The 563,747-nt window shown below is 51.0% G+C and overlaps 12 protein-coding genes and 1 long non-coding RNA gene across 25 annotated transcripts; 8 read left to right on the plus strand and 5 right to left on the minus strand.

Annotated features, from left to right (window-relative positions):
- Nucleotides 1–1,967: 1,967 nt before the first annotated feature.
- NEUROG3 (neurogenin 3) lies at nt 1,968–2,486 on the plus strand. The gene has a single exon (XM_086752376.1). The coding sequence runs from the start codon at nt 1,968–1,970 to the stop codon at nt 2,484–2,486; it is 519 nt and encodes a 172-aa protein (XP_086608502.1).
- A 77,609-nt stretch (nt 2,487–80,095) lies between these two features.
- Nucleotides 80,096–137,337, plus strand: COL13A1 (collagen type XIII alpha 1 chain). Of its 8 annotated transcripts, XM_086751742.1 has the most exons (38): nt 80,096–80,116; nt 82,636–82,671; nt 83,276–83,302; nt 84,981–85,031; nt 88,833–88,868; nt 90,338–90,364; nt 91,227–91,253; nt 92,354–92,380; nt 92,490–92,516; nt 92,807–92,833; nt 94,925–94,981; nt 100,463–100,579; nt 101,077–101,118; nt 101,971–101,997; nt 102,710–102,745; nt 109,687–109,719; nt 110,427–110,453; nt 111,103–111,165; nt 113,163–113,216; nt 113,951–114,037; nt 115,009–115,053; nt 115,243–115,311; nt 115,904–115,927; nt 116,970–117,023; nt 117,559–117,603; nt 117,949–118,101; nt 118,941–119,039; nt 119,438–119,491; nt 120,283–120,324; nt 120,842–120,868; nt 122,671–122,751; nt 124,756–124,791; nt 126,945–126,998; nt 127,285–127,338; nt 128,134–128,169; nt 132,069–132,155; nt 136,425–136,463; nt 137,033–137,337. In XM_086751742.1, the coding sequence occupies exons 2-38, from the start codon at nt 82,651–82,653 to the stop codon at nt 137,033–137,035; spliced, it is 1,815 nt and encodes a 604-aa protein (XP_086607868.1). In that variant the 5' UTR covers nt 80,096–80,116; nt 82,636–82,650; the 3' UTR covers nt 137,036–137,337. The 8 variants fall into 8 exon arrangements, with proteins under 8 accessions (XP_086607868.1, XP_086607870.1, XP_086607873.1 ...); XM_086751744.1 differs by lacking the exon at nt 124,756–124,791; XM_086751747.1 differs by lacking the exon at nt 111,103–111,165.
- A 15,322-nt stretch (nt 137,338–152,659) lies between these two features.
- On the plus strand, nt 152,660–178,742 carry MACROH2A2 (macroH2A.2 histone). Its single transcript, XM_086752163.1, has 9 exons — nt 152,660–152,755; nt 158,548–158,780; nt 166,984–167,090; nt 168,422–168,619; nt 170,256–170,366; nt 171,919–172,018; nt 172,953–173,042; nt 174,857–175,031; nt 178,025–178,742. The coding sequence occupies exons 2-9, from the start codon at nt 158,609–158,611 to the stop codon at nt 178,188–178,190; spliced, it is 1,119 nt and encodes a 372-aa protein (XP_086608289.1). The 5' UTR covers nt 152,660–152,755; nt 158,548–158,608; the 3' UTR covers nt 178,191–178,742.
- On the minus strand, nt 178,188–185,465 carry AIFM2 (AIF family member 2, ferroptosis suppressor). The gene is made up of 8 exons (XM_086752161.1): nt 185,291–185,465; nt 184,264–184,379; nt 182,723–182,842; nt 182,238–182,330; nt 181,811–181,919; nt 181,452–181,604; nt 180,524–180,724; nt 178,188–179,635 (listed from the first exon to the last, which is right to left on the minus strand). The coding sequence occupies exons 1-8, from the start codon at nt 185,463–185,465 to the stop codon at nt 179,481–179,483; spliced, it is 1,122 nt and encodes a 373-aa protein (XP_086608287.1). The 3' UTR covers nt 178,188–179,480.
- Nucleotides 185,466–191,559: 6,094 nt separating this feature from the next.
- CHST3 (carbohydrate sulfotransferase 3) lies at nt 191,560–199,909 on the minus strand. The gene is made up of 3 exons (XM_086752293.1): nt 199,859–199,909; nt 194,016–194,254; nt 191,560–193,865 (listed from the first exon to the last, which is right to left on the minus strand). The coding sequence occupies exons 2-3, from the start codon at nt 194,150–194,152 to the stop codon at nt 192,635–192,637; spliced, it is 1,368 nt and encodes a 455-aa protein (XP_086608419.1). The 5' UTR covers nt 194,153–194,254; nt 199,859–199,909; the 3' UTR covers nt 191,560–192,634.
- A 1,194-nt stretch (nt 199,910–201,103) lies between these two features.
- Nucleotides 201,104–213,567, plus strand: LOC147600059 (uncharacterized). Its single transcript, XR_015259115.1, has 6 exons — nt 201,104–201,199; nt 205,246–205,477; nt 206,475–206,606; nt 206,833–206,985; nt 209,049–209,199; nt 213,254–213,567. It is a non-coding gene; the product is annotated as an uncharacterized LOC147600059 (long non-coding RNA).
- A 52-nt stretch (nt 213,568–213,619) lies between these two features.
- On the plus strand, nt 213,620–236,464 carry PSAP (prosaposin). 2 transcript variants are annotated; one of them, XM_086751653.1, is made up of 14 exons: nt 213,620–213,731; nt 223,149–223,282; nt 224,335–224,409; nt 225,032–225,157; nt 225,417–225,611; nt 226,550–226,693; nt 227,233–227,298; nt 230,061–230,174; nt 231,200–231,295; nt 231,498–231,684; nt 231,864–232,015; nt 233,648–233,728; nt 234,300–234,407; nt 234,975–236,464. In XM_086751653.1, exons 1-14 carry the CDS (start codon nt 213,689–213,691, stop codon nt 235,008–235,010), a joined length of 1,557 nt encoding a protein of 518 aa, XP_086607779.1. In that variant the 5' UTR covers nt 213,620–213,688; the 3' UTR covers nt 235,011–236,464. The 2 variants fall into 2 exon arrangements, with proteins under 2 accessions (XP_086607779.1, XP_086607780.1); XM_086751654.1 differs by having other exon boundaries at nt 227,233–227,289.
- Nucleotides 236,465–237,797: 1,333 nt separating this feature from the next.
- LOC104482005 (prosaposin) lies at nt 237,798–244,778 on the plus strand. Its single transcript, XM_086752348.1, has 15 exons — nt 237,798–237,919; nt 241,048–241,172; nt 241,432–241,506; nt 241,598–241,723; nt 241,915–242,109; nt 242,399–242,542; nt 242,683–242,739; nt 242,973–242,981; nt 243,092–243,199; nt 243,339–243,425; nt 243,526–243,709; nt 243,793–243,962; nt 244,046–244,126; nt 244,265–244,357; nt 244,439–244,778. Exons 1-15 carry the CDS (start codon nt 237,859–237,861, stop codon nt 244,472–244,474), a joined length of 1,551 nt encoding a protein of 516 aa, XP_086608474.1. The 5' UTR covers nt 237,798–237,858; the 3' UTR covers nt 244,475–244,778.
- A 1,174-nt stretch (nt 244,779–245,952) lies between these two features.
- On the minus strand, nt 245,953–417,610 carry CDH23 (cadherin related 23). The gene is made up of 68 exons (XM_086752377.1): nt 417,565–417,610; nt 417,213–417,290; nt 386,352–386,494; nt 383,759–383,806; nt 383,439–383,531; nt 347,756–347,950; nt 344,601–344,729; nt 338,411–338,489; nt 327,022–327,134; nt 325,179–325,367; nt 317,147–317,296; nt 316,576–316,734; nt 303,787–303,851; nt 303,058–303,295; nt 302,598–302,703; nt 302,087–302,214; nt 299,445–299,517; nt 299,048–299,164; nt 298,353–298,465; nt 296,163–296,270; nt 294,786–294,975; nt 293,729–293,874; nt 293,219–293,438; nt 292,253–292,405; nt 291,183–291,296; nt 289,887–290,035; nt 283,260–283,320; nt 282,736–282,884; nt 281,800–281,935; nt 281,237–281,625; nt 281,046–281,147; nt 280,141–280,143; nt 278,948–279,097; nt 278,346–278,474; nt 278,092–278,220; nt 276,537–276,764; nt 262,926–263,147; nt 262,724–262,843; nt 260,349–260,529; nt 259,327–259,460; nt 258,881–259,090; nt 258,601–258,708; nt 258,002–258,104; nt 257,028–257,153; nt 256,738–256,941; nt 256,045–256,503; nt 255,044–255,160; nt 254,616–254,840; nt 254,363–254,532; nt 253,985–254,122; nt 253,737–253,856; nt 253,159–253,336; nt 252,192–252,403; nt 251,464–251,658; nt 251,032–251,142; nt 250,794–250,923; nt 250,360–250,623; nt 250,080–250,241; nt 249,707–249,963; nt 249,356–249,453; nt 249,135–249,255; nt 248,875–248,954; nt 248,556–248,596; nt 248,214–248,274; nt 247,828–247,957; nt 247,624–247,746; nt 247,330–247,443; nt 245,953–246,576 (listed from the first exon to the last, which is right to left on the minus strand). The coding sequence occupies exons 1-68, from the start codon at nt 417,608–417,610 to the stop codon at nt 246,250–246,252; spliced, it is 10,059 nt and encodes a 3,352-aa protein (XP_086608503.1). The 3' UTR covers nt 245,953–246,249.
- On the plus strand, nt 264,246–273,538 carry VSIR (V-set immunoregulatory receptor). The gene is made up of 7 exons (XM_086752604.1): nt 264,246–264,404; nt 268,955–269,410; nt 270,116–270,160; nt 271,300–271,407; nt 271,916–271,943; nt 272,414–272,601; nt 272,829–273,538. The coding sequence occupies exons 1-7, from the start codon at nt 264,251–264,253 to the stop codon at nt 272,864–272,866; spliced, it is 1,017 nt and encodes a 338-aa protein (XP_086608730.1). The 5' UTR covers nt 264,246–264,250; the 3' UTR covers nt 272,867–273,538.
- On the plus strand, nt 284,818–288,733 carry C7H10orf105 (chromosome 7 C10orf105 homolog). Of its 4 annotated transcripts, none has more exons than XM_086751984.1 (3): nt 284,818–284,998; nt 285,707–285,974; nt 287,549–288,733. In XM_086751984.1, the coding sequence occupies exon 3, from the start codon at nt 287,554–287,556 to the stop codon at nt 287,968–287,970; it is 417 nt and encodes a 138-aa protein (XP_086608110.1). In that variant the 5' UTR covers nt 284,818–284,998; nt 285,707–285,974; nt 287,549–287,553; the 3' UTR covers nt 287,971–288,733. The 4 variants fall into 4 exon arrangements, with proteins under 4 accessions (XP_086608110.1, XP_086608108.1, XP_086608111.1 ...); XM_086751982.1 differs by having other exon boundaries at nt 285,839–285,974; XM_086751985.1 differs by lacking the exon at nt 285,707–285,974.
- A 19,418-nt stretch (nt 417,611–437,028) lies between the features above and the next one.
- Nucleotides 437,029–444,699, minus strand: SLC29A3 (solute carrier family 29 member 3). Its single transcript, XM_086752373.1, has 6 exons — nt 444,629–444,699; nt 443,981–444,241; nt 440,267–440,349; nt 439,443–439,669; nt 438,164–438,326; nt 437,029–437,789 (listed from the first exon to the last, which is right to left on the minus strand). Exons 2-6 carry the CDS (start codon nt 444,227–444,229, stop codon nt 437,123–437,125), a joined length of 1,389 nt encoding a protein of 462 aa, XP_086608499.1. The 5' UTR covers nt 444,230–444,241; nt 444,629–444,699; the 3' UTR covers nt 437,029–437,122.
- A 2,563-nt stretch (nt 444,700–447,262) lies between these two features.
- Nucleotides 447,263–493,057, minus strand: UNC5B (unc-5 netrin receptor B). Of its 2 annotated transcripts, XM_086752362.1 has the most exons (17): nt 492,908–493,057; nt 461,817–462,038; nt 458,880–459,023; nt 457,639–457,742; nt 456,656–456,836; nt 455,986–456,153; nt 455,604–455,768; nt 454,872–454,904; nt 453,835–454,029; nt 453,072–453,464; nt 452,566–452,653; nt 452,308–452,476; nt 451,961–452,194; nt 451,202–451,351; nt 450,761–450,925; nt 450,486–450,670; nt 447,263–450,021 (listed from the first exon to the last, which is right to left on the minus strand). In XM_086752362.1, exons 1-17 carry the CDS (start codon nt 492,999–493,001, stop codon nt 449,856–449,858), a joined length of 2,856 nt encoding a protein of 951 aa, XP_086608488.1. In that variant the 5' UTR covers nt 493,002–493,057; the 3' UTR covers nt 447,263–449,855. The 2 variants fall into 2 exon arrangements, with proteins under 2 accessions (XP_086608488.1, XP_086608490.1); XM_086752364.1 differs by lacking the exon at nt 454,872–454,904.
- Between the last annotated feature and the right edge of the window lie 70,690 nt (nt 493,058–563,747).

Consider the following 563,747-nt stretch of genomic DNA (forward strand, 5'->3'; position numbering starts at 1 on the left):
TGGGAGCGGGGAGCACGCCGAGGGTGCCCCCCGTCGATTTTTATCACGTTTTTTTTCGGTAATCTGGTGCTTGTTATGCTAACTATGAGTAAACAGACCCGGCCGGGCTTTGTGGTGAAGTTATCGGAAAGCGGCGGTGGGAAGGTGATGTAACAATAAAGTTGTCCTGTTTGCCAGCAGGTGATGTCTGCCCCCAGCCCCGTGATTAATGCTTCCCAAAGCACTCCACTTTACAGTCTCTTGTAATTATTTATTAAACGAAATCTATTTATTATTATTTTAGCAAACAGCGGTACCAGGTGGGGCTTTCTTTTTCCTCTCCAGCTTTTGTTTGAAGGACGTTTGAAGTGGGCAGTCTGAGGCTCGGAAACTCGCTCGCCAGATTTTTCTTGTCATCCAATTGCACAGGGACAAAAAACAAAAAAAAAACCCTCACAAAAAAATAAAAAACCCAACCAAAAAAACACAACAAACCCTGCCGGGCCCTTCCTATTCATCCTCCCCTGCCCTCCGAGCCGCCCCTCGAGCAGGGGCTGCCGGCCCCCCTCGGCCCCGCTCCCCCGCCCTCCCCGCCCGCCGCTGCGCGCCCCCGGAGAGGCAGAGCGCATCGCCCCGCACCGCCCCCTGCATCCCCCCCACGGCAGGGCCGGGGACTGAGCCGGGCCGGCGGAGCTGCCCTCGCACAGCCCCGGCCCGGGAGGGTCGGTCCGAACCGCTGCAGGCACCGGTATCCCCGGCCGGCATCCCCGCCGCGCCCGGTTTGGTGAAGGAGAGGGGGGCTCCTGCCCCTTCGGGGCTGAGCCCACCCACAGGCCCTGCCCGCACCCCCGGGACCCTCAGACTGTGCAAGGGAGGTCCGGTCCCGCAGCCCCCGGCCCCCCACCCTCCATTCCGGGAAAGATGCCCAGGGCCCGGGCCGGTCCCCACCGCCCGTCGCAACCGGTGCGCAAAAATCCCCGGCACGTTTTGCGCACTGAGCCCCGGCGGGGGAGCGGCTCGCCCCGCGGCCAGCGCCGGGCTGGTGGGGCGAGAGGGGTCGGGGGGATGCAGGGGACACCCTTCTGCGCGGGACCCAGCTCCCGTTTCCCCGGGGGGAGCAAAGACACGGAACGGCGTGGGGGAGGAGAACGGCACCCCCGGCCCCTCGCCCCATCCCCGGTTCCGGCGCTCGCAAGGCACGGGCGTTCGGTGTGCAGGGCCGTGCGGGGCTATCCCCGGCGCCGCCGGGGGCTTGAGGGGCGGAGTGGGGGGTCCCGGAGAGGTGGATGTGTCTGTGGCGGGGGGAGCGCGGCCGGGGGGGACCCCCTGCGGCTGGGGAGGGGGGGACCCCGGGGTCCCGGCCGTGCGTCCCCAGGACGCGGGGCCCGGCGCTGCCCCACTTTGCGCATCTCCTGCGGGAGCCTCCTGCGACCCCCGGCGCCCTGGACTCCCTCGTCGAGGAGGAGCCTCATCCGAAGTGCAGCCCTCCGGCCCTCGCCTCGGGGTCAGCCCAGGGGTCCCGTCGCGGGGGAGGGTGGGGAGAAAGTGGGCGGGAGGTCGCGGCGTGGAAGCCGGCGGGGGTCTCGCGTGGCGGGGCCGGGGCGGCGGGCGGTGCCGTGCCCGGCACGCTCCCGCCGGGCTGATAAGATAAAAGCGTGCCAAGGGGTGGGTGCGGGCGGGGGGGGGAGGCTGGGGGGGGGGGGGCACACGCCGCCCGCCCGGGAAATCCCCATTGTCTGCCGGCCCTATATATATAGGGGCTTAACGGCAGTCGTGTGCCGGCCGCGCAACCCGCACACTCGAGGGGGCGGGAGGCGAGGAGGGGGGGTGGGAGGGCGCGGAGCCAGAGCCGCTCTCCTGCCCCGCAGCCTCGCCGGGGGCTCCGCAGGTACAGCCGAAGGAAACCCCCCCACGCCCCCCCCACCCCCGGTGGCCGACCGCAGGCCCTCTCCCCGCCGGGCCTTAACGGCGGGACTCGGTTTTGCAGGATGGCCCCGCAAAGCCACCGCTCGCCGGGAGAAGGGCAGCCGTATTTCGGAGGAGCCGAGGACCCCTCTTCGGCGGGGGGGAGCGGGGGCTCGGCGGGCAGCCGGGTTTCCTCGCCCTCTCCGGCCCCGCGGGAGGGGGCGTCCCGCAGGAAAGCGAAAACGCGGAGGACCCGCGGGAAGGCGCGGAGCGAGGGGATGCTGAGCAAGCAGAAGAGGAGCCGGCGCATGAAAGCCAACGACCGGGAGCGCAACCGCATGCACCACCTCAACTCCGCCCTGGACGCGCTGCGCAGCGTCCTCCCCACCTTCCCCGACGACGCCAAGCTCACCAAAATCGAGACCCTCCGCTTCGCTCACAACTACATCTGGGCTCTCACCCAGAGCCTCCGCCTGGCCGAGCAGGGCCTGCCCGAGCCCCCACCCCCGCAACCACCGCCGCCGCCTCCCCTGCCGCCCCCCGCCGCCTCCCCCGCGCCCTGGGACTCGCCCTGCCCCGCCGCCTTCCCCGCCTTCCTCTGAGCCCGGTTGCCCCCCGGTTTTGCCCTTCACATAGACGGGGCGGGGCGGGGGGGGGGGCTGTCCCCATGCGCCCCCCCCACCCGCCCCGTCCCATCCCGCTTGGCTGAAGCGCAGCGGGAGCGGGCGGCCAAAAACAAATCACGGTTTTGTACTCGGAAACGGTAAATTATATTAATTTGTCGCTATCGGTATTTATTGATTATATTTCATAACAAATATATATTTTGTACATAAGAGTATTTTTGGCAGCGGTGGTCCGGCTATTTGTACCAGGGAGGGGAGCCACGGCTCTGCTTTGGGTTTTATGCTGATTTTTTATTTTTCAGAAAAAGAAGAGGAGAATAAAGTGTGTCGCGGTCAGACCTGTGCAACGCCGTGGTTTTTTTTTTTTTTCCCCGCGGGGTTTCAAAATAGAGCGCAGCCCGCGCCGCGGAGGCCAGCGCCGGCCCCGCGGGGACTCGTCCAGTGCCAGGGTGGTGTGACAGGTGCGGGGACTGTGTGATCGGTGCGGAGATGGCGTGACCGGTGCGGGGATGCTGTGATGGCTGCGGGGAGGAGCGGCGCAGCGGGGTCTTGTGCCTGTGCGCAGGCCAGCATGTCTCCGTCGGAGCCCACGCGTGCATTTAAAACTGGTCTCTCTTTGCAGAAACCCTTTCCCCGCGGGGCAGCGGCCGGTCCGTGGGACACCCTGCCCCGTCCCGGCTGCAGCCCACCCCACGCAGCCGGATTTTCAGAGCCCGGCTCTGCCCTGGGGCTATTTTGGGGATGTCCCCGGGGCGCAGCGCTCCAGCTCCCGAGGTGGGTGGGAGAGCGGGGAAGAGGAGAGACCCTGCACGAATCCCGCGAACCCTTCCCGGCCCTCTCCTCAATTTGTAGCTGGTAGATTTACGGCCGGGCCGCCTCCCTTCTCCGCACTGCCCCGGCGGGGCGGCAGTCGCTAGACAAAGCGGCCCGCGACGCCAAAAGCCCATTGTGATGCTAATTGTTCTCCGCTGAGCCCGTTTGCCCGCGGCAAAGAGACGCTATTGAGGCAATTTGTAGAACAAAAGAAATTTGGTTATTGGAAACAAAGACGCACGCACAAACACACCCCCCCCCGGCCCCCCCGCTACACCTCCCTTTCCCTCACCGCAACAAAAGAAGCGAGAGTGAAATCTGACCGGCTACGGAATCCTGGGGGGGCCTTGTCCCGCAGCCCTCCCACCGCCCCCCCCGCCCTAGCCCCGCACACAGTGTGGGGCAACATCCCCCTCCATCCCCCCCTGTTCCGCACCCGCACAGCTCCCCGCTCCCCATGCGGCAGGTTGCGGTGGGGGGAGAGCCACCGGCGTGGGGAGGGTTTCGGGGGGTGGTGGGTCACGGGACGGTGAGCGGGGCGGTGCGCGGGCCGATGCGCGGGGCGATGCGCGCAGCCTCCCCCTGCGCCCCGTCCCGCACCGGCGCCGCGCGGGCTCTGGCCATGGTGCTGAAGGCGGCGGCCGGGCCGGGGCCGGGAGCTCGGTGCGGTTCTCCCCCGCCTCGCCTCAAGCCTCCTTGCTCTGCTTCTTCCCAACCCATCTCTGGGTCTCAGCCTTTGGGATCTGCCCTGGCCGGGCACGGGGTTACAGGGAACCGGTGCCAGTGCGGACCCCTGCCCCGTGCGTCTCTGTCGGGGCCATGCGTTGATGTGGGCTGCGGGCATCGTCACCCAGTCCCGTGGCAAAGGGAAAGGCCAGCTTGGCCCCAGTGCTAAGCAGACACTTTGCAGCTCAGAAAACACGATGGGGCTTAGTGGAATTTGGGGAACCTGAGCAATCAACCCAGCCTTGGCCAACGAACTGTCCCGCAGAGAGGAGCCGTGGGTGCCCCATGCACTTGGGAGAAGGGAGCGAAGGCACCGTGGTGCCCATGTCAACAGGCAAGGCGAGCAGGACTCACTTCCTACTGGAGTTTTTTCAGAGACCCGCTCTTTCTGCTCTTTCCGCTGCCTCTCGTGGCCTGTTCACCCATGCAGAGCCCCGCCGTGTCGCCTATTTGTTGCTTTGCGACACAATGCCCGTGCTGCTGGCGCAATGCAGGCTGTGGGGCACGGCTGAGGACTAGGAAAAGGCAGTGCGTGCCTACCTCTGTGTGTGCCGTTATCGTCCCGACGTGATCTATCTGCACTCTAGATCAGATAGGCAGAATGAAAGACCTAATAGTATTCCTCCCCCTTCCCCCCTTTCTGGCTGAATTGCGTATTGTTTTCATACTCTAACAGCCTGCAAAGGGCTCCAAGGCCTCCCTGTGTGGCCACTGGCGAAACACCATGATTATTTGGGTGATAAAATCATTTAATGTTTTCCCTGCTAGTCTAGCTCCTCTCGGATACCTCCCTACGGGAGGTACCACCTCGCCCCGGCTGCCTCTGTGCACACTGTGGGATGGAGGAGGAGAACAACACAGTCACTTAGTCTGCAAAAGTAGCATTTAAAAAAAAAACAATTGCAAAAGGGAGCTCAGGGTCTATTCGGGCAAGAAAAGGGGCGACGAAAAGCCTGAGAGCCCTGTGAAGAGCAGGTATTACCGACATCCCCGAAGGTGTCTGTACAGTCATATTTTCAGAAAGCGGTCACTTCAGGGGGTTTTACTGCCTCGTAGATTCTTTTCTCTAGAAGCTTAGGATGCTTCTGCTCTTCCAGCCGTGGGGCTATACGTTGGGGGAGGCGGGCGGATTTACTACCTCTGGAGAACTAGTGACTTCTTTAGGGGCTTGAATGCATTTTTTTTTTTTTTCTTCTTTGCCTCCACATTATTAGGTTAATCATTGCTTGAACTGGTTGCTATGGTTTTGGCAAACCCATGGAAACTTGATAATGAAGACTGAAAGACTCCTTTTCCATTTATCTTTTCTCTATGTTTAGTGCATGATGGTCTCATTTCTCTTGACGGGGCTGTCCCAGCGCCAGCGCCCGGCCTTTACAACAGTGGCGGCAGTAACGGCCTCTGGACTTTTTGATGTGGAAGAAACAGGTGGCTGCTGGGACCGTGGCCATTCCAGAGGCGCGGGCTTGTGCCCTTGCCTACTTGCAGACGATGGCTTGAAAACAAGCTCAGCCTGGGCACCATCAGGTTTGCTGAAATCCCGGGTAAGGCGGACTCAACTTCTATTTTTGCAGCCAGGGGAGACCTCCTTGGCTACAAGCTGATGTTTTCATGCCCTCAAAACTTGGTTTTAAGTCTCTTTCTGCTTAGACAAGAAGATTTTTGAATATGTGACATTATGCCCTGTCACAGGCTTTAAACCAATCTCCTCCTGAACCTTCCCTCTCCTCTGTAGCCACATTTTACTGCTGAACTCCTCCAAAGCGGAGTCTCCTGCGACTGCCTTGCCAATGCTCTGTCCTGCTCAAGGTTAACGTGGAGGATTGAGGGCAACAAAGAGTGGAAAACAGAGCCCGTAGATTATTTCCGCGCCTCAGAGAGGTCAGGCTCATTGCCAGGGCCAGGGAAGGGGAAACACCGGGGCCCGTTCCTCAGCGACAGACTCGTTCCCCTCCTCTTCGCTCCTGGCCGGCTGCCTTGTGCCTGAAGGCTGCCGAGAAAATGAAGGTGATTCCCATAATCCCAGGGCAATTCCTTTGACCTCAGGCCTTTGCTCTGCCCTCTAAACGCGGCTTTAAGCGCGTCCCCTCCTGCCCCCTCACATCGTCTGTCCCCGGCCATTGCTGGCAGGTTTCCTGCAAGCAGAGCCAAGCTTCTCGCCTCTTCCAACGCGCATCGAGGTGCCTGGGCATCCTCCAGAGATGCTCCCGCACCGGGACGCAGAGGGATGCTGGGTTGCAGCCGCGCGTCCTTCCTCCTGCACGTTTCGGTGTAGCCGTGCTGGCCGGGCAGAGAAAAGGCGAAGAATCGGGATTCTTTCACATGGTCAGCCCTCAAAAGTCTGCCTTTCCCCCCCGCCTCCTCCCGGCTATAATGACAATCCAAAGAGTTCCTGATAGGGTTTTAAAAGATGCTCATTCATTCACCGTCCACCAAGCATGAAAATCCAGCTCATTTGTTCATTTGTTGCCATTCTTCGCCCAAACGACCCCACAGGGGCCGAAGCCTGTCGCCGAAAACTTGTCACTCACACTTTTAACTTCTTTTTGTTGTACTTCGCTTTATTTCATTCTTCTGGGTCCCCACCTCCGCCACCACCCCACCCTTCTCCTCCGGTCACAAAGGCAAGTCTGGGAAGCTCTTTAAAGCTGCAGTGCTCCCTTTTAAAAATCAATACAAAAAAAAAAAAAAAAAAAAAAAAAAGCAATAGCTGAAAGGAGAGCCCAAGTTTGTGTCAGGAAGGGGGAAACTCCATCCCGTCTGCCCAGCCCAGACAGGGAGGGCGGGAGGTGGGGGGTTCACGCGGCGCCCTCGCCGAAAGGATGGGGGCCTTTCTGCATCGAAGGAAACGCAACCTGAGGGTTCAAGGGGCTTTTTGGGGAGAGGGGTAACCAAGCGGGAGCTCCCCGAGGAGCCGTCATCGGCAGCGGCTTTCTCCCCGCAGCGTCCTCTCCTCTGCTCAGAGGCTTTGCAGCCCTGCTCTCTAAGGGTGCTGGGGGTGAGGCATTTGGGACCACCTCAGCCCCCCCACCCCACCATCGCTGGGGCTCCTGCCCTGCTCAAAGCAGCGGGCTTCCCTCGCTGAGGGGCACGCATGCAGGTTTTGCGTTGAATGATCCCCATGGACATTTCTAATCGCACGTAACCCCATCCATCATCCCTGGACCCCGGACACCAGCAGCCCAAGCCCGCTCCCTCCTCGTTTCAGCCACCGAGACCTCGCACCCGCGGGACAGGGGGAAGATTAATGGGGCAGGTGCTGGTGCCCGGAGCTGGTCCTTGCCCTGATAAGGTGGGAGCGGAGATAGCGTTGGGTCAATACTTGGTGGTGGCCACCTGGAGCTGCGGCTGGAGCCACCTGAGAGGCTCCGGGCAGGAAAGGACACGGGGGGGGGTTCTTCTCCCTGTGTGGCCCAGCTGTGTCGCATGGGAGACGTAGCCCCTGCACCCTGCCACAGCCCCTTGCTTTGCACCAGCGGGGACCCTCCGCTCCCAGCCGGACCCCTGGCCTCCCCTGGCCATCTGCTTCCCCTGCCCGCTCTCGCCCATCGGCTTTCACCCGGCTGCCGGGGCAAAGTCAAGGCTGCAGCCTCCCCCCGCCGTTAATAATTCCCGAGGGAGAGCAGCGTCCCCATTTATCACCCTTCCTTTAAAACCCAGCTGCTATTCATCTGCGTGCCCCCGCCTCGCCTTTCCCAGCGCCATGCCCGCGCTGCATCCCGCGATGTCCCAGCGTCCCCGCATTTGGGCAGGAGGGGGTTTTGGTGTGTGAGGTGGGGGTCCCACCATCCACCCCCACCCTTGCTTTAGGTGCCAGAGCCTGGAGATGAACGGTACCACTGGCTGCACACACGAAAACTGTGAGAGGGCACCTGTTGCTGGAAAAAATTGAAACCCGGGGTTAGCTGAAATCTTTTGCGGTTTGAAACTCTAATAAACCTTGATGTGGTTCATCCTCACCTGCTCCTGGAACTGGGTTTCATGGAACACTTGGTGGTGGGCGGATGCCCTGGAAGAGTCTGCCAGATTTTTTTTATACTATTTTCTTTCAGGAGCACTGCCCTTCCGGCTCCATTCCTGGGAGATGCTCCTGCCCCGCTCATTTTGGGCCACTTTACATTTATCTCATTCACCTGGGAGACTTTCGGATGGGACCCTACTGTTTGGCTGTTAAAATATCACGAGAAGACTCTTTTGGAGTGCTTTCTCGTTTTCCCATGGTCTGTCCCTGCTCTCCCGCAGGATGCCGTGCCGTCCCGGCTGCCCTGCGCCGGGCTGCACGGCCGATTAGGGACCCCCTTTGTCACCTAATTGGATTTTTCTCCCCCTTGTTAGCCCGCAATGAAAATGTCACGGGGCGGCAGGGAGGTGCCCATTCATCTCGAATTAAATTCGGTCGCCTCTCGGGCGAGCTGCGCCGCTATTCACCCCGCAGCAGGCAGCTGCTCCTCGCCGGGGGAGGCAACCGGGGGTCCTGCGCCCACAGCCACCCTGGGAAAAGGGGGAAACACCCGGGCTTGGGCAGACAGGAGAGGGGCTGGGGTCCGTGTGGCCCCCAGTTTCTCTCTCTGGGTGGTCTCCATGGCTTGCTGGGGATTTTTGGCCACAGCCGGCACGCGGGCCTGTGCACAGCGGTGCGTTGCCAGGAGGTGGTGCTGGGATCCCGTGCCCTTGGCCTTGGCCGGAGAGGGACCAGGATGTTGGGCTTCCCTCACGCGCTGCGTTTTCCAGGGAGCCCATGGGTCGCGGGGGGCTGTGAGGGGAGTGGGGAGGCGATGCTGGGTCACGGCTGGCAGGGCAGGAGCCCTCGGCAAGGTCCCGATGGAAAACCAGGGAGCCAGGGATCGGATCGGGAAGGACCCTTCCCTGGGAGCAGCACGCCGGGGAAGTTGCGGAGATGGACTAGACGACAACTTTTGCCTAAAAAGGAGAATATTGTGGAGGTTTTTGGTCCCTGGCTGCTCTGACATTGCCTAAGCCTGCCCGTGAACCCCTAAACCCCACTGGGCAAGCAGTGCTGTGGCCAGCACAGGTCAGAGGTGGCTTCTTAGCCGAGCTTTTGTGCTTCGAGCTGTGGCAGGGTGTTTCATAAAAAGGCAATTAAAGAGCCGTCGGCCCCGTAAACGCAGCCGCAGAGGGGCAGCTCAGCTCTCAAAGCAGGGCTGGGGTCAGGTCTTCTTGGCCCAAAGGTGTTTGGAGCGAGAAAGGTGCTGGGAAATGGGCTCTGCCGTGGAGTGGGACGGAGCCGAACCCCTGGGGCTGGCCGGAGGCGAGCCCAGCTACGTAGGTGCTACGTCATCCTTGGTATGTGGCATTAAATAAGAGCCAGTGGTGGTTTTTTTGAAGACATCATATGACTAGAGAAGGTGAAATTATTTGCGGCAAACAATGGTGTTGATAACTTCTTCCGTTCTTCGCCTTCCTGCGAGTAAACATCCATTCTTCTGACTTTTATAAAAGCAGCCAGCATGGGAGCGTGAAGTGTCCGGGATTGTTTCTGTCCTGACTGGATGCCTCCCAGCCGGGGAAAGAGCTTTCCTGTTGCCTGCCCAAACTCCTCCTCAGGGATCTGCTAAAGCCCAGGGCGGCTTCGCCTTTCCCTGACCCCACTTGCACCCGAAAACCTTCCCATACCTAAACTTAGCGAGAAGCAGATGAAAGAGCTCCGGGGCTCCCCAGGGAGAATTAATGATCTGCAAACAGATGGATGCTCACAAAATGTTATTTTTTTTTTTTTTTTCTTGCTCTCCTCCCCTCTCGGTGCTGACATAGATATTTGGAGAGACACTTGGAAAAACGTGGCCCTGGGTGCAGGGTCCTCTGTGATGGGCAGGGAGGAGGAGGAGGAAGAGGAGGAGGAGGAGGAGGAAGGGGTCCATGGGAGCATTGTTAAGGGAAGGCCATTAATTTCCTTACTCAGACGGCTTCTGCCAGCGCAGCCTGGGAACCGGGGTCCTCAAAACCCACCCCACAGGGAAGCAAAGCTGAGCAATGCAGGTGAGCTCCCCGCTGCCTTGGCCCACAACCCGACCGCATCAGTGGCCCAGCCACCAAGCCAGGGCTCCTGCTACGAGATATTTTTATTGCCTGGGAACCAGGCTGAGGAAAGGTGTGGCCTGGGCTTGGTTGGTTTTTGTTTTTTTTTTTTCCTTTCCTCTCCTCTTTATTTGGCTGAATCCAGGAAAACACAGGGGATGGCTTATGTTTTGGATGGGCTCTGCTCCGCAGATGGCTCCATGCAATTCACAGGGCCGCAGAGATGCTGCTCATCATCCTTTCCCCCCCCCAGATTCTTATTTTTCACATCCCCTGATAGCGTCATCCGGTTCCCTTGTAGCAGAAGGTAGGGGAACACTGGGGAGCCCCTGGGGGGGCCCACGCTTCCCGGCTCCCTGCAGGAAGGAGCTGCTGCCTAAAAACGGGCTGGTGCGTCACGGCCAGTGGTTTCTTGGCACACGCTGGGGAACCCCGAATACGCTACGGGACAATACATCAAGAGGGCGAGGGAAACCAACAATAGTATCTCCGGAAGCAGCCTGGGATGCTGGAGGGGAGAAGCCCGATTTAGACCATTTCCTGGCCTGAAGGTCCGTGCCATGGCATGGCCGTGGCTGTCCCCGCTGTACCCGTTGCTGGAGGGGCCGAGTGAGACCGTTTGTGGCTGCCTGCACGCTTCTTAAGCTGCTTCATTGCCAGTTATTTATTATTTCGGCAAATTGCGCTTTTTTTTTTTTTTTTGCATTCGCACTATTCCCAAGCAGCCTGGCTCGGGTAGAAATGAGCTACTGGAGAGGGGGGAAAACCTGGAGGAGGTGCCTGGGAGGGGGGAAAAAAATGCATTTCTTCCAGCACTTCACCAACTCTCATTTCTTGTTATTTCACCCAAACCACCGGCGCCAGTAAGGCCACGACAATGACCCGGCTTTGGTGCAGAAGCAGAGATTTGCAGGCAGCAAATGAAAACTCCGAGCGGGCGGGAGGGGAGGGGGCTACGCCGCCTCCCCCGCTGCTCCCCCTGTACTTTTCACCCCGGTGAGGTCGGCCCCCGTAAAACGCAGACGGGGGATCCCCGCGGCTTCTTGATTGCTGTTGGTGTAACCCCTCGCAGGAAAATCTCACTGGTGGAAATGGGGTTTGGCAAGGCCTGAAGTGGGGTCAGGGAGCAGCATCCATAGGAAGTTTTGCTATAAGGCATTTGGGAGTAAAGCACAGTCTCCATCCTTGGACCTCTGTGCTCCTTCGGGATAAGCAGCTGGCACAGCCCTGCTCCATAGGACACCTTGGAGGGGCATCGGTTGGGTAGGGGCTGGCCCAAGATTTTCATATTTCTAGAAGCCAGATTGTTTTCCCGAATCTTTATATATATTTAGATAAATATTTTTTAAAAAATTAAGATTAAAAAAAAAAGATCTTGGCCATAGGACCCAGCTCTCCGGGGCCGAACCTCGTGGCCTTTGCCAGAGCGACGTGGGATGGGTTCCCACCATGGCAGAGCCCCTCGAACCCGCTGGCAGCGCAGACCGCCGGCCAAGGTTTAAAAGCCTGCACAGTTTGGAACGAAGACACCAGTTAAGATGGGTGTACTTCAGCCAATAACACACAGCAACATACTTTTGATCCAGTATTTGTACTAAAATAGGAGTTAAAGAGCCTTTTCTCAGCACTTGTTACCTTTTATATGACTTTCTTGACTTTATTAACTCCACTCAGCATTCCTGTGCAGCTTTTTTTTTTCTTAATTTTTTTTTCAACAGAAAAATGTTTTCACCTGGACTAAACGGCTCTGCTCCTGCTCTGTGGGAGCCTGGGGGCTTGTAAAGGCTCCAGCTGGGTTTCAGGGCTGAGTAGCCCATGGCAACCTGCACCCAACCTCTTCCAAGAGCTCCAATGCCTGTTGAACAGTCAGCGACTTTTCCTGCCCTCCTGAGACAGGATGGAAGCTCCTTTCCCGCAGAGGGGATGCTCCCAGCGAGGCCCCGTGCGTTCCGGCAATTCCCCCCAATTACTTTAATTTCCCTCCCCGCCCTTTTTTCTCTAACTCCTCTGTGCCGTTTGCAACGATGAAAGGTATTTTAATTCCCAAAGAAAAAACAGACCCTGGAAATCAAAGTCTCTTTTTAGAGCTTCTCGGAATCGGAGCGGCCGGGGGCTAATAAAAACCCGAGTTACGAAGTGCGGCGCAGGCTGAAACCCTCCCGCTCGTCCCACAGTGAGGGAGAAACAGGGACCCATTCATCGCGGGGCCATCTCCGACGGAAAAATTGAGAGGGCAGCCCGGTGATATACATGGCACCGGTGGAAAGGTGAGGAACAGACCAGGCTTTGTTGGAGGACCCGCAGCCTGGGCTGGGCAGAGAGGTGGCTCTGGCGATGCTGGGATGTGCTGGACCCGGCTGGGATGTGCTGGACCTGGCTGGGATGTGCTGGACCTGGCTGGGATTGGGCTTCGGATCAGCTGAATGGGTGGGAAGAGCCGGCGGCCCCGCGGCGGTGCCGGGGCTTCCTGCGGCAGGAAGGGCGGCCAAAGCAGCCGCTTTCCCTGCGTTTCGGGACTCGGCTTGTGCCCGAGCTGAGCTTTATGTGCCTGGCAGGGCAAATAAACAGGCTTTTTACCCCAAATCCCTGCCCTATGGTTACTGCAACAGGCCCAGCCTGCCGGCCAATGCTCCGTGGTGCGAGGATGAGTTTTGGGCTATGCTTTGGGGACAGCCAAAGAAAGGCTGCATGCGCTAACCTGCATACAGCGTGGGGGTGGATGGGGCTGCGAGCCCCTCAAGGATAGCCCCAGCAGGGCTAGGACCCCCGGATTAGTTTTTAATTGTGTCTCTTGGTGTCAAGCCTTGAGGCCACTAATCAGCCTTAACGGGCTTGAGCAGCCTCACCTGGGGCCTCCCCACACCTGTGGGCTGGCTCTATTTAAGCCCAGCCTGGGATGGTTGCCCCTTCCATGCCTCCAGTGTGGTGTGGGAGGGTGTAAGTTTGGGGAGAGAGCTGGGTGATCCCTCACTCCTGCTCTGTGGAGGTGGGCTGGCTGGAATGCTGAAGGGCTGCTCCAAAAGGTCCCTCTGCCTCCTACACCTGGACAGGTTTGAAGACTAAAGCCCCTTCCTGGGTCCTCGGCAGCCACCTGATGGAGGAGTAGCTTTTTGGTAGGGAGAGGTGGGGTGGGGAAAAGCCATTGTGGTGTGTGGGAGGAGAGGGTTTCATCCACCAAACGCATTTTTGGGAATGGTGAACTGTGCCCTGTGCGAGGCCAAGTGGTGTGGGGGAGCGGGCAGGTGGGACCCTCCGGCTGGATCTTCCTCTTCCTGCTCCGGACTGTGGCTGTGCAGGCAAACCTCCGGGTTGGGGACACGAGGTCCAAGCTTGAAGCAGGATGACTTTTGCCTCTGCTGGCTCTGTTCAGTGAGGGTGTAGTGCTGGGAGAGGAAAAAGATCCTTTTTTTTTTTTTTTTTTCCATTCCTTCCCCAACCCTGGTTTGAGTCCCCCCTCTTCTCTCGGCAAAGGGCCTGCCTGCCCTTCGCACCCCAAGGGATGCGCGTAGGTTGTCCTGCCGTCTGCGTAAATACCCAGCAGAGGTTTCCACTAGCTTCTCCCTCCGTTCCAGCTGTGCTCCCGTGGGCCTTGCCCCACGGGTGAGGAGCTGTGCTTCGGAGGCAGGGCATAGAGGTAACCTAAGGTAACATCACGTCAGCCGTGTTGATGTGATGATCCTTAAGTTGCTAAATTACGGTGGGTTATGATATCCCGCTTAACGCAGGAGATTTACAGCGCATCAGTTCACATAACCACCTTTCCAGAGCATTTCCCATCCAGCCCTCTTCAGTGCTTATATGGGAATGGATTTGCTTGGGAAAAAAATGTTTTGTTCTATTGTGAGCCCCAGGGGGTATTTATTTTATTTTTATTTTAGGACATGATATTTTCCTATATTCTGTTTTTGTTTTGGTTTTCTTTTGGAAATCTGGCATCGGCCAAGGAACATTGCCTGGCCATGCTTTGCAAGGGTGAGCATGCTTCCCCTGGTACGGGGACGCTTTCTACGGCGCAGAAGATGCTGGACAAATCTGTTGAGCAGAAGGTGCTGGAGGAGGAATTAACCTTTAAAACACACACACACGATGTGCACACAAAACATTCCTGCTTAATGCAGTGCTTGGGATCTGGGCAAATGACAATAGCAGAGCAGCGGGGCTGCGTAGGATGCAGGGCTGGCCTGGCCTGCTTGCGGCGATGGTCTGGCCAATGCTGGTGGGGCTGGGGAGCCACTGGCAGCCTGTGAGGAAATGCTGAGAGTTTTTAAAAAAATCATGATATTGGGCAATGTGTCTCTGGTTTCCCAATGGTTCTCCCTGCCCGGGTACCCTGGGTCTGATGCGTTCCTCTATGGCTGAGCTGGATATAAGGGCTTCATCAACAAAAAAGTTGGATTTATGGATTTTTTTCTCACGACTTCCCTGCTTATTGTATTTAAAAATACATTTTTGGTAGCAAGTGGGGAACCCTGCCTGGCCGAGCAGGATTTGCTTCTGGGAGCCGCTCTTGTGAGGGGCTGTGGGGCAGGTGCAGAGGAGAAGCACCATATGTTAAACAGCCCGGAGGAAGCTTTCAAGCCTGTGTTGTAAAAATCCCCCCGTCTTTCTCCCTGTATTTAATGCATCTTTGTACGGACACTAATTCCTCAAGTATCCGCACCAGGGTTGACTTTTAGTATGTTTGTCCAGGCAAGCTGCCAGCGAGCGGTCCCTACAAGGCTCCCAAGCTCCGACATTTGTTAACGCCGCAGTAAATCACGGCAGCTCTTTGGGTCAGGTTTTTCCTTGACAAAACGACGGAGGGCGAGAAAAAGGAGAGGAGAGACCACAACAAAATGCAAAGGGCTTATTTAAGCTGGAGAAGACTAACCGGCCTGAATGAAGCAGATGGGGGACAATGAGGGAAACGTCCAGCTCTGTGCCTGCCGCTCCCCCCGTCTCCCCTATTCATCGGTGGGCAATAACTGGAAGGGGGAAAAGGCCAAGGTTGGTACTTTAAGCTGAGGAACGTGATGAGGGAAGCCCAGCCAGGTCAGCCCTGGAGAAACCTGCTGAGTTGTAAAGGTCTTGGGGAAGAAGTGTCAGATGGAACTGGAGCTTTGGTAAAGGTGGGATTAAACCCAAAAATCCCCTGTACCAAGCCCCTCGGTTTAGCCTTGTCCCTGCAGCATGTTTTGGGGGAGAATGTGTGACGTGGCTGTGGTTTTGGGTGGGAAAATGATTTTTGAGGGCAAAACACCTCACTTGATGTTAATGAGCAGGGAGTTTTTGCCCAAAAGGAGTCACCTCTCTGGCACAATCTTCCTCCCAATGTGGGCTGCATCCTGTCCCGGTGCTGCAGCCCGTCTCCCCATGCCTCCCCCAGCCCTGCTCTGTGAGTATTTATTTATCCCTGCCAGCCTTCTGTCTTCCCTCTTTTCCCTAGTTTATTTATGGCCGTTGCCTTTCAGCTCCTGGCCACCGCAGCCTGAACTTGGCCATTATGTGCGCCTTGTTGCGGAGGCCATCAATCTGTGGGGCCAGCGTGCACCCTGATGGACTTCCCTCATCATCATCAATTTTCCCTGCCGTGCCGGCGCATCCCTTTGGATCTGGGGCAGCTGCATCATGTGCTGCTTGTGGCCTCTGCGCTCCCACCCCGGACACCAGCCTCATCCTCACAGAAGCCTTTTGTCCTGGGATGCTCACAGGCATCAGGTGGGTCTGCTTGGTCCAGACATCCAAGCTGGTCTTGGGGTGGCTTCAAAGAGACAATCGGAGAGCATTGCACATGAAAACAAAAAATCACATTATTTCATTTTAAATAAGCACCGTGTAGTCCTGCTTAGCCAACCTGGCATTTAAGCAAATTCTCTATATAAATTTGGTGGGAAAGTTGTTCCTATTCTCTGTTTTGGGTGCTATCTTTGCAGACTGCCTTCAAAGGGGCTGCAGAGCTGAAGCTGCTGCAGTTCCTGCCCTTGGCAGGGCTCGCGATGGGCAAAACGCCCTGGATCGTGTGTGGGTGCTGTTGAAGTATCGCACCCTGATATGCATGCAGGGCTGGGGTGGGAGATGGCAGCTCCCTCCCCCCTCCAGTTTGAGTGACGTCAGGGAGGATTCTGTGGGTACCACCGGCTGCAGGGATGTGTTTCGGGTGGGAGGTGAGAGACGCTGCTGAGCTCTCCCTGCCCGGTGCCGGCAATGTGACAGCCCTCAGACCGCGCCAGTTTTCAGGAGGTGCAAATCCCCCAGAGGAATGGCTTGGGCTGCAGGGAGATGATGCTCAACTCGGCCATCCCATGTGCCCCCCAGGGCCGTGGGGCATTGGGGTGTCTAATGCCTCCCTGAACTGTCCCAGTTGCCCTCTCCTGCTTATTAGGTGTAGGAAAGCAGCTGGAAACTGGAAGGTAACTCTCAGTGGCTGGATGGTTTCATCCTGATTTACGCAGAATAAGTCAGACTTTGAAATAAGGCTGTGTTCAATTAAAAAATAAAAAAATCAGGAGAGCTGCTCCAGCCAGGCTGTGACCGGAGCCCCATAGTTTGCTGGGTGCACTTGTCTGGGGCTGAGGGATGCTTTTCGTGGCTAGACATCGATGGAAACTGGCACGGGGTCGCGGGCAGCTTGGCTCTGTGTGGGAGCGATGCTCCCATGAGAGGTGTCGCTGTCCCCTCTCTCAACCAGGGAGTGGAGGCTGTGGCTTTCGGGGGAGCCAGTGAGGGGTCATTTGCCTGAGGGATCAAAGTGGCTCGGGCTCAAGTGGCGCAGGGCTGGCTGCTGATCAGACAGCAGCATTGCAGGAACTTAATTCTGGAAGCACTGGTCACAACCCCTGGCATCCTGTGGATGCTGAGGAGAGCAGCTCCTGGGATGTCGACTCCTGCCTGCAGCCAGTTTGAGTGTGTTATCACAGCTCCGCTGCCGCTTTGCGGTGGGTGACACCGGGCTGTCACCCCCTGACCCTCGTGGGGAGGCGAAAGCCCCGCTTCAAGTCGCTGCCCCATTCAAAAATAACTGGGTGGCCGTGGTGGCCTGACGAAGGTGGAGTGGGGGGGGTGAGTGGCCGGTGGCATGCCTCTCCGTCCCGCGGGTATTTTTAGGGGTGGCATTTAGACTTGGCGCAGGTACAAGCAGCTGGAAAATGCCTGGCATTTCCTCTTCCCGACAGGCGATCCGGGGAAGCTGGATGATGCCTGCGGTCCTGCTGCACCGGCTGCCCGTAGGTGACGGGGAGGAAAAAGCAGGAGTGCTGAAGTAACGTCACCCCCCAGCCCTGCTGCCCAAGGAGGCAATGGGGTTTGAGGTTGGTGGTTGTGGGTCTGGCCAAAATGGGGTGGCAGGGTGTTGTATGGTACCTGCCATACCTCTTTCCCTTAAAACGCTGCTTATTCCCAGCGTGGGCTATTGCATCCAATCGCCAAAACATCATTGTTTTACATAAGGAGCTTTTCCAGGGGCCAACTCTAGCTGCTGGCTGCTACAATGGGGATTTTTGCGGTTGATTTGGTACAAGCCAGGAAGTCAGACCTTGAGCTAGCTTCATGCCCCCCGTTGAGCCCGACATCTCCCGACGCCGTCGCAGCTTGAGTGGGAGTAGCAGCCTCCCCACCCACTGGCGGCTCTGCCTGATGCATTTGCTGTGAGCAGGAAAAAAGTGACCTGCAGTCTTGCCCTTACTGATCTCCCCTCCTCTCCTTCCCTCCTCCTCTCTCCCTTCACCTGGAAAAAAAATCCAGTGTTGGAGCTCCATCTGGAGAAGTCTTTTAGGAGAGGGGAAGCCCATAAATTTCCCTCTGGCTCCCTGACTTTTGGTTTCCTGGGGGAGGCGTGCGGAGGGAGAGGAAGCGTTTTCCCTACGGTGGTGACACAGAGGACGGGGGTCTCCCTTTGCTGAGCCAGATGTTTTATAGATCTGCAAACCTGGGCTGTCAGCGGGAAAGGTGCCCACAGCTTTGCCTTGAAGTCGAGGAGAAGGATGCTGGCAAGCAGGCTGTGAAAGCTTTGCTCTGTCCTGCTGGGGATGGTACTGGGGGAACTGGAAACCCCCCAGCAATGCGTACCCCCCAGTATGTCCGCAGGAAGAATGCTAGAGGTGAACCTGATCCCAGTATTTCCATTTCATACATTATAAAGTGCATCGTTATTCTTCGAAGCGGCGTAAAAATCGGAAGCGCTATCCTCTGGAGCCTGGTGGGGAGGAAACCCTCAGTCTTTTATCAGCCTGGGCTGTCCTGGCTGTCGCACCAGTCATCCCACAGCACACGCGTCTGGGTTTCGGTGCAGGTGCTCCCCGCGGCGTACCTGAGCCCGACACCGAACAATACCCGCTTTCTTTGCTGGGAGCGGAGCCCTGCTTTTCCATAGGGGAGATTTATGAGGTGCTCGACTGCAGGGGACACTGCCTGACACTGATCGCCTCCGCTCCTCCCCTGCTTGGGAAGGAAAGGAAGGAAAACGGATCCTTTTCGGTAAAGGCTGAATAGCAGTTATCACAGCGGCACCTGTCTCTGTCCCGGTCTGGGGTAATACGGCACGGTGCAGCACTGGGCAATGCCTGTGCCCACAAAAGATGGATTTCAAAGCCAAACTCAGCTTTGATTTCCAGCAGCGGAGCGTCAATGCTGAATCGATTAACCCAGGGCTTCCTGTCTCCTTCCCATGAAAACCAGGCACGTTTCAAGGCAAGTTGTGTTGGTGAGGTTCAACTTGTCTGGTGCTCAGCTCACTGGTGCCCCAGGCTAAGCAGGCTCGAGGCACTGGGGTGTTGTATTGTTGATCCTAATGTCACCCTCCACCTCTCTTCAGGAAAAGTGAGGGGTGGCCAGCCAGCTGTCAACCTGAAGCCATTGCAAGGGGCTCTCCCTGTGGTGTGACAGGGCTGGGACGTGTCCCTGGATGGTGGCACCTCCGGTCTGCTTAGCAAGGATGCCTTATTCTCTTGCCAGCTGACCTGAGGCCCTAAAGCTACTGGTGTCTTCCTGTGCTCCATTAATTTTGCCTTGGGAAAGTGGGTCAGGTTCCTCTCTTGTTAGATGGTGACACTCTGCCTGGGGTGAGGGCGCTAAACCACCTGCCACAGGCCACATTTTTCCAGGACATCTTGACCTTCCAGTTTGTTGGAGGATGCTCTGGCTCTGGGTTGTAAAAGGAGATATCCTTGGGGATCCCCCAAGGGAAGGTGCAGACCAAGCTACTCCTAAGGAAGAGGATGAGGAGTTTTCAGACAATCTCAGCTGGGCAGAGCCTGGTCTGTGCCCAGAAGAGCTGGGGAAAAGCTGAGAGACAAGGGAAGAGGCACAGTCCAAGCTCAATGTACACCACAAATGGTCTTTCTGCAGCCCTGTAGCTGTGCGTCCTGCTCCAGGCACCTTTGGGAGAGCGGCTCCTGCTAAGGCTGTGCTCCGGGGATGGCAGCTGAAGGGTGGTGGTGATTTATTTGCTAAAGTAGAAAGGGCTCCCTGGGGCGCATGGGGTGTCTCCAGCTGGCTGTACCCCCTCTGAATGGCTCCATGGGCTGACGCGGGGTGTCTTAGAGGGATTGCCTATGAGGGTCTAATCTACTCATCAGCTCTTCACTGTGCATTGGTGCGCGTCCTCCTCCAGGACTGATTTTATCCATGACTTCAGCACTCAGTGGAGATTTAAAAGGTCCGGCTTTGCCCCACGCATGTGCGTATCTGTGTTGGTGTCTGTATCAGCTTGGGCCTCGGGGGGAATGCTGCTGGCCGCTGTTCTGCAGGCAGCTCTGCACCTGTTTCTCCCCGATGGTTTCGGGTGTAATAAAAGGATATAAATACCATGGTGACGCTCGCACGGGCCGGCTCACGGGCAGCGTGCAGGTGGCTGCGGGGCTGTCAGCTGTGCCTCGGCGGCGCCGCTGTTCGGGGAAGGCAACTTGAACCCCTTGGTCTTGCGACACTGGGGAGAGATAGTTAAAATTTTTTCTTTTTTAGGGGATGAAAAATCCATCCCAACTCTGTTAGATAGATGAGCTTTGGAAAATGTGTATTGTGGCAGAGAGGGGCTCCTGGACCGCAAGTTATCTCTGCGTGGGTCTATGGTAGTGGCAGGTCACACTTTGGGTAGTGGCAGAAGGAGCCAGGGGGTTGCAATGACTTCCTCTGCCTCCCAGCCTCCTGACAGTGATGGGGTCCTGGTGCCTGGTGTAGGGGAATCACCTTGCATGGTTTCCTTTCCAGAGAAGGCTCTGGGTTTGCAATTGAGAGGGGAAGAAAGCAGCCCCAGTGCCTGAGCGTTGCCTGTGCTGGTTCAAAGTTATCGGTAAGGAGCGTGCTCCCGTCCGTGGGAAGCCTGCGTTGAAATTAAGAGAGGCCCTAGCCCCTCGTCCCCGCGGACCCCACCTGCCCTCTGCAGCGCGAGCCTGTAATCCTGTTTTCTGATGTCACCCTCGGTCATCAGGGCGGCAGGTATGACATCACGGGGGAGGATTAGGAGCAGCAGGTGCCGGTGGCCGCAGGTCCCCTTTGGCACACGTCCCGGTGGCCCCTTGCGTGCTCTCTTCTCTCCAGGGAAGGAGCCTCTTTCCAGGAGATGGCAGCAGCTTTTCAGAGCTGGGACTGCGTTTCCAGCCTGTTTCTGAGGAACCGGCAGCCGGGATGCGGGAGGAATAACAGGAATAGAAGATTTGGCTGGGTGAAAGAGAGGAAGTGCCTGGGGAGATGCCATTGCGACAGCGGGCACCTGGGCTGACGGCAAGCCTGTCCCCAGCGATGCTCCTGGGGCTGCAATGCGTCCTTTCAAGGCTTCCCTGTCTCATGGGAGACATTGCTAAAGCTTGCGGTTATTTTTTTGTGCAGCCCAGAGTTTTTTCTGCCTGAGATAACTTTGCTTCTGTATTTTTGCGCACATAAAGCGTTCAGAAACTTTACAGGGCAGCAATTTTTTTGTGCAATGGAAAGCGCTGCTTGAGGGCTCCTTATGGGCACTCGAGGCATAGGAGCACCTTCATAAACGTGTAGGTAGGAGCAGAGGAATGAACGCACTGATCTTCTTACCGAGCTGTCATGTGGCCATTAAGGGAGGAGAAGAATTATAGTTTCTCCTCTAGCTGGGAAAAAGCACGTTGGCAGGAGAGCTGTCAGACCCTCAGGTCGGCTGGGAGGATGGTACTGGAGCTTTGCCCAAAAAGTAGCCCAGAGGTGGGAGAGGAAGCCTGGTTATGGGGCATCCTCCTTTGGAGAGCTGGGCAAACCAGGATTAGGGGCAAATTGGGCTGGTGAGAAGAGCTGAAACATAAAGTTTCCCCAATTCCAGGGAAAAGGTTAAAAAAAATAGCATAGATAGCACAAAGATTGATTTTTACAGTGACTTCTTTGTAGCTTTTTGTGCTGCCAAGCAACCTGTTTGCTCCCCTCATTCCCACGAACCCTTCTGGGCCAAAGGAGCAATATTTTTTGGGAAATGTGGCACCCAAAGCTTCACCGGTGCTTTGAATTAATTTGAGGCAATTGAGTGAGGCTGCCCCAGAGCTTTCCAGAACAAGGCAAAGGGATTTCAGGGAAGCAAGTGGCAAATGCTTTGGAAATTGGTCATAGGAGCTGGAGTTTGCTGTTACCGGGCCCCTCCTGGCAGGAGGAATTTGCTCGTCCCTGGGACGGATGTGGCCTTGGCTAAATAAGGAGCTCTTGCACACGGCCAGCAACTCAGCTGTGTTTCAGGGTGGAGGGTGGTCTGAGATGGCTTATGTGGCACTGTGGTCTTCTCAGGACATTGTGGAGGTGAGGTTTGCTCCATCTTGGAGCTGGCACACAGCCTATAAATCCCATTTGTGGGACTTCCCTTTGAATGCTATGGTGTCCACAAGTCCTTGCTCCCTCAAACCTCCTGAGGTGACACCCTCTTGCCATGCTCATCCTTGCCACAGTGGTGTGGTCATACATTTCTGGCACCCCATTGCCCTCCCTTTAGCTGGTCTGGAGAGCCCAGCTTTGCTTTGCTTTGCTCCTGCCTGCTCCTTAATTTGGCTGGTTTGCTTTTTTTTTTTTTCTTTTCTGTGACAAGCAGGTGCCAACACCCTTTGGCTTCCTATGGCTGCCCTCTTCTTCCTCCTTGGTTCCCACCAGTTGACTGCACAACAGAACCCAGGGAGGGAGGGCTCCCCCAGCCCCAGCTGACGCTTTCTGGCCTGATGGCTTTGTGAGTGGCTCCAGAGACAGCTGGAGGGTTCCTGGGCTGCAGAGACACGCATTGCTCATAAATAAACCCCGTCCGTCAGTCCTGCTGCCTGGGTGTCTGTCTACCACCCTGTCCCCCGAGAGTGGGGGAAAATGGGGATTAACAGAGGGCTGGTTCCCAGCGGGGTGCCCAGAGCATCCCTGCTGAGTGCACCATGGTCCTGGTATGGGACATGTCCTCACATGAGGCTGGGCTCCTCCACCATCGTGGGCCTCCTGTGTGGGGAGATGTTCTCACCAGCTGCTGCTCAGAGACCAGTATCCCCTCTGAGCTGCTGGACCACTATTTCTGGCTATCATTCACAGCTTCTGCCAAACCTCAGGGGTGGTCCAGGCAAGGGGGTGGCCCTGAGGCCCCCTGCCCTTGGATATGTGCCCAGGTGGAGGGTCAAGCTCCTTAGATTTGTTTGCACCAGAGAAAGGAGAGCTTGTGATATTTCCATGGTGGCTTTTGGAAAGACCCAGGGGGAGAAAAGTTCTTCCATTTTCTCTGCCCGACATCTGCAGGGGGAGATGATTTACTGGCAAAATTTTCTCTGGAGGTGTCCAAATACCAGTCTCATAGTTGGTGAGTATTTATTTTTTTAATGTCCCTGCAGATGTGAGCAGAATAAGCCTCCAACGCTGACTGAGGTGGATGTGGAGGGAGGTAGGTGCTACGTGCATCCACAGGTCAGTCACTGCTCTCCCAGTGCTCTCGATGTCTCACAAGCTCAAAGGCTTTGGGATCACGGCTTTTGGGTGTACACATGCAGCCATTTAGTTCTTCTGTGTCTCTGTTTTCCCTTTCATAAAATGAGGATAGTGATATGGAAATTCTTCTAAAGGACTTTGAGATCTAAGGCTAAATAAGCAGGGACTGCTACAGTTCATTGTGATGAGCCTTATGTACCCACCTGTGCAGGGTGAAGCATCAACTTCTGCATGCCAGGAACAAAATGAAGGTAACAATCTGGATCTTGGGATCATCAGTAAATCCTTGTGCCTTTGCTAGGAGGAGTGAAGCCCTGCCTTTTAACCAAAGAGTGCAATCCAGGTACCTTACGATGGTGAAAAAAAAAAAAAGCGAGTGGGATGGGAGCAGCCTCCCAGGAGGCGGCAGGGGTGCAGTGGGGCTGCCAGGAGACACTTTGCAAAGCAAGGAGAGATAAGATGCCAAATGACAGCCGCTAGCAAGCTGCTTCCAGAGGGCAGGGTATAAATAGACAACAAAGAGATTTGGTGTCAGAGCAGCGCTTGCACCTTCCTGCTCCCCAGCCCGGCAGGCGCGAGCGGGGAAATCTGCTCTGGGATTTAAGTGTGTATGGATAATGTAATGACAAGATAAGGCATCAGCCTGTTATGGTCCTCTGTTCAGTCACAGTGGGCTTGCTCTGTGGTGCTGATTGGCCATAGCAGGTGGCTCCTGGGTGGGCTAGCCCCCCAGCTAACCCCCTAGCCAGAGCCTGGCGCTGCTGGCTCCTGCCTCGACTGCTCTCAGACTTCTATGAGAGGCTGTCACCAGCCTAAAAAGGTGCCTGGCTTATCCCAGCTCTGTCCCCAGTAATTTATGGTGACACCTGCCATGTGCTGCCCCAGGCCCGGGTTCAGCCGTCCCCAGCCACTGCTCCTGTGGTGTGCTAGGCCGCCTCTAGCTTCACCTGGGCTTTTCCTGCCCAGTGTCCTCCCCTGACTGGGCTGTGCTTCCCTGTGAGGTGCTGTTATACCTGGATGCTGCGTGTCTACCCATTTTCCCACCCGCTCTCAGGGTGGGAACAAAACCACCAGGCTAGCGATGGTATAGTTAGGATGGGTTGGCGCAATGTCATCATTTTGCCATAGCAGCACCCACAATACAGGGCACGGTTTCTTAAAACACCAAGGATGTTGCATCAGAAGGCAGTAAGTCCTCTCCAGGCTTGCTGGCTGTTTTCCGAACCACCATGATTTTCATAGCATTGCTCATGGCAGCACTTTCCTGATGCCTTTCAGACACATTTCTGCCTTTCAGGGACTGGGTGTGTTTCATAGTTTGCTGCTGGTGTTGACAGGTTTTGGCTCCCGTGCCGTGTGCATCCTGGCCTGAGCAGCTTGCATGGATGCCATAAAGCACCACCATAAAAACTACAAGGACTTGGTGAAAATGGAGTGAAAAGAACAGATTTAGGCTGAGGAAGAAAAATGAGTGGAAAGATCCATCACACAATTAGTGTGATGGAAAAATCAGCCCAGCCTGCAAGAATAAGAACATCTCAGGTTTTCATATGCCAGTGTAAATCTGTGCTGGCTTTCCTCGTAGCAGGGTACGGGGAGAGGCGTGCACAGGGCTGCTGGGGCTTGCAGCGAGCTCAGCTGTGTGGATGCTGCGGTGCTGGGGACAGACGGACTGCCGGCGGTATTCGGGGCTGGGAGCACAAAGCAGGGCTGCTCCCCGGTCTGTGGGCCATGTGAAATTCCTGGGATAAGAAGGGTCTTTTGTGTGGGGATCAGCTGTCGGGCGGCTGCCTATTTTTAGGGCGGCAGATCCTGTGCTATGCGAGGGGAAAGCTGATGGCGCAAGAGGTGTGCGTGCCTCCAGGCAGACCTCACCTGCGTTTTTTCACCACAGGTAGGGTTTTCTACTGTCATCAATACTGTTCCATGACTTGGATGTAGGTGCACAACTGAGCTGTTGTCTGCTGATGGGTTTGGCCAGCTTCCTGTAGAAATGAAGTGGGATATGACAGCAGCGCTTCTGTGCACGGGCCTCTGATGTGTCCTACCCACTGGCCAGCTCCAGCCTGAGCTAAGGGCAGGGAGGGAGAAATCCCCAGGGATTTACATTTTCTCAGGGTTTGGGAAAACAGGTGGCCTTGCAAAAAAAAAAAAAAAATCATCTTGTCTTCTGCTTGAGGGGAAGGCTGTGTGTGAGCACAGCTCGTATCAGACACCAGAGAGTCCAAGCCAGATGTCTGAGGACGTAGTAAATGGGGTTGCATAAACTTCACTGCTCCACAGCTGTGTATGACAGCACATATCTTGTGCCAGTGCCTCTGTTCTGCATAGATGGACTTGTTCTTTTACGACCAGGTGTATGGACGTGCATCCATGTGTACAAATGCAGCTTCTCGGGATTTGTTTGCCTGTCTCCAGGCGTGACCTGAATGCTTTGCTTAAATGTAGCCAAAGAGAAGTCACTCCTTGAGCAAAACTAGTCTTTACATAATTTTTTTTTTAGTTAACGTGTAACATAACGATGTTTTTTTTTTCCACTGGCTCAGCTCATGGATTCATCCATGCTGGTGATGCTGAGGGAGAGGGGAAAAGAGCCCATAGCTGTACTTTTTAATAGGAAAGCCTTGCAAATGCTCTGATGGAGAAATATCTCTGCCAGCAGCGCGCACACACTTTCTTTACATGTGCTAAACTGCTTGAGATGCAGCTGAACTTCTTTAAACAAAAGGCATTTGTTTAAAACATTTTGACGAAAGTGTTGCAAATGGACTTTTTTTTTTTCCATAGGAAGCGAACACTTATGGAAGTGTCTTTACCTGAAGTGGGGTTTTTGGTTACATGAAATTTAATTGTATATATTTGTTTCTTTTCAATTCTTCTTACAAAAATACTCATGTTTTGGCATTAAAAAAAAAAATCCATCTTTTCTTTTCTGTTCTGTTTCCAGTAGATAAAAAGAGAATGAGTACAAAGGAAAACCCTGCAACAACTTACCTGCCCCCCAAACTTGTTGCTGAACATTTTGAAGGCCCTTTCCTGTGGAAGGATGCTTTCTTCTGTGCCTAGCCCTGATTAGAAATTAGTATTCTTGAAAAGGATTTCCTAAAAAAGACAATTACCATGTCTCCTAATGCTTTTCTAAAAATACACAATCGGAGGTCCTGGCTCATCAAAGTGCAAATGTACAGCAACGTGCCATCGCGCTGCAGTTTGGAGAGCTGCTTGGTGCAACTCGGCAAAAGCAAGGAAGACTGCAATTGCTTTCATTTGCTAATTACATCTGTTGCCTATCAGGGCTGGAAAAAAAATAAAAATAAGAAATCCTTTGCTCTCAGGCCGCAGTAAGCGAGCCCTTGCTTTTTACCTGGTGTAATGGGTCGTTTATCAAAGAAACGACAAATGCCTGCGATGCTGGGCCGCAGCGGTGTTATCCTGATGGCCAAAGCCGCGTGGGATACTGCTCCCTGCTCGCCTGCTCCGGGTGGCAGCGCTTGCTGTCAGCACTCTGCAGTGTTACGGCTTTCCATGGAAATCTTCTGGATTTGTGGAATGATGGAGGGGATGCGCTCTCCAAAAGTTCTGCTGTGAAGCTTACGTGTGCCTGCTCGTGGCTGGTGGGAGAGCAGCACTGATGGTGCAGTGTGTCCCACAGGCTCCTGAGCACTGGTGGGGTGACCTCAGCCTCCTGTTAGTTTTATCTTCTTGCTGGTTTCTGCCCCCACGCTGGAATAAACATAGAGAAAGCAGAGTTTGCACCTGAAACCTTCGCTGCATCCAGCCAGGAGCTCCTGGCATGCACATTTTCAGGGCAACTTCTGCAAGAAATGGGACTGGCGTGGCTGCCTCTTCCAAGCGCACGCGGGTTAGCGGTACAGCGCAGCATGCTTTGGCAGCCTGCCTCTGAAGTCCTGACATATGGGGATGCGATGGTCCTGGATCACAGACCCCCTCTGTGTAGTGCCAGCAATTGAAAACAGTAACAGGGAGGAATGAGAACTTCAGGAGGGCAGCCATTCCTTTAAAAAAAAACCCAAACAAACAAAAAAAAAAAGACAAAAAAAAAGCCAACAATAAAAATAAAAACCCCAAACCAAACAGAGAAAAACAACCCCAAAACCCCAGCCTTAGTCTGGGCAAAGAAACAGTGAGGGCTTGCCAGCACTAGTTGCTTGCAGCAAAGTCTTGGCGTTAGCAGAGTGGTGGCCAGGGTGTTACGTTTTGGACTCTAAATGAGGTTAATGGAAGTTACATGTACTCAAATCCCCGTGCGCTACTTTGAAAATGCAGGAGCTAACAGCAGTTATTTATTGATTTCATTTTGTCCCTCTGGCTCATGTGGGAGGTTGAAAGTAAGAGAGCAGCCGCCTGCGTGCGTATGTGTGTAAGAAGGAGGGGGAGAAAGCGTGTGTATGGATACGGAGAACGTGGGGCTGGCGCTTTAGGAAGTTTACAATCCCTAGGTTTGGGGATTTTTCCAGGCACTGGTTCAGATGGTCCACAGGGAGCCCTGCCTCTACGTGCCCATCCATCCCCAACCATGTGGCTGTCCTGGGCAGCCCACTCTGCTTCGCCTGCAAGCTGCCCAGGGTTGCAAAAATTGGCAGGACAAAGCGGAGCAGAGAGCCACTGGGTAAGCTTTGTTCCATAGGGACATTGGGTCAAAAACCCAGGGAAAAAGTAAACTTGAGTCAACTTAAAAGGCTGATTTTTTTTTTTTTCCTCCCCCCCTTTTTCTTGTTTTTCAGAGTCTCAGCCCATGAAACTTGGCGGTTCCTCGGGATGGAGGAGAGGGCGGCTTCTGGTTTACATGCAGCAGTTGGTACCCAAGCATACCCAAAACATCTGTCATCTGTGGAACCGAGCATCGCTCTGGCAAGGCTCTTCTTTCTTTGCAGTAAAGAACAAGCAAACTTGCTTATTTGTGGTTAATGCTTGTTCCAGATGGCTAGAAATAATACTTGACACAGCCCCGCTGTTGCCCAAACTATTGAAGTGCTGTGGAACATGTTTGCAGCACAAAGAGAAGCTGGGGAGATTGTTTAACTTACTGGTCTCCAGTTTGGAACAATTCCTTCAGCCACAATATAAATGTAGCCTCCCAGCAAGACTAAACTTTCTCATAGAGGAGAGCAAAATTCGCAGAGGAGGAGAGCTGCGCCATCATCTCGGTGGCCGCTTTGAGGCTGGCGTTTGCCGTTGAAGCAGATACAGACCCTCCGCTTCCCACCGCAGACCTTGGTTTGCCTCTTGTGTTGATGCTGGGAAGAGGTGGCTTGTACACACTTTGTACATCATACCTACGTGCCACACGTATATGGGAATTTTTGCATGGGGTAGGTGCTCTTGGAGAAGCTCGGCCAACTTTTCCACCCGTGCTGCTGTTAAAATTCATGGGAATAGGGAGGACTTCCCATCTCAGCATCCTGAAGTTTGTTTGATTTACCATTCCCCTTGCTAATTCAAGGTATTTTTTGTTTTTGCAGTGCAGACAGAGCCCTCACCTGCCAAAACCTTTCTCTGTAAATTTTATAGGACTGGAGTAGAGGTCTCCAGAGGAGAAAGTCTGCCTTCCTTCTCTTCAGTTTGCCTGGCAGATCTGTTTTGAGGTGAGACACCTTTTCCTGTGTTGTGAACCGCCTTTCTGGCAGCGGCGATGTGGTGCGAGTAGCCGCAGCCAGTGCGTGGGGAGCAGGGGGGCTCTGAATGTGCACCCCTGGCCTGTGATGCCCACCTTGCTACGGAAATCAGTTAATGGCTTTTCTGGCCCTCGTGCCCAGTGCTGGTCTCCTCTCTCCTGCCCTGGAAAAAGTGGCCCAGAGAAAGGTGGGATGTTTCAAAATGGGCTGGGAGGAGAGAGAACAGGGCAAAGCTAATTATCATCAGTGTCTCATGCCTGTAGAGTGACAGATGTGTATGATAACCCTCACTCTGTACCCCTGCATCCATAAAATACAATTGTGTCACCTCACGCACAGCCCCCGTGCAGGTAAAGGGTTACTCACTAAGATGCAGCTCTGCCCAATTAAGAGCAACAGCATTTTCTGCTGCAATGAGATTTGGGTTTCGAGAATTTATCACTCAGGAGCACGACCCTGAAATAACTACCCAGGCCAGACTTGGGACCCTGTGGATTAACCCTTTTCTCCAGCCCAGCCTCTGAGACCTGCCTCCTTTTGCTCCCAGCTGAGTCCTGCCGTGACCCGGGAGACTGTCGGCAGCGAGGCGCAGCCAGGATGGCTCGGATGTCCTCTCAGGTGGGAGCAAAAATGAGGCAAAGCCTCTGTGTGTCTTCTGATTTTGACCCCAAACAATATGCTGACACTGTAAATTAGGAATTGGCTCAGGCTCACTTGAAGCTCAGCCCAGGTTTGCTTGAAACTCAGCCTAATTTCTTCTGAGAGCAAAGCTGAGTGGGAGAGGAGCGCTGGGTCAGGGAGGGGGTGCTCGGCAGGTCACAGCAGCCTGAAGAGCTGCAGTTTATCAGCTCACAGCAATTATCAGCCCACAAAAGCAAGGCTGCCTGTATTTCCCATTTCTTGCCTATACAGAGCCATGCTGATGATGGGCAAAGACGCCCTTGGCAGGCTGGAGCAAACTGGGGGTCGGCAACAGTGAGGATCCCGGCTGCCTGTCGATCTGAACACAGGCACCTAAAATCTTCCCTGATCAGCCCACCTGGGAAAAAAAAAAAAAAAAAATCTTTATTTCCCCTGTCGCTATCTTTCCACACAGGTGCTATGTGTCTGATGCCTGCACCAGCTCATTTTGGTTTTGTGCTCCTCGAGGCAATTCTCATCCTAGCAGTGCTGCAGCGGGAGAGAGGCAGGGAGCTGTGAGGACCTTCAGTTCCCTGAAATGGAGAAGAAAAATGATGGAGGATAAAAAAGAGGGGTTTACTGCTCTTACAGTTAGAAGCTGGGCCCTAAAATGGGCTGTAACTTGGAGGATCGGTCTGTATTTCCACGACAAGTGCAAGCAGCCAAGCTGGGGGAAAGCTTGCATGCTGAAAAATCGAGCAGAGCTGATAAGTTTTCCGCTGTTGGTGGGCTCAGCCCCCAGGCTCCTATCAGGCTGGGGACTTCAAGTGGAGGTAGAAGGAAGTGCATGGGTGGGAGGGCACCCACAGAAGTGGGGAAGCTCAGCTCGTACCCCTTCACAGCGCGGGGAATGGGTGCCTGGTGCTGCATGAAGGGTGCTTGCGGGATCGGGGGCTGCTGGGTGCCTGGGACAATGATGTCTTTTGGCAGCTCTTGCCCCAGCAAAGCCCCTTCGAATTCCAGGCGAGTTGTTTCCATGGCCTGCTTTCTGCAGCAATTTTGGTTTTATTGCCTTTGGGGAGAGAGTTCCTGCAAATGAGTGAAATGCAGGCAGGGGTGATAAAAGGTGCAAATTGAGCTGGCCTCATGCAGTCCCTGGGAAGCTGCAGTGGATGAAGAGACTTCCCGCTCTTTTACAGCTTGCTCCTCTTTGTAGTAAATTGGGCTTGAGGTGTTACTGCAAGGAAAACAATATTTTTCTGATGGCTCCATTACGGTTGTGACTGTCCCCTGCGGAGAGCCCTACGGACTGGTGTTTTCTGTTCATTACACCTCGCTTTGCTAAGACCTGGTTTCCTGCTGGCAGTCTCATATCCTCCATCTTTGTTTTCATTTATTTCCCTAAAAAAATAGGAAGGTAATTATTTTTTTGCTTGCACCTCTGCTTATCTCCCAAATGACACGTTCCTTACCAACGGAGAGATGCAAAGGTGGAGTGGGCAGCAAGGAGCCCTTGAGCTCTCACCCCTGATGCCTATGGGCCCCCCTCAGATCTAGACCTTCCCCTTCTTTCCCAAGGAAGATTTTTGGAAAGGAGGAGGGTAGAAAGGAGAGGACCCCCTACCCATCCCTGCCCTGGAGACCCAGGGTCTGATGCTGCACCACATCTCTGGCAGGAACCATAGCTCTGATGGAGCATCTCTTCCCCACTTGCCTTTGGCTTCCCTTCAGTTTGGGGTCCCAGCAGATGCTTTGCAGCCTTTCCACAAATGTTTGGGAAGGGGAGCCAAAGTTAGGTCCTTCTGGCAGCGTTTCCACAACAAATCCCTGGCTCCCAGGGAAGATGGACATTATTAACCCAAGCTGAGTCCATGGGGGTGGTCCTCAGGCTGGTGCCAGCGGCTGCTGCTGGGGGCTCGCCTCCAGCTGATAGTGTAAACTGGGGAGGAGATACAGGCAGTGGTTCTCCCCCATCCTTGTCAGCTTTGGTTGTCCATGCAGAGCTGAAATCCTGGCCGTTCAGTTGATGAGACAGAGCAGCAGGAGTTTCTCTTCCTTCAGGGCTATTTGCTTTCCATTTGGCTGGATTAAGGTCTGACTGCCTGTCCCTGCTCGCCGTTTGTTTGGCCTTCCCCGATTTGGCAGTGCTCCTTGCTACTTGTTTCTCCTCTTTGAAGGTCCGTGCTCCACCCTGAGAGGGGGCTTCTGGTTTTGGAGACAAGAACGTCTTTACTGAGCCACATCCAGGCTGCAAGGCTAACATTAGACAATGGGGAGGTGACTCAGCCCTCTCAGTACACGTTTCCATGTTCCCAGCTGCTGTAGGAAAAAACAGTAAGTGGTTAACATCAATAGTAAGACACGTATAGAAGAAAATATTGTCCTAACAACATTAGATCTATGGTTTAAATTGGTCAATGTCAGGAAATTTGGAATTAAGGACGGACGCTTGTCTCACACTTCTCCATTTGCCTTGGGAAATAAAAATAATTCAGGCACAAAGTTAATGAAATGGCACTGGAAATGCCATATTACTGCATTTCCTGGCTTTTATGGCAGGGAATGAAGAAGGAAGAATAAGTGAGGTCTTTCGTGTCCTTCAGTTCAAAGTGATGGCAACAAAATCCATCCAGGTCTCTGGAGTCAACAAAGACTGAGACTAGTTTTACTCAGTTTTATCATAGTGTTATGTAGCCAAGGCACTGGAGAGGTTCTTCCTTTGCGGGCAATTATTTTTGTTCTTTCAGTCGAACAGCTTATCAGGCTTTTCTTGGTTCAGCTCCGCTGGGACTACTTGGATGCCAGAGCACAGGTTCAGTCCAAAAAACCCCTTGTATTTACCGAGGTACGGAGACTTTTGAAGGTTTGAAATATTTCCAGGTCAAAAATCAAAGCAAAGCTGCTGGAAGCCCATCACTTGCGGGCACTGTCTCGGGAGAAGGTCTGAAACTCTTGCACTATGCCAATTGGTCTGTAAATTACGTGTGTGCCTGCAAAGTCAACTCCCGATGCTCTTGTTGATGGCAAGGAGTGTTTGTTCAATGATCAGCCTCACAGATGTCAGTGGGACTGCTGCAGAACATGAACTGAAGGATAAGGGCCAAGAAAGTCAACTGAATGACTGAAAGATTTTGCAGCCTTTAGCCGTCAGGAGACGGTTGTGTATTTCTGGAAGAAGGGGCTGCTCCAGAGCTGTAAACCTTTTTGTCAACAGGATTGCTTAATTTCTGTAGACTGGAAATGCCTTATTTGTCTTCAGTTCAACAGCTAACCTGGGAGATTTCTATGAACAGCCTGGTTTGGTGGGTGTTCAGGTTGGCTCCCAAAACCCAAGAGAGGGAATAACCAGGTTTGAAAAGGATGTTGGCTGGGTCCTGAGTCAGGGGTGCTGTTTTCTCCCTCTGTGTCTCAGCGTAGAGGAGGGGTTAAGACTGGAACAGAGATAGACACAAATAGCAGGAAGGCCTTTGGGCTGGAAATGTGGTGGGCATGTTGCATCGTTTGCTCTGTATCCTCTTTTTTTAAAGAACAGTCTGTGGACATTTGGAGATTATGTTGTTAGGTGAACGAACAAAAGAGATTAATACTGGGCTGGTTCGTTCTTCCACCCTCCACCCATCTCGGAATTCATTACCACCCTGCCACTAACTGAAATAACATGAGGACCAGCCACGCACAGTGCTGCTTCCTCTGTCCCAGTTTCCCCATAGCGACAGATTTATCCATGGGGACCACCACACATGCACACGCATGCACACATATGGGCAGAGGAAAGAGCCAGACTTCCCAAAACCAGGTTTTCTTCCCAGACAGTTTGGTCATGCTAGGATCCCAAAACACAAGGCTAGCATCCATCATAATTCCTCTCTACTAGAACCAAGAACGGCTGAGGGATGTTAATTCTGGTTTTGCCTGTATTTTTGTGTATGCGCACTTAAATGCTTGTATGTCAGGGAAAGGTCTGAGCTTGGTCTTGTCTGACTTTCGGGCACGGTGTTGGTTGAGTTATCTGAGTCTGCTACAGCCCTTCTGTGACCTGCTGTCCTTTCTGCCAGGGTCAGTCGGAGGAGCTGGAGGAGCCACCCTTGAGGTTCCTCTGTTCTGCCACCAGCCTGTACCAGTTCTGTACCAGCCTGAACAGGAGCAGACGATGGAAGAGTAGCTGTATGTCTCCAGATGCCAGAAAGGATGAAAACAAACCTTCCTTCACTAGCTGATTTCCCTGCAAGGGCTACAGAGGATCCAGCCTGTCTTGGATGTCCCTCTGGATGTCCCGTAGGTGTTAAACTCACCACTGAGTTTGAGCAGTTTCTGCTGGCAGGGACATTTGAGCCTGTGGGTGTCTGGTGACATAATTCCAGGCAGTGCATGGAGACACTCCTCTCCCTCTGTAATCAGTTGAGAGCAAATGGGGTCCTACATGAGCAGAATCACTCCAAGGAGATCCTCAATGTGTGGAAAATACGTTGTGGGGTTTTTTTTGTTTAACACCAATTTTCCTCTGTGTTGACCTGCAGCTGAGCAGGGTTGTGGCCAAAAAGGTGGTGAGGTCCCGGAGAGCAAAGTCAGCACCCAGCTCCCGTGCTGGAATACCGTGCCACGAGGGCTGAGGTGTGCTTCCTCACCAGTCTGAAGATTTTGATACGTGGCTTGTGGGGGTCTGGGAATTTGGCTGCCCCTGGGCTGTGGCGTCTGCAGTGCTGGTCCAAACAATTGGTGTGCATGCACTCTGTGGCTGCTTGGAAAATGCTGCCGGTGGAGCCAAATTCCTTCTTCCAACTTGCACGCAAACAAGCCACTAATTTCACCAGCAGTTGAATGCATGTATCTGAGGGCAAAATTCGGCCAGAAGCCTTTGGGCAGAAGTTTTAACATAACCACCCAGAGGGAAAAAAAAAAAAAAAGATGTGTGGGGAATTGCAAGTGGTGTTTTGCAGAGAAAGAAGAGGGGGGAAGGGGGGGGGGGAACGACGGGACCAGAAATCAAAGCATTGAAAAGCTTTCCACTAACAAAACTCTTCTGAGTTCTTTAAACAGCACAAGGGCTATTAATGGATAAAAAATAAAACAGCACGGCGTATCCTCTTGAATTTATTCTGGTCCCAATGGACAACCCCTGGCATTTTTTACGGAAGAAACTCTTGAGTAAACACGTCCAACGTGGAAAGACACACAGCATGTCATAAAAATAATTTGTAATATGTTCTGGGAGACACACCAATGCTGTCAGGGCCGGGAAGCTGCTCAGCTTCACTTTGATTTACAGATAAATACAGCGTGTCTGGGGCTCCCAGATGCCGACTGCATGGGCGAACTCCTGATTACGTGCTGTGGTCTAACTCCGTGGGATTAATTGGGACCACCTGGAAGCGTGGCAGCAAGAGCGACCTTCCTGATTGCGCGTGGTGGTAAGAGCGAAGGAGAAGCACTTGCGTAAAGAGGTGAGGCTCGGCTTCTCCCATCGTGGGACTGGAGACCTACAGTAACCTGAAAGGTAAAGAGAATATTGTAAAATTCGGATTTTCTGGATATTCCCACATAGGGCAGAGCTGTGAGTGCTGAACGCAGATATCTCTGCCTGATTTTTAACTGTGATGCTTGTTTCAGTGGTTTTTGAGTTTTCTGTAGGCTATCAAGGTGAAGAATAAAAGCAGGTGCTCAGTTGAGATATTCTGATGTTTTCTGTGACATGACGAAACCTGCGTGAGGACTTTTGCCCCTCAGGCCCACGGTGCAGCAAAATAAATGTGGGGGTGGAATGGCCTGGGAGGAGAGGGGATGGAGTTTTATGGAAATGCCGTAGCAGCAGGTGATTGTTTTGGGTAATACAGCAGTTCACACTGGCACTGGTGACTTTATTCCTTTCCTGCCTTCTGTGCAAAGGTAATGCGTGCAGAATGATTAGCTGGTGCTCTGATAGTCATTAATTACTTGGCTTTCCCTCTGGAAATGGCAGGCGCTTCTCACAACGCAGTTGTACTTTAACACGGGGCCTGGGACACAGCAGAAGTGTGTTTCAAGTGTAACTAAACATTGGGTTTTGGTACAAGGTGGATTTGGGAGAAAAGCTGGGATTGTAGAAAGGAGGAGGGCAGCCTGGAGGATACACCATGGAGAAAATAGCTTTGCATCAGGTTTTTTTTTTAATATGTCCCAGCAAGGATATGAAAGCAAAAGTACAAGTGGATCTGCTGGAAGGGTTATAATATTGAAGAGAAAACCTCATGTCCTGCAGATGGAAAGAGAGGAAAATAAGCTCAGTGTGTGCGTGCGGAGAATAGGGGCGCGGTGAAATTAGCTCGTAAGAGCAAGAGCTGCTTACAGGTGATATTTTCACCACTGTCTTAAATTGTTCACATGGTGCAGGCCAGCTCTGCCCAGGAACATGATAGCATGAGCCCTTGCCAGCAAAGAGGAGCTGTCAAGTTTTTGGCCAGGGCTTGGCCTCTGAACCCAGCTCTACGCGCTCCCCGACGTGCAGCACATGGGAATGCTGATCTCCATCTTGCTGCAGTCTCTGATTTTCCAGCTCTGATCTTCAGCCTGCACAGCACTGGGGATGTACTTGGTGCCTCTGTGCTTTCCCAGGCAGGAGTGTTGTGCTGAGGCCAGCATGGTGTTTGTGAAGTTTACTGTTCCTGGTTTGGCTTCTGCACTGCTATCTGCTGTGCTGATCCTGGGAGGGATTCTTCTTGTTGGATTTCAGACAAGGAAACATGCAAGTGAAGATAATGATCTTTTTCTCAGCATCCAGAAGTGAACAGAGATGTGAGCTCATTAAAAGAAAGTGTTAATAAGGCCAAGATAGCATCACCTTCCACTCCTTGTTGTCAGTGATGACACAGGCTCTACAGTCCAAATGCAGGAGGCTGTCAAGCAGGAGGAGGATTTCAGGGGACACTTTGGGTTTCCAGGGCTTCGAAAGTGGTGTGTGAAAGTGCTGCCCCCTGCAAGAGAGCAAACTATCTTAACCATCCCATCCTTTTGTCCATTAGTGGTGAGGGCAATTTTCACCCAGCTTGGTTGTGCCTTAGGCAAGGCCTGGCTTCTTTCACACCAAGCCAACTGCCTGCCAGCTTGGTTTGTTCTTCCGTAATGGCTGCACTGGATGAAAGAGTGGCAAGCTGGTGCCTGGCCATCCTCGCTGCACTGCCCTGGCTTTAACGACCCCTGATGCAAGGGGCTATAAGGGACAGGGGAGCAGGAGGGGGCTGGTTTACAGAATGCGAGGGATAACTGAAGCGCTTCTGCATGAAACTGCCACAGCAGCTGAAGGTCTGGGTCCAGGCTCTTTTTTTTTTTTCTGACATTTCCACTTGCAATCGGGCATCTTGGAGGGATTTGTCAGTAGGTTTCTATGCCAGACAGGTTTTTGCAAAAAAAAAAAAACAAACCTAAAAAACTGAGCAGTATCACCTTTGCTTCCCGCCTTTTTTTTTTCCCTCCAAAGGGGCTCAAAGAACCTGTCCTTTCCGTGGGTCTCTCCCCGCCCTCAACTGGAGACAGCTGCCAGGAAATATTTCTGCCGAAGTGAAAACATATGGAGGTGGTGGGGAGAGGGAAAGAAAGCACAACGTTTACAACTTAATTCCTGTCATCTCTGGAAATGCGGGTTGAGGTGGGGAGAGCGGTGCGTCGCGTGTTCAGGTTATGAGGCCCTTGGAAATGGCGGCTTTTGGCTGGAGGTGAGGTGCTGCTGGCCCCTGTGAGGAAAATGGGGGCTCCCCCTCAAGCGCAGGCAGTGGTTTATCCCAGGTTCCCAAACCACCGAGGCTGGGCAGGTCCCCTCTGCCCCCAGGATGGGTGCCCATGGTCAGGGGCAGCAGTGGGGCTGAGGGGGGTCTGTGAGGAGAGGCGGGAGCTGCCCTGGGCACAGCCGGTTCTGACTGGTTTTGGCAGGTTCTACTGGCAGCCCTAATAAGCCCTGCTGGTGTGATGCCTTAGGGAAACTGAGGTAAGAAAGGGGAAAAATACTGGGAGAAGGAGAGGAATGAGAGGGAAAAGTGAGGAAACAGCCCTGTGGGATGAGGAGGAGTTGGGGGTTTGTGCTCCAGGCATGGGGACAGAGACTCCCTGCCGCATGTGAAGGGGCTATGGTGGGGCAGCTGCGCTTGGGGAAGGGTTTTAATTTTGCCTTTGTTTCTCACCATCCAAATATATTTTAATTGCGAGTTTAATTAATTTTCCCCAAGGGGAATTTATTTTGCCTGTGATGGGGACCAGTTGAGAGATCTCTCGTCCTTGCCTCTACCCATGAGCTTCGTCCTCCTCTTTTCTCCGCCATCTTGCTGGTGAGGGGCTCTGTGCTTGCGAGAGTGGCTGGGTGGGTGACAGGCAGCAGGACACGGTCTGCTCTTGGGTCACATCATTTATACAAGGGAAGAGGAGGAAAGAAAGCACAGAAATATGGGTTTCATCTACCTGCCTGTGGGTTTGTGACAGACCTTGAGGTGTGGGCTCAAGCCCTGTGTACAGGTTGCAGGGTCCACATAAGGCTTTTAGTTTAGTTCTTCGCTGAAAGCGAGTTCAGGGAAATGTTTGGGCAGGTTTTCACTTTCAGAGCATTAGATGCTTTGATGATGAATACGGGGCTGCACAGGTTTGGCACTGAAGCTCCTGGGTTTCTGCAGCCATGTAAGAAACCCCACAATGTGTTAATTCACTGGGGCAAGAACGTGTTTTGTCTAAGTAAGGAGGAAGAAAAGTTGCTTTGGCACTTGCAACTGATAATATATTTCATGAGACAACCTGTTTTGACTATGGGTCATTTGATAGATATGTGCAAAGTTAGCTGAAGATAATGTAATTTTATTGCTATTGAGATGTGAATTCAGACACAGCTATGTCAAGAAAGGTATCTGTCCCTTTGGTTTATTGTAGGATCATATATACTTTATGTATAGATTAGCTGGTTTAGAGCTAAAAAGAAGGCATTGAAGAGTAGTACTTTGGATTGCTCCTCATGGTTTTGTCCGAGTGAGGACGGGAGCATGAGGCAGCTTGTTGGGCTGCTTTGCTGCTAGCACAACCTTTCCTTTTTACCAGGAACAATACTTAACTGCTTACCATCTGCTTTTCGGAAAACAACTCCCTACAAGAACACTTGCATCGCTCTTTGGAGGGGCAGCCCCGATAAATCAGCCATATGAAGATAATTATGAAAAATTCCCTGCGGGAAGGAGGTCTTGATCCACAATGGATGCTTCTTGGCATGGTAAGGCAGGAGTGGAAAAAGGTATCAGGCTGCTGCTACAAAGCTGGCCCTGCCTTTATGGAGACAGAGCATGAAGAGAGACCCAGTGACTGTGGCGTGCAGCAGGTGACAGCACAGCATTAACAGGTAGATAAATATTTGCACTGCCGAGATCATACTATTCATACAAATTGCAGACAATTAATATAAATAGCAGGGGGGTGTGAATGCCAAGCCAGCGCAGGATTTTTCAGCGTCTGTTGCCAGTAATGGTCTGTGAGGACCCTCACTGCTGCTGAGCGAGGCGGAGCCCCATCTGATTTAGACACAGCAGTGTGGCTGGCCAACATTCTTTGTCAAAAGACATAACTGTCTTATTTCATTTTTCATTATTTCTTTCTGCATTGGGGCATTTTTTTAAAAAAAAAAATCACTGTTTTCTTTTCTTTTTCCAAAGGCACCAAACAAACAAGCCTTCAAAGTGAAACAAGCCTGATTTTTCTTTTCCCTCGGGAAATTTGTTTTCCATCTTCTCAGAAACCAGTTCTTGCTAGTCCCTGCTGCTGGGCCTCCTGATCCTTCATGAGGGGAGCAAAGAAGAGGGGCTGGGGCGGGGGGGAGCTATTTACAACCTGAGAGTGTTTGAGAGCAGTTTTGGGTTCGCTGTACTGCAGTTTCCCCACTTTCCAAAATACCAGTTTATAGGGAGAAGGGAGAATTGCATGAGTTTGACTTGGATCCTGCTGTGTAGCTCTCTGGTCTTCAAGAGTTTTTTTTTTTTTTTTTTTTTTAATCCGGTGGAGCAATATGCATCAGCCCTGGAGCTCTCTTGCACACCTGCAGTTATTGCTCATAGTTTAACATGTCAGTCCTTCTGCATATGTTATTTTTTCATGTCTGCTTTTGCACATGTCATTTCATTTACTCTGCAGAGAAGTCCAAGGACTTGCCCACAGCCGCACGGGAGTCAAAGTCAGAGCCCGGTTAGGACAGCAACGTCCCTCGGGAAGCTGGCTGGGAAAATGTTGCACGCCTGCAAATATCCCAAACAAACAGAGGGCAATTTCAGAGAGATGTGGGCAGGAGAGCGAAACCAAAACAAACTACTCCTTTAAAATAATATACGGGCTTGGTCTTTGCTACTGTGGGCTCTGTGCAATTGTTTGGGCCTGAGCTGAAGTGGCTGTAAAGTGCGAGCACTCAGCTTTGATGATGGTTTACACTTTGCTAAACGTGTGTCCCTGCAAGAGGTACTGGGAAGTGGAGACTCAGGAGATGTGTGGTTACTGCTAGGCTATGGCGTGGAGACCTGGCAGCACATCTGCCTGTCTCTGCTGTGTGTTGCTCAACACCTCGGCTCTCCCACGTGAGAAATGCTGCTGGCTGAGCCTCTCTGTCCAGGCCAGCCACTGTGGTCCTGTTCTTGTGTAATGCAGTACCCATTTCAAGGCCCACCAGGGCCAGGTCTACCCAGATGCTCTCAGCTGCAGCATTGGTTTTTAGTGGTGGGCTTCTCATTAAGACTTTCAGGAGTGATCTTGCCCATCTGCAGCACGATTGACAATCTTCTGACCTTCCTTGCAAGCTCTGGCTGTCCACAGATGATGGCCTCAAGGATGCTTGTTCTTAACCTCTCCCCAAAAAGTGTGTTTTGGTCCCATGCAGACAGAAAACATGGAGCAACTCAGGAAGGAGGCAGAGGGATTGCAATGGGATGGTTGTTCTATCAGCATCAGACAAAGCATTAAGAGTGAGGTGGGGCTCACTCAGTGCCGCCCCTAAGGGCTTCTCAGCACTGCTCATTGCCTTTCCCTGAATGATACACTGCACATGGCTCTTGGAGCTGTGAGGTGAACATGAGCAGGCTTTTAAATGATGCCCTGGTGACAGGAATCTTTCCAGACCACGAGGAGGATGGGATTCAGGACTTGCAAGGTAGGGGTTTGATAACTCTAGCTTGAAATGCATTGTGGCTGACTGTTTATTAATCCTTTTGCCTCAAATGATAACCCTGGTCAGCAGTTTATCTTAAAGTAACTTACAGAGTAGCCTTGTTTCACTGAGGAGGAAAGGGACGAAGACCCAAAGAATGAAAGGCTGTGGCCAAGGCTACCAAGCAGACAAGTGGCCTTTTGCTGCTTTTCTATCCATCAGGCCATACAGTCCTAGAACTATATGTGGATTGCAGCAGAAAGGCTAAAAGGACAAAAAGTGTCACAGGGACTGTGAGGAAGCCGCAGAGGCTTATGCCTGCCTCTGGTACAGATGATGAGTGTTTTTCCGTGCTGTTTCCCTGTGGATGAACACAAGCAAGTGGCCAGCCCCAGGCATTGCACTTGCCTGTGAGATATAGTTTGTGCGTCTCAGCCTGGGCTGCTGTGCCCACTAGGTCCCCAAATTGGACACATGGAACGGGGCAGCTCAGAGACCTGCTCCCAGCCACGTCTGGGGGCTGCCTCAAGGCAGTTGCCACCTTGCCTTGCTGGCCCCTGACAACACAAATGACAGCTTAGGCTTGTCGCTGTCAGTGGCAGGATTTTAACACCCTGTGGCTGTGAAAAATTTGTGTCCCCTGCATAATATGCCGCCAGCCAGGCCCTGGTTGTAACCTAAACCAGGGTTGAATGTATCTTTGATTCCGTCCTGGCAGGAGACACGAGCATCTTGTGCCATCGCAATTTTTGCATGCATGAAAAGAAGCATGGCATTTGCTTTTGTAAAATTATTTTTGATTTGAGGAGTGTTAAACAGGTTGAGCAAGTGTAGCAGAGAATGACCCTTGGAAAAGATAACCTGAAAGGATTTTCCTAGGGAGAAAAATCCCAAATCTGGCAGTTAAAAAGCTGCTACAGCTGTCGGATAGGCTTCTAGGAAAACTAGCAGGACAGTGAGGCAGGGCTGACAGCTGAACTGGTACAGGTGATGGAAAGCGATGCTGCCTCATCAAGGGCTGCGGTGACCATCAGCCTCTCTCAGCCTGTGAAAAAACAAACTACATGCCAGAGCATGCTTTGGACAAAGCTGATTTGGGAGCCAAATGCACCGTGATATCTGCTGGTGAGTGCAACTGGATTTTACATCTGGAAGGCATGACTGTCTGGCCCAGAAGCCAATTTAAAGTACAAATTAGATCTGGCTGTTTGTCAGAGCCTCCTCCCTGAAATGCAATAAGGACAGGGTGGTTATATAATATAAACCATTCTTAGTGATTTAGTGGTCCTGAAACAACAAACAAGCCAAGGGGGGGAAAAAATGGTTTGCAGAAGAATTCCAAGCCGAAGGATTCGGGCTGAGGAATTCAGTCCATATGATCCGGCAGAGATGTGTGCTGCTATTCCTGTATGTCTTGAAAGGAAACTGCCACCAGATCCTCTGCTATTTTCTGTTCACAGGGCCCTACTGATAGGCGTGATATTTCAGCCTTCGCGCTACCCCCTGCGCTCCAAATATGCAGGGGCAGTTGTGCAAGCAGCCAAGAACCCTTCCCTGCTGCCGAGGAGGGGCATCGGTGGGAGAAGAATTCTCCCCTTGCTGACACACAGCAGAGCCCTCAAGAAAGGTAAAACAAACCTCTGCAGGTGACACGGGTTATGGTGGCATTGCCCTGATCATCACAAACTCCGCGGTGCCGTACGTTACCTGTGCGGGATGCTGCCTGATGCGGGCAGGATGGGTGTTTGCAAGGTGGGTGGTGGGCAGCAGTGCCTGTGAAGGAGGGCTCTCACTCTTTGCCTGCTGACCCCTCTTAAAACAGAAAAGTGTGTTTTTACTCTCTGCATTGGCAGCAGCCTTTTGGGGGAAAAACAAACAAACAAACAAACAAAAATTCTGAGCCTGAAGGATGTGAACCATCATCACAGGCTAATGTCCTTACAGGGAAATTGCAAGGGTGTGTTTACTACTTCTTAATATTGACCTAGTAAGTATTTTATTGATCTCGTAAGTACTTTACTCCTGCTGTTTGTAATCAGCAACAGGCCTCTCAAATTTGAAGCAGGTACTGGTGCTCAAGTGTAACTTCCAGTCATTTTTATTCTCATGCATACAAGGTGGACAGCACTGTTTTATTGAGGAGAAAGAGGAAGAATGTAATAATGCATCAAGAGATGGTTTCAGATGCCTGTGGTAAAAATGAGGAGCTTGGCTTCTCCACATGGATACCGAGTTTTGTGGCCAGAGGACCTGGCTCTCCCCTCTTCTCGTCGGGACCCGCTACAATGGATTCCCTTTTTCTAAACCAGCATAAATCTGGAGTGACTCCACTGATGTCAAGCTGGCGTGAGACAAGTGGCAAAGCCTAGGGAAGTTAAAATTTTTTTTTTTTTTTCCCCACTGACTTTAACGAGTCCCAAGTGAGAGGAACTGGCCACTTTCTCTTAGAGCACCAAGAAAACAGCTTTTTTTGTTTCAGGCATGCCCCTTGGGTGCCCCAGTGATGGGAGTGCGGTGCCCCAAAGGGACACTGCAGCCCTGGGTGTGCCCTGCGCATCCAGCATGTGAACCAGCTTCATCACAGTGCCTCTGGGGTGGAAAAGCATCTTCCCGTAATTCCCTTGTGATGCTGCTAAAAGGAGACAAGCCCCCGGTGGCTGCTAAAATCCCAGTGAGCTGGAAGAGGCTCCACAGATGGCTGAGGATAGACCTGCTTTCAGTAAGACAGGTTAACTACCCTGCCAGGAGGATTTCCATCATGTGCTGTGAAAGCAACAGTGGTGGGAGAGAAAACCCTGATGCAGGGAGCCACGCTGCTCTCCGACCATCAATCTGCTCCCAGGGATGGGGCTCCAGTCCTTCCTTCTTCACTTTTGCTTTGTTCTCCTTTCTGCTGGAGCGCAGGGACGAGCTGTGGTGTGGGAGGCAGAGGGCATGAGCGAGGGCTTTGCCCCCATGCAGGGGGAATGGCGGCATCGCAGAAGGACATTAGCAGTGCTCCTCATCTCCCGACTTTCCTATGTGAGCAATTTCCAGGGAAATCGAACCCGGCTCTGCTCCATTAGCCACTAATCTCCTGGCCGCTGGGCCTGTCTTTTGCATTATGACAGAGCAGAGCTGCTTTGTGCGCTGCTGTCAGGGTCTGAGCGAGCTTTGATAAAAGACCGAGTGTTGGAGTGAGAGGAAGTATTTACCAAAAGTTGTTTTCAATTTCCTGAGCTTGCTGGATCCATTCCCCTTCACTCCTAGACTCTGAAACAATCAGTCTTCTGGGGGAGCCTTGCTTCATTATTTTTGCTTCCCCCAGTGCAGTTGACACTTGGGCTGGGTTTCCCAATCCTCCCAGCTCTCATTCATTAGCTTCAAAGCCCGTACAGAGCTGCTGCGGGTTCCCCGGCTGCTTGTGCTGGGACACACGCCTGCCGCGGCACTGTAGGGTTTGGTTTCCTAGACAGAGCTCTGCCTGCCTCTGGGTTTGCATGTGGTATCTGGGCAAGCGTTCCTGGCCCTAGGTTTTTGGGGTTTTCGGCTCACCCTATAGCACGTTCAGCCTGTGTACGTGGACTGGCTGTTTGTCCTGGGTTGCTGGCATCTGCCAAAGGTGAAGAGAAAGGCCTTTTTTATTTTTAGTGATGTGCATGGAAATAGGTTGTGGAGGATGAATGGGAACCCTGTGTCTGGCAGAGGTGAGGAGGAGGCAGGAGGAGGGTGAGCTTTGGGGTGAATGCAGTAGCCCAGCTGGGCAGTGAGGCTGAAGGCATTGGGCAGTAGCTTCTCACTAAACTATTTAATGGTAAATCCGAATGCAAATCAGTGCTCTGACTTACCAGTCCCATGCGTGCCAACACACCGTGGCGAGCACCTTGGTGCATGAGTAACTAACTGAGCATGCAACGCCTGAGCTCGGCTTTAATAAAGGGAGGTTTTCTGCTTAGCAAGGGGCTGAGGGGAGTGGCAGTGGGGAACTGAGGAGATGCTTCTCAGAGCCCCAGCCTCGTGCTGGAGAACGTTGTGTTGTAGGGACAGCTGCCTCGCACCCGTGGAGCTGGCTCTGCTGGTTTAGTGCCTGAATATCTCTCCCTTGTTTTCCCACCTCCATGAGCAGATTTTGAGCATTCAGTCTGAGTGCCTCTTTGCTACGGCTCATGCTTTGCGCTGCTGTAGCTGCGCTGAGAGCTTGTGGTGGTCTGCACCAGGGATTTCCCAGGTTCACCAAAACTACAAGTGTTTCCAAAGCAGTTTTCCTGGAGTAGATATGTCTCAGACCATTTCACAAAGGCTGGTGTGTGAAATTTTAGGCTAGCAAGGTCTGGGGGAATAGTGCTGCAGGAGCGGAGGCTTTTTCTTGTCTTATTTATAGCAACGTTGTTCTTAATTAGCTTTTCTCTGTTCTAGCTCTGCAAGAACAAAGATAACTGAAAATCAGGGCAGCAGAGATGACCATCTCTACAGATTCCAATGGCACTGAGCACGACGCATTAAAAAGCTCCAGGAGGAAAAAAAGCCAAACAAACTACTGCTGCAAAGAAGTAAAACTTCTCCTCTCTGCCCCTGAACTTGGCTGTGAAATGCTTCTGTTGGGAGGAAAAAAAGTTCCTTCCTCCACAAAGAACGGTGCAGAACCATTCCCTTCATCTTATGAACAAAAAGTCAGAGGTTAGTTGAAAACACAATGAGTGCGGGCAGCTTAACTGTGCGTGCACCACTTGCTGCCTGGCGCTCTCCTCCCGCAAGGCTTTCCCTCTGCGGGGGGTGAGGGAGAAGGGGTGGTCAGCCTTTAGGAAGGGTTGGCCCTAAATCATGCAAAGCCCTTGTTTGCTTCATCCTCCCTTGGAGGCTGTGACCCAGTCTCCGCAGGAGCTGCTGGTGGCCGGGCTCCAGCTCCTTCCCCTGAGCTCTGCTCAGTTCTCACACAGCTCCGGGGACAGGTTCCCACCACTGCGGCTGCATGAAGCTGGTTTGGCTTTGGTGGGAGGAAGGCAACAATGAGCTCAGGCATTTTAGGGTTATGAAAATGTAAAGCCCCAACCAGATAATAGTAGCTTTGCTTCTTTCTTTCTGCCCGTGCTGTTGTCAAGGCTAGGGTTTTATATTGTGTAGTGAGCCCTTCTGTTTTGTAGCAGACCGAGTGATTGAAAACAGCCATGATATTACTGTGCGTGGACAGGACATTTTTTCCATGTATTTTCACAACCCTTTTCCCAAAGGATCGAATGTGCTTTTATTCTATAACTCCACAATGGGTTAGAGCAGCTCCTCGGGCAGGAATTGTTCTGCTCCCTAGGCTACTTAATATTTCCTATAAACAACTGCCAGATTAGGTAGGTACTACTCAATATTCCTGACCTGACCAGTGAAGTATTTGTGGCTGCATATCAGAGGAGAAACAGGGCTGGAGATGTCAGAGGTGAGCCTGGGGTTAAAGAGGACAAAATACTGGTTGTGTTGTTTTGGTTTTTTTTAATGTAAAAAGCAAATGCTTGTGTATGGGTGCAACTGCGTTTGCCTCAAAAGAAATGTAGGGAAGCTTTGATCTCAGACCTCTATTGTACCTGAGGCTTCTCTAGTACCTAAGCCAAAAAGTAGTTGGTTGAGAACGGAGTCTCACCAATGTCATGGGATATATTTTTAAGTATGCGTATGCATTTGCCTGCTTGCTTTTTGTCCCTGGTAACACTATGTAATTTTCTAAATGTTGTCTAAACTTGAGCCATGGTAACATTGAGACTCCAAGTCAGAGCGGGACCCCTTTCTCCTTCACAGCCCTTGGGATGGGAGGTTCCCACTCTACTTGCCCTTTGAGGAAGGGCTGCTTGGGGCAGATGGGCCACTGGTGATGTTCCATGGGGACCCTAGACCTTGCCCCACTCTGTGTGTCCCTGTGGCAGATACTGCCAAGCTTCTGGGGAGGTGACATTACCCCACCATGAGCCTGGCAATCTGTGAGACACAGCAACTAAGGATTGAGAAGGTCCATGACCAAGAAAGAAACAAAAAACCCAAATCTCTCCCATTCAAGTAACCCATTTTTGTGAGAGTGCTATGACTGTTCCCCAGAAGGGCCCTGAAAGCAGACTTGAGTTTTTCTATTCCCCCATCACTGTCTCTCTCAAACAGGCCCCTCTGAGATGTTTTGTTCTCACTGCCTTGCCTAGAAGGGACATGGCTGTACTGGTCTCGGCCCTTCACAATGCTCCTTCTAAGCAGCACTTTGCAAAGGGATGGTCTCCAGACCCATGCGCTTCCATTTGCAAGAGTCCTTTTTTCCATCCCCTTGGTTTTTTTCCCCTCCTCCCCTTTGCGCTCAAAAAACATCTGTTTCCAGATGTTGTTCTCGAGTCTAATAAACGCAGCAAAAGGCCTTGACTTAATATATTTACAATAGCTGGAGATGTTGGCTGCTAGTTAATGGCTTGTTCCAGCACACCAAGACCCCCACATTTCCTGAGAGGGGGAAAAAAAAAAAAAAAAAGTGGGGTGGGTTTTTTCTCCCTAGTAAATGGCCTGAAAAGAGGAAGTTCTACTCAGGCAGTTTCGGAGATTACTGGTGGGACTGAGTGCATGGCCATCTCCATGCAGTTGGCTTCAACATCCAGTTAGTGACAGGAAGGGGATGAGTTTTTGTTATGAAAGGCTCCACTTAAAGTGAAGGAAAGTAGGGAAGGCCTGCTGCTGTTGCCCACCCCTTTCCAGGCCAAATGAAGACCTCCTCTCTAGATACCTTGCTGGCTTGAACCACGCGCACAGAAGCGAGAAACCTCATCCGTGCCCGGCTCTTCCATTTCTGGCCTATGGAGTGGTTCGGGTCCACGGTACCTACCTGGAGTCAAAGAGGGTTTAACATTGTCCCCTGTGAGGAAACCTCACACAGCATGCCTCTTTGTGAGCACTGTGTCTGTTGCAGAGCAGCACAGGGCAACCTCTCTGCGAGGCTGCCACATACAAATGCCCCTGAGAAGGGCGAAGAGCCATTTACCAGCTACAGACTCACAAACTTGAAGGCTTGCATACCTGCACGTAACAATGTCCAGCACATCAGCGGACCCAGTGCCATGTCCTAGATGTGAAATGCTTTCTTGCACTGTATAAAGTGCTTTCTTGCACTGCTTTAGGAGGTATATATTGCTTTATATTTGCTCCAGCTTTCACTGCATGTTTGCGCTGAGGTCCGTAACTGCCCCAGAGGACCTGTTAGAAGTGGTGGAAGTGTGTGGTTACTGTCCTTGTAAGGAATTGCATCAGCCTCCCCTAGGAGAGAGGGATATAGCCTTAAGCTCGGTGTATTGAGGGCAGTCTGGCCTGCTCTAAGAGTCAGTGAAATCACTCCTTTTGATTGCAACTGAGCATCTATTTCTACTCGACCGGCCTCTAGAGTCACAAACTTGCAGGAGGACTGGTTTCAGGCCGGCACCCACCTCCTCTGATGCCGCTGAGAGAGCGGAAGGTTTGGTTGTGCTCAACTCAAGGAGTGGTGTGATGACTCCACGTGCCGGGGCTCGTCTCTGGAGGTGGTGCGTTTGGTGAGTGGTGCTGCAGACTCGACATGCGCAGTTGGCTCAGGTTCGTAGCTAAATTAGTCCATTTGTATTAGCATGGGATGACAGGGCTCCTTAATGCCTCACGGATAGAAAAAATTACACTCCTGCACATCTGCAGCTAAGGCTTCCGCGTGAAAAGGGGCTGAGTGCAGCTCCGCAGCCTGCAGCAGCTATGACATACCCCCAAAATGAACTGATCAGCTGGAGAGGGGCTCGCGGGGAGGCAGGAAAAGGCACTTATAGAGTCATTCAGGCGATGCTTGTGTCTGGACAGCAGGATCTGTATCACAAATCAGAGTGAAAAAGCAGAGAGCTCTCCCCGGCCAGCATGGGGAAATGAGATGTAGACACCCAGATTTCCGTTTTCATCTTAGAGAGTGCATTTTTGTGATTTTAGTGCTTGGGCTGGTATAAAGGAGAGAGAGAGAGAGAGAGAGAGAGAGAGAGAGAGCCTTTGGTGAAGCTGTGTATTATGCGGGCGAGTAGCTGCAGTCATCAGTAGTTCAGCCCTGGTCTTTTAAATAGTGTTATTCTCTAGCTCTCTAGGATGCCCAGCATCCCAATTGCCAACTGTTATTTCCCCGTGTAGATCTCCTCTTCCCAAACACTGTACCATAAGCCTTTAAGCATCTCTCCTTCATTTCTCACTCTTCACTTATTTGCTGTGATGGCAGATGGCATCTTAGGCAACCTCCATGGACCACGGTTTCCCTCTGGCAGAGCCACAGCCTCAAAGACTCCTTTTTCTTTCACAAAGAAAGGCATAGCTGGGAAGAGACGGAGCAGGGGGTAAGAGACAGGGCGTCTGTGCCTCCCAAACGAACAGACACCCTGTGTGCGCTGAGTCCCTGGGTTACACAGCTCTGCCCTGCTCATATGAGAAACTGTTGAAAGGCTGCAGCCATCACAGGGGTGTTTTCCACGTGTGCCGGAGCGGCGACGCGAATTTGAGCAGCGAGATGACAAGAAAGCTGCTAAAAGAAATAGAGAAAGGATTTCCTCCCTCGCAGATGCTAAAACTCCGTTTCGGGAAGCGAGTGGCTGTGAAAGGCATGAGGCCATTCAAAGAATTGGGACTGTGTGCTACTGGGCCCTCCAAGGGTTTGTCTGGTGGAGAAGAAACAGCTCGTGCTCGCTTTAACCTGCTCCCAAAAGGTCTGTTTCTTCCAGCATTCTGAAACGGAGACTGGTCGAGAGATGAATATGAGTTTTCTCTGCCAGCAATTTCCAGCACAGACTGCACGCAAAATCTTCATTTAGAAAGTGTAAATGACAGTGAAAGAGCCACAGGGGAGCCAGATTTTAAGAGACCAATTTGCTGCCTGAGTTTTAATGACTGTACACCACAGTGGGCCCCGTGCTGCTTCACTGCTGTGTGTGCTCAAGGAGGGGATCAAAGGATGGACAGACGGACGGGCAGAGGCTCAGCAGAGCCTGCATGTCACCCTGGAGGAGAAAATATTGTATGTCATGCTCAGAAAAATTGGGAGAGCTGGGCCTCCCTTGCTCCCGAAGAACAGAAAGAGGCTTTGTTTCCCAGACGCGTGGCTCGGAGCTGCCCTACGGCACGTACTGGGGAGACTGCTCCCCACCAAGACTGATTTCCATCCGGCGCCCCGTGTCTGGCAGGACGCAGAGGAGGTGACGGGAAGCTCTGCTTCACTAGAGGGCCTCAGCAGATTGATTCCTCTGAACTCCTCAGTGCCACCCAGGCTCAGCAGGTTGTACACCCAAATCAAGCCCAAAAAGGTTCCCCTGCCTTGCGCTGCTGCTTGCCTGCCTGGGGTGTTACTCCCTGCTGCCCTTTGCTTGTTTTTAGCAGAACCCTCAGCGGCCACCTCTTGTTTCCAGATGTTTCCCTTGGGTTCTCACCCTGCTTGGCTGCTCCCCTCAAAACATCGGGGCCAAAGTATCCCACCGCTTGTTGGTGCTTCACGGCTGCCCTGGGCTGTGCGCAGGGGATGTGACATCCCGTAAAGTGCCCTTCAGCTGCGGGGAGGCAAGAGAGACGCACGCTGGTGTGAGCCCAGCCTCTGCTTTACAGTCTCTTTCCTGCCCGCTATAAATAACCACGGCGAGAGCCACTTCAAAGGGAAGGGCTGGCGGCGGAGAGGTGGTTTGGGGACCGAGCAGGACAGGGGCGTCCCGCCGCCCGATCCCACCCCGGCGCTTTGCATAAATGACTAAATCATGCAGCAAGGGAGAGGTGGAGAGAGAGGGCAAGCAGAGGAGGTTACTTTGGGAAGCCGCGCAGCTCACTCATCCCAGCCCCGTAGTTCGGAGGGAGTGTGTCATGTTACAGGGGAGCCAGGATCAGCCAGAGCACAGCGTCGCCGGAGCAGCTGAGAATTACCTCTCTCTAATGGGGACTTCCATGTGCGAGCTCCTGGCTGGTCTGCGAAGGAACTGAAACTGGCAGCTTAGAAGGAAACAAAAACCTTCCAGCGAACCAAAAGACTGAAACACAGGAGAGAAAAGAAAAAAAAAAAAAATCCTGATCAGATTTTTTCCCCCTTCCATTCTTTGCTGCAGTTGGATCCTTTTTTTTCTGCACCCCTTTTATGTGTGTGTGGTTTGTTTTTATTTTTTAAAGACTCTCCCCATCCACTTTTGTCACTATTGCTGTTATTTGTCATTTGCTGGCACTGGGATCCCCTTGGACGCTCTTTTTCTATGCCTTCTGGATTGTGCTTCTCGGGGTAGCAGTGAGGCTTTATTTATTCTATTTATTTATTTATTGTTTCTCAGGACAGGGAGGGAATGTTGGAGGAGAAGAGCTGGAAAGGCGTCGGCGAAGCAGCTTTTGACAGGGGGTGCGTGGCTCCCCCCAGGACCAGCGACGGGGAGAGATGCTGCCGCCTCCCTCTCCTGCTGGGCTCGGGGCTGCCCGGCATCTCCCTGCTCTCTCTGGTGCTGAGCCTCCTGCTGTACTTTCGGACCTCCGATCTGCAGTCCCGGGTGTCCCACTTGGAAGCGGACAGACCCACACAGCTCCCTGCCTGGCTCTCAGCAGACCAAATGGAGACAGCTATTTTGGGAAGAGTTGACCAACTGCTTGATGAGGTCGGTGTCCTTTCATTTTGCATGTATGGTTTAGAGTACTACAGATTTTAGGCACGTGCATGCTCACATAGTCGCGTTATCTGGGGTTTTTTTTCCTCCCTTAAAAATATAGTTCTGCACAAGTGATGCTACTAGGTTGAATTTCCCGTGCCTTCAGGTCCCTCCCACCTCTCAAACCTGCCTGGTGGTTGCTTCCCTCTGCCCCAGCCCATGCTGTGGCTGAGCCCCGGCACTTTGCAAAGCAGGAAACCTCATCCCTGGTCCTGGCAGGGAGGGAAGAGCCTCCAGCCCTCTCAGTTTGTTGACTGATGGCGTTGCCTGCAGAAGAGTTAGAGCTGGAAGTTAAACCTGGGACTTCAGTCTGGGTTTGGGCCCCGGGAGAGGGATGGGCACGGCATGCCACAGCCGGCGTGGCTACAGGAGGACGTAACTCCAAACACCAATGTTGTGACGGGCTGGCTTTGCCACCGTGCCAGTCCTGACCCCTTCTGGCTCCTGGCTCAGAAAAGTGAGATGCACTGGTGCTTGCCAGGATAGTTTCTGGTACTGATGCCAGAGCATCAGTGCAGAGCATATGGCTGTGCTATGCCCGCTTGAGCCCTGTCCAAACTCCACTGAAGCCAGCGGGCTCTTCCTCTGAGCTGCTGCTGAAGAAGCCTGAGCTTCAGCAGGTCGACAAAGACAGCCCCAAAGTGCAGATTTTTGTTGCTGACACCTTTTCCTTTGCTATGCTGATGTTGCTGGGGGCTGTCTGGTCTCCTCTGCCCTGGGTAGGATGGGTACCCTGCAGGACTCCTCGCCTCGTCAGGGCTTTGAAGTAGTTTTGACACGTGTCAGGGAGCAGATGGTGGCTCACATCTCTGAACTCTCCAGGCAGGTCCACAGTGACCGGTTCCCACAGCTCTAGGGGAAGCTTGGGGCTAAGAATTCAGGGCTGCTCACATCTCCTTTTCTCTGTTTGCTCCAGTCTTGGTATAAGGCAGGCTAGCCCAAAAACTGTGTCTGAAAAAAATCTAATGTGCTGCTATTGCCAAGCGAAGCGAGGAATGGGATGATCAGAGTGGTGGCAGTTAGGACCTGTCTGCCACCCGGGGGGATCTGTGGACCCCTCCACGCTTTTTAGGAGCAGCGAAGCTCTGCTGTGAGGAGTTTTAAACCTACAGCTGATGTGCTTGGCTACTGTTTATGGGTCTTGTGGGAGCAGTCCCTGGGATCGACTGGGATTTGCAGCCAAAAGCTGTGAACCTCAAGTTAGCAAACACCACAGGAGCTGAGGGATGTGGTTTTGAGTAGCCTTTTTGAGGAGTAAGGGGGAGACGGGGAGCAGAGAAAAGCTTTTTGGGGAGGCAGAAGTGTTTCAAGTGGCTGGACGTGTGCCCCACGGTTGCATTTTGCACAGGGACTCCTTCCCCGCCATCGTGCAGGGGATAACGTGCAGCATTCCCTTCCTTGCTGTTGGCACGAGTCTCCTGGGAAGTCACAGTTTATCTCTTCCAAGTGATTTGAGACGTGCCACAGGACGCCGCCCGGGGCCGGATGGCCCCCTGTGTCCTGCTAGCTCTGCTGGCTGCAGCACCTTTCCGCCTTTTTATAGCCCGGCTTAGCAAGGAAATGGGGCTTTCATGATGCCCGTGTGCCCAGCAACACCCCTGATTTCTGGGCAGCTAGGGGTGAGGGACAAGAAGGATGGAGAAAACCAGGAAAGATAAAGAGAAGCAGGGAGAGGATGGGAGAAGAAAAATGAGGAAAGCAGGAGATGGTGCTGAGGAGGACTGGGGGGAGAGGGGCGGTGGCAGGGCTTGCTGTGATGGAGGTGAAAGTGGGATATTTGTTCCACCCTTCTCAGACCCTTGCTGCCTCTCGCTGCCACATCCTCACAGTTTCCTGGTGTTTCGACCTTAATGGGTTTCACAGCTGCCAGCTCAGTGTTATCCATCACAAAATAAAATAGCAAATCTTTAAAGAAAGCCTGGCTTTGGAAACAGCTTGTCTGAGCCGGGCAGGGAGGTGGGAGGTGAGGGGAGCCATGTGCACAGGAGCACATTTCTGGCTCTGGCTTTCAAGATCAGCCGGAGGGACGTGAAGAAGCAAAGTCTGCAAGGGCTGATAGAGGAACTAGCTGAGGTTATGCTCTGTGCTGTGAGCTGGAATGTGTGGTGCCCTCCAGACTGTGCCGTGTTTGTGCCCTGGAGGTCCCCAGGGGTCTGCGAGCAGCCGTGGGGACACCATACGGATTGCACTGAAAAGTGCAAAGAGCCAAAGCTGTGTTAGGTGCCCTTCTTCTGGGCAAGGAAAAATAAAGCCAACTGGCAGGGAGAGGAGCTCGGTTGGTTTGCTTAAAATATTAATTTTAAACCAGCTGGTGGGGATGTTTTCCTGGTCTTGGAGCCCAGTTTTGGAGCAGCCGTGGCTGGCTGTGGCAGGGTTTCCATCTCAGTTCAGGATAAGCAAGGAGAAAGGCGGCGGATGCATTCCCAGAAACAGCTCGACCACTGCTGCTTCACTCACTACTGTGTGAACCTCTGCCTGGTGTCAGCAAATACCAGAGGGGAGTTTGTCACCAGACACAAATTGACTAAGGTTTCCCACAACAACATCTGTGTGGAATGGGACAGAAACAGGTAGTTCAGGGAGAACTTTAGCTCCGTGTAGGAATTCCTCTGCATTTATGGGACATCAGAAATCCATACAAAGAGCACAAATAAACTCATTACTGGCATTTGCAGGAAAGGCAAAGCTTTCCAAAGAAGACAACAAGGTCCTTTCCATGCTGGGTAACTTCTGGTGCCATTTTGATTGCCAAAAGCTCGGCAGGGTGGAGAACAGGATGGATTCAGTGCTGCTGCTAGGAAAAAAACCCAATTTGTGTGCTTGTAGAAATAGAAGTGTGTGTGTATAACACAACAGCAGCTATCCTGTAAGGCCTGGGGGAAGATCAGCTGCCCCTCTGCACAGTGATGAGCACACTCCGCCTCTCAGGGCATTGTGTTGAAGGTATTTGTTGTGTCTTTAGTGATGCTGAAGGGATTCAGGGGCTGTGCCAGGGATGGGGAGGGCATATTGATCCTCGCTGCTTTCCCAATAGGCTCATTTCCCTGAGACTCTCTCCTTACTTATGCAAGCAAAGGAGGGACACGTGAAAACTCCCTTTCTCCCTCCCAACTTAAAGCTTTTTTTCATCCTTTTGTTTCAATGTCTCGAAGCACACTGCTCAATTCTGCTTCCTGGGGTCAGCAAGATTGCTCTAAGCATCCCTGCCTCGATCTTTAGCTTAGTGTTTTCCACCCCAACATCATAAGATCTATTTTTTCCTTCCAATTTCCCTTACAGCTAAGTCCCATTTCCTTTCATCTGCCTGCAGTCCTTGAACCTAGATAGTGTTACTTCCAAGCTTTTTGCTCCACTTAGGAAGGCTCGTTGCTTGCTTTTGCTCTATGCCTTGTGGTCCTGAGATTCCAGGAGCTGGGCCTTTAAGAAAAAACAGTGAAATTGGAGATAAAACAATGAGAGTTAACAAAACCACTGGCCCTTGAAATCCTCCTGATAGTTGTAATAGATTATCTATTTGAGACATGTTTCTTTTAGCTGTTGGAGATAGTGGTGGGAAATGATTTCACCTCCCCGGGTGACTGCAAACAACTACGTCTGCTAAAGAGCTATTAATCTGCCCCCTTTGAAGAAGTGTCCTCTCTTTCACCTAATCTCAAGTGCCCATCCAAAATAGACAGGCACTTGCAAGGTTTAGGAGGCCACAGCCATGGTCCTTTAATGTCAGAAGAGGTCTCGCTTTCACTGCTCTGTCCACCCAGGCCAGCCTTGTCCTGTCACGCTAGCGCCGAGTTAACAAAACCCATGGGAAAAGCCTGTGGTGGCTTTATTTTTTGTTTCCCTTCTGCTCTTGTCATCTTGCAGACAGAGGTTTTTTTTCCCCTTCCTCTGCACTCAGCGCCGTGTGATGGCTCCCTAAATACAGAGGTGCAGAGTCCTCACATTGGAGCTGGTCAGTGGTGGCCCCAGTGCTGGCCAAGGCTTTTTCAGCCACTTTTGTATGTGTAGGGGGAAGGTGTAGCCTTTATGTCACCGGAAAATGTGACAGGCAAGAGCAAACAGGCTATGCTGACAAGCTGATCCTCTCTATAAGAAGTGCTTTCAGCATTTCTGCTAGGGCAAGAGGGTAGCCAGTTGCTGCTCTGATGTTTCGTTCTCTAGGTGTTACTCAGGTGAAAAACCAAATCCCAGATCCCAGAAAGGAGTTTGCAAACTCTAGATTCCCAGAGACCACATTATTTTATTTTTCCTTATAGAAGTCAACCTTGCCCTAAAACAGAATGGTCTTCTGTTGCCTGGAAGTGGAAGTTTTAGAGAAAAGGCCAGTTTTAGAGGAAAGCCCTCTCTTTTTGCTTTCCTGACCAAAGCTGGCTTTTTGTGTTGGACCAGGCAGTATTTTTGCACAGTGGTAATGAGGGAAGCAGAAAAGGCCGGGAATTCATTTTGTTTTGCCATCTCAACCCAAAGTTGAACTGAGGTCTCCAGAAGCCAAGGATTTTTTCTGTTGCAGTCAATGTTTGTTTAATAGACTGTGCAGGAAACTGAACTACAGGCGCTTCTAAATTCCTGGTAGATTTTGCCTCCCGCTGAAGGGGAGCAATCCCACGGCACCACTGCCCTTTGCAGTCCCCAGGGATGTGCAAAGCTCCTGGGCTCCAGAGAGGCACTGCGATGGCAGGAATAGGGAAAATGCCCAATGCCAGTGAGCACCCGATGGCTGCATGGCACCACTTCTTGGGGCTGTGCTCCCAGCCCTGCCCAGCAACACCCGCACCTCCCTCCTGAGCGGCTCCCATCCTCAAAGGCTGTTTCAGTTGTCCCAGGTGTTTCCACTACCCCAACCCCACAGATAAAATTGTGGGGAAATGCTGTCGCTCCTGTTCCTCTCCCCGTCGTGCTCGAGTCCTGTTGGGTCATCGCTTCCCCTGATAAGTCCAGTTATGCTGCTCCTCGTCTTGTGTGCCGGCAGAGAGATTCGGCCAAGGCTTCTTGCAGCAAGCCCAAACTCTGCCGTTCCCCCTTGGCCCCTGGGGTGCCTCTGCTCTTGGTAGGGCAGGGATCTGTTGCACTCTTCCTTATGGATTTCTGCCCTATAAAGGGCCTCGCTGATTAGGAAATGATGCTCTGCTCCTGCCTGTGTGAACCATCACCCCTCCCCTGTGCTAAGCTTGATTCCCAAACATGGGAACCCCACCCAAATGGGGCAGTCTCGTGTTCAGACATTTTGGTTGGCACGTGTGTAGATGGAAGGGGGGAACGCGTATGCCTACATACCAGCGCGAGTATCCAAATAAAGGCTCCGCTGTCCTGTTTGTGCCCATGTTTGACCATTAGCACAAAGCGTTCGAAGCCAGGCAGCGCTGCGGAGTGGAGCCATGCCATCTGAGGGTGGCAGCTAGATGGGAACGTGCCCAAATGCAAAGATTCACATATCTGTGCTTTTAAATGAAGAAGGTAAATGCAGATGAAATGCTGTACAGAAACTGGCAATTCTCCTTGCGTGAAACCTTCTCCTTGCCCTAATATCAAATCAAGTCGCAATCAAAACATTTCAGTCTACCATGCAAAAAAAAAGCTCTGAAAATATTCAATTTCTAGTCAGTCACAACAACCCTTACTGATTTTTGACTTGCAATAAGGAAGTCAGTCCTTTCAAAGTGAAAAATGGAAGTGTTCCAGCTAGTTCTGCCTTTCCTCATCCCACGCAGAAATATGTTGTTTTATTTTCCTCTCTAAAAGAAATGTCCCCCAAACTGATTCCTTGTTGCAGGAGGGTCCTCCTTACTTGTGAAAACCAAGTCATTTTTATGGGCATCCTCGGCATGGGCTTCTGTTGAGCTCAAAATAAGACTATTTATTTCGAAATAATCGGCCCCAGTTGTGAAGTAGGTTGGACAGTAAGAAGATGCAACTGAGATGAACAGTTGGGCTTGAGAGTTAGAAGGGAAAAGGGACTGACTCTTTAGCACAGGCACCCCGGCAGCTTGGTCTTCTCAAATCATCTCAAATCATTAACCAAGTGTGGTTCCCAGGCATTAATGAATAACTTATTTGGATTCATTTGCATTTTCTTCACTAAATCACAGTTATTTTAATAATGTCTGTGAGGAGTGGTGTGGATGCTGTCCCCAAAGCGTATTTTGCTCAGGGTCAATTTTAATGATGTTTCCAGTGAGGGAAGATGCAGTAGCCTCAGGTGGACTCTATCGTCCCTTTAAGGGATACACAGATGGGGCCAGAGAGCAGGAGACTGACATGCTGGCACCATTAGCTCATTGGAAATGAACATTTTGACATGATTCCACCTTGTGGAAGCTCTTTTGTCTTGTTCTGCACTTGGAGAAAAATTAAGCTTCACAGCCTCTGAAGGTTTCAGGAAATGCAGTTGCTGTTTTCAGGCCACCTTCAGCCACAATTTTTCGGTGGGACCCTTTTCTCTGTCCAGGTGTCTCCGTGAGCATGAGGAGTCTGCTGCAGTGGGGAAGAGTACCCGCTTCAGATCTCCGTTTTTCATCTGCTGAGTGGGTCTTCTGAGAAACGCGGCTTTCTCACGAGGACGCAGTCACCTCTTTATTCGCCGCTGCTGGCTCTTGATTTTGTAATGCCTGTCAGAGGGCCACATTTGGAGGCCATTACAAAACTCCCTCAGCCTGCTTCCAATCAAACCCCACATTTCTAGTTAAAGACTATGAACTTTAATGCCTTTCTTTGTTCCCAAACTGTTCTGTTCTCTCTCTCTCTCTCTCTCCCATCTCTGCTTGGGCAGCATCCCCCAGTCTCACTTTTCCAAGAATTTGAGGCTTTGATTTCAGTGGTATTAATGAATCCTTTTGCTCTTTTTCCTCCCTTGACAGAAATTAAAGTTCCACTTGCCGAGACATCGAGAAGTTCGAGAGACACACCAGGGATGCAACTGCCCAGCAGGTAGGGATCTGGGGCGGCTAGCGCTTTGGAAGGGCTTGAAAGCTTTATTTATTTTTTTTTTAATGCCATGTGGTGTATGAATGCAAAGTTATGCATACTTGTGTAGCAGTGTGCTTGAGGTATAGGAAATCAATATGGAGATGTGTTTAACGAGTTGGGCACATATGTAAATACTAACTCCGCATATGACAAACAGCAGGAAAAGTAATAGACATCCAGATAGTCAATAAAGGGAGAAAGATACATCTAGAAGGCAAATGTCCCCATTAATTGTAGACATCAATTTTGAAGTGGATAGAATGGCTCTTAGGAAGTGCATCTTTCTTGGCTAATTTGAGATACATAGGCTAGACCCAACACCAAAGCTGGACAGCTAAATTTTGGTGAGCCAAAGTGCCTCTAGGGCGAGAAGATTGGAATTCCTTGGTGTTATACAACTATCTGAGGCATCTTGCAGAATACCAGCCTTCTGTAAGAAGCAACCATTTATCAAGGGTTTGAATGAAGTGGTCACTCAAGGTCCCACTCACATACAGAAATATTATGGGATTGCTTAATTGCATTATGTTTTTAATCATGCTAATATCAAAAGGCTTTTTGAGACACATCTTCTGAAGTGGTTTCAATACAATAAGTGACAAATTGCTATGGAAAAACCATTTGTGAATGGCATTTTATTCCATTACTATGAATCATGCAGCCTTCCTCATTGTCTTTTGATGCATTTGACTGTGTAGAAAAAAAAACAGAGAAGTGCCAGTTACCCCTCACATCCAAAGTCGATGAAGTTTTGTGAGTTTGAATGTGTATGCCCAGACTGAGTAGCTGAAGCTCATCTTGAAAAGAAAGAGGCAGGGAACGTTGTGTCTAGATGAGCACTTGAAAGTGTTATTTCCATTTCCGGTGTTTTCTCCCTTGGTTCTCTTTGGTGCCCAATGTAAGGTCTTTGGCAGTCTCATGGTGTGCATATCAAAGTGTATTTAAGTATGGACAACAGTGGGATGGTGGTAGATGAAATGATGAAGAGGTCTGTGTTTGCTGTAGGTAATGTTGTCTTGTGATCAGTGTATTTAGACCCGTGTGCAAACATAGGAGGTACAGTCTCTTGTCAGACTAAAATGGATTTGTAAGGTAGCAGCTTGTAAAAGCATAAGAGGTAAAGCTTTACAGGTTTGACAGAAAAGCATTAAAATCCAGGATCCAGACTTGTAGAACATTGGAAAATGCCAGATTTGACTAGTCTGGGTCAGGACTGTGGGGCTTTGCTTTTAGTCCCAGAAAGAAACAACAGGAACTACTATGGTTTAAATTTAAAAGACAGTCCAGATGAAATGTCTTCCAAGTATCTCTTCTCCAATGATCAGATAAAAACTGAGTTCAACTGTTTTTAAATTTCAACCTTTTCCCTTCAATGGGAACACAAATCATAGCACTACTCCATTTTCAAGTTCCTGCCTAGACTTGACATATAAATGCCATAAAACCACAGGAATGAATATCCTCCTGGTGTTTCTGAGCCAGCTTGGAGAAGGCAACTTAGAACTTGAAGGCAGAGCAAAGAAAAAGGAGATTCACTAATTTTTTGAGGCCATCTGAATGTGACACCCCCTCCCCCCCCCCATGTGTGTGATAGATGAATGGCCCAAGTATTTCAGCATCAAGAGCATAATACTTGGTTACAGGTACCCACATCCCTTGTGAAGCCAGGATGGGTCAGTGCTGTCAGTGCTGGGTTTCTCACAATGCTTAGGTGCCTGCTCATTTGGTTAAGCTAATAGTATTTCTGAAGGACAGCTTTGATTCAGGAGAACAATAATAATAAATGTCTCATAGGGGTTCAGGCTTCCTTTTTACTTGTCAAACTTGCTTGTCTTCATCAAATATTCTATGGACATGGACACTATTTGTAAAATTTCCCCCCACCCTGCCAACTAATCCATTGAGAGAAATGAAGCTATGGTCCAAAGCTGATAATGTGGCAGGTGAAGTCTTGATTGGCTTTGGGCAGTGCAGAAACGAAGGCACCTTCAGCCAGCCGTTGTCTCATCTCAGACCCCTTGTTCTCTGGTGTTTCCCTTTGGTCTCCAGGCTGACGCAATGCAGACCACCTGAACAGACTGTCGTGCTGTTTCAACATGGTCTCTCTTCCAGTCCCAGACCTTGGGAATCCTTTTCCCCAATGCACTTTTTTCCCTTGTGTTTAAAATGCCCTAAGGACCAGAAAATGTGACCCTTGCAGAAGACCAAGGTATTCAGAAGCACTGAGAAGCATCGAGATGTTGCAAGACTTGGCGCATGCCCGTTGCTTCTCACTAGGGCACTCCACTGCCTATAAACACATCATGTTCCTCATCAAAAATAAATGTTTATCAGAAATGACATCTGAGTTCATCCCTAACTGCAAGCCAGATCCCTGCATGGCAAAGAAGGGGAAGACAAGTTCATTTGCTGACCTGTTCAGTACGGATGTGGAGGTCCCAGGCAGGTCACCCATAGCCACAGAAGAGCTTCAGGACAGAGGGCTGTGAATGTAAATGGTTTGGAAAAGCTGGGAAAGGGGAGTAAGAAGACTGTGAAGTGCGTGACTGTTCTATGTCTATCTGAGCTTGTGTGATAAGGACCATAGGAATAACACAGTCAGGAAAGCAGCACAGTGTATTTATAGCAAATGATAAGGAAAAAAAGTTTCCTTCAGCTAGGAAGCTGCTACTTCAGATCACTTGGGCTGGGTGTGACTACCTGCGAGCGAGTTGTCATTCGTCAGCATTGCGTTTTTTGAGCTCAGAGGTTGCAATGGGCTTCTTGAGTGGTGTTTCAGTGGGGAGGACACAACCTAAGGTTAGCACAACCTTCCTGGGTAAGTAATGACTCCGTTCCCTTTGTCTGATGGATAACCTGCGTGATTCCTTCTGTACTTACTGTCTGGGACAACTTTGTACAGGTTGGGAAAGGGCCCCGAAACCTCCATGGCAACAGTGACTATATCCAGCTATTCACTACCCACAAACCCTGCGCCGTGGCCGGGGTGAACGTGGACATGGAGCTCAGCACAGGTTTTGATCCAAGGTCATTGTGTGCACTGGGGAGTTTTTCTGGGGCTGAGCAGATGCTGGTGAGACCACGGGTCTGATTTGTAGGAGCGAGCCTCCCCTCGTGACTTTTGATCAGACACAAGAAATGCCTCTTTTCCATGTGGGACCTGGATGTGGCTGAGAGCTCAGGAGAGCTACCTGAGGCTGGAGGAGCCTCTCACGGCCAACTGACCTCCCTTAATTTCTGCCACGTAATAACAAAATGCTGTGAGGGAAAAGCATTGTGTTTCAGGTTGACGGGGTGAAACTCTAAGCTTTTCTGGTCTAATCCTGACTCAGTTGCAAATCCAGACCCTGTCTGCCTGGACAGTCTCAAACAGCCAGGGATTACAACCAAAACCCCCTCCCACAGCCTTCCTGGTGGAGGTGGGCGCTTGTGTATTTTATATACTGTGACTCTCTTTATTAGACCTTTCCCATCTTCTCTCTTCAGCTCCTATTTTCACAGTCCCCGCGTGGCTGTTTTTCACTCTGCTGGCGCTCTGCTTCAGTCTTCAATATCCCTTAAAGAGAAAAAAAAAAACCACCAAGAAAACCTGGCTCCTTTCCCTCTACCCCCGCAATGCTTGTTTTGGTCTGGTTTCTCCTTGGGCAGGTTGGGAGCCCGCAGTGCTGGAGGCGGTCAGCCGCGCAAGCAGGGAAGCAGCTCGGAGGGATGCCGAATGGCTTTTCCATTCCTCCCTGCGGCAGCACCTGGGGGGCAGAGGAGGGAGCTGGGCTGCCGGAGGAGACGGCTCTGGCCCCGCGGGCTCCCGGGGGACCGGGATGGGTGGTCAGAGGGAGCTTGCGGAACCCTGTCGCAAACCGATGTGCCTTCTGCTGTTACAGGGGCTTGGAGGCTGGTGTGGGGCAGCTGCAAGGATTTTGGCATTGGCCAGGAACTGAGGTCCTCTCGGGAATGTCTTTGAGGCTTTGCAAGGGAATGTCCCCTGGGCATTTCTTCTACAAAACCTCACCCACGTCCCCTATCTGTACACAGGGAAAGCCACTTGGCAGTTCCCTTCACTCCGACTGACCTTACAGAAATACCAGCAGGAGTTGCTGCAACTCAAAAATGTTTCCGCTGTTTCCCTTCTTGCGGGGTGGCCCGCGAGAGCAAAGGTGCAGTGGTGGCCACAGTTGTACCCCAGGACCTTGTGCCGCATGGTGTACACACTTGATCCAGGCATCCTGTGCACCCCCTTGGGTACACCCCTCCCGTGTGGGCTGGACCCCTCGGCACAGTGGCAGCCACTGGAGGTGGCCAGCAAGAAACTGCACGGGGCTGCGATGGGGCTTTGGCTGCCACCCAGGATGTGTCACCCAGAGCCACGGGACCAGCTGGCAGGATTTCCCACTTCCCGACCCCTGCCTGGCCCTGCAGGCAGCTGGGGGAGGGAGGAAATATCGGGAAGGGCAAGACTGGAGCTGGTGGGGAATGGCTGCAGCAGGGGGAGACCCCTGGGCAGTGCATGCTGAGCCCCAGCCACGCAGCACCCCGGGCAGGATATTGCATCCGAGTGGGATGCATCCGTTTCTCCCTTGGGATTCCTGTCTCCTTCCCAAACGCCTCTGGGGAGGTGAACCAAAAAGGGGGACAGTGCCAGAGTCCTACCTGTTCCCCCAGCCTGTACCGTGGCTGGGATGCTCTGCCTTTTGCCAGATTGTTTCCATGGCTTTTGTGTTTTCTTTCTTTTATTTTTAACATGGTCCTTTTTTCAGCTTGCTGGGGCTGCTTGGACAGATCTGAGGGCTGCTGTGAGATTAAAAGCCTGAGCACACTGGTGAGCCCCGAGAGGTGGAGGTGTTTGGGATCCCGGTCATGGGGCAAGGGTGTGGAAAGGTCACCCTGGCTATTTAAATGCCGGCAGCCATGAGCTGTGTCAGTGGCCCTCGCAAGGAATGTGAGGTGGGAGCGTGCAACGAAACACCCATCCATGTGGCTCCCCTGTCGGGAGATGCATTGAACTAATTGAGATGCTATGGTTTTGTGTTTGACCCCTTTTTAGGATGATAAATCAGCATAATTTTCTATGCTGACTATGCAAAAGGTGGTTTCTCTTTAAAAGTGTTTAAATGCAGCGTTTTGATGACATCTAACCAAAAAATTGGAAAAAGGGACATTTGTCTCAAGCAGCCCCTCCTTGCCAAAAGCTTTGAGCTTTGAATTGCTTTTTTCCCTTCAATGCTCTGGCAAAGCCCTCGCGGCCGGGCTGACCGGAGAGCTGAGCTCTGGAGGGAGCAGCACTTGGGCTGCCGCGGTCGGGCATCCGGCACCACCGCAGCCAGAGCGGCACGTTGCCGATTCACTGGCATGGCATCCCCACGGCACGGCACATCTGGAAGCAAAATTGCAGCATAATCATGGCTTAAATACTTCTCCTTTTTTTTCCCCCCCTTTATAAGAAGTCTCCCTGGGAATTCTATTATTCCCTGAAATTTAAATATATTCCCCCATCCACATTTTTTTGGGCCCTCCAGAGTATACACACACTTCAGCCTCGAAGGTTGCTCATGCGCCATGGCCTGCTGGCTGTATTTTGGGTTGGGGTTTGTTTGGTTTAGACATACTGTTGTTTCGTTTGTTTTGAAGATGCAAACCACACAATGAATTCCACGGATTCTATGAGCAGTTATGAATAGATGAGGATGAACAATTCAGGAAACAAAACAAACAAACAGTTTGTTTGGTCGCTTAACTCTCTTCCCCCGAACACGTAGGCAGCTGTGCTCTTACACGACTGCCCGGAGCGGCTCAAGGAGTCACCCCGCCTTGGCTTTTGTCACCTGGAGATCGCCACATCCGTATCTGAGGGATGGTAAGAGGGAGCAAGGATGCTCCTTATGTCTAGGCGTCAACTCATCCGGCTTAGTCTGCGTTTGGGATTTAAACTGACTTTATTAAGGATTATTTAATTGATTTTAATGAACCTGCTGTTGTTGGCACGGTGCAGACTGGGAAGGTTCGCATAAGCCATTAATACAACTGCGAGCGCTGCCCGGGTTGCAAAATGGCTGGAGGGCTAGCACATCCTCATGGTGCTACCGTGCTGATAGAGTGAGGAAGGCAAAAACCTCCACCTTTCCCTCCTTATCCAAAATATGGTTAGAAACAGTCAAGACACTAAAAAGGGAAGGCGCTGAGGCATGATGATGGGTGCAAGTGCTCTGCAAGAGGGTGGCTTGTTTGTTTACACCCATCTGCTTGTTTGTATTGTTCTCTCTTGCCAAGTTCAGGCCTGTTTCCTGGACACCCCAGAGCTCCTATCTTTGTCCTTTCATGTCCTTTCTTGTTTTAAACTTTGTATTTTAAACTGGCTGGAAGGTGGAAGGAAGTTCCCCCAAACACACAGAATTGCTGTGGGTCTTTTTCTGTGGAGGCTGAGCTCTCCCCAAACGGGAAAACAGATGATTATTTGTGTCCAGGTACTCATGAGTCCTGGTGGTACAAGTGTGATGCTTGTATGTCATATCCCAAATGTTATATCCCAGCTCTGGATAAGCCTTGGCTGTTTGGTACAGCCATCCTCCATCCAAAACCAAGGATAAACTGACCTCTTCCCCAGACAAGGGCACAGTGCAGAGAAAGATGTCAAGGCTTGAAAGACAGATTTTGGAGGAAGGAATTGGATGCATGACACTGCACATTGAGGAGATATCTGCTGTGGCGGGCTCCAGCTCGAAGCACAGATTGACCCAGGAGAAAAGCACTGTGGCTGTGCTGATTTATACCAGGTAATGGTCCTGTCGTGACCTTTACCATCCCAGCTGGGCCACATCCGACTAACAGGTCCGGTGGCAAATGGCACCCCACACGCAGACTGGGGCCCGACAGGTTGCCTGCAGGGCGCCTGGGACGCATGTCGAGGGCTGCAGCAGGGAGCTTCTGCATATTTGACGGGTTTGTGTACAGATGTTCGGTAGAAGTGTTTACACAATTGCGTGCCTGTGCTTACAATGTATATGGTACATATGGGCATAAATCAGCGCCTTGACAAAGCAAGGCAAAAACATCCCAGCTGGCTGGGGAAACCCGAAGAGCACATTGCACATTGCGCTGCTACTGTACGGCGACGGCTTTGATTCAGCGTGAGCACGCTACCGGAGTGGAGGATTTTTCCCAGGCCTGGGCTATGTGCACATGGTTGGGCTGGTTTGCGTCAACTGCTGACGCATGTCCGGGCCCTACGACGTGGGTCTCGCATGTGCTGCCCATCCTGGTAGCTTTGCGGCGGCCGGAGGAATGAGGGCGAGTCGCACCGGCCGCCAGGCTTGACGGCGAGGCACAGCGCCCGGCAGTGTCCAAGCCCCTTGCGCAAAGCATGGGCGCCCGCCAGCCGGCGAAGAGCACCGAAAATACCCAGGACGCGCCAAGGGAGATGTCGCAGGCTTCAAGCGGCTCACTCCAAAGCTGTTTGTGAGGGGACTTTGCTCCAGCGCTAATGTTAGCTGTCACCGCGCACTTGAGGGTAATGGAGAGGTGAAAAACAGGCTACTGGCCCAGCCAGCAGCAGGGATGGCTCTGGTTGGCATCCCTGCGGCGGGGTAGAGAGCGGGGTTTTGTATCAGGGCTGCAGAGGCCCAGGAGGAGCCTTCCTTTCTGGAGCGTTGGGTTTCGGTGTGGTGATACCCGATTCCCTCTTGGCTCTTCTGGGCATCCGCCCGCGCCTTCGCCCCGGTCGGTGGGGACCAAGGACCAGGCTGATCCACTGGTGCCCAAAGGGTGTCGTGGAGCGAGGATCAACAGGAAGAGCGGAGGGGCGGTTTTCCTTCCCCCGGATCGCCTTTCAGCCCCTGTGCCAGGCTGGGGCCACAGGTATGGCTGATGGTACAGGGGGAGAGGCAGCCTTTAAAGGGAGAGGTTGCATCACGCGGGGCTGGGCGGGCTTCGGGAGGCAGAAACCTCATCTGTTAAATGCATACCGCCTGCCCCCCGCACCCCCCCGGCCAGGGAACATTCAATCCTCTCTTTGATGGACGTCCAAGAAAATACTTCTTCCACATCCTAAACTTGTTAGCACCAGTTAATCATCTTAACCTTCTTCCCCTCCGAACACACACTCCAATGAGTTTCCCATCGCTGGCAGCCGTTAAAGACGCAGCAACGCTTTTCGTGCCGGCCTTCGCAGGCAAGCGTACCACTGTTAATTATTAAACATCCCAGCTGTCCCCAAAGTGGGAAAGCAGGAACCCATGTCTTGTGCTGAAGCCCCTTCGAGGTGACTGTCCAGTGAGTTGCTTTGAGGGTGGGTGCACTTGACACAGCTCTCCCCTTCCAGGAGCTGGACCAGGTCTGTGCCCCTCCATGCACTGCCTCTGACATTCATAAGCATTGTGAAACATAAGCCCTGGAAAATATTTGCCTGCATTGGAGCAATGCTCCGACGCATCCCAGCTTAATGTTGCAAAATGCCAGCAGCGTGACAGTCAGAGGGTTGGAGAGATGCGCTCACGTGCAGGGTCTGTGCCACACAGCCGATGAGGGGGCTGTGGCACGATGCGGGCTAACTGGGCATCTCCCCTTCATTTCATCTGGCTATTTCTCGCCTTTCCCATCTGGAAACCCCAAAGTAAGGTTGTGTTTCAGACAGGGAAAAGGCGACTCCTTGATGCATCCATCCCCTCTGCAGTGCCTGTGGCTCTGGTGGGGCAGTGCTGTGCCCTTTGATGCTATCTACCTCTTGCATTAATGGGTTTGGGAGGCAGCCTGCTCACACCGCCTCCCCAGACCAATTCACTCCCTTGATCCCCAAAACAGGGCCGGGGTGATTCCTGCTCTGCTCGCCCATCCTGTTCCAACCTGGCTGCTGAGGCTCGGTGTGTGTTTATTCCTCATGCGATGCGTTGGGCGCGCAGCATCGCAGCCGGACTGTGCAAGCAGGAGGTAATTAAATCAGCGTATTCCCCAGGGAGGTGGCTGATTAACAGCACATTTTCCCCACGCCGGGGGGCTGAGACACACACGGGCAGTATCAATCCATCGCTTGCCTCACTCCTCTCCCTTAGGATGTCTGTTTTTTTCTTTTTTCTTTTCTTTTTTTTTTTTTTTCCCTTTCTTTCAAAGAGAAGATGAAGATTATATCAGCCGAACTGGAATCTGAACTGACAGAGCTTTGTGCGAGGGACTTGTTTATTATGATTTGCTATTGCTCCGGGCAGCGTGTGCGCTACGCTGGGGACCACCCAGCAATCCCATCCGCACCAGGCTTCCCTTGCCGTGCGGCTCAAGCAGCAGCAGGTAGAGGACTGTGGAGCCGTGGGCTGTGCTTTGCCTTTGGGAAGGGTCTTCCTGAGGGCAAACTTGGTACTGGGATGTGGTGCTGGGATCCCAGTGGCTGCTCTTTGCTTGTTCTCTTCCTCTATCATCAGCTGCTGCTGTCCAGGGGAGGAGATGTTGCTGGAGGCGACGGCAGCTGCTAGGAGTTGTGTGTTGGCCTTGTCCCTAACGGAGCTGAAGCACACAATGGGCTGGGATTTTTTTTTTTTCTCCTTTTTTATTTAGTTTTTAAATACTAGCTCCTTATTAGAGGGATTTTGGCAGCAAAGAGGGAGTAGTTATGGCTCCCGAAATGGCAGCCATTGCGTACAGATTAACTCCCCCTTAAACCCTATTATATACAAGTGCCACACAGATGAAAGAAGGATTGAAACCCCAAAAATACCCCACAGACCTTACGGGGCTGTGGCACAGCCCTGGCCACAACAAGGGAGGCACGTCTCAGCCCTCTGCTCACCGGGGAGCAATGTATCCGGCCTCGACCTGCTCAAAACCCAGGGAGAAGCTACGGTATTGCAAGGCTGTTTGGCATCCCCTGAGCAATGTGATTTAATGGGGGCTTAAAAACAGAAGGAAAGGAGATGGGGAAAGAAATGTGTTCTTTTGAAAGATGTAGCCTTTTGTTTCTTAGTGTACTTCAAATTAATGTGTATGGTGATCTCTTGCTTATGGTTGACCTGTGTGCTTATAGAAAACGGTTTGTTTTTGTTCGTTTTTTTTTGTTTTGTTTTTTTTTTTTTTCCTCTGGGGAAGCAGGAGGAGATGGGAGTTATTTGAAGTCGTTGTGAGTACTTCTCTCCAGGAGTTTCAAAACCATCCTGGATAGATCCCTATGCTCCACTGTTGCGGACTTTTAACGGGCAGAGGTCCTGGAGTTTCCTAGGAGAGTGATGGGAAGTGGCTCTCAGGCCCTTTAGGAAAGGAAGCGACAAACGTGACTCTTGGATCAAGGGTTAGTGTGGGGCATGCACTGTCCCTGGTCCTGCGTGGTTTGGCATGCGTTCAGCAATTGCCCCTCCTCCTCCACATGGATTTTTCCATGCACCTTTCCCATAGCAGCAAGCTGCTGCAGACCTTGGTCCTCATTCCTCCTCTCTGCTATTTTTTTTTGTCCTAGAACAGTGAGGGCTTGCTGTTTGGTAGGACTTGGGGCTCTTTAGGAGTGGCTGAGGAGACCCAACAATTTTTTTTTGCCAGGCATGCATCCCTGCAGCGCATCTTTGCCACCCGCCTCATGTACTTTGGAGAAGTTTCTCTCTAAATATAATGCCCTTTTCCTCTCATGCCCTCAGGGCTTTTCCTTTTGGCTGGGAGGAAGAGCTTCAGAGTTACTAGTTTCTAAATTTGGTTGGTTTTCCTCCAAGTTATATTTTCTCTGCTCTGGGGACAGGGGAAAAATATCTCTTTTCCATCTTTATTGTGTTTTCTTTTCTTCTTGAGATTATCATGGGATCTCTCACGACCTTAAAAAATAATGACCTGTATGCCTAAATAAGAAAAATCTTTTGTTCTCAAACAAGATGGAGGTCCTGAGAGAGTTTAGTAAACATATTCTTTGAGGCAAATTTGCCACGGTGAGAAGAATACAGGCGCTTTCCAGAGCGTGTTCAATAGGAAGGCAGCAGTTGGTTTGGGTTGTATTTTGCCTTTCCAGTCTGATGGCTCTCTCTATATTGTGTGCCGTGCAAAGCATCCAGTTTGGGCACTGGAGGCGACAAGGAAGGGATTTGCAGGCTCAGTTCATTCTAGGTAAGGAAAGCCACCAATCCTTTTATCCCTATTAGCCAACGCAGGTTGTCTTCATGTGTGCAGCCTGACTCCTACCAGGCAGAGCCCTGTGCGAGGTAGCCAAGCTAAGCAAACCTCTTAGAGTTTGAGCCATGCTGAGAAAGCATCAGCTAGATCTGGATGAATGAATGAATGCTCTCCTCTTCCTGTGCAATAAAACATGCTGAGCAAATCCACTTGAGCTCAGAAACCCCATCTCGTTTTTCCTTTTGAAAGGACTAGCATCAGCCCCGCTCTCCTCCACATGCTCTGTTTGGAAATAAGGCAGCACATCAGGAAAGAGCCTGAAGGAAGAAATTATGGTGTCTAATTAGTCAGTTTGTTCCATTCTTGAAGAAGAGGATAACGAGTGACAGGGATGCATTGCTGGCCTCTGGAGGAAGAACGCTGTGGCTAGGCGTATGTCCAACTGCTGATAGGGTAATTAGTGGTAACTGGGAGCTATCAATCTTCTTGGGAGGAAAAATATCTTGGTTAAAGGAAAGACCCTCCCAAACATTTTCATAACTCAGAAGGATGTGAGACAGGGTCTGGAAGACAGTACTGGCAGTCCGTGAGGTATTTGAGGAAGGAGTCTATTAAAAGATAAATTGAACACAATGGTCTTTTGTTCCTCCGCGGGTAGGTGACAGAATTTGCTGTTATAAAAGTTGCAAAGTATTTTGGAAGGAGGAAGGAAGAAGAAAAGAGTTAGCAGATGGAAAAGAGGAAAGAATAACAAGAATTAGGGGGAAAAAAGTAACAGAGCATTAGATACTAAAATCAGCTGCTAATTGCAAAAATGGTCTAGGAAGAAAATGAATCTATGCAATTTGACAAGTGAGTAAAATGTATCATTTGCATTTTAAGTGCATGATCAGAGAATTTATTTAAATAATTATCAGCTATGGTAAGTTCCAACTTTCTACTTTTCCCAGACAGCCACATTATGAGAGAGATTGTAATTTTCAGCAGGAAGTAAAAGTGCCACGGATTTTGTTTTTGCGTTAACCAGCCATGATTTACTTTGGCCAGTTTCTCCCTGTAGTTCCTTTCTAATTCTGCCGCTCTCTGAGGAAAAGGACTCGTGCAGGGCCTAATCGAATGCTGAAGAAGTGGTCAGCTCCTCGATGGAGGCATGTCGGACTTCTGAATAACCAGCTGCAGTTTTCAAACTGGTTTGAATCTCCAGAGCTTTCAGACACCATCCTTCCGTATTCCTGGCATGGAATAGGATGTGTTAGAGGATGTAGTGTGGGAACTGCAGGGAGACTGTCAAACATCTACTCTGCCAAGAGTAGGGTTTTATTGGAGTGGTAGCTTGTTGCACTGGCATATGTGTCCTCAGACTGAGTTGCAAGGTGCTTGTGGAAATGTTTGAGGTGAACTTCAAAAACACAGAAGGAGCTGGAGAATTAGTGGTTTAGTGTCCCTGGAGAGCAAGAGCTGGGGAAGAAGTTGAGGAGAGTTGGCAGTCTGGCAGGGAAACTCTGTTAAAAGCATGAGCTGAAACCATCCCAGTGCAAAGGAGTTAAAGGAAGGGATCGACTAAAGAAAATCATAAACTCCTCAGTGAGCTGGAATTCAAGACAGAAGAAAAGTAAAACTGGAAGGATTTAAAATGAACGGGTATGCAAGATGAAAACCTGAAAGCCTAGGGTGAGATTGGGCTATCAAGAACACTAAGAAAATGGTGAAGAAATTTATTGTGAGTAAGAAGGAGACCTTCCTCCTCATTGGAGCATGACAACTGGTCACACCAGACAGCGAAGATACCAGCTTCTTAGAGAAACGCTGCAAGAAATCTCTGAGTCTTTGAGGGCTCATGGAAGACATTTCAGAAGACAAGGGCGAGGCAGAGGTGGTGATAGGGAGGAACTCAGTTTCCCTCTGTGATTAAGACCCTGTGGATAAGGTAAATAGACACCATGTCTTCTGCCTTCACCAAGCTGTCTGCCGTTGATTCACGCAGCGAGCTGGAGAGCAAGTTGCTGTTTGACAACTACACTTCAAGAGGCAAATGGGCCGCTGAGGGGGAGCAACGAGAACCACCAGAGGTCCAGAAAACATGGCCTCTCTGGAGAGACTGGAAGAATTAGGTTTTGTTTAGTCTAAAGACAAGAGAAAACTGTGGGGAACAGGACAGCAGACTTCAAACACATAAAAGGTAACCGCAAAAAGACAAGAAATAATAAAAAAAAAGCCGTTCTTTGAGTTTGCTGTGCATCAGAGGTCATTGACTGACTTAAACAACAACACTGGAAATTTTGAGCAGTTTCTAAGAAAGATAATAAATATGGCCTTGTGAGTCAGGGCGTGGGTATCGCCTGGACCGGATCGCTATGGAAGAGTGCGGCGTCTCCGTCCCCGTAGGACAGCAACAGGTTAGAGAAATATTTGCCCAAATGGGCTAGGTAGAGACATTTTTCCTTTGGTTGCTTTGAAGATGTTCCCTCCTCAATCTCGTGTCCCTCTCATTCCCCAGGAATCCTTTAATCTCTGTTTGGTTTGCTGAGGGGAGGCAGAAGGGGAAGAGAAAGGGGGATAGTCAAGAGCAGCGGTTTTCAGCCAGCGGTTTGCAGAAGCCCGGGGGCATGCTGGCTCTTTGGCAGAAGGTGGTGGAGCAGAGACAGCCTGCCACCATTTGGTTTCAATTTACCATTCAGGGGTCCGCAGCGCTACTGGAAAACCCCGAGGGGGCCTCCAGATACGAAGTGCAAAATCCCACTGGGTGAGCTGCCCCTGGGGGCCCTTCCCAGCCCTGTTTTCTCTGCTTTCTGTGGTGCTAAGTGCTTCAGCATGGCAGGGACAAATGCGATTGTTTGCTGCTTGGAAAGAGCTTGCTGACCCATGGATGCCTGCCCGAAACAAGCATTGTTCTCCCCTGTGTTGGCCATCCCACCGTCTCTCCCGTGGCAGTGCTGGAGGCGCTGTGTTTGTCCTGGGTGCAGCCACCACCGTGTGGGCCATCTGCTCTTGACCCTTTCCTGATGTTTGTTACAAATATTTCTCAAGTGTTTGTCAGAATATTTCTGTTTGTCTATTGTTGAACCCTTCTCTTTGAGCACTTTAATCTTTCTAACGGGCTTGCTGCGGTTATGCCAGTGGCCCAGATTTTCCTCATCAGATTCTTCTGGCTCTGGAGGCTGAGTGGCTCCTGTTGTCCTTACAGATGTTTCTTGAAACAAGTGGATGCTTGGAGGTGCGGTTAGAGTCTGTGGCTTAACTCTGCTATCAGACAGTCTCTGTTATTTTTGAGACTGCTGCTTAACCAGGTTTTACTGTGCGAAACTACCTCGTCGTTCACTTTGGGCATGGCTTTCCATGGACTTCTCTTGGTGCTGTGTTTGAGGCCTTCTCCTTGGCAGGGTCTGGTGGTGGTGGTGGTGTGCCAGGATGTTCAGAGTGCCTGAGCCATGACTTTCATCCTCAACAGCTGCTGGTATTAACTGCCGAACCTCGGTGATGTCATGGGTTTGATTTCGGAGGCGAGCCTGAGTGACTAGCATAACCTGGTGCCTCAGCTTAGCATTGGTGACATTTTTTGGCAGTGAAATCCTCTTAGCCTCTTTGCTGTCCAACATTTCTGCGATCCTTTGAAGAACCTCTTGCCGCTCTGCAAGGGTGGAGCTGAGAGGGGGATGTTTTGGGGACAGAAGGGACTGGCCTTTGCAAGGGGCTTGTGCTCTCTGGAAGGAGTTGTACACCCAGATTGTATGCTATTGCTGACAGCACCTGAGGCAAAATTGCTGGAGGGTGTGCTTTGGGTAATTGATGTTGTTTAAATTTTTTCTTATTACTTTGAAGATTTCTGTTGTCTTTAATTTCCCTGTAACTAATAATAGTGAGTTATGGCAAGGCACATGGCATTTTTGCCTTTTTGTCTGCAGCTCCCTGAGTTAGTGCTCCTCATATCATTTCTCCCCTGATGGAGGTAGTGAAGATGTCCCTAAAAGACTATGAGCGCTCTGGATCTGTTGTGTGAAAATTGCAGCACAGCCAGTCTTTAAAAAAGGCCGAACCCACCATCTGGGCTCCATGGTCCCAACTGGGGTCTGGCTGCTCCGAAACGGGGTCACGCTGCTCTGAACGCCCATGGGGCTACTAGCAAGAGGATCCCTACCACCCTGTGGTAAGGTCATGCTCAGGCTCCTGACATTTTAATCAGCATTTCATAACTAATTGCCTGGCCGCAGCTATCTTGTTATCAATTAACATAGTCCTGAATGTCAGGAAGTAACTGTATCTCTCTAACTTGCTAAGGCTGCCTTCTGGGTCTGTGAAATGGCTGGATTTCCTCACAGGGATGGATTACATGTTTACATCTCCCCTTCTGCCGCAGCATGTAGTGAGGATGACCCAAGGAAGCAACAATGATGTCTTTATGTTCCTTCTCCATCCTCCTTGTCTTGTGTATGCTATAGAGCAGAAGAAAGACTCCCTCGTATGTGAGCTTTGGGAGCAGGGAGACACCCACATTGCAAACACTGGACTGCCTGATTGCAAGAAGTTAGAGGAAGAAAAAGATCATCAACAGCATTTGAGAGCCTTTTAAGCATGTACACTTTTCCAGACGTCAGGAAATGCCCTTAAATGGATGGGATCATTTCAGTGATCCTATCAGTCCAGAGAGCACTGCTGTCCCTGAAGCTGGAGGATATTTTTGCCATCAGCAGAAGGTCTCACACCACGCTGACCCACTCTAGTACTGGCCAGCTTTTAAGATCTGATATTCTGGGACATGGGACTTTCCAGATTAGGATAAATATGACCCACTTACAAAACCAAGCATCCCCTCTTCTGAGCCCGAAGAGGCTCCAGCGTGCAGGGTGGCTTTTTATCTTTGTGTGGGTGAGGGAAAAGGGGTCACTGCAGTTCTGTTTTAGATAGTCACTGATTGAAGAAGCCGTGGGGAAGGACAACTGAGCAGAAGGGCTCTGTGACTTGGCCCTGCTGTTCGTCAGAGGTGCGTCTCTTCCATATGTGCAATAAGGTGGACTCACCCTCTCTGCAGACCACGGCTGCTCATTTGGTCTCTTGGGCTACAGGAAAGGCAGAGCTTCTTGAAGAGAAGTTTCTATCTGCGTAAAAGCCAGAGCAGCTGAGAAGGGACAGTGCAGATGGTGCTAATTTCCAGAGGCCATATGTTTGGAGGGACACCGGGTACCCCCACAAGAATTCTTTGTTTTCTCAATGTTCATTTTCAAAGGTGCTCTGGAGGTCTCCTCTTTGCAGGAGGCTGCTGCTTCCTCCCACTCATCCACTCCTGACACGTTTTCTCCGTCCCCTCCTCCGTTCCCTGCTGCTCGACAAGCCCCGCAGCTGGATAAACAGCGATCGCAGTTGCCTTTCAACAAGACACCGGCATGGAGAGATGCTTCCTGAGCTGCCCGTTGTGGGCGTGCTGCAGCCCGCACGCCAGCACCAGCATCGCTGTGGTCCTGGCAAGATCAGGTTCAAAACACACGGGATCCGGAGGTGCTAGTTACAAATGTGGGCTCCCTGTTCTGCACAAGGCTGAGGAATTTGGTGATCTGGGAGCTCTGGGTCTGTCTGCTGGCTGGGCTTAGCTATGGAATGGACTTAGAAATGTTCACGGTAGTTTTGATTCCTGCTCCGTTGACTCGTCATCCCGTCTCTGTTGGCTGTTTATGGAAAGGGGATCTAGCTCATGTCCTAAGCAGCACTGCCTCCATCTTGCCCCAAAAGAGCATGCTGTAAGCATGGGAGAGGAGGAACCCCCATAGGTGTGATTTGCACTTGTAGCTGTCGTGGTTGTTGGCTTGTGGTTGTTTGTGGAGCTCTTTGGAGCTCACCTCCATCGAGACCTGGCCTGTCTGATGGCAATCAGGTCTCCTTCTACACAGCTGCCCCAGTCTGTGCAATCTGTGCATGTGGCACTGCCGGTGCCGCCCGGGAGAAGCTGGCTCAGCCCGGCCACCGGTAGTTAGGGTGGTTGAGAGCGGAGACTAGAGGATCCCCCCTCTCTCCTTTGCCTGCTCTTTCCTCTAACGTGTGCTAAATTACTTCTTGTTATATTAAAGACCAAGCTCTGCTCAGCCTTCTCATTAATCACTGTGACAGAACATGACAAATCCACTTTGCTGAAACATTATTTCACTTTGTAGAATCCCCGGTGCTTTGCCACAACTTATCCAGCAGCACCTCCTCGCTCCCTGCTGTCCTTGGGGCATCTTCCCTCCTCCTCCGCTAGCCCATTCTAGAAGATGTTGTTTTTAGAAGTGACTGTATCTGAGGGCTTTGCTTTCTCCTGGGTCGGATGGATGATCCCAGCATTTGAAGCACTGTCTTACTGCAGGCAAGACTGCGTCCCTGCAGCTCACTGATGTGTGTTTACACAAGACTGCGCAGCCTGGCCCTCACATAACCATTAATTTTATGGAGGGCATATAACAAAGATGGGCCTCCAGTATGCCTCCTGCCTTTGATCTGTGTGGGGTGCGTGGCCTGGTGGGCCCAGAGCTGCTGGCATCGCTGATTTACTCCGCTTTGCGGACATAACTTCTGCAGCAGACAAAAGCTTATGTTTTCTCTCAGCGGTATTGCAATACCATTACGGGCTGTGCTGCTGTCTGGCTGCGTTTGGACTGGGAGGGCAGGGATGGCTCAGGGTTTGCTTGCCTTTAAATTTTTCTTTCAGCGTTAGCTAAAGGGTTTGATTCATGCAATCCACTAGTGCCCCAAACCCGCGCAGACGGGTAGGCGGGTTGTTAAGGGTCTATAGTGTTGCTAATGGAAATAAAGTCCGTGTACTGGCAAGCTATAAGCATTGACCTTGTGACAGGGTGCTCATTCTGAAACAAAATCTCTCCAAAACACTTCTCTCACAGAACTTTATTGTCATCCAAGCCAGACTCGGAAAACTTCCCCCCGCCCCCCACCCCCCGTCTCCCAGTCTGGCATAAATTCCTGGATCTGGGTCTGACCTTGCCCTGTAAAATTAACTCTCTGATCAGAAACCCTTTTGTTGTTTAGACTTGGCATGCCAGGTAGGGTAGCAACCTCAGCACCAACACCGGTGACGGGCGATTGCCAGACCGACCAAATCCAGGTCCCCCCTGACCTCCTGTCCTAAATTTGGGTGGAGTTGTTTTGCGTTGTTTAGCCTTTTGGCTGTGAATGTTGACCTTAGCTCTGTCTGATCACCATGAAGGCATGAAACTTAATTTTTTTTTTTACTTTAACTAAAAGGTACCCTTTAGAGGTAACCTCTTTTGGTCAACCACGATGAAAGCTGAGCAAAAATCTAAGAGTGGCATTTGACAGTGCAATTTTAGGTCACCAAAGCTTGATAGCCAAACCATGTGCCGCAGTTCCCAGTATGAACGAGTCACGCTAAGTGAGAGATTTCCAATGCGGAAAATGTTTGTTCATCCAAAGTCTTAGGTTTCTATTATGGACTTTCAGCCAGGGGCATTTTCAGGCTGCAGGTGCTCACCAGGACATTTGCCTCCCATGCAAAGAAGAGGTTGCTGCCTGTTATCTGTCAGCTCGCCTGCTATACTGCTTAGTCTTACTTCTTGGCACTTTACTTATAGGGAAAAAAAAAAAAAGAAAGAAAACAGAGTGTCTATAAAGTATGGAAAATGTAGAAACCCTTGACAGTTGTATGGTGTGTCTTGCTTCTCCCACAGAGAGGAAACCACAAAATAGTGAGTCTGGGGGTTTCTTTCCACACACACAATATCTGTCAGGATTTTGAGGAATTTTCTGGGAACTGATGAAAGAAATGTGCTATTTAAGCTCTGATATATAGTGTACAATGGTTCTGCACAAGGAAGATGCAGTGCTGCACACCAGCGGCTTCCAAGAGGCTTTCCAAAATAAAAGAAACCCAAAGGATTTGAGGGGATTTCTTCCAAGAGAGCAGATTGGTTCCTATGGGAACAGAGGCAGAAACAAAGGGAAAAATTAGCTTGTACTAAAAAGAAAAGGTACCCGATGTACTTAATAGCTGCAGTTTTCCTGTTAACCTTGCCATGCCTTTGCAAGATCACCAATGCTGATGGTAAATGGTAGGCATTTTAGCAGCGAAAGGACTCTTGCCTCCCCAGATTCAACTTTCTCAGCCGCAAGGGGTGGGCAGGATGTGAGGAGGAGTTAAAGTAAAGAGTCCCCCGTGCTGAGTGGTGTTACACTCAGGGAGGGGACTCCTGTGTGCCAAAGGACCAAAAATGAGCGTAACAGTGTTGAGAACCTGCCTTACACAGCCTTCCCAACACAGGGCTTTCTGAGGCTGTCCGGCACTCACGGTGACTGTAAGCAGTGCTGCTAATTGTGGGGCTACCTTAATTAACGAGCAGGGAGTTGGTGAAAGTGCATTAACAGCATCGGGATCAAGCCCAAAAGATGGCACAATGTGTTTATTTAGCCCTTCTTGTTAGTATTTATTGCATTAAAAAATTAATTCTTGTTTATTTTTCTTCTCTGTTTCAGGTCCACCTGTAAGTACCAAACCTCTATGGTTTTAGAAGCCGTTGATGCAGAGTTTGCGGGGCGTGAACTAGCAAAGTCTCCTGTCTGTGGTGTCTGGTGCAGTAGCTGCCTTTGCCGTTCTGGCACCCTAGGATCTCCCAAACAGCAAGTACTGCGGGTGCTCAGGACCTGTATTGGGGTGGGACTGCTCTCGGCTGCATCACAGCTTCTGAGGGTGAGACAGAGAGAACACAGGGATGGGGACGTGGCCGATGTGAGAGGTGCAGATATCTGTGTGTTACCAATTGGCTCCACGTGCCCTGGGGGAATCGGCTGTGTGCACTTCGCATGCATTGGATGCCACACGCTGAACGAGACGTGTTTGCGAAAAAAAGGAAAGATAGATCGCAAACACATGGCGAGAGCTGAGCTGTAGGGACTTGCTTTCCTGCTACTCACCCGGGCTTGCTGAACTGTTGGGCCTTCAAGTGTAGCTGCACAGCTATCAATTTCAGAGGAAAAATTGTGTTGACAGCTTCCTTTTCAAATGTTAGCTAATGCAAAACCTCAGTGCAGACGATTTAGGCTTCAGGAAAATAGCTAGGTTATTGCAGAAGTTTTCTTACGGCTGTTAAGAGACCCACAGTGAACCAGAAGAAGCGATGCAAGGAATGAGGCCGTGTATCGACATCTCTCAGGATTATAAAGAAACGCTATGTTGTCTCTAGCACGGTCCTTCCAGAGGAAATGGTTTATATTCACGTACAATAGAGTAACTATACTGAGTTTTTGTGGAGGAACGTGAGAAGTTAAACATACGGTAGTCATCTTTTGTCTGTTCATGCAAAAATGTCTTAAACGGTTTGCAGATGACATTCTGAGAAGAAGTAGTTGCTGCACAACCTATTTTCCCCTTTCATCAAGTCAAAATGCTGTAGACTGAACTCCCACAGATATACGAGTACAGCCCGACTTAATGACAACAATCTTCCAAAAAGTTGCACCTTCCAGGCCAAAAGGTCTGAAAGCATTTTACAGCTGGAAGCCCTGATCCACGCAAACCTTCATCAATAGCTTATCCCGGGGGCTTTCAGGACTGGCTGCTGAAGTGGATGGATTTCAGTGTTAGCTGTGGGTTACTGGGAGGAAAGCACCGCAAGCGGAGCCCGTCCGGGGCTGTCCCTGCTACTCCGCCCTGGGCAGGCTAAAGGGATTGGGCACAAAACTGTGTTGGCTTTTATATTATTGCGATAAGAAATCAGAGAGAAATCAGTAGGTCAATGCAGATGTCTCCCTGAGAGCAGTCTGCGCCTTTGCAGGGTGAGGAAGACGCACACTCCGGGCTTTCTCTGCAGCAATAAGGGTTAGAAACTTAATATCGTAATGAAAGATTGAAGTCTGGCAGGAACACATGAGACCACCAGAGAAGTGCTGACAATACATGCTACCGTATCCTAGCTTATTGCGACCCTCTGAACCTGTCTCCGCACGCAGACTTTCAGGACAGGCTGCGACGAATGCTACAGCCAATGGAAATAACAAAAGGAAGTCAGGCAGACCGAGCATCGTTAGCCAAAGTGGAATTCGTCTTGGGCTAACAGCACCCTCCTCTCACTGAGGACCTCTGAGGTTTCTGATCGGCTGGCGAGTGAGACCATCTCAGTCACCGTCAGCAAAAGTTCACCGCTGAAGAGTCAAGCAGAGTCCTCCATGTCGCCATCGGAAATATTTTCTCCCCTCATATTTCTCATGATTAAAACCGTGTGGAAACTCAAGTTTATGAGCAACAGACCTGGGCTCCTCCCTGGTTGGTTGTTATACCCGTCGCTCTGGCTAGCGACTCTGAAGTGCTGATGACCCCAGATCTCTCTCCTGGTTTTCTTTCTGGGCAGCAGTGCTGGTGTTGGCTTGAGTGTGGGGATGGGCAGAAATACGCGTTAGAAATGCACTGAGCCCTGTTCGTAATCTAGATCGACTGGGAGAAAAGCCAGGGAACTGGATGAGCAGCACCCCAGCAACAAAAGGGGCCTTCATGCTCTCCTCTTGCCCCACGGGTGCTCCCCTTGATTCTTGAAGTCAGTCAAGGCTTTGGTGAAGGCAATGGCAACCCACAGTCATGTAAGACATTTGGTGAGATTGGGACTAAAAGGGGCAAAGGAGGGAAGGAAATTATGAAATCATGCAATAGTCCTGAGGTTCCCGGACTCTATCACCGTCTGGACCACATCCGAAGGAAAAGATCCTCTCACGGACGTTTTCTCTCCCATTCCTGAACATGCAACATTTCTGTGGCAACTGCAGCAATTCCATACATGAAAAAAATAATATTTAGCAGATGGAAACTAAGGAAGAAAGTCAGAGCCCTGTAATTAGCTCGTTCTCCATGGACTTGCAGATACCTTCAGAGCCCGTGCGGAGAGCTGTGGGTAGAGCCATGCCGAAAGGAGAGAGAACTTCACAAACAGGAGATTAGGAAACCGAAGCAATCAGAGCTGATGGTCAAGGAGCTGAGGAGAGATTTTTAACCATTCCATTTCCTAAACCCTTACATGTGATTTTGTCTCTGTGTCAAGCCCTCCCTTCAGAATTTGAAGCTAACTTTCGTCTTTTCTGTGTATTCTCTTTCAGGGCCCTACAGGAAAACCAGGGCTCCAGGTAAATACTTAATTATTTCTTTCTTTTTTTTCTTCCCTTGTACTCTCTGGCGCTACTTTCAGCAGGCCTTCGGGGTTTGCAAACTGAGAGAAGGTAGTGATCTTGCCTAGCAAACCTGATGTGGAAGAAGAGCATATTGCAAACAGGACATGGCTCATAGCAGAACAGGGACCACAGGAGCTTTGTAGGACCAAACTTAAGGATAATATAATCCCCATGAACCCTCTTGCATGTGGGAAACACTGCTGAAGATGCCTTTGTCACTTGACGGTCTGGCTGAAGAAGTGCAGTATACTTGCTGATGAGGCTTGCTAATTGCAGCAGGATTTAAAAGGCCTAAGTCACTCTGGGACAAATGGAAAAGTCCATAATGACAATATCTGCGTCTGAGGTGGATAGTCATGAGTGAGAAAGGAGCGTGGGTTTCGGGGTTACAGCTGTGTGCTTTCCTGGCGCTGGCTCCCTGCTCCTGGGGCTGCTGCTCACCTAGAGACTACAACAGCCATAACAGGCAGTTTCCAAATGAACGAAATGCAAATCGTGCTGCTTGGCTCTCCCCCTGACTGGGGACAGAGGCTGCTTGTTGCCTTTTGTGCACCTCTAGCTCCAGTGTGGCAGCTCGCAGGCAGCTTCGCATGACTCTGTAACCAGCGAAGTGCTCTTTCCTGGCTCCCTGTCGCAGACAACCTTTCCTTACAAACATCTGGCATTTATTTGCTGTCCTACCGGGAGCTCCCTCTTCGCTGTTATTGCTTGGAGGGCTGTAATGCTGCGCAGTCGCATGCCAGGCGCGGTGCTGCCACGTACCACTCTGACACCAGGTAATTGCTGGAGACCAGACGCAGCTCAGCCCTGACCTTGGGCTCTTCCTGCTCGGGCACCAGCCACAGCAGGGTCAGGAGAAATAGAACGAGCTTTTACCTCAAACCGTGACGGAGCTCAGCTCTGGAGGCAAGCAGCATTTAAGGGGCTAAAAGCACAGGAAAACTCAGCATTATGTTCTCCAGCAGCCACAAAGTAATCCCAGGGCAAGATGCTGACACTGGGAGTTTTGCTCGCTGCCAGCACACGGAGATAGGCAAATGTTAGTGGGACTGAGAACCCACCTAAAACCCTAGAAGAAAGCAGTTCACCATAATATATCATCTACAAAATGGATCAACTGCATCAAGCAGCTGTTTAGCATTTCATCCATCTGCGAGGGATGCTTTTGCAAAGCGTATGTTGCTTTTCAATTTGTCAAGACATGTGCTGCATGGAAAAAAAAAATGCCCTCAACACGAAACAGCCCCCCAGCTCTGCCAAGGGAAGCGGCTAAGCTTTCACCAGGTAACCGTTTGATGCCAGACAATAACATTTGAGTTTGGGATGCATGGCCAAAGGAACCTCTGTGTGCACCCCGCAAAAAAAAAAAATAGAGTGAATCCCCTTCCAAAGATTTCGGGCTGTGTTCATATACATTGGAAGAAGGTGCAAAGAGGTGGCACCAATGGGCTGGTGTCTCCAGCTGCAGAAACCAGAAAACCAGGTTTGTGTCTACAGCCACAGGCAGGGGGGACACTGTTTTACATATGGAAACCCCAAACATTGCTGGAAACGGAACAGAGAGATTATTATCATGTTATTTTTGCAACATATAGAGCAAAAACTACATGACCGTGATCATCAAGATCCTTTCAGCAATCAGCTGCTATCTTCCAAATCCACACAGCCTTCAGTTTGTGTGACCAGGAATGCAGAGGATGTTGTTTTTGTTTTGTTTTTAATTTAACTATAAGAGGCAGAAAAACTGCCTTGTAGGTAAGTGGCTGAAGAAAATTGCCACTGGTCTTGTGTTTATGTGTTTACGAAGCTCTGTTCAGTGTCGCCTGACCCAAAGCCGTTCCCCAAACCACTGTTAGGATCGTTCACGCCCTGACAGTGCACTGGGAAGTATCTCAAAGGGGTAGAGGACACTGAACACAGCTGCTCATATGTCTTCTTCCAGACGTGCTTTTTCCTGTGTCAGCTTGTTTTCTCACATTTTTCTCTTGCTTCTGGACAGGACCGTATTTTCAAGCCTAAGAGAATCCTGTTTTAAAGTGATAACTCTATAAATAAATAGCTAACACCCAGATGACTCTGGTAAAGAAAGAGACAAATGTGACAGTTGGCTACTGCAGGAAACCAGTTCCCAGGACCCGGATTTTATGAAGTGTTGGAAATTGAGATTATACTTTGTTAGGCTGAAAACTCTTGCCCGTCGTTTGCTGCCTGAATCGCCATATGTCATTTCTGTTGTGAGATGTGCTGGTTTGTCGTACGCACAAGCAAACCGGTGGCTTACACATGTTCTTAAAGACAGGTCTGGGCACATGCAAACACACTTTCCTCTCTAACTTGCTTTCTCCCTCTCTCAAAATCCCTGGACACTTGCAGTGCAGCACAAAGCTGCGTCTGTGGCACAGCTCATTTGTGGTGTTTCATAACCTTGCTTTTGGCCGGTTTCCAATCACCTCTGATTTTGCCTTAATTACCAGGGAGACAAAGGTGCGATGGGGATCCCTGGGCGGCCGGTAAGTCGAAACCTCTTGCATGTGCCTTGTCCTCTCCATCCTGTTCCAACCCTCAAGATGTTGGGGAGGCTTTCAGGGTGACCCTAGGTGGGTGTCAGCCTGAGAAAAGCCACCCTCCCTGAGCCCCATACCTGAGAGGATCTCCTAGTGGCAGCATAGCGGCCAGCCCTGCAAACCGCATACGTGACAGGGGTGTTTCCATCTCCTGTGCCGTGTTGCTCAGACCCTCCTCTGGTTCAGCATCCCTCGCCTTGGTTTGGTGCCTCCTGCTGCCACCTCACGCGCCAGCTGGGCTTGCTAACCGTGGGCTTGCTAACATGCACCCCTGCCTGCCACCGGCAGCTGCCCCTTCCAAATAACCCTGCCCTGAACAAGGTGGGGCATCCCGTGCCTGGCTGAGCGCTGTATTTTGGAGCTGCTCCCAGAGTGAGGATGGGGAAGAGGGCTGGGGCAGGAGCTCAGGCCACCCTATTCATCCCAGCCCCACAGCCGAGGTTTTGGGGCGGGGGAGCGTGCCTTTGCCGCTGACGCCTGTGTTTGTGTCTCTCTCTCTTTCTCCCCTGCACCCTCTTGCATGTGGCTGTGATGGCTGCCACTGACCCAGGGACTAAAAGGGCAACCTGGAGAGAAGGTGAGTAGGCTTCTTGCAGGCCATTGCATCCCAACTGTCCTCCTCCACCCCCTCACTTCCCCGGCAGTGGGAGTTTATCTCCCAAATTCCTTCCAGGCCACTCAGCCTCTGAAGACGCTGCGTTTTTTTTTTTTTTTTATGACAATTTACTAACTGTGTTAAGAGCAAGCAGGCACAGGTAGGGCTCCCCTCAAGCTTCCTGGGTTTTACCCATCGAGTTTCTTCCCCGCTGGCAGCTCCACTTGCCGTAATCAACCCGCAGCTCCCCTCTGCCTCCCAGGTGAGCCTGATCCCCAGCACAAGCCATAGCAAGGAAGAAAATGGCACGGCACGCTCCTGTTTTTGACATGGTGGGACCTCTTCCTCCTAAGGAAAACTGATGGTGTAGTTTAAGTCTGTGGGACGCTATCGCCCAAACTGTTTGCCATGCAGCAAACTGGTGTTTTGTGCCTCCAAAGAAGCTGTGGTTTGCAAAGCATCCTACCACTGACCCCCTTGTTTCAAAGCGTTTGACACAAAGCGTTAGTGTATTTTCCCTAGAGCTGTGGGTACCTCCCGCTCGCAAGAACAGTGGGATGGAGGTGTTTGGGGGGTGTGAATAACTGAATAACAATGTGTAGAAACTAGGAAAGGGGTGAATATTCACCTGGTAGGGGGATCACCTATGTAGGACACTGCCACACCAGGCCCATTTGCTCCTTGCTGTAGGAGACAGAGGGAGAAACTGCAAGGAGGGGACAAGGTAGGACAGAGATTCTCCTTCCTTGAGCTTCTGCTTGCTCATTGGAGCCAACCAACATTATCTAACAGACCAAGGTTTTACTGCCTGAAACCACTCTGCTTTTTCTCTGCGTGTCCTTGCATTTCTTTCTGGCCGGAGCTTTCAACATGAACGAACAGCAGATAGATACAAACAAACAAGGGGAAAATTACTCTTAATTGCCCATACTTCTCCAAAGCCCTCCGTGAGAGTCCCAGGTCCCTGGAAGGCCCCAGCTTTGTTTTGCAGAGAGCTCTGCTTGCTCACAGGCTGCTTGGTTTATGGGATGCTCCATCCCAAGGCTCCCCAGCCTTGGGCACTTCTGGAATACACCATGTTTTCCAAAGACAGGAACACGTCCTGCCCATCGCACGTCGTGGGTGGCTAGGAGCTGGAGAGGCAGCTGTTTTCTTTTCCAGTGAGGACTTTGCTGTTTTTATCCACATCCCAACTGAGCTTGAGAAGCACAGAAGCGAGGCATTTCTGGAGGCAGCCAGTGAGCTGCCTGCAGCTCCCATTTCCCCGGACCCCAGCACATCCTTTCTTGTTTTCTCTCTTTTGAGGGACATGGTTCTCCTGGACCTGCAGGAAGGAAACAGCAAGGGTTTCAGGCCATCTTTCACATTTGTAATGGGGCAGAACCTCTGTTTTGCCAGAAAGTGTTTTATGTCTTTATAATTCTCCTTGCTGTGCAGCTTCCATTCTCTGGCCTGTCTGAGTAGCTCCAAACAACATCTTTTCTCCCAAAGTGCAGGGAAAGAGCTGCAGAAGGCCAAAATAGCAGCTGCCCCATAAGCTCTGGAGGTCTCATACCTTGAGCACCCTCATTTAACCCCAGTCTTGACAGAAATGTAATTGTCTCTGTGTTTTCCTCTCCTCCTTTTCTCACTCTTTTTCCTCTCCCTTGTCTCTCTGCAGGGTGCTCCAGGAGAAGCAGGCATGTCTATCATCGGGCCCCGCGGTCCACCAGTAAGTGGCCTTTCTCTCTATTTTTGACTGATGCAGGATGTGGGCCAGTTGCAGGGGAAGATTTAGGAGGGGTGGTAAGACACAGCATCAGCTGGAGAGGCAAAAACCCTGTATAATGTGGTTCCCATGCTGAGCCAGGCTGGGTTTTATACTGCTATTATATACTATATATAATGAAATTACAGCTCATGCTGCAGAACAAATGAGGAAGCCTTCCCTTGCAAGGAAACCATATTCCTGGGTTTAAAAGGAAGAAGCATATTTCCTTCTTGCAACAGGACTAGCGCTACTGCTTTTGGAGAAAATATGCCCTTTGTCTGACTGATCTCCCCCTTTGGTTTCATTAGCGGAGGACAAACCTCCTGATTTTGCAGAAGAGCAAGATCAGAGCGAAGGCGGTGACTGGGAAACTCACAAAGACGGGTAGTTCAGAGTTGTTCAGAGGTCCTTGTCAAGCACCCAAAATCTTGGAAATCTGGAAAGTCCCTTAGCTGGCTGGGGAGCCAAGAAAAGCGCAGGCAAGATTTTTCACCCTCTTCCAGCAAAAGTGTCCCTGCAAGGTGCAATGAGTCAGCCAAAGCTTTTTGCAAGGACAGGGTCAAAAAAAGGCCAACCTGAAGGGCTTGGAGCATTTACGTGCCCTAAACGCTGGATGTTTCTTGTGCTGTGGTTCAGCCATCAAGCCTCTGCTTTTGTGCAGATGCAGCCGGTCCTCCCCACTCCATCCCTGCACAGCCTTCACCGGAGATTTCCATGAAAAAAGACCCGGAGACTCAATTCTCTCCCCCTCTGTGGGCACTTCCGATTTTGATTAATCTGTGAAGAGCACCGTCCTTGACCTGCAGAGAGGATGGGCCGCTGGCAACTTTTGTTTCACAGTGGAGGTCAAGTGAGAGAGACCTAGGCAGTGCTAATACTTGGCTACATCTGGCTTTCCAATTAACTTTCCAAAAGCCCTAAGATAAGTGTTTCTAATAAGAAACAGCTTTGTCAGTTCCCAGGCCCACCTGCCTGGCACGCTGGTGTTTGAGAAGTGACAGAACCGAAGCCCACCACACAAACAGGTCTCCCCAAGTATTTTATACCCAGCAGACATTCCCTGGCCGCGTGACCAGGTGAGAAGGAAAGGCTGGCAGGTCTCTCAATGCCAGGCTCTGAGCAAGACCAACCTGCTCCACAAGCAGCAGATTTTGGAGGGTAAATGCCCCATCACTTTTGCTGTTTCTCACAGGCTGTAGCTCTCAGCCTTTTGGATAGTGTGGTTATAGTAATTGGAAAGAAAAGCCATCAGTTGCTGTCACAGAGACAGGCACCACTGGTTTTTTGAAGGACACGCGCCTGGTCTGTAGGACAATTTAAAATGTCTGCTTTGGTGCTGCTGCTTTGCCTCATTGCCTTTGCTGCTGTTTGGGAGAGTGCAGAACACATCACGTCTCCAAAGCAGCAGAAAACTTTGATGGCAAATGATATCTAAAATGGGCTTTTGTCTACCCTGGTCAAAGCCCTGAGGTGCCAGTACTGGCACAACTCCACACTTCCACCCCCAAAGCCTACTGTGAAGATGATCCAGTTTCCTGGGGAGCTGGTGATAGGTCAAAAGGATGGCTGAGCACTGAAGACAAACACGGAAACCCCGGCCAAGGGGCCACTCGGAAAGATGTGGGATGACAAATAGTTTCCAGATTTTTGTTTGGAGGTTAAAGTTTTCGCTAGAGCTCAGAGCTGCTTCACTTCTGGCCGGAGAGGGACAGTGCACCGATAGTGGCAGAAACAGACGGTCTCCATGATTTGGCAGCTTCTGGGATTGCATACTTCATACGATCAACATCTTAAAAAAGACAAGGAAAAACAGTCACCCAACAAAAACAGTCTCTTGGAATTGCTCACTGCTGAACTGTTGTTTTGGCCTGATACCATGCAAATCACTCTGCCGTCCTCCAAGGAGAAAGAGGCAGCAGTCTGTAGTCTACAGAGGAAGCCAAATTGCACAATTTCCAGGTTTTCTCCCTAATTCTTTTTTTAGCACTTCTTGTCCAGGGAGGTGTCCAACAGGGAACCAAAATTAATGAATTGTGGCTAGGCTCTCCTTGATTCTTGCCTTTTCAGAAACCAGCGGTGGACAGATCCTTTAATTTATAGCCTATCTTCCCTCCTGGTCGCTGGCCAACAAGACCAGCTGGTTTTATATGTATCTTGCAAAGCAAAGCTGACCAAGTTCAGCTTTGCAGAACTGAGAAAACAGTGCAAATGGGATTAGGTCCTGCTAGCATTGTGTATAAAAACACAACTGTTCAGCACAACGCAAGGCATTTTGTGGTAGGGGCATCTCTCAGACTCTGCAAAGATGTTATCTAGCCCTGTCTCTGAAAGGCCAGATCTTCACCGAGTCTCTCTGCAGGTAGAGGGAGGCTGGAGGAGATGCAACCTGAAGGTGCAGATTTTCCCTGCCAGCGTGGTTCTGAGTTCTCTCCCAAGGGATCGGCATTGCTGCACTGTGGCAAACCTCAGCCTTGCAGCCCAGCATGGCCATCCTCTCCTTTCCTTCTCTGGGCACCACATGCGATTGCTCTAAGGCAGAGATGCACCCATGTGCATTTCTTTTCAGAATTGAACCCTTGTTTATACCCAGCTCTTCCCTAGGAAATGATGGTGGGACTGAAACAGTCCAGTCACGGCATCTCAAATTGCCTAGGAAAGCATTTTCTTCCCCAAAACGAAGCATGAGAAGAAACCTGGGATTTTTGGCATCGTAACACGGCTTTCAGGGCAGGCAAGATGCCGCAGTGGTCGCTCAATGAGCATGGTACAGGATTTACCTCATCCTGCTCTTTCCATCTACATGGGTGTGCTTCCAGATCTGCTGAAGTCTGATCCACATTGCTTCCTGACTTGGCTCACACATTTTTCAGAAATTGACATTAAAAAAAATCATTAAGTAAATGGTATCTTTACTGGACACCCACAAATCTAGAGTCACTGTGAGTTGGGATGCCATGGGTACCAGAAACTGAAGAACTATGGAAAATTAACAGCCAGGACATTTTCTTTTTTTTTTTTTTTTTTTTTTTTTTTTTCTCAGAGTTTTTAGGTAGGCGATGAAGAAGCTGCCAAACACATCCCAAGCCAATGTTTGCTGTACCTGATCCCAAACTGGCAGCCAGTGCTGGCTAGCCAGAAAGAGATGGAGGAAAGGACTTGGTGCTCATGTTCCTTTCATCGCACTACCTAACTCTTCTTTTTCATTTAGCTCTTGGAGGAAAAAAAAAAAAAAAAAAAGAAAAAAAAAATCATCTCTTCTCCAGAATTATTTGTGAGGAAAATGAATGCCCTGGGACATGAGATTAGGGGAGGAGGAAAAGAGGGATGGCTGTATTTAGACACCAGTGACCTGCACGGTTTGTATTGCACAGAGCAGCACCCTGCATTAAACGCCTCCGGTTTATGGCAGCAAGAATTGCCATAAAATGAGCTCAGCCTCTGGAATATACTCCAAAAGCCTGGTGTATGGGCTAGGGACACCCATTTAATTAATGTAGAAACTTCAAGGAAACTGCTTGCAGTCCAAACTGGACCTGCTCCAGCATGTTCTTGGCCCTGTACAAATTGGAGTGGGGATGAGAGATTTCCCATCCTTCCCAAGATGCTTTCCCCTTGGAGGGGAATTGGGTCTTGGGTAACTCTTCAGAGAGTCGCAGGATAAATGGGCAGAGGCTGGAAGAAAGGCTCCATAGAGAGGACTAAGGGTCAGTTAAAGTCCACTTCAGTTCCTCTAAACTGCTGTCTCCGTTCCATCCTTCCTAGGGACAGCCTGGAACAAGAGGTTTTCCTGGATTCCCGGTAAGTGTAACTGCTAATTTATGAGGTATGGGTGTGCAATATTACTAGGAAGTGTCGCTAGTGCTCGCTGTATCTCATAATTTTTGGCTGAAACCAAAGACCTGATCTGATATCACTGGAAAAAGTAATTTTTTCTTTGTTTTTTTTTCTTCCTTTTTTTTTTTTTTTCTTTTAAATGATACTTAGGGAAAAAAAAACCAACAAAAAAAACAACACAAACCACACAACTCCAAAAGGAAATTAGTTTAAAAAAAAAAAAACCAAGTGTTAAAATAACATAGTTGAAGCCAAATCTGTTCAGTAAAAGAAAACCATCCTTAGAAATACCCCGAAACAAAGAAAATAACCCCTAGGTAGGTGAAATTCCAACCTTAATTGAGCCTGTAGGTGATATTGCAATAGCGAGCGCCTGTGATCCAAATGGGGCCCGGTGTGGTGTGAGTCTGCTGGGGACCATGCCAGGCTGAACGCCCTGGTCATGCTAAAGGGAAAGGACAGAAAGCATGAGGGGGGATTCTCCAGCACTGCTAGAGGTGGACAAGGGAACAGAAAACAAGCCCAGGAGAGGACAAAGCAAATTTCATTTCAGTCCTAGAGTTGCTGGCAACTCTCTCTGAAGCATCGAGGCTGCTGGAGAACTTGAATAGTTGCTATTTATTTTTATGCATTTATCCTGGACGACTAGGAAGACAAAGGCAAACACAAACACCCCCCGCATCCCTGCTCCCGCCAGGCAGCTCAGCTGCTGCTGCAGGACACGCGATGCGCCAGAGCAGGTCTGCGGGGGAGGCTCTCACACCTGGAAAACAGGAGGAACTCACAGCCTCCAAGCCGTCTGCTCGGGCTCTTCGGCTCTGCCCTTTGCGAAAAGGGGGGCTGTGAGCTGCCCCTGGGCTGAGCAGAAGCAGATCTCTCCAGGCCTTTGCGGTCTTTGGCTTTCGGAGGAGCAGAAAACAAATCAGCCCAGCTCATGAGAAAGTGCCGGGTGGGACAGCGCTCTACCGAGCCTGTTTCTCATCAAATAGTACCTTCAAAATGCTGCCGAGCTGTATGTCACCTCTTCCCTGGGATGCTTTTATTATTGTATCGTTTGCAAAACTTCCTTTTCCCCCAAAGGTGGGTGCCTTTTTAAATCAAAGGCTTGAGAAAACTGTTGATTTTCAATTAATTTACAGGACTCTGCAAGATTTTAAATGCTGAGGGTTTTTTGCAAATTGCCTGTTGAGTCCCTCCTCCCTTCCCTTCCCTCCTGGTGTCCAGTGTTGCTGCTGAAATGGGCTGACAGGGAGCAGGTCCCTGCAGAAGAAATCGGGAAGCTGGGCTGGTACCCCGTGGGCCAGGGACTTGCTGGGTCTCACCTCTGCATCTTTTCCCCAGTCCATGCAATTTTGTGACACGTAGTGCTCACGGGGGCAGATAGACATTGTAGTGAAAGCATTTCTCATCATGTCTCCTTTTTTTTATTTCAGGGGCCCATTGGCTTGGACGGCAAACCGGTAAGCAAACAGCTTCTCTCAAGACTTTCTGCCTTGCCTCCTGCTAGGTCCCACTGTCCTGCCAGCCTGCCTGCTATAGGGTATGTTTTTTAGAGGATTATTTTGCAATGTCACGCACATGCGTGGATTAAAAGAAAATTAGAAGGCTGGCAGGCAGGAGGACACCACAGATGCCTTGGGGGAGATGCAGGAGTCAGGAGATGAGAGAAGGCAGAGTGTGGCTGCTTCTTTTCTAGGCAAATCTAGAAAATAGCACTTCCCAAGTGCGACAGCCTGGCTGCTGCAGGGAAAGCCTTAGCAGGCACTCCTGCCCCAAATCTGACAGATGGAGCAGGTCCCCTAGGCACCAGCCCTCTGCCTTAGACAGCCGACAGCTGTAGTTGAAGACAACCCAACAGCTTCTTTCTCTTTGCTGCTGTGCTGCAAAGAGTTGCAGTGACGAGGAAAGGACCCTAAAGACCTCCACGCTGTCCTTAGAGGGTCATTTCCTACAGCAGGACCCTGTTTTTGCCACGAGAAACATCACACCCTCAAGAGAGACCCAGCAGTGTCTCTCTGGTACTGCACTCAGCTGAAGCTGCTCTGCCAGCCCAAGGAGGGGCTTAACCATGTCCCAGCCATGCCCCGCAGAGCCTTTGCACCCCATATTTATCCTCCAGAGCTTTGTTCTCAGCGTTTTGGGTAGCAGGAAGCAGTGTCCTGTTAGGGGTGTGAGCAAAGCTCCACGTGCACGGTGTTGCGTCTCCCTTGCCAAGGTGCAGTAACTGCGGGCACCTCCAAAGGCAAGGGGCAAATGGGTTAAGCCAACATCTTCTAGAGACTGCGGTGGCCAAAGCTGATGCACGTGTTCTTTCTTTTGCAGGGTCATCCTGGACAGAAGGGGGAGATGGTAAAAAAAAAATAAATATATGTTTGTCTGTGGGTGATGGGTTGGTTTGAAATGACGTTGCCCCTCAGCTGGAAAAGAGCTCGTAGGCAGGGTAGCAATCTTAGTTCAGCTAATGCGCTAGCTGTGTCCCTAATTCTGTAACTTCGTAATAGCAGCGCTGGGATGCACGCCTGTAATTTTTACATTATGGCTATCAGATCCATCATGTCACAACAGCAACTCTCTAGTTATGCACGGAATATGTTTTCCTTGCAGTTAGCAATTATGTTCTTTAAATATACTCTGGGAGCTGACATTTTTCGTGGCTGGCCTCATAGCAGAAGTAAAAGTTGATGGAAAGATTTCTGAAAATCCATCTGGCAGCTTTCAACTTACCTAACAACAACAACAAAAAGCATATTTTTTTTTTTATTAAATGTCTGTCTTTCCCCTCTTGAAGCTCTGTTTCATATCTGCGTCGTACTAAAATGCTTTTGGTTGAAAATTGTAAACTTAGGCTGCACTTGATGGAAACCCAAAGGCTGTCTTGTTCCTCTTGACATGTCTGGTGATGAAGTCCCCAAGTATGCCAGGCTAGCAGCTCTGTAGTCACCTTTGCTCACTGAAATGCTGAATGTTTTCTTCTGCTAATTCTGTTTTTTTGAGCCTAAGTGTCAGTATAATCCTCTGGCAACCACATGTTGAAGGTTTCCCCCTCCCTGCTTCTCAGCAGAGGGGTGAGCTGGCATCCCCCTGTTGCACAATCCCAGCTCAGGCAGTTGCAGCTCAGGCTTCAGCCCTGGCTGCTTCTGGTTCCATCCCAGTGCGTCGGCTGAGGAGATGTGCTGTCAACTGAGGTCCTGGGAACAATAAGGGTGTGTTTTCCTCATGATTTTTCTCCTCGCCTTTTCATAATTCCCCCCCGCAGTGCAGCCAGAACATGTGTGCATTTTCACTCCTCCAGAGTAACAAAGGGAACCCAGATCTCTCTTGGGGACTTGTCTCCACAATTGCTTTTAAAAGCTGAGTTTCTACCTACTCCATATGCTGAGAGTTTTTTGTCTTCTTATTGCTGTAAACGGGAATCCATCTCGAATTCACGACAATGTGTTTCTTTAAAGGGTGCTGCAGGTCCCAGGGGACAACCCGTAAGTATCCCATCTCTTGCCATCGCACCTCCTCCTCATCCCTTTCCCCTTGCGTGCACTGAACTCCTTAATTTACCGAGGGCTTTTTTTGATCACTTTTCTTTTATAGGGACACCCAGGACAAAAAGGAGAAAAGGTAATTTTAATGGGAGACGTGTTGAAAATTAAATGTAAAAAATGAGCAGGGAAGGGACTCAATGGGCTTGGTGCTACTCAGTCTGACTTTGGCTGAGAAATACAGCAAAACCAGAGGGTTCTGGGGATAGGGGACAGGAGGCAGGGTGCTTGTTGGGTGCAAATTGGCATAGTTGCACTGAATTCAATATAGTCAGTGACTTACACCTTCTGCGTCTGACCCCCTGTGTCTATTTTGGTCCTCTCTGTTCGTAGTTTAAACTCTTTCCTTTTAATCCCCTTCTTTCACAGGGTCAGTGTGCAGAGTACCCGCACAGGGTAAGTCATTAGCGTTATTATCGTCTGTCCCGTGCCTTCCTGCATGTTAATCCTCCTTCGTTTGAATGGCTTTTTGTTGGAAATATAGATCATTCCATTAACAAGATACGTCATCGGGGCCCCGAGGGCAGCGCTCGGCTGATTGATGTGTTTCACAGAAAAGCAGCAGATAAGGTTTTCCAGGAGGGATGTTGGTTCTCCGGTCTGTTCCTGCCCACCGAGGCTGACCTCTAGCTAAATGCTGTCATTGCCGCTTCCTGGAGGCCCTCCCATGCTCCGTGCTGGAGCGAGGAAGGTCGGTGTCCTCTCCCCAAAACCCAGCAAAACCTGGAGTTTCTGGAGGAGTAGAGGTCGCCCACTCACACCTTGTGCTGCTGGATCAGCTCCATCCCGCTTCCACAGCCTCCGCTGCGGTTGCGTGGCTAGGAGCAATGTGGGGTTTGCAGATCTTGGGGAAACTCTGTCATCGTTCCTCCCTTCTTCTCCTCCCTTGTGCTGGCCTCAGCCCTGCATAGAGACAAGGGGAAGGGTTGTGCTCCCTGCTCAAAAGTCACCCTGACTACCCCTGGCCACAGTCATCTGGCTGGTCCCTGCTGAGCTGGTCTCCATGCCGATCTCCCGGCCTCATGGGCTTTGTGCCTGCAAAGAAGAGGTGGAGAAGCGAGGGGTGATGCCAGCATCCGTTTAATGAAAGCCAGGATGTTGCTCCACTTGCCTTTTCATCCTGGCCTGGCTGGCATGTACTGCAGCCAAGAGAGGAGAGAGAACATCATGGGGTTTGAGAGGATTACAGGGGTAAAATTGAACCAGCTCTAAAAACAACTGGAGTGCTGAAAATCCACTGGAAATGCGTTGGAACGACATCATATGAAGTGGCTGGAATTTGTAATCTGGGTGTACAGGGAGACAGGCTTAAGGGCTTTCTGTTTATTTTTGACGGGCCTCTGGACAATTAGCTGGGCTCTGGTCCCTGGCCCGGAGGGAGCAGGCCCCCGGATGCTCTGTGCAGCAGAGGCAGGGGACAGAGCTGGGCTGGCAGCGAGGGAGAAGGGGGCCATCGGTATGTGCCAGTCCCGGTACAATAATAGCCGGTCAGCTGTGTTTATTTAGGCGAGGCGGCTCACTAGATTGTTATGTCAAAAAGGAGCGATCAGCAGCGTTCACCCGAGAGGTGTCCTGGGTTCCCGTTACAGCCCTCGGCTTTGACTGTCCTCAGTGCTCAAGGTGAAAAGCAGCGGCAGGACCCCTGGCAGCAGTGGGAAACGAGGAAGCAGATTGTGCATCGGTGGGAGTAGCCTGGGCTCAGTCCTGGGGACAAAGGCACGCTGGTTTGGTGGGTCGGGGTTGTAGGTGACCCTACCACAGGGCTGTGACAGTGGGGAAAGGGCTGGTGCGAAGCCTCGCATCCCAGCAAAGCCTGGCAGCGTTTCCTTGGCTCTCATGGAAGTACTCCTGGTCTCATGAGGCAGCAAGCTCAATGTTTTAAAAAAAACCCGTGAGTCGTTCCAAGGCAGAGCCATGCTCACGGGAAGGGTGACTCTCCTCAGACTAGCTCAAGGGTGGGCTGTCCCGAAGGGTCTGGTCACAGGTGTAAATCAGCCAACAGAGGTGCAGTTCCCTCTCTTCCTCCCAAAATTAAATTTAGGATGAGCCTTAATGTAAAAATGCTACACATCTGACTGAATTGCAATTTTTTTCTTGCTTTACTGGTTGCCAAGGTCCTTTGTCAGATGGTCTGGGTGAGGAAATGAAAAACAACATCCTGAAAAACCAGGGATGTTGTTTCAGTTTTGTTTCATCTTTGTTTTCTTAGGAAGGAAAGGTAAGGTTAGAATGTATGTCTTGGCTTGTGTAGTAATTTCCTATTTTTTTTCTGTATGAATCTCTATGGCCTGCACTGCTGTGGGGGACGAGCCTGGGCATGGGGCTCCCCATTCGGTGTGAGCCGGCTGTTCGAGCTGCTCCAAAGTGCCACCCTGGGAAGGGCACCCAGCTCAGGGAAGAGGGGGACCAGCCATGCTCTGTCTGCTCTCAGAAATGCCGTGTGTCTCACTGACCCTGTTTGTGTCGTGTGTCTTCACTGTCCCCTAGGAATACCTAAGTACCACCCTTGCAGCCCTGCGCTCTAACCAGATCCTTACGCTAAAGGTTTGTGGGTAACAGTCCGACGGGGCCCAGTTCTGATGCAAAGGCACGAGGATGTGGACCCAATATTGCATGCTGCCTTCTGAAAAAGACACGTGCCACTGGGACACAAAGGGGGCAGGGTGGAAGAAGCTTTAGGTTTCTCCTCTAGACTCTCCTAGCTGCACCTGAATCCATCGCTGGATCTTGTCCCTCCTCTGTGTTCAGGACTGCTTCCCTCATTTTCCTTTCTTATCCTTCCTAGCATCCTTCCTCTGCTTTCCTGTAGGCTGCATAGTATTTCAGATACGCTTTGGCACTTGAGGAGCCAGGCGAAGCCAGCTCAGCTGGGCCTGGGTCACTCGTACAGACGTGCCAGGCACAGCTAGCATGGGAGCGTGGGGATTTACAGCAACACCCGCCTTGAGAAGATCGGCGCGCTCCTGAGTGCTCTCCTGAGCTATGGGGTCTCCTGCACTGTCTTTTAGAAATAAAATTATTTCCCTCGGGTGAAATCAGCCCTGCTGATTTTCCAGCAGTACCGCTTTTGTTGTGATAGCTTGTGGCTGGCTGGATCAGTGCGTTCAAACAGAACCGGGTGATCACAAGGTGTTGACGATGCAGTATTGGGTTGCCGCTTCACTTTGCAACAGAACTGGATGCTCTCTTTTGCTGCAGACATGAAGAACAATGGTTAAAGGAATTAAAGTGCGCTGTTTGGATCTGTACCGGTGACTGTGGTGGGAGACCTGTGGGCAGACCTCTCAGATCTCAGCGCACAGCTCGCGTGGGGAAACACTGCACACAGGGGCACATTTTTATGCCTGGGCACAGAAAAGCCTCTTTCTCTTCTGCCCGTGTAAATCAAGAGCAGCTTCAGTGGAAGACTGATAGGAACAGGAAAGTGGATCAGGCCAGAGGAGCATTCCTGGGCCTGGAGCCGGCACGGTGGGTGCCAGGCTGACAGCAGCATGCGTGCAAGTGGAAACTGGATACAGCAGAAGGATGAACAAATGCTCCTGAGCTTTAGTGCATTTGATTTCTGTGTGTCCGGGTCAGCTTTGTGCCCTAGGGCAGCATTCCTGGCTATAAGCAGTCAGAGGCTGATGTTACCGTTAAACAAGGAAAAGCAAAGCTCAGGCTCCCACGGCAATACCCTGCTCAGGGCTCAGAGGCACCAAGGTCTCGTTTCTCCCTTGGCCACGATGGCTGTGTCTGCGCAGCTAAGCGAACGACACCAGGGTCTGGTCACTGGCTGTGAAGTCCGCAGCTGACCCCAGCTAGCCTCTCTCCACTCCCTTCTACAAGCTGAGGAAGGGTGAGGCTTGGAGATACGGTGTTTCTTGTAAAGGAAGATGGAAAAAAATAGGAAACCGTATTTGGAAAACTTGGAGAAAATTGGCATTTTGATAGCTACCTCAAATCTGATGATGAGAAATTAAGAGAAACAGTCCTGTCACTGGAGAGCTTAGCAGAGCCGGTGGGGGGATGTCTTGCAATAAATACTGCCTGAGGAGAGCAGCGGAGCTGAGTCAAAAATCCCCTGGGTAAGTTTTATTTCCAAGTAGAGAAAGCGGTAAAAGCTCTGTGTGGTGGGAGCATCGGGTTGGCGAGCGGCCACCCTGCATCTGCCAGGGCTGGCACGTTACAAGTGAGCGACGCACGGCGCGCAGGAGCTCAGAGGTCTGCCGGCAGGTACCCGTGCCACGCGCCCTCCGTGCGTGGCTCTCACATGGGGGTTTCTTTTCACGGCAATTTCTCTGTTCCCTTCTCTGTTCTCTCCCCTGGCTGCTCTCTGACTCTGGGTGCCCTAATGGCCTCCTTTGCCCCGCGACCTTCCGGTTTGATCTTCTTCAGCTGTTGCCTCTCCTCAATTCAGTGCGGCTGGCTCCACCTCCGGTCATAAAGAGACGCACTTTCCAGGTAGACTTCTCCTCGTTGCCTGCTTCTAAGCCTACCCCGACGCTTGCGATTAATCAGCTTGCTACCTGTCTTTCTTCCCCTACAGAGGGGTTTCCAAGAGGTTTGGGCAGAGCTGAGGGATTTTTCTTGGAAGCAGAGGAAATCTTTGATGTGATAATGTGGCTAAAAAAGAAGCCAGTTTTTTAAACTAGAAGAAATGGGCCATGAAACTGTTCTCTGGACTGTTGACAAGCAGTCTCCTACCTTAAGGAGTCAGTTCCTGCATATTCAGTCTCCAGAAGAGGTTAGAAACCTTTTGCTGAAATGCAGCTCATGTCTGTGAAATTTAACTGCGATGAATGAATAGGCAACCGCTTCTTCTAAGGGTTGGTCTAGTCTGAGACACTTGGGGAAATGTGTTTAAATAAGCTCTTATAATGGTTTCATTAAATTGCATTAAATCTTTGTGTAAACACATTTATTTTGGTTTCCAGGGCCGTAATTCCTGTTTAGTTTGGTTTATTTTGGGAATGAATTCATAAAATGAATTATGGACGTAGGAATACTGAATAAGAGTGTCCGTAGCCGGAGTTCATGTGGTTTTAACGAGCCCACTTTAAGCTCCTTCGTTCCATCAGTTGGGATTAACTTTCCCATGTGGACAAACAGCTGTAATTACCCCGCTGGAGTGTGCCCGGCACCCTCTAATAAGTGGCTGGATTTTGTCACCCCGCTGCCTGTCTAGACAGTCGGATATTAGCGGGGACCTGCGGTCTGCCATACAGGCCGTTACCACGAGGTGCCTGGTCTTTGCCCCGTGCTGGCAAAATTCTGACCTTTTCGCTTGAGCCCCTGCTCTCAATTCAGTTTCTATTGATTCAGCCTTCGCACCGCACAAAGCCCCACGGCTTGCACTGGTTGCCCTTCAAAGTGATGATCTGGAGAGCCAGGCCAAGGACTGACCTCTTGGGAAGGCTTTGAAAGCTGAAGTATCCAGGATGAAGTGGGAAACTTGAATAGCTGCCCCACGTCCTGTCGTCAGCCAGGGCTGCAAATTCCCTCTGTCCCCAGAGGCGAACTTCACCGGAGAATTTTGCCGTGATCGGTTTTGCTGTGGCTGTATTCATTCTCTAAGTGCAACAAAGTGTAATTCACTCCTACGGATCTGCCAGCGCCAGGCAATTCCAGGAGTCCAACGTATGAATACTAAGAAAAAATGTGAGGCTGCAAAAGAAATGTTAGCGCCAGCGCCTCAGAGAGGAAAATCCTGCTGCTGCCTCCAAGCACATCAGCAAGAGCGCCTTGCCCAAGGGCCTCTTGTTAGGAGGCTCAGCCCCTGACTGGGGCACAGTCAGGGTGGCTAACTGGTGTTTGAAAGAACTGAAAAATAGCGCCAGTCAACGGCTAAAAATACAGAATGACAGCTGATGAAAATGACACCTGATCTCCAACTTACTGTATCCGCTTACTGTCCAGTTAGATCTGTGGGGGTCTTTTTTGCACCGGGCGCATTAACAAGACTGCAATGGTGTGGTAGTAATGTTTTGGATGTTTAGGGATCTGCATGGACGGGCCCTCCTTTAGACATAGCACGCTCTGCCCACGGCAGCAAAGCGAAGGCAACGCAAACAGGGGTTTGGGTGAGCTCCTTCCAGCCGCTCCCCACACTGGGGCAGGGCTCCTTCTCTCCCCATCCCCTGCTGGGGTGCAAGCGCCCATTCCCAGCACCGTGCTGCATTTTAGTGCCCTGAATGTGGAGCAAGGACTGGGGTGACAGAGTGCAGCTGAGGTGGGAATAAAGCGAGGCAAAGGGAGACAGGCAAAGCCCCCTTTGCCTTCCCATGGTGCACCCGTGGTGGGGGTGCTGTAAGATGCCTGCGCCCTTTCGTGCACCCATGGTTGGGGTAGGCTTACCCATGGTAAGATGCAATGGGAGGGAAGTCTCTGAAGATGGGCTGAGCGGTCAGGGCAAGAAGAAATCTAGAAATAGACTTCAGCATCCTCCAAACCTCTCGTCTTTGTTGGATCCAAATCCTCTTCCAAATTTAAAAGCTATGAGACATTTTACAGGACGGTTGAATAGCACTGAGTATGGAGGACAGGGAAGCTCGGGAAGGATCCTGTGTCCCCTTGTGTGGACTACAGGGTGAGCCAGGATCCACTTTCAAAATGGGGACAAGAGAAGGCACCTTCCCCGCCTGGCGCAGCAGGCTTCCCAGCATGGGCTGTGGGTCGGGCGGCGAGGCGGCGGCCCTTGCTCGACACATGACTGAACTTCCCGTGAGCCTGGCCTGCATGTTGGAAATTAGCTTTTAAATAGAGCTCATGGCAGAAGGGATGAAATTTGCAGCTTATTACTTTCATTTATCATTCTAAATAAAGCAAACATCCTTGTATCTGCATGTTTTACTGAAGGCAGCCAGGATAAACAGCACGCTTGGTAGGAACACATGTAAGGGAGAGATTTTTTGCGTTCTCCTGCACATTCAAGTCTGTGAGAGCAGACTTGGTTTTACCCGGTAGCAGCGTATAAGGCTGTAGAGAAGATAAATGCAGCAGAAACCCAACTGCACGCCCATTGATTTATAATTGAAAAACAACCATGTTTGATTTCTAGCTTCCTGTGGATCCACCAAGGAGAGTTTCCAAATTTAAACTGGGTCGCTAGCAGTAGGCTGTCGTGATATTTTATCTAGGGAGGGGGAATGGGAGGGGAGCACATGAGACTCTTAGCGTGGGTGCCACGGTGCCTTAGGAGTTTGCTGGATTCATCAATTATATATCAGCAGTCTGGTATTCAAACGCGGCGCTTCCAACCCACTGTCTCCTCGGCGCTGCTTGGTCCCAAGTCCAGGTCCTTCGGGCCAGATGACATTGCTGAGGCATGAGCCACAGCCGCCGAATGGCTACTGAGGGGCCTGGGGAGGAACCGGCTGAAACGGCTTCGTTCAGAGAGCTTAAAATGGCAGGTGGTTCTGCACGCACTAGCTTGTTAAATCTTACAAAAACAGGCTCTGCCTGGCGTACATAGGCCTGCTTTGGGCGGGCTCCAGAAATGCCATGATGATCGTGTTATTTTCTTTTGGTTTTGTGGAGTTTCTACTTTTGGTCCTTGGCAAAAGAGAGGGAGTGTTGTCCAATAAATATAGTACAGGGGGAAAAAACAGGCTGAGGTAAGACAGCGTGGCTCTGCCTGGAAGTGCCAGTGTGGTCATGGGATACTTTGCTTTGCATATGACTGTCAAGTGCTTTGGAAAGCCTCCTGAGAAGCTCAGGAGATGTTGGTCCTTGACATATAGATTGTGCTTGACTGACTCAATGAAGAAAAAGAACTCTTTGGGCTGCCCGGTCATCTGTAGATGCCTTTTAAAGAGAGCTCTGACGAGGTGATCTCAGGTGTCTTTGCAAACAGTAGGGTGCTGGCTCCTCAGCCATCCTCAGTGGGGCTCCACCTCACTCTTGGAAACCACTCCCGCCACTAACCTGAGACTTGCTTCTACGTCTTCTGCTTCAGCCAGGCTGACCTGCCTTGGGCCCTGGAGGGGTGGTGGTGTGAAGGGTTTGCTCTGCCTGTTGATAACCTCTTGATTTAATGAACCTCAGGGTGAACAAGGACAAGCTGGAATCCAGGGTCCTCCGGGGCCCCCTGGCCCACCAGGGCCTGCTGGACCAGCAGGACCTGAAGGAACCCCAGGACAGCCCGGGCCAATTGGGCCGCCTGTAAGTGCAGTAACAAAAAAGCTTTCTGCTTCCTCTTTTCATTGGGTGCGGACAGTTCCCTCCAGGCTTTGTTGCCTCTTCTGAAGCCAAGATAATCACAGACAGGAGATTTGCATGGGACGTGGATGTGTGGGGAGGAAGGAGTTCCCAGGAAGGAGGGGGAGCAGTAGGGAAGGCAGAGGTGTGCACCCTGCGCTGTTGCTATCTGGACACGCACGTGTGAGCGGGTGACACCAGGCCAATTTCCTTCTCCTCAGCCTCTGCAGACGGACGTGGGGTGGAAGTAACATGTGGGGTGTAATTGTCCTGTTTACAGCAGAAACCTGACTGATAAGAATCCCTGCGACCCCTTTGAAGTCCTGTTCCTGTCCTGTTCTTAGGCTGGTAGCAAGAAGCCAAGAAGGGCAAAATCAGAAGCACGATTTAAAATAATGCCATTGCTAAACGGCAGGGAACGGGGCAGAAAATCCTGTTAATGTGCCTCTCTTTTGCACCAGGGCAGAGCGGGAGAACCTGGGAAACCTGGCAAAGATGGAAAGGTGAGTACCGGAAACCAGCTCTGTTCTGAGAGCTATGGGAGAAACGTGGCACGCTGGCCCTGCAGCAAGAAAGGAATTTCCATTTCCAAGAGTTTTCAAGGCCTGCTAGCAGGACAAGCAGATCCCCTGAGGCAAGAGCACCTCTCCACGCAGGGTAAGAGGGGTCTGGTGTCCTGCCAGCATCCTCGTGTCTCTTTGAGGTTTGAGGAGCCAAAGATGTGCTGACTAAACATTTGAATTGCCACAAGCAGGAGACATCAAGGGTAGTACAGGCATCAGAGCAGATCTAGACTCGTTTTCTCCTGCCTGCTCACATCAGGAAGGCAGCTCCCGTATGGATATTTTGTTTATTTATATTTACATACACACATAATTCAAGATGTTTCATGGTTAATATCAGGTAAATTGTTTGGTTATTTCTCATTAAAAACCACAAGTGGTTTGTTTGTTAATATATTCTCCCCATTTAGCTTGTCAGAGGAAGCTGCAAATGCCTGATTTACTCTAGAGCTGCGCAGTGGGCTGGGAACAAGTTTCCCAAGCAAAGCCAGAAAAACAGAAAAGATTCTGGAGCACAGTGCGTAAGGCAAAGCAGCTTTTTGGTCTCCAGGTTCAGCGAGACCAGGCCTGAGGGGATGGAGTGCTGGGGGCATGAACTTATTTGGGTGTGTGGGTTAAGACAGCATTAATCTACATGAAGAATAGACCGGGGATGTTTGAGCTTCCCAGCACCAACCATCTCTGTAAGGTGGCATTTCAAACCAAAGAAGTCAGTATCTCCCATCACCCTGCGGTCTATGTAATGTTGTCTACATGTGCCAACTCCAGTGTCTGTTTTGATTTTATCTACAGGGCTTACCTGGGCCTCCTGGACCAAAGGTGAGACGTCTCGCCTCGCTCAGAGGGAGCAAAGTGGTAAACAGAGGTGGATGCTCTGGGCAAGGAGAGGCGTGTCCATTTTAGCGGGTGGAGGAGGGGAAAAGGAGGTTACATCAAACAGCTGAGAAAGATTTCTAACCCAGCTCAGGGTCTGGCCCGTGTGCTGACTCATGGGTTTTGTTCGGGCGACATGTCTGAGTTGCATCTTGACAACAAGGCACGGCCCATCAGCCCCTCTTGCAAAATTCTTTGCCACACACAGCTTTATTGGCTTCTTCCACTCTCAAAGCATTTACCAGCGCTTCAGGAACTGATTTTGCAATGCTATTGTTAACTCCACCACAGTTCCCCATTTATTCACTTGCCAAAATGTGAGCAAGGGGGTGGTTGTTGTTGTTTTTCAGCTGCAGCCACCCACCCCCATTTGTTTTTGAGATGTTTAGCCAGGGTGAGGAGATGGGAAAGGCAGAGCTGGAACACGGAGCCGGTGTGAGTTATGCAGCTGCTGGTGCATATTGCACCTTTCCTGCTGGGACTCAGTCTGCTGGTGACCCATGGGTTTTGAGGGCTTAGGGATTTGGAGTCACTCTGAGCAAAAGGTGAATTTTCTCCATGGAATGCCCTTCCATCCCAGCATCTCCCCAGGGAAAGGGCAGGGATTTGTCCTTCTCAGGCCAACCCTCACTTTCTTTTGTCTTTTTGCCTTTTGCAGGGAGACACTGGGATTCAGGGATACCCTGGCAGAAAGGTAAGAAGGGGATCTCCAATATTGTTGAATGATTTAAGGTGCACTGCCTTGTGTGATCATGGCTGCAAATCTGTGGACTCCTCTGGAGCCCTCTGCCAAGCTCTGCTCCCGCTGGACGCGGGGCTGCGACAGACCTGCAGATCCCCTGCTGTCACCTGTGGAAGGAGAGGTTGGATCCGGAGACATAGCTCTCCAGTAACTATGGTGAAGATGTCTACCTGCCGGTGTGCCTCTCTACACCCGCTTCCAGGCTGAAATACACCTCTTGTGCATCCAGACCTGAACAGGAGGCTGGAAGGAGCCAAATCCCTGGCTGCATATTGCTCTCTGGAATAAAGCAGGAAGGAGTGGATGCTGCTCCAGGTTAAAAGGCAATGCCCGAATGTCTTCAGAAGCAGCTAATTAGTGGCAGGGTTGTCACGCCCAGAGGGTGTAGAGACAGAAAGAGGGACAGGGGAAAGACACAAAGGAAGATCAAAGGGGAGAGAGGGAATCGAGAGATACTGCTAAGGAGATGTCAGCTGGAGAAGGGGAAGGCGAATGTTCCCAGGAGGCGGGAGTCCTGTGTCCCCTCTTATCTCCATGTTGCTTTATGGGTGCTCTGCGAGCAAAATGGCAAGACCTGAGAGCTTTTTAATTAGTTCTGTATAAACTGAGAAGTTTTTTTTATGTCAGGAAGGGGAAATTATAGCCCCTACGGACCACAGCCCACTCCTGCAGACAGACACAATTTATTGCCTCCTCTTCCAGTGAACCGTCGGTTTTTCCATTAAGAGCCCATCCTGTTGTGTGTGCGCTGGGCGGGCGGCTCTCAGCAGTGGTGAGAGGGTCTCTGCAACGACCTCACAGCGAGGGCCTCTCCTATGAGTTCCTCTTACATGAAATAACTTGTCTGGCTAATTTACTTACCAAGCAAAGAGCCTGCGCTGATCTCGGAGGAATGAGCCCAAGGTTATGACCTTTCTCTGGGAAAGGTGGAAGGAACGGATGAAAGTAGGGGAGAAAATCCTCCCTGGTGGGTGGGTCAGGGGAAAGGGAAAAGAGTGCGAAGAGTTGAGCAAAGGTGTTAGCTCTGATATAGGATTGTGGGACCGTTCCCTTCAATCCATACGTTTCGCACCCTGAATGTCTTTCCTGATGCTCAGTGCTCCTCTCCCAGAGAGACCCAGTTGGTAGGTTGGTGTGAGGTGGGCATCTCTGTGTGGGACATGCCTCTCACATCTTTGCTGGCCTTTCAGGCAACCCACAGGCTCCTTTTCTTGCTGCTCGCTGTGTTTGCTTCTTCCTCTGTTTTCTTTCCTCTCTTCCTCAGGGTGAGGTGGGCGAGTCAGGCCTGCCCGGTGCACATGGCCTCCCTGGAGCTACTGGCCCCAAGGTAACCCTTACACCGAGAGTCAATGGGGCCCTCTCCCAAGGGCAGATAAGTGGCACCCACGCCTAGAAATGTGCCAAAGGAATAGGGAGGGTCAGGGGCTGGAGGCAGTTCTCTAGAGCCTGGTGTAAGCCATGTAAACAGAAAACCTTGCTCCTGTGTAAAGGGCCTGGGCAATTTTTGGCCAGAGTGATTGCCTGCTGTCCTGAATCAGGGCCAGGTGCAGTCCTGCACAGGCCCGCGTTAAAGAATAAAATGGACCCGTCCTTTAGAGGCTTTTGCATTAAGGCTGGGAGAATGAGGATGCTCTGGTCCATGAAACGGTTTGCTAGTTTGTCCACACCCAAAACAGGTAGGAAAGCATCAGTATGGGCGACCTCCGGCATCCACTCCAGCGACGTAAACTGCCTTGCGTTCCCAGGGAGGGGTGGGCTGCAGCCACTGCTCAGGCTGGAACCATGTTACTATCAGGAGCCAGTTCTCTCTGGAGGCCTGGGCTTGCATTTATTGCACGCTCCCTCTTTCAGACACGTTCTCTTTGGCCCTCGCTGTTATGACTGTACTGCTTGCGCGATTTCTCTTTATGTTCACTGTCCCTCTCTCTGTTTCCTCTCTCTCTCCTCTGCTGGGCAGGGTGAAAAAGGGGATGCTGGCATAAAGGTAGGCATGAGAAATACGGCTTTCTACCACGGTAGATCACCTGGGGGATACTGCTCCTTGGGCTGGTGGGCTGTAAGAGGAAGTTGGGTCTGAGAGAGCTCTGTGGGGTGTTTAATGGAGTGCACATCTGTGCTCTGATGAACCGCAGGCAGACTCTCCAAGCTCAGGCAATCAAAGCAGCCTTTATCCATTTGGTGGAATTCGTTTCTTACCAAAGGCATTTCTCTGACTATGAAGCTTGTTAAGGATTTGTTACATCTCTCCATTTGATGGGCTAGGTTGGGGTTTCCTCATAAAATCTGGTTAGCTGACGCATCAAATCCACTCAAACTCTGCAACTCAGGCTGAGGTTTGGCAGCAGGCTTTTCTGTCTGTTTCTGGACACTTTTTACAGGCTCATATGGGTCTGTGCCCAGATGTTATCTATTTGACTGAAATTTACTGTACCCATATATTTAAAGTGTATTACTCAATGTTAGACTGTGCTTAAAACATTACAACATTGGCAAGTGTTCATGACAGTCGGAGCATACGGTGTCATGCCACACATTTTAAACATCATGAGAAAAGCCTGGTCCTGTAATCTTTTGAAAGGCGTTAGCAGTGACACATGCATCTCAAGTATTTAGCGTGCGGTATGCATCTCATTCATCGTGCAGCGTTTACACTTCCTATATTTTTTCCATCTGGGTGGATTACTATTTGAAGGGAGAAAAGGCCCCTTCAGAACTTAACATGGAGGTATTACACTGAGTTGAAATAAATGTTCTTTGGGAATGCAGGCTCTGGGTTAATAGTTGAATAGCACAGCAGCAATTCTCTTCCTACAAGAAAGCACCACCTCCTCAGGAGCACTGTGGTGCAGGTAAAGTCCAAAGGTTCCCCCGTGTCCATCTTCAGATCACTGCAATTCCATCAAGCACAAAGGAATCGCTTCCAGTTTGCGCCAGTGTAAATGAAGGTATAATTGCACCCAGAATGAATGTGTTTTGAGGGCTAGGAGTTTGTTTGCTGCTATCTCAACAGCCAGGTGCTTTCCTGTTAAGCTGAACTGGAGGACTGAAGTTGGAGCGTGGCCTGGGTGGGAAAAAAGGCTGGAAGAAGCTGTGCTCCAGCCCTGCTTATACACCATGTTTCATTTCTAGCAGACACCTCCTCTGCATCTACGTACAAGGACTAAGCAGCCCTTGATATGGGCTCTGCCAAAAGGGAAGTCTCCGAGTCTTCCAGTGATGGCTCAGGGTCATCCACAGGCGAGAGCCTGCCCTGCTCTGTGTTAGAGATCAATGGCTCAGGGTGACCCTGGAGACGTGCTTTCACTACTTGGGCCCTTGTTCATCCCACTTCGTACAGAGTGGAGAAGAAAGCAGCCTCTCCCCACCAAGTGACAGAGCACAACAAATGCTTCCCTAGCCGTTTTCTCCAGTGCCCACCATTTATACTTTAATCATATGCAACCTACATCTGTGTCCCATGAAGGTCACTGGACAACTAGTGAGTGTGATCACCTGGGTCTTCTGACTTGCTGCCCCCCAGCTTAGCCATCACATTCTGCTTTACTGATATTTTCTTTCTTTTTTTTTTTTTCCTGAAAGATCCTTAGGATGAGGCTTTATCTCATGCTCTGAGGAAAGAGCAGTAAAGAAAGTGGCCACAGTCTTGCTCAATAACTCCCTCATAATCTGCCTTTCATAGCAAGGAGGAAAAAAGCAAAGGGTCTCTATTTTAACTGGCAGCCAGGAGCCAGGATTGTTAACGAGCTGATGAGCCTGGGGCATGCTCTGTCATGATTGGCACTGAGTGGGTATAAAGCTGCTCATACCAGGTGTAGGGGAAGAAAGTGTGGGGGTTTTGCTTGTGCTGGAGATGTAGCCTCCTTCATCCAGCAAGAACAGGGAGCATGGAGGTGTTTCTGAAACCAGCATGAAGCTCAAGAGAACCGGGAGATGCTACTGACTGCCCTCCTGGAGCCCACTGGGGAGCTGAGCTAGGTGTTTTGCCTTTCCTGTCTGCCTTTGGTGATGTTTCCCAGCTTCTGGTGCGGCTGCACCATTCCAGTGTGGCTTCCGGTGGCTTTGCTGGGTTGGTGGCTATGGCAGCCTGTGCAGCCCTTCTCAGGTCCACAGGGCACTGGGGGATCACAAAGGGATCACCTGGGTGGGTATTTACTGTATTATAGTGGCTTTCAAATATATAAGGGTTTAAAGATGTTCTGTTTTCCTGCTTATTCTCTGCCCTTGGCTCTAGGGTTTCTTTCTGCTCTTAAATAGTGCAGAGTCATGTTTGTTGCTCCTGCTCTCCAATTAGCTCTAGCGCCCGTGTGATCCTGCCGATGCCGGGGGGCTGTGCGCAGAGCTGGGGCCGTCATCAGAAAATGCAGGGTAGGGTGGCTGCTCTGTAACTTGCCCCCTGTGAGGGGCTACCTTGCTCCCCCTCACTGAGGTGGCTTTGCTTTTGCAGGGCTAAATAATTAAACAGCTGGCAGTTTCTCCCAGGAAATTCTCTGGGATGGGGAATTACTTTCACATGCAGGGCTGCTCTGTGGGGGCAGCCTCTGCAAGTGGTGTGGAAATCGGAAAGCAGTGGCCTTCTCTTCTTGGTCTTATTTAAGAATAAAAACAGGGAGCACAGTTGGGAAAGAGGGAGTGAGAGTGGTCCTCACTTCTTCAGTACAAAGTATTCATAATTATTGCTTTTCTGGCTGAAAATACCCTAGTTAAGTATCCTGCATAGGGCAGAAGGTGCCTGCAGTGCCTGGTCTTGTATATTATGGTACTAGACAGTGTTTTACAAGACACAGTTCTGGTTGTCTTGTCTGGGTTGGGCTCATGATGTTTGGCTTTGGAGGAGCTTTCTGGAAAGCATTTACCACCAGAAAAAAAACCAAACTAACAATAAAAGGCAATGCTAGGACTGGCTAGGGCAGTCAGCTTGGTGAGAGTCAGGTAGGAAATGGGTTGTGCTCCATCTCACCCAGGAGGCTTTCTCCTCGCCTGTGCCCGGGGCGCTCCTCGCAGAGCCCTGGGAGGACTCATCTCCTGTCTCTTGCTCTTTCTCTCTGTTTCTTGCTCTGCTTCCAGGGGGAGAGAGGCATGCCAGGGCTGCCAGGAAGACATGGCACTAAGGTACCTTGTGAACGGTAGAGTGACGCTTGTCTGCCTGATCTCACCCGTACTGCTCGACTGTCCCTGATGCGCAAGCATCGCCTGGATTTGTGTGTGTGTCTGTTAGTCAATGACTCTCCTCAGCTGAATTCTTTCTGCTTCTAAATTGCAAAATGTGGGGCCTAATTTATGAAGGAGATAGTGGGGGAAGAAGTGTTTTACAAAGCAAATGGCATGCCCAGTCCGATGCTGTCTTGCACCATCAGGATCTTAATGCTTTACCCTAGTGAGAGCGGCCAGTTGCTGGTGTTTCTAGGGAATTGGCATTTTGTAAATTGGGAGTCCCAAGTGATGGCCGCAGCCTTCAGTGATGCGTGTTAGCCCGCTGCAGGGTTGTGCAAGTGGGAACCTGCAACCCGTTAGCAGGGGTTGTGCAAGTGGGAACCTGGACTAACGCAGCGATGAATCAGGGTCAGTGTGTGAGCAAGCCTGCATGTGTGTGCATTGCAGTTTTAGAATAAGTACTAGAAAATAACATCATCCGCATTTGCTGCCATTTAAGGGCCAAAGAGTGAGGAACAGGCATCCCAAATGCACAGTGAAAGCCTAACCCAAGCCACTTGCTGCACGTAATCCCTTTCATGACTCTAGTCCGTATTCACTAAAACCCACTGACCCCTGAGACGATCTGGAATGCTTTTTTTCCCCATTTATTGCATAGAATCCCTGATCTCCATCTTCTGTCCTTGTGTTTTTTAGCTTTGTCCCTGATTTCTGTTTCAGAAAGCTGAGAGGTATGATCCTGCTGCTCTCTGGCTCCCCACTCCTCCTTGTTTGAACTTTTCCAAGCTCTTTTCACTTTGAACTTGGCTCCCAGTCCTCCTCTCTGCCTCATGTGCTACACCCTGACCCCTCTCATTTCCCAACTTCTAACACGACTTCACCTCCTCCCCTCTCCGTAGACCTTTATCCCTCATATTTGCTTTTGTAACTGGACCTTTTCACCAGGACCTAACTCGTACTAACACAGGGCGTACAGAGATTTCAGAGCAGAGGGCTGATAGGTAAGAGCTGCTTTTTGCATCAGCGCTGTCGAGGGAAATGTGACTTGTCCCTGTGGGAGCAGCTGCCTCCCGGGGTTTCAAAGCACCTGTCTCGGATTGCGGGGGCAGGCTGGACTCCGTGGTCTCATGGTGGTGGCTTGCTCAGCGCTGCAGAATGACGCCTGAATTGCAGTGCTTGGAAGTTGTTTTTTTTTTTTTTTTTTTCCCCTTAAGGTGGCTGGCTTCAGAGCTCTCCTGAAAATGTTTTACTGCAGGGTTTGTCTTCTGTGATAAAAACAGAATGAGGGGAAATAGCAAGACGAAGGCTCTGGAGTATGAGCTGGCCTTTCTTGGGATGCTTGAGCAGATGTTCCTGGGATCAAGCGCTGAACTGAGTGCTTGGTCCTCAGTCTGTCTTTGTATTCCTCAGTTATTTGACACTGTTCTGCTTGTTGGCCTTTGCTTCACTTGCAGGACTCAAAACGAGGGGGTGGAAATCTGATTGTCTTGTCTGGGTTGTGCTCATGATGTCTGGCTTTGGAGGAGCTTTCTGGAAAGCAGAGCCACTGCCATAGGTGAACAACCTGCAGAGGGAAGGAAGATGTGTGCTGTGTGGTGTTACAGTATTACTTCTGAGTTTTGGAAAGGAAAAGATGTGGATTTTGCCTTTTTCATTCCGACTGGCTGATACTGTTTTGTTTTTAAAAGTTTGCATCTGATTCATTTCAAACAAGGTGTTCTTGTCTTTCCTCTCTCTGCCAGGGCGCTCCGGGGATGGCCACCGCAGGGATGAAGGTCAGTTTTACTCCCTCACTACAACGGCTTAAGTAGGTAGGGCAGGCTTAAGAGCAAGGGCTGGAGCTGGGAGCAAGGCACAGGAAAATGGTCGGACAGCTCCCACTAAAGGGGAATATCAGAACTGCGGAGTCGGGATGGCGCCGGAGCAGAGGGCCAGTGCAGATTTAGGAGGCTAGAAGTTACCGCGGGCATCCGAGATGTGCGAAGAGACAACGACCTGTGGTCCCAATCCCTCCAGCTGCTGAGCAAAAAGACAGAAATAAATAAGTTATCTTCAGGGCTGGTGGGGAGGGTTTTCCTCCTTCATGCCACACTGATCCTCCACCCTCAGCTGCAACAGCATCCTTGCTCTGCTCCTGTGAGCGCCGAGCTTGGAGTAGGCAAATTCCCTAATGCCAGCAGATGAGTCTTGTTGTCTTATGCTCTCTTGTATCTGGCAAACCTTCCCTTGAATGCTGCAGTTTTATAAAAGCCACTTGTCTGAGGCTTGCTGGCTTCTTACAGCAGCCTGGGAGCTGGCTAATGAAGATAAAACAAGCTCTAGGCACAAATACTAATATACATTTAAAGCATCCTCATGCCCTTATTTACAAGCCCAGGTCCTCCACAGGTGAATGTTCTTTCTTCCACTCTGATAGCTGTAGGAGGCTTTGTACTCTCTTCTCCTGGTTTTTCACTTTATTTTCCTGTCTCTTCCTCACCAGGGCGAGCCCGGGACTCCAGGAGAAAAGGTACTCTCAGAAGGCTTTGTTCTAAGCCTGCACTGCTGGTTTGTTTGTGTTTTTTTTTTTTTTTTTTTTTTTCTTCACCCCTCCCAAGGGAGCTGGGGAATGACTCTGTACTTCCTAGTGCCCAAATCCAGGCCCTAATGGCACCTGTCAGTGGAAGCAAAATGGTAATAAGCATTCAGTGATGCCAAGTGAGAGAGGGACCGTACTGCAAACAGATTCCCTCTCTCCTGCTCATGTTGATGGGAATACCCTCTAGCTGCCTTCCTCCTTTCCTCCCTACTCCTCAAAATATGCACAGCACACTTTGCTTAGCAAGTATATTCCCTCTCCCACTTCCCTTGTCCCCTTCTGCCTCCCAGTACTTCTGTGTCCACCAGAAGTCCTCCCATGTTACTGCAGGGGGTTGTTCTTCTGCAGTGCACCATCTGAGCTGCCCTGCACAGTCTCCCCTGTCTCAGTGTAGCGTGACCTGGTTTGAGTTCCCGCAGCGGGCGCGGTACAAAAATACCCCATCGCTCTCCATCGCTAAGCAGCCGGCTTGGTTTCTGAGCAGCTGGCTCCTCTTGTTTTGAGGCTCGTTGGGTTGTGTTACAGCATGCGACAGCCATGTAACAGACATGTTCTCTGTCTCTTTTTCTTCCCCACGAAGGGAGATCCTGGAGTCCCAGGGAGGATGGGCCCCCCAGGTTTGCCAGGGAAGAGGGGGCAGCGGGTAGGACATTGTGTGTTTGGGCTTGGTGTCCTGGCAGTGCTGTGCTGTGTTCCCTGCAAGCGGGAGCTGGCGGGAGCCCGCTTTGTGTTGCGTTGTCGTGCTTGCGGGGGATTATGTGTCCTTTTCTGGCTCTTGGCCCCCTCGGTGAAGTGCATTTGCGTGTTCCTGCTTGCAGGAGGTGAGGGGCTGGTGGCAGGCATGGCAGCATGAGATGCCTAGGATGTAGTCTTGTCCCGGGAACAATTAAGGACAGTGCTGCATCTTTTTGACTCCTGAAATAACACCCTGAACAGGGGTTCAGTTACCTGACCTCCCTTCTCAAGAAATCTGCTTCTTTACACCACTGTTCAGGCAGCACAGGATGTTTTCAGTAGCCTTTATGGGCATGTGTATTGAAAACTAGTCTTTGAATGAAAAGTAGGATACCAAAAGCAGAACAAAGGGATTCGGAGAGGCCTGGGCCAGGATTAGAGATTATATCCTTACAGTAACCCCAAAGGCCAAAACTTTTCTTTGGGCATGAGGTCCTGCAAATGTTTTCCTTCTGTCTGGGGAGAGGAACATTAATTTACAGCAGCAATGTGCATGCTCTGGTGGGGGTGGGGGGAAGCTGGGTGAGGGCCTTACAGGTGGCTGGAGGCCAAATTACTTTAGAGAAAGGGGTCACTGCACTCTAGAATTGCCTAAAAAAAAAAAAAAGATTGCTGCTAGCTAATTATTTTCCATGGGGTCACCAGTGCATGTCTGTTCCTAGAGCAATGATGCCTCTTGCATGTCAGATGTGTGCCCTTGAGCTCTGAGGAGACTGGTGTGCAGCACCAGCCTCTGCAGGCAACAGATTGGCACCGAGAGGAGCTCTTTGCTAGCCTTGCTGATCCGGTGTGCTGTTAGGCAGCTGCTGGGGGAAAGAGGTTTTGAATGTTCTTCATGATCTGTACAAGTTGTTAAGTCTTGGAGGTGTGAGGATTGCAGGTAACAACACACCTTTTTCTGATGATGCATTTGAAACATCTCTTTGTGGTAACAGAAACCTCTGTCTGTCCTGGCAAAATGCAGACTCCCAACAGGACCCTAACTGGAAACCATGGGTTTAGCAGCTGGGTGGCATGGGCTGAATAGAACATGACTTCAACATAAAGACCACCAATTGAGCTCCAGTATTCAAAAGATGACCCAGGTGTCATGGTGAACTAAGCAAAGTCACTTCACCAAGTGAATGCTGGACGCCCTCCATTGCTCACTGCCCTGTGGCATCCTCCGTACTCCAGGTGCCTCGTGCAGCTCAGCCTGCAGGCCTTGCTCTCCAAGCGTCTTTTTACACCACCATCTTTTGTCTTTGCCGTTTTTGCCGCTCTTGTTTTCACTGCTTTTTATGACCAGTGTGTGTCACAGAGCTTGGCTTCTAACTCTGAGACACTGCACTGCTTTGTTTTAAGAGCACGATGAGCCTGGGATTTGGAGTTAAGGAACAGCAGCAGGAAATGCCTCTTGGGAGAGGTGTGGGAATGCTGGTGGTGAGATCTTTGCCAAAATGAAGCGGTGTAATTCACAGTGTAACTGAGGTGTGAAAACTGGGATGGACTGGAGCAACAGATGGTTTCTGTGAAAAGAGCTGAACTCTATCAGGGCAGGGAGAAAGTCCTGCAATCCAAATAAAATTTGCCCTGGGCAATGATTTCTCTGGGTGTATGGAATGGGGAGAGCCTGTGCTGAAGGACTGACAGGGAAAGCAGAGCAGGATAAGGAAGATGCACAGGGAGATCCTGGATTTCCCACTCGCCTTCCTTTGGAGAGAAATGGCAGTGATGTGCCAAAAGGACAGGAGAAAATGTTCACCGTCCTGAGCAAGTGCTGCTGGGGAAGCCTTGTTTATGCCTAAAATAAAGTCCTCTGGGAAGGGAAAGAGGGTTTGAAACCAGGGACAGCTCATCCTTTGGCTGCTCCTCCAGGACGGAGAGCCTGCGGAGTCAGCCCCACCATGTCTGTTTTGCCAACAGGGTGAGAAGGGACGAACTGGTGAACCTGGGCTTCCTGGACTCCCTGGCATGAAGGTTTGTACCTTCTCTGCTTGCTTTTTTTTTTTTTTTTTTTTTCTTCCCAGGTGTAACTGTGGCATTTCAGCCTCCTTCCTGCTCCAACATCCACATGTGAGGAGGAGATGGGCTCTTTGGGAAATCACACCCTTCAAATCAGCCTTTCACAGGGTGCTTCCCCTTTGGGAAAGGGGACAGTGCACTGAATGACAGTAGCCATTTCGGGAAAGGATGAGGGTGTAATGGCCACTCGGTGCAAGAAAAGCTTTCCTGTTACTGCCCTTGTACCTGCTCTGTGCAAAGGATGTGGTCTGCAGGGCTGACTGGCTGATGACTACAGCTCCAGAGGGAGACATACCAAAAAAAGGTGTTGTCAGGTAGCATTATCGGCTCAATTTCAACAGTAGAAGAAAACAGTTGTGTTCCAGCTGGAGACTAGGAGATGAGGTGTGTCCACAGGCAGCTTTATATGGCCCCAAGGAATACGGGCCGAGCAGCAGCGCTGCTGCCAAAGGGAGGTGAACGAGCTGTGACTGCTGGCAGGGCTCTGGGTGCAGCCCCAGGCAGGACGATACTGGCTGGGTTCCCAGGCAGCTGATGGCTCTGGAGCAGTGATGTTTCTGGGATATCAAGAGGCCGGCTGATGGACCTTGTCTTGGGCCCTGTCTCTCTAAGCCTACAGTTTGGCAAGTGAATTTATGGAGATGGAGAGGCTGAACTGTGACACGTGGCTTGTTCTTCTTTGCAAATAGGGAGAGAAGGGAAATACTGAGAACGCCCTGGCAGGAGGTAGAGGGGAACCCGGCCCTCCAGGTCTGCCTGGGCCCCCTGGACCAAAGGTGAGTGTGGTTTTGGTTTTTTTTTTTTTTCCCCCCTCTGGTGAGTTGTGTGTTGTGAGGGATTGTGCCCAGCACGAGATGTGTGTAGGAAGGGGCAAAGGTTGCGTTCTCCTGTGCCCACCTCTGCTTACCTGCTGAAGGGATATCGGGCTCTGCAGAGTATTTCAGTTTTGTTGTTTTAAATGCTGAAGGTGAATGAACTGTGTTTCTGGGAGGAAAATACCCTCCTTGTGCTCTAATAGCTCCCATCTAGGCTCTGCGAGAATCCAGTCGCTCCATCAATGGCAGCCTCTAGCCTCTGTACCCGAGGCAGGGTGGACATGGGGACGCAGGACAGAGGCCTTCCAAGTCTCCTCTCCCCTTCTTCTACATCCTCAAGGGGAAACAGCAGTAAAATCCTGCCCCTTGGCAAAGGACACCAAGAACACTTAAATCTGATGTCCTGTCTCAGCTGTACTTGGAACAGCCCTCCTGTGTACTTACTTTGGGTCTGAACTGGGTGTTTTCCTTCACGCTCAATCTTCCCTCTGCGCTGGGTGGAAGAGAAGAGCACCTGGTGTGAAGTCATGGCAGGAGATTTGGGGTTACCTGAGGAGATGCGGGCACAGCAGGGGCACTTGGCTGGTGCAGTTCTTCCTCCTGGAAACGCAAATCCAGCAGTGGAGTCACACCCCTCCATGCGATACAAACCCATCCCTTTCCCTTTCTCTCGGGGAGAAGCTGGTGACACTGGCTGGCCTGGTGCTGCAGGGTCATGGGGGGAAGAGGTACAGGGTGCTTCACCACCCAGATCTGGATTCAGTGGCTGCAAATTTGTTCCTACATGTACAAAATTTAGCGGAAAAGGAGCATTTTAGAACTAAGCTGTCTAGTCCAAGACTGTTTCAGAGGCCTAGCAGTGAACAACGATTCCTGGAGTTCAAGCAAGTGAAGGGACGGACTTTGCTAACGGCGTGTTCTTCTTGTTACAGGGGGAACCTGGTTCACCGGGAGACCAGGGACCCATGGGCCCAAGGGTAGGTGTCCTTTCACTAACGCCCGAAGAGTTTTTTCCCTTCAAAATGTGCTTTTAAGAGCTTTGTTTAATAAAATAAGAACTGGAGGCTGATGAAACAGGCCCCCCTGAGCCCCCTTTTTTCAGGGTTCTGAGTACCCCACGGGAAGGGCGATCCCCAAGCCCTGGCTAAAGAGCTGGTATTTTGCAGGGCCCCAAAGGAGAGCCTGGAAAGGACGAAATGATGGACTATGACGGTAACATCAGTGAAGCTCTCCAGGTAAGCAGCTGCCTTCCTGTCCCGTGAGGTGACTGCTGGGTGTTTAACTGTTTCCCAGGGGATGCAGAAAACCGGGAACAATGTAGATCTGCTGCATCTTTGGCAGTAGCAGCAAAAGGAAGTACTTGGTTGTTCCTTAGTCCCTTTCAGCCCACAGCTCACAGCTGGTACATAATTGTGCACCTTGTTTAATTGATATATTAACTGTTGGATGCAGAGGTCATGTGAATCCCCTTGGGAATGACCCGTGACTTGGGGTAAATGGTGAATAAAAGGACTGCAAAGGTTCCTCGGGAATGTGCGTGGATGGCCTGCGGTGAGCAAGCGGCTGTGCCCAGCTCTGGGTTAGCCTGGGTTCTACTTGGAAAACAGGGAAGCTGTAGAATAAGAGCTCCATGGGACTCAGAGATAGTGTTGTTTTGTTTTTCGGTTGTTTTTTTTTTTTTTTTTGCTTTTGTTCATTCTGTAGGCTCCTTGCTTATTTGGGCCAGTGTTGCATTAGTGGAGAACAAACAACCCCCAGGAAAAAGCTTAGTTTTCAAATGTCTGTTTTCCTTTTTGATTTATTTTTTTTTACTTTTTTTTTTTCTAGGAAATACGAACTTTGGCCTTGATGGTGAGTTCCTAGATTTGCTGTGTCATTTTAAGCAAGTAGCTGTATGTTCATCCTGAGCAGATGGCCTGACAATTTAGGTGCAGCTAAAACATTTGGCCTTTGCTGTTGGGAGCTAAAGTTGGGGCAGCTGACAGCTGAAGGAAGAGCTCATCTTGCCTTCTGATCGTGGCACTTGAATTCTAATCAGGCCCTTTATTTCTCTGCTTTAAGAGGTAATACATGCTGCTCAGAAGGGGCAGGGAAGAGCAAGGTGGGCTGACCAAAGCAGAGAAAAAAAGAGGCCTTGGGTGCCTTCCAGGAAAGCTTATACTGGCAGTCTATGGTGGACGCTTTCTGTGATGGGAGGGGAGGACATATTTTCAAGTGTAACTTGACGTAACAGTCTTGTACGAAACTGGTTACTTGAAACGGCAATGATGACAAGTCCTTGGAAGATAAAGAGAGACAAAGTAGTTATTTTGAGCCAAAATAAGGGAAAAAGTATCCCTGTATTTTGCTTCTCAGGACAAGAAACCTGGTTAGGAAAAAATATGGATTTTAAAAATGCGGTATGACAGGGAAGCGCAAAATGGGTGTGAGTAGCATCACTTCTAGCCCAAGCTTCTCCCTATGTCTCCTTAAAGTGGTGACTGCCAAGAGTGATCAGGAAATCTGCTCAAAATACCAGAGCCACCTAGCTCTGCGTAATCTGTGCTTGGGATCCAAGTAGTACAATGTTTCCTATGATCTCTATTCTCAAAATATACTTTTGTAGGTAGGAAGGGAAAACCTTGTGAGGTTCATCTCAGTTTCAGGAGCAGATAGTTGTGGTCGTTTTCATGTTCTTCTACAAAAATGTAAATACATACATATCTACAACTCACTTTGGGCTGGCCTGCTGCTCACTCAGCCATTGCTTGGCTTCCCAAGCAAATACAATTTTAGGAGTCCCTGGGAAAATTCCCCCACGATTTCCCCTTGAACTCAGGAGAGCTGTTTGGTTTCAAAACATGAAAATAAAAGCCCTGTTGATAATCTGAACATGAGGTTTTTCTTCATCCAGGGACCCCCAGGACTTCCGGGTGTGGCTGGACCTCCAGGGCCACCGGGACAGAAGGTATTGTCTCAGCTCAGCACTTGCAGAACTAAGGGAAACACAGGAGCGGTCCAGGCAGCATTCCCACACAGAGCCCTCCCCAGTGCTCCTGTTCTCCCTGTCCTGCACTATCGGACTGTCCTGCTGGCCCCCACCACTCCTCCTCGTGCACGTGTCCGGAAAGTCTCTTTTCCCACAATTATAATCTCTTATCTGGAAGATGAAGAATCCTTTCTACTTGCTCTCCCCTATAGGAAGCAGCTTATGGGAACTGATCTCTGCAAGGATTGTGTTGGTTGGGGACTGTGTTACAGCACTGGGGCCGTGAGCTATCAGGCAAGATAAACAAGGCTGGTGAAATTCTTAGGCAGTCACACAATTTATTGTTTCAACAGAGGTTTCCATGCTTTTTTTTTTTTTTTTTCTCTGTGACTACTAGTTATCGGAGTCCCTGCAGAATATTTCTGTAACGCCCACCCTTCATCATCACAATGCCACGCAGAAGGAGTCAGAATAGCTGCTTTCCAACTGCCAGAGTAACAATTTTGTGTTTCAGGGTGAAATTGGCTTGCCAGGTCCTCCAGGCCATGACGGAGAAAAGGTGAGAGGCAGTGCCTTTGTGGATTCCTCTTTCCTCCAGTGCTCTTACCTGGAGTTAGTATGTTCCATCCCTGTCACTGACATTGCACAGTTGCCTTCCTCATGGGGGAAGGAAGTATTTTGCTTCACAAAAATGAGCATTAATGGTTTATGAAAGTCCTAACTTACAAGGAGCCGTTGGAATGGCATGGAAAATCTACTTTGTTCTTCCCATGACTTCTCAGATGGCATTACTGTGAGGGAGAGGAGGAGCAGCGAAAGGCGCTCTGGGCCAGGGAGTCGCTCTGCAGGAGTAACCTTAGTCTTGCCTGTAAATATTTCACTGTGTTGTGTGGATTTCTTTTAGGGACCACGTGGCAAGCCTGGAGAAATGGGCCCCCCTGGCCCTCATGGACTGCCAGGAAAGGATGGGCCACCTGGAATAAAGGGAGAGCCAGGCCATATTGGGGTCAGAGGAGAAAAGGGCGAGAAAGGAGAGCCAGGACAAGCTGGCCCACCAGTGAGTAAATCGAAGCGTCTCAGAGTACTGCTGGCTATCCAGGTTACTGGGAAAGGCCCTGGGCCTTTTTGGGTACCTCAGAGCCCCTCTGAGGTGGGCGCTGGAGGCACCTCATTGCTGCTGTACGAAACGTACCCATTCAGAAGTGAGGTCTGGCTCCCTGGCAGATGTGTTGTCCGTTTTGCTGGAGTGGCTGTCCTCAGCTGCCTGCCCTGCTCTCTGGGCACAGTGTCACTTCCTCAGCTTGCTGCTTGGCCTATTGCTTAAACTGAAACACCGCTGTAAGCGAGCAAGCCCGTCTGTGAGCGAGGCAGCTGAGGTACCAGCACGTAAAACCTCCTAGGGAGCAACTGCATGGGGTAACCCCTTACATCCCTGCCACTAACTGGGGCAGAGTGCCCAGTCTCCCAGCTTCAGTCTGTCACAACTTCTGTGTCCCCAGTACTAGCCAAGAGGGTTTTATGCAGTGAATTTCTGCTTCTCTAGAAAATTACTAGGATAAAACTGTTGTTGCCACAACAGCTGGCTATTGGGGAGTGATTTCTAGCATGAATTCCAGCAAACTGCATAACTGTGAGCTGAACTTGGAGGCAGGAAAGCAGTGTCCCACCCCTGCTCTGGGGACTGGCACATCCACTGTGATAGGAGGATGTCCAGGCATTTTCAGATCCAGTTTCAATACTGTGAAGCCCTGCATTTCCCTGGGCACCTGGTGGCTGACTGTAATTTTCAGTGTGTTCTTGGGATGACCAGAGCCAGTCTCAGCTCTTGCAGTGATGTCTTGTATGGCTGTATAACTTAGTCTTGCAAAAAATCCACAAATCTTTCTTGATCCGTAGGGTCTCGATGGCCCCACTGGAGAGAAAGGCGAACGAGGTGACCAAGGGATGCCAGGACCGTCAGGATTGCCAGGTCCCATTGGACTTCCAGGATTGACAGTAAGAGTGGAAAAGGCTGCTCCTTCCTGCTTGGCAAAGGAAAACAGTGTAGAGCAACACACAAGGGTTCACTTCCCAAAGTGCTGAGTATTTCAGGAGCCTCAGCCCCTTAGAGGCTGTAGCGCAGCAGGGAGGTGTCAGGCTGCTGCTGGGGAAAGGCAAGCAAAGTCCTGGGGCACTCCCCTTGCATGGCCATGAGATACCATTCCTGAAGGTCTCCCTCTTTGTAGGGTGTCTCCTCTGCAAGCAGAGGTGCACAAGAGCCGCAGGTGAGCTCTTTGTCAAACACACTGTATGTTCCTGCTTCGCCTCTGGGAGCACACAGGTGGTTCAGATGGCTTCTGATGGAGTGAGACTCCAGTGCAGCTGGTGGTGACAGGGTCTGTTGTTGTGTGCAGGGAGAGAAGGGCAAGCCTGGGGAGCGCGGAGACAAAGGAAATCCAGGAGACTCGGTAGGTCACCTTTCTCGTTTTCTTTCTGTGATCTCAGCAGTAGGGGAGGGCTGATTTGGCAGCAGTGCTGCTGAAAACCAGCACATCCCAGCCTTCACTAGGAGACAGCAAGCCTCATCTTGTGGGATTGAATTGCCAGCCACCTCTAGCTCCTGATGGCCCTACTCTTCCTTTACATGAGAACAATCTCGCTCACAACAAGCAATCAATAAAGAATGCCTAGGGAAGAACAGAAGATCATGGAAAGCCTAACAAATATTTTCCTTGGTGCTTGCAGTGAAGGGATTTCCTGGACACTGCCTGCAGTTTGGGTTCATGAATTTGTCCATTCTCCCCTCAAAGCTCACTCCTAGCTGTTGTAGTGCCCTGCAGCAAGGAGTCCCACAGGCTATCAGTATGCTCCTCTGTGTGTGTGGAGCCAGCCACCTTCTTTTCCTGTCTTTTGAAACTGCTGCTAGCTGATGACTTTGTGCCTCCTCGCAAGAACAGTGGCAGAGCAGAGTAGTGAGGTAGACCTCTTTCTGGGGGAGAAAAAAAAAAATAAATAAAATTCACTGCTGTCCTTCCTCCTAAATTTCTGCAACTGCTGCATAACCCTTCCCAGAGTCTTCCTGCTGCTTCCCAGCCGCTGTGCTGGATTGCTGCTACTTCCTAACTTGATCCTTGGGAGGAGTCCCGGTTTCCAAGCCTGGCAGAGCTCAGCCGCGCCCTGTGCCCTGCCTTCCCTCTGAGCAGTTCTCCTTCACCTCTGAGGGAGCAGACTGACAGTGACTTATCTTATTATTTTCTAGATATCTGGCCCTCCCGGACCCCAAGGCCCACCAGGACCTCCAGTAAGTTTTGAGTGATTCTCCTGAGGAGCAAGGCACTGGGAATAAGGATAGAACAGGAAGTGGCTGGGGAGGATTCTGGATGGAGGAAGCAGCCAGAAACACTGCAGCGTTGAAACAGGAACATTCTTAGTATCACTTCCAAAACCACCACCCCCCAGGGCAGGTCAGAGCTACAATGGGCTGCGTTGGTAAAGAGAGAAGGTTACGTTAAGTCTGAGATGAAAGGGAAGACAGTAGCAAGAGGGGATGGACGGGATTAAAGGGATCAACTGCAAAAATGGTCTTAATAGCAAGCGTGGCCCACTGCCAGTTATTCTTGGCGAGAGCCTCCTCATTACCAGAGCAGAACAGTACATGAAGTGCCCTTCACACAAATAAGGGGGCCTCTGGGCTGAGTATTTGTGCCCTCTGTGTGCCAGAAAGCGAAAGCTCTACGCTGCACCCTGAACCGGGATACCTGAACTTTAAAGCGCATCCTTAAACATGACTCATATTTCGTCTCTCACCCCAAATACAGGGTCTTCAGGGCCTCCCAGGACCGAAGGTAAGGCTGCACAACATTACATCTTGAAATTCTACTAGACTGTCTCAGATGCAAGAATTTTTCAGTAATGGCTTTCTAGCTTGCAAACGTTATTTACCATCTTGGTAAGATGACAAATACTTCTGAATATTTTCTTGAAGGAAGTGGATTACCAGCTGTCATTTTAGGGCCCAGAAAACTGATTGTTTTCTCCAGTTTTCACCTAGAGAAGTGGGAAGCCACTTTGAAATCCTCCCATGAGAACATAGTTGAAATCTTTGTCTCAAGGGTGAAGGTCTGTACAGTGAGATGGAGAGCCTGTCGTACACTCCTAAGTAACTGAGCTCTAGCTTAAAACTAGCCAGGGTCTATACCCTGTGAATTCTGCTGCAAAGCCACTCAAGAACGTCACCGCTCTTGGTGATTAGAAGCTTTCTAATCTCCATCTAAAGGTGTTTATGCTCAGCCTGCACCGTTGGTTTGCCTGCTGTAAACCAGTACCTAGACGAAACAATACTACAGTGGAAATATTCAAGGGGAGCAGTGTTTTTCCTCTGATGTTCTTGGCAAAGATTGGCAAGTGTGGAAAAGTGTCTTAATTCTTTTGGTTATGCTCAGTATTTGGCTATGAGCACTATTTGGGTGCTGAAGGGGATAGTATATTTACCCTGATTCATCTTTTCTCCGTTGAGTACAGATATGGGTATCTGTCTTGCTTGTCTGTAACTCACCAGCCACCGCTAGAAGCGTCTGGGAAACTTTCATACGGTGCAGTTGTCTCTTCCGTGTGTGCCGAACAAACGCAGGTGAAAGCCTTGCACAGCACAGACTGGGTTATAGACAGAGAAAACACTGCACCACTTTCTCCTTGAACAGAGCATCCACCTAGCCTTGATTAGCAGGCGCAATGAGATATACCGAATGGGGAAGGTTTTGTTCCATCCCTGCAATTTGCAATACATCCTTTTGTAATGAGGCTTTCAGTGGTGGCAAGGAAGAGCATTTTATACCGTTTGCAGACAGGTCAGAAACAAGTAACTCTTCCAGGTATACGCTCCAGCCAAATAGCCGTGACGCAGGGCTGAACGGAAACTGGAGTGCTGGCAGATTGAGCCAGCAATGTGCTGTCCTAGAATTGTAGCGGGCTTACTGTTTCTGTGCAAACGTGGTTCTTCTGACGCTCCTGTTTCAAAATGCAACCAAGATAGGGTTTTAAAACGCCTTATGGACGGGAGTTGGGGGGGAAGCTTTGGGTTGCATTTTGAATTTATGAAAAAGCAGTATTTTGTTTAAATACTGCTTTATAGTTTATAATACAGAATTTAAAAAATACTATTGGAAAAGGAATTATGAATTTCTCTCTCAAATTTTGAAATTGATGCCTTTGCATTTATAAAAATCTTTCAAAAAAATCTTTCAGTATGATTTTTTTTTTTTTTCCAAATCTTATAGATACCTGTCATTTACTTCCAATGAATCCCCATCTTAGAATGTAAAACCACCCCATCAGATAACTTCTGGGTACTTGTATTTGCCTGACACTCCCTGCAGTAGTAGGGAGAGCAACACAGAAGTGAGCCTTTGACCATCTTCACCCGCTGGGCTGGAACCTCCTCTTACTGCCTGCCATTGACTTAAAACAGGTGCTCACAGAGGTCGTTCTGACTGATACTGGTTTTCTTCAGGTTGGGCTGAGAATCAGGCTACAGCACTGCTCTGCAGCCTCTTGTATTCTTTCTGCCGCTTTGACATGCTCTGAAGGGAGGAATGTTTGTTATATAAGTGTTACAGTGGTTTTATTTTCTGCTCCATCCTTCCTTTAGGGGGAAGCGGGGATTGATGGAATGAAAGGAGAGAAGGGTGCCCAGGGTGAAAAAGGAGACAGAGGGCCACTGGGATTACCCGTAAGTATCCAGGAAGCAAGCAGCACTTCACGAGCCAAACTTGTACCAGCTGTAAAAAGATCCCTCAATAGGAGACGCATGCAGGGATTTGATACGTAAAGTCAAAGAAAGAGATGGTCTATAAATAACTGAGCCTTTGGTTTTTAAACGTAAAGCCTCATTTTCTGTGCAGAACCTTTGTCTTTTAGAACTGTTAAATAGATCAGTGATCACTGATTCAGGGTTGTGAAGAAGCTACAGGATCTTTAGAAGCTTTAGAACCTGAAGATTTTGTGAAGCTCTTGGCTTACATCTGTTAAAAGCCTTTTCACCCGCTGTCTTGAGACGCAGCTGATAATGGGTTAGTGGGAACTCAGTCCCACCCAGTTGCTCTGCCAGCCCCCAAGTTCTCTCATCATAGAAAGCACTTATACTTTAAAAAACAGTTAAAAAAAAAAAAAAGTACTTAACATACTGCAAAGCGCATCTTGTGTACTGTGTGACTTTGTCAGCCTGTGTTCGATCACCCAGGTCCCTTGTCTATGACTTTGGCTGATGTCTGTGTCTTTGTTTGTAAAATGTTTTCCTCTCTTAGTTGTGCTGTACAGCAGTTACCTTCCAGGGCCTGGATGCTTCTCGTCTAACTCTAGGCACGCAAGCGAGCTCACCACGAGTGTATTCACTGTGGCTCCATGCAGAGCTGGTGGGGAGAAAGCCATGCTTTTGGAAGGCTCAGATGCAAAGGATTGTGCCTCGGTGAAGCAGTGAGGAGTAAAAACCTAGTCCCCACTGTGCCCTGAGGAATGCAAATGGAAGCTTTCTGTGTAAATGGTTATTCCCTCAAGTCTGTGTGGTATCAGGATAGGGAAGGAGGTCCCTGTGACAGTCTGAGCAGAAGATGCCCCAGCAATTAACCCTGACAAGCTCATCAGTGTGGCAGAGAATGTGCTAGCTGTTTCTCCTACAGCCATGAGCCCCGTGAGAAACCAGGGTCCCTTGACTTTTCACATCACTCTTCCTGAGCTGTGGTGGGGGAAGACTGCCTCAGAAGTGTGCTCTTGGAAGTGTTTGGTGTTTGGATCAACAATACCAGCTGGCCAACTAGCAAGCACAGTTCCTGAGCTGTTAGCAAGATCAGAGAGTTACTGTGGCCCTTGTATCCCTCCTCAGAGCTACCTCACTCTCTTCATAAGCTTCTCCATGCCTGAGCCAATGTGTTTTCAGCCTGTCAAACTAAACACGTTTGTATTAATAAGTGACAAATAGGTACTGAAATATTTCAGACATATGCTGTAAAATCCCACAGCTAGATCTACTGCCTTTCCCTGTGTGACTTAGGGCTTGACATCGTGCCAGAATTTCCAGCATGGTTCAGCACTGATTGTCCGCAGCAGCCTTGGGCTTCTCTGTATGGCCAAGAAACTGAGGAGTTTGTTCTACTCAAGTGGAGGAAAACCGCAGTATTTTGCACTAACATTCTACCTAAGCTTTCTCTCCTGGCCACTGTCAGAGACAAGACACTAGGTTAGATGTGGGGTGGAGCAAGCCTGCAGCTGACTGAGTGTGCGCCTACAGGACCTGGCTGTTTCTTGGTAGGAACTTGAGCTGCTGATGGCTCTACACTGTTTGCAAATGCCTCCATAACCACAGGCCTCTGAGCCCCCCGAGCCTTGTGTCTCATCTGTGTTGCCCAGCCTGCCACAAAGGCAATGCAGGTTTCAACTCCAGTGTCACACTGTGCTTTTCATCACCTGTCACAGAACAGCTTCTTCCTCAGGGGTTTTCAGGGGTGGCACTGAGAGAGGAAAACTGGCATTCTTAAGGGGATCTGAAAGGTGCAGGTCAACAGTGTATGTACTCAGTGTTTCTATGTTGGTTTGCTTGTAAGTACCATCACTTGTCCTTGAGATCTTAATTTTTGTTTAATGCAAGCATATGTTTGTCTCAAGTCACTGCTTCACTCACCTCTCCCCTCCTCCCCTCTCCTCTTGCCTTGTTTTTGTTAACCCTCCCCCGTCTGTTCAGGGTGCTTCAGGTTTAGACGGCAGGCCCGGACCACCGGTGAGTTCCATTTCTCCATTACCCTATGTTCCTCCTCCCCAGTATTGTGATTTGTCTCGTCTCTTCCTCCAGAGTCTTGTTTACACCAGGAATAACCTCCTTTTCTCCAAAGCAGGCTTGGGAGGGGGGTTAATCTTGAGAAGTGATGTCACATGCTTGTCTTTTATGATGCTGTGAGTCTGTCTGGACCCTGGGATCACGGCTTATTCTTCCACTTTATCTCAATAACAAGATGAATGAACCTCTGCACGGTTCCATGGTGCTCTGTTCTCCTGTCCTCCTATCGTGAGGGGTCTCTTCCGTGGTAGCCTTGCTTGCTGTCTCTTCACAACAGTAGCTCTTCAGTTTTTTCTTGGGCATAATAATCGCAGTTTGTTTTGTCCTGTGGGCAAAAAGCTTTGTGTGTTGTTTTCACATGTGGCACTAAGGCTGCATTGCCATGGGTTGCAGGTATGCTTACAAGTATCATTCCATAGCCTGGTACGCAACTCACCGTGAGGAGAGGTTGCATCTAAAAGACCTTCTGCAAGCAGGACTAGCCCTTCGCCTCTCAGCAGCAGAATGCCGTGCAGCTTCAGCAGCTCCAGCCATGCTTTCCTTCAGTCCCAGATACCTGGGGTGGGGCGGTGGGGTGTGTTCCAGTCTGTGTCTATATTTGAGAGGTAGCAGCATCAAATAGTGGAGCAGGAGGAGGCAAGATTCCCACCTCTTGTTGCTAGCTCACTGTGAGATGTGAGGGAAATAAACTCCTTGTGCCTAAGCTGCTCCATCTGTCAAATTCAGAACGAGACAAGTAAAGCTAACCCGGTTCTGCAAGCCATTCTGATGTTCTTGGGTAAAGCTGTTAAATAAGGGCCAAATATTTTCAATCCCTCTTGGGAAATCACACATCACCCGTGCACCTTCCATTTGGCTATTTAAAAAGTAAAAGGAATTTCTCCTCAGTGTAACTGGAAATAATTGAGCTGCTCTATAACTTCTGAGAAGAACCTGAATGGCAGCTTATGCACTCACTTGTTTTGGGAAATTGTAGATTTAATTTTATAGGCGTGCAGGTGCCATCTCAATGTATTTCATGGCACCAAATGATCTTAAAATGATGTGTATGTGCAGGCAATTAAGATTTCCATGGTGTGAACTCCTGTGCATGAATCTAAGGAGAGTCTGATTTTTCTTACTTACTTCACTGTAGTGCAGTTGTGTGCTGCATGAACTACTTCTCCACTTATGTTCTGGAGACCTTAACTTGTCTGAAAAGCTCTCCTGATCCGTGAGTCATCCTGCTCACAAGGAATACTCTACAAGTTCAAGGAGTCTACGCAGAGTTAGAAGTGCCTGGAGCTTTTTCTTAGGCAGAAGGACTATTGCCAAACTGCTGTGTTGCCCACGTGGAAAATAAGCATTGACTCAGTTAATTTCCCAAAGCCCAAGCAAGGCTGAGCAGCGCTGGAAAGTAAGTTTGCTGTGCTAGTGGGAGATGGCCCCTGTGCCAGAGGGTTAGCAAAAAGACTGGGTTTTCCCGTTAGCATGACTGAGAGCCTGATGGAGTGACATAAACGGCAAAAAGGGAAGAGAGGGACTGGGACTGAATGATGCTCCTCTTAGTTTGCATCTGTGTATGTACGCATCTGCATTCATCGCTGCAGCATGGTGTCTTTCAGCTTGCATGACTGGCTGCCCGCCACCAAGTAACCAAATTCTTTCATTTTTGCTCAACTCCACTGACTCCAGGTGGGGAAAAGAAAATAAAGAAATAAAGAAAAATAAAATAAAATTGCTTATCGTATATCTAAATGGCCTTTATTCTGCTACAGCTCTCAGCCTTGTCTGATAATAAACTAGAGAGAAAAAAAATCCCCTCCTGTGGAACTGCTGTAACAATTGTCAAAAGATGGCTTCACAAGTGAAAATAAGGCTCTGTAAAATGCTGCTGGTGTGACCTAACATAATAGTCCCCATGTTCTTCAAATTGCCTATAACTGCTTCAAATCCATCGCTGCCAACACCGAAAGCTGTAGTGGTGCTAGATGCCTTCCTCCACCAGACTGTCCTTCCCAGCTCCGCTTCTTCCTAAAGGAGCAGCACTGTCTCCTGCCTTTAATGAGGCCCTAGAATAAAAATGTCCTGATGTGTTTTCCTCCTTACAACTACAGGGTACTCCAGGACCAATTGGGGTTTCGGGACCAGCAGGACCAAAAGGAGAAAGGGTGAGTTTGCTGCAGAACTGAACAGCGCTCTGTAACTTCTTTGAAGGTACCACAGCTTTCTGGGACAGAGCAGCTCTAGATTTTTCTAGAACTGGAACTGCCCTCTCCTTGTGCATGTGAGACCCTCAGCTAGGCCTCTTTGATTTTTTAGTATCTCATCTTTGGGTTTTTTACATGCTTTGAAATGCGTCCTTTTTCTCCTGTCATGCTGCTGTCGCCCCTGCTGTGCTGCCTGTTTGTACGGAACAGGAATGTAACAATTTCTACTCTTCTGCCTCTGTTTCAGGGCAGTAAAGGAGATCCTGGAGTTGTAGGACCAATGGGGCCAGCAGGGCTTCCTGTAAGTATGGGAGAACTAGGGATTTGTTATCTACAGCGCCTGTTCCCTTGCTGTGGTTGGTACGTTACGATGCTGCTGTAATATAACATTTGCAATTTCAGCTAGGTTAGGTGTTAAAGAACCAACATTACAAGCTTACGTATGCTATGGGGGCAACAGAAAGAGCTCGGTAGCTTCAGAGCCATGATTCAGAATGAGGTGGCTGAAGCTGAAGGGAAACTGTTAATTCACCTTGCTCCTCAGGCTACCGCAACAACCTTCATGGGAGTCCCAGGATGTGTATCTTAGTCCAAAATGCTGCTTTTGAGCACATTTGCTCCGTTTACCTTCCCACAGCTTAGGTGCCTGCCGTCCACCTGCCCTGAGTGGGCCCTGTCTTGTCACAGCAGTGACCAAAGCCGCCTTCAGTGAGGAGACTTGCACTGTTTGGGATTACTGTTGGCAAAATGGGGGCCAGCGTTGGAACTCTAGTTTTATGTAATCATGGAGCTGCTTCGTTGTTTCACACACACAAAAAAAGGGAAGTTTGCTGCTTTTTTCAGGGAGTGCATTCCCTAACCTAGTTTGGTTTTTATCTGAAGAACCCTTGGTAGTAGTGGTGTTACAACCTGGGTGGTCTAATGGAGGTGAAGAGGAGGTTTGTCTGCTGGAAAAGTTTTGGTTGTTTTTTTTAACCATAGAGCGGTTGGTACAAATGGAAAAAACAAACTCCTAGGCACACGTTCTTCTTTTGAGCGGGAATACAATGAGGCCTACTTGTTTTAAAATATTTCTTTTTGTCTTGGTGTATTTCAGGGTTTACAAGGTCTGCCCGGTGACAAAGGAATCCGGGTAAGTTACCAGGCAAACTTCTTGTATTTATTACTAACATCTTCACGCGGTGATAGACCAGTTAACTCCTGAGCAACCTCAAGTAGCTGGCATGTAATTTTTGTCTGCTAGACCTTCATATAAGTAACTTTACAAGCCTGTGTTTTAGAAGGTGATACCTGTAGCTTGTATAATCACCTGGGACATTGTGGTACATCTATCTGAAAGCTACAGGAGGAGTTTTCTGATGTGTTCGTTGTTGTCATGGCTCTGGTCTCACTGAAGCATGAGACTTCATGTGTAGTAGAGTTAGGCCAACATGGCATGCTTTAGAAAATCCTGATTATCTATTTACAATCTATGTATGTAGCGATTCCTATGAGAATTAACTGAGGTGGAGCCAGCAAATCTTATTATGTTACTTTTAAATTCCCCCTGAAGCATGAAAAACAAGGTTGCCCTCTAGCAAATGATCCTCTGGAGAATTTGGATGATGGAAATTTGGAAGAGATACATTAAATTTGCATACCTTAAAGAGTCAGACACGAAATCTTCTCAGGCATTGTCCTGAATGGATGTGATGATGAAGAGTTGGGTCAAAACCAGTACCGTGAATGGCTGCTTTTCTATCATACCACCTGCATTACAGAAAGGAAAACATGACTAAAAAGGGCATGTTGAGAAGCTCCTTGCTTTTTCATCGGGTTTTCCACAATGTAAGGAATTTCTTGCCTGTTAAGGCTCTGAATATTTTGGATAAAAAACAGTTGAGAGCTACAGTTGAATATAATTTATACTTAGAAATGACTTCTGGATTAAAGTATTTGTAAGATTACAATTGTATAACTACGTCAGGCAGTTCAATACAGTACCCATGTGTATGTCTTTCTGCATGTACTCGCACATACACCTTCTCTTCGTAAGACTGGTATCACCTAAGTTTTTTTTTGAAAATGTAAAGTTTTACAGTGCATGTGCCTGTTGTGCGGTGATTTCATTATATGAATTTGCTTTTGGTACATAGTGAGTGTTCTCTATTCATTATCTGCAATGATATTCTGACCTTACTCTGCACAGAATGGGCAGTTTTGGAAAGCAGTAGCCAACTGGCATCTTAAACTAGGGGAGAAAGGTCCAAGTTTCCTGGGAGCTCCAAAGTTCTCCCCTTTTTTAATCATTGCATTTCTGGCTTTGCTTCTTAACTTCCTCTTCACTAAAATGCATTTTGTTTTGTTTGTGTGGCTTCTAAACAAAAAAAAAAAACAACCAGAATTCCTAGACTTTTTCAGTTGGTTTTTAAACTACATATTGATTTAAAAGAAGGATCTTTATTTAGCTGTAGATAGGATTTCTCTGAGCTCTCACATAAAATAAATGACAACTGGGAGAAACTGCACCTCTTTGTAGAGGATGAGTTGGACAGCATGATTGGGAAGCTTCGCTGGCCCCTTGAAGTGTGCACACACTTTGCCTCACTGCAGTCAGTATTTTGAAATGAAGAAGTGTGAGAAACTTGAGCCTGTAAATGGGCAAGTGCAATATCCTTGCAGGTGGGACTCTAGAAAATACCGCTTTTTGCCACTGAGTCTTTGTGCAGGGGCTTCCCCTCACTCCTGCCCCTCTTCAAAAATTGTCAACAGGTCACCACTGTTTATAGGAGTTAAACAGCACAGTTTAGGTGAGTCCCCTTTACACAGCTGCTTTCTCTGAATGCCTGCATCCCTTTCAAGTCACTATAGACATCTGACATTTAGGAGAACTGGACACAGTGCTGGTTCCCCAGAATTTGCTCTGCAGCCCGGTATTCCCAGCTGAGTGCTAGGTCTCCCCTACAGCGGAACGCACTGTAGGGAGTGTGACACGCTGTCAGGAGTGCGGGACAGTCTCTCCCAACTGCTGGCAAAACTATGGCAGCAGTTCAGCCAGGAGACTTCAGAATGAACAAGAAGAAAGCTGTGAGGTGAAAGAGAGAAGGCAACGCTCTACTTCTGACCTGTTCCACAGGGGGCTGGGACACAACACCTGCCTCTTTGGAAGTGGGAGATGTCTTCATTTGCAATGCCTCTCTCTGTTTTAGACAGCAGCAGCATACATAACGCTTTAATATGAAGATTTTCAATGTTGAGCACATTAAAAATGAGGATCCACTTTGTTAAGCTCCCAAATAGTTTGCCAAAATCCTCTCTGTTACTTAGGCAGAGCAGTGCGTTTTAAATCCCAGAAGCGCTCCTGCTGCCCTTTGTTGGGTGTGGGGATACAGCACAGCTGGGCCTGGGGACAGGCAGTGACAGTATGATGGCACTAGGTAGCAAGGGGAACAGATGGCCTTTCAGGTAACCCAGCTGAAAAAGTGTAAACCCTCACCTTGTGCTACCAAGCTGATACTCCCACTGTTATTTTAATGCCTGTGGCTTTTTTTTCTTTGTGTGTACGTGCGTCTTCCTCGCTCCTACAGGTCCACCTTTGTCCCCTTTATCCCTTCCTCCTCTTCCGCCTTTCTTCCTGGTTCCTTCCTCCAGAGCCAACCCATGCCGCATTTTCCTGGATTATCCTCTGTGTTCCAGTGCTTGGTTCTGGGTGACTTCTCCCCATTGCCTCTCCTCTCCCATCCATTTCTCTTGCCAGCTTTGAGTTTAACACTTTTTTTTTGGTTTTTTGTTCTTTTTTTTTTTTTTTTTAAGAAGAAACAGCAGCCTGTGCTGTCTGATTTTATCCCTTAATTCCTTTAACCCTCCCCGCAAGGACCCTGAATTCAATTCCCTGTGCAGCAGCCCCTTCCCCTGTTTTATGCTCAGCAGCTTTGAGAGTTTCCTCTGTTACACAAAGATTTGGTGTAGGTGTAACTGGCAAATACCCACGCTATACCCTGCCTTGGCTGACTTGCTACGGGTAGGATGTATCCTCCCTTGGTGGGGGGGCGGGCAGCAGGGCATGTGTGCATTCCCTCAGCCCCTCTTGCAGCTGGCTTTCATCAACCTAATGCCGCCCCTCCACAAGACAGCAAGCCTCCTCTTTGGTTATGATTTTTAAAATTTGTTTTTCTCCTGCCCTGGCTCTGGTGTAACTCAACCTGGAGCCTGTGGAGAAATCGTAATATCAAACCATAGTAAGAATTGCACCTTCCTGGGGTGTGTCTGCGCTGCCAAATAAGAGGGGCGGGGACCAGTTGCTGCCGTGTGGCTTAGGACAAGTCCCTTGCCTAACAGGCTTGTCTTGGGGAGCGCTACTTGGAGCACCCCAGGGATAACCAGGCTGTGCAGACTGCTGGGGCTGAGTACTCCCTTCGTTCCCTGGCTCTTTTCTATTTAGCAGTGTCGACGCACCCCAGTGCACAACCCGCGGTACGACTCAGGCAAGCACACTCATTCGAGTTAAAGCCTTGTTGCTTAGGGATTACGGAAGTAATTTTACACCTTAAAAAAAATAAAACAAAAACCCTACAAAACCCAAACCCTCAAAAATACTCCCAGCTTTTAAGATGAGGTGGCACGCTGTCGCCAAAGGAGTGTCACCCGATCCTGGGTGTCTGGGGCCGGCCAGTTCTCATAAGGTGCTGCTTGCTCTGGATGCACAGGAAGCCCAGAGGAGCATCTCCTGCTGATGGTGCTGCTGAAGGAGGAGTAGTGCTCTCTGGCTGCCTGTAGGCCTGTCCATAAATTTCGGAGGCACTTGGAACCCCTGTGATGCCCTCACAGTCTATCCGAGTGGGATTTTAGCAATGGCCAATGCGTTCATGCAGCTAAGTAACAGTTAGTAGCTCCATACGTTGTTTTTCACTTAACATCTCAAAGGGAGATTTCTCTTCTTTTAAAATGTTTATCCTTTTTTTTTTTTAAACTGTCGCTGACATTTGTTTGAAATGGATGATCCTAAAGCTTTTGTGTATTCTTTTTTTTCTTGGACTGAACTATTATTTACAGGGGGAGAGGGGCAAGAAAGGCTCTAGAGGGTCTAAAGGGGATAAGGGAGACCAAGGAGCGCCTGGATTAGATGCACCCTGTCCGTTGGTATGTTCTGTTTCATCAAATGTATTGTTTTAAGATTTGTTGATGGGGAAGAAGGAAGGAAATCGTAACATAAATAATGGCCATGCAAAAGTACAACACTTGGATAAGGCCCAGCCTGGTTCCCACTGCAGGCTGTGGCAAAGCTGCCCTCTTCAGTGGGGAACCACCCACCCTCGAGCAATCAGGCTGTTGAGTGACCGTGGTTATATTCCTTCCTCTTCCCCAGCTCACAAAGGTTTGGGGTACATGGGAGCTCTCCCATGTGCTGGGAGCCCCAGGGCTTTCTCCTTTGCGGACAGAGCCCTGTGTCTCCTTTGCTAGTTATGGCTCTTCTCTGGAAATGTTTAATGTCATCGTGTCTACGTCACGGCAAAACCTGACTGCTGGTTTTCTTGCCTTGGAATAATGGCCAGCTGATGTGACCGCCTGAGAGCAACACAGGGCACTCAAGCTGCGTTACCCAGAGGAAAACAAATCTGTTATTTTAAATGGGCCATGTTTCTGTCAAAATATATAGTCTATAAATCTAGACAATTGAATAAATATAGGAATATTATACATTTTCATCTAAACTCATGTGCTGCAGCAACTACTGCCAAAAATCTGTAGTACTGCCGTAAATCCCAGGAGTACTTGTGGATCATGCCTCTAGAAATCCAGCTGCTGGGTTCCCTGGTGAGGATAGGGAGAATGGATGATTCAGAACAGAGGAAACACCATTCCCATCCTCTCACATTTAACTCGGAGAAGTATCTCCTGGCTTGTAGATTACAGAGAAAAGAAAAAAAAAACCAGAAGGGGAACTGCTACTCCTGATTATGCAGACAAAACTAAAACTGAAAACATGGGCCATCTGTGTTCTGGGTATGCAGCAGAGTGCCCTGCCACAGTCCCAGCGGAGGGCTCGGCCTCTCCTCCCGTGCCGTGGAGGTGACTGGCATTAACTGAAATAACGATAGTGGTTGATTTCATAAACAGGGTCTCCGAGGTTTTAAAGGCGAGAAGGGTGAGCCGGGGTTACCTGGGCTGGACGGCCTGGATGCCCCATGCCCATTGGTATGGCGTACCTTCCCTTTCCTGCATGCTTGTTTGCTTTTTGTATCTTGGCTGTTATTTTTCAATACCTCCGAATAGCTGCGTGCCTAGAGACACCCGGCAATTCCTTCCTTCCCTATCTCCATCCTACCTTCCCTCACGCTGCTGCTGTCAGAAGCAGGCCCTTGCTTCCATGCTATGATTCACAGCTGCTATCAGCATTAGTTTGTGGAATGAGGAAAAAAATGTAGCGGGAGTGCGAATTTATTTACAACTGCTTAAATTCTTCCTTTGCCTTCACTTGGAAACCTTTCAGTAGACTAACGTGTGAAGATCTGCCTCTGCCCTGGCTTGGCTTTCTAGCAAGGAGCCGTAATGCTTGTGTCCTTCATCGGCTCTGTTTTTAAGTGCTTGTATGTGGCCTGACGCTGCTCACTCGCCCTATACGTTAAGACGACTGAAAAAAAGTTATCCTGTTAGCACGCTCGTGTGAAACACATTCACTGGACACTTATCTCCCTCCATTCCTGCTGGATAATTCCTATTTGTGACTCTCCCCAGAAGGCCAAATGGCACCTGTAGCATCCAAGAAACCTGAATTTGGAATTGCCTGTTTCGTGACATCCTCCTTATTAAAGGATGTTTATTGCATTAGTGCCTCATCTAACCCAACTATTGCAGGGCAAAGGTGTTCAGGAACACTTAACCTCAACTGATTCCTAAGTTTCCCATTAAACATCACCAATCTGTTAATTTATTCTGAGATTTTCTGGAGTTGCAGCATTCAGGTGAGGTTTTTGCTCCCTGCAGCAGTCTCAACTCTGTAACGTTGAAATTTGTGCTCCCCTGTCCCTCCAGCCCCTATGTGGCATGACTAGGTTTGCTGGAGAATGCTCATTCCAAGCTTTATGCTCACCTAAACATGTTTGATTCCATTTACAAGGGATGGGATATCAGTTCAACTAGCTGGAAAAATGTATCCCAAAGAAAAAAGCCACATTTAGTTTGGAAGGTTTTCCTGAGGAAAATAGCCATGAAAAGCCTTTGCTATTTGATCTTTGTGAAAAGCTAACATTAGCCTTCCTTCTAGCATTCCCTCCTTTGGGTGCTGCCATTGTTTCTTTGGGGCAGTGACCACTTGTGAAGTCTCAGTTGCTGCTCTGTGAATTCTGGGTAACATGAAGAAACTCTTTTGCCGGTCCCACAGGTGAAATCATGCCTGCCCAGAACAGTCCACAAAGGAGAAAAAAACACTGAGACGTGTATTTTGCCTCCCACTGATAACAGCCGGGTTTCTGGGGAGTCAGTTGTGGCTGAATAAAACACCTAATTACACAGGTGCAAGGACTCTGCTAGTGCCCTGGGAGACTACATCTCTTTTTTCATCTCTGCTCTCGGTTAGGATTCTCCCTGCATGGCCATGTACACTCCTTTCATACCTATTTTTGTTAAGGGAAACTTGCCAGAAAATCTGGTGAAATATAGATGCCTTTTTTTTTTTAAACAGTGTTCAGGCATGCAAGCTAGCTTGGGAACGTGAATAAGCATGTTTTTTGATCCAACTAGGTTAAAAGCTTAGCATCCAGCTGACACATCCACGTGTGTAAAGGCCGTGAACTAATGCTTTACAAATCTGAGCTATGTGGAAGGAGATCCTTGGTACTAATAAGCATGCCGTGTTTCCGTTCTCCGCAAATTCACCTGCAACAAACACTTCCTTCTGACCCTGGTCTTCCTTTGATCCCTAAGCTGTAACTCCCTGGCCTCCCATTCCTTCACACACCTAACTTCCCACCTCCTCCTGCGATGCACTACACCAGTCATTCCTGTCACCACCGATGTACCAATGGGAACGCCACAATTTACCGATTTACCCAGTCATTAACCCACCAGTCAGAATTTCCACATAGTGGGAGGGAGGGGGAAGAAATACCACAAGGAGACCACATGTATTTGTAAAGCAATATGTTTGTAGCATCATGGCAACATTCACTTCATCAGTTCCTTGGAAGCGCATCTCCTTTACATAGTTTATTTCTCAATATACTGCTGTGCATTTGCTCTTCTGTTTGGGTTTTTTTCCTTTCCCCTTCTCAAATGGGGTGATACGCACTGCAGATTTCTCACACAATATTTGAAGAAGTGAGAACTGAGCCATTTGAACAAAGAAATGTGCCTGCATTGTGTGTTGTACAATTTCAGTCTTGAGTTTTCTTGGGGAATAGCACACGCACACAGAGCAGAGGTATTTGACTCCTCATGTCAGAGGTGTAGCTCCTTACACCTGACTTTACCTCCTGCTCAAGAGCACCTTATCATTGACGTAATTGCCTGTTTTCTCACATCAAGTAAGGCTGTGCCGAGATGAAATTAATGGCAGTAATTCACAAAAGCATTTCCCAGCCGCATAGTCTCAGTCTTTTAGTAGCACAGCCCATAAAGTATCCAACCTTCTTCAACATTTAAAAAAAAAATTAAAATCACATGCCCACCTTGGGATGTGCAGCCCAAGACCTCAGGGTTGCAGGAGTGCCAGGGGACTTTTGCAGAGATCTCACTGACTTTACTGAGGCAAAAGCCCCTCTCTGAGAGTCAGCTGAGACATCCTCAACCAGCACAGGGTTGCCCAGCTGCTTGCCTTCCTGATTTCCCCAGAACAGGATCGTCTCAGAGGCAAAAGAGGCCAGCTGGGCAATCTCTTACCTGATAAAGCTAAACCTTTTAACAAACAGGGCAGAAAGGAAACGGAGGTTTTTTGCAGACCCTCCTCAGGACCCAAGGTTAGTGTTGCCGCTGGGGTTTGCTTGTACCCTCAGTGTTACTGAGTCGAGCTTGAGGACATAGACCACCATGTGCTTTCCATTGCCAACTTCCTGGGGTATTTTTCTGGCTGAATGGGACCTCCTGTGTTCCCCCCTTCCTTCAGGGAAGCCTGGCTAAACACCTTCCTCAGCGAGCAATGAGAACGAGCCTACGGACCTCACCTACATAAGTTCCTCGTGTAGCCTGCAGGCAGCCCCCCCTTCAGCCCCAGCCCTTGCTTCAGGCTGCAGTGGTTGTGTCAGCCAGAAGCCTGGGTCCCCCCAAAGGCAGGAGGAATATCTTTCAGACTATTCCTCCAGCCCTGGCTCAGACTGTTTGTTGCAGCTGTAATGGTTAACCCACTCCTTCTTTCCTCGATCTCTGCGCTGTTTTCTGTGTCCTAAACCGCTATTTCATCCCTCTTTTTGGCAGGGGGAAGACGGCCTTCCAGTTCAAGGCTGCTGGAATAAGGTAAAATAATCCTGGAGATGCTGTGGCTGTGCTGAGCTGGCAGTGCTACGGGTCCTGCTGATGTTTTTCAGTGAGCCTGGCTAAGAGCAGAAGAGGTGTGGAGGCATGCGTGGGATTTCCAGGACAAGCAAAACTCTCCCTTGTTTGTACAGTTTTATAGGCTAAAAGGGAGAGATTTTGGCCTAGCCAGCTCTGTCACCAGAGGCTGGGAGCTGGCACACCCTGGGCAGCCTGAGTGCCGCGGGAGGCTGGTGGGTCCGGGGCAGAGGTTCGCGGCTTGCTTTCAGCAGAGTGAGGAGCTGCGCCTCGGTGCCCCTGCACCCTACGCTGGGCGCTCAGCACCAGACTCCCCAGTCGAACCTCCTGTCCTCACTGCCGGGGGAAGTGAAAAGGATCTCTGCTGAGATCCAGCACAAGTTCTTTTTCTCCTGGAGGCCCCGGAGCCGGCTTCCCTAACGCTGTCCCGCTGCCCTTCCGTCCCATGAAGTGGTCCTACCCCCGCCTGCTGAGCTGTAACTAACAATTGTTAGTGAATTGTCGCTAACGCCTGTTTATGTTTTCTTTTGCAGTGATGATTCTAACCCTGGACTGGCCTGTGTGTGTTATTGTACATAGAATATTTATTTTTATACAGTGTTCTTCTCTGAAATGCCAAAAGTTATGCATTTTCACAAATTATCAAAATGCTGCATATTTTTTGTACAGAAAATCCTAGAGCTCCCTTCTTCTCTATTTGTCAGTTCTCTGTATAATTCTATGTCTGCATTACGCTTGTTTTGTCATGGAGTACAGCTGTAATATTTACATGATGTTTGTTCACACATGATGAATACAGGAACTTAATAAATTATTGCATTAAAAGTGCCCAAAGGAACTGCCCTGTATAGATTTAAAGGTCACTTTCATTTTTCAAGCTGGAATAGTTCAAGACTATTTCAAAATGTTATGTATTTTTATTAAAGTGAAATATTAATAGTTTTGTGGTGACTAAATTAAGCTGTTGCTGGAACACCCCGCAGTAGCCACTGTACGCTGGGAACGCAGAGATTCTGTGATCAGTAATTATCAAACGAGGTCTGTTTCTTGGTCAGATTCAGACAGCCAAGCGCAGCCCCCCCTCTAGAGGCTGCTCCTTGGCATGCAGGAACGGTAACGCCACCCCCAAGAGCTGTGGAGTCATGGAAATAATGATAAATGACATAGAAATAATAACAAATAAAAATAACATAGAGCACCCCTTATGAGCTGGAATAACCCTCATGACAATGAGCCCTGGTCGGCAAGAAACTCTAATGTCTTTCTAAAGCGTAGGCCTGCAAGCAGCTTAATTAAAACTTCATTTAAAATTAAGCATATGGCAGAATACCTCGATGATATCCTAATGAATGTTTATTAGATAAAACGATCCACATGGCTTTTTAAAATGTTAACCAAAGGTCACATGCAAATTTGCAGACCATGTCATTATAATTTGCATATGTACATCTTAATTATCCTTCTTGACTTACCTTTGTTAATGTCACAAGTCTAAACTAGCCATCCAGAAAAATTATACTATCGGGCTGAAGTGAACATCACCGTGTACTTTTCTTAGAAAATGAGCAAAGGAGTGGAAGCCCAAGTCTGTTCCCTAAAACAGGTCCACTTGCTTGGTCCTTCGTGTAAAGGGGAAAGGCAGTTTGCAACGCAGGAGTTTCAGGGGGACAGAGAGCAGCTATCAGTATTTAAAGATCCCCACGGAGGAACACGAGTGGTAATTCATTGGTTAGACTGACCCACTGCAGTCCTGCCCTTTGCATAACGCTGCTGCTACAGAAGTTCAGCACCCTTTCCCACAGCTTCTCCTGGCTACAGCTCTGCCAGCTCAACTGGTCACCACCACCACCTCCTACACTCAGCTATTCAACCCCTGTACTCAATTATTCCTCTGTTTTCAAACTATTAAGTAGTTATTTATTCAGCCTTCTAGCACCATCAGAGTAAAGCAAGAGGGTAAGAGATGCGCTTCTCTTGTATGTGGAAGACAAGGCCTGCCAGGGATGCCCAAGGAACCAAGCCTAGCCCCTGACTGTTGTGACTCGTTAGTCACCTCACCCTTTCAGAAATGTATTGAACTTCACCTAAAAACCAGTGAGCTTTCTACCAGCTGGTGTCCCTTGCCTCCCCGTCCTGCAGGCTGTTCCTGACTCTGATTGCTCTTGCAGTTAGGAAACTCCTTGCAACTTTCAACCTAAACTAATTCATAATATTTACAACCATTTCTTCTCATTGCCACACAACTCTGGTGTTTTAATTACGCACCTGTTAAACACAAACCAGTTACTAAAGACCCAACCAGGTAGACTGATGGCAGCCTTGGCTTTGGAAGGTCGGCAGCAGCAGTGAGTTTCGTAGCTCGAATGCTTCAGCCCCTTCTAAAAGTACTGGCTGTGTTTAGTCCTCAAAAACTTAGAGATCCCCAGAAGAACCTGCCAATGCCTGCTGTTCCCTTTGGTGTCTGTAGTGTGTTGTTTTGTAAGTGTTATTTGTGATTGCACTGCATGGGACTGTCTTTGCTTGGTTTGTGTTATCTAAAAGCAAACAAAGCATGCATCTATTACGCTGTCTTGACACAGCTACTGAAGGGTAAGAGAGTCTTGAGATGATGCCGTATCCATTTTATTTCTTGGGCTGTTTTTTGACTGATGTATTTGTGAAAAAGAAAGCTTTTGCCTGAGGCACGGGGGATCTTGAAATGCAATGGCCAGAACTCTTGAAAGTACCTGACTTGTGTCAGCAAAGAGGCAGGGGAGGAGGGATAGTCTGAGCAAAAGAGGTTTGATTTTCTTACTTCAGCTTTGCCCCAGCGTAATTATTCTCTTATCAGTGGAGATGCTCCTGAGTCACACCAGTGCAAAACACAGGAGACTCTGGTGCCACACCTTCCCGGGACTCACGTATGTTCTGTCAGCAAAACACAGACACATGCACTGTCAGCATATGCTCTTATCCTTATCACCTTTCTCTTCTTTGTCTCAGATCATTCTGTTCGTAGCACTGGTTTGGCTTCAAATTAGCTGCTTTTTGAGGGCAGCAGAGTTTATGACCTTCAGAGACTTGTTTAATGCTTCCTTTTGGGTTCCCTTAAAAAGGGAACATAAAGCATTTTCAAACCTTTTTGAGACAGATATTTTGGAGGAGAGTCTACTGACACGAATAGTTGTTTAATTTCTCCTTTCCTTTGCAAACCAGCAGCTCCTTTTGCATCCTGGCAAAAGGGATTGATAGACTTCAGCTGTGAAGAAAACTCAGCCCTGAGACATAATTCTCAAGGGCACAGAGGTAGCTAATTCCCAGATTTCTCTAGCAAGCAGGCACCTAAGTAGCAGTGGCACACCTAAATGCTTTCGCGAGCTCAGCCTGTGACACTGAACGCTGCGTGTGGGGGGATTTTGGTAACCCCACAGTGCCTCTCGGTAAGTTTTGCCTCTGTTGGGCATTGCGTCTTGAGTGCCTCAGGCAGCTGACTGCCAAGAAATTTTACTGATTAGCTGCTCTTCCCAAACACAAGTGCCTTGCATTTCAAGAAAAACCCAAATGGTAGAAGCTGGGTTTGCACCAAGCAGTTTAGTTTCAGGGTCCATCCCTGCTCAAATCTGTAACTGGGTTGCTGTCACTGTTGGCTGTTTTCACATGAAACCGTTTGTCTGCCACTTCAAGGGTCAAACTCCTTGGCTGATAGCCAAAAAGTGAGAAGCCGGAGGGTGGAGAAGCTTGGGAAATGACAGCAGACTGAAAGGAGGAGAAGGACCTTCCTGAAGATTTGCTGGAGATGTTTTGCAAGTTCCCTCCCTGGAGCTTGGGAAGAGTTCTTCAACTGCACCCCAGGAATCTGTGCCCAGATGCTGCCTGCTGGGGCTGCGGGTGCTCGGAGTGCCAACGCTTTCTGCTTTGCTTTCTGTCTTCTCCCAGAGGCCAGTGGCAGGGTTTGAAAATGACACCACTTGTGTTCTTTTTCTTTGGTCATTTTCACTTCATTCTATTATTGTGGTCAGACTCTTCAGATGAAGAATTAGGCTCATATTCCAGCAGCTGCTGTATAAATGAGTGCAAGACACAGACAATATTTCTGTGTGGGGATCCTTTGATCCCAGAAAGAAATCCTTCTCGAGCAATTATCCTTAGAAAAATCATTCACACCCCAAGTGTTCAGTTCAGAGTGCTGCTCAGAGAAGACGTGATAAAACTTTTTGCTACCGTTTCTGGTTACCAGATGATAAACTTCCACCTAGATCATTGATGATTCCATCTTTAACCTTTTCATCACAAACTTTCTTCTCCTGTTAAGGTATAAAGAAATTACTTTTTTTTTTTCTTTTTGACAAAATCCATACTGGATTTTGAAGGCATGAAATTTCTTGTTGGAAAAGGAAAATGTGGAGTGTGGAAAAAATATGGTTTCACTGAATAATTCCTTTGCTTCCTGTACTTCTGCTTTGGTCCCCACCATGCACACTGGATGTATTTTGTCTGGAGACCTCCAGAAACATTATTCTGCTGGCCTATTAAGGGTCTTTTTGTGGGTCCCTCTCAACAGATGGACTTCCAGATGGAAAACAAGGATCATGAGGGTTAAATTCCGCTGTTACATGTTTTAATACATTCACTGAAGGGAAATAAAGATTTGGCAGAGCACTGAGGGGTGCAGAGGACGTTTCCCAGCTGCCTGAAGGGCAGAATGTACAACTCTGGATACTTCCTACCAGCTGCCATGCTAATCTGGCATCCCTCACTCAGGTCGCATTGCTGAAGGTTAAATTCCATTTGCATGGACTCTAGTGTCTTTCTACCACAACTCTTGCAACTTATTAAAAAAACTAAAATTAATTATTAAGTACATATCTTATGAAGATGACTCATAACATTTCTACTTCACTGAGTGCATTGGGAATCCCAGTCGCTAAAACACATATTTAACTTTGAGCATGTGGTTCCTGTTGGCCTAAATGATGCTATTTGCATATTTAAGTACTCAGGGCCATTATTATTAGAGTTAATGAATGGCATTATCAAAATCATCAGGCAGAACTAAATGATAAGCTACTCACATTACAGTTCAGAGAGAAAGCGCTGATTTTAAGTTCAAGTGCTGTCTTAGAGATCAGAGCAAGGCCCAGAGAGGCAATGACCTTCACTCAAACACCCGTTGGCAACTCAGCTGGAAGAATCCTGACCTGCTGATCGGGACACCTGTACGCAGCTTCTCTCGCCAGAGCAGGAGAAGTCTGCTGGCACAAAGAGCAGGGGAAAAAAGGTTCAGGTTCATCTGAAGAATTACAGTTTTTAGTTAAGAGTTTTAACAGTAAATAGAGTAGCAGGAGAAGAAATTGTTTCAGTTAGGAGCTATGCTGATGAAAAGGTTAATTTACTTTATTTGTATTTTTTTATTATTACTTTTTTGTGAGGAGAGAACCCGACCAGAACTGCAGGCGGTAGGTGTGCTTTTTTTCCTTGTTTTTTAATGAAAACAATGATATATATAGTTTGATCATGCTACTTTTCTTTTTATTGATGATTTTTAGAGGCAATTTGTTTGCCGTTTTCTGGTGTTTTCTTTTAGGTATACTTTTAATGGGCTTTTGGAATAAGTTTGTAGAAGTTCTCACCCCAAGTGTCCTAAGGACATTCCTATTGTGTTTTTTCTCCCTAATTTCAGTAGTAAAAGGGTGCTTTCCATAGGCAAACCAGTTTTTAGTGGGGATAAGCATATCCACACAGGGCACGCCTAGGGACCAGGTACCAGTGACCTCTCCCAGACAAAGTGGTCTCTCCAAAACTCTTCCTGTACATTTACAAAATTCACAAGGGCTATGGTAGGGGCCAGTTGATTGAAAACGGTCTCTTCCAATCTTAGGTGGTCTGTAAAGAAACCAGTCTGGCAAGAGTCACTGTGTCCTCTTCAGTAGCATTCTACAGCCCGAAATCTCAGCTTAGCTAGAAAGCTCTGAAATAGGAATTAAAATAAATGTGTTTTCTTGAAAATGGCAAGCGTTGGTAGGTCCCCACTAAAGTATTGTTGTCTCTTGCTATTGTTTTCCCTCCTCTAAATCCAGCAATGCGCTCACATCGGAGCTTATCTCTAGGCTTTGCTTCACACTGAGCCTACATGCAAATGCTTTGCTGGATAAGGGTCTCCCCTTCTTTTACACTTTGTTGTTGTTGGTTTTTTTTTCCCTTGCCCTGTTTTTGTCCCTGTTGCTTCCAGATGTCTTTGTTCCAGAGAAAAATGGCTACTTCTGCATTTTCAGAAAATCTCTGTTGGTCACATTTTGATCATTTTTCCAATTGATTATCTTGCACCCTTCTTTGTGAAACATTTTGATCTGATGAAAATATCATGGCTAAAATGAATTAAGATTGTAGATATTTGTTTATAATTTTTGGAGTTGACTGTAAAGCTTTTACTGTTTAAAATGCTAGGCAATAAGACCAGTTTAGCTTTATAGCTTTCTTATGATTTTGCTTGCTTGTGGAAGTTATTAAATACCTTTGTTGTTTTTTTAAACAGATTCAGAATTAGTCAGAATATTGCAAAATTTTTTTAAAGAAAAATCTACTAAACTTTTTTTTTTTTTAATCTGCAAAAAAATGACTTTGTTGAACTGCTGTCGCACACAGAGTTTAGTAGGTTAGATATTTAGGTAGGTATGAGAGGACTTGTGAAACTTGTGGAGCGGAACTTGTATTCTTGCTTTCCATTGCACGCTGTTTGTCAGTCCATTGTCTCTGGCGGGGGTTTGCCGAGAGTGTGAAATTCCATTTTGTGATAATTCCATTGTTTTCTCACAGTAATGTTTCAAAACATTGCTTCAGTAAATCTTCCCTTCTGCTCTCCTGCAAAGATTTGCTTTTACCCTGACGTTGCACGCCACCAGCAGTGCCACAGACGGAGCAGTTTCACCCTTTGGGGGAGTCTCCTGAAGGAAGCACGCTGTATCAGAAGTGCACGTGGACCTACAGTCTGTGGCTGCACTAAAGGCAGAGGTACCCCAGCGAGCGTGAAGGAGGGAGGTAGAGCAGAAGCAGCAAAAAAGACGTGACAGGAGTCGCCTAATTTAGGCTGGTTCTTGGCTGCAGCACCATTCTTTCCACTTCTCTAACCAAACAGGGTTGCTCTGTTATTCCTTCTTCTCCCTCACCATTTAAAATTTAAAGATAGGGGAAACTGGGGTAGAACATTGTCATTGTTGTGTTCCCCACTCCCCTAATGAAAGGAGGACTGAGACCATCCCTTTGATGCAGAGTGGAATGGCCTGACTCCGCAACATTCCCATCGTTTTTAACGATGCAAAATTGACTCCAGATGTTGAACAGCACACTAGTGGGAGGGGAGTTTCTGATTTATGGGGAAAGCCTGCAGATGCTATGGGCTCTGCAGCGGTACAATTCGCAGTGCCTGAGTTACAGGCCGTATCTACATTGCCAATTGGTGCAACAGGAGAAGAGCAGGTCTGAAGAACATGAGGCGTGCTGCTGGAGCTCGCCTTCTGGTTCATTTTCATCTAGCGGGAATCCAGTTTGTATATTCTGAGACTGTTTTGCGCTGTGAGCCAAAGCACAGCGTGTGGGCACAATCAAGAGATCGGCTTTAAAACTACACCTTTCTGGAACGCGGTGCCGGTGCAGTGTGCCAGGCCACAGCCCGCAGCCCGCTCTAGAGCGCATCTACCCGGCACCATGCCGTGCCAGGAGGAGGTGTTGCTCCCAGTGCCCTAGCTCGTGACGTGGGTGGGAGAGCATACTCCATCCAAGTGAAGCTGCTCTACCAAGAAAGCTGTGTCATGTCAAGTAGATATTCCCTGAGCATTCAGAGTCCTCCCAGCAACAGAAAACCGCCTCCCTGATGTGCTTTCCCCACACCTGGAATGCTTGCGTCACTGGCACTGCCCCTGTTTCTCATCTTTATGTAATTTGGACACCAAATTCTTTGATACTGCAACACTTTCTGTCACAGATCTGCTCCTCAACCAACACCAGTCAAATATTAATGACCTAATCCCTGCAGGAGAATGATATCTGAAGCAATTTGTTGTTGTTACATTATCTGGTTTCCTTGAATTTTACAAAAGAAATTTTACTTTTTTTTTTTTCCTTTGGTGGCATAGAATGTACAATATTTAATATACGTGTAGTCAAGTGAGTTATGAGTAGATCTTGACAGGGCATTGTTTCTGTGTATCTCTTATAAATGCTGATTGATTGAGACATTTAAATCTGAATATACTTTTTACAGGTTTTTTTTATATTGAACTTTTCAGCCTGTTTGTTAAATATCCAATGTTATTTGGCATTCATTAATGCAACTGCTGTAATATACTTTTGCATTACCAGTAATTATTGCTGTCGTTGTGTTGATTCTAAGACGTCATTTCAACTCCTTTTGACGTAGTTTAGCTTCTTGGAATTTTTTGGCCTTCAAGAAAATTCCATGCTAAATAATTGCTAGAATGAAGAGAACAAAGGGCTGTTCTTTCCCACAATCCTGTCAACCTCAGTAGGAGCTTCTTCAGACAAAATGAGCATTTGCTTTTTTTTTTTCCACTTTCTCCTTGGTAATATGATAATATTGATTGTTTTTTTTTTAATCCTGGAAATTCTGAATTCCATGTCGACCATTTCTAGCAATATTTCAGAAAGCAGAGATAGCTGTGCCATAAGGAGTTACTGGTCATAACAGAATTGAGATATTGTAATTATTTTGTTTTTCTTTATAAAAATTTTTACAGTATTAAGTTTTGTAAGCAAATCTTTTCTCAGCGTGACAAAAACTGAAAAGACACTAAAGGATGAAACACTTAACATGTATGAGGAAAGGGGTTCAGTTAAATGATTTCCATCTGCATGAATCAAAAACAGGTTATCAATTTTTATGTCAGAACGAAGACTGTGCCTCAGTTACCTATTTCCGGTGTCCATTAACTGATCCAGTGATTTCAATGAAACCACACCCGTCCTTGAAACGAGGGGTACACGTAAAGAACTTGCTGAATCACTGCTCGGTAGTAAATAAAGTTCAGTTTTGTAAGAGTAAGCTGCTGCTTAATTATTGTGTCTTTAAAGCATTTCTACCTTCTTGCAAAAGATGGAAATCTTGTATGTTTAATCAGCAAGCATCCGTTTATAGATTAAGAAAACAGTCCCTCTCTTATTCTGAGGTGCTGCTTTGTATTATGATGAAAACTGCTATGCAAGAGCTGTACGTTGGTGTTTTAAATGCCTTAGCCTATTCACGACATCATTATGAGAGCAACGACGAGAGATTCCAGCAGGAAGTTAGTTTGAGGAACGGACTTTTGGAAAACCAAAGGAGGGCTGAAAAAACAGGCAGGAGGTAATGAAAAATGTCTTGGGCTGGATGGTTGTCACAACGGTAAACACGACACCGTATTTAAAGTGTCATCCCACCGTTTTCCAGGAGGAGTCTGATGAATTCCCTGTGCTTTGTGTTGAAGCTTTACTCCTTTGTGTCAATGTTTTAGTGGGGTTTCTGTTTTAATTTGTGTGCGGTATATATTCCAGTACTATCTGTCTTTGTTCCATATGATGTACATACTTTCTTCTCCCTTTTATAAAAATACCTGTTTACTTACACACAGTTTCTGTCTTTTTAAACCATAAATTCACTTACACGTCCTCTGTTCCTCTGGGGATGGTTTTTAAGTTAATATCCTAAGGAAATCATGCCATCTGCTGTTTGCCAGTCGGCCCCAGCAACGGTGGCAGTAGGTGGCAAATTTCAATCGATTTGGCAGGGGGACAGAAGTCTCAAAAATCCTGTTATCACCAGCTCTATGAAAACAGACGGCTGGATAGCGGACAGAGTCCTACTTTGTGCTAAGGGAAAGGCAGCAACATCGGCTGGACACCAGGAAATCTGCATGGGAGAAAGGCAGCCTGATGCCTCCCGCTGCATGGATAGCCTTATTAGAGCTCTTTCTTAAGGCATGCAATTAATCAACCATAAAACACAAGGCCACACAACTTGTGTAACGGAGAGCGAGCACAAACAGAAGGGACGGAGCCAAGGCCAGAGAGAGTCAGTCTCTGGTTATGCCCACGCTGAAATGATCATTATCAGCTTTGTGTATTGTCTTACTTTTCTCAAAAACTGAGAGAATTAGTAACAAGGTGTACACCTATCTTAAAATCCAAGAGTCAGCAGCTATTTGTTAGGGAACCCCAGCTAAACAGGAGAAACAGGCAGCTCCAGGAACATTCATCCCTCTCTCCCTGCTCTGCTTAGAGACTGCTGTTTACTCCTCCTTTCCTGTGCACCCGGGTTTGTTTCTGTGTCAGCCCAAAGGGAACACATGCACTGACACTGTGGCGATTCCTTGAAATGAAACTGATTTGCTGAAAAAAACCTTTTGCTCTTGAGTTGCCAGACAGCAAAAGTTAAGTGCCTTGCTCCTGACCTCCTGTGGGTATAGATACAATGAATGAGGCAAAATCCTCAAGGATCTGGATGTTTAACGGTGACTGACGCATTCAGTTACACAGAAAAACGAACGTGTTTGAATGCTCCAACTTGGAAAGGAGAATGTGTTTGAAACATATGATTTCTATCACTCCTTAAGGCTTTAACACCACTCTTGCTTTATAAAATTGATGGCTTCTGGATGTTTAGTGTTGTACGTCGGGAGTGCGGTAAGATTTTGTGCTTGTGCAATAAATAAATGTTTTGGAGGTTTGCTGTGTGAGGCAGACATGAGACCCAAAGGTAGGCTTATTTCAACGCATCTTCATTTATTTATAGGCCACAGTTTAAAAGATTCAATTTTTTTTTCCCCACAGGGCCCTGTAGTTAGCAGGAAAAAAAACAGTCAGTTATTTTAATGATGTAAATTGTTCCCCAGTTTGATTTAAAACAGCCAATTATGAAAGCAGACAAGCCAAGTGGTGCTGTCCTGTCCCATGAATTTTCTCTGAAAGGAACTTGGAACTGAATGGTCCCATCCAGGAAGACAGTGTGCTTGCAAATGTCATCAGAGAAGAAAGGAAATGTGTATCACAGCTCCAGACTATACCAAAGAGCATAACTGCAAAGGGACAAACATCTTTGTAGCACAGGAAAAACTCATCAGACATAACTAGTTTTATACGTGAGATGCCAGTTTGCTAAGAAAGCCTCCTGCAGTACAGATCTGGAGCGAGCTGCAGATGAGTGACTTGGTGATTGAATGGTGCCATCCTCCAACAAAGAAAAGTAGTTCTACAAATGCCAGAACCAAAACATAACGGCATCAGAAGTTCCCACATGCCTGCTGGGATGTGTCACTTTCTGCACTAAAAAACTGTGCTATAGTAAAAGCACAAACTTTTTGTCACAAATAGTTTGCTTCAAGAAACTCACGTGCATTAGAGATGGAGGCTGTTCTGCCTCCTAGATTAGCAGTGCTTGGTTATCATCTTAATCTGTGGCCAGATGCATAACTTGCAAACGTTTTATCCATCCAGCTTTCCTTAAACTCAGAAACTGAAATAGTTTGGTTTGTTTTGTTTTTTTTTCCTAGTTACTATCAAAATTGCAGTCCTTTGGAGGCATAGAGCAACAGGCCAAGAGAATCAGCTGTGTCCTTTATCGTATCGCCCCTCAGTTTTCTCAGCTAGCAGCCCTAACCTGTTTAATTCTTCAGAGAAGGCATTTCACATGTGTGCCCACTTTTCCCTATACCTTACCCATTTCTGGCTATTGTTTCTGAGCTGTGAAGAGGAATCCTGCAGAGTATTCCTGAACTGAATACGCTGTTATTTTCTGGGTTTTGTTCCCTTGTTCTTTTTTACGTAATTCTGAAATACATATTTGTAAATCTCCATTTGACAAAAAAAAAAAGTAATGATTATTGTGAACAACCGTGAAGTATTCAAATAATTGCGTTAAATCAGTATTTTTACTTATATGACTAAGACATAATTGAGTGAAGACAATGATCTCTGCAGGCTACATTAACATGTTTAAGGATCAGTAACAAGGATTAAAACACTCCTTTTTAAATAACAGGGATTAAAACACTTTTTTTTTTTTTTAAGCTAATAAGTAGCATTTAACTTCTAGAATCAGTTGGTGTTTAGGAAGGAAAGAACTTTCTCCTCCTTGCTCACATGTTAGCTAATCTGTGGCTTTTGAAGACACCCTAACCATCAGTCTACCTTAAACACCATGTCAGAATCTGACACACAAAAATGTTTAATTCTGAAGTACACAGGATTATATCATTTAAAACATACTGCTATAAGAGAGTTCTCGGAAAAGTTAGGATTTGGCTTTTCTGGTTTCTTTAAGATGAAAAACTCGCTGTACACAACCTACTAGCATAATGACCCCATAAGCAGTGTGGAGGAGAGGTTAAAAATGGCTCAAAGAGGGGGAAAAAAGTCATTACAGCAGCACAGATTATTACATCTGTTACCTACTGCTGTAATATAGGCACACATCAACTTTGATTGTATTAGGTTATCCTAATGACCTGACAACACTTACACTCCTTTGATAAAATTCCTGGATTATACATGCCCACAAGATAGAGCTTTTGGAGCACTTGACATTCCTGCGCTGCCAGGACGACCCTGGATGCCTGCCAGCCTGAGCGAGAGTAAAGCCGTCTCTCTTGGTTCTGAAGCTATGAAATATTCATTACAATGTTTGAGATATAACAGCTTCTGTCCAAAAGTGAGAGTGCCATAAACAGGCTGTTTTTTTCCAGTAGCTGGGGAGTCAGGCAGTCAGCAGTCTATAAATGCTCCATCAATAGAAACGTTGTTTATTTTGACAAAGTAACAGATTGTATTTGCGCTCGGAAGTCAACTGGCAGATGGTCTTTGCACAACCTAGTGAGGGCAGACTCCGCTCCTGCTGATTGGGGAAAGCTCTCTTTTGATTCAGCATTGCAAATTTTTGTCTTGAAGAATGCTAGCTAGTAACAATTCTTCCCTGAACGACTACATCTAAATAGCCAGAACATACTGCTGGCCAAAAATCCCGGACTTTCAGTCATCTTCTGCACTACAGAATTTGTAAAGGTGTCCACCCTGCCAATTCCTCACCACGTGGTTTATGTGAGCTACTGCTTATCATTTTTCCATTGCAGTCTTAGTGTTCAACACCGAACTCTGAGCTGGAGAGAAAAACCTATGTATCTTAGCTGCTCTAAAAAGCAATGAGTTCCAAAAGTGCAGCTAGAGCAGGACGATTCATACGTGGTAACTCTCAGTTCAAATGTTGCCTTGCTGTGACCTGTTCTACTCAAAATTTGTTTATTCTTGTGTCACAAAGAAACTCAGAATCTTCTGGAAATATGTAAAGCAACATAAAACATACATATAACGCTGCTAACATTCAGCTTAAGGATAAGCTGTATCCACTGGAGAAAGAAATGGAGAGGTGAAAATTATCCTGAAGTGGGACAACTAAAAATAACAGAGGCAGGAAAATTGGTATTAAAATTCAGACTATGGCTAAGTTAATAAATTTAAAACCAGTGGTACACTGCGAAGGTCCTTGGCCTCCTCCTCACGCTTCTCCAGTGCTCTTGCCCCCTTCAGTCTCCTGCTGCAGGGAAGCTGCGTTACGGTTTGTGAGCTGATGGCGATTCCTTAGCCATTGCAAGGGCAGCTAAGCAATCAGCTTTTCTCTGTGCATGTGCTGCCTCCCTGAACACAGGAACTCTTCCCAGACTGCAAGCCCCACAGAAATAACGGAAGCAATAGTAGAATCCCACTGCAAAGTAGGAGATCCCTTCTCTCATACCTGCTCTACTGCCAGTGGCACAGTGACTTGCTCAGGGACACAACTGCTCCTGGGATGTACTGTTCCTACTGACGACGTGAAAACTGGTAGCAAGCTGGGGTGGACAACAAAGAAGAAATTGAGGGAATTAGTTTCTTATATCAGTGAATACAAAAGCTGTAGTAGGGGCTGCAGCGCAGCACTCACTGAATGTAGTAAGCCTCTTCCAAAAGAGTGTGACACTTGGCAACCACGTTACACCGTGAAAGGCAAACGTGAAGAGGAGCCCCACCCTTACATCAGTTTATGACATCTGACCCATCTGAAGGGCACACATCTACGTGGTGCAGATGACAAGCACTAAATTAAAGCTGGAAATAGGCCTGAACCTAAGGAGAATGTTGTTTATAAACAGAAAAATGTTTTTGTAAGCAGAATGAGTTGTCCTAATGTTGAAAGTTTGTCTCACACAGAAGACATAATTTTCTTTGAAGACCTCCTACACGTTTGCGTTATCACACAACAACTATCTGATGTTAATCTGTAACAAACTGGGAATGTTTTCAAAAATGTGTGATGCTTATTTTGTCCCATCTCAAATTATTCTTAATGACAAAGCTATGTACCACATGCATCATGGCTAGGATTATTGGATGCAATTATTTGTATCTTGAAATAGAAAAACGTAAATGCTCTTCCTCCTTTCTCACATGGGTTTTAAATTGCCTTTCATTTTTATGCTGAGTACTTGAAAATCTTCTTTGTATTCCTCCTGCCCTCCTGATATGGTTCAATACACGTGTAATTCTACAAGTAACTTTTCCTTTGCTGCGTTCAAAGTCTCAACAGGGAAGATCCAAGTAAGATTTCTCCTTACTTGTAAGAAAAGAGACTCCGAAGCATTAATCCACAGAAAGGCGTTAGATCTCTCGCTCATTGAATGGCTTGCTTAAAAAGAGGAAAGGTATCTTTATTTCTGTTTTAACGACAGTCAGAATACAGCCGTTGTTTGTGAAATGCTTTACCCGAGGTCACAGAGCAGCTGAGAAAACCCTAGGCTCTCAACTCTCTTCTTTCTTCTGGAGATGGTGTGGTCCACAATTCATATAACCTCAAGGAATACTTCATCACTTTTTTTTCTCCTGCGGAATGCAATCCTGTACAGACACAGAAGTTTACTCTGGCAGAGGCAGAAACAAACTCTGGGAAGCCAGGGTGTATATATATATATATTTTTTTTTTTTTTTTTTTTACAGCAACAAAGGGAAAGCTGAAAGCATGGATGCCTCTTTACCACTCTGTTCTGTCATTCCCAGTCACCCCTCCTAAAGTAACGTTGCACGCAAGTTGGAGCGGTCTGGGTTAATAACATATCTCCTAGCACATTACAGTAGCTCCCAAATATCTTTCAAGTGGAATCAGCGCAACGATGCAAAACGCTTGTACAGGAATTATGATATAACCCAAATTTAATGTAAAAATGTCCCTGGGATTAGTCTAAAAGGTACAGCCCTGCACTCTTCTGTTTGCATCAGTCTGTGATCACGTATTTGGTGCTGCAAACAGACGTACTGTGAGACTGGCAATACACAATCACTTAGCGTGTGTCTTACAGCTCAAGCTGTAATATGTGAAAAAAGAAAACAAACAAACCCTCAGCTTTCATTTAGAAACCAAGTTAAGTTTGCAGCCCTCGTGGCTGAATTGGAAAGCTTGAACGCCTCAAACGCTCCAACGCCAGAAGACACAAAGAGCTGCCAAGCACTCTTTGTTACCGCCTTTTTAAGCCAGTTTGGGGACGCTGGAAGATTTGGATTAGACGCACCGTACCGAGAGGCGCAGGTCACCTTGCCTAAGGGGTACGGGGATGGGCGGCTGCCTTCCGAACAAAAACCGGGCGGGGGGGGCAGAGGACACCTCAAAACCTATCCTCGAGCATCAGCCCAAGCTGGGATTCCTTACGGCTCCAAACTCCCATCGTCCTGTGACCAGGGAAAGGCTGGGAAAGCCGGGTTTTTCTTCCCTTTATGCTGCCGACTAACGCCAGCCCCGCGGGGTCGGGGATCAGGGGAGCCCTTTTCTCTGCTGGGAGTGCACGAAGGGGTTGAGTGGAGGGGGGGGGGGTGGAGGTCCTGTGGGAAGGCGGCGGCAGCCCTGGGACCCGGGCGAGGAGGAGCTGCGCGATGGCAGGGAAGGCGGCAGCCATGGGGGGGTTGTTGCAGGCCCGGGCTGCGGTGACTCCTCCTAGAGGCGGTATGCGGAGCTGGAGGAAACCCCTTCCAACCCCCCCCCACCCCCCCCTCCCCTCCAGAGGAGCCGCCGCCATCGCCATCGAAACATACAATACGGGAAAGAGAGCCGGCGGCTGAGGCGGAGCGAGGGCGGGGGGCGGGGGGGAGGAGAGGGGGGCCAGGAGGGGAGAGAAAGAGGGAAAAAAAAAACACACACAAAAAAAAAAAAAAAAGAAAGAAAGAAAAAAAAAAAGAGGCAGGGAAGAGAAGAAGGAGGCGGCGGCGGGCGCCGGCAGGTGAGGGGAGCGGCGGCGCGGGGGCTCCGAGGCCGCGGCGAGGCCGGCTCCTCTCCTTCCCTCTCTTCGTGCCCGGCCCGGCCCTGACCCTGACCCTGACCCACCTCCTCCTCCTCCTCCTTCTCCCGCTGCTGTTGCCTTTCTGCGCGGCCGCCCGGGAGGGACCGGCCATGGCCATGGCCGGGGCGGGGGCAGCGGCCGGCGGCGATCGTGAGGGGAAGGGGGCGGTTGAGGCGGGAGGCGGCGGTTGGGGCTGCGCGAGGCGGCGGTTGGGGCGCGGGAGGCGGCGGTTGGGGCGCGCGAGGCCGGCCCCAGGAGGGCGGACGCGCGGGGTTGGAGGGGGGGGCGCGCGGGCCCTGCGCGCCTGCGGCTGTCGTCGGTTGCTGCCTCCCGCCCCCCCCCCCCCCCCCCCTTCGCGCCGCGGCACTTCCCCTTCCGGGGGCGCAACTGGCGGTGGCCGCCACCCCCTCTCGCAGGCAGCAGACGAAGCCTCCGTGACGGCGGGAGCGAGCCCGTTAACGGGGAGGGGCGGGGGTGGCGGGGGGGAAGCGTTTGCGCGGGAAAGCCAACGGCCCCTCCCCGCCTTCTGCCGCGCCTCAAAGCGCCTGCGCGACCGGCGACGAAGCGCGCAGGCGGTGCTGCGCGCCCCTTCCTCCGTCGTCGCTCAACGGTTTCCAGCCAATCAGCGCGCTCCCTCCTAGCCCCGGCTCCCTTGGGGGCCGCGCTGCCGGCGCTGCGGGTGTCCAATGGGTGAGCTGAAGGGGGAAGTGGGCGGGGCGGGGATGTCCAGGCAACGGCGTGGCGGTGCGCGAGGCGGGGCCGTTAACGGCCGCGCTCTTCAACGGGCAGCGCTGAGCCTCTGCAGTTTGTGAGGGTAAGCCGCCTCTGCCAGGGCCCCCAGTTTTGGTTTGGTTTTTTTTTTTTTTTTTGGCTTTAGTGTGCCCGCGAAGCTTCTTTCCTGCAGAGGAATACCCTCTGCATCTGTTGGTTTGGAGCAGGTCGAGTCCAGCAGATGTACTGCTTGCCCACTGAACAGCACTGCTTGTGCCTTAGTTGTGCTGTACCCATTTCTTCAGGTAACAAGCTTCTGCTTTAGATTGTCAGAGTTATTTTCACAAGTTATGTTTATATGTGAATGCGCAGTCTAAGTTAACCCCTAGATAGAATGTCTTTAGATAGCTTGTCAATTCCTAGCCGTTCAAGCAGACCTTAAGCTGGAGGTGAGGAAAGTGCAGGCGTGTTGGTAGTCCTCTGTGTCCTTGATTTCACTCATAGAATGGTTTGGGTTGGAGGGGACCTTTAAAGGCCATCTGGTCCAACCCCCCTGCAAAGAGCAGGGACATCTCCGACCAGACCAGGTTGCTCAGAGCCCTGTCCAACCTGGCCTTGACCGGTTTTTGCCTACTGAGTTCAAGCTTTCTCAATATTTGGAAGTCAAGACTCCTAGACACCGCGTATACATAACCCATCTGGAAGATGTCCTTGGCGAATAAATTCAGTAGAAATGGTTCCAGTACAAAGCCTTGCAGAGACTCGGGGGTGAGTTCTGTGAGCCAGGCCACTGAGACTGGCATCCAGCCGTGCCCGAGCATTTTAGCTCCTGTGAGCTTCTGGTGTAGCTCCCAGTGTAATGTCTGCTTTTGAACCTCTAGTTGGCTGAGGGAGGGCACTTGGCATGCTGTGCTACATTTTAGTCTGCCAGATGATGTTGTAGCCACCTGTGAAGTCCAGAAGTATAAACTGCAATGCCAATTAGGAATTTACTTAATCATTGCTCAAATATTTAGTGGTAACTAGTTGCTAGTGTGTGTTTGGTGTAGCTATTAGCTTAGCTTGCTTCTGCCTTGTCTGTGATCTGGGATGTGAAGAGGAGCAGCCAGAATTTACTTTCTCTATTGGTGTTGCAAAAGTTTTGGTGCTACATTGTATAAACCAAGCTTTCTTTTCTTTTAGTGTTTTCTGTGATTTTTCTTAGAGGAAAAATTTAGATTTGATGTGCCTTCAGCATTTTGTACTGCACTGAACTTTCTGATGTGCATCCATGCTGTCTTGCCAGATCTTGACATATTAATTTCTGAAAACTCTTTCCTGGCCAGCTTTTCAAGTTCAGGCTCACTTGGAGGTCGCAGTCTGTTTCTGTGTCTGCAGGTTATTCTTACTTTTCTAAAAATTATATGCGTCCTTACCGCCTAAAGATTATTAATTGGTTCTATTCTTCAGAGCATCTGTGTAGGAAGGACTGGAAAGTAGTTTTAAGGTTGCTTTGGTAAACCTTGATCTGTCAGGATGTGGTGTGGGATGCAGATTGCACAATTGTAGAGAGCTCAGAGAGATCTGGTAGCTACTAAATCCCCCATAGCAACACAGAGGATGTTGGAGTCATGGCAGAGTAGGAGTGTGCCGTGACCAATTAAGGGATTGGAAACATTAATTGCTTTAAATTGCCCAAGCCTCATGATGTTGTGGTAGCCAGATATAGGTGCAATTCTTTTACCTCTGCGAGGATGGACTTCACATAAACGATGACATGGCTGTATTTTTTAATAGAGACTGTAGTTTAAAAGGGCAAATGTAGAGATGATGAATCAGCTGGCAGTGAGGGAGGTAATGTGGGTAGACTCAAGTGCTTTTGACGCTTAGCCATATCACCTGAAGAAAGCAATTAGGACAGCAGTGCTCAACCTGTAGTTCTTCAGCTCTTTGCAGCTTTTGAGCAATTTGGGTGAGTGCGTCACGTAACTGTCAGGGCTGAGTGTCCTCCAAGGCAAACCAAACCCCTGCCCGTGGGAGGAATGAGCCAGCAGGGCCAGAACCCCTCGGGCCTCGCTGCAGATTCGGCGTTGCTCTCCCATGCGAGAGAGCTTTGAGATTCCACGGACGGACAGTTGTCTGAGCCTGTGAACCATTCCCTTAGTGTCCGCTTTCTAAGATGCCTGGCATATATAGTTGGCAGCCCCAGCATATTACATTTCTTTGTCCAGGTCCGCAGGAATTGTTTTCTAGGAGGTGTAACACTGCCGTAGCTTGTTTTTCCTACCAAAAATCACCTCCCATAGGAGACAAGACAAAACACACACTGTTACGTTATGTCACTCCCCTGTATACTCTCATCCACTTAAGTTGCAAAGAACAGAGAGAGAGGCAGTGTTAGCAGAGTTCTGAAACCTCTTTCGTATTTAGGCTCTCAGAAAATTCTGCAAACATACCTGTTCTGTTACCTGAAGTGTATTTGGAAAAATGTTTTGGGATTCCAAAGGTTGTGTTGGCAGCAGGGGAAAAAATGACTGAGGCTTGCTGTGAGAGAGAAGAGATGAACAAAGGGGTAGAGACAGAGATGGAAAGTTCAGTGAGGCAACAGGAGAATGAGCCAGAAGTGATTAATTAAACAGAAAAGTATATGATGCAACAGTATGCCCCAGAGAGGTGTGCTTAGTTATACAAGTATGTTTTGATTTTCTATGAGAGAGATCAAGTGCAACCACAGTATTTTCTGAGGAGCCAACCTCATGATGTTGGCTTTTTTGTTGTTGTTGTTTTGTTTTGGTTTGGTTTTTTTTTCGTTGTTTTACATACAGTTGGGATTTGGTACTACAGGAGCAAATATATGAGAGCTTAGCTTAATATGATTTTGATACATAGTTGTTTGTAGTGTACTCTTTCAGCGTGGCTCTCTGTAGGGATTTCAGTGCAGGACTGAACTCTTGGGTGACAAAATTGTCCTGCCATATTGCTGGAATCAGATCGTAGCCTAGTGCATCGTTTATTAAGTTCCACCTTAAAATGAGTTATTGTTGCTCATATTACTCATAAGAGAAGGCTGTCGCAGAAGTTCGCTCCTCTGATGGCTAGAAACCTAATTCCCAGCCTACGTTTCTTCATTAATCTGGATGTCAGCTATCACGAACTGAAAAGGACACTTTGTAAAGGTTAATGGGTAGTAGAACATGAAATCGAAAGTTTATAAAGGGTTTGTCACAGGTTGAGCAAGAGGGCTGGAGGAAGGCACCGTGAGAGATCACCTCATCCAGCCTCCTGTCCCAAGGCAGATCCAGCGCTGCCTGGGCCATTTCTGATGTATATTCTCTAACTGTTTCATGAGTTCTTTCACCACCACTCGTGATTCCAGGCTGGCAGTTCACAAAGGACTTGGACTGGGGTGATGAGCAGCATTAATTTTGAGGTGTCTGTGTCTGATAGGTTTATTGGTGTAATCTTTCCTGACTTTTGTTATTGCGGCCACGTAATATATTGCACACAGAAAGAAAAAATTATCTGGCTGATAGACAAGGACACATCAGCGTTTTATAGCTGCATGCAGCCCTTGTGGTGATTTTATTTCCTTGAAGTGAAACCAGCATTCAAGTTAGGTTATCGTAGAAACCCACTCTTGAATTTGACTGTGATGGATGAGCTGGTTTCTGTGAATATCTGGCTTCGCATGGCACAGGTGACACTTTTGTATGTGCACTTCATTTGTAATATGCAGGGTAAGAATGAAATGTGGATTTCTGTGCCCTCCTTGGATAAATGTTGATTGTTCCCAAGGGCTTGCAGTGGTGTCAAATGATATTTAAAGTGCAGATTGTGATAAAATTTAACAGTATCACCTAAAGTCATCATGTTTTTCAAATTATCTTCCTCCTTTTGTTTCCTTGTTTCATTGAGGTGAATGAATACGGGGGATTAAATAGCTGTGCCTTCATTGGCACAGAAATACTATCTGTGGCAGGCATGCTCTTCGTTTACTTCAGAGCAGTGAATCTTGATCTGTTGTGTTGTACCTAGGATCATAACTAGGCCACCAGGGCAGCTGTTGAAATGGAGTTAACAGAGTTACAATTTCCCTGTTGTTTGATTGAGAGTGAGAAGTAGGGGTGCAACCATGACCACGTGCACAGTTTGTCGTCTGCTTACCTGCAATCTCACTGTTGCCAGAAAAAGAAGGAGAATATAAGATCTGTTTTCTTTGCTCCTATGTATAGGCTATATTGGCTCTTAATGCAGAGAAAAAACACATCTTCAGGGCGCTTGATGATCAGAAAAAAATGGTAACCAGTCCTTTTAAGACAAGAGATTAAAGACCTCCCCTTAGCTCTGTGGAGGAAGGCTTCTGGGGCTCCCAGGAGCTGCTGTGAAGGTGATCCAGGCAGAATTATGAAAGCGATGAAGCCTGGGAGCTGCCTCCCTGCAGGTCAGTTCCTGAGGCCAGAGCAGCGCAAGGGGAAGTGCTTGAAGCACAGCTGCCTGCCTGCTTCTCTTCTTCAGCCATGCATGTGAAATTCCCCATATAAAAGACCTGTGAAAAAGCAGTGTGTTTGTAGGTAGGTTTTATCTTCTCCTGCGTGAGTAGTACGACTTCCTTTACTCATAGGTGGCACCAGTATCTGCTTTTCAGCTTGTTTAGTGCTGTCCCTTATGCCAGTTCTTCTCAGCTGTTTATAACTTGCTAAACTTAACAATCAGCATGGAAATCTTCTGCACATGATGTCTGCCTTGGTGTGATTTGTGGGAGGTTTTTTTTTTGTTAAACAGATTAATTTAGTATACATTTGTGTGTATTTTTTTTTTTATATTCTCCAAACCACTTTTTCCGTGATATTGCTACACTGATAGTGCAGTAATCAAAAGAAAAGCTATAGCAGATGTTCCAGTTATCCAGCTTTTAATGAATAACACCTCAGCTTTAACGAGTATTGAGAATAGGGTTGGATTTTTTCTTCTGGAAGAACAAGATAATGTATAAAGATGTTTCTCACATGCTTAATACCAATCCCATTTCTTTTCTCTTGCAGCTTTTGGATTGGAGCAAAGGGATAAGAATCACCAGCAAATTGAAAAGCACAAAGCTGCAAGATGTCGGGCCGAAGCGGGAAGAAGAAAATGTCCAAGCTCTCACGCTCAAGCAGGGCAGGGGTTATTTTCCCTGTTGGGAGGATGATGCGTTACTTAAAGAAAGGAACATACAAGTACCGGATAGGAGTTGGAGCACCAGTTTACATGGCAGCCGTCATAGAGTACCTCGCAGGTAAACCAAGAACCTGATCCTGCAAGTGCTGGTCACACACAGAAGCCAGGGATAACCGTGGGATGTGATACAAACATGTTCAGCATCTCTGCAATGCAGGGTTTGTTGAAATTTGCTTAAAACACTAAGATTAATTTGCTTCTTGAAGAGGCTAAGGATGGAAATTTTCTCCTTTAGAGGCACCATGCGTGGTCACTAGATGGAAGGATTATTTTTTATTGCTTTGCAGAGTGAGGAGTCACATCTAGGTAGATTCTCTCCAAGAGAAAACTGGTATGAATTAGCTTTTGATACATCTGGATGTGAATAACAGGAGAGGTAAAAAAAAAAGCAAACCCACCTTGTACATCTATTGTGCTTTTTAAGTGGCAGACTCTATTTCGCGGTCTAAATTTCTCCTTGCAGAACAGTGTCAAAGTGTTAGGCAATAGAGGTGGTTCATTTGTATTTTAAAAATACTTTTGGCTTGCCTAAGCTTGTGAAGAAACTGTAACAGCATTTAAATCTTCCCACATACCCTGAGTTTTCTTTTCCCTTCCTTTCTGAAATTGACCTCAGAAGAAGGGGCAGGTGTCACATGGTGATACAATATACTGCAATGTAGTGTGATGTATTGCAATATTTCAGACTGTCCTACAATCGTATCTGCTCAATTTCTTATTTAATTCTGGAAAATAGCACCTTAGCAAATTGTTACAATGCCTGGTAGAGAGAGGATTCTGGTTCAGGTTACTTACAGATCAAGACTGAGGTGCATTAGAGAATCTGTGAGGAGTCACAAGCCTGGATGGAATTAATTCCAGTGGGTTGTATTTCAGGAGCATAGTTTATTGCCGAAGTGCCATGGGAGAAGCTTGCATGGAGCGTGGTTGTCCGTATAACAGTGTGCCAGTCTTTATGCAAACGTTGCTGTCTTTTTAATGTGTGAATGCATGTTCTCGCTACCAGACAATAAAAGCACTATTTCCTTTCAAAGATGTGGAGAAAATCTGAAATAGTAATGATTTCACTATTAATTACATTTCCGATGATGTCTAATAGCACATTACAGAAACTCTCACATTTATGCTGATTAACTACAGGATAAGAATCGATTTGTTTGTTTGTTTGTTTCTTGGACTATTTCTGGAGTTGGGGTGAAAAAGTATTGCCAGTGTGGAACAAATATAAACAAAATGCTTAAGCTTGTGTTTATGTTCACTCCCAGCTCCTTCAAGAAATAAGACCAGAAAAGGAGCTGGTTTTAAAATGAAACAAAACATCACTGAAAATCAGAATAAAATCCAAAATGGTGAGCATCTCTTGCACTCATTTGGTTTTATTTTTTTACTGTGCAAGAACAAGCATGTTTATATTAAGATCACTTAATCATAGAGAAAGATCAGTTCTCTAAGTGATTTTGTGGAAGATCTTTCACTTCATTAAGAGCATATATATACTCCTGTTTGCAGAATCCAGTTTCATACCTCAAAAGTGAAGTCTTGTAACTGCAGAAATCGCTCTCTTGGTGGAGCTGGTGCTGTTGTGCTGTACTGGGGAAGTCCATGACTTGCATTGCCTGTTTAGCTGTCTCTAACATGGAGTGCTGCTCAGCAGGGATGATTCAGAGGCTGCAGGGAGTTAGAGGGAATGGTGGAGACAACGGGTGCGTAGCTTTTGTGGCTCCCCTGCTCTACTACAGTTTTTTTCAACCCTGTTTTTGTTGGTAGGCCTCTGTATGTTTTCTAATGGAGGTTCAGGCCTCTTCAGGAGCATCATAAATAGGAATTTCTCTATAGCAAGGTGTGTTTGCTTTACTTTATCATCAATTGTGGGTGGGTCGCTTGGAAGTCATCTACAGACTTCTCGATGTCTGGGTATTGCAAGATGAAAACCATATTACATGGGTTTTGGAAATAGCATGAACTTTTATAACTGGATAATGCGCTGCATAGTGACTCTGCTGACCTTCAGTCTCGGGAGGAATACTTTTTTTCTTTTCCCCCTCCACAGGGATCCGTAGAGTTCAAAGGAGTTTGTAGGATAAACATTTGGAGATGCTTGTTCTGAGCTATGGCAATTATTACAAGGTACAGTAATAAATTGTCAACAGCAGATCTGGTGTATGCAGCACTTTGGTAGTGCAGACTGAGTTACGGTCATCTTTTTATAACATACAGCGCAGCACTGTTTACCTCTTCTCTGAACTAGAACAGTGTGTATCTTGGCTCTGCTTCTGACTAGTAAGTGCAGTTTAACTTAAATCATTAATATGGTAAGGGCAGATTATGTGTGGGCCTATACTTTGTTTTAGAAAAAAAAAAAAAAGAATGTATAGTCAACCAGGCAAGAAAATTGCTAAATGTAGGCTGGGGGCCCACACAAATTGTAAGGGAATGTTATTTTAAGCTGCTTGGTTCAGCAGAGAGAACCCCCTCTCGCCCCACCCTTGTATATATTGTAATAGAATGGAGAAATGTTTCTGAGAAAACACGCAATGCTTGTGGATAGTGGTCTTTCCAAACCAAAGTTTCTTTGCTGTATCCAGAATTTTGTTTGGAAAGATTACAAAGGTGGGTAGTTCAGTTAAAAAACAATGTTGCAATGTCTAATCCTACTGATCTAGTTATTCCTGATATGGATGTGTGAATACAGCCTTTGGTTTTGGGAAGCCTTTAGAAGCAAAAGGCGGTTTTCCAAGTCAAACAGGCTATTCTTTATCAAACTGGTAACATTTCTTAACATTATCTGATACTTCCTATTACAAATTCCACTTTTCTCTCACAGACTTGCAACTTTAAAATGGTGGCTGCTCAGGCTAAAAACCTGCATACAGGGGAACTGCTTCAGGCTAAATCTGGGAGGGTGGGAGTAAGGGAGTCTGGTTGCTAAACTGTTTCATAGAAGCAAGCTGAACCATGGTGTTTTGTTAAGTTAAAAATTTCATAAGAACTTCTCTAAACTCCTGGGTACTTCTCTGCGTTTGGGCAGAAGCTTGATGCTTTACGAAAGGGGAAGGATGGTCTCTGCCATCTCAGAGAAATCTGCTCTGTTGGACCAAGCTGTAACCTTGAGAAATCACAGCCTGCTTATGCTCAGCAGAGACTTCTTTGATTTTTAACAGCTGAAGTCTCCGAAGACTTGGTCCTCACTGCGCATGCTCCAGCCTCCCTCAGCTCCCACTGCTGCCCAGACTGCCTACGTATCCTCTCCCCAGAGCAACTCTGGAGCATGCCTCAACCTCTCAGCTCCGAGGTGCGACAGGACTGTGCTTCACGCAGTGGCTGAGCATCCTTCAGCGCTTGGCTACAGGTGCTCAGGACTTTCCCTCTCCCTGCTGTCCCCAGCTGTTCCTGGTCGCAGCACTCAGAGCAGGGAGTGGGCTTTCAGTGGTCTCAGTGCTACTGGCCAGCACAGGGGAGGAAGCTCTCTGATGTGAAGGCAGAACCAAGAAAAGCTGCACAAAGGGGGCTGGCAAGAGGTCTAGAACTGGAGCCAGGGCGTACATGAATAGGAGTTGAAGGAGAGGCTAATCCTACTTACTGGCCATGAGGTGGGAAGGACCAGCTGGAATTAACTGGATAAGCAGACTAGGAGACTGGGAACAGGTTCCACATTGGTCAGAGAAGGAGACTGGGAACAGATCATAACATCTTGGGGATGCGATGGTTATGGGAGAAGAATATTGATGTTAGCAACAGAACTGGGGATGAATCTGGCTAGTGGAGAGATCTGAACTGATGACTAGTGGGCAACTAAATGACAAGGGTGGTCCAAAAGTCCTGCCAGGAAGCTGGAGAGTACGTTAGAAAAATAGGGTGTAGGCCAAGGATTGGATGGAGAGGGTGCTGATAATGAAGAACCTAGAAAGGAAGATTGAGCCTGAGTATTACTACAACTGAGAAGAGTAGTCAGGAGAAATGGAGACTGTGCAGGAAAAGTAACTGAGACAGAAGTCTGGGGTGTGGATTGCCAAGGAAAGGAGAATGGGCTATGGAGCTGGGAAGGCAAGTCATGGCTGGAATAGGGGCAAGGTGGATGAGGCTGGAAGGGTCAAACAGGACCAGAGCTGCCTGGCTGCATCCATCCAGGGCCTAGTGTGGACCAGTGATTCTCCTGTGAGCAATCAGCCATGCACAATGGCCTATGTTTGTGTTGCCCTGGAGCACTGAGCCTCTTGACTAGCATCATCTGGATGGTGCATGTACATCTTGAGCACCCTTATTCCCAGCTGCCACGTGGTTCAGACTGCCTTTTGGCTTTGGTATGCGTTCTGTGTCACAAGCTACTAGATCCCCAGTTTTTCCCTTTGTATGCAAGGTTGATTGTGGCTGCACCCCACAGCCATTATCAACACCACATCTGCACTTTGGCTGATCAGCCGCATTGTTAAAATGCCAGCAGTCGCCACAGCGTATCTCAAGAAGAGGTACTTTCACCTCGACTGATTAGCTAATGTGAAGAAGATCTCATCAGTATTCTAAGGCTTTTTTTTTTTTTTTTTTTTTTTTTTTTTTTTTTTTTTTGTGTAATCTCTCTGTGCTGTTTTATATCTTAGGCTTCAAAATCATATTGCAAAACTGCAGCTTAATTCCTATCCAGAAGGTTGTGTTTGCTAGAGCAGTGTTGGGCTCCACTGGCTTCAGAGTTAAAACTTCATGAAAAATTGGCCTCGGTCCCATTGGATTTATGGACTTTGCAACCAATGCATGCCAGAGTATGCTCTGAGTGTGCACAGGGCTGACTACAGGCATCATCATCTACATCAAGCACCAACTGCGTGTGTCCCACAATGCATCTTCCCAAAATGTAGGCAAAGAATACAAATACCTCTTGAATAGGAAGCAGAAGACACGTGAATGGTGTGCTGGTCAGATGACTTAATGGAAGATGTCAATGAAAAGCCATCTTCTCTAAATCAGGGCAGAACACACCACCAGCAAATACTTTCTCCTTCAAAGCACATCAACTGGCATACTCTTCTCTGTTGCACACATCTGCCATCAAGAGACAATTGAGCAATAGATACTTTTCCACTTGCAAAATGGAGGACCAAGGACTCCATCGCCTGATAATGTCTTTTCAGAGCAAAGATATTATTGGCAGATTTATAGTGGTAGCATAACAGGAACTGTCGCAACTCACCCTAAAGGGAAAGTGGGGAAAAAAGATAACCTATCTGAAATCTTTTCAGTTCTGCTATCAATCAGTAGTTCTTGTATATCTTTCTTATCAGTCCAGACGAGCACTTCACAAAAGCAGGCTGAGCTCAGCTGAACAAACAGCTTTGGCCTGGCTAGCATGCTTTTAGTTCCCAGACACTCCAAACCTGCTGATCCATCAGCTAAAGAAACCTCTTTTTCCTGTATGTCACAGGATGAGAAGATGTAATCCCATTCAGGTCATAGCTTGGCTGCTGCTTGTGTCAGCTGGAAAACAATTATGTTCTTCCCTGGTCTCAAGTGCTTATCAAACAGGGGAAAAAGCTCCTTTAAAAATACTAGGTGTTGTGTAGAGTTCTGGGCATTACTCTGTAGACCAGCTTTTGATGTCTATCTGAGGCCAAGGTAAGCTGTGGAGTACATAAATGAGCTCGTTTTCTTGTTTCATCTGCGCTGAAGATGTCTGCATTTGAAGTTACACTTCCAGTGTGGAGGCATCTTTGTGAATTTTGAATCTTGAGGGAAGCAAGATTATTTCAAGATTTCACTTTAATTCTTAATGCCTTCTGCTGAGGTCACGTAAAGTAAAACCAGCTTATGTCTGAGGATATCAAGATGCCCAACAAGAGAGCTTGTTTTAGTGTAGGACTTTATTACAGGGCTTGTATTCTCACATTAGTCTTATTAGAGTTTAGGTAACCTTGACTGTCGAGATGTTTCTACTTGAAATGTAAAGCACTTTCTTTCGGGATCTGCTATTATCAGCAGAGAATGTGATAACTGAAGCCTCTAAATTTGATGTTGCATTTTGCAAGTGCCATTTTATATTCTTAAGACTATGAGTGTCTGCCTCCGGCATTAGAAAAATACGCATATAAGAAATCATTAGAGGGAGGTAAGGCAATTATTTACCTTTGCAAGTAACTGACATCCTTTGATAAGTTATATGCGTATTCCACAGTCTGCCATACATCATCTCTGCCTTGGATTCCCTTCTTCCTGGTGTTCTGCGGTAGATGGCTGGCATTTGAGTGTTCTGCATTTTTTGCTCTCAACATTAGGCAGAGGACATTTGAGTGCACCATCAGGATGCCGCTGGCCAAAGGACCCAGAAGCTGGGGGAGTGGGGTGAGCACACAGGTAGCAGGATGTGCCGGTTGTTGGCACATCTGAAAGAACTTCAGTTACCATGCAGGTAAGTATGTCTTGCTTTTTTTTTTTCCCTGATGCAATTTTCCTCTGCTATCAGCACACATCTGCAAAACCCACTGGAGAAGTCTGGGTCTCTTTTCTTGCTTCATGCTGGTCTGCACAATGGCTGGCAATCTGTTCCTGCTGTCTGCTGCTGCATTAGCTCCGCTGGCAGAGGTCTGGGAGTCGGGTCTGAAACTTCCAGCCCTGCAGCACCCTCTGGGGTGAATATGGCTGGATTATGCAGGATCTCTTTTCAGTTTCCTTCTTTAAAGTTCAAGTCAAACGCTCCAGAGTTAGGAAACACCAGGGCCGAGGTGGCTGGCCTTGCTTTTAATGTAGGCCCAGCGTGTGTTTGTGGTGCGATACTATTTCTGATTGTTTGCTCACTTACTGCTCTTTCCTCAGAGCAGCGGCCTAGTTATCACAACCACGTTTCTAATATTTCCGAAAATTTAAGTGCTTGTCTTTGTAACTTTGCTAATGTTTACTGAAAGTGGTGCATGAATAATTGTGAACATTTTCAACAGACACTGGCTGTTTCTTAAAACAATTCACTGTGAATATGCACCTAATTCTAAACAATGGCTTTTACATCCCCGGCATTCGGTTAAGTGTGTATGCTGTATAGCAGTGAAAACTGGATGCAAAGTATGCACTTTTGTTGTTCTGACTGAGTGAAAGTGAAAGCTTGTATTTTTCCCATGAACTAAACATTCCCTTGTTGAAATCCTTTGGATTTTAGCTGGAGAGCATTATGCAGATTTCCACTGGATTTTTGATGAAAGAAGTTCTTTTTATAATAGTTACAGTTCCTTATTTAATTGATTAAAAAAGAGTACGATATCATTGGGACATGGATGGGCTGTAACTTTCTTACCCCTGTTACTGACAGATGTAAATACAAAACCAAAAACCAGAAGGCAGAGGCACTGGATACTTTTAAAATGAAACAAGGTATGAATATTATCGTTACGGTTATTTGGAGCAAAACATTGCCTTCTCCTTCCTTCTCAGTGCTTCATTAGAGTTCTTTCTTGAGAAGTAACTTCTAAGTAGACTCCAAACTGTGTAAGTTAGTGAATTGTTCTGATTGCTACAGTTTAAATAAACTCAGAAAGATGTGTCTGTGTTTCCTCTCTAACAATTAGAAAAAGCTTAGTGACTTTAGTCACAGTATAAATGTTATTGCAAATTTGGAGAAACTACCTTTGAAGTGATCTCCTGTTCCCAGAGATGTAGAAGGAACTTTATACCAGTAGTTCCTGCATTGAAGCTCTTGCGTTGTCTCTGCTTGCCTCTGAGTCAAACCTTTCACATCTTGTTCTGAAATGAAGCTTCTCACAGATTTTCAATGCCTTTTAATGCAGAACTGCAGTGTTGCCTGGCTAGTTTGTTGGCTTTCAAAGTATTTCTTTAAATGCACCTCAGTCTTCGTCTTACCTGGTCCTGGGGATCCTTGCTGTTTTGTCAGAACTGTCTGTACTAGGTGTGGGGTTTCACTGCATGCTTAACTGTTTTATTGTTACAGGGTTACTGCTAAATTTTGGGCTACTAATGTACATTTTATAGGATGTTTCTTGGTTTTTTTTGAAAGAATTCTGACCTGGGAGTTGCGAAAGAAGTTATGTGAACCAAGCTTGGCATATTTTCTGCTAGCTATCCTTTAGGGAATTAGGAAGGACAAATTATTTTATGTAAATTTACAAATACATTGAGTGTGGTTTGGTTTCTTTCTGTAGCAAAAACCATTTAAATCAGGAAGTGCCCCTGGAAAGGTAAATGGATTTTGAAAAGGAATGTAAAATGTGTATACGTGGTGCACATAAGCTGCATTTTTGTTTCTCATTTTTATCTCAATGTGTTTACAGCTGAAATTCTAGAATTAGCAGGAAATGCAGCGCGAGACAACAAGAAAGGCAGAATTGCCCCTAGACACATCCTCCTGGCAGTTGCAAATGATGAGGAACTGAATCAGGTACCTGTTTACGTTTCAGTGTGAGAATTAACGTGCTGTGGCATGAATGAAGCTGCTACCATAGAAGGTTAGAAACAGTTTAGTCTGACACATGAATGAGAACACAATTACGAGAGCAGAAGACAAGATTGTGCTCACTTGAATAAAAGCAAACAAAAAAGAAGGTTCTGAGATACCTCATGTTAAATCCTCTGGATATAAATTTTGCTTCTTATGTAGCTTGTGAGTCCTGTTGAAGTGGGTAAACTTGATGCTTAATTTTTTCCTCAGGGACATTCAATACTTAAAGAACATGTGCTATATGGAGGACCTTTTCCCAAAAGCTGTAGAAATGTGTGTTTTCTATCATACTGGCTGTGAGGCCTATCTCGGGTAGGGATCTGGCTCACTCTCCACTATTGGTGCCTCCAGGACTGCCTCCCCCTCTGTATGCCCAGGTCCTTTTAGCACCCAGATGTGTTTTGCGGTGCTCTGGCTCTGAGGATCACTTGTTGGATCACTTCTGCCAAACTTTTTGAGTGAGAAGAGAAATTGTGGTGTGGGCTGTGAATTGCAGCATTCAGGGGTGTCAGAAAGGTTCAGTCAGCATCAGAGAATCTCTTCTTGCTTGGCCCCATGTGAAGATGGATGACATCATTCACACTTTGAAAGATTCCTGCACTTAATTTGACTGTAAGTAATGAAAGTGTGATGTCTATGAAGTCATCTAGCTCTGTTTCCAGTCAAGGAGACTGAAAAGTCAAAACAGAGGCCAAGAGAGAGGGAAAAGCTTGCTAACACTACCAGCCCATTCCCTGCTCTCTGATGCTGGTCACTGGCCTGTGAACTGGGACTAGATCAAATATTGTCCATTAGGAATTAGCCAGATTTTGTCCTCCACGTAGTATCACAGCCCATTCCTGTTGTTCACCTCTGCAAAGCAGATTCTTGGGGTGCAAGCTTACTTTCACTGAATCTGTTTTTCTGCCAAAGGGATCTAGAACCTTAGAGCAGGGCTGTAGTGCAGACACTTACAATCTCCTCTTGCCCTCATTCACAGCTTGTGAATCAGCAAGCACAGGTATGCAGAAAGACCGGCACTGGGAGAGAAAAGAGTGACTGATCTGTACAGTAACAGAGTTCTCCAGGATGTGCCAGGTGACCTCGCCAACACCTGCCAAGTTTCCTTGTTCATTGTGGATTTTATTTTTTTTTCGTGATAAAGGAACAAGATGCAATGCTTTAGGAAGCATAGACTCTGCTGGTGTATGTGTAATGTAGTCAGCAAAAACAGCTTGAGCACAGACTAAGAGAATCTGCAATGTGCTCTTTTACACTGCTTCTCCTTGCAGTTGCTAAAAGGTGTGACTATTGCAAGTGGAGGTGTCTTGCCAAGAATTCAGCCAGAGCTTCTAGCCAAGAAACGGGGTGCCAAAGGCAAATCTGAGACCATCCTGTCCCCTGCTCCGGAGAAGAAGGGAAGGAAATCCACGGTGAATAAAAAGAGTGGGAAGAAGGCAAAGTCTACCAAGGCCCGGACACCCAAAAAGGTAAGCAGGAGGCAGATAAGGGATTCCAGAGGTGTGGGAGAGGGAGTGGATCAGCACCAAGTAAGATTACTAGGGGGAATAAGTTAGCACTTCTGCATTGTTTGTTTGTAGCAACTGGAAATGGGAGGTAGGAGCTGATAATAGACACACCAGGATTTTTTTTTTCTCTAAGCTTTGTAAATAAAAGCAAACACAGTATTTTTGTAATGAATTTTCATAACAAAAATCTTTAAAGCTTTGAGGGAAACTTTTCAGATTTCCATATCACCATTTGCAATACTTTTTTGATAACGGTGAAGAATCTCTATCTCCACACTAACTGTGTGACAGTGAACTCTAGTTTCTAAAATAAAAGAAGCTGTATTTTTGAAACATTTTTTACTCGAGAGATGTCACACCTTCAGCCTTGTACAGTTACCAGGTTGCTGTTAAACATTTTTTTTGCTTTCCAAAGAACTTGTTCTGACATGGTTCATAAATGTCATTTTGACAAGGTTTTTGTTTCACTTGTTCTTAGGTGCTGTTGTTAATGGTTTTTAAGAGTAGTAAGAAGAGTAAATAAAGCAACTTGACCACTGTACCTTCCCTTATAGTTCCCCATCTTCTATCACTATCCAAAATGGTTTAATTTGGTAAAGCAGTAACCCAGATCAGTGCTCTTGATCTGTCATTCGAGAGCATGCATCTTAAAACGCTGCTAAATTTTTGATTGGATAGGTTTAAACAATATCAAGCTTTGGCCAAGCTTTTTAAACCTGTGTTAAGCACATATTTCTGGAGGCCTTAAAACTTTTTAATGCATTCCATAGCTGAGAATATGCAGAAACAACTTTTAAAAAGACAACAGAGTTGCTTAACAGGATGCTTAATAGGATGCCTCTGTGTATTGATCTCAGCTACCTCTTTACTCTGAATTGTGTACATGCAGAGTTTGGGACTTGTTAGGGAGAGTTCGTTTCTTGACATATGTTAAAGCAAATCTTGAGAGATGTGAGGAGATGCTCCTGCAGCCCTAGTAGGAACAGGTTTGCTGCTCCTGGAGCTAGGCTACGTGAAGGAGTGTGTCCCACAGAGGGGATTTTGCATTCAAACTTCAGCTGTTGGTTATTTCAGTTTGTCATTCTGACTGCTTGTATGCAGGTGTGACAGCTCGCTCCTATCAATATGGATTCAGCTGTATGATTTATTAGCTGAGACTTACGGTTTTTTTTGAGATCATGAAGTTGTTTTTTACTTCAGATTGGAGCATTTGGCTGGGTTACTAAGTTACTATGTTAGATTTAGTATGAGCTCTGCTCTGCTAGCAGCAAAAATAAACTAGAACACACCCACCCGTAAATGCAACCTTAATTGTTAGTAAAACTACAGATGGATGTGGGTTCCCTGACTCTTAATGTGCCTACAAACATATGTAATGCCTCAGCTGAACCACTGATGTTTTAGCGTTATATAAACAGTGAAGACCTCTGTTGTTACATAATGTTTGGGGATTAAAAGGCTCCGAGTAGTATATTGACCTGAGAAAATAAGATTTGTAGTAGCTAATTATATCTATCCATTACTGAATAATGGTAAATGTTGATTTTTTTTTTCTTTTTTCCTTTGAGAGTTCTTGCTTTTTTCTTCCCCCAAATAGAACAAACAAAAGGACAGTGAAAAAGAAGGAACTTCAAATTCAACGTCTGAAGATGGACCTGGGGATGGTTTCACTATCTTGTCCTCCAAGAGCCTTGTGCCAGGACAAAAGGTAATACAAACTTATAACAGATTAACTTATTAAGATCACAGTGATGGAGCCTAGCATAAATGGAAGGATACTTTTGGTTTAACATCAGTACAAAATCTTCTCCCTTAGTGGTCCCAAATTTAAGGCCAAAATTCACTTAAGTCATGGGTAGCATATTTCTGGGCTAAGTCCCAGGATCACCCGGAACTTGCACATGTTGGTTTGTGCCAGAAGCCTGGGTGCTCCGTCTGAAAGTGGTCTGTGGGACACTGCTTTCTCAGTGTTCAAATTGAGGACCTCACCAGAGCTGCAGGGCGTACCTAGTTCTCCATCTCAGCACAGACTGTGATACCTTGCCTGGCCAGAGTTACAAAACTGTCCCACCAAAATACCTGCATGTCCTTGGTGTCCTGCCAACTGTTGGTCCCATACTTTTTTTTTTTTTCCTCCCTGTACTCACCTAGGGAGAGAGTTTTTTGCCTGCCTTAATTTTTGGACCCTTTGAATGAAGCTGGAGTTTTTCTTACAGATTAACTCTGGAGACATAGTCAAGATTTTTTAAAATTATTATTATTTCAAATAGTAAGGTCATCTGTAAAAAGTGTTCTTCCTGAAATTGCTTCTGGAAGCCCCCTGTACTGGTGGTGTAATCTGTTGTGTGAAGCAGCACTTGAGAGTTCAGTCTGTCTGACCCTATTTCTTGCTAAGGTAGTGATCTAGAATGTGCCAGACACGTAATAGATCCAAAAGATTGCTAAAAGCTGTAATCTGGCTGGGTAGATGAAACTTCAATCTCCGTTATTAGAGTTCAGACCTGTCCTAAGTTCCTCAAGAATCTGTGCAGCTTCTCACTTTCTTCTTTAAAATGGGCAGTGCTTATTGTTCTGCGTAGGACTTAAAAACCACAGTGTAACTTGGAAGAAATGAGGCATGCTGGGCACGTGTTCAGCAACTGTAAAGTCTTTTTAATGATTTTTAGGGTTTCTATCCTCTGTTCAAAGTGATAAGGCTGTGAAATTTGGGGAGCAGCCTTTTTTGAGCCCCTTAAGACATCCAGTCTTGGCCAGTTCCTATATCCAGATGCATGGGTGGGTAAAGCATTCCTTATTTTATGTATACCAGGAACTGAAAAGGTCATTAATTCCTTGGGTGGTGAAGCCTTTATAGATCAGCATAGCGTTCAGCCCTTCTTCTGAGCCCCTACAGTAGTTTGCTGTGGCAAGTGTTTCTACAAGAGAAAAGCTTTTTAATTTTAGTATTTTTCTCTTTGAAAACGCTTTTGTTTAAAGTCAGCCTTTTCTCTTCAAAGTGTGATGGTAAAACATGAATTTTCTAGCAGTAACTCTGGAGCAAGTTCCCAGACTGTAGGTATATCACAAAATAATCTGAGTGATGTACAAATTAATTAAAGGCTAAAAATCAGAATCACACACATTGAACACAATAAAACTACTGATCTCTGGAAGACTGAATCCAGCCTTCTTGTGGTTTAGTTTTCTGGTATGAAAATGATTTCATATTCAGATTACTACTTTGGGTTTTTTCCCCTATTCCCTATATTATTATTTTACAGCTTTCTCTGACACAGAGTGACATCAGCCATATTGGCTCCATGAAAGTAGAAGGCATCGTTCACCCTACAACTGCTGAAATAGACCTCAAGGAGGAAATAGGTGAGGCTCTGCTACACGCAGAAAAAACAGATCTAGAGTTGGAACAGTAGCTGCTCTACTAGCTGCCTGCTGAGATCCCATCTCGTTTCATCTGAATCTTCCCCAGGCCATAAAATATCACTTACAACACTTCTGAAAATCAGGCTGGATCTGACTAGGTATAACAGGCTAATCACCAATTTATATTTTTTTAATGATGCCTTACGACAATCAAAACACAGATAATATGTTGAAGCACACGAGCAGCAAAGGTGTAAATAATCATTACTGTGGTCTTTATTGGATTATTTTTACATTTGCCTCTGAAAATTCTGTGACAAAAACTATATGTTAATAAAACTTCTAACAATGCTTTTAATTGTAGGATTTTACATACTTTAGAAATACTCATGTACAAAGCCTTATGCTGCTCATGTGAAATACAGAAATATTATTACTGCTGGTGTACAAATGTGGAAATTGAAGCAAGAGAGAGGTAAAAAAGATATGCAGTCGGTCACTTAGAGAGGCAGAGAATCTAGTAGCAGGCTTTTGGATCATTGTTTTATAGAGTCAGTCATCAAGACCTTCACTGGCCTCCCAGCTGTGGTTATTTCAGAAAGTAGTAGGGTTTGTGTGTTGAGTTGATTTTGAAGGCTGAAAGTCTGAGTCCCGAAAAATCCCACTCTTCGCTATTTCAGCTGTAAGTCAGAGTAAGATAGTGTTCTTACAGATAATTAATATAATTTCCAGTAGTAACATACAGGGCTTTTCAAAACCAATAAAAAGTAAACTTTATCTGTGGCTAGATAAGAGTGGCAAACATAAACATCAACTGCTGCTGATAGAAGGAAACAGGATAATATACGCACAGTGTTCCTCTTTTAAATAATGTGGAATTGTTTTTTCATGCTGATACTTTGAAGCCAAGGCCTTTTGCTCTGTGTCCTTGCAGGCAAGGCATTGGAAAAGGCTGGAGGGAAAGAATTTTTAGAAACAGTGAAAGAGCTTCGCAAATCTCAAGGACCTTTGGAAGTTGCTGAAGGTAAAAAGGATACTACGCTCTCTTTTGGAAACAGCTCGTTTCCTATGTTCTTTTCTCCAAACATTCTGGAGAAAATGAAGGAGAACTTGTGCTGTCACCTATGTGCCGTCACCTATGTGCCGTCTTTCCTGTCCTGTTTGTGCTGCCTTCCTCAGTGAGAATCAGAAACAGCTCTCAGTCTAACGTATGGGGTATAAGAAGAGTAGTAGTTTATAAATTATTCTGCTTTATGCATATTCGATTAACAGTATAATCCAAATGACTGCCTTACTTTGAACACAAAGACATGATATGATCTTTAGAACTGGCATGCTTTTTGGAAGAGCAATTGCTTCCAGGCACTACAGCTACATTATAGAAATACAAATTACAGAAGAGCTCCCTTCAAGTGTTTAACACATCTGTAGCAGTGAATAGTTTGGGAATTGAGATCATGCCTTCCTTTGTGGACAAATTAAACCTGTTCATAGGGGTTGAAGGTGGCTGGAAAGCGGATGGAGAGAAGTTACAATTTATTTTCTAGTGCCTTATGTGGCTTAGTACCTCAATACTCAAGAAACTAAATGCTTTAAATAGTCTAGTTTTGTAAAATAGCCTAGTTGTATAATCTCAAATCACAGGGAATTTTTTGTACAAGATGTTTTGCTTCACTTTTGCATTGAATCAAAAATATATGCTGTAACATGAAAGTAAACTACTTCTCTCTGTCAACATCACTACCTAGCTAGAAAATAGACTCCATTTATGCTATTAAGGCAGTCTCAGGAAAAAAAGATAATCTTAGTTTAATAGATGGGAAAAATGTATGCTCTCAAGCTTTGTGTTGTGTTACTGTTTGAAATTCCCCCTTCTGGTTTTGAGGCAAGCGATAAGAAATGGTTGTTAATTACTGGATGTCTGCTGCAAACACTTGAGCTCCAGCCTAAATGGGCTTGAATTCAAGTGCTGCTCACAGGATACCTCTGGTTTCAGTCCATTTACTCCCCATGGATAAAGACCTGACATTTCTCTTCTGGTTGAAATTTAAGTGGCACGGTGAGGCATTAGACAGAATTCCTCTGTGCCTGCAACAGAAGTCCTCTGTGATGGTGGACAAGTGAATAAACCCAGTTTTTCATCCTTCAGGCATTAACTGCACAGCGAATTTCAGGGTGTTTAACCTGAGATTCCCGAGACACAGATTTTCAGAAGTGCTGATGGCCGCAATTGCAACAAAAGTGAACTGATGCCATGCTGTGGCCTCTGCAGGTCCTGGAGAAATATTACACTTCCTGAAAAATTAATCTGAGATACCTAATTGAGCATAACTGGTGGAGGCTTTCAGCAAAGGTCTTTGGTTTTTATGTCGTTGTCTGAAATCACCCAGCTGTGAAGTGAGTCTGTTTCTCCCTAACACTCTGGAGCTGTAATGATGATGCAGAATATTTGTGCGAAGCATTCAGATAAGGCTGTGACAGCACTGCAGAAATGTCTGTTGGGGGGTTAACAATACTGTATTCAGTGCACAGTTCTGATACTGTGCATAAAGCAAATCCAGAGGCCGTGCTGAATGAAAAAGCTATAAAATATTATTGAATAACTGCGTGTTAACCAAATGAGCCCTGGGTTTTTTGGTCTCCAAAGAAATAATAATTGATCACAAAAGTAATGACAAGGCAGTCAGATTATGATTGCAAGTGAGCCATTGTGGCTTATTTCAATCCCTAATGTATTTCTTTGGAGAGGTAATGTAATTAAGGAAGTACTTTGGATTGAGAAGTCATTGCAGAGTGGTTTCTGTTCAAAACTAAATGTTATATTTTTGTTTGTGTTAGCTGCACTTACTCAGTCTAGTGGCCTAGCAGCAAAGTTTGTCATCCACTGTCACATCCCGCAGTGGGGCTCAGACAAGTGTGAAGAGCAGCTTGAAGAGACTGTAAAGAACTGCTTAACAGCCGCAGAAGACAAGAAGTTGAAGTCCGTGGCTTTCCCCCCGTTTCCCAGTGGCAGGTATGACTCTTTCTGCATAGGAGGATTCTGTACCGGGTAGCAATGGTGTAACTGGCTGTCAGAGAACTGCTGCTGTGATAGAGAGGTGCCCTCTGCTCTGTGGCATGAAAGGGGCTGGCCCTGCCTCCAGAGAGGGCTGTGGTAGGTGGCATCTGACACTGTGCTTCCTCAGATTAAAGGAGCTTGAGTTGCAGTGTTTGTGTGGAATGACCAGAAAGCCTTTATGTAGAGAAATAGCTAACCAGGCTGAGCGAACTTGCTGTGTTTTCTATTGCTAGGCAGTAATTTTCATCCTACTATGGGCCTGCACCACCTCAGTTTTTATGTCCTTTCACTTTGCTGTGGTGAATCTTATTAAAACTACATTCATACTGATAAGATTATACCTGCATAGTCCTGAAGGCAAGTAACAGTGACGCAGCCTGAGCTGGGTAAATGTGGGGCATTTACTTGAGTCACCCTGAGAATATGTATGAAACAAGTCAGCCCTCAAAATTTTTTCTTTCAAAATAAAATAAATGTTTCTCAAGTATAGGGAACTCTGAGCCCAGCTGTGAAACTACACATTTCTTTCTCAATAACTAGCAAGTAAAATGTGCTTGAGGAAGAAATAAAAAGTATTTATCTTCTTTTATTTTCTGTTTGTTTTTTTTTTTCAAACCGACAGTTACTTAATCTTGCTTGATGTCTGTCACAAGTAATCTTACACAGTCCCCACTAACTGCAGAAGTTGTTCTTTTGTGTTGGAGCTTGCACGCTTTTGTTTAATTTGAAATGTAACTACTGATTTTGTTAGCAATGCCCAAGGAGTAGAGCGGGTAGTACAGTCCAGTTGTGTTGGCCCAGTAGTGAATAAAACAAAAGTAAAACTGTGTTTTGATCCGTGAAATGGCCACATATCACTGAATACACAAGAGGAGAAAATGTTGGCTTTACACAGACACTTTTCAAGACAAAATCATATTTTTATGGATCAGGATAAAAGAATAAATAGAGAGGTGGTGTAGTTTTTAATGATTTTCCTTTTCTTTGTAGGCAGATCTTTTTGTTTAGAGTGTTCAGTCAAAGCAAAGTGTGGTAACTTGTTTTACCACTCTTTAATAATAAAGTTCAACATTCAAAAAGGAACTGTAGTTTTTAATACCAATAGAAATAGTCTCAATACACCTCACGTCTCCTATGAGCGTTATCTAAGAATCATCCAGTCTCGGAGCATTAGTTTCAGTGCAGAACCTTCTGCTGCTTAGTTCCAGTTCACTCTGTTGCTCTTACAATTAGTCCTGCTGACAGAGAGAAAATAGAGTAAGTCTTGCCAGGTGCTGCTGGTTTACACTTTATTTATCCAAGGACCTCAAAGTTGTCTGAAAAAATGCAGTTTTCCAAAGATGATGTCTAACGGTTTTGCTGTAATTTTATTCCACTTACATGTCTGCACAAGAAATGCTGCTTTTGTTGGGTAGATCAGGAATGACGCTGTATTGGTTCTGTGCATTTTCATCTTTCCTCTGTCCCAGCTTCTGGACTGTTCACAGTAACTGATATAACGTAGCAATAGGTGAGATCTCAGTTGTGCCAGGGTTTTTCACCTCTGCAATCTTGTCATTAAAAATAGAGAGATGCAGTTTAGATTAAATTACTTGTGCTGTGAAACAGATATAAATTAACCAGAAAACATTTTCACAAAGTCTGTATTGATAGCTTGCTCCCAGAAAGGCATATTAGCTGGTTTGCTGCAGATGCTGTCCGGGGACTAAAAGTAGGAAAATCTGTTTGCTAGTGATCGTTTGGATTGCAGCAAGTATGGATGACTAGCCTCCAAGCTCTTTTTTGGATGATATTTAATACAAATATCATAAGTAGTCTGAAATCACTAACATGAAATTGAGTAAGGAGAAGTGACTAGTACTAAACTTGGAAATAAAACCAAATGCACATCACAGTGCTATCAGAGAGGCGGGAAAAAACAAACAAACAAACACCGCAAAGGCAGCTAGGGATGCAACCGCTTCAGGAAGGGATGCTTTCTAGGTCAAGGAATCTGTTTAATTAGACAAGTAGAACAACGTGGAGACCTTTCTAAGTGTGAGCATACTGCAAGGCAGACCACTTCATGAGACGGGCATCAAGTTAAAACTGTACAACAGTCCTTGAAATTATGTTCAGTATTATAGCAGTCATATTACCTACAACCAGAGATGCAACGCAGCTGACCTTCATAGTAGCTGTGCTCTTTGCGATGTGCTCTCAGCCAGTTCCCTTGTAGCACTGAGATGAGGGTAAAGGAAGTGCATTGCAGCCAAATAGTTTTGTGCCTTGAAAAATGAGTATGAGAGTGATTAAGATGGAACAAATTATGCTGCCAGGAAACTTTAATCTGAAGGATGTGGGCTGGGTGCCCTAAGAGTTATCAACAGAGTTCAAAAGTCCACTTGCTGTAAAGATTGGTATCTTTTAGCCTTCAGTTTGTAGGTCAGAGAACGTTACCATCTGAACGAATGAATGAATGGGTCTTGGCCTTAATTTGGGTTGGGGTTGTAATTTCAAGTATTTTCGCTGAAGTCTCAAGCAAAGTGTATTTAATGACAGAGTGAGGAAGTCAGATAAGTTGGTGGTTTTGTTGTTGTTCCCTAGTTTTCAGCTAAAAAAATCATCATGCCTTGAACTACTTAGCCTCCTCAGGATAGCATGGAAAATTTTAATTCTAAGGGAGAGCGTTAAAAAACAACTTTGTGTGGTTATGAAAAGTAGAAGCAAATGAAAACAGTAGCTATGCCAGCAAGGAAACTAATGCAGCAGCAGATGAATATTGCTAACAAAACCTTGGGGTTTGCTTCTGGGATATAAACATTGCAAAACTGTAACTGGCACTGTCTTAACAGCAGCCTGGGGTTGATACAGCCATGTGGCTTGTTCCTTTCAGCATCATGTGCGTGCGTAATGCTTGCACAAGTGGCTGACACTCACTTCTTCTGTTTTCTTCCCCTATCACTTAGAAACTGCTTCCCAAAACAGACGGCAGCCCAGGTGACTCTAAGAGCTATTTCCACCCACTTTGATGGCACCAGCTCTTCCTCCTTGAAGAACATTTACTTTCTGCTCTTCGACAGTGAAAGTATTGGCATCTATGTGCAAGAAATGGCCAAGCTAGACACGAAGTAGCAACGGCAGCCAAATGAAACTTTATTTTTCAACAAACTTGAGTAGCATTAAAAGCATTAGAGGTGGGTTTTATTTTTTCAATGTGATGAGGAGGGGGAGTGGTAGTAGCGTGATGTGTTGTGACTTGATGAAGAGCTGTGACTAGAGATGAGAGGGGTTTAGTCTGATTTCTTCATGCTATCAGCATCCTTTTAGCCATTTATATCACCTTAGGCAATTGAATTACCATCTCTTTTCAGAAGTTTTAGTGTCCCTTGTTGCTTTAGTTTAGAAGTTTTTTAAAGAGTAACCTCATTTTAGATTTGTAGTGATGAATTTTTTGCGCACACACACACACACACACTTTAAAGAAAGCTCTTAAAAACATTCTGCTCTGTTTTCCCCTCCCTGGAGGGCAGATGATGAACTGCCTCCAGCCCACAGAGGGGGGGAAAAGGATTTTAGAAGTGATGCATGAGGAGCTTCTGTTTTGCTTTTAACTCACACTAATCTCTGTAATTACTGAGAATATTTCATGTTGATTTTCTTTGTTTTATAAGAAAAAAAGAAAAAGATGTGTCAAGTGTGGTTATTGTTACAAACCCTGCTTTTGCTCTGGGAATTTCTCACCTTACCAAAAAAAAAACCAAACCCACAGGGAAAAAAAAAGCAGCAGCAGCATCTGTAGTTAAGTGCTTGCTGTATCACATTTAGCACACAAGTAACCAGCTCTTCTGGCTGAAGCATACTGAAGTATAGTAAGTGACGTAATTAAAGCTGGCTTTTGAGATGTTGGCACAAAGCTGCATTCTATTCTGTGGAGTTCCAGGATTACCATAGCCTCTTCAAGGCTTTAGGCAGGCATTCCCCAGGCAGTGCTGTGAGCCCTTCTTCCTGCATGCCGCAGAGCAGATTCCAGAGCTGTAAGGGCCAGGTACTTTTTAGAAGAACAAAAGTAGAGAAAGCCAGGGAAAAAACACATAACAAACAAACCACAGAGATTTTTGAAAACCACAGTGTTCATTGTTACAAATTAAGGTAAACCAAGCTTCTTGCTCAGAGCTATCTCAACAAGGAAGTAGTAGAAACATTCCTTCCCTGTGTTTTTATCTTGAGAACTTCTGTGCGCTTAATTTGGAGAGTGCCTCCTTCCCCTTTTACGCAAAGCAGGCACCCCTTTAAATGCAGCATGCTGACAGGTGGCTCTGGGAGGTGCTGCAGGAGACAGTATCGGTCTGTCCAAGCAATAAAAGTGTGCCCTCATCCTCTTCCAGCTGCTGTATTCCTTGCTGGTTTGTTACTGATCCCTTCTTAAGAGGGCATTGTCTGTCCCATCGTCTTCCAGCTCTTGGAGACAAACAGGTCCCGGCTCTTTGCAATGGTCACCAAGAGACGGCCCACGTAGTAACCTTTCACCTGGCCTACGCCATCATTCCTGCCCATTGAAAGCAGGAATGTTAGTGACCCTGGAAAGAAGACATGGAGGTTTAAGTTAAGCAGTTTTAAAGCTAAGTATCAAACCCTACTACACATAGATGTTGCACTTCCTCCAAACCCTCCTGTCTCAACCCTCCCCTCATACCCACACGTACTGCTAAGCGTAGCACCCATGCGTCCTCCCGTGATGAGGAAAGAAGCAGGCCCAAAGAGAACTACTCACAACTCTCCTTTCTACCATCTACTCCACCTCTTTCATTAATGGGACTGATGAAGGATTAGGCTGCCTATTTGCGTATGCTGTATAATGATTCTCTCCTCCCAAGAGGGAGTCTGAGAGGTAGACAACAAAATGTAAGTAGCAAGAAATGTACATAGACTGGGCAGCCTTTAAAAACCAAACTGCTGTCCAGATATCCTCCATCCACACGGAACAGCTTCCAACATCCTCATGGTAAGTATTTACATCAGTTGCTTATTAATGAGACCCATCACCTAGCTAGATTTTTGAGACTAGATTGTTCAGTTTGGGTTTCCTGTATAGTTTAAGGGGAGAAGGAAGGAGAGAGTCAAGTTGTGTGCTTGTTCCTAGGATTCAATTGGAAAGTAAGCAATTAAAAGAAAAGGAAACAAGTTTGATGAATGGCAGACACCCACCAGTGGATTTATCAGGAAGACATTAGTGAAGAAAGGACACTTTGCGTCCATAGACTGAGACAAGTAATTAACTTCTACAGTGTCTTTGGCAAGAACTAAGATGAACCCTGAGCTATAAGCTTATATGGTCAACCCCAGTTGTGGGTTCCCTCACCTCTAATCAGCGTCCCATGCAAGTTCTGAGGTGTATGTGTTAAAAAGATGTTCCCTACAGAAAAGCAGCCCAATGGCAAAGGCCAGGTGCTAGGAGATTACCTTACCGGGCTCGTAGGTTTTAAGAGGCTTATGTGTCAGGCTGTTGATGATATTTGTCACTGCGATGTCGGCGTGGAGCCCAGCGTGGTAGGCCATCTTCGGTTCTTTCAGATCTGCACAGTCCCCAATGGCATAGATGTTCTCGTAGCCTTCCAGCTGGAGGTGCTTGTTAACTTTCAAAGCACTGTTACTTGCCATTTTGTCACCTGTTTTGCCAAACAGTAAGTTTTCAGAAGGAGCTTTGTGTTGCTTATTGCGGCTCAAGACCCCAAAATGCAGGTGATGTTATCAAACACATTATTGACGCAAAGTGAGGAGCTGGGTTTTCACCCTCTTTTCTACGTGTCGGGGAAGAGATGCCTTTTGCCTGGCTGCAGTTAATGACTGCAGTCTCATGCAATGGATCATCCTGTGATATTTCAGTAGAAACATCAAGAAACATTTAAGAGCTAGCGTGCACAGCCCGAGAAAGAGCCTGTATAATGGTAATACTGCTCCACAGTTGTAGTCCTAACTGAAGCTGGGCTCTAAGAGGACTCACATTGAAAGTGTATTACTGAATAACTGATCAGCTGAATGTCTTGTGACATTGATAGTTCAGCAAGAACGCTGAATATGCCAAGCCTATTTTTGTGCAAGAACTCAGCAAGCTTATATCTAGGATGAAATCCTGGCCTTGACAGCAGGAGTTACCATCAGCTTCTAGGTGTCATCTGCTTTATGCTGCACTAGGGCACTAAGGTTCCTTGGAGGTATTAACAGAAGGAGCTGGAGAGGACTCTTGGCCACTTGATCTATGGTCTGTATTTACTGTGATGTTAGAGCATTTGCCGTATCATGGAATAACCACTGCAGGTTGTAGAAGGTTGATCCTTATTTCACAATGTACAAGACACTGTGTTGGCTCTCCCCACCCAGGGGTTTTTCACTTACCAAATGAAGCGGCGTATGCTGAAGAGTTAATCTTTATCCCCGTGCACGGGACCACCATGTCAACAACCACCTCAGTGCCCTTTTCTGTCCTCACTACCATGTCCTTCTGGAACCGGTTTGTCGTGAGGTCTTCCACGTTGCTGACCCTTTCACCTGTTGTGACAGAGAGCCCTGGGTGACAAACCTTTACTAGGCTGCCATTTCCACGTAGCTCAAATGTATCTAGAGAAACAGGAATTCAAGGGAGCCATGCTAAGTCAAAAACGTCAGAGGACACTCAAAAGAAATGCTTTGGCTAAACAAGAGCAGCTTATAGAGCTTCAGAGTCTAGATCTTCAGAGGCACTGTTAAGTACGTACTTAATAGGAGGCGCACTCCTTTTCTGAGGAGAATCTCTTTCACCTCTTGACGGACACTATCTAGCAGCTCCACATCCGCTAGCGCAATTTTTGAGTGAATGAGGGTGACCTGTTGGGAACAAAACGGCAAACAGGGTGACACAGGAATGGGACAGGACTTGCCACGTGCCGGGTGGGAGCAGCTATAGCTAGCTTCCTTCCACCCTGCTTAATGCTCAAGGAGAGTGAGCCAGTGAAAGGCATCTAGTGCCAATAAATTGCTAGTGACAGGATATAGGGGCTTTCAGAAGAGACAGCAATGGGGTAAAGGCTGCCGTTGCATGGGAACTCCTGATTTGCAGTGATCTCAGATAGCCCCAGCAGGACCATCACAGAAGAACAGTCTCAGAAACAAGGATGAAGTTAGTTTTAACTTAGATGCTACTACCTCTTTGGCTGGGTACTCTGTTTTGATCTCTGCAGCCATCTCAACTCCAGCAGCGCCACCTCCCACTACCAGGATGCGCTCTGATTTCTCAATCTTGAAGTAAAGAAGAAACTGGTGTTACAAGAGAACTGTTAAGTGCAGGAAGTCCAATACCTTCAGCCACTCTGTGAACAGACCTTTCTGAGAGCCAGTACTGGCCCAACAGCAGTAAACCACCTAGCTCGGTAAGAGGAAACAGAAAAAGAGAACCCCATGCACTAATCCTGTGTACACTGTAACACTGTTGAGCATTTCAGGTTTCTCCTTGCGCAAACAGCTGGGGCACATGGAACGCTAGACAAGCTAGCACATGCTCCTTGTCCCTGCAGGCATCACGGTCTCTTGTTCTTAGACACAAATGGCTCCAGATATCCATAGTGGTGTCTGGGACAGGGAAGCTGAAGAAAGGCAGGCAACGCTTCCTAGGAAGTAAGTTGACTCCTCACCTCCTTAACCATGTCTTCATAGGTCTGGATGGCACTTTCCATGTCAATGACCTTGTTGAACTTTCCAGGGAATGGCCCATCACTGCCTGTTGCAAGAATGAGGTGGGAGTAGTGAAGCTCCTGGGAGGGCAGAAGGTGAAATAGGATGTTGGACCTCTTAAAAACAGAGCCTAGAACACAGTTGTTGTTTCCTAGGTACTATTCACTCATTCCACCTCTGCTCTGCTGATAACTAGAAAAGTACTTGCCACTGTCAAAAAGTGACTTTAGGAAGAGACCTGGTCCAGGTGACACCAAGTAACTGCTTTCCTCCAAGTCTCAGAGAAGCACTGTTCTTCAGGTGAGCTGAGAGCTTTGAAGAAATTACCATACGCCTACAGGAAATAACCTGGTATTTATGCCAGACACTGAAGCTACCGTCACAGCTGGGTCCAGAGACTAACTTCTCTCCTTCGCCCTCTTCTGAACGAAGATGAGATGCTCTGGCTGAAAAGTGTTATCAGAGCTGCTGCCCTTGTTTCTTCCTGCAGTTAGATAAGGATCTGAGCTCCAGGGTTAATTGCTGAGCTCTAAATCCAGCTCTAAGAATAAAAGCTCATGTGAGTGCTGGATGGGGTGCGGTATTTAGTACACACCCACATCCCAAAACAGCTCTAGGCCACTCAGCTTGGCTAGAAGGGATGGTGCCTTTCAGCGCGTGTGGGGAAAGACAGTCTCTGTTGCCAGGCTCGTCAGAATGATTACGTGCCACAGTCTTTCCCCACATTGCCTCTTGGTTTTAGAGGAGATGACTGGGGCCCTGCTTCTCTCTGGGGCAGCCCTCCATAGAAGTAGGTCACTGGTTTCATTCCCCTTTACCTCCTGGAGTTACAGGGCCGGTATGAAGCATGAGCATGTTTGTATATCTGCCCACAGGTGGCAGAAACCTAGAGGAAAGCAATCCGTGCCTTCCCAGAGGGCTTGGGTTGTGGCTGGTTTGGGGTCAGGCATTTGAGCCAAGCTGAGGGTTACATCCGAAGAGGAACCCTGTTGTGCTGGTGAGCTCTGAGCCCCGGGGTACTGGATCGGTCAGGGTTCGTGTGCTCAGCTGACCTCACCTGCGCTGCAGGGTGTTTGCCACGGCTACTGAACAGCATTGCCAGCTCTTGTCCTACTCGAAGGCAAAGGTCCAGTTTGTTTTTCCCAGAGCACAATTCTGTCCTGCACATGCACCCCCCTCCTCTGGCAGATGAGAGTTACACTCCTCGTCCTGCTCAGAGGCACATTTTTCTGTAGGTGCCCTGTGCTCCTGCTCATCTCCCTCTTCCCCTCCAGAGGGCTCCAGGCACGGACAGCAGTCCGAAACCTAAATTCCAAGTCATTTCTCCAACCAGACAAAGCCAAGATACCCTAGATTTGGAGCACTGCATTCTCCCAGGCACGACAAAGCTGAAGAAAACCCCTGTGAAGGAGAGATTCACCACACGCCGAGCTGAAGGCTGACTCTGCATTAGTAGGTGATGCCATAAGGCAGCCAAATTGCAAGTTACCGCGTCACCCACCTCACCATCGCTCAGCAGGACTTGTTGCCTCTCAGGGTCTATGCCAACAACCTTGCCTTGGCAGAAGCTGTCCCCAAAGGTGACGGAGTAGGAGATGAAAGTCTTCTTGGCAAATCCTGTGGTAAGAGGAGACAACAGGGAAGAGATCTCCCTCTGGGGAGGCTGACAAACCCCTCTTCCCTTCTCCGCTCAGGCCATCCTTGCTCAGACAAAAGCACTGTATGCACCCAGGAAGGAAGGCCGGGCGTCTGCCGTGCCTTATCTCTGCCCAGCAATGAGCTTCGGGAGCTTTGCCTCAGATTTGGTGATGAGACCAGCTCCTCAGAGGCCAGGTGACACCCTCAGCTGGATGGCTTTGTCTCTGCTCCCCATACAGAATCTCCTGGACTGGTTTGCCAGTAAGTGCTCCACTGCGGTCCTGGGGAATTCAAGCAGGATGTCAGAGGCTTTTTTGTTGTGACACCTGCCCCTCAGACCAAGCTGGGGACATCCTTTTGATGCTTGTTACCAGCCTTGAGCATGAGATTTTTTTTCCCCCTAAATCCCCAGGGACTGGAGTAGTGGGGTTAGCCCAGTCTTCCAAGTGAGATCCCGGACCAGCCTGGGCCGCTCTCCCACAGAATTTTGTCATCCAGGGCCTCGCTGCTCAACGTTTGAGTACCAGACACATAAGCCACGCATTCACCCCTTCCAGCTGCTGCCGGGTTTAGTTTAGTCACCTTCTAAACTCTTGACATTTAAAAAAAAGCCCATCTGAGTAGTTTTTGCTCATTTTTCCCAGTGGACACGCAATTTGCCTAACACAGACACCCGTGGGTCCTCCCACAGCCAAGTGTTCGTTTTCCAGGCGGAAAACACCAGGTCCTTCACCATTGCTGGGGTGGAGGTTACTCCCGTTACTCCCCAGTACCTCCGAGCTGCTGCGGTCACTGGTGGGGCGGGGTGGGGGGGGGGGGGAGGGAGGTGAGAGAGCCGACCCGCCGGCACCCACGCAGGATACGGCCGAAGAAATCAGCCGAGCCCTTACCGCTCTCCACGGCGGCGCGGAGGGCAGCCACGTTGTGATGGAAAGCGTCTCTCACATCCACCAACACGAAGGGAACGGCCCAGGATTGCAGCAAGCTGGCGGCCGCCGTCCCTCCGAAACCTCCCCCGACCACCACCACCCGCACGGAATCGTCCACGGACACGCGGGATCCCATGGCGCTGCCCGCTCCCGTCCCGCCCCGCTCCCTGACTCAGCGCTGCGCCCGGGAGGAGCCGGGAACAGGGGGCTGGCCCGAGGGGGAGGAGGGCGGACACGTCCCCCGTGTTCCTGCCTCCGGCTCCCGCCCCCGCACGCCGGTGAGCAGATTGAAGCCGCAGAGCTGCGGGCAGGAGCTGGCTTTCTCCAGGTCTGAGCCCGGCCGATGCGGGCTCACCGTTGGCACCAGCGTCCCAAATTACAGGTTCTGCACGGGGGGCAGGGCAAGGCCAGATCTGGAGCCCCCCAACATGAGAAGGACCTGTTGGAGAGGGTCCAGAGGAGGCCACAGAGATGATCAGAGGGCTGGAGCACCTCTCCTGTGAGAGCTGGGGCTGTTCAGCCTGGAGAAGAGGGGGCTCTGGGGAGACCTTAGTGCCTAAAGGGGGCTGCAGGAAAGCTGGGGAGAAACTCTTCAGCAGGGCCTGTTGCGACAGGATAAGGGATAATGGGTTTAAAACAGAAGGAGGTAGATTCAGACTGGATATTAGGAAGAAATGTTTTACACTGAGGGTGGTGGAGCACTGGCCCAGGTTGCCCTGAGAGGTGGTGGATGCCCCATCCCTGGAAACATTCCAGGCCAGGTTGGCCGGGGCTCTGAGCAACCTGATCTGGTTGGAGATGTCCCTGCTCCTTGCAGGGGGGTTGGACTGGATGGGCTTTGAAGGTCCCTTCCCACCCAAACCATTCTATGATTCTAATATTGCACCTTTCACCTTTCTTACACCCCCTGACGTACATCCTCCGTGTAAGAAGGGGAGTGTAAGGATCTTACAAACCAAGGGCTGTGTTTCAGGGGCAAAGGCAAACACCCTTTACCAGGACCAGGAGAACGGCCCCGGCTGAGCCAGCTGGCTCAGGGACTGCACCCGCGGCCTGGCAGCGGGTAAGGATGCTGTGCGAGATGAGGCTTTGCTCATGCTGAGGATGTGCGGTCAGTCCTGCCAAACCCCAGCATTAAAAAGTTATGAGCTCATCTTCGAAAAAAAAACAAACAAAAAAGGAGACTGTTTCGTTTCGCTTTGGAAAGTTCATGAACATCGGGCTTTGTCTCTCCACCTTGTCCTTTGCCGGCTATGCGCGTTGGCCAAACGCATGTTGGGTCAATACCCCCTTTTGGGGGGCAGCTGGGGGCTGGCAGCAGAGGGGTTTCCCTGCTCCTGCCCTTCATGTTTCGCAGCCCTCAGCGGCTGCGGCTTGGAGGGACTCGTTGGGAAACCCACAAAATGGCCGAGGCCGCGGGCTGGGTGAGTAACGCAGCCAGAGGATGGCCCGCTCCCCTCACCGAGAGGAACAGCTCTCTTCCAGAGAGAAACGAAGACATTTCTGCTCCGAGTGGGAAAGAGGCTGTGCGAGAGGGATGGAGGGAAGGTGAGCCCAGCATCACCATGGTGGAGACAGTGGGGTGCAAGGAGGAGCAGGGAAAGGCTGAGGAGGTAGCGAAGGCACCTGGAGAAGGGGAGCAGAGAAGGTTTACAGCGGAAAGGACATCCAGATCACCTTCTTCCGCAGCACGGATATTACCCCGAAGACTTTTGGCTCCTGTGGCATTCCAGATAAATATAGCTGCTGGCCGGGCGGATAAATATAGCTGCTGCGCAGGCTGCGGTGGTGTGAGCTGGCAGAGCGGCCCCCGCGCTCCCCTTCCCATGCTGGTTTGGAGGCTCCCTCTCCGGTGCCAAAGCCCCTTCCTAGTAGGGTCCCGAGCAAAACTCCCCTCAGCCTCGCAGGTGGGAGACGGATGAAGGAATTCGCATCTTTTTTTTTTTTTTTTTTCCAGGAAAAGCCAGGCCTGGACTCAGGGTTGCCACCAGAGGGTGCAGCCGGCTCGGCCGTGGGGACATGGGACACGAGTGTCCAAGTCCAGCGTGGGGTGCCGGACACCCTCCCCTCCGTCGCAGGGAGCCACAAACAAAAAGACCTTGTTCCTGCCCTAACTCTGCTGCTTCCAAGGCAAATGCCTTCATCCTGCCTCCAAGACAAAGGCGAAGCTTCCCGGGCATCGCCAGCAGCGGGTTTGATTCTCCTTCTTTCAAAAAAAAAAAAAAAAAAGGGTAAAAAAAAAACATCTGGGTCAGCGAGTTGGAGATGCACCAATGAGCAAGATAAAGTCTTGCTTTGGGCAAAATTAGCGCCCAAAGCAAACAGGAGAAGGTAAAAGGAGCCTTTGTGAAAAACCTCGCGCCCAACCCCAGGCAAACAGGAGGAAACTCCGAATGCTCAGACCTGTGGTCAGAGGGAGCCTTCTGCGTGCAGGTGCGCGCTCAGCACTGGCAAACACGTTGTTTTGATGATATTTCTCTGGCCGGCTGCAAACAGACGGCTGCAGGAAGAGCTGGTCAGCTTCAGAGAAGGTTTTGTCTTCTGCTGGGTACAGCAGAAGCAGCTGGGCAGGCTGGGGGCAGCGGTCGGCCTGCCCTGGCTTCCTCTGGGCTTCCCACTTTTCATCCCACCTGCCCCGCGGGCCGTACGCTCCGTATTTTTGTGTCTTCCAGGGGCGAGGCGAGGGGTTGCTCTCCGCTATACAAACCGTGTCGCCCGTCCTTGGCGCCTGCCTCTGTGCTCTCCGTTGTGCCCGGGTGATCCGGTCGCCCCCGCGCTGCTCGGGGATCTCTGCTCCAGCCAAAGTGGAGCCGGGTCAGTCCAGGGCAAGGAACTGCCTGGAAAAACCAATTCAGACCAGTTCCTGGCTGCTTTTAAACATCAACGCTGGCTATTTTATACCTTCTAAATAAAATTTACTTTTAGCAAAAATCAACACGGTCCCATTTTATTTATTCTCTCCCCAACAAATCCCATGTTTCATTTCCAGTTTCTCAGTGACATCAGCTTGAGAAGTCTGGGTCCCAACCCAGAAAAGGGCTTCAGAAGAACCCTGAAGGTGAAATGCAATGGTCTCCGCGATTCAGCTGTAAGGAAGACGCTGGTTTGCGGGAATTCATCCCTCGCCGTGCTGTGGTCCCGACAGGTGCAAAGGGGGCCTTCAGCAGCTTTATCCAGCTTCGCCGGCTGGTTATAAGGGTTGCGAAGGGTGGTGGAGAAGGCGAAAGGATCTCAGCGGTTGGGTTTTCCTCAAGAAAAGGAAGGGAGGCGACTTGGGCGAGCTCCTTCGCTCTTGGGGCAGGTTTTGAGAAAGAACAGCTTTCACCCCCAAATTGTGAGGAGTTCTCTCCCCTCCTGGCCCTCAAGAGTTCATTACAGTGAAAGCACAGCGTATAATACAACTGTGTCCTTAAAAAAAAATCCGTCTCACAGACAGGCAGCCTTTGTCCAAAGGTGTAATTACAGGATAAATATGGGATGCGGACCAAGAAATGCGGTCTGGTCAGGCGCGCAGTCTCTTAAAAAAACACAACAAAAAACAAGGCTGTCATTTAACGCTGGAATGTCTGCGTGTGCTGCAGCCCCTCGTCCCTCGCCGGCCCCGCGGGTCCCCCATTCGGATGGTGGAGCCGTCGCCAGCCGCGCAGCAGCTCCCTGCGGGAACCACGCCGAGCTCCGCAACGGAGCGAAGGGCAAGGGCGCATCCAGCCTCCAGCAGAAGCTGGGTGAGGGCACGCGATCGCTTGGGCGATGGGTTTCCCTCCAGCCCCGGCGCAGAAATCCCATCCGACTGTGCTGCGAGGGGGCACGGGGGATTAGCTCGTTCGATCCCATTAAATGGAGCTGGAGCAAGTGAGGAGAAGGGGATGGGGGGGTCAGGACAGCCGGCAGAGCAGCCGTGACTCCTGAGCTGGAAAAAAGGGCCTTTTTTATTAATTTCTGTGGACCAGCCCGGCCACTTGGCTTCATGGCCCGGCGGACATCCACCGTGCCAGCTGCTGGGAGCAGTTTGCCACCTGGGCCAGGCATTAAACTGCACGGCATCTAAGGTGGCGTTTCAGAGACCCCCCCCCCGCCTCGGCTGCTCTCGTGCTTGGTGGGCATCTTCTGACCCAAGCAAGAGCTGCCTTCTCCACAGCGAGCTCAGCCGCGCCAGCACAGCAGCCAAAGTCAAGTCTGGATCAGCCCGTCGGAGGGAAGCATCAACCAAAAAGATCCCATTTAGAGGGGAAGAGCGCATACGTAATTTATTAAAACTCTGGTGCTACATCATCTCACGTCACCTGCAATAACCCCGGGGAGGAGAAGCAGCCGGCGGCCGGCAGCCCTGTCCCGCAGGACACGCGTCCCCTCGCTGCTCTGGGCTACTTGCAGAAAACATCTCTGGTGACAGCAAGCACCACCACCACGTGCCCTAATTTCCCCCAAAACACAGCTGCAGGGGGCTGTGCCTGGAGGCAGCACAGCTGCGGGCACTGACCTGGGCAGGGCAGGTTATAGAAGGGGTGGGAGCAGCCTGGGTTTGGGAGTTTGTGGGGGGTTTTTTATTTGCTTGCTTGCTTTAAGGCAAACTTGATCCTTTCTGGAGCTGTTTTGTTTCTGAAAGCTTGAATCCCTGGAGGGTTTTTTTTGTCATTGCTATGGATGGAGGAGTGGTGAAGATGCATCTGTCGTGGTCCCCACCATGGGCTTCCTGCGTGGTCTGGCTGAATACAGGTACTTTTTTGCTCCTGCTGTGGCTTTCCCAATCCACGCCTTTTCTCCCAAATCCATGCCCTTCCTCCTCTAGGGAATGACCAGGGCAAGGCCTGGCAGTGGCCAGGGCAGGGCCAGGACTAACCCCCCCCCCCATTGGCACGGAGAGAATTCGGCTGCTGTCCCGAAAGGAGCCGCGTGTTCCTGGTGGCTTCCCGATGCGTCTGGCACCGCGTGGCTGTCACGGCTACGCGGGTTTAATGGGAGCAATTAGTCCCTGCGGAAGTCGGTGTGGGTTGGGGCTGTGTTTTCTTTCTTCCCGGTGACATTTTTGACAGGAAGCTGGAGGGTGTCCAGGAAGAAATGTTCTTGCGCAGCTAGAAACGACGGGCTGGAGCCAGCCGGGGCTGAGGCCGCGCAGGTGAGAATGGATGGTTGTTGCTGGTCCCCTCTGGCCTCTTGGCTCAGCCCAATTCCCTCTTCCCTCGCTTTGTATTTCCCTTTATTTGCCTGTCTTTCCCCCTAGACCTTGCTTTGCCCAAGCCCTGAGCTCCTCGGTGCGTGGTGGGATGGGAAAGGGGATGGTGGGCACCCTTTGGATGTCCTCTTCCCGGCTCCGGCAGCTGAGCAGCTACTTAGCCCTCGTGCTGTTTCACAGAGCAACAATTAATTAAAGCTTTGTTGGCTTTGCCAAAGCCAACCGAATGGGTGCTTTTCCCTGTAAACGTTGCCCTGCGTCCGCCTGTGTTCCCTCTTTGTGCTGCCTGAGCTCCGCGAGTTTTTCCCAGCGCGCAGCTGCGGGGTATCCAGCCGACCTCGGCGACCCCGCCGCTTTCCCGGCGGGAAGCCTCCAGACAAAACCCGATTCACTCGGCAAACCCAGAGCCGCTTGCGACGCCGGGAGCTGCGTGCGAGACGGGGAGGGGGGCGATGGCTCTGGTCGCCTGCAAGCGATGAGGGTATCGCCCACGCTGCAAAGAAAACCCCATTTTTTCGCAGCCTCTCCCTAGCCGGCCGGCGTCAAGCACCCTGAATTCACACCTTGAGGCCAGATGCTCCCCGGTGAGCGAGGCGGCCGCGCTTGGAAAACCTCCCCATCCGGCGCGGGCGAGCGGCCGCCCAGGGCTCCGACGTGGCTGCTCCCCGCCGGCCAGCCCCGCGCTCCTCAATGCTGCCTCTGTTCTCCCTCTTGGGTCAAAAACGCGGCTTTTGTGAGCTCGCCCCGGCTGCCGCTCGCCGACAGAGCCCTGGCGCGTTCCTCCCGGCCTCCGTCCGCCGGCAGAAACGCGGCCCAGCTGCGGCCAGCCGCTGCCTGATTTTACTTTTATTTATTTTTGCTTTCAGCTGACAGCTTTGGCTGGGGAGAAGCGACGTGGGGCTTAGGTGGGGGGCAACCGAAATGCCTGGCTTCTCTCTCGGGTGGCTGCTGTAACCCAAAATACGTGGGGAGTAAAAGGATGCGCTGCGAAGCGGGCTAAAAATAGGCATTTTAATTCATGAAATGGGAACTGGAGGGGGGGGGCTGCTCAGCACCCTGAAACTCCCGCTGCCTCGACCGGGTACCGGTCACCCACCGGTGCTGCCGGCCAAGGGGACGCACATGGATACCACGGAGACGGGAGATGCTTTGGACTCCGTGCTGTTGTATTTTTTTTTTTTGTTTTGTTTTTAATTAAATAAGTCTGACCGTCTTCCAGCAGGCGCCGAGGTTGGTGGTCACTCCCGCCGGGGGTTTTGGGGGGCGGGGGGGGTGGGTGGGTGTGTAGCTCGTCGGTCCCCGGGGTCTTTCCCGGGATTGTGCGGCAGGGCACCTGGTGGTCTCTGGCCAAAATTTGACCTCCGCCGCCTCGGCTCTGGGTGTCTCTCTGTTTCTTTGCCATATGTCGTCGTGCTGCTCTGAATTTTTGGGCTTAGCTTCTCGACCCGCCTCCCCCTCTTTTTCACATAATAAATAAATAAATTCACCTGGCGATGCTGGTATGCAAATATACAGGAAAAAAAGGGAAAAAAAAAAAAAAACCAAACAAACCCCGAACCCCTAAAACAAACTCTGAAGAGCACCAGACCACAAAGTCACCTCATTTCATTGCAGCCCAAGTGCCAGCCGGGGCTCCGCGGGTGACTCCTGCCCCAGCGCGCCTCTGGGGCAGCTCCCAGTCTGTGCTGGTGTATGAAGGCACTAAACCAGTAAGGCCTCTGGGGTCCAGGTCCTTGTTAGCACCACGAGGGTCTCGTTCTTGCCTCGTCCTAGCCGGGGGATGCGGCAACGTGGAGGTGCTTGGTCCCAGCGCCCTCCGCTCGTCCTCACCCTCCTCTTCCTCAGCGCAGCCCCCGAGCTGGGGAGGCGGCCCTGATGCCGAACCCCCTGCTTTTCCCCGCTGCCCCTCACCCTTGCCATTTCCCCGTTCTTGGAGAAATGGTGTAATTCGCGCTCTGCGGGACCCCGGGGTTGGCTCTGCCAGGATGCTCCGGTTCCTGGGGCTGCCGCTTTCCACCCGGCAGCAGCGAGGAGCATCTCCAGGAGCAGGGGACCCCGAGTCTCCTCCAGGCCGACTGGGAGCACTGCCGCAACCCCTTTTTTTTTTTTTTTTTTTTTCCCCACCGCCGCCTTTACGTGACCCAGGAGGGCTGTGCCTCCTCCAGCAGGCTGAAGGAGCGGTTAGCCAGCGCGGCGGGGCTGCTGGCCAGCTTGTAGCCGAAGAGGCGCATGGCCGGGGCGCAGGCGTCCTGCACCACCTGCGCCAGCTTGAAGGGGATGCTGAACCGCCACTTCTCGAACTGCTCGGAGGAGTTTTTGCGGGTGGAATAGACGCCGCTGCCGTCGCGGGGCGCCTGTGTGTTTTTGCCGATCCACTCCTCCACCTGAGGGGTGAGGGGGAGCCCGGCGAAGCGGTACATCTCCTCCGCCTTCTGCAAGGGTGCCCGCGCCACGTCCTCGTAGCGGACCAGCATGTAACGGCCCCGCAGCCAGCCCGGCCGCCGCAGCCCCAGCTCGGCTGACAGACGGATGCTCTCGCAGTTCCCCCGCAGCCGCTGCACCTCCTCCTCGCGGAGGGGAGCCTCCCCTTCAGACGCCCACTTCTTCCAGGTCTCGTACTTGCCGGAGAAGGCCACGATGCGGGAGGCCAGGACGGCCCGGGGGTCCCGCACCAGCTGGATGATGCGCACGTCCAGCCGAGGGTCCTCCACCAGCGGCTGCAGGAATTCCAGCTGCCGGATGCGCACCGTCTTCAGGGCCACGTGCTGCTTGCGCCGGCACGCCTCGGCGGCCAGGGTGATGTTGAGGGGGCCGCAGCGGCGGTTCTTGCAGTGGTACTTCTCGAAGACCTTCTTGGCGCTGGGCGTGCAGACGGGCTCCTCGCAGAGCGAGCGGCTCGAGCCCCGCCGAAACATGAAGGGAGTCAGGTGGCCCTCGGGCGCCGGCGAGATGAAGCTCTCCAAGATGTAGAGGTCACAGAGGAGGAGCTGCTTGAGGACGTCTCGGTAGACCAAGGCTGAGCCCACCGCGTTGGCTCCCCCTGGTTCGAAGGTCACCGTCCTCTCGATGTGCCAGAGGGGCTCGAAGAGGTAGAAGATGCTGCCTTGCTGGTTGAAGAACTCCCCCACGAAGGAGGAGCCGGTGCGGGTGGTGGCCATCAGCAGGACGTGCCGTCGCGGCCCGGGGTCCTCTTCGCCCCCCAGCTGCAGGGTGACGTTGCGCAGGTGGGACCTCAGCTGTGAGAAGGCGGCGTCCAGCTCTCGCAGCGAGGCCAGCGAGCCGTTCTCGGCCGGCGCCGGGCTGGCCTCCGTGCCGTTGGCCTCCGCCAGCGCTTGTGGGGACTGCTTCAGCTTGTCCGACACCCTGCGGGGAGATGCAGCCCAGCCTGGAGGGGAGCAGGACCACCCCGTGTCCCGGCGGGAGGTTTTGGGGGACTTCCACCGCACAGGAGCGTGGGATGTAGGGGAGAGAAAGGATTAAAAACACGAGGTGGCTTAGGAGCCCGCTCCCTACCTGGAGATGAAGTTGTTCTCCTTCTCGATGATGACGAGGCCGACGACGAAGACCAGCAGGACGGCGTACTTGCTCCTCATCTTCAGGCAGTGCAGCAGCTCCCGGAAATCCTGGGGCAAAGCGCGTCGGATCTCCATGGAGAGGATGCACGCGGGTCCCCCCCCCGCCCGCCGGGGAGGTTTTCTGGGCTAGCCGCCCGGCATCCTCTGCCCCGCCGGCCCTACCCGGGGCGGACCTGCCTGTGGGGAGAAGGAGGGTCAGCGCGGTGGCAGCTCGCTGTGGGCCAGGGAGAGCGGTCAGGGGTCAGAAGCTGACCCTTCCCACAAGGGAGGGCCAACAGGATCTCGACAAGAGCAGTAAAATGCGAGGAACTCCTCCCTCCATCCCACCCGTCAGCAGCAGCTGCCCGAAGCCCCCGTCGGCTGCTCCCCCTCCTTCCCAAAATACATCTGCCCAACGGGACCCCTTCCCGTGCCTCTGCCGGCCGCCCCTGCCAGCCCAGAAACCCAATCCCCGCCGTCCCAACAGCTGCCTGCTCCTCGTTGGCCAAAAACCTGCTGCTGGCAGCGAGGGCCCCCCGGGTGTGAGAGCAGCTCCTCATCCCGAACCATGGAGCATCCTGGCTCTCGGCCTCTGGAAAGAGCTGCTTTTGGGGAGGGCTGCAGGCTCCATCGCAGGGCCCCGGCGTGAGGCCGCGGGGCTTCCGCCTTCCTGCGGCACGGCGGCAGCCACGGCCGTTCAGCCACGAAAATGAAACCCAGAGGGTTTCCAGGAACGACGGCGGGCCGGAAAACGCTGCTGCTGCCACCAGTCCCGCTCGGGGCGTAAAACTCTCCTGGGGGCTTTTTCCAAAAAGAAAAAGATCCCAAATGACGGTGCAGGACGCAAAACCCACTGCGAGACTCAGCTTCCTCCCCCAGCAGAAAAGACTCGGCTCGCCACCCTCCTCCTCCTCCCAGCGCCGACGAAATCGGGGTGATGGTGGTAGCCGCTCTGAGTTGCACCAAACCCACACCCCAAATGGGACGTGGTGGAGATTTTAGGGGCCAAAGCTGCTGTTCGGGACCCCGGGGTAGGTCCCCGTTTGCGCGTGCCAATTTACACGAGCAGGGCTTGCTGGCGCCTGCGACCTGGCCGCCGGTTCGCGCGTCCGGCCGGCCGCGTGGGTGATGCTGTTTGCTCGTCCCGCTTTCTTGGCCAGACTTTCGGTGACTCAGGGAAAATCTATTTAGGTTTGGTTTGGCTCCTGCCAGCGTGACCCCGGCAGCCTGTCCCGCCTCCGCTTTCAGGGGTGAAGGGGGGGAGCCCCCGGGGTTTGGCGGAGGGGAGCTGCCCCAGCCAAGCCGCGGGCCCTGGGCAGGGTGTGGAGCGGGGAAGCCCTGCCAGGCGTTGCGTCACGCCCAAACCTCCTCTACGCCATCTGGGGCCAAAATGTGCATTTTTTTTCGTGTTGCTCGCTGTGTGCCCCTCCTCGCTGGGAAGGGGGACAGCCTCGGGAGCACGGGCAGGAGGAGAGGGACGTGTCCCGTGGCCAGGGCAGCATCCCAGCTCGCCCGGTCCCCAGCCCTCTCTGCGGGAAGACCGGGAGTTTCCCGGCTTGAGCAAACCAGTCAGCTCCCAGGGCTTGGCTTTCGGCCGTCTCCTTCCCAGCGAAAGCTGCTACGAAGAGACACCAGGAAGCCGGTGCTTGGGTGGGATGCAGGGATCTCGGAGAGCCCCAGCGGCTCCCGAGCCCCCCGACATTCCCCCTCCCCACACGTATGCATTCAAGAGCCCTGTTATTTCAGTTTGTCAGCACGCCGCTCCTCGGGGACCAGCTGGGGCAGGTGCCTTTCGCCACACCAGCCCCTGAGTCCCCCCTCCTCGGCGCCCCTGCAATGACAGGACTTGTCGGAGTCTTTGAGCAACTGGGAGAAGAAATAAAATACACAAAGCCCTCGGCGCACGGCCGTGTTGAGAGACACCCGGCAGAGCCGCCGGCTTTGGGGTGCAAAGGACTTCGGGGTTTGCGGCATCTTTGGGGAGCGGCGGCAGCGCTCTGCATCGCCGCCCTCGCCTCCCTGGTGTGGGGGACCGTCCCCTCGCTGGCCGGAGGGTGGACGCAGAGGTGGATGGCATGCAACCGCCTGCTCAGACAAAGTCCCACGGCAAATCCAACCTGGAGTTTTCCACCTCTAATGTCCCCAGACCACAAATGATGCGCAGACCGGGAATTATTCACAGGGATGACATAGAGAGCCAACTCCCAGAGGCGCTGGCAAAAACCCCGATTCACAGGCCTGGGGCGGACGTAATTCTTTAAATAAACAACGGCTGCAAATGTCCTGCCCGGGACGCGCAGGGCGGCGGTGATGGGCGCGGGGACCCTCGCGGGGCTGAGCCGTGGGGCCAGGGGACACCCACGGGGTGACCCGGCGCAGCTGGCTGGGGCTGCTCAGCATCCTAAAGCTCTTCCTCGCCGGAGCCCGCGAGGCGCAGCCCGGCCGGGGCGGCGAGCAAGCCACAAGCATCCCTTTGTGAGCGGGAACAGAGGGGCTCTGTGCGCCCCGCGCGCTCCCCTCCGGCCGCTCAGTGGAGCTCCGCCGGGCTGGGAGGTGCGAGGATTGCCGACGAGATGCCGCTATCCCAGGGGATGCGTGCCCGACAGACGGACAGGCATCATCTCCGGCAGCGGCCAGCCAACGCTCTCCTCTTACTCGGCACATCTGAAAGCAAGGCGGAATAATTTCCACGCACATCGCGCTGAGATGCCCCGGAAAGCGGCGCATGCAGCGCAGGGGAACTCCGCCAGTGCTGCTCCCTGCCTTTTCCCATCCCTCAGGCTGGAAATGCGTTTGGTTTCAGCGGGGATGGGTACAATTCCCATTGTGGAGATGAAAAAAGGCTGAGTCAAAACAAGCAAAGGGGCAGCGTAGCTGCAGGGCGAGCACGGCGAGGCCCCGGGGTGAGAGGGAGGAGGGACGGGATGCCCTCACCACTCTTCTGCTGGGCGCTTCGCAGAGAGGAGCGGGGTTTTTTGGCCTCTGCAGACAGAGAGCCGGGAAAGGGAGGGTCTTTCACAAAGCCTTGGGGCTCTCATTCCCCCCTCCTCCGGCTGCTCCGAACACCTACGGGGTGGGATCCAGGAAAGGAAAAACGCCTGCGGGCTGGCGGTGGAAGCCAGCTGGAGGTGCGACTGGATGAAGTCATATTTTCCTTCGGTGACTCAACAGGCAACAACCGAGCTCCCGAACGCGGAGCGGTGGTGAAGCACCTACTTTTGAGCTCCCTCCCTGCCCAACGTCTCTCTGTCCGTCCAGCCCTCTATCTCTGTCCATCCCTGCCCGGCTCCTGGGAAAAGGAAGCCTGAGCTTGCTGCCCTCTCCGCGTAATTCCCTCCGAGATGCTTCCCTTCATCAGATTAACAGCGGCAGCGCAAGCCAGCGAAAACCAAGGGCGGAACAACAAAGAGATAAGGCACACTGGCTTATCTGCTCTCCCCGCTGCTCTTTGTCTGCAACCTGTGTAAAAAAAAAAAAAAAAAAAAAAAAAACAAAAAACCACCTCCCACCCTGAGCTCCCTCTGTATTTACTCTATCAACCGTTTCCGCTCCCGACTTCCTCCCGGGGCTGGCCTTGGGAAACGTGCCACCGCTGCTTCCCTCTTTGCTTTCATCTCCCAGGGATTTTCGTCCTGCCCCTGGCTCCTCTCCAAGGCATGGCACAAGCGCGGTACTGCTTTGGTTTGCCCTCTGGCGCGGCTAAGGATGCTGCCTGGGCAGGTATTTTTTTTCTTAAAAATATGTGTATTCAAGCTAAAAAGGCGAAGTTGGGGAAAAAAAAAGTCACCTCTAAGGATGTTTATGGAGTTGCCTTGTCAAGTTGAAGCCTGGAAACTCCCCATGGGAGGGGAAAGTTGGGAATGTAAAGTCCTTCTGGCTCGGGCAGGGACAGGGTGCTGGTGGCAGCGGGGACGCGGGCAGGGGTTTGCTCCTCCACGTGTTGGATCCCTCAGGTCAAGGCGAGAGCTGAGCTTGTTTCTCCTCCCCTCATTCCCTTCCTGGCTCTGCCCCTCGGTCCTTCAACCCGCCTTGGCTTGGTCCTCTGCTCTCCTCTTAACCGGCCACCCCGGGCGAAGCCACCCCGGCAATCACGACGGCACTTTCAGAGATACCGGTGCCGGGCACGTGGGGGTAAAACCGCGCATCTGTGGGAGCACCTGGCCGCGTTGTCCCATTTTAATCCGACCCGGAGCCAGCGGGGACCAGTGGAGTTGGCTAACAAGCCCACAACCTTGAAACCAACTCGCTAGAAACCACGGCGGGGTGGGTTTGGTGGCATCGCCTGCAGCAAAGGCGGGCGACCGAACGTGCCAACCTGCCAGCAAAGGGGGTCCGGAGAGGAGACCACCTGGACAGGCGAGAGGACCGCTCGGCGCCGACAGCACAATGCCGGCCGCTGTGCGTGCCGCGGCCCCTCGGCCGCGCTGGGAACCGCAAATGCCCGTCCCTGCTTCAATGAGCCCTTTCTCTGGGGCGCCGAGCCCGCGGTCCCTCCCACCGCCCCGAGCTCCTTCTCCCCGACGTTTCCCACTAGCCTGGAAGCTCTTCCACCAAACCCACCCCAAAAAGCAGGGACACCGCTCCCTCTGTGCCCCGCTCTGCTCCCCTTTCACCCCGAGACAAGGGTGAGAGATGTTTGCTGGGGGAATTGTGAATTTTGGCTGCCCTTGGGGAAAATGCAGCCTGTGCCCAGGTCCTGGCAGCGCAGGGGGGTGAAAAACGAGTCTTACCCCGAAGCGAGCAGGCAGACGTGGGAAAATCGCAGAGTTAAATCCCTGTCCTGGCACGGTGTCGTCAACGACCGACTGTGCTACAGGAGATGCTTTCCTCCCGGGGACGGGAGCCAGGTTTGGGTCCCATGGTCCCAAAGGTGCCGGGGTGCAGGCAGCTCCCCAAAACGCAGCCGGGATCGGCTGTCAGAATCCCCGCAGGCAGCGAGCGGGGATTTTGCCCATTCCCCGCCATGGTGACCCCATGCCAGCCAGTATGGGTGCCTGGGGTGCTGGTGGTGGCCCAGCTCCAGCAGGAGGGCTGGTGGCCCGAGCCTTCTGGTGGCCGGGAGCCGGCCAAGGGGCAGAGCGTCCCAGCTGCCCCGGGGCGAGAGGGACAAGGGTGAGGACAACTTTCCAGCGTAGGGGCTGACATTCCGGATGATGCAACGCCGGGATGGCTGTGAGAAAGTCTCCTTTTCTCGACCCAGACGCGCTTCGCTCCGCACGGAAGCTCAGCGTCGCCGCTGGTGAGCTCGCCCTTATTTCATTTATTATTTTTTGGGGTGTGTTTTTTCGCTCTTTTTTTTTTTTTTTTTTCCCCAAAGAAAGCAACCCAGAGAGCGGCAAAGCAACCGGGAGGGCTGCTCTGTGCCGAGAGGACTTTTTCTCTCTCCCAGGGCAGGGGGCTGCCATCCGGTTGCCCGGCCGGCGGAGAGGCATCGGCTGCGGGAGGGGGGCGGCGGGGGGCCCCGCACGGAGACAAAGGAGCGGCCGAGGCCGGAGGGAGCACAAAGGAAACCGGCTGGGCCCGGGGCCGCCCCGGCGGGGAGGATGCGGCCGCGGAGCCCCCGGTCTCCTCCCCGCACCCGCTGCTCCGACGTGGGGCTGGGTGCGGGGCGCGGGGGGGGGATCCCCTAACTTCCCGCAACTCCCCTGAACGCCTTTCTCAGGCCCGACCCCCGCCGGGGGGTTCCCCGCTGCCCATCGCTCCCGGACCCCCCTGTTTGAGCTCCGGACCCCCCCCCCCTCCACCCCACCCCGTTTGCGCTCCGGTCCCCACGCCACCGGTCCCGGTCCCCGCTGCACCTACCCGGCCGGCTCGCCCTGGTCCTGCCGTGCGGGAGGAGGGAGGGCAGCGGGTCCCCTGCTTTTCTTCACGGCGCTGTCATCCTCCCTCCCTCCTTTTCCCTCCCTCCCCTCTTCCCTCCCTCCCTCCTCCCTCCTTCCTTCCTTCCTCCCTCCCGCAGCCTGGACTCGGGATCCCCGGAGCAAGAGGGGTTTGGAAACGCGAGAGGCACCGGTTCCCCAGCCCTGCGATCGCCCCGGGCTCGAAGGGGGCTGATGGGGGGGAAAAGGGGGGATTAGAGTCGGGAGGGCACGGACACCCCGGGAAAAGTGACCCACTCTGGCCAAGGAGAGTCCCCTTCCCGGCACCGCGGGGCTCACGTCCAGCCTCCTGCCCAAAGCGGGGTCACAGCGGGGTGGTCAGGGGCAAACCTCCGAGGACGGAGCCGGCACAACCCCTCCAGGCAGCCTGTTCTCCTGGGAAAGCGTTTCTCCTTATACCTGCTCCGAACCTCTCCCATCCCACCACCTGAGGAACCTGGCTCCCTTCTTCTCCGCGTCCACCTCGCTGGCGTGGGAAGGCTCCTTCTCGTTCTCCTCAGCCAAAACCGGCCCCAGGGTCAGCGCCTTTCTCCCCAAAGCACCCAACTCCCTTTTCTCCCCAAAGCACCCAATTCCCTTTTCTCCCCGTACAGGAGCTGTTGGGTTGGCTTTGCCCCACGCGATGGTCGGACGCCGGTGGGCATGTGCCCCCGGGAGGGCAGGGAGTCAGAGCATCTTACTGGGACCAGACCAGGAGCTTTGGGGGACACCGGGTGTCACTGTCCCCGCAGGGTCTGGAGCATTAAATCGTACAGAAAGGGCTATTCTGGCTTACGTGCAGAAATCCATCCCGCTCCTCAGAGCTCTGTAATGTTAGACACCGAGGAGCTGAAAGACATTTGGCTATGTAGGCAGAGAGAGACCTGAAAAAATAGTCTCCATAAAAAGTTTCAGCCCTCTTTTGCATTCCTGGCATAGTTCTTCTGCTACGCATGTGGCATAGGCAAAAAAAAAAAAAAAAAATTAAAAAAAATTGCTGGTTTTCTTGGCATTCGTGTGCGATGACCTGCGTAGCTCGTTAGCGGCTTCCTATTAGCGAGGGTAATGTGTTTACGCGTGGAGTGCCAGCGCCGTGCTTGCAGCAACTGGGTGTGGGCAAACCTATACATATGTGTACTGATACAGACGTAAAGACATATATTTCATAGATTTCATATTTTTTTTGTTTCCGCAGGGGCTGCTGTGGACCTGCCCGGTGTTGTTTGGAGGCTCGTGGAGCTGGTGGCACAAGTCCATATACCAATATCAGCACAGGAAAGCCTGGGTGAGATGTTTATCGTGTAGACTCCATCCATCCATACATCCTTCTGCTTTTTCGGGTTGTCATGGGCATCCTGCAGCCAATAACTCCGTGATCTGGCTGCGGATGTGCACGGTGACTCCGGTACGCCCCTGCTTGCGGCTCCGGCTCCCGCAGCGTCACTGATGGAGCCGGGGTGAAGGGCAGCGTCTCGTAAACTCGGCCTAAATGAGGCAAAATCAGGGCTGGTGGGATCAGGCCTGCGTAGGCTGTCAGGTTAATCACGTCAAAAAGAGCGGGTAAGTCTGGCTGGCCACACACACCGCAGGAGTTTTGTGGGGTTTCAAAACATAGCAAAGCGTTTTTTAACTCCTCACTTGTTATTTCAGTCGAAACAGGGAATTCTGCCTCAGATTTTTTTTGCGGGCAGAGGAGATCTTGGTGAAAATACATCCCTAATATGCCAATAACTTTTGAGATGAGGGCAGAGACAGGCCGGTGGGGAGTGGGACATCCACGCTTTGTAGGATGCTTTGGCGGTTGTCCCGAGGGGATGACAGGAGCTGAGACCCTTCCCCACGCAGCCGCAGCGTGGGGTACAGCCTGGGCTGAAGCCCGCCCGCCTGAGCTCCAGGAGCAAGGAACGGGGAGATGTGTCACTATAGCAACGAGGATGCTCTGAGTTTTTGGGGAGTAAAGGCATCTGACACTCATTTTCCGCCCTTGGTCCGAGCTGATGATGAGGCGGTGACCAAATCGCATTTAAAAAAGCCTTCTCTGGCCTTTGTTCTGTTAAAGCGGGGCAGCGTCTGCCTGGAAATTTGCCTGAGGATTAGATGTTGCTGAATTCCGTACCCGCGTCCCTTCAAGTGCCGTCCGGTGGCATCTGGCAGCAGGACATGGAGACGCAGCACCTGGAAACAGTCTGGAAGCTGCGGTGCGAGGGAAACCCAGTTCTCCTCTTTCCTGCTTCCCCCTGGGCAGTTCAGGATTTAATTTCCCAGAAGGTCGTGATGCGGCTTGGAAAGGAGAGAAAGCAGGAACTCATTTCGGATTTATTTCTTGTTCCCTGGAAAGCTGGAAACCCCTTGGCAACCTTCCTTCTGCCTTTTGTGGCTGCGGCGAGCAGTGTGGCAGGGGGACGACAGGCCAGCTGCGACACGGGTGTCGCAAACACCCCGATTTTCTTTCTCCCACAGCTCCAGAGTTCTACGGCTAGGGAAAAGCGAGCAACGCCCCGCTCGTAGCCGAAGAAGAGCCCGGTTTTCCAGCTGGGTGCCTACCCGTAACCTATACCGGAACTTGTCGAGAGAAGCGCTGCCAAGTGCTCTCATGGCAGCTGTAAGGACTCGCTGGCCGTGGGCTGACACGAGGAAGGCATCAACGTGAAAATCCCGTTTTTCTCCCAAAGGCCAGGTGCTGTTTTTCCACCTGTCCTCAGACTTTTCCTCTTGGATGGCCTTCCCACATACGCTTCCTGAGGCTGCGTTCACCCTCTCTGCCAAGCCCAGCCTCCTCACCAGAACGCAGAAAACCACCAGTTGAAGCTTTTCCAGCTCTTTTTCATTTTTTTTTTAATTTATTTTTTTTTTTAACGATCTTTCAAGCATTACACCCAAACCCACCCAAGGGAAAACTCCTCCCCATGTAACCACAAAGGGGCTGTTTTCCCCCTCTCCGCCGCTGACAGGACCCAAAAGACGATTAAAAAAAAAAAAAAAAAAAACCCCAAAAATCCAACTCGTGACACCGAGGGGCCCCGCCGCCATTTTCCCCACGACCGGTCGCCACCGCCCGCCGCCGGGAGCGGGCTCCTGGCGCCACCTGGCGGCCGCACGCCGCACCCTCCCCTGTTCCCTCCCAAAACCGCTTCCCAGTTTACCCAGCTTCAGCCCTTACTGGGAGCGGGTCCCGCCTCAGCTCCCCCGGCTTTGGAGTTGTTTTATGGGGGGGGTGTCCCCTCCCCGGGCAGCACGCAGTGAGGGTGGCCTGGGCCCACATCTGCTTTTTGGCTTCCTCCTTCCCCCTCTCTTTTTGGGATGAAGCAGAAGGAGAAGACGGAGGCAAACAGCACGGAAAGGGCGATCCATAAACCGGGAGCGTTTGCTGGAGGCTAGGCCTGCCTCACTAACAACATCTGTGCCCAGGGCTGTTAAAAAAAACCCCCTAATTATTTGCTGCAGGGGTGGCAGGTTGAGGTTTTGGCAAGGACGACAGCAGCACTGTGCTCGCCAGCCGGCGCAACGGTGCTTTCCCAGATATTCAGGCCATCTTCTGCTCAGCAGATGACCCGAGGAAGGAGTTGCTGCTGCCCTTGGTGAACTGACGCTTGGCCAGCTTCTATCCCGTACCTGTGGCGATGGCTGCTTTCTCGTGTTGGCTTTCCCAGCTGTCCTCTGCGGGCAAATCCCATCATTTGAGCTCCTCGGAGAGATTTTTCAGTCGATCTTTCCTTTTTTTTTTCCCTCCTCCAGCAGGTATCTTAAAACAAGGGTACATAATTAGGGTGGGAAACTCAGCTTTTGACTGACCTCCACACATCCTTCCCTCGCTGCCTCCTGCAGCCCTCACATGCAACGTGTGCGAGGCCTTCAAACCACCCTGCTCCTCGTTTTCTGTTCCCTTTTCAGTTCTGCTTCTCTAAAACTGCTGAGGGCGAAATAAAGAAGTTAGTTTATTTTTAATCATCGCGAATGCTTTCCCAACCTGCAAGGCAAAGATTCACTTTGACATGATGAGAGCAGCTGAGCCAGGGGGGTGCCGTCCGGCAAGCAAAGAGGCTGGCAAACCTTAAAATAATGATGCTGGTACAAAATGCCACTCATGTCCCCATCCCAGGGACAGCCAGCAAGGCCAGGCTGCAGCTCTGCCAAGTGAGAAGCCTTGTGCTTTCTGGTTTGGCTTTTAAAGTCTCTGACATGGAGAAAAAAGGTGAATGAGAAGAGACGGGGGGGGATCACACGCAGACTGCAAGCGTGTTTCTACCGGTGCCACTGGCTTCGGAACTGCGCCGCGGTGAAAAACGTGCCATCAGCATCTTAGTGAGGTCAGCAGCATCCCCAGTGGGGTGAAATCTGGGTCTCCCTGCTCTCTACAAAAGCAGGTAACTCCCCGTCTCGGCACTCCACTCTCCCACTGAAGGCAGGGAATTCTATCTAGGACCAAATAAAGCTCCTTTTGCCTGACGTTTGTGGCTGGGAGACTGACCCAGAATGATCCTTGGCTTTTCTTTGTGCCCATACGAACAGAAATGCCCCCTGAAAAGGAGCTGACTGTGCTAAATGGCTCCAGTGACCCACTGAGCCTCAGTGGGAGAGGAAACGTCTGCAAAACTATGACTTGTACCATTTTCTCCCCTCCGAAAGAAGGAAGCGAGAACCACCTTTTATTGAGAAGAAGAAACCCCCAGGGGTGACTCAGGTTTTTGGGTACCCAGCACCCACTGTAGGCTGAGCTATTCAGCTGTGGTGCCTGCTGGGTTTTGCTCGGGACGTTTCTCTGAAGCCTGTGCTATAAAACTAGAAGATTTAGCTTTGCTGTGTGGCGGGTTAGCTGCTAACTCCTCCTAAAACTCCCATCGGTGGTGTAATACGGGGACACAGGCACACCAAATGCGTGTCAGGGATGCTCTCCGCTGCAGGGTGTCCTCTTCTGCTCCTCACCGAGAACATCACGGGATGGTTTTAAGGGTATGAAAAGAAATTCTGGCTACGGTGACTTATTAATGTCTTGGCTAAACCGTTGGTGTGAGACAGTGTGGTTTTATCAAAATGTTCCCAAACGCTGATGAAACCTTAGGCTGGAAAAGGGTCTTCAGGCTGAGTGCTCTCATCAGCGAGGTTTATTGATGCAGCTTATTTCCTTACCCTGATGTGTTATTTGTGTCTCATCTTTTCTGCTGCCCTGCAATTTCATGATGTGCTTAAATCCACCTAAGGCAGGGAAGGGAAGAGAAGAGAGCGTCCTGTGCTCTCTTTCTGTCCCTGGCACACGTTCCCTCTCCCTTCCTTTCTGTCACTTGCAGCAACCTTGAGCCTGAAAATTTATCTTTCCCTGCTTTTCCTTTGCAGGGCGAGTTTCTAGTTGGATCACAAGCTGATCAGATCTACTTGGGGTCAGTCTATCCCCGGTCAGGGAAGCGGCGGAAGCGCATGGCCAGCGTGCAAGAGACAGCGGGGCAGCCCCTTCCAGCATCAGCTCAGACATATGCTTTCACTCTGAGCATCGCCATGGACCCCAGAGACCCGATTCAGCCCTGCCCGGACAGACATTACGTTCATCCTGTTCCGAAACACCTTTCAGGTTTGAGATTCCCTGGCCACTGGCTGAAGGGTCGGAGCTCACTGTTGCGCGTGACTGCCACCAGTTTGCTTGACTGACAGTTTTTTTTTGGGGGGGGGTGATGTTTTAATTCTTCCCGGAGCTCAGCCACTGTTTGCAGAAGGGCGGACAGCGGCTCCTGACAATCCCCCAGTAGTCATGCCGTAGCCTTGTTGGTCTGTTTACAAAAGGGAGATAACACCTCTGCCTGGAAACCTTGTCTGGCTCGGTGATAACCAAATCCTTGCTGTTAACACACAATAAGGGTACCAGGACCTTTGAAGCCTTGCTCAAAACAGAGAAGGGCCTTTCCAATGAAGAAGCACCAGAGCAGATAAAGAACAGAGAACCAGTATCTGCCCAGGAGCCAGGGGACTTCACTGGGATGTCTATAGGGTCAGCCATGCCCTGCGGCTGGACCTCTGGAAGGTCCAGCTCTCGGAAATGGCACTGCTGCACCCTGCAAGGATGAGAAATGCTTCTCCACCTTAGCAGCTCTGGACGTGGTGGGTCTCATTTGAAGGGCATGTTGTGGAATAAGAGATGGTGTGGGAGACAGGGCAGGACGCTCCTGGTGTTAAACCCATAGGTCTCGGAGAGAAAGAAGGACCAAGTCCACCTTGGAGATCACCTGCTTTGTGTGGACACCTGTGGGAGAAACCACCACTACAAGTAATGTCTTTGAGTCCAGCGAGAAAACAGTTTGACCTGGTTTTAGGGAGGCTGTCATTGGACTGGCTCTTCAGAGCAAGCTAGGAAAAGATGAGGGGGAAACCCAGACACTTTTGCTAGAAATCACTATAAATTCCACATATCTTCTGATTGCCCCAGGCAGCATCAGGAAAACCAAATAAGAGCAAAAGCCGTTTGCTTTCTAAGCCCCCCTGTGAAATAGGAGCAGCTCAAACCTGACAAACCTCATTTTTATGGAAAAAAACACTTTCCAAATCTCTCAGGGTTAATTAACTCTCATTTGCAGATCTGTTAGCAAGGACAGAACATGGCTCTGAACCTTGTCCAACTAAAGGAGCAGAGAGAGAGATCAGCTGCAGCTGAACAAAAAAAAAAAAAAAAAAAAAAAAATCACAACCTGAGGGGAAGCAGCTGTTGGGTAAGTTTTAAAGGGCAGCTGTGGGGTGGCCTGATGAAGGGAGCTGGAGGGATTTTTTTTTTTCTTCTCCATTTTTATCAGGCTGGTGCTGGGCTCCTGAGGTGTTCTGGGTCAGTTTTTCCTCTCTATACTTCCACAAGCAGTGGGCTTGACCTGGTGTGTTAAGCTAGGAGTGATGTTTGCTACTCTTTACAGAGTTTTTCTGGTGTTTTTCTTTTTTCTATAGGCTCAGCCATGCTCTTGTTCTGCAGCCGGCTGGATCAGAGTGCCCAGGGTTGAGAGCTAACTCCCACGCCTCTCTGCCCTTTCCTGGGGAAGGATAAGAGGGGTTTTGTTTCTTCTCTGGTGTTCACCATGGCAAACAAAGCTCAGCAGAAGGGTGAGTTTTGATCTAGCTGTTTCCTGGCTGTAGCTGAGCTTGCGTGGGTACGTGGTGCTGACTTCTCTCATGTCTGTTATTTACAATTTGAGGGTTAAAATAAGCCTTTATTGAACCAGTTCATTTCTGGGAAGAGGTGAAGAGCCAGTCTCAAAGACACATTTAGGTGATAATAATGGAAATTGTGATCGCCACGGAAAACCAGGCTGCAGGCTGGCAGTACTTCATTAGTCACAGCACTGCCCATGGAACCCATAAAACATCTCCCTCGCCCTGTGTTTGCTGTTTTAAGGAGATGATCAAATGTTTCCCCAGCTGCTGTTGGGTGAATGGGGAGAAGGATGCAGAAGGGGAGGTTGCTAGCAGGGAAAGGTGCTGCTGAATTCTGTGAAATCCAGAAGTGTTGAACTGTAGCTGCATGCCCTACTCGTGCTGCAATCCAGCTGGATTTTTTTTTTTTTTTCCTGATGTGAAACATGCTTTTGCTCTGTGAAACTGGAAGGCAAAGAAATGGCACAAGGCTGAGGAAGTTTGACATGGGCTCTCTCTGTCAGACTTGGAGCAAGCAAGGGATGAACGCTGCAGGAGGCAACTTGCTCCCAACCATTTAAATCCCAGATTTAGCTGGGACAATGGAAGAGGGAAGTTGAGTCTCTGACTACGTTTTTAGCCTTTTGTGCAAGAGGGCAACTATTCAGATGCTCGCGACTCTGGCTGGGGGTTGTGTGCCACTGGTGACTAAGATGATGAAAGACTTCGTGGCGGAAACCAGAGTAGCTGGACTCGTCACTTTCCCCGCTGTGTCCTTGTGACTTTGATTAATCCCAACTCGTGCCAGTTTTGGCCAGCAGTTAGCTGCCCTTGCAAACTTCATTGAAATCCACTGCCTGGCTTAAACGTCCTCGACCACGAGCGCCCAGCTGAGGCGAGGTCACATGTGAAGAGGTGCTGCCTGCTGCCTCCCGAGTTTGTGACCTGGAAAAGAGATTGCAGACTTTGCAACGGCATGGCGAGCAAGCAAGCAGCAGTCCCGGTGTGATCCCTGTGTGAATTCTGGGTCTGCTTGTTAAGATCTCAGACCATATGATCTTCCCGATCTATTCCCACTCCTTACCCTACGCACCAGCTAACACCCTGTTTCCTCATCCAGATTTTTGAGGGCAGCTTATTTGGGCTTTTACTTCCAGTGCAAACTCTTCTGTTTTGAACCCTCTTCCCCAAATATTATTTTCCCTCCGGTGCCTTCCCTTTTGCTTTGGATAATGAGGGAAGAGAAAGCAACTATTTCAACAACGGAGGAAATTGTGTGAAGAAAATCTGGGGGATGGGTGTCTTCTCGGTCTAGTTCCTTACAGGAGCCCTTGTAGCTGTTTGTCCTCTGCCAACTCTTTTTTTTTTTTTTTTTTTTTTTTTTTTTTTTTTCTGCAAAGCCCATAATACTTTGTGCTTTTTCTTAAAACCATGGCTCCCAGAGTCCTGTGATTACCTAATCACTTCTGTGTGAGCCGAACCAAGTCAAAGTAGATTTTCCATCTGCTGAAAAAGCCCCTTAGAGCTTCCAAGTGTAATTGTTGAAAACCTGCAAAGCAGAGAGCAAATAAAAGGAACCCGGCCCTGTATTTTGGAGAAGCTTTTTGGTTTTGGCAGGTACGTTTTGCCCACTTCTGGCTTGCAGTGCTCAAAGCAAGGTGGTGGCCTTTGGAGCTGCCGGTCCTGTGTTGAGAGTGGGGATGAGCCCAAAGGTAATGGAGAGGTAAAGGAGGAGGAGGAGGTGGAGGATGAGGACGGGCAACGTGTTGCCTTTTAGCTTGGAGTGAACCCATGGAAAAGAGGAATATCACACTTTGCTCTGTGAGAGCCGAGCAATGCTCAGCTCTGTCCCCTGAGGACAGAGCCATGTGGCGCTACCATTGCTCTGCCCAAGGGCCGGGTGAAGGGAAGATTTTTCTCCACTCCACACCAAAAATTACAGTGAAAGAGAGACGCTGCACACACGGGGTCCCCACCCACGCACTCACTATCCCCATCTGTTTTTTTTTTTGTTTTGTTTTTGTTTTTGATAGAGATGATACATTAAAAGCATCTTCTGGAAACTGGCTCTTCTGTGGGACAGATGAGCCTGCAAAGACCTGGCTGCTCCAGAAAACGGTGGTGAGCTTCAACGCAAGAGCACAACGTGACCGAGGGAGGGAGAGCAGTGATGGGCAGGACGAGGTAAGGACACTCTTCTGTTCATCCCGATCTTTTACTGCGGAAACCCTAGAAAGCGTTAAGCCTGCTCCTCTTACTGGAGAGGATCTCAGCTCCCAGTAGGCAGCCTGAATCATCTGCTTTGAATCTTTATAGACAAGCTAGGGAAGAAAAGGGGCTGCACTTCCTGGGGAGCTTTTCCTCTGTCGTAGCACGAGTGGGAACCAATGGTATCCTAAAATCCTCCTCATCTTTTGCTTCGTCAGACTTTATTTTCCTGGGATTTCTGATAAATATTTTTAACTCCGTTATTAATTTTCCTTTATTTTCTTCCTGAGTAATTTAGATTATTATTTCTAACAGGGTTTTTCTTGGAGGGAAGTAGGACTTACAGAAAGACATATGACTTAATTTTCTTTTCCATTTACAAAAAGAAAGCTGTTTCTCCTTCAAAGGTTATTGCAGAGGTTTGTGTACCTGCTTTCTTACTGCTTACAACCCTGAAAAGATGACACAATGAGAGCAGGAACGGGATTCTGCATCTTTGTGCGTATTCCTTAAAGCACGGGCTTTAGGAGGTGATGCTGCACTGTTGATTGCCCTGCATTTAGGAGGAACCATCTGCTTTTCTGTCCCCTCTGTTGTTTCAGGTCTTGCTAGTGCTGGTCAGAAATCCCAGTTCATGAGGGCAGAGCATTTATGGCTGCTGCCTCTTTGTGTTGATCTACTTGGTTTGAAGCAACACTTGCCCTGGGATACGGCCAGCCTTAGAACAGGGGTCTAATCCCAGTAAGTAGTACCTAAAATGCTGAAGAAACCTTGAAACAAAATGCAGCTTGTAACTGAAATGTAAAGCTTGTGGCAGCTGACAAAGGAAATACTGAAATGAGAATTAGCTGCAGTGATTGGAGGCTTTATGCTGTGCTTTGCTTGGAAAATCCAGTGCACTTGATGTGACCCCTTTTTATAATGAAGTTGTGACTGAGCTGAACGTGGGAAGGAGCGTGGCCCGCGACTGTGCCAGTGTTAATGGAGAGCTCTGCTGCGCTGCGGCTGCCAAAAGGGGATGGTCCCCAACCGCTTTCACCCCGTGCCACCACGAGCGTTCAGATAGCCAACTGGATCCGCGTGACAAACAGCCTGGGGAGAGGAAGGGATCGCTCCTCAAGCCGTATTGCTCGCTGGGCTGGGGAGAGCGTGTGGTTGTTTGTGCTGATGCGAGGAGCAGAGAGGCTGGGGAAGCGCAGGGTGGCTGCCGTCTCGCTCCCGCGGCCCAGCTGGCTCACGGCATGGTGCTCTCTGCACCCTGGGCTGACTCAGGCCACTAATCCAGTGAAGAATCAGCTGCTTCTGTGTGCCAGGAGGTTTTTGCTGTGTTAGGGAGCTGGAGCAGCCCGGCACAAGGGCTGACCAGCACCAGTACCAAAGAGAGGGGACACCCTGCTGTCCCACCTGCCTTGTCCCCTCCCAGTGCTGATGAGCTGCAATTCTGCCCTCGGGTGCAGTCCCTGCAGCATTGCCTTCCTGTTTGGAAAACGCCCTGATGCTTCCTGCTCTGAGAAGTACGTCGGAGTGGGAGTCATTTCTCTGCAGCCTGTTAGCGGCGAGGAAGGGGGCGTGCGGTGGGGAGCCTGTCTCTCGTCCAGCCGGGACCCGCAAGCCAAACCATTTCTGAGTCATGAGGAGGCTGCTCATGTTTGGGCTTGAACAAACTTCAAACGTGTCCAAGGCTCTTCTCGAGCCTGCCAGGCTGTAATTTGTGGCTGGCTTTGCTTTCCTCTCTGATGGCTTGATGCAGTCTGAGTGGAAATGCCAAACGGTCCAAAAGCCAGGCTGCTGCAGAAAATGCTTCTATTTATTTTATTTATTTTTTTTTAATTTTTTTTTTTTTAAATTTTGCAATGAGAGCGCTTCTTCCGCAGAGCTGGCTGCAGCAGGCTGCAAAACCAGAGCCTGCAGGTGCCTCTGGCTGGCCTCCCGAGATTACCAAACAGAGACGCCTCACGTGCGCCGCTTATGCAAAGCGGAGAATTGGGCTCAAGGAGGGCGAGGCGACGGTGGAAGGAATTTATGTGCCCTAGGCATGACAAAACCGAGCATCAGGCTTTCTGGAGCCAGCTGGGCTCGGGTGCCAGCCCGGTCCAACTGGTTGGTAGGGGAGGCAGAGCTTCTGGACGCCAGCCCCTGCGAAGTGAGTCAGGTGTTTTGCTGCAGGAGAGTCCCTCGCTTGGCCGCAGCTTTCCAGCTTGTGGGAGGACGGGCTCTTCCTACCCACTTTCTCTACGCGGGGGATGTTCATCCCAGAAAATTAGGCTAAAAAGTTTAGGCAGAGAAGGCCCCCTTCTCTCCCAGCCACAGCAAAGTGACTCAGCTATTTGCAACTACGGACAAGCCACAGGCCTTCCTGAGAAGCCTCATCCGACACCTTATCTGGGAGGTTTATCTTCCAGAAAAAAAACCCAAATCTGAGCAGAAGCTCAGCGAAAGCGGAAGGTGGAAGGCAGATGGCAGACTGCTGCAGTTCACACCCTCAGCGCGAGGTCTCCGCGCCGTTGGTCCTCACATCTGTGAGCTGGACCTGGCCTCAACGGGCTGGGCTGCCCTTTGGGGTTTCCCACTCTTGCAAACAGCTCTGTCACCGATGGCAGATGGCCAGCGCTTGGACTCTTGATGCAATTTTATTTTTTTTAAATCCCGTTCTTAAGTGAGAAAATTACCAGGCAATATGGCTAAACCAGGAAAAGCTATGTCATGGTGACAATTTGTCAGGAAGCTGCTGGAAAGATATTATATGTTCTCTACTTCAGAAGAAAAAATAAAAAGACCCCAAATCAACTGGAATTGGCAAAGGTCCAGGGAAACCCAGGCTAGCACTGGCTGTCTCGGTGCCTGAAATGAGAACAGATTGGGGGTGGTACCCGCTAGCTCTGTGCTAGTCCTTTCTTACCCCCATCCTTCAGTTCCCAGAAGAAAACCACCCTGCCTGCTGAAATAGCTCTCCTGTTCCAGACAGTCTTATTTAACCCTCCTTTTAAATATTTTTTACAAAGCTTTTTTTTTTTTTTTTCTTTTGTGTCCCTAAGCTGGTAGCTGACTGCGGGTTAGAAAGTCAAGGTGCGTCGTCAACATTTTGTGTGCAGTTCTGAGATAAGAGAGGCATGCTGAACCCTGCCTAGGCAAGGTGGCTTTAGCACTGGAGTAAAGGTTGCTTGTTTAGTCTGGCCAAAATTGCTGTTGTGGGTGGCTTTCTGCCTCCTTGGTTCGGTGCGGGTGTGTCTGGCTCCAGTCTGGGAATTACCTAAGAGCCCTGGCTTCTGATGAGGGGGGATAGCAGAGGCTGAGGCTCCTAATGAAGCTGTGCTGACTGGCACGGGGCGGGGGGGAAATGCTGTGTGTAAGCATCAAGCTCTCCTGTGGTGTCTTGCAAAGAAGAGCAAGACAAGTCTCCCACCATGGCTTTGTAGCTTGGCTTTTAATTTTAAAGAAGATCTTCATAAGGAGAAATGTGCATTACCCTGTTTGTATATAGGCTGGCAAAGCGAAACAGAACAAATCCACTTCCTCATAACCTTTAAACTGCAAGTAAACCTTACAGGTTACTAATGCCAGTCCTTGAAAAATGGACATGTAATACCACATGCCCTTAAATGAAGGGCAATACCTTCAAGGTCCTCACGAACCAGGCAGGATAAGCCTCAGGGACGGTGAGCACTTCAGCTGTGATGAGTTCTTGTGAGTTAGGCTGAGGCTGCAGAGAATATCCAAGCGAGTGAGAAGCACCTGGCTTATTGGGACTCTTCCTCCAGCCACAGAAAGCCCCGAGTGCGGGTTTAACAGAGGAGGGGAGCTGGTCTAGCGGCTCCGCACAGTCCTGGTGAGGGACCAGCTCTGGCCCTCAGCTGTGCTGGTTCCATTTGTTAATCCTGTAGGAAAATACAGCTTTTTTTTTTTTTCCTTTTTTTTTTTTTTTCCCCCAGGTTGGTTTGTTGTTTCAGTTGGCTGGATGTGTCAGGAGTAAGAGGCTGGGAGACACCAAGTCAATTCAGGCTGTCTGTCTTAATTGTGCTTTTAATTACAGTTCCTTGGGACCACACAGATGCCCAGTGACAGCAGGGAGGAGGGGCCTGCGAAGGCAAAACAAGCACCCCTCCGCCTTCTAACCCCAGGGAACGAGCCGTGAGCGGGAGCTGGCTCGGAGCCCCTCTCCTTCTTGCCGCTGCGCACCCCGGGGAAACGCCACCAGCCCGAACCCAGCCTGGGGAGGGGAGCGCTGTGCTTCCCCCACCGCCGCCATTTCGAGCCCGACTGAGGAGACGCCACCGACTGAGCATGCGCGGGGGAGGGGGGGGTGTCCGCGCCTCTCCCTCATCCCCCCCCGCACATGCGCAGCAGCGGCGCAGAGGGAGGCGGTGCGGCGAGCGCGCATGCGCGCTGGCTCCCGGCGCAGCCTTTATATAGAGGCGGTGGGGGGCGGTGGCGCCGGCGCCGCATTGCAGACGGGAGCGGGGTGACGATGGCGCCGGGTCTCCTCTGTCTCCTCGGGCTCCTGGGCGCCGGTAAGCGGCCCCCGCCGGCCCGCCCTCCGCATACTGCTCCCCTTCCCCATCATCCTTAGCCTGTGCAGGGCGGCCGGCGCTGTGAGGAGGCGCCGGGGACGGGGGATGAGGAGGGTGGTGGTGGGCGGGGGTTGGGGGGAGGCCGGGCTTAAAGCTGTTTTTCTTCTCTTCTCCTAGCAGGAGCCGCCGGGCCCGGCTGCCGAAAGCGCAGGGGAGAGGAGGCCGAGATGAGGGGAGGGTGGCGAGCGAGGGACAGCGCCCTGGCAGCCCGGTGTGAGGCCTAACGGTCCCGCCGGGGGAGCAGCGGCCGGGCCGGGGTGGGTGGGGGGGGGGGGGACACGCAAGCGGGGATTTCAAGGGCACCTTCGGGGTGGCTGTGATCAGGTAAAGGCAGGGAGAAGGGGGAAAGACCCCGTGAGAAACCAGCTTTGCCCGCCAGCTGGTAGGAAACGACTCCCTGTAGCGTCGGATGGGTTTGTATCCGTGTCTGACACCAATCGGGCAACCGTATCGCCTCACAGAGTGAAATTGGAGCAATTGGTGGAACCCGTTTGTTTTTCTGACAGCAGCTCTGTTTTATCTTTGGCACTTCAGGGGTAGATGGGAGTTAATCCTCTTCCAGATGGCAAGAGGTAGCCTTTTCTGTTGCGTGCTTTTAGCAGCCTGGTTTCATTAGGGTCTTCTGCTCTGCATGGAAAATTCCACTAATTTTGCTGCCCGCTGTCTTGTTACCTGTTCTACTGAGGTGAAGGTGGTGGTGGTGGGGGAATAGCTGATATTCTGCATTTAGCATTAGGACTAGAGGTTAGAAAAGACGATGCTTGTAGTTTGTGCTTTGCAGAAGCTGGGCAGAGCTGCAGAAATGATTGATAGACTGACTAGATGGGTAATACACCTTCAGGTGGTGGTGTGGAATGGCTAGAAACCCCCCAGTTGAAGGTCTGATGTGGTGATGCACACGGTTTTTCAGGTAATTTTCCTTTAAATAAGACCATTTAAAACCTAGAGCTTGTTTGTGTACAGTTTAGCCTGTGACATTTCACAAGTCGTCAACAACAACAAGAAAAAAGCGTGACTAGTTGTTTAAAATCCACGGGAATAACCAACTGAGAGCCTACAGTAAAATACGGCATGGTTGTATGCCAGTCTTATACTTAAGTGGAGTTTTCATATGCTGATAAGTGGATAATTCAATGGAGAACCTCATACTTTTCAGGCTGGAAACAAGAAAGCAGATGTCAGCTTTCGCTGTGCGTGTTTATCTGCTTTAATAACAGGATTTTTGTGTCTGCTCTGCACTGAATTATCTGCTATCAGTTAATTCTGTTGGGACTGTTTCCGAATCACTAAAATCATTGTAGTTTCCTATGCTTTAAAAATGAAGAGGATTCACCTTGAAGTATCCACCAGCTTTCCCCATTAGTGTATTTAGGGAAATTGTAATGAGAAACCAGTTCAGCAATGAGAGGTAGCTTGGTCTACCTGGTAAAGGCACGCGCATGCAACTGAGACTTGTTAGGCCTGTTTTTCTTTTGGAAGTCAGTGTTTTAGCACAAATAAACACCTCTCTTTTTTTTTTTTCCCCACCAAGGTTGTGTTATGAACACTGATTGACTCACCTGTGATGGTATCGTGCAGATTTTTTCTGAAGATTTTGCTGTGACAGCCTGAAATGCTGTTTTGGTGTACTGAGCTAATTAATGAGCTGTATCAAAACCCAGGCACCCTTGGTGTATCCTAATGGAGTTACTTGGCTGGCTTACGGCACGGCTGGTAGGCCGTGAGGGTTTTTGGTTGACCTACTTACAGTGCTCCCATGCGTCTTCCCACATCGGGACGCACGAAGGAATTAAAGCAGGGCGTGCAGAACTCGGGATCTCCTGACTGCTGATAAGCGCTTTGATTATCGCTTGTCTTTGAGACCAGGAAAGAAGGAAGGCTGGGGGCGTAGTTAAAACAGAAGTCAGTTTCTCTGGAGCTGAAAGTAGTAGTGTTATTTTTTTCCTTTCCTGGTAAAATAAAAGTTAAGCCGGAGGTGGAAATTAACAAAAAAAGCTAGGCTGGTGCAGGTCAAATTAGGCAAACAGCAGAAGGTGTCTTAGAGCTAAACAATATGTCCCTGTTTTCCTAGAGGAATGTCGGGGAATGCTGTGGGTATGAGGCACCTTACGGCTGTCGCGTAACAAAGCGATGCTTCGATAGCGCACCGGGCGTGTGGCTCGTGTGAACCTGCCCTTGCGCAATCTCCTCCTTGCTTGCAGAAGAGGTATAAATAGAAGGAGTTGCTCTTGGTTGTGTCTGGAGGAGCTGCGCAAGCTGTTCTGCCCGGTCACGGTCGCGCTCGGTGAAATGCGTGATTGCATGTTGCAGAGCTTCTGAAGTCTGATGCGGTCATTTTGCAATCCCAGTTTGTGCTATTCAGCATAACACAATGAAGCAGTTCTGGGAGTCTCTGGGAAAAAAAAAAAAAGATGATGTAGAGGGTGGAACAAGAGACGAAGTCAGCAAAACTGCAAGTGTCTCTGTCAGGTGACTGTGATGTCAGTTGGGACTCTCCCAGAGGTTGGACTCTGCTTTTTCAGGGAGGGTTTTCTGATATAACGTGCAGGAAGATTTTTACTTTGTATCTGTGGGGCAAGCAGAACCCCTTCCTGCTGGCTGCCAGTGGATTTTTGTTTCAATGTCTCATGTGGATATGTTATTCAAAGCAAGTTTGGGGCCCCACCTTAGACCTACGTGACAAAAAAAAAAAGGATTTGTGTTTGTTTTTTTTCTTTAAGTATTGACTCCCAGTCCATTTATCTGTTTAATTTTTTTCCTATATGTAGCAGCTTTTGTATGCAATTAATTTGCTGCCATTAAGATATCAGAGTTCCTATTGCAGGTTAAAAGGGATCTTTGATCTTTGAAGTGTGTGTGTATATTTTGAGGCTGTGCTTGTTTGTGTATTTGGTTAGGGAGCAATGTTTAATTTCAGATATCAGTATTTTTCTTTCTCTTGGAGTGAAGAGTCTCACGTTTACACTGTTTACCCTGACTAGTTCTTAAACTTTGTCCTCAGTAAAAGTTGATGTATAGAGGGATTTTCTTGGAGATGCTGACTAAAGGAATCTTGCAATAAGATTTCAAGGCTTTGTTTTTTTCAAACAGAACAACTTTAAATCCTTTCACACTCAGATGCAAGCTATTAGTATGCAGAGATTAGGGGGTTAACTCTTTTTTTTCCTACTATCAATTGCTTCATCACTGTACTTTAGGGTGGGTCGTTCTTTCACCTTGTGCACCACGGTTTGCCTTTCCCAGGCTTTCCCAAAGCTAACTGCTGTCCTTCCTGAAGCTGCTCTTTAAAATATCCCTTTTTCATCCTGCTGGCGTACTTCCTCTGCTCGGCTGAGGGGCTCTGATGTCTTCCCTTTCCCTAAGGGAGCTTCCTCTTGAGTAGTCTTCCATGTCTGGCATTCGTTCTGCATTAAAGCACTTCTCTGGCAGCAGTGTGCAAAACAGTGTTGCTCCCAAGACTCTTCTGTTTCTTCCTGGTGGTATGTTGAACTGCCCTTCTGTCTTCTGAAGTTTTTAGATGCCTCTGGACTTGACCTGTACTTCGCTGGGGCTGCAGCGCAATCTGTGGCCAGGCATTTTTGTTTTCTCTTGCAGGCATGGCTCTCTGCGTAACTAGGATCTGCTGCAGGGAAAAATGCTTCTCGTAACTTCTTGGAAATATCTTAACGTACTGTATGGGACCACTTACTCCTGATGACTGCCAGATGCCCTTGAACATCCAAATATCTCTCCTAGATTCTGTCGTAGAAAAATCTTGGGCAGAAGTTGCCACTTGCTTGGCAACCTGCTAGCAACCTCTGCTTAACATGGAAATTATTCTCTTACCTTTATAGTAACTGGGACAATTTACTGGGACGGTAGAACTGATTTTACTGTCTCTGCTTATCCGGTTCTCTATCTTTAACTCTGTGACTGCTCCTACTCTGCTTGTCTTCTGGTGAGGGAAGCAAGGGAGCATCTGAGGTAAGAGCAGTGTTTTACAGGGGAGGTAGAGTACCAAAATGGGAATGAGGAAGAACCAAACTGTGGCCTTAACCCAAAACTCATTTCTTGTGAATTATGCTAGTTACAGATGTTTCAGGCTTGATATTTGATCAGTGGATATTGGACAGGAAGAGTGATTTTTTTTTTTTTTTTTAAATCGACATCTGGAATACTGATTTCATCCGTTTCTCCTGCAAATTGTCTGTAATCTCTCAAACACTGTGGTCATTTTACTGCCTCGTTAATCCGGAGGCATGGTAGAGCTTTGGCATGAGTTACTAGTGTGTGATGTGGTTACGACTTTTGAAATGCAGAGAGGCTGTGGAGTACTGAGCCCTTCAGATAGCTTCAGGTTGGGGTCACTCCTTGACTTGTTGACACTTTGTAAGATTTGGTGAAGAGAAGTTGATCCCTCTTGACTTCTTTAACTTAAACATACTTTGCTTTTGCTGTTCTCAAAAGAAATGGAGAAAAGTTGGTAACTAACTGGGCACAGAATAGCAGAGACTGATGCAGTCACTTGATCTGTGAGCGTTTCTGGGAGATAATGATTTTTTTTAAGATTGCCAGGTGGGACAACCTGAGGAAGAGCATCCCTCCTGATGAATATGTTAATGTACTTGGAATGAATTAAACTGTCATAAGGCGTGAGAGTTGACAGCACCCTGAGTTATCTTCCACATTTGACTTCAACCCATTAAAGTGAACAGCAGCTCAGCCCTTTCCTTTTATTATCAACTGCAGGTTAATCTGTCCATAAAAATGCTGCTCACACCAAGGCTTTCCTAGCAATTTGGTTTGGAGGAGGTTTGAGTCTTCAAGCTGATTTTCCTTCTGTTCTGGGCGACAATTTTCTGGTTTATCCTCTGGCTCTTTTGGGAATCTGGCCCGTATAGAGTCCCTCTTCACAGAAGCTTATATAAGGTGTTGACTTTTAAGCACCATCATGAAAGTCTCATTAGTAGATTCAGTACAGCCTTGGAGGGGATTGCTTAGGATGTTTTTCTGAGAATCTTGGGAAGAAAATTCAGACGGGCTCTCCCTAGGAGAAGATTAATATAAATGCTTGAGGTTACGGAAGGTTATTCTCAGGAAAGGTAATTTCCTAACGATTTTCCAGTAGCTCTCCTTGCAGAATGATAATCCAGCCATTATAAGCTTCCTCTTAGGTTCCTGTTTCCGGAAGAGGAGTGAAGAACTGAACTGTGCTTTCACATGCACGGCTCTGTAAGCTTTCCCGTAGAAAAGGGGGTATTGTCTGAGCGGGCTGTCACCTCTACTTCACCAACTTCTGATCATACGTTAGCGTTTCCGTTCCAGATGCCCAGTGTCAAGGAAGGAGAGCATAGCTGGAGTTTGCTGCTTTGAAAAAAAGTGTCTGAGAGTAATGCAGAATTGCTGTACCACTGTGGGAGCGAGTTGCAGGTTTCCTTTTATCTTCACAGCCTTTAGACGGGGTTTTGTGTGAATTCCTGGCAGAGCCCCGTGCAGTGTGCAGTAGCTGTCACTTGTCGGGACTGCATTGCTGGTGCTCTGGCAGTGTTTGGTTGCTGACCTGGACCTCAAAGAAAAGGTTTCTCCTTCCTTTTCTGCTGTTCTGCTTCAGCTCTTGGAGTATTTTGATTATGTTGTTGGGCTTCAGGCTGTGTTTCTGAGGCAACACGTGTTCTGGGAGATGACTTCTCTTGTCTGTCAGACACAAGTGTCACACTGGGCGTGAATCTCTTTCCTCTTTTCTTTTTTTTCCAAGAAGCTGCAAGTGTATACAAGGATCCTAGGGTGCCTGTGGACTGTGAGCTTGGCTAGAAGCCCAAAAGCTAGTCTTTCACATCCAAAAGATGAACTTCTTATACATGGAGTGCATTTCTACCCGCTCTTCTCCTTCCTCTTACATTTTCATTCACTGCTTAATTTAGGAAAAGCTTGGTCGAGCAAAGACCGTTCCTTCTAAAATGGAAGAAGTGCCATCTCTGAAGCAGTTCAAGAAGGGAGGAACCAGTGAAGAGGACAAGTAAAGAAACACCCTGGCCGTCACAGATAAACTTCCTTGGCCCTCCAAAAATAGCGGCTTGCGAGAACTTCAGGGAAGGGGGGCGGGTTTGGACGGGCACGGTGCGTGACTGTTGAGAGCTAATCTACAGAGAAAGGAGAAATCTATTTAAAAGCGGATGACCTTAGATAAAGAACAATATATAAAATAAAGGGTAACTAAGAAGGTAATCCCATTGGGTTTATCCAGCCAATTAAGAGTTGTGTGAGGTAACTGACAGCGCTTTGTTTTCTCTCGGCGTGCTGCTGTGCTGGAGATGTGAAATACCACGGTAAGGTGTCGCTCCTCTTGCAGCACAGGCTATTTTGACGAAATGGGCAAAATAACTGTTACGACTCAAAACTGTTTGTTCTGTTGTGAAACAGCACAGTGTCTTAACACACTTCAAGGGCATATTTGCTTTTGTTGTAATGTAGGTTAATATATGAGGAATAATGCTGTTTCATAATTAAATAGGAGAACAAGCTGAAGGAGAAGTAGTGGAAACAGTAAAGGATTTCAAGCTATTCTTTTCTGAATCTGCAAGATCTGAATTAATGCAGATTTTTTTTTTAGTTTTCTTTCTGTTTTTCCCAGGACATTCAGAAAGGGAAGGTGGATACTGTTGCAATGAAGACACATTCTTTCATATTAGACATTGAGTTAAGCAATAAAAAAAAAAATTCAACGTAATATTGAGTGAAGCAGGGTAGCAGTGCAATCAGGTGTCAAGTAGTTAACCTACTGTCAAGAATCAGTCTAATTTTAAGACTTTTTTTCCTTCTAAACAGAATTATCTGCAAAAGCACTCTGCTCACCTCAAAAGGTGTCAAATTACTGCTTTGCTCCTCGATTTTTGCTTCTGCCTCAGTGTCATAACCTGACAAAACCCTGCTGATACTTCTTGCTGTGTCCTGGCAAGTCAGAGCATGACTCTGTGTGAGCATCTGTTTGATACAGAAGCCGTGCAAGAGGGAATTTGTTGAAGACATATAGCAAAAAAAAGCTGATAAGTAAGCATAAATCTGAAGCACAGTATTTCTTTTGTCCTGTAGTTAAAACGGCCAGGTCAGAGGCTACGAGGAAGAAGGAACAAGAGTAGCTGTTAGATTTTTCTGCCAAAGGTAGCATGGATATGAAAAGTCATACAGTGACAGGATCTTAAAGCAAAAAGCTAAACAAAACCTGGAAGTTCGTTAAGAGCTAGATCAACCAGTGCAAGTTACGGCATGAATTCCTCACTTTGGGTTTTTTAAACGGCCTTTTAGATCAGGAGTTTGAGAAACAGCTTGAAATAACTATTGTAGTTTTATAGTTTAGTCTTGCAGTTTTACAGTAGGTTTCAAACAGGGGATGGGGAATAATTTTCTTTTGATTTACAGAACTAAAGGCATAGATGAAAAGCTATACTTGTAAATAGTTGGAAGCCCTTAATTCCACTGTTTAGAGTCAAGGCCTTCCCTGACTTTAGCTAAAGCTGGGCTCTGCCTTGCAGAGCCTTTGTACCACTGTTCAATGCCAGTATCTGAAAGGGAAGAATAACTCTTTCCCTCAACCAAGCGTGTACTTGGTTATTGTCATCCTGCCAGAGCTGACAGCTATTTGGCTGACCAGTCTGACTTTGAAACTTAACTATTCTTAGTCCTTCCAGATCAATAATGCTGTAATTTAGAATAGACTGTAAATATTTTGCTATACATATGTTATTAGAAGCTTTGAAGTTTTATTCCTACAGTCTTATAAGCAGACCTAGCGTGCTGTCTTTCTGAAGAATAATATGCAGTCTAGGCTTTTTGCTGGGAGAGAGGGTGGCAACCTTCATGCTCTTGTGTAGAAAATTAAGCATGCAAGGCACATTTTTCTTAAAATAAATGGGTCGTTCCTCTGTGAGATCCAGTGTAAACAGGCTTTATAAATCAACAGCTGAGAAGGCTGCAGAGTGCCACCTATAAAGCCGTGTTTATCTGCCTGTCTGATGTGTAGTGGCTATGTACCTAGGAGATGCACCGATAATTCAGCCGTTAAGTTGATCTTCTAATTGCTTAGAACTGAGATGTGAGAAATGGAAAAGTGATTGTTCATCTGTTATAACCTTAGTAGAAGCTTTGTAGAAATCAAACATCTTAATTCCTGCGTCTTGGTTAGTTGACAAATGTAATTTTACAGCATTTTGTGGTGTGTAAACAGCATTGATGTGGAGATAATGGCTCCTAAACAACACCTATACAGCTAATAGGTTTGAATGGGCTTTTTTTTTTTTAATAAAACTTTGACAGCAGTGCCTTGTAGGCTTAGACCACAGCAGATTTCCTTGGACCCTGTCTACTGTAGGACTTCAGGAGTTGTTCCTTCATGGGCTAGTGCAATGTAGGATGTTGCTGAAAAAACTGAGCCTACCGACAGGCAGGATGGTTTTAGAAAACTGGGAGAAGTTTAGGTATCCTGTTCAGACAGCACACAAAAAAAGCTTCAAAAGTCAGCTAAAAGGTGCAGTTGATTGACTTGTCCTGTTACTCACTAATAGTGCAGATCTTTTACACTTCTTCAAGATGACTGTTCAGAAATGGTATTCTGTATTTTACTTCAAAACTTTATAGGTTGCGAGACAATTCCATGTGGAGTGGGAGGTAATGACCAGACAAGGACTTGTACTCTCTTTTTTTCCCCACAAATCTTTGCACGGTTGAAGAACTAACCAAGAGGAAACAAAGTCTAAGCAGGTCGAATGGATTTAAAACTATTTGATGGAACATGTCTCGTGTTGTTTTCCATCTCTCTTTTGCTTTGACTTTCTTCAAACTTTCTGTTCAGCATTTTGGTCTGCACCTGGCTCCTAAGTCCTCTACGTAATATGTGCGTTGTGGCTTCTAATCCAATTAGTTTGCTGGCTCTCACAGTTGCTGTGTGAGAACAGGGTGGCTCACCTGGGAGAAGGAATGCAGACAGCAATTACAAGCTAGATGTGGCTGCTGGTTCAAAGTAGAAGTGACTGCAAGGACAGCAGGACAAGGAGGATTGTGCCTTTCAGAACTGGTTGTCTGAAGTGTGAATTTCTGCAATGAGCAGTTTTTGTGTCATCTGGTAGTTCTGGTGTGCTAAGCAAAGTGGATTTTTTTTTTTTAAGGATGGATGGTGGTGCAGTGGACTTTGGCTGTGTAATCTGTGTTTAGTACTCATTCTTATATTTCAGGTAGAAATTGCTGGATTGAAACGTGCTTAAAAATGTTAGGAAACCTACGTGGCCTAATGGAAAGTTGTGGTTGTACCGTACAGCCTTAACCTGCTTACTTTGGAGTGGAAATTCCAGGTCTGCAACTGTGAAAGACCGATTCTTTCTTTGGCAGCTGTGGCAAGCCCTGTTTTGTGGCAGAAGGACTGCGTGAAGGGTCCGGAGGTATGGTGTCAGAGCGTTCGGACAGCGTCGCAGTGCGCAGCGGTGAAACACTGCCAGCAGAATGTCTGGAACAAGCCCACTGTAGTAAGTATATCAGCTACTGGGACTTTTTCCCACCTGTGGTTGAGGTAGCTGGTTTCCATAGGCTGAAGAAAATTTCTCAAGTCTCTATTCGAAGTTAAGTGCTACATCTGATTGCGTCTTAGTTACTGTGCCTTAATTTGGGTGCTAGATAAAGGTTGCTTTCCACTCCTCTGCCTTGCACAACTCGTCTGCTGACTTCTCCTGTGACCTGCTGCACAATCATGCAGCAATGGATGAAATGGAGCTAGTGGATTTCAGACTCATTCCTCTTTATTAAACTGACTCGTAACTCATAGAGCCTTCTCTTATTCTTAGCTTGAGCAATGCCAAGCTGATAGACTTGTTAGGGAAAAAAAAAGCTGTATGATTCTTTAGGTCTTTCTTGTAAGTTACTGTTCCACAAAAGATACAGCAGATGCTAAATTACGAAAGCCATAACAGCAAATAATGGTACAAGTGTTAACATTTAGTGTGGCTTTTCACGTTGCGTTTGTACTAAATGTGAGCACTGCTTTACTAGATGTGAACTAACATCTAGTGGTTTGTGCTATTGTTTCACCGGTTTCTAAAGGAAAAAGTCATTTTACTTAGAGATGCATACAGTCCACCTTGGTTGTATCTGTGCCAAGATATGTTTCATTTTGTGGAAAAGTAGGGGAAGGGAGGAATTTCACAACTAAAATGAGCAAGTCTGCCTGGAAAGTGCTTAAATTGCTATTAAGTGTGAACTCTTTGAAGAGTAAGGTAAAAGGTTCAGGAGAAGACTACTCTGGGCAATGTCCTTGAAGGGAGGTGAGACTAGGTGGAACGAGCAAGTGGTAGCATGCCTGCTTTTTCGTACTGTGTTGGTTTAGTGAAGAAACTGGAGCTGGACATGCTTAGAATAGCCCCACTCTTTACATAAAAACACCTCTTCTTGCTCCAGTTTCAGCCAGTATTTCTTCCTTAAGTTCGATTCCCAGTGTGATGCTTGTTCTTTGCGTTGTTATTCGCACACTGTGTTCACAGGCTTTTAATTCTGTCTCAAAGTAACACTCCGCATCTCTCTCCAGAACAGCATCCCCTGTGACTTGTGTAAGGAACTTGTGACGGTGGCTGGCAAGGTTTTGAAGGATAATGGCACCGAGGTAAGCAGAGCTCCCCTTCTCCTTGCCCCAGGGCACTACTCGATTTCATTGTCTTAACCAGATCAGAGGTGAGGGTGTAGAAGAGTAGTCTGGGTGATGTTTTCTCAACCTAAGCAGCAAATGTTGAAAGGGGCCAGAGTACCTGGGAAAAGACTTTTAAACAGCCTCTTCTGGTTTAGGGATTAGCAAATTCTAGAGCCTTTCTTACTCTAACACATCCCTCATTGATGTCAATACTTAATAAAACTCTTCTTGTGACAGTGGGCCATCGATCTTAAAAGATTACATAATACTGCAGTCTCTAGAAGCGGATAATTACACCAAGTGGTCTTCATTTTGGTTGTGGGCACTTCTTCCCTTTGTCTTCTGTGAACCTGGGAGCACTTTGTATAAAAAAAAGTCATTGTCCCACTAGTCCATTTCACTTCTCTTCCTAAGTGTAAATGTTCTGTGCTCACAAGACTGTGTTGTTTAGGCCTTGCAAGCAGCAAAACGTCATTCTGGTTTTGCTTGTAAACTGCCTGGACCTTCCTGAGTCTAAAGGGCCTTTTTTTTTAGGCTTTGTCTCGTGCATTTTGGGAATAGAAAGAGCGTTGGAGAGATGTGTATGTATCTTTTGTAGGATGAGATCCGCGCTTACTTGGAAAAGACATGCGAGTTTCTTCCTGACCAAGGCCTGGTCTCTGAGTGCAAAGAAATTGTGGATTCCTACCTACCAGTTATCATGGATATGATCAAAGAAGAGCTAGTAAGTAGATAGCAGTTTGCAACTGTTGGAATTAAAAGTTGTGCTCCTGTTGAATTTCTGTTCTACGTAAGTTTGTGCCTGTGATCCTTCGATGCTGTATGGATCACTGGTGTTGCAGTTGATGGTGTAAATCTGAAGACCGCTTCCTTACTGTGAAACATTTTCCCTTCCTCTTGTGTTTCAGCTGAATGACTACTCTGAACTTCGTATAAAAGTGCCATCAGTCTAGAACTGTGTGTATGTATCTTATCTTCCCTAGGACAAGCCTGAAGTTGTATGTAGCGCCCTCTCACTGTGCCAGTCCCTTCAGAAGCACCTCGCAGCAGTGAAACTTCAGAAACAACTCCAGTCCAATAAGATACCGGAGCTGGACTTCTCTGAACTGGCATCCCCGTTCATGGCTAACGTACCTCTTCTCCTTTACCCTCAGGATAAACCCAAGCAGAAACCTAAGGTAAGGGTGCAGTGCTATTCCTTCAGCGTGCCAGAGATGTGTGCATATTTTTTCCTCCAGAACTTCAGTACTCCTTTGTGTAAGGACTTACTGATGATTCTTGGTGAGGGATTGTACTGGGCACAGCTTCATCTGGGTGATTGTCTCCTACTGAATTTTGTGCTCTTTTATACAGACAGATACCTTTTTTTCCTTAAGCTGTGGGTTTAAAACTAAGCAAGATGAGGTAGCTGCAGCCTCTGTGGACCACATGTCTAACCTTGGATTAACAGCTGCAGTCTATAAAGACAAGTCTTGTGCTGGGCTCTTCCCATCCAGGACTGTAGTAGTCAAGCAGGTCTTACTGGCAACAATTTCCTCTGAGAGCAAGTTTGGCTCTAAAGTTCAAAGGAAGAAGAAGAATTCTCTCACATGCTGAGTAATCTGGTAGCTATGCCCTTCAGGGCTGTGAATCCAGAGGTGACAAAGGTGACAGACTGACCGTCAGAAAAGAACAAATAGTTGAGAAAGGGGAGTAGATGAGACAATGAACTTGTGCATAGAGGCTGTCTTGATAGCAGGCCTAGATATGGGAGTTAAACAGCTGAGTGGGTGGAGAACAAGCTGCTGTGGGCGTAGCAGGCAAGATTTATGCCAAATTTAGAAACTTTCCCACTGTGGTCTAACAAAACCAACAGATTTTCGAGATTGAGTATTTTAACAGTTATCTCGGGTTTCAGGGCCAAGTACGTATTTAATCTCCATCTAGTGGCTGGTGCACATACTGACAGCAGCTTGCCTGTTCTCGTATTAGCTCCGGCTTTTGCATATTCTCTAGAGTATTTACGAGGGTTTGTATTTAGTTTAAAATCACTTTTAAAACTTGGTAGTAATGGAAGCTTCTCAAACGTGCTATGTGAAGGTACATCAACTCAAGTTTCCTTTTGCTCTTTGCCCAGGGAAGTGGAGATGTATGCCAAGATTGCATTCAGCTGGTTACTGATGTTCAGGAAGCTGTGAGGACAAACTCATCTTTTGTAAAGTCTTTGGTTGCCCATGCCAAGGAGGAGTGTGACCGTTTGGGACCTGGAATGTCTGATATAGTAAGCTGCCTTTTTGTTTAAAAATCTATTGCTGTCTGCAAACATAAAATAGTTTGTTCAGTGCCTTAATCCTCTCAGTGTAATCTCTGTTTAATAAAACAAAGGAGAGTGTGTCATGTGTAGGATGCATTACGCAGTATAACAATAACAGCACTGAAATCATAAACTTTCTGGTTCAGAAAGTTGGGTTGGCTGGTGTGTATGGGGCTGGGGAGAAGAGGAATGACTCAAGATTGCTGCTAGACCTTAAAGGCCTCTTTCATGAAAATCATCTGGCAGGGTAAGGTGGTCCTGTCAATGAGGGGGAGCGCTTTTGCTCTGACTGGAAGAGAAAAGGACTTATCTGATAATCATTGCACACACAGCTGCTTGTGTAACCCGAAATACCATTTTGTATTTGGGACAAGCTCTGAAAGACAATAAATAGTTATTTAGTAAAGTGGGTAAATTAATGCCTTGATGTATTAGAAAATTCTAGGTTAACTCCACAGCTAATGTGGTTTGATATTTACAAGACCTTCTTTTCCCACTTCCTGCAGTGCAAGAGCTACATCTCTGAATATTCTGACTTGGCTATCCAGATGATGATGCACATGGTAAGTTCAGTAAAATATAATATTTGCTCTCTGTTCATTTTTCTGCTTTTTGTAGCTAGCTGATTTGGAAACAGGAAACATTTGCTGCAATAAAAGTCTGGGGAGAGCTCTCCCGGTCTTGGTGTTAGTGCTTTGAACTTGGCATTTAATTGGATAGTAACTTCAGTCTCAGAATGCTTTCTTTAGCACTTTCCTTTTCTTTCACAACCACTTAAGCGTGCAAAAGGTGCTCTAATCCTTTGAAATGTAGAAGATGCATTACGTACATTCCTTTGTACTCTCTTATTTCAGTCCTGTACTTGCACTACTTCCTCTCCTCCCCACCAAATACTATGTTAAGTATATTAGAGTTGGTCTTTGTCACAGTATTGCAAAAGTTGTTGAAGTGTTAGAGATAATGTGTCTATTTGAAGCAAGAGTAATTGTCCATCTTCTGGAATTGCTATCTCAAGACTTCTGCTCTCTGGGCCCTTGATAAGAGCCGTGGAAAGTGAGTGGTACTGCACCAGCTCTGGTCTTCTGCAGCAACATACAATATATTTTATTTCTGACCACCACTGTAGCACCTCTTTATCCAGATATCTCAAAGCTTTTTTTTAAAAAAAAAAAAAGAAATGGGTAAGCTTACATGCCACAGGTGACATAAATTCACCTATAATTAATTATGTGGCTGACTTGAACCTGAGTTTGGCAGTGTGGTGGCCTTTTTTTTTGTTTCCAGTTGCTGAAGGCTACTTAAAAGCTCATACTGCTTCTTAAACATTTGTAGGGGGGAAACAAATCTTTGTTCCAACAGCAGTTAGTTTCTCATTTTAAGCATTGCAATGTGTTGTTAATACACCTGAAATTGGAATATGGCCACACCTCGCATCCGGCTGAGTGGTGTTCAAACTCTGGAGGTACTCTTGCCCAGGATGCTTTAATAACTTCAAATGAATAATGCTCGTTAGCTCTGATTAAATGTGAGTTGCTGTGACAATGCTAAGGATCTTTGGGGTGGGGACCATGTCATATTTCGTCATCTTCATGGAAAGAGTATATGCAGTTCCAAGTGCTTGACATTTTTTTTCTCTTAACTGTTATCTTTAATTTCTCCTTTCTTCCTCTGTCTCCAATCTCCCCTGTCAACAGAAGGATCAGGTAGGTGAGCAACTTGCCTGCGGTGATAGCCTGCTTGTAGTTCACTTCTTGCTCTTAAAGGGCTTGTACTTCACTTCTTGCTCTATTAGCTGTGTACGTGGTGTGATTGTACTTAGTGTTGACAGATACAAGGGATATTCATGTGATTAAGGCAGAGAAAGACTACAGACTTCCTCCAGTGGATCAGTCCTACTTCCAGCTCTAGACACCAGTTTGTGCCACTAAGATTTCAGCTTGATTATGCCATTGGAGCAGAAAATATGCTCGCTTTCATACAAGAAGTATTAGATGGAGAAAAAGCACGCCGGTGGCTCCTGTCAGCTTCTGGCTTAAAGTCTGGGCTCAAAAGGGCTTGAGTTGAAGCTCTCCCTGGGTCTTTTCTTGGTTAACCTTTAAATCTAGGCCAATGGTGTAGGTGTTTGGGGTCTGTGAACTGAAAAGATGATGTGGGAGGCCTTTAGGCTCCTGCTTGCTAGAGCTGTTTGGGCTTTTAATTTAACCAGTCCTGGGAGACCTTGTGTCTGTCATCTCTCTGTGAGAGAACATGTTGTGTGTATGTGTTGCTGTAACATTAGTATCTGGAAATGCTTCTTACAATGCATGAAACAAAGGGCTTGACTTAAAGGTACTGCCTGCGGTAGCCTGAAGCAGCACGAGATACTGCTTTTGCCTGTGCATGAGGTTGTGGCGTGACATATTAACTGTTGCATAGCCCTCCCCTGTAAGAAGCTTGATGCCCTGGTGACAGGGTGGGGTATGGTCTGCTAGTTACCTGTAGAACCAAAGGTAACTTTTTTTTAGCATAAGTAGACTTTAGGTGGGAAGATTGACATTTTCTTTATTACTCTATATGGTCTTCCTCACTTGGTGTGGGTATAATGTGGCCTCCTTAGAGCAGTTTGCCTCATGTCCAGCATCTATTTTTGCGTTCAGTAATGTATGTTTCTAAATCCTTTGAGAAAGACTTAGAAAGCCTTTTTAAAGGCTTTGTTTCTGTTTGCTCTTTTCCTTCTTATTGTGAAGAGAATAGTTGAAATACAGTTACTGCAGATGTTTTAAGAAGAGTTAGGCTTAGGTTTTAACATGGTGAACTTCTGTTTCTTGTAGGCTGTGTTCAATAATGCAGGACTCTGTTTGCAAAGTATGCTGTTACTGGATGCTTTAAAGAAGGTAGTTTGTGGATGAGAAAAGGAATCCTTTCTTCCTAGGCATTTCTTTCAGCTTTTGGGTGAACTCTGAAGTCAGGAGACTGTGATTGCTTAAAGCTTTCAGGGGAGCAGCTTTGTGGATGCAGGTCTGCTGTGATGCCTGTGGCCTGTTTTGGTGTTGGTAGCTCTTAAGTCAACTCCTTTGAAGGGCTTGCATAGTGTACTAGCTCATGGTAAATGGGGTTTTTAAATGGGTGTGGCCTAACCTCTTCCTCTTTTAAAGGAACTGCTAAATTTCACCTGGTAGTTGTCCTGCCTATAACCGTATCAAATGCTTTGGCAATACTGGAAGTAGAAGTAGTTGTGAAACTTCTAGTTGTGTTGGAGCCTTTTAAAACTTGGTTCTCTGCGCCTGCTCACAGGCTTCAAAGAAAGGGCAGAGTCTTCTAGACTTTTAAAAATTGCTTCTGCGTCTCTTTCCAGCAACCAAAGGACATTTGTGCCATGGTTGGGTTTTGTCCCTCTGTGAAATCTGTTCCCCTTCAGCCTCTGTTGCCAGCTCAAGTGGTTCATGAAGTGAAAACAGAAACTGTAGAGGTAAGATGGACTTTTTCTCCTCAGCAGCTTTGCCTTCCTTTTTGCTTTAGTGTAATGAACTAGGTGAAACAGAAAAATACGAACTTTTGCGCACAGAATAATCCAGGTCTCCCTGCATATAAATTCCTGATCTCTTGTTTCTAATGCTTGTCTGTGAAGTAGGAGAGCTGACTGATTTGCTAGAATAGCAGAGCCTGCGCTAAACCGAAGCTATAAGGTAATACTTCAGGATTGAAATGGGAACTCTTCTTCCAGCAGAAGAGCATAGCAGCCATTCTAAATGACAGCTCAAATGTTAGAGGGCAAACTGCTGAATTTGAGCTTTGCTCTACATTTGGAGTTGCGCTTTGATCCCTTTTGAAAATAAACACACATCTGCATGTGCAGATGAGTGATCAGAGTCAGGATGCTGAAGCTCTGAGTTTGGAGAAGCACCTTACCTTCCCATGGCCTCTGGATAAGGTGTGGACTGAGGGTTTTGGGTTTTTTGGGGGTTTTTGTTTTGTTTTGGTTTTTTTTGTGGTTTTTTTTTTTTTTGGAAAGGAAAGTATCTTTTGAGGATGGTTAACTTCTAGTTAACAGGCTCCAAATGATTTCCCTCAAGTCTCTCAATTTCTACATTTCTTTTGCAAACAGGAAGGTGCTCTCAATTCCAGTAGATTTTGTCCTCAATTAGTGTGCTTTTAAAAAACACTTGATATTTCCCTGGACTCCAGTCACTGTAGGGCTGCTTATTTCTCAGTGTCTACTAGATTCAGCTCCCCTCCTTACACAACCTGGGGATTGTCATCTTAATTAGTCATCAGAATTACTTTGTTCAAAAAGGCTTTTTACTGAGATGCTCGAGGGTGGTTTTGGATTCTGTGTGACCTTTGGAATTCAGCTCAAGCTGGCCAGCTGGGTAAATGAATCGGTGTGCTGCACCTGAATTGGAATGCTGTTAGTCTGATCTTTTGTGAATTGTCCTTGTCAAATGAGGTCAAGCACTGATTGTTTGTTTTTGTACGTTTATTCTGTGTACTCAGAAAACTGCAGTTCAAGAGAAGACTTTTTCCTTGTGTGAAATATGTGAGACTATGGTGAAAGAAGTGACTGGCCTCTTGGAGAGCAACAAGACAGAGGTGTGTAAGTGGTGGAAATGGTGCCTTTTCCTAGGCTTTGGCTAAAATAGGGCTTTACTGGAGGGGAAAGGAAAGTTAATTTTACTGCCTGTTTTCATGAGAGCAAGATTTCCATCCTGAGTGGGGCTGAGTCCCACATGTCCCTGTGAATTGAGTCAGATTTCTGTTCCTTATTTCCCACGCGTCCTTCGTTGTGCTTCAGGAGGAGATTGTACACGAAATGGAGGTCATCTGCTACCTCTTCCCAGCAAGCGTCAAAGACCAGTGTAAGGACTTCATAGATGTCTATGGCCAGGCTTTGATCGATATGCTCTTGGAGGCAACAAATCCCGAAGCCGTTTGTGTTATGCTGAAGTGCTGTGCAGCCAACAAGCTTCCACAGCAGCCAGGTTGGTAATGAGGAGCTGGTGGTGTTGCAAAATGAGCTAGTTCAGCTATGATTCTATCTCTTTTGAGGATGCATGCTTTAATACTTTGCTGATGCTGCCTCCTTTCTTCTATTTGGAGGAACTACCTAAGCACTGATGTTTTGTTTTTCTTTTTTTTTTTTTTTTTTTTTTCTTCGCAGTGGTAGTGAAACCTGCAGGTGGTTTCTGTGATATCTGCAAGATGGTGGTAGCTTATGCAGACAAAGAGTTAGAGAAGAATGCCACGACAGCTGAAATTGAGGCTTTGCTGGAAAAAGTCTGTCACTTCCTGCCCGAGTCTGTCAGCGATCAGGTAAAGCGTTTGTGCAGGAGGGCAGGCTAAAAAGCAATGGTCTTATTGATGGTTGGGAACTGTCCTTGTGGATTTGTTGGGTTTACTTAGGTCCTACACTAACAGTTACGCTTACCTCATTTTCTGAGTGTCTCGCCTGATATTCTGTCTGCGTGCTAATTTTAGGTCCGTCTCTCAAGTGTGTCTACTTCTGCTATAAATGTCCAGGTACTCATAGTAGAGATCTCTGTGTTTGACCAACTGCCTTGGTCTCTGGCTGGAGACAAACTGTCCTCAGGTGCAGCTGGGACCAGCTTGTGTTCAGCAACCTGATCCTTCCTAAAGTTTTTTCCCTTTACTACTTTGCACCAAAGCGTACTAGCTTCTCATGTGCCACAGAGCAAAAAAAAGAGGGAGCTGGTTTGATCTGAGGCAGTCAAATGCCAGCGCAGGCCTTGCTGTGTGGCTGCCTGCCTTCCAGTCAGAACAAAGCAGATAGAGATGAACAGGAGGACAAAACATCTTGCAGAGTGTTTGGAAAAAAAAAAAACAAACTAGAGCGGCATCTCTTGGTGGTTTTTCTAAGAGCAGTCAGTATAATGCAGGTCAGAGTTGAAGAGATCTCTTCCTCTGCTAGGGGCAGGAAGGAGTTTGGGGTGCAGGGGGGTTGGGTTTTCACACTCCCCCTCCTTGAGGATTGGCAGTGTTTTGAATAGATGGAGACTTCTAAGGGCCTGAATTGACTGGCTGGATTGTTGTAGTCATTTGCAGTCAGCAAAGGTTTGCCTGGAAATCCTCTGAGAACAGTGGATGGGAACAGCTGAAGGCTTTTTTTCCTCAACACTGATCCTGTTCAGGAGATTAACAAAGTAATTGGAAGTAGGCTGGCATAATTCCAGTGAGACAGCAAAAAGCAACACCTGTTAGGCCACTGCTGTCAAGATTTACCTGGAAATCTTATTAGGTGGTTGCTGGGTGTCAGCAGGTGGCAACTGCTTATAACTTTACTAGCTTAAAGCAGCTGTGAAGCAGCTATTCCTGCTAACTGCTGGGAGGCTGTTTAATAGCTGTGGTTGGCTTATTAATTGGTGCTGAGAACGCCAACGTTTTTCTGCGCTTCAGAGATGGCCTCCCCACTAGAGGGCTGACTGTTATCGGTGGGAAGCGTTGGTGCTGCTGCCTGCTCTGAAGGGAATAGCAGCTACTTGGGCTAAAAAGTGCTTCACAGCCATTGCTGTATGGCTGCTGTCCTGTTCAGGACGTTTGTCTCCAGTTTGTTTGGTGTGCTTCCCTCTTGAGACAGCGGTGATCTCCGTGATTAGAGACTAAGCTTTGCAAAGCAAAGTCTGTCCCGCTTGTTTCTTCTCCCAAAGTCCGTCCTGTTTGTTTCTTTTCCTTCTGACCCCTTTCTCATCATAACCTGGCTGCAGACAGCTGCAGGCAGGTATGAGCTAGCAAAAATTGACATAGTTAGGTGATTAGTGTGGTGTTGAGTCCTTTTTGATCTGCAGGGCTCAAGCCTCTGGTTTGTCAGTTTGGAGTGGATTATTGGAGTGTTTGGAGTAGTGTACAGACCTGCTGGCTGAAGACTGTATCTTCCTCTTCTTTCTAAGGCTTTAACAGGAGCATTTCTCGACCTGTGTTCTGTTACAGTGCATTCAGTTTGTGGAACAGTACGAACCCGTGGTTGTGCAACTCTTGGCGGAGATGATGGATCCCACTTTTGTTTGCACGGTGGGTATCACGTTTAGTTCTGTTGAGTACGGGCTCTGCTACAGTCCTGCCTCCTCTTCTGTACGCCTTTCAGTGCCTAGCATGCAGAAACTCTGCTGGAATAAAAATCAGTCTGCTGAATGCTTTTGGGCAAGTACGGTTGCGCAAGGCCTGGGGCTTACTGAATGGCCAGCTGTCTGACTGCCAGCCTTGTGCGAGGAAGGACAGAAGAAAAGAGCTGCCAGTGGTTATCCACTGTTGAGGTTCAGTAACAAGGTGTTGTGTGCCCTGAATGTGATGAGAGGAAGTTAAATGACATGTCTTGAGAAAGGCCCTTTTCTGGAAGCTCTGTTTCTTGAAACTTAATATGAAGAGAAGCACTTGTGATGTCTTAGTTCTTCCTCATATCGAGTTACTGCTTCACGTCTGCTTGTTCAGCCGCAAGTGTGACTGCGGTTGTCAGTGGAGCGTGGTGCTGTGGGAGCTCCTGAAGCTCCCTCAGTGTTTGCTCCCACGCTCAGACGTAAGGCTGGCATTGAGATCTCTTGGTGCAGATAGAAAGAGACTGACTCTGCTGCCCTTCTCTTCACAGAAACTTGGAGTCTGTGAATCAGCTAAACAGCCTCTCCTGGGGGATGATGCTTGTGTCTGGGGTCCGGGTTACTGGTGTAAGAACATGGACACCGCTGCTCAGTGCAACGTACGTAAAGCAGGGTTCTGCCTCGCGTTTCCTGTTGGTCTTTGATAGCTTCTGGCTTCTATACCACACTTTCAAGTGGATGAATTCCAGTTTCAGGAATGAAAAGGGTGCTGGCTAGAGGTGGTTGAGCTTGATTAGAGGGTCTTCCATAGCCCTTAACTTAAAACAAACTGTTTCCTCTCCCCTTCATTCCTATCCCCCACCCTTCTGCCAGCATTTCAGAATCTATAGTAAGGTACGACGTCTGTGTTCCCGCAGCCAACAGACCATGTCACGACCTCTCATCAGGCTCTAAAAACTGACTTCCAGTATTGCTGTGGGCTGATGCTTTCCTTGCCAGGCCTTAATGGCTGAGAGTCATCAGCATTCTTTCCTTGAAGCTTCTGGGTGGGGACGAGGCTGTTATTTACTCTAGCCTTCTCTGGAATCACTTATTTTAAGAAAAATAGATTTACTCCAAGATCTTGGCTCAGAATAAGGTGTTGAGTTGTATGTGTAGATACGCACTTGTTTGCAAAGAGATTTTTTTTTTTTTTTTTTACTAACATACTATTTCTTTCCCTTTAGGCTGTTGATCACTGCAAACGTCATGTATGGAACTAGAAGAAGAATTTCCAGTTCTGAAAGTTTGCCATGGTTCTTAAAAACAGTGGGCTGAGGTTGGCGGAGAGCTGTATCTCAAATGTCCCTCCTCTCTGCCTCGTTAACAATTTGACCTTCAAGTTCCTTTATTGTAACTCTTCTGTAGCAGTGCTGCTGTTGAAGGATCAGATCTTCATTGTTGACTTAACAAAGATACTTCTGATTGTACAGTTTAACTCATTATACTCCTAAAAATAGTCAGTGTGGTGTAGATTTTTTAATTGGTAGGCTGAAGTGGTTTTTTTTTTTTAGATGCTGGGAAGAATGGCAGAGAAGGTGAAATGAGACAAGACTATTATATTTTAATTTAAAAAAAAGAAAGAGATAGCGACTAAACTTTCAAATGTCTTTCTGTAGTCAGCGTTGGGAAGGTTACATGCTTTGCGTTTTTAACACCTGGCTAGAATAATGATTGTCCGTGTAACTGTAGGGGGACTCTAAGGGGTAACGTTGGACCCGGGAATCCATTCAGCTGGAATTTTGAAAGCTCTGCTGATGCAGAGGAGAGGACTTTGTGTGCTCAGCTGACTTCCAGAGTAACCGGTACCTACAAAAAGATGTGTTTTGCGTTTGAGTGACCACGCTTTTGCATTTGATTGACCACGCTTACGGCTCGTGGTGTTATCATAGCTAAGAAACCCCTCCCTCAGCCTTTGATCATGTCCTTTTTATTTCCTCGGACTACTTGATCTAAGCATGGCTGTTCTTCTGTCAAGCCCTGTGCGGTGGGATGTCAGTCTTTTGAAGCATGCTGACGTACTTTTGGAATGGCTCCCTTTTTTTTTTTTTTTTCTTGTCCTAGTTGCTCAATTCTGCTTAGTCTTGCAGCTTCCTACATGCAGCCAGCCAGGTGCTGTGGAGGCGGAGTGAGCTGGGTCGGTAGAAAATGGAGGGGAAGAAGTCAACAGGGGCTCTGCGTATGTCAACGTGAGTTCAGCTGCTACCCTGGAAAAACAAGTCAGGCCCTTGAGGTGTAGTGGCCTCGAGAGTGAAAATCATGCTTGTGTGGCTTGAGACGGACCTTGCATCCCCTAACAGCGTTTAGTGTGCAGTTCTGATGAGGTTGACCCCCAAAACAGAGGCACCAAAGTAGCTCTGAGGAGATCTTTAGGAAGGAGGAACTGGGCAGAGGTGGAGCTTTGAAAATTCCAGTCCTTTTCAGAAAGGTGCTGGCAACTGCTCCTGTTCCTGTGGTGTCTTGGGTGAGGCAGGAGCTCCTGTAACAACGCTTTAGCAGCCAGCGAAGTAATTTTCATGCAATTGGAAAACCTCTTGACTACGGCTTTTTTGTTACTACCTGTAAGTACTAAATGTCTGGGCAGTGTTGACAGCTAGCAATACCGGTTTGTCTTTCCTGTTTGCGTTTGTACGGAATGCTTGAAGCACTCATGGCTTTAGAAAAAAAAAAAAAGAAATTATTTCCCCTAAAGATGTAAAATGCCTGCAGCTTCCTGTCTTGGCAGGCTTGTGCAGCGGTTCCAGCGGTGTATCCCAGTTGGGGCAGATATGCCCGATAAGGAATGGGCTCTTTTCGACGTCGCTGCCCTGGGGGTACGGGTTGTGTTACGCCGCAGCACGTAGTGTGGTATCTGAGCTTTTAAACTGAATGATGTTCTCTTATTGTGAATTTTTTGGGGGGAGGTGGGGATGGATTGAACTTGCTCTTACAGGTTGGTCAAGGTTTTTAATTTTTCCTGGGTTTTTAGTAGTGAAGGATTCATGCTAGCGACCCGTTGGGCGAGGTGAACTGGGGGAAATCCTGTGCTAGCGCTGGGAGTCTCTTTAGTTTTCTCCCTTCCTGTGGACCGTGGCTCCTGACCCGCTTGAGTGACGCTGGGGGCACGCGTGCAGTTGCTTTCTAAAAAACATTGTCTTGATTTTTGCACAAAAGCTTCCTTAACGAACAATAAAAATTTCTGTAAACCCATAAATGTGTTTCGTTCCCTCGCGTGCTGATTGCTGAAGGATCTCGTTAGCTTCCCCTCTTGCAGAGCCAGGAGAAGGTGTGTCCCAAAATGTCCCTGGGAATCTGGGGCTGAACGGCAGGATTCAGGTCGCCATCGCCTCGCAGCGTGCGTGTCCCGTCAAGCCTTTGTTACGCGGAGCTGCGCTCCGGCTGAGAGAGGCTTTGCTGGAGATTGCTGCCGCTGCGCTCTGCCCTGGACTAACGCAACGCTTGGTGTGAGGCAACGGCCCCGTGTCGCAATTTCTCTGCCTTGCACAGGCTGCAGGGAGTTCTTGCTGAAGCGGCTTGATAGCAGGCTGCAGTGCTGACTTGCATTTTAGTGTGGCTTTCCTTCGCTCTTCGTTCCTTGCTTTCTTTTGAATAAAATAAATGTCTTATTTTGAAATGTTCTAAGCAAACTACTTGGCTGCCTCTAAACACACCATTTATTCACTTGTCCTAAATTTGTAATCTTTAATATCTGCACGGCTGATGTTGTTTCATTAATTAAATTTAATTTTTTTTTTTTTAAGAGATGGTGCTCTAATTAAAAAAAAAATCGCTCTATCACATGGCACTAGGACAGTTTCCCCTGGCCGTGCCCACCCTTTGCAGCCGGGATAGTGTCAAGCAGCAGGTTGTGGGCTGGTTTTTGACTTCCCGGGAATTCCGGCTCTGATCCCTCCCTCCCTGCGCTTGCAGGCTGCTGCTGATTTTATAATCAAGGCGTAAGGAGATGGGGTGTGGTAATTGCCCTGCGTAGGTGTGGGTTCTTGCTACTTCTCCCAACCCTAATCCAAGATTCCTCAGTCTGGGAGCAGCACAGGAGAGGAACCAGCCACTGAGGACTATCTTGGGAACGGCATGGAGAGCAGATGGAGTGGCTGGGTGCTGATCCTTTCCGTGTGCTTGGGCTCCTACCAAGGTAAGGCCAGGCCTGGGGGTAGGGCTGGAGGAGAGCCCCCAAAAACCCCTCTGGACCCCAAAACTCTTCCCGACTGTAGTGTTTAAGCTCTATGGTGTGCTTCCTTGTCTCTCCCTGGGTTTGGAGTTAGGCCAGAGGAAAGCTGGGGCAGGTGGCACCACCACCTGCTTTGCCTCTTGCCCACTTCCCGGTGAATATTGCAACTTTTGCCCTAAAAGATTATTTTAGGGCAAAAAGTGGTTTGCTCCCTCCCTCCTGGGGATTTGGACAGAACCGGTGTTTTGCTGGGGTGCGGAAGGAGGGAGGCCAGTTGACAGGGCATTTTGACAGTGAGGGAGGAGGGAGCTGCCTCGTCTTCTGCCCTCGGTGTTGGGACTTGGCTGCGATTTGGGGAAACCACTGTCCTTGTGCAGTGCCCCCTGAAGCTGCCCTTTTCCTCAGGAACCTCATCTGGGGTGCAGGAGGCAGGAAGCCTTCTGCTGTGTCTTCCTGAGCTCTGGGTGGGGTGAAGGGGTGCAATGCCAGATCTCTGAGCACCCTTGGAGACCCCTCGTCACCAGGGCTTTGACTGACTGCGAGCAGATCTTCCTGGGGATGAGCCTGTGGGTATCCCTCCCCATCGGAGTGAGAAGGTGATATTTGGGGGATACCTGACTCATCCCCTGGAAACAGGTTGGGAAGAGCTTCTTTCCCACCACTGGTTCTTCCTGGTGGGGAAATAACTTATTCCAGGGGAAACTTCTCCAGGGAAGCTGTGAAGCCCTGCTGATGTCAAGGAAAAAAAAAAACAAAAAACAACCCTTTTAGAGGGAAAACCCCTTTTTGCACCTGAATTACCCTGGACTCAGCCCATTGGGGCTCCTCCGCTGTGACCTGCCCAGACCCTGGCTTTGCGGCAGCGCAGTCGTGCCTGCGCGCGCGTGTGTCCTGACGGTTTTGAGGGACACGCTGAGGCGCTCCAGCCAGCGACAGGCGGAGCCGGAAAGTTCACTCGCCCTCGGCGCGTCGGTCCTTCGGGGGACGCCTGCCCTGGAAGCTGATGGTGGCTTTTGTGGCGGCAGCTCGGTTGCACGGCACGGCGCGGCTGCCGCGCTGGGCCCACTGCAGGCCTTGGAGGAGGATTTTGATGCCAGGAAGAGCGTATTTATGTTATTTTTGCTGTAAGAAGGGTGTGAGCCCAGCTGGGAACTGGGACGCCGGGGCCCACGCTGCCACCCCCGGGGTTTACGTCACAACCTGCTCACCAGGCTCTGCCGGCTGGGCCAGCGCGCTCCGAGGCTCCGCGTAATGCCGGCACAGCCCTGCCAGATCTGCGGCTCGGTGCTGGATCCCACCCCAGGGGCTGGAACCTGGGGATGGGACCACCATGGTGGCTTGGGAGCATCCCTGCCTCACCCCGTGCCAGGGCTTTGTCAAAACCAGCATCGTTCGATGTCCTGGGTGCTGGTCAGCATGACGTGGCTTTGAAATGTGGAGACGAGACCTCAGAAGGCACTGGTCGCTCTGGTTGCTTGCCCTGTGGTGATGCTTTCCACCTGGGGAAGCTCCCTCTGCTCGCAGCAGATGAGCGTTATTATCGTTATTAATTATTTTTCTGGCTGGGCACTTGTTGCCTGAGCTTCAGCTTGAGCAGAGCAGGCGGTAAGCACTGAGCTCAGCACCGTGGTGAGCCAGAAAGGTCCAGGTCCAAACCACCGGTGTAGACCAGCAAAATCCCCCCCGTGTCTTTGCCAGCAGCATCCTTACACCGCTGGTCCAGTCTCCAGCACGGGGCTGCGGGAAGTGCTTGTATCCATGGGTCAGGACCAGCTCAGAAACAAGCTGTGGGTTGTTGCATCCTCTCTCCTCCATTTTTTTCTTTTTTTTTTCCCCTGCCGCTGAACTCATCCGCTGACTTGTCATTCCTGTTTGCCATGATGCTGGTGCCAGGATTAAAAAAAAAAAAAAAAACAAACCAAAAAAAATCTCTCGGGTGATGCTGTGGCATCCCACTGCTGGATAGCTGTGTGGGAAGCTGTGCATGGAAAATCGGAGGGACTTGCCTTGCCCTGGGGCTTGCTCCTGCCCTGGTGCTGCCATCAGCCCGACAGGGCAACTGGGGCTGAAATGGTACCCGCTGGGTTGCACCAGTGCTTTTGGGAGTAAATGGGGCTGGTGGGGGACTCAGGAACCCCCCCACTGCAGCCAAGGGCATCTCAAAGCCCTACCGCAACATGGATGAGCTGAAGGCATTGCCGGAATCCGACAGTTTTTGGGGAGAAACCTGATGAGGGCAGAGTGGGTGGAAGGAGCAGTTTTATTTGGCTTTATTCCTCCTGTGCAAAATGATACGTCCAGGGTGAGGTGGTAAAAGCTGGATGCAAATAATCTGGGATGATTGTGCAGCAGGATCCGTCTGTCTGTTCCTGTGCACCCCGACCTTCCGGAGCGGCTCCCGGCCCGAAGGCCTTGGCTTGCCGGCTCCTCGCCTCCTCCCCAGCCACATCCTGGGTGGATGCAGCCCTTGGTGGGAATGAGCGCTTGGCCCACTCGCCGACGGATCCTGACACGCCGGAGGTGGCAATTAAACCGCTGGCCTTGCGCCACGTCGCCGATGCTGCCGGGGATTTGCAACCGGGAGAAAATGCTGTCGTTGGGAGGAAATGCAAAAAAAAAAAAAATTAAAAAAACCCAACCACCCAAAAGTGGGGTTGCTCAATCGTTGCTGGGAGCCATGGCATCGCTCACCGGCTGCTGTGCAGGGCTGGCACCCCCAGTTTGCTCGTTTTGCAAGATTTATTGCCGGTTTTATAAGCAGCCACCTCCCCGGCGCGTTGAAGGGTGCGGCGAGGCTAAGGCTGATCTCCCAAATTCGCTTTGTGATTGACGCTGGCCCAAAGCTGCTGCAACATCCCCTTGGAAAAGCCGGCAGCACGTGGTGGCCCGGGCTTAAAGAATTATTTATAAAACCCAACAGCCCCACTGCCGTTGCGAAAGCTGAGGGTGAATCACAGCGGGAGAGTGAGGAACATGGCCCTTGGCTCACAGGGCAGGGCTGAGGTCGGGGTGCTGGTGGGGAGGTTGGCATGGGACACGAGAGGGTCTCGGGGCACCCCGGGGGCTGACGGTCTCCTCTTCGCTCCCCACAGCTGCTGCCAGCCCCCTCCCTGAATGTGGCGAGCGGCCGGAGGACTGGTGCCGTGACGTGGTGACGGCGGCCAAGTGCGGGGCGCTGGAGCTCTGCCGGATCACCGTCTGGGACCGGACCCTGGGGGTAACCACGCCAGTAAGGGGGGGATGGAGGGCTGTGCCCCTCTTGCCCCAAAACGTGGGGCTGGGAGGACAGAATCCCAGATGGGCTGGGCACCCAGCGGAGCATCCGCTGATGCTCACACAGGTAGCAATGTGTCAAATTGAATGGGTACCCTGGGACATCACCAAGTGCCCCTCAGTGGGGCGTTTTTGGGGTGAAGGAGTAGGATTTGGGATCCCGGTGCTGTGGCAGCGTCCCGATGTGTCCCCTCTCTCAGCAGAAGGGGATCCCGTGTCACCTGTGCCAGATGGCGGTCTCTGTGGTGGGCAAGATCCTGCAAGACAACCGCACCGAGGTGGGTCACCGCCTGGGGTGGGGGCGTGGAGCTGGCATGCCCCCTCCACCACGGGGCCAGCCCGGCCCTGAGCTCGCCCCTTCTCGCCTAGGAAAAGATACGGCTCTTCCTGGATAAGAAATGCCAGTACCTGCCCTTCCAGGACTGGTCTGTCAAGTGCAAGAGGATGGTGGACACCGGCATCCTCGTCCTTGTCCAGCTGGGCAAGCAAGTGCTGGTAACTGGTGGGGGAGAATCCCCTTGGATTTACGTTTCTGCATGGTTTGGGATGTCTTAGGGACTCGCAGGACAAGGAGGCTTTCAGAGCATGGGATAAAACCTTTGGAGATGGGATGGGGATGGAAATGACCTAGAGATGGGCGATGGGGCAGATGCAGCTCCCAAGCCCCAACCCCTCTGCTCCCCCAGTCAGACCCGAAGGTGGTGTGTGGGACCATCAAGCTGTGCCAACCCCGACAGACCCCCACGGGGGCCCTGAAGTTTCAGGAGCTGCCGTCGGCCCCTGAGGGCCCTGCTCAGGACTTTGTCGACGTGGTCGCCCCCTTCATGGCCAACGTGCCCCTCCTGCTCCATCCCCAGGACCTGCCTCATGGCGAGGCTCAGGTATGAACGATGCTGCTCAAGGGCAAGAGTCGCCTAAGCGTTACTTATTTAACAATAATTAAAAAAAAAAAATTATAATTACTGCACGGCTGAAATAGCATTTGATTGGGGGGGGGGTGTCTCACCAAATCAGGGCTGGTGGCAGAATCCAAGGTGGGGACCAGAGGGATGCTGGCCAAAAACCTGCCCCGCATTGTGCCTGGCATTTAAAACCCAGCCCTGCAAATCCTGAGGGGCTGGGTTTTATTCTGGGGGTTCCTGACGTGTCCCTGCCCATGTTGTCCCGCAGGAGAGAGAGGAGGTGTGCGGGACCTGCCTGCAGCTGGTGGCGGCCGTGCAGCTGGAGCTGGGGACCGACGCCGCCTTCTCCCAAATGCCGGTGGCCCACGCCGAGCGGGCGTGCGAGGACCTGGCACCCGGCCTGGCGCAATTGGTAAGGATGCTGGAGTCCTGCTGGGCTCCCTCCTCCTCCTCCTCCTCCTCCTGATGGCATGGGAGCATCTTGGGCCACCACCTGCCTTTGAGGCGGGTGGGGTGGGCCGGTGGGACTGACGCCGTCTCTTTCCCACGCAGTGCAAACGCTACCTGGCTGAGCACGCGGACACGGCCGCCCGGCTGCTGCGGCACTTGGTAAGAGGGCGAGCGGCTCCCTGGGGCTGCCGGGGGCCGCTGGGCACCCATGGGGGGACCTTGTCGGGAAACATGGGGCCTTACTCTCACATGAGAGGGTTTTTTTTTTTTTTAATTAATCCCACTCCTTTTTATCCTACAAACCTTTATATAATTTTCCGCCCTCTCTAACTAATTCTTTTTTTTTTTAATTTATAACTTTTTCTTGCCATTTCTGACCCCTCCACCGGCAGCAGGCTGAGGTAAGCGAGACCCACACCCCGATGGACTGAAATTGCTCTCCGGGGGAAACTGGGGACTGGCCCTCCTGAGGGGCGATGCCCACCCAATTCGGGATGTCTCTCCCCCTCAGGACCCGATGGAGCTGTGTGGCCACCTGGGACTCTGCTCCTCCGCCTCAGCGCTGCCCCTCCACACGCTGCTCACGGAGAAGGTGACACAGGTCCTGAGCATGCTGGTGGTAAGTGGGGACTCCCTCCTGTGCTCCTTAAAATCCAAACAATATGAAAAATGTCCTTCACAAGGGTTGCCACCTGTGTGGGATGAGGATGGCTCTGGGTGGGGGGCTCAGCGTACGTCCCATTGTCTTGTCCCATCAGGATGAAGAGGGGACCACGCCGCTCTGCGAGGTGTGCCAGTTCGCCGTGAAGGTGGCCGAGAGCCTCCTGGAGAACAATGTGACGGAGGTGAGCCCCGCTACCCCTGTCCAGGGATGTGGGGAGGGGGCCAAGGGGATCAGAAAGGAGTGGGGTTCTCCCCATCGCTCCACCCACCTTCCCCCATCAGGAGCAACTGGTGAACGACATCGAGAAGGTGTGCTACATGCTGCCCCACGGCGTCATCGGGCAGTGCAAGGACTTCGTCGACTCCTACGGCAAAGCCGTGGTCATCATGCTGCTGGAGGCCACTGACCCCACGGCCATCTGCACCATGCTGCACTGCTGTCCTCGCAGCGGGGACGCCCACCGAGGTGAGCCGGGGCATACCCAGGTGGCACCCACCCACTGGGCGATGGGGAGGGGTGCTAATGGCCCCCTTTGACATCTCTCGCAGGGGCTGCTGCGCTGGAGAAGCTGGTGGTGGACGCAGGGACCTTCTGCAACGTCTGCCAGATCTTCATCACCTACTTTGATAACGAGCTGCTGAAGAACGAGACGCTGGCGGAGCTGAGCGACATGCTGGAGAAGGGCTGCGAGATGCTGCCCAGCCCCTTCACCAGCAAGGTGACCCTGGGAGGGCAGTGCTCAGCCTGGCGCGGACACCCCCGACCCCCTTTTGCTGGGATAACCCTCTTTCTCCTTCCCAGTGCGAGGCGCTCGTGGTGCAGTACGAGCCGGCGGCCGTGCGGCTCCTGGTGCAGATGATGGACCCCACTTTCGTCTGCACCGTAAGCGCTCCCCCGCCACGGGTGCTGCACCTGGGGTGACCCGGACCAAGACGGCAGTGGGGTCTCAGCAGGCTCACAGAGTCTTATTTTTTTTTATTTTTCTCCTCTCTTCTCCCACCTTTTCCCTTCACAATGCAGAAAATCAGAGTCTGCGACTCAAGCCGGGAGGACCCCTGCGCCTGGGGCCCGCAGTACTGGTGCAAGAACATGGCCACGGCGGTCGAGTGCAAAGTAAGCGGTGGCCGTGTCCCCTCCCCTGGGTGCTGGAGGGACCCTGCATCCCCCCACCATCCCTCCCCATCTCTCCCACAGGCCGTCGAGCACTGCCAGCGTCATGTATGGAACTAGGAGCCACCTCCCTGGCCGGCCGGGCTTGCCCCGCCATTTTGGTTCAGGAACCCGGACCCTTCTCCCTTGGGACACATGGATGGCAACCGCAGGAGCCTACTGTCCTCCCTCACCTTGGCAGGGGCTGTGGGGCACCCCAGCCGCCTCTGCCACTTCCTTTTCTACTCCTGGGGCTTGGATTTCCAAATCAGATTAAGGGACCTCGTATTTTTCGGGACTGGGGATTCAGCCTCACCATCTCTTGGGCTGATGGCAAAAATCCCGCCGTCCCTCCCGATCCGCATCCCCATTCCCATCCCATCCCCATCCCCGTGAGCTGGGATGGGTTCTGCTGCCCGAACGTCGGCCCCTTGGGAGCCAGCAGTCTCACACCCTCAGGTCTCGTCGACTTTTGGCAAGCCCTTTGCTGGTCCCTCTTCAAATTGGGGTGGCTTTTTATTTTTTATTATTATTTTTTTTTTTATTTTTTGCCCTGGTCACCAGTTCAAGAAACAAAGTGGATTAAATTTACCTGCAATGCCTGGGTTTGCATGACATTTGCAGTACACTGCTTTTTTTTTTTTTTTTTTTTTTTTTGGTGTCCAGTTGATAACTGGATAAATATATATATATTTAAAAAAAAAAAATATATATATATAAATATCCTGTGAACAAAACCGGAGTGAGTCTCGTCCCTCCCTGCCTCAAGATGAGGGGATGGCCACAGTGCCCGGTCCTGAGCGTGTACGGGAGCATCTCACCTCAAATAAATTCCTCCCGTAAGCCCGGCTACTTGTCCTCCTCCTTGTCCTGGGATGCTGTTGGGGGGGCTGACGGCACAGCAAGGAGGGGCAAAACTGGGGGCGGGAGGTTTAACTCTTCCCCCAAAATCCGGAGTGCAGCATCAGGACAGCATCTCGCGAAGGTGACGGAGTGAGGGGTGGATGAAGGGAAAAGGGGAACGTGGCGCGGCCGGGGAGGAAGGACGGATGACAGCCAGGTTACCCAAAGCCAGAGACAGTGTATTTCTGAGTCCCGTAACAGACCGTGCCCGAAACTCTCCACAAGGTTACGATGGGAAACGAACCCCCACCCCGCCCCCGGCCCCGAACGAACAAACCCGAAAGCAAGGGAGAAGGGGAAGGAAAGGGCACAAACGACACGCACGAGCACGCCACATCCAGAAGCCCCAGTTATTCTCAGTCTCTCGCTTTTTTTTCGACGTCGCAACTTGTTTTGGTAAAGCCAGCAAAATGGAGAAATGTCTCTTTTTTTGTGTGTTTTTTTTTTTTTTAATTTTTTTTTGGATCTTTCCTTGCCAGAAAGGTGACTTTCATGCCTGTCCCCACACTGTCGCAGCCCTCCCCGTGCCTGCAGTCGAGGCGTGACGGCCGTTTGGCCCCAGTCTGTGCCCGGGGATGCTTTGCCGCACCTTCGCCCCATCCAGCCTGGACTCATCGGATTCATTTAGCTTTTCTTTTTTTTCTTTTTTTTTAGAAAAAAAAAAAGCAATTTTTTTTTTTTTTAATAAGAAAAATAAAAAAAATTTAATGCTTTCGTGGATAAATGACAGGCGAGTAAAAGCATACTGGTCCTGAGAGCCCTTTCCTGGGGCCAAGCTCTCCAAAGCTGTCAGAGAAAACCGCACCAGTTGGCCTGGACTCCTTCTGCAGGGGAAACGGGGGGGCCGAGAGCTGGTCTCGGGATGTCCCCGGCCCCTGCCACGGCCCTCCCTGGTCCATGCTTCATCCCTGCTGGCCCCGGCTTGCCTAGAGGAGCACCACCACCGCCGCTCGTCATAACTCGGTGATCTCCAGCGGGCTCTCCATGATCACCTCCCGCATCTTGTGCAGGGGGGTGGACTTGGCCGACTCGGTGCGGGCGTTGTGGTCGCTGTAGCCCCCGCAGTTGGCGGTCAGAGTCTCCAGCGAGCGACCCAGCACCTTCTGGTCGTCCTCGGGCAGGCTGTTGAGGTCGGAGGCAAGGAGCGTGCCCGTGCTGCCGTGCACCACGTGGATGCCGTCGGGACCTTTCAGCTCCACCGGCTGCTTGTGGCGGAAGCGGAGGCTGCCTTGGCTGGGGCTGCGCTCCTCCTCCTCTTCCTCCAGCTCCTTTTGGATCAGCTGCAAAAAGTCCACGGAGCAGGGGAATCACCACCAGAGCAGATCCTGGCTTCCCCACCTCCGAACCTCCTGCGATGCCAGAGCCCAGCGGGAGGGACGGGACCCTCCTCGTCTGAAGCGACGTGGTGATGATGATGATGATCTCCAGCTGGATCGCTTCTTTGTCAGGAGGGTGCCCCGGCTCAGGCACCGGCTGCCAGCTGGATGGTGGGCCTGCCACAGCCCCCACAGTGTCCAGCGAGGACTTTGGACCCGGGTTGGGATTTGGGTTGCGTGAGGTGGGTGGTGGGGGAGGAGGCAGACAAGGAAAGGAGCCAAGGGGAGGCTGGAGGGGGATGAGGGCAAGGAGGGACAGGGAGCAGAAGGGCTGAAAGGTGTCTCCCATCCCACTGCTCTCCTTGCCCCGCATTTTGTACCCCACGAAGAGGGGTAAGGCTGCAGGAGGAGCTGCTTCTCCCCACGCCAGCCCTCCTGCACCAAAGCCCTCTGTCCCAGAAACTGCCTCAAAAACTTGCCGAAAGAGGAAACATGGAGAATCACAAGAGCTAGAGCACATCAGCCTCAGTGGAAAACCAGCATCTACCTCCTTTTGGCCAAGCAGGGAACGGAGGGACCACTGGGTGATGGGGGCTGCGGCCATGAGGAGCGACTGCAGCCTGGGTGGTGGTGGTGGTGGGGGGGGTGCTGGGAAGACACACTGCATCCAAGAGGGCACAGCAAGCATCTCCCCACACCCGTGCACACTCCGTCTACCTCCGAGACCGAGGAGCGGTCCCCCTGACTGCCGGTGGCCTTATGCACCATCCGCTGGGCAAAGAGTTTTTTCAAGCGCATGTAATCATCCAGGACCACCTTCAAGAGAGAGCCCTGGGCGGAGGGGGAAAGAGGATGGGTTACCCAAGGGGGATGGTTTCGTCAGAGGGAGGTTGGCCTCATCCCATTGTTTTTTTGGAGCAACATCACCTTCTGGCGCTCCAACTGTGAACCTGGAAGATGGAGCAGTGGGAAAAGACCCTTTGGTGGAGGATGGTCACACTCTTCACTCACCTTGATGGGTCCCTCCCGCATGATCTGCCCCAGCTTGGCAATGTTGTCGTACTCCTGGATGGCTGCCCGCAGGTAGCGGTCATCTTCAGGCTTGGCTGCTGAGGGCTCTCTCCCAAAAGTCCCCTGTGGAAGGAGAGAGTGGCTGAGGAGGTGGTGTGGGCCTTGGGCACGGGGAGGTGTCCCGGTGGGGGGGACATGGCTCACGTGGGTGCGGGCAGGGCTGTTCCAAAGGTCGGTGATCTCGCTCAGGTTCTCCGGCAGGTCGTCCTCGTGCTCGGCCTGCGCTGCCAGCTCCATGTTCCTGCAGAAGGGGTCCAGCCACACCGGGTTGGCCCTGCCCGGGCGAGAGGAGCAGCCCTCAGCATCGGCAAAGAGCGGCTGAAAACCCCATCCGGAGGCCGAATGCTGAGGTTGCACTGCCTCCTGCTGCCCTGTGCAGACATGGATTTGGCGCCTCAGGATCCAGACATGTGTTGACACCGGCACGTCATCTTTGTTCACCCCAAGCCCGACCAGTATTGGCAGAGACAGAGTCACAGGAGAAAGCACAAGGCGGCAAACCGGTGAGCGGAGGGCAGGAGAGAACTCACCCGTCGAAGGAGTACTTGTTGGTGTTTGGCATGTCCATGATGTCCATGAAACCTCTGTTCCCTGCAAAAGGCAGAGCTGGGGGTTACTGGGTGGGCTGAGCAGCAAACCAGTCTGGCTGCAGGCATGGGAGGGAAACTCGACAACCAACCAAGGCACTGGCAGCACGAGAAACATGCTGGGATGCATCTGATGATGTGCAGCCTGGCCGCAGAGAAAAAGCCTCCCACCATCATGCCTTGCGATGTAAATTGCTTCTGATTTACACCCCGCTGACTCGCCCTGTGTGCACCCCCCACCGCGCTGTTCATGCACCTCGCTGGGAAACCCCAAACCCTGCTCACCGGTGGAGCCAGCCACTATGGCTTTCAATTTCCTTTTGTGCCTGTGAAAGAAATAATAGAGTGAATCAGGGAAGAAAATGAAGACGCTCAAAAGAAGAGGGGACACAATTTTGCAATAACCCTCCAAAGAGCTCTCCTATCTAAAAGGACGGCGAGCTCAGAGGGGAGAGGCGATACCAGTATTAAAACCATCATAATCTGGGGGAAGAGGGACAATATCTGAACCCAGACTCAGCCCCACTGCAGTAGGTAGACGCATGGGTACCCCTGGCCCGTGGGGACATTGCGGCTGGTGTGGCAGAGCCCTGGTGTTACTCACACTGTCCGGTAGTACCAGTTCATGAGGATGAAGAGCATGGCAGCCAGGAAGAGCAGGACGGCCAGCACGATGATCGCCATCTGGGACAGACAGAGGGGTAGCGGCAAACTCCGGTACGGAGCCAGCACCCGGAGATGGGCACATGTGCAAAACTATTTGGGTGAAACATCTCTCCAGGCCATCAAGAGCCATGGAGGACGGGAAGGAACATCACCCCACCTGTGAGCAGTGACCATCTCAAGCCCCAGATGGGCCGTTACCTGCAGAGCCGAGAGGTCATCTGGGGCCCGGGCAGTGATGGCAGGCTGCACGTCCAGCACATTGTAGTTTCTGAAGAGGTTCCTCAGTTGCTCCTTGTTCTCATCTATCATCTGAATCACCCTGAGAAGAGAAGGGGTCCTTGGGCATCTTGACATCAATGAGGTTCCCCAAGGACTCAGCGGGCCAGGTGATGGGCTGGGTGATGGGGTGGGTGACGTACCGCTCCACGTCCAGGATGCGGTTGGTCTCCCTGTTTACCACGTGGATCAGCAACTCTGTCTGTGCAAAGTTCACTCGACCTTTCTTGTCCACATGGAACTGGAGAGAGACAGCAAGGTCTGCAGTGTGGGAGAGGTGTCTCCTCCCAGGGCATCTCCTGAGCATGCCCTGAGGTGTGCTTGCGAGGCAAGAGACCCTCAATACTGGCATGGGGTTAGTCTGGACCCCTTTGATACACCCCAGCCTGGGGTGTCTCTGGTTTATACAGACAGGGTACTCTCAAATGAGGCCGCCTAAGCAGCATGTGGAAGGTTACCTACCCCTTGAAGCAACCTCAAAGGCGGATGGTTACCTGCACGTCATCCGTGTTGACGATGGCGCCTGTGATGTTTGAGAGTAGGCTGATGAACTCCTCCTCGAACTGCCTGACCTTGTCAGGGATCTCGTTGATGATGATTTTGACCCGTTGGTCATCCCGCAGGATGTAAATCCCCACAATGGCCGTGTCATTGTGACCCACCAGATCAGAGGCAATGATGTCCACCACGAAGTAGCCGGGGTTGTAGGCCGTGAAGAGGTCGAAGGTTCGCAGGATCCCATCAAGGGTTCCTGGGGGAAGGATGGTCAGAAGCCCAGGATTAGTGACTCTGGTCATGGGGATGTGTTTGGTCACAGGGATGTCTCTGGCGATGGCTCCACGTTCCCATGGCATGTAGGGTACACACCAATGCTGAAGATGTTGGCCACCTCCTCGGAGTCATTGGAGTGCTGCTTGATGTAGCGGATGCCCAAGATGTTGTACAGGACCAGGCTGTTATTGCCCACGTCAGCGTCCACTGCAACCACTCTGATCAGCTCCGATCCCACCTTGGCATCGGTGGCAACCCCTTTGAGAGAGAGATGGGACGGGGACCTGGGGCCGGGCTGGCTCTCACTGCCCCTTCATCCGGCTGGATTTTCCCTGGAGCATCTCTGGCTCTGGCTGCCCCACCCAGCATCCCTTACCCGCTGTGTACTCCGACTTGGTGAACTGAGGGGACTGGTCATTGATGTCATCCAGGAAGATCCGCACCTCCTGAAGGGTCAGGTCCCCGCTGAGATCCCAGAGCTGGGCTCTGCCTGCCCGCTGGCCCCGGGGAGGGGACCAGTTCCTCTGGCTGGACGCTTTGACAATGATGGAGTAGTAGGGCTCCTTCTCCCGGTCCAGATCTCGCAAGACCTGCAGCTTGCCCTCCCGACTCAGCTGGAAGTTGCTCTCTCGGTTCCCAGCTGGGTGCCGAAAAGGATCCCAGTTAGTCCCCTCTGGGATTAGAATTTCTGAAATGCCACCTCACCCGTTGACCAGGGCAGAAAGGCAGTGAGAAGCTGATGGCAGCGATGTAAACCCTTGGCAAGGGGTATGCAGGGGGACGTAGAGCTCCTCCTTGCTTGGCACCCACCTGCTATGAAGTAGTAGACGATGGCGTTGGAGCCCTCATCTGCATCCACTGCCCCGGTGACATTCCCCACCACGGTTCCTGGCCGTGAGTGCTCAGGGACGGAGAGTGCCTGGTACTGGGGACTGTCCCTCTGTTGGAGACACCGGAGAAGGGAGGGTTATGACTCCATCACATGTGCTCCCTGGCATCCCCATCCCTGCGCTCCCCATGTCTCATCCCTTCCATCATGGTGCCTTACAGGTGGCCTGAGAAAGACCGGCTCGTTGTCATCGATGTCGTCGAGAGCGACCTGGAGGGGCTGCATGGTCTCGTAGGCTGGCTGGCCTTGGTCGCAGGCCACGATGATCAGCTGGGGAGAAAGGCAAAAGTGCCATCCTGGGCAAAGCCACATGGGCCAGGAGAGGTCGACGAGGCAGGGATAGATGGGACGGCTGGGTGGCGGAGGATTTTGGGAGGATTTAATAGGGAATTGGGAGTTGGCCCACTAGGATGCAACTCCCCAGAGGGCACTTGGTAACCATGCAGTTCCTGCTAAGGTGTGGTATCTTCACAACTGCGGCAGCTGACCCCATCCCCACCACATCACTAGCATCCCCTCAACCCTCCACCAGACCCGCAGCCTTGAGGGACCATCCCAGTCACCCTACAGGCTTGCTGCTTCCTGGCTCACGTTGTACACTGCCTGCTTCTCGCGGTCCAGCCGCATGGCTGTCTGGATCAGCCCGCTGACCGAGTCGATGCTGAAATACTCCCAGTCTTTGTTCCCCGCCCCAGTTTTCAGCAGGTTGTAGAGCACCGCTCCGTTGAGGCCCTCGTCTTTGTCCGTGGCGTAGACCTCGTAGATGTTGGACCGCAAGGGGATCTCCTGCTTGCACATGCACAAGCCCTCAGTCCCAGCATTGCATGCAAGGTCCCCGCTCTCCCTGCCCCTCCAAACCCCCTTGTATTGTGGTCAGCAGGCTTCTGCTGCCCAAAACTCAACCGGGGGCTGGCGACGCCGAGCCGTGATTCCCTTCGGCAGGGTGGCTGCTCCATGTGCATGGCAAGGATTGGCTGAGCCAAGCTCAGCTTCTCAGAAAGGAGAAACATCTTAAATGTCAGTGTTTCAGCCCTTATTTATAAAAAGGCTCAGCACGCAGTGACTGGCCGTTTCCTTATTTCGCGTGTTGCTGGGGTTTCTGTTCCCTAAAGCTGCCCCGACATCTCAGCTCGCACGTACGGAGAGGGGTTGTCGTTGACCGTCCAGCCCCATGACCCAAACCTTCTTGCTGCATGTTAAATCAAGGTCTTGTTTCATCCCCAGTGGAGATAAAGAATGGATTTTCCCACCGGTAGGCAGGAGTGCTCCCAGACATGGTCTCAGTGCTTCATGACCCCGTTCCCTCTAGAGAGGTTTACCTCCTTGATGTGCAGGATGGTGCCGTTGGGCGGGCGGACGAAGACGGGGCGGTTGTCGTTGATGTCAATGACCTCCACGTGGAGCATGGTGGTCCCCCAGAGTGGGGGCCGTCCCTTGTCCGTGGCCACCACAGTCAGGTTGAACCTCTCATAGGATTGCAAGCGTCGCTGGGATGTGACGAGCCCGGAGTCTTTATTGATCTTGAAAGCCTCTAGGGGTAGGAAAAACATAATCTCTGGCTCAGAACACTTGGCACCAGATAAATTACGATTAGAAACCAGTACACCAGCTGAAGCACACCCCTCACTGGTGGGAAATCACGGTGATGGGGTGATGGAGCAGAGCTGGCTGCCTGAGACCGGGGTGTGGATGCTCTCAGGGTGCCATCCCTGCCCGTTATCGACTCCCTGCCACCAGGCAACGACAAGGGCCCTGCTCCCAGGCCACCCCTGGCTGCCTTTCACTCCTGTCCAGGCCAGCTACGCCAGTCAGGACAGGGTCAGAGGAACCCCTGGGTATCAGGACTTTCTGCCATTTCCCTCTACATTTATGCTGGCTTTTGCCTGGTTCCCGTTACTCCTCAGCATGCAGATATATACTGAATCCACCCACAACCTCCTAGCCCTTCTTGGCTCTCCTCTAAGGCGTGCAGTGAGTTTGCTCCATGACACAGTTGCGTACACAGAAAGTCCTGCTGGGGTGGGGGAGACAAGAGGATAAGCCAAGACTGGGCTGTAGGACGACAGCAGGCAAAGCCGTAACACGCCACGTCAAAAGGAACTGGGAACTGCGGAGCAATATCGAAAGCTACACACTTTTGGTATTGCTCCTGGAATTGGGTGCACAACCTCGCCCCAAACAAGCTGCAGGACACAGGATATGGGTTTGGCCCCTACATCTCCTCCAATTGCTCCTCATTGCAACCCTCCTCCTTGGGGTGGGCCATCCCCAACCGCCAGCACCTACCTGCTCCGGGGCCCTCGACGCTGTAGGTCACTACACCATTATCCCCTTCGTCCAGGTCGGTGGCGGTCATGGTGATGACCGACGTCCCTGCCGGCTCGTTCTCGTAGACGCTGGTGCTGAACTGGTTCTTGCTGAACTGGGGTCTGAAGTCGTTGATGTCCAGGACTGTGATCAGCACCTTTGACAAAGCACGGCCGGCTGGGTGACGTGGGGGAAGCCCCCGGGGGCCGTACCCCTGCCGTGACCCGCAGCTCTGCTGCAGGAGAGCAGTGCCCTTCCTGCTATTCGTTTAGCTCCGCTAGCCCAATTCCTGCCTCCAACAATGGGGGCTACCGCGGCCGGGGCACCCATTCACGCCGGAGCACTTGCAGACAATAGCGTCGTCCTTCCCTGCCCCTCCTGCCGACGTCATGTCCCTGCCACACAAAGTCCCCTGCACCATCCACCCCACAGCCCATGGGTTCTTCTGCCTAATTCCTCCCGGAGCCACCAGTAAGCCCACTGGGGAGGAACATCTGAGGTTTAAGACCTCTTTGCTGACGACCACCACATGCAGGGTGGTGGAAGGAGAGCCTTACCTGCACAGAGTTCTCCCGACGGTTACTGGAGATGTCCCCAGGGTTGTCCCTGGCCACGGCTGTCAGCGTGTAGTGATCCTTCTTCTCCCGGTCCAGGGCTGACAGGATGTAGATGTCACCCTGCAGCACACAGAGACCTTCAGGTGGCAGAGCTGGTACTCGAGAAGGGGAGGACTGGGCACAAGGTGGGACCAACTCAGCCTCCCTTCCCATTTCCCCCTTTATTCCAGCCTTGGTTGGCTCCTTACCGTGTTGGGATTTATCCCAAACTTGCCCTCGCCATCCCCCAGGCTGTACTGGATGAGAGCAAAACGCCCAGAATCCGCATCCGTGGCCTTGACCCTCAGGATGACCGTACCCAGCGGCACGTCCTCAAAGACAGCTTTCTGCAAGCAAAGGGAGCAGGCAGGACTGGTTGTTTCGTCACTTGCTGTAACCAAGGCAGTAACCAAGGGTGTGGGGTGGCACCCAGGGATGGGCACAGCTGGACCCAGAACAAGAGTGGGCTGACCAACTTCTTCAGACAGTTCAAGCACAGACAGAGGGATGAGAAGGTGTCTCTGGAGGAACCTCCAGTTGGGCACTGCCCAGCCCCACACGGACTTCGATGGGGGAGCCCAGCTCACCTGGTAGGATGGTTGGCTGAAAACAGGATTGTTGTCGTTGATGTCCACTATCTGGAGGTACACAGGGATCTCAGCAGATCTGCGGGGAGAGCCATTGTCGGAAGCTCGGACGGTGAAGTTCAGCCACTGCACTTCCTCGTAGTCCACCGTCCTGTTGGCCACGACCTTCCCTAGAGGATGGCAGACCCTGAAATGAGAAACTTGCCCCAGGCCACCAACCCGTCCCAGATTCTCACCTTCCCAGGCCACTGACCTGCTGACTGGTCTTCGAGGCAAGCATAGCCTTCCGGGGAGAGGTTCAGCAGCTCGTAGGTGATCTGCCCATTGGCACCTTTGTCTGGGTCCACCGCTGAGATGGAGATGAGCGTGGTGCCTTGCGTGGCTCCCTCCAGGATCCTCTCGGTGAAATAGGTGACCCCGAAGGGGCGGAAGCGGGGCGTGTTGTCATTGACGTCCAAGACATTGACTGTCAGCTTGGCTGTGGCCATGGTGGAGACCACAGGGGAAGAGGAGAGGAAGAGGACAAGTGGGAAAAAGAAGGAAAGGAAGGGTGGGAGAAAGGAGGGTCATAAAGAGACAAGAAGCTGCCCAGGAGCAGTGCCAGTGCCTGGGAAAGGCTGTGCCAGCCCCCGGCAGCCGCCAGCCCCGGCCCCACGCCGCCTGGCAAGAACCCATTCTTACCGTTGGGCACGCTGACTGAACGGTCGACGACTTCGCTGGCATTGTCATGGACGGAGATGGTGACCTCGTAGGTGGCCACTAGTTCCCGATTAAGGGGAGTTTTGATCTTCACAGCTCCTGAGAATCCCAAAAAGACAAGGGTCACAGGCTGTGCCTGTGCCCACCCCCCACCAAGGAACATTGGCAGACCCGTCTGCACCAGCTGACTGCTGTCTCCTCCTCTGCACTTGCTCTCCTGCATCTCCCCAAAGGCCAAACGGGGAAAACACGTGATGGCTACGGGAGAAGACGACTTCTCTTCCCCTACTCTCCATCTCCTGCCTGTGCCACTATGCCCAGCTAGCTGGGTCTCACGCTGCCTCAGCTGGGGCAGGAGTTTGTGTTGTGCGGATGAGATGGCTTTGGGAGCAACTGCTGCTGCTCCCTGGCACGACCCCATCCACCTTAGTTCAGCACCTGGGCGTCCTTAAGGGTCTTGTCCTGTATCCTTTCCAACAAGGGTGCCTTTCTTTCCAGGATCAGCTCTGTGCTTCCAAAACAGACGTGGGGAGCTCCTGGCCCTCTTTCCCCGAGGACAGAGCCCGCCGCCCACCACTTACCCCAGAGTCACCCCCCCTGCTCCCCTCAGCGAGGGTGCCCGTGTCCAGTCTGCCAAGGCTGAGCAGCCCCTGGCCCGCAGCAGGGCCACCTGTGATGGTGATGGGTGAGATGGAGGGAGGCGATGGATGGTGCGGAGAGAGAAACGACCACAGACACAGAGACAAACCTGGCGGGTTGAGAGCCGGAAAGGAAAAAGAAGGGTTACTTAAGTCAGTTTGACAGGGAAGAGAGGACAGGACAGGGTGAGGTGGGTAGCCGGAGGAGGACAGCAGGGAGGCAGGAGGGGAGTATCATCTCCCCATGCCTCAGACACCTACCTCCAAGCAGAGAAGAAGAAGAAGAAGAAGCAGAAGTGAGGAGAGGTGTCCGCACCGCCCGCGCTGCCCTTCCCGCTCTCCTACCTGTCCAAAAATCCACCACGAACGCTCCTTGCTGGTCGGGCACCAGAGCGTCTGTGTCGTCACGGGCCACAATCTCCAGCAGGTAGTACTCCAGGCGAGGGTGGAGGTCCCTGTCGATGGCGGTCACCTCAGCCACCACGGTGCCGGGGGCGGCTGACTCAGGGACACTGACCGTCTGGATGGGGTTGATGAACTCAGGCCGGCAGTCGTTGATGTCATCGATAAAGAGGTTGACGGTGGCGGTGCCTGAGAGCGCCGGCGTGCCCTGGTCCACGGCCACCACTGTCAGCCGGTAGGCATCCCGCTCCTCCCGGTCGATGCTGATGTTGGCCACGCAGATCACTCCCGTGGTGGTGTTGATCAGGAACCTGTCCTGGCTGCCACCCTCGATCCGGTAATCCAGCTGCTGGTTCAGGCCGCTGTCAGCATCTGTGGCCATCACCTGGAGGACGGAGAAGCCTGGAAAAGGGGGACACAGCCCTCTCCAGTGAGGATTAAAAAGGGCAGCAGCAACAAGCCCCCGGTCCCAAGGCAAATACCATCAAGCAATGTGAGCAGCCCCAGTTCCCAAATTTTCCCTTCAACCCCATCCCGGACAGCCCTGACACTGGGAGCTGGATCTTCACGGTCCCAGGGGGACAGCCAGGTCTCCCCACTGCCCACCCTCTCATCCAGTCCCGGCCCTCTCCTGACCTGGGGGGCTGTTTTCCCGCAGCCGCACCGTGATGGATGCCGGCTGGAAGACGGGGCGGTTGTCATTGTCATCCAAGATGGTCACTGCCAGGCTGGCTGTGCTGTTCAACCCCCCTACATCACGAGCCACCAGCGTGAACTCCAAGCGAGGGTCCAACAAAGCCTCTCGGTCTATCACACTGCCAGGCTTCACCGAAACGACACCTGGAGAAGGGGAAAAGTCTGATGACAGACCCCATGGCTGCCCCACAGCCTCAGGTTGAGGATGGGGACCTGCTGAGCCACCCCACCTGTCCTGTTGTCGATAACAAAAAGGTCCAGGGATGTGTCCAGGAGCTGGTAGGTCACCACGGCATTGCTGCCCTGGTCACCATCCAGAGCTAGGATGGGTCCATTGAACACCGTGACTGGAGTCCCTGGATGGGAATGACAAGGGTTAGGCAGGGACGCGCCCCCCCGCTGAGCACCCCCTGTCCTCCTCCCACCCCGGTGACACATGAGGGACGGCAATGAATGGATGGAAGGAGGTGACAGAGCGGGGCCTCGCAGGGCACGAGGCAGCGGGGAGGTAGCTGCTGCAGCCTTGCAGACGGACTGGCGAGGCCCAGGCGAGGCGGCGGGAAGTCCGCCTGAAAACAAACAGACAGACACAGCCGTCAGACGGGTGGCACCAGCACCCTGCTGCCAAGGGTGTCACCTGGAGGCACCCAAACCCTCCACCTGGGATGTCCCTCGACGGCGGGACAGCGAGGGACCTGAGGTCTTGGACTTAAATGGGAAGAAGGTAAAAAAAAAAGGAGCAATATTTCTATCTCTTTGGCTGGGAAATATCTACCTGGACTATTTTATCTCTAACCCCCAGAGCAAGGTGCCTCCGGGTGTTGGTGATGGAGAGATGGCACCTCGTCCCCTGCAGGGATGTCGGGCAGGCTGCTGCCCCCAGGGCTTGGCTCAGACCATGGGCACGTCTTGCTGTCTGCAACTGAGCAGTTCCCAAATGGAGACCATTTCTTGCAGAGCTGTGCCTGACCTGTGACTGGAATGGTTTCCACCAGCAGCATGGACCAAAGCCATGGTGTCCTTGAGACTGACCTCCCCAGGCGGTCGGCAGAAGCCCCTCATGCTCAGTGTACCCGTCCCACTGACCTTCATCCTTTCCCTGCTCAGTGTTGTGTCTCCTCCATGACGACCAGCAGACAACTCCCCTCGCCCAGCCCCAAAGGGAATCTTCATGAGACATGCAAGAGAGCAGAGAGAGACCTACCCGCAGGGGAGTTCTCCATCACCTCGGCCTGGTAGGAGCTCTGGGTGAAGAGGGGGCGGTTGTCATTCTCATCTGCTATGCAAATGACCAGCAGGTCAAAATCCTAAGGAAAACAGGGACAAGAGGGTGATGACTGCAATGTCCTTTCCCTGAGCTCACCTCCCACTGCTGCTCAAAGCTGGAGCCCTGTGCACCCATGATGCTGTGCTCCCTGGACCACCCTGGAGGTCCACAGGGACCCTCATCCCAGGGCTGACCACCCTTTCCCAGCCTGCACCCCAAAGGGCGATGCGTGGGCTATCCTGGCAGGCTCTGGTGTCGTTGTTATCGTCCAGCTCTCCAGTCCAACTTTGTCCCACCTTCTGTGACATCTACTGCTGTTGTATGGAGCCAACATGAGATGCTGGACGTGCCCTAAATCTTACTAGTCCTGTTCTCTGATGAGGAGGGGGTTGCAGCCCCCTCCTTACGACCCTCCATGCGTTTGGGGGATGAGGCTGCTATTGGAAACGCTGTGGGTAAACGGATCTCATTTTTGGCCATGGCCATGGCAGGAGACCACCTGCGCTGCTGGAGGCCCCGGCAGTGTCTGTAATTACCCGTCTGGCATTGCGTATGTTCTCGGGGTTGTCCTTCACCGTGATGGTCAGCCTGTACTCGGCCACTCTCTCCCTGTCCAGCGGGCGGTTTACATAGACAATGCCGCTCTACCGAGAAAAAAGGGAGAAACTAGGTACAAGGGATGCCAGAGAAGGCAGCACGCCAGACGGCACCCATGGGTGCTCAGGAAAACAGGGCTCTGGGGCCAGGAGTGCCCAACCTCCACATCCTAGCATCCCACCCCCCAGTGTGGAGCGGCTGCTATCCCCAGGGCCGTACGGTGCTGTTGATGTAGAAGGCATTCTCCGCGTTGCCCGATGTTATATCAAAGGTCAGGAGGGCGTTTGGCCCCTTGTCTGCATCCCGGGCAAGGACACGGGTGACAAAGCTGGAGACGGGGGCATTCTCACTGAGGGTGACGTTCATCGGGAGGTTGAGGAGCACGGGGTCGTTGTCATTGATGTCCAGCACACGGACGCCCACCACCATCTGCCAGGGAGAGAAGCGGTGCAGGCACGTGGCACCTATTTCCATCCCTTCCATCCTTTTTTTTTGCCCTGTGGGCAAGAGGTGGGCTTCCCCACTTGGTCCACTACAATCTGGGGGAGGAAAGCCCCAGAGACAAAGGAAAGGAGGAGGAGGAGAGGAGAGTGAAGGCAGAGGAGACCCTAAGGAAGGAGCTAGTGATGGGGGATGGCACCCCCACGCAGCCCTGGGGGACTCACCGTGGAGCTGAGTGGGGGCACCCCCCGGTCCCGGGCAGCAATGGTGAGGTTATAGAAGGGGATGTTCTCGCGGTCCAGCTCAGCATCCTTCCGCACCCGCAGCTCCCCTTCCACCGGGGAGATGACAAACTCCCCTGCCGGAGACAGCGGGGCCCTGGCTCAAGTCATGCTGCTGTGCACGGCCTGGGTCCCCAGGGAATGACTTTTTTCAGAGATGGGGGACAGGCACCATGGTAGGCTTGGGGACAACAGCCCCAGCACCCCATTATTGTAGATATGGGAGGGCTGTGGGCAGCTGGGGTCTATCCCGGGGACTGATGCACCCCCAGGTACCAGCTTGTTTGGGCCTTTTGGAAGGTGCCAACAGCCCTGCAAGCACTTGCCTATGACCCGTGATGGCCAGAGCAGGGTGGGCTCCATGGCATGGGCCCCCTTGGGCTGAGAGGAAACGTCCCAGTTGTTCTGGAAAAGTTTTGCAAGCGGGGTCAGCTCGGAGATGGGACTGGGCTCTGCCTTCCAGATACCTCGGGCTAAGGTCCCCAGCAGTCCACCAAGGGACAGCTGGATGTCCCCACGGCTGGGGATGCCCGTGACTCCTCTGCCACCTGCTCTGGGGTGCTGGTGGGGCTGGAGCTACAGCTTCACCCCGGGGTGCAGAGCAACTCGGTCCCTAAAAGCCCTGCAAACCCCACGGCGGGTGAGAGGACAGGGCTGTGTGCTTGTAGCTCTCAGTTTCTCTTCCTGTGGTCTGGATTTTCGCCTCTTTTATTTTTTTTGCCTTTATTGTTTAGCAGCTTTCCCCCCTCCCTTGCACAAGCCTCGGCCGGCCACGAACAGGTTAAGTTTCCTGTTGCTCAAAACAGGATTTCCTGGTGTCGAAAGGCTGAATTCGCAGAAGTGCCCAGCTGGGAGGATGGCTTTTCTGAAATGCTTCCGCCTGTGCTCCCGCGCCGGCTCCTGCAAGCTGGGTTCCTCCACGGGGCAGCCAGAAAGAGAAGTGGTGCCCCCAGGTCCCTGCTTACCGAGGGGGTCCCCGGCGATGATGCTGTACTCCACTTGCCCACCGGGTCCTGAGTCGCCATCGTGGGCCAGGAAGGTCCAGACACGCGGGCCGGGCTGCCCTTCCGTGACGTCGAAGGGACCCTCGTAGGGTCGAGGGAAGGTGGGACGGTTGTCGTTGATGTCGTTGAGGTTCACCAGCACCTGCGGTCAGGGCAAGAGGGTGGAGGGCAGTGAGAGGAGAGGGATGGAAGAGGAGACCGGCCCGCTGGCCATGGGTGTGGGAAGCCATGGATGAGCGTCATCGCAAAATCGCAAAATACCTCCCATATTTCTGGCTTTGCTAGGTTCACCAAACATCCAGCTCAGAGTTCAGAGACTCAAACTCAGTTATTCCTGATCATGCCCATCCTACAGCGACACTACGAAGCTCCAGCCACACACAAGTGGGGCCCTTTTCAACTTCTGGGCCACTCACCATAATGGAGAAATCAACCCAAAAGCCAAATGTTCTCCACATTCACAGCCTGAAACCCAAGCTGGATAGACAAAAACCATGGACACGGGTTTGACCATCAGAGCCATGAGTTCGGAGAGGCCCGATCTTTGCAGCCAGCTGTATGTTTGTTCACTTCATTCCTAACGCTGAGTAAACTTGAAAAAATTTGTAGCTTGAGTCCTTATTCCAACACAAACCATCACCAGCGCCACTGGTGTGTTTCTGCTTTTAGCATCCCTGCCTACGACACACTTAGCTGGCTGGAAATCAGTCCTAGAGATCTCAAAAGGGGAAAAAGCATCAACAGTTTTAGGACAGAGTAGACCATGGGGCTGCCGGCGAAGCCGGGGATCCAACGAACTCAAGTCTGGCCTTTTAAGTGAGCCACACCACGTAGAAGACATTTATATAGCTCTGTTTATACTAAATTGCAAAGAGGGAACTCGCACAGCGGAGAAACCCAGCCCGAGGAGGAGAATCTCCAGCGGCTAGTAAAAGGGTGAGTTTTGGTGGTTTGAGAAAGATACTGGAAATGAGGAGCTTTCTGAGCTCCTGGGTTAAAGGACAGTAAAACCCGTCAGATGGGCATTTGTTACTGGCTAAATCTAACCTTGCCAGAAGAACCTCTCTGAGTTTCTGCTCCGTTTCCTAGCAGAGGAGAAAACAAACACTGGCATGCCTTATCAGGGGAGTGGATTTCCCATCACTTGGGATCTTAAATAATCACTAACCCTCCTCCTAAAAGCTATGTTTTCGTACGGTGCTGGCACAAACTCCCTGGGCCGTGTAGGGAGGGCGTTTCCTATCCCTTCTAGCTTCGGTACTTGTTGCTGAAGGGCTTTCTAAGTTCACGTCTCTGCTTGGGTCAAGAGTAGGAAAAGCTCTGCCTTTGCCCGCAGCACGCTGGCAGCTGCTGCCCTCCCCGCCGGCAGTTAAACCCAAGGTCTCGAGGTTTCCGCTGCAGTTTTCCTGGGCCAGGAAGGCATCTCCAGCAGTACCAGATGCACACATCTGAAGGCTTGCCATCTGCCCAAGCATGGAGAACAGCGCTGGCTCCATTTTATCCATGGAGATCTCCCACACTGGTATCTCCCCTTCAGCTTTTCTTTTTTTTTCTTGGCACACAAGAACTTATCTCCTTTTGGGGGACTGCAAACGCTTGGCTCAATATCTGGGTGAGGCATAATGGCCCACGACGGGGAGCCAAGGCAGAAGATCTAACCCATTCCTTCCACCTGCAGACGCCCCAATAATTTTGGGCATGGACAGACTCTGCCTTATAACCCATCAAATTTTGGTTTCAGTTACAATAATAATCCCTGTATTCGATTCCTGCACAATATTTGCTCTGGAGCTGTGAGTCTGCCCTCCCCACACTTTGAGCAGTGCACTAAGTTCAGGTCACCACGGTCCAGGAGAAATGGAAAAGCTATGGAGAGAAGCAACAAAAATGACTTAGAGGCTATAAATAACCTCCGTATAAGGAATGAAAAAGGAATTTTAAAAGCAGATAAATAATCTGAGAAGATAAAGATGAAGGAGAAATTGATGCCCCAGCAATGCTTTACTATCTGCTGTCCCTTCAGGCAAGAAGAACCACGGGGATCCTTGGACCCTTGGACAATATAATGCGACTTAAAAGCAATTCTGGGAAATTCTTCTGTTTGTGTCTTTGCAGGACCAAAAAACTGGGTTAATTAACCCACGCGTGTCCTCTGCCCACATCCCTGTTTTGCAGCCCCCATGAGAGAGTGGTGTGACAGCAACTGGGCAAACTGGCCGCAGCTGGGAAAAGCAACTAGTGACCACTGGGAAGGAGATGTGAAACTGCTCGCACGAGGGGGAACTCCTCGACCCCGAAGAGGCCACAGTGTTGCAACCCCACCAGCAGGTCCCTACCGTAGCGGTCGACGTTAGCCGGCGCGAGATGATGGGGCACTGGTCAGTGGCCGTGACGATCAAGGTGTAGCGCCCATGGCTGATCTCGTAGTCCAGCTCCTTCACCGTGCGGATCTGTCCCTGCAAGGCGAGAGGAGAGTGACCAGGAGTGAGGGGAGAGGGATAGGGGGACAGGCAGGATGGGGTCGGCATCCTTACTGACCGTGGCACTGTCGATATGGAAGGTACCCAAGATGTTGCCCTCGGTGATGGCGTACGCAACGGTGCCATTGGGTCCCTCGTCTCGGTCCAGGGCCTGCACGGTGACGAGGGTGGCGTTGAGCGTGGCGGGACCTTCGTCGAGGGTCACCTCGTACAGCTGCTGCTGGAAAGCGGGAGCGTTGTCGTTCTCGTCCAGGACGGTGACGTACACTGTGGTGGTGGCCTGTGGGACATGGGGACATCATGTTAAGCACTGTAGAGGGATCGGCTCCGCAGCCCCTGGAGCTGGCTGGGGAAGGCTGGACCTGTCAAGGTCAATGACCAACGTGGGCTCAGCCCTGCCTGAGGTGTGCCACCATGCCTACGGGCTCAGCTCCGAGGCGGACGAGCCATTTTCTTGGAGTCTCTGGTCTTTGTGCCTACACCTTCTGCAGCGACAAATTTTCTTCTTGCCAGGCAAGCGTTACTTTTTTTTTGCCGCGAGCTTCACAGACGTGTTTGCTGTAAAAACCACAAAGCCGCACGGTAATTAGCTACTTTTCTATTTCATCGCATGCTCCAAACTCAGAGCAGGTTAGCAGCCAAGTTCCCTCCAGTTTGAAAACCTCCAGGCTCCGCTTCCCAGGGAACACCGTTCGGAAACGAGGTGGCCCTCAGTCGCGGACGGAGATTTTTGTTGATACCTTTTGAAGTCGGAGCGAAGCGCCAGGAGGGGTTACGCCAGTCAGCCCATGGTGCCGCTTTGCAGGGCAGAGGAAAGGCCTCCGCCCGTGTCAATGGGCTGTGGGAGGGGGATGCTTTGCTCCCCGTTTGTTTTTTTTGGAAAGCTGCTCCCTTCCCCAAGCTGGTACCTCTCTGAGCTACCCTTCCCTGCACCTGCCTCCCGTTTATCCCAGGAGAGTTTCTGCCCGCTTAATCCTCACAAACACAGGGGAAAAAAAAATAATTACAAGCAAAAAGCACTTTAATGAAACAAGCTGGAGATTTGTCCTAAGGGATCGGCTCCCGCCGGGGAAGGGATGGGGACCAGCACCCAGCTCCTCCTGGTTGAGCATCCTCCTCAGCTACCTCCCGTACAGGATGGGCTTGCTCTAAGCTAACTCAAAGCTATAAGGGGAAAAAAACCAAAAATACCTCAGAGGCGCTAAAAGGGGTGGGAATGAAGCATCACCCATCTGCAGGGTGCCGGGTTGGGGTGTTGCCGCTCCCCCCGGCCGCCCGCAGCTCCCTGCTGTATCTCACCTCCTGGGGGTGCTCGCAGTTCTCTTCATCGCTGAGTGCAATATCTCAATGAAATTTCCTGTGTGTGTGTGTGTGTGTGTCTGTATGCAAGTCCGGCCGCCGCTGAGGGGCCGCTCAGAGCGTGCGGTTGGCTCGGCGGAGGCGAGTTCCCCCCGGGGTCGGCCCGGGGTTGCGACGGAGGCGATGTCCCCCCGGCCTGGGCTGCTGCTGGCCGCGCTCTGCCTGCTCGCTTCCCACGGTAAGCGCCGGCTTGCTTTCCTCTCCTCCCTACCCCGAGAAACTCTCCTTGCTGGGGCAGCGCGTTCGCCCAGGCTGTACCTCGGCAGAAGGAATTTGGGGCATCTGGGGGGTTATTTACTTTCTGCCCCTAGGATTTCAAAGCGCTGGGGGGGTCAAGCCAGAGTTCTGTGTGATGCTGGTTGTGTCAGGGGGAAGGGGCCAAGGGGGAGCTGCTGTTTTAAAACTCCGAGATTGGGGTTTTTTTTCCCTTCTTCCTTCGCTTTGATCTAACATGCGTGGAAGGAAAGCAGCCACCCCTTGTTCCTGCCAGCTCCCTGCCGAGGATCCCGAGCTGGAAAAACCACCCTGCTCCCGCACGGCGCTTTGCCCCGGAGCTGCGGAGGTCCCCGGCCGCGCAGCCACCCCACGTCAGGGTGAAAGGAGCGTTTCACCAGCCCCAGGGGAGCAGAGAGAGGCGGTTTGTGCCAGCAGGGTCGCGATGCCCTCTCTAACGATGCTCCGCTCCGCTCTAATTGCTGGGACGTGCCTGGCAGCTTCACCGGGTGGGCCGGGACCTCCGTGTGCGGCCGCCGAATTTCCCTTCCCCTGAGCAATCCCTTCCCAGTACTGGAAGCTCGCCGGTCACTCAACAGCGTGGTGGGGAGACGTGCTGCTGACTCTGCACCAGCCCTGGCAGGCAGCGCGTTTCTGTACCAGGGCGCTGGGGCCAGGCAGGCAAACGGGGCGGTGGCATCCACAGCTCGTCTGTGGATGAAGGGTCAGAGAACGAAGCTGGGAAGGACCGCGGTCCCTCCCTGCCCTGCGCAGGCGGGCGATGAGCATCCTTTTGGGCTTGGCTTTTCCCTCTGTCCCGCGACAGCAAAGTGACCGCCTCTAGGATTTCTGTGGGCGCATTCCCCAGGAAGAACCGATGCCCTCCTGCAATGGGGCAGGGGGATCCCTTCTCCTCTCTCCTCTGGGACAGCAAGCCTGGTATGGACTGGAGTGTGCTTTTGCTTCTCATCCGAGCCGCTCAACATCAAGGAGCGATTCCCAGCGTCTCCATGGGGCTTTGGATTATTTAATCTACACGTCTGGGGTGCTGGGACTGAACATCGGGCCTTCCACAACACAACAAGCTTGGACACTGACGTTCAACATGAGCCTGGTGCCAGAGGAACCGAGCTTTGTGCAACCCTGTGCTTGCCAAGACTTTCTGAACCCCCAGCTAATCTTAGCCGAGCTTGATGGAGAAGTAGAGACCTCCAGCTCCTACGTGGTTTGAGGATGCTGGCTCCTCTCCCCTAAGGGATGGCAGCTGAGCTGGGCTTTCTAAAATCGCATTCCAAGCTCAAACCTGGTGTTGTGACCCTGTCCCCAAGCCAGGGTTGTGCTGGACCCTGCGACAGGCGCACCAGCCCTGTGCTGCTCTCCACACCGCCTGGATAACGGGTGCTTCCAGCCGCTGAAAAGTCGTTTGCCTCCTTGAGGTGTGGGAGATGAGGGCCATTAACACAGGCATCTGGCATCTTCAGTAAGTTTTTTTCTCTCTTTCTTCTTCCCTGCTGTAAGTACTTGCGCCGAGGTACGGATGCCCTTGCACATCTCACCCAGCTGATAACTCTGAAGCGTAATGACGGCACAGTGACGATGGGGCTTGCGGCACTTTCATGTGAAACTGTTGCAAAAGCTGCCAGGAGAAGAATTAAAACCAGATTCCTTGCTCCAGGGCTGAGCAGCTGCTCTCTCTCCGGCAGCCGTTCCTCTGCGGCGGGTGAGCCCCTCCAAAGGCTGCAGCCCTCCCACCCACATTTCCCCGGGATGGAAGGAGGTGACATGAAGTGGCAATCAGAGATGTCTACATCAAACATCTGCTTGCCAGAGTGGGGACCAAAGTTAGGAGGAGCAGCCAGGAGAGGCTTTTGCTCACCGACCCAGAATTCGTCACAAAATCCTATTTTATTTGAGCTGTTGGCTGGCAAAGCAACTCAGGCTCCTTGGCATTAGCGCTTTTTTTTACGTTTTGCTTCCTCTGAGAGGAGAGCTCCTGGGTTTCAAGCTAGGCAGTGGTGCCAGCACCGGGGCCGTACCAGCGCTGCACCGGGCTGTGTGGTGCATCGAGGCAACACTGTGGGTTGGAGGTGAAGCCGGGGTGCCAAAGAGGAAGAGGGGTGCTTTTGGCACCCGCTTGAGACCTCCTCTGTCTTTACCAGATGGTGACAAGATGACAGCTCTTGGCTTGACCCTCAATGGGTCTGGCACTCCCTCCAACTCTCGACTGGTGCCGGGCATCTGGCTTCATTTTGGCATTTGCCACTGGCACTGACTTCAAAGGGAATGGTCTGACCGGGATGGGATGGAGCCAAACCTGGGGTCTGGGTATGGAAGCCCATAGCGCCTGGAGGAGATTAAGATCCACAAGATTTAGCGCAAAGACACCGACAGAAGATGTTTCCTCCAGGCACCAGCTGGCATCTACCATGGCTTTAAAGCTTACATGTTGGGGAAGGCCCACCAACCTCCCTGGTGCTGCTATGGGGCACGCCACTCCTCGCCGGCTCTCCTCGCCAGCCGGTTTTCTCCTCCGCTCGCTAGCTTTTGGAAGCCTTCCTTTGCTCGGGAGAAAGAAGGGAAGTGGGTAATGCCGAAAGGCTCCGCACACGTGGTAACCTCTGCTCCTCCCCGCCAGCCGGGCGCTGCTGCCGAAAGCGTGGGCTGCCTTGTTGACTTTCCAGCCAGACGGTTCCCATCAAGCTCCGGAGGTGGAGGCTGGATGGTTTAGCAAGGCAGGGATTTGCCAACTGCGCGGGAATGAGCGAGACGGCCTCGTTTTATTTGAGAGGGGGGGATGTGTGTGGAAAACAAAGACTCCTGCAGATACTTTTGCAAGGTGTTGGAAGCGCAGCTTCCTCCAATAGAGCCCTGGCTTCCCTTCCCCTGGCTCCCGGGGGATCCTCCATGAGAATGGGGCACTTCCCGTCGCGGCAGGTATCGAGAAACACATCTGAGGTGCCTTTTGTCCTCAGCACGCTGGCAAGGAGGTGGGGGACCCGCTCCACCGCATGCCAAAACCCAGCCCCCTCGGCCAAGCATCCCGCCCCCAGCAGCATTGGAGGATGAGGAGCAAGCCCAAGCGAACTCAGGCCATGCAGCCCTCTGTCCCAGAGCATCCCAGGGGATGTACCACCGGCAGGACGCTGAAGAGATTAGCTGGAGCGGTTCGGCAAAGGTCACGCCATCCCCGGCTCCGTGGGACTCCTCGGGGAGGTCCGATGGGGCAGATCTGCCCCCAAACCTCCCTCTCCCTGCAAAGTACCCTTGGAAGCAGGCTGCTGGGGCTCGGGGGCTTGGCAACTGTTCTTACGGGGCTTAGAGATCACCGTCATCCTAAAAGCCATAAAATAACCACGTGGGGTGGAAGGCATGGAGGAGATTTTCACTTTCGCTCTCTCAAGTGGATCCCAGTGGCGGGGTGGTGACGCAGTGACCCTGCCCAGAGGAGGATGCTCTCCGGGTGGCCGGGTGATGGGGAGCCTCTGGCCCAACTGGGTGCCTTGCAGGTGGGCGTGGCGCAACCCCGCCTGTGATCGACGCCCGCTCGATATAGCAAGTGAAAAACCTCAGAGCCCAGCAGCAGCGGAGCTAATGGCACAACAGGATGTTACCAAAATAATGTAACATCTTGTCCTCGTACCCTCCTCTCTGTTGCAAACCAGCTCCAGGAACCTCTTTTTTCTCAATAATTTAAAGAAAATGAACCTAGAATCTCCTTGTGCTTCAGCTTTCAAAAGTGATGTCGGCACTTCTGCAAATGCAAAGCGGCGGCGGGGCCAGAGCACCAAAAACTGGCCTGTCTTTGCTCTTCTCTCTCCCCTTACCCACCAGTACCCTCCGCTGGCCCACTGGGATGGGACGAGTTACGCCGCGGTACGCCCCTCACTCCTGTGCCTCTGCCCGTGTTTTGGAGCTGGCAGCGCTCAGGGATTTCTTTCTGAAAACCGTTTTCATTTTCAGGCAGCTCCTCGCAGTCGGCGTCGGCCGGTTCCCCCTTCTCCTCCCCAGGGGCTGAAAAACAAACTGGGTGGGACCCGCTCCGCACCTGATCTCGGGGGGCACGAGCTCCTCCTAGCTCTTTTCTTGTTATTTTTTTTCTCCTTTTTTCTTTGCAGCCCGCTCAGCAGCTCTTGTGTTTCCTCGTTCGCAAGCTGTACACGGTTCTGGTGCCCCGGGCACTCGGGGCAGACCCCCACCTGCTCCCGGGGCAAAACTTCTGCCTCCCCGCTGCTATTAAAATCCGACGCTCAGCTCCGTTGAAAGCATGCCTTTCCTCCAGGGATTATTTCCAGGATGAAACCGTGCTTCCAGCCCCGCTGGGGTGTTGCACAGGGCTCAGGCCATGCTTCCCATCTCCCTTCCCTTGGGATGCAGGGATCGCTCTCTGTGACCCCCAGCCATCCCTCTGCCAGCATCGGCGGTGGGGGGGGCAGAGACCCCCATTTTTGGTATCAACTCCAGGGTAAACCCAGGGACGTAGGGCCTGACTCAGCCGCTCTGCCTTCTTCCCGGCAGGAGGGCCGGCAGCTTTCCTGATTACCACCCCGTACTCGCTCTACGTCTGTCCCGAGGGCCAGAACGTCACCCTGACCTGCCGCATCAGTGGTCCCCTGGCCGACCGCCACGACCTCATCTACAAAACCTGGTACTTCAGCAGCAACGGCGACCAGAGCTGCTCCGAGAAGAAGCACATCCGCAACGTCACTGAGAAGGAGCTGCACCACGACCTGGGCAGGCACCACGAGCCGCCGGGCAACGGCACCTCAAAATCCCCCCTCGGGGGGCAAGCTGGCCATCACGGAGTGGAGTTTGTCTCCGACCACCATGGCGCCTTTCACATCGTGGTGATGAACTTGACGCTGCGGGACAGCGGGAATTACTGCTGCTATGCCATGGAGGCCAGGCGGGAGCACGGCAAGCCCCACACCCTGCAAGTCACTCACAGCTTCGTGGAGCTGCAGATCCAGCAAGGTGAGGAGGGGGGGAAGAAAGGGGAGCCCCTGCCAGCCCTGTGGTCCATGCCAGGGTGCGTCGGGGGCGAGGTGGTTTTCGGGGGGATGCTGGAGAAGCAGGGTGTGCCGATGCTGAAAGCCCACACCGTGCTGCAAGGGTCAAAGAGCAGCAGATGTTGAAGGGTTGAACTAGAGCCAGGGAGCACTGGAACATTTATTAAAAAAAAAATAGAAAAAAATAAATCAAGAGGCTGGAATGGAATAAAATCCGTGCTACATAGTTTCGCTGATCTTCCTCAACCTCTTTCTGGAAGAGAGGAAAACAAACCTCAACATAAAAGGAGCTGGCGGGCCGTCAGAGCCCGAGCGAGGGCTGCAGGCGTTGCTGGGGACGCAGGGGCTGGAGATAACCTCGGGGCAGCATCCCTGCTCGGGGAGGTACGGACTGGAGGGGACGGCATCTTGGTATCTCCTGCCCTTGATCTGCAGCGCTGGATTGATATTTTTTTATTTTAGACCAAAAAAAAAAAAGAGCTTGTGTCGCCAAGGGATGGGCCCCGCTGCTGTGAGGGGAAAGGGATGTGAGGGCAGGAATCTCGGCGAAAACTTCCCAAGTTTAAACTCCGGCTTTTGGGATGCTCTGGGCTGATTTCCTCAGCGGGAGCTCTGTGGTACCCGGGCAAATCCCCCGACACCTAACGTGCTTCTCTCTTCACCTCCGCAGGCAGAGGGCTTCAGAACTGCACCTTTCACACCACCAGCAGCAAAGGTAAAGGGAAAAAAAAACCCATTCTCCAAGGCACTGCTCGCCGTCCTGGCCCGTGTATTTCCCTAGGGATGGCCCCTTGCTATAAACACACGGGTGCCCAGATGCAACCTCACGGTCGGGTGCCAGAAGGGTGATGTCCTGGACCGTGTCCCCATGGGGTACGTCCCACAGGTACATCTTCAGGCTGAGGAGAGCCTCTTTTGGCCCCTGTTTCCCCATCACCTGGACATCACCGTCCTGAAGCCCATGGGGACCACTCACCCCGTTATAAAGCACCCAAGCCCCACCAAAACACGCCTGGGGATTTAGCGGCTGCTGCTGCGAGCAGGTGGGAAGGGGCAGAAAGGTAAAGAGTTGCTGTCCTGAGCCCGTGCCACCTCGCCGCGAGCAGAGAGGGGAAACCCAAATCTTGCTTGAGCGCTCAGACAACATGAGGCTCCCCGCCGCGTCTAGACGCTGGAGGTGCCCACAGTCCGCTGTGCAGGTGGTTTCTCGGCGGGTCGCTCTGCCTACTCCTGTTTGCCAGCTGCTAAGGGGCCAGATTTGGCTAAAATTTGTTTGCAGCACGGTTGGGGCCAGCCCAGCCATGGGAAAGGGGTCCCTGCTCCTCACGAGTAGTGCTTTCTGTCTCAAACCCTCAGCCTCAAGCGCTGGGACATCCTGTCCTGCCAGGTGAAAAAGAAAAGGGTCGCGTTCTCCTGGGGCACGTTCGTCAGCAGAGGCCTGGGGTAACGAGCCCTTTGATGCCTGAGTGCTTTGAGGCAGCCTGATTTTGACCAGCCGGCCCTGGGTGGGAGTCAGCGCTTTTTGAAATCCCCGAGAGCCTTTCTGCTGACTTCAAAGGGCTTTATCAGGGGCCCTGCTTCTCTCCTCGTATCTAGAAGACTGAAAAAAAAAACCTTGGGTTGTCCTCCAGCCGTGAAGGACTTTGGTCAAGGTCCTCATCCTCAACTGATGCCTCAGAGCTTATCTCCGCAACTGGCAACGCATCCCAGCCCCAATCCCGCTAGGAGCGGGCCGAGAGCCGTGTTGCATCAGGCGTGGGGCAATGTGGGCGTCGCTACAGCGTGAGGAATCCAAGGAAACCCCAGGCCGACCCTCCCTGCCGCCCGCTCCAGCTCTGCCTTCTTCTCTTGCAGATATCACGGCCGCCGCGCTGGCGACGGGCGCCTGCGTTGTGGGCATCCTCTGCCTGCCCCTCATCCTGCTCCTGATTTACAAGCAGCGACAAGCCGTCAGCAGCAGGCGTACGTAACCCTCTGCTCCAGCAGAGCCGTGGTGGCGGTGCGGGCTGGGAGCAAAGCCTTTGGAGAAGTGGGGTTTGGTTTTTTTACAGCAGCAGCAGCCAGGCACGATGCCAGCCCCGGGAAGGGGAACCGTGCTTTAGACATCTGTCCCCAGCCGAAAAGACCAGCCGCATCCATTTTGCCGTGGCCAGCTCCAGTTTTGTGCTGCAAAGCATCACCCGGATGCTATTTAACCCAAAAGGGAAGGCAAAACCCAGGGGTATTTGCGTCTGGGGTGTCTCGGACCAGACTGGGTACAGGTCTGGGCCAAAACCCAGGACGCTCACCACACAGCCATCCAGGTCGCCCAAGTAACGCGGGCTGTGGGATCCGCTGCGGCAAAGGGGATGAGGAAATGAAATAAACGACAGGGTGCTGCCCGGAGAAATGCAGGGGCAGCCAACTGCCCTGGGTTTGATGCCGGGCAGCACGCTGCCGGCTCTCACGCCAACTGTTTTGTCTTTTGCAGGGGCCCATGAGCTCGTCAGGATGGAGAGGTGAGGAAACACGTGTGCCTCCAGCTCCTCTCCAACTTCCTCGCATCCCCCTCTGCCCGCATCCCAGACCCCATGAGGGTTTTGTCCTCTCCTCCTCTCCCCTTGAAGCCAGCGCACATCCTCAGCCTGGCAGAGCAAGGGGGATTCTGCTGGCACCCACGCCCAAGGTCCTGTCCCGTTCTGAGCGGCCGCTGTTTCTCTTCCCTTCCTCTGAGTGGGAAGTGCTTGCTTTCTTTTTGCATCTCCCCGCACCCCAGGAAAGCTCAAAACCACAGTGCTTTTCTTGTGGCTCAGCTTTCCCCCTCGGCGCCGGGCTCAGCCCAGCCTGGACTGGCCATGGCCTGGACCTGCGCTCCCTGCCCCTGCTTGGTTGTTCCCGGCCCCCCAGCCAAAAAAACCCTGAGGATAAAATGGCTCCTGAAATAAAAACTGCAAATCCCCACCCTTCACACCCTTCTCCTCTCCCGCAGCAGCGCCCAGGGCATTGAAAACCCCGTCTTCGAGGCCGTCCCATCGGCCAGCGTGGAGCCGCGGCCCCGACCCCAGCTCTCCTACATGGCCAGCCGGCAGCCCTCCGAATCCGGCCGGCACCTGCTCTCTGAACCTGGCACCCCTTTGTCCCCCCCCGGCCCCGGGGACTGCTTCTTCCCCACGCTGGGTGAGCGACCGGTGATGCTGAGCCCCCGTGGGGACTTTGGGAGGGGGTGGGAAGGAAAGGGGCAGCCAGGGTGGGGGGTGAACGGGAAAAGGGGGTTAAAATATCAGCTGCAAACTGGGACAGGGCTTTGGAGATGGGAAGGACCCCAAAAGAGGAGTTTGGCGGCTTCCTTGCACGTCCCCGCAGCTGCAAGCCAGACTAATACCCCTGCCTCCGCTCTTTTTCAGATCCTGTCCCTGATTCACCAAATTCCTTGAAAGCCTAAAAAAAAAAAATCCTTGGAGGAAACCACATCCCCCAGCCGGGAGAGGCGGGACCTCTGTCACGCCATGCTGGCCCAGCCGAGACCCCCGGGAGGGCAACGATGCCTGAAAAAAAAAAATAAAGCAGTGTGCGGGAGCCCAGCCCTCACCACCCATCCCGGCTCTGCCCCGGGGCTGGAAGTGAACCTCTCTCACCCGGATTTCGGATTTTAATTCCCTATTTCTATGGAGTACCGCTCACGTTGTACTGAAAACCGGGGACGCGGGGACGGAAGGACGACCCGCACCCGCAAACCTCCCCGAGGATTTAACTTATTGCCAGGGGTTTTCAGCTCCGCGACGTCGACCTGCTTCTGCATCTCTGACTGAAGATGCTCGCCGGGAGCGGATGGTAAAGTACTTTATCCACCGCGAGGCAAAACAGGGTCACCAGCCAGCCTTGTGCTACCTTCTTCTTTGCAAAACAGGAAGGGGAGAGGCTCCCTGCCCGCCGACGGGGCCCTCCTTCCCCACCAGCCTTTTGAGACGGCCGCGGACTTGCGAGGCTGCCACCTTTTCAGCTGGACACACGCTGGGAGGAGCCTTAATTTCTGCTGCCATTTTACCCTCGGCTTGGGATCGGGGGAATTTCTCTTTCTGTTTGTTTCATTATCAGTGCTGATTAAAATTAAAAGAAAAAAGGCATGTTGATGGTTTTTGTCTGCTGTTTTTTTTTTTTTCTTAATGCCTGTAAATTAGAAAGTTCATCTGGAGGGTGCTGGAGGATGTTCCCGTGACGTGGCCGAGAGCCCCCGCGCAGAGGCGGAGGGACGGGAGCACGCAGCGGGCGGTGGGAAACGCTCTGGCTGCTTTCCCCGCATCCTCCTTGGGGCCAGCGCAGCCACAGCAGCCGGCCCCGGTGCCACCACCTTCAGCCACTCCGGAGCGACCTGCGATGTCCCGGCGTGGACGCAGGTCCCCTCAGAGCATCCTCTGGCTGGACGCAGCACCCTGGCATCGCTTACCCAAAAGAAGGCTCCAGCGTGACTCAGCCCTCCAGTCTGTTACTTGAAGGGTGTGTTTGTTTTGTTTTGTTTTGTTTTCTTTTGCTTCTGGTTTGGTTGTAAAGTGGGGAAAAAAAATTTGCCACTGGATAAAAATAAACACGAGTCATATCAAAACAGCGGCGGACCTGAGCAATAGCCGTACTGGGTGGCACGCCCGGGCGGAGCATCCCTGGCAGGACATTGAATTTTCACACTGCGTGGTGAGGTTTTTCTCTGTGCCGCAGGAATCCCATTTTTCGGGATGCCCCGTGCCGCAGTGGGCGGGCAGAGGTGAGCTGAGCAGCCACGTTCTCTGCCAGAGGCACTGGTGTGGCACTGCGTGGCATCAGGAGCTGTTTCCCACTTGGAAAGCTCGCCGGAAGGAAAACTAAAGATTTTTAGGGGAAAAGAGGTGATGGCCACCCAACCTTCCACACACGTTGTCCCTGGCACGATGGGTGCTGGCACCCCACAGCTGGCAGAGAAGAGGGCACCTTCAGGCAGGATGCTTTTGGTGGAGGTGAGCCAAGAAGATGCTCGTGCCCTCACGGACCTTGCCAGCTCCCAGCAGCTCTTGCAAGCGCCTGGCTTGGGAGCCGGCGCCCCGTTGCCGGCTGTTTTCCGCCGCATCAGCACCCGGGGCTTTGCTGGCGAGGAGAGCGAGGAGCCGCGGCGCTTTGCCTGAACTCGACTCTGGTTTCGGAGCGGGCGGGCGGGAACAGAAACTGCAGGGGCTGAAGCAGCGGCCCGGGCTGGGGGCGGCTGCGAGATAGGCATCTGGGTGAGGAGGAGAAGCTTCGCTGATCCGCCCTGCCTCACTGCAGCTGCCGCTGCCCGGGTCCGTGGGTGCCAGGAGGAACCCTGCTCCGGCGCGTGCTGCAGCTCCCGTGGGCAAGCGTCCTTCTTCCTGCTGCAGGCAGCATCCCAAAGACCGTGGAGCAGGGCCAGTAAATGCTTTCCTTTTACCCTTTTGCCCCTGCATTTCCAGCTCCCGAGAAGATGGCCAGTCTTCTGCACATCCTTGCTGTCCTGGGTATCGCGGATCACCCTGGGATTTCCAAGTCCTCCCCCAGTTCCATCTTCTCTGCCTCTCCTATACTCAGGAGGCCAAATCTTGAAGCACGTGCGGGACGTGCGAATTGCGAACAATAATCCCCTTTTGGGCATGGTTGCATCAGCTGAGGCTGACTTGTGAAAATGAAGTTTCTTGAGTGACAAACTCCCGACAGGCACAATTTCATCACCCAGGCGTGAGGCCAGCAGCCACCCACTGACACGTGGGACAGCCTTTCACAAGACCTAAGTGTCCTCGAACTCCAAAAAGGGCCGAAACTCTTTTCTCCACTCAGGAATCGGGTCACTGGACGCTTTGTTTCGCGCCAGCATGGTGGGATTTTGACCGTCGCTGCTGGCCTAACTTGCACTGGTGGTCACGCTGCAGGAACCCCGAGGACGAGCAAGGCTGCTGGGACACCATTTTGGCAGCATGAGGAGATAAGCTGTGTCACTTGTCCTCTCTGGCATGGCGAAGGGAAGAGGGCATCGCCATGGCAATGACATTTACCAGCTGGGTGCACAGCGTTCCTCACCACGGCAGCATCAGCGATGCTCCCGGGGTGCTGGGGCGATGCGGACCCATCCGGGTGGAGCCGGCAGCGTGGGGTGCTGCAGTTACATGAAGCTACCTTCTCTCATTTTGGAGAGATTTACCTAGGTTTAAGCCGGCAGCCTGGCTTAAGAAAAATATGATGGTGCAGAGCAGGCGTGTGAACTACCCGGGAGGGAGGAGTTGAGAGCGCAAAGCTTGAAGCGAGAGTCGCAAGCCACAGTTTGCATTAGTGGTTGCAACCCGTTTCCTCAAAATGTAGAGCAGGGCTTTGCAGCGAGAGCTGCGCCGGGAGATGAGAGATACGCGAGAAGATAGCAGGTGGAGGTGGGGGAGAGGAAAGATGGAAGGGTGTCGCGCCTCCCCGTCTCACAGTTTGCACTTGCTTTGTGCATGTGGGCGCTTGCAGACCTCTCTGCAGAGCTGTGGGGTTAGGAAAGGCTTGGGGCTGGGAAATGCCCCAAATATCACTTGCTCCCCAGACCGAAGGATGAGGGATGGCATCTCGTATCAGCCCCAAAACACATGCCCACACCCTGCAACCAACAAGCTGCCCAAAACTCGCATGGTGGCAACCACCATGGCTGCAGAGCTAATTACCAGAGTTCTTTTCGTTTGCAAGCACCAGAGCATCGGTCCACGATGAGCAGCATCCCGAGACCTCTCAGACTCAGAGCGCAAGGAGCCATCAGGCAGGACCATGCCTGCAGCCACCAGCATGCTCGCCTGTCGGGATGCCGGTGGTATTTTTGGCATTTACAGATGGGAGAGAAGCAGTTCAGCACTTCTCCTAAACCCCCTTCAGAGCGGATGCAGCAAGATGGAAAGCACCTGGCATGAGGCGGTCCCGCAGGACCAGGCGTGGAAGGAGTCTCTGATTCACACCAGCAGATTTGGACCCAACCAAAACGGCCGGGCCACCAAAACATGGCGCCCTGTGCCTGTTCCCCCCTTCCCCGCTCGACGCCTCAACGCTAAGCTCGCTCCCGCAGCGCTGCCCAGCTCCATTCTCCCCCTGCAAAGCACGTTTTGGGGGCTCACCGACAGGGAGGGGTTGCCCTCGTCCTCGACGGTGACCACCAGGCTGTAGAAGCTCTGCCGCTCGCGGTCCGGCGGGGAGGGCCGGGTGGCGATCTCACCGGTGACGCGGTCCACGCGGAAGGTCAGGTCCTCGTTCCCGCGGGTGATGTAGTAGGAGAGGACGCTGTTGAGGCCCACGTCCCGGTCGGTGGCGCGTACCTGAGCCACCGCCGTGCCACCGCCGACGTTCTGCAGGGCGTGAGCGGCAGAGACACACGACATAAATCACATGCACCTCCTAGCATATAAAATACACAATTAATAACAGAGCTCTGATATAGAGAGGGTTGTTTTCCAGGCATTGAGGTGCTTGAGGCTCCAAACTCGCTGCCGCAATACCCAGAAGCCAAGGAGGGTTGCTCTCCTTCACCACCTCCTTGGCGACAGACGGCTCTGCCCTTGGCTTGAGCGCTTCCATCATTTTTTGGTTTGAAACCCTGAAATGAAATGTGTTTTCTACGCTAGCTTTTAAAAAGAAACGGAACAAAACAAACAGGCGACATTTGCCATTACGTTGCCCAAGCCAGCTGCCGCTGCACGCCAAAATTGCACCTCTTCTCCCTACGTTGCAGCTTCTCCCATGTGTTGCAACGAGCCGGTTTGATTGCCCGCCGCAGAAAGCCATGCATCAGGTCCTATCTGGGCTGAAAGAACGTAAAACCCAGTGTGTGCGCAAAGGTGAAGGCTGCGGAATGGACTCCGAGCTCGGCTAATTATTTTTGGATAGTCCCATTACGGGGGAAATCAAACCAGAAATTCTGGTCTTCAACCAGCCCTTGAACATGTATTAAATAGATAAGAAAATCCTAACAGGGCAATCACTGTAACGCAAAGCTATTAATCACGAGCGGCACTTCCTCACAGCTAAGTGTCACTGGCTATTACTCGTATTTCATTTTTCATCGTCAAATTGAGAGCCCCCCAGTCCGGGAATTAAACTGTCAGGAAATAAGTTGTCTTTTCTCACGCCTGATTGTGTTTTATTGCTTAATTATCTTGCTCTTGTCGAGCTGCTTCCTGAAAGCAGTTTCTATTCTGCACCGTGCAGCCTCTTGTGTCATTTTGGTGGCATTTCCATGGGTGTGTAGCCAGTTCTTCCTGCTGGTCTCTGCAGCCTCATGGGCTTAAGTTGCCTGCAGAGCTCTCTCCTAGCCCAAAACTAGGAGGCCATCAGAGGTGAGGGCTTGCAAGGGGCCACCAAGCTTCAAATGACCAAAGGTGAGGTTTACAAGGGGCCATCAACCCTCTAATGACCCAAGGTGAGGATTTTGCAAGGTGCCACCAACCCTCTAATGACCCAAGGTGAAGTTTGCAAGGGGCCATCAACCCTCAAATGACCCAAGGTGAGGCTTTTGCAAGGTGCCACCAACCCTCTAATGACCCAAGGTGAGGGCTTGCAAGGGGCCACCAACACTTAAATGACCCAAGGTGAGGTTGGGTCCATTGTCCCCACCTGCCTTGTGGTCAAACCTCACCTTGGGAGGATGGAAGCTGAGGAGCAGGGCTGAGTGCTCACCTCGCTCACGCTCACGTTGTAGCCGAAGGGGCTGTCAATGATGGGGGGGTTGTCATTGACGTCGAGGATGTTCACTCGTAGAGTGTGCTCCTTCCTCCGGGGAGGCACGCCAGCATCTGAGGCTTGGATCTGCAGTTGGGGATGGATTTAAAAAAAAAAAAATGCTGTTTTTAAGCTGACAGACCCAAGAAAACAGCCTCAGTGCTCAAACCAGAAGCAGCCCAACGAGGTAAGCGGGGTGGTTTGGTGCTAACCCGTAAGGTGTAGTGATCCAGCAGCTCCCGGTCCAGTGGCCGTGCCACGAACACCTCGCCATAGGTGTTGTTGGTGGTACGGATCTCAAAAGCCCGCCCAATGTTTCCTGATGTCAGTGAGAACGTCACCTGGAAATATCACGGGGAAAGAAAAACAGGGCAGGAAACATGATGGAGAGAAAGGTGACCCTACAATAATAAATCCAGCATCGCCTCGGGAATGGGGGTGTCTACGTGTGCGTGGGCTTCCTGAAGCCACCCCACAGCAAACACCCATGTGCCAACCCCAGTTTCATCCCAACCCTCCGATGATGCCAACAATTGTTGCTGTCAAGGGCGACGGGAGCTCATTAACGCCTGTCTGCGCGATAAAGAAAATAACGAATGTCGGAGTGCTTCCTGCTTGGCCTGCCAAGGGCTTCGCTGCTGTTCCCCGCGGCGGGGGAGGCCACAGCTGCTTTTCAGATTGCTGGGCTCCTTTTGACACATGTTCCGCAGAGCTCTTTGCCCCGGACAGCCCAAGGACGATGCTTTTCTTCTCCTACCGAAAGGCTACCGCACCTTACGGGCAGGCCCCAAACCCGCTGCGCCGCCCTCCCTACCTGCCCGTTGCTGCCCGCGTCCGGGTCGCGAGCCAGGACCAGGGCCACCCGCTTGCCGACGGCGCTGTCCTCCGCCACGCTGACGGACGAGTCGGAGGTGATGTCGAACTGGGGGCTGTTGTCGTTCTCGTCCAGGACTGTGATGGTCACCTGCAGGCATGGGGCACGGGGCTCAGACAGGGTATGAGCGGGAGCTGGCCCCCCCATCCCCTCAGCACCAACGGCCACGCTGACACCCCCGGCAAAGTCTTCACCCGCTGCACCCGTCCGGGCGTTATCCATCCCAACTGGGAACGGGTGCAGGTATTTCAGCCCAGGAGCTGAAGCCACGTCCCTGCTTGCAGAGGAGGAGGAGGAGGAGGAGGGATGCTTAGAGACTGGAGAAAGAGCACAAGGATGCTGCAGCTCTCAAGTGGTGGATTTTTCTACGGAGCATCCTCCGTTTATTTTATCCTCCAAACAGCGGGGCACGCAGCAACTCGTGCTGCTGCAGGGGTGACCCTTTTCCTGCCGAGCTTTTCACACGCAGCCATTTCATCCCTGCTCACAGCACCAGAGGTTGGGCAGGGTTTGCTTTCAAGCGAAACGGGCACAAAGAAATCACAGCGGAGTGTATTTTACTAAACCGGCGCAAACTGGGCACGGAGAAAACCTAAGATCCCTGCTGGGAAAAGTCACGTGGGCGAGCGAGAGAGCAGGCAGGAGGTGCTCGGAGGGGCAGGCGACTGGGGACCAGGCTACCTCGGCCACAATTAGCCAGAGGAAATGCTCTCATCGTATTTGTAATCAAAGAGATGCCATAGGACACAGAAATGAGAGAGGAAGAGCTTTTCTGTTCCCGGGGCTCTATTTACGGGTGCCCTGAGCCCCCAGGTGCGGCCAGGCTGAATGCGACAACATTCCGGAGGAAGTCGAGCTGTGAGCTGTGCGCCTCGGCGTAATTTGGTTATTGTTGCTGGAGAATTAAAAACAGAGAGCCAGGACAGCCCATTCAGCTCCCGCGATGGATCTGGCAGCTGCTGTCCTGTCCCCAGCGCCAGATCGGGCCGTCAGGATTTCTGCTGGCCGGCACCGTGTCCCAGGAGGTGTCACAGAGGCTGGCGCTGACGGGATGGGGGCTGGAGACCTCTGCCGCGGTCCCTCCCCACAGCTTGATGCCCCCGAGGTGATGCCAGCATGACGGACACGCTTACCTTCTGTTGGAAGACAGCAGAGAGGGAATAGAGAAAACAAAAAAACAAGAGTTAGTGGGGGATGAGGAGATGCAGGCACACGCCGGGGCAGTGGCAGGGGCTGCGGATGCCCCCCTGCAGGGATTTGGAGGCTCCTTCGTTGGTACATCCCCTGTTTTTTCCTAGATCAGCTTGGAGGATTTGCCTCTCTCCCTGGGAGATGCTCAGACAAGAGCCCGGCGGCGTGCAGAGAGCGTGGCCACCGGCACCCATGGGTGGCGACAGGCAGCGCTTGCAGCATCGCTGCCTTTGCCACCCAGCATCCTTTCGAGAGGCAACAGATGCGCCGAGGCAGGAGAGCGCTCGAAACGCAGAGCGCTGCCCATCGCCGTGGGCCAGCCTCCAGTTTCAAACCCCCCGCTCCTCCAGTTGGCCCAAACTGGCAGAATTTGGGTAGCGGCAGCCCGTCCCACAGCACGGGGACCAGGCTGGCCCTGCACCCCGCGTGCCTCCTGCCCCAGCAGAGAAATGCAAATCACCCCCCGACTCGGCTGCCTTTGAAACTGCCAAATATAACCCTCAAACATAAACCACCGTGAGGTATTTCAAGGCCCCCAAATTTACCTCCCTCAAACCTGTTTTAGCTTGGTGAGCGATCTGCAAACTCCACAGCCTGAGGTGGTTTTTTTGGGTTTGTTTTTTTTTTTTTCAGACATCCCACCCTATGACACGCAGAAGCTAAAAGGCACCGCTCCGTGCTTATGCAAACACAGGGTTTCCCTCAAATCAGGGTTTCTAGACCCCAGTGGCAGGAGCAGGGAGGACAACTAGGACGTGATGTCCCATGCCAGAGGAAGAGCGAGGTGACCTGAGGTCAGCTCTGCCCGCACAAAAGGTGGTGAGGAAGTGGGTTAGAAGCTACTCACCACCGTGGAGTCAATCTTTGGTCCTCCATCATCAGCCACCACCGTCAAGGTGTAGAAATCCCCCTTCTCTCGATCCACCTGGCCTTTGACCGTGATCACACCCTGCCAAGGACAAACAGCCACATCAGCCACCAACACCGAAGTCCAGAGCGGCGAACCAAGCCAAGACAGACCGCGCTGCGGCTACTTACAGTGATCCCGTTGATTTTGAAGAGGGAGAGCGCCTGGGCATTGGTGTTGGGGTCGAACTTGTAGGTAATCTGGTTGAGGTTGTCGATGGAGCGGGCCTGGACCCGGAGCACCTCGGAACCCAGGGGGATGTTCTCCATGATCACAGCCTCGTAGCTGCTGTTGGAGAACTGCACGGCTTCGTCCAGCTCGTTTAGCAGGCTGACATACACACTGCAGAATCCCTGGTTGTTGGGGGGCGCCTGGTCTGTGGCAGAGACGTTCATCAGGTAGCTGGTTTTGGTCTCGTAGTCCAGGTACTCGATCGTCGTGATGAGGCCCGTGCTCTCATCGATCTCAAACTTCCCTTCGGCGCCCGACAGGATTTTGTAGTTCACCAGTCCACCGTTCCCTGGGGAAGGAGCAGGAAGCACAGTGCCGGTTGGACCAAGCACCCTGAAGAGGCAGGCACCACCGACGCCAGCCCCGACCACAGAGCAGAGCCCATCCGCGTGGGGATTTCAACCCAGCCAAGCTGGGATGTGTGCAATGGCTGCTTTCACCACTTTCCTCCCCAACTGCCTACCTGTGTCTCGGTCGGTGGCCCGGACCACCGCCACCGAAGTCCCTATCCCCGCGGTCTCCCGCAGCCCCAGGCGGTTGTACTGCCGCTGGGTGAACACCGGAACCTCGTCGTTGACGTCTTCCACGTAGACGATCACCTGTGAAACCCCCCGGAGAAACCATGGTTGAGCCAGATGGGTTTGTGGACCTTTGCCATCTGCTTACGCTTGTGAGGGGAAATACGTCCTTTGTGGCACTCATCTGCCTGCGTATTAATTCCTTCGTGCTTTGGGATCTCCTACTCAAAACCTTGCCATTAGGGACCCGACAACGTAGAAACGCTGACCAACTCGGTGGGAAATTTTGCTCAAAGTTCAGTGGGTCGAGCTGCTCTTTCCCTGGAGAACATCCTTTCTCCTCCTGGTTTTCTGCTCGCTGCTGGTGCCGCAGGCACATCGTGCTCGGCCAGAGCCCACCCCACCAGTGGGTCTAAAAATAGACGCGACCAGAGGGCTGGGTTTGTGGGAAGCGTGGGAAGCTGGTGTGTCACCGCTAAAGGTTATTGCCACTGGGTCCTGGCTTATTTAAATAAACGCCTGGCCAGGAGACACCGTTCCCAACAGGCTGAGGCTCAGATTTTGCATGTGGCAGCTGAGCCACATCTCACCAGGCGAGCGGGACTCCCTGCGACGGCGACTGCCGTACCACTTAGCAGCCTCATTGCAATGACATGTCACAGGAAAAAAGAAAAAAATAAAAAACAAACAACCCCAACAAGCTCTTCTCCACCCACGGGCAGCCCCCAGAGACTTTCCGTCAGCGCTTCCATGTCAGATCTCTCAAACTTCCTGTATATCTGGCAACGATGGCCCTCTGATGAAGCATCCTGGATATTTTGCGTGAACTCTGCCACCGCCCAGCCCCACTGCCCACCCCTCGGCAGCTGCGAGGTCCTCACCCTCACGGAGCTCCTCATGGGTCCCTGCTCCGTGTTGTAGGCCTCCACCTCCAGGACGTGAGAGGAGTTTTGCTCCCTGTCCAGGTGCCGCACGCCTCGCATCACCAGCCCGGTGCTGGGATTGATGCGGAAGTTGTTGTGCTCGTTTCCTGGTGGGGAAGGGGAAAATTGAGATGGATGCTGCCCACCACCGTTGCATTGGTCCTGGTGACACACTGTGCTCTCCCCACATCTGTCTTGGAGGCAGATTATTGAGTAAAACCCAAGCCCCCATCACCTTCAGCTATATCAGGCTCAGCTCAGCAGGGTTTGGCCCTGGTCAAACCAGGAGCTATGATGTCACTGACGGCCATCAACAACAAATCATCCCCCAGCAATTAACCCTAATGCTGAAATTTTACTCTGGAGCGGGGTAAATGTGGACTTCAAAGCACAAAAGGACAGAGAGCGCGACAAGGCTGTACACGTGGCTGGCCAGAGCTTGGCGCAAGCGCACCGACGTCCGAAGGGCCGCCTGGGCTTACCCTTGACGATCCTGTACCACACTCTCCCATTAACGCCTTCATCCGCGTCGGTGGCTTTCACCTTTATGAGAAAAGAAAAAAAAAAAAAAAAAAAAAAAAAAGGGAATGAAGGTGAAGGGTGGAGATTTCCAGGCTGTAACAAATGAGTCCTCGCAAGACCCCTCAGCTGCGATGCTCCGCACAGCCCACGCTGTACACGGAATGAGCCGTCCGCCCCGGGAAACCCAAGGCGCGGGTCCCCTCTGGTGTCGCTGAACAACACTGCAGTGCTTTCCCCGCAAACCCCAGCCGGCAACCCGCTGACCCCGGCAGCTGGGAAGCGGGACCTGGCGAGGGGCAGCGGGCCCTGGCCTTCCTCCCAAAGCTGGCATCGCTCCGCTGCGTCTGCCCTCGGCAGAAACCGCTTCCCGCGAAGCAGCTAAACCACGACCGCAGCGCTGGCCGCTTGTGAATCGCTGGGGCGAGGACGCGGCGAACACCTTCGTCTTTATTCTCTGGCTGCTTCCCCCACCTTCTGGGGCATCTCCTGCCTACAAATATTACCCAGGTGTTTCCTTTTCCCATTTACAGGGTCTTGGCTTTAAAGCCCCGGGCTGGCTCTCACCCACAGCCCCACACAAGGCTTGCAGGAGTCAGAGACGCTCTCCCAAAATGCAGTTCCAAGATGCCTTGACCTGCTTTTCCTCCCTTCCACCAAATAAACCCTCATCAGCAGAAATCTTAAAAACCACTGACTCTGCGCTTGCAAACTATCTGGATTTCCCACTCCTGTGCCACACGTCGGCCAAAACACCGCGCCGGGGCAGCAGCAGCGGGAGGGAAGCCTCAGGGACGAGAGAGAAATCTTTGCAAGTTTTTTTCTGTGCCATTCCCTGCCCCGCTGTGCCTGGGAATATGCATTTGAAGGCGAGGAAAAGGGAAGGCTTTCAACGCGATGAGCAAACTGCAAACACCCCCTCAGCCACCCTTTACCCAGCTCGCCCAAGCATTTGCTGTAGGCAGCTCCGGCACATAAACCAAGTCAGCCCCAAATCCCCAAATCTGGGTTTTATTAAGGAAAAAAAAATAATAGTTTGCATTAAACCAATGCACGCTCCTGCCGCAGCCTGGCACCAGGAGAAAACTCTGCTGCTGCTGCCTTGACGTGCTGAGGTGCCAGCTGAGATGCGGTACTCTGACAGATTGTCCCGAACTTGGGAAAAGGGCTTAACTGGAGTGCCACTGGTGGGAGAAAAGCTCCTTCTGCTGCAGGTCCAAGCCTGCTTTATCCCCCTGCTAAAGAGAGCGGGCTGCAGGCAGAGCCAGCCTTGGAAACACCCCCAGCAACCGGGAAGGGGTCGGAAAAGGAGGAGGAAGCCAGGGGGAATGAAAGGATGGGGGGGGAAAAAAAGCAGGCGGCTTGGCACAGAGTTGCTGGGAAAAGAGGGAGCAGGCGTGTGTAGGGCAGCCCACCACCTCCTGCCCAGCACGGGGGGCTCAGCCCACGACCGTACCATTCAGCCTTCCCGCAGGGAAACACATCCCGGGGGCTGGACCCCTCGTCCCAGTGGGGCAAAGCCCCAGTGGGGGCCCAGGGGTCCCCTTGGCTTTGCACATTTGGGCTGTCCCCAGCCTGGCTGTCGTCTCTCTCCCACCCTCCCTTACCCTCCAAAAGGGAGGAGGGGGCTGGCAGCCGGCAGTGCACGGCGGGAGAGGCGGCGTGCGGGAGGCAAAGCCGGAGCTTGGCCAGCCAGTGAGAGGTAGGGAGCCCAAATCCCCGCGGCAAACCCCCCGTCGGCCCCTCAGGCCAACCGCGAGGGGTGAGCGAGGCAGGCCAGGGACGTGCCACCGTCCCTCGGCCCCACAGCCACCCAGGGAAAGGGCTGTAAACGTGGGGTGGGGAGGGGAGACGCCAACTTTGGGGTGGGTTTGAAGGCAGGCATCCCTCCTCCCTTCCCCATTGCTTTGTCTGTCCCGGCGATGGGAGAGGGGGAAAGTCCTGCGGATGCAGCGGTGATGGGGTACAGCATCACTTCCAGCCCTTTACTTTCAGTACCCGACCATCCCAGTGGGTAAACTGGGTGTTTGGTACCCTCCAGCATCACCTCCTCCTGCAAGCGAGGGGAAAGGCTGAGCGCACTGGGAAAAGCTGGGGAGCTCCAGGAACGCGTCGCTAAGTGAGACAGGGAGGGAAAAGAGAGCTGCTTTTCATCTGAGCTGTGTTACAGGCGTAGGACTGCCTGAAAACAGCTTTTTCTTTGCAGGAGGGTTGAGAAAAGGGAGGGAGAGCGTATGGAAAAACCAGGCAGCTGTGCCAGGCCAGGCAGGCAGCGCCTGGTCCTGGGCCGAAAAATGCTCGCTGTTTTCTGCTCATGAGGAGTCATTTCTTCTCCCTCTCCACCTTCCTCAGGAGCATTTTGCTCTTTGCAATTTCTCTTTTTTCCCCGCTCTGATCCTTAGCTGCCCAGACTTCCCCTGAATCCACAGCTCTGCCAGAGGAGCCGGGTGCGAGGAGGGGATGGATGGGAAGTGAGAGGAGAAGAGAGCGTGGCTGGAAAAACATCAGTGGGATCCCCTCCTGATGTGTGATGCGTTTCTAGGGGACACAGTCTCTAAAAGAAAAAAATCCTACCCGCACCACAAACCGAGCAAAATACAGCTCAAAGAAATTACCCGCGCCTCCCGCCTCGCTCTGAACGAACAACATAATAAGGTTGCCAAGCCAAACCAGGCGTGGTTAGTAAATGCCAGAATTAAGGTACCCCTGGTAACCTCGGCTCGGGCCACCTTGGGTACGCGCAGTGAGCGGCAGCCCTGCCTGCCTGTTTTTCATGGGAGCAGCCTGGCCACGGAGCACAGGGGTCCTTGGGATGGCTGGGGCTGCTCCGCTTCCCAGAGCTGGAGGGGAAGGGGTTGAGCCAGGCGAGGAGAGGCTGCACGATAAACACACGGTTTTGGGGTGAAGAGAGGTGAAAAGATCGCTTTGGAGCTGGATATGAGAGCCCTTGCCCCTGAGCCCGCTTGCAATACGTGCAGGGATTCACTCAACTTAAGGTTTTCTCAGGGATCAATCCATTTATTTTTGCGTTTCCCATTTGCTGAGTGCAGCCCTGGCTCTGACCCACAGAAGTGGCCACATCTCCCCAGAGCCTCTGAGCTCCGACCGTGCCGCTACAGTCCTTGCCCTGAGGTCAGCAACATCGCAGCTTTCAACGCCCAAGCTGAGGTGATGCAAAAATATTTAAGTGCCTCAAACCCCAAACCCAGCTCTAGTGGAAACCTCTGACCCTATTCCCTCCGCGTCCCAGCTCACTGCCTGCAAGGAGCACGGATGCCACAGGAGCAATCCGTCCCCCTCCGGGACCAGGCACGGTCTTGGCAAACCAGAGCTGGGGGCTCTCCTACCCAAGCAGGCACCCACGCACGGAGGGTACGGCTGTGGCACAGACCACCCGAGGTCACGGACTCCTCAACCCCCGAGCACTCGGCCTCGCAGCTCTCGTGGTGTTTGTTTAAGGTTGTTTCCTCCTGCGTCATTTGGACGATGAGCGATGCCCGCCTCTTCTGACGTAGCGTCTTGCTTTCCACTGGGCTCGTCTCATAGTTTCCAATTAGCGATTAAAGATATTTCGCTGGTGTCTTCCTCTCTCCCCCACTTTTTGAATGCTTTGCCGGCAAATGGCTGGCTGCTGCCTACGCAAACCTGCGTGGCTTTGGGACGGCAGCTGCGAGAGCGGACCCAGAGACCCGGCAGTCCCTGTAGCTCCGCCTTTCCCCTCCTAAGCTCTCAATTTTAAGTTGGCTCAATCCAAATCTGTACTTGACAGGAGACTGCCCAGCCATGGACCAGCCTAACAGCTCTCCATCACTCTTCTAACTCCCCCATCTCCGTAGGAAAGTCAGCGCAGTGAAGCTTTACCTCCTGGCTAGAGCACCAAGGGCCGAGCCAAGATGGCAGAGGGTTGGGCACAGCAATATTTCCCCGGCCTTCGCCGCTGAGCTGGCGAGTTGCTGGCCTCAGGCACAGCCCCAGGGTGCGTAGCAGAAAAAAAAAAGCAAAAAGGCATAGAAACTGCTCAGGGGATGCGATTCGGGGGGTCCAACCCAGTGGGGAAAGGAGAGGACAGTGTTCGGTGAGAGCTCTCTTGCCGATGAAGCTTTGGGAAGCGGGTCTGCACCACTGCAGAGCTGGCTCTGCTGACCTTGGACATCAAAGCAAGTAAAAAATCCATCAGGCTGGACAGAGGGTGGCTGTCTGTCCAGCTTCCAGGTGGTAATGACCCTTCTCTGTGTCACCTTGTGCACTGCAGGGAAGATGAGCACAGAGGACGCCGGCAACGGGACCTCTCCCACCCCACCTCTCCTTGGGCTTCTGGTTTCAACCACCAAGCTGCTCCCACCCGTTACTGCATCCCCCGAGAAGGCAGACCCACTGCCCATCATCATCGCGCTTGTCTGCATCTTCCTCCTCCTGGCAACCTTCCTCATCTTTTTCACCCTCTGCAAGCCGGCGGCGCTGGACCAGTCCCTCTCTGGGCCCCGTGAGTTCATGCCCCATCACCCAGCGGACGCCAGCGAGCCCCAGCTGAGGCTCTGGAAGCGACTGGGCTCCCTGCGACACTCCATCAACACCTTCAGGAGGAGTCGGCCGGTGTCCCAGAGCCAGCTCGCCCGCCCCGGGAGCTCCCCTACCAACCACAACTGGGACATCATGGAGTCCACCAAAATGTGATCCTGCTCTGCAGGAATGAGCTCTTTCCCAAGCTTTTCATTTATGCTCAATTATTCTCTCCTCAAGCAGCCCCTGGTACCCCTTCGAGCAGCTCATTTCCAGGCAGCGGCAGATTTTTGGCTATGTCAGCTTCCTGAGTGCTTTCCAGGTTACTGTTTCCAGGCAGGAAAGGTGGAGGCATCCAAACTACACCCGCACGTAGCTATCACCGAAAAAGTATTGCTCTTTAATTTCTTTTGGAAAACGTTGTGCAAGTTGTGAGGCACCTGAATAAACAGCCTGGGTGAGAGCAGAGCAACCTGGCCACCGAACAAACGGCGCCTCAGCAAGAGGCATCCCGGGGCAAACGCGCTCCGCAAAAAGCAACCCTCACCCGAGATCGCCCGCCCCGAGCAGGTGGAGGAAGGCTCGTGCTCCCCACACTCTGCCTGGTCCACAGTCCTGCTCTCCTCCTGCCCGGGGCTGCCTGGGCTTTTGGACGCTGCAGCTGCTCAGTTGGCTCTAAAGATGCTGAATGAGCCGAGGCAAAAACCAGCCCCTGGCCGTTGAAAGCCAGGTCTATCTGCTGATCCGGGCTGGGACAGAGGATGCGGAGGGCTGGATGGGGCTGATGAGGGCAGCGTCTGCAAGATGGGGATGGGGAAATCTTCAGGATCTCTCTTGTTGCCATAGGGATGTAGGGATGAATTTGAGGGGGGAGATGTTTGGTACCCACGGTTCACTTTTAAAGGTGGGAATTAAACTAAACCCAGGCGATTGCTCATTTCCAGCTCCCTCTGATTTTGTTCTGTGGAAAACAAACTTCTCCTGGACAACGCCTCTCCTTTGCCACAGACTGCCAAGGGCATCCCCTGTGTTTGGGTAGCGGGCTCTAAGAAAAGGGATTTGATGTCAGCCTCAGGTTTCCTTCGTTCACAGCCTTTCAATTTGCAAAATCTGCTCCGTTTGAGGAGTCCCATGGAAGGGTTTCTCCCTGCCGGTGCATCTCCCCTGCACACCTCCAGCCCTGGGCACAGGGATTGCAGGCAGGTGCCTGATTCCAGAGCCAGGCGCGGTGCTACGTGCGTCACGTACGCCGTGCCGTGGTGTAACAGGTGACGACGAGCCGCAGGGCCCGTGTTTGGGGACCGGCCGCCCTCCAGCACGACTCCCAGCAAACCTTTTGTTGCAAGAGGCGAAAGGCTCCTTTCTTCTCTCCCGGTGACTTCACCCTGCCTGCAAGAGCCAGGGACAAAGCTGCCCCTTTCCCCGTGCCGGGAGAGGTATTCAAGGCAGGAGGAGCCTTCCCAGGCCCCTCTGCAAAGAGCTTTTTGGTCCCCGCTCCAGAAGAGCCCTGGGTTTGAAGGGATGCTGGAAGCCCTCGGAGGCCGCGTGAATGCCCGCATTCATTCGCCTCTCACTGAGCCATTCAGCTCTGCCCACCGCTCCCTCAAAGAGAAACAAAAATGAAAGCAAAGTCCAGAAATGCTTTTCTCCCTCCATTTTTTTTTCCCCTCCGTTCTCAGAGCATCTCTTTGCAGGCGCTCTTCTCCCTTCCCCCTTGAGATCTCCGCTCTCGGTCCTCCCCTCTCTGCCGGGAGGAGGGGGAAAGCGGGGATGCAGCCAGGCAAAGGCACCTCACCAACACAGGGCTTGGGTTTGCTCCTCTCACCCCCGGCAGAAATGGGGTGAATTTCTTATTTTTTTTCCCCTCACGCTTTGCTGTCTTCTCCCTGGTGCTCACAGCCTGGGTTAGCAAAGGAGCAGGGGAGCGGGCAAGCAAGAAAACATCTTGCTCTGCGGGGAACAGACCGATGATGGGGAGAGAAAAATCTCCTCCCCGGGCTTCCTGCAGGTCACAGCCACGGTGCCAGGGCACAGAAAGGTGGGGACCCTCTTCGCCCACCCAGGGGCCCCGGTAGAAGGGAGCCACGTGCCTGCACTATGCTGCTGGCGGCCGGGATGTCCTCGGGGACGCTGACTTCGTAGCTGCTCTGAAGGAAGATGGGTCGGTTGTCATTGACGTCCAGGACGGTCACGTAGACGGTGGCAGTCCCAGTGCGCCGATTCCCTGTGGGGCCGTTGTCTGTACGGGAGAGAAAGGCGAGGGGAGGTTCAGTTATCTCCATCTCCTCCTTCTACAGATGGTGCTCAGCCTTCGGCTGCTGAAAACAACAGGACCAACATTTCTAAATGGAAATCCTCCCTCTTTTCTGCAGTTTCCAAACCCCACACTGAACCACGAGGGTTTTTTTTCCCTCCCTATCCTGGAGAAAACTGGCCGTGGAGCCACTACCCAGTGAGGCTGGAAAAGCAACCGGTCATTAAAGAGGGTTTGCAACTCCGTTGACTAAGAGGGTGATGTGTGCTGGAAAAGACTGTGGAGGTCAGGGATTTGGGAGATGAAGAGAGGCAGGGGTCTGATGAGTTTTCTGTAGACCCAGCTCAGCCCACAGCCAAAGGGCACTAGGACTGGTTGATGTTCAGTAGATAAGAACATGGCTCTTGGTTTTGCCACCAAGGATGAGGCAACGGGGAGCATGGGTTGGGTTTGGTTTTTCCAACATGCCTGATGCAAGCCAGCACTGAACCCACCCAGCTGGGATGTGGTGACCAGGATGACACAGGCAGTGTGACACCCATCAGAGGGGCAGAACGAACCCTTTACCACTCGGGATCCCATCCTGCGTGCCCAGCCGGTGCAGCATCCCTGCTGCAGACCCCGTGGCACCTGCAATACCGTGCCCCCCAAGATTTCTGACCAGGCCACTTATTTCTCCTTTCAAAACAGATGCCCAAGGCTTCTGTAAACAGGCACATCATTATAAAGCTCTGGGGATGATGGCCAAGATGTGTCTGGCACGCGGGACCTGCGCCTGTGCCAGATTAATCAGCAGCCACCGAGCCAAGGGCTGGCATGGCATCAGGGGAACGATGCTGCGGTGCTGGCATGTCTGGGTAGAGGTCTGGCCCGGACAGCCTCTCGGGAAAGGGAGTTCTTGCCTTCCCCAGGGGAAAGGGAAAGTCCTGGAGCTGGACGGGCCCGAGGGGTGAATTTACTCTCCCCAAAAGTCGTGGTGGAAACAGAACATGTTGATGCACCTGGGTTGTGAAACGCTACCACCAACCACAGGCTCTGGTTTATAGAGCACCTCAAAAGTTGCTGTCTCTCTGCTGTGTTCCCAAGGCATCTCAGCCTTGGAAACCCCACGGGACCGGTGGGAAATCCTTACCGATGGCCTCCAGGATCAGCGTGTACGACGCCACCGTCTCCCTGTCCAGACTCACGACTGTCCTGACCACCCCATCCCTGAAGCCGACGCTGAATTTGCCATCCTGGTTTCCACCTGCAGCGAAGGACAAGGACCAGGTTACTCATTGTTGGGATGCAGGGGGCAGATGCCACACTGCGGTGGGACGCTGCGGACTGGGCGAGCAGTCAGCTTGGCCATGGAAATCGCCAGCACTTGGCCTGCCCTCCTGATTTTACACAGTTTTGAGGAAGGTGAGCACAGTATTTTGTTCCAGGCAAAGTTTCTCTGCAGCAAACATGGGCAGAGAGCCTTCTCTCCACCACACCAAACTCTGTGCCTGCCTCGTGGGGCAGATGAGGAGCGATGGTTGTAGGAAAAGCTGAATCATCTAAATGCCAGATCATTTCCTGAAAGCTTCGGAAGCAAAATGGGGCCACTTTGCATGCGGCCTGCGGTACCTGCGGCACAAGGCACACCTTTTCTCTCGTGAGGGAGGCCAGAGGGTCTGTGAGATGAAACACAGGGCTGCTACTTTGAGAAAAATTGCTCTCCGGTGACACTTCTATTTTCACCCTCTTCCTGAGGGCTAAACGCCGCATGTGCAGGTTTGCAAGTCAAAGCACGGCTGGGGGGGGTTCCCCGGTTCCCTGCTGCAGGTGCTGCAGCTGCGGTGCGAGCCGGGCACCCGAAACCGCCTGCACACCAGGGCTATGAGACACCCTAAAACTCCAGAGAACCTTCCAGCCCTAAAGACATGTTAAGCGAACGCAAGCCCACCCTCATGCTTTTCCCGGCCGCATCCCTGAGGTGCGAGAGGGCAGGGGATAGGATGGGGAAGCTCCGAGCAGGACAAGGAGTAGCAGTGGAGCGATCAGCAAGGTGAGGAGTCGACCGGGGCTGTTCGGCAGATGGCGATACCACACAAGGTTTTGGAAGGGCTGGAAGAGGCAGCGCAGATGTGCAGAGCAGCCAGGCCATGGTCTGGGGCAGCCTGCTCCTTCCCACACCCAAAGCTCTCCCGGCGCAGCGTTTCGCAAGGGGTTTTGTACCTGTGATGAAGTAGCTGAGCTCAGCGTTCAGCCCAACGTCAGCGTCCGTGCAGTTGAGCCGGACCACTTTGAAATCCCGGGCCACGTTTTCGGGCAGCGACACGTTGTAGATGGCTGGGAAGAAGGTGGGGCTCTCGTCGTTCACGTCCAGAACTAAAAGGGAGAGCAGACGCCGAGCTGATGTCTGCCAGGCTCCCAAACCCACCCTCCTGCTGCTCCGAGAATCCCGAGGGATGCTCTGCCTGCTGCTCCCTGCCTCCTGTGCGGTGGGGGTGCCTGCTGACCGGCTGTAAGGACTGGTCCCCATGGCTGTAGGCCGTAGAGCTCACCGCCCATCACATCCAAAGAAACCTTACATAACTGTCATTGAAATTACTCTTTGCACCAAACTCATTTCCATCCCCATTCTGAGGAAAATCTGGGGCTTAAATATAAGCCCAGAATTTCCTGGTGTGTGGCTGAGGGCTCTGGAGTTACAGGGCCAGAAACTTCTTTTTTTCAAACCCAGGGCTGAGAAGAGTCCAGAGCCAGTTGAAATCCAGAGGATGTTTATCCTAGGCTCGTGTGAAGCCAGCAAATAGAAATGCATTAAATTAAAGACAGGCCACACAATAAAGGTCCAGCTCTGAAACTGGGATTACGTGGGCTGCCCAGACACGCAGCTGATGCGAATCACGTGCTGAAGCAAAAGGCAGGTCCACAGGAAAAGAAACACTGGGGATGGGGGAATGGAGGAAAAATGATACAGAATTTGGGGGCCCTGCCAGAAACACCGTATTTTCCCCATCTCTGCACTATGCTGGCACCACACCGGGTAAGAACGAAGCCTGAGGTGATGGCAGCGCGATGGGCTTTCTCCTTTACAAGCCACATCTCCTCTGCGGAGGTCTCCTTGTCACCCATCTTTTTGGGACCGGAGGGGTCTCTGTGGCTGGGCAGGGCTTGGAGGGGTCTGGGTGCACCCACCTTTGACGGTCAGGGTGCTGGTGGAGCTCTTGGAGGGCACGCCGGCGTCGCTGGCCACCACTCGCAGGTAGTACTGGGCGATCCTCTCCCTGTCCAGCACGGCGGTGGAGGTGACGAGCCCGCTGGTGCTGTTGATGAGGAAATCCATGCGGGGCATCCCCACCTGCATGCGGTACGTCACCTGCCCGTTCGGACCCTCGTCCAGGTCGATGGCCACTACCTGGCGGGGAGAGCGGAGGGGAAGGGATGAGCATGGGGGAGCCCAGTTGTCTCCAGATTGATGAAAATCAAAGTAAATAAACCCTGAGCATTTCTTTGCCCCCAGGGGTGCTGGGTTGAAGGGAAGGGGCCTCAAGGCACCCCTCCTGCTGGGACAGAGCACACAGGGTGGATGCCACAGCCCCTTCTGCATCCCCTTGGTTGCGTTTCTAGAGGATGGGTTGCTGCGCTGCTTTGCAGAAGCGATGGCAGTGACAGCAGCAGCTCCCAGAGCAACGAGGCACCGCTCACCTGGAAGACAGAGGAGCCTGCGGGAAGGCCCTCGGCGATCTCGGCGGCGAAGGGCAGGTTTTGGAACGTGGGGTCGTTGTCGTTCAGGTCCAGCAGGTTGACGAAAACCGTGGCGCTGCTGGTAGCTCGCAGGGGCGGCCTCCCGCCTGCGGAGGCCGGGAAAGAGGTTTCCAGGTTAACGCCTCCAGCGGTTTCCAACCCTTTCCCCCAAAAGAAGCCCTCACTCCCTATGCAGAGTCCCATCAATCTGTCCGGGGTACCACTGGCACTGCAGCGCAATCGCAAATGGCACAGTCCCCCCTGTTTACAGGGGAAAACTCTCCCTGGCAGCAAACGTGCAAGACAGACCGACCGCTACCCACACATGCAGCTCAAAACCAGGAGAATCACAGAACGGTTTGGGTGGGAAGGGACCTTCAAAGCCCATCCAGTCCATCCCCCCTGCCAGGAACAGGGACATCTCCAACCAGATCAGGTTGCTCAGAGCCCCGGCCAACCTGGCCTGGAATGTTTCCAGGGATGGGGCATCCACCTCTGGGCAACCTGGGCCAGTGTTCTGCCACCCTCAGTGTAAAAAATTTTTTCCTAATATCTAATCTAACACCAAAAGTTATTATCCCTGTCCCTCTGGCAGGCCGGATGGGACAATGGCCTTAGGATGTTGCAGAGGCCATGCAAAAATAGAAAGGGGCAGAGTTAAGGTTACATGTGGCGGCTGGCTCTTGGAAACCAGCTGGATAATGGGAAATTAACTTTATCTCCCCCTCTCCCTCTTTTTTTTCCTAAAAGAGTTCCCCTAAGATACTATTTCCAGAGAAAAAGACATTTCACACTCAAAAACATCTTTGGAAGTTACACCCTAAACAGGAAAAAAAAAAGACACTCCATCGTAAAGGATAAAACAGGCTGAGGAAAGTTCAGCTCCGCACCAGCAGGGAGGGAAAGCGGGGAGAGAGGAGGACAACGCTCGCACGGCCGGAGCCCCAGCAATTTCCAGCTACAACGGAGCAGGATAAATCACCGTGGCAAAGAGGAGTGGGATTGAAGAGGGGCTTACAGTCGGTGACGGACACCACGATCCTCCGCATGAGCTGGGCCTCCTGGGCGTTGGGGTTCTCCCGGTCCAGCAGCACGCCAGTGGTGCGGATCTTGCCCGTGGTGCTGTTGAGGCTGTAGAACTTGTTGGGGGGGCGGATGCTGTACACCACCGTGCCGTTCTCCCCCAGGTCTGGGTCGACGGCCACCACCTGCCACGGAGAAAAAGCAAAAATTAGAGCAGAGCAACGAGAATTAACTCCCACGGTGCATCCCCATGTAGATTCATCAGTGTCTAGTAACGAGACTGAGCTCCCTTGACAGGCTTCCCCATACCAGGAGCAGCAAGAAGTTCTCCTTCCTCCCCACAGCTGTATATTTTCGTGATACTTGCAGGGATTTTGTCCCCTTGAGATCTCTACCGCGGTCTTAAATCTCACCGAAATTGGCCTGCAAGCCCAAGAGGTAATGGCATGGCAAGAGAGACACGAGCGCGCAGCAATCAAACGGGCTTTTCTCCTTTTAAATACAGCCAGCTAGAAAACAAGCGCCCTTCAGAAAAAGAAAATAAACGAGACAAAGAGGAGTGCCGAGGAACTTGTGCTGCCACGTTGGAAATAATTCACTGGTGGGGTTCTCCTCCACGCCAGACACTGTGTGTTTTATCGTTCTCCCCGTGCCGTTTTTAATTATGGAGGACATTTACATTAAAAAAAAACCCAGCTTCATTACTTGTAACTTCCCCGGCCCCTGCTGCTTGTCCCGTAGCTGAGCTTACATCCCATCAGTGACACGATAATTATTTCCCCAGCAACTAATTGGGATGTCAAAGGCAAGATGAGTCCAAGTAGGAAGAGAGAAAAGCACCGTGCTCCAGGCTCGGACCATGCTGCCAAACCTCTCTTCCCCCTCACAACTCCTTTTTTTTTTTTTTTTTTCCCCGTAGCCTTCCCCCTCATATGATTTTGTGGATTCTCTTCACTTTTCCCTCATTTATTTTCTGTCTCGTGCCCGTCATTTTTCTCCCGGCATGACGGATTGTAAGCCTCCCTCTCTCCTTCTCTTTTATTTCACCAGAGGGACTTGAAAGGCTGTAAATCAACGTCTTTCGGAGAGGTCCTTGAAGGAGGTTGCAGGCGAGGCTAAGAAAAGGAGAATTGGACCAAAACCCACACAATTTTGGGAGGAAAAAAAAAAATCCTGGCAGAGAGGAGAAACACACAGGACGAGCAGCGACGAGGAGGCTCAGGAGTGACCTTTTTAACGGTCTTCGAGATAGTGCTCGACTGGAGGTGACACCAGTTCAGAGGTGACTCCCTGGTCCAGTCAAGCAGTTGACAACCTCGCCGGGTGGAAGGAAAAGGCTTTCAGCTCAAGGGCTGCCTTCCCCCTCACGTACCGTGGTGACATCCGAGTTGGGGGGGGTCATTTCCACCAGGTTGATGAAGTACGGCTCGTCCTTCCAGGTGGGATAGTTGTCATTGATGTCCAGCAGCGTGATGTTCACCTGTGAGAAAGAAAGCAAGCAACGCTGCGTCAGGCGGTAGTGGTTCCTGGGGCAGTGTCCACTGGATGTACAGCAGCACCAAATACACAACAGATGTTCACCTTCTGGAGATAAAACTCACAGAAGAGCAACCTCCTGCACCTTCACAGCTGAGGTTCCTTGGCACATCTGACCTTGGTTTGGCTGACGTGCACTTATTGCCTGGCAGTTGAAACACCTGCCAGGGCACGAGGTGGGTTTTCAAGTAGCTCCTTCACTGCGGGGAGGGGGGATGCAAATTGGTCATGGTGGTGGGGGAGAGGGTGGAGTGGGAGAGTGGCAGGAAAGGAAGGAAAAAACCTGAGTGACTGGTGAAAAGCAAAAAAAAAAAAAAAAAAAAGAACGTATGAGAAATCAGGAGAGGGTACGGCAACAGCGGATGGGAGGTGCAAAGACAAGAGAGCACGGCAGATGATGATGCGTTGAAGCGTCACCTATCTTCATTTTCAGCGTGAGAAATGGCACCTAAGTGACAGCAGCGAGACGGTGGGATGCATTCTGTTGTCTGTGTGTCTCTCGCCTCCCCTCGTCACTTGTTTCAATCCAGCCTGTGAGTCTCTCAAAGTGTCGAAGGGATGAGCTGCAGCTCGAGGGAAAGGGGAGCAGAGCGGCAGGAGGGACCCCCGGTGCCTGCCACCCCCACGCTGGAGCACCTCCTGGGGTCTTCTGCACTCCCAAGTGATGGGGGGGGGGGGAAGATCCTGCCACCGCACCAGGCTGAGCTGCTGGTGCCACCCCGTGGTGGAAGAGGCAAACCTGGACACCACGGTCTCCAAGACCGTGCCCCTGGGCACAAGCCAAGGCAGCGGGGTTGTCCCTGGGGAAGGTTGGTGACCCATCGCTACACCCCGAGCACCCCAGGCGCTTGTCCATCACCTGGGGACCTTACAAAGCCCCTGAATGGACCCTTATTCCCAAACCAAAAATGATTCTTGGGAACAGCTTTGGGTCCTGGGTGTATATCCTTGCTAATGACAGTAGACAAACTTAACTGGACATCAACTTCTCACCCAGTTTTAATATTCTTTAACTTTTTAGGAACTATGATGCTTTTTTTTTTTTTCCTAATTGCAATCTGTGTTGCAGAAACCTTGTTTTGCCTTGTTTGCCTCTCCTCTGGAGCCCCAAATGAGAATCCAGCATCTGACTGGCCATGCAGTTGTCCGGCCAAGGCTGTCACGTTCCTCTGGGAGGCTCCATCAGGAGCTTCTAGCCTGCTACCTAGATCATACACCTCCTGATGGCCCTCAGTGACAATTATTTTAGGGGTCTTTTCAGCACAATCACAATATTTCTCTGCATGACCCTCTCTGTTGTGTGGGGCATCTTGCCTGCAACCCAACCAGGAGTACCAGGAGCAAGAGCACTGAAACGTTATGAGATGTTCAAGTCAACATGGTGCCATGAGCAGTGAGAGATGGATCCTTGGCTTTTCACCCTCTGGTATTTCCAGAGACTTCTACAAACTCTTAGCAAGCAACGGGTCTCTCTGATGTCTGCAAAGGGCATGGCAAAGCAGTAGGCTTCAGTCTTGAGTACAATGGCCTGTACCTCCACCAGAACCTTCTGAGGAGCCCAGGCATCACAAACCAGTTGGAAACCCTTGATCCAGGCAGTATGTGAATAGTAGTCATCAGGAACAACTAAGCACGCCTGCAGGCTCTCCAACTAAGCATTTTCTCAAGAGCCACTAACAAAGGGAGCCGTGCCGCGGGTGGAAGAAGTACCCATTACCGCCCTCGCACGGAGAGCTGGACACGTAAAGGGCTGAAAGGTCAAGTGGCTCCCGGGTGAACATCTCGCCAGGAAAGGGAGCCCGACTTCAGGATCTGCACAGCCTGGAGAGTCATTCTGCAAGGGTTGCAAGCAGCCGTGGGGGCAGCCCAGAGGGCAGACACCATTGTGTGCGCTTTACCCATTCACACAGCTGAAACAAAACACTGCTACCATGGGGAACCGAAGCATCGGGCAGCCCTCCCTGACGCCACTCCCAGGCAGGCACCAGTGGCTCGAGGAGATGTGAATCGCTCTTCAAACACTCACCATGGCAATGCCTGTCTTCTGGTGGTGGCCCACGCCTCCATCCACTGCCCGGACAATGAGGATGTATTCAGATTTCGCCTCCCGGTCCAGCAAAGACGTTGTCGTGATTTCTCCTGCAGCCACAGGACGTGAGAGGGATTAGAGACGCATGGTGAACAGAGGCACTGGTGAAAAAAGAGAGACACTCAAAACCAGAGACAAGATCCTTCACAAATGGGCTCCTTTCTTCTGATTCAGTTTCACACAGATGGAGTCCGGAAGGGTCAGCTTGTCAGCAAGCTCCTGTAAATTTTGTACTATGTCTGCCCACAGGAGGCCATTTATAAACTGCCTGAGATCCCTCATGCTTGTTCCTGCACAGAATGAACCAAAACCAGTAAGGGAAGGTGGGCAGCAGCTCCTTAGCTAACATAAGCCCTTGCAGCCAAAGACTTTTCTCGGGCGTCACTCCCAGCAGGAGCTGAGCTTCCACCGATGCCTCTGCCAAAGCTCTCACGGTGACCGACCAAGTGCTGGTGGCTGAAAGCAGGTGAATCCCTTAAATCATCTGCCTCCTAAGCAGGCTGCTCAGGGGAGAGGAAGGAAGGGCGACAGAAGGAGAAAGGATGAAAGGAAAAATGACGAGGAAGAGAATAGGGGGAAATTCTGGAGAGGGAACTGAAAGGAAAAGAGGGAGAGCACGTGCAGAGGCTCACCTGAGCGGGCGTTGATCCGAAAATGCGAGGAACCCTCCAGGGAGTAGATGATCGACTCCTGCCCGTACTCCCTGGACCGGTCCATGTCCGTGGCATTGAGAAACAGCACCGTGGCTCCTTGGGGAGGGCACAAACAAGGGCTGGGATGAGGCATTCACAGCCTGGAGTGGCTCTCCCCAGCTGCCCTGTCCCCCTGCACGGCTCCTGCAGCTCACCTCGCCAAGGGGTCCCCTTGCCTGCATGCACAGTGGGGCCAAACCCCCATACCCCATGGCTATGAAACTCTGCTAGCTCTGGCTTTTGCTTCCCCGAAAAGCCATCATCCACCCCATTCCAGCTCTAAGACTCTCAGGGCCCTACTGCTAGCCCGGAGAAGGAGAAGGGGTGTGCTCTGTACCTGCCATAATGTCCTCCATGACGGTGATGACGTAGGAGGGCTTGCTGAACGTGGGGGGGTTGTCGTTTTCATCCTGAAGCAAAGAGAAGGTTGAGAGGCTGGTTGGGAAAAGGGCAAAATGGTCAAATAGCTGCAAAAGTCTGCTCAGGGGTGCTCCTAGCCATGCATCTCAAGACGTGACCAGCTCAAGGCATCAACATGGGGAAAATGGCCTTAGGGGTAAGGCCCCGGGGGTCTGAGTGCACGGTTTCACTGCGGAGGCAGCTGAGGTTGAGCTAAACCCATCGTCAGGGACTTTGCTGAGCCATTCAGGAGTGACAACACCAACTATCTCATTACCCAGCATCCTGGGCAATACGCAACAGGCCTGAGGAACCGCTGCCGTTGGCAGCCAAGCATCCTCTGAGCCGCTCCCGCCTCCACCACGAGCCCTGGGAAGACTCAAACGGCGCACGAAGCGCAGCAGCATCGCGCACAGACCCGCTTTTCCCTCTCGGAGCAGAACATGGGTGGCTCAGCGCGCCGGGTCACCCTATTCGCGAGGACAACATGCAGACCAGACTGGCCAGGGAAGCTGCTGAGCTTTAGCTGCCTTTGTTTAAAAGGAGGAACGCCGTGGGTGTTTCCAAGGAGAGCAGCTACAACATTTTTTTTTTGGGGGGGGGGGGGTGAAGCTGGTTTGCATACCAATGCGCTCCCTCCAAGTCCATCCCTGCCAGCCACTACGGCTGGCCCGGTGAAACCAGGCAGGAGCAATTGCTCGAAGCATCCCTCAAAACAGATTTCAGACCAGTTTAAAGCTGCCCCAGGAGGGCTTTAAATGCTGTTTAAACAATGTTAAGAATCTGCCTGAAATGAACCAAACACAACCGCCTGTGGAGGGAAAGACGGAGCCGTCAGGACATTAGAACACCGTTACGGACTTTGCCGCTTCCCTGGGGCGGCTCTGGAGATGTTTTCTACCTGGAGACGGTTGATGGACCTACAGGCTCAGCTGCTCCCGCTGCCACTGAACTGGATGTTTGAGGCAATTTCACATGCCAACGATGCCCATCGTACTGCAATTAAATTGCCATCCTCTGCTCTCGTTGCTGGAAGCAGGTGGTCTTTAATTGGCCCGTGCATCACTTAGCTTTCACAGAGCCTCCTCCGAGGGTAATGGGGAAACTGCCGGCTGCCCAGGGTGCTGTCCTCACCATCCCTCCTCCTCCTCGGGTCGGGGTCATCACCCCAGGGCAAACCCAGGATGTCAGCCAGGTTAAAGGCAAAGGAGAAAGCGACCACGCATCCGAACACCTGGGTAAGCTGTGTCCCCGCGCCTCCTGAAGAACCACAGCGATGTGAGACGGGAGCCAGCAAGTGTCCTCCACCTCCGTGGGAGAACATGTCCAGCTAAACCACCTCACTCATGATCCCACCTCACTGACTTCCGCAAAACCAGCTTCTCAAGGTCCTCCGACCCTCAGCCTTCCTCCCTACGCTCTCACCCTTGGCCAGCCACCCCGAAATTCACAGATGCTTACGCTAAGCACACGACTCCCTTTCCTCCAGATGTACCGCAGGCTGTAAGTCACTGGCTCATCGCCCCGAACAGGGCGTCAGCAGCAGGGAGCAAGGCAGAAACTTATTAGCGGTGATATTTCCTCGGATCCTGGTGTGGTGCGTGCGCGCGCGCGCTATTAGTTCTGATTTGGTGGCTCCCTCTACAAAAGCGTATTGTCCCCTAATGGGAGATCTACAAGGCGAGTTTGACTTCTTTATTAAAAACCAACAACCAAAGGATGAAAAAAAAAATTACCTCCCTCTACACTGACTCTCGTTCTGCCTTCCCACAGTTCTTGTTTCTCAAGTGCTGTCGTGAAAGGCTTCCTTCCTCATTTTCTGCCTTCCCCCCCGCCACCTTTTCCAGTTGAGAGAAAAGCCCTTTGGTTGAGAGTGGGAAAAGTGACAGCTTCTTCAAACCCACACCAGAGTACAGACTCAGCTTGGAGGAGATGACCTTTTTAGAAAGAGGTGTTCATGCTGTCCAAAGCATGGCATGGGGAGGATGTATTTAGCCACCACTAACCCCCCCAGCTCTGCCTTTTTTCCCCCTCTCCCAGCACTACGAGGAAACTGGAGGAGAGGCACGCTCGTAAGACTTCATTCCCATCCTACGGCACCGTAAACTTCATCATCCTTGCCTTCCCAGACTGACGCTGCCGCCAGCCCAGCTTAGATCCCATCACCGTGAGACTGACGGGTTATCGAGTAAGCTGTCTCCATCGCCGATGCCTCCCTCCAGACGTCCTCGAACCACAATGTGCCTCAAAGTGACAATCCGATCTAATCTTCCCGAGGAACGCTGCGCTGCTTTCCCTCTCCCAGCAGCAACCTCGGGGCGGTCTGCACCTATACTGGTACTCGAGACGCACGCCGAAGCCCGCAGCTCAGCTGGGACAGCCGGTGTCGGGGAGATAAACAAACAACCGGCTGCGATTGATTCAGGGACCGATAATTTCCGACACTACAAGTGCTAACGCGCGGCCACACATACTCATCCACGGGGTGGGAGAGCCTGGCTGGGTTGTTTATGGATTAACGGCACTGCTATGGAGCAATCGCAGGGAAACCACCACAGGATGGTTGGGCGCCGTACTTACAAACACCTCGATGGTGACGGGGACGGTGCTGTTGAGCGGCGGGTTGCCGGCATCCTTCGCCATCACGGTCAGGTAAATAACGCCGTTGGCCACCTGCTCATAGTCGAGGGGGTGGTTCACGCTGATCACTGAAAGGATGCAAAGCGAGGGGGTCAGGTGGGACGTCCACGCACCGAGCAGGACGGTGGGTGGGCTCGGGGGGTGGCCCATCTGCACCCCTTCCCCAAGGCCACCAGTGGCTGGTTGAGGTGGCAATGCCCCAAAAAGATGAGTGCTGGGCATTATTGAGCTCTTTGCACTGGCGTAACAGAGTGAGATGGACACATCGCCACAGTTGCTCAGCTCAAGCCCTGCTGCAAAGCGTCGTGTTGCAGGCGAGGTCAGGACAAGCAGAGGAGCTGCTGAAGCAGTTTCTTAAAAGCTTGCCAATGTGACTGCTTGCAGGGGTGTGAGTGCACCCTGAGCTGCTGCTGCTCGTCAGGGGCACCGCGGTCCCAGGACCAGAGCTTACCTCCGTACCCTTCCGACAGCGTGATGTCAAAGTAGTCGTGGAAGGCAGAGGCCTGCACGATGCTGTAGGTGATCTGGTTGTTTGGAGGGGAGTCCTCATCAGATGCCTAGGGCACGAGCAGAGGCAAGGAATGAACGCGGGAGCTGCGCTGGTGACATGCAACAGGGGAGAGATGAGGGGACGGGAGGTGCAGGCTGCGCCCAGGAAAAGTGGAAAAGCAATGGAGGAAGATGCACTCATCAGGGGCTCCAAGGAGGTTTGTAAACCAGTCTCTCCTCCCACCCTGGCTCCCAGGAAGGACTTGCTGGGACCCCCTCTCCCATCTCCTGTGGCACTCACCCAACCTGGCCCCACAGAGGGAAAGTTGTGCTCTTGCATCATGGCAAAGTTTATGAAGACCTAACCCGCACCCATCTCCCCACCACGCGTCCCGAGCAGAGGAGCTGCTCTAGCCCCTCACCCGGAGCCGGACCACCTGGGTGACAGAGGGCTCGTTCTCCCGCAGGGCCCCAAGGTATGCCTCCTTCTGGAAGGTGGGGACATTGTCATTGACATCGAGGACATTGATCCTGACGCGCCCCGTTGTCTCCTCCCCGCCACCGTCCCGGGCGATGATGGTCAGGGTGTAGCGCTGCGTGGTCTCAAAGTCCAGCCGAGCTGTCAGGAGGATTACGCCTGTGTCCTTGTCCAGCGAGAAACTGAGGGGACATGAAAGGAGGTGGGGGGAAAGCTCTGGTGAATCTGGGGATGGAGAGATGGGGTAGCAGCAGCCTGACAGCTAGCACTGTGGTGGGTGAAGTTCACGGCTTTCTTCTGAGCGAGGTTTGGTCCCAGAGCATCTTCAAGAGCTTGGTGCAGGTGATGGGGCAGAAACTCTCCCCAAGCAGAGGAAGTAGGCTCAGATCCCTTCTGCTGGCCAGCCCATGTTCCTCCCCCAACTGCCCACCACAACCGGGTCTATGCAATGCTCCAGGGCCAACAACTTGCCGGCAAATGCATTTATCGGTCCCAAGCACCGCTGGTGCCTGTAGGTCCTGATTCAGTAAAGTGATTTTTACTCGTGGGGCTTTCACAGGGTGTCTTACAGGTAGGACATAACGAATGCCCTTAATTGCCATGTGACTTCTCAGTGAGGTTAGAAGGGGATTTGGAAGAAGGAATGTCATGCCAATCATTCAGTCACCCTTACCGGTCGGGGTCATCGCTGAAAAAATAGCTGACTTTCCCATACGTGCCCACGTCATTGTCAGTTGCCTGAAAAATAAAAAGTTAATTAATAAAATTAATGATTTTTGGGGCACGTGAAATAAAAGCCTCCATGGACAACTCTTGCTGGCCACCCATCCTGGCCCCGTGAAACCCAAGAGCTGAGACCCCAACATCCACAACCCTTACCGTTCCCTGCGCGTTCAGGCCTGACGGCATGCCGGGGGGCTGTGGGGAGGGAAATAAAAACCTATCCTGCTTCAAAACTCCCCCAGGCTAAAATACAGACCAGAAAAAGCAATGAGAGGCGTTTAGACCTTGCTTTCCAAGAGCAGCTCCCGCTGGACAGCCCTTCTGGGGGTGCAATCTGCTGCAAGCCCACCGACGCCTCTCGGGACGCTGCGAGACGGGCGCGCAGCATCGGGTCTCGGCCAAGCCGCAGCCGGCAGCAGGACTCCGCACGGATACACCACCACCAGCTGCCAGAGCCGGAGCGGGCTGGTCACGGCTAAGCAACCAGCACCTTCTGGGGAAGGTGCGCGAAACTCCGTGTGTCAGCTCTGGATGAGCAAGGCAAGATTTATGGATGTTTTAAAGCCTTTTCTCTAATGAATATATAAAATATGCATGAGCGGCAGCAGGAAAAAGGGCCAGAAAATTTTATTTTTAGGTGAGGGAAGTGGAATACAAGCCCCAAAATATCCTTTTGCTCCCCCAGTATATTTTCTAAATTGAGTCCTGTCTGGATTACTTGGACACCAATGGGCCTGTGAAAAAGCAGGGTCAAAGACACATTTTATGTCCAGATACCATCAAAAGGTTGTATTTTAGGGCTGGCATGGAACACAACCCGTTCCTGAAACCTTCCTGATTTATCGATGGCCTTGATTACCCTTGACAGCAGAGTAGGAGCTTGAGCACATCAAACTGCTTTACCCCCGCACGCCGTTTACCTGCCACGCCACGGGGTGGCAGAGAGGAAAAGGCATGAAAACCACCCAGAATTAATTCCTTTTTTTCTCCCCAGACACTTCCCCAGTGCAGGTGGTAAACTCCTGCTGCTTCGCGCCAGCTGAAGGACACGCTAGTGGACCCAGCCTTTCAGACCAACTAATTTCCCCCATTTTCCTCTCCGCTGCGAAGAGGCGATTTACTTTTCACACGCATTGCGATTTGCCTTCAGTAAAACGGAACAAACCTGCCCGGAGAGATGCCCGGAGAGCGAGCATCACCTGCTCCCAGAGGGCAAGATCCTTCTGGGGTGCATCTTGCTCCGTAGAGGACACCATGGAGGAGACCTATGAAGATGCTCCATCCCAACCAGAGCCCGGCCGCTTTTTGGAATGAAAACACCTGAGGAAGAGCGGGGTTAATCCACTGTCTCCACCCCAGCTTCCCTCAGCCAATTAATGCCAGTATTAGTCCCTCATCCTAACCCCTGTCGACAGCCTGGGTGGCTGTGAATTGTGGTGGCAAGCCCCCAAAGCATGGCTGGGGCTGGCCAGCAAAGACCATGGATTCTTTCCAACCAAAATCCTTCAGCATCCTCAGCATCGCCTGCTACAAGCTGGCCCTCAACCTCCCAGCCAGGGTTTTTTCTAGCCATTACTTCTGTGCCCACGACCTCTGCGAGCCCCCAGGTCCCATTAATCCCTAAGCACCTGCGGCAATAGCAGAGCCCAGAAAGACATTTTCCATGGACCTGGACGGGCCGTGATGAGATAATGATTTACGGGGGGGCCTGACAGTGCCGCAAAGCACGGGCAAAACTAATTCCCTTCATTTGGCCCCGTACAATTGCGCTGGTGAGCGCTTTCTGCGGTGACGGACAACGCTGGGAAACTGTAATTTTCTTCTGCTGAGGAAAAAAAATATCTAGAGAACGAAGAAGGTTAAAAGAAGGTTAGCACGGAGCCGTTCGGCGTGGGAAGTGGCGGGACCCTGGGGCAGGCTGGACCCTGAGCTGCGGTGATGCTGGGCCAGCCAAAACCGCCGGCGAGGCAAAGCCACCCGCTCCCCGGGAGCCAGGGCAGCCTAACTCTGCCCCGTACGCCACCTCATCAGCCGGGCTAATTAATTACCCTGGTTTACACCAAGAGAGGTGGAAGGTGAGGCCTGCTTGATGGCTTTCCTGGCGACTGAACATCATGGACATACCGCAGGGCAACGGAGCCGGTTACCTGAGCATGACAGGGAATACACAAAGAACAAACCTGTGCATGCTCAGCATATTTTATTCCGGATCTACGCTTGTTTCTGCATCACCAAACTTTTCTCCTTTAAGGGTAAAAAATGATGCTCAGATGCTCAAACCACCTTTGCAAAGCGATCCTGAGGGCTTCCAGGGAGCACACGCAACCCACACACAGAATCCCCTAAATCCCACCTAGCCGACGGCTTTGTGGGGCCGTTTGCAATCCCTGGGTACCAGCTGTTTTCCCGCGGCTCGGCCCCCTCTCACCAACTGGTCACCCCCTCCCGGCACGCACGCATCCATCCCCGGGGGCGGCCGAGGGAGGAAAGGCATCTGGCTGGAAGTTTCCTGGGGTTCCACCTGGAGAAGCAAACAAATGGCTTTTACCACTGCTATTCCCCTGCCTGGAATATTAAAGCGGGATTTGCCCACTGGAGCCTGCAAAAGAGCAGGATGAAGATGCGGGCCCACGTCCGTACTTTTACGAGCTGTCACCGGCACAGCCCATCTCTAAAAACCCCACGTTGGCACAGCTCAACTCCGTGAGAGCGGCCCCTCCATCCATCCGCATCCCCCAAGGACAAAATATTTTGGACGTCTCCCTTTTGTCCCACCCAGGGCCGTCACCTCCATCCTTTCCCACCGGCTTGTGGGCTGGCAGAGCTGGAGACAAAACGGAGGAGCCGGCGAGCGGTTCTGCTCTCGCGGGCAGATCTGCAGGGAAGGGCATGTCGTCCAATTTGTTCGGGAAACAATAGCAACGTTTGACATGTCATCAGGATTGATGGAGCAGAAATTTACATGGGAGAATTCAGTTTTAAACAGCTCCGCGGAGCTTCCCCGGTAATGGTTTCGGCATTCATCATCTGCTGAGTCCCGCTCAACGACTCCTTAAACTGCCCGAGATTAACTCTACTCGCAGCAGCGCCGGGGAGCGTGGCAGGAGTGGGGAAGAGCTTAATGATGCAAGAAGAGGCCTTTTGGGGCAGCACGGATCCCCCAGGATGGGGATCCCCTCAAACCTGCCGAGCAGGGATGAGAAGTTGGAGGTTGGTTGCAGGGGTGGGCAAAAGCACGTTGGGAAGACGACTCGTTGCTGCCTGGGTGAGACACGCTGCTGTGTTCTGCCTTGAAGACGGCTCTGCCGGCACCAAGGGAATCAAATCCTTCCTGTCTTTCCCTGTTCCTGTTTGCTCTCTTTGTTTTCCCTCCCCGACCTCGCACGCGGAAACCAGGAAATAAAAAATGATGGGGAGCAAATTGCTTCGGCCAGAAGCTTTCTACTTAAAAGAGTCGTAGCAGGAAAGCAATTACTGAACGTCAAGCAGCTGTCAGCGCACCGGAGTGACCGGGAGTGAGTCTCGTCCCACCGCTGCCTGCCTGCTCCTTTGGCCACGCCGGCTGGGCAGCGGGGAGGCCAAGGTTGCTCCAGCAAGACGCCTAGGCCATGGGAGAAGGCAAATGGAAGGAGGATTCTCATCTGCTTCCCACTTTTTTCTAGGAAAATGATGCAGATGCGGGGTTGACTGGGCAGCCATGGGCAAGCAACGCAGGGTGGGGAGCCATGCCCTGTCAACATACCGATTTTTGGAGCCACCTAAACCTTCTTAAACGTGACTTCTTGTAATCTTCAGGTCCCAGGGGAATAACAGCTCATCCTTCGTATCCACTTGAGTTGGGATTTGATTTGTGATTTGAGGGAGAGACATGTGAAAAGGCCAAGAGCTTCCATGAGAAGCAATCGCCAGGCTGCAAAATGGGATCAAGAAAACCGATGGAAAACCTTTTTGAAGTCATCACGCCCTTCCCAGACGGAAAATAGCTCTTTCGCCGGCATCGCCTGCCCTGACCATGCTCTTTCTCAGGCCTTTAAAGAGCGGTTGCCTGGTGGGAGGTGGCAATCAGGAACGAGCTGAGCCGTCCGGCATGACCACGCCGGAGCCCGGCAGGGTGATTAAGCTGGAGGTGGGAGCGGGGAATCAGGGCGATGCCAGGGTACCGCTGCCACCTTCCCCAGCAGCTCTGGACCATGGGGTCCGCACCAAGCCGGCAGCTCAATTGCTGCTAACGACCCCAAAATGCTGCGCTGAACACGGTTGGGGTGGGAGGGGGGTGTGAAAATAGCCAATCAACCCCCCTGGGAACTGCAGAGCTTTTTCCTCAGCTCTTCTGCCAGCCACCAAGGAAAACAACAGCCTCCTTGATTGTGTTTTATAACAGCGGGCCCTGCAACAGCAGCTCCGCGCGAGCGAGGTTAACACTTGCCTGGGCAGCTCTGATTTAGTGGGGAGTGATTCACGGCAACGGGGCTGTTGCCATGGCTGGAGACCGGGGTTTCAAGCAGGAGCCAACAGAAGACGGCTCTCGAGTGAGAGAAGCAAGCATCTCGAGCGCGCGTTTGCACTGCGCAAAGTGACACCAAGACCATTTAGACATCCGCCTCGGTGGGTTTTACCGGAGCTCCACACCGGAGCTGGGCACAAGTACTCCGCTAATGAACCGTATTGATTTCACATTCTGCTGTTGTCCACCTAAAAGGCAAGCGGCACATCTGCTAGATTAAATAACCACACAACTGCCTGGCTTGACGTCTCAATCACTTTCATGTTGGGTCTCTAATGAGTTTTACAGCCCAGCAAAATGCAAGGAATTAAGGTCAAAGTCCGACGGAGGAAATATAAATCCCCAATGAGCTCTGAAGTATTTGCAAGAGCTCCTGGAAGCCAATCGCGCCTCCCACCATCTGCAACTCCATTTCCAGGTTGCAGGTTGAACATCATCTGGGGCACAGCAGGGAGAGGGGGGACAAGAGCAAAGGAGGAGAGAAGAGCCAAACTGGTCTTTGCCTGGAGATGGACACGAACATGGTGAATCCTAGTCTGGAGAAAGGAAAAGCATAGCCCAACCTTTCTCCAGCTGGAACGAAGATAATTCACCCTGGAACTGGACACAGCCTGTGGTTGCTCTGAGTTTGATGAAAACCCAGCTGGAGAGCAGGATTTTAGTTTGTCAGCAAGGGGTAGCAAGCCTAAAACACATCCCTGCCAGGCAGAGGCATTCCCAGAGAGAGCATCGGGGATGCTCCTTGTTCAGACTAAGGAAAACCGTGGTCCAGAAGCTGGAGGCTGAGCTCCAGAAGCACAGCATCCTCGCTTCCCAGGAGCTGGAAACCACACCTGAGTCTCAGACAGCAAGCAGCTTCTTCTCAAAGGTGTTTTAGGGGGTGGAGAGCCTTAACGTTACTCCCATGACTGGAGATACCAAAAGAACGTTCGGTGATAGGATGCAGCAGCCAGCCCCGGGAGGACTCAAAGGTGCTGAGCCTGGAGAGGCCGTACAGAGGTGAAGACAGTGCTTGCCCTAAAGGGATGGCTGAGAATGATGCGCGAAGCCGAGGTGTTCGTGCGGCAGCAAGCATCACCTTCGGAAAACATCTCCCTTCACCTCCCAGATCACCAGCCAAAGCCAGCAGCAAGGGAAAACCACCCAACCCCGTCTCCTACTGGGAACACTGGGAAAGGTGGGGGGAATCCTGCTGCCGGGTTTGTGCTTTGCAGGATGCAATTTGGACAGGAGCAGGGTGCCTTTGCTCCATGTTTTTCTTTCCCATCTCACAGGCTGAATTCTGAGAGGGGAGCTGTGATTTTGTTTTGTTTTTCCCACCTCTGTGCATTTACCCTGACAGCTCCAACAGGACAGGGGAGCGGCTGCGAAAGCTGCAATAAGCCTCCCTCTCCTCCGCGCTCGGGCTGTCATGATTCCTATTCCACCCCATTTCGGTTTTACGGATTGATATTTAGATTAAAGAGATAAACACAGCCAAAGAGCACTGGGCCCTGACAGAAAGACGAGGACTTCAGATCTGTCAGTCACGCTGCTACCTGGTAACTCCCTCCTCCCCTTCCCTTTATTTACAGGGCTGGAATGATAAGAATATTTAACAGGAACAAGGAATGCAAGCCTTTTTTTTTTTTTTTTATCTAAAAAAGAGAAGCACGCAGGAAGAAGACAAGCCATTCATGTTCAACTTGCCAGGCAATTTGGATTCGTCTGCCTTGATTATTTAACTATTTACTGTTTCACGTATTTGCAGTTTTCCTCTCCTCTTGCAGATAAAGGATTCAATTTTCTTTTAAGCGGTGGGGAAATTGGAAGAGATTTTGCTCTGTTTAAGCACGGCTGGAGTCGGAGCGCTCGGGGAGGGGGATTGAGAACAACAAGATCAATTAAGATGCTAACGGGGAGGGCGAGTTGTGTGGGCCAGGTGAGAAGGGCTGGAAGGAGGGAAGAATTCCGGGCTTGGAGATCCAGCTGGGAGTCCCTGTCCTTCTCCAGCCTCCATGAGCTGCCGATGAGCCTTGCTTTCACATTCCCACCAGTGTCCTGTGACCTCCTGCTCTCCTAAGCGTCCTACTAATCACCAATGGCCCCTGAGATGACGGGTGGCACCACTCTCCAGTCCCAAGGCTGGAAAAGCACCCCAGGCACCACGGATGGCTCAGGGGATGGTTTATCTCCCACCTGCCTCCCCACAGAAGCTGAGAACACTCTTATCCCTGGAAACCTTCCCACCTGTCCATTGATTTGTGAGGTATTTCTCCACCTCACTCCCAGCTCCGACCGGCTACATTCCTTTCTCCATGCAACCTCCTCAAAATCTGGAAGATCGGTCCACAAAGTCACCATCATCATGGGAGAAAGAAACGTAGCTCAAGATAGGTCCCCTGGCACAGAACCTGGCCCACCAGCAGCTCAAAGATCCAGCCAGCTCCTCCACTCAGCCTCTACACCTACCGCCTTTTATCCCAGACTCTTTCTGCCCCCTGTGTTCAATTTTTCCTCTGAGAAAAAGAAGGAGGAAGAAAAGCTTTGGAGAGCATCAAGAAACAAAAAGACAGCGGCAGCTATGCGGTTAGGGGGTAGCGGGTGCCCTTGGCCAAAGGGATGGAGGGACACAGGGTGGGGTGAGACCTGAAGGCTGCACGGGCAACCAGAGAAAACCTCCAATGTCTGGAAGCAAAGCCCCATCCCACCTGTATTGGCCATGTGCCCTTGAAGTTGGACAAACCAAGAGGGATGCAACCCTCCTGGGCATCCCAGTGCTGCCCCGGGGCTGCTGCAAAGCGCTGGGTCAGGGTGTAGGAGCCCATGGACCATGGCACCCGCATGCCCCCGCCAAACTTGTGCCAACCAGACTGACGGCTGATTGGGAAAGTGATTTGCATTTTAAATAGATGCTTATTGACGCCTGCAACTCGCCTTCCCAAGGTGGGAAAAAACTCCACTATTACTTTCTTGTTGACTGGCGTTTACAGCTGGCTGGAAAGAAGGGGAAAGCAAATCAGGCCGGGATCAATTTTCCCAGCCCCGATGCGAGGCCAAAGACAGATCAAAGAAGCAGAAGAAAACTGACAGCTGGGTGGTAAAGGAGAGAAACTTTGCCAACCAAATTAAAGGTTGCCTTAATGAGGAGAGTAATGGAAGGTTAATTAGCGCATTTACTTCATTAGGCTCTTACTAACAAGGCTTCTCCTGAGGAAGCGCAGTGACAGAGAGGGGAGAAGACGAGCACTCAGGTGAATGGATGTGTTGGGGACGATGATCAGGGAGGGGATGATCCATGGAGGGTAACAGAAAGGGACTATTCAAGAATATGAACCAGAATTTATATACATATAAAAAATACTATATATATACATACATATATATAAGAATATATAGGCTAATGCATTTGCAAAAAAGACAGAGGGACCTTCACTTTCCCTCCCTCCATAAAACAATCTGAAAATTGTAATCTGAAATGCGGGGGCGGGGGGGGAGGGGGGGCGGGCAGGGAAGAAAAAAAAAGGAAAGCAGCATTATTTAAAGCACAAGGCTGTTTTACAGATTCAGATTCTCAAGCCCCGAGGGAACACGGTGCTTATTTTACCCGCCCTGCTGCATTTCACAAACTAGAGGAAATCATTCCCACGCTGGAATCGATGTCTGACGGCTGAATCGGGCACCGTAGTTTACAGTCGGAGGTCTGCGGACTGCTGGAGATGCTCAGGCTATCCCTGAGGGTCTGCAAAAGATAACTCTGGAAAGCGCACAAGCAGGCTTACCCAAAAATGTTCAGAGAGGGCGGAAGGAACATTTCAAAGCTCTGAAAAGTCTCGGCATCCCCTTCCGACTTCTCTCGAGGGTGGTTGTCATGGGGGGAAACCCAGCACCACCGCAGACCGGAGGTATTTCTGGGCAGGAGGGGCATCAAGGCAAGGCGCAGAACATAACCTGGCAAGGATGTGGGAGGATGAGGTCCCAAGAGGAAGGCAGTCACTAACTCAGCAAGGATTTGGGACAAATCCCAGCCCAGGGAGGCACTGATTTTTCTCCAGACCCCTCAAGGCAAATCAGATGCATTGTTGAGTTAAAAACAAGCTACTCTTGGTTCGTTTGGGCATTAATGATTTTGGTTATCAGAGCTCTTCAGGAGGACTTCACTGTGCAGATCTGCAGGACGCAAGGAGCTTAAGGAGACCTCCTGCCCCTTAATTCTTACCTCCCGCTGGGCTGTCTTAGGCCTCTTCCCTGTTCCTCCAGGTCCTCTACATCAGCACCTGAGAGGAAGGCACGTGCCTCGCTCGTGCAGGTCCCTGGCTTTTGGGAAGCTCACGGCAGCTGCTGTCAAAGCAGCAGCGTCCAAAAGCTGCACCTTCCCTGCTCGTCCCAGCCACGCATCCTCTGCTGCACACGAGGGGCACGGCTGGTGCCAGAGCCCCAGAATGTCACCAAAAGGACAGGAGGGGACGCTGAACCGACCCCCTCCTGCTCCTCTGCAGATTGGGGCAGCTCACCTGAAGTTGGGCTGGGTCTTGGTGACCCCAGAAGCAAAGCCATGTTTCCATAGCTTCTTCCACCCACTCAAGTTTCCCAGCTGAAAGCTCTATCTGGTCCCAACGCCTGGGAAAGGAAGGAGCAGAGACTGAGCAGCTAGGTCAGGAGAGAGGAGATTTGCCCTGGGAACGTCACCCCTCGTGTGCCAGACCTCGCTTCCTGCAAGGCCTTGTACCGATGCTGTTTGACAGCAGCGTGGATGTCCAGGGCACAGCCTTCCAACCCCGCTCCCCGCTGTCGAGAAAGCCAGCACCCATCGGAAGCCACCGGCACATGGCTGGGGGTGTCAGAGACCCCCATAAATTTAGGGCACAGTCTATGTTCTCGGTGCCTCTCATTCCTGGAAGGCGTGAAGTTATACTGGCTGCCCGTTTGCTCAAGAAGTGTGAAATTCTTTCCCTGACCTTTTCTGTTACGTTATTAAATGGCTTCATGGCCAGTTGTTTCAGAAAAAAAAGAAAAAAGAAAAAAGATAATATTTCAATATCTGTGGGTAGCTGGGGCAGAACTCGCCCATATCGTCAGGCTGAGCTCTGGCTACCTGCCTGCTTTTCCCCAGCCTCGCAGAAGGAGCGTGGTGTTGTGCAGGACCTCCGAGCCTCTCCGGCCTGGCTCTCCCCTGCGTGGCAGGGCTCGGAGCAAAGGGAAAAAGAGAAGTTTGGATGAGAAGAGACCGTTAACAACTGCAGAGCCCCCTTCTCTGCTCGGCTGTTGGGTTGCGACGCAGGCCTAACTCCAATGATTTATGTTATGGGGCAACCTGGAAGGAGTAAGGATGCCTTCATGCTGGTCTGCCATAAAAGCAGGCACACAAGCCATCTCTGGACGAAGGGGCTTCTCACATGGGTAAGGAGCACGGAGGAAGGAGAGAAGGCTGCCTTTGGGCCTATTGCTGGCTCCCTGCACGTGGCAGGACCTGTTCCTCTGAAGCCTGACCTCTCCAGATGTTCCTCCACAAGAAAACGACTACCTGAACCCATCTGATAAACGCCTTTCCTGAAAAGGATTAAACAGATGGATGGACGGACAGACAGGGAAGTGGAGGGAACGCAAAGCGGAGAACAAAGAGCGGGCAAACAAAATCTTGGAGGGCAGACAAGGCTGCGCCGTGCCCATGAAGGAACCGAGATTTGCCCAGGAAGCCGGAGGGGCGCGCGTATCCGAGCCCATGCGGCTCTGCGCAAAGGGAAGGAGGCAGAGAGCGGAAAGCCGGCAGCGGCTCCGCATCCCTGCTGGCTGCCTGCGCTCAGGGTTGTTGTACGTTTGATTTATACGTGTAACAGGCAATGTTTCTCTGCTGTCACCCACATTAGGAGCTGAAATGCTGCAGAGACAAATGGCCATTTGTCACTGCAAATGAAGTCTGCTTGCGCTTTTTTATTTTTTTTTTTTTTCCCTTTCCATTTTCAGCTGGCCAAGCAGAAGGCAGCGGGGAAAGGGTGGCAGCGAGGAGTACGCCTGCTCGGCGGAGCAGGCTTATTGCTCTTCTTGGGTCATGAAGGAAACTCCCTTCCCCTCGCCCTCACGCAACCCAACCATGCACAGCACAGGGAGGAGAGCAAGGAAACTGCTTGCAGAAGATGGACAACCAGCCCAGGGTCTTCTGGGCTGCTGGGAGTAGCTTCTCCCCCTTCCCCAGGATGCCGGGCTGGGCAGAAGATCAACGATCTCCCATTGCCTCAGCCCCTGTGGTTTTAGCTGCTCCCCTCCCTGCCGGGAAGGAGCTGCAGGCACTGCTCTGCCCTGCCAACTGTGTTTGGCCAACTCCAGCAACGGCTGGTGGGAAGCCTCCTGCCATCCTTCCGCAACCACTCCCCTGCTCATCCTGATCTCATAAATCTCCTGATTTGCCCTTAGCACCCTGGAAACCCATCACCCCTCCAGCTTTCCCTCAGAAACACAACCCTAATGGGTGGTGGCATCTTCACCGGGGGACAGAGCCAGTGCCATTGAGCAGGTGGGCTCAGCTTCAGGGTGTCAGCTTTCCAGGCAGGTGGAAAACCTGCACTTATTTGCACAAAGGGGCATTTTGCAATCAAGTTTTTTTTTTTAGGTATTGAGCAGGGGGAGCCAACAAAAGTCCCTTTTCATGAGGACATCATTCAGTGGCCACCAAAGAAGTGGGTACCCTGTGTGGCTGGCTACACTTCTTTTCCAAAAACCCATCCCTAACCGCTGTAGGTGAACACTCAGAAAGAGCTTCCAGGCAAGTGGAAAAGAAGGAGAAAGAAAAAAAAAAAAAAAAAGGAGGAAATTATTAGCAAGGAAAGCAGACTTTGTGTCTGCGGCACGTGGGACAGTTGGAGAGGCACAGTGCAGACGGGCAGCGCCACGGAGGCGAGCGGCAGCAGCAGGAGGAGCTGGTGCTTTATGGGGGTTGTTAAAAGTTTGGGATCAGCTGGGAGGGCAATCTGGATTTCAGCGCTAATTGCATCCATTCTGATTTATCAGAGAAGATTCAACTCCTGGCATTTTGAGTCCGCTCCAAAATGCTGGCATAGCTGGAAGTTGGGGAAAGAGGAGAGGCAGTAACAATCTCATTGTTTAGCGTCTGACGGCCTGACTAGCTAAACATCTGCTTGAAATATTAATAACTGTCAGATGGGAACTGCTCAGGGGCTCTATGCAGTTTCACGCCATCTGTTTGTAGAGTAAACACACTTACGCACAGGCGCGTGCACCCAACCCTTTTGTCAGAGCTTTTCTTCTCTGGATCCGCCCGTCCGTGTGGGTGGGTGACCAGTGGCAAGGTGGGTCCCACAAGGCAGCAGGTCCATCTGTGACTAACCATAGCAATAGCAACACACCCGGAGCCTAGCAAGGGTTTTGATGCTCCCCTCTTTGATATTCCCCGTCCCAAATGAGCTTTGCTTCCTATTTTGATTGTTTTTCAGTTCAGAGTTTTGTTCTGGTTCTTGCCGTGCCCCACACTGGTGCTGACATTGACTGACATCGCCCTTGCGCCCTGAGAAACATAACTTCTCACCAGGGGTTTTGGGTGGTCCCACCAACCCAGGCAAGAGGGACGAGCCCTAGGAAATACCCCACTATCGTCACCGCCTCTATCTGCCACACCACCACTCTGCTGCCAGCCGTTTAATACCATGCTCTGCTAAATACAGTCATTCCCCTCTTTTTCCACCCTTCACTCTTTTATGGGCTCAATTGACCTCAGTTTGGTTGAGGAAGATTAGGCTTCCAATGGGACAGTGAGAAAACCCAGACTGAATTACAAACATTGGGTGTTCACCCTCACCGATGAAGGAATCAAGTTTTTTTTAGGTACCAGAGCATCCTTTCCCATAAGAATTAAGTAAGAGACAAGCAGTGAATACACAATGGGACACAAGCCATGCACACAACTGAAATACTGCACGGGTCCCACACAGTGAGGAGGAGCAAGAGGCAAGACCCTGACCACCCGTATCTGCAGGAGAAGCTGCTGTCTGCGGATGAGACCTTTCAATGCAGGACACTCCTCAAGCTCCTGGTGTGGTGGCAGCCGCACGCACATCTCCCATAGACCAGGAAAGATCAAGGCATCTGTTCCAAAAGTTCACGGGAGGCCTACACCCCCCCCTACTGTCAGAATCTTCCACCACTCCCTTACCAGGCTCCCCAGCCCATGCCTTGGTGACGGGCACCACAGAGCCACACGCGAGCCAGGGACGCAGGAAAGAGAGGCAGGATGCTCCTACTCACGTGAACCTGGAGGACAGTGGTGCCCACCGTGGTGTTCTCAAAGAGGCTGATGTTGTACAGGGTCTTGCTGAAAATGGGGCGGTTGTCGTTCTCGTTGATGAGGTTAATCTTCACGCGCGCAAAGCCGACGTGGTCTGGGATGCTCTCGTTTGCGAAGAGCTGGGCAGAGACGGGAGGCAAAGGAGAAGATTGGAGACACCATTTATGAAGTTTGAGAGAATTATCTATTCTTCTTTAACGGAGACAACAATGCTCCCCTGACCTTCCTCACCAGAGAGGCCAACTCAGTGCTAACCACCAAGGCATAGATGCTCAAAAAAAAGAGAAGGCCCCGTTCCCTCTCTCTGGGAGCTCTTGCAGCTGAGCCTTTGGATGTCAGAAAGAGAGAGAAGGCACAGAGCAATTCTCTTCCCCACCTCCTCCCCTTCCTTTATTATTATTTCCATTTTTTGGCCATTTTGTAAGGCTCCAGAGTTTCATAGTGTGGATTAGAGAGAGGAAGAGAGAAGCCTGGTTAATGGTCACTCTTAAAAATATGGACGTCCCACAGAGCACAGGGGTGCAGCCTTACTGAAAATTCGTAGCGAGGAATGGTCTCAAAGTCCAGGGGCACTGCCACGCGGACGCGGATGTCTGCCTTCCCCTGGATGGAGGTTGGCGAGATGATGAAGTGGTTGGAGTTGTTGCCCACCAGGTAAACCTCGAAAACGCTGTTGGGTCCCTGGGAAGGGAGAGAGGAAGGTTGACAGTGACAAAGGAGGAAGGACCCGGTGCAGGGTAAGGTTGCGGGCACCCAGGACCACGTGTAGGGCAGAAGCACCGACCCAACTGCAACGTCTGTGCATTGGGCACAGGAAAAGTTAAATCCATCCCTGCCAAAACCAGGACACCTGCCCAGCCCTTTGCCTTCAGACACATAAAAATGGGCACCGTGCAATTACCGGAGATGCAGGGGAGTGCTTCTCTGCTGGGGTTGGGTTAACTGAGCCATAGGGTTCGGCACCAACCTTCAGCACTCTTTGTTGCATTTTATTACGCTCATTGGGTGTACAACGCATGTGATTTCTATAAAACCTCCTTTTTTTGTGCACCTATTTTATACAAAATCCACGTGCGCATGAAAGGAACGCATCCCTGGAATGAACCTTCACAGCACGCAGCTGGAGGGAAAATCCCTTCTGCTGTTCCAAGATCCAGACACTGGGATTTCATTGCTTCGTGCTGGGGGACACAGCGTGGGTTCCTCTCCCATGCAGAGGGCTCTTTCCAGTAAGACAGCTCAAATGGGGAACTGGAAAACTCCTCCTCTCTCAAGACCTGGCTGGCAAAGCAGCCAGGCCACGGACATAGTGACAGTAGCACTTTAGGACCCCCGCTCTGGGCACGGCACCCCTCCCCAAAGCACGGCCCAGCAGAGCAGGTGAAAAGCAAGTTCAGAAACCGCCAGAGCCGAATTTCCAATTTTCCCCGAGTGACCTCCCTCCTATCAGAAAAAAGGACCAATTAAATGCACGAAGGGGCACTAATAACAAAAGCTGGTTGAGCGTGACCGCCGAGAGCCGGCGACACGAGCAGAATCTCTGCTCACCCTCCTCCCTGCGCACCCCAGCAGCTGGCGGAGCGGGGGGCAAGCTGAGCATCTCCGGCAGAGCCCCACGGTGTTCCATTGAGGAATTTCTGCCCAGCTCTGCTGCCGAGCCCTCCATGTCCCTCCCAGGGACCTTTTGTGGTGGCGAGATGTGAGGGATTTTCTTGGAAGCTGGTGAGGAGCGAGTTTGTCGGACGCGTGAGATAAAAGTTGAAACATCAAAAGGAATGCAAGTATTTGCGGGACGAGAGCTGGGTGGATTAATTCCCCTCCAGCTGGGGAAGGAGATCAGCCTCCAGATACCCACCATCCCTAATTAGCAGCCCCTCGAGTGCCTCAGTCTCCCCACGTGAGGTCTGGAGAAGGGGAATACGTCTGCCTCTCGGGAGGGCTGCCGCGACTTACCGTTTAGATATTTATTCAGCTATTTATTTTTTTTGTTTCTGCCCCCATGCTGCTTTCCTTGCTCCCGGTTCCCGGAGCCCGCGAGCCCCCTGCGGATGGCTGAAAGCAAATCTGAATATTCAAATTGTTATCAGCTGCCCAGCAGAAGGGGCTGGCTCAGCCCGGCTCACAGCTAGTACCCCCCGCTCCGGAGGAAGCCGTGGGGAGCTGCTTACATTTTCCTCGCCCCTGCTCCTGCCACCCAGAGCAAACAACAGATCCAAAACGTGTTGGCAAAGAAGAAAAAACAAGCGCTGGCTCACTGGTCTCGCAAAGGTCCTGGTGAGCAGAGGTGGGCGCGCGGCCGAGCATCGTCTCTCTGCGGTGTCGAGGATGAGCACGGGGTGCGATGGGTGCACGGCCTGCTTTACCTGCTAGTTTTCCCCCTCCAACCAGTTCCTGTGCTGCTGGAGTTTTTTTTCCCCATCACTGAAAACAAACTGGCTCCTTTGCCTGCCTTGAGAGGCATAAATTAACCAGCAGCCTGCCAAAACTTAGCAACCCTACAATAATAAACCCGTCCGCACACACCCTCCATCTGAAACAAATTGAGCCATAAAGAAACGGGCTATGGAGGGAAGCTCGCTGTTGCACAAAGCCGGGACGCAGCCGCACGTTTCCCAGCTCTCTCATCCCGTGCCAGCGCGCGGGGCCAGCGCTCGCCGTGGCTCGAGGCTGCTGCCCGCTGCCTCCTTCCCGGCAACCAAACCTCCTCCCAGCCGTAGCCTGTGCCGCAACCGATGAAAATTTCATGTCAATTCAGCTAAAAGACAATCGTAGCTGCAGTTGGGCATAATTATTAGTTTGTTCTGCATGTATGTATTCCTCGGAGCGTGTAATAGAAGCCGCGTCGTGTCCCTCCAGCATCAACCTCACACCGACACCAGACTTCCGAAAAGCGACTGACTGATTGATCCTAAACGCTTCATATTTCAACAATTTATGATGGACCAGGCTGCCAGCCCCGTGCACGCAATGCCTGTCTTAATATTGAAGGGGGCTGGAGCAGAGGGGAGACCTTCCCTGGGAGGCCAGGAGAACATCTCCCATCGGGAGGCCAGGAGCTGCCACATCTGCTGTTCCGGCTTTGACCGATGGATCATAAGCTTTATCCCTGGTTTTCGCCCCACTGGCTTCACCACTCCTGTTCCCACCCATCCTCTTCCTCAGGGAAGCGCGTGGAAATGCTTCAGAAATCAGTCAGCCTTCCACCAGTCAAATTTAGCACTGCTTACCAATGGCTATGCTAGAAACTCAAGGTAAGAAAAAAGAGCCCAAACCCCTAGGACAAGCAAACCACCCTTTTTCCACCACATCCCCTCTAAAATCACCGAGGTGCATAGGTAGGTTGGTAACCTGCCGTCATTTTCAGCACAAAATGGGCTAGACTGGGGAAAAGCAGCTTGGGATCCTCAGATTTCTTCTCTTCACGCCGACTCGGTACGGGCCTTCCTTCGGTTGCCTCTACCCTAGCTCAGCTGCAGCTTGCTTTTCCCAAATGGAGAGCCTGGCCTTTCCGAAGCGCAAAATCCAGCCTAACTCCAGTTTTCCTCCTGGACGCTTTCTAGGCATGGGCTATTACCTCCAAAAAGCTGAGGAGTGTTTAGTATCCCTCATTCTGGCAAGTTTGCAAAGAAAGGAAAGCGCTAAGAGTTCAAGAGTGGTGGAGGAGGAAGGGGAAAAAAAAAAAAAAAAAAGAAGCAATTAGTGCCTCTTTGTACAGCTTGGATACCTTGTGCCTGGTTCTAGCAAGTCAGAGACAAATAACGCTTAATCCTTCCTTTGAAAACGCGGGCATAAAGAGGGTTATTCTCTCCACCTACTTCAAGGCATTTAACTGAAGTGCTCTGAATAGCCGCTCCGGAGCTGCCTGCCTTCCTCCCGCTGCCCGGCTCGGGCTCCCGGCACCCATTGCCCACCCAAACACGACAGCATCAACACCCCTTCTGAGGGCTCACCGGGCGCGGGCGCTCGTCCCCTGCATCCCTAAAGACATCGCTGGGGTTGCGGGTGATGCAGGACGCCCGGAGCAAAATGCTCCCCGGTTTTTCCGACGCTCCTCGCCACGCCGGCAGCCCCTTTCTCCCATCTTTCCGTCCACCCTAAGTGGCAATCCTTGCCCACCGCCCCCCTCCTGGCGGAGTTTTCTCCTTCCCCGCTCTCCCCAGGTTATCTGCTGAATTCCACACACGCCCGCACAGACGGGATCAATCCGAGGCTGCCTCGCCTCCAGCTTATCTCTGCTCCAAATGATTGATTTTCCCTCTTTAAGGGTAATTTGCTGGTGAATTCCACGTATTGCAAAAACCCCTGTGAAATCTAATTCAGCCCGACTGGCAGCTGGCACTTTTGGGAGAGAATACTCAAGCGCCGTCAATTCCCTTTTACAGTTCCTTGCCGTGTAGATCATATTTATGGAGCGCGTGTCTGTCATATGCATATATATGCTACGGATGATTCATATATTGCACCTGCACACGCATGGGCACACGCGATATCCCCGTGCGACTCTCTGATGTAGCTTTATGCATCAAATACCGTGTATTCCCACAGCTGGAGTTTTCTTTTTTTTTTTTTTTTTTTCTAAATTCCCCATTTGTCTTTCTCAATCTGCTTATTTTGCAGGATTGTTTCAAAATTATTTTAAAATGTCAGCCCATCATACTCCTGCTTTATACAATCTCTGCCCTTTTCCTCCTCTTCAGTCAACTGTGGCAAGGAAAATCAAGCAAAAGCCTGGCCGAGGAGCTGGTTTCTCCGGCATGCTCTGGGAAAGCACGCTGCCGTTTCTCTCGGTGTAGACCTTGCAGCGATCGGAAGCTCAAATTTGGGATGCCCTAAAGGATGCCCTTCTCCTTTTCCTGCATGGCCAAACCCTTGCCTTCTCCCTAAAATTCAAGCCCCCAGGCTGTTTAATACCAGCGTATCCAGAAAGGCGTCCCCCACCTCAGCCAGCCTTGGAGCGGACCAGCCCTCCGAATAAGCGCAACCTTATTCCACAGCTGGAGGCTCTCGCTCTCGAGCTGGAAACAAACCTTGCTGCAAAAGTGGATGAAGCAAGGCTTTAATCCCGTGTCGTGCACACAGGATTTATTCATCCCTGCCGATCTGTCACAACGTGAGCGAGAGGAGAATCCAGCCTGGGAGCGTCTACGAATACACATACTGGTCTGATGTGGTGTCCAGTTGGGTACAGGCTCAGCATAAATACCGAGAAGCTTGCACACATTTTCGTAACCAGCTCTCAAATGGCTTTGGAAAAGTATTCAAATGGTTTGCTGCCTATCAAGCAGAGAGAGAAACTCAGCCGCGCAGAGGTTAATGCTTTTTTTCTTGGTTCACAGAAGGCCGGGTCCACAGCCCTGTGCACCAATTTCTCCCTGCGTTCCAGCATTTTCGAGAAGCCATAGAGAATGCGTAAAGAAAAAACAGCACACTCAGATGAACACCTCTGGGCTGCACCCCGAATCCACGTCTGGGGCCACCTCGGCTCAATCTGGCTGGATCCTCCTTGAGATGCTCCCCGCCCCACCTCGCACCCCCAGCCAGCTTCTCTTTGAGCAAGGCTGGGACTGCGTTCGAGGGATGGCAGCAGGGACTTTGCAAGGGACGGACTCGGGGGAATGGGTTTCTCCTCGGAGGCACCCTGCTTGGATACCTTGCCTGAGACGTTAATGCCAGCCTAGCTCCAGAAAGGCACTTAAACACAGAGGTAAAATCAAGCGCACGCTTTCAAGCGTGGTCTTGTGTGCAACGTAAATACATTTTTAAGTGCTTGGCTGAATCGTTTAATCTAACTCCTTCAAAAAGCAATCATTTAAGTTCGTGCAAAACACACCAGAAGAAAGAAAGACCAAAAACTCCACCATTTAAAAAGGCTGTGTGGGCCCAGTTACAAAACACCTTCTTGTTTAACGGCCCGGGCAGCCCACGCATTGAGTTTTAAGGGCCAGATCCACATGACACTCCTTTCTCCAGCTCTACAAAGACACAACTGGGGTGCGAAGACAGGCAGGTTCCCCAAAGCCACCCAATGCCCCCTGTGTGGGGCAAGGCTCAGGCATGGGCTGCTCCATCAAAGTAGGACCTCAACAAGCGTGAGAGCTGAAGGAACAGCGTCAAAACGTGCTGGAAGGGTCAGAAGAAGGTTGGACATCTTGGCTCAAGAAAGAAACCAACCTGCCAAGGGGCTCTCCCAGGACTTAACAACATGGGTTGGGAGGCAGGAGACTCAAGGAAAATGACCGTCCCCCAAGACTAACTTTGATTTCACGTGTCTCTATCCATCTTCTCATTTATTTATTTAGCTGCTCTCCTCAGAAGTGCATAATTCTCTTCTTGGTTGCCTCTGCCCCTTACACAAATGAATTGTGTCATCTCCAGCACGAAGGCCACGCTGGTGAAATAGCTTCCATCAGCCACGCCCTGAGTCACATCCCCACCTAAAGACCTCAGTCGTTGCCATCCCGGTCCCTCCACCCCTGCATCCACAGAGACGTGAGAGAGCCCAGTGCCATCTCGGCTACCTCAAATCCAGACGGTTTGTAAAAGCCTCGCAACTCCCATGGGGTACTTGAGCACCGTTGGGCAACTATCTTCCCTTTCTGTAAGTTTTTTATTGAAAGTTTGAGGGTCTTGGGACTTCTATAGATACACTGCCCGGGAAGAAGTGCTAGAACAAGCCTGGCTGCAGATGCAGTCCCACTTCTATCTCATACAGAACTTTCTCATGACCTAGGCATCCTCTCCTCATTTTTTTCCCCCGCAAAGTGCTACCTTGGTGGTTAATCGGGTTGCAAGCACCCACGAGGGGAAATAAGACCGACCTACCACAGGATAACGCACAAAAAACCCAACCCAATTGCTTATAACTTCCCTCCCTCCAGATATTCCCAGACATCAGCTCTCCTGCGCTTCTTCTTATCAGGGAAAATCATGCTACGGTCAAAGCAATCCGTGCTAATACGATAGACTCCAAAGACACGTACAGTAAAACTCCCTTTGCACAAGAGGTCTTTTCTCAGCAGTTTTTAAAATCTCAGCCAATTCTTCTGGGGAAATCTCAGGAAGTTAAAGAAATACACCAAAAGAGTGAGTCTATTTTTTTTTTTTGCTGGTGCGATCGGGAAGGCAAGGCTATTTTTTATTCTCCCTTTTTAAAATTAGCAAGGCTGAAAAGTGAATCCTTGAATGGGAGTCACTCCAGTAAAATGAGCTTTTAACCAGAAATAATGACAGATCCGTCATCCTTCTGGCACAAACAGAAGTGTTACAGTGCCCTTCAAGAACAGATCTGCCGACATCCCTCAGAAAGCACGACAGCGGCTCTATTCAGAAACTATCCTAAGCGTCTGTCATATCCATATCTTCTTTATTAGCAATTGACATTTTCAAGAAAAAACAGTCTCTTTATCTGTCTAATAGCTCATCTGCACCTCTTCAGGCTGAACTCATAACTCCTGGACAATCACATCATGTCACCAGTAGATTATTAGTTCCGTGTCATAATCACTTCACGCGAAAAAAAAATGGGATTTCTGGGTGGCTTTACGAGATGCGGTGAACTCCACCCAGGGCTGGGGAAAAGCAAATCCATCATTCCAGTCAGCAAAGGCGGCCTTGACGAGTCACGTTTTAATTGATCTACTGGGATTTTGGGGCGTGAGGAGGCACGTTCCGCTCCGTATTCCTCCGTGCTATCACATCGTTTACCCGGAGCATTGGGAAAATATCCTGACGATGCCATTTATTCTGACAAACCCTCTCCCCTCATCTCTCGCGAGGAGAATAGAGCCAGCAGGAGCCTGTAGCTGAGAGCTTTTCCAAGGGATTTTGGAAAGTTTACCGTGAGGTGTCAGCACTCGTTTGAAGCAGACACCAGACAGCGTGGCAGGGTTGGAGGGGACTGGCACGTGGAAGCAGCCAGATGTGAACTGCACAAGTCAAATAATCAGAGTAATTGAAGGCTGCGAGCCCAAGGCTGGAAAACACGCCGCGATCCCTACGCGGCACGGACCGGCGCGTAACAAATAGGAGCTCTGTTAACACGAGGGAAGAACAAGCTTCCGACGCTCCCGGCTCGTTTGCAGTGATGAACTGGTATCCTAGTCCCCCCACGCTAGCCGGTATCTCTTACCTCCTCCCTGACAGCGGCAGTACCCGTCCCCGCCGCGGCAGAGCGCCCAGAGGTCCTTTTCTTTCTCCTCCCTGGCAGGTCCCCTGGGAGCCCGGCAGAAAATCTCCTCCCTTTCTAAAGCAGACCGGCAAAGGACTGCCCGACAAGAGCCCTTGGAGGCGAGCAAGAATCAGCATCCCATACAATCCTATTTTCTGGCTCTCAGCAGCCGTGCAATCCTCACTGCACTAGAGCATGTGCCACGGCTGCACTCAGGGGACCGAGCAAGTGGAGCAACGGCATAAGAGCTGAAAAAATAGCTATCAGGACATAACCACGCACCTCATCACAGGTTAATCAGTGAATTATCCTTGCCTGCACCCCCCAAAACCACACCAGTGCTACCCTACAAAAGATGGCGGAAGCACCCGCGGCGAAAATCCCGAAATCCCTCACCTCGTCTTTGTCCTGCACCTGGATGAAGAGGGGAAGGGCAAAGCCCACCTGGGCCAGCTCCGGGATGGCCACGCTATACTCCGAGCTGTTGAATTCGGGCGCATTGTCGTTGATGTCGATGACCAGGATGTTGAAGGTGGTGGTGACGGTGGCGTTGGAGGGTGTGCGGTCGTCGTTCAGCTCTGTGCCCTGCAAGGAGAGAAAACAAGAGGGCAGCTGTTACTTTTCAAAGGATAAATGTAGAAGAAAGCATGCATGCCACGATTAGAGACTCTTGGCACCTTTTGCTTCCTTCACCTTGCCAAGGGAGGATGCTTATTTGGTTCTGCCATGGCCCCTTAACCTTGAGCACCTTTCCACCGCTGACCCATTAACACACACAGATGTTGACCCAGCTCTTCCACCACCCATCAAACCTTCCCAGAGGTTTAACGTTTCCCTTTGGCCAAGTTCTCACTTGCGCCTGTCATGCAACAGGTTGTCAGGACTCAGACCGGGCTGGAGCGGGGGGGACAGCCCTCAAAATAAGGGAAGCCACGATGGAGCAAAAAGCACTCCTATTTTCTCCTCTGAGGTGGGACCAGGAGCGGGGAGCTAACCACAGTGCTAATGAAAGGGACAGAAAACTAGGGCAACGGACAAAAATCAGATTTAGACCTTAAAATAGGTTTGGTAACACGTGTCTAAATACAGAGCTGAGTCATGACTCCACATCACACCTCTGTCTCAAGAAGGACTTCAATTTTGCTTTCCCAAAAGGAAAGAGCGCAGATTTTATTGCCAGGGAAGCAAGACTTGCGGAAGAGCCTTTTCAAGCAGAGTCCCTCCTCTCGTCCTTTGGATAATCTTGCTGCGCTGTGGGCACGGAAAAGCAACGCTCGCACGACCCGCACGGCTCATTGCTATTCACCGCTTCTGCACACAGCAGCAGAACAGGCTGATCCCAATGAGGAGCCATCCAGCTGTATTTTCGCTGCGTGCTCCAGGACGAGAGCGGCAGAGAACATTTTGGGTCCCTGGGATGGGGGCTGCAGAAAGTTGGCATTTGTGGGAGGAGGCAAAGTTGGGGGGGAGAGGAAATAAAAACATCTCTTGGATCAACAGAATATAGTTGGAACCCCATTATCATGCAGGCAGGAAAACGGGCAAGTTTTCAGGTTCACAAACCTTTCCAAGATTAAACAGATTTTTTTTTTTTTGTCCCTATTAAAACCAGACGATCCTCCCTCTCTGGATTTCTGCTGAATTTAAACTATGAAAACCCAAACCAAGAGATACCAGGGATGGATGCGGATCTCTTCCCTGTGCATAAAGCCCCACAGTACCTGTGACTGGGACCAGGAGGGGTAATTTCTTGTCCCTTTGGCACCCCCCAGCAAAGCATTGCACTTGCCAAATCGAGAAGGGTGATGTGCTGGCCGCTGCCCTCCCAATCAATGACCCTTTCTACAAGGCTGATTTTCCCCCACTCCGACTCGGCAGAATCTATACTTCTAAATGTGTTTCCAACCACCTGCCCAGCTTGGTATTGATTTTAATTATGGGGCTGCGAGTGGAGCCAGGCAGCCGCTCTCAGGTGGGGCTGGTGGGGCTGCAAGGCCACGCTCCAACGCTTTTACTTGGCAAGGCAACTTCCAGCATCACTCCTTCCCTGTGCCTGCCTGCGCCTGGATGCCCTCTTCCACCGCTGCCTGCTGACAGGACAAAATGTTGCCGTTTTTCTGGTGGTTTTGGGAGGACAAGTGGGAAATAAGCACTTCCACATCAACAGACTTGTCCACAAGCAGGGAGCCCTCCCCCACGCTGCTCAGCCAGCGCATCTCCCGGCTGGAGAAGCTCTCACCTTCACCGTGAGGATGAATCCAGCGCTGTAGAAAGGGTTTTCCCGGTCCAGCGGCCCGTTGAGGGTCAAGGCTCCGCTGATGTAGTCCAGCGCAAAGATGCTGTTGGTGTTACCTGAGAAAGATAAGAGGCAGTGAGCATGCAAGCAGCTGGTACAGCCGATGTCAAAAGGCATGGAGAAGGAAGCAGGAGGACAGGACCCTCTTCTCCATCCAGTTTCCACGCATGACTGGATCTGGTGCTCAAATGAAAGGTTTTACAGAGCAGATCCGCTGCCACGCCAGGAGCTCCAGGCTGGGCACAGGCTCTGTGAACCCTGCACGTTATCTCCACGTGCTTTAAAATGTAATGGCTGTAATGGTCCTCTCCTCTCACCTACCCAAGCTCAGGGCTCACAACGGTGCTCTCCTTCCAAAAGCTACGAGTGCTGTAGGCAGCTGAAGAATTCCAAAGGGTTTTGACTAAAATAGGCTCAAACCAGGGCCAAACTCAAGTGCATCCCCCTGAACAACCGTCTGCATTCACAGGGCACCGTGTCCCTGGGGTGGGTAGAGTGTCTCCCAAAATACAAAAGCTAAGGGCCATCCAGGTCAACCAGAGGAAGGAGCAGATGAATCAAGCTCACAAACAATTCTTCACATCACAAGCAGTAGTTTAGCTGAGGGGTCTCTTGCCAGAGGATGCTGAGGATGACAAAAGTCTACGTGTATTCAAGGAGAGACTGGGGAGGTTAGTGAAATGGGGGAGAAAAAAAAAAATATCTATCGAACAACAGAGAAGCCACACGCTGCTCAGGATTTTTCTTAGCTGGACACGTCTGTGCCAGGGAGAGTATTAGGATAAGTACTACTGGCACTCACACTGCTTTTATGCTCTTGCCAGATGTGCTGATCCCATACAGCTGCCTTGTTTTCCTCTGCTCGAGTCAAATTTGGCCTCCGTGCGGGTTCCTTACCTGCAGGCAACCAGACAGGGTGCCGTGGAGGGCTGCACTGCCTCCACCAAGCATCCCATCCTCAGCTTGAATCAGACACCCAGAGGGGATTAAGACAACGGCCGGCAAATGCTAAAGAGATGAAGGTCCCGCACCGGGAACGCCCTTGCGACAGTCCCGGGCCCTCTCTCCGTCAGCCAGACAAAAACAAGCAGTTGGTGCGTGGAGCCCGGGGTACCCGACACCGGCCTGACGCGATACTGGAGGAGGCTGCTGAATTAGTGATGACTGAGGAGGTTACGCACAGGCATACGGCCGCCCGCACCGCCGCCCTCGTTGTCTCACGGTATGCAAAAAACCCTCACCCTACCCCAAATGGAAGCAAGGAGACTCTGCAGGTACACTATATTCATCCCAATCAAAAATAAAAAATAAAAAAAAACCAAACAACCACCCTGTCTTCTTAATATATCTCAGCATGAAGGAAACACACACAACGTTTGTCATTTCCCTGGGAGGTGCAAGATGGATCTGCTATAGCAGAAAGTTGTTTCTCACCACTCAGCATCCACCTTTCTCCCTTCTGATCTCCCGTTTAACCATGGCTGCACCTTCTGTGGGATGGCCAAAGCCTCCAAGTCTGGCTGTCCTGGAAGCCCCCCTGGCTTTCACGAGCCGCTGGCTGCCAGCATCTCCTCTCTCTCTCCCAGAGCCCTACGTGCCATAACACCTTTCTCCCCCATTATTGAGCCTATGTATCTTCCTCTCAGACCAAATGCCTCCCATTTCTGTCCTTGGTCCTCTCTTCTCTCCATCCAGAATGGCCCATCGACTGCTAGCCACCTTAATGAACTGATGCACGGCTACTTAAAATATTAGCTGCAACCTTACTTTCTTAAAATCCGATTTTCACTGCCATATAGGAAGATCTCTAGTCTCCTCCCTTGGATGGTTCTCCTTCTTTTCATCTTGACTTCCCACCTTTGCTCTGTAATTTGCGTCTGATTTTTCAGGAGACTTCTTCTGCTACCAGGTTTGAAGGACACTCCACGAGACACATCGAATTGCGCTGCAAGGTATTTAAATGCTCCAGGGTGCCATGGTAAAGTTTATGCACCAGGGTGATCTTGGTACACTCCCTCTAATATAAAGAGTAATAAAATACCTTTTTAATCACAAAATTACAGGCACCTGTAAACACGGAGACCAATGGATTTTAGTGGAAACAGGTCAACAGGGCAGGAATTTGACACAAAGGACTAAACACAGCATTGAGCCCCATATCCTAAAAATGGTTATGTGACTCTTATTTGATCACAGTAATTTTTTTTTTTTTTTTTTGGAAGGACAGATGAATAAATACCCTCCCAGATTGCACATCAGAGGCTTTTCTCCAGCTCAGCCTCCCCAACACGGCTCAGATGGTGGATGTGCATCGGGTGCCCTCAGGGGCGCCTTTCTGCAAAGCAGGGAATTGCCAGGTTTGCAAATTAGCCTCAGAAGGGAAAGGGGTGTCTCCAAACTCATCTCTTTCATGATTTCCTCTACAATGCCTCTCCAACCACTGCTTCATTATTCCTCTGACCAGCGATCCCCACTGAAGTACTCGCACTGACGAACAATGCCCATTCCCCCCGAGACGCTTCCCTCACAAAAATCTCTGTAATCGTCCCCACGTCTTCACTTTCCTCAGAGCAAGGAAAAAAAAAAAAAAGGGTGGGAGAAAAAATAGCCAATTTTATCTTTCCCTCCCCAATTCTCTCACTCTTCCCACATCTGTACAATTTCTCCCCCCCGCCTGGTTCTGTCCCATTATCTCTCCATCAGCTTACCGACCCAGGAAAAAGCCGAGCCTGGGTTAGGCACAGCTTAGTCCGCAGTTGATGCTGCACGCAGCCGCACCGGCTGATGGCTTTCAACCCGTTTGTCTGCTCCACTGCTCTCCCACTTGCTCCACGCTCCTCCCAGTCGTGCTGGTCGCAGGGTCTGTGCCCCGTGGTGGCCTTGTAGGCAGGTGGACACCGTGAGCTGATCTACTTGTTGCATTGACCCAGCGCTCCAGATGATAGCATGTGTGGCTGGTGGCCAATGCTGCCTGCCAGACGCACCAACAGAGCAAGCCACGGTTTGCTCATTGCTGGTTGCGAAGCGATACCACAACGCACAGACGCGTGATGGAGAACACAGAGGGGGTGGAGAACCTTTGCAGGGGTTTCAGACAAAGTTGAGATCCCCAGATAACCCTGTTTCCTGGAGGATGCGGAATGGCACAGACCTTTCCATCTCCAACTTTGCAGTCCACAAACTCTTCTAAGGACACAGATAGGAACTATCATGACTGTATTTCACATGGAAGCCAAGTGACCTTCAGAAATGTGTCCCCCTCGCCAGCTCTCCCACAAGCAATGCTCATGCCATGGCACACACAACTTTCTGCTCCACACCAGAAAGGCAATGAAACAATTGCTCACTTGGCTCAGGAATTACCAGCTGCTGGACGTGTCACTTCTCAAACCATCTTCTGCCTAGTCTGAGATCTGGTCCGAGCCACAAAAGCATTTCTAGATCGAGACCATGGACTTAATTTCCATGGCTCTGGTTTGAGAAGGGAGCCCAAGACCAAGCTCTTGTTTCAGCTAAACAGAGGCTTACATGTCCTCCACCTCCTTCCCCATCCAGACAAGGATGTGGCGCATTCACAGAGAGCCAGCCAACCCAGTTCCATTCTACAGAGCTGGCAAAGCTAAGGAATAAACGGGTCTTTCATCAGCAAAGGAGAAGCTCTGCTTTCAAGTGCTGGGAAAGCAAGCACGGCTTAAGAAAAACAAGGCAGAAAAGAAACATGAGGCTGCCTAGGAGGTAGCATCCCTTGGAGAAGGTTATCCCATGGGAAGGCAGGCTCAACTTCTACATCTCTGCTACAGCTGTGAACCTGCGGAGCTGGACACGGTGCGAGGTGGGGGACAGCAGGAGACCAGGGGAGGAATTAGAAATGAGGCAGAAATTCAGTGACGGGAAGGGAAAGGCTGAACAGCAGAAGTGAACGCAGAGACAAAAAGCAAAGCAAGCAATGCTTTTAAATACTCAAAGACAGAGGAAAAGCGAGATGAAAAAAAAAGAACAAACTTTGGGACAGCAATATTAGTACATTTCTGGCAGACTCATTGCTCTCATCTGGCAGGGAACACACTTGGCTCAGGACATACAAGCCCAGCTTCTTGTTATGACACAGGTAAAAGGAAAAGGAAAACTGTCCCAACCCTCCATCCCTGTGTGGGTACAGGGACAGCAGCAGCTCCGGGAAGGTGAGACCAACGTGGCGCTGGGCTGGGAGTAATGGGATGGATCACAGCAGCCCATATGGAGCGTTTTTCCAGGCTCATTGAGGAATGGATGGTGGCACAGGCATAATTTTGGAGAAACACTGCCATAACGAGGGGTTTTATAGATGAGGGCCATAATGTTTAATTGCCCTCAGCCAATGCTCTCACCATTTAAAAAGGCTGTTAAAAATACTGGCTCAAACCCAGAGGGAAAAAAAAAAAAAAGAAAAGAAAAAAAACCCACGTTGATATCTCCTCCTTCCTCACTACCCCTTTGGTCTTCAAGTGTTGTTCAAACCCATAGAAAGAGATGTAGCTATTGTCCAGCTCCAGTGAAGACCTGCCCGTCAGCCAGGGGAAGCCAATTCCCCCATACCGGCAAATTTTTCCACCTCCCAGCTACACAAGGGACCGTTCGTACCGGGAAGCCACAGCCTTGAAAGACCCTGGGCTTGCTGAGCCACTCAACTCGCAGTGGATGACTTTCACGAGATGTGAAAGGGGAAGCCATCACACACCTTGCGCTGGATAATTTATTAATCAAAATGTGCTCCGTCAGGGCTCCTTGGCACTGAAATAGATGCTGTTGGATGTGGTTCATGGAGTCAGCAACAGACACAGTTATCATCGTATAAATAGTCCATCAGCTGCCGTGACCACCTCACTGCTCTTCACCTTGAGTCTTTGCCCCTCTGTGATACGCAGCAAAGCACGCTGGGGCAGAAACCTTGGCCCCATGCTTAAATTCAAAAGGAACAACCTATTTCCAAAGGGAAAAAAAACAAAAAAAAACAAAAAAAAAACCAACAAAAAAACCCCCCAAACCTGAGCTTTATTTCTTCACTCTGCGTGAAATCGAGATGCTCTGGAAAACAGTGCCTGTTCCTCCTGCTCTCGACTTTGGTTTCTGCTTCTTCCCAGAAGATGCAACTCTCTCTGGAACAACTAATTCAAGCCCAAAGCTGCGTGCTGGCACTCCTCCACACGCGCCCGCTCTGCAAACAGGCATTTTTAGTGTCTTCCCCAAAAGATTTAATAACTGGCAGAATTTCTGGTCTTGCAGGGGCACAAAAGAAGCTGGGATTAAATGCTCGCGCGGTTCCCTTTTTTTAAGAACTGAACGTACAGTACGAGAAAATATAAGGGGAGATTTACCACCTGAGGGGCAATCCCCCTCCCAAAGACCCCAGGAGCTGTGGTTGAGTACCGGAGAGGAGAACAGAGCCCGCAGAGTTTAAAGGTTCCTATTCTGAGTGTAATTCATCAAATGAAAGGGTGCTGAGCCTTGGACCACAACCACCGTCCCCCCACGTCATCTAAAATGCGCTTGGTGGCTCCAAGGGAACGAAAATCACCAGCACCACCTGGCTTGGCTTTCTGCCTCCCAGCCTTTCCTCTTTCCATGAATCTTAACCCTAAAATTGCCACGGGGAGAGAGCAACCAAGAGCGGGATTGCGCCAAAAGCCAGCAGAGCAACGCCGGGAGAACTACCGTCAATGTTTATCTGACTCATTTCGGTAAACGCAACGCTTCAAGCCTCCACCTGAGCTCGCAGAGGATTCTGTCCTGACAAACAGAGTGCAGAAGGCAGCGCGCGTGGTCCCGCAGAGAACGGGCTGGTCCGGGCTGCCAAGCATCGCCACCTCGGAGCAGCGGTCGCAGAAGGTGCTCTCGCCCCGCAGCCGAAGGACGCATACCTTCTCCAACGGTTGCCAATATCTTCAATACACATTAAATCCCAGGAAGTGAGTCCCAGAAATTAAACAAAAAATATGCTTCTGCTTCATATTTACACTAAAACAGGAACGTATCGTTTTAATTACTGACAGTCATTTGCTGGGGGACCACCTGCCACGCAAACCGTTATCCCAACTGTATCCCTTTCCAGTGGTTTCTGGATTGCCAGAGAGGCAAAGCAAGATGCCAACGTGACGACAAAGCATCATTAGCAACGGGAAGGAAGACAGGGAGCAACCGAGCCAAGAAAGAGGAGCTGTGGCCGCAGCCACCATCTCGTCTTTGTGCCGTCTCGTCCCCTCGCATCGGGTGGAAAAACAGCCTTTGATGAATAACTGGGCGCGAGGTGCTTCTCCACCCATCAGTGTGTCCTCCCACAGAAATGTTCTGCTATGATGACTGCCCTTAAATCACACTGGAAGGCCCTCCCAGCAGGTGTAATTTATGAGGGCTTTAACACCCTAGCAGTTCACTGAGTGATCCGAATGCGGGAAAAAGCCAGCACAACAGAGGCCAACTGGCAATGGAACTATTAAAATTAGCAGGTCCTATTTCCAAGGACCCTCCCTGATATCCAGTTTAAGGGATTCAGGGAAGCAGTTTGCATTGCCTTGCCTTCCTTATGAAGTCAGGTCAAAATATGAAGGGAGGTGTCATCAGCTGAGGGCTGGGAGACCTCTTTGGCCACTTGACCCTACCCTACCTCATATATGTATGATATTTTATTCCTTAGCAGGAAAACAAAAAAAAAAAAAAAAAAAAAAAGATGGAGAACGAATCTTTTCAGACACGGTTCCCTCTCGCTTTTGTAACTCATGCTTCCATGACATTGTGTAAATAATTATTTTTAATTCATGATTCCCTTGGGATGCACCAGCCTTAGGAAGAGCGAGCTTTGCCAGAAACTGCACTGGTCTCCTAAAACAATCAACTCTAGGGGGAAAAAAAAAAAAAAAAAAAAAATGCCCTAAGGGTTTGTGAAGAGCCCTACGGACCAGCCCACCCCACCAAAAGCCTCACGCTCCCTCCCCTCTCTCCTGCAGGACTTCCCAAGCCTCGGGAAGGACATATGGATCGCCCTTGTGCAATCTCCCATCGCCCATCCATCACCGCACCTGAAATGTGTCAGGCAGGCTGAGACGACCTTCAGAGCACCCCTTTTCAGGGACCCTTTCCTCTGGTTTAACCCTTCGATGCCTGCCCAAGCGACACAGGTTGCCTTCACATCACACCAGGAGACGTGAAGCCTCCTGACTTTCCTGGAAATCAACGAAACCCAAAGTTCGCTGCGAGTCAGCAAAGCCGAGGCTGTGATCGTACGATACATTTTCCTAACAAGAGTTTGTTGGCCAAAGTCCCCTCCTGCCCATTAAATAAATGGCCATTTAATTCACAATAAACGTCCTTCTCTTAAAGAGCTAAAGGATTCCCCGCGCCCCAGGCGACGCGCAGCAGCGGCAAATGTGAAAACACAGTGCCGTCTGCAGGCCTGACCCGGGGCCCTCCGATTTCCACCGGGAAAAATCAATCGCTGTTAGAGCAGAGAGTTCCCCTAAATGAAAAGTCTTATCTAGAACAGGTCGTGTTATACAACAAGTCACTGGCTTTGCCTGGGAAATGAAAGATGATGAGGCAGAGTCCCCGGTACAGAGGCTATCTCCATAAATCTGCCAAAAGGGAGCCGTGGATTACTTTGCTGGATTAATTATCTGTCCTTCAAGCGGAGCCCTGACCTCAGCAGCTGAGCATCTCCGACTTGTCAAAGTGACTGGGAAATCGGAGTGATGGGAGCCCCGGCACCAAACAGCCTGTCGGCACAAGAGGCTTGAATTACACGGTCTTTATTCGTTTGGGGTTTTTTTGGGTTTTTTTTTTGGGTTTTTTTTGGTTTTTTTTTTCAAATGGCTTTTTTTTTTTAGGGCTGTGACCCCACTCCTTGCAAAGCACAGGATGAAAAAGTCCATGTCTTCATGGGGTTAAAACGCTAATTGGAAGGAAGAGGTGGGGCTTTTCCCAGTAAGAGGTGGAAATACCTGCCTGGAGAGGACAGCCAGCCAAAGCTGCGACCCAGTGAGATCCTCCGTCATTTCAGGCTTAACAACTTTGTAAGCTGGCGGCATGAAGTTAGACCTCAAGTCTTATTTTATGTGGTTATGGTTAATCTTTTGGTTTTATTGTTTTCCTGTCACGGGAAGACCTTGCGCTGGAGAGAGCCTTATAAATAAGAGCCGCTGCAGTATATCCCGAGGCGCAGCTACCCGAGGGCTGAAGCCGAGTAGGACACCGGCAATTTCAAATTAATTTTTACCCTCGGCCTCCAAATCATAGCGATGCTTTCGATATTAATACCAAAGGGGTGATAAATGGCTAGGTTGCTTTTCAGCTTTCTTGCTGCCGTATATTCAACAGCAGCCAGTAGAATCAGCCCAGCTACGTGCAAGCCCTGTGCCCAAAAGCCTGGGAAAAGCATCGCCCATCCCCGCCGTGGATCGGGAACAGCATCATTGCACCACGTGGAAGCGAGCTGAAGAGCCAGGTGTAATTACTACCTCCACCAGCCATTTTCACTTTTGCTTACGGTCGGTTTCTAATTTAATTTGCTTCCTCCATTCCCATATGTTAGGCTGGTTTTTTTGCAAAATTGCCATAAAAATTTACCAGCTCAGGCACAAAATCTGCTCGCTGACCTTTACCATCATGATTGAGGATAATGACAAGTTAATTAGGCTGTACCTGCCTGCCAAAAAAAAAAAAAAAAAAAAATTAAAAAAAAAAAGAAATCGCTTGCCTTCAGTGAGCAGGAATTTGGAGTCACGGCACTGGCTGGTTCCCATGTCTGGACTCTCAGATATCAGCAGGTAACACCTTCTTTCAAAAGCAAGAGGCAAATTGTGGTAAGTATAAGAGAATGCACTGAGTACAGCGGAGGAACCACACTCCTACTGACTTCAGAAAGAAAAATGTTTGCCCCATGACCATGTTTTCTTTAAAATTTGCCCTCAGTCACGCACCTCGGCCGCAATCCAGCAGCCGCATGGAGCTGGCAAACTCCAGCTCTGGCAACAAACTCAACTTGAAGTGGAAGCAGAGGGTCCTGAAGCCCGGCTTCGGGGGTTTTGGAAATCTCTGCCTGAAGCTGAAGGCAGGGTGAGGATGGGGAGGAGGCAGGAGGTGACCACAGGTGTCTCCAGTCATCCCTTGGTCCCTCCACAGGCTGATCCTTCCCAGCACCACCGCTCTGCAAGACGCTGGTGCCAACAGGAGGAGGACTCTTGGCCAGTTACAAAAACACTCTGCAATTCTCATATTTGGGGGGGGGAAAAAAAAAAAAAAAAAAAAAAAAAAAAAAAAAAAAAAAAAGGCAAAGCAGTTTAATCACTCTTTGATGTGTTCTGCCTGATTCTCCGATATGAGAGCTGCCCCCCGCCAGGCGGGACCGGGGGCAGAGATTAAACTCTTGGCGTACGCAAGCGGATGCGAGGATGTTTGCGCCGATCTGCCTGCCTGTCACACCGCACCCCGCTGTCACCAGGCTGCCTGAGCATCCCTGGCTCCCTTCCACCATCCCTTCCTCCCGGCCGGAATGGCTACCCTGGCACGGAGTGATGGATGCGCAAAAGGGGATATCATGGCTATTTTTTTGCAGGAAAACCAAATAAAGATGTGAAAGTAAGAGCATGAATAGGTAAAAAGGTAAAAACAGGTAAAAATAAAAAATCCAGGGTCCAAGGTTTGGTTTCCTTGACTCAGTAGAGCCGCTGTGACCATCTGATGAGGAGAAAGCCTGACGTGACCGTGAGCGGGTGGGTGCATTTAGCAAATTAACCCTCTATAGATTGCATGGTCATTTCTGTAGGTTTGAGACGTCAAATACAGGCTCTTGGAAACCCAGAGCCTGTTTGTATTGCGCCGGTGCTGACAAGGGAAAATTAGAAACCTACTGGGTCAGCAAAAGGGTCCATGGCCACCAGCAGATGCCTGAAGGAGTGTCTACAAATGGGACAAGGGTGATTTCCCATCTGCTGATCATGTTCAGGCTTTGAGCTGAAGGCTTTTCCCATCCTCGGGGTAGTTCAGCAGCAGCTGCAAAATGAACTCGAGGTTTCAGTCCAGTCTCCAGCTAAAAAGAAGCCCCCATCAGTCAAAAGGAAGCCTTGCTGCACTTTGCCCAGACAGATACAGGCGATCTGGGGGAATCTCTCATATAATTTGTGGCGGGGGAACATTAGAATAAACTGCAGAGGGAATTAGAGGAATAAATAGTCCTTGCATCTTCAAAGGCAGACTGACCTGGATGCTCGCAGTCAGGATCAACGGACTTGAAAGTCAGGGTGAAATCACCTTGACCCTAGAAGTTGATTAAAATAGCATTTGAAACGGCTGGGCTTTAAGGAACCCAAGCTGGGAAATTATTTCCGCACGTGTAGCTCAAAGGAGCTGCCAGCCAGCACCCGAAGAGCGCGAACAGCGAAGAGAGCAGGCACCGTTGAGGCTTCTTGCTACGAAGATCCCCTCAAAACCAATGCCAGAAACAGAGTTACACCCCAGACACCCCTAGTCAGTCCCTCACTCCTGGGTTAACCCAACCCTGAGGCGCAGCCTCGCAAAAGCAGTGTCCAAGTACAACCCAGCGAGCACCAATGTCTGCCTCAGATACGGCACAGGCTCACTGACCTCAAGTCATCTTAAACGAGGCAGGCCCACCCCCCAGAATTGGCCTTTCCAAAAAGCAACTATGTTTTATCTGGAAACGCCTACCCAGACTGCCCCGGCTTTTGCCATCAGAAGAGGTGGACAAAAGAGATTTGAGCTTGTGGGGCTGCAAGGAGGGTCTCCCCAAAACCAACAGCATGGTGAGTAGGATTCAGATCCAGACACCTCAGACAGGCCTTTATTTGAAACTTAATTCTCTTGTAAACCAACACGGTCATTTTTTTCTCACAGCCAGTCAAACCAACCTGGTAGAGCTTCCTCCCAAAGGGAGGTCCCCAAGCTACAGGCCCAGAGGAGCCAAGCATTGCCCGGTAACAGCAGTTTCAGCAAGCTACCCACGCACCCTGGGAGAGGTTTCTTGGGCTTCAGAGCCGGTCTGTGAAGGCAGGATTAATCCAAATGGCTGTTAGAAGCCAGGAAGTCTCCACCACCCTAATTAAGTCTCATTCTCGCCCTGCACCCTCACCGATCCAACCCCCCTGTGAAGCTCTGGCGATCCCTCGAGAAGCCAGCCCTCAGCACAGAGGCTGTCATGGTTGTGGAAACTGCTAGGAGCCCTTCAGCCCCTGATCAGACCCATTCTCTCCCTAAACAATAACCACTGCACCACCACCAAGACCTGCACCACCACCTGCTCTTCGCAGGTTTCTGAGCTCCCCATCACATCCCCCTCACAACTTACCCGAGACGATGGTGTAGCCGATGCCCCGGGGACGGCCCTTATCCTGGTCGATGGCCGTTATCATCCGAACAGTGGTACCCTGGGGATAGAGAGGAGACGCACGTTACAGCCATCCCAGCCGAGCATCGCTGGAGCTCCCGGGGCAGGGCAGCAAGAGTAGAGGTTGCCGAGGCACCGCACCTCTTACCGTCAGCCATGTGCTTAGGAAAACCTGTCCGAGGACAAGGTAAACCATGGAAAAGTCCCAACCCCGCTTCTCAGGGCAGTTCCCGGCACACCACTCAACACCTGTGCAAGCTCCAGAACTCCGCTAACCCACCCCAGGATGGAGCTGGCAATGCCGAGGGCAGGACCGGCACGCCCTCTAACTGAAACACCGAGCAGAAGAATGTAAGACTGACCCAAAATTCTTGTTTAGTTCTTTTAAATAAAAACATTGTGCACTTACGTCAACGCCATAAGCCGTACCTCCCCCGCCGCACTGCAGTGAGCCCATGTGAATACAAACACAAGCACATGCACGTAATTAATGTAGTGTGAAAAAATTTACAACTCAGCTGTTCTTGTTTTCATTGCTTTATTAGCAGTGGGAAAAGGAGCAATTTTTTTTTTTTTTTTTTTGTTGCCCTCAAAGGAAAATGTCAACAGAGACGTTTGCATATCTAACGAGGGAGCACAGCGGGACAGCAGCGTGGCGTTTGCCCTGCAATCCATCATCTGAAGGCCAAAGGGAAAGCTCCTGCAGAAACATCACCGGTGGAAAGCGGGGGCTTGCTGTCGTCCCTGGCTTTCAGAGCTGTGCTGCTGTGGGCTCGATGGAGATGCTTTGCTGCTGGCTGGCCATAAAGAAGGCTCACGAGGCCAGGCAGACCATTCCCTCGCTTCATCTCCGAGGGCGTTTCAATAGACTCCTTAAGTAAATCCACGTTATTAACCGAGAACATTAGCCATAAATCCCAGGTCACTGGCCTTTGAGCAGTACTTGGCTGGTGAGGCTCAGCAGCCACCGGAGAGCCTCTAAATCACTGACAATAACTGTCCTTTCCAAAGGAACAAAGTAGCTAAAAAGCACAAGAAAAGTGGGAAAGGAGCGGCAGCTCCTCTGTGGCTAGGGCGGTGGGTGAAGGCCCTTGGTCCATCTGACATCTCGCTCATCGCCTGTCAAAAAGTGAGGGAATGGAAAAATAAGTGTCTCCTGCTGTGCGGCACATTTCAAAGGGAGAAGGTAGGGCTCACCCACCATGGCTGAGGAACAGCAAATCAGTCCGCCGACACCTGGGCCGCTTTATCTGCGGGGAAGGTCCCTCCTGAAGAGGCCAAGGGGAAGGGCTGGTGGGAAAGATAAAAGGATGAGTGCAGATGTTGCAGTCAGGAAAGTTTGGGAGGGGAGGAGGGGGAGTCTCAATCCAGATATCTCAGCAGCACGTGCCATAGAGATGTCCGTAGGTAAGAAATCATCCATGTATCTGATCCCAAGAAGGAGGGCTGCTAGTAAGGTTCACCTGGTCCTTGGCAAGTCCATGATGATGGCTTCCATGCTGCTGTTTTCTGAGACTGGGTGTGTCTCTGTTCCTCTTGCAGCCCTGCGTGTCTCCTCCTTCTCTAGGAGCTCCTTCACCAGCCCATCCCGGGGATGGGTCACACTTCACCAGTGACCGAGAAACAAGTGCCAGAGTGGGGCTGAGCTGCTTGCCATTCCTGGATGCCGTCTCCTGGAACCACACCAGGGGCAGGGACCTGGGCACCTCTTTGTAGCCCATCTGGTTTCCATCCCTCCTGCCAAGAGGCTTCCAATATCCACAAGACTGGCAGATCCCAGCTCCTGTCCTTGACACAGCGTTTAGGACCAGTCTTGATGCTTCTGGGGAGAAGGCTGAACAAGGGCCACGAGATAGGCATAATGTCTATCCGTGTTGCCAGTGGCAATTTCTGGTTTTGTAGTGAGCGGTAACAATGGATGGAGATGGCCTCGAAGCACAATCACTCAGCACGGTCAACAGAAATGAGTGTTCCCATTCAGCACGTGTCCGAGTGAGATGGAGAGATGATGTGATGTAAAAAACGACACAACACACAGGCTATACTCATCTTTAGTACCTGTGATGATCCTGAAGCATCTTGCCCACCATACCAGCAAAGATAACTAACCAGAGAGGAGAGACTAGAAGTGGGAAAACACCCAAACACCAAACCAAATCCTTGATCACAGCCATCCCACGATGGCAAAGATTGACCTCTCACCAACCACATCTCAACAATTTCCAATTTCTCTTTTAAAATCCTACCAGACCAGGACACTATTCTTTTGGCTATCTAGGTCTTGGCACAACAAGACCTAGACCTAGACCCTTGGAGATGCCGTCCTCTGGCTCCCATAGGCAACCAGTTGCACCCTGAAACTGGAGGGCACCCTCCCACCATCGCTAGCCAAATACATCTGGCACGGCTTCCAAGTGGAAGCGGAAAACCCAGCACCAACAGCTCTGCTCAGGGCTCATCCCAGGTATTTGTGCTGTGAACCTGCGTCTCTTGGAAACTCCCAAATATTCCTGACATTTCTTAAAGCAACTAACAACTCACCTGCCTACCACAGACAACAGTGGCTGCAAAGAATGGACTCGACTGGTAGGCACAGACCGACGCACTCGAACAGAATAACCCTCTCCCTCTAGGGAAGGAGGAAGAAGGTTTAGAAAAGTAATAATCTGGAAAAGCCCATGCTTTAAAAAAAGGCAAAGAAAATAAAGAATGTCACATTATCTAAACAAAATCTGAGGGTTTTTTGAAGAGGAGCAGGGGTAAACCAATCCTTTTTTAATAAAACCCTGAGCTTTTAATAAAGTGCTCACACTGATGGGCTGGAAATATTGTAAGAAAGAATTAACTTGGAGCTATTGAGACTCTAGGGCAAAAATAGCACTGATTCTACATTATTTTTTTAACCCAAGGAGTTTTTGAAGAGGAATGGGGATGGTGCTGAAGAATTAAAACTGTTTTAATGGTATTTGGCACATATCTGTACCATGCTACTGCAAGGGAATAGAACTGCTGGTGGCAGGACCAAGCACCAGTGGGGTTTGTTCCCTCTCTTGCCTTCGTGTGCTTCCCTGCAGGATAAAGCACACTTTCACAGGCCTCATCTTGTCTCTTCACCCCCAAAGTGAAGCTGCGATGCTGCCTGGACCACACACCAGCTGAGGTCTGAAAGTAGGGGCTCATCAGACCACCAGCGTCTCTGCAAGGGGAAATGGCTCCTCTTCTCAGCCCCTACTAAGTTATCTGGAGAACGTCAACGATGTTATCCAGTCCACAGACACTCACAGACTCTGAGGACAAAAAAAAAAAAAAAAAAAAAAAAAAATACAAGGCCACCAAGCTTTGCCACAGCTGCAGACAGCTTTGGGGCACTCGGGTGCCCTGGGAGAGCCATCTGAGGCATGCCAGGATGATAAACAGCATCAAGAAAGAAGATACACCACCTCCAAGGGACAAGCAAAGTCTCTCCCTACTGGGTCCTCTTCCTTCGCCTGGTAAGAAATTTCTTTCTTCTCAGTGTCCAAATAAGCACGTGCCCAGAACACTTCTAAATTATGCCACCGCATCCCAGTTTGAAAAAAAATAAGAGCTACAATGGGACTTGTCTCCCCTCTCGTGCCCCTCCATCCCTTTTTCTTCTTCTTCTTCTCTTACAGGATTAGGGACTTGAAAGGCAAAGCGCGGCCCGGCGTTGCAGCAGGAGGAGGAGGGAGCGCCTCAGAAAGCTGCCACGGCAAAAAAAAATCCTATTTCTCACTTCTTAATTCCAGTCAATTCCAGTCAAAGGGCTGATAGAGATCTGTTTGCGGTAATTTGCTGCAGTTTATCCACTCTTTTCACCTTCTATCGGCTCTTCACTGACGGGCTGGCTGACATGCTGTTGCTCGAGTGAGGAAATTAAAATTTGATGCAATAATCCCAAATAAGAAGGATTTTATTAGGTAATGTATACACTTCAGATGAGGTATACTCGCCTGATACATTGATAGAGGAACACAGACATGCTGTGCACCGCAGATAAAAAGAGAGGCAAGAGAGACGGAGAGCGGGTGCACGGAGCAGCACCAAGACTCTGCTCTGGAGATCTGGGGCTGGGGTGAGATGTTCCAAGCACACTTTGACCTGCTGAGCCCGACGGCAGGGCAAGCATCACCCACCAATGCACTGCAGCCGTTGGCTTGACCCGGAAACCTTCTTTTGGACAGAAGTTGGCCAAGCCCAGACTCCTCACCCAAATTTACTATTATCCTTTTGGTAGCCAAGCCATTCTGCACGGCGACGGTTTCCATGTTGCATGTGCAACTGGCTTCCTCAGGTGGTAGGGCGGAGTTGATGAGAAGACAACCACATCCTTGTTGCAGTAGCAGAGATTTCTCCCAGGAAGGAAGGATGCAACTTTGGGTCCAAATCATAAAGCAATACCACTCAAAGTACTGCCCACATTCAGCAGTTGTCTTTTTCACCCTGTCTCTGGTGGCACCTATCCATCTTGTATATCTCAATGCCTTCGGAGTTGCTACATGGGGCCAAGAGAAACTAAAATCTCTAAACCTGCCAGAAAACAGCTAACAGCTTGGTGAGCACTCCTTCATTCATTCCCTGTTTCAGGTTCCACAACAATTACTGGCTGCTGCAAACAGTGTACATTCTGGGAATAACTGTGATGCACATCGGTGTATCAACAAGAAGAGATTGCTGAGTTCCAGCATACATCATGAATTTGAGAGAGATCTCCTTCCCTGGAACCAGGTCACTCCATGAAGGTGGTGCAGCCCATAATTTTTAATACTCATAGGACTTCCATTTCTATAATTTCATCTAAGGCTTTTTCCCCCCAGTTAAGAGTGATCTAAGTAGTGTTTTTTCTTCCCTGCAGATCATTCTGCCCACCACAGAAATACTCCTTAATCTCCACAGCATTAAAACGCATTGAAACTTTCACTTCACTAAAGTAATTCATGAAGCCATTTTTTGGCCATCTTTGGGCTGGCAGACAGGTAATGGGCTGTCTGACCGCAGGATTTGTGACAGTAGGACTCAGCCCTATTGATCCAGCACCCTCTGTGCTGTCAGAGCCAGCGCTTTGCTCCAAAGTGAATAAAATGGCATAAACTCAAGCGAGCTGGAGTTCCCTCTATGGCTGCATCAACTGAGCCATCAGGTGTTTCAGATCCAGTGCACCAGAGACGTTACAGGATGCACGTGGAGTATGGATGCCTACCACTCTATGATTTGGGGGTTGGACTAGATGACCTTTAAAGGTCCCTTACAACCCAAACCAAAGGTTTTTCCATCCATATACAAAAATATGTGCCCTATAGAAAAAGCGATGGGGTGCACAGCTGTGCCTTGAGAAGGTGGATGCTGCTGAGGAGGGTCGGTGCTTGGACTGAAGGTCCTGGGCACCCTTGCTGGGACCACAGCTAACAGGTCGCACGCTCCCCGCTGTCTGCTGTGGGGGGAAAAAAAAAGCCCTGCTGTATTTAGAGACTGAGAGACGTTTTCCACAAACAGTGAGTTTGCTGACAAACCGAGTTTCAGAAGAACTAAAATGATTGAATCAATTTGGCAAAACCTGAGGGAAAACGCTCGAAGTGCTGAAATGGCTGATGATTCTGGCATTTTCAAAACTGCCTCATTTCAGGAACGTTTACATCTTTTTTTAAACTTCTCTATTAGAAATGGCATGTATATATGCTGTGGGGAGGAAACGGGGTGACTGTGTGCTAAGAACAACAGAAAGTCTTTTTAAAATTTAAGAAAAAATTATTTCAGAAAACATTTTATTTGGGTTTCAGGCTTCCTAAACCTCCTTGCTTAGGCTCCATTTTTTAAAAAAGGGGCAAAATGTTTTGGAGCTGGCTTGAACATGTTGTTCAAAAGGTTTGCCTCTCTTTGCATGCCAGTTGAATCTCATGATTCAGCATGGAAACAAGGCTCCTCTTTGCACCCAAGCTGAAAACATCAAGGCAGAGCAACAAAAACTTGTGACGGAAGGAAGGACAGAAGGACAAACATCTCTGCAAAGTTGTTCTCCTCCAGCTCTTTTGGGATACCTTGTGCTTTCTGTCTCATACCCTGCCCCATCCTCCCTCGGCTCCTCCCCGGCACAACACCGCGGTCATGGACATGGGAGCGAAGCAGCAGCCCTTACCGGAGGCGAGTTCTCATAGATGTTTGTGCTGTAGGGCAGGTTGATAAAGATGGGGTCCATGTCCTGCACGTCTGTGATGGTGATTGCCAGGTTGGCCAGAGTAGAGAGCGGCTTGCTTTTATCTTGGTCCTTGAATAAAAAAAAAAAAAAAACAAAACCAAAAACCAAGAGTTGAGGGGGAGAGAAAGGATTTCTATCAGAAAAGTAGAATTATTCAACCATATATTAAGTACTTGGGACAAAATTCCTAAATAGTCCAGGCAATCATTTCTTTTTCAAGAATTATTGTCCACTGTACCTCCCTTTAAGCTGAGATACAATAAGAATTTCATTCCAGCATTGCCCCTTTAAAATAGAGCAAGCACCAATTTAGCTTTCATCACATGTTGGGTGGAAAAGAACCAACGATGTTCAACATACACTTCAAAATATAAATTCCCTCATAACGCAGATACAGCCTAGGGCACCTCCATCCTGTGAGACCCAGATGTGGTTGCCAGCGGACGTTTCATACCAGCACATCCCAGCAGAGCATCTCACAGCCCCCAGCGCCGCTGCCTCCGCACAGCTTGGGCTCCATCAGCTGGAACACGGCAAAGCCCAGCAGCTCCCTCGCCTTTCCTCTGTTCCGCATAACCCTGCGCGGCTGCATTGCAGTCGCAGCTTTGTTCTTTTCTGTATTTGCTGCTCTGAGCTTTGGCAGAGGGTACACCAAGTGCTGCTTCTGGGTTCTCAGGGTGCCTCAGCTCTCACACAGAAGGTGGAGTAGAAACCCCAACAGCAGAACACATCCTTGCGGTAGCAATCTTCTTTCGGTTGGGACTGATGGTTTTGGCTCCGACAAACTGCAAACCTCTCCCTCCTGCCTTGCAGGAGGACTGGAAGGATGGGGATAACCAAGAGCTGCCTTTCTAGGCAAGCCAAGCTGCCTCCAGAGCTGCAGGGATGCTCTGAGCAGAAGCACGATCTCCCTCGCACCCCATCTCAACCCATCAGGATGGAGCCACAAATGCTTTCCCGGAGCAAGACCCTTCTTCCAGCAGGACAGGCTGCCACCAGCTTGTCCCAGCACTGCCCTGCTGCCACGGGTTCTCCTGCTGGAGAACACCCATGGGTGCTCAAAAGCGACCCCAATGCCCGCAGCCCTTTGCTAGAAGAGAAAGAGCAAAGAGATAGCATGCGGAGGGAAGGAAACAAACCTCTCCTTACCCCCTGATCAAGCACCGTGGTGAAAGGCGACCATTAGAGGTTACCGCACACTTCTGCAAAATAGCTCTGAACAGCGGCGAGGACTGATTGCCAGAAGATTAATGTTAATTTAAACCGTATTCAACAACACCGCTTGTACATTATCCTCTTAACCTGCAGGCCTCAGCGTTTACGGCCTGGATGGATGCTTATTTCTGACTCACACTCTGCTGTTAGCGTTATCAGGTTGAAGCCTTTCTTTTCTTCAGATAATGTTTTTTTTTTTCTCTCCCCTTCCTCTCTTAAATTGGACTCCCCCTCTGGAAAAGCAAGCACACTTCAAGTTCCCTCACGTACTGTCTCCCATGCTGCCCTTCCCAGTCCCTTTCTGCCTACACCCCTGGGATGAAATGGCTCCTGCCTTGAACCAAGGCTCCACGGCTCTTCTTGCAGCCACCCCAAACTCACCATCACCCCAGGTCCCACTCTGGATCACGCAAACTCTTCATCAGGCAGGCAAGAGATTGTGTTTGCTCTTCCAGCTCCTGCTACGCTGGCGCGACGCTTGTCCTCCTTCCCAGGCTGAGCTTTGCCCCAAGGTTTCTCATTGCCTTTCCACTAGAAAACACCAGCGCCCTGTGACCGAGCCAAGTCCTACAGCTGCAATCAAGCCCGGTTCAGAGACTTCATATTTAAATCTTTGAACTCCCTGAGCCGGAAATCACTCAAAGCCAGGAGCGTATTAGGTAGCAAGCACCAGAAGTGCGCCCATTTTCTCTTTTCTGGTAACTGCACCGAGGATACAGAGTGAGATGGAGCTGAATGGACCAAGGTGGCATCCATAGATCCTTGAGAAAACCAGAATTAGGAATGGGAAAGAAAAGCACAGGAAGGGCTTGTGTTTGGTCCCATGTTTTGTAACCCACTAGATACTTCAACAGTGTGTCCTGGGAAAGTGTGTTGGCAACAGAGACTGGGAAAGAACTGAACAACAGGCACGGTCTCTTATGACTGAAGTATTTAAAATTAAATGAGGTACATGTTAGGAAAATTCCACAGCCCCGAACACATAAGGATCGGGCGGAAAGGTTGAGCTGTTTGCCTGTGGCCCCGCAGTGCGCGAATGCCCAGCCTCCGCGGCTGTGGAGAGCAACGCAGCCCTGCACGGCCCTCCATGTCCCGATGACATTTGCGGCTCCGCATCAAGACAATGATCTTGATTAAATCACATGCTTCAAGAGCTCTAGCCAGCTGCCTGGAGGGGTCAGGAAGGGCTTCCCCCCCTTATGAATGCAGAGTTGGTTGGGTGTATTATAGGGGTGAATCTTACCATCCTTTGTTGCATCTGAGATGGGAAAGGAGCCATCATCCAGAGCACCTGCCTGGGTGGTGCTCCTCCTTCACATTCTTCCTTATCAAGCTCTTGCTAGATTTGACACCAAGAAAGACACTTCCCATTGACGTGGGGCATGAATTTGCCATGGTGGCTACCTGGACACACATCTCCTAGGGGTCCCCTACCAGTACGGTGCTATTGACTGTAGTCAGGACCTTGGTTTCTCCTCTGTCCACCAAAAATTTAACTCATGATATCTGAGCTCATCTTTCACTGAATGAGACTCAAGGGGTGAATCCACCTCAGGTGGTCATCCCACCTGTAACAAGCCATGATGCACAAGGAACAAGACCAGAGGATTTCATGGCCTGTATGCCCTGTACTGGCTTTCCTCACGAAGGGATCTGCTCACCTTGGCACACAAGCACCCAACAAGTGTACAGGGCTGTTGGAGAGGAACAGTTGTGCTCCACGAGCTGTGCAGCAGACATTTGGAACTATCCATGCACCGCATCACTATAATACCCTTCTAAGTGGAAAAATGCTGGATGTGCCTCAGAAGATACTCCCTCCCCATTGCAACCCCTCCAGAAAACATCTCCTCCCTTGCAGCAGACAGGAGAAGACTCACCGTCGCGTTGACCTGGAGCTGGTACGCCTGAGTAACTTCATAGTCCAGCTCCCGTATCACCGACACAATGCCACGGCCACTGTCGATGGCGAAGAAATTGGAAGGAGGTTGGAAGGAGTAAAGCACGCTGCCACCTGCCCCCTGGTCCGGGTCTGTGGCGTTCACTATGAAAATCGGAGTGCCCACTGGAGTATTCTGGAAATAAAAAATATACAGCCGTAAAATTGTACACCGGCCTATTTTCCCATCAAAAACGCGTCGGCCATTTCCTTGTGCCCACCAGAAGGAATATCTAGAGACCCAAGAAGTTCAGCCCTGTATTTTCAGGACATTTATAAGTTATACAGCTGTTTTCTTTATGACAGTGTTGCGGCAGCGATAATGGTTGTTACACACTTATAATAACAGTTATACAGCTGTGGTCAAGATGACTCTCTATCACAAACCCCTATTTTCCCAGACATCACAACTTTCCAGAAAAATTACTCTTTGCTGAAACTTGTTTTCTGCCCAAAGGCACTTTTATTTTCAGCGCTGACTCCCTCTCTGTTTTCACCACAAGGCATTAAATATAAGAGAGCCTGGGGGAAAAAAAAAGAAAAAAAAAAAAAAAAAAAAGGGCACTAAATGCAACACAGAATTTTACGTAAAATTCAAAGTTAGAGTTTCCACAGCAACTACAACCTGGCCCGATGAACGCAGGCATTAACAGTTGAATCGTCATAAATCTGGAACTAATCTACATGCATAAAATACGCAGCTGAGTGCACAAAATCAGCAATGGCAAATGCAGTTTGGCACTTCTTATTGTTTAACTTCCCAGCAGGGAGAACAATTATCCATTTTTGGTGGCACAGCTGCATGTTCCTATGCAAATCTTAAATGCATATTCTTGTCTCTCTGAAGGCAGAAGCATAGAGCGCAAGGAAAACGGCTTTGCTGGGGACTCGGGCACAGACCGTGACCGCTCTGGCCAAGTCCGTACGTCTGCAACACATTCACGGCCACGTTAAGGTTGACAAAGAGCTAAAACTTGAAAGTGGAGACAGCAGCGGTCAGAAGCGAGATGTGGCAGCGGCTGGTTACAGCCAGTTGAGATAACACAGATTTATTTCTGCAAACCTCTTCCCAGGCCTCTGAGTTTTGTTGTTAACCTCACTCCTATGACATTATTCCTCCTCAGCTCATAGAGAAGTGTCATGAAGTGCTGAGAAGGTGGACAGGAGACTTGAGGAGAGGCAGAGCTTAGAAGACGGGGCACTGCTTCCAAGTGGAGCTCCTCCTGCAAATCCTTGGCCAAAGTGGAGCAAACTGAACCCTTTTCGGGTTTTTTGGGATCCAGAAAGTGCACGGCGAACCACCACAAGGCTCTCACAGCCCACCACCACCACCAGAAAGCATGAGAAACCAAGGCTCCACACTTGGAGATCTGATTTAACCAGTTTCATACTGGGTGATGGCACCAGAAAAGAACCAAAGTACCTGAATTGCCCCCAGCAAAACTTGCCTCCAAGGCAGGCAGCTGGATTTGCTGTGAGCTTTGTCAGGCAGAGCGAGGAACCTGGGACATGTCCCACAGCTCACCTTGAGGGTCCCAAAGCCACGCTGAGCACACACAGCGTGCTCTCGCACCCTCACACCCCCCTGCCCTTGCACCCAGCCACCCGGCACGGCAGGGATGCTCTGACATCTAAGTTGGCCTTGGGCTGAAGCAAAATTCCACTTCCCTTCCTCCAGCGTCACTTCTGCCGAGGTGTGAGAGGTTGCAGTTCCCACCTAGATCTTTCATTTGCTTTCTTTTTTTTTTTTTCCCACCTCTCTAAATCAAGCTGCTAAAGAAAGCCAGGCAGGGCACGGCCTAAGGATTATTTTTTAAAGCACCTTCAAGTTTTTTTGTGATCAGCAATCATAAAAGCATAAAAGATATGGCTAGGAGGGACCTCGAAAGAGAAACCTGCCACTGTGCTACATCTAAATCATTGCCATCCTTAAGGTCTCTCAGTGATGGAGAGGCCACAGCCATCCCTCTTTGGACTCCCCAAGCCATCATCAGCTGGGAGTATCCCGGAGCATCCCCCAGCCCTCTGCTCACTGTTGCCCGGCACCGCTTCGACCGCCGCGGTCCATATGCTCTAAAAACTGCCTTCTCAAATTCCTTTCTGGAGAGACCGGGGTATCAGTATCAGGATGAAGAGCATTACGAATTAACCATTCATAGGGGGAGGAGGGGAGAGGCAGTGACAGAGCAGACGCGGGGTGGCACCAATGAGGTCCGGGATATATTGTTCCCAGGAATAATAATATTCATATGGATCAAGCTGGACTTGATGAATATGTTTCCTCTTCTTTTTAAATGCCCCTAGCCGCTCCTTTTAACATGCAAATCCGCTCCGGTCATCCATGATTATGGGGTTGCACGGGCTATGAAAGAGGAGAGCTTGATTTCCCCGGCATTGTATTTCATACAATAGCCCCAAAGCAGGCTTTGAAGGGAGTTCATCTCCTCGTCCTTCCAAAGGAGAAGCTGCCCGGAGGGATGCGGAGGTCACCAGCTTTGGTGCTGTCAGCTCTAGCCCCTGCAGACACCGCCTGAGCTCTGCCTTGGCGATTACTGTGTTTTTATCCTTATTTTACAGCTTTGCTGACCGGGTCCCTTCATCGGCCAGGATAGCAAAATCCATATTGGCTACGGACAAAGGTCTGGCCAGCCCCTGGAAAACAGCCACTGGCATCTACACCAAAGCATCTGAGGGGCTGCGACCCTCAGTGATGGGCAGTGGGCACCAGCAAACACATAGGTGGGCAGAGGAGCAAAGCACGGCACTACCAGACGTGTCCCCTACAGCAGGCAGGTCAAAGGATGCAGACCTGTAAGATGTGCTCTGGATAGCGCATCTTTTTTTTTCTCAAGCTCAAATTCAAGCCCAAAACCCCAAACTCTGGCAAGGCTGTGGGATGCAGACATCCCATATCAACAGTCCTCCAGGAGAAGGAGTCTCATTTTCAATGTTCACGCCCAGGCAGGACACGGTCAGGAATTTCAGACCATCTGCTTGAAAAAGCATAAGTACGCCTTTAAAATCCTCTTGCCGTTTTTGGGGTCAAATGGGCTGGAGATATTCCTCAGCAGGAGGCTGATGTCTTTATTCCTCAAAAAGACGCGGCCCATCATCTAAACGATGGAGCAAAACATCTGTAGAAGCAGGACTGGCTGGGTTTTGCGTTTGATGGTAACTAACAGGCAGAGGACACGTCCCAGGGAGATGCCATCGGAAAGCCCTGCACCAGGCCAGCTCAAGACGGACCGTGGTTCTGCATTTTCAGCATTTGGCCCATTTATGGCACTCTTCTGCACGTCCCTCTCGGCTATTTTTCCATAACGAAGATTAATTGTGCGCACTGACAGGCAAAAAGATCAAATCCTATCTTTGTTGTCCAGAAAAATAAAGGAAATGCAGTCAGATGACGGCTTGTTACTAACAGGTGAGCTTTCTACACGAGCCACCGTTTTTTTTCATTTTTAAAGCTTTTGATTCTCTCTAGCAGCCAGCGATGAAGTTTCGCTCGCTACAGAAAAAAAAAAAAAAAAAAAGAACTGGTGACAAAACTCTGGCATATCATTAAATCTTTGTTACGATGCCAGCAGATGTGAGATAAAAATAAATATGCAGACAGATGCCTCCCGCTGAGGAGAAGGAGGGCAAACGGGAGCGGGACCCACTCCCAACCTGTCTCCAGCACCCCGCCCTTCATCCGATGGCTCCGGCACTGGGGTTCCTGGGAGTCAAAGGGCTCTGGTGAGCTGGCTGCAAGAGCCGCATGGGGTGGGGACATCGGGGTGCAAGGCAGCGAGGCCATCCCTTTTGCAATAAATGAATAAGAATGGTTCAAGCTGTCGTAAAAAAACTTTGGGAAAAAGTTCTGGGGGCCCTATTTGCCAGAAAGAAGGGCTGAACGGTAACAGTGTGTGTTACACATCGCTACCCAAAGTGCCGGGTAGAGGAGCAAGGTACAAGAGGAGACTACTCCATTTCAGTGTACCATAGACTTAGATTAAAATAAGGAATGAACAACCCCAAAATCCCTGTCCAAACACAAAAGGACATTGCTGCACAAGTAGGTGGTAAAGGAGAGGCCAAGACCTCACCTCTCACACCGACACAGTAGTACGATGAGGCAATGCGTCTTCAAGTGACCAGAAATACGTCTTGTTTCCATCCAAAAGCTCCCACGGGCATGGGCCAAGCGTGGCCCACCACAGCAAACACCTTCCCTGGCCTGGGCTGTCACCTCCCGTGCAAGCTACACCAGACACGGACACGTCCTGCGTTAACCCCAGCACGTCAACAGCTGGGACCCCAAAGCCTTAAACAATACTCTCCTTAAAAAGGTGCTAATGCTGAAGAGAAAGTTATCAGAAAAAGGTATTTTTGAAATATTTACATCTCTCTCTCTGGCCACACCTGTAGTCTTTAATATCTTATTACAAATCCTGCTATAAAATGCATTAGTAATAAAACTTCTGATGGATGCTGCTCTGATGCAACACAGCAATACGTGACGGATTACGACCCGGAGGAGATGCGGCCTCACGACATGCCAGGTTACTCAGCCACAGCTGAGCATGACGGGCGCTGGGCAGGACTCCCTAAGAACACCGGCACACAACCTCCTCTTCTTTGCCACCAAATGTTCCCCGAGAGCTGCCGAGGCGAGGTCGGCATTGGAGAAGCACCAGGGACCCAAGCAGCGGCAAGACCACGCCAGCGCAACGAGGACCAGAGGTGGGCTAGGTGAGGAGCTCCCAAGGAAAAAGCTCCCAAATCAAGGAAAACTTCAGGACGGACCATTTTTAAGGTGTACATAAAGCTACGTGAGCAAGCTCTTCTTTCACACGGAGCTAAAACAAAAAGGCTGTTTGCAGAAAAGCCAGCATCCGTGCGGTTTCCCCAGGCCTGCGGCGCTTGCTGCAAGAGCATATAAAACCCTCCGGCTGTCAGGCAGCCGCTCACCTTGCTAACGGAGCAGATTCGCGCCGCGCCTTTGAGAGCTTGCCACCGCCGCAAAACCATTTCACGGGCCACGAACCACCAACACCTCCGACGCGCCTTGATCCATCCGTCTCGTCCAACTGGGCCTGACACCAAGTGCCCTGCGGGCAAAGGGCTGAGAGCAGGAATATGCGGCGCTGACTTTTTTTACGGTGGGGTCAGAGTCAAACAGAAGTAAAGGCGAGAGATGAAGTGGAGGAGATCTGTGAGTTAGTTTCTCAGATATTCCCTTCCCTGAAATACATCCTCTTTCCCAACCTACAGGCCATTACAAGCTTTGGTTGGGCACTAGAAACGTTTATTTGGGGATGGTCCCCCCAAGCCCGCTCCCCAACCTCCATCTGACCTCCCAGGGCAAAGTCACCCAGCAGCACCCCAGCAGAAGCCGGTAGAAACAATTAGGATGCGGATGCGCGCGCCGTACCAACACCAATAATGTGGAAAAACGGCAGGCAATCTGGCCGAACAGCTGTCTGAAGGTCGATGGGATGAGAGGAGGCGACGCGAACGGACCGGGGGGCACGCAGTGACGGGCGCGAGGGCTGGAGCAGCAGGCAGCCTACCGAGCCGACCGCGCTGTCATCTTTGCATCTGCGTCCAAACCGTCTCGCCAGCCCTATTTCATGTCCTGCTTCTTTTTTCCCCTCCCCCCTCGCTTTGCCCCTGCATCAAGGCAGGAGCTGACCGCTCCCATCAGGAGATGCTTCGCTGCTTCGCGCTCCCGTTATATCTCAGGTCAACCTATTACTCTTAAATAATTCCCTGCTGCCATTCCTGGCGGCTCTTTTCCCTCTCCCTGCCTCTCGTCGCCGTGCAGCGGGGCAGATGAAAGGAGCTTTGCGCTCCGCTAAAAGCCAGCTCAGATATACCCCTGCTTGAGTCAAAGGCGCTCTGACCGATCTCGCCTCATCGCAGGGCAGGAAGTGGGGTTCGATGCCTCTTGCCCAAGGTGAGGCATCTCAGAGCCGACACTGAATCCAAATCCTCTTCTACTACAGCTGAAAACCTGGCTCCCTCGTCCCTGGGCTGCCCGGGATGGATTTAAGTCACCTATCCCCATCTAGGTCTCATTTGCTGCCTGAGAAAGCTGCAAAGGCAGAGGCGGAGTGAGCGCCAGCCCCTCTTCTAGATTCTGCAGAGAGGAAAAACCAGCCCCAGGTTTTGGTTTTCCTCCCCCAGGCTCCATCTCAGAAGCAGCCCGACTGCCAGGCTGGGTCCCTTGCTCGCATGCCAGCTGTAAATGCTCGCATGGATGTGCGCAGACTTCCAATTCCTGTATTCTTTCTTACACGTTTAATTACATTTATTAATTGCATTACTGCTGGTTCGAGCCAAGCAATTTCCAATTTCAAAGTCTGATTTTAAAACCTGATAATTTCCTTTTTTTTAAAAAAAAAAAAATTTTTTTTTTTTTGTTGAAATTCACCCCACCTTTCAATCAGCCCTCGTTAATATGTATCTCTTGTTGCCATCTCTATTAAGTGACCTCCCTCATTACGGGCTGACACTGGCAAGCGGCCACCGCAGAGCTATAATTCAATTGAGGGGCTTTTGAAAACACCATAAACACAGCTGGAATAGACACGCCATTGGAGCCGGAGACCGCGCTAGCGACCGGATAACGGCACATAGAGAGCTGAGAGCTCTTCTTCACTGCGGACACATCCCGACCCAAGGCATAGCACTGGAGAAACAGACACTGGAACCAGCAAGCCCATGGGGGAATTGGCCACACTGGCAGAACAATGGTGCTCAGCAGGCAGAGGACAGAAAGCAGCCAGGTGGGTGAAGCACCAGAAGAAACAGAGCACGGAGAAGAAAAGTTCCATGTCAGCTTTCAAGGAGCCATCTCATCAGCACTGTTACCGGTTATTTAAGCAGACAGCCAGCTTTGTTTGTCGAAGCTCGTTTCCCTCTACAGCCCCTGTTTCGAGGTGACTCCAGCTACTACTCTGCGCCCTGGGTTTGAGTTTGCTGCCCCGGATCTCAGGAGACCACGAGCAACTTCTCACGGCTCCGTGAGAAGTAATGACAAGGAGCAAAGCTAATGGCAGAGGGCTTACATACTCTATGCAGGGGAACCTTTCCAGCAACCAAAAAGCCACCGAGATGGACTGTTATGAACACAGCTACAGGAATGCAAAGTGGTCAGCACAGAAGCACAATCTGAGATATCATAAAAATTCAGGTGGAGAAGTCACTCATTCCATCTTTGGAAAAGAGGTGGGGAGAGCTCTGGCACAGACAAAGATGCCTACCTTTACCTTTTCAGCCAAATCACTTCAGTAGTTTATTTTTTTTTTTTAAATAATTTAATAGAATCATAGAATGGTTTGGGTTGGAATGACCTTTAAAAGCCATCCCCTCCAACCCCCCTGCAAGGAGCAGGGACATCTCCAACCAGATCAGGTTGCTCAGAGCCCCGGCCAACCTGGCCTTGAATGTTTCCAAGGTTCCATTTTGAACCATTGTTTAAAAAAGTTTATGGTGCTTATATGTACATCCACAAGTGGATATAACTGAAAATCTAAAATACTTTAGGTTTGTCAAAACAAGGCATTTCAATTTTTTTTTTCCTCTTAGGAATATGTTTAAGAGGCAAAACGTATCTTACAGAGATTATTTAAAATGGGTGATTGTGGAAGGGAGGGTTCCTCTATGCCAAAAGGAAGAAAAACCTCCCAAATTTTGAATTCTTAATGCCTCCTTTAAAAATTTAAACTTTCCTTTTCCTTCCAGGTCTCTTCACAGACTACTTCCTCTGCAACTCCCTTTGGGGTGTCCCGCTACCTACGTTAGCAGGTGAGGCAGAAGGTGCTTCCCTCCAAGACCTCCCTGCTTTGCACGGGGGCAGCGCACGTCCCTTCTGCTCCGGCAGGGACACCACTAATGTTTCTCATCCTCAATGACCACGGACAACGAAGCACTGGGCTGACAACTCCTTGCAAACCCAACCTCGAAACATTCCCAGTACAACGTACGTAGAATATCTCATTCTACCAGAGAACAATCTTGGTCGAGAAGGACAACAGAGTCAAAGTCACGTACATCATCTTCTCTAACCCATTGCTGCTCTGGGACATTGATGAATACATAGAATAACTCAAAATCAACACAGTCACCTTGCACATAACCCTCAAAATACAACTGTAAACAAGGAATATTATCAGGCAAGTGTACTTTTAATGGATTCCTGTCAGGAACCTGCAGGTCTTTGTCCACTGCTTGACGTTTTTACCAATCATCTGGAAGAATGAAAACACAAAGGTTGGGAGACGGGTAAACAACAAAGAGCGCAGACCGTCTACATCGAGCAGATTGCTGGTAATTGGTTTGAACCAATACACTTTTTTTTTTAATGAGTAAATGCAGAGTCCTATATCTGAACTGAAAAATGCAGCTCTCCTGGGAAAGGAGATAGATCACCCAGACTGTTTCCCACTGCCCTGGGAGGGGACAGAAGAAAAGAGCGGTGAAGCAACCACCACTTCACTAACTCAGAGCCTGCAGCCAAATTCTGTTGGAGAAGCCACGTTTCACTCCCATTTCTGTCCATGATCCGTCTCCAGCCTTTGAGGAGCCGTGCTGGGCTGGAGCAAGCCCGTACTACCCTCCTGGGCCACTATTATGCCAATCTAAATTTTGAAGACGGCAGATGGGAACCCAAGATGGTCTAACAAGACGTTTGAAAGTCAGAGGCCAACGTCGAGAATGTGAAAACCTGTCAGTCAGAGAGCTCCTGGCTTTGACGGCACGGCTTTGCTCCTGCTAGTGTGATTTTCCTGCTGGAAAAGGGCGTTCGGAGCAATCTCGCCCCTTTGCAAGGGCATGCACCGCAGATGGCCCAGCACCCCTTTGGCAGTAATCTTGCCGGAGGTGGGCATGGACCGGGTGGGTCCAGGTGGCCACAGTCAAGGTCTCCACTCCAGCTTCAGCTCTTGGTGCTGGCAGAGGTGGCTTTTGTCCAGGGAAGGAAAGGCAGCCCTGACCCGCAGCAGCTGGTGAGATTTTCCACTATCTCTCCCCTCAATATTAAAATTCAGCAGCAAAGTCAAACCACCAGCGCGATTTACTCCTACCAGCCAACGTACATTGTGAGGTGAGAAAAGAAATCCCTTTTCTCATTTCTGCTTGGAGGCTGACACCTCATAAACTGGCCAGATCCTACTTTTTATATCCATTTTTATTCGCAGTCGCCACTAACTTCCACTTTCCAAACCCAAGGAGAGGTCAAGAAGACGGGTTAAGTTAATGCACCAACCTTTCAGCTGGGGACAAAGGATGTCTGGAAGAAGCACGCCAACCTCCGGCAGTGCCAGAGCCAGGGAGGATGGGAGCGATGCAGGCAGTAACAAGAGTCACTCTTCACCACAGCCTGTCCCCATCGATCTGTCTGGGTAACCCTTGCCCAAAGAGGTGCAAACTGGCACCCCCATGGCAGCCCCACGGGTGATGTTCAGGCTTGCAAATGACTTCCATTAAGGCAGAGCGTTAATACAATGCATTACAAATGAAACCCTAATGACAGGACACCGGCAGCATTGCTCCTGCTTGATATTAATTGGGTGACACTTTCTTTTAATGGTACATTAATTAATGCGGGATATCAACGGAAGTCCACGACACCCGCATTAATACAAATGAATTCATTATCATCGGTGTTATTACAAGAAATGACAAATAAATCTGTAACAGTGGGGCCCTTCAAATAATGGCCACGAATCATTAGGTATCGCATTCGTTTCCACAGCACACTGCAAACACACACACGCAATCTGTGGAGGCTTATCTATTCACACTTTCCTCTCCACACCAGCCCAACATCTGCTCCTCCCTGGCCCTCGAGCCATCCTGAGCCCCCTTGAAAAGGGGACCCACTGGCCAGCCCAGTTGGCCAAGGAGAAACTGGGATTTGCTTTCACATCAGCTCGTCACCAGGACTTCTCACTGTCTCCTCTCCTGTCCCACATGTTCTCAACCACCAACTCGAGTCTTCAGGAGACCCCCTGATCTAGCACGCACATTCCTGCCAAGAGCATCACCTTTCTTTTCCCCCCATCTATTGCGCTACCATTTTAGCCAGGTGGACAGAAACCTGCCTGCTTTACCACCTTATTTATTTATTTTAATCTCTTTTTTTTTTTTTTAATCCCCTGTTCTGGTAGAAAAACCTAAACGCACCTTTCACAGCCCAGAGTGGCTCACCTCAGAAAAGCGGGGGTGGGGGGGACGGGACCAAAAACAACAACAACAAAAAAAAACCCAAACATCTCTCTTTGAAGTCTGGGATTTGTACATCCCAAAGATCCATCAAAAATAAACTCCTGGGAGAGCCTCTGCAGCAGCCCGCGAGCAGGTATCACTCTCTACATGAGTAAAAGTGAAAACCATACAGCTGTGTGGACTCACAAAAAAGAAAAAAAAAAAAAAAGATTGCCCTGTCTTCCCGCTGATGGCTTTATTACCGGAAGAGGGATCGATAACAGTTCAGCTCAGGTCTCCTCCTCAGCCTTGGCTCTGATGAAACGCTCCTGCTAAACCAGCAAACTCCAGCAGGAACCGTTTCTGTCGCACCGTGTCATGACGCGGTTCCCCCGGAGGGACCCCAGCCACTCGGACATCACTCTGCCACGAAAGCTGACACCCCAATTTGCTGTCTCCCTCCACCCCTGCAGCGCTTATGGCGGAAAAAGCGGTCATAAACCTGGGACAAAGGAACGTGCGAGGAATTTTTTTTTTAAAAAATACAACATATGAAGACTTACTGACTTGCCCTTGAACTGCTAGAGGAGGAAAACCCAGCAAAGGAGCTAAATCAAGCTAATTAAGACATATAATAAAGACAGGAAACCTAGGAGAAAGGAATGGGAAGAAAAGTGTTGCATCTCCCAGTTCACACAGGGTCCCAGTGCTGCAGCATAAGGAACGCTGTACGTGCCGCATGCTCCCAACTCATCTCTGCCAGCATGCGCGCTGTGAAAGACGGGTTTATCAACACGCAGCACCCCACCTTCACCTGCTTTGACCCGACAGCTCCCTGCTTAGCGCTACGTGGCAAATAAGGTCCTGGTCCCAGAAGAAGATGCTTGAGCACGGACCATCGGGAGCCAACCTGCCTCAAAAGGAGAGGAAGAGGTACAAGTGGGAGCCCAGCAAGGTTTGTAAAGGGAAGAACCACCTTGTGTTGGACCAGACACTGGTGTTCAGCTCTGAAATAATCAAAGAGCATCCTTCAATGTTAACCACAGACTGAGGACTAATGCTTTTAATTTACTGTGACGATGCTAACCACACAGACTCACCCAGCAGTTATTTGTGAAGTGGAGAGGTAATATTAGCACAGAAAGGGCCGATAAAGTCACCAGCCTCTTGAGGACAGGGAGACAGGCAAGTGATCCTTGCTTCTGGCTACAGGTGGGGGGCGTTACGAAGCTTCACACGCCTAGCAACCTCACCGAGGCTGTCATTTTTTGGCATCAGATTAAAAGTTTGAGAGCCTACCCTGAGGAAAGGATGGCCAGATCTGCTCCCAGCACTGCCCTCAGCAAGGCTGAGGCTTTCCATGCAGGCGATGGGGGAAAAAATGCAGCTCTGAAAAGCGTTATTCCAAGGTCCCATCTTCTTGGTACACGGTGCTCCAGCTAATTTCCCTGCAGAGGCAAAACTCCGCTGCGGAAACATTCCATTCCTCCTCTCCTGGTCACCAACACGCCCTCCAAGCTGTGATTGAAATAGAGGGGGCTCGTTTGCGGCAATAAGCTCTTTGAATCATTCAGCTTCTGGGTCGTTTTGTTTCAGCTTTGCTTTTTTTTTTTTTTTTTTTTAAATCCAGGCTGGGATCTCGGTGCAGCAGCTGGATTGTGTTCTCGTCGTGCCATTTCCCTGTCTAGCGGGATTCCTAAGGAAAAGGATTTTCCCACAGGCCTCAGCTCACCGCCTGCATTGACTGGGACAGCTGGGTGAATTGAAAGAGCAATGTTTTGGAATTCCCTTCCTTCGCTCTAGGCCAAAGCCCTTCAAACTCAGGGCAGCACCTGCGTGGTGGGAAACAGGCACAAATCCAGCTTAATCCCCTCCAATCTTGCCTGAGGGATGGGGTCAAGTCTGTTCTTTTCACATAGGTGACTTCAGTTCTCCTCTTCCCTCGGCTTTGCCCTCATTCACAGCTGAGAAAATGGATTATTTGCCCACCGTTGTTTCTTTAGCTTCACTGGCGTACAGGTTACAAACCGAAACAAAAGTCACAACAACTACAAACAAATCAGGGTTTCCCCTCTCTTCTCTCGTTGTTTTTCACTTCACCCTTGGCTTATTGCTGATGTCTGGCATGGACCTACTGTCCGTCAGTCTTAGGTAAACTCGAGTTTCTAAGTCTATCAAAGTTCTCTCCCCAACCCCTTTCACCCTGGACAAGCCCCAAGAAATCAAAGGCAAGATGTCCCAAATCTAAGGCATATGCCCTGCACCCCAGACTCATCCAAGCTCTTCTTTGACTCCCCATTGGCTTTCTTATGCTGTGCCCATCTTTCAGCTCTGATTAAGGCACATCAGGCACAGGTACTTGTCAACCTCAACCTCTGGGCGTGACCTTGAAGACCTTCAGGTGACTCATTTTAGCAGCCCCAAAAGCAGCGCCCAAGGGAGAAGGGCACGACACCCCTCTCAGCATAGAATCATAGAATCGTTAAGGTTGGAAAAGACCTCCAAGATCATCCAGTTCAACATTTCAGGAGGAGCCGCTTTGTGAGAGGTGGTCCCAAAGGGAGCATGCACCAGTGCCAAGTCAACACCCAGGATGAAGAGCCCACCACAGCTTTAAACACCTGCTCCTAGCATGATGAACAGCTTTGTGCTACTGAAGCAATGAAGTCAGACATTTTTGTCTCTAAATCCCGAAGGAACAACCCAACCAGGAGCCGGGGAGACCTTTCAAGCCTCGGCAAGGTCTGAGGCTGCGACACAGCAGCAGAGAAGGAGTGAGGTGCAGAGCGTACGGCAGGAACATCAGGGTGGGACACGGTCAGGGCTGGTCACCTCATTGGTTAAGTCACAGCAAAAACATCCCACTTCTAATGCCAGTTTTCAAAACGTCAGCTTATCAAGTGCAGCCACAAAAGCAATCATGTTGGACACGGCTTAGATGCATCCTCACATTAAAAATAACAACTTCTTTCCTTGTCTCTCTTATTCCTTAAACCTCTCAGCCCCAAAAGCAAGCTCGCTATCCTCTGGTAGCAAAAGTACATCGCTCTCCACTCACGTGTCACAATGCAACTCGAACCAGTCCCCAGCCAAGGAGGAAAGTCCTGAGCCACAAGCAGTGGCCTCAGCTCCTTGCATCTCTTGCTGCTACCTTACCAGCTTTTGGGGCAAGGATGATGCTTTTTGCTGCAACTCTGCATCTGCCTGAGGCTTCGTAACTCTATGTTAAACAATTTTTCCCTTTAATTTCTAACAGCATTGCCAAAGGAACCAAAACCTTTGCAATACAGCCCAAAGAACCAAGCATACAGCGAAGTCACACTGGAAGAGGGGTCAAAGCAATCAGTGACACGGATTGTGTCAAATGGTCTTTAAAAATACCTGGTGTTTTATTTAAAAGAGCTCAGGATTAGGTCAGCTTTTTTTTTTTTTTTTCCTCTAAAGGGACCCCAATCTCCAAACACCCCTGAGCATGGGGGTATCACAAGAACCAAGGCAACTGGGTCCTATAGCATCTCCTGCAGGATATGACACCAGTAAAAGCCCTAGAAAGTACCAGCTTGGAAAGCAAATTCCATCAAGGGATCTCGACGTTACAGAACAGGAAAAAAGTGGAAAACAAGAGAGAAAAAACGGAAAGGAGAAAAAACTAAGCTGCATTTTGCCCTTTCCTAGGAACACAGGGACAAATCTCCTTCCCTCTCTCGGTTCACAATGACTTTTGTCAAACAGCAGAGGAGATCCCAGCTCTGCCAGCATCTTTGCCAGGTTCAAGGAATTAGCATGGCTTAAACCTTTGGCATTACTGGGGAAATAATAAAAAAACCCCCAAAACCAAACCACAAACCAAAAATCAAAAAATCAAACCCCACGCAACCCTACGAAACCTTATTTGCTGAAACTGTCACTTCGAGACATCGGCTGTAGTCAACAGCCGTTTCCCCACTGCTGACGTCCCTCTGGCAGAATCAGACAAGGACTGGGCTCATTTACCGGGGCAGGAAAAAAAAAAAACAAAACAAAAAAACACAACAACAAAACACCAACCTTGCGGCACCGCTGCCCCTCGAGCCCTCCTGCTACAGCTCCCGCTCCCCTTTCTGCGCTGATTGCAAAAGCTGATTACAGCTGATGGTCCTGGCTGGTTTTTGCTCCTCCAGACCAGACCTTCTATTATCAAGGGTCTGTTTTGTTGGTTTATGGGTTTTTTTGTTTTGTTTTTTTTTTTTTTTTAAAGGTTCGGGTTTTTTAACTGCTTTTTCAGTTCAGCTAGTGGGTTTATTTTTGGCTTGGGCTCTTTCCTACCCTGTCTGGATGTGCTGATGGATTTTGGTGCTTGCCAGAATTCAGTAAACCAGGCTCGCTGGGTAGTATTAACTTCTAATCCCCGCGTAAAAATAGCTGCAATAAAGCAGGGTGAATAATATAAGCTTCACCTAATGTAACTTTGATTAAAAATTGCTGCCCTCTTCATCACTCCCGGGTAGTAACTCCAGAGAAACATCCTTCCCGAGGTCTGGTGGGAGAAGAGCCGATAGGCCACGAACACATCCCAAGGCTGCCGCCGAGCCCAAAAGGGAAGGTGAAGGGAGCAAATTCAGAGGAAAAGGCAACAACAACCACAAAAAAAGAGAGATTCCTCCCACCTCTGAGTAGCAGAGGCAGTTGAAAGGCAGCTTCGCAGGGCAGTCCACGGCCACAGGACCAAAGCGCCAAGGTCCATGGCAGAGAAGCATCATCTTTTCCTCAGAAGCAAAAAAAATCTCCATGTATTTAATTATTCTCCTCTTCACTCTCGGTGCCGGCAGACTGTGGCAGGAGCTGTTTTGTTGCGGCATGCAGGAGGAGGCAGAAAAGGTTTTAATTTCACGCCTCGCACCAGGCGCCGCGATTTTGGACACTGTTTGTTATCTGACTTCTGGCCCTATCTCTGGGCCCAGTGCTCCTCAGGCAGCCGCGGCCAGTTGGCTTTTTAATTTCTTCTCTGCTAGGATGGGGATTCTGTTCAAGCGAGAGCCCTCGCCGGCCAGGCATGCCATTTTAATAACAAAATGCCTTCCAGTTTGCAGGTGTGACTTTGTGCCAGGTTAAGAACAGCACTGGCCACTTCTGAGGGGTTGCAGCTCCTGTGCCGCAGCAGCGGATGGGGCTGAAGGAAACCCTGCTGCTCTAAATTACCATTTCCTTCAACTTTCTTCCACCTGAAAAGAAGAGAAATCATTGGGGACCAAAACCAATTCCCAAATCTCCCCCTCTCCACAGGTGGCTGAACCGCAACCCTGAATCAAAGGACGACCTTCCAGAAAGTGAAAAGAAGCTCACAACTGCTGCTCAATACCTTCATTGCCATCAAAGGTACCCAAGACCATGAAGTTTCTGCTCAAGGACCTGCAGCTGAACCTTTCTTGGTCTGCATTTGGGTTTGGGTTTTTTTGGTCTACAACTGTGCCCACGTCTTCAGGAAAACCTGCCGTGGGAAAAAAAAGTCCTTCAAAACGTGTGTTTGCAGGCGTTTGCTCTTTGGAAATCTAAACAGACCACAAAGACTGGAAGACCCTCATCCTTTTCATCCACAATGCTGCCGGTCCACGAGCACCCGGTCTCTGGCGTGCCCCTGCACAGCCCCATCCCACGGTACAACACCGCCGACCGTTTATCAAGCCTCATCCCTACGCTCAGCATCTCACCCATGTGCTTGCAGGATCTCTCAGGTCACCCTTCAGAACAGCAGCGTGGGGAAGCTTTTGCCCAAAAATCCTCAGGTAGGCACAGCTGCTGGTTTTGGTCTGCGTTATGGTGCACTTTAGGTTTTTGTCTACTCAAAGCCCAGCTTGCTTGGACACTGGTGCCTGGTCTGACTTGGTCTGGTGCCTCACCCATGCAGATGGGTGCTCATTCCCCAGCAGAGCATCAAGGACGACTTGCAAAGGGGTTGACTCCAACTCTCCAGGCTCCCCGTAGCTCTCCAGGCTGATCCTTTGCACAACAGCAAAGAATAATTTCCTCCATTTTCAGCACGAGCAAGAAGCGAGGCATAAAGTCACATTTGCAGGCTGGGGAGCCACAGCATCCCTTGCATGTTGGGTAAGCACTTTCCAGCGGAAAAAAAAAAAACACAACAAAAAACCAAACCAAAGTGAAGGGCCTTGAGACACCACCCTGAGATGATCGCACCCCAGGGGAAACTCTCCCCAAAGTTCTGTTATGTAAAGCTTCTTCCCAAACTCTGACCCCTCTCTTTCTTCCAGGGTGGTTTGTCAATAGAGGGTTTAGATCTCTGGCAAAGGACTCGGGATGAAAGAAACGGAGAGCAGGTAATTGCTGCAGGAAAATGACAGCGCAGCGATTTACACAGACAAAAACGGACCGCGGAATACCAAGAGGCAGCCAACAGCGGAGAATCAATACCTCCCCAGAGGTGGGATTATTAGGGAGAGAAAGGGGCTTGAAAGATCCATAAGTGCCTGATGACTGACTATTTCCAAACCGCCATCCGCGGAATGAGAATTGCCTTCGGAGAGATGCCAGGCCCCTTCCAAGGGTGCGCATTTAGCCTGGGGATGCTCCCGCGTCTCTGCGAGGAGCTGCAAAGGCAGGCGGTGAAACACGGCTGCCCCGTCACCCCCCACACCCGCGTGGCAAAGGCTCGAGACCCCACCACCGAAGGGAGCTCTTCTCTTTCTGGGGAACACACCATGCTGGCGGTGGATGGTGCCAAGAGGGATTTTAGGTAAACCAGGCTCTTGTGGTTTTGTTTTGATTTTTTTTTTTTTCCTATCAGAAACGCATCAAAAAGGGGCAGTAGGAGAAAATGTGGGGTTACAATTCTTCTTTCAGCGGCATAACCAAAGCATTGGAGTCTTTAACAAATCAAATTTGACTATTCTCCTTATTTCCTACAAAAGGCAGTCATATGCCATCAAGATCTTTTAAATAGCAGTTACCATTTGCTCAACAACTCTGTGTTGTAGCCACATCTGAGGTACATCCTACAGAGCCTTCGATGTCCCCAGAAAACAAGTATTTCTGGTTTACACCTCCTCATAAAGCCATGGGAAGACACCAGGATCTCTTCCAGCACTCCTAAGTGATGATTCCTTCTGTTTCCAGCCCTGAACCGTTCCTCTCCTGTTCTCCGGGGATGGCCGAGCATCCGAGCCGACAATGCAGGACAAAAATCTCACTTTGCTTTTCCCCAGATACGGCAGGTGTACACCTCCCAAAAGCACCCTTAGGATCAAGCTCTTGGAAAACACAAGTTCAGGCAGCTCCAGCCACAGATCCACCCTCTGAAGCCAAAGGGATCTCATTTTTAACAAGCGTGCCTCTGGGCATTTCAGCTTTTCGTCGAGCACAGGTTTCACGCACCCAGCAGCTTCTCTGCCAAAAGCAGGCTGCAAATTGCTCTCAGTGGCTTGAGGGAAACTCACGTTCGACTCAGTGACACTCAAAATACAAAAGTTCCCCCTGAATGAAAGCAGCCAGGAGACCCAGGAGTCCTGTTTTCTCAGGGGACAGCCAATTGCTCAGAGCATATCTGGGTAGGAAAAACCATAAAAACCCAGAACAGCTAATCTCCTCTCTGACCATCATGCAGCTCCAGCGCATGGATATCTGCTTCTGTTTTTCCTTTTTTTAAAAACTGCTTTTCAAAGGTGAAAACATAAAAAAAAATATTTTTAGGAGGGGAGAGGAAGGAGATCACAGTGCAAGCAAGAAGGGAGAGAAGATGACCCTAAAAGAGCAACTTTTAAAATATCAGTAGGCAAAAGTTTTGTCCAGAGACAGATTGGATCTACTATTTCTTTTTCAAAGGAAAGTAAAAAGAGCTGTTCTATCTCTGATTTTGCACAATTTAGCTCATCAGGAAAAGAGCGATGCACAAGACATGCCCTCTGAAACCTACTTCCAGCGGAGTTTCTTCCGTCACTATTTATTTTCTATTAAATGTATACAGGAGGAACAAAAAATAATAATAAAAAAAAAATCAGCTCCTTTCCCTCCCCCACGCCCCCAACTCTCAGCAGGAGCTGGGAAAGGGGGATAGCAGCAGAAGTCTCTTCCATCCAACTCTCCATTGGCCACGCCAAACCTTTTGCGCTGCTAAACCTTGCCGCTCCCAGCATCCCTTCCCTGCAAGCTTTCCAGACAAATGACTGTTCTTCACAGCAAAAAGCAACATGACCCAAAAAAAAAAAAACCCAGAGCAGAGAAAAGGGCAACTCAATCCTTCCATTGCTGAGCTTCACAAAAGGCTGGGGGTTTAAGCTTCATGCACACATAGGAACTACCCGGTGTCTGGGGAGGGTCAACGGACTAAAATAAAACTAAAAATAAGGAAAGTTCAAGTGGGAGCAGGAGAAACAAGCTTTAAGGAGGAGTAATTTCATACCTACACAGACCTTCACGGCTTGTGGTACTCTGCATCCCCTGCCCGCGAGCAGACATCGTGCTCTCCTAAGCACAGGAGCTAAACAGAAAGGGTTGGAGCAGTGGCCATGGTTGGAGAAACCATCTTTTGTAGGATCTGCTTGTGTCCTCAGCATGTCCAGAATCATTTAGGTTGGAAAAGACCTTCAAGATCATCAAGTCCAACTGTGAACCCAACACTGCCAAGTCCACCACAAAACCATGTCATTAAGCGCCACAGAAGGGAGATATAGCAACAATAAATGTTATTAGTGGTAAAGAGCTATTAAAGTGAAGCACGTCCATGGAAGTGAAACACTGAAGTCAAAGGAAAATTCACCTGGATGAGGTTAACTCAGAAACAAATATTCAGGTTGCAGCCCAAAGCTCATGTACGGTTATAAATAAAAAGCAGAGAGGGGAATTTTGATATCTTAGAGTTATGGAAAGGTTTGTGTGGGAAGGGACCTTCAAAGCCCACCCAGTCCAACCCCCCTGCAAGGAGCAGGGACATCTCCAACCAGATCAGGTTGCTCAGAGCCCCATCCAACCAGGGACAGGGCATCCACCACCTCTCTGGGCCACATCTTGGTGCAGTTCTTGCTCTCTACACGTTCAGCATACACTTGGTCCAAGTCTTAACCAGGAAATTTAACCAAAAGCACCTTGTCAACATCATGATAAGGAGGAAGATTTGGGGGAATGGATGAGGCTCATTAATCACCAGTTATGGCCAACCCCCAAGAGGTGACAGAAGAAAAGCCAACTTGGCACCAGTGCAGTATTTAACCCAACTGCAGACCTGCTCCCCGCACCCACCGGCTCTGCCAGCAAAAGCCTATTAAAATGCAACAAGCAAAATAAGGTTTCAAGAGCGCATCTACTTCAAAACAGCTGCACCCGGCAAACGTGATGTGGCCTAAGACTCAAATGCTCTTCTTCTTCCCATCCGTCAGGCTCAGTGAAGGATTTGCTGTGTGGGTTTTGTTTTGTTTATTACTCCTAATGACTTTCTCATTATCATTTCGCTGTGAAACATAAACGATGGTTATGGGAGAAATCATATTATTTGGATGACTTTATTAAATTAGAGAGCAAGTCTGTGTATATTTCTGGCTGAGGATAAATGTTTGAACTTTGAGAGGCCAAAATTCATTTTCAGACAAAGCCATTTTCGGAAGCTCTGGAATCGGTGGTTAAATTTGCCCTCAGCTGCAAGGGAGATGTATGGGGGTATTTCTCAATTTAATCCCTCCTAGTGATTTAACCAAATCACCAACCCAAAACCCTGCTTCTAGTCCCATTTATGAGAAACTCGAGAGTTGAGGAACATAATGGAGAAATAAAAGCAAATAGCACTGGAAAAAAAAAAAAAAAAAAAAAGTAATAATCCTCTCTGTGTGCCCCCATTCCCCTAGTCCTCATCCAGGGACTTCATCCAGCTTGTGCGCTTTCCACGAGTGCAATCATTGTCTTCACACTTCCGCAACACGAACCAAAAAAGTGCTTATTTCTACAGACACCGCTAGAGCTGATGACACCAGTACCGCTCACCCAGAAATAGTAGCGGCAGCCAGCAGACGCGTAAACGGCTAACCACGCCGGTATGGGTTACCTGCAAGAATTAGGAGATGCGCCGCTTAAAAATAGACAAGGAGACGTCTGGCACCTTATCTGCACTAGGGTTCCTGCAGGACCACCGGTGACGGGGGAAGAGAAGCGAGTGTGAAACACACACCGGATGAGAAAGGTGTTGCTAGACGAGCAGAAGAGGATGCAGTTTCCTCCTTTTCTTCCATCCATCCCTCCTTTGCTCCCTTCGCAGCCCCAGGAGGGGACCAGGGAAAAAAAAAAAAAAAAAAACCTACCCCAATACATTTCTCCAGGCATCAAATCCAGCCTTTTAAAGCCAATACCTGACACTGGAATAAACCTGTTAAAAAGAATAAATTCCCCCAAGCACAGCCAAAGGGAAAAAAGCAATAGAAAAATCAACCCTGATAAAAGATTTGTTAAATGAAAGCATTTTCGGTGTGCCAACCTAAAACATACGGCATGCAACAAGTAAGCTCTGGGAGAGAAAGAGAGGGGGAAGCACTTGGGGTCCTCCAGGCAGTGTTACGGCACAGAACTAGATGTGACTTACAAGAAACATGCTCTGGAGCAATCAGACATGCCTGGGGACCCCGGGACCCCAACAGCAGATGTCCCAAGCAGCCTGAGCATCTGGTGGGAGGACAGGATGAGAAGGGGCACAGGGCAGGAGAAAGCCAAGCTGGAAGGAAGCAAGGTCTCTTCTGCTAGTAATTCAGAAATCAGCAGGAAACAGGAGTTGGGGGAAAAAAATAAAAAAGGGAGAGACTCTGGTTCATCCTGGAGCACCCAAAAGGACATGCAGGACCACCACCCTTCTCTCCAAGTCATCCTAAATGCCGAGGCCTGCAGCCCAGAGGGTCTTCCCAGAGATGCTGACACATAGCTGGCTGAGCTTTTCCTGCCGGCTCACATTTAAGGTCATTTTCAAACAGGATCCGGTTAACTTTGACCGTCAGATGTGCTAAAGGGACCCAAACTGCTGCTGGTTCACCTGGCTTGATTCCATCTCATCTGGCTGCCGTCACTTTTCTGCAGGGCTGTGGGTCTGTCCCAAGAGCCTGGAGGGAACCGTCATCTTCTGTTGTGCTATTTTACCTGGGTTATTTTAAATCTTGGTGCTCAGCTGTGACGGACCTTACGCAGGTGGTGAAATACGTGGCCACAGAAGCACTACACCAATCGGCCTAAGGCAGGCCGTGACACCTACAAACTGCACCAGTTTTCCCCAGTTGTGGTAACAAAAGAATGCTGGAAACAGGAGGGAGATAGAGGTGTGAATACTCCTCATGGTTGTGGTGCAGAAGAACCTGAACTAGAGGAGACCTCTCTGCATCGCGGCTGAAACCCACCAGCCCACATCCTGGCATCCCCCGTCCTCCCGTGGTATTTAATCCGCAGGTGGAGAGGGGAGCGTTCAACATTCCTGAGCTTATGTGAAAACACTGGTTGTGACAATTTCTTACCGTCCCCACAAATGCTTTAAGACAACTCTTCAGCTGAGACTGGGAGCAAAAAAGCAATCCCATCAACTCTGACAATGCCTTTTTATTCTGTACGTGTCCGGTCGCATCATATTTCTAAATCCACAGCCAGGCAGATGTTTCAGCTGCTCAAGAGGAAGCCGTGGACATGGCCAGGAGCACGCAAGCTGAGGTACAGTGCCTGGAAGCAGCTTCCCAATGCCTGTCCAGAGGACCCTGCGCTGAATAAAAGATTTGGTGGCGGTGGACGGCAATACCATGTTTCACACGCCACCTGCACACCACACCTCGGAATGAGGTTGCAACACGAAACACGTTGATGAAGAACTGATGTGACATGCTTCTACCAAACTCCTGTGTCCAGAAACAATGTCCTACTTCTTACAACAGAAGGACAGAAATCCCATAAACACATTTACCCTTTGAAAAACATCTCTTGACATCAAATTGATGGAAATAACCTGCACCCTTTCCCCACAAGAAGCTGGTAAAGTACTTGCTTCAGGCACAAGGAGGGGTCCACATCACCGTGGGTGCTCATCACCGCCTTCTTTCCTGGCCACACCATTTTCCAGAAGCAAGGGCACCCCAGAGGATCCAAACACCCCACCAAATTGGTGGGGAGACAGGAAAAAGGAGAAGGGCAACTTTCACCAACCATATTTTTCCAAACTCATAGAAAGAGAGAAAGAGAAAAGCCAAGCCTCCTTGGGAGTTAAATGTATCATGAAAAAGAAAACTTCTGTCACTGCTTAAAAAGGTTTTTGACAGGCCTTCATTTGTAATCCACAAACAAATGCAGTTTCTCACGCTCAGTGGACTCTAACATCACTTCATAGTAGACCTGAGCCCAACTCTTCATTGAAAAGCCAGAGAAGCGGCCACATCAAAATAGCTCTCTTCACTGCTTTTGGGCACACAAGAAATCTTTCATTTCAGGAGCTGCACCTAAGTGCCAGGGAGCACAGCCTGAATAGATAGAAACGGCTGCTCAAAAAATCACTTCTCTAGCTTTGAGTGGACCAGCTGCGGTGAAGTCAAGCCTAACAAACAAGGCATTATTATACACGACAGAAAGAAACACTGCTTTGCCCTATTTAAGGTCCAGTCAAGTTTCAGAGACACCTTTCGTGATTTCGTTGATGAGAGAGTGGCCATAACCCAACAGTGCAGACCTGCGTGGCCATCTAGGGTCCCCCAGCTGCCTGGGAGAAGGGGAAAAGAAAGTACAGAGAAGAACTATCCACCACATACCAAGGTTAGGGGGACAGAGGAGAGAAATAAGAATCCACTCCAGACCAAGGACGTCAAACAGCACATGACACAGCAGGTGGGATGACCTCCTCCGTGCCTTGCTCTGCAAGAAGGTTGTTGCTCGGGGGGACCAAATCGAGCAGCTGAAGTGAAAAACCTTTGTTGAGCAGCTTCTCAACACACATGTCCATGGAAGACTGCCTCAAAAGCAACATCTGACACAAGCAGGCACGATGCCGGAGTGGCATCAGCACAGTGAGACGCTGAGATGCAGGCACTTGTCAAAAACAATACGTGGGAGACGGCCAATGGTCACAGAAATGCACAAGCCAGGCCTCTTCTCCAGCAGAACAGAAAGATGAATGAAAATGGAGAGAAGGCCACCTTCTAGGTGATGGAGAAGCTTCAGGATCAATGTCACCACAACAACCCAGAAGACAGAGACAATGCATCCACTCCTCGCAGCCTTTGCACCCAGCTTGAAACCCCAAAACCAGCTACAAAAGCACAGAGAATCAGTCCTCGGCTACCTGCTCCACAGCTCGCACCATTCATCCTTGCTCATACATTTAAAAGTTCAGCCAGCATGACCCACACACCCAAACAGTTCCTTTTAAGAGATTTACAAAGCCAGCCGAGCCTGGAAATCCGTATTTCATCTGCACGATGCAAGCAGAACATTTTAACTTCTTAATTCTGTGTTAATTTTGGTTCCTCACTTTCTTTCCGCAGAGTTCCCACTAACTCATCCCTCCTCCCGAGAGCGGGATGAGCAGCTACAAAGTCCAGGTTTGTCACCAGCCTGAGGAATCCTCTAGAAAGAAAACCTGCAGGAGAGAGATAAGAAGCATCTCCTCCGCTCATCGGAATTCAGGGAGAAGACCAAAACAAATATTAATGAGAGGCACTTAACTGCTCCTGTTCAGCAATCAATAATGCACGACAAGGTACACAACTGGGCCATGCTCTTCACGCCGTCGCTCTGCTGGAGGTCCAAAATGGAGGGGTCTTCTGCTACTCCCCTCCCTGAGGTCACATCAGAACTTCAAGTCTCCAAGCCCTTCCACACGCTCCCTCCATTAGCTAGGCAGGGGACTGGAGCCGTGACTAACATCTTGAGGTAGCGTTTAACAATTACATTCATCCCAACAAGCCACGTTTTTTATTATTCTAGTCCTTCCAATTATTCAAAAACATCACCCGTTTGGCCACGCCAGTGAACTCTCTGGAGCATTTCTCCGTGCAGGGGTAGCATTTGCACAACGGGTGTCATGGAGAGGGGACGCGGGGCTGCTTGGTGGGGCTCCGTCCTGACGTGCTGCACAGGGAAGGGGCACGGTGGGAGGACGTGACCCCAGATGGACACGGCGACATGCCGTCCAAGCTGCAGGGACTCATTTGGAGAGTTGGAGAGTGCACCAATCCTTGTGAGAATGGAGATTACGGCTCGGGAACCTATTTACCTTCGTGTGCTTGTTTCACACAAAGCCTTTATCTGTTGCTAGTCCGGCTTCTTCTCCACTTCACCCCTATAAGGGCCACGTCCCACCTCTGCCCACAAGCACTGGGCACAGAAAGGGGGACCCAGCCGAGTGGGTGCTCCCCACACCTCCTGCATTTCCAGCAGGATCCCCAGGCTGGCGTTTCAGGACACTTCAGCTGGTCCTGCAGCACAGGCTGCGGGAAGAGAATGGCTTTCAGCTCAATTACCCTTCACATTCCGATTCCATAACGCTCCGATGAGGCTTTTTAACCAAAACTCCTCCCAAAAAAAAGGACGCCTGCCGCAGCCCAGCCTCAAGCGCGAACGTGCAGAAGGGATGCAATCGGGATGCTGCTGGTGTCAGGCTTGGCGCTCCCGTCCCTGCTGCCCACCTTTCCTGAAGGTCTCCTCTCAGCTACCTCCTCGTCTCCTTGCCAGGCACCTTCCCTTCTGGGGACTGGGCTCCTCCTCACTCTTCTCCAAGCCTCTGCTTGCCTTTTGATTCATGGCTTTGTAACTAAAGATTTTTAGCTATGGTTTTTTAACTAAAAGTGAAAAACAGATCCGCCATCTTCCAGAGAAGAGCTGATCTCCTCCTGACGTCATCTGAGCAGATCAAAGATGACATTGAGCACACAGCAAGACACCAGTTAAGGCAATGACAAGGGACTGATGGTGAAGCACGTAGCCTGGAGGTGCAACTTTGCTGAAAAATCACCCCGTGCCTTACAGAAAGGGGTAGGTCTTGTGTCCAAGGCCCTCAAAAATGAGGTCATCAAGGGAAAGCCTTGAGAAGGCCCACTGTGACATGTGATGGGACACCAGGCTGGCCCACCCACGTTAGGCCCACCCTCCCACAGGGCAGAGACTTCCCTGCTTGCATGAGACCCGGCCTTTAGCCCCGACACCCATTTCCCCACTGACCGCAAGAACTGGGGTCAATGGCAGTGCTGTAGCCCTCGGGGGCTCATCGCAGAAGAAACAGCCTCTTCGCAAAAACTTCCTTCCTCAAACACGCAAGTCATACATAGGAAAACAAAATATCCACCTGTCTGGCTGTTTCATCAACCCGCTGAAAACCCCCGCGACACTTCACAGGCCATCAGCTCGCCACTGCAGTGGAACAGCTTCGTGCTTTAACCATCTCAGCCCACCTCAAAGGCCAGGCACGGGCAGCACAGCTTGGGGAGGGCGGTGTTTCCTCCTGGGAGGCTGAGGAATCTGCACACGTCCATCTGGCCGTGTGTTTCCAGCATGTTTAACAGAGCGATTGTTCCAAACGTTGGCTCAGTAGTTCCCGACCCGTGTAGGCTTGGGGTCCTCCAAACCACAAGTGCAGTGGAAATCATCCCCCGTTCAGGTTGCCTACCAAGGTCTGGTTATGGTATGAAGCAGAGGCAGGTCTCCCTTTCTCCAAAGCTCAGAGGGCTGCATTCTCAACTTATCTCTAAGATTTACTGATTAGTGGAAGTTATTTCCGTCTTCCACTCTTGGTAATGAGCCAAGAAGTGCTAAGAGCCCCTACACCTCGGATCAGCTTATCAGCCTACAGGTTACAAACTCCTTTTTTTCCTCCTTTGATAGCAGTATGAAGGTAATGCTGGTGGCCATCCTGGCCCAAAGAGCCAGACCCCAGGCCAACTAAGCAGGAGGTGCCTCCAAAGACATATGAGCAACCGAGACTCATCGCACACAGGCTGGGCAGGAGGTGGCCAACATAATTGACATCTCCTCTTCTCCCTTCCCTCCTTCCCATTACCCTTTCAAGCTTGATTTACAATGGTGGGCCAAGCCTAGCTGGAAGTGACACGTCAACGTGGTGAAAACCAAGGCAGGTTTGGCAAAAATAGGGAGGCTGGCAGTGTAACCATCGCCTGAGCTCCGAACACTCCATGCTAGCACCCCAGCAAGACCCCCGCACCACGCTGAATAAGCTCAATCCCTGGAAACAGAGAGACAAACAACTCCTGTCCCTAAACCCAGAGTGGGCAACTGTCTGCAACACAAGGGCGACAATGACCAGCTCTCTCCTTCCACCTCTTCACACTCCCCTTAATTTTTTGGGGATGTAGTGGACGAGGATAGTGAGCTGGCTTGCACGGCTGTTTGTCAAGACCCTTTGCACGCATGTGCAAGCGCACGTGTGCACAAAACCGCCTCATGAGCTGCTCATGCTGGGAAAAAAAAAAAAAAAAAAAAAGAAAAAAAAAGAGCAGAGCCTGACATTTGAAGAGCAAGGCAGAGCAGCAGAAACGCAGCGGGAGGCGGGAAAGGGGCAGCGGGGAGGCAAGGAAACCGCAAAAGCGTATTTTGCAAAGCTCATTTACCGCATATTTGCTCGGTTCGGCTGCTCAGAAGGGAGCGGGCCTGGTGGCAATATTGCGGCGGTGGAGACGATCTCTGGAGATGCCCAGCATCATCCCTTCACCCCCAGGGCCAAGCCTTCTCGCACAACATCAGCTCTCTGAACCCACGTCCACCTGCGTTGGGTTTGATCCTCATTCTCAAATCTTCCAAAAAATAAAATCCTGAAAATTAAAAATTTTCAGGTTTTTTTTTCCCCTTGAACTCTATATTCAGTTTTCCTGCTCTTCTCATCATTCACACTGACAAAAAAAAAAAAAAAAAAAAATCAACCCCATTTCAAGTTTCAACAGCAATTAATGGTTGAAATTAAGCAATGACTGCCTAATACTGATTGAAACTTCTTCCTAGATAGATTTCTTCCATTTATAAGGAAAATAGTTTGAAGCTGAGGCTGTTAACACAGAAATATTTTTAAAATATAGAGAGACTGATTTAGTCTATTATTTTATCACAAAGTATGACCAGCAGTAGAAAGCTTATTATACATGACTGTCACTGACACATTACAAACTAATAAAACACAAAATGTAATTCCAAAAAAGAAAATTGGAATGAATCTATTGCAAGAGTGATTTTTATTGTTCTTTCCAAATGCTATTTCGAAACGCTATTGACAGCTTTGCAGTCAAAACGGCAACATTTTCCCTAAATATTTCCATCTTAATTAAAACCGGCGTTTTTATTGGGAAAAAAAAACCCAAAACAAAACGCTTTGGCAAGCTGCTTCTGCCAGCTCGAGCTTCACCTGCCACACAGCGCCGAGCGAGGCTGCTAATGCGTGCGCGTCTGCTGCCGAGCTCAATGATCTCAGGTGGGAAAGAGCCCGCACCCCAAAACGGAGGCGGCCAGGGCACTGTCCCCTGGCAGGGTGCGTTTCTGCATGACCTTAATTTAGGTGGCAGGAAAAAAGGAGCCGGAAACAACAAACCGCACGATTCCGCAGGTAAAAGGAGTTCAGTTCTAGCGAGATCGCTTCTAATGAGGGCTCTTCTGCTGTCTCGCCATCGCTACCTGCGTGCCTGAGCGCGTTAATAAATATTTCTACGGCCAGGCGCGCTCCTGCCGCCGCCTTGAGAGGTGATGTACCGAGAAGAAGGGAAGCAAAACCGGGATGCAGAAGGAAGGGATGCGGATTTTGCTGGTTGGTATGAGGTAATACGTTACCGTCCTAGGCTTCTGGGAGAGTACAGTGACCAGAGGAAAGAGCGATAAAACAAAACTAATCGCTAGCGGGTCACGTTCACGAGCTCCTTGCTCCTCTGCCGGTTCCTGGCAGCGGAGAGCCTTTCCTCCTGCCGGGGACAAGGAAGAGACCTTGAAGCCATCTGCTGCCCAGATGTGTAAGTGTAATTATACTGAAAGGGCTGGGCTCCAACGCTCCCAGTCCCCTGGAAAAAAAAGAGCGGTAAGAGATGCTGTGGGACCCACGAGCCACCACCTCTGCTCTGGAAGAAGCGTGCCTGGTCTGAGCGACCTGGTTGCTTGCTGCCAACCAGGCTAAGGGGACCCCGAAAAGCCATCATCACTTGGCGTCAGCCATCCCGATCTCAGATACCATCCTGATCTCAGGGACGGGTCTGGGATGGAGTAATAAACTCAGAGCTTTGAAAATCAGCAAGCGACGGGGCAGATATCAGGTCTCGGCACCCGTAAAAAGAAACTCCCACAGAGCACCCGAGAGCGTGCCGGTGTCCTAGGGCAGCTCAGGAGCACCGTGAGCGAGGATCTTTTTCCCTTGTCCCCATTTCTCCCAAGAGGAATGATTACTGATGTGGGCTGAGTTACCTCTCTCCTCTCTGGCTGGGCGCTCCCGGCTTGCAGAACGCTTCTCTACCCTTTCCCTTCCTCTGCCCCAAGATGATTTCAGTAGCTCCGGGAGCCTTATTTTCCCAGCACGACGGCTCCTTCGCAGAGACACTGAATTGCTTGCCGCCTCACACTAGCTTTCCTTCCAGCTCTAAATCTACTGTTTTCTCCCCTTTCTGCTTTCCCCTCTCCCCTTCGTCTACCCCAACGTTACACTGGTCAGAACAGCATGACTATTTCTAATTTTTTGGGCTGGCCCCCGTCCTTGCTGCAGTATCCTTCCAGAAAGAGCCCAAGTTTTGCCGGGTGGAAATGACTGTTATCTCCAGGACACTTTACGCATTACTTCCACGCCATTTGGAGTTTTCCGCCCCAGTAGTTTCTGGTGCGCCTCTCATTTCGCTCCTTGGGCACGTGTTTTAAAGGACCAGGGTCTTCTATTCACCAGACAAATGACAGGATTTCCAGAGGTGGAGACTTACTTTCTCCCCAGGACGTCACTGGAGACCCTTTGACATTCTCCATCTGGCATCACCATACGCCCATCAATAACGACAAAAGCTTGCACACGGGTGACCTTCAGGCAGAAGGATGCTTCCAGGTCTGAGCACCTGCTTCATCACACATTGGCCTCCTCCACGCAAGGAGACACTTCCACGAGCCTTCCCACCCCACGCGACCCCTCTGTACTCAAGCCACACCACTTGAACCCTCAAAGTCTTCCCATACAGACGCAGATGCCTCGTTAATAAGCACCCCATCCCTTGAAAATAAAAGTTTCTATGTAAATCCCAGGGCTCCAACGTCAGCTGTAAAAACCGCTTAGCCCAAACGCCGCGTCTCACTCAATGCAACCACAACCTGTTTCATGGAAGCGTATTATATTCTACTTGGTGATTACGGAGCAGATGAAACCCTCTCAAAGGCATTATCTCCTCCAACTAAGAGATGGCTTTTTAATAGACAGGCAGTATGCCTGACTATAGAAGGGAAGGCGCGCCCTTCACAACTTGTCTCTGCTTCCACAAGTTTGCTGGACAAAGTTGGAAAGTAATTAAAAGTTGCTCAAAAATTAAAAAAAATTATATATATCTGGAAAGGGGAAGCATCAAAACAAATGTATGGCGACCAGCTCTGTGAAACCAGAGAGATATTACTGAGATCTAACCTGTCCTAATTTCTGACGGAGACTGGCTTTGAAACCCAGCGACGACGCACACCATTAAAAACGTGGGTGCTTGGACGTTTGGTCCACATTTCACCTGCTGCAGATTATCGCCGCGTACCCACACAAAGGAGACCCTGAGCACTGGTCGAAGCCTCACCTCCCACTTCTCCAACGGGCACTGGAGCTTGGACCCCAGCACTGGCCATGCCGATGGGATGCTGGGGTGGAGGAGAGATGGAGATTCTCGCGTACCGGGAAAGAGAACGAGCTTGCTTCTAGCAAACAATGTTTAACAAAAACAGTTTGAATAATTTGCTACTTTGTTGCCTTTCTAGAAGTTTGTTTTTTAAAAAAAAACAAACAAACCACCATAAATAAATAAACCTGCAACCGAAATGCCGCAGAGGAGTTCAGTACGCTTGCAAATTTTGCATGCGCAAAGGTGGCGGAAGGAGGGGAAGGCTGGTTTGGTGGATAAGTCATTCACTGTAAATTATTCGTGCAGTTCTACAATCCATACGGAAGCATAAGGGCAGGGAGAGAAGGAAAACAGCGAGGGGGGAGAAGGGGAGGAAAAAAAAGAAGAAAAAAAAAAAAAAAAAAAAAAGAAATGAAGAAGGCAAGCAGCCAGCAATGACTATAGGTCATTTTGCAACGTGGCAGGAACATCTTTCTTATCAGTTCTGTTATCATCTCCTTCAATTTAAAGGCTCTTTATTTAAAGGCGGGGGGGGGGGGGGGGGGACACCGAGCCCAAAAGGTACCCGGGAGTGTGCGAGGGAATGGCTAACGGGGCTGAAGTGGGAGCGCACGCTCATCGCGCCTGCTTCGTATGCGTGGCGGCATGCCTGGGAGCCGTGGCAATAGAATTATATGAGCCCCTGAAGACTCCCGGGCAGCATGGCAGGGAAACTGATGTAATTACCAACATTATTACCATTAAAGGAAAATAATAATTTTAATTACAGCGAGGGCTTTTGAGGCTCTCTCTGATCCTCCCTGCCCCTGCTCATCATCTAGCATGGTCTGGTTCCCAGCTGTGTAATGGGACAGGGCAGTGACGGTCCCCTCCTTTTTCTTCCCCCTTCCCTGCCAAACATCTTTCTGCGTAATTAAAAACAAACTTCATAAAAGCCACTGTTTCAGCTACATCACCGTATTAAGGATGGAAACGGTGACCAGCAGCTTGTGAAAGCTCCATCCCAAAGGCTGCTCCCCAAGCAGAAGGGACTGCTGTTGATGGTAAGGGTCCGCCTGCCTCCCAATTAAAACAAATTGGTAAACTGGGGCTGAGATCAGGAGATGCGACACCTGCAAGCCGGCCTGTAGCTGCCGAGCTGATGCCCTGTGCTGCCCAGAAGCTTTCCTCCCTATTTTTTAGAGTCCTTTCCCACAGCCCTGCCTCGTACCAGTGCTTGCTCGAACTCAAGACGAGACGAGCGCATTCCCAGTGCCGACGGTTGTGGTTACAGAGGCAGTGGGTGCCTTTTGAAAGCAGAGCCCCGGTGTAATTAATATCTCCCGTCGAGTTCCAGATACTTTTTTTTTTTTGGTGGTGCAACTGTCACCTGGTGAATGCCGGGGGTGCTAAAGGGCAGTCTTGGGCCCAGAGCCTGGCTGAGGACAGCTTTCTGCTGGAAGATGTAACCCAATAAAATACATAATACTTTATAAATCACTACAGTGTGTTAATTGTAAAAAGAGGACTGAAGTGAGCATGACACCGAAGGAGAGAAAACCCCACTGGAAACCTCCTGAGGCAAAGAAACCAACAATTAAGTGACTTTTCTACCAGCACGTGAAGATTGACTGCTCCAGGGCCAAGAGAAGGCCACAGATGGTTTGAACTTGATCAGCACGCTCAGGATGGGGATTATGGGGAAAAACAGCTCTTCAGAAGAAGCTAGTAGATTTGGTTACCACATCACACGACGGCCTTGATGTTTGAGGAACCTCTGCAGGACCCAAGATGTGGTCCCGTAGACAGCATAGCATTTCAAAGGCATATGGAGGGCCACATGCCCCAGAAGGTCTCATGCTTGGAAGCTGGGATAGGTGAGGGCAGGCACCTATGGGAACAGTCCACCCCGATCCCAACAGCACACCAGGTACCACAAAACCAGCATGGGGGATTGGCAACACCTCACTGGCTCGCTTCACGTAAACCCGCTGAGCCGTGGCCATTCGACGAGACCGAGTTTCCCACAGATCCAGTCAAACGGAAAAACAGATTTGGTAAAGCAGATCGGACTTGTCGGAAACCAAGGCATCGCCACAGCAGCCTGCTGCAGGCTCAGTAACGTATCTCTCCCAGTTTAGAAGCCAAACCCTGAGACTCCCAGAAACGTGGTACCCTGGGGCTGGGTGAGGATGAGAAGGGGGGGTGGGGGGGGGAGAGCACATGCAAGAGGTGAAGCGCAAGGGATACGTCCAAGAAGAGAACCAACCATGAAGGTCAGAGTAGCAAGCACACGAGCGGCTAACTAATGTACTACGGCAGCACCACGGGGCACAGCGACAGGCACACGCGTCCTCGCAAACCGGAGAGCTGTAAAAGTCTATTACAGCAAATCAAACAGCAGTCAGCATGACAGCCATTAGCCTGAAATGAATACATGAGAACTTAATGAGCTCTGTCGAGGCCAGCTTGGTGAATTAAGTTGCCAATTCTAGCAGGATTCCCCTTTTTTCTTTACCGCCTTGCAAGCGTCCGCGCCGCCTCATTGCCTTTCGACAAGCAAATCACGGGGTGCCCTCGCCCAGACGGGACGGACGATTACGCGGGAGTAACGTCCCCCTCCTGGCACGCCGGCCCTCGCTCAGCTATTCCAGGCAGGTGCCAGGGATGTGATTAAGACACTACGAGCGCGGAGGACCGGTGGCATCATCGGTCTGGGTATTCGGAGCCGCCGCAACGCAGAGGAACCCGCAGTGAAACTGGGCATCCTCTCCCTGCTCCCCACGCACCAGAGGAATGGCAGTCCACAGCCCAGGCCCAAATAAATTCCCCTTCTCAAATCAAGCGGAGTGTGTAAAACACCGGGAAGGGTATTTAGAGACAGTATTGTTTTTAAAGGTCAGTTTACTTCATGTTCCATTTATTTATGCGCACTCTTCTTTTGACTTCCCCGGTGCCACACAATAGCGGGGAGGTTTAAATAGCCTTGCTGTTGCTGCTCCATTAGCTAGGACAACTGCAAATCGATACACCCATTTATCTCCAAATTAAAAAGAGAAAAACCCTCATTAGCTGCCAATTCTGCGCAGAGCCAGCCTATGCAAAGCCGCACCAGCACTTCTGCTCACCTCCTCCCCATCCCCAAGCTCCAGCCCTTACTTATTCTTTAGCTGTAGGCCCTTCAGCTTGGGCTGGGTGGTCTTTGAGATGGATTTTGCCACCGATGCCCTCGCTGTTCACCCTGGCCTGAGCTGTCTGGAGCATGGGTGTGACCAGGGGCATGCTGTCATCCCCTACCATGACTAGTTCCCCAGCCTTGACTGCATCCAAGGTGTCCCCTGGCTCTGGTGGCCTCAGCTTCTGAAGGCACATCTCCATTCCACATCACCTCCAGCTTTCACGCTTTGGGATGGGAACAACCTGTGGCCCAGTGAAGCTCTCAAAGCAAGAGGGCATCTCTTCCTCAAGAGCCATGCCAGCACACAGAGTGATTTCACCACTCTCATCTCCCACAGACCCTTGGAGGGTCCCTCCTTAGGTGGTGGGACCCCAACCCTTGCTGTCACAGTGCCTGACAAGGAAACACCATCTCCCTGGCAGAAGAACAGATGTGCTTCCAGGACATTGGCTGAGCAACGAGTTTGTGGCTCATTATCTCCAATCCGTGCCCTTGGTTAAAGATCACAGATAGAAACTGGAAACTGGCACATGATGCCTTGTAACTGGATCAGGCCATGCTCCAGAAAAGCACGACTTGGAAGGCCAAGTGGTAGAGCGGGTGCACCAGGGAAAGCACTGTGCTTACTATACCCCAAACAATTAGACCGTCCTCGAAATCCCTCCCAGCCAAAACCACCGCTTGTGTGCAAAGCAGTGTGACATGCAAGAGGTAGGCTCTGCGGTGCCATCAACAGCAAAACCAGAGGTGTATCTGAGGGTGGGGAAGAGGACACTATTGTTCTCCTGACATTCCTTTTTGCTTTGCAGACCTCTGCAAACGTATCATCTCCGGGAGGAGCGGCAGCAAGGCAAGGCGGCCACCCATCAGCTTCCAGAGGTGCAAGTGGAAAGGCGAGAGCAAGAAGCCGCTTGCACAGCTTCCTCCAAGTCATTTCTGCACCACTCGTGCTTTAAAGAGGAGGAGAAGAAAGGACTCTGACCCAGCGTCATTTTCAAAGGGAGGTTTCAGATGACTTAGCTCAAAGATGAGACTAAAACTCCTGGCTCACACATCACAAGCAACCTGATGAAGAAACCTCATCCTCGCAGCAGAGGAACAGGGAAAGATCAAAGCCCAGCACGGCAGGGCATCAGCAGCCAGCATATTAAATAAATGGTTGTAACACAATCGCTTGTACCTCTCAGTTACCGAAGACCGCTTGATTTCACGCACACAGAGGCACATGACCTCATCCACACGTGCTCTGGGGAAAAACAGGCTCTGCCCTGGCACAAGAGCGCAAGAGGGAGAGGTTTCCTCCACTGGAGGACATAGAATCATAGAATCTTTAAGGCTGGAAGAGATCTCCAAGATCATCCAGTCCAACTGTCAACCCAACACCACCGTGCTCACTGAAGTGCCACATCTACACGTTCTTTGAACGCCTCCAGGGATGGTGACTCCACCACTTCCCTGGGCAGCCTGGTCCAACGCTCGACCACTCTTTCGGTGAAGAAATTTTTCCAAATATCCCATCTAAGCCTCCCCTGATGCAACTTGAGGCCATCTCCTCTCGTCCTATCACTAGTTACTTGGGAGAAGAGACCAACACCCTCCTCCCTACACCCTCCTTTCAGGCAGTTGTAGAGAGCAATGAGGTCTCCCCTCAGCCTCCGCTTCTGCAGACTAAATGTGCTACTAATTCCCTATTTCAAATTTAATACCTCAACCTTGTCCTCCTAGCACCATCAACCACCTTTCACTCATATTTAAAGCCAAAATTCACATCAGATCTATCAGTTCTCAGCATATTTCTTCCGAGCTTAGCTCTAGGTGCAGAAGCTCTCCCTGACAGTACGACTGGGTGTCACCTCCTTTGCAACGGCCAGCACTGCAAAAGGTTGTGGAAACTCTGTCCTTGGAGATATTCAACACTTGGCTGGATACAGCCCCTATCAAACACGAAAATTCTCTCTGTTTTAGTAGGAGCTTGGGTCAGATGGTCTTCTGCAGTCCCTTCCTACCTACTTGATTCCTAGGACATCACAGGACAAGTCCGGAGGTGTTAAAGGAAACCACCAGCAAGGGTAGAAGCCTTTGGGCAGGACCCCACCAGAAATCAGGCTTTTGGAGCAACACTTAGTCCTGCCTCAAGTCACCTCTGCGACAAGAGCTGCACATCCTCCCCAGCTCAAGGGAAGAGAAAAAGAAACAGATTCCCATTTACAGCTATTTTCAAACTTCACGTTTGTCACGGGAAAGACGTCACACCAAGGCTGCAAAGACTCTGAGCTCCAAACTTCCTCTTCTGCCACCCCTCAACACCCAAACACCATCACTTTGCTTCTGCGTGTTTTCAGGCAACAACAACTTCCAGAGGTTTAATCCTCCCTTTAGCCCCAGTGAGGGTCTGGGGCAGGAGGACAGCCCTGTATTTCGGTGGCCCTCGGGCAGCTCTGCAGCAGCAACCAGGCAGCAAGCGCGGCCACCGAGGGAAGAGTCAGAAACCAGGCCACGGCGATCCCTACCTCCGGGATGCGGACGCTGTAGGGCTGGTTGTGGAACCGCGGGGCGTTGTCGTTCACGTCTCCCACTTGGATGTTGACCGTCCCTTTGATCACCTGCGGCCACAAGGACAACGCTGAGGAGTGGGCATCAGCTTTACGGGCGGATTTAAGCCCTAAGGCAAGCTTGGGGCTGTGCTTTCTGACTTTGGCTTTCGGCAAGCGATGACCGGGGGTGGTCCCACTCCCCAGGACGATGCAGAAGGTCTCCCGGCGACTCACGCTCATCCTCCCCACTCCCCTCCGCCCGTGCCACAGACCATGAAATGAGAAGTCGCACTTACCCCTTCGCTGTCGCTGACGGAAAATTCAACCGTGAATTCTGACTTTGTCTGAAAGGGAAGGAGGAGGAAAGAAAAAAAAAAAAAAAAAAAAAATCAACCAACATATAATTAAAGATACTGTAGTGTTTATCTGCAGATGGCAGGCTTGGGACTTTTAGCCAATATTATTACATGCAAAACGCTTTCAGGACTTTCAAGAAAAGAAGGGGCGCTTGAGTGCAATTACCTACGTGGAGGATAAAATACTGAGAAATATTAACGCCAGCGGGACTCCGGTGTATTTCACAGGCACAGAGAGCTGTGCTGCTCCGGGTCAGGAGGACGCGGGGACTGAGGAACCAACTCCTTGACTAGCAACCAAGCTCTTTAAACAGACAACGGGGCTGAAGTAGACGAGAGGAGCCCACCGTTTAACTTTCCTCAGCCTGCCAGCGAGCCCCAGCTCCCTTTGCGTGCCCACCCGGTGCCGCAGGTGGCCTGGTGTGGTGGCGAAGGGAACAAGTGCAAGGCAAAGAAAAGCAGTTTTCCACCCACGGTGCACTGCGACCTGGCACCATCTCCAGCTGCAAGATGCGGAGACGATGCAAAAAGAGAGAAGCAAGTCCAAAGAAAGAGCTGTGCAATTAGCTTGTGTTCGAGACGACAATACGACGTGGTCTCACTGAGGACATCTAAATCCTACTGCTGCTGCTTTCCCATCTCTACCTGCCATGCAACAGTTCTTAGGATATGGCAGAGCTGGGAACACTGGGATAAGCCTGGGGTCTGTCGTATGAACTGGCTGAAAACCCATAAGCCAGTTCAAAAAAATCCGAAATTACAAATTTAATGAAATTAACAGCTTGGTCTGAAATTGCAATGTATTAAAGCCACTGGTGCTGGGGCGAGGGACAAGCAGGGGAGAGGGGGTTGGTTTGGTGTCAGGGTGGGGGGATATCGGTAGTGGAGGCAGACCTTCTCTTCCCAACCTTTCTTTTCCACCAGCAATCGTTTCGCTCACATTTCACCAAGGAATCACTCAGGGACGGACAGCAGGACTTGGACCACCACACCTACCTGGTAGCTGCACTTCATCCGGTGTTTCGGTTCCCCCATTCCCAGCAACCCCTTCCTCCTCCAGCATCCCTTCCCATCCCCAGCGCCCCTGTCCCTCCTGAACTGCTTGATGTTCCCTGCGCAATGCTTTGGGAAGGCTGGAAAGCAAGCTTGAAACAGCTCTGCGCTGCAGATTTGGTTGATTTATTCCTAATAAGATCAGCTCGGGGCCAGCCAGCAGCCACTGGTGCCCAAACCAGAAGCACTGCTGGCACCAGGGTTGCAGTTCATCTCGGAGAACAGCTCACCAGAGCGTGGACCCCTCCTGACCCCACATCGGTCCCCCATCCAAACAGCTGGGGAATTCAACCCAAGAAAGCCTCTCCTAGCTCCTGCCTCGGGGCAACGTTTGCAGGCAGAACAAAGAGCTGAAATCCGGATGGAGAGGAGAGCCTCTGCTCCTCGTGACACCCCAGCCTGCCGCGTCAGCGCCTTTCACCTCCGTTTCCCACCACGAGGGACACAGCGGTGGCGAAGAAAAAAAAAAGCAGGGGAGAAGAAACAACCTGTTCAACATTTAAGTTTTAAAAACTAGGTGTAAAAAAAAAAATAAAAATAAAAAAAAAAACCCAGAGAAAGCTGCCGCATGCTAATTTCTGTTTCCACCCTTAATTTCAGTACATACTGGTTTTAGACTCAGGGTTTGTGGTTTTGTTTTTTTCTTTAAACCTGTTTTCCTTCTAATCTTCATGAGAGCGAAAAATCTTTTAAAGATTGTTTTGCCTCTATGCATTTGCTCCTTTCTCTTTTTTTCCACTTTCCCTTTTTCTGCATCATTTACCTTACTCTGACTCCCTCTCCCTTTTCAAGTCTCTCCTCGTCCTCTGTTGTACAAAAACTGATCTCTCACTTTTCTTGGGTGGCTTTCTCTCTCCCCTGCCTTTTCAACCATGTGCATCCAGGCCAGAGTTCTCTGCTCCCAGAATGCTTAGAATCACAGAATGGTTTAGGCTGGAAGGGACATTCAAAGCCCATCCAGCCCAACCCCCCTGCAAGAAGCAGGGACATCCCCAACCAGATCAGGCTGCTCAGAGCCCCGTCCAACCTGGCCTGGAATGTTTCCAGGGGTGGGGCGTTCACCACCTCTCAGGGCAACCTGGGACCGTGCCCCACCACCTGCATTGTAAAAAATTTCCTTGCCCACCTCCATCCCTTCCCTCCCATGCCATCCTGCTTCTTCCACCATAAATTGCCATTTACACCTTTCCCACATCCATACCACGCTATGCATGTGTCTGTCTTCACCCTCTTCGACGTATTGCTGACGTTGAACCCCTGTTGATGCACCAGTTGATGGGTGCGGGCTCCTTTCCCACCAAGCCCTATGGTATTTTCCCAGTCCGACCAAGATCCTGTGCCATCCCTGCCTCCTCGCTTCAGGAATGAGGCAACACCCAGGCTGCATCTCGGCTACCACAGAAGGTGGAGAGCCACAATTTATCGGAGATTCCCACGCCCCCCACCAGTAGAGGATGCTCTCAGCAACAAGCGGCGTTACCTCTCTGTCCAAGGGCTGCCTAAGCCAGACAACACCGGTCACACTCTCCACTGCGAAGAAGCGGCTGGCCTCCTCCCCCACCACGCCGAAGACCAGCGGGTCGTTGTCCAGGTCCCGGGCCAGCAGTTGAGTCACTGAGGAACCTGCGAGAGATGGAGAGGAAAGAAATCATTAGTGAAATGAGACAGAGAGGAAGAAATCCTGAAAATATTCAACTCTTCTGCCTTCCTCCTTTAGGTCATCCCTGAACTGTTTTCCCATGGTGCTACAATGCTTCAAACATTTATACAGAAGCAAGAGGAGTCAAGCTGTGCATGGTCCCACCATGCTCTCTAGCACAGATAAACGGTACCTCAGCTCCTCTCCTCCCTCACCCTTATCAAAAGAGAAGGTCACGCTAGCTCAGCAGAAGCACGGCCATCTCAGGCACTAGAGATGGCGGAGGAACCTACAGCCTTCCCTGCACACTCTCCTCTGCCAAGGGGCTTCACCAGTAGATACAACAACATTTCCAGGTTAAAAGCAAACATCCCAAGACCAAGAGCGTGGATGTGATGCCCATAGGTGCCTCGAGGCTGAGGGATTTTGTAGGGCCTGGAGCCAGACACAGACCTGGGGTTTGTTTTAAACACCACAGTTGCATCAAGTGCTGACCTTCTTGGCATACGTGGAGCCCACGCACCTAGAAAGCATGAGAGATGCCCAGACAAATCCATCACTACCTTCTGCCAAATCACATTCGAAACCACATTCTGCAGCATCTTAAGTACCCCCATCAACAGCACCCTTACTCAGCCATCCCTCAAGGGCATGCAGTTGCACATCTCTTCCTGACTGCACCCAAGAGGCAACCCAGACCCTCCAAAGTTGCTGCATGGGAGCCAAGTGTCCCGTTTGTGAACTTCACGCTGCTCCTGGAGCAAGATGACTTCTACTGCTCTGAAAGTAAGGGACAGTTACCACCCTCGGAGCCTCATTTCAGTCCCATAAGAAACTCCTCAGATCACTTTGGGCTTCTTCATGACGCCTCTGAGCGCATTTGAAGTCTGGTGTGGTGGGTTGACCACGGCTGGCTTCCAGTTCTCCCTACCCAGTTGTTCTCAGCCCCCTCCTCCTCAGCAGGATGGAGAAAACAGGAGGGAAAAAACCTAGTGAGTGGAGACAAGGATGGGAGATCTCCTTGGCCACCTGGCCCCAAGGATGGTGGCCGGGGGGACAACCTCTGCATAAGCCATCTTTGGCAGTACAAGAGCACCCCATGACCCCAGATCATCTGGCCAGGGAGAATGGACACCAAAATTTCATCCATCTGGGAAGAGGAGGGAAGCTCCAGCAGACCAAAAGGCGAACGTGGGGGTGCAGCTCGGCGAGCAAAGCAACCTGAGCAATTACCGACCAGTTGGCTTGACACCAATCATGGCTGAAATAATGGAAAAAGCTGATATGAGATTCCATTAATAAAGAATTAAACGACAGGAACATAATTAATGCCAGTCAACATCATTTTGTGGAAAATAGGCCTTGTCAAACAAACCTGATTTTATTCTTTGATGAGATTACAATTTTGGCAGATAAAGGTAACTGCAAAGAAATAATAGACTTTTGCAAGGCATTTGACTTAGCACTGTGTGACTTTCTGATTAAAAATTTAGCGCTGTACGGTACCGATGAAACGCACTCAAGTGAGGACTCAGCTGCCTGGCAGGTCCCAAGGCCACCGAGCGCAGCCAGGGGACATCCTAGCGTGATGTAAAACTGCTGTTGGTACAAACTCGGCTGACAGCACGGCAAATAATGGGGAGGACCAAGCAGCCGGGAGAAGCACTTGGTAACCTGGGCTTGTTTGGTGGACCACAGCTGCAGGGGAGAGCATCCCAAAACCAGCCGTTCTGGCAGGACCAGGGGTCCAGTCACGCAAGGAGCTCTTTCCATGGCCTGGCTGACAGAGCTGCAGAGCAATTTGGGCACTGGGAGGAGAGAATTTAGGGCTGCACAGGTGGTTCTGTCAAGGCTGCAATTCTGTAAGCTGCCGGTCACATCGCCTTCAGGACTGGGAGCAAGAGGAAGCCACAAACATTCGAGAACTAGCAAAAATGCTTTACACTTAACAAGGGCTTTAAAAAGCTTGAACAGCTTCGTTTATGAAAAAGAGCAGCAAGATGACTCAGGCCATTTTGAGCACATCCATGAAGAGGACAAAATAAATGTAAGACTTAGGATGACTATTGCAGTGCAAGGAAGCACAGCAAAACTCAGTGCCCAAACCTAGATGAATTTCTATTAGAAAAAGGAATATCAGTGGTTTTAAGAAGAGTAACTATAATTAACTATTAGAGGGGGAGAAAAAAAAAATCATCCTTCCACCAACACAGGTGCGAGTGACAGGTCAGGATCAAAGATATTTTGGACAAAGACCTGAAAGCAAAAGTCCTTATCCAAACGACCGCAATCAGTCAGTTCATCCACAACCTTCCCGTCTCTTCAGTGAAAGCAAGGGCGAAGCCAACACCAGAGGTAGTGAGTGACCTTATGCTTTCTCAAATCTCAGAGCCTTAAAGAAGATACTAGCTTGGTTTTATTCTGGAGGACATGTGAAGCCATCCTTAGCAAAGGTTTCTTCATCCCAGAAAATGGGCAAGAGCATGACCATCCTCTTGACAGTGACAGCCAGAAACAAGGACAAGATAAATCCAGGGTCATAGATCTCTATTCTGACAAATTTAATGGGAGAAACAGACTTTCCCCCTTTACTTCTCATACAAACCCCCTAGATCACCAGGGTTTCTGCAATTCCCTCCGGAACTGCAAATACTTCAAGCTCCAAAAGGTCTCCCTCTCAGTCACAAGTCACAGTGGAAGGGAAACTATCTTAAAAATCCTGCTGGATAGGAGAACCGTGTCCCTCCCAGTTCTAATCATGGTCGCATTCATCGTTCGTACGCCGCAAACCCACTTGCGCAAAGAAATCAGCTGGCAAATGAGCATTTAACTCTTCTCTGCCTCCCTGCATTGCAGCTACCTCCCACAGTCAGGGAATTTCGTTCCTAAATTCGGGAAAACCTGGAGAACAAGGTAGGGCGTTTCTGGGCAGAGCACATCATCCCACCCACCGTTTCTCGCTCCTGCCAGTCCGTGGGCGTCCAAAGTTAGATCCCAGTGGCACGGCACGCTGGGCTTGGCTGCTGTCTGGTCCAGGCGTACCAAAACCAGGTTTAGGACAGATTTAGCAGGTAAAAGAGGAGGGAAGGGAACATTCAGGACCTATATCCTCCTCAACTTTTTTTTCTTTTTATTTGTTAGAAACAAGAAACTTCATTAGGACATAAATAGGGCAGCTCAGAACATTCAAGTGCAAGCTGCAAGTTGTTTTCCCCGTATCACAGGAAAATACCATCTTAAACCCTCAAGTGAGGCACCAAACACTGAGAGCTGTTTTACCCATTCCCTTACCTGTCCATCAGCCAGTAATCACCGTCCTAACTTCAGAGCACCTCACAAATCATTTCAGAAAGGGGAAAAAAAAAAAAAAAAAAAAAAAACAAAACAAAAACACAACCCACCATGGGGTCCAAAATAAAAGTTTATGTGAGCTACCTTCCACCAATTCCTTCAGCGCCAATTTATTTAATCCTACTTTCACCCTCTTGTATCTTTTTTTTTTGTCCCCTCTCAATTTACTGCACCAAAGGAGGAGGGGCCAACCAGTTGGACAGCACAACGCAAACACACAGAACTGGAGCATCTGGGCCACAGTCACCGGACCACAAGAAATTCCATTTTTCCAGGGTGATCACGGGGAAAATGCTGTTGGTCTCACCCATAGGCAAAGCCAGACCAAAGCAAAGACCCAACCCAGTGATATTCCGCTCCACAGCTGGACTCCATGCTCACTTCCATGGAAGCAACATGGGAATCGTCAAAGGATTCCAACTGCCACTTGGAAAGGTGCCTGTATCACTGGGAAATCATCAGAAAGAGGGTCCCACTCGGGCAGGGTGTGCAGAGCCTGGGGAGCTCCACATCTCTCAGAAACCCCTCTCAGAGAACTTCCGAAGAAAAACAACATCCCCAGGCCGCTCCAAGGATGCTGCTTGAGCTGCCACAAGCCCAAGCGCCGACCCGGCTCTGGCGAGGGCTGAGGAAACGGGGACAAATTATCCTTTTGCAGTGCAAAGATATAGGCTCCATTTGTTTCCCCTCAGGAATCAGACAGGGCAGTTAAGTGTCTTGATTTCACCAGATAATCACAATTTATCTCGTCTCCTTTCGCCTCCGTTCTCTCAATCACGGCTACTTCTCCCTCTTTCTCACACATACACAGATTTCCTTCTTTCTCCAAGTCTTGAACTTCGATTGACCTCGGGAGCTTTTTTTTTTTGCTGTTGTTCTTGCCTCTTGTTTTGTCCTACTAGGATTTTATTGAATTTTTTTTAGGTTTGGCTGCTTTATGGGCTATACTTCCCCTCCCTATATAGGAACTCCTGTCTCAGCGCCTTGCTTGCAGCTCTAAACCTGTAGATTTTTCTTGCCCTTCCATTTTACCAAGGAGGAAAGCAGGCAAAGGGGGTGTGCCCTCCCAATTCCTCTCAATTTCAAGATGGGGATGAGAAGGAGGAAAAAAAAAAAACCACCAAACTCTCTGGAAGGATCTCAGAGTTACTGGAGGGATTTGGAAGCGTTAAGCCAAAGAGTTGGAGGATGAAGAAGCTGCTAGAGCACAACGTTGATGCAGTCCGCGCAGGAATGGGGTGGGACGGAGGGCACTGGGATCCGATGGAAGGGGCAGGTTTCTAATTAGTCACTTAATAAGATGCTCTCTTAAAAGGTCTGATCCATGCTCAAGTGGAATTAATAGGAATCTCTCCACTGACTGCACTGGCTTCTGGGCTCAGGACTTCAGGCATCAGCTACGCTTTAATATTAAAAGCATTTTAATCCTTGCTTTTAGAAGCCAGTGCCTATTTCTCCTTGGCTTTTTGTTTCTCACCTCTCTGGAGCTTCAGATCATATCTGTGAGCACAGTCACCACACAGCTTCTCGGCTCCCCATCTTCTGCCATGGCTACCAGGAGGGGTCCAGAGCCTGTCAGCGCCACGGGCACTCAGCTTTTGCCAAATAAAAAGGGATTTTGCAGAACAAGTCAGAAGTTCATAAGTAGCAGTGGCAAACGGACGACAGGCACTGGGCATGCTGGGGAGGAAAGCATCTGGGAAACAGCCCATATGCCAAGAGCAATGCCTGTGGTCCTCAACCAAGGTCACAAGGTGGCACAGAGAACCTTCAGTTGGTATTCACCTTCTCAAACCAGCACAAAGTTACATTAAAATCATTTTAGCATCCATGCCCTGCAGCAAGGCATCCCCTTACGTGAAGGCCACAGCCACGCTTTTGCTCCAGAGTACCTGCCGCCAGATTCCATCAGCTCCCTCTCCTTCCTTGGACAACTGCGCCCCATTCATTTCTACCACAACACTCCTGATGGTAGCTCCTAGCCAGCAGCCTTGCCTTCCTGGCCCAGTTGCCCCAGTACAGGTATCTCCAATTAGCCCAGTTCATCACAGCAGGCTGGCCTCTGATGCGCTCTGTGTAGCATTTGATGGATCTGATCTTGAAATTCAAGCCCTGTTCTTCTCATTTGTCACCTGCTCCCTTTTCTTTCCCTGTAATTCCTTGTCTCTTTCACCTTTCAGAAAAAAAAAAAAAACCCAAAAACAAATTAAAAAAAAGCCTTTCCGTGATGTTTGCCCAAAGATTTTTTTAAGAGAAAAGATGAAATGCCAATATTTCTGCATCACTGAGCAATCTCTGAGCAACAGGAAAGGGCTAGGAGAGCACAAAAGCACACTTGGGCTCAGGAAATCTCTTGCAGGCACTAGGGTCTCTCCATCTTCATTCCTGCCTTCCTCCCAGTTAGTCCCAGCCTCCTAGAGCAGTTTCCCTGTCCGCACCATGGATCGCCATAGATTAGAAAAATGATGTGGGCTCCTAGAACCTAACCATTGCATGCTCCAGACTGCTACTGCATGGAAGACCTTGCTCCTTGCAGCTGGAGCACACCCTTGGGTGAACAATAACAGCAAAACTCATGCCATGCACGTGTGCTGAGATTAAACCCTGGCCAACATCATTCAGGTACACTCAGGGATACCTAAAAGCCTACCACAGGTACATGGGCAACCCACTCATCCATCTCCAAGCCTTCCTTCCCAAAGCGCGTGGCTACCAGCTCATTTCATAAACACAACCTCACCAGGCCTCCTTCTCAGAAAGGGCTCAACTGCTTGAGCAAAAACTTTCCAGAACAACTTAAAGAAAGTTTCCACCCCTACAATTCAAGTTGAGCTCAATGTAACACGCTTCTCTTTCCGGGTGCTGATTGGAAGCATCAGCTTACCTCACCACCAAGGCTACCTCCGCTCCCATTACTGTGCTGCAGGGTGGGTGAAAAAAAGGCTGGGAGACACCAGCACCTCTTAAAAAAGGGTCTCGCAATAAATAAATGAGAAAAGAACAGTTTCTGCCATCAGAAAAACCAAGATGTTTTCACCAGTTATGGGAGGAAAAGCCCAGGACGAGCTGGTCCAAGAACCACGTGCCCTACTGCCATCACCCATCAGGTGCGGGAGAGAAAGGAGCCAAACACAGAGGCGACAGAGAAAAGGGAAAACAAATCTGTGCAGTCGAAACCATTTCTGAGGGAGTTTATCAAGCTGGGAAGCGAAACACTGCAGAGTTCTTCTTAGCTCCTCGGATGCTCGAGACAGAGTCTGTAATTTCTCTGCTGCATTTCATTATTTTTGGGAGTCAGTGGCCCTGGGACAAGGGGGAGCATGGAGAGTCTGCAAAAGCTGAAGGGATTTTTGTTTCCTTTTGTTTGGAAAGGAAGAGGCTGTAGCAGCATGCAAGAGGGATGTAAATACAATTGAATTACAAAAAAAAAAAAAATACACCACCAAAACCAAACAGGAGAGTAAAATAAGAAAAGAAACACTTGTAAAAGAAGGAGTCGGGGTCTGTAAGATATTCCCGGTGTGAAAGGGGTCCCCGCACTTAAAAAGCCCTCTTAAAAAATAATTTCCTTTCCACACCGCCTGGAAGCCTCATAATTACCAACAATGATCACAGAGCCATTCATTTCATCCTAAAATTAATACATCACGTTCAGAAAGATATCGCATTAATTCATCACAAGATTTATGAAACTTGTACTTTTTTTCTAATGAGATTTATGCAAATTCCGCTCCATCCATTGTTTGCGCCATTAAAGAAAAAAAAAACTTCCTTCGCAGGAGCTGCTCTGTCAAAAAGTCTCGTTCACTTTTATCGATCTCTGCCCTTCTCTCTTCTTCCCCACAGAAGAAGGGGACAGAGAGGAGCTGGTTCCAGTTGGGGTGTGATCCTGTTCCCAAGCAGAGCCCAGAGCACGAGCGAGGAGAGCAGCCCCATCACAAGGATGAGGTCTCCAGGTGAGCCAAACATTCAAGGCACTTGGTTTTAAACTAATTTTAAAAGGAAATTAACTGGTGGTTCACTCTCACCTTTGTCTGAGAAGGGTCAGAGAACAAGAGGAGCAGCAGGGAATTGTGAAATTAAAGAATTCTGGCTTTCCAGAGCGGGATGTCCGTGCTTGGTCAGCTCACAGAATAAATACAAGAGTGGGGGCAATAAACACCAAGGGAAGCATAAGCACTGAGCATCGTGGGGTTGTAGAGGGGGAAATAACACGAGATTAACTTGGTGTTTTACAACAGAGCTGTAAATTGAAGACAGGAACGCACAAGATGGCTCCATCAGCCCAGGAAAGCGGTTGGTGCAGTGCCTGAGGTTTCCTGAAGACTTTAGTTCTCAGGAGCACAGAGAAGATGGAAATGGTCTCGCCTGCTTTGTACCGGTGCGCCAACATGGCAGGGATATTGCATCCATTTCCCAGCACTGCCAACTGGAAATCGGACAGGAGTCTCCATCAGTACCTGCACAGCTTCGCCTAGGAGGCTGGGGAAGGGGATTCTGGAAAATCCCGAAATATTATCTGCAGCCTACTCCTTGGAGCTGCCCTCACGCAACTGCTAACAGCTACGCAACATCACCTGGGGGCTCTATAAAGTGGCCTGGACGAGGTGCTACAGAACCGATCCTGGAATGACCCCAGAACCACTGACTGGATGGGCTCCCCACTCACGAAGGCAAACTCGTTCTCTCTGCACAGCCACGGTGCCAAACATCTCCACGAGCACTGCTCCATGCCACACCACGCCTGTCACCAAAACGCCCTGAACGCTCTGTACACCCCCCTCCTGCTGCTCACTCCTCAAGGAAAATCTACCTAATACAGATTTGATTAACATTTCTGACACAAAGTTTAAACCCTAAATCCATGGAATATCCTTTTCTAATTAATTTTTGAAATAAGAAACAGCCCAGAAAGAATAAGGAATATTTCCTTTGTTCCTTCCTGCCTTCTCCCAACCTCCCCACCTCCCTCCGAAAAGAAAAGAATTTGGTTTTTAACTCATTAAACGCTCACAGGTCAAAGGAAACTGTCACAGTTACCAGTGTGGAGGGCAACACCACCCAGTTCTCTGCTGCGTGAATATCGTGGCTCAGTAACAGGCAGCAAAACAAAAATCATCAGTGACGGAGACACCTTCACCCTCACTCTTGTTTCCCCCCCCACCCCGTGCCCGAGCACTGGGCAAGCTCCAAGATGGAGATGGAGACCATCGGAGAGGACTCAGGACACTTGGTCACTGGTGAGATATTTAACCTCCTTCCCCAAAAGCCATTTTTGAAGGGAACTTTTTGGAGATACCAACACCTCCCTTGATGGTCAGCCAACCCTGACTATTCTACGATTCCATTATTCCAACATGGGAAAAGGGAACCACAGCGTTCCTACAAGTTTCATAAAAATAAAAGCTCCGCTAAGCAAAGCCGAGTGTCCCTCCTTAGGCTCACAACCCTTTTTCTTTAAAAAAACACGGTTGTTAGTGCAGACTGATGTTAGTGTAGAGTCGCAGCGCTTCCAGAAACAAGAAAATTATTTCAACTGCCCAAACAAGATGTACAAACAAGCGCAGAGACAAAAATCCGCAGCACCACAGCGCTGGGGTCAATCCCATTCAGGGAGCCAAAGGGCAGAGGACTGATTTTCCAAGCAGAGCCAGGCAAGCTTGTATTTTGCCTGCCAGCTGGCAAGAGCAGAGATAACAAGAGTCTCCCGATTCTGCCAGAGAAACTACGACACGGTGCAAAGAGCTTCACGGGTCAGGAGAAAGCACTTCAGTAGGTGACCTGTTGTGGCTGCCCTTTTTGACCACTGAGAGGTGTCTTGCCAGCTAAAACCAAAGAGCAGCAGCGATGCCGGGCATCTGTATTTTCAGAGGCATTTACCAGTCGGGCATAAAAATCGGGTGGCCAGCTGAAGCAAGGCGTGCACTCTCACTAGGGAAGATCAGACAACACTTGCCTAGGTGATAACAGAGCCAAAACACACCATCAAGACAGACAAGATGTTGTCAGCCCTCCCAGAAAGGGAGGTCCAGAGCAGCTGGAAGACTGGAGAGTTACCATATGTCCTGAGAACACCAACCAGCTCTGACAGCTGGGACAGCATTGAAACCAAATCCTAGTTCCAGGGATTACTTTCTGCTCAGTGGGTGCAACGAACTAACAGGAGGTCCACTGGGATTGTTCAGATGGGAGTCACGTCTCCTCAACTTGGAAAAACAAGGGTACATACCCACTGCAATCTCCCACCCCATGCCGAAAGCAGGAGGGCAGAGGAGACTAAAAGATGCAGCTGACCCAGCATCCTTGGAGTTCATTGCTTCTCTTTGGCCATGCCAAGCTTTCTAGAAACGCACCAGGGCAAACAGAAGAAAAGCAGGACCCCAGATGTCTTGTTAATGAGGCGCTTTGCTACTTGGTGTAAATAAATGATTTATGAGTAAGATGACACACACGGTAGTTTGCATCTTACCCAGACCAGGTAACATAGCTTTGTGTTAATTGGAGAAGAGGAGCTGTTCTGCAATTAATATGAGGGCAGAGATAAAGTTCGTTAGATTGCAATGCCTATGGACCAGGTCCCTGGATTATCCTGGCACTGAGCAGGACCACAAGGCACCGGTAGGGTGTAAGACATCCCCAGGACAGTAAGGCAACGATGCCAGCGAGCCGCTTCCTCCACCAGCAACCCTGTCAAGCTGAGGAGCTGATCAACATGAATGGGGAAAAACAAAAAACAAAAAAACAAAAAAAAACCTCATCAGCAAATTTTACTTGTGCAAGTGAAGTCTGAGCAGGATTCATTCAACGCCTTGTTTGAAATCTCATCTGCGCCTTACAAAAGACGAAACATCCCCAAGGCTCTCAGCCTCACAGGGAATACAAAACCTTTAGTGCTACAGCTTGCGTATGGCCCAGCTGCTCCGCTCACTGAATGGTTCAGTGGAACAAATAAATACAGCCATCCTCAGCCCAAATATTGCAGGGTATTTTGGTCTAGCATAAGCGCGCTTTGGTACGTGCGTCAAAGTCCCACTGGCTGGCCAATACCAGATGCAAATGGTACCAGTGATCAAATCTGGTCTGCGGACTTCAGATCTGTAAGTGAATTGGCCTCCATTGTAATTCTCGGAGGTTTCAAAACATGTGCTGGATGATGGAGTCTACCTGGTTATAATGAAGACGCAGTGAAATCCCTTTTTGATTTATCTCTCAGGAGTTGGGTTAGCACCCCTTGATCTCCAAGATACGGCTGCAGTAAAAGGAAGACTCACAGAAACGGGCCAGAAATTTGAAGCCCAAGGTGGCCAGTTTTGGAAAGGTTACATTTCCTGCTCCTCTCACCCCCTGAAGAGCAAATGAAACTCTTACAAGAACAGAGAGAAACGACCAGATGCTTGGAAGACTCTCCACAAAGGTGACAGCCTGGGGAAATACAGGCATCAACTCCCTCATGCCTTGGCCCTGGCCTTGAAGCTGCCTTCCTCCAAACACAACCCAACTCCTCGGGACTTGCAATGATGACCATGTCTTAGATGGAGCATTTCCTACCACATGTCCCTCCCTCCCTCTTTCTCCCTTTCTGAAATGCCAAGGAGAAGGTGGAGAGAGACTTGGCAGGTGGTGCCTGGGTATCTGAGGTACAAGCTTATCTGCGTCCCCGCCACAGCGCTGCGGTAAATTGCTTGTTGATAAATGAGGCTATTTAGGAGCAAGTGATGCCAGCATTACGGTTATTAATGACGCCGACGCGGAGAGACATTTAAGAGCGGCCCCGTGTTCTATTGTCCTCTCGCCTGTGAGTAATGGGGCACTTCAGCTCCAGGGCTTCAAAACCAGCTTGGGCTGTTCAACAACAGAAACAAAATAAGACCGAGGAAACGGATGGAGTGCACCGGACTGATGACTCTAACGTACTGATAAAGCCAAGCTCCTTGGGTAGAAGTTGCGCAGAGCTCCAGTCTTGAGATGAAATTAAACCGCGAGCATTCCCCCTTTCCAACCACCAAAAAAAACCCAAAACTCTTCCACTCATCCCTGCAAGATCCTACCAGCCATAACGCAACACGCAGCCTCTTGTTCTCTCAATCTACAGTCCTGTGCAGCAAATCCACCCAAATAAAAAGGAAAAGCCAAGCTGCGACCGCCCAAACTGGAAGCAGCAGCAGTCTCGCAACACGCGGTACACCCCAGAGCACGGCCAGGGCGCTATTTGTTGAAGCCTGGGAGGCTTTCACAGGGCCGTTGCCTCACTTCGCACATCACAGATGTCTAAACGTGGCCAGGAGGACAATGAGCGAGAAATAAAGAGGCTGTTTATTGCAAAAGGAAACCTTGGAACGGGGCTCCGCAGCCACTGGTGGGAGCGCAAGGCAGAGTGCGCAAGCACACAGCTGTAAACTTCTGAGTTAATATACCCACGAGTGTTTTTTCTTTTCCTGTGAAAGCATATTCTTCTGCAAACAAACATCTGGAGATGTGTTACAGCTGGACCATTATCCCTGGTGACTAAAGCATTCAATTAATTTAGCCTTTCTCATTTGCGAGTTGTCTGCAAATAGACTTGGATTTGCAGGAATTTATTTGTTATTTGAATATATGCAGTGAATGCTTTATTAAAAGCATATTTCAGACAAAGTTTTTCTGCTAAATGCTCCTACAACTGTTGCTTTGAGTCTTGGCAACTGGCTGTTTGCACCGTGTAAATGGTCACCACGGTCAGGTGGGAATGCCTTTGCACCGTGATGGAATGCAATGTACCTCCAGAAAGAGCTTTCCAAGGGTCTGGGGAAGCACCTGCACAAAAACCATATTCTCACGCAAACGCAGAGCATCCAGCCTGCCTGAATTTCCTTAAAAACGCAACACAACCTGCACAGAAGTTGCCACAAAGAGAACAAGAACAGAGTTGAATACTGGGATTAATTGACTTCATGCAAACCTCCAGTGGAAACATCTCTCGGTAGTTTCCACATCACCTTGCAAGCATCCACAGGGGTCCTTATTCAGGATCTTTGTCTCAAATATCCAGGGAACGCTTGCTGCAGGAGTGTCATCACAGCAGCAAGAGAAAATGGGGTGAGAAAGGAAGTAGCAAAGGGCTATTTCCAAAACAGATATAATCCCTTGGGCATGAAACAAGCCCATACTCCTCCTTGCCCCCGTACCACAAATTGTAGCCTACACAGCACACGCGACATGTCTGAAATCACAAATCCTCCTACAAGAACAGTTTTAGTCTTCTATACCACGTTGCTCCAAGGCACTTGTCTCCCTTGCTGCCACCAAGCTTTGCTCCAGAGATTGCTGCATTTTGGCAGAGGATGAGGGGCACTCAACACCCTAGGTACGTCTTTACCATTTAAGAACATGTCAATTTTTATGTTTTTGGATGAGTGAAATAGTTTTTTCGTGATCTTTGTCACCATGTTAAGAAGATAGAGAAGCAAATGTTGCACAGGGAAGAGGCGATGCTTGCAAACCCCTCACATTGCTGACCTAAAGCTTGGTGGACTGAGGGAGATGAAGAGGTAGGACCCTGTTTCGGAGATGTCAGAGGGGCTCAGCTTTCACCCACCATTTACAAGCTGCCATTTCTCTACAGGGTTACACTCTCTTTAGGGACAGGCAGAAGGCCAGCCATATGACCCAATTTTAAGAGATACCAAGTGGAAGACCTTGCGTTCCGAGTCCTTTATCCCACTGCACTGCCATGTCTAACAGTAGACTTCCCAAGAGCTCCACCCAAGTCACCGTGTTGGTCACCCCAGCGGGACCCCGAGCCTAAGGCGCGCATCAGCCTGGGACATCCCCCATGGCCAAGGTGACCTGTGACAGCCCAGTGGCACGTAGCTGCAAGGGTCAGAGCTGCAAGGAGTGGCTGAGGCTACGCACCCCTCGCCTGGTGTCCAGATCGGTCCACGCTCAAAAAAACCTCCCTTAGTCATATGTAAAAAAAAACAAAAAAAAAAAAAACAACCAAAAAAAAACCTGAAAACAAATGACATTTTAAAATCCAAACTGAAAACAAAACTCCACGCTAAATCCCAGCTGCTGGGTTGTTTAAAGGCAAAAAAGAAAGCAATCACCGAGGTTTCACAGGCTGTTCCAAAAGTGGAAATCTATGAAAAGTGATCCAATAAGTCACAGTTTTTAGCTTTTTATTTCAATTACTCAAAGGAAAGACTTTCAAAGCTTCTCTTTCCCTTGAAGCCCTGATTGAGAGAGAAACGGGTATTGACCACCAAATTCAGCATCTACTTGCCAACAGCAACTTGTAGACATCAGAGACAAGTCCCAGCCACCTTTGCCCCACCAGCTGCATCACCTACGTTGAACATTTTTCCAACTCTTTCGGTGGCACCAGCCTCTAACGCGCATGCCAAACCAGCATCTCACAATCCTCCTGTGCTTCTCAAGCATGGCAGACAAATTCAGCTCCCTTCCCTCGAAGGGCTTGGCACAGCACTGCAGGAACACGTGCCAGAGGGGCTGAGGATCCGGTCTGGAAGCAAGATCTGCTCAGAGCACCATTCCCATGAGGAAGAGCAGGGTCTAAACTCAATGTCCCTTCCTCCCCAGGGTACAATGAAGCACGGACAGGGCAGCTCAGTGCTAAGGGTTTTAAGCAGGAAAACCCATTTGAGAGTGCTGGACCTTTCCTGTGCTATTTCACCACTTTTTGCGTGAAGACCATCTCAAATGATAATTTGCAGACTGTGAGGCCACAGCCAGCTATCTGGCCCTACAAGAGTCTCTCAAGTCTTCATGCATCAGACCTGAAAGGATGACCAACCCCACCCACAGTTCCAGGGACATTTCCCCAGTATTTGTAGGTGCTCTCAATCTCCCCAGCATGAGACAACTAAAAACCTCAAAGAAAAACTCAGCCTCTACTCACATCCACCAAACCCTGCCACTTCATTAGGGGTGGTGGGCGTTTTCCTACCATCAGCAAGAAACGCATCTCTCTTCCTCCTTACCATTAAAGGACAGACGACGTTCTTCTCCCTCTCTTTTGGTTGTCCTTTATTCTGGCCCTTGTCCTTGGGAGCATGCAGAGAGCACCTTGGTCGAGGTAGCTCCCAAAATTTCCTCCAGCTTGGGCTGAGATTATATCTGTCATTACCAAAGAGTGCTAATAAGCCTTATTAACCAAGAGTGAATGAGAGAAGAATCAGGGAAGGATTTTCCTAGGACCTGAAGTGCAGGAAATTCATAACTAACTTAATACCTGTACCAATAAGAGATACTCACGCTGAGTCTATGAAGCGTGGCTTCAAGCAGTACCTGCAGCCCACTCCCAAAGGGCACAGGGGGATTTGGGGTATAACAGAAAGACCAAGTACTGGAAAGGTTAGAGGACTGCGTGGTGGAAGCCTCCCATCCTGGGCAGCTCCGGGGCTCAGGGACTCCATAGGATTCCCGCTCGTGCTCCCCACTGAGGACGTTCTCCCGCGTACCCCCCGCACAAGCATGCTTGCAAGCGACCTCCCCGCATGCAGCTCTCTGACATGCCTCCAAAATGACTGATGAGTCGGTACGTTGTTTTTGAGCAACTCGCGTGCCTCGCCGGCACGCAGGATGACAGACCTTGGGAACCCGGGCATTAATACTGGAGATTTATAGTCAAATCTGTCACGGTTGGGGAAGCTTTTTCCCCAAGAACTGCTCTGCCTGAAGGTCGCTTTTCCTGGGCAATAAGTGCAGAGAAACTTTTTTGGCCACCTTGGTCCCCGTCAAAGGGCACACAGGGGAGGGGGACAGCCACAGCAAATCTGCTCAGCCCCGGGCTGCCCAAACTGTCCCAAAGATCCTACATCCTTGATGGGAAAGCACATTACACCGATAGAACCCCAGCTGCAGCCTCTTGCTGGGGAGCAAAAGCACATCCCAGTTGGAGAGCCCCTCCATCCCAAACTCAACATCCTCAAGGGATGGCGTAAATGTATACATACACACACAGAAACAGGGTCCACCATCTCACCCAGCACAGCAAGTCACACCTGCTCACATACACCTAAAACAGGAGGTTTGCAAACAACATCCACTCCCTCTAACCCTTCCTTTTCAAGGATCAGGAATTCATTACCACAAGACGTTTGACGCATGAGGCGACATCTTCCTCTGCACAAACACCATCAAGGAGTTCACGGATGCTGCTGTTTGCTTATCCTTCACTGTCAGCGCCGCAGTATTATTGTCGTAGTGTGACTGGTGCCGCAACTCCAACGGCCAACGGGTGCCGTAGAAATCGGGATAAACCTTGAAAATACAACTTCATCCAGCACTTCAACAAAAACCAGCGTATTTGTCATCCAAAGACAGCGCAGTCACATTGCATAATCCCTCTAGGATTTCCTCCCTAAGATTTCCCAGGCATTCCTCCAGAGCGAGCTGTGTCTTTTTGCTGAAAGCAGGGTCAATCAGCAGAGAAACTGCCCACGTTCGTTATCTACAGTACGCGCCGTGTTTTGTCGCGGTTGCTACCAGTGCTGCAGATAGCTGGGCTGGTGATGGTGGGAGGCTTCAGGAGGGGGGGAAAAAAAAAAAAAAAAAAAAAAAAAAAAGGAAAAGAAAAGAAAAAGAAAAAGAATTCTGACACAGCAAAGGAATATGTTGCTAAGCACTGCTCCTCAGATTAGGGCTGACCTGCCAAGGGTCAGCAAATTTAGCTAAGATGATGCTAACGGGGAGATTTCTCTGCCCCTCACAAGTTTGTGTGGCCAACTTCCCAAGCAGAGCTCAGATCTGATCAACCACTGGCTTTGCTCTGGCTAAAGGAAACGCTGAACTACGTGTTCTTTAGGAAGGTTGCACATACGTATCAAAAGCACATATAGGTTCTGGCATGCACACGGCCAGGTATTTGTACAAAATAAGTGAAGCTCAGGCCTCATCACCAGAACTGCACCACCAAGGAACTGGCTACCTCCTGCTCTCTCTGTTTCTTATTCTTCATCCTTTCTAACTTGTTTTGAACAGAGGCGTTTGACTACGGTGTCAAAGTCTCCATAAAGAGGGTAAAGAAGGCTACGGGAAAGCCTGCAGGCTCACAGTTTGTGTTCTAAGATATACAGGAACTGCCCTTATTGGAGATTGAAGCATTTAGGACAAACAGGGGAGCACTAACCCCATGATTTCTGAGCATGGATATGGATATGAAATCCATTCGCAGCCTTTCTGCCGCCACGCTCTTCTCCCCGCCGAGGCTGGTGACGGACACGTGAGGAGCAGGTCAAGAAGGCCAATCATTTGCGGGTGCAGTGAGCCTTAAAGCAGGTAGAGGCAAAACGCTTGCCAGGAGCTACCACGAGCTGGGTGACAATTTCACAGACCAACAGCTCAAAAAAATAAAAATTAAAAAAAAAGTAAAAAAATAAAAAAAAAAAAAAAAAAAAAAAATCAAACGAACCAGCCCAAGGCAGGATTAGCTGGGAAGCTGGATATGGACTGGCAGCAAAAACAACTTGATGGACTGCCAGAGGCTATCCTGATGAGAGCCAGGACCATAAGCAGCTCAATACCTGAACTCCATGGAATGCCCCCAAAAGATGCTCTTGGTGAGATGGTTTCCATGAGTGGCTCTTCTCTGCACCTCAGTTTCCTCTACGAGTTTCTCAGGGCACGCCTAAAGGCCAAAACCCTTTTCTCAAGGCCTCAGGAACCCCAAACGGGAGGGTGTGTGTTAGCAAAGCCGTCTTGGACAAGGCAACAGCTCTTCTGCCCTCCTTCAAGCACGCATCAGGACGGGCCGACGGCGCGCGTGTTGCTCATCTCTTTGCTGGCAGAACGGATCAATCCAGGCAAGAAAGGCTCCCGAGGTTTAGTCAGAGAAATGCGAATAAAACCAATGAATCATTCATTCAATCGGTTTTGGCCAGCCCTAGCAATGAGCTGCCCGAGAACAAAGTTCTCTAGCATGCTCTTACTTAGAGCAATAATCTCTGCAGATAATTCTTAGTTTCTAGCCTGTTTGGAAAGCACGGATGTAAAACCTGAGCCGTTTTAGAAGGATACGGCGGACATTGTACCCTGCCTTGCCTTGCCTGAGCCCTCAGGTCAAGTCTACAGGATGAACAGGGATAACTCCAAATCAGAAATTTCTATCAGCAGCAACTCCTGGAGACGACCGTGGAATGAATACTCCTGCCTGCAGCCTTCGCTGAAAGCCAACCTGCACAGCACACAAACCACCTGGTTAAAAAAAAAAAAAAAAAACAAACCTCAGTCCCCGCACACACGCCTGTCCCTCGCAAAGCTTGTCCAGCCTGTCACAAAACCAAAGACCCGCGGTGATACTCCGTCAGAGAACAGAGACTCGGAGACCGTACGAGCGGTGACAGACAAACTGCTTCATCACTTTGCTCTCAGGGTGCTTTCCCGGCTGGCTCGTGCGCCCTGGCACACAGCAGCCATTTGGATAAAAGGCATGGAAAAAACCAGGGATAAAGTATACAGTAAAGCCTTCTGAAATCTGCTTAAGAGTTTCAAGAACAAACACGTTTTACTACAACTTTGCCTTCAGGATGACAGGCATCCTTTTCTTTCCTAATTTCCTAATTCCCCTTGCAAATCCTTCCAAGCTCTTTTTTTTTTTTTTTTCTTCCCTCTTTTCCTCCCTCGCTGCTTTGAGCCGAGCTCCAGAACCCCTCTCGCCTGCCCATCGGCGTTGGCCTGCCTCTGCCAGCTGGGCGACGCCACGTCCTCTCCGATGTCTGTCACATCCTCTCCGCCTCACCTGATCCAGCATCGCCCACCCGCTCCTTCCTTTCAGATCAGACCAGACAACACCTGCCACACAGTGCCTTTCCCCATACGGCTCCTTCCCTGGCACCCCCCTTTCCCCACAGAGGGGAGGGGGAGACCACACGCACGCCCGTGTCCCCGCGGATGAGAAGCCACCCAGGTGACAAACGCGCGCTCGGCTGAGGGGGAGAAAAAAAAAAAAAAAACAAAAAAAAAAAAAAAAACCAAAAAACGGGGAGAGCAGAGGGGAGGCAGATTTGCAGGCTCTGACCCCCTCCTCTCCCTCGTTCTGGATGAGGTAAATTAGCTGTGACACTCATTAGCCACAGCTCCTAATTAGGGAAAATTAATATTGGTTTTGATAGAAGTGTTGGCTGAAGCTCTCCCAGGCAAAGGCATTATTGACCTTGTTATCCCATTTAACAGCAAGTTACATCACAGAAACTGCTTCTCCTGAAGTCGACAGATCACAGCCCCCTCCCCCACCGCTGGGACAGATGGGCCCAGCCCCTACCAGAGCACCCACAGCCCCACCAGTGCCTGCACCCATCCCTGGGCGCATCCCAAGCCTCATCCCCAGCAGCAGCCATTTCCCCATGACCAGCATTTTTTTCCACAGTTTTTTTTTGGTTTGTTTTTTTCTGGTTTTTTTTTTTTTTTGTTTTTTTTTTTTAAAATAATTTTCTCCCTTTTGGCCAGGCAATGGTACCCCTGCCCACTGATATTGCTCCTCCAGACTGGTCTTTGGGAGAGATGATCCCTAGCCCCACCGCGTCCCATCCGAACGCTTGACTCGCCAGAGGACTTGCTTGCCACCACCTCTGCCCGCAGGTCAAAATAAGCAAATAAATGAGAATAGCCGCAATGCAACGGCAATTGCCGTTTAATAAGGTAAGAAATAAGGGTGGCAACCCTTGATTTCTGGGATCCCCTCTCCCGGAGCCACGGAATCTGAAGGTGGCTAACCAGCAAAGTAACAGACACCGCTAAACAAAAGGAAAACATTTGCTATCAAAGTTACGTATAAAAAAAAACCCACACACACTGTATTATTCACACATTAATAATAATAAAGACGTCAACCTGTCAGATAAGAAGTTAATCTCATTCAGAGCACAATTAAAGATGCCATTATCCAACCACCTGGGGCCGCTTCCACTTTTCCGACGCGGTGGGTTGAACAGATAATGGGGAGGAGAGCGTGCCTGGCGAAGCCGCTCGCCCAAGCCAACCCCCACCTTGCCACCACCTCGCACAACCTGACCCGCGCCCCCCAGCCAGGGCAGCCAAATATCGGTGTTTCTTGCTCAAAAGTGGCCACGCGTGCAGATCTGCGCTGGTAAAGTTTTTTTGGGGGGGCGTATTCCTTCATTTCTGGGATCAACATCCCATGGAAAATTGTCCCTCTGCCCGCCTGGATGATGCCACTGGATGCAGCATGCACAAAGGGCAAACCAGAACCAAACCATCTGCAGGGAAAATGAGCTTATATTTCAGGGATGGGGGGGAAAACATTGGCAAATAGCATCTCCAACAGATTCCAGTTGATTTTACAGCAGGACACCCACCAAGCGCAGCACTTTTGGCTTTCCACAGGAACTAACGAGCCCTCTGTGAGCGGCAAACAGACCTTGAGCCTTCCCCCCTCCCCAAATTGCTGCTACTGTTTAGGAAGCCAAGGCCAGAAAAGCTGGGCACTGGCTGCTGAACACAAAGCCACAACCATCAAACTCTGACCGTAATGGGAGAGGCTCTGGAAGAGGCGAAATTTCTACCGGAAAAGAAAAAAAAAAAAACAAAAAAAAAAAAACAAAAAAAAAAACCAAAAACAAAACAAAAAAAAAGCTCTTCCCCGGTCATCCTAGGACACAGCCATTGGTCCAAAATCAGTGAGGACATGGGAGAGATGGTGATGTATGCTCTGGACTGGACACAGACTTCAGTCTCTCATTGCACGCTGGAAATTCAATTGGCAACCCGGCAAGGCAGGAGGGCAAAGCTGCTGCACAGGGGTTTTTGCCCACAGGGATGACTCGTGAAGAATTACCGAAGGCATCTCTGGTCACATCAGCCCTGGTACTGCCTGAGGGACGCAAAGCCCAAGAGAGGCTGCTGATGTGATTGTGCAAGGAAACATCTTCTCATGGGAAACAGCCCAGTTCTCCTCGAGCCCAGGGACCTCAGTACCATTTTATGGAGAAAGCCCAGCAAGAGCATCCAGAGGCTCATTGCTATTTACGCTGCTGGCCACGTCAGCCTTCCCCACCTCGGTGTAGCCTACGGCTCCCGTACACCCCTCCAGCTCAGCAGCATGGTGAGATCGACCAGGATTCCGCACGACACACACGTGCTACTGCCGTGCCTTTTCACTTTTGGATAGCGAGCCAGTATTTTAAATTTAGCCATAGAGGACAAGGATGAAAAAAAAAAAAAAAAAAATAGTCAAGAGCTGAAAGCAAGAAATAATAAGAATAATAACCCCTTGCAGGGCTTCCTTTTCCACTGCACACGAGGCTCTGTGCCATGGGCTGGGGGTGAGACAGAGCAAAAGCAAGGCAGGAGGTAGAACACACGTCCCTGTCCCAACAGGACCCCAAAGCGATGCACGGAGCGGGGGGGGGGTCCCCGAGAACCAGAGGTGCTGCACCGAGGGCTACAATAAAGCAAAGGGTGAGACTGGAAGCAGAGACACGAAATCACGGCAGCCAGCTAATGACTCGCTCAGCCCAACAACTCCCCAAGCCGACGGCATGTTTTTGAGCGAAATTGAAAGAATCCGGATTTTTTTTCTAACAATTAAAAAAAAAAAAAAAGGCAAATCGGTAAATCATACTTAAAAATGCTCCCCCTCCGCACCTTGCAAGCTTGCTGCGCAACAGGACCAGAACACGCTGTCTTTTCTTCCTCAAGGTGTGAAACAAGCAGCGTGTGAAGCAAGATAAAATAAATAAATAAATAAATACACCTCCAACTTACAGCCCAGGATGCAAACCCAAGCTCCTGGTTTAAAACCCAGGGAGGGAACAGCCTCCCACCAGTGCCAAGGAGACACCTTTTCTACTCGCCGGAAAACGGTTGCGAAGTGTCCCAGCGCCCGCGGGGCTCGCCCTCCTCTGTCCCTTGCTGTCAGGGTCGCGTAAACTTGGAGCATCCTGCTTATTTTTATGGTTTCTGCAAGAGCATCCTGCTGCAGTATGATGATACCAGCTTGGGAATTTTTTTTTTTTTTTTCCCTTTGCTTTCTCCAGTACAGAGCCTTAATTGAAGGCCATTTCCCCCACTCCACCCAAGTACGCGGGTAATGGCTTCTGGCTGATGTGCTTCTGCAAGCTGTCACTCCCAGCTCCGTGCCTGATGGGACTGCAACAATTTTTTCCAAGACAAAGAACAACTTGCAGAAGCTAGGGAGATTTTTTATTTTATTTTATTCCCCCCTCCCCGCCCAACCTCTTCCTTTATCCCTCTAGCAAAGCCGCTTCAGGGACCGTGGGAGAGATGCGTACACAGGACGGTGCTTTCTACAGCATCCCATCGCTTACTCTCCTCACCATCCCACTACACCAAGCTCTACACCAGTGCTCTTTGGTACAGGAATATTGTTTTATCCGGTAGGATGCGTTTAATTTGACACAGCTGTCCTATGGGAAAAGGCGCGTTTCCAGAGTCAAGGTCTTCTGCCATATCTATTTCTTTCCCTCTGTTTCCCAAAATCATTAGTAACAACCACTAATCTCTGCCTGCGAGGACACTCCTCACTTCTCCCCATACCCTGAATTGTCAGCGTCCCTCGGACTTTCTACATTTTAAAGTCTTTCCCCTCTCCTATTTTCAAATTAATTGCTTGAAACTGAACGGCGGAGTCAGAAACAAAGGCACATTGCTGTTTGTGAAAGGGAATTGCGCTCTATAATACGATCTCTGGCCTCAAACTAATAATCAATTAGAAAGAAAAAAAAAAAAAAAAAAAGGAAGAGGTTCCTCCGTACGCAGGTACCAAATTGCCCTCCTAATTGCGCACATGCAGAACGACAGCCTACGCGACCCAACGCCGGAGACTCGACAGCGCAGGCATCTGACAAACCCATGCAGACGAAGGGAATCAAATTGAGTTACTAACCATTACGTGTCAAGTGTTTGAAATCTTTCCCCCTCGCGGAAAGAGCAATATTAATAAATCTTTACGAAAGGGAGCGCACAGAGCTTACTCACTCTTCTGACCATCACCACAAATTGAACAGATGTTTCCGTTGAGTTGTCCAACAACGCTGTCTCCAGGAGGAGCCAATTTATTAACTCCCCCCTGCCAATCAAGCCCATTAAGTCATTCAAAGGCAGAAAGGGGTATTAGCACAGACCAGCCATAAATCAAGTTTAAAAGCCAGGAGACGGGGAGGGGAAGGATTCATACGACAACACTGAGGTGACCACCCTGCGTGTCCTGTGGTCCCCAAAATTGCAGGAACCATGATAAAACAAGCTTCCCAAGAGGCAACCCTGCCTCCCATGCAATCAACACAGCCAGGGCAGCACAACCCTACCAACGCCCACCCCGGTCCCAAACAGGGGATGCTCACCAGGATGACAGCAGATTTCTGCTTAGACATTTCCCAACAGGGAGAGTTTTATGCCACAATCTGAGCACCATCACATGTTGCCAGAAGGGTTCTCTTCATTCGTTCTTTATTTTCATGCATGAACCTGGTGGTTTTCCATAATGAGGAGTAGCTAAGTAAATTTTCACATTTTGATTGGAGAGACATGGATTTGACAGACGGACCACTTGGATAAGAAATTGGCTGGATGGCCGCACTCAAAGAGTTGTGGTCAACAGCTCAATGTCCAAGTGGAGACTGGTGATGAGTGGCGTTCCTCAGGGGTCCATATTGGGCCCAGCCCTGTTGAACATCTTTGGACACGGACAGTGGGATAGAGTGCACCCTCAGCAAGTTCGCCAATGACACCAAGCTGTGTGGTGCCGTCAACATGCTGGAAGGGAGGGATGCCATCCAGAGGGACCTTGACAGGCTGGAGAGGTGGGCCCATGCCAACCTCATTAAGTTCAACCAGGCAAGGTCCTGCACCTGGGCCGTGGCAATCCCAGGCACAAATACAGGCTGGGCAGAGAACGGATGGAGAGCAGCCCTGAGGAGAAGGACTTGGGAGTGCTGGTGGACGAGAAGCTCACCATGAGCAGGCAATGCACCCTTGCGGCCCAGAAGGCCAACCGCATCCTGGGATGCATCAAGAGAAGCGTGGCCAGCAGGTCGAGGGAGGTGATTCTCCCTCTCTGCTCTGCCCTGGTGAGACCCCACCTGGAGTGCTGCGTCCAGCTCTGGAGCCCCCAACACAAGAAGGACATGGACCAGTTGGAGCAGGTCCAGAGGAGGCCACGCAGATGATCAGAGGGCTGGAGCACCTCTCCTATGAGGACAGGCTGAGAGAGCTGGGGCTGTTCAGCCTGGAGAAGAGGAGGCTCCAGGGAGACCTTATAGTGGCCTTTAACGGGCCCTTCCAACCCAAACCATTCTGTGATTCTAACTGCTCAGATCATTTTGACGCAGGTGAAAAGAAAAGAAGCTGGACCTCTTTTACCTTTTTTTTGTTGATTTTTGGGGGGCTTTTTATGACTTCTTTTATACTAGGAAGCAACACTCAAGAAAATTAGCCAGAGAGTTATGGAGCATATCCAGATTGCAGAGATCTCAGATGAAAATGTGTGCAAACATAGAAGCAGGGAGCAATGGGGTGTTACTTTCCCCCCAGCCCTTCTTTTTTAAGCTTACACAACTCAAATATATCAAGTTCCTGACCTAGCAAAAAAAGAAAAAAAAAAAAAATGCACAAGCATGTTTATCACTGTTTGCAACCATAGCTTTTTCTAAGAGGTAGACTCAAAGTGAAAACACAGCTCGCCTTCCCCATCAAAAAGAAAAATTACGAGTGTGCGCACATGCAAACATTTCCCTACAATACAAGGAAATACCCTTGGCCCATAATACATTCCCTTAGAATATTAATACCTCCACAAAGATCTATATTCACCCTCCTAATTTGAATATATACATAGACATACATGTATATATACTTTTCCCCCTGCCCCGGGTTTTTTTTGCTTTACTGAGCTTGACTCACGTCGTTACCCCGGCTCTACATCGGGTTTGTCACCCACGCTGATGCCTCCAGCCGGCCAGGGAAAAGGCCAGATTTAACCGAGCTGGGACGGTATGGACAGCTGAGCCTGGACACTCCGGAGCAACAAGGAGGGCACTGTTGAGCGCAACCCAACGCGAAGCCAACCCATATACGAAGCTCCTACAGACGGCGTCGTACAGATAATTAACGCCACTGAAGTCCTCTCAGACCTAAAAATCGACTCAGACCTCATTACCACAAATACGCATCTTTCTCCATTTCTTTTGAAAGGGCTCGGCCCCCCGTGCGAGGGCTCCCACGCTCAAACGTGGAAGGTGGCGAGATCAAACCTTCAAACGGTTTAAGGAGGCAGTTCCCAAAAGCAAGGTTACGCTGACATGTTAATTACTCCACGTTGCAAACACACTCTCTTGCTTCTCCCTCTCTCTCTTTCCCTTCTTCAACGCAAGCACTAGCGTTATTACCTATTAGCAAGGCAGATACAAAAATTTAAGTGATTGATGAAATGATTAATTTAATGATGCAGGGTTAAGGGTTTGGGTGGGGGGAAGATTCCCCCCCCCCCCCTTAAGTTTCCTGATCTTGGGAATAACTAATTTTCTAGCTTTAAGTTTTCATCAACGCCGCTGCACTTTTGACAGCTCAACAAGTCATTTCACCCGTCAGCCTTCTAACGACAAACAACAGAAAAAGGGTTTGAGTTACGAGAGCTGAAATCTCCTTCTCAAAATCCTCAAATATTGCCGTATTTCCTATAGCCCCCCTTTCTGAAGGAGAATATTCACACTCGCCCTCAGCGATGCCCGTAACGAAGCTCGCAGAGCGGGTTTTCTATTCAAAAACCTCTCAATCTCTCTCGCAGACAGAGACCGGCATATTCCTGCGAAATTCTCCTTTGTAAAAGGCCAAATCAGTTCTGCTAGCTGCACAGCACCCCGCTGGGCTGATGGACGCGCGTACGCTGGTGCTGTCACCCCGAAGGGGTGCGCCGGTTCCTGCCTCCGCACGGAAAACAGGCTGCGCCGACCTGCCCAGTGAGGAGATGGTTTTGAAAGCAGCAAAAGCAATGTTTCCACAGATCTTACACCAAGGGTAGCAAACCATTTCCGGCCCTGGGAAGGTGAGGTGTTCCCCTCTCATCCTCTTCTGAACAAGAGGGGGACCAGCTCAGAGCAGCACGGGTTGGAAAGTATTTGGGGAAACATCCCCAGGTGGACCCCAGCCCAGATTGAACCCGTGCTGGTGTCGTCCCCCGTGCTGTATGGCTAAGAGCATCCACCCAGCAGCAAATCAAGGAGCCTAGCATCTACCTACATTAGCTTTACAGGCTATGGGAAAAATCCTTGCACAAATAGACAGATTTTCCAAAAAGACCTTCAAACTGGCCAAATGTTGCTAAAAGCCAGCCTACCTTGTATCATCGGCAAAGGTTCTTGCACTGCCCATGGCTCCCAACGCACCCTTGTGCCACCTTGCTCCTTTCAAGGAGTTGACTCCAACCTCTACAGCCATCCTTGGTGCTCTTCTGAGCCACACCTCCCCAGCACCCAATTAGCACCTCATTAACAGTATGCCCACAATGCCTTCTGCCAGGGTGATTTTTCACCCCATGATGCGCTGATCAAATTAATTTTCTCATTTAGCTTTACTACTTCATTTTGAGCAAGGGGGACTCAACACCAGATAGACAAGGGCACCACACCTCTTCCAGTAGCTGTGTGCCCCCACAAGCGAGGAGGGAAGCCAGGGGACACCAAAGGGAAAACAGTCCCATGCTCAGCTGCCCACCATTCCCACTCCAAAGCTGTTCCCAACAGATGGCCCACAAGCCTCATGCATGGATATCCGGCCGAGACATCTCTGAAACAATTTAATCAGTCCAGAAGTATGCAGAAACCAAAGCCAATATATATACATTTTTTATTTTATTTTTTTTTTTTTAGCTTCCAGTGATACATTAGGCAAGCACCACCATGAAGGAGCCCAGCCACCGCAGATGCCTACAGCTGTGGGATCAAACGAGCAGGCAGGGTTTAGCTGAGACGGCCCGTGCTCAATCACACACAGATAACCCTATCTTCAGCAGCAGCTTGAATGGCCCAGCACCCCCAGGGACCTTACCCCCGTGCCAAAGCATCTGGCTGCCCAGGACCAGAGAGCTGCAGTGGAAGGCTGCAATGGAAAAGATGATTGCCTTGGAAACTACAGAGGATGGCAGCATTCCCTGCCTGGAGGGGAAAAGCCCTCTGGCCCGGTCCTTGCCTGGGATGGAGAATCAAGTCAAGTCAACAACAAACATCAGGAGGACACGCTGCCTCAGACCCACATGCAGAGTTACCAGCTAGCACCCTGCCAGATAAACACCAAGTTCCTCTTCCAGTCCTCCTGTGGGACCACTCTCCATCCCAGAAGGCCCTGAGAGGGAAGAGGTGACACAACTACTCAGTTACTTCAATCACCACTAGCCAACAAAGTACGACCACACTTCAGCGGTGCTCTGCTATCCCTGGCTTCTCTCAGGCTGCAACAACTTGGGGTGCACCGTAAGAGCACCAACTCCATGGGAAACATCCACTATGGCCCATTTTGGTGAAGAAGGTCTCACAAAGAGCAAGGTTCAGCTCTGCCCCTCAGAACAGGGGCAGAGGTTTCTTCAGGTAGAGAAACATACGTATGTTTCAGAGTCCCTTAGTTGGTGTGGGTTTCCCCAGCAAAAACCAGCTTTCCTCTTACATTCTTCATGCGTTCTCCCGCGAGTGGAGGAGATGGTCTGCTCAACCTAGCCCACCCTGGAAGGGCTCCAGCTTGCCCTGGGAAAGCGTAGCCAGAATCATAAAGGTTGGAAAAGACCTCCAAGATCATCAAGTCCAACCGTCAACCCAACACCATCATGCCTGCTAAACCATGTCCCCAGGTGCCATGTCTATACATTCTTTGAACACCTCCAGGGATGGTGACTCCACCACTTCCCTGGGCAGCCTGGTCCAGCGCCTGAATCAGAGTTCCCCACTGCGGAAAGTTAAACTGCACCATCAGAAATTTGCCAGACAGCAAAGTTCTCCCATTCAGTGCCATGAGCCAGACTGGGATCCTCAAACATCCAATGGCACGGCCAGACAGCCCAGTGTCTGAGCATGACCACTTCCTCAGTCAACACCACCAAGAGAGATTTGGGTGTCTCCAACAATCACCCTCTCTTCTGCTATATCCAAAATTCCTGCCACAGCATTTGGAAGTCACCATCCACAAGTCCCCACACAAGCAGGATTTTTCGTAAGCTAGTGAAGGCGTACCCACCTCGCTCCCAAAACACAAACAATTTATGGTGATTTATGGCTCAGCAGAAGTCACACATAGCAAAGCGGAGGCAGAAGCAACCCATAAAATTCCCCATCAGTCATACGAGCAGGGTGAACCCAGGGGACGGAGAGCACAGCCCCTGCCTCCTGGGAGAGGTACGCAGCTGGGGGGTGGTCAAGCCTTGCAACTGAATCCTGGTGGGTTCCCCCCCCCCCAGCCTCGATGGGCTTTGCAGAGATCAGCCCTCCAAATTTGGTTGCCTCTCCTAGTTTTGAGGAGGACATGATGGAACCAAGGTCTGATGGACAAGAGAGACACATCGTCCCCAGCTCACACGGATGACCGTGCCCCTGGCACGGCGTGGCCCAAGAACAAAGCCACGTGCAGGCCATCGGCTCAGGTGTGGTGATTAAATTGTTTCCCACTCTTTTAAGACAACCTTATTCCAGCGATGCCAAAACATTATTGCTAGGATGAAGGCAAAGTGGAACCGCACTGGTCTGAACAGCCTCTTTTGTCACACGCTTCGCAAGGCAACGAGGCATGAAAGCTTTTGGAGAAACTCAGGTGAATCCAAGCTAGGTGGTTACAACGCTAGTTACAACACCCGATGTGATGGATCATCTTAATTTTCCCCTTCCTGTCCCACACGCAGCAAACCCATTTGCTGGGCAATTAGACTCCAGTCACTCCATTACACTAAGATGATGTTCCTTTTGCAGAGGTGGGACACACACACACACACACAGACGACGACCCCGACCAAGAAAAACCAAGAGCACTGCCTGCCCATCTCCACCAGCTGACAAATCCAGGTAACCCCACCTGCAGCAACGTCACCTCTGGTGTGCCAGTGAGATGGAAAGCTCTGGGAACTCACCTGGCATCAGTAGCCATGCTGCTCTCCACTAGCCTCTGAGAGGTTTGAGATCAACCGGAACGGCCCTCAGAATGATTTTGCTTAAGGCAGTGAGCAGCAGAATAAAGATGGAAGGACCCTCTCTTGCAAACTCTTCTTCTAAGGGCTGTTCACCAGCCAGTACTTCTGCTTTCGGAGCAAAACACACGGCAATCCAGCTACCAGCAGCTGACACGGGCCACCACAGCCCAACCAGTCATTATCCCTCCTCCTCCTCTTCTCCAGACATCTCCCCTCTTCTCCCACAATCTCTTCCCCAGCCCCTTCCATCGCTTCCACCTTCTTCAACCTCGCATCTCCTATTCCCTCCACGTGCGTGCGCACGTTCCGTTACTTCTGGGTGAAATAACTGACTAGAGGGTCAGCCCACCTGAAAATTGCTCTCCCCGGACCTAAATGAAACAGATGGGCCTTGATGATGTTTGGGGAGAAATTAATCAGCCCGGACCGGCGGCAGCGCCAGCAGCTCCCTCGGCCCGCTCGCGCCTAACGAATTCCGAGCTCTCCGTCTTAATAGCTCCTGACAAGACTAATTTACTCTTGTAAGTGATTAGAGGGGGAATGATCTCTTAATTGTTGCTTAAGATTCCTTTCAGCATGGCAGGCGGCAAGCGGGGGACGGCTCAGTTTGGGGCTAGGTGAGATGGTACCCGGGGATGGTGGAGGGGAGGGGAAGAGGGGGCGTTCACCCGACGCCACAGTGATGGGCACTTCTAACAGATCCCCAAAAAAAGGAGCTGCATTTTTCCTAGCTAAGAGGCACCACGTACAGTTCTACTTAGACCCCAGTCAGGATATAAGAAAGGTGTTTCCAGATGAGACTTTTTTTTTTCTTAGTTAATAAGCCTAACTCAGAAAACATCTACGAACAGCAGAAAACACAAGAACGCCGTTTGTCAACACTCTCAAGCCCGATGTTTCCCTCTGGTGTGTCTGGGAAACACAGTCCCAGGGTGCCAATATTCTTAAGAGTGAATTTCATTTCTGTATAGTGTAACACAAAGGTTTTTTTTTTTTTAAATAAGTAAATAAATAAAATTAAACCCCCAAAGTAATTCCAAGCACAATTTGACTCACGCAATATCTCACTGGAAAGCAGACTGGCAGAAATCTTCCCCCGTTTTCTACCGAAATTGAAGTTCAGCGCAATTTTGAGCTCAAGGACTTCGAGAACCGTGTACTCGTTGAGGAAGCATTTCCACTAAGCTGTTCCCAACCAGCTCTCGCTCCTGCTCTTGCACAACTGTGTCTTCCCCTGGGACTCATCCAGGGCACGTTCAGCACTGAGTGTGTTTGCAGGGACACCGGCAATCGAGGGGCAGGGAGCGTACAGACAGCAAAGCAAAGCAACCAGGTGTGAAGTGACCTGGAAGGGGTAGGCTCGCTGAAGAAGGGCATAAAAAAAAAAAATGATGTGGATGCACATCATCAGGGGGAAAAAAATTAGAAAAAATTACAATGAAGTCAGGTCCTTCCTTTCCTTACGCTGTTCGCAGCTTGCCTCTTCCAGTGCTGTGGATAAAGGCACCCAACAAGCAGTTTGTGGTATTATTTTCCATCACAAGTCAACCTGAGCATCACCGCGACACAAAACTCCCCATGCAAGTGGCTGCGGCTCCAGCAAGGCTTCTCCTGAGGACACGTCTCCACACAGACCTGTGCTGCCACCCAGGAGCTTCCACACTGCTCATCCAAAACCCCACATCCAGATCCCACAAGCAGGACACCGCGGGCTGCAAAAGACGCGACCAGGGGGACCCCCAAGAAGGGACAGAAGCCTCAGCTGGGAGCCCTGGTTGAGCTGAGCAATCACAAGAGAGGACCTCTCCAGAGTCCTCCAACCCTTGACAACGCCAATGACCCCTTCGGTGGGGCGAGAGCGCTTTTCTGAGGAGGGTGCTGCTCGGGTCGCAGGCTTGGAAGCGGCAGCAGATGTGAGAAGGGGCCTCCGTAGCCTCCACCCCAGCCACCCTCTGCTCCCGATCGATTCTCCCCCATTAAAAGCCAGTCACGAGCCCTGATTGAAGAGCACAAGTTTAATGGACTGAGAGCCTGGAAGGAGGCCGAGAACGCCTGGGTCGATTTCTGCATTTACTAAAAACCGATCCCTGGCTAAATAAAGAAAGAAAAATAAGCTACACCTGTCAATCAGAACAACGCCATTTCTTTCATCTTTTTTCTATCAGGGGGTCAGCAGCAGAGGACGCCCCTGCCCACGAGCACGTCCCACTTACCCACGGGTGTATCCTCGTTGATCAGCAGGTAGGTGTCAAAGAAGTAGTTTATGAAGTACGGCAGGCGGTTGCCCCGACCTGGGAAGAGGACAAAAGCAAGGAGTTATTTCTCTAGCTTGTCGTGCACGGGCTGCCGCGTGGTGATGGAGAGGGGGACCCCCAAGATGAGGGCTTAACAGGACAGAAAGCACCGCATGGTCCTTGTAGAAGCCAGTTGGAGAGCCCCTTCCCTCCACTAACCTTTCTTTTTTTGTTAGGATTTTCTTTTGCACAATGGAGGCAGAGGGGAAGGGGGAAGCCAGCAGCTCGGGGACCAGGAACATCAATTATTGTTTAGGCACATGATTAATACCTTCGCTTTGCTCCCACGGTTGAGAGACTTTCGCCTTGTCAGCCATCCCAGCAAAAGCCGGCGCGCCTCCTCTCTCCCATCACCCGATCACCTTTCCCTCTAATTGCCTCCTTTCACCTTTAATAACCAAGCTCACTTCTTTTGACTCCCTTTTTTTTTTACAGGGCTGGAAGCTCACGAGCCTGCCCCCAGACCACAGCCTCATTAGGTGACACGGAGCCAAGCACAGAGCACGTAGAGAACAACGACCGCAGCCTGAAACAGGGGAAAAGTCAACCAGGAAAGATTTACCATTCAAGTTCAGCATCAGAAATAAGGCTGCACGCAGGGAAGCGGAGGTTTAAACTGGTCTGGCCAAAATAGCACACGTCCCTTGATGGGGAATGTCCCAGGAGGGGAAGAGGCAGGACCGGGACGTCCCAAGCAAGAAGGCTTGCTGGAAACGATGGGGCATCACTTCCCTGCTGTGAGCCCTCCTAACTCTTGTTTGAGCCTTGCCAAAACCTAAAATAGTGCAAGTTTAAAAAAAAATTGCCAGCAAAGCAGCCGTACGACAGCCCCTCACAAACCCCCACCACACCAGCCACAGCTCCAGCCAGGCTCCTCTCATGACATGACAGAGCACCACCTCCACCATTACCCCAGCCCTGCTGCAACAGCAGAGATGTTGCTTCAGCAAAAGCCATAGCAAAGCCCAGATGAGGTCGGGCATCCAGGTTTCCCTCCCGACCATGCTACGCTTCACCACCAAAGAAAGAAGAACCAAACTACGTTTCAGCATCCTCCCCGCCTGCCCCAGCTCCCGACGGAGGGAGTCATTCCTGAGCCCTTTTGGGTACAGGTCCCAGCCGCGCTCATGCACAAACCTGCTTAGCACCCCTGGGAACCCCACTTGGGGTGGGGAGTGGAGAAGCCTGGGCTCCTCTGGGGCTCTCTTTGGAAGAGGACATGGATTTTCAAACACTGCCCTCTTTCCCGAGGCACCAGGTTTGTTAAACACCTGGGAAAGCACTAGAGGCAGCGCTCTTGGAATGGCACATTTAAATCTCAGCCTCTGGAGTCACGTACCTGGAGAAAAAAAAAAAAAAAAAAAAACGAGCAGGACCCCAACAAAATGGGTTATCTAGAGCTCACGGCATCTCCGGAGGCTTCAAAACGCACTCGCACCCGGCTGCTGTGTCAGGGCCGGGAGGTTTTGAAGGGGGCAGATGAGGCTAAAACACATCAAGCAGCCCTTTCCTTAGAGGGCTCGCTTCCGCAAACCCCTCTATTTCAAAATACATTTCTTAACATCACCAGTACACTAAAAAACAGTTGCATCTTCCCAATCCAGCTGCACCAGGTGCTGGGAGGCATTCAACCCCCGCCAGTCTGCGAGCACACAGGATCCGTATGTTAAGAGAGAAGGGTGACTGGCACCTGAGAGCTGGGGAAAGCTGAAGGAGGATCTGGAGGCTGGATTTTGCTTTGGGCTACAAATCCCTGGCTAAAGAGCAAGGCTGTCACCACGCTACTGAACTGTCAGCAGCCAGAAGGGAAGCACATGATGGGAGGGAGAATGGAGAAAAAGCATCCGAATGATATAAAAACGTAGGTCAAAAGATGCGTGCCATGAGGAATGGAGACTATTTCCCCAAAAAATAAAACCGAGATGCTGCGGCTGAAGCCACAGCCCCATCAGCCCTGGCCAGCCCCAACACTCACATCCCGACTCCAGCTATTTCCCACTCCCCTACAGCCCAGATCGCTGCCGTGGGCTGCATCCTTGGGGCACCTTCAGGAACCTTCTCCCCATCTCAGATCTGGCCAGCAGGTCTCAGCCTTGCAACCCGGCTGCTGTCAAAAGCTGCCTTGCCAGCCTGTGAAACACAAGTCTCCCACACATACGTCCTGCCACCTAGTCAAAGGTCCCAGAAGCTCTCCTTTCACATGTAATCCAGGACAGTCAGTGCTTTGTTGGCTTTGGGCACACCGGTCCTTTCACAGAAATTAATTTGGGGATCACAGCCACACACCACACTGCCTGAACGTGAGCTCACGCTGTCCCAAAGGCATCACTGTGAACCAGCCATCATCTACGGCTTCATCTAATGGATCATCAGCTGGATTTTCCTTCTGTGAATCTGCCACAAGCACCCAGCTACACCCTGGGCCGTACCATCACCGTATCCCTCAGCGCAGCTCTTGCCCGTGGTCCCTCAGCAAGGCACATGGCAGAAACCCATCACTTCCACCACGTGCTTTTAACCCTTTATTCCCCCTTCGCGCGCTACCAACAGGCAGGGTTTATTTCCCTGCGCTGCCTCTCCAAGGCTTTGCTATTGCCTATCCGCTGCTTCCAGCCCGGTACCCAGAGCAGGGCCACGCACACACCAGTTACTGGTGATGTGACCAACTGGACGCAAACGGATGAAGGAGCCAGGCCAGCGAAACCCTCCATCGGGACACACTGGACCACTCATGGCAAGCAATAACTCTGGGGGGCAAGTTTTAAGAGGCTCAGACTGGGGCAAAGGACTTGCTGGGTTGTCTATTTTTACTTATTTTTTTTTCCCCTTCCAGAGGAGTGACAGGGCAGTTAACTGGCGAGGCTCTACTCGATCCAGTACGACACCGGAGGGAGATTGACTGCACCTGTCAGTCACAGCTAATGTCATCTGCTGACTGCTTAATCGGGCTGCCAATCTGGGCAAGCCATCTTGAGGCTTCAGCAGAGATGGCGAGAGAAGAGGAAAAAAAAAAAAAAAAAAAAAAAGCCTTTATTCCAAAGGGCACGGTGCTATCAAAGGGACACACGGTCGCTATTGTTTATCAGCGAGCACCACACAGGCACACACCTCCCCAGCCTCCCTTCCCCCCGCCCCAGCACCCCGGCTTTAGCCCATTCACGCAACAATCCCAATTTTCACGGGGCTTTGCTGTAGGTTTACAGTACTTACGCATCCCAGGATACGCCAAATCCCAGCCCAAGAGGTACATTTGCTACAGCAGAAGACGGTTGTCCAACAAGCTCCTGCCTGGCAGCCAGGCTGGACCCCCATGTCCCCCCCAACCAGAAGTCCACGCGCCGGGGAAGACCAAAAGCATCGTGCTGGCAGCTAGCGAGCTTCTGGTTTACATCCTTGCCTTTTATCTGCTCCCTCTGATTTCCTTTAGGTTTTATTTACAGAAAATGACCCAACGCAGTATCTATCGCCAGGTCTGCCACCAGCTTTGACTTCATGAACCCACATCTGGAAGGTCTTCCTGCTGAGATACACCAGGAGCACGTACCACCATTGGGTTCACCAACACGTCCTCCTCCTCCAAGCCTCTCTCCAGTCCCACCTTCTCTCTCCCAGGAGGGACCATCTGATGCCACACACGTCCTTTCACTGACTGTGAGAAAAACAGCTGCATGGGAACACGATGTGCATGTCCCCAGGACCACACGGGATGGAGACGGGTGATCTGCTTACCCATAGCAGCCACATCTCCCCACCACCACAGTGACGCTGCTCTACCCTTAGATATTCACCAGGAGACTCCAAACACAGCCAGTATCACCTCTTGTACCTTGCAAACACGAGACCCAAGTGGGGAAAGGAGGGGAGAGAGAAGAGTGCTGGACAGACGGAAAGATGACTTACCTGGAGAGACCAGCTCCAGGAGCAAGAGGGCAAGCAGAAAGTTGCCGGCAGCAGCGTGACACTTCATGGTTCCTGTCAAAGAAGAAAGGCAGCGTCAAGTCCAGCGCTTGATGGACTTTGTCTCCCCAAAGTGGGCTCGAGGATGCAGCCCTGCCCCAGCTTAGTGCCCCAGCACTGCAGGCAGTCACTCGAGCAGGCAGGGACACCCAGGAGATCAACATTTTTGTTAACGCTTGGTTTTTATACAGGGCACTTCACCCAAAAGTGCCACCACCGCTTTCTTGTTCCACACAGCCCCAACCATCCTCTTGGCGAGCGCCAAAACGAAACCAGGATTAACCTAGCGTGGGCGATGCATTTTTTTATTCTCACTTCCCCCAAAGTGTTTTGGCTCATCTCATGCAAGGGGACGAGCCACGGCTACGTCCACGGAGCAAGAGCAGCCCCAGCTGCGATGAGCCGCTCCAGCGACACAACCCAGGAGCGACGCAGTGGTGAGCAATCAGCTCCGGGATTTAAGATGTTTTGGCGGAGCCGCAAGGGAAGCTTGACCCAGAATCACTGAAGAGACACCAGGATTTCAGAGAACAAAGCAGAGCCCCTCCTGCCTCGCAGATTTCCCCTGCTTTGCATTCGATACAGCACATAACGCCTTACGACGACGCAGCGGAGTAAAAGAGCGATGGGCAGCTGTTTAGCGTGGCCAAGTCCTCACGCAGTTTTCCTGACCATTAAATACAAAACTCTCTCCGAACCAACCCCGCAAAACCTCGGCAAAATCCCGCTTTGCAAGGAAATTCCTACAGGTGATATTGAAAACATTCCAGTCCGGAAGGCAAGTATAGATCATACACATTACACGCGGCGCACAGGCACGACAGAAACCGCCGACGCTACGAAAGGCGCTTCAAAGCCATAGCTACGCGTATTTTATTTTTACTGATGGATGTGTCAGGGAAGACAGTTCACAACAACTCTGTCCCTGCAGAAAGGGCCCTAAATTCTGATTTCTTCAGCCATTTCACCATAAGAGTGTCTCTGGGAGGAAAAGGTCTGTGCCTAGGCAAGAAAAATGGTGCTGCAGTCTTTTTTTGAGCATCGTTAGGAAGTTCAGCACAAGCCTGAGAAGACATTTGGGATCAGCGCTGCTTAACTTTTAGGTGTATCATCCCCAAAAAACACAGACAGGGCAGGGGAGTTTGATCCTCCACCCCCTGACAAAATTCTGACTTTGAGTGTTCAGTGCCAGCAGAGCATCTAAAAACCCAGTTTCAAAACAAAAATTACCTCTTTCCCAGGGGCCAGGCATCCTATCGCGCCCCTTAAATCTTCAGATTGAGCCAGCAAAATAATAGACTCTTCCAAGACAGGAAAAAACCCCAACTTCTCAATTTTCCCCCTTCTTTAATAGGTTTTGGGGAGGACAACATCTCAGATGTGGGCAGCGCCGCCGTTTCAGGCCCCTGCATCCCCCTGGCCAGCGTCAAGCCACAAAGGATGCGACGGAGACGAGCAAGGCAGCCCAACCCCGAGCTCTTTCTCCGCCACTGAGGAAAACACCAACTTTCTTCTCCACCAGCACCGCTATCAGCCCAGATGAGCGGAAACATTATTTTCCAGCTTTGCAGACCATGTTTAAAAAGCAACAGGGCAGCGGAAAACCAATTTACGTGATGTAGAAACAAAGGCAGTCGACAGCATTCCCTTTTTGAGTGTCATGATCCATCTAAATATTGTATATTCCAAGTCAGTCACTTCATTATGTAAGTAATTGCCCGAAATGTCATTTTGATTTTGTCTGTCTTCATTAACATTGCAGCTCTTCACTAGTTCTCCGAGGTGGTTCACTCAAATACTGCAAATTTAGGAACGGGATTGAGAAATCTCCAGGGAGAACTTAAAAATTGTGACTAAGAGCATATTAAATTGCACCTCCTGCCTGAAGGAGGCTCTTTGTGGGAAGCATTCGGTGCAGTTTCCAGCATAATAATGTCTCAGGGCATGTCACCTCTGGGAACTTAACTTGTCAAAGAAGTCCAGGGCTTGAAAATTTAGGAAGTGGCTCAGGTCAAGCAGAGGTTTTTCAACCCTCTTGCTCCAAATGCCTCATTCCCAAGCCTGGGAAGCGGCTTTCTTGCTGCTTCAACAGCACCGCCGCATCCCTAAGCGCATGCTCCGGTCCTCGGCAGGCGTTAATCCGAGCAAAGTTGGCAACAAGTCTCCAAGAGCCTCCTAGCATCTCAGCTCAGCGAAGCACTGGCGTAGAGACACTCCTGTTTCTGCTGAGCCCGGGCCACGTATCGCTCTCAGGGTGCTTAAGCATCAGCTTCCAGGCCGTGCACCTGTATCGGTTATTTTTGAATGCACCGTTGGGGCACTTGCGTACGAGAACGGCTTGCACACACACAAGACACGCTTAACGGCCTCCACCAAAGCGGTGGCAGCGGCTCCTGTGCCTTGCTGGCGGAGATGCTCTCACGTTCGAGCTGCCGCTGGCACCTTTATTTGTTCCTGAACCCCCCGGCCCCTCTAACCCCTGCCTGGTCTTCCCTTCCCCAAACAGCACCACGATGCCTGCGCCTCAAAATTTATAGCCTCAGCTTCTCCATTTGCTCCACGCTGTTCCAGGAGGGCAAAGAAGAAATGAAAGTGTAAATCAGTCTCCCAAACGGCTGCCATGTGAGGAAACTGCACACATCTTTCCCAAAAAGCCCCATCTTTGGTGACACAGCGCAAACGCCGTTCCCCAAAGAAGGGAGGCAGCGCTGCCCGCCCATGGCATCTGCTCCTTCGTAGGCCAAGTGGAAGTCCCCAGAATGCTATTAGGATCCCACCATGCCCGTGGCATCCAGCCAGCCACTGGAAGAGCCCTCTCCCCCCTGCACGCCACCCACGCCCACTCTCCCCAGCATCCTCCATCATGCTGGCTGCCTCGGAAGAGCAGCCAGGAGAAGCTCCAATGAGGGCCACCACCAAACGTGCATCAGGGAAACCACCTCCAGGAACCTCTTCAACAAAGGACATTGCTCAGCACCGACCAGAGGTTGCCCAGAGGGGTTGGTGGATGCCCCATCCCTGGAAACATTCCAGGCCAGGTTGGCCGGGGCTCTGAGCAACCTGATCTGGTTGGAGATGTCCCTGCTCCTTGCAGGGGGGTTGGACTGGACGGCTTTCCAAGGTCCCTTCCAACTCAAACTATTCTATGATTCTATGACCCTCACGCCAAAACCCAGCAGGTCGCATGGGCACAGCAGTTCCCACCTTCCCAGATTTTTCCATCCCTCTGCTCCTCATATGGAAGCACTGCTAGAAATTCACCTTGTCTCCTTCTTATTGCTTCTTGGCCAGGTCTTTACAATAGGTAGGATTCAAAAGGAAAAAAGTAAAAATTAATTTTTTTCTTTCACCCCACATATTGGCATGAGCTATACACAAATCATAATTCCTAAAAATAACAAATTGCAGAACAGGGTAATCAGAAGTAAATTGATATTGATAAATAAGCTTTTCTTCCACACAGTAGGTGGTTTATTTTAATCTAATGAGTTTTATATTTTCTGAGCTTTCAGATTCCATGATGAAGAGCCGTCCGCGCTAGAATTACGAAGCACTTTGAAATATTGTAATTTTATGGCTCATTTTGTCAGGACTCTTGAAAATGAGATTTGTTCCCAGTGAAAAAATTTTGCCCTTTTTTTTTTTATTCTATTCCCCACAGTGAAGGAAAAAAATCCCTTGTTAAATAAATACAGTCCAGAATATTTTTATGCATGCGAGGGGGGGAAGGATGGAGGCACACAGAACATGGAGCATGGCTGCCGCAACCCACCAAAGCTCCGAGGTGGTGCTTTCTCCCTTTCCTTCACCCTAAAAGCAAAGCTGAGGTTGGACACGGGTGTTTTCTCCCCACCCAGCCCAGAAGATGCCCAGAAAGCCGACAGCGAGTCCAAGCTGCTCTGCACATCTCAGCTAGCACCCACCGGTGGCATTTAAACCTTTCTTATAGAAGAGAAAAGCTAGAATTGTTACTTCCTAACCACTCGTAACACCAGTTTCCCGCATTTCCACCAGTTTGCTCCCATTACAAAATGGAGCATCCCATTTCAAGAACAGGAGTGGAAACTCCATGAGAGGTATGCTTTCCCATAGCAAACCAGTGTCAGCTCCAAGACAACATTAACACCTTGTTCAACCAACGGCCCAAGACCAGATGAAAACACCGTGTTTGAACTTCTCAGCACACGCAAGAAAGGTTTGTCTGGGTTGGAAGCTGGAAATGACTTGGTTTTCCAAGTCACCACAGCTGCCCTAAGACAATCCCAACAATCGCCCAGCTCTGCATTAGCAACACACAAACCTGCCGCAGCACGCCCCAACGGTGATATCCCCCAGGAATGTCACCCAGTGCTACCAGTACAAGCATCCAGTTCACCTCTTCAGTCACGCAATATTAAAGCGACATCTTTGGGAGGGGGGACCCCCATTCTCCGCCACCCAGCCCTCCATGGCAAAGGCAGCGTCTTTCTCGGGTAAGTGGAAGACAAGACGCCTAATTTTTTGTTGTCAAGTGGGGCAGCACTGGCTCTACTGAGCCTCCAACACTGGTTGCTATGATGCCTACGGTGACTAGCAACCATTTTCCATCACAAAACCTCACCTAAGCTGCAAGAGCAGCTCCTAAACTAGGAGGCAGGTTGGGATGGGGTATGGAGGCCAAGCCAACAGGCTCTCAGCTCTTCAATGGAGAGCCAACAGAGAGCCAAGGCAAGAAAGGAGCAGCAGGGCTGCAGAGCAGATGATGCTAACGTGGGATGAAAAGGTGGAAAGGCAGCCAACAGCAACAGAGCTTGGCTTAAAGAAGAAAAAAAAAAAAAAAGAGGGGGAAAAAAGGAGGAGGTGGAAGAAGGGTGGGAATTATTGCTTTAGGAGGAGGCAGAAGGCTGAATTCAGCGAAGTGGCATGCACAGTCTGGTCTCACAAGACAGGGACCTCTCTCCAGACTCTTAAAAAACATACAAAGATGGAGAAAGCAGCAAACGTAAAGACACCAAAGGCCTGGCCCAAAGCCTGCTGGTGAGCGGGAGGTCAGATGCTTTCTTCTCATGCCCTGCCTGGGAGAAGGAAGGCTCATGTGCTGACCCAAGGCCAGGCAGCAGCCTGGCTGGGCTTCCCCTGCATCGTTTGATAGTGGTGCTTGGAAGCATCCAACATCCCCGGGCCCTGACAGGATATTTTTTTTGGAGCGAGTTCGTAACGCTGCCAAAAAAAATAAAAAAATAAAAACCCCAAAAAAATGAAAACCCAACTCATCATGAACTTCAAGAGCATGCCATCAGCCAAGAACCAGGAGCTCTCGACAATCAGCAGCCAAACGACACGTCAAAGCCCTGCCAAAGATGATGGGTCAGTTGTTTCCCTTCGTCTTCCTCGGCAAACGCTCACTGCAGCAGACACCGCTCCAAGCCCCCATCAGCACGGGACCCCGGGTACGCACCCACCTGGGATCTCACCCTGCCTCCAGCTGCTCCAAAGCTTCATTTGCAGAAAGAACTAGAGGTGCTTCAGAGGAGGGGAAAAAAAAGCCACAGACCTTTTCAAGGCCCACGGGCTGCTCAAGCGAACGAAAGCGATGCTGCGCCTGATGGAGTTACACCCCGGGCACGCTGCAGCTAATCGCTCCCTGGCTGAAATTTTAGGCGGGGGGTGGGGAGAATGCTGTTGCATCAAATGCGCAGATCAGGGCAAAGCAATTCAGGCTAAGGATGGAAAAAAGCCTCACTGCAACGTTTGGCTCTGGCAGAGGCTGGGGAGGGGACATCACGGTCCTCCCACGGCCGGATCAGAGTTTCCATTGCAAGACACATCCAGCAAGATCCATGGCCCCAGGGCACAGGTTCAAACAGATGCTTCTGTGAGGCTGCCCAACAGAAAAAGAATCACAGAATCTTAAGGTTGGGAGAGACCTCCAAGATCACCAAGTCCAACCGTCAACCCAGCACCACCATGCCCACTAAACCATGTGCTGAAGTGCCACATCTACACTTTCTTTGAACATGGCCAGGGATGGTGACTCCACCACCTCCCTGGGCAGCCTGGTCCAGTGCCTGGCCACTCTTCCAGTAAAGAAGTGTTTCCTAATATCCCATCTAAATCTCCCCTGGCACAACAAATGAGGCCATTTCCTCTCATCCTATCACTAGTTACTTGGGAGAAGAGATGACCTGTGCCTGGGATGGCCCCTCTTGATGATGTATGGAGCACACGATAGTGGGCAAGCACCCACCAGAACCACGTGCCAACATCTCCACTGACTGAAAGCCACCAGGCTCCATGACCAACGATTTCCCACCCACACTGACCGAAGCATCGCGCTTGGCACGCTGCACGGCACAGCCCATGCACAAAAGCTTTTCCAGCCCCTTCTAGAGCGTCCCGGCCATTACCAAACCACAGGGCAAGACACAGGATGTCCACAAGATCCAGGTGAGTCTTAGTCATCAAGATTCCTCATTTCAGCTGCAGAACCCACACGCTGAAAGAGAATCTGACAGCAACGCAAGCACAAAGGCGTTGATTCTCATGTTTGTACGTCTTGGGCCGTGAACACCTCAGACAACCCCCCACCCTCCTGTAACCTTATTGAAGGTCTGATTGGAGGAAGTAGGACACCATAATGGGGAAAAACAAAAAAAAGAACCACACAAACCAAAACCATGCAGAAGTTTTGGGATGCACTTGGAATTATTTATGCTCACAGAGCAAACCTCCAGCTCAATTAGCCGGTCCACCAGCAGCTGGGACATTTTACACCCTAACGAGGCACCACAGGCCAGCCTCTCATCAAGCCAACTCCACATCCTAAAGCTACTTAAATTTAAATATAATCTGCGCTCCAGACCATCTGCACAGAACACCTAAGACGCTCCATAAATTAAATCCTTTTTAAGATGCCCTCACCACCCCGGGGGTGCCGCGAAGGGGATTGCGGTGCCATTTTCCTTCACGTACCTCCATCGGGTTAGCAGAGAAGCTGCTACCAATAATCTGGAGACTATTTGAGCTGGGCAGCAGAAGACATTTCTGGTGCTACCCCCCTGCTATATTCAAGTGACGGCCTCGGGAGGGACACAGGCTGGTGGCCCAGCTCCCACCTCTTGCACACATTGTTTCTCCCACTTATCGCAAAAAAAAAAAAAAAAAAAAAAAAAATTAAAAAGAGGGGGAGAACATCAATGTTTACAGTTTCCCATAAAGGGAGTGTTTTACAACTCAATTTTAAAACAAAACATTGTCTTCTCACAACCCGATCTCGACTCTGTTGCTACAAAACCTCCGGTTTGCCTTCCGAAAGAAGGGAGCTTTGTGCTGGGGAGGGAGGGAGGTGGAAAAGGGAACGGCAAAGGGATTTCCTCCCCTCCTTTCCCAGGACAGGGGAGAGAGACAGACGATGGTAAAACTCCCACTTGGATTTTGACAAACACGAGTTTCCCATGGGAAAACCTCATCCCACCAATAAAGATTTTAAAAAAATAAATTTAAAAACAGCAAAAAAAACCCCATGCATCAGCACAGAAAGCATCCCACTCCAGCATCACAGCATCACTCCCCGGCCCCCCCCCCCCAGAAACACCAGTGGGTAAGAGAGGAGAGGCACCGCCGGCGAGGGGCTGGTGTCGGGTTTGCCCTCCCAACGCGGGGCACCCGTGGGAGAGCCCCGGGCTGTGCCCCCAGCCCTGCCAGCTCCGCTGCTCGCCCACGCAACGCATCGCCCCGTCCCCCGCATCCTTTTCTTTCCTCAAATTACCTCCCCCAGCTCTGCTTTGCCTCCTCCTTTTTATTTATTTATTTATTTTTTTAAAATAACTGTTGCCTTTTCAATAGCCTCACTAGTTGGTTTTTTTTTTTTTTCCCCCAGCCATGCTTTCACTACCGACACCCCAAATTTCCTATTTTCCCAATTAAACGCCAGTAACGAAGCCCCACACCTGTATTCCTAATTACAGGCGGGCACAGGCCGTTATTTACCTTCACGAAGCATCCCAAAATCCTGGATCAGAACAAAGGGTAGATCAAACCGAAGAACGACAACCAGAGCAAAAAGAAGCCACCAAAAAAAAAAAAAAAAAAAAACAAACCTTACAGCAGGAAAAAAAAAAAAAAAAAAAATCCCTACCCAAGCCCGAACTCTGCGAGCGAAAAGGATGGGTAATGGAATTTAGCTGGTTGGTTTTAAACAGGGAGAAGGTTTTGGAAGTTGGGGTATTTTCCGATGAAAGCTCCGGCGATGACTCCGGGCAGAGTTGGGAGCGAAGGATGCCTGGCAAACGCCAAGTCGGATGCGCGCAGGGGTCGGTGTCTGAGGTGGGCAGGAAAATATTGATCTGGATGGAAGGGGGTTGCGGGTTTGGTCAGGGATTTAGGAAAATAGGAGGGGGGAAAAAATAAGTCTCAGATAAAGTGTTTTCTCAAAAAATAAAAAGAAACCATTCGGAGCGAGTTTGTCATCGTGAAAAGCTGTTTCCCCATTTAATACGGATTTGATGGGATAAAAAAAAAAAAATAATAAAAAGACAATTCTCACCGCAGGTCAGTCCCGCTGGAGTGGTGGGACCCGCACGCCTCTCCACGCGTGGGCTGCAGCGTGGCACACCCCCTCCCCACCCCCCCAAGAAGTTCAGCCCTGGCTCACCCGAGAAACTTCACAGCTTCCCACCGCCTCCTCCTCTTCCTCCTCCCAAAGCCGGAACCCGAGGGGGTTTGGGGGTGCGGGGGCGCAGCAGACACGTTATTACGGTTTGGGTTTTGCTCAAATGGGGGGAGAGGGTTCGGCTCCCCGTCTCCTGCCGTTGAAACCACGGCCCCCTCCCAAAATGACGATGACTGCAGCCCCCACCTCAAACAAAGTTATCCCCTGGCCGGGAGCAGATAAGCGAGGTTTGGGAAGGAGGAAGGCACGCAAAGCCCCGCTTTCGCTCCCGCGCATCCCCCTCCCTAAATAAATAAACGCGGAATAAATTAAAAAAAAAAAAAAAAAATCCCCTCGCTGGGCATTACCTGCGGCGGCCGGTACCGGTGTCAGCGGAGACCCCCCCATGCCCCCCCTCTGCCTGCCAGCCGAGTGAGCCGCCGCGAGAGGAGGAGGAGGAGGAGGCGGAGGAGGAGGAGGAGGAGGGGTGGGGAAGGCTCCCGAGCGGCGGTGCCGCGGGCGGCGCAGCGCCCCTTGCCCAGGTACCGGGTATTTCAGCGCCGGTTCCACCGCACCCCCCCCCCCCGCCCCGAAAACCCCAAACCCCACCCCGGCGAGGGGGTCCCCGTGCGCCAGCCCCCCCCCTCAAATCCCGGAGGGGGACACCCCCCCACTCCCACCCGGTACAGCGGTTTTCTCCTCAAATCCAACTTCAGCCCGAAGCAGCTACCGGCCCCAAGAAGTTTAACTCAATCTCTTTGATTTCATTTTTTTTCTCTTTTTTTTTTTTCCCCAATTATTATTATTTTGATTTTCATTTTAATTATTTTCTCTTTTTTTTTTTCCTTCTGTTGTTATTATTATTATTTTTATGACCTCAGGGCCCGAGTGGCCAGCAGGCACAGGGAACACGTAAATCATACATGAGGCGGAACGCGATCCGGGCAGCGTGTGCTGGAGATGCCGTGGCCACGCTGCCCTCCGCTCCCTTGGGGCCTCCTGGGTTTCTACGCACGCGGCGTTATCGTTATTTTCGCCAACGCGCGGGTAACACCGCGCCACCCAACCCTTTGCCCTCCGCCACCCATCCCCCCAAGTCCTCTCAGCTTTCCTCAGCCCGGCCGGGTGCTGTGGGGCAAAGCCGAGCCCTCGCTTCAGGGAAGGCGACCAAATCCCGCTGTTTCACCCCATTTTTTGCCTTCTCGGAAGCCACGAAGCCACAAGAAAGCAGCATGTGATGACACCAATCCCCAAATCCCAGCAGGGTCGGGGTTTGGATGTGGATGTACCCACACCTCCAGCTGCTCACAACGTGGAGGGGCTTCACCATCCCCAGGTACCGCTTCCCACCAGACCCCAACCCACACAGCATTAATTCTAAGTTAATTCTTTAATTAACGCCAAACAAGCACGGTTCGGGCAGCTGAAGCCCCCGCTCGGCAACATCACCGGGAGCCTTCGCATCCACTCACCTTCACATCCCTCCTCCCGGAGCAGCAGTAGCTCCCTGTGAGCAGGGTGGGGGATAATTAAGCCCTTGCCTCTCTTGAGCAGCTTCAGCTAATTAAGCAATTAGCACAGCTCCTGGGCTGATTGATTTGAAAGGGGCTCAGGTCTGCTCCCAGTTCCCTCACCTCAGCCCTGGGTAGGGGGGCTCTGCAGCCCCCCAGGATGAGGACCCCCCCCCCCCCCTTTGCTGGGCTGGGGCACACCCCCAAACTGGCTGAGCTGCAGAAGATGGGGGGCTGAGCCCGATGTTGCACTCCGGAGCCGACCCTGGCACAGCTGCAGCTGCTTTGGGGTTAAAAACCCAAATTCCCTGACAAACAGCTGAGTGCCATGCAGCTAACGAAGATGCTGGCAAATAATTTCCTCCCATCACACCGGGGTTGTACCGGGTTTGCCCTCCATACCTGAGCTTGTCCTAAAATTGTGGGTCGCGAGGGGCGCAGGCGTTATGGATGCGGGGCTCCGAGCATCCTGCTGAGCCGAGCCCGTGCTGCTCAGGGTGGTTTTTCCCCCTCCTGGGCTCTTCATCCCTCCCTCATCCTCTTCATCGGCACACGGCAGCATGTAGGCATCCGGGATACCCGGGCTGTGCTGATCCCAGCCGCACCTGTAAAATTAGGGAACAAAAAGCCAAAAAACCAAAAAGGTGTGGGCCTGGCTGCTGCCTGTAGCCACTCTGACTTTGCACAGGTGATGTCTCCCTTCACGATCCCCCCCCCCCCCCTCCCGCCTCCTTTCTTGGGGGGATGTGGTGATTTTGCCCCCCCAGACCACAAGCCTCTCGGGGACGGCAGCGCGAGGGAGGCCGTCCCCCCCCCGGTGCGACCCTCTCACCCCAGTTGCAGAATTAATTTGTGCAGCGGCCGTGGGGTTTTTTGTTTCCGACCACCTGTGCTGCGGCTGATGGCGAGCCGGTTTTTCCGGTGCAAAATTAATTTACAGGTCTGTTTCACACGGAATTTTAAGGCAAATATTAGGATCACGCTGTTTGTCTACGAATTTACGAGTGGAGGAGGCTGAAGAGGATTCAGAGCAAAGTTTAGGGATTGCTCGCATTTTCTCCCTCCGTAGAAGAAATATAGAAGAACTGTCTCTCAAATTGTGTCTTTATAAGGTGATAGTCCGCACGGAGAGCAAACGGTGGGAAGGGGACCTGGGGCACCTGCCAGCTCGCCTGTCCAGGTGGGTCCGGCGTCCCGTAACGGGGAACGGATAGCCAGAGCTGCGGCACGAGGGGTGGAGGTGGCAGCTCCGCAGAGCCTTGGTGGGATCACTCTGAACAACCAAAGCTCTGCTCTTCGCAGAGCCCAAAGCAGCCCGTTGGTGAAAAGCGTCGTCTCCCCTTGGAGCCCAAGTTGGATGTGGGCAGGATGCATCCCCTGCTAAGGGGGTCAGTGGTCCCTGGCTGGGGTTGTTCTAAGCAGAAGGGATCAATGAGGGTCAAAAAAACCCCTTCACACCAACTCCCCGAGCAGTGATGGTGATGATCGTGACAGGCAACCTTGCGCAAGTCACCCCGGGGGATGACTACCCTCCCACCACGCACCCAAGGCATCTTCCTCTTAGCCCTACCTCAGCAGGCGCTTGGCTTTTTTTTCTTTTTTTTTCCCCGTTTTTGTCTCCTCAGCACAGTAAAAGGTGCCATCTACAGGCCCAGCACCCACATGGCAGCCCTTTGGGTCTTCCGTTCTCCAGGCCAGCCTGGACCTGGTCCTCCCGTCCCATGCCACCATACCCTTGGCAGAGCCATCTCCCAGCTGCCCGCCCAGGTTGTTCGCTTTTGGGGGTCAGGGACTGCCCCGGAGCGCTGTGCCAGGTCAAAGATGACCTCCCTCTTGGCCAACCCTTGGCCATCCCCATCCACAACCTTGACGCTAACCCAGGGGAGCAGCAGGACCGAAAAACCACACGGGGAGATGATCACCATTGGCGCAGACAGGAGGGAAGAAGCAAAGAGGACACGTTGCCTCGGAAGAAAGTGGGAGGGCACCTACGCTGCTCGCCCAACTTCCAGCCCCACGCGTCTACGCCGCGGTGCTTGCGCCTGCTCTGAAGCCCCGTCTCAAACCCCAGCCTTTTGCCTCATATTAAAAACATTTGTCAAAGCATCCTGTGCCGCTGGGTACCCGAAGCTGTCTGGCGCAGAGCAAGGCAGGGTTATAAAACCCAAAATCGAAGCCGAGCTGGGGCGGGGGGTTTCGGGGGGGTCCGTGCGTGCACCCCATCCATCAGTGAGTGGGGATGGCGGAGCGAGCAGCATTCCTGCTACCTGGAATTGGTGCTTGGCCAGCCCCAGATAGTCTCCCCTCTCCATCCCCGCCACGGCGCGATAAATCAGGAGGAAAACTTTCCCGGCTCGGTTTGCTCTCGCCGTGCCGTCCAACCGAGCGCAAGCCCGTCTAATCAGAAGCTCCAGTCCTTCACCATCTGCTCGGAGCCTAATTACACACGCCGAAAAAAAATAACGCGCTCTACAATCACACCCGTAAACGCTCTCAATGATTTAAATGCGTGCATATGTTCCTTGCAGGATTCAGCGTGCATCTGCGGCTTCTCCTCGCACAAATCAAGGGAAAAAATACCCCGAGCTGACGAACAGCACGTCCCTAGGACGATGATTTTTATCCTCTTTTTTTTAATTTTTTTTTTATTCCCCCCTCCCGCTGGAATGGCAAGCAGGGCTTTTTTGTAACAATCCATTCAACGGCATTTTTCTTCGCTTCCATTTTAAAAAGTGTTTATCACCCTCGTGTAAATATAGTACAAATTACTCCATAAAACACGGAAAAGGAGAACAGCAGCCGGGCAAGCCTGCAGCTGGCTGGCGAGGTTTCAAAGTCGGGTTTTTTGGGTTTGTTTTTTTTTTTTTTCCCCCTCTGAGATGCTCATAGAGGAGCAGGATGAGCTGGGCTCATCGGCTGGGGACTGCGGCCCTCTCCAAGCCACCGCTGAAGGTGATGGCCACCGGAAGCAGGTGCCAGGAGCTAAAAATACTGATCCGGAGCTTCATGGGGACACCGGGGACAGGCACTGGTGGCCGATGGGAGACAAGTATCACAGAACCTTAAAATGGTTTGGGTGGGAAGGGACCTTCAAAGCCCATCCAGTCCAACCCCCCTGCCAGGAGCAGGGACACCTCCAACCAGATCAGGTTGCTCAGAGCCCCGGCCAACCTGGCCTGGAATGTTTCCAGGGATGGGGCATCGCTCCAGAACAAAATTTTCCTTTCCTCCTAGAGCGCGTTTGCTTGCTTTAAATCCCCCAAATACTTACACTTAAAGGCTCTGAAGCAAAGAGGAGCTGGCACCGCTAAGCTGGAAGAGAGGACACCAAAAGGTTGGGCGCAGGCTCAGTTGCTCTCCATTGAGCAGAAGCTGCAGCAGATGCGTCTCCTCCGCTTGATGCCCTTTCATCCAACCCCCTCCCCTCTCGCTGGCCTCGCTTTGCCAGTCCCCAGCTTTACGTCTCCCCCCAGGGCCAGTTGGATTTCACATCAAAGGCCGTTAGAGAAGCCGGCCTGCCAGCGACGCTGGCCTCGAGCATCGGGCAAACGGCGGCTTGCAAGCTCCGTTTCCCTCGTCATTCTGCGTTTCCTCACCTTGAGCTCTTCGAGGTGGCCTACGCAGGGCATCGGACGCGACTTTGCCCAGGCAGTAATTTCTTCCCTACCGTTTCTCGGCAAATGACCCCCTGCAGAGGCAATAACCACGCTCTCCACCCCTACCTGCAGGTCATTTGGAGATATTAAATGAGAATAACCAGGCTTTCACAGGAATTCTTTCGGGGCTCCTTCAGCTGGCCCTCGTCAGCGCTTTCTCCACGTCGACAATCCGAGCTGGGAAAGAAGGATGATGAGAAGGAAAAAGTGCAAACTAGAACTCCGTGCATGGCTGCCTCTCCAAGAGTAATCACTCCAGACACCAGCAGTGGAAAAGTATCAAGAATTAACTTTATTAGCAACAGTACCAGATAACTAAGTTCTGTCTCAAGAGGTATTTGGTCCGTAACTGGAGGGAGAGGACAAACAGAGGTGCAAAATAGTCAGCGAATGAGCAGAACTTCATCAAACCTGGGATCGGCTGAAAAACGTATGGGTTGAGGAGAGCAGACCACGCGGCAGGCACTCAAGTGGGAAGCATCAAAGGCCACAAAGAGACACTTTGGTTGCCAGCACGAGGTTAGCTTGAGATTTTTTTCAGCCACGACCAACTACCGCATTGCTCCAAGCAACGCTCCAGCCGGCCGGCCAGCATCTCCACCCTCAGCCCTCGGGCTGCCCTTCATCTGAGGTGGACCTTCACCTGGGTCAACGTTGGCCAAAGCAGTCCTCAGCCAAGCGTCGGAGGCTGAAGGGCTGCAAACCCACCGAAGCCAGAGGTTGAAGAGCCCGCACGTGCAAAGTCGCGTGCCGTAAAGCTGCTCCACGGCACTGCACGCCCCGTAAATTTTCCACTCGTATCTGGGTTTTATGTTTAAATAAAAATCAACCATAAAGCAAAACTGCGTGTGCACTGCCAATGGGCCCAAACTAAACCCTGGAAAGGATCAAAAACCAACACCCACCAAGCCTACGTGTGGCCCCATGGCCACCATCGATCTTGCTGTTCTCCCAGCAAAGCCAGGGGACAAAGGACCAGCCCCGCGTCCTCCCGCTCGCTACCCACCACAGCCAGCACAGGAGACGGCCTGGCAACCCAGACCAGCAGCATTCCGTTAAATACAACCACGGCATTTAGTCCAGGCTGTATTTCTATCCAGAAGTTGAAGTGACTTTAAAAGCCAGTCCCCTTTGGGTGGGCCGTATTTTTGGGTGTCACAGTAGCTCACCCCCTCTCTGAAAACATCTGGAGACCATATGCCGCCTGCCTACATCAATTAATCGCCTTTCTGCTGCGAACGTCACGCCAGAGCCTCTCCAACACCTCTCCCTGGCTTTTTGTAGACCTTGCTCAATGCAGACTAAAGGTCCAGCTTAGGTTAGGACCACCGAGCACTTCGCTTTCCTTGGGGTTCAGCTGCAGACAGGTACAGTAGTGTCCCCAACGGTCACAGCAGGAGTAACGGTCTCAGGCTGGCCACGGCACCATGCTGGGGGGTGGATGATCCCTCAATTCAATCTTATCTGAAAAAATGACATCAAGCAGAAGTCCAAGCGGAGAGGTTTCCCTTACATGTGCTTTTTTTTTTTTTTTTTTTTGGTGGCAGGAATGTTTGAAATGCCCCCAAACGGTGCCCTGCTCCCTGGTGCGGCTGTGATCCGCTCCCTAAGCTCACCGAAAGCTGCTCCAGGGCTCAATCCCTTTTTTAGCCCAACGCCACCCTCACAGCTTGGCGAAGGGGGATCCAGGTCCGAGACCACCAAAAACACCACGGGGCTAAACTCGTCACAATGAACGAGCAAAACAGTTTAAAACCAGCACGGTGGCACGAGCAAGCCCCCCTTGCCCATTGGCACTGGGGCGAGGGACAGGTTTCCCTGTGTCCCCCGGTGCTTCCCTGAGCTCCCCGGGGAGGACGAGGTGCTTTTGGTCCCTTTGCTGGAGCTGGGGTCCGACGGGACCTCCCAAGCACAGGGGACACTCCTTCCCAGAAGGAGGACTTTCCCCCTGGATGCAACCCCCCCCACCCAAGACAGGCAGCTTGCCCCAAAACCGTGGCGTGCCTGGCTTTTTTTGGGGGAAACAAAACCGAAATACCTGACAGCAGCACCGCGAATCAAGGGCGTCCGCTCCCGCTACACGAGGTGGACAATGAGAACGGAGCAGGCGGAGCCCACGGCCAGCCCCAGCACCAGGTAAAACGTCATCACCACCCCTGCTGCCTCGGCCAGCTCTTTCGGCACAATTTTGGGGCCGTAGACCATGACCAGCGTCCCCAGGTAGCCGTTGCTCAGCCCCACCAGCACCGTGAAGACCACCGGGTAGAGGTCTCGGTTGAAGACCACCTTCTGGATGTGAGCCCGGGGTTGGTAGTTGCTGAGGATGAAGAGAGGGAGGAAGACAGTCCTGAGGAGGACGAGGGCGGGAAGCAGCTTGCTCTTGGGACCGGGCACCTGGATCCAGGCGGTGATCTGCCTCCCGCACCAGTCGGCGAAGTTGTACAGGAGGAAACTGGTGAGGGGCGCAAAGTACTTGGTGCTCCACAGGCTTCCCGAGGACTTGCTGACCGACTCGATGTTGGAGGAGAGAGACGGGAAGATGATGATGGAGACGAAGAAGACGTAGAAGAGGCAGAAGCCGAGGAGGGCGGTCTTCTGCAGGATGGGGCGGAGCGGGGGGATGCCAGTGCTTTTTGCGAGGAAGGAGGCATCTGCGGTGCCTCCTGGCTCTGCCTCGTCCTCCGCGGAGCTGTCGTGCGGCACGGTGGCCCGAGACGAGCTCTCCTGGCCGCTCATGTAATACCTGGAAAAAGAGAGGGAGGGAGATTATTGGCCAAGTTTGTCAGTGGGGAACTCAAACTGAGATTTGAAGAGAGAGTATTTTGGAAACTCCTGCGTCAGCACCCCTCTCCCCCTCGGGGAGGCTTGCCAGAAACTCAGCACGCGCCAGGGCGGACGCCTGGTTTCGGCCTGTGGTTTTGGTCAAATGGGGAAGCGCAGCCGGCGGGGGCACAGCGCCAGAAATGCAGAGCACGGGGTGCGGGGTGGGATGCCGGGGGGGTGACAGAGCACAGTAAGCGTCACATGGGTCCCCCCAGCAAGCCCGCTCGGCATCAACAGCAGCAAACCCTCCCGACCCGTTTTTGCAGGACACCTGTGGCAGGCTGGTGCACACACCTGGAGTACTCCAGCCTGGGAAGGAGGAGGTAGACCATGATGCAGACGACGATGAAGATGTCAGCGGTGAGGAAGTAGGCCAGGGCGCTGTCCGTAACATCGGCCGCTGCCGCCAGGTCAATCACGGAGGCGACGGCGCTGATCGTGCCGCCCATGGCCTGACCTGCGCGGGGGACCGGAGAGGCAGAGCTCAGCGCCAGCCTGACCGCGACGGGCGCAGGTGAGGGACAATGAGGTGGCAGAGGGCAACCCAGAGCACCTCCAGCGAGGAGGACTTCGATGCAGAGAACCCAGAAAGAGCAGCATCCTCTTCTTCTTAACACCTCCTGGCATGCAGAAACCCCGCATGGGAAGCAGCTCATCCCCCTGCCCCACACCCCGGTTCCCAAACCCAGCTCAGGGTGCAGCTGCACACACCGCCTCATCTCCACTTCCACACCTCACTCCACTTGTGGGGCTGCGTCACAGCCCAGGTCCCATCCTGCGCACCCTTCCAACACAGCCACAGCGCTGCCCAAGGCTCAGGATGGGACCCGACCTGCTGGGCTTGCATGTGCTGAGTCCTACAGAGAAGGTCTAAACCCGGCCCAAAGCCTAAACCTGGCTTTGCACCGGCACACGTATAACCACCTCTCTTCTTCCCTCCCTCAGATGGGAATTCAAGCCACCAGTAACAGGCGTGCCTTCACGGGGATGTGGTGATTTCCTCCTGTCTCAGCCCCAGGAAAACTTCTCCATCTTGATTCTTTTTTCCCCTCTCCCCTCTTGGTTTGTCAGCTGTTTCACAGCACATTTATAACATTATCAAACCTCCAGGGAGCTCATCACTCATGGAAACGCACCGAAATGCTGAACAGAAAGAAGGAAACTTCAACAAAGTTGAAGATTCCTCCAGCTGCAAAGAGGGGAGCTGAAGGACGTATCTCCTTCTCCCTTTCTCCCAGCACAGAACAAATAACCAAGGCAAGCCATCGCACCGGCTGGAGCTGCGCTGCAGGGTGTTGGCCCAGCGGGCAGGGACGGTGAAGGACCACCACTCTCCTCGTCTCTGCTGAGCCCTCAGTGCTCTGGGTTACGGGTATTTACAGAAACGAGAGCGCCGGCTCATGTGACCCAGCATGTTTCTCCTTCAGCAACTTCCCTTTATCTTTAAGGCAAAGTTAAGTTTCTAAAATAAACCCCATGTGACGAAACACCAGATGCAGGAGGGAAAGAAAACTAACCACAGAAAACCCAAGAGCACGATCCCACCGGCACGGCGCGGCTGAGGGACACCAACCCGAGATCAGCGCCTGCAAGTTCCTCATGGGGAAGCGGCTGCTGAGGCCGAAGATGCTGCTGCTGAAGACGGTCGAGGCGCTGCTGACGATGACTACGCAGCCGATGGTGAGGGCAAAGAAGTGGGTGGTCCAGGTGGAGGTGTCAACCTTGACCAGCACCGTGATCACCAGGAAGACGGCCAGCATGATGAACAGGGAGGACAGGATCCGCACGCTGGCAGGGACCCTAGGAGCAAGGCGAAGGAGAGACGTGAATGCAGAAGACACCAACTGCTCTGCTGCGAGAAGGATCAAAGAAAATAAAGGTGGGGGGAGATGAGGAATAAAAAATAATGACTTTTTGCAGAAGCCTTTAGATGTTAACTCTGTGATTTCTACTTTTGCCATCAGTAGGACTAAGTCTGTAAGTCCCATCAAGCCGTAAATCACAGACTGGTTTGGGTGGGAAGAGACCTTCAAAGCCCATCCAGTCCAACCCCCCTGCTCAGAGCCCCGGCCAACCTGGCCTGGAATGTTTCCAGGGATGGGGCAACGTCCAGCAGCAGTGATAAAGCCTGCCAAGGCGCAAGTAACGCCATCTCCAGGCACAGGGAGGAGGGTGTTTCACCCCGCTTCATCTCAGCCGGCTGCAACTCAGGCAGGGGCAGACGAGGGGGATTTGGCCGCACAGGGAGGCTGTGCTCACAATGCCCTGTGGCTTCCCCCCCCGGAGAAGCGGAGGCTGAGCCGGGAGCCAGGGCTGAAGCCGGAGAAAAGCAGGAGCGACGCAGGCGTAGCCAGGGAGAGCCGCAGCTAACGGACTCGGGAACAGAGCAGCACTTACTTGTTGACGAGCAAGAAGTTTCCAATCAGGCACAGCACTGAGGGCACGGTCGAAGCGATGGAGATGTAACTCTCAAAGAAGTCCTGCCAGAAAACAAACAAAAAAAAGGTAGAGGGGAACGACACATGAATTTCAGGTCCTAAATACGGCATGACACAGCATGCATGGGGAGTCATGAGGTAGGCGTCCACCTTGTCACATTGTAGCACGTGCTGTGAAGCTGCTTGGGACAACAGGCAAAGGGAACGGGTGATGGAAACCATCCCGGGGCTGTCTCGTCCCACCACAGCCCTGGGATATTTCAGGAAATGAGGGACGTAAATTCAGAAGCACAAATGGTGAAGGAGACACCTGCCTTACTGCTGGTGCTGGCCCCACGGGGCGGCACCTGAAATAAGGAGGTCTGAACTTCTCCTGCTTGCATCCCGGACAAACGCCCTGAACATTTTACCGTACCAGAGCTCCGTGAGGGCTGGTTTTTATAAACCGGGACACAAAACCATTAATATGATTAGCTAACTGCCTCGAAAGCCCAACCTGTACACCCCTCTCCACGTGAAGCAACCAGGACACCACGCGTGAGAACGTGCTCGAGCAAAAGCAGGGCGGGTGGGGACATAGGGACATTATTTTCCCCTCCTGGTCTTCCTCACTCCGCGCACAAAACTCACGGAAAAACTCCACCGAGACTCAACGCGCGTGTACTCCAGGGACTCATGCATCACCCGAGCGAGTTGGCTGCGGCGTCAGTCAATATTCACCAGCCCGTCTCTCGCGCAGAGGTCAGGCTGGGCACGCAGAAAGCAATAACCACGGCAGAGAGAGAGAGATTTCTCTGCCAAGATTGCGGCCAAACACTTACATTTTCAATCCATTTCATATAGTACGCTGTTAAAGCGTATCTGCTCCATCCCCCGCCCTGCAGGTGCTTAATCCCTCGTTTTTTTTCTGTGGGAATCTCAGCCAGCAGGTAGGACGACGCTCGCGAAGAGGATGACCTAACTACCCACCGCCATCACGCTGGGCTTTCATTTTCTGCAGTTACCCAGCTACAGAGACGGGGGCCACGTCACATCCGAGCATGAGAAGGCGCTTGGCACATTTTCTCTGCACAGTACATTTTTTTTTTTTGGGGCAGCTTTGCGTCGTAGTCTTTTAATCAGTTCACAAGCAAGTTCGTTTATCCTTCCCTATCAGGAGCTTTACTGCAAGCGACGGGAAATCTAATAATCACTCCTAGAGGATCCATCCAGACGGAGATGTAAATGCCTGCGCTTACGGCATCGGCTCGGCCAAGCAGGAGGCCCAAAGCTCTACGGCCATGTGATGAATTGTAGGAGGAAAGACAAAGCAAGATGCAAAGCTGGCTGCTAAAACTAAGACGTATTTACCAGCCTACTTAAACCAAACCCTCAAACCAGCCCAGGGATATTTAATATACTTCCAAATTAATTCTCTTTTCCTTTTGGGGAGGAATAAAAGCCTTCATAACGCTTTCCACCGAGCAGAAGTTTGCTTGAAGTAATCCAGCAGAGATGCTGCACTGCCAGCACCCCAGGGAAATGTTGCCTGGCTCCCAGCAAACGTGCTCACACCGGTGGTGGGCAGAGAACCGGGGAAGTATTTAAGAAACCGAGAAACCTGCACTGCACTAGGAAATTTTACCCTGCCTTAGCCACCACCAAGCCCTGCTGGAGAAGAAAAGCCAAGTACGAAGGTTTCAGTTGCTGTCGTTCCCACCCACCACAGACATGCTTTCAGAGCAAGTTTTTGGCTACTCAAGGCACACCTAGTTGTTCTCCCCTCCCTGACCGGTGGGCTCATCGCCTCCACGCACTCTTTGTTCACAAGAGCTGAGCTCCCTAGGGCTGATGTGGTTTTAGAGGAGAAATGCAAATGCTGAAAGACTGTCACCCCCTTCCTGGCTAATAACAAACAACAAGAACAATCCCCAAAGCAAAGCTGGCATCTTCCTCCCCGCCCAAAGCCTCCTTCCTCCCACCTCCGTCTCCCTTGTGGGCAGGTGTCATCCCTCAGCCACGGAGGCGAGGTAGAAAACGGAGGTGTCTGACCCAGCGTCTTCAAACGCGCTGCCGCGATGCGCAGAGCACACTCAGTACTTTAAAAAAAAAAAAAACCCCAAACAAGAGCAAAGCATCGCAGGGGCAAACAAGTCACCGGTGTTGGCCGGTGCTGCCCAGATGCTTTTGCATAGTGGTTTTTATTCTGCTCCAACCTGGACTTGGCAGCTGGGCTCCTGTCGAGCTGGAAAAGCAATCCAAGCCCACGGTGGTGGCTGAAGGCACCGGAGCGTTACCTGGAGCAGGGGGGCATGAAATTACCAGCAGCGAGCAGGTTGAAGCCAAGAGCAGGCTGCCAGTCGCAGGCGCGTGTTTCCGGAGTCGAGCTCTGCTTGTAGGTAAGTCGTCCCAGGGCAAAAACGGGGCCGACCGGTTTATTTTCGGTCAGACTCGACTGCCACGGAAAAGCCAGGTTGCTTTTCACCAGAGGAAGTAGAAAGCATTTCACCACAGCCATAGAAGAAAGAGGAAAGTGTCCCCTCTTTGCTAGCACAGGGGCAGCCTATTTATTTGTGATCTTTGGGTACCACGGGGGCTTGGTCTTCATCTGTTTAATCCACCGGTGTCTTCATTTACACCAGTACACCGGTACTTCAGCGTCCTGGCACCAAACGCTCTGCTTCCTCCCCAGCAAAAACACAGCCAGCTTAACAACTGTTAAAATTAAAACAGCGCTGGTGCGAGAAATCAGAGAGAAAGCGTGGGTGTCGTGCCTGGCTCTGTGTTTATATAAAAATAAAATGTGCCCAAACCACCTGAACGAGCTCGGCAACAGGAGGAGGACGCGACGCTTTTTCTAGCCGCAAAGAAACGGCATTGCTTTGTCAAGGGGACGCAGGGAAATCATCTTGCCAGGGCAGGAGGAGCAAGAGAGAGCAGCTTTTTTGGGGGAGAAAAAGAGAGGCCGTCGAGCCTGGCACCCCAAGGCCGGCTCATCAATCGCCTCGTGACAAGCTCCTCGTCCCATCTGCCGAAAGCCAGATGTTTATCGCCGCAAGGAGATACTCCGGTCACGCCTGCCAGATCTTGAAGGAAAAGCACTAAAGCATCCGGGGGGCTTGAGACTATCGCAAGCCATGCGCTCCAGGGCTGGTGCTCCTGCAAAGCCCTGCTGCCACCTCCGAAGGACGCGCTGCACCAGTCCATGCAAGGGAGGAAACGCCTAAAAACATGTCTGATGCCTCAACACGGAGCCAGAAGTTCAGGGCAATTTATCTCCCAGCTCGCAGGGAGTTGTGGCAGAATCCGGCTGGAAAAGCACAGAGCCCCGCAGGGCTCGGGAGCTCACCAAGCACAACATTCAATCAGATTTTTACCTTGCACCATAAAAATTGTCCTAAGAGTCAGCCTTGCTTGCGGGGCAGGTTAAGCCAAGTTTTTTAAATGCATCTTAAACCTCAGCACTTCAAATAAAGGTAAAATACAGACTCTGAAGCACTGTGCCTTTTACTTTTAAGCATCTTTCTTGCAACTATTTGTGCTCCCCAAATAAACCCTTGTCCCTAGTTTGCAGCAGCCATCCCTAGAGGATGTTCACCCACTTTTTGAGGAAGTACAAGGGGAAAAGAGCAGGTAAGGAAGGAAATCAGCTTTTTTTTTTTTTTTTTGCCTGCCTCGAAAGCAGCACGCTCACCCGCAGATCTGCCGCTGCCTGTCCCGCCGGCCCTGCCTCATATGAGCAGTTTTGCAGCTTGTAGGTCCAGTAGTGCTTCGCCGTGATGAAAAAATTCCAGGGCAGCAGGGACCCGATGCCCAGCAAGAAAAAAATGACATAGGCCCCGTGGAAGTGGTCGCTTGGCTTTCGCCGGCTGTATCCGTTGGCCGACGGCTCGTCGATCAGGGGCTCCTCGTCCAGGGGAAAGCTGCCGGCCGCTGGGTGCATGGCGTGGGCAGGCTGCAAAAAAAAAAAAAACCAACCACAAAACCAGAATTTAAAAAGATATTCTCACGTGAGGGGCGCAAACTATCGGTCACAGGCTCGGCGTGGGGACAGCCGGCTCCTCGAAAGGCGTGGGCGAAGGGACGCGAGCACGCGGCAGGGCCTTCCCACCCGCCCTTAATAATTAACTTGTCCCCTTTGCAGGGCACCTCAGCACTGCAAAATAAATAAAAATTAACAGCTTGTCAGCCTACCAGGCCGGCCTGTAAACCAGTTTAAGGCCAGCAGGCTTTCTAAAGCGACTCGTAAACCAAGGCAACACCACCAGGCTTTGCGGCCCGGCTTTGTAAACTAATAGAACATAAAAAAAAAAAAAAAAAAAAAAAAAGACTCGTAAACTACCAAGGTAAGGCCGGCGGGCTTTGTAAGGCCGGCCTAAAAGGGAGGCGTCGACAGCCGGCTGTGCCAAACCGAAGGAGCTCGGCAGCGCCAGGCCCTCTGCCAGGCGGCCCCGGAACGCTCGGCAGGGGAAAGGGCCGCCCCAAGCGCGGGGGGGGCGGGAAAGAGGGGAACACCGGAAATCGGAGGTTTCGATTTAAAAAAAAAAAAAAGCTAAATTTTCGGGGAGGGAGAAGGGCAGCATCCCTCCGTGCATCCCTCCCGCGTCCCCCACAGCCCCGCAGCACTCACCGGGGCCCCGCAGCCGGCCCCGGAAGGCAGCAGCCCGGGTTCGGCCTCCCCGCCCGCCCCCTGCGCCGCCCACAAACCCTTCCCCCCGCCCCGCCCTTTTTTCCCCTGTGGGTGAATTTCACCGTAAATCTGTCGATTTCCCCCAAACTACACCCACGTGGGGGAAGAAAACGTCATTAGCTTTCTCTCTCCCCTCTCCCCACACTCTCTTCTTTCCCATTTCCTTCCCCAAGGATGGGTTTGGCTCCTCGGCCCCCAGAGTTTTGTCTCTTGCGTTTCCAGTTGTTTGACTTCACCCTTCCCCATCTCCAGGAGCTGAGATAATTCTAGTCCAACATGGATCTCTTCCTTGATTTTTCCTCCATTTTATGCATATCTTCCTTCAGCAAAGCCAAATAGGCTCCATTTTCTTTTACAAAAGGCCCCAAGATAGAATCATGGAATCACAGAAGGGTTTGGGTGGGAAAGAACCTTCAAAGCCCATCCAGTCCAAGTTCCCTGCAAGGAGCAGGGACGTTTCCAACCAGATCACTTCAGCCACCCAGATGTCAAAACAACCCAAGACAGACACATTTTCTATTTTTTTTTTTCCCCCCTCTTTCACAAGCACACAAGCAGAAGCACGCGACCAACCCCACTGGCGACGCGCTGAAACAGAAAGGCTTTAGAGGAGCGCGTGGGTTTCTCTCCAGAGGTTTTTCTCCTTGAGATTTTCATCTGCCTTGACATGCCAGGCTGGAAAAGCACCTGTGGAGACGGCAGAGCCTCTCCGAGTCGGTAACCCATCAGCTTAGAGGGATTCGCCTGATATTTCTGACCTGCTGCCGTCTATCATGTCAAAAAACCCGCTGCCGGAGAAGAGCCTCAGATCGCATCAGCACAAGGGACCGTGACAGCCGAGCGGGGTAAACAAAGCCAAGCCGCACTTAACCGAAGCCGTGACGGCCCCTCCGGTCAATATTACCAACGCTCCAGAGACCCTCCGCAACGCAGACCCCCGCGTCGGCGCAGCGCAGATTTTTAGGGACACCTCTGTGCTCAAAGCAGGGTTCAGGCTGCTTCCCCTCCAGCCCAGCCACAGAGCCCAGCACGGCTTGGGAGCTGTGGCGGAGCAGAGAGGGTTTAATGGTTATCCCAAAGGAATACCGGGCATCCCATGGTGCTGCTTGCCCTCACCGCACCGGAGGCGGCACAGGGCAAAAGGCGTGTAAGTAATGGTTAAGAGATTAAAGAGATTGAAATTTGTTAACCAGGACCTCCAGAGCAGCTCCCCCACCCCTCGGTACAGCTTGCTGCCATACGGAGCGGCTCACGGGAAGCGAATTGCAAAATCCAGCGGGACTGGCCCAAAGGAAATTTCCTAAACACACAATAGAAAAGTCAAAGAGACCCTGATGTGGGCTGCTCCAGTGCTTCCGGGCATCCCCTCTCCAGCAGAATAAATCTGCCAACACTTAGCAATGGCACGGCCGTCACTTTCGAACCTGTCACGGGGACTGAATTCAATAAATCAACCGCAGAGAAGATTTGGGCCAGCTTAAATTTAAGAGGAATGAGCGAGCTGAGTGTTTCAGGGTCAAAGCTATCCACAGATTTGGGCCCTTGGAAAGACGAGTTCGTGGAAAAGGTGCTTGCTGAAAGCAGCTTGGGAATTAATATGCAAAGAAAAGAAAAGGCTATCACTTCTGAGACGGTATCTGCCTCAGCATCAGACTGGAAAGCCCAGCTGGGAGGGTTTTGCATCTTTGCATGGCTATAATTGCTGCGGTGACCGGGTGGCATTTTTTCCCCCCATTTCTGGAAAGGAGAATGTGGCCATCTCCTCCTGGCACCTCATCCCCACCAGCCGGAGCGATGGGACTGAGGCGGGGGAGCAAGGTGGGGGTTGGAGGACAGGGACGCCCAAGTCACAGATTGCAGGTCCGTGTCCTGTACCCCCCCTCCCAAATTAAGCACCCTGGTCCTGGTCCTTGCTGGAAGGGACATCACTGTCTGCAGGGCTGGCAGATATCCCTCGGGGAAGGAAAGGAATTGCTGGAGACGGTGGCTTAGCCCACAGAGACACAGTTGTAGCGCTCGTCTCCTGCCTTGTAATCACCCATGCAAGTCCAAAACAACCCATAAATCAACCGCGGCAGCTTACCTCCCTTAGGGACTCCGGCAGCAACATCCTCCCGCTGCCAGCGCTGGCATTCCTGCAGCATCCAACCCAAAAACGGGTGGGAGAGACGCTGTCGGGGATCCCCACGCTGCTGCCGCTGCTGGAGCTGGACCCGCATCCCGGCAGATGCTAAACCCAGCAGGAACCGGTGAGTGATGAACATGAGAGGAGCCAGCAGATTGTTTCTTTTTTTTTTTTTTTTTATTAGACTAGGAAATATAATTTATTGCATAAAAATTAATTTGTTACAATAGGAATGCTAAACTTTATTTACAGTTCTTTAGTTTACAGAATAAACAGATGCGGTTTCAGAGGATGCCACCAGGCCCATCCCCTGGACGTATAAATACGGAAACGGATTGCGGAGCAAGAGACGGACACCGCCAGCACGACACGGACCACGGGTTTGCCTCTGCCAAAACGCCCGGTTGGAGAAACCCCCCCCGGTCACAGAGGGCTCCTAGGGAGCTGCCACAGGCGCTCAGAGATCCAGGGTGGGGGGAAAACCCTACCTCCCCCCCAACCCTGCTCCCAACGCAGGTTCCCTGGTCTGAAAAATGGGGAGGAACCCCGCAAACACGCACCTCGCTGGAGGTGCAGGTGGCTGCTGCCCACCAAAAGGAAGGAGAAGACGAACACGGATGGATGGGGATGGGGGCAGAGGCACCCGCGGGTGGAACAGATGGATGGACGGAGTGATCCGTGAACTAGACACAGCGAGAGAGTGCCAGCGAGAGAGATTCAGCCGCGACCCGAAAGAAGAGCAGCTCATCTCACGGAGAGCACTGCGGCGCTGAGAAAGGAGCCCTATAAAATGCCAGCAGCTGCTTCCAGCCATCAATTCTTCATTTCTTTCCAAATTTGCTTATTCCCCCCCCCCGGCTCAGGGACAGGGTCTCAAAAATAAGATGCTGAAGCATAACCTAAAGGACAGATAAAACCCTTCCACAGCATGACACAGGAGTTCACCCAGCAGAAGTCTTCCCACCCAGTGCAAAGGAAAAATCACCTTCTCCCACAGCCTTGGAAAGCCAACAAGAAACGACCCCCGGAGACCGCGAAACACAATGGGGAGCTGCTCGACGCGTTCAGTCACTGCTTCCGGAGCTGCCGAGAGGAATCAAACCCGAGTCCCAGCAATACTGAATATTCCTCCTGAAGGCGACGCTCTCGCTGGCGGCACGGCTCCCGGAGTTTGCTCCGGTCCCCGGGACTGGGACACGGCGCGCCGCAGCCCGAAGCAGTACCTGCTCTTAATACTTCCGCCGACGGAGAATCCACAGCCTTGCCCTGTGATCTAGTCTAATCCCGAGCTTACCACCCCCTTCCTATTTTCTTTTTTTTAAAAAAACAGACACATTTCTAAGATATAGCACTCATAGAGTCACTATTTCTACCTGCAGGCAATCTACAATTTTTACCCTTCATTGAGACACCGTATCTTTGTGAGGAACATCATTCCTGCCTACCCCTTGATGACTTTCCATTTATCCCACTTCATCATAAAAACTCAACTACAGGTCAAAAAAAGGAGCTGCAATGCGAGGACGGAAACCTGATCGCCATTTATAATGCCGTCCCTCGCATGAAAACGCTCGGCCTGGCTCGCAGCTTGGAGATACTTAGGTCTCCCTCCCCAAATCCTCACCGGAATACTGCATCAAAAACCGGGCGCGAGCGCACGGACCCAAGACCGACGCGGTTTGCAAGGGGCCGGGTCCCTGCCCGCCAGCGCTCTGCTCTCCCCAGACCCCTCCGCGAGCTGCTCATTGCCTCCCTCCAACGCCAGGACCGAATTCTTTGGTTTGTACTGAAGTTATGTAAATGAAGGCGTAGTCGTCCTAAAAAGCTCCCCCAGACGATGCCGGGGAAGAATTTGTTAAAAATACCCATGTTTGGATTTACTCCCCAAACCCAAAACGCATGGCAGCATCCCGCATCCCTCCCTGCGGAGGGGGGGCGGAGAGGGACCCCTCGCTCCCCCCGGGGCGCTGCTGCCAGGGTAAGGGGAGTTTGCAAGTTAAAAAAAAAAAACCAAAAAAAAACCTTGGGGAGGGTCTCAGCTGGCCCTGAAGCAGAGGGGCGCAGAGGCACTTCACCCTACGGATTCCCCGGGGCTCCCGGGACATGTAAACGTGTTTTGCTCCGCTTGGATCGCACACTTTTCCTTACAAAAGTGTGTTCATCGAAATCTCTCTCTGCCACCCCGACCACAGCAACGCTCTTACTCTCACACACACACAAAAAAGATTTATAAATCTGTCTTTTTTGTCTTTTTTTTTTTTTTTTTAAAAAGGACTCATCCAAAGATCTGGATAATAAATTATTTGCGTTTCCTAAGAAACTTTTTTTTTTTCCTTTTTTCTTTCGTATTTGCCTTGTTAAGCTGTCTGAAGCTTTCGACAGAAGGAAGCCGCTCGCCTAAATTGTACTCATCTCTCCAATGCAGAAATGCTATTAAAGAAGGAGGAGAACCCAAACGAAGAAGGAGAAGGAAAGCCCCCATCCCGACTCGAGAAGCCCTAATTCCTCCCCACGCCACCGAGGAGGAGGAGGAAGGGGAATGCTGCGTAACACTTGAATTGCTTGTTAACGCTGAGGATGGGTCGCTAAGGCTGACAGCGATGCGGGGAGGGAGGGAGAAGCGACAGCCTCGGCCCCTTCCTCGCTCAGCCGCTGCCTGGGGCTGGATACGCCTCTCCCCGCCATCGGGGAAGGGTCCCCCCTCGGCGCCCCCCTGTTTCGTTCTCCCGGCTCGCCAGCCGCGGGGGAGCATCATCAGCAATCCCCTTCCGTGGCCATGACCACCAGCATCTCGCTCTTGCCCATCTCTTCTAAGGCACTGGCCAGGGTGTTGAGATCACCGTCGTCTTGGTGCTCGGCTTCCCACAAGTCCAGGAGCACCCCGGTGGGGCTGGCTTTGGTGGCAAAGTAGTTCAGGTACCTGCCAAGGGGAAGCAGAGAGGAGGTGCGGGTTGGCGCGGCGCCCTTCGGGGATGGAAGGCGGGAGGACGCCGGAGCAGCAAAAACCCGTTCGCGTCGTGAACGCCGACGGAAATGCCACAGCCCTCGGGACATCGTCTTCCGTTTTTACGCAGAGCTGGCATTCGCGCAAAAGCAACACAGGCTTTTGTTTTGCTGAAGCGACCCTCCCTTCCTTCGGTCCTCGGAGGTGAACCCAGGCAGGAACAGCACGACTGTGGTCCGAGAGAAGTAAGGACCAGTTCAAAGTGACCCAGGACCGTGGCACAGATGGATCCGTGGATGTAGGTGGGTGTAACTATCCAGAGCTATGTCCATTTTTATGGGTGGACTTAACTGGATCACTGCAGCAGGGAGGGAGCACGGAGCAAAGCCCACCCCCTGCCTAGGACACGGGAGGGGAAAGCAAAGCATGAGGAGACCCACCTGTCCATGGAAAGCTTCTGGGCGAGAAGTCTCCAGTCATTTCCCCTGGAGTTGGGAGCATCCAGGCTGTTGCAGATCTTCTGCCGGATGGAGAGGGGGATTTTGAAGGCGTAGGGTCCCAGCTGGGTGGTGCTGGTGGTGACACCGCTGTGGTGGGAGCGGAGGGTGTCGAAGGAGCTGCCGTGCTGCGAGGGGAAGGACGGGGCGAGATGTTGCAGCACAGAGCGGCTCCCGAGCCTGTCCCCTTGCTGTTCCCCCGCCTCCCCACCGCTCACCTCTCCCAGAGTGACGTGGAGCTGGAAGATCTGCCCTTCCCCTTCCACCTGCCGGACGCAGATCTTGCAGGTGAGCTCAGTAGAGGCCTGGCTGTACCTCTCTAGCGTGAAGGTGCAGTGCAGGGCTCGCTGGCTGCCGCTCCAGATGTGATAGAAGGGGATTTCCTGCAGACCACCAAAGCATGGGCTCAGCAAAGGCTCCAGCAGCTCCCTCGGGAGATCCCACCTCCTCCAGCCACCCCACGGGGATGAGATGGGACAGAGGGACCCCACAGACAAGCATCCCACCAGGAGAGACCAGAAAAGCAGCCCCTCTTCCTCCTCCATCCCTTTGGGAGACAGCTGTGGAGACAAGACCAGGGCACACCCAACCCTGCGGTGCCTGGCTGAAGGTGGTGTCCCCAGTCTGGGACCCCGGCTGCCCGCACCTCAGCCCCTCACCTGGTATTTGGCCAGCAGCTTGCTCCTCCACAGCGCATGGGGGATGTCGTGGATGGAGAGACGCAGGTTGTGGTAGCTGTCCTTGAAGGGCAGGGGCTTGGGCTCCTCCAGCAGGTACCCGCCCAGCGTCCGTTCCAGCTCTAGCACCTCCTGTGGGCAGCGGGACAGGCAGCGTGAGACCCAGGAGAGCAGCCTTTGCCACCCTACAGCCGCTCTCCAAGAACTTGCCAACTCATCTCACACGCCAGCCCCACCTACAACTTGAATTTTATAACGTGTGAGCATCTGTGCGTGCCTCAGACAATGCAGAAGTCCAACACAAAGGTCAGGCGCTCACCCAATCTGTTTTTAACACCATCCCACTATCACAGCAGTGGCTCTGAGGAGAAAAATGCAATCCAGGAGGCAGAGCGCTGCCCACATCTCCACCTAGAGGCACCACCAATCCTGACACCATAGGACAAGTCACAGGGAATCAAACAGCCGCTGCACCGGTGGTCCAGGCAGCCAAAGCATCAAAACTCCAGCTCCTCACGCTGCTCTCGACGCTAGCGATGCCACCAGCCTCCCAAGGAGGGGAGAGACACGTCTCCACGCAGGGATAACCGAGGCAAATCACGGCAGCAAGCGTCACCATGGTCACTTGCAGGCAATTGCATCAGGTTATCTGCTCCCAGGGGCCAGGCAGCACCTCGCCACCGGCACAAACAACTTTGGGAAGCGGGGACAGCCCGTGCCAGCACGGCAAGGCGACGTTACCTTCAGAGCATCTGGCGTGTCCTCCAAGCAGTAGACCTTGAGGCTGTACTCCAGGGAGGTGCAAACGGCGGGGGCAAAGATGGCCAGCTGGAGCCTCTTGATGGCTGACCTGGAGTAGGACTCGCCCACAAAGACGTAGGTGCCAAGCTGGTCTAGCAAAATGTGGCAGGACTTGGCTTCCAGCTGGCAGTAGCAGGGAGTGTTGAGGGTCTCCTCATCCAGGGTCACAACTTCCTACAGGGAGAGACATGGGAAGTCAAGGCAGGGGGCCAGCGTGTTGTCCAGGGGTCTGTGTCCCACAATGCTCGTGGTCTTCGCTGGCTGCAGGGGCTGGGTTCCCACCTTACCTCCCAGTTTCCTTGGTGGGACTGCGTCTTCAGCTGGTAAATCCAATCCGAGGAGGCGACATCGGCACAGTGGGGAATGGTCAGGACGACGGGGCGGCACAGGAGCAAGCCGGTGGGTCCGCAGGTCACCGCTGGACTCAGCACTGTCTGCGTGCCTTCGGAGGGCAGGCTGGGGAGGGGAGAGGGGACACCGGTTGGAAAGAAAGCCTCACGGCAGCCAACCGAGAGCAGAAGTGTGGGCGGCGCGGTGCGACTTACAGGGCGCTCTCTGCCTTGTTGAGGACCAGGTACATCTCGTAGAACTTCCCCTGGGGGATAGCCCCATGGGGCACCAGCAGGCTCACCCCTAGCAGGGCACACACAGGTGTTAGTCACAAAACAAGGGAGAAACCACCCCTCCACCCCAGAAGGACAGCAATGAGCTAGGGCAGCCCAGAGCACTCCAGGAGAAACATCTCCAGATGTTCCTCAGCTGCACTGCTTGCAGGAAGGAGCCAGGCCACTGCATTAGGAAGCAAAATGGCAGGTTGGATCTTTTCTCAAGGCACTGGCCCTGGATGGATGGCAGGGCCAGCCAGGAAAGTCCCAAGAGGTTGTGACCTCCAGCCTGAGAAGCCTGGCTTTGGAATGGCTTGCTGCCTTGCTCCCTGAGCCAGCTTTGGGATAGCAAAGGGCTGCTCACGGCAGGCAAATCTGCCAGGACAAGAGCAACTCCTTGATCATTAGGCAGCCAAACGTGCTCTCCTTCCCAGTCTGGGGCTTACCGGTGCCAGGGACAGTCAGCCTTCCCCCCAGGTAGCCGAATGTGCCGCTGGCACTGTGGCCATGCTCCCGGGGCAAGCTGAGGAGATGCTGGGAGCCCAGGGCTTTGCTCCGCACGTTCCCAAAGTGGCCGTCCCTGGTGTTGTCCCCCGGGTAGGTGCCAGCGGTGGGGATTCCCCCGAGCAGGTCCGTCCCGTCGTGGAGCCCCGGCGAGGAGGAGGCGGTGGAGGAGTTGTACACCTTGATCTTGAGGTTAGGGAGGGGGTCAAGCAGGGGGGAGTTGGTCATGGGGATCTTGTCGGAGGAGTCCTGCAGGGCGTACATGGGGCCGCGGTACACCCCCGCGCTGGCCGTCAGGTCCGGCTGCATCGAGGGGTGCAGCAGCTGAGGGTTGTCTGCGGGAGGAGGAAACGGGGATGATAGGATGAAGACGGCAGTGAGAACAAGGGGATGGAAAAGCACTGCTTGACTGGAAGAGGTGCCTGTGAAAAGTCCTCCTCACCCAGCAAGGGATGGAGTGTGTGCAGGAGGTAGGACATGTACAGCGCTGGCTTCCACCAGACACTTGGAAGGGAACCACTCAGCATCACGACTAAGCACCATCCTACGGTAAATCCCCACCACCCCGACTCCCACCACCAACACGTGACCACCTCCGTGGAGCCCTCAGCAGCTTCTCACAGAAAATTGAGTCCACCAGGGACCCATCACTTTCTGCCCGGGCTTGAGTAGGTGAGCAGGATCTGTAGGGGCTCTAGTTCTTACCATGCCGGGAGGTCTTGAAGTTGACGGGGTGGAAGCCTCCGGTCAGGGCGGCCGACGAGTCTGTGATGTCCGTGTCGAAATCCCGACGTCTCCTCCGGTACACCACCACTCCCACAGCCATGAGGATGACGATGAAGACGAAAATGGCCACCACCAGCCCAGCGTACAGGGCCACGTCGCCTGTGGCCTCCAGCACTGGGAGGGATGAAAGAAGTAGAGGTGAAAAAAGGAGCACCAGAAATGCACACGCAAGACCCACCGGTGCTCCACAACCCTACCACTGACTCGGGACACGGGTACGAAGGGGAAGATGTGTACTGGGCCTGTTGGGAAGGCTGTGGCAGGAGGACGGAGGGTGTTTTCTAAGAGCAGTTCCAGCGTCAGAGCAATGCCAGAGAATGAGATGGGGGTGAAGCCCCAACACCTTTGGAGGGCACCTTGCCATGGCTTGTGGAGACTTTACCTGAGCACCAAGAATCCCAGGAACTGTTTATATAGCTCAGGTTCATGCAGCGATCAACCCTCACCTCCTAACAGAGACAACCCCGAGGAGCAGACGTAACGCCTATCCGTGCGTCTCATATACACGGACCTCAGCCACGCATCCATCCGGGAAGCATCGCTATACCTATATGGACACCCCTCAACTTCCCCATCTTCCCTTCCTCTGCCGCAAGGCTCTCCATCCTTAAACACCTGGTGTATCTTGGATATATCTGCCCAGAAAGGAGAGGGATGAAGAGGGAAGGCAGAGCACGGTCAACCCTCCAGCAGCTCAGCCCATCCTTCTCTCCTTCCTCCCTCCACACTCATCTGCATCTCTTGGTTTCTACGGTTTCATGCTGCAGTGAAGCCCTCTCAACTGAGTTCAGAACGTAGGACTCAATGTCCACAAAAGTTCTGGGGTGGGCTTTAGCTGCTCCTTCTTCCCACCCTGTCCTTCCCCAGCTGCCCTGGAGCCCTACCATGGATGCGACAGAACAAAACCAAAGCAATGCTTCACAAAGAAACAAAATGGCCATGAAATGAGCACTTACGGTGGCTTTTGGGTTCGCTTAGAACTCTTTTATCTGTTAGGGAAAAAAAAGTTAGAAAACAAAAGGTGAAGGTGGCGATGGTGATGAGGTGAAAGAGAAGGTGGGAGGAGAAGCCAGCCCAGGGTCATGAGGAGCCACAGCGTGGTGGGAAGGGATGGGAGAGCAGCCTCGTTCCCCAGGGCATGCAGAAGCGAGGTGAGGAGGATGTCCCCATGCCTGGCCAGCCCCTGGGGCTCACAGCCCCAGCTAACGGGAATTTTTAGAGGGGACAGTGGTGACACACAGCAGCAGGTGGCAGCATTGGCTGCTCAGCCTTCGGCGTGCTCACGCATAGCGTAGCAGCACCATTATTATCGTGTTTTTTTTTTTTTACCTCGCTGCTGCTCCAGGGCTCCTAGCGAGCAATGACCCAGGTCAGATGTTTCCACGGTGAGGCTGAGGAAACCCCCCTTGGCTTGCCCTCACTAACCACAACCAGTCTTATTCCAGCAGAGAAACCTAGCGCTGCTTCAGAAGGTGTGGTAGGACATTGAGATCCCACCAAAAATCCCCAAACCTTTCCACTGGGTGAGAACTAGCTTTGCCAAGGGTGAGTTCAGCTAAAAATAAGACACAATTTAAAAACTGGGTGCTGGTGGCTTTGGAGGCATGGCCAACAACAGCGTGGCCAAGCACTGGAGCACCACGGCCACCACCATCATCTACGGCGCCGCTCCCTGCCCGCGTACTCACTCTGCAGGCAGAGCCCATCGGTGCAGTTTTTGGAGTCGAGCAGCACGCCGCTGCAGTCTTTGCCGCCGTTGCGGGGGGCCGGGGCGGCGCACTCACGGCTGCGCCAGTGGGTGCACTCGGTGCTGCACGCCGACCACTTGCTCCACTCCGTCCACGCGCCGTCCACTGTGGGCCACCAAACACAGGCGTGTCAGCACACCCCTTGGCACGGCCCCGGGGCTCATTCCCCAAAGTGTCTCTGCACACATCTCCAGCTCTTTCAGGTCTTGGCAGACTGAAAGATGCTTTGGAGTGGTCTCCTGAGTCCCTGTCTCCTTGGGGAGCAGCAGGAGCACGGCTGGACCGTGCAACCTGAGGGACAAGGTTTCTGAACCCGTCTTACCTGGGCAGAGAGTGGTGCAGGTGATTTTCTGGAAAGGCTGCCCATCGCAGAAGGAGCCACCGTTCAGCGGCGTGGGGTTGGTGCATGTCCGGGTGCGCTTCTGCCAGCCCCGGCCACAGCGGTTGTTGCAAGGAGACCACTCAGACCAGGTGGACCAGCCACCGTTGACTGCAAGAGGAGATAAGACAGCGTTAACACGTCAACGGAGCCCGTTTCAGCAGGGACTGGAGCTAAGCCTACAGTTCACCAAGTTATCTGTCCTTACATCTTCTGCAACACCCTGGACCAGCTCACCCTTGTGAAAAGCAAACCATGAGACTCCTTCTCATGTCGCTCACCCTGCACAAGATGCTCAAAGCCTGTTTGGGTCCTTTTTCCACTTTGTAAATGTTTTCTTTTTTTTTTTCATCTGCCCACAGTGGATCTTTGGTTTCATAGCAAAGTTCAGCCACACGCAGCTTTTCAGCCGCTTTGAGAGTCAAAGTGGGCTGGGTCCAACCTCCACCCACCTTCGTACCCAACCGAGAAGGCTTGGAAATACCTACACCTCTCCTAAAAGCCTCTGCAAGGTAGCGGAGGTTCCTGTTTTGCAGACACTGGCTGTTATCTAATTTAACGCAATACCCTGTCAGGATTCACTCCCACCACCACTCCCAGGAAGCGCCCATACCATAGACAATGACGGCGGCCGTGGTGCTCCGGCGCTTAGCCACAATGTTCTTGGCCATGCAGGTGTAATTAGCAGTGTCCAGGAGCCGGGCTTGCTTGATGATGAGGTTGTGATCAATGGTGATGAGGAAGTTGGTGTCCTGGGTGGGATCGATGACATCCTCATTCCTCAGCCACTCCACCTAGGAAGGGATGGGGTAAGGACGGTGATTAAGTTGAACAAGAACTGGACGCTCAGCCAGGGAAAGGACGTTATGGGTTTTGGTGGAAACGCCCATCTCACGTGCTCCCCACCACGAGGGTCTCAAAGCTAAGCTAGGACACAACTGCTTAACTAGGCTGTTTGGGAAGGGCGGGAGTTGATACCGTCACTGAGCGTGGGTGCAAGGATGAACACCAGGTCAGAGGAGCCGAATACACCAAGCCCTGATGGAGAGCAAACCCCTCCCAGATCAACCTATGACCTGCCCCAAAGCCCTCCCCATCTTCATCACCTCAGCACCACAACCATAGGCTGGCCAACCTTGCCTCTGGCTGTATTTATTTCTCCTCAAAAGCTGAGCCAAACCAGGCCTGACTGGGGCACATTACTGCTGTTTTGGGCAAGCATGGGACACGGTGGCTACTACCAACGCTCAGAAACCCATCTGTATTGACTTTCCCAGCCCTTGGCTCTTGCTTGTGACTGCTCCCCTTCAAATAAAGTCACTGGGTCATTCCTCGTCAGAGCTTCCCTCTAACGGGTTAACGGCACATGGGGAAGCACAGGAGAGGCGGGCTGAGCAGGTGCTGAGGTTACGTATGTTATTAGATGTCAGGACCACAGATCTGCTGCCCAAATTAAACAGTTCTGCTGAATAATGAAAGCTGACGGTCTCGGCACGAGGCCATCCATCAGGGCCGCAAGCCATGTGCAAGGACGTGCCCTGTCCCTCCCCGACCGCGGCTGCAGAGCTCCTCTTTTTCGGCTGCCGAGCTGCTCACCTCTGCCTGCGGCACCCCCTCGGGTGGGCGGCACTGCAGCAGGACCTCGTGCTCCAGCGGGACCTCCTTGCCCAGCGGCTCCTGGTCAAAGTTCTTCCGCAGGTCTGGGAGAAGGGAAAGGAATACCAAGGGGTTACCAGCTTGCTGCAGAAACAGGGCAGCCTCCAAAACCTTGCCAGGAGGGACAGCACCGCCTCAGCACCAGCAGCCCATGAGTAGGGAAATCCCTCTGGTACAGCTGGAGCAAAACACGTCCTGGGAGGGAAGGTGCTGAAGAAGCATCCTTCCAGGGTGGATTTGGGACAGCACATGGTGCTCAAGGACGATACCTCTCCTTCTTCATGCGCTTGCAAGCTTATACCTGCCCTGTCCTGTCTTTTCCTTTTGGGGCTAAACCTCAGCTTAACCACCATTTCCTTCTCCCTCTGGGCTCTCCACACCAGGACTCTTCTTTGTTGAAGAGGGAAAACCCAAGATTGGCACAACAGCTTGGCTCCCACGTTGATGCCAAAGAGAATCCCCAAATTTCAGGGCTACAGGGGCAAGGTCCCGCTCCAGAGCCTTGAAAGAAGCAGGAGCATCACTAGATGGTGCTGCAACCCTCCGCTACAGCACCCAGCCCTCTACGGCTGCAGTTTCAGCTTGCGCAGGGCAGCCAACCCTCCGTTCATCTCATCTGCTCGCTTCCAAGAAACGCCAAACCCTTGGCTGGAACTGGACAAAAGGGCTCCCTCAGTAGCCAGCCCTGCGCCTCAGGACGTTTTCCCCGTTCAGACTAAATCCTTCAGCAGCGTAGCCGATTCACCAGCCACCTCCGTTTTGGCTAACGTGCTGGATTATTAGCCCTCTAATAGGAAAATCTGTTTACGGCTAGGGAAGCTCGGCCATTCTCCTACAGCTTTGCCATCTCGTTTTCTCAGAGAGCAAACCGAGCCGGGCAACAGCCTAATTAACTCGCCCTTAATCAGGCCGACACCCACAAACGGCAGCTTAGAGAAGCTACATACGACAGCAGGGACGCCAGGGACACGGAGTCGCTGACTCAGGCGAAGCATGCAAGGTGCTAACTGTTGGGTTATTAACGATAATGAAGCACCGGGAAGAGCTAATTAACCCAGCTGGCACCACGGCCTCTCATCCACATGGTTCGGGATGATGCCCACTGAGGAGCAAAGCCAGAGCTGAGATGGGGAGCTGCCGGTGTCGCGTCCGAGCAAGCGCTACACGAACCGGGCACTTACACGCTATGCGGACGTACGCCCTGCGGCTCTTCGTGGTGCCTGCCGAGCTCCAGGCCACGCACTGGCACCAATAATCTTCCAAGCCGAAGAGCTCCTCCACCTGCTGCCGGGAGACCTCGATCTGCACCTCCCGCACCAGCATCCCTGGAAGGGAACAGGAGGATGGCATCAGCCGGGCAGGAGCAGTCGGGACGAGGGAAACTGAGGCAGCATCCAAGAGGAGGGCTGCTGGATGCACCAAGCTGGAGGATGGAGGCATCTGAGTTTGGTTCCTCTGCAAATCAGGGAGGCTGTTCCCTCTGGAGGGTGACTGGGAGTGGAAGCTGGGGTAACGGCTCACGTGGAGGAGCCTTTTTTCCCCTCTGCTCCAGCTGAGCAGGACCAGGACCTCTTAACTGTTCCAGGAGGCATCACCCTCCTCCACCAGCCCTCTCCCCAGGCACCGACATCCCCATCCCTGCCCAGACCCCTTCCCACCCTCCTGATTTGAAGGAGGCCTCCAAAACTTTCCTGCGGGGAGAATCCATCTCTGCCAGCCGCAGTTTAAATCCAAATACTACAAGCCAAATAAAAGATCTTCAGGAAATCATCCAGTGACAATGGCATTTCACACCAAACGATCCCCAAAATGGTTACATGCCCCCACCAACCTCCCAAGCACCCCGCGAGGCCTGCCAGGACATCTTGTCCATGGCAGGGGCACGATGACAAAGTTGGCACCGCCACATCCAGCCCACGGTCCCCTGGACCACCGGATGCCGAGGCTCGCCTCAAGCATCAACCCCTCACGGCGTATCCATCACCGAGGGCGGGAGGGACTCGGGGGGGCTTACTTTTCCTTATTTTAAGCAATTCCTGCCCTTTTTTTCTTTCCTTTTTTTTTTTTTTTTTGCAGCTTCTATTTATAAAAAGGCCTCAAGTTCACGGTGACGGAGAGCAGCGCGCTCCCCAGCTGTAATTTGGTTAGCTCGCTCCCGGAGCTGTGAAGAGCAATCACCGGCTCTCTGCCAGCTTCCCAGGGAATAGCTGACAAACGCGCACCAAGGAAATACAATTTATTTTGTCACTATTAAGGTGAAAAAAAAAACAAACCAAAAAAACCACAGAAAAGGCATTCAGGCCAAGCACTTTTGGAAAAATTTAGGGCTTTTAGAAGGACCCAGGACGGAGCTGGCTCCGAACCCTCTCGTCTCTCTGGAAAGCACTGGTGGGGTGGTTGAAAAGATGAGGAGCATCCTGCAAATGCCCTGTACCCGTAACTCCCAAAAGCCAGGACTACCCAGAGCAGTAGGCCGAGCTTACGGCTCACAGGAGGGACTATTTAAAGGCCTTACAGGCATCTGCACGCAGCCGCTCTTACCGACCAGCCCTTTTCGTCCGGCTGAGTTATCCTCTCCGACTTGGCCTATTTTTACTTTCTTCCGCATGAGATGTTTGGGATCAGAGGCAGTCAGAGCATTACTGAGACCAGCTCATTGGAGACATGTCATCTTAAAAGTTGCTTTTTTTTTTTTTTTTTAAAGTCCCTTTTTCCACGCTTTTCACTGGGGACACTTAAAAAGCCACGAAGGCCTAACCACGATAACCCGCTGCTTTGCAGCCAGCTCTCCCCTGTGCCCTCTGCAGCAGTTTTCCCTACAAACAAACGCAGATAGTTTTTAGCACAGCAAACCATTTTGCTTTGAGCCGGACCAGAAAGTCTCTAATCACAGACTGTAGAAAGCTGGGAGGGTAACAGAGCGGGGTCCGTCGCTCCCTCCTTGCCCTGGTTCAACGCTCTTCCCCGAAGCATCCGCCACCGCCGTGCGAACCCGCGGCTCGACCCAGCGCAGCCACAGGTTATAAATAAATTAACGACCCCTCGGCGAAGGCTGCTTGGTCACCGAGCGGCACTGCCTTTGCCCTAGAGCGGTGAGGGTTTCAAATCCAGCCTCCCCGAGAGCTGGGAGGTGGAGATGCACCCCGAAAGAGAGACAGGGTGCTGCCATCCTTCACGAAAGAGATCCTCTAGAAGAAAAACTCCCCAGGAACAGATGAAGCAGCTTTAGGAAAGGCTCAAAAAGCCACGGGGGAAGAGAAATGATCTTCCCTTTGCAGAGCAGGTTCAGAGACGCACCCAAGCACGGACCGGCTCAGGGCTAGCACTGGACGAGGAGCCGAGGAGATGCTGGAGAAGTGCAAGGCTGGGGAAAAAAAAGGGACAAGAGGAGATCCTGTGAAAGGACTTCTGCTCCTTCAGGCTGACAAAGTCTCTCCTCTAAGGCCAGCCTGCCTTCCGGGGCCAACGCTGCAACGGTTCAAAAGGCCACTTTGGTTTAAAGCCCTTCAGAGATGAGGGATTTGCAGAGAACAGATCTTACATGGGAAATGTGACCGTTTTCCTCCTCTCCTGATTGGGGCACAGGTACAAAACCGGCGCAGAAAAGGTGAGAGCCGAGCTAAAGCCACCCCCCCTTCTAGCAAATCTACTTGATTACACGAAATATCCAACCCCCGCGCCTTGTTCTCATGCTGGGACGTTTCAAAGCATTTTTTTAAACAATTTTAAAAGTGCTGCCTTTCCAACCCCATTTAACAACCCCAAGTCCTGCAAAGGCGTAAGCGTGCAAGGACGCAGGCTGACTTCCCCAAGCTTCTGTGGGGTATGGTGACCCACACCATCATCATGCCTTCATCATCGGTCTGGGAAGCTCCTCCGCTAAAATTCACTGATGATATGGAGAGAGACACACGCTGTGCATAGACCGAGGAGGGAAAAACACACAAATGGGACCTCATGAGATTGCAATCAGCTGGGAATGAGATAAATGATCGGAGAGACCTGTTGGTCTACCTGGCGGAGAATCATCTCCAGCATGGATGTGCAAAAGGGCAGAAGGAACTGGAAAGAAGAGAGGGGAAGGGGAGGCAGGGGGATGCTGGGGTGGGTCTGCTCACCGGTGACCTCGTCCAGGCTCTCCTTGGTGACATGGTCGTTCTGGTTGACCCACTCCCCGTTGCACTTGAAGTAGATCTGGGTGGCGGGGTTGGCGCGGCAGACGAGCTCCACCGGCTTGTTCTTGACGATGTAGGCGTCCTGCGGCTCCAGCAGAAAGTGAGGGAGGGTCTCCGCCGGGGCCGAGGGGAAGGAGTCGGGCAGCACGTCGCTGTACTCCAGCCCTGCCAGGGGAGTGAGAGGGTTGGAGGTGTCGTTAGTCTCATCTCAGCGGGGATGTAACTCCTGCCCTACACCGCTTCATCCCTCCCTTTCCTTCCCAGGACTGCCCAACACTTGGTGGCATCGCTAGCAGCCTCTGCTGAGGATCCTTGAAAAAAAAGCAAAACAGGGCTGGAGGCTCCCCCAAAAAAGAAAAGCAGATCTCTGCTAGGTAGGGAGTTGCTGCTGACCCCAAAGCCTGGGTGATCTCGTTGTAGAGAAGACCACCAGGAAAAAAAGCAAAACAAACCCAAGCCCAGGGATGGTGACGGGGACACAGAGAGGCTCCAGAGGGGCTGGGGTCTCCCATCCCACAGCCCCACAGGATGCACAGGCATGCTCAGAATAAAACGCCAGCAGTGCTTATGCTGGGAACGCTGATCATGACCATGGCATCCCAACCTTTGGTGGAGCCACATTTGGGATCCCACTCCCCTGCCAGCACTCATGCTCCTGCGCTGGGATCTCAGCATCGCATGAGGGCGGTGGGCACCAGCAGCCCCCGCCAGCACAGCCCACCTGGGGAATCACAGAATCATAGAATCTTTAAGGTTGGAAGAGACCTCCAAGATCATCAAGTCCAACCATCAAACCAGGATCAGCCATCTCCCCATCACACACAAGAGATTGCGTCCAGCCCAGCCACCTCCAGAACATCACCCCAAAATGCAATCGGGACTCACACTATCCCACTCTGGGAATCCGAAGGGGTCAGTGCCCTGGTGATCTCCATCTTCCCGCTCGTTTGCTCTCAAAAACAAGCTCATTGCAAAAATAACCGGAAGAAGAGGTCACATCTGCTCAGGCCAGGCCAAGAAAAGTGTTGAAAAGGGGTAAGCACCTTAGGGCTCACCCAGGGAGACAACCCTGAGACCCACGAGCAGCAGGAGTCTCACAGCGGCCCGTGCCGAGGTGCTGCGACCGACGCCAAGGAGCCTCTACGGCATCCAACGCGGGAATCCCGCTTCCAACCATTTTACCCATAAAGATCAAACTCAAAGATCACAGGACTGATAAAACCCAGGCAACGCGCTGGGATGCTACTGCTTAACCTGTTGTTTCTTGGCATCTCGCTAGCAGTCAGGTCACATCACGAGGCTTTTTCTTCTTTTTTTTTTTTTTTTAACACCTAGAAGAGTTATGAGCTTTTCCTCCTCCTCTCTTCCCCCAGCGAGAGCTGTGATTCTCAACTCCAGGCACTGCAGCGTGCAAGGAAAACAGTAAATATCCCCAGCCCAGCGATAACATCTCCGGAGCTGGCAAGGAAGAAAGGAGCCCACTCCCTTCGTCACCCTTGGCAAGGAGCAGCAGGATCAGAGAATCCCGAGGTGGAAGGAGAAGAAAAATAAAATAATCAGATGCGTCAGGAGAACAAGATGACCAAGCTGCCTCCTGAGCAAAAATCAGTGAGAGAAAAAAAAAACAAACCAAAAAACAAACAAAAAAAACCAAACAAAAAAAACCACACACGAGGTCAGTCGTTTAAAATCCATTTAGGAAAATTGACTTTCCATTTCCATTTAACACAGCGCTAAGGGAGAGCGGTGGGACATTTGTCATAATCCATTAACTGCTCTTTTGGAAACAATGAATTAAACTCCGGGCTCGTTTCTCTCCTTCTGGCTGGCTCGTCCCCCACCTCTCCACCGCCGGCCATTTCCTTCCCCATCTCACTGGCAGCCCTGTGATTTTCCCCAGTGCCCCGCTGCGGGCAGGGGGACGAGGGCGAGCCCCCCGCCACGACCAGTCCCACGCTTCTCCCAGTGCCCGCATCACGCCACTGGTCCAGCTCCCCACTCCTGCTGAGCAGCTCTTACCTGTACCACAGCAGCAAATATCAGGGTTTTTTCCCTTTTTTTTTTAAATTTAAATTTACTATTCAATTTTGCATCCACCCAGTTGTTGTTTTGTTGGCTTTTTTTTTTTTTTTCTTCAAACAGCTTCGATGCCACAAACCTAAACTCCCTGGCAAAGGGGGCTGGCAGGAGATAATTCAACTGGCAACGGAGGCAGCCAGCAAAACTTCACTCAGGGGCTCGTGTGAAACGATGCTGCTCTCCGCATCCCTGCGCTGTGCAGCCTGCAAAGTCGGACCCGAGCTTGGCGCCCGGGAAAGGGCAGAGGCAGCGCGTGCTGCGAAGCATCCTCCTCCGAAACGCATGTGTCCCCAGCCCAAAACCGCAGGCCAGGAGAGGTCCTCCTCCAGCAGCCAACACCAAAGATTTTTTTTTTTTTTTTTCACTTGCCCCATCGCAACTTTGGTGATGCTGAACAAGACTTTAGGCCTGAGAGGATTCGGGCAGGGATGAGTCACAGCCCGACGGGGATGAAAATCGCAGATTTGTGACTCACCCATGATCATCTGCAGCGGGATGGGCGATGCTCTGGGCTGCGGTGGGAGCCACCTCCATCCCCCAAGCACACGGGTCAGGGCTGAAACTCTGCCAGCGGTACCGAAAATCCACCAACCTCCCCATCGATGGGTCCCATCTAGCCCCTCGCCTCAAGAGGGGGGTCTGCCCAATTCCGTGCTGAGCGTCTCAAGCTCAACACTTTGGGTTTCTTCTTCTGGGGACAAGGGTGGTGGAATAGGATGATCTCCCTAGCCCTGGCCAGATCCAGCATCTAGTTTCCCTTGGTGAAATACCTGCTGGGTTTAAGGTTTGAACCCAAAACCCCCAGACCTTTAAATCTCAGAGCACCCTGGCTGCTGGGAAAGTTTAAATCCTGCAAACTCACAGCAGCTCAGCGTTCTTTTATTTCTGGCCAAGACACATCCACAGCCAAAAAAGCAGCTTGAACAGGAGACAAGGAAAAAGATGATGGGTTTTTCACGGTAAACTCATAACTGGGGCTGAGTTGTAGAGCCCCAACCCCACGGCTCCCCACGGATGAATGAGAGCTGCTCCCAGCTGCCCTGACTATCCGTGAGCGGCCTTTCGCATGCGAAGGCAGGGAAGGAGCCCCGCACAGCCGGGATTTGCAGTACTGCAATCAGACAAGCAATAAAACTCCCAGCAGCCACAACTAATAAATATTTGAGAGCGCGTGACACCGGCTGTGATCATCATCTCCCTGGCAGACATCTACAGGGGGTTCCCATCGGCTGGCTTCCCTCATTCCCGCTGGGTGCCTGCTTCCCAGCTCCCTTTTGGGGTTTTGGGTTTTTGGTTTTTTTTTTTTTTTTGGAAGTCCCAGGCTGTCACCATCCCACGGTCTCACACTACTCGGGATGGGCTGGAGCACTGCTTTCAGCACTATACCTGTGTTTGGGGGGAGGAGAGGCACGGAGGGGGCAGCTCCAGGCTCAACTCACCAAACGGAACCCCGAAGCCCCGAGGAAGAGTGTGGAGATGGAAAAGGGAGGAGGTGAACAGGCGCCGACGCCTCCTTTCCTCCCCCGTCCCCTCATCGCACGTTTTAATCTGCTGGGGTTGAGCTGGATTATCCGCAGCATCTGTTCCCCGGGGATGTGACTTGCAGATGTTTGCAGCCAGCGTTGGCAACTTGGTCAAAGATCGATGACCCCAACCAACCAACCCACCCCACCAGCCTGTGCTGAGAGCAGCAGCGGAGCCGGGGTCCCGCGTTAACCGCCCCCCCCCCCCCCCCCCATTCAATCACCTTACGCACATGGCATGAGGGATGACAAGCCCAGAAAGCAATTCCCCTCGCAAGCCGCGGCCGAGAAACCTCTGCGGGAAAGCGTTCAAATCCTCTCTCCTGCAATTGTTATCCCTCCAAATATTTGGAAGATTACAGGAGCATTAGTGCGGAGAAGCCCGGTGCCCATCACCCACGGCCAGACCGTCCCTTCCCGCTTGCGCAGGGCAGGCAGGAATGTGATGTAAGGATTAAACTGGGATGCCTGGGTTTCTCTAGGTTTCTCCAGCTGGGTTTCTCCTGCTAAATCTCAGTGGCAGCGGGCACTTAACCCTTTCTGCCTCCATCTCCCCCACCCCAACGCCTGTCTTGGGGCGAGCGCTATTGCACGGGAAGGCCTGAGAGACAACGGTTAAACCTGTTCTTGCCTGCCCGATAGGTTGAAATCCTCCTGTAGAAATGAAAAAAAAAAAAAAATTAAAAAATGACAGCTTATCTCCAGCACCGGAGGAGGAGAACTGCTGGCCTTCCCAACCCCACGGCGGGGAGGGGGATGGCGACGGCTCTGGAGGCCAAGCTGGCAGGGATGCTCCAGCCACCGGCTTGGCTCGAGGACATATCCAAAAGGCTGGAGTGGGGCTCTCCCCCCCACCCCAAAGCCCCTCCTATCGCCTCCAGGGAAAAGCCATGAACAGACTCATTTAGAGATCAGTGTCACTGTCATTTAAGCTCCAGCAAGTTGTGGCTCGTGGCTTGTTCCCACACCAGGATGCCAACCACACCAAGGACATGTCCACCACGAGCCCTTGAGGGACGTGAAGCATCTCCACTCAAAGGAGGGTCATCACATGGGATGCGGTCCTCATCCCACCGCATTTCATTCCACCGCAGAGCTTGGGGTGGGGCTGCCCTGTTCCCAAGGGCTTCCCATTGCGGAGTGGGATAATTTTGGATCCAGCAGTAAAACACAGACAAGCTTTTCCTCCTAAAAGCACCCTGAGCATCTTCTCTCCCCAAAGCATCATCCTCTCTTCCCGAGGCATCCACTTCTCCCAGCTCTGCTCCCCATTGCACAAATTTGCCCTCCCGCACACCGGTGCGGTCTCCCAACACAAAGCTTCCCCAGCTCTCTCCCTTGCCCCAGAGTCCACAAAATTTTGTGCCTTCGAAAGCTGCCAGCTTGTTTAAAGCGGGTTGAGAAACAAGCTGGGAAGGGCTGATGAAAAGGAGATGCAGGAGATGCAACAGGCCCTCAGCACCGCCGTCCCAAGGGCTGCTGTCACCTCCAAGCCCTTGCTCGCAGCTTGCTGATGTAACCCCCCGGCCTCATTAACTCAGCGCCGCGCTCGTTAACATCTTCCCCTTCGGGAAAACCAAGGGGACGGGATGAGATGGACCCGAGCTGCCCACAGACCCAGCCTCAGGAGGCCAAAAACCTGAGCATGGGGTAAGCCAGGGAGGGCAGGGAAAGGAGAAACACCAGTACCAAGCACCTCATCTCCAGCCTGGAGCAAAGATGGGTATTGGGGTCAAAAAGCCACAGGGAAATGTCCAGGCTCATGGGGTGCCCATCCCTATGGCATCTGACGCCTCCTCAAGCATCTGCAACAGCTGGGAAAGCACCTGCAAGCCTGGTTGCACGGGCTGAATTTGGGGAAAACCTCCCTGTAATGGCTTGATTGCCCTTTCCCAAGAGTTCTAGGGCCCCTTTACATCCCTTCCTGCCAAACTTGGCGTCATCCCCCGGGGTAAATCCAGCCACAAGCCAGCCCCATCTCTCCATCCCATCACCTCCAGTAGCCCACCCAGCCCGGGGCGGGGGACATCAGGGACAGACAGACACTAGGACAGCATTTTGCGGTGCTAAACCCAGACAAGGGTTAGCAAATCCCCCCCGCCCGGCGGCAGGCAAACATTATAATTAGAGAACATTCCTCCCCAGCACGGGTAACGAGGGGGTGTGCCCAGCCAGCCCTAATTACAGCCTTTGGGAAAAAAATAAATAAATAAATAAAATACAATAAGCAGATTCCTCTCCCAGCCAAAAAAAAAAACAAACAAAAAACCAAACCACCAGAAAGCAAAGTCTGTGCTGAGAAAAAGGTGGGAAGGAGGAGTTGGGCAGCACTGAGGGTGTTTTTCCATGCAACGGCCTTATTGATCAAAAATCACTTCACCTGACCAAAAATAAATAAATAAATAAATAATCTCTTAGCTAAATCCTAAGGTCAGGCTTTTGCAAAGCATCCCGAGAGGGAAACTAAAAGCAGGGCACCCTTGCACGGGGCATCCCGTCGGAGCATCCCGGCACATCCCACCAGGGCATCCCTCTGCATCCCACCAGAGCATCCCTCCGCATCACCAAGAGGGTCCGACCCAAACCCCCACCATCACTGTCCCTGGAGCAGAAACACCCAGGCTACTTCCCTCGCTGGGAGTCTGGAGGAGAGAGATTTATCCGGTTGATTACGCACGGAGTATTTATGCCAGAGTATTTATGGAGCCAGGACTCTTTTGTTTATCTTTATGATTATGATAATCAAAGGCGAAGCCTCCTGAGAAGTGTAAACAGCTGCGATCCCTTACAGTAGGAACCTCTTCATTTTTCATTATACGGATTTATAACCCGGCGCAGCCACATCGGAGTAAATTGTTCCTTCCTTCTGGTTTTACCGGAGCGGAGCTGGGAGCCTCGCGACTCCCCTAAATACCCACGGAAAGGAGAAAGAGTTAAAAAAAATAAAAAGAAAGAAAAAAAGGAGGAAAAAAAGGAGGAGGAATTATGTAGCAAATCCCCGTTACACGCTATTGTGCTCGCTCCTTTTGTGCCGTTTCATACGTTTCCTTCAGGGAAGCAGTTATGTTTGAAAACTATCTCCAAATTTCATCTAGCGCCGGTTCTCGTTACGGGCACGGACGCTTTTCTTTGTGCTATTTTAATTCCATTGTCGCAGGGCTCTTGTAGGGTTGGTTCTGTTTACTGAGCTACAGCGTTATTTTTAATGGATATACTAATTATATGAACTTTTATTTATTTGCTTTGGCTCATAAAAGAAAAAAAAAGCCAGCGGCGGATAATGCGGTAATACGCTGTTTATTCACATGGACAGCGCGTACCGTGTTTCTGTTGTGAAAAGAATAATAATTTCAACAAGAAAAAGAGAGAAGGGTAAAGAAAACAAGGAACAAATAGGGACTTGTTGCCCTGGTTAACGCCAGAAAGTCCGAGGAATTATTAATTATCATTCAAACAGCAGTAAATCAAGTGCAAGATGCAATCTCTCCCTGGAGAAAAAAAAAAAAAGAAAACCAACACAAACTAAAAAAAAAAGCCAACAAAAAACATTCTCCTGTTCAAATGAGCAATGCAGTTTTAAAATGCTAACTCCGTGAGAAAGAAAGTTGTCGGTTTCGCAGACAGAAAGCCATTTCCCCTTGCCCAAATTACATACATATTTAAAAATGTAAATTCCCCAGCGCTCTCCTTGAGACTGCAGTTTCCAGGCGGCTGTTTTGCAGTGTTGCCTTGGTTTTTTCATTTCTCTCTTTTCCCCCCGCTTCAACATGCAAATCTGGAAGCGATCGCCTTGGCTTTGGGCACAAAAAGCAACTTTAAGCGGGCAGCAAGCGGGGCCGTCAACCGCCCGACGCTCCCGGGGAAGAGGAGGATGCTCCGCCGCCCACCAAGCATCCCGACCCCGTGCGTCCCTCCCTGGACATCACACGAGGACTGCGAGCCAGAGCGGAGAGACTTCCGCCCTCTGAGCATCCAAACGCCGAATATCGAAGGGGGACAACCTGGCCATGCCCTCTAAGAATGGCTCATGAGGTCTGATGGTCCTGTGTGGCACTTCTGTGCCAAAATCCAGAGAAGAAGGGCTGGGCACATCGCACCCCAACAGAACCAACGCGGGGAAGCGAGGGATGGCATGGGCCCAGCGAGGGAAAGCAAAAAGTTTTGGCAGCTGGCTGCAAAGAAAGGAAACGCAGTGCAAAAGGAGAAAATTAAAAAAAAAAAAAAATCAACACTTTTTTTTTCCCCCCCTCATCATTTTTGCCTTTCTCTCACCCACTCTCTCCTCCCCAGCAGCTCCCGCAAGCCCCAGGAAGGCGAAAGCGGCTGGAAGGATGCTCCCCGCCGCCTCCAGCCAGCCTCTCCGCAGGCCCCTCGCCAGACGCTGCCCTACTTTTCTCCCCCCCGATGCTTTTCCCACTCTTCTCCTGCAGCAGGCGTGGGCTGGGAGCATCGCCCGCTCCCCGGTACCTGCAGCGCCCGCCTTCCCGGTCCCGGGGCTCCCATCGCCAGACCCACCGGCCGGGGTCACCTCCCACCCCGCGGGGCATTCAGATTCAACAGAGGAAGGCGCCTGGTGCGATGCTGCGCTGGTTTTAAATCATTTTAAGTCATTGCGTGATTTTTTCAATCATAAAAAACAACAACAAAAGAAAAAAGGTCCATTCGACGCCCCAGATTCCCCGTTAATTCAACCAGGGGAGGAACATCACAAGAGCAGCTGATTAAGGCCCCTTTATTAAACAAGTCTTTAAAGTTGCCCTTAATCTTTCAGATTTGTTGCTACAATAAAAAAAAAAATAATAAAAAAACCACTACCACAAATGGAGGCTGGAAATATTTTGTTTTCCATTGTCCTTTCTCTGCCCTTTTCTTCCCTTCTCATTTTACTGCGCCAATAAGGGACAAACAGAAGGGGAAAAAAAAAAGCAGGGGGATGGGGAGAACAGGGATAGAAAAAGATTTAAGTAAAAAAAAAAAAAAAAAAAAAAAAAAGAAATAATCCCTTCTGATGTTGAATATCAAATCCTAAGACTTTTTTCTCCCCGCCCCGCCCCAACCTCAGCAATATCCCCAGGAAAGAACACAAACCCCCAAACAATCAGCGAGCCTAGCTTAGGGGACAAGGCTTCCCCATCCCCTCGCCTCGGTTGTGTTTTAATCCCTGCAGCCAAGACCAGAGCTGGGCTTTCCCAGCGCAGCGCACACCAAGGTCTCTGTCCAGTTGCGAAAGGATTTCAGCAATTACCTTCATTAGTTTTATTCCTTTTCCCTTCTAAACCCCCAAATCCAGCTGGGCTTCTAGCACTTCACACCTGCTTGTGCAGCGAGTGAAAAAAAATGAGATTTCATCAAAGCTGGGAGGGTTTGGGGGGGTGATTTTCTGGTGGGTGCCTATTTGCGGTGCCTGCCTTGGCATCACCACGGGGAGAAACATCCTGCGCTCCAACGGAAGGAAAACCCTACAAAAAAACCAAAGTCTTTTCCCCTCCCTCTCCCGTTCCCATCGACAGCAAGGTGGAAAGTATTTGGGAGCTGTTTGGCCCCCTTCTCCCCTCCCTGGCATTTCAATGCGGGACCCCAAGCCACCACAGCCAGTTTCTTCCTTTCTCACCGCTGGGAATTTCCACCTTTTCTTCTCTGGACACAGCCCGTGTTCCCGCAGCGCCGAGTTTCTCTTTCCTCCCTTTGTCCTCCGGCACGCGTGGTCCAGCTCTGCCCCACGGACCAAACCCTGACTCCCGGGTGGGTCAGCATCCTCCCCTTCTCAGCGTGGGTACCGCTACGTGCCAGGCTGGAAACGCCCCGGCCTTGGGGGTCCGTGCCGCCCCACACAGCAGCATCCTCACTGATGCTCCCTCCCACACCGTCCCCTCCCTCCCTCAGTGCTACAAGACCCCAAGGTATTGCTAAAAATTGCCCTAAAAAATCAGGATGCTTGCTAGCAAGGCGCAGCATTACCAAACTGAATGAAATTTGGGACGCGGAATCCAGAGACTCGAGGGTGACAAACGCATTGAGCGTCTCCAACCTTAAAATTTGGGATGCTGAATCCAGAGACTTGATGGAGACAAACGTGCTGAGCACCTCCAACCTTAAAATTGGAGCGCAGCTAGGATGGATGCAGGACACCCGAGCCGCAGCCTTAGTTAGGCAACGAAACAGCTCTTGCAGGGCATGAAGGCACCTCCGAGGCATGCGTGGCAAGAGAGAGGGACCAGAGGTGACGCAGAAAGGTCTCAAGGGAGCAGGAGCAAAGGATCACGCAGACTGAGCATCAAGTGCACGACGCATGGGAAAAAAGAGGAAAAAAAAAAAGCACAGGACCCCCCCCCCAGCCTCGTCCTCTTCTCCTCTCCGTCCCCCAGCGGCTGCATTTCCATAAGCGATTTGCGCTAATTGCTTTAAATACAGCCATGCTGCGGGTAATCGGAGCCATGGAGCGACCTCTGCTCCGGGAGGGCAGGCAGGGCTGGTGCAGAGCCCCACGCCCAGGGCCACGGGCCACGCTCCCGTATCCCCGGCATGCCGCGCGGCGATGGAGCTTGGCTCCAATTTGCTCTTCCCTGGAGCCCAATCAGTAAATGGCCCCGCTCCTGCCCTGGAGAGGGGAGTCTGGATGGGTACTGCACCATCCCCGCCCTGGGGCAGGGTGACAGGAGGGAAGAATTGGACGACACTGGCCTTCAAGGCTAAGCACCAGCCACCCATTGGCCTGGATCCGCTTCCCGGTGTCCCCACGGCACCCACGGATGGCTTTAGCCTCAGAAATCCCCCCATCGCTAAGGGCTGTGCCCACCACCCTGCGACCGCGTTCGACCCCAGCCAGGCGGCTCAGCCCTAGGCGAGGCTTAAGCCGGGGCTCACGACGCCCACGCTCGCCCAAGGCGGCAGCAGATGGGGTTGAGGATCCTCCGAGCACCTTCCCACAGGTCTCTCCCGGCTCCTAGACGGACAAGTTTTCCTGGAAGGACGCCGAGCTCCTCCGGTTCACCTGCCTTGGTGCCTACAGGAACCTCCGGCCGGGGTTCCTCAGTGCCAGCACGCAGCGCTCGTAAAAACCCAGACCCAGGCAGGGATGCAGCCCTTCACGCTGGATTTAAAGCTCCCTCCCGCATCCTCGAAATAAAAAGTCAGGAGGCGTCAAGCAAGGGCTGCGCTTCCAGGAAAACGCACTGCAGCACGGCTTCCGCCCGTCCGCGGGGACCCATTACACTAACAGCGCGTCCGTTCAGCCTGATATATAAATTACTAATGTAAATTAATGGATAATTGAAGCCCTTTGGTCCTAAATATTTAAATTATTTAACAGGCAATTAAGAGAGAAGGAGAAAGAAAAGAGGAAAAGGGGCCTTAACCCCAACAGGCAGGAAAGAAAAAAAATATATATATAAATGAAGTGAGAGGAGACCAGAAAAAGCCAAACATACACATTTTAAAGGGATGCTGCCACGTCCCCGCGTGTTTGAGCCGGGCGGGTGTTACAGTGGGTGGCCCCAGCCCCAGGGGGACAGGCAGGACCGGTTCAGCTCCACGTCCTTTCCCGGAGAGGAAAACTCCATGGCTGTGTTTGGAACAGCTCTTGGTTACGGCGAGTGCCGGGACTTACTGACATGCCAGAACACAGAATACTTCTAGATAAGTTTTTTTTTCTTCCTCCCTACTCCTAACTTGACAGGATTCCCTCATATAACACAATTTTTAATTTTGTTTTTCTTTTTTAACCCCTGCATTCACCCAATCAAGTACAAACACCTTTAATCCAAGTGGTTTAATCTTTTTTTTTTTTTTTCCTTTTAAAATTTCTCTGCATCCCCCTCATCTCTCTCCAAACATCCTCCAGCAAGGCAAAGTGCCAGCACAAGAGCAATCCATCAGGATGCTGGACACCATCAGTGCGATGAGTTTCCCATCCTCAGAGGTACAAGAGAACCCTCCCAAGCACAGCTCACGCGAAGGAGCAGGTCAGGACAGAGAAAAACCAGTGTTTCCTCCTCCCGTCTCCATCCCAAACTGGCCAGGGATATTCCCACCGCTCCCCTGAGTGCCAGAAGAGGTCATAAGGAAAAAATGGCCGGTGGCTCGTGGAGAAAAGACGTCATGTGGGAAAAAAAAAAAAAAAAAGCCATTTTAACAAAAGCAGCGTGTGAGTTTGTGCGTGCCCGGGGACGACACCGAGGGCAGGGAGAGGAATCGAGACAATAGTGAATAGACTTCAGATTATATCCTGAACTCGCAGCCTCATGGGAACGGGGTTATAAAAACCCTTTTTATTTTGTTTGTAGTCCAAAACAAACAAGTACATAAAAAGCTAAATGCGGAGGAGCCAGACAGGAAGTGAGTAACATCTGGGAAACATCTGGCCCCGGCCCTCCTGCAAGCCCAGTGCCCAGCACAGCTCCAGGTACCTGCTCCCGCGGTTCCAAATCAGCAGAGGTACCCAAAACCCCTTCCCCTGCCCCAGAAGGGCACTTGGGATGGGGGTGGGGGGGACCGTGCCCATCGCTCATCTCGTCTCATTTGCTTGTCATTCCGTGACCACCGCGCGCCCCCAGCTGCGGTTCCAGCCGGGAAACGCAACAACCACTCTCAAAATCGCGGAGCAACTCCGCTGCCTCCTTCGCTTTCCACTTGCTGTGGCAGAGCCCAGGATTAGCATCTTGCATTTTTCCAGCGGGGAGGAATAAAGCCGATCCGGCCGCCGGACCACGCCGGCGAGGAAGCGGCAGCCGGCTGGGTGGCATCTGGCGCCCGCTGCTCATTTCTCAGCGCACGCGACGCGGGCAGCGGCGGATAGGACCGCTGAGGGACAACAGTGCTCGTGGTTCAGGCGTCCCACAGGAGCAGGAAGGGGACAAGGACATTTCTTTTGGGGGTGTTTCGCACCCGCACTGGCAGCCTGTCTGAATTTGGAGCATCTCCCCTTGGAGAGCCAAGACGAGATTGTAGAGGTCTTGGGGAGCCAAAGGGAGATGTTTGGGATGAGAACGGGGACGCCAGAGTGAGAAACAGGGAGGGGGAAAGGAAAAAAAAAATATCAGAAGAGAAAGGACAGTGGTTTGGGAAGGGAAAGAACCAAGGCACTTTAAAGGAAAAAAATTATCAAGCAGGGTGGCAAGGTTAAAAAAGCAAAAACGCTGGGACACTGGAGGATACAGAGACCTAGTTAATGAAGCCTCACACAGAACACGCCACTAGTGAAAAGCATCCGCTGTGTCCGGGACAGAGGCGCAGGACGGCGCGTGCCCATTCCCCCTGCGGCAAAGGGCACGACTCCCAAACCCCGAGCGCCACCCACCCCGAGCAAGGGTGCCGCAAAAGCCCGGTCCTATTTCATTCCTTGATTTTCAGTCATCTTTGCACCAGCTGATGCCCACCTTTGTGGGTTGTTTTTTTTTTTTTCGGTGCTATTACTTGTCATCTTTAAAAACAGCTAAATTATAAGGCTAGAGCAGCAAGCAGCCACCCAGACGAGTTGGACCCCATCGCTAGAGGCGGTGAGAGCGCTGAACCAGTCCCCGGTGTGCGACACCGTGGCTAAATTTGGCCCAGCGAGCAGGTAGACCGGTTCCTGAAGGTGTCTGAAGACATCCAGGCTGTTGAGCGAGGAGAGCGATGCACAGGAACCCACCGGAGCCAGGCAGCCCGTTCCCACCATCCCCTCGCACGTGTGCTTTCCCTGCTTTTCTTTACAATTCCCAGCCTAAATAAGGCTTTGGGGAGGAAATTAATGAAAAGCAAAGCTGATTACAAAGAACAATACAATGACTCAATCTGTTTCTTCTACCTCAATTGTATAAAGCTGTTACATTTATAAAGGTTTCTCTCAATACACAATGAAATGCCCTCTGAGGGAAGCGGTAATGGCCCTGGAGACTTTTTGAGCAAGACTGGACAAAACACCGCCGAAACAATCCCTAAGGAAGAGCCAGATGATCTAACAGGTCTTTTGCATCTTTAATTTCTCGCCCTTTTCTTTCTCCTCCTGTTTCAGGCACGGTTTTTTTAGCTGCTGCTAATTAGATGTTAATGCGAGAGCGGCTGCATTTTCAGCACACGGCGTAACCAAGAGAGAAAAATATTGCGGCCCCAAACGACAAACAGACAGGGACGGGCATCCCTATTCTCAGTGCGGAAAATCTCCCTCTCCGGAAGAAAAACAGGCCATAAAATATCAATATCCTTTCCACACCAGGATGGAATTGTTTCTGCACCCACTGGTAGCTTCCTGATGCCCATGGATCACAACGGCACCTGATTCAACCTCCTCCCACTCCATCCTCACATCCAACCTCTTCACCAGGGCACGGGAAGGATCTCCAAGGTTGCTTTGTCTAGCTGCAATGCAGCCAGAGATGGTGGAAAACCCCCACCAGAACAACAGGCATCCCAAAACACCCTGGTTTTAGGCCAACCACCAGCCACAAGACCAACCAACCCTCATGGCTGCTCCTTTGTAGACCATCTCCTAAGGAAAAGGCAACGGGATGCTCTTCACCACCGCCTCTCCCTCCTCTCCGCTGTTTGCTGGGTTGTTTATTCTAATCCTCTCCAACACTCGCCTCAGCAAGCTGCAAGGAGCTGAGCCGAGCTGTTTGCAATAAAATCAATGAGGTGGTGCAAAGGCAGGAGTCCGTGCCCTTGCCTGCGGCGTCCGCCCCCGCCACAGGACAGTCAACGATGGCCAACGCTCGTCATTGCCAACATCACCATAAAACCAACCGTGCTCAGAGATCGCTTAGCCGATGCTCTCCTCCTTCACCTGGCTCACCATTATCACAAGAGTTAATCTAATTTCAAGTATTTTATTGTCTTGTATCACCCTACCAGAAGCTTTATAAGAGAAACCAACGCTGCACAGTCCCTCCCTGGCAGAGATGACCCTGACTCTACACCAACACACCAGCAGAGTTTGTGCTTCACCAGCCACACTGGAAGACCACCATACCTAGAGGTGGTACCCTAAGGTCCACGTGGAAGACCAAGGCACAGGTCAAGGATGGATGGGGAGCCATGTGGTGAGGCAATGTTACCCTCCTCGTTGGTGGGGTGAGGGTCCCTCCACCAGTTCCTGGTGCCCCTACGGGCAGTGACCTCCCTCCAGCCCCGTGGGGGACCCAGTGCCTACGCCCCAGCCGAGACAGGAACGAAAGCCGCTGCTAAGAGACACATTTACGATCTTCCAAGAGGGAGCTCGCTGACAGCTTAACGAGCTTTTTGTTTTTCAAGTAGTGGTTTTATATTTACGACCTGAAAGGGAAAGATGCAAGTAGGCAGACGGTCATGGGGCTATCTGCTCCTTCTGCTCCTGACCCGCTGCCGTCCAACCCACATCCAAGCCGTTCCAGGAAGCCATAAAAAACGATTGCATTTCAGCTTTTTCTCCCTCCTTTCTCTCTCCACTAAAGCCAAAAAGCTTTTTTTTTTTTTTTTTTGGTGGTGGTGGTCACTTCTTTTTAATGTTCACCCCAAGGAAGAACATCAAATATTAACGCAGGAGGCTTCAGAGAGATCACACCAGAAACCTGAGGCCCCATATGTTGTGGAGCATCCCAGTGGATGCCAGACCTCACCAGTTCATCTCCAAAGCCTGGCTCTTTAATGCCTGGGAAGGAAGGAGGAGAAAGGAGGAGTCCAGAAGCTGGCTTTACAAGTGCAAGAGATCACATTCCTGGGATATCAGCCCAGAGTTGCACTTGGAGGAGGAAAAAAAAAAGTTAAGGGAAAAAAACCCAAAACCCAAAAGCTACCACTCCTCCCCAGGATGCTGCACTGTTATTTATAAGCTTAATAGTGAAAAGAGGGCAAAACTCTTTTTTTTTTTTTTTTTCCCCCAGATCTCAGCATCAGCCCAGCAGAGAAATGCCTTTGAGCTACAAGAACATTCCAGCCACCAGTAGGAAGATAAGCCTCTTCCCTGGCCTCCAGATTCCTCAGCAGAGAGGAGACACCCAGGATTTTTAACTGCGTACGGAGACGCCGCAAGCGTGATAAGAGGGCTCACCCGGCTGATAAAGCCCCTACCCTACAGCTCCTGGGGCTGCTTCGGCCAAGCCCGGCTTGAGGAGCTGGCGGGGGAACGTGCAAGGCCAAGACATGCAATGCAAGGGGCTGGTGGGGCACGTGCAAGGCCAAGACATCGTATCATGGAATGGTTTGGGTTGGAAGAGTCCTTAAAGATCCTCCAAGTCCAAAAACCTCAGAACCTCAGAACCTCCTCAGAGGAGGAAGCAACGCGCTGTGCTGGGAGGCAACTTGTTGCTGAGCAACGATGGGAAGGGATGAGCCCAACCGAGCGTTGGGACATCTCCTTTCTCCCCTCATCCCTTCTTCATCCCCACACGAGCCTCCTCTCCGGCAGCCATGAGGCCACAGGAACCCTGGGTGCGCAGGCCAAAAAAAAAAAAAAAATTAAAAATACCCTTTCCAGCAAGGTTACTGGTTTCCTAAGGGGCAGCCCCCCTCTCCCCTTCCCTCTTTATCTGCTGCCTGGGGCTCTGCCCCGGCGCCTGCTGATAACCAGGGAGCGCGTTGGGAAACTCCGGCGCCAGACAGGATCCTTATCTCCTCCCGAAGAGGAATGTGGGATGGGGGCAGCCCCTGAAACAGCTCCAGGAGGAGGAGGAGGAGGGCGAGGGGGAAGGAAGAAACCCCCCTCGCCATGGCCCCCGCACATAATTAGCAGGAGCGGGGAATGGGGGGGCGGGTGACCGCAGCCTGGTGTGCTTGTACGGAGCCATGTTTCCAGCTCCCGGGGCGGCCGGAGGGGTCGGATGCACCCACCGCCTTGCACAAGGGCCCTGTCATCATCCCGGGGATAATTGCTCGGTTTAATTTCCCCATCAAGTCAAGCCCTGGGTAAGCCAGCTCCGAAAAAAAAAAAAAAAAAAAAAAAAGCAAGGAGCCAGGGCTGGGGCTGATCCCACTGGGAAAAGCCCAGGGCATGGGCCTGGAGGACGTGAGGTGACAGCCCGGGAGAGCCGCCATTCCCCGCCCCGGCTGGCGGGCACCATTCCCTCTCCTCCCACCCATAAAGACGCAGGGTGAGGGCTGCCAGTCATCCCCCAAAAAAAAGCCCAAGACCTTCAGAGCTTGGCTTAAGGACCCTCCCAAGATGGGAGCAGCCTTTAGAGTGGGATGAAGAGGAAGACTGGCCCCCCCTAAAGCCTTCCTCCTCAGCGAGGAGGGTGAGGGGCTCCGCGCAGACACTGGGCCCGGAGCTGCCCGGGAGGCTGATCTCCATCACCAACAAGACCGACAGGAACTTCAAGCAGCCTAATAACGGCGGGGGAGAAGGAGAGGAGGCGAAAGCCGAGCTGCTGGCTTTCCTCCTGCCCGCTGCCAGGCAGGACGGGAGCCACGGCTCCCGCCCGGTGCGAGGATGGATGCTCTAACACCCAAAAAGAGCTATGAGAGGTTATTCTTCCAATTCGGAACACAGCCCTTGCCCCTCAGCGGCTGGAAAGCACCACGCCGGCAGCCATGGCAAATTTGTACCCGTCGCAGCCGTGCCACAGGCAGCCAAGTCTCGGCAACCTTCGGCTCCGTGCGCATCCACCCAAGAAGGCCCCTGTTGGTGCTATCAGACCTCCAAGGAATTTGCATCCTAAGAGGGATATTTTTTTACATTTAAAAAAATAATAAGGGGCTAATGAAGTTTCGAAGCCGCCGACACCAGTCATACGCTTCAAATATTCACGGTACGGTTGGTGCCTAGGTAATGCAACTGCAGGTATCAGCTCGCCTAATTAGCTACCAGAAGAAAGCCTAATTTAAAACAAAGCTCTTATTTTATTTATTTGCTGACAGTAGCAGAGCAATTCCCTCCAGCATGATGTGAAAGCAAACACATTGTCCTCAAAATAAACCGCCATGGGCTTTTTAATTTTATCCTTCAACAAGTGTTCCCTGGTTAGTCATTGGGAAGGGAGTGGGGTGAAAAAAAAAAAAAAAAAAACCCACAAAACTCTAGGGAGTGCCAACCTGCAGCTCCCATTAGCATTACAGAGGGCTTGCAAAGACAGCTTCCCACTTGTCACCTCCCTGCCACAGGAAAATAAATAAATAAATAAATAAATAAAAGCAAGCGCATACAGCATCGCACAACACCATCCCAGCTTCTCCACTGCGCCGGGGAAGCTGCCTTTAATAAAACATCCGTAAGAAAATGCGTACCCCCCGCCCCACTGCCATCACTGGGGGTGACAAAAGGAGCCCGTGAGGCTGGGCTGCCGCTTGCCGGAGGCTCCAGACAGCTCTTGCGAGGGGTTGGTGGTCCACCCAAACTAAGAGACTCCTGAGGGTCCCCCCCGTCCTTTGCTTCAAGATGCACCCAGAGGGAAAAGAGAAATCCTTGGAAGCAGGGAGAGAGTAGAGGGCCGCTGTGATTTTATTTAGTATCTTTATTTATTGAAGTGCTTTAAATAGATGTGGATTGACTCTCTCAGCTTGAAAGGGGAGCTGCAGGCTCTCTAATGCACACAAGGCTGCTTCCACAGACGCTCCTCCTGCCTCCCAAACTGCAACAGGGACCCGTTTTAACCCACAGCCACCCAGGCACATCCCACTAGGTGGTGGAGATGTTCATTTATCCCCGAGCAAACGACCCACACCCCCACACGCAGCAGGTCCTGGGGAGGCTCTCCTCAGTCCCAGCACTGCAACCACATCCCACCAGCAAGGCAGGAAGGGGAGCAGCAAGACGCCAACTCGGGGGGAAAAGCCCTTCTCTTCTGGGCATTGCACTGCCCTGCTCAGAGGATGCTCGGTGCCAAGCCTGCTCAAAGGATGTCACAGCATCTCTCCTCTTGCAAAAATCCAGTGTCCTGGTGCCTTCACCGCTCCCCGTTTACACCGTCCACGTAAAACCAACACGCCTCTCCACCACCACCCCCACACTCAATCATCTCCACGCTCAAGACCAGGCCACCAGCTCCACAGGCCACCGAGGCAAACCCTTCATCCTTCTGCCACCTGCTTCACACGGTCCAAGTTCACCTGAATAATCAGAGGCTTATTCCTTCCTAACAGCACGTCCTGCCACCCCTTTATGAATTTATCAAAGTGGGGAGAGGCATCACAAGCCTTTACGGACAACACAAGCGGAGAGGCATCACAAGCCTTTACGGACAATGATGAGTAGGATGTGCGTTTTTCTTTCCAGAGATGAAAGTAATTCCATTCAGCTAAGGAGTAACTAAAAAAATAATAATAATAATAATAAAAATCACACTATTCTTAGGCAGCTGGGAAAGAGGAGGAAAATTTATTGCAGTGACCCTGAGCAGGCACTTCCCCAGGGCTTCGAGGCAGAAAACTTATCAGGCACCGTACTGATAACATATTTGGGCTGAACCGTAAGTCTTCAGCGCATAAAAGGTATTCCTAACTGCAAACTGAATGAGCAGGGGGAAAAACAAGGTTAAAAAAATCTAGAGGCCAAAGGCTGGGGGGTGGCAGCAGGTCTGTGGGACGGCAGCGTCCCTGGCACACACTCCCAGGGGATAAAGAGGAGGATGCTGGCGCTGTGCACCCCCGTCTCCTGCCACCACGACATCCAAGGAAAGTTTGTCTTCTGCGTGTTTAAAACCACAGAGAAATAGGGAGGAAAAAAAAAAAAAAATCCTCAACCATCCCCAGCAACAGTGTTTGCTGATTACCGCCCAGTCCCAATACCCATCTTACAACACCTTCCTCCCCCAGCCCCGCTCCTCTTCTTCCCTGTAACTCCAAACCAGCTCTTTGTCCCCGGCACAAAGAGCCGGGATGTTTCCGCTGCAGCTTTCTCTCTGCACCGGTTTCCCATCCCATCCCTACAATTTACAACTGCTTTTTCAGAAATAACTCCGCCGGAGTTTTCTCCTTGCCTCACGCAACGATGGAGGCACGACCTCGGAGGGGTCCACCTTCTCCTCAGCAATCGCCAGGAGGCTCGCCCCAAGCCCGGGGAGCCCAGCGACACAAAACCAGCTGGGAACAAAACCCTGTCCTATTTCCAAAGCACCTGAGAAAGGTGAGAAGCAGCACGTGACGCAGCAATACGGTAACCTGACCCGCAGGAACCGCGTCCAAAAGGGAAGCTGTGCCCCTCCATACCCTGCAGCTACCCATGGGTTGAGTTCATTGTTGTTCTTCATGGAAAAAAAAATTAAAAAAAAGAAACACCCCCCACCCCCAACCACCTACCAGCTCCGCAGCCCCCACAAACATCAAGGGCTTTTCCAAACCCACAGCTCCATCCCCACCCCAGGTCCACCCGCGGCACCATCTCCCCCACCATCCCGCACCCGCGGCGGGGCGCCTGATCCCGCCATGGCCCAGCCAAAACCATTGCTCCCTCCCTCGGAGGCCAGTTTTCCAGGAAGAACGAGGATGGGAATTACTCAGGCAGCATGTGACATGACCACCAGAAGGAGGGCATTGAGTTACTGGAGCTAAAACTGGATCCTGGTTTCTATTGTCTATTCTTTCTTTTTTTTTTTTTTTTTTTGTAGTGATGGGAAGAGAGAGCGGCTGCTCTGTAATCAGGCCTCTTCTGGCTGGCTCCCTGCTTTTAGGACCGAGCGGGATAACGCAACGTTGCTTTCATGTGGCGAGAGGAGCTCATAAACAATACTATTACGCCGAGGCACCACCAAAATTAAAGCCCTGCTCCTACTCCCAGAGGCAGCCTGCCTCCCTCGGACTTAATATCTTCCCCAAAAGCCTGTAAGACAGTGAACGGACTAGATTTCTTTCTAAATAAGCACTTGTGAAATTTAATTACTCCAAAAATAATGCCTATTACCTAGTTCTGAAGAGAAGAGTAATTTCTCCCAGCTTTGGCTGATGTCCTTTTAGCAAACTCTGTTTTTTGTTTCTGTGTGCAAAACTACAATTACAGCAGAGCAGCTCCAGATCGCGATTCACCTCAAAATCTGAAAGTCTCCTCTTCACCGATGCTTCTTCACAGCTTTATTTTACTTGTTTTGGTCCAGAATTATTGAGATTTTTTTTTTTCCCCTTTCTCCCTGTAAAAATTGCGATTCTGAGCTCACCCATACAGGCAGATTGAGACTAAAACCTCCAGAGTGGATTAACTCAGCCAGCAATGATCTCAGCTGTGAAACATCACAAGGGGCAGTCACATTCTCAGCAGCTTCAAAATAGAGTTGGTTTGTTGGTTGGTTTTTTTTAAAAAAAAAAAAAAAAAAAGGAAAGAGATGCCATCTCTCTGCATCAGTGTTTTATCTGGAATAAACACCCTGGTCCTGGAAGAAAACACACTTTTGCTCTCCTGACTCCAGTTTCTCATTTTCACCGCCTTCTCGAGAACCTCTTAGTGGTTTCTCAAGCCTTCTTCTGCACGGCATTGAGAGAACGTCTCTGCAAACGACATGGTTTAAAACCCGGGGAGCTGCAATAGGACAAGGACTCATTTCACCACCCAAGCGACCTCAGCCCTTCCCCAGGGTGAAGCAAGGGCCAGGTTTATTGTGACGCTTATCTAGGGACGAGTGCCAGCCAGACCAAGCGCCGCAGAGACCTTCAGGACCTGCGGAAGCAGCTGGTACCACGCCAACGGGAAGATGCTCTTTTCCCTCACTCCATCTTTCCCTTGATGTCCTGTTTTCAGCAACATCAGAGACCGCCGCTCTCCAAAAAACGTGAAAAGCCAAAGCTGCAGAATACCCTTGACCCAAAGATCTACGATGTTCCAAACTCCTCCAGCCCTTAGACCCCGTAGTTTACAAAAATGCCTTTTTAACTCCCTTTTTTCTTTACAGATGCTGGCAAAGCATGCCCCAAGAAACTGCCACCTCCAACATGCCAAGCGATCTCTTCCAAAGCACGCGTGTAGGCTAGAGGGAAGCCCACCCTTCCCCTCCCCGTCTCTCCTCTGGGCTGAGCCGGGTGCGGGATGCTCTCCTCCTCCTGCTTCCCCTTCAGCCACTCAACCATCATTAGCAAAGGACCATTTCCTCCCGCAACAATTAAAGGTCATCTGCCAACAAGCGCCCTTCGCCATGACCCGAAGGCATCCTTCTAGCGCTCCTCTCCCCTCGCCTCAGGTTTTTCCAATCTTTTTCCTCAGTTCTCCATGTATTTTGAGGTGGCCCACCTCAGCTAAAACGACACGGACCCATAAGCAGCAGAATGAAACCTGCTCTCTTATAAATCTGCTGCTCGAAATACTCACCGCCCACACGGCGTTTGTGTTCCCCCAATAGTAGGTGGCAAGTGTTAGGCTGTTGGGTTTTTTATTTTATTTTATTTTTTTTTTCAGTGGGATATTAATAGATCCCAACCAGCTCGCCTAGATAAAAAACTTTATTGCTAATTTCTTAATCAGGCAGGCACTTAATTGCGAGGCATCTACTTCTGAGGCAAAGTGAGGGAGGGCTGCAGACACACAAACAGCACAACTTAAAAAAAAAAAAGAATTAAGAAATCTGGAAATCTTTTTTTTTGAGGAAATCAAGCTAAAAAAAGAAATATCTCCCAAACAAATTAAAAAAAAAAACCCCAAATAAGCCAGACAGCCAAAAGATAAATCCATTGGGATTTTTGGTGTCTTAGGCAGAGGAGCTGCTCTTGGTGCCCGGGCCAAGGAGATGCCATGCCCTGCGGTCCCGTCTATGGAGGGGCTGGAGCCTGCGGCTGCTCCCGGCGGGGCACGGCCATCCCTCTCTCCTCCCGCATCCATCAATAGCACGGTCCCCACGGGCTGCGAGCAGATGGTTACCAAGCTGACAGGTTGCAAACAGCTCCGTAGAGCCGGTCGGGGAATCAGATAGTGTCTCCATGCCTTTAGTTTTGGAAACAAAAGACGTCTCCTGGCTAAAAAAAAAGTTTGCCGTGGGACCTCGCCACTCCCCCTATTTTCGGATTTCTTTGTAAAAAGCGCTCCCGCCCAGCTCGCATCCCTTAGGTCTGAGGCCGAGACAACTCTCCGGGCTGCCCGCGCACCACTTTTTCCACCCAAGAAGGGAAAACGGATCTTTTCCTGTGGCTCTCCTCTCTGTAGCTGGAAGGAGAACAGCCGTGGTGCATGGTACAAACAAAACCTCGCTTTTCCAGTGAGCTGCAGGCACTCCCTTCCCTGCAAAAAGTTTCTTCCCATCAAACTTAGAAACGTCATAAACTCAGGGCAACCCGGAAAGGCTTCTTCCCAGTATCCCCGCCTTTTATTTATAGGATCTCCAAAGGCTTGGGAACAATCCTGGAGCCCGGGGACAGCAGCGACACCACAGAGTGCCAGGGAGGGATGCAAATCACCTTTTAGGGTGGGTTTATTTTTAAAACTGTCCTTCAGGAGGCCACGCTGGATACCCCCCCCCCCCCCCCACACACACACACCCCTACCGGGATGCAAAGCGCAGCCAAACTGCGGGATTCCGGCTCCTTTCGCTTCCCCGCTGGTTTGAGCTCTGCAACTTGACCCTCGTGGAAACATATGGTTTGCATTCTCCCCTTTATACTTTCCACAGACTTCACACACGCTCTCCTTCCCCCTGCTCCTATGCGAGCCCTTTTGCCTCTCCCCAGCCGGCCGGGGAACCACCGAAAACCCACCAAGCCTCACCCCTCTCTGCTAGCAGCAGAAGGCAGAAACAGCCACGAGCCAGCTCTTTGGACGCGGGTGCGGCGGTACCGAGGTGCTGCGGGATGCCGGAGCTCCGAGGATGCTCGAAGGGCAGGCACCGGCCGCCGGTGGGGTTAAGGAGCTACTTCCCCTCCTCTTTTCCCCTTCCCCGCGAGCAAAAAAAATCACCCTTTTTCCCATTAGGCAGTTTTCATCTAATTTTCTGCTTCATCCAGCAGCCGGCTTCTCCCACCAAGAGACGACAGCAGCCTAAGTCGGTTTTTGTTCAGCCGAGAGGACCGATCCAGCGGGAAACGGCATGAGGGATTTTTTTTTTTTTTTTTTTTTTTTTTACACAGCATTACTTTGCCTTACCAACAAGCAAGGCATCGCCTTGCCCCAGCCCGCATCACAGGATGGAGTTAAAAATTCACGAGGGCCCTCATACCCGCTTCTTTATCCCACCCCACTGTCCTTAAAGTACCGCACTTGAGAGGAGCCTCACGGAGCCTGGGAAGGCTGTGGGATGGATGGATGGATGGATGCCCCCGGCCAAAACAGCGCCAGGCTGTGACAGAAACCAGAAGCCTCGCGGTCTGCGAGCCCGAGCGCCTTCGCGGAGCATACCGAGCATTGCTGGCGCGCCCGCGTACCTCACGCCGTCCTCCCGGCCACGGCAAAAAAAAAAAAAAAAAAACCAACATCCTCTGAATTTATATATTTTCGGCGGCACGGGCCCAGCAGGCCTGAGAGTTTCCTGGAGCTGAGCACAGCATGAATTCCTCTTAGCAGGTATTATAAAACCACACTTTAAAAAAAAAAATCTATTTTTGACCCGTTGTGTTTTTAGGATTGGCGTCACTCAAGGTTTTAGCCGGACAGACGAGCCCCCGCGATCCTTTCCCTGCCACCCATTCCCCAGGATCCTTCCTGCCGGGCTGGGACCCCGTCCGCAAAGCCGGCGCGTGGGTTTTTCCATCCCCGGCGGGACCGGCCCCAACACGCCCCACACTCCTGGGGTTTCATTGCAAACTACAAAGGAACCTGCCCCGTTCGCCCCGGTTTGCAGAACCAGTTTATCCCGAGCATTTGTTTTAAAAACTCAACTCTCCTTAGTCACCGGTCGGCCTAAACAAAACCCAACCCTCTTTCCAAGCTTTTGGATCCCAGTTTTCCAGCTTTGGGCAGAGCCAATGTCTTTTTTATCTTGGTGTATAGATTTTATAGTCTGATACCTTGATTTTTATATATATATATATATATATATATATATAACAGAGTAATCAAAGTAGCCATGGCCCAGGATAGGGATTAACTGTGCGGCTGAAACTCCTTCAGTGGGAATTTGGGATCTCTGGGCTACGGCATCGGGGGATTTTAACGTGCAAAGCCGCCAAAGCCACACCTCCCAGCCTTGCTTGCCTCCCCCAAGCACAGACCAGTCATTCAAGAGTAGTGTTTCACTTAGCTCAGACACATAAAAAAAAAAAAAAAAAAAAAAAAAGAGAGAGGCTGCAAAGGAGGAATTAAAAAAAAAATAAAATAGAGTTTTACAGCCTTTGGCAGCTCGCATCCTGGCTTCATTGCACTCTGGACGCCGGTCACCTGAGTGGCTCCGTGCAGCCAAATCCCTTCTTCTGAAACAAATCCCTTTAGTGGCGATGCCGGAGCACGGGACGAGGTGAGGCATCACGCGTCCTCCAGGAAAACGTGCTTCCACAACCAAGTCCTAAAGACCAGGGGAGGACGAGAGGAACCGGAGACCCGGGTGGAAATTCATGGGTGGAGACGGCAGGGGAGCCCAAATTGCCACCTCTTCTTCCTTCCAGCCAAAAGCATTAGCCCGCGGCCCCGGTGATGCCAGCAGAGCCGGGCGTGCACCCGGCAGCGACACCATGTCAGCAGGCGCTTGTCCCCAGAGCGGATAGACTGGTGCAGCTCGGAGACCCTACGGAGCCGCGCAGGGATGCCACAGCCCCGCCGAAGCGCTCCTGAGCGCCGGGAACAGCTCGCTTCCAGCCTAACGCAGACCTTCGGCAAGACTTGACCCGCTCTATGAAGACGTCCTCCGGTCAGGTCCCGGATAGCAGATGGGACAGGACATTTGAGCATCTCCAAGATAGGCTGGGAGAGAAAACCCTTCACTGAGCCTCATGCAGCAACCCAGACTGCTGATTATTTTTAATCGCTGTGTAATTGGACTGAGGAGCCACGCTTTCATTTTAAGCACGTCTCTACATTTCACATCTGTCAAGGAGGGGGAAAGAAAAAACCTCCAAAACAATATTCCAGCCCAGGAACACCACAGCACCATCCAGCAACTGTGAAACCAGCCGCGCCGGTGAGACGAAGGTACCCACACCCCGAGCAGCATCCCAGCTTGTTTGGGATAAACAGGGATGGGGGGATGCTGCTGGGATCTCACACCCAGGACAGCGGCCATTCAAAACGAGGCGAGGACCCCAGGCTGGACCGCAGCAGACAACGCGGCCACGTTGGAAGATCCACCCTCGCGGCCAGCACTAATTACCGCCTTCGTTTGCCGGCCCTGCAAAGCCTTCAGAGATGCCCCTCCAGGTGAGGGTGGGGACGCTTGCTCGGCTCCTTTTGGCTACACGGATGAAAAGCAAGCAGCAGACCGCATTTTTTTTTCTTTGGGTTGTTTTAAATAGCAACCACTCTCTAGCTGCTGGAAAACACCCTCCTTGTGTTCTTCAAGCCAACCCAAACAGAGCCAATAACACAGCCAGGTGACAGCGTAGGACGGCGAGGTCTCCATGAGGGGTAACAAGCATGCGGAGGAGATCACAGAGCATGCAAGGTGGGGACGAGACCCCCTCAAGATGGCAGAGAGGAAGAGGCGACCACCCCAAGGGAAGGAAGCCCTGCTCATCCATCTCCTTAAAACCCTGTTCCTCCATCCCAATTCCTCTCGGTCCTCCAAGAGCAGTCACCATCATCTGAAGGAAGAACTGCAGCTTCCCGGCACATCATGCAAGTCCACCAGAAAAGGGAGTGGTCAATGAAGCAAGGGATGAAGATCCCACATCCCACCTCATCCCACAGCCTAGAAAGCATGGAGGACACTCCTTGATGGCAACCTCAGATGGGAGGAGACAGCAACACTTCATCCCAGGCACGTCCCTCCTCCCATTTAAACCTGTCCCGAGGACTTTCTGGGTTCTCTAACCTCCTGCCTAAGGAAAACTCCCACGCTCTACAACGTGATGCAGCCCTTTTAACAGCCTCCTGCCTCCGCGAGCCACCCAGCCGGGAAGCCTGGGTTTGTTTTACGACATCTGGTCCTTCCAGCCTGCCCACCACCCCAGGATATACAGGTCCACCATGGAGCCCAACCAGAGGTGGACAGCCCGTACTGCTCCTCGTTTAAGTCACGGAGGACACGTAGAGGCATTTCGATGCTGCCAACCAAGAAGGGAGCGTGGCAAGAAGAGGGGAAATGGGGGATAATATCCATGCTGGTGGCAGCTCCCAGCGAAGAGAACTGCTCCACAAAAAGGGAAGACTGACAAAGCATCATCAGGGTGGAAAAAGAGAAAAGCTTGCTTGCATTTCAGCCATGCTCTCACCATCCTGCCCGGCGCGAGCCTCCTCCTTGCAGGGCTCCTGTCATTCAACAGCCACCACGTCTGCGGAAGTTTTGTGGGTTAGGTTGTTTTTTTTTTTTTTTTCAACCCCCTTCCTCCTTCTAACAGGGATCCTTCCGTCGAGGATGCTGCCCACAGCATCACTCCCGTAGAGCCCCGCAGCCCACCCGGGCACCGAGCATCTGCAACTCGGAGGTCCTTGCCTCTCCTCCTGCGGTGGCCTCCGCTCGATCGAACGCGCGTTTAAACGTCTCAAAATGAGATTTTCCATGCTCTTTCAAAGGGAAACAAGCCCTCAGCTTTCACGCTTGGCGTAGGCTTGCGAAGGAGGGGAGCCGGAGGGCAGCAAGGGTTACTCGTTGGACCTTTACGGAAACCATGCCGCTGGGACCCCACCCCCAGAAGCATGAAAGATGACAAGATCTTGCTCGACAAGGGTTTGGTACCTGAATGGACTCACTCCCCTTGAGAACGGGACAGCCCAGATTCCAAAACGCCTCATCTCGTGGTGGCAGCCCAGTTTCAGGACCCCTGTGCCACACCTGCCCCACAGCCTGACATCCCCACCTGAAGTCCTCCATGGAGAAACTGAGAAACACAGGGAGCCAAACTTCCACGGAGCCCAACATTGAGAAAAAACAGGCACCAAACTTGTCACCACGGTCCCTTGACCACATTCCCCCTAAGATAACCCAAACTTTTGGTGGTTGGGAGGGTAAGGCTCACAGCTTCGACACCCCTGCCCCCCCCCCAGTTTGGGGATGGGGACCAGGACCCACCACCCTGGATGCTTCATCATGAACTCAACCCAGACAGAATGCACCCGCGTGGGTCCAGGGGAGCCCCCCAAAAAGCTGAGCCGAGCCAGAAGGTCTGGGAGAAGCCACCAAAGGCAGCAGGGAGGGACTCGCAGGAGATTAAAGGCAGCAGGCAGGACACGCTGGAGCAAGCTCTGTGCTAAATAATTCCTGCTTCCCTTCCCTTTCCTTGTTTTCCAGCGTGGCTTTGCCCAGTTTTTCCCAGCCTGGCTCGCGTTTGATCTCAGGGCTCGCTCTGCCGCCGCAACCCAGAGGTACCTTGCTATGCCCCACCAAAAAAAAAAACATACCTAAAAAAAAAAAAAGCAAATGTGAAAAAGCAAATGAGTAAGGAGAAAAAAAAAAAAAATTCCCCTAAAAATCCAAGCTCAGCAAACATGTGGCTGCTACCAGCCCAGCCCAGCAGTTTGGGAGGAGAGAGGATGGGGAGCGGGCTTGGGAGGAGGAGACGGCAACTCTTCCTCTCCACCAAGGAGCAGGTCTGGGGCTGCCAGCCCAGCGCATTCCTGCACCGTGAGTCAGGCCTCCAAAAAACCAGGAGGCTTCAAAAATAATATTCTGTGCGGCCGGGATGCTTTGCTTGCCTTCTGGCTCTCCAGCCCCCCCGTTTCTGAGCCCTTGGCTCCGCCACGGGATCAAAACCAGGTTTGAACCGAGACCCAGCCGGGACCCCCCGAAGAACAACGCCACCCTCTGCAAAGCTAAAAGGAAACCCACGCTCCAAAATCGCCTCGACGGTGAACATCCAAGCGTCGGCCAAGTCTGCAGGGACAGCGAGACGGGAGGATTTAGGGAGTGTTAGGGAGGGTGCTGCTTTTGGCTGGCGGGGGGGCCTCCTATCTTGTACAATGTTTATTTTAGGTCCCGAGCTCTGGCAGCACCAGGGAAGGATCACCTGAGCTCCCTTCACCCCAGGAGGAATAAATCCTCACGCCACCAGGCACAGGGCCCCCCAGCATCCCAGTTCTGTGTCACTCAGTGCCACCGCGCTCTGACTCACAAACAAGGGGGGGGGGGGGTGGCTCGCACAACACAACTGATTACAGCAAATTACAGCTCTGCGCACTTAGGAAAACCAAAACCAGAGGCAACGGGCCTTAAAAATGCCATGGCAGGGCCGGCAGCAGCCAGCATGCATCCCCCCCTGCTTCCCACGGGGAGACACGTGGGTGGGATGGCAGGAGGGCCAATGTTTTTGCCAGCGGTAGCATCGCTAAAGCCGGGAGGATACGAGTGACGAGGAAACAGCAGGAACCTGCGGCTTTTGTGGCACCAACATCTGCCATCGCAAACTCCCGGTGGGCTCCGTACAGCCCCTTCCCTCCTCACCTCGCAGCCCAGAGCTTCCTACCACCTCCCGCATCTCTTCCGTCCACTCCCGAGGACGGAGGAGCCCATGACCCACGCGCCAGCACTGGCCAAGATTTGGGGACAGAGGGTTTCCCCTCCTTCCCCGGGGTGTTTTCCGGAGAGCAGAGGGATGGCAGGACAGCCCTTCACCGGGATGGCAGCGTCACGCTCTCTGCAAACACCCTTGGCAGCCAAGCCCCCGCTGTGTGCAGCATCACCCTCTGGATTTCGGCAGCCCTTCCGCAGCTGGGGTGCTGCCAGCCTTGGGAGCTGGGGTTCCCCCAGCAGCGAGCCGACGGCTTCTGGGCTTCCAACCCAGGTTTCTCTCCCTCCATCGCAAACCCCAACGGATACAGCATGGACATTCCCTGTTATTAAGAGAAAATTATTTTCTGGGTGATGTCTCTCCCTCCCTAAAACCAGGGGAAGATGGGGAGTGGATGATCACCCTCTCAGCTCCCTCCTCTGCATCGTCACACGCCATCCTCCTGGAGAAACACTAATTATACCTCCACGGCTAAAAACTTTACGCTCACATAGGCCAGACTGACAGCGTGCCTTTAGAAAGCTCCCCAGACTCCAACCCATCCAGCCTGGTCAGGTTTAACTTGTTGGTTTTTTTTTTTTTTTTTTTCTTCCTTTGCTGCTGTTCCCTCCCTCCTGCCCAGTTTTATTTCAACCCCTGCATGAACTTGGCGCACACAAAAAAAATAAATAAGTAAATAAATAAAAAGCACCACATGGGACAAAGCCAGGTGTGGGAGTCCTGCATCACCAATCCAGCCAACATCCCCCTCCCAGTATCCCCAGTTTGCTCGCAGCCAAACCCCAACGCAGAGCAGCCCGGCAATCGCATGCCGTGCCGAGCTTGCCCGCTCCCCCCGGCACGGGACCCTCCGGGATGCCGATCGCCAGCTCTCAAAGCTCTCCCGTTCCGGCAAAGGGAGAGTTTCTTCTGGCCGGAGGACGCCGCTGCGGCAGCGTCCAGGCCACTGAATAAGTCAATAGTGCCATTTCTGTTTTCCATCTGCCCAAACACACTAGATCTTTGTGCGGTGGAGGCAGAAAAAAAAAAAAAAATTAATCTAATCAAACTCCCTCCCCCAAATTCCTCGTCACCTTAATTACGCTTCAGAAAAGAAGGCTTGGCTCATTTTCCTAGAAAATCAGCTTGTCAGGAGACGCCTTTCGCTACGAGCAAGACCGATCTGCACGGCACCCGGCTCCGCGCCACGGCCTCGGAGCCACGGGAAGCGAGCGACGGGCTCCCCTCCCGAATTCCCACTGGGACGCCGACCTTGCCCATAGCCGGAGCCCCGCGACGGTTCCGGTTCTGGCATCTTCCAACCTCTAAAAATCCATCCAAGTTTACAGGGCTGCGCTTCCCAACCATCTATCCGAGGACGTTCTTCCCACACCTGGAGGACCACCGCCGCCGGAGGATGGCAAAGGGCAAAGTCATGAGATGCAGGGGATGCTCACGAGTCGCGGGGGGGGGGGGGGAAATTATAGCGGAAAAGCCGAATTTGATCAGAGGAGCCCTAATGAGCCAGGGCAGCGGGGGAGAGACGTGCCCCTGGTTATTGTCAGCGGCAGGGATTACCCAGGGAAGGCATCTCCATCACAAGATTTGGGTTGCGTGCAGGAAACTTTGAAGAGTCAGAGGGGGGAAAAAAAAAAAAAAAAAAAAAAAAAAAAAAAATCTCCAAAAATCTCCAGGTGAAATACTTAAATAATTACTTATTCGACCTGCTGAGGAATCACAGCCGGTGGCACTACAAACAGGGCTGGGTTTGTTTTGCTTTTCCCAAGAAAATAAATAAATAAAGATATAAAAATTAAGGAAACTCGCATTCCCCCCGGAGCATCCCCCTGCTCCCCTGCAACCTAAAATTGGGGGGGAAAAAAAAAAAAAAAAAAGGAAAGAAATGCCCCCAAGGTCGGACACCCCCCCCACCCCAAACTCCCAGCTGCCCCTAAAAAGAAGAGGTTAAACCGCAGTGAACTTTTTTTTCGGGAGGGGTGGACCGGGGATGCTGCCCCCTCACACCCCCCCCAAAAAAAACTTCTGCTCCCCTCACCCCCAACCCCTTACCTGCGGCGGCCAGCGCCCGGCGGAGCAGGAGGATGAGGAGGAGGAGGAGGAGGAGGAAGGAGGCTGCGGGGCGGCGGGGCCCGGGCGGCGGCATGGCGGCGGGGGAAGCCGGGGAAGCGGAGCAGAGCGGAGCGGTTCGGCGGGGCTCTGCCTGCCCGCACTGCCGGGCTGCCCGGCGCCGAACGGGGCGGGGCTGGGGCGGGCACCGCCCCGCGCCTGTCGTGAGCTGCGTCCGGTCTCAGCTCCCCTCCCCGACGGCGGAGGAGGCGGGGTGGCGGGGGAGATAGGGGGGAGGGGGGTGGAAACCCCCGCGTTAAATACCCAGCGGCGGAGCCCGCTCTGCAATGGGGAGGTGCGGGCACAAGGGGGAGCCCCGAAACGCGCTGGGAGGCCGGTTCCTCCGCCCGGGTTTGGGGGGGGGGGCACCGGGAGCCGGCAAAAATAGTTTGGGGCGTGGAGGAACGTGTGAGTGCCATAGGATCACAAAATGGGCTGCTACACCCCTCCCAAGAACCGGGATTGAAACCCAGGCTGAGGAATATCAGGGAATAAAACACCCAGACACACACACAGAGGAAAAAAAAACATAAAAATCCCAGCCTGTGGGTGAGCTCTCATGAAGTTCAACCAGGCCAAGTGCAATGCCAGGCACAAATCCAGGCTGGGCAGAGAACGGATCAGAGCAGCCCTGAGGAGAAGGACTTGAGGGTGCTGATGGACAAGAAGCTCAACGTGAGCCGGCGATGCGCGCTCACAGCCCAGAAACCAATGGCACAGGTTGCCCAGAGAGGCGGTGGATGCCCCATCCCTGGAAACATTCCAGGCCAGCTTGGACGGGGCTCTGAGCAACCTGATCCGGTTGGAGATGTCCCTGCTCCTTGCAGGGGGCTTGGACTGGGTGGGCTTTAACAGTCCCTTCCCAAACCACTCTATGATCCTACCTCGCAACCACTCCTCAACATCTGTACATCTCCCTTCTTGCAAAGAACGGACGCGTCGGCACTTGGCTGTGGCCCTGCGTGCAGCTCCGAAACCCGGGCGCTTGCGCCGGAGCTCGGTAGCCATTCGTGCGAGAGCGGGCTCTGCGCCCGGACAGGTGTTTATTCGTTTGTTAAATAACACCAATAACGCTCGGGCACACGTTGGGCACTTCGCGGGGCTCCGAAGAACGGAACGGCTCGGTACCAGCGCGGTTATTGGTATTAACAAGCGGAGGAGCCGCGGGTGAAGCAGAGAGTGGCTTTTGTACAGGGTTTTTTTTTTTTTTTTTTAGAAATGAGTGAGAATGTGTGGGTTAAATCAGGTGGCGTTTAAGTCAGTGTCTGGTATTCAAAATATGAATTAAAGCAATGTAAATTACTGGTTAGCCTAGCACCGTTTCGCAATTTCTGAAAAGTACGACATGACAAACTATCATTAAGGCAAAGGGCTGTTTTTCCTCCCAGCTGTTTACGTATTACCCCCTCGTTTTCCTCTAATGGCCCGGCCTGCGCAGGTCAATCACATCCCCGCTGCCACTGGGCTGCTCCCAGCAGCCGATCGGGAGGTGCAATGAGTTGCACGGGACTCAGCCGCCCAACCGCCGCAGGACTGGCAGGGGAGATGACCAGCAAGGGCAGAACATCCCCGAGATGAGACCAAGACCGTGAAGCACCATATGCATCTCCCAAAAATCTTCAGGCCCATTGGGTACCCCGGCCCTGGCTCCCTCCCAAACCGGGTGGGAAACGGAGAAGATGAGAGGCAGGATCTCCTCGGAGACGCCGGCGAGGGAGGAGGTGTTTGTGGTTCAGTGGCTCCCAAGTCCTTTCTGCTTTGCGGAGCTTTGCGAGTGACACTGGCGTGTGATTCGATTAGGGAGAGCGCTTCGCTTTCCACCGACTCCAGGGCCTCCTTGGCTTCTGCTTCCGATGCAATGGAAACCCAGCTTGGCGGGGGGAGAGGCTGACACAAACACCCCCCTCCTCCCCGTCCTCTCCTCAGACCCTCGTGCCACCTGACCCGGGCGATGCTTCACAGCATCCCTGTCCCACAGGGAGATGGAGGTGGGATCCAGGGAAGCTTAGTTAGGAGATAAGTAATTCCCAGAGTGACCATTCCCGGTGTTCTGAACCCACCTCCTTGGCAGGGGCTGGGCTGGGTGGCCGGGGAGTGGGAAATTGCCAGGAGGTACGAAGGAGGGAGAGACGAAAGCTGAGCCGCGGCGAGCCAGCGTAACAGCCCCGGTGCCGGGGAGCAGGTGCAGAGGCGGTGATAATTCCCCATTTCCCCCAACGCGGGAAGCGGGAGTGTCCAAATCGAGTTATCGGGCAGCAGATTTAAGGACAAACAAAAGGCGGTGCTTTTTTTTTCCAAGCCACCCGTGATTAAATTACGGAACGCGTTGCCACGGGATGCTCTGGAGACCCACAGCCTCAACAGGCCTCAGAAAGCATTTCGGCAAACTCCCGGGGGGGCGGGTGAGGTCTGTTAAACACCAAGGAGCAGCCGCCTCCGGGGGTCCCTCAGGGGGGTCCCGCCAGGCCCCGCGGCAAACTTTGGGAGGGAAAGAGAGAAAACCATTCCCCGCTCCCCGCAAAGACACCGTGCGCCGGATCCGCCTGCCGTCAACACGGCACCGGCTCCTGGCTCTCCATCCGGCGTGTCAGCTCAATAATTTATCGTCCGGGAGGTGCAATAACTATCCATAATTCAGGAGCAATAATGTTCTACAAGTTGGAAGAGGTAATTTGGCTCCCCAGCCCGCGTGCCGTCTTCCTGGCCCCTGCCTCGTGCCCACGTCCGAGGTCTCGTTTCTTCTTGCCAAAAGGCACAAAGGCAGCGGCCACCTCCGGATGGATACGGCTGTGAGGAGCATCAGGCTTTAGAGTCCATCTGTCCCCGCTCTTCGGGTTCCCAAGGCTCTTCCTCAGCCGCCGGTCTCAAAATTATGAAGAACTCTTGGTTTTTCGGTCTGCAAGGCCGATAAAAAGCACGGGTTGTGGGACTGGGTGTTAGCGGAGGTGCTTGGGAGGAGCGAGACCAGGTGCATCCCCTGTGCAAAGACCTGGCATCCACAGGCAGCTCATCGCAGCAGTGCTTGGTGTGTGCTGGTGACCCATCCAGCAGCGAAGGGATTCTTGTCGACGGGAGAACCACGGGAGCGGGCAGGTCCCAAAGATGCCACGGAGCAACGTGTGTGGCGGTATCTTAACACCCGACGCTGAGAAACAGCTCAAAAACCACGAGATCCAAGTGATGAGGAGGGGTTGGGAGCGGGTGGGGGGGGGGGGTGGCAGAAGGGGCTGGGGGAGGTTGCAGCGATGGGTTAGCCCCCAGGAGAGAGCACAGAAGCGTCACAATATCAGCCCTCCAAGACTCGAGGGAAGCGAAGCAGCTTCGGGGAGAAGCCCAAGACGTGAGCCGCGGAGTTCCCGGGTGAGGAAAAAACCCCTCTTGCTCTGCAAACTCTGAGAGTCAAGACGTAAAACGTGGCGGAGCAGAGCATGCCAGAGCTCCTGCGCTCCCGGGAGAGACGTTTATTAACTCGTCAAAATAGAGCGTCTGTTGGTGCCAGCAAGAAGCTAGAAAAAGAAAAAAAAAAAAGGAAAAAAAAAAAAAAAAGCACCAGGACCTCAGTTGCTAGTTGGCCCTGGGGTTTGCAGGAGGCCAAGGGTGGAAGATGCTCTTCCCGGTGGGAAGGTAAGCGGAGCGCCCACGCAACGAGGATGGACCAGGAAAGACCAAGTGGTACTTTCCACGCCGGCCGAAGGGTTTTCCCAGCCGTTCCGAACCCTCGGTCCTGTCAATATGTACTTTAAGGAACAATTTACACTTAAAAATGCCCCTCTCCTGTGAGCGTGCCGCTGTGCAAAACAGCAGATGGTGTTTGAACACTGCAAAACGGAAAATATTATCTTTAAAAAAAATATATATACAAGCCAGTTTTCTCGGTGCTATGTGGACGCCTTGGGGGCTCGATTCGCAGCTTTCTGCGTGGAGGGGGGAAAAAAATAAAAAAAAAAGATGGTGAGTGCTATGAGATGATGTCGGTGGCAGGAAAACGCTCTTCCTGATGGGGCCTCGGAAATCGTGGCACAGGCACAACCCAAAAGGACGGTGCTCCCTGCCCCGCGGCACCAACAGCCCCCCCAGGGCCACCACGCGTCCCTGCCGGGGATGGGACAGGGAGCAGAGCAGGTGTTTTCCTCCCTTTTTCCGTACTCGGGCTCATCCTGTTTGGTTTTTTTTTTTTTTTCTGGTGAAGCATTGTTGATGGAGAGGGTGGGGTGGGATGGGAGAAGGGGAAATCATCCGGCTCTGCTGCTTCCATTTGGGGCTGCTGGGGAGAAGCCGGTGCCGTTGGGATGCTGACCCACCCCCCAGGTACCAGGCGGGGCTGGTACGGCGGGAGGTCCTGCTCCCGGAAAGGCACACCCGACTGTTACGATAACACCAGTTTTGTACATGAAACATCAAAACTGCTCCTTAAAAAATAAAAAAAACCAAACCCCTGCTTACAAATCTTTCCTCTCCTTCCCAATCCTGGAAACAAAACCCCACCGAACCCCCGTCCTCCAGAAGATGCTCCCTCCGTGTGAAAAACCCCTTTTTTCTTACAGGTTTTATTAATAAAAAAGCTCCAGCGCTGCTAATTTACAAAATAAACAAGCAAATCTTTGGAGCAGCAAATGCAAAGGGCCTCTGAGGCATCTTCTAAATGTCACCGAAAAGCATTAGTCCAGCTGCCGCTGCGTCCCCGGCCCCTGCTCTGGGCACTGGGGCGACAGGGAAGTTTGGTTTTGGTGGGAGCAAACAAAAAAAAACCAACCCCAAACTCAGTTGCTTTGAAGCCGACAGGCTCTGCAATAGGAGGAAAAAAAAAAAATAATAATAAAAAAAAATTGGGTTCAGCTTCACTCCTAGCAACGACATTTTGACAGCTTCTATTTTGGGGACGGCTTTATTGTTTTCCCTCTGGTCCTCAATTAATGCTTTACCTCAAAATAGCGACGAGGCAGCAGGACTTTTCCACTCGCCGGGCTGCGAGCTGCTCCCAGCTTCCCTCCTGGGAAGCTCACGGGTCGGGGCGGCCGTCCCCAGCCGGACCCCAAGCCCCCCGGTCACTCTCCCTCTCCTTGCTGAAGCCAGGTGCCGATGGGGATGCTCCAACGGCCGTCGGAAGGCAAACGGAGCCGGGCCTGTCTTTTACATCCTGCGCTGGCTTTCGGAGCCGGGAAAGGTTCGCCACGTGTTGGCCTTGAGGATTTTCCCCGTGATGCCATGGGACGTGCCGAGCCCCGTAGCGGGGTGTCGCTCCCCACACCCCTTGCCGCAGAACAAACTTACAAACACCCCTCCCAAGGTTACCCAACGCTGGTTAAAGATTTACGAAAAGCACCGTACAATGTGTACAGCTCCTCCTGAAATATTCATCCCCTGACATCAATGTTTCATCAATTTTCTACCATATATCACCCCTGACACCAGCTTCAATCACGGTGGCGCAGATTGTGAAAAACAGAGATGTTTATGGAACCGCCCGCCTTCACTTTCCCCTTTTCCCACGTAATTTCGTATCAATTAGCCCACGCAGGTATCACCTTCCCCTCTGCGCCGGGTGAGCCAACCGTGCCCCCAGCTTCCCACCGGCCGGGAAGCTTCCCCATCTTCCCGTCACGATGGGCAAGCCAGACCAAGCACGCAAAGCTGCTTTTTTTTTTTTTTTTAAGTCTTTTCCTTTTTTTATCCCCGTAAACCGTTTAACCTGTGTTAAGTGCCTGCCTGTGCCTCCTGGCCTCGCTGAACGACCAACCGCCTCCTTCAATCTGCCCATCAGCCCCGGTCTCTCGCCGCAGTCCTCTCTTGAACCGCAACGGTTCACCCAGCAGCGCGGCTAACAAAGTTACGGGAGACCTTTCCTCTCCCCTCAGCCTGAGCCGGAGAAGCCGGAACATTTTATCCGTTATCTGATTTGATGTGCAAAAAAAAAAAAAAAAAAGCAGAAGGAGAGGAGGAAAATAAAATAAACAACTCCACTACTGGCTCCTTCTCACTTTTAATTGCAGTGTACAAATGTCTCCACCTTTCCATCCACCGATGCCCCGTTCCCAAGGTCTCCCTTCTCCAAAGAAAGGGCTGGGGCAATGGCCAGGAGGTCGGGATTAGCCTGTCACGGGCAGACACCACCCGTTTTCGCCCCCTTGGCCGTTCTCACCGCCGTGAGAAGGCGATGAGGGGCTATCTGCGCATGGACCCTGCAAGATGTCAACGTTGAGCAAGGTCAAGGTCTTCCCTCCGCACCCCGAAGGTCCTCCTCTAGCAGCAGAGCGGCGTTTTGACACCCACCATGCAACGTCCTGGCTCTTTTTTTTTTTTTTTTTGTCCTGGCCATTTGCTTCGTTTGTGCCCATTTCCACCTCTAGCAAGGCCAGGTTTTACCAACTCAGAAAGCGTTTCTTCGCCGTCTCTCAAGAACGTTGCAGCTTCTGCAGGTGTTAAAAGCTATTTGCGGCGCAGGCCGAGATCTCTGAACCCAGCAAAAACACCGAATTGAAGCAGCAGTGCGTACCAACGAGCGATGAACCAGGTCCGTCACCATTAACTATTTCCAGAGTAACAAACCCCGGGCAATCCTGAAAGAAGAAGAAACGCTTTCCACGGCAGAGCAGACGGGACGCCTTGTACGAGCACTCGGAAATCACGTCTTCACCTCAAAACCTTCTGGGTAGAGGCTGGAAGGAGGGTGCTCAAGCAGCTTTTCCAGAAATTCATGCCCTGTTCCCCTGCCTGGCTGCGCCCTACCACCATGGCCAGCCCAACTCCAGCAAGACAAGAACAGAAAGGATTGTAAAAGGGAGAAAAGCAGTAATAAATGGGTTTTTGTTTTTTTTTCCAGTTTACTTACACCGTGCTGGGTCGAGAAGTCATAGCAAGCCTGCACCATGAGCCAACAAGTGGAGATGGGCGTTTGGTGGCACTTTGCAACTTTGCCAATGTAAAAAAACCCATAAAGCTGGTAAGCTCTGGGCTACGGCACATCCACCAATGCAACCCCAAATACCGGGGCCATGAAACAGCACTGGCTTTGCCTTGTCACCTCATGTAGTCCTTCCCACCCTTCCTAACCAAGGGGCTACCTAACCTGCAGGTAGGATCTCCAAGGGCTGCCCCAGGTGTTTGGAAAGATCGGCGTGGCCCACCAAGGGCAACATTGCCACAGGGTTTCACCTTCGACCAGGCAAAAAATCAGGGTAAACACAAGTGGGGTTGTTTTACCTGCATGTATGCATAGAATTACATCTTCATTTTGTTGCAGGCATTTCATAACCCATCATAACTCTTCAGTAGGGCCTGTTGCAATAGGATGAGGGGTAATGGTTTTAAAATAGAAGGAGGTAGACTCAGATTAGATATTAGGAAAAAAAAATTATGCGGAGGATGGTGGGACACTGGCCCAGGTTGCCCAGAGAGGTGGTGGACGCCCCATCCCTGGAAACATTCCAGGCCAGGTTGGCCGGGGCTCTGAGCAACTTGATCTGGTTGGAGATGTCCCTGCTCCTTGCAAGGGGGTTGGAGGATGGGCTTTGAAGGTCCTTTCCAACCATAACCATTCCATGATTCTATGATCATCCTGTGTCCTGCGTGAACCACTGCCAAGACCCAGCCCCAGCACCCCCAGCGAGACCCCGTCTCTTTGTTCCAGGAGTTAAAACCACGGAACGCAAGCGTCGTTCCTCAAGAGAGCTGGAAAAGTCACTTGAAGGTTGCGAGTGACCTTGAAGAGAGCCAGACGTTGGCTTGTTGGCCGCGGCGGCAGAAGCGTGAAAATGTATTGCAGCCCTTGGGCAGCCTTCAGTTCTCATTTAAGCCGTTAATCAGAGGGGAGAGGGAGGAGAGCGGCGGCGGCAGCTTTCCCCCGCGAGCCTGACTCCAGAAGCACGAGTGGCACTGGAAGGGCCTTCAGGACACCGGGCACGGCGGTGCAAACGGGCTCTTCTCCAGCACTGCGAGGGTTAAGATGAGTCTATTACTGTTTGCTTGTCACTTTGTCGCGCATCTAATGACCATCGATAATAGTTGAATAAGAATTGATGGAGAGATGGATTTAATTAACCCCGGTGTCAGCAGCTAGCATTGCTGTCTGTTTGTGTTAATGGAGCAGCTCAGGAGAAAAAAAAAAAAAAACCACAAAAAAAACCCCTCTCTTGAGCTTTGCGCGGCTCAGCCTGCGGCAAGTAAAACACTCGCATTCGTCAGCTGCGCCCTCCAGGTACACCCAGCCAGCACCGCATGGAAATTGCTTCCTCCTTCCCCCAAAAGAATAAAATAATCACCTCCCCCGTCGTGTTCCGAGTCCCCGGCTTCACCCGCTGCCCCATCTCCGCCTGCTGCCGCCGGACCCCACGATGGCACAGCCGAGGTCTGGGTGGGGCGGATGGGAACCCAGGGCTGCTTGGGAAGACGGCGTGCCGGTATTGGGAGACTGGAGGTCTTTATTTAGCAGGGGAATGGCGCGAGGGGGCTTGCGAGGGGAAGAGCAGCACAAAGACGGCAACCTGAGGGCCACCAAGCTTTGGCAGCCATTCCCCAGGGCAGAGCAGCCCTGTCCCCGGGTGTTATCCGACACGGAGACCTCGCAGGGCAGGCCGGAGTGGGGATGGGAGGGCTCGTCTGACACCCACGAGGTTTTCTTCACACTTCCCCTGCCTCTCATTTTCAACCACGATTGCTTTTCACATCCTAACACGCGTCCGGCCTTGACCCGCGCGGGCAGGTTTGGATCCGTCCCGTGATGCTGGGGATGCACGGCGACGGCCAGCCCGGATCGTTCCCTCCGGGCACTGCTTGCTCTGACAGACCAAGGTATTGCTGTCTGAAGGAATAAGCTTCCCAACGCAACGCCCTGCCAGGCTAAAAATATTCCTTCCAGTAAAAACGCTGGCTCTTGCCACCAGCCTTGTCTCGCGGCCGGCATTTCCAGGTAAGATGGGACGCAGGTCTTTCACGAGATGAGGTCAGTGAAAATACCAGTTGTTGGCAAACTTATTTCCTGCCGAGGAGCGATGAGGTCAGCTTTTGGCTTCGGCGCCTCGTTTGGCATTCGCAGGCTGCTCCGAGGGAGCAAACGCCTCAGCCAGGATTCCCACGGAAAAGGCAGGGGTGGAAAACACGTGCGCAGACGAGTGGGGCAGAGACTCTTGCTGGGGAGGTGAAAGCCGGCATCATTAGGGGTTCTATTTTTTTTCCTACCCTTGGGCCTGGCTCCTCCAGCTGCAGAAAGAAGATAACATCACCCAGTCACTGCAAGGTGAGGAGTTTAATCCAGCGGCGGCTAAGCAGGAGTCCCTAAGCCCTGGGAGCATTTTGGGTCTGGCTTGGGAGATCCCATCTTAGCGATGCAACGGGGCATGTGGGTCCCTCCCTCCCTGTCCCAAGATATTTCTTCTACCAGAGCAGCAGAGAAGATTAGTCGCTAAAATAAGCGAAGCTGGCGGTGGCAAGACAGAAATGAGCCTGGCCTCCTGAAGGCAGCAAAATTCATCCTGCCACGGCAGGAAGAGGCGAGCCTGGAAAGGATCCCAAGACCAAGCAACAGCCCAAGTCCATCCGAGCCTGGCAGGATGGACCCTTCCCAAAAAAAAAACCCAAAGTAACCCACATTTTCCTCTTTTAGGCTCATCTGCCTGGTGGGACAGCTGGTGACTGCCCACAGCTCCACTCCACCGTCGGCAAAAGATGTGCAAGGCACCAGCAAGGCCTGTCCTGCTCTGGAATAGCCTGAGATTTTGGAAAGATGCTGATTTAGAGAGAAGCAGGCTTCCTGTTTTGCTCATCCCCATCCCAGACAGAAAGCGCCTTTGCCAAGTACATCTTCAAATCCCTGCCAGTAACCTGCAGTCATGGAATACATGAGGCTGGAAAGGAAAAAAAACCACCACCCAAAAGCCCAACAGAATTTAATTTTGAAGACCCAGCTAGTCTGATAGCTTTGCAACCGCGGGAGCAGGTGAGCCAATAATAAAATCAACTGCCCAGAGAGGAAATGAATATTGGGTTTTGTTCCAAACGGATGAGTTCAGCCAGAGACTGAAAAAGGGGAAAAAAAAAATAATAATAAAAAAAGAAAGTAGGAATTGTTCTGTGACAAACGTATTTTGACAATCCAGCTGAAAGGGCTGACAGAGTTACGAGCGAGGGGGAGGAATTACTGACGGCTGAGCGTCCCCACTTGTTTTTCTTGATCCAGCCTGGCCTTGCTAACAATGCGTGTCACCGCCCAGCGCCGAGAACATCCTTTGCTGAGTGACACCCGGCACTCTCCCAGGCAAAGCCCGGTTTCCTCCTGCAATATACCTGCCAACGGCACCAGCACTGGGGGTGCCGCGGGGGTATCCGCCAGACGGGCCGGATCCGGGAAGGGCGCGGGGTCTCCAGCCATGCATCCCGGTGCGTTTCTATTTGCAACAAGCTTTGAATCGCACCTCCCGGTCTTCCAGCTGGTCCAAGACATCCAGCGCTTGGGGACGATGGGCTGCGATGGGTCTTTGGTGGGTCTGGTGTGCTCCTGGTTGGAAACACAGTATGTTTGCGAGTCAGCAAGATCTCGCAGCTCTATCCAGCATCCTTCGTGTTACATCCTACATGACCAAGTGGTAGCGAAGTCAAGGGAAAAAGCAATTCCACTTAAAGGCTGGTCTCATCGTTGTCATCCACGCATGCTGAAATGAGGCTGGAGATCTCCGTTTGCAATCTCAGTCCCGCGCTGGGTAACGGGGAGAAGCATAGGAGGGCAGTGGCCGCTTGATCTTGGGTTCATCAGATGAAAACAAGAGCCGCTCACAAGGTTGGCGACCGACAGCCTCCCACCATCCTTGCCAAAAGGGTGGGCAAAAATCTACCAGGAGGCATGGTGATATTTGGAGAAAGGCTGTAGCAGTTGACTAAAGCTGTGGCTTCCTGATGGCGTGGAGGCATCAACCGCCCACACCTGCAGGCACATCCTCCCTGTTGGCTATTGCCAGCACTGGCCTTTCGGGTGAGTCACGAAGGATGGTGCCGTGCCTTGCCGGTCAGCACAGAGAGCTCCGTCACCACCCTAAATCCAGGGCAGTGTGTGTTTACCAGGAACGGGGTTGAGGGACAGGAGCCTTTCCTGTCGACGCTAAATTAACACCCTGCTTACATCGACCTCAATCCAACGTCCCAAAGTACGAGGCTTTGGAGGCTGCCAGAGCCTGACGTCTCTTTCTGTGAGTAACAGGCTCAGAGGTGCCTGGTTATGAATGGAGTTTGTGTTTCTAGAGCAGATGGGTGTTGGTGAGGAGTCTCAGATGTCTACTACCGGCTGTGCTTGTCCTGATGCCACACTCTCCTCCTCGGTGGGAACGTGGGCATGGTCCCCTCTGTGCCCTGTGGCTGCCTCCGAGACCCAAAAGCCTCTCCAAACTACCTTAAATCATGCAGTAGGTTTGGAAGGGATGAAATGGGTGCTGGCAACTAGGCAGACAGTTAAGCAGAGACAGCACGAGCACACAACCTCCATTTCCTTAGGAAACCTGGCTAAAAGCTATGTCTGGATTGGGAACCTTGGGGATTTTAAGTGTCCCTTCTCAGTCTGAGCTGTGCAGCTCAGGGAGCAGCTCATGCAGTGACCAGTCCCTCAACGGCATCGCTTACCTGGGAAAACCTGGATGGAGCCAAGCAATAAGAGCCTATTAACTTTAATTACCAGAAAAAAAAACACCTCCCTTTGGAGCAGGAGTCAACGTGGGCAAACCTGATGGCATTTCGTGGCATTCAGAGAGGTTCCTTCCGGTTAAAGCCAAGGTGTGACCACGCTCGGGGGAGAAGGATGCTCCCTGTGAGTCGTTATGAATCAGCTTGAGTCACCTGCCTCCACTTGCTGCTGCTAATTTACTACCCACGATAATTTGGAGAATATCAGCTGCTTGCACAAATTTTCCCTCTCCTAGAAACCAATGTGAAAAACACTCCAACTAGGGACATCCTATGGCAAGAGTGGTCCTACAGCAGCTTTCTCCGGCTCTCCGCTCTTTGCTAGGATTATTATCGATTGTGGTGAGGGGAGAAATTGAGATCTTCCTCCACCTTCCTGATGTTTGCTTCCCCGGCCTGATTCTGCAGCTTTTCAAACACATTCATGCCCTGCCTCCCCACCGACTGACATCTTTCGGGATATGTTTTCCGAGGGTCGGAGCAGAGGGCAACCTCCTAGAGAACAGCGCGATGCTTCTGAGATAAATAAAGCTCTCTGAGCAAAACCTCCCACGGAGCACAAGGGCAACCTAAATTTCTCTCAAGGCTTGGGGGGATGGCTCAGTGTTTCCAGGAACAACCGGCTTGGCGTTTGCACTGACAACCAGTAAAATAATTTGGATGAAGTTCAACAAATTGAAGGGCGGGTTGTCTGGGATGGGAAGGGCTCCAGAAATTTCCAGTGATATATTTGTATTTTTAAGCGTTTGTCCATGACTGTCTCTTGCAGGTCTTTCCCACTCGGCTTAATGTTTGCACCCAGCCTGGCCTTGGAAGAAGGAAACCAATCCATTCAGGTTGTTTTAGATAATTAGAGAGCAAAATAAACAAGCCTAGACATTTTAATGTCCAAAGAAGGGCAACGAAGCTGGTGAAGTGTCTGGCGCACCAGTCTTATGGGGAGCAGCTGAGGGAACTGGGGTTGTTCAGTCTGGAGAAGAGAAGGCTGAGGGGAGACCTCATTGCTTTCTACAACTCCCTGAAAGGTGGGTGTTGGTATCTTCTCCCAAGTAACTGGTGATAGGGTAAGAGAAAATGGCCTCAAGATGTGCCAGGGGAGGTTTAGATTGGATATTAAGGAAGATTTCTTCGCAAAAAGGGCTGTCAAGCACTGGACCAGGCTGCCCAGGGAAGCGGTGGAGTCACCATCCTTGGAGGTGTTCAAAGAACGTGTAGACGTGGTGCTTAGGGACATGGTTTAGTGGTAGACGTGGCAGTGTTAGGTTTACAGTTGGACTTTATGATCTTAAAGGTCCTTTCCAACCTCAATGATTCTACAATTCTGCTCCCACTACCTACCTTGCTTCGTGCTATTACTCATCAGCTGAATGCAGCGGAAAAGGCATAATAAAGCCAGGGCCCCTGCTTGTTCACCCTGATGGAGGTTTATTTTGAAGTGTTCTCTCTCTACAGGTGGATAATATCTGCTCACCATGACACTGAAGCTGCCCCAGCTCCTGAATAGCAGCATTTTGCTCCAACATTGTACGTGAGCATCCAGAGGAAGAGCCCAGCCGCCCCGCTGGGTGCCGGGGAGGAGCACCAACATCCCGTTCCCTCCTTCATCTCCCCTGGAGAATAACTGGAAGCGGCGCTGCCAGGTTTAATAACCCCTCACGCCCCACCAGCCGCTTCACGGGATGCCGGCCTTGTTAACATGCAAAATAATGTCAAGATGCAGGTGGAGTTCTGGCTGGTTAACCAGGAGATGCTTCAGTGAGAATTATCCAATTAAACCTCCATCTTTCCCTTGCTTTCATGTTTTTCCCCCTCCCACCGTGGCGTTATCAACCAAACCAACAGACACAAGTCCTAACCGCGTGAAGCAATCGCCGCAGCGCTGGTCTGGATCTCTGGGGTACCGCTCCAGGGCTACTGGGAGGGCAAGGAAAGCTAACCAGAAACTAAATATATACACTGGCAGGCACCACTTAGTCTCAGGAGGGGCTGAGCCTGACCAGAGTTGGGTTTTGGTGGTTTGTTTTTGGTTGGTGTTTTTTTGTTGTTTGTTTTTTTTTTTCCTCCTCCTTCTTTCTGATAGCACAGCTCCCTCTTACTCAACTCATCCTTTCTTCTTGGCCACCACGAACAAGCTCAAGCATGGCGGAAGTAGGTGCTGCTACTTTCCTTAAGTAGGGATGCTAAACTCTGCTCTTGGAAAAAAACAAAAACAAACAAAAAAACAAACAACAAAACAAAACCAAACAAAAAAAAACCCCAACCTTTCCAGTCCTGTGAAGGCTCATCCCTGCAGAGCTCTTCCCAGCTGGATGCAGGAGGAGCCGGCGAGATTGCACTCTCAGCCTCGAGTATTTCTGACGCCTCCTTGTCTTCACAAACTCTTTCTCCAAGCGTCCCCACTGTATTTTTATCGTAGGCTTTCTGGTGAAATAAGAGCAAAAGGTATAAGAGCAAAGAGGCAGTAACCAGAGCCCAGAGCTAAAACTAAAATAAAATAAAATAAAATACAGCTTTGGATTAAAGATTAGGTTTGTTTTATTAGACGTACTACCTGTTTGCTGACAAAACACAGATTTCAGACATGAAGCTGAAAAGTTTTAACGCCTTAGCTCTTTTCCCACTCATCTGCTGGAGTAACAGCTTCTCGCAATGCATCCGGGCGGCTTGGCGTGGCGGTGGGATGGCAAATCCTGCAAGAGGGGGCTCGGTGACCCAAAGCCGGGGGCTGCTGTGCTCTGGGCTGGGAGGGGACCCCGCTCCGCCTGGGTACCCCACTAGGGTGGCCCGTGCCACGGGATTTCCTCCTTTCCCTCCAGCCTCGCGCGAGATTAGGGGAAATCCCTCTCCACAGGAGCGGTTAAAACGGGGCTCGACACCGAGGGGAACCCTCCACCATCTCTGCTCGCCTCCTCCGGCGCAGACACGCCGCCAGGGTTCTGCTGGCCACCGAGCACGGCTGGTGAAAGCAGCCATGAATGAAATCGCATCAACCTCCCCAGCCGAGGTGATAATTCGTTTCCGTGAGGCCATCTGACGCCCGGGCAAGAGCCCCCTCAGGGTGCCCGGCATGGAAGCTGGGGCCCATGAAGCTGGAGATTACCGTCGTGCTGGGGATCCTTCCCTCCCCGTTGCCTCCTGAGCCCTCCCGGGGTGGTTTGCACCCCTTCGTCTGGCCAGGAGGGCCTGGGATGTGATGGATGCTCTCAGGTCATGGCCAAGCCTACAAGTGTAGCCAGAGGGCGACTTGTTTAGCCCATGCAGAAACCTAAAATGTGGGATTCTGGAGTTTGTTTTGGAATTTTTTTGTTTGTTTGGGTTTTTTTTTTCTGCCTGGATGCGGGGTGGGAGGACGACTTCTTCCCTCCCTCTCAGAGGGACCAGACCTTTACTTTCTCCATTGCTGTCTTAGACATCACCCTTCCAAGGAGAGCAAGGGCTGTCCCACCTTACAGCAGCTTGCGTGACAGCTCAGAGCCGTGCCAGGGGGGCTGGCGAGCGTCACCAAGCCACGCTGCTCCCCACACCTCCTTCCTTCTGGAGGCCAAAAACCACGCCAAGCCCTGGTCAGCGGGCAGGGAGCATCCTCGGCTCTCCTGCTGAAAAACTGTCTCCCAGACACAGCTTCTTTCTCTCCTCTTTTAAAAAAATTGGAGAGAAAAAAAAAAAAAAAAAAAAAAAAAGAAGTTTTGGGCCTGATCAGCAATGCAGATGTGCACCATGTAGCTGGATATCGCCACGGCAACAGAGTTTGTCCTCCTCCTCCCCCCTGGACCCCTTCCTCTAGATGAAGAAGGGGGGGGGGGGGGTGGAATAAAAAAACCCAAACAATTTTAATAATGTCATGAAAAGCAGACAGGGATATAAAAATCCATTAAGAGCTAGAGTGGTCCTCGCAACGGGAAGCGCTCCAGCTCCTTCCCTCTCTGTCGCTCGCTCTCTCCCCAGCCCCGTGAAAGGTAACCTTTAAAACACACTCGGCACCGCGGTACTTAAACCTCTGGCATTTACCTTCATTTCACTCTGGCTTTTATTTCTTTCGAGGGGAGCAGGGCTTTTATGTTATAAGAGGACAAGTTGTTTTTTCCTTCCCCTTGGCTTTGTTATTTTCCCCCTCCTGTGCATGTGGTTTATTTTTTTTTTTTTTTCCCCTCCTCGCTTCATGTTTGCGGTTGCCAGCATCCACGCACGCAGCCCCGGGGTGCCTGGACCCCACCGCTGTGGGTGGAAGAAGTTTGGGAGCCAGCCTCCCAACCAAATCCTACCCCCCTAAACACCCCAAAGTAATATTTTAATATCTTAAGAGAAAGGTGAGATGGTGGCGATGGAGAGGCTGTAGAAAGGGCCCTGTGCGAAGGCTGTGCTCTGCAACAGAAATGCTCAAGCCCCAGCAGCTTTTGGGGGGCTGCTTCTCCTTTTCACAGCAGTTCTCATCCCTCAGAAAAGAAAAATCCGCAAACTCTCCTCAACATTCCTCCCCTCTGGCATCTCTGCCCACAAAGTAATCCCTCCTGATGCCAAACCCCCCCCACCATCGTCAACGCGGTCTATGGAGAAACACCACTTCTCTTGCTCCTCTCATCCATTTGTAACAAAATTGGTCGGACACGGAACCACTCAGACCGCGCCGCCTCGCAATCAGGGCTTCGCTTCAGGCTCTCCCGCGCAGCCTCCCATTTTTTTGGCCCATTAATGCCCGTTAAAAGCTAGAGCCAGGAAGCCAGCCGGTAGTGAATGCTTTGCAATGGCTCCATTACAGCCCCATGAATCCTGGCGTGGGCTTTTCCGTCTCTTACTGAAGGATATTTACCCGTACCAGTCACACCAGCTCAGGATTTTGTCGTAGGATGCTTACTCCGTTTGCTTTTCCCACCCTGAAGACCCTGCTTCAGGAGTCGTGAGATCAGCAGAGCACCTCAGTTCTCATCACAAAATAAAATCTCCTATTTTCTAGGTTGCAAGAGCAAGCATGACCTAACTGTGCTCGGACACCCACAAGCAAAGAAAGAGTCCAAACTATATCAATAAAAGGACACTTGCCCGTTTTTTCCAAGCCATTAATTAATTTCAAGTGTGACCCAGGAACAGAGACATGAATTATTATTCCTTTCTAGCCCAGCAGCATCCCCGATCCCAGGCTGATTTTTTTTTTTTTTTAATTTTAGGGGATACTCCCGGTAAAGATCAAACCTTCACCTCTTCAGGGCTCCAAATCAAAATAAGTCATCGTAAAAGAATTCCTGCTCTGAGTAGCGTTGGGTACCAGCTGGTTTCCAGCCCGCCGCTCTCTCTCTGGCTCAGGCCCAGAGATAGATGGCAAACAATCAGCACTACAAATGGTCATAAAGGAAAAACAAGGCTTGCTAGCTAATTGCGACAGATTAAACTGCCCCGAAACAAGTAAAACACAAAATCATGCAGATCAACCATCTCGCAGATGCTATGCGGGGGACTTTTCCACAGATCTACAGGTTGGTGAGGGCAGATGAGCCTCCTGGTCAACGAGGTTTCATTGGGACACGTAATGCTGGCTCAAAGGGCTGTGTCGTGTCTCAGGCTTGAACCAGCTTAGATGCCTTCAGAAACCCTTCAGAGCAAAGATCATGGGATGAGAGGGACAAGCTGAGGTTTCTGGGTCTTGAAGTAAGTGGAAGAAGAAATAGAAACCATCACAGATGCTCCTCTCAAGCAAAAGTGCCCAGGACAGGATGATGGATAAACCCTACTTCACCTTTTTTGCCATTCCCTCAACCAGGGGAACAGGATTTTGGTTAGATTTAGATGGTCCATCTGCTGACCCTTTGGAGAAGGAGAGATTTTCATCTCAAGAAAGGGAAGAAAAGAGTGCAAAGGGATGCAATTACCTAAAGATTTTGTCTGAGCATGATGGGACGGGGCTCTGGTGGCACTGGAGAAAAAGATAACAAGAGAAAAATCTTGATTCTTCAGTGTTTGCAGAGATTAAATTGAAGCCTTCTGGTCTGATACATCGATTGCATTTCACTCCCACAAACAGTTGTGTGGCAGTACAGACTACAGAGGATGCGGAGTGCACATTTTTCAGCCATCCAGCAATTTGCTCATTTATGGGCAAGGATCTCCTCGGAGCGAGCCACGACAGCCAGGCAGAAAGCTGGGATCTATCGGAATTTGATCAAAGGAAAACCCAGAGTTGGCTCCCTTCCCTTTGTGCGTGGCCCAGCTGAGAATCTCTAATATGCAGCGGATGCGTCGCTTCACAACACTCCGTTTAGCAGCGCGTCAAGATGAACTTGAGCGTTTGCGTTTCCAAAGAGCCCACTCATCAAATTCCCTGAACGCCTCAGAGGACGTATAATATACCGCCGCATTTTTAATCCAGAAAAAGACATCGCAGAAACACAGGAGGCTCCGAGACGAGTAATAGAAACCGGCAGAGACAAGGAGAGATTGATGGGTCAGGGACTGGCAGTTTCGGAAAGCAGCTCGATAAGAGGGCCATAATAGAGCACAGACATAACTAATGGTCTCGGGAAGGTATTTCCCCTTTCTCACAGCATGAAAACATGCGGGAGAGGCAGCTTGATTTAAATGTAAAAGAGAAAAGAAGCCTTTGTTTTTCTTTCGAGTGGGGAGGGGATGATTTACTGCTGGAACTCGCTGCCTCAGGGTGCGATACCCCATGACACCGTCTTGCTCCAACCTTGTTGGCTTCATGTATGGACCTCTTGCCAGCCCTACCACAACTGGTCTACCTTGCTAACTCCTGGAGTTGCACAGGTATTAAACACAAAGGTTAAGAGAAGGTGATGTTGGGAGGACGGGGGGGAGAGGAGGAGCAGCCAAATTTAAGATGCACGCACCAGGGCCTGAGCTCTTTGGGAGGGCTGGTTGGAAAGGTCCTGCCACTGGCATTCAGGCTCGGAGGTAATGGTGAAGGCTGCATGGCGTGAGATGGCCTCAAAGGATCTCACCTAGAGACGTGAAAATCAGCAAATATCTCCAAATATTGACTTTGGCCAATAAATACATTGAAATCAGCCAACATGAATGAAAACCGGCATGTACTGCTGTACTCCCTGGTATTCAGATGAGGCCTTCCCCACTGAGACTTGCTGGTCTCATTTCAACACAACATTCACGTTGGCAAATTCTTCCCATGGGCCAGGTTTTTCTTCTCCTTTTGATCAACGAGCTTCTCCCACCGATACCTGCAAACAGCACGCTGCTGGAGATCCTCACTGGTCCCAGTCCTGGAGTTCTCCCATCACCACCCCAAGCCAATTTTAGAGGCATCTTGTCCAGTTTTGCGGGCAAACCCCTGACACCATGTTCACATCTTGTTTTTCCTCCTCCAAATCTGCAAAGCCAGACCTCAAGTGAAAGCAGAGAGAACGCGTTTTGCCGTAAAACGTGTCAGGCAGGGTGACGAGGTGCTACAAGAAGTGTCCTCACAGATGCTACTAGGGTCACGTCGATACCTTGCCTTTTTTTTTTTTTTTTGCAAATCTTTCATTTCACCCACTTTTCAGAGCTGTGAAAATCCTCAGGGATGAGTGGGGAAACCCAGAGCTCTTCTGGGTTTTAACCCTTCATCCGGAGAAGTGGAAGGTATCTATGGTACCGACTAAGATTTAATAAGTAGAAAATAATTTCTAACAGCTTAAACCACCTGTTAGGCACAGACAATCCACTTCTGCCTATTCTCTGGATGCCAACAATCAGCATGGGGCAACGGTGGAACACAAGCTCTACAGGAATCCACGGAACTGCTGATACTGGAGCTGAGGGCACGTTTTGGCCAAGCAGAAGGGACCAAGCGTCTTTCTCTGGCACTCTTCAGGTCCAGGCTCTGGAGGGATCTCCAGAAGATGGGGGCTTTCTTTTTCCTTTCCATCACATTTCTCCAGAAGGGCTGGGAGAGCACAATAGACAGACAGGATAAGTGAGCCTTCTGTTAATTCCACTTTAAACCCAATTTCATTTCCTTACTAATTAGAGCAGCAGGCATGTTTTAACAACTGATTATCTCTCCTGGGCAGTTGTGTGTGTTCTTCCTGGCCACTTTTTCAGTCTTTCCAAGCAAAGCTCTGCTGTGATTGTAGTATTAAAAAAAAAACAAAACACCAAAACCAAACCCAAATCCCACCACAACAAGCATTCTATCCTCACAGCCATGCCATAGCTGCCCTATCTCCTACCTGCACATCCCACAGCACCCAGGCAACACAGCTTCTCTCATGAGCTCCACAACCCCAGGTCCAGCACCTCCTACCCACCAAAGCCACCAGCAGCCCCCTACAAGCCCCCTTTAAAGCCAATAGCAGGGCTAGGGTGCAGGTGAGGGGATTACCGCCCTGGTCCGCAGGTGGGCATGGTCATCCCTAATGTGCATCAGGAGAGGAACCTGTGCCCAGTTTTGGTTAAGCAATCCCAAATCACCAAAGTGACGGGGAGTAACTCTGCCAAAGCCCCTGGCTGGAGCTCACTGGCTGCCCTCACCTCCAAATCTAGCTCCTCGCAGACATTGCTTTGGTGTTTTTTTTTTTTTTTCTGGGATGTGTCATGCTTCTACTTGGCTTGCTCCTCCTCCTCATCTGGGCAAAAATACTCGAACCACAGAGCTGAACATCCCACCCGCTCCCCATCCCCGGGCTGTCCTGAACCCTCCGCCACCAGCGAAGGGGTGGGAAGCCACAAAACCCCCTTTCCCACCCTTCTTCTGCGCTGGCAGCCGATTCCCAGACACGAGCCATAGTTTGTTTTCCCTTTTCCATGACCTTACCCCTGCTTCTCTTGGTGCTGCCTCTCTGAGAGCCCTTGCCCAAGGGTGCGCGCTGGCCACCGGCAGCACTCGGGGTGGGCTTTTTTTTCAGGAAAAGGGGTTTTTGGCAAAAAAAAAAAAAGGGGTTGTGCCTAGCGATGTGCCGCTATTGCATACGCTTCATGTGCCAGGATGCGCTTGAAATGTTCCCGTTGTCTTCTTCACTGGGACGCAGATGAAGTCTGCGGGGTCTCGTGCACTCACCCCACAATAAACATCCAACCACGCAGAGAAAAGAGCAGGAAAGTTAAAATGAAAAGCAATGCAAATACCGCTGTTCCTAACCAATCCATTTTTTTTTCCCTCTCCAAAGTCCTGGACCGGCGCTTAAATTTCCTGCGCCCGATAAAAACTCATTAAACGCTTTCGGCGTGACCGCAGCGGTCATCTCGATGGCATTTTCCTCCCTCAAAATGGGATGCGACAGCTTCGAGTTAATAAGTCCGAGAGGAATACTTATAAAATAAGATAGTGTCACAACGCGTTGTTAAAATAGCAGGTGAGCCAGCCCATTTGGAGAGCTTAATGGCCCCGCGTTTTAAAAATATCCGTGCTACATTTCACGTGACAGATCATAAATCTGCGGCAGATATGGATTTTCCCGCCCGGCCGCTGCTCCGAGCTCCAGCTCGCTCTCCGCACGCCGGCGGGGGGATCTCGCCGCCTGCTTCCCCTGCCCGACACCCTTGCCCATAGCATTTTTTTTTTGCAAAAATGATTTTGGCAGAGGCAGCACCGTCCCCGCGTGAGGGGCATTGCCCTGCTGTCGGATGCTCCTTCATCGCAAGCATCTCTTCTTTGCCAGGGCCACATTTTTGGGGGATTAGCTACAGCAAGGCTGCTCCCCTCTGGGTCTTCTCCGTCCCAGGCACCTTCACAAAAATTGCCACAAGCTTGCGGGAAATGGGAGCTCTCCTCCCACCCAGATGCGCCGATACCACAGACCAGAGAGCCGAGGCAGACGGTTATTTTATTTTTCTTTTTTTTTACCTTGCGCTATTTGCAAGAACTTAACGCCCAGCACGAAATCTTCCAACTGACAAGCGGAATTTAGTTAGCAGCGCTTCTATTATTCCCAATTTATTACTCTGCTGGAGAGTTGTGCAGGCTTAAGGGCTGGAGAAAGGCAAACGCAGGCACACACGCACGTGCGCACGCTGACAGAAGCCGGCAAACCAAACCCAAGGCTCCCGCTGAATTACGACTCACAATTTATAAACCATTACGTGCGACGGATTTCAACTATATTTATTGCCGTGCGAGCGCGAGCGGTTCAAAAATCAATTTGGTAAATGTGGTGGGAAAGGGCGACATTATTAATACGTTTTATATAAACGCCATAGCTTCTCCTTTGCCCGGTAAATAACCGCGAGGCCTCTGCTTGCTAACGGCGAGGGGTTTGCCGTGAGGGATGGGATTCCCCTCAGGGTCCCTGACACAAGGGAATGGGAAGAGAGGGGAGAGGCATGTTGCGTCCAACATCTCTGAGAGCGGATGAGTTTGGGGTTGAGGACGTGGCAGAAATGCTTCAGAAATCCCAGCTCCAACCAATGGGTGAGATCCCTCGACCCAAGCGGATGGACAAAATGAAACGTGGTGGGAAGCGAAATTCTCACCTGGAGGTCTGGCCCGTTGCCTCCACGGGAAGACCTGGCATGAAGGTGACCTGGCGCATTAGGCGAAGCAGCGGCACTGTGTCCAGCCAGATGCTCTGGACCGCAGCACAACTTGATCCGCTGTATCAAACCCGAGCTGCTCGAACGCCTGAGCAGCTTTATCTCCCTGCTAGCGTGTGGCCAGGGTTGGTTTGGAGGAAGCTCGACTTTCTTCCGCTTGACCAGGAGCAGTGGTAGCGCCGTCAGCCCAGGCAGACGCAGCGCGTGCCATCAGGAAGCAGTGAGATGAGAGATAGCCACGGGGTCACCTGGGATGGGGATGGGGAGGCACGCATAGAGTAAGGGGAGGGGAATGCTGGGGTCACTTGCCACCGCAGGGCCGCATCCAAAGTAGAGCTGCAGGGAAGCACGCCACAAATCTGCAGGAAAGGTTTTTCCTGGCTTTTGTCAAGTAACAAGATGTTGCTTCAAAATATAAAAGAAAAAAAAACAAACCCTTGGTCAAGAGGTCCCATCTTCTGAGATGGAGCACAGAGAGACATGGAGATTACCTCCTCCACGTACCCAACCAAAGGCCACGCGTTTCTCAGTACTACACAGCAGATGTAATCCCTGGAGACATTCCAGGCCAGGTTGGACGGCGCTCTGAGCAACCTGATCTGGTTGGAGATGTCCCTGCTCCTCTCAGGAGGGTTGGACTGGATGGCCTCTAAAGGTCCCTTCAAGCCCAAACCATTCTGAGATTCTAAAGAGGCCAAAAGCAACAAAGTGTAAGAAAAGACAAGCTCATGGCCACGGTACAGGTTCCTAAAAGGTGACATTGTCAGATGGCCTGAAGAAGTAAGCTGCATCATTAAGGCAGGCAAAAAATGCATGGAAGAGGCACCTCAGGCAAGGGCTGACAGCAATTTTCCTCCTCGCATGGGGACAGAGCAGTGAGCGGGAGGGGGAAGACTCAGTTTATACACTGGGAAGTGACGGATGGAGACAGCATCCCCAGTCCGCACACCTCGCTTACGGCTTTGGGAAGAACAAGCCCAACTTTGTCACGAAAGCTCTCCAAAGACATATGTAAGGTGGTGCCTGGAGTCTCTGCTCTTGAGCACCCTGGGAAATTGGGGCATCTGCTACATAAAGTTGGATGATACTGGCTTTTCCATTTTGGTGATCGGCAACCATATGGCGCACTCCAAATGAGAGGGCTTCTTCTCCAAATCAAGAAATGGAATGAAAAAATATGAGATTAGATGAGAAGAGGAGGGGTGTTTTACATGTCTTTAAGGATGACCTTCTTCCAGGTTTCTTCTGTAACGTCGGGAAGCAAACTGACTTCTATTTTAAAAGAAAAACTAGGTTTCTCATATGTTCCCATGATTCCTGATGCTGGCACTTTAAATTAATCATTGCAAAGAGCCACCATGAAAATAGCGATACCGGGAATGAATATCCTCTGGGCAAACGTTGCAAACGCTGCCTGATGTGTTCACATTAAAAAAAATCATTCCTCTCCTTGGCACCTCTCCTCTGGTTCATCTTATGCGAAATATCTAAACTAAGGAGAATTTCCCAGGCCTCGACTGGCCGGTCAGCGGGGCAGATCAAAGCAGCAAGTTCACAGGTAATTATTTATGTGTGAACTGAATACGGCAAGATTAAATCTGAACTATGTTCTCCACCAGGGTCCATTTTCCCTTGGAGTGATGTGTTACACGGGGCTTATGCAGTCAGGGAGGCAAAGGTTTGAAACGCTCCAAAATTCAGTGATCCTGCGTGTCTGCCGTCCCTCTCCAGGACACGTCTCACCCCACTGACTTCTGGCATCTTTAGGAAGGGGAAGAAAAATGCCTCGTGATTGATGCGAGCAGCCGCTCCTGATCTGCACGGCTCGCTTATCGAACGCCATAAGCCCAAGAACAAATTTTGAAGTCGCGAACGATTTCCAATAACTGGTTTGCCTGAGGACATCGCGGGTCGCCGCGTGTTCACGGGCGGTTTGCGAGAGGCAAGAGAAGCTCGATTCACTTAGCAAGTCATTTGCATGGGATTATTTGCAAGGCTCCACTCATCACCCAGCAAAGTTTGGCAGCGGAGTTTTGTCTGCATGACCCAAAGTCATCCTGGATTCAGCAAGATTTGTCCTTTTCTCCCAGGGGTGAACTGAGAGTGGAAAGACCACGGTGGTCCTCAACCAGGGTGGAAGTGTTTTGGCAGCCCCCATGGCTTGGGAATGCTGTTGGAAGAGGATGACATGCAACAGAGGGTACTGGGGTGTGAGACCACTTCCTACAGGATGCCACAGATGCCGAGAAGTTGGGTGGGCTCCTGGAGACACTGGACAAGGTGATGGGTGAGGCTCCACTGCAGACTGTTAAATACACAGACGTTGTATTTGGCTCCAGATACACCCAAGGAAAGCACCTGCCACAGGCTGATGATGAGAATCGCCTCCTCTCCCCCTGACGAGCGAGCCCGAGCAGCAGCAACTAGGGTTTGAGGGAAGAGGAGATGCATAATTTCATCTCCCATCCAAACTTGGGGCAGGGGGGTAATGGCTCAAATCAGAATTGGGCTCACAGAAACCGCACCTGTCCCTTGGGATGAATATCCCCATCCCTGCCTGCTCCTGCCTGCGCAGCCCAGAACCGCCCATTGCGCTGGAAATATTTCCTTGGCCTTTTGCAGCGTGCAACGGCAATGAAGGGAAATTAACCGGTTTTACAGGAATTGTCACTCACCATTAAGCTTAAACTACCTGGAAGCTGGGCTTCCCCGTGTACCGCCTCCCCTTGGCTCCAACCCTTTCCCCTCTGCTGCTTTCCTATGGCTGCCTTGCTCCCGAGCTGCTGGGATGACTTTTGCTCTGTGGGAAGCAAAGCTGGCACCTCCGCGCTCGGAATAAGGCGGCTTTACTGGGGTCCGTTGGCTTTTCTGAAGACAGCAAAAGGGAAGAAAACAGGCCTTCCACCACCAAAAACCTCTGCGTTTAGTCATTCCCCATGCACGGAGCTACAAAACGTAGAGGAGACCATGGTTCAAGGCCTTTGACCTGCACAGAAGGAACTGGAGGCTGGGGCTGATGGGTTGATGAGCAGCTAAGGTGCAAACAGCCAAGGAAAGGGACTTGAGGATGGGCTTGCTCAGCTCAGGTATCCATGCCAAAAGCGAGCAGGCAGCTCCTGGGAAGGGAGCGGAGGGCTTTCAGCCCCTCTAAGCTGCTCCTGATCCCCACGGCCCACCACCCCTCGCATTCAGCTGCGGCTCACTGCGAGAGCGTTTGTTCAGCAAAGTCGGCGGGCACCGAGAGACTGTGCTCAGTCTCTGCCGGATTCGACACTGCAGATGCCTGCCCATCCAGACACCCATCCATCTATCTGCCTCAGCTGCCTTCTCGGTGCTCGGGTGGCTGCACGCCTTGTTTCCCTCAGTTTTACGCACGCATTTTTCTATCGGTGCTGACAGACCCGCCCAAGGGACACGAGGAGTTTAGCAGGATTCACGGCTCCCCTTCGCCCCTCTCCCATGCTTTCCCCTCACCCTCCCTCCATCCAGAGCGGTTTCGGCTCAGCGCCGGGGAGAGAAAAATGTGCCTTGTATAAGCCGTGACGGCTGATGACTGATGACATTTATCTTCCCTCCCGAGGAGGACGGGAGAAGTCACTTGTGGCTGGTTTCACCTAGGCTGTCAGATTTCTCAGCGCTGGGTTTCGCCTCGGGGTGACAGTCGCGTTTTCACGGGCCAATGCAGCGATGCGCTGCAAATCCTTCCATGAAGGGCTCCCCAAAGTTCAGCCCACCCCTCCATCTGTTTGCCCAAGTGCAAGCATCACCTGTAAGCACGCAGAGACCAGCGAGGGACACGGGTTGCTGTCACCCCACCAAAATGGTCTCCCCTTAAGTGAATAAACCCCTTCCAAACCGATTTGTTAACCTGCCCCTTCTTGGAAGACTTTGACAGGACAGGGTTGGAAAGACGGATGGCACACGTGGTGCACAGCGCAGCATCCATCGCACGGGGCTGGAGCGGGAGGGGAGGGAAGCGAGACTCACTGGTAGGGGTTGGGTCCTCCAAGGTCGGGAAGCTCCCCGGGGAGGATTTTCGACAGCAGAGCATCCCCCAAGCAGGGCAGCGAAGGAGCCGCGGCGTGGCGTGACCTGGTTGAGTCCCAGGTGGAAAGAAGCACTTTTCCCACAGGGCTGCTCCCTGCATCACCTGGCATCAGAAGACGTTTCAGGGTGGGATTTAACACCCTGCAAGCATCAGGAATGAACTTCATTCCCAAGGAGAAGAGGGGAAAGGCGGGAGGGGGGGTCCTCCAGCTCACTCCAAGTTGAGGTGGACAGTAGCCCATACCAAGGTAAAAGGCTACAGGGAAACTTGACCCTTTAAGGAGGTTTTTTTTTTCCACTTTTTTCCCCTCTTCCCATCTGCAAACTTCAACACCGTCGCTCTGCGCCTTTAACTTCTTCGGGAGGAAGATGTTTGCATAGGCTCAGGGGAGGACGGAGCGACGGCAGGGAGGAAAATCTGTTGGGTGTTATACCAGGCACAGAAATCACATCAGACTCCGGGATTCCCTGGAGAGGAAAACAGTTGGAGGTCAAGACAGCCTTTGTGGGAAGAACAGATGCGCTCTTCAGCTGAACCAGAAAGGCCTTTCTTATCTCCTTACAGGCTTTTCCCTACTGCAAAGTGCAGCGGCACGGGAAATGTGCCCTTTCTTTTTGTGTTTTACTGGTAATGCCTTTTGTTGCTACGAACTCCCGTCTCCCTCCACTGAGCATTTAAGATTTTGGAGAGTGCCAGAAGTATTGTTTTCTGGCTGTCTCTCTGTTTTTACCTCCCATTTCTGAAAACAACAAAGATTTAAAACAAGCAAGCAAACTGACCTTCCCCTGACTGATTTTTCTCCGAGGCTTTCACCTAAATAATTCTCCGCCGGCTTCCCATCAGTGGCTCTACCACCAGCGGTATTGATCAGCTACTGAGTCACTTCTGAGCCAGGACAGACACTTGGAGAGGGGAAAAAAAAAAAAAAAAGACCTCTAAAGGAAAATCTATCTAAAAGCACCGGTATCAAATGCAATACAATCTGGTTTTTTAGGGAGCCCTTTGTAGGTAATTCCAAGTTGCCTTACACAAATTTAGAAATCATATGATTAAAGGTAATGTCTCCTTGAAAGAGCTATTCCATTTAGGGATGTGTTGGTTGTTTTGTTTTTTTTTTTTTTAATTTGTGGTATTGACGAAGATGACGAGCTTAGGACCAGTCATATCACCTTGCCTGCTCTTATCCTTCCCTGAAAATCTGCCTACAGCATCTGTAGGAGAAAAGATCCTGCTCTAGATGGACCTTAATTTCACCCCGTTACAGCCTTTTGGGGTGAAGCCGGTGTAAGAAACTCCCATAACTGCCTTTACCTACTGCCTCTTCCCACCCTCCATCAAGTGGCATGAGTTTCTCTCATGGTTTCTCAACCAGTCTATTTTTTTGGGGTAGCAGTAGATATCTAGGTTTGTCCTTTTTTTTAAAAAAAAAAAAAAATTAAATAGATTCTATATTTAATTCAGCTCTAGGGGTAAGGTACCTTGGAAATGAGGATTTAATTGGCGAACTATTAAATATTGCCTTTCCATAACTCTATGTGTGTTTATCTCTGACGCCTGCAATTTTTCTCCTCTCTGTTCTCTTCCCGAAAACCTAACAGTGGTTTTCCTGTTTTTATTACGCCGTGCATCTGTTGCCACTTCTGCTCAAATCTTCCAAACAAATGCATTTCCCCCAGATCACCAGCACTAAAAAAAAAAAAAAAAAAAAAAAAAAGCATCATCTGCATAGCTGGTACCTACCCATGCCCTTTGCTCGTTGATTGGTGCAGGGCCAGCACCTCTGATGCTGCGCTCGTCCCACAGAGTTTTAATTAAAAAAAAAAAAAAAAAAAAGGGGGGGGGGAAGCTTCCACACTGTGACGGCTGTTTCTGAATACCAAACCTCTCCGAGATGCCAGCAGAGAACCAAAGGGCTTTCTCCTCCATGACAGCTGCAGCCCCAACGCCACGTAACTCGGTGCAGCCCACCAGAGGATTTGACCAACCTTCACTTGGGCAACTCCATGGTCGTCTACACCAAGCCCCTTAATTTCTTACACTGCTTCAGCTCCACCAGTAACAGCGAGAGCACCTCATTAGACAGAAACTAGGAGGGCGTCAGGTATGGACTCAGATTTCCTCTACATGTGTTGAGGTCCTCCATTTTCCTTCCGCTATCCTTGACTTGACAGTTGATGGCATGGCAAAGCCTTGATGTCTTCTCTCCATGGTGCTTTCGTACAAGGAACGACAGCCTCGTATGAAAGGGTGGTTATCAGATCTGGTCTCCTCTCTCACTTCTCGTCCCGTCTCGGAGCAGGAAGCACTATTTATTAGACCTTGCTAATTCTAAATGCAATCAACCATTTCTTGGCATTCCATCAAAGATAAGTAGCCTGATCCTGCTTCCATCAACGTGGAAGGGAAAACTTCCCCCTGGCTGCCTCTGCTGCAGCATGAAAGCTCCCAGAACAACAGGACGGGCTGACAGCTTTAAGTTTTTCCCACCTTTTTCCCCCGTCCTTTCTTTGCCAGGAGACGAGGCTTCAAGTATGGGCTCCCTTCTGGGGTTAAAACTCCCTCTCATCCTCAGGAGGATCATCTCCCTCAAACTGGTTGCACACCACCTTGGCCGCGAAGAAGGAAGGAGTTGCTGTGTCTAGCAGCACGGCCCTGAAATATTTAGAGCTGGTTTGGTGGCTAAATAGAGGGTTTCGGTTTCAAGGGCCATTAATCTGGCACCTTTCATCAACTCCAAAAGAAAGCCAAACCGAAAAAAAGCAGGAGAGAGTGGTGGTGGTGGTGGTAGTGTGTGTGGGGTTTCTTTTCCCTTTTAAAATTTGTAAGCGTGTGTGCTTAGCGCTCATGAAAATGTCAAATCCAAAGCAGAGGGAACTAGTACATCATCTGTCAAAACTGCAGCTGGGTTTAGCAGCTCAGCATGACATTATAACGGAGCAACATGGAAAGGGGAAAAAAAAACCCAACAAACCAAACCAATCCTCAAGAAGCATGAAAAGGAGAAGATGAAGGCCCACCTGCCATGTCAGAGGTCATTAGGAATAAAGCCAACACATAAAACCCAGAGTAAGATGCAGGGTGAGTTTGCAGGAAGATCCATATTGTCTTAAAGGCTATTTCTGTCATTGCCGTATGCTACAAATACCCTTCAGCTACAGGGCACGGAGCGCTGCACACATTTCACCATCTCTCTAGGGTCTGTGGCTCCTCTTGTCTACATCTTCCTTTAGCCTTCCTCTGAAAAGCCAAAATTAGTATCGCTGCGATTTCCACCCATGGATCTCAAGGAGCCCCCAGTGCCCCATTTCCCCCCATCTTTAGGAAAAGGGGAGTGGAAAAAAGCAAACGACTTGACCCAAGGTCACGTGCTAGTGGTGGACCCCAAAATCACGATGCTTCACCAGCCCTTCAGTGCTGACACTGAGCTTCCCACATTTGTCTCCCTTTTCTCTTCTGGATTCCGTTGACACCTCACTCAGGCCCAACCCCGACAGCCTTCTCAGCTGACTGTGCCCCTGGGACCTCCCCATCTCTCCAAGACCTCACCCCTCCTCCAAGTTTGCTTTCTCTCCATGTTTCCAAGCACTCTGAGGAGGAGGACCTTGTATTTTTAGCGCTCGTGCCGTGAAGTGCTAAGCAAATTCCCAGTGACATATCATCAATAGTCAGTGCTATTAAAAATTTCCCCAAACTCCAGAGAAAGCCAGCCAAGCACTGCGCAAAAAGCAGTCGATTTTGAGTCACTCCAGTCCCTGTTCCTCTAATGTTTTAAGAGTTGGAGAGGCCAGTGAGAAGAGAGGGGCCAGTGATGGGCATCCGGCCATCCTGCTGGGTTTCATGGAAGATTTTTGGTGGATGCCCCATCCCTGGAAACATTCCAGGCCAGGTTGGCCGGGGCTCTGAGCAACCTGATCTGGTTGGAGATGTCCCTGCTCCTTGCAGGGGGGTTGGACTGGATGGCCTTTAACGATCCCGTCCTACCCAAACCATTCTACACTTCTATGATTTTGCCCTAGCAACGAGCAAAAATCTGGGCTGGCATGGCTGGAGGGGCAGCAAACCTTGGGGTCAACAGCAGGTTGGTAAGACTTGCTTCGGATAGAGATGAAGCAAAGAGCCCTTTGCTCCGTGGGGATGGAGGAACAATTTGCTATAAATCTGCTATAATTACAGGCAAAGGCCCTCAGGGACACTCATGCTGCTGCTGCAGTGGAGACGGGGAATGCTGGGTGCGAGAGCTGGGTCTCCCCTGCCACAGCCACCCTCGGCCAGCATCCAAGGGTCTTGCTTGGCCAAGGAAGGGTGAACGGCTCTCTGCTGCTGGCTCAGCGCCTTCATTCAGACAGAATTAAGTAGTGTAATCGTATCTTCTAGAGCAGGTAATGCCGCCTGATTACGAGTAGGGGAGGGGGAATTAGAAGCCAAGGCAAAGACAGAGCTGTTTAATGGACCCATTAGAGGGCATTAGCCGATAATGACAGGACATCGCTGGCATTTTAAAGAGAGGCAGTGTGCACAGGCGTAGCCCGAGCTGGAGGCTTGGGGTATGCGTGTGTCTCTCCATCTGTCGCGCTGTCTCTGGCCAGCTGTAGAGCTCCTCAGGTCTCCCAGGGAGTGACTCCTACGTGGGCTCTCAAGCCTTGCTAGGTGTTGGAGGGGGTGAGAAGCTGGAGGATGGTGAGGTGGCTGTCCCCAGGGTGCATTTCTGGCTCACAGAGCCGTGTGGGAGCAGCTGCCTTACAGCAGGCACGGGAGCCTCAATGCTGCAATCCCAAGATGTCCCTACCATGGGTCATCACCGACTTCTCCTCGCTGACCCTTCTAACGACCTGTGCCAGTGCTCCCCCAGGACCCACCCTTGCCCCTGACACCTTGCTGCAGTGCCGAGAAACATCGGTGACTCTGGGAACGTCACCCAAACCCCTTTCTGCTTCCCCAGGTAATTCATCACCCACCGCCTCTGACACCCAGGATTCATCATCACTTACCGGGGCCGGGCAAGAGGAAGGCAAGAGGCCGGCAGTGCTGCTGGGAGCGCTGGCGTTGTGCTTCCCTCTCATTTGGTCTGGTCAAAGAGCATCATCTTCTCCAGTCGCCAAGGCAGATGCACTTAAAAACAAAGAAATAACTATAAGCCAAACCACAGCTCTACAAATAGGACCCAGCTGGGTGGGGAAGGATGATATTTAAAGACTCCGGAGAAACAGGCATGGGCAAATTAGATGCATATGGGGTGGGGAGAGTGGCAAAAGAAGCCCAAACAAAATTTCTCATGGATCTAGTATTTGAGCCCCGGGTCCCAACAAGAGGAAATTCCCCACTCCGTGTGTGCTCGCCAGTGGCTCCGCATGTGGGCGCAGGCCGGGGCCGATTAAAGACCAACCCAAGCACACCACAGAGCGCAGTGCCGCCAGAAAAAGGGCCTGGCTTGGCCCTGGGGCCAGGGTAAGCAACCCCAGCCAGCCCTGCTTGGGAACAGCAGATGAGGAGTAATTTCGGGTGGACGGATAATTCAGGGTGGAACCCCTTCTTCTGTGCCCTGAGGAAGCCACGGCTCCAGGTCACCACCCAGGCAATGCTGCACCGGTGCAGGACGCAGTTATCCCTCCCGGGGACCAGAGAGGGACCTCTCTGGATGATTGATACAACCTGTTCAAGGATGCATTTCTTTTTGCCGTCTCCCTTTCTTCTTTCCCTTCACTTTCCTCCCTTCCGCATCCCCGCCCCTTCTTTTCCCCACTGGGTCTTTTCAGGCGGTGATTACAGCTGAAGTGGACAATCTGTCTTTTTATTTTTAGGCCGGATGCACTGCCAAGGGCCAGCGGGCCGCCAAACCCAGGCAGCAGCGATGCAGCAGGGACGGCCGCGTGGGGAGGGGGCACGCTGTGGGGTACCTGTCTCCTCACAGGGGGGCAGTTGTACCCCTTGGGTGTAGGCGTGAGGGCGGTTCAGGGGTGGATGCCCACGCGAATGCTTTGGGAGCATCCCTTCACCCGCACCCTGCAGCTGCTGGGGCGCCAGCTGTGCCAGGACAGCGTCTCCAACCCAGGCTTGGCCGGACAGGGAAAGTTTGGGGATATTTAAGTGTAAAATTAGAGCGGGGCCAATCCAGCCATGGCTGCTAGCCAAGCTTGGAGCACAATCTGTCTTGTTTCTCACATGCTGCCCTTCAGTATCCACCTTGGGATGCCATCAAGACAGGGCAGGGGTACAGCCCCCCAGCGCAGTCCTTACCCTAGACACCATGCTGGCCTTCCTCCTTGGCTTTGGCTTCATCAATTTTTGTCTCCCAGCACATTTTTCTCCCCTTGCCCCATCCTTTCCGCTCATCCGAGTGGTTTGGCTAATCAACTCTCCCACCTCGACAGACAGGAGCAAGGCAGGAGATGCTGCTGCGTGCGGGAAGGGAGGGTCCTGGAGGCGTGCAGCGCGGTTCGGCAGCAGCATCGGCACCTGCTCGGGCTGTGGGTGCTTTGCTAGACAACGCTGTCTGCGACAGGCCTGCGTCCCTGTGTCAGTGAAGATAAATCCTCGATTCAAAGGGAGGCAGCGAGAAAAGAAGAAGAAAACAATTAGAGTGAGTTGCGATTTGAGGGAAGAAATTCAAGGTGTCTCTCTCTTTCCCTCCTGGGTGGCTGGACAGTTTTATCCTCTTCCAGCTCTGCGAGACGCACAAACCCCAAAGCTCCCATTGTTGCAGAAGCACAGGTTTGAAGAGATGCAAGGCAGACATCGCACTTAACCCCCACTCAGCTGACCAAAAGGATGAGTCAGGTTTTCAGTCTTACTTTGGCAAAGTTGCCCCAAGGTTGGAGTTAAATCCTGGCCCCGATGCGGCTGGGACGTCCTGCAGTCCGTCCCTTGGGTGCAACACCAGAGACAGCGGCCACAACCGGGGAGAATAGACACAGGAGAGGAAACTTCAGCCTCAAGTCCTCAAGTAGTATTTCCATTGCTTTAAAAAAAAATAATAAAAATTAAAAAAAAAAGATCAGTAGAGCAACCCAAAGTGGCTTTCTCCATCTCCCAGGGCCAAGACCTGAGATGAACGCATCACCTTACCACGTTTCAGACGTGAAGCAACCTTACGTCTTGGTTTTTTTCCTTCCTTCCTTCCCCCTTTGCAGATGGGTTTCATGAGCATGAAGAAGCCTAAAAGGACAAGAAAAGCGGGCAGGAGCCCTGACACAGGGCAAAGAACTTGTGAAGTACAAGACGAGCTCTTTCGCACAGCAAACACTCGTTAGTAAAAGATATTGTTGCCTGCAGGGAGACGGTTTCTGGGTGATTGAATGTAGAAACCGTTTGGAACAAATTCAATAAAACCTGGCGCGCCTTTTGCTTTTAAATATGCTGTTTTCTGTAAGCTGGGCTTTTTTTTTCATGGAAGCGCATTGATTGAGGCCAGCGGTTTGCCAGGGAGGTTTCCGAGGTGAGGCATCGGGCACGGCGGTCACCTCGAGCCAGGGGGAAGGTGGTGACCCACAGCGCCCGACCTGTCTCATCTGGAGGCAGACGTTTCCACACGATCTTCTTTAACAACTATCTGAAAGGCTTTGGTTGTGCTCCAGCGTGAAACGTAACCTCGAAACTTGATGTCAGAACCTCAAAAAATTGCTGCAAAGCTGATTTTGGGGCTTTTGAGTGGTCCAAAGCTCAGGGCAAGTCAGGGTTTAATTGCCTTGATTCTCCATGCCTTTCACCTGGTTATCATACACGCCCATAGCGCCAGGCAGAGAATTCTCAATGGATTCTCTCTTTATTTTCATTTATAAGAGCCTTCAGGACAGCTTTAATTGCCGGGTATGGACTAGCCATTCCCAGTTATGACGGCAATTGAATAAAAGTGCTGGAGCCCCTGCTTTAATTAAAAGACACGGTATCTGTTCCTACCTCGCGTGCAACAGCAACAACAGCGGGTTATTAGGAGAAGTAATACCAATCTAATCCAATCCGATCTGTGCAGTTATTAGGCCTAGCTAACTATTGGTATTGATTTTATTACTAATATCACTGCCGCAATAAGAAATCAACCGCAGCGCATAGTTTTGCATCATTCGTCACGTTGTTCGTTTGTTTGGCTTCGGCTCAGCTGAATGTTTTTTCCTCCCTTGCTCAAAATCCCCGTACATCTTTCCTTCCTTGGGTTTTACCTCCTTTTCCTTCATCTCTACCTCTTCCTCACCGCATCTTCAGCCCCTCCTCTCTCTTGGGTTGCCCCTTGCCCTCTATAAAACAACTTCACGCAAGATCAAAGCCAGCGCATAAATTTTCCTTACTCTGACTTCAGCCAAAGAAGCTTCCAGCAGTTATGAGTCAGCAACGCAAGACAGAGCCGCTGGTCACCGAGAGAAATTGCCAGGAATTCAGGGAGGATGAATCACCCTCAAAGATGGCTGAGAAGAGAAACAGAGAGAGAATCTCTTATCCTTTCTCTTTGTCATTCAGCTCGTTTTTGTCGCAGGTTTAAGGAAGGAGCACAAGACAGGGATTTTCTTGCGTGTCCCCATAGGAAGGAGGTTGGAGCTGAACGAGCTTGCTGCCAGACAAGCTCCCTCCACGAGGCCACACACAGCGAGCTAGGACGGCGCTTGTCCTCACGCGCCGCGACGCACAAAGCTTGGCTCTGACTCCTGATGTTCCCAGGGAGTTAAATTTAACTTTGGGTTAACTGCGGTTTCCTTGCAAAGCTGTCTATCACCTCCCATACCTCTCAGCCTCTTCCTTGTTCACGCAAGAAAATAACAGCTCACACCGCTCCCAGGCTCTGAAAAAGCCCACATAATTGGTACACTCTCCGCAAAGTACATCTCAACCAACAGCATGGCTATTTGGAGCGCGAAGGGTGGCCTCGTGTTTTCAGAAGGGTCATGGGTTGACAGTCTCGTTTATTTTCCTCTGTGTTTGTCCAAGGAAAAAAAAAAGAGATATCCTGGCTCCTCAAAGTCATGTCTGGTAGCACCAATTTAGGGCTTGTCTGGAGGAAGAGGACAGGTTTCCAGCCCACAAACGCCTCAGTGCTAGCCTTAACCTTCTGGTCATTAACCAGCTCTCAGCTTTCCTTTTCTTTTTTTTCTGGCCCATATCTACGTAGGATGAAGGATTTTTACGCCAACCTGCAGAGTTTTGGGAAATGTGGAATCTGTTCTACTGATCCCGCATATCCTCAGCCATCTCTCCCTTCACATTTGAGCAGAAAATTGCCACATCATCAATTTAGCGTAGGCAGCATCCTGAGGACCAAAACCAGTTTATTTTGCTGGTTTGCTTCCTGATTTGGCAGTCTTGGTTGGATCCTGCTACCGGCTATCATTAGCATCTCCCTCTCTCACACACCAGATAAATAGCGATACTAAGAGTCATACACACTTATAAATAAATTTAAAAGGAGCATCAATTCAGCCATGAATACAAAGCTTAAGGATACTGCATCTCATTCCTGTTCGCTGCCTCAGGCACCACGAACTGACGATCAAAATCCACCGAGCGCCAAAAATATTAGTTTAATATTTGTGTGTGCTCAGCTTCTTCTTGCGCTGGGATGACAAACAGCCTCGCGAAGGCATTGCCAGAGGCACTAACACTTCCATTCTCTCTCTCGCTGATTCTGGCACACAGAGGGATCTTTTCAAACCAATAAACGCTTTCATTTTTTGTCTTCGCTGAAAGGACTTCCTCTACGAGGTGATGTTTTGCTAGAGGAGATGATTTAAGAGCAGAGATATGGTTGTGATTCGAGATCATGCTCAGGAATTCCTTGTAAAGTCAAGGGAGAGACAAATTCTGACATTACAGGATTACCTGAGCCTCGTTTCAATTTCTCAGAGTCTTTCTAGAGTGAGAATCAGGCAACAAACCAACAGGGACCATGATGACTTTTCATGTTGTGTCTGGTAGATTCTGCTCCCGGGAGGCACAGCAGCAACATGGTCTTTCCTGCGAGTTACATCCTGACCCACATGAGAACAGGCAAGGGTAAGGGGAGAAAAGAAAAAAGAAAAAAAACACCAAAAAACACCCCCAAAACCATAAAGAGACTGAGATTTTCCAGTCTCTCTGTTAGAGTCAGCTTAAAGTGGATGGAGCTCAGAGCAGTTGCAATGTCATCAGAGCTGGTTCCTCACATCCTTCCCTACTTGGGATGCATCAGCTGTTGACTATGAGTTGGCAAGTTAACCCAGTAGGGGAAAAAAAGACCAACCCTGAGGGACAGATTTACAGATTTTTCTCTTTGCTTTCCCTCCTCGTGGCCTTTTTATTACTGAAAGGCAGGATGCCCTCAGCTGATGTATACCAAAAACACGGACTAACAACAAATTGCCGTCAGAAACCCTCTACCAGAAACAGATCTGCTCATCCATGGCGAGCTCAAGCACAGCAGTTTGATTGAGTTACCTTCTTGAATTACAAAGTGATGGGTTCAAATCCCATTCCTGCTGCTGTAGGGGCATCCCAGTTCCCCTCTATCTAGCACAGTTCAGCCCAACACTGAGTCTCAGGTAGCAGCTGCCTCCTACTGATAACAGACTTATTTCTGACCCCAGACAAAGATGTTTTCTTCACTATGAGGGTGGTGCAACACTGGCTCAGGTTTCCCAGAGAGGTGGTGGATGCCCCATCCCTGGAAACATTCCAGGCCAGGTTGGCCGGGGCTCTGAGCAACCTGATCCGGTTGGAGATGTCCCTGCTCCTTGCACGGATTGGGTGGCCTTTCAATGCTCCCTTCCCACCCAAACCATTCTATGATATGTTTTGGACATGTTTCTCAATGAGCTGCAGAGAAGAACAATGCTGTCTCTCCCCTCGCCAAGGTGGGCAGAGTCCTGCTTCCACTCCAGTACCACGCTGAACCACAAAGCTTTGTATTTGCCTGTCAATATCCCAGTTGGACGCTGCTTCTATATCTTTAATTCGAGATGAGTACTGCAGGACCTCTTTTGTTAGGTGGATACCTCACACACATTGTTATTATTTCTTTCATAAAAATCAATAAAGACTTAGCAACAACAACCACCAATAATAACAGTACACTGCTCTTTGTGTGTTTGTGTTGCAACTTACTGAACAACTCAGAAAAGTGGCAGACAACAGTCCACAGACAAAATTTAGAAAAAAAAAAAAATAGCAGTTCTAAATTGGACCTGGTCTGCCACCCTGTTGCCTTTGGAAAAAAAGTTTCCAGCCACTTAAAACTGAGGCACCATCTCAGCCCACAACGAGTCAGAAGCAGAGACTCAGGAAGGGATGAAGGGCTCAGCAGATAAGGCACCAGACAGGGTTCCTCTTATTTGGCGTCCCGGTCCTCTTGCCTATGAAACACAGGCAAAGACACTGACGGAAATTTAAGAACACCACTTTGAAAACCATAGGAAAATTATTGCTTTTGAAGTGCCTTCCTGGGCACTAACGAAACTCAAGGAGATGCATCCCCTTGATGTTTTCTACGTCGCTTTGAAATGAGGAGAGATGAAGAACAATTTCCCCGCCGTCCATCTCCAGGAAATCAGCCACAGAAGCAGGAGCTGAAATTACCCAGGACCTCTACAGTTCAGCTCCAGAGCATCGCTTAATCACCCTACACAAGAGGTTAAGAAAATAACTGCATGCCTGTAGGCAACACTTTCTCCTCGTATGCTCACGAGTTGTTCCTACAGCTCAAGCTGGAACTGCCACGGAGGGACCAGAGAGCAGTCCTGGGTTCGGCCAAACCACCACAACCGTGATAGCTTTGACTTGGCTGCGATGGTGCTCGCAAAGCCCCAGCAGGACACAGCACAGTCGCCCAGGTCAGGGGGTGTGCTCTGGGTCAACGCTACCTTCAAGAGAAAGGACCACAGCAGCCCCGGCGCTCCTCTGCAAAGAAAGCCCCCAAAACTCCATTTTCCTGGGGGAACCGCTCCCTAAGACACAACCCACACTTCACATTTACCAGGTTTCCAGCATCTGGGTTAAAGAAAATATATAACATTCTAAAACTATTGTTTTAAAGGTTAATGTATTCCCAGCCACAACTCCAAGCCGAGATTTCAGTCCAGGAACAATCATCCGGTGGCAGGAAAGTATTGAGTAGGTGACCTAGGTCTTTACATCTCTAATTTTTATGCATGTATGGCTCCTTTTTTTTTTTTTTTCATTTCTCTCCTTTTCTGGTTCACCCATCCAAAGTAATATAAAACCAAGGCTAAACAGCTGGGGCTTTATCCACATCACAGCTATTACACACAGAGCATCAGCACATAGCGCGGCATCGACGCTCTTCCACTATTTTTCCTTCCCCAATGAAGGATTCCTGCCGTTCCTACACATGGACCAAGATGTTTTCAGCAGGCATCTTTCCTGCCTTCCCAGGCATTTCCACACGCAGCTGTCATACACCAGAAGGCTGCTCCAAACACTACAAGATAAGGGAATTCCAACATCAAAAAGGAGAAGCCGATGCCCTGGAACACGTTAACAGCTAACAAAGACACCTTACCCTCCACAGAACCTTCTCCCACGCTGTGAAAGGAGCAAAAAGCAAACAGCGTAGCCAAAAAGCCTTTTAGCTCTTGAAATAAAGGAAAAATAAAAGTTTAGAGGGTTAGTCAACACCAGCCCTAAATACAACAGATCCAGAGCTCTTTCTGCAAAAGCTTCATTGCAGAGACCCAACAAAGAAGAGGCTCCACCATCCCCCTCACCAACCCAGTGCTGCTCAGCTCATCCCTTTTTACCCCCCTGCAGCTGGGTCCACTCACTTAAATTGCTTTAGCAGGGAACATGCCCCACTCGTCAACCCATCCTAACCTGCCTCCGAGCAGCAAACAAAGGCTGGAGATGGGACAGGGCCCAACAGTGGTTCCTTAGGGACCCTCAGAGATGGCTGGTGTTTCCAGTAGAGATTAATTTATTGGAGTGCTTTGGAGAAATATTCATACTTCTCTGCGTTAGAGGAAGAAGTTTCGTTAGACCTAGAACAGCACTCTTGGGTCCGTAGAAATACGCCCTACTTGTTTAACCCAGCAGGTTTTGAATGACACAAATGGAACATTATCAGTATTAATTTTTAATTTGAAGCCCAGATTTGCATTTTCCTACAGTTCCACTGACGCTGAGAAAAGGTGAAAGTGTTCCTAAGTCTTACACCCAAGCAAAACCAGGGTAAATCCGCCCCTCTCAAGGAGCATAGGGAGGTGACACTCGGAGGAGGGCTTGGACCACCTTTCAGAAGATGGTCCAATAGGAAGCACTGAGCATCCTTAGAGAGGGTGTGAGATGGTCCGAGGAGCTTCATTTCATACGATTACAAATTTCAGCAGAACATCACCCTCCTTTTCATGCTCTGGTTCGCTAGCCTTGAACCTCATCGCAGCCCAGAAGAACCGAAGCTGGTGCGACCATCCAGCCTGGGCAGAGCTGCGTTGTGCCGCAGCCAGGGCGATTTCCTCAGCCTTTTAAATTCCAGGTCGGCATGATCCAGAGATAAAAACCACCCCTGTGGCAGATCCAACATAAAATGACAACAGGCTCCTTTGGAAGCTCAAACGTGCTTAATGCCGGCCTCGACCTGAGGCTGAGCTACAACGGGAAAGGCAGAAGCAGGCAGTGTAACACAAACAGAGCAAATTAGAGAGAAGAAAGGCACGGCTAAGGTGACTCAGAGGAAATTTAGGCCATCAAAACATCTCCCTGCTGTTTCCTACTGGGTTGGTGACTTTAAAAGCTCAAAGTCTGCCGACGGGAAATAGGTAAGGATGTAGGTTGTGTCACTGTGGCCTTAATACTCGCAGCTCCAACCTCCCGGCATATGCCTGGGTGCTTTCCTTCCAGAGAAGGAAACACAGACACCATCAGAAACACAAATAGTCAATTTTTTTTTTTTTTTTTTTATTTTATCCAAACTACCATTCCGGGGGCGGGGGGGGGGGGAATGGCTTTTTTCATCCAAATGCAATTTTCTGTGGCAATTACACCATCTTGGTGTTTTCTCCCATTGCTTCTTGTTGGTGTTGAAGAAGTGACACGCACAAAATTGAAAAAAAAAAAAATAAATAAAAAAGAGATTTTTTTTATGTTGGATAGCTGAGAGCTGACCTGTTTTGATCGACTGGATGAAAGCATTTGGGAAAACTCCAGATCATACTCAGTAAGTCGTCCAAGTGAAATGGTGCTTTTCAGCACTCGGGGCTCCTTTCTGAATAAAAATGTTGATGCCAGGGGAAGGGAAGAAGGGAAGAAAACCTATCCTAGGAAACTCCACCTCTAACTCCCCTTAAAATTGCAATAGAAATAATTTTCCTCTTCTTTTTTTTTTGGTGGCAAATGTGGCCTTACCAGATTATGAGAACTAATGGAGGGGGGAAAACCCCTGTGATAATACCTAGTTATTAAAAAATACATAATCCAGAGGAAAAACCACCTCTGGTGCCTGGTGGTGTTGGACAGGCAGTTTTGCCGTTACGGGTCGGACACCTCTCTGCGCTCAGGAGAGGACAAAGTGGGCAATGCGGTCTCTCGCATCACCCTCGGATTAAGGGATTACCATTAATTAACGCCGCGGCTCCCCCAGCGCCCTGCCTGCGGTGCCTGCGATACGCTATCTCGCCATCGGAAAGGCCCAGATGGATCTGAATTTCCAAAAATCTCCGAGAGGGAGAAAGAGCAGGTATGAGACAGGAGGCGGGGGTACGGGGCGAGCCGGGTATGGAGACAGGGGGGCTGTGGATCACCAGAGAGGAAACTGAAATCTTGACAAGGGTTAAAGTGGCTCCGTTAATGGCAGGAAAGCTCCATTAAATAAGGAGGAGAAGATATCTCCTCAGTTCCTCCAGGGAGATAGCTCCTCCGCTCTCTGCTTCCCATCAGATACCGAGCCCGTAGCATCTACCGCCGCGACACCATGAAAATAGCAAATCCTCAACCTCTCCTGGCCTTTGCGAGATCCAGGGACCGAGATCTTAACAGTGACTAATGAAAGCCAGCCGTCCCCGTCCCTCGGCACTTAGGATCACCTTCATTTCCAAAGAACAGCTGCTCGGCACAACCCAAAACTCTCATCTCTTCGTCGGATACGCTGTCCTTGCAACGGCGTGTCACCTCTGAAAACTCAACACTCAGACAGCCGAGTCCAAAGAGGGCAACGAGCTGTATCACTGGGAAAAAGAGACTTTTCTTACCCAAAATAAGGGGTTTGCTGGTGGTGCAGCAGCTCTCACTAGCCCCCAGGTACGCCGGGACGCACCCGGCACGTGGCTCGCGTGGCGTGCTTTCCCAGGTGGGGTACCCTGTGCTTGGCAGGAGGTGAGCATCAATTATCCCAGCCCATCTAGAGAAGAAAACATCAAACGTGTTTACCAGACGGTCTGGCCAGGCAGCGTCAGGAGGGGAAGACGAAGGTGTCAGACGTAGCAGGACCCCAGCTGATACTGTGTTCTCACTCTTTTTTTTTCTGTATTAATTAAAATAGAAACACTTTCTTGAGAACAAACTGGCTAAGTTCACTTTGGAATCACACCACCAGCAGCATAAAACAAACTGGGATGCCCTGCAGACTTCCCAGACCTTGACTGTGTCCAAACCCAAGCACCTTAATGTAACAATAGGTTGGTCTATAGGGAATAGCCCACCCATAGAGCATCCCAACCCACAGGATGCCGAATCAAGTGCCAGGAGACCAGGATCACCAATACCACCACGGCAGGAGACGTTCCCTGGGATGCTCCATCTCCAGAGTTCACCTGTCCTCTTCTCATTGACAAAGGTAGCTCAGCCACCGCCGTCATATCAACTTCTCTGCCCTTCGGAACGTTTTCTGGTGGCACTTCAATATGCTGGTTGCATAGTACGCCCACAGCTGGTTGTACGTCCTCTGTCCCACATGCCCGCCTTGGCGTGTGTAGGCACCAACACCAGTACACCGTGACAAGCGTTCAAAGAACATGTAGAAGCGGCACTTCAGGACATGGTTCAGTAGGCATGGTGGTGTTGGGTTGACGGTTGGACTTGATCATCTTGGAGGTCTCTTCCAACCTTAAAGATTCCATGATTCTAAAGGTGCCTGTATCTCGATGCTTGGATGCTTTCAGCACGTGTGAGAGCAGAAGGACCTCCCATGCCTCCCCACAGCCTCGGACAATGTAGTTGGAGGGGGGATTGTACTGGTGAGCTCCAGTTAGCTCCCAGCCTGCAGCCCAACCGCCCCCAGCTCAGCGCTGGCTCTTTACCTTGCCGCTTTTTTCCCCCTAAGAATAAAGTAGACGAGGAGCGCCTGGTTAACAGCTAATTTCCCTGTTCTCGCAAATCGCCAAGATTAAAAGCTTTCTTCCTGACGGTTGCTTCAGAAAAGACTCCAAGGTTTTTACTCATTTATTCCTTTAAAAAAGAACACATTATCTATTTGAAAAGATGTGGTTTTATGGGTACAATCCTCAGTAACGCTCCGTCTCCCGAACCTGCGCTCCGCTGATTTTCCAGACAAGCCAGGGGTAGAGAAATGCACCCAAGCAAAAGCAGAATTTTTGGCAAACTCCAGCCTTACCATCCAGCCTCCGAGATTCACACAACCCGCCTCAGCAATACGGGATTCCTGATGGTTAGACGCTTTCCTCCAGGTGAGGTGGTCCTTTCCTCCTTGGAAAGGTTACAGCCACGCAGGAACCAGCGCTTTTGAAGCTTTAAGTCAAAATATTCTGGGTTTTGAGCGCTGCAGAAAAGGAAATACGGCGTGCACAGCCCTTTTAATATGTGTTAGCCAAATAAATGTTCCCATTTCGAGGCAGGTGAAGCAATAATAAATATGAGGTAGGAGAAGCGAGCCCGCCGTACCTTTTCATTTGTATGCACGGTACTTTATTATTATTATTTTTTTTTTTAATAAAAATTCACTCTCTAGAAATGTAGCCCAGACCCGCTAGCTCAGGCCAGCTCTCGTTAAAATGATTATTAATGGTAGCGCACCTCTTCATAATGGGAACGAATGGGCCAGCCGCCTCTCAGTTCCACACGTATCACCGACTTATTCCTTCAGCCTCCTCCCGCTCGCAATATTCCCTGCGGCCTTCTCCTCCAGCTCTTGAAGATCTGCATGCGGGTGATCTGTCTTGAAACTTGCAATGCTGATTTTCCTAAAGAGATGAAAAGAAACCATTCCGTTTGGATGAAAAATATGGGATGTGGCGCTGAGCCCACCAAGGGAGATGGTGGGGCAGAAGGAAGAAGAGTCTTTTTGACCCCAGGAGGACGTCTGTTGTAGCAAGGGCAATTTTTTTTTTGCCACAGCAAATTCTTGCAAAAGCAATTTTTAAAGCTAGGGATGCTCCTAAGCCCTTTGCACGGCCCTTCCCGTACAAATCTGTAGGGCCAGCGGGAAACTCGTACCCTTGGATGCCCAGGAGCGCAGGGGAAGGGGTGGGAAGGAGGGTGAAAGCGGGGGTGTTTGGGGAGTCCCACACCTTCCTTCACACCTCTGCGTGACAAGGGAGGGTCCCTGTGTTTTCATGCCTGCTTGATCCCTCGTAATCCTGAAGGAGCAGGCTGCCAGGGATGGGCAAGTGTGCCAAACCCTGCCAGGGTGGGCATTTTGTACACTAGAAAAAAAAACACTGATGGCTTCAAACCTTGGCCTCTTTCTCCAGACAGCTTCTGGTTATGTTAGTTGAAAGCACAGGCTCTTGAGGCTGCCTTTCTTCTTGCCTCAGCAAAGCACCAAGCCCCTCTCAGGTTGCTGTAAAGCAGAACAACAGGCAGACACATTTTGATGCACCAGAATAAATAAACCTGGCCAGAGGTGGCCATCAATGGTTTTGAAAATAGGCAACAGTGTTGGACCTCTTGAAGCCATCTCAAGGGGTCCAAAAACCAGGGAGAACAACTCCCCCCAAAATCACAAGCTCTTTGAGACCTTCCAAATCTGAATGCCCAAATTTTGCAAATCCCACCAAAATTCCCCTGGCACCACAAGTGTGCCCTCCTATACAACAAACAACCCAAATACCACAAGCTGCTCACCTGATACCCCACAGGGCATCCACCACCTCTCTGGGCAACCCGGGCCAGTGTTCCACCACCTTTAGTGCAAAATATTTCTTCCTAATATCTAAACTAAATCTACCTCCCTCTATTTTAAAACCACTACCCCTCATCCTATCACACCAGGCCCTGCTGAAGAGTCTTTCCCCATCTTTCCTGTAGGCCCCCTTTAGGTATTGAAAGGCCAATAGTGGCTTTTCTAAAAAAAAAATCCAAGCCCTCCCTGCCAAATAACAATCAAAAAATACCCAAAACACACAACCCACGTCCATTGGCTCTCAGGAAAATGAAACCTAACATTAATGTCAATTAAACTTCACCAGGGGTTCATACCGGGCGTCACCAGCCACTGCCCGTGCAAGCCGTTATCACCGTATCTCTTCTCCCCGGCGCAACACGGCTCTGTCTCCGTCTCCACCTGCGACGCGGTGAGCGCAGACAGAGAGGCGTTTGCTTACACGTATGTAGAAGTGATTACGGGCAGAAGCCTGGGGGATTTGTTTCGGAACAATGTCGTAATGAGCCTGAGGATAATCTGCTGCCCAGAGACAGGTCTTTTTTCCCCGGAGGGGTGGCAGCCACAAATTAGATAGTCACATCGCATTATTTCCAGCGAGTTAACTCCCAACGCCGCACCTCTGTCCCGCCGAGGAGGGGCATGGTGCAAATTGAACCGGCCTCAGCAGATGCGCCCCAAATCAAAGATGCTTCGGGTGGGGAAAGAGGCCAGGGGGAGGATTTTTAATAGCCCAAAGTGGTGGAAATTCATTTCTCTGATAAGACCCTGGGAGTTGTTGGTTTGAGCTTCAGCCATGAACAGTCCCTAGAGAAATTTCACCATGTTCAAGCTAATCTTCTTATAAACATTGTTGTGTTGGTGGTTTTTTTTTTTTATTTTATCTGACATGTGTCAAGCAGGCCTACTAAGCCTATTACACCTCCTGGGAGGTTGGCATTTTCTCTTTTTCCTATCCTCCATCCGAACACTGCTTGTCTCCTCTTTGGCTCCTCTGGACATTTCTCCATCACTACAGACAAACCTGAATTTTATAATTAGCACTGGATAAATATCTCAGTGGGTTTGGAGGCTCAGGTGAGGAACAGCCAGGTTCCAGCTAGACATCCAAAATTCCTGGAGCTCATAGGCTTCAGAGATGAGCTATAGAACTTGCTGGACCACCCCTACTTGCTACGTTCATTTGGGTTTTTTCCCAACAAACTCTCAAAATAAATAGATAAAGAGTTAACTGGACATTTTTCTCTGCTTCTCCAGTAAAAAATAGTTCAAGCTATTGGAAAAGCCCCAGTTTGGTGCTGCTGTGTTTTTCCCTCTGTTGGTATCTACGGGCAGAAATAGGCAGGGGTTAGAGCCCTGGACAGGATGGTTTTAAACAATTTGGTGAACATGAACCCACCTTTGAGCTTCAGGTTGATGGAGATGCCTTGGTGAAGGGACATCTGTGCCGAGATCTTGCTCCCCACTCTGGTGGAAAGTTTGTAGGAAGCAAATAAAAAGGATTAAAAGGAGGAAAAAAAAAATCCCCCAAAAAGAAACCCCTTGTGCTGTAAACGGCACACTTTCTGGAGGAAGCATCAAGCTCTCACCACACAACGGGAGATTAGAAGTACCTAAGGAACGAGAAACATTCACACACATGCATGCGCACACGCCAACACCTACGCTCTGGAGACTTCACTACAGAAAATCAATGTGAGCTTATCAGCCTGCAGCAGAGTCAGGACAATTAAACATTTCCCTCTCTGCCTTTATATATTGGATTTAAGTTTTGAAGCTGTTCTCACCTGTGGATGGAGAGAAAGAAGCATCTGAGCCAGCATCTCTTATGGAGAGTTATCTCTAATGCAGGCAGTAGCCAAAATTATTTCTGTGGCCAACCGTTGCCCTCTTTACTCCTTAAAATAAAAAACCAAAAACAAAAACCAAATCAACTTGTCTCTTGTTTCCTAGCTATGGACCATAAAAAGGAAGGCAGTGTGCGTTCAATATCTATTTCTTTGCTGGCATCTCTCCTTGCACACAGACTTCTGCGCTCACGGGAAAAAGTCCTTGCCCAAACACCGAGCTTTTGTCGTCATGTTTTCCCCCAGCACAGAGCAAAACTTTGCAGGAGGCAGCCAGCAGAAACCAGAAATGGGGCCCAAGTGACAAAACCCCAACCTGGATTCGGAGCTGCCCCCCAGGTCCATGCGTGGACCGGGGACGAGGGGATGGGTGCAATCTACTCCAAACCCATCCAACTGAAGCACTGGCTCTCAATTCCACCGGAGCTGAAGGGTGGTCAAAGCCCAGAGGAGTAACAACCTAGCACCTAAACATACCCTCCTATTCATTTGCCTGGGGTTTTTTCACCAAAAACCAGCTACTCCAGCTCAAAGCTGGCCGAGGAATGGAAAAGCACCAAGATAAAGCAAATAATTAACCAACCAAATAATTAACAAGCCAGTGACTGCTGTTCCTAGCGCTTGCTCCAACCACCTCTGTGTGCCGGTTCAGGTGGATGGCCCAGGAGCTCCGTGTGGCACAACGCTTTCTCGGAGGACATCCCCACTCCCAAACCCTTGGCTGCTAGCATCCTCCATCTCCTAGAGACTCAGGTTCGAAGCAGCAGATTATTCTATTTATCTTTTTTTTATTTTTTAATCCCACCCAGTCAAAACAGACAGGGTAGATAATCCGTGCTCACACCCCTTTGAAGTAAACTTTTTAACTTCAGCAAGCATCAGAGCGGAGACCCCCGGGCCTCCACATACCTGATCCGCAGGCAGCGCCGGAGATTTGGGCGGCTCGGGCTCCGTCCACGCAGACGGGCTTTAACGCCACTAAGTCCAAGCCCTGCCTTGGCGAGAGATCAAGCGCAGCAGATTTGCCGGCAACCCTCCCATCTTATCGCGCGTTAGCCCCGTCCAGATGTCAGGCGCCATCCCTCTGTTCACAATCCCCCCTTTCCCTTCTTCTTTTATCTCCCCGTTAAATTGCTGACAAGACCTTCCTGGCGGCCTTTTCAAAAGCAGCCGAGATCAAAAAAATCAACAGAGTATTTCAAAAGCCAAAGTCCTTAGGGAAAAGAAGAAGAAAAATAAAATAAAATAGGAGGGAGAAGGAGTCTGCAACGCACAGAGCTGAGAGCAAGAAGGGCTGTAATTCGCCGCTGGGAGGAAAGGGACCGGGCATGGTTCTGGCTTTCATGAAGCTGCCTGCACGAGCATCGTGGATACCTCCAGCCCTGCCCTGGCAACCCCTCGTGCCACCCTCAGCGCTGCCAACGGCGTCAGAACGGCACGTCCAGCCACATCGAAACCCCACCGTGGCAGCCCAGCCCCGACGGACGCTGATGGCTTCGTGGGGACCAGGAGGTGCGAGGACCCCTCTGCAGGAAGACACCTCCCCTCTGAACGCAGCAGCAACCCAGGTTGCAAACAGCTCATTGCTTCAGCAAGACCCAAGCTGGGAAAATCACACCTAAACTCATGGCAGGAATGAAAAACCGTGGGCAGAGGAGAACAACCGCAGAGAAATCCCCATTTCGGCATGCAAAGAAGGATCCCTTGGCACAGAGGCACTTGTTATTCGCTCCTCATGATTTGTTATTTATTATCCCACTTCTTCCAAAATTGCAAGGAATCTAATCAGAGCAGAGAAGCAACAGAGGGTAATTTCAGCGATCAGTCACCCGCTACCAATAAAGAATAATAAACAGCTGGAGTGACCGCTCGGGATGATCCGTGGGCTAACGCCGGCTCGCACAAGCCGCTCAGCGGCCGCTTCCGAGCGATGAATGGGATCTGAGCACCCACTTCGGGCCATCGGTAAGGCCAGTCCTTCAGCCATCCCATCCGCGCCTGCGGATTGCTTTATACGCTTAAGACGTAGGCACGTCCGTCTGGACGAGGGCACATTGCTTGGGAGAGGAGAAGAAAATGAGTAAATATAAAAAAAAAAAACCTTCCTGCACCCTAGAATGACATAAAAATTTATTTTGAAAATAATGTTTCCTGGTCTAAGAGTGAGGTAGATCACTAAATCACAAGATGATGCTATTTAATTTTACTGCCCTGCTTCTGACCTCCTTACGCAACCCAAGCTTCTCCCTGCAGAAATCTTGCCAAGCACTTCCACATGTGGCTTTTTTTTTTTTTTCCTTTTTAAAGCATACTTGAGCTGCCGTGTATCTGCTGCTTCCAGCAGCACGACACAGTGAATTTCAATAAATGCATTATTATTTAATTCCTTCAGTGACATAGGAGGAGATGGCTGAAAGAGCCCCAGCGCTTTCCCGTCTGGCCGTTGTCCCTGCGACCGCACCTGGCGCTGCCTCAACCCGTCCCTCCGATGGCTGCTAGCCCCCAGCATCCCTCCTGATAGCCCAGGCTGCCTTGGAATGCTCTCCTGAGTTCGTGTTGGTATCACAAGCCTTGGAGAAGCGCAAGCCTCCCCTGCTGATTTTCCAAGGTCATCCTCCCACCACTTACATCCTGGGAGATGTTTCTGAAAAGCCTTTCTTGAAAAAGTTGGGACAACACGTGTCAGCAACTGCACGCTTGTCTGGGCATCGGGGTGAGCACACAACAACATCAATGACCAGAGGAGCCAGTGGAACTTGGTAGTGCCATCAACCCAAGGAAGCCCCCATGACCTCCGCTCCATGGGACCATCGCTCAACAGGGGCCAATCTGCAGCAAAATTATTGCAGGGGTATCTCCTCTATGAGGTGAGCCACCTCAGCTCTTCCGCTGTCCCCAGGGCGGCCCACAAGCAGAAATTCTTGGGGAGGAAGGCTGGGAGCCCACGCTCTCATTGGTCAAGGCACGGCAGAAATTCCTGTGATGACTGCATGGGAAAGGCACCTTTTTAGGCTCGGATTAGAATACCACTTCAGAAGGGGAAGACACCACTGTGAGCCAGGAAATGGTGAAAAGGGAACAACTGGAAAAGCCATGGCTGAGGAAACACCTCTCCCTTTGCTCCCGGGGGCAGGAAGACGTCCATCAGAGGCCGCCCCGCGGCAGTGAGCGAAGTCCCCTCCCGGGAGGTGACAGCCAGGACAAACCCTTCACCTTATCTCCTTGCAGAGGGGCAACCGGTCCCTGAAGTGAAGTGGGCAGGAAGCAATAAAGAGGCTTTGAGTGGAGCTTTTACGGCAGCCGGGGTCAAGAACAAACATCTGTCTTGCAAAGGTGCCTTCTCTCACGAGTGACACCGGACCGTCCATCTTCCTTTTTAAAAAAAAAAGATATTAAAAGCAGTATGAGCTCATGGATGGGAAAGTACACCTGATGATCAATCGTTATCAACGCCGCTAATGAACAGCTGAAGAAAACACCACCGCATTATCCCCTGGCTTGAAAAACACCATCACAATTCAGAAGCTTGCAGTGGACCAAAGTATCATAGAACCTTAAGGTTGGAAGAGACCTCCAAGATCATCGAGTCCAACCATCAAGAAAGTTAGTAGCTCTGTAACGAGCTGAAATCTCTGCCGTATGAGGATTTTTTAGCTGCAATGCCTCCCAGCTTGTGGTTAGCACCAGCCCTCTTGTTTTTCCCTTTATCTGGGGAAAAACTGTCATTCTGCCGTTTCTGAATGGCCTGAAAGAGTTCTCCTCTCCTGGATACACACCTTGAGATAACACCTTGGCTATCTCCTGCAGTACCGTTATCTCCAGTTAGATCATATGGAAACACTCAGACTTTCAAAAGGAAACAGTTAAAAACGGCAAGTTTTCCGCTCCAGAAGGACTGAAGCACCCAGCCTTCACCACTGCGTTGGCTAAAGGGAAGAAATGCAGAAAGAAATTTCATCAGGTTTAGATCAAAGAAAAAAAAACCAACAAACCAGCAAGCAATCTCGTCCAAACCCAGACACGTGAAGAGTTTGCTGTGACTCCTTCCCCTCACCCCCCGCTCTTTTTTCACTTTCGTGCTCCTGACCTTCTCTGTTCCAGCCAGGAGGGAATAGGAAAGTTCAAAGAAAGCTATTCCTGCGTTATTTTTAGCAGAGCCAGAAGAAGAGTGACTGGAAATAATCCATGAAAGCAAGCTTTCACCTTGATTTTCAGACTCTGGAGATTTTGATAGCCTTGATAACAACTACAACTTTACCAAAGGCATAGAAAATGCTGAGTGATACCAAGAGCACAAATTGAGCTCCTCCTTTCTTCCCACTTTCCATTAAAAACCCAGCGAACTGCCGACGGAGGCAGAGGGAAACGCTTTCCCCCATGAGCCAGTGAATTGGTGGCCACATGACGGCAAGGAGACCCAGGCTCAGCTGGATCTCAGCAAGAAAATTCCACATTGCAATCAACACATTCAATTTGGGAAGATGCTAGTGCCTTATGGAAGATATCACTCTTTTCCAAGCAGGATGAAGAAAAACTCTTCTGGAAGAAGAGCCATTCCCACTCCCTGTAACTTGAACAGAGGGCCAAAGTGATTCAGAAGAGGTTTGTAGAGAGATACCTGGCACTAAGTGACTGCACAGGGACCTCCACGCTTCTCCGCTCGCCCCGACCCACCAGCACTAGTTCAAGCAGTCTCTGATGGGACACAAGCCCCAGCTGTGTGCCTTAGAGGCCAAAGGAATTAATTAGAGAAGCCACGCTCCCAAGGCGCTGATAATCAGAACAAAATGAGGGCTGATCCCATTAAGTCAATCTTGTCTGTTGGTTGCTGCCATCTGATGTCTCCCTCTTCTCCATCCCTCTTTTCGTGCTGCCTGTAGCTGCGATGGTGTCCGAGGAAGGCAGGAGGATGTGGAGGACTGGAACATTACAGTTCAAGCTGTGCCAGGAGGTTGCCTCTTCTCCATGCCGGACATGCCACGGAGCAGACCTCAGCTGGAGCACGCTCGTGGGCTGCGCCCCATCCAGTTCACAAGCAAGCCATCGCGCTGCCAGCTTAGTTTTACTGCTCGGGCTTCCCCAAGCCACTACAGATTTAAACCCACTTTATTTCTGCTGATCTGTTTGGAAGTGATCACAGCAATGAGCCCGATTCACTGGTTGTGTTTTTAAAATCCATCACTTCTCCACACTTTTTTCCACCATCAGCTTTTCTGCTATCGCACACCTCCTTTTCCCTCCGCGGCCAGGGCTGCCAAGAGCATTTCTTCCCCAGATGGCCGTCCCTCAGCTCTCATCCAGCTCGGAGGTCGTGAAACCCCTCCAGCCCGGCGCTGAGCCTGTCCCAGTCTCCTCCTGGTTTTGCAACCCGCAAGGAGAGCTGCATTAAAAACCTCCCACTTCGCTGAGTTTTAAAACATTTTCCTGGATCGAAGAGGCGCTGGTAAGCGTTGTCACCGCAGGAGATATTTATTGCCGTCTGAGGAAATGTTTCATTATTATTTGGTAAGTGGTGGCAGTGAATTTCAGCCTGTCTGCCCAGCCGTAAAGTGGACCATCGGGTTGATTATTTCCGGCAGCCGGACTCCGCCGGGGAATGAAGCATCGCTTCCCGGGTCTGAGGAGTATTGCGTCTGCGAAATCCTGCTCAGGGTCTGCTTGCCCCTACCCCACAGCAAGGAAGGAGACCCATATCCCACGTAGCCCATGAGGAGAGGATAGGGAGCCAGGCCGGCTGTGGGGCTGGGATCTGGTTTGCTCCCAATGGATTTGCGCCACGAACACCTTCAGCACACTCTTTCAACGCCCACAGTAACAATAATAATCAAATCAAATTCCACGCTTGGCCAAATGAGCCCATTTCAGAGGCGGCGTTTGTGAGCGCCAGTCCGCTCAGAAGCCTCCGAAATGAGCTCAGCAGGTCTGGGCGGAGGTGGAAAAGGCAGAAAGGCAAAGCCAGCAGCTGGATGGGACCATCGGCTCCGGCCGGTGGCACAGGGCGGGTCCGAGCGAGCCACCGGCGAAGCTCCTTTGGTTTGGCAAACCATGCAGCCTTCCCACGGCAGCAAGTCCTACTTTGGAACCGGGTGCTGACTAAAGGGTTTGCCTTTGCCTCACTTGGAGCCTCTCTAGATGTTTGCTGCTCCTGACACAGAGTGTGTTTCCTGAACCAAGCAATCATTGTCGATTAATTCTCCAGCTCTATGACTTTGTACCTGGCCCCGCCTTTATCAGTCCTTGCCGTCAGTGGATAATTTTCTAGGCTTCTTCCCATCTACTTTTTTGGGATGGGATAACCAGACCTACTCCAAAATTACTCAAGGTGGGACATGCCAGGCACTCATTTAGCAGCACAGTAACATTCCCCATTTCACCCTCTCTTACCTCCCTGTAACTCCGATCATTATGTTTGGGTTTTGGACAACTCTGGAGCATGAACTGTCATTTTGATGGATATTGCTAGCGTAACTCTCAGATCTCCTTTCTGAGCAGTAACAGCCAGTTCAGAGCCCATCAATGTACGTGTAAAGTTAGAATTATTTCCCCCCTGTGCATTGTTTTCATTTGGCAGCCTTGAATTTCATCTGCCGGTTTATTATCCGCTCACTAAGTATCATAAGGTCCTTCTCCCATTCTTGGAGGTTGGCTGTATTTTAATCTTTTTGGTATTAAATTCACATTGCCAGCAAACGCTGGTTTGTTTTTTTTTTTTTTTTTTTCCTCCAATCTTCTCGGGCTGCCCGCGTTCAGAGAGACGCAGCCGGATTGATGCGCAGCAAAACGCATGTGGATGCTGTATCATCGGCAAGAGCATCAGCATCTTCTTGAGGTTGCATCTTCCATGGAGGAGCAAAAACGAATTTCTTCAAGTGTCAGCCCTCAGCAGGAAAAGGCTGTCCCTGGCAGCACATCTGGGTAAGCGTTCCAGATGTGCTCCATCCAGCCAGTACCCAGCCCATCCAACAAGGGCTCCGGGTCTGCCTGTGACTCCTGGCTTTTGCTGTAGGGATGGACAGAGAAAGGGTCCCTCTGCCCAGTGACGCAGCGTGCCACCAGTACACCCCAGTTCAGCAGGAACGGAGCTCAGTAGGGACTTTGTGGCGGCCGCGTACGCAGGGCAAACGGAAAACGATGCTCCGAAGGCTCTGCCGAGCTCTCCAGTCCCCTGGTTTTCAGGGACAGCTGTTTTATAAACGGTTTTAGCCAATGGGCTACGGACACCTTGCAAAAGTGCCCATTAAAATGAGCCATGGGCACTCCACTGGCCATTCCTCAAAGCCAGGGGGTGGCAAATAGTTTCTTAACTGCTAAAGAATGGTTTCCCTCTGCAATGAACCCTTCTTCAGTATCGAAGAAAAGCTATGGCTTACTTCCCTCTCCAAATAAATGGCTTCTTTAGAGTTTAATTAACTTCTCCCTGCTCTTCTTTTGTGGCAAAGTGTCACCCCGACCACGAGCAAAAATCTGTTTGTTCCTTTATCTGGGAGAGCACCGGCCTGTCAGATAAACCTCTCTGCCTAATTTACTGGGGCTTTTCTCTTCCCACTTTGCATATTCCAGGGAGGGAAGCGGGAATAACAGAAAGCGATGCTCTTGGGTGGCTAGATCCCACCCCGGCACTGGGAAGGAGCACCTACCTTAAATACAACAGGGACCGTGCTCCTGTAGCTGGGGCTGGGGACAGAGACCCATTTCATACACTCACTAGGACGCCATCCGCGTGCTCCTTTGTTTCCTTGAGCTCGAAAAGAAACCCGAAGGAAGCAGGGTTTTGCCCTTCCCGGGAGTTCAGGGTTCTGTATTTTCAGCAGTGCGTCTCTCTTCCCTGTGCCTGTGTGTATATATAGCTCAAAATCAATAAGTAGGAGATTAGGTCACTGTATTACTGAGAATCGTGCTCCTGATAACACAGAAAACCAAACAGCTCCTGCTCCTTTGCGCTGGCTGTTGCGCTCCAGGACCAGCTACACGTGCCAACACAGCCTGGGGAAAGCAAGGGTTGCTTATAAAAAAAAAAAAAAAAAAAAAAAAAAAGATGCAGAGGTTGAATTTGGTCAAGAGGGACCATCTTAGCTTTTCAGCTAAGCTTACAGCCCCAGGAGCCATCGATGCAGCGGGAGCTCCCACCTCGGTGTCCTCCATCGAGAGGGAGGTAGGAGCCCATGAGTACCACCTGGAGATGTGCGCGGCTTTTTCCACGCAACGCCTAGGCCCCGTCTTTTCAGATGGTGTATCTGGTGTACCTTTGGGGTCCTAGCAGTAGCCGTGCCTCTGAATCAAGCCCCTTTCACCCCAAGTGGGGCTTAAAGCCAAGATGTCCCAGGGCCAGCCTCGTTACACAACACAGACAACACTGGACTGCAGCTTCTGAATGGTGCCGGTTAATTAATTGTGCCAGGCTGACAGCAGCGAGGGGTTTTTGTGTGCTGAAGCTTTCAGACACCAATGCAGTAATGGTCTCCAGCGCGTAGAGAGTCTCAGGGGACTTGTCCTTCCTACCCAAACAAAATTAATTACCGGTGGCAATAAATAAACCAATCGAGGCGAACAAGAGAGTCGGAGCTGCACCGGGGAGGCTGCCGCAGGCACAGAGCGGGGAGCAGGGGGATTTGTGTTGGGGTGATGGACACCCCAGAGCCAAATACATGCAAAAGTGGGCAGCAGCAGAGCAGTGAGTTACCCCGGGAAGCAGCTCCGGCCACAGAGTAGGGGTGAGCAACACTAGCACCAAGGTGGTACCACCTACGAGCATCTCAGGACCTGCTCTTCCTCCTCCCCATGCCACTTGCAGCTAGCCAGACACGCACCTGCAAATCTGGGGGGGCCAACCGCTCTACCATGCTGTTGGTTTGGGCTGAAATTTTAGGCAGCAGCGCTCACGGGTCGGAGGGAGGCTGCTGGAGTTACTGACCGTGCAACATCCAGTCGGGGCCTGCTGCTACGGGTGGGAAAATGGGTTTTGGGCTGCTCTGCCTGGTTACCCAGCAGCACGTGATGGGAAGGACTCTCTCCTCTCTCTCCACCATCTGATCTGCCCCAGCCCTGCCAGCAGATCCCTGAAATTCAACCGGTTTATCCCACTCTTTACACTCCCAGGGGGCATAAAAAGAAAAAAACCCACCATACATGTTGGATGCCGATCAAAATAATCCATCACAGGCAAGCCCCTGCCAGACCCCTTGACGAACAGGACCTTGCGCATCCCTGCGCCCGTCCCGACCCTGCCAGGCCTGCGGGGTCCGGGCCAGGCACGCGGTGCCAGCACAGCCAGGTTAGCCGGCAGCATCTCCTCGGATCCCCACCCCGAGGTCTAATCACCGGCCTCTCGGATCTCAAGCGGTTCTTCGGCGCTCCTAATTGGCACTTGACAAAGTGCCTGCCACACGTTGGTCAATACCAATTAACATACTTATTAAATGCAGGGATTTGTTGGCGGCAGTTATCTAATTACTTCACAAGTGCAGCGGGCAGAGGTCCTGCAAAGGGTGCCGTGGCCCAGAAGCAGCTTCTTCAGGTGGTCTGTGTACAAGAGAAGGGGCTGCACCAAACCCATGTGTTATGGGTCATGTTGGGCTGGGGATCTGCACCTTCAAGGGGCTGAGGAGATGACGAACCTCCCCGTGCTGTGCAGGGAGAGTTAACGGGGGGAACACCATCCGCGCAGCCCCGTTTCCCCCATTCTCAAGGGATGTCCCCAGAAGGGGATCTCACCTGCCCCTTGGTCCCTCCGCCGCCTTACTCTGGGTCTCCAGCTGAGCGTTGCCACCTCCTCCGAGTCAAATCACTCCATTCCCTCTGTGGGACCCATGGGGAAATAGAGGCGAGCTTGCCAAACGCCCAGCCCAAGCAGCTCCCAGCTCCCGCCACTTCCAGGGTAACGTGACTCAGCCATTTGGGGTTTTCCTTCTGCAGAATTAATTACCCGGGAGCCAGGGAACAGGAGAGAGGCTGAGACACCTGAAATTACATTTACCAGGCTAGATGAAGCTGCTGCTTTTTATTTCTTTTCCTCTTTTTTTTTTTGCATATCGTACCCCAGGCCGTGCCTAGCCAGTGGGTACGGCCGTTATCAGACAGCAGGCAGAGCGGAGAGTTGATACCACGTTCATGCCCAGGAACCAAAACAGACCCTGCACGCTGTTTTAATTTAATGCTCATGAAAGTCTCCAATTCCCAATTTATTTCCCACCCCCCCCTCCTCCTCCTTCTTGGAACTGGTATAGAAGAGCGTGGCCAGGGGAAGTTTCACTCCCTTTCACATCAGGGCTGGCACGGAAGGACTCTTCCTTCTGCAAGGGGGAAGAGGATTCTTCTGCATGATGGAGAAGATGCTGGTTTTGTGTTTGCAAATGGGAAAACGAGAGAGGACAGAGGGTGCTGGGTGCTACAACAGACTGCCCCGGAGCAGGGTAAGGGGCTGGGGGAAGAGGGAGGAAAAGCCCTGATCCTGTTGCAAGCCAGCAACCAGCTCTACTCACCATTTTGCCTTTCCCGTCCAGCCTTAACTGTTTTTTTTTCTCCCTCCACTTTCCTTAAGCTCCTCCATCCCCTGAAGACCCAAGAAGCAGCATCATTCCCTCCAACACGTTCCTCGCTCCGGTGGGCTGTGTCACTCCGCCGTAGCCTGAGCTGGCCCAGAACGGACGGAGCACCTCTAAGTCTTCCTCACCGTTGAGCCGACGACATATCAAATGCAAGCAGCGTGTCGAGTAACTCATCTTTCACGCGTGCCTATTAAACAAAAAAAATTAAAAGAAAATGACACGGGGAAGTCAGCAGCAAGTAGGAGGGGCTGGGTTGTAATTATATGGCTATTAATTGGCATAAAGTTCCAGTTTAATGCTCTTTGGGCCATGCTGATATTTCCTAGGGAAATTTTCTCTCCATTAGTTTTGGATGAGAATTGGGATTCCCTCTGGAAGTTCTGAAGCTGCCCAGAGAGGTGAATTTCAGCCTCAGTCCCCCAGTAGGTTCTTGTTTTTACACACCGATGGACAAAAAGACGGGGGTGCTTTCAACATGGCTTCGTCTGCTTGAGGTGGAGGGTGGAGAGAGCCAAGTTCTACCATTAGATGATGATAAGCAAGTGATGATCCTTCCAAGATTCAGCCCACATGGCAGCATTTGGAATAAGAAACTCAAAGGACAGTTCCGAAATATCCCCAAATATCCGCCCCCCCCCCCACCCCGACAGCTTCTACCAGCCTTGGGAATTCCCTAGCGGAAAGTGGGAACCTCCTGCCCAAGCAGCTGTTCATCCCAAACCGACAAACAGAACCAAAACGTTCTGAGCTGCCAACGTCCGGCAAGCCCCAGCGGAGAATTTCAAGGAGCCACGTGCGGCTTTTCCTGCCGACTCACCCGGCAAGGGAGCAGGCAAGCCGGGCACCTGGTCCACGACGCTCCTGCCACGGGGGATACAGCTCTGCCATAGAAGAGGGGAAAGCCGCAGGTGTTTGCTCTTAAATCAAGGCACACAGGTCTACACTGGGAGGTAGGAAGCATGGTCTGTCCTTCTAAGGAGTCCCACAGGCAGCTGGACACTGGAGCCACAGGCTATTACAAACTAAGGGAGAAAATGAAAGTTTTTAGGGTTTGTTTTTTTTTTTTGCTAAAACAAGGCATTTCTGTGGATAAATCAAAGTGCTCTCCACTTTGCATCAGAGGAGAATGATCATTTCCTCTGACTGTCAGAGGTTTCCTCCTGGGGGAAAGCCAGATCCGCCCTGCTCCGGCCAATACAAACACCCTCGGAGCGGTTCTTGCCGGGACCCCAGCAGGAATCGGTTTTGCTAAGAGACCTAAAGATTCATCTTGAACCTACAGATCTAGAGTTTTCATTTCCCAAGCAGGAGAAAAGTGCTCGCTGAAGTGAGCTCAGGGGGAAAGAAGGAAGGTTTTCCTCCTTTAGAGAAAACCCCCAGCTATGGAGGCTCAGCACAATGCTTTGGAAAAGACTTTTCCTTGCCAGGCACACCTAACACAGAGGAGATGTTCCCACCACAAAAAGACTTCAACTTGCAGTTGCTAAACCACAAGGATGGGGTCAGCACCGGGAACCGAGACCAGTCCCACCATCAGAGGCACCGACGGCTTCCAGCAGCTCCCTGTTGAGCTGGATTCACCCCGGACGGGGATCTGCCACCGGGTTCCCCACGTAGGGACCAAAAAGCCCCCCTCAGCAGCAGCCGGGGCTGACTCACAGCCCCCTCCGCCCCGTCAGAAGTGACGCGGCAGCACCGCCACCGCTTTAATCAACCGGGCAGCTGCTGAGCTGGAAGAGAGTTCGTGTGAAAAAAAAAAAATCAATGTGCCGTTGGAGAAACCACCGAGGGCTGCCCGTCAATACGCTGAAAAGACACCGCTGCCTGCGACAACCCAAACCAGCAACCTGCTGTTATTGACAGAAGAAGTGGCAGGCTGGAAAAAAACGGCATCTTGTTCTTCCCTCCTCCCCCTCCTGAGTAAATTAACCCCAAATCTCTTTGTTTACCCTCGCCCCTAATAAGCTCTGGTGGCTCACAAAAATGGTATTCCAGGCTCTTCCCTGAGCAGGCAAGAGCCTTTGTTCCCTTTCAGCCTGGGAAAAAGAAGGGTTTAGATAATCTCAGAATGCCAGAAAGCAATTTATTTTGACCTCGACTGTTTCTGCAATGTCATCTCTCGGCTCCAGCACAGGAGAAGCTTCGTTAGCCGGCGTTTATGCAACACGGCCATGCTCAGACGAGGATGCACGGCCCGCGCGCCGCATGGGAGCGGCGATGAAGAGCCGGTCCCTGCGGCACTGGGAGCAGCCCAAAGTGGTCTGACCGCAAATAAGGGACGAAGCTACAGCACACGGTTGCTTGATGCCCAAGTAACACTCTCCAAAGGTCTCAGCCATAAGAGAGCTGGACACATCACTCAGGGGCATGGGGTCACACGCCCCAAGTCCCAGATGTAGACATGGAAAAGACTCCAGAAGGGACCCTGTCCTGTCCCCCTTATCCCAAGGCAGCACCAGCTCTACTCCAATTATGTTGAAGAAGGAGCGTTTGGTCCTTCTCCAGGAAGAAGAGGTTGGCAGTGATGGATGGATGCTCACTGCTCTTCCTTCCTGTTCCTCAGCCCCTGGGTGAGCTCAGCTCTTGGCCCTCAAGATGTTTTTGGCAGCCTCGAGCCTGGAAACTTTTCTTTAGAAAGGAAAAGCGAAAGCAGGGAACATCACACAGCCACGCAGCTAATAGCAGGAAACAACACCAGATGCTGCAAGGCTCTCTCAAGAACAGCGAGAGCTGGCAGCACAGCGCTCAGACAACAAGAGCGCGTGTCCCTTCCAGCTCCCCCATTTTGGCTCCGTCAATCCGCTAGAAACCACCTACCGAGACAGCACGGACCCCGGTGCAAACACACCGAGCATCAGAGACCCAGGAGCAGCATCGCTGCCAACCGGGCCGGGAGGCTGGCCCCACCAAAAAAGCAGCGGTCAAAGGCGTAAGCCCCATTTTTTGCCAGACCCCCCCATAATTCCCCCATCATGCAATGCAGACTTTTAGCTCTGCCCCATCCAGGCCACTCAGGGATTGCAATAACTCATCACCCTGTCAACAGGGAATATTTTTAACAATTTCTTCCTCCTCGTAGGCAGGCAGAAGTCTCCTCTCTGCTCTTTCCAGGCAGATTCCTTTTTTTATTATAATTATTGTTATTTTCCTCTAGACAAGGAGTTTAAGCCCCAAATCCTTCTGCTTTCTCTAGGGCTGGGCGAATGACAGTTGGGTGGCAACCCCCAGGAAGACTTGGAATTGCTCCTTGCAGGCAATCGGAAAGAAGAGCTGAAAGTCCGCGCGTCCAAACTCCTGATGCAGAATATAAAGCGCGGCTTGTCTTTTTCCCTTTCCCCTCCCCAAGTTACATAAAAATAAAACCAAGAGGCTCTTTCATTCTCTTGGCAGCCAGCAGCACGTCCTGCAGAGCAACCTTGTGTCTCGAGACTCTTCCATCGGGCCGGGAAAAAAGAGAGGAGGAGCGCAGGCCGTTCCCCGGCAGGCTCCCACTGAGCCTTATTTCACTCCGTGTACCTCCCAGCAGGACGTTGATGCGGACGGGCATCTGGAAAGCCCGCAAGAGTTTCATCAATGCTTTGTTTTGTTTCATACTTTCCAGGCTCGGGGTATTATTAACACGCCAGCTCGGTGGCGCAACAGCCCAGCCGACGGAGCTGGGTTGCTTTGAAGAGGGAGGAGACGGGCCAGTGGCTGCCACTAAAGACGCGCTGAAATCCCCGCGGTTCCTGCCACCGCTGAAGGGCCATGCTGGCTATATTACAGTAAGTCAACAGAAAGCAAATAAACAGGCAGACGGGATAAACAGGCCTGAGAAAAGTCCGTGTGCACAAGGGCATCTTTTGTCTCCCGGGCTCGCAGACCCAATCCGCCGATAAACAAAGCGCTCGCCGAGCCTCGGGTTCCGCAGAGCGCCAACTTCGCTCCGGATGAAAAGCCTAAGCCTCCGTCACCGAGACCGGCCGTTTAATCCCTCACTGTAACCCGGCTGCCCCAAAGCCCGGCCGCCATCAGACCCCTACGACCTGCGTCGCAGGGAGTCGACGTCCCACACCCCAAGGTGACAACACTCACATGCCACAAAAACAAGGTGCAAGCCCTGCGCCTGTGCTTTGCTCAGCTCATCACCTACACGTGACACACAGAAGAGGTGCCGGAGAGATGTCCTGAGAGCCCTGGGATTAAAACCACGAGGGCAGAGGAGGTCTTACTCAGGGTGGATGGCTTCTTTCTCCTTTAAAGACCTGTCTGTGGAGTAATTAAAGCTCCTGTTTCTAAGCCTCTTGGTATTTTAATTGATTTTCTGCACTGGCTGCCCACAGTCTAGTCATTCAAATCCGACATTTATCTTGCGAGCCTCAAATGAGCGGCGAGGGAAAGCAACCTGCCCGGCACTTTCCCATGGGTCCATCGCAGTCAGGACTGGTTGGCACTGGGGATGCTGCTTGTCAGGCCACCTGGATACAGAACCGATGCCCTGACCTCTGCTGGGTAGCAGGTTGGGGCAAGAAGAGCTTCCCACCATGATCTTGTACCCATTTTGTATTTATTTTTCTTTTTTTTCCCTCTCCTGGGAACTTTATCTGGGTTTCCCAGTTTTCACAGGAGAAGTGGAGATTATCAATTCTGCACGGTCAGATTCTCATCAAGAGAAAATTGGGAGCACGGAAAAAGGGACTGATGTTTTCAAATTAACTTCTGGTTTTCCCCCCTCTGGTTTCAGATGCTGTCAGTACCCAAAGAAGCAAATTCAGCCACGCCAACATCACCGCAGCAAAAGGCATTCCTCCAGCGCAGCGAGCTGAAGAGCTTGTTCTGCGCGAGATGTGGTTTTGAAACACATCCTCTCTCAGTTGACGGCTCCTCGCACTAGATTCTTATGGAAGGAGTAGAAGTCCTTCTTCTTCGTAGTCTTCCAAGATCACATTTTCTTTCCAGCAACCTATTTTCATACTTCCTCCACCTCTCCCTTCCCTCTTCCTCATTCCTTGGGGACCCCTCAGCCGTTTAGGCTGCATGTCACCACCCGTCACAGTGGCCAGTTGGTTGGTTTTTTTTTTGTTTTTTTTTGAAACAACAACATTCCCGGTTCATTTAATTTAACGTTTGAAACTCGCACTGCTCCCGGCAGGAGGTTTGATCAAAACGATGAACGACTACGCGCTGCCTCCCTCGCCCGCTGCGCGCCGAAAGCCGCGCTGGCACGAGCGCGCCTCAGTCCCGCAAACCCTTCCGCGGATGCTGCAGGAAGCACGGGAGCCCGGGCAGGACCACCAGCCTCTCAGCACTGTCCGCATCCCAACGAGTTACGGGCAAAATCCCCCTCCTTCAGAACAAAGCAAATGAAAAGCCTGGTTGAGCGTCACGGTTATCGGCAGTAGGTGAGGGAGGCTGGGAATACAGCTCGCACTGAAATTCAGGACGACTGGAGAAGCTTTTTAATAAAAATCCCACGTCCATCCCAAACTATTCTTGGCAAAGTAAAAATCTGGGACCTACGGGGTAGGTTATTGTTTGGCCTTTTTTTTTTTTTTGTGTCTTCTTTTTGCAGTACCCCAGAGCTGATGACAAATGCGTATAATAAGCCAAGCTTCAGAGTGGAAAAATTAAGCTCTTACGACTTGGTAAAAATTACTGACAGCGGGATAAGACTCCTAAATCTGCAGAGCGACTGCAGGAGGTCACTTCTACAAACCCAGAGATAAACGCTTTCCCCAGCAAGTGAAAAAACCGACGCATCGCCCTTCCCAAATGCTTTCCTGGCCTCGAACGGGCTAACGCTCGTAGCCTGTATCTGGGAGAAGCCTGCACGCACGGCCGCTAGCAAAGTCCTTCAGGAGACATGGGGAAAGCTCAGCTCCCAAGGTCCTGGGGTGAAAGTCACTTAAAAGTTGGGAGCTTTCTTGCTCGAGATGTCCTAGGAGAGACGCATTCCTCTACGCGACAGACAGACCGAGCCTCCAGCCTCCTCTAGGAATTTGAAAATAAGCCATGCATGTAATAGGTGCACATTTAGCATGAAGGAAAGGTGCTTCACAGAGGACAAATATTTAACCGTAAAATACATCAAGAGACATTTCCTGGAAAATTGAGTTTAACCTGGCTTTTCAGCTGAGCAGGAAGCTCTCCAGATATTCCCAGGAGCCGTTGCTACCTCTGATGGAAGAGCAAAACCCAAGGGGAGGCTTTACACGAGAAATCTGCCTGGATTTCCTCGAGACGCTAGGGAAAGGCGTCAGTGATTGGGCGAGAGCAACTTTGTGAGGCAGAGCATCACTGGACCTTACAGATCTCGGTGGGGATACTGGCACCTTACCCAAGGTCCATCTGACCCACCTCCTCCCCCAGCCATGCCCATCAGCAGAAATCTTGGGAAAGAGCATGGAAACACAACAAAGAGCATTATTCCCCCAAACCCACCCTCCCAGCAGCCTGCCGTTTCCATACTCCAAGCCAGAGGTGATGTTTCCGTTCCTGTGTCTAATATCCCCCAATGGGCCTGTTCTTTGAATTGGTCTCATCGCTGTTGGGAGCCCACAAACAATTTGGATTTCCAGAACATCCTCCACAAAGTTGTTTGACAGCACAACCCCGCTATCTGCAAGGCAGTTCTCCCTTTAGTTTCTAAATATATCGGTGGTAAAGCCAGGTCAGGAGCAGTAATACTGCTAAATCCACATGGGAGGTCTTTCCTGGGCAAGGCGGAGGCCTTTGCTCAACTGGTTTCGCTCCGTCACTTAAAACGGGCTTACCAGTTTCTATCCAGATGTACCCAACAGCATTAAAAAAAATTTGAAGGTTTATTCTTCCAGCAAACAATATGTTTTTTTCCTTTCAAAAACCACGAGGACCTCCTATGGCCTTATCCCTCTGCCTGCTCATACAGAGTCTCAACAACTGGAAGAAGTGGAAACACTTACTTAGCTTCTAGAGCACCAAGCTCTTGCTTATGTCCTTTCTATTTCTGCTCTTTACGCTTCCAGGCAACCTGGGAAGGAGAGCTGCATTTCCCCGCTGTAATGACGAGAAAAGGTTGGGGCTCTTAAGCCACTTACCTGGGGCAAACTGCTACCGGTCTGGTGTTTGGACTGATCCTGGGCATTTTTGGCAAGGGAGGCAGATCCCAGCCCTCGCAGTTTGGGCGGCTGTCAGAGCATCTTCACTCAACCTGCCTCAACTTTGGAGGCCGGCAAAAATCTCCTCTGGAAGCTTGCAGAGAAATTTAAACACACCAGAAAGGACTGCTAAGGCTGAGGCGTTCGTCCTGAACAGACTCTTTGTATCAGTTAATTGATAGAAAGGCTTCTCCCTAGCTACACAGAAGAGAAAACTCATCCCCTAACACCTTTCTTGCAGGCTGCCTGCCTTCTTTCACGCTCTGCCCTCGTGCCAACAGGCAAATACGGTACCCGAGTACCTACCTGAGATGCTTTGAATGAAATACAACAAGCAGCTGACTCAGGAAAGACACCAGCTACGCTCCAGACAGGCTTTCTTTACGACCATACAGGATGAAGAGCTGGTTTTCTTGCTACGAGAGGTGAGATGCTGTAGAGCAAGCCACGCAGCTCAGAGAAACCACCAGCAAATTGGCTCCAACCAACAGGCTAGGCATTTGTTGGCTCAGGTGTAGAGCTTTTAGCAGAAGGCACCCCTAGGTGATTAAAAGGTCACAAGAGGCAGCTGGAGTCCTTCTTTACCTATTAGAAAGGCTGGTATAAAAACATATTAGTACTAAACTCCTGCCAGGTGCTCCTGCGGATGGGGACTCAACTGTGAGTTATGGCCCTATGATTCCTTCCAGGGGTCCCAGGGACACCCCGAGTCACCACCTAACACCTGAGGCGGCCTTCAGCAGCTTGGTACCAGCACAGCCCCACCTCTGGGCTTACAAGCAACAGCATCTTGCTACCAAACCTGGGGAAAGGGGATTTCCTCCCTCCTCCCCCCAGCCTTCCTTACTCTTCTAATATATTCCCTTCAACTTCTATTTCGATAAAATAACCTGACTTGGAAGACACTGGCATTTATTTCCCCTTCTAGGCAAACGGTGACCCAGCAAAGCATCCCAGCTCACGTGAGGTTGATCATACGGACCAAACCAGTGGAAAAGCCAACATCAGGGTCAGGGGAGAGCCATGCTGGAATAAGGAGAAGGAGAGAGAGGAGCCAGGTTTCTCGTGCCTTACAGAGGGGAGGAAACCCAAGATGCTCGGGGACAGCTTGGCAGGGAGCTGGATTTCGAAAGGGGACAGAGGGAAATTTCACACCGACGACGCTCGCCAGGGCTTTGCAAATGCCACGCTGGCCTTTTCAGCTCATGAAGGGAAAGGCGCTTTCGCACCTAGGAGGCTTATTTAAACAGCTGTCTAAGGGGGCTTTCACAATTAGGAGGCCAAGCTGAAAGCGAGCGACTTCTCCGTCTTCTCCAGCTGAGATTTCTTCCTCGCACAGTTAGTGAAGAGGAGGGTCATTTTCCAACACCAGCGAGCATCAAAGACCAAGCAGAAAAATAAAATGAGACGAAGCAGCCCCATACTTCCCCCTGTATCCCTCCTTTTAATAAAGCTCCCAAGTAGCATGTTCTCAGCGTAGATTAACCTCAGCTTCGCTCCCAAGTATTATTTCACGTTCCTAGGTACAGAAGCAGAAAGGGGCCTGGCAAATAAACCCAGCTCTGCTGTTAAGCTGCGCTTCCCCTTCTGCAACTTTGTCGGAAGCCTTATTTCTCAGAGAAATCTTCCCTCACACAAATCACCGGCTGTGTATCCCCGGGCCTTTTTACAGTGCGTAGGACTCCAGGCCAGGGATTTTTCAACCTTTTGATTTGTGGAGCTTTACGGATTTTTCCAATCGGGATGCGAAGCCCGCGGGGGTGAATTCAGATCCGTTGGCAAGGTGCTTGTCTTTGCTCAGTCCCCCTCCCCAGACCCCTAGAAACAGCCCCCAGCTCCCACAGGGACATGCAAGCCATGCACAGGGGAAAAAAAAAAAAAAAAAATTATGCTAGAAACACTGCCTTCTCTTCTCTGTCGCAGTGGAAAAGCAAAGCTGTTGCGGAAGATCGGGTTATTTGGGGATCTGCTTGTTACCACTTGGTCCTGAACATGCTGGTGAAATGGAAAATGGAAAAGAAAAGAGAGAAGAGAAGAAGAAAAGAAGCAGAAAAGAAGAAGAAGCAGGAAAAGAAGAAGAAGCAGAAAAGAAGAAGAAGCAGAAGAAGCAGAAAAGAAGAAGCGGCAGAAAAGAAGAAGAAAGAAAAGAAGGGATTGCACTCCCAAAGGCTGCAATGCCTCCAAAGCCCAGCCAGAGCAGCCAAGCCCGGTTGTGGAGAAAGCTCTTGAGCTTTTCAGACCCGGAGCCGCCCCTCTGCAGAGAAGCGGCGGAGGAAAAAATCAAGCCCATCGGTTCCTCCTCGTCCTTCTCCCAGCGTAAATCAAGGTGCTTTTTGCGCAGCTGCTCCAGTGCCGCGGTGGTGACTAGACCCACCGCCGGAGCGGCGGGAGGGTGCAGTGTTAAGGGATGGAGGGATCTCACGCTCTCCCCCGCTGGAGACAGGGGGGTGGGAGGCTCAGTAGCGTGTCAGGCTAATCAGATCTACCGGCTGGTAGGGTTCCTCTTGACTCTCTGAACACAGCCTATATCCCCCCTGGAGCTCAGCTTTGATTTTCAAGCCTGCGGTGCTGTAGGAACAAGCCTCAGCTGGTTTCGCAGCCCAGCCTGAGGTTTAGGTCAGAAGTGGCTGTTCCCATCCACGAGGCTGACCCCCTGCCCGGCGTATTTGCTGCACAAGCCGCAATCCGCACTTGAAATGTCCATGATCCGCTCCTTCCATTTGCAGTCACCGGATGGGGCAAGACAGGGGGTTGATTGCGTCTGCTCAGAGCAGATGTAGGGCCCCAGCACTGCAGAAACGCTCCTCAGAAAACCGAAGAACAGGGCAAACAGAAGTACAACATCGCGGCAAATCAGCCTCGATTGTCCACATCCTCCCATCTCCATCCACACACTTTTCGACGCTCTCCGTGTGACCTCCTTTACAGAGGCAGCGAGGAGGGTGAAGATGACTACGTACCTAAGGAAAATGGATGGCCTCTCTTGGATGGCTTATCACTCCCTATGCCAGGAACATTTTCCTTCTTTCTAAGGGGTCGATTTGCAAATTGTGCACTTCATGTCTGTTTAAGCACGGGCAGAAAGCTGCATCCACGGGAGCCGTGAAGAAGTGAGATCTGTCTGTTCTCAGCGGAGAGAGCAGTATTGAACACCACAGGGTTATGAAGCTACCACGGAAACACAGCACCAGGACAGCAGTACGGGCACGTTCTGCTCCCTCTTTGGAGATATCCTGTCTACAAGGGCACGTCCGCAACTCAGAGAATCATAGAATGGTTTGGGTTGGAAGGGACTGTTAAAGCCCATCCAGTCCAACCCCCCTGCAAGGAGCAGCGACATCTTCAACCAGATCATCTGGGGTGGTAGATACGGTATTAGCCTTGCAAGTGATTAGCTGCTCTGAAGGTTAAGTTCAAGCTCAGAAGCTAGGTTAAAATATTTGTCAACTCCAGCCCTGGCAGGGAGCAACTGTTCCACCTCTGGTGATTTGCCAAAAGGCGTATTTCTTGCTGCTAAGAAGACAAGCAAGTACGTAAGAAAGCAACGTGAACGTTTGACAGTGCAGGGACACCTCACATGGTGGAAGGACTTCTGAACAGCACGGGCAGCTGAGAATCATAGAATCATAGAATCATAGAATCACATGGTTGGATGGGACCTATAAGATCATCTAGTCCAACCGTCTTCCCACTACCATTGCTGCCACAGCTACTAAACCATATCCTGTAGCTCCTCATCAAGCCGCCTCTTGAACACTGCCAGGGACGGAGACTCCACCACCTCCCTGGGCAGGCCGTTCCAGTGCCTTACCACTCTTTGGGAGAAAAAGTTTTTCCTCAAGTCCAATCTAAACCTCCTCTGGTACAACTTGTGGCCATTTCCTCGGGTCCTGCTTGTTGCCTGGAAGAAGAGGCCAAACCCGTGTTCATCACAACCTGCCTTCAGGAAGCTGTAGAGTGCAATGAGGTCTCCCCTGAGCCTCCTCTTCTGCAGACTAAACAATCCCAACTCTCTCAGCCGCTCCTCATAAGACTTGTGCTCCAGACCCCTCACCAGCTTTGTTGCCCTTCTCTGGACACGTTCCAGGGCTTCAATGTCTTTCTTGTAGTGAGGGGCCCAAAACTGAACACAATACTCGAGGTGCGGCCTCACCAGTGCCGAATACAGGGGGATGATTACCTCCCTGCTCCTGCTGGCCACACTATTTCTAATGCAGGCCAGGATGCCGTTGGCCCTCTTGGCCACCTGGGCACACTGTCGGCTCATGTTCAGCTGAGCATCAACCAACACCCCCAGGTCCCTTTCCTCTTCACAGTCCTCCAGCCACTCAGCTCCGAGCCTATAGCGCTGCATGGGGTTATTGTGGCCAAAGTGCAGGACCCGACACTTGGCCTTGTTGAACCTCATGCCATTCAGCTCAGCCCAGTGATCCAGCCTATCCAGATCCCTCTGAAGGGCCTCCCTACCCTCAGGCAGATCAACACCGCCACCCAACTTGGTGTCATCTGCAAACTTACTGAGGGTACACTCAATCCCCTCGTCTAGGTCATCAATAAAGATATTGAACAAGATGGGCCCAAGTACCGACCCCTGGGGGACACCACTTGTAACAGGCTGCCAGCTGGACTTGACTCCATTAACCACCACCCCCTGGGCACAGCCCCCTAGCCAATTCTTTATCCAAAGAAGGGTATACCTATCCAGTCCACAGGCAGCCAGTTTCCCTAGGAGAATACTGTGAGAGACCGTGTCAAATGCCTTGCTGAAGTCCAGGTAGACCACATCAACAGCCTTTCCTTCATCCACCAGTCTGGTCACCCAGTCATAAAAGGAAATGAGGTTGGTCAAGCATGACCTGCCTTTCGTGAACCCGTGCTGGCTGGGCCTGATCCCCTGGATGCCACTCATATGCCGAGTGATCTCACCCAAGATGATTTGCTCCATAACTTTCCCAGGTACTGAGGTCAGGCTGACAGGCCTGTAGTTCCCCGGATCCTCCTTATGGCCCTTCTTGTAGATGGGAGTCACATCGGCAAGCCTCCAGTCCTCCGGGACCTCCCCAGATAACCAGGACCGCTGGTAGATGGCAGAGAGCAGCTCGGCAATCACCCCCACCAACTCCCTTAGCACCCTAGGATGGAGCCCGTCCGGTCCCATGGACTTGTGGCAGTCCAGATGGAGAAGGAGCTCTCTAACTGTCTCCACCTGTACCACAGGGGGTGTACTCGGCCTGGCATCCCAGACTTCCAGATTAGGGCATAAAGTGCCCTGAGGATAACTGATCTGCCTATTAAAGGCAGAAGTAAAGAAGGCGTTGAGGACCTCAGCCTTCTCCTTATCCTCAGTGATCACATTCCCCGCTGCATCAAGTAAAGGGTGTAAATGCTCCTTATTTCTTCTCTTACCACTGATATATTTGTAAAAGGATTTCTTGTTCTCTTTTACTGCAGTGGCCAATCTGAGTTCATGCTGAGCTTTTGCCTTCCTGACTTCCTCCCTGCATACCTTAGAAACTTCTTTGTAATCTCCCCAAGTAGCCTGTCCCTTCTTCCAGAGGACATAGACTCTCTTTTTCTTCCGGAGCCTCAACAATAGTTCCCGGTTCATCCACACCGGTCTTCTTCCCCTACGGCTCGCCTTACAGCATTCAGGAACAGCCTGTTCTTGTGCCTTTAAGATCTCCATCTTGAGGAGCGTCCAGGCTTCCTGGACCCCTTTACCCTTAAGGAGCGACTCCCAAGGGACCCTCGCAACAAGCGTCCTGAACAAGTCAAAGTCCGCCCTCTTGAAGTTCAGGATAGCCGTTCTGCTAGTGATCCTTCTGACATCTCCAAGAATAGAGAATTCTACAATTTCATGGTCGCTCTGCCCAAGACAGTGCCCAACCTTCACGTCTCCCACCAGACCTTCTCTGTTAGTAAAGAGTAGGTCAATCAGGGCACCACCCCTGGTAGGCTCTCGTACCAGCTGCATAAGGAAACTATCTTCCACACCCTCTAGGAACCTTTTGGACTGTTTCCTGTGCGCTGTATGATATTCCCAGCATATATCAGGGAAGTTGAAGTCTCCCACAAGAACGAGTGCTGGCGATTGCGCGACTCGCTCAAGCTGCCCATAGAACGCCTCGTCCTTCTCTTCATCCTGATTAGGCGGTCTATAACAGACCCCCACCACGATGTCACTCCTACAGGCCTTTCCTCTTATCCTTATCCATAGACACTCAACTGTATCATTCCCAACCCCAAGCTCTTCAATGTCAAAACAGAAGATATGCTACGTCTTGCCCTGCTGCTACATGGCTATTCACGAGACATCAGCACATTTGCAAAAGTAGCATTCCTTACTGACCTCATCAAAAGCGGCGTACGTTTAAAGATGAAAACATGCCGGTAATAAATAGGCAGAACTTGCAGCCCTGAGCAGCCTATCTGAATAAATCAGAGTTATTTGAGGGCTGCCTAAGAATACACTTCAGGGAAGCGAGAAGATGGCAACGTTTATCAAAATAGGACTCCATTCATAACGCATCCTAAAGGATCCCCATCTCCTTCAACCAGGCCCAAACAAAACACGGCACTAGAGGCTTGGTCCCACTCCTATTAAAAGCCTTCTTTTTTTTTTTTTTTTTTCCTGCACTGACTTGAACAGAGCTTGGCTCAGACACAAAAAAAAAGGAGCGAGGTATCAATATAGTACCTGTTCTTCAGACCACAGGACCTCATTAGCAGAGCAGCGTGAGTGTTGGTCTCCCGGTTCACCGGTCCAACTGAAAAATCACACCCCAAAATAACGCTTTGGATGTCCACAAATTCATTTCAATGAAAATTCTTCACTTTTCTCAAAATGCATAGTTCAGTTTCTGGTTCAAGCTGGCTTTTTTTTGTTGTTGTTTTTTTTGTTTGTTTTTGTTTTTCCAACCTTGAACAGATTTTTTTTTTTTTAACTGAAGAAATGAAAACACAAGTTACTTTCTTCACTAGAACCTTACTTCCAAACTCAGAGCCAAAGCCTGGAAACAACCCCACCCAACCTGCTCTCTTGACCACTGTAACTGGTAAACGTGCTAAGA

The sequence above is a fragment of the Chlamydotis macqueenii genome, chromosome 7 (genome assembly GCF_036417535.1).
Source record: "Chlamydotis macqueenii isolate bChlMac1 chromosome 7, bChlMac1.mat, whole genome shotgun sequence".
NCBI classification, from domain to species: domain Eukaryota; kingdom Metazoa; phylum Chordata; class Aves; order Otidiformes; family Otididae; genus Chlamydotis; species Chlamydotis macqueenii.

Bases quoted from the DNA above. Each gene is read 5' to 3' on its own strand.
- SLC29A3 (XM_086752373.1), bottom strand. From the start codon at position 444,229: ATGCACCCAGCGGCCGGCAGCTTTCCCCTGGACGAGGAGCCCCTGATC. The intron at 439,670-440,266 runs GTAAGTGCTGCT...CCTTGCTCCTAG, and splicing joins AACTTCTTGCTCGTCAACAA to GGTCCCTGCCAGCGTGCGGA. The intron at 437,790-438,163 runs GTGTGTGCACCA...CTCTTTTTCCAG, and splicing joins CCCAGGCTGGAGTACTCCAG to GTATTACATGAGCGGCCAGG.
- NEUROG3 (XM_086752376.1), top strand. From the start codon at position 1,968: ATGGCCCCGCAAAGCCACCGCTCGCCGGGAGAAGGGCAGCCGTATTTC.
- COL13A1 (XM_086751742.1), top strand. From the start codon at position 82,651: ATGGGGATCCCTGGGCGGCCG. The intron at 85,032-88,832 runs GTAAGTGGCCTT...CATCCTTCCTAG, and splicing joins TCGGGCCCCGCGGTCCACCA to GGACAGCCTGGAACAAGAGG. The intron at 122,752-124,755 runs GTAAGTATCCAG...CCGTCTGTTCAG, and splicing joins GAGGGCCACTGGGATTACCC to GGTGCTTCAGGTTTAGACGG.
- C7H10orf105 (XM_086751984.1), top strand. From the start codon at position 287,554: ATGAGCACAGAGGACGCCGGCAACGGGACCTCTCCCACCCCACCTCTC.
- LOC104482005 (XM_086752348.1), top strand. From the start codon at position 237,859: ATGGAGAGCAGATGGAGTGGCTGGGTGCTGATCCTTTCCGTGTGCTTG. The intron at 241,507-241,597 runs GTGGGTCACCGC...CTTCTCGCCTAG, and splicing joins TGCAAGACAACCGCACCGAG to GAAAAGATACGGCTCTTCCT. The intron at 244,127-244,264 runs GTAAGCGCTCCC...TTCACAATGCAG, and splicing joins ACCCCACTTTCGTCTGCACC to AAAATCAGAGTCTGCGACTC.
- MACROH2A2 (XM_086752163.1), top strand. From the start codon at position 158,609: ATGTCGGGCCGAAGCGGGAAGAAGAAAATGTCCAAGCTCTCACGCTCA. The intron at 167,091-168,421 runs GTACCTGTTTAC...TTCTCCTTGCAG, and splicing joins ATGATGAGGAACTGAATCAG to TTGCTAAAAGGTGTGACTAT. The intron at 175,032-178,024 runs GTATGACTCTTT...CCTATCACTTAG, and splicing joins CCCCCGTTTCCCAGTGGCAG to AAACTGCTTCCCAAAACAGA.
- PSAP (XM_086751653.1), top strand. From the start codon at position 213,689: ATGGCGCCGGGTCTCCTCTGTCTCCTCGGGCTCCTGGGCGCCG. The intron at 225,158-225,416 runs GTAAGTAGATAG...TATCTTCCCTAG, and splicing joins ATATGATCAAAGAAGAGCTA to GACAAGCCTGAAGTTGTATG. The intron at 230,175-231,199 runs GTAAGATGGACT...CTGTGTACTCAG, and splicing joins TGAAAACAGAAACTGTAGAG to AAAACTGCAGTTCAAGAGAA.
- AIFM2 (XM_086752161.1), bottom strand. From the start codon at position 185,465: ATGGGATCCCGCGTGTCCGTGGACGATTCCGTGCGGGTGGTGGTGGTC. The intron at 184,380-185,290 runs GTAAGGGCTCGG...CTCTTACCACAG, and splicing joins CCGCGCCGCCGTGGAGAGCG to GATTTGCCAAGAAGACTTTC. The intron at 181,605-181,810 runs GTACGTACTTAA...CTGTCACAACAG, and splicing joins AGGAGTGCGCCTCCTATTAA to GTGAAAGGGTCAGCAACGTG.
- VSIR (XM_086752604.1), top strand. From the start codon at position 264,251: ATGCAAGTCCGGCCGCCGCTGAGGGGCCGCTCAGAGCGTGCGGTTGGC. The intron at 264,405-268,954 runs GTAAGCGCCGGC...TCTTCCCGGCAG, and splicing joins CTGCCTGCTCGCTTCCCACG to GAGGGCCGGCAGCTTTCCTG. The intron at 270,161-271,299 runs GTAAAGGGAAAA...CTTCTCTTGCAG, and splicing joins TCACACCACCAGCAGCAAAG to ATATCACGGCCGCCGCGCTG.
- CDH23 (XM_086752377.1), bottom strand. From the start codon at position 417,610: ATGGCTGACAAGGCGAAAGTCTCTCAACCGTGGGAGCAAAGCGAAG. The intron at 347,951-383,438 runs GTAGGGATCGCC...TTTTATTTCCAG, and splicing joins ACAGCGTCCGCATCCCGGAG to AATACTCCAGTGGGCACTCC. The intron at 302,704-303,057 runs GTGAGGGGCTAG...CTCGTGCCCTAG, and splicing joins CCCAGGTGGTCCGGCTCCGG to GCATCTGATGAGGACTCCCC.
- UNC5B (XM_086752362.1), bottom strand. From the start codon at position 493,001: ATGCCGCCGCCCGGGCCCCGCCGCCCCGCAGCCTCCTTCCTCCTCCTC. The intron at 457,743-458,879 runs GTAAGTGCCCGG...CCCTTCTCCCAG, and splicing joins GGCGTACGTCCGCATAGCGT to ACCTGCGGAAGAACTTTGAC. The intron at 456,154-456,655 runs GTATGGGCGCTT...CTCCTCTTGCAG, and splicing joins GGCCGCCGTCATTGTCTATG to TCAACGGTGGCTGGTCCACC.
- CHST3 (XM_086752293.1), bottom strand. From the start codon at position 194,152: ATGGAGATCCGACGCGCTTTGCCCCAGGATTTCCGGGAGCTGCTGCAC. The intron at 193,866-194,015 runs GTAGGGAGCGGG...ATCTCCCCGCAG, and splicing joins GAGAACAACTTCATCTCCAG to GGTGTCGGACAAGCTGAAGC.